The following is a 576716-nucleotide window of genomic DNA, read 5'->3' on the forward strand; positions in this document are numbered from 1 at the left end:
ATAGAATGTTGATAAAAGGTAACTAGTTGTCTAACGACTACTTCGACAATGACTTGAAGTATTTTTGTAAAAAAAATTTAATCCGAATATGAGCGAACACTCTAAGATATAATATAATACATATTCCGAGTATTAAATTGCCACATGTATGAAATAGCATAAGAACTATGTTGGATCCTTGTAGTACTCCATAATGAAGGAACACTCAGACGATTATCATATGAATATTCAAGTCCGTGCTTATGAATATTCAAGTCTATTACATCAACAGCCATTTCAATCGCCTTTTTGATATCATCAATATATATATAAAGCAGTCATTTAAAATACACAATGAGTAATTAAAAAAATATAAATTAAAAAAAAAGAGCAGAGAACTGTTGTATTTCAGAATAACCGAAATACTCTTTGTAATGACGATTGCCATTACTTATAACAAATTAAGTCGAACTTAAAAGTCGGTATCAAGGGATTTTATCATTGCCTTCGAAAGGCATCAAAGGTTAGTGTCTACGACCGTGTAACGACGCGGATGAAACTCGTGTTGTTAGTCTTTTTTCGAATGTTATTAGTGACTGTGAATTTATATATATACGAATATTTATATTAAGTCACTTAACAGGTGTCAATGTCTGAATTTTTAGATACACGATTTTATTATCTTCTTGGTAGATCAGGACGAATTTCGTACATCTAAAAAAATGAATCGAAAAGATGCATTTCTGTTTTTGTGGAACTGTGTGATTTGAGCTTTCCAAAACCATCCTTTATATTTATATTATAAATTTTAATTATGGCTAAAATGGACGACTTTAAATTGTCACCATTGAGAATGATATGGAATGTAATAGATGGAATGAAAATATTCCACAAAGGCATCAACAGCTATCATAATAAAGGCGAGGCACATTTCATCTGAGGACTTTCTTTGGGACACTTCTACTGGAATCCATATTTGAACATTTACTTTGGAGTTTTAGACAATATATCTTCAAGAGCTCTTAAATTTTGAGTTTAGCCAAGAGAAAGCAGACTTAACAGAGTCTATCATTGCATAAATTGGTTCAGCTGGACGTCTGGAATCCATGGTTTAATCAAATAAATGACGCAACCATATTTTATTACTGATACACGAGTTGCAAAATATATTTGGTCGTTCGGCAATTGATTAATCTCCCGCCGGTCGACTCGGAGAGATAATTCATATCAAGTATGTTTTTGCTGATATTGATGTGTGAGACCTTGGAGCTCTGTACTACATATTGGCATATTGATACTCTCACTATTTATCTTTCTCATTGGCACAAGAGTCACGAAACCCTGAACTAACCTCATAAATTTTATAGCAATAAAATATATTATGTTTATACAATTATGTAAAACATCTTTCTTTGCATCAGCACTATTCAAATACAGATAAATTCTTAAGCCGCACACTATAATAGTACGTACACGAAAAGTAAGACACGCTTAGTATAATATAATACATACATTTGAAGCGCAACGAAATACTTGTCATACCCTCCTTTATTTACAGCGTCATATAAAATAACAATATATCTACTATTTTATTTTATTATGTTTCATTTCCTACACTTTCTGTTCTACATACTATGTACTCGCATCCCGCGAGATTTCATACGCAACACATACAATAATATACGTCCGCGAACCTTTTTCCTACGGGAAACGTGCTGATGTTTGCAACGTAGAAATTGTCATACAAGCATTTTTTCCTCTCGGCCTGCTTAAATATGAATATAAAGATGGCGTTACTGAGATATGTTAATATCGCTCGGGGTGAAAGGCAGAAAGAAAAAAAAATACAACAAAAAACTGGAGAAAATGAATAATTCCGAGACGTACGTAACCTTCGGATACGGTGTTCACCTGTGTCATTCGCGTTTCATGAATTTTCAATTTCAATAAGTAAACATAGCAATTTCGATGCACGTATGAAATAATGTTACGTATGGAGATTTCGAAATTGGATTTTTTAAATGGTTCCCTGCGTAACAATCCAGGAATAAAGCAATCCATATCCAGTTTAAATAGATGTATTTAAATAACGCAATATTCTGTTCTGGTATTCAAACGTGTATGGGTTTTGCGTGTGTGTTTCTTATAACAAAACATCAAACATTTTTCGATCAGCCGAAAGTGGTTAGGGGTTTGACGTCGAAAATCCACAAAATGTGAATTTGATCCCGGGCCTCGTTAACTTGTATTAGCTTCGTTTGTCGCAAAACGAACTCGATAAATATATACACATATTTTATTAGCGTTTATAATACATATACTATAAATAATATGTCTGATAAGAACAGATAAGCTCGTTGTAATCGCCAATTTATATATATTGCTAGATCAAATTAACCAAAATATTTATTAAAAAAAATACATTAAAGAATATGTGAGTAAATCTTACTTAAGATCTATAACATTAATTTAATTTTAAATATAATTAAAACAGTAATTTAAAAACATAAACATTGCAGATTTATTTAATGTAAACTTATTTCCTCCACATTTATTTTTTCGCATTTTAATTTTAATTCTAAGGATTCATATTTACCCGTAAAGAATTAAAATCTAGATTAATTACGCAACAAAATATGTTTTCAAAGCCAATAGATCAATATAAGGTTGTAACCATTAATCAATTTATTTTGAGAGTTAATTTGTGAAAGATACTTTAACTGAGTTCGAGGATTCACCACTTGAAAACATCAAAATCAAATCAGAGTAAATGTACTCCTCATGATATATTATCGAGACAATAGACAGTTAAAAAATGTTAAAAATGGCAAGTAATAAATATGTTTGTTAAACAATAAATACAAAAGATGTTAAATCAACATGTTATCTAAGCTGCCAATTCCAGTTTTTAATGACATAAAATTTCCCGTGAGATAATTTGGCGAACATAATCTTTATATTTTTTTTATTAACTTATTTAAAAAATTAAAAATTTTAGCTAGTTCGTATGATACAGAAAAAACGTCAGCTAACACCCATGTCCGGCATTTTAAGTTTTTTTATAGTGGAATTTATGTTTGTGTATTTACTTTCAAGCGATTTAGTAACTTTCCATAATAAATTATCTGCTGGTTTCAACTTTTCAAGTTTACGCGACCACGTTTCGTTTTTAATGCTCATAATTTTATCGCAAAGCAATTTATCTTGAATATTATCATATTCAAAGCATTTAATTTATTCATAATTTGTTAAACCTGCAAAGTCACAATCTACAGATTTATCCTGACCTTATAGGTATTATTTTGCTGAGATAAACTTTGTTTTTATTTAATTAATGAAACATATATCCTGATCAAAAATAGAGAACAACTTAAACAATCAGGTATTACAACCAAGAAGTACCAAGAATGTTATGCAAGTCTTCCCAGAGAAGTTCAGAAAAACTGTAAACATGACAAAAGTAAATATATACATAAAATACCTATTTAAACATTTCTTAGTCAAAATTCTCACCCAAAACCATGAGTAATTAAATATAGCTTATGAAACCCCATAATTGATTTCGATAAAGTTATACAAAGACGAAAAAAATATTGCTCGGAATTATATACAACAGACTTATCCACTTTAAACGATTTATTATGCTATTAAAAAACTGAAAAAAACAAATCCCCAGGTTGCGATAAAGTTCCAGTAAAAATGAGTTATTAACTTGCAGACAACGGTATTGTTATATTGTTTGATATATGTGTGTAACAAAATATAAAAAAGGTGGAATCCATATTTATTCCCTTGCACAAAAAAAATCCAGCAAAATTATATGTAGAACAATTACGCTTATATTTAAAAAAAGGTAAATTCTTATCTATGTAATAAAAAACGATTGCAATATAGCAATAGGCAAAAGAACAAGTTGTATTTTTTATATGCTTAATATTAATTTTCGATGGGACGACAAATTACAGAAGGATGGCGAGTTTTTTTTAACGAATTTCCGTTGGCTTCTAAAACAGATTAGAAACAGCCGTTTGGAGGGCAAACCTGAATGCATGCGTTATCTTTTATCGGATATTTTAAGTTCTTTGTGATTTAATCTTTTTTCTACGGGGATGTCGCATTTAAACAGAGAAACTTATTTTTATTAAAGGTAAAAACGCCTTATTACATTCATTATTTTATTGCATAAATTAATCCTTTTAATTGCAAATAAAAGAATGGTTTAATTTACGTAATCGACAGAATTATTTAAAGTTAACCGGTTTGTCGCCTTTGAGTCGTTCGTGTCCGGCTCAATTGAAGTATTGTGTTTTACTATATTGGACTAATATATATTTGAGTTTGTTTGTTTTTTCGTTTATATATTATATATGTTTGTTAAATATTATTCACTTAGATAAGCATTTCACAGGAATTTTTCATTAAACGTTTGTAGCAACAAAAAGTCATATCTATTTATATATTTTTTCAGAAGAAAATTACACTTGTTTGTAAATAGAAAATTGGATAGTAAACGACTGTTAAAACCAAAAATTTGACTCAATATATTTTTTTAGCATATACAAAATTTTAATATTTTTTTTGAGCCGTTTATATAATATTTGCCATTATGCGACATTTTAATTTACCATGAATTGCTAACAACTTTTCTATACTTCTATGTGAATTTACTTTCCAGTAGCACTGAATATTGATAGCCTCTTTAAGAGCGCCTCTCTTACCAAATGTAGCACTAAAGGCTGCAGTCTCTGTGGGCGCCAATAAAGGCCCTTTCTGTGCAGGCTTGACCAGATAAGAGCAAAGCCCTGACGTCGGGCTATTAAAAGGGATAAAGCCTTCTATAATTGCAATTGATTAAATGAAAAGCCATGGTAGTGGCCAAGTATAAACAAAACAAGGGTAAGGCCACGGTGTCAGACCTGTCTTAGAAAAAATAAACTATCGTTGGCATTTGGCGAAGTAAATGTGTTTTTTACAAACAAAAAATATTCCTTCTTTGAAGACATTTTTTCCTGATTCTAAAAGCAGTTTGGCCTGCACTTTAGTCAAAACATTTCATATTTATTAAATTATTTAAATTGATTTTAATATGCGGAAGTTCCAAAGATTTGTGTCTATAGTATTTAAGACAAATATTTGTATAATCTGGGATAAAAGCAGAAGAAGTACAGACGTCACATCTCGCATATTGCTCTATGGTTTGTCTGCACTTCAATATTACACTACGTTTTAAATATATGATAGCTATCATTACCGATATTAATACGGATTTCTGATTAGTTGAAATATATTTAAACCGAATTTTGGTCAATAGGAAGGCGCAAAAACAATTATCACTTCTCAGAAGTCAAAAATTCACGGCAAAAGCAATAAACTCGTAGCGCAGTCGCAGTGAACGCTCGCTAACGAGCGTTCCTTACTTTTTTTTAAATTACTCAAGAACTTCTTGCAGAGACCCACTCTTTCTACGCAACGTAATAAAAATATTCAGTTATTGTAAAACACTTTTTTATTTTAAACACAAATTTAATTTTTAACAATAAAAGGCTATAATAATTTTCTCAATAAATTTGCTAATTTTTGAGATAAGAATTCACAAAATACAAATTTTCGAGTTAACTCGTGCATGACGGAGAAGATAGAGTGAACTTACATTTTTTTAGACCATTTACACAAAAATGTATTACGATATAAAAATACTTGTTTAAGTACAATAATGTGTGCTCGTATCTGCATCATCTGCAATTGGTCAGCAGAAGTGTGCACAAAAGGAGCTACTTTTTTGCACAATTCTGACTGTAAGTACCCTATTTTATCAACGAAGTAAAAGTCCAGACTTTAAAACGTACATTATTAAAGTGTTGCATTAGATAGACAATCAGTCTTTTCACTTCAATAACATATTTTGTTACAACCCAGTCGTCACCTTCAAGCAACCAATAGTTAGCTTAGGATATGAGACGATATAAACATTTACTACCCAAACGATTAATTTATTAACATAGGATATTCCATTTCTTTAAATACTTTCAAAATTGAGACACTTAAAATGTCACCTGAAATTGACTCTCAAATCTCAACCATTTTAATTAAATATCCTTAAAAATATCCTCAGTTATTTAGTGCATATTTAAGTAGTCAATAAATACATAAAAAATGAATAGTCTTAAGATTTATGGCTATTTATAAATTACATTTATTTATTATGTAAAAGCAGCAACAAAATAAATCTGACATGTGACTAACTGACACGTATTTCCTTTAAAATTTGACTATATTATCCAATAAGAAATGCAAGGAGACAATAAAAATGAGCTATCGCAAAAATGATGGGCAATATCCCGAAATGGCTTCTAACTTTTGCCGATCAAACGGCAATGATGAATGCAAATGTATTCGCCCGGGGCGAAGCCACTCGAAAGTTGCTCTCGGTATTTGAGCAGACAATGTGGCTCCGTCTGCAGCCAGAATAATTCTTCCAGCAGCGGCTGACAACATTTTATTCATATAAAGTTTTGATAGTTAAAAGTCGAGCGCTGTTAATAAATAGTTTGCCATGTCACTGGCAAACTTTTACTAATGAAGCTGTAAATTTAATTTGTTTCGAAATAAAACATTAACTCTGAGGGAATACTATTTCAAGCAAATTTTGGTAGTTACCTCAAGCATTGATCATTGAGGTACATATTAACTGGAAAATGAGAATAGATGACTAGTACGATACTTATATATTGTATATTAGATGCATATTCCTATCAATTCAAAACACTATTGCATTGAATTTATCAAGGAATAAACGTCAAGTGTGCCGTTTATCGTCGTCGTCTAATTTATTTAAAATTACACATGTTATTTATATTTTTAACGCGTCATAAAATAATGTTTTCAATCCCTGGATTTCATTTGGTTAATGATGCGATATCGAACTAACGTTTCCGCGAACAAATCTTTACCTAAACTCGACCGCGTCACGTGTTCCCGCCGAAAGACTAAATCTCCCCGAACTGCCGAACAGTAATTCTCAATCGTTTAACTCTCTCGTTCGCAAACAAGCGTTTGATAAATGAAACCGAAAGCTCGCTCGTATTTATTAATCAGGCAGATAAGGTGCGAGATGAACTGCCGAAGAATTATCATACCTCTCCGCCGAAGACATTAATCTTCTCGGCCCCACCTGGATTATTCCCCACTTTTGGAATGAAATATTTTTCGCTGCGGAATTTCACGTCGAAGGGCCGAAACGAATTTCTCATCAAAGAACGGCTGGTTTGTGTCTGGTAATTATCTCTTGTGAGGTGGGCGATATATTATTCATTATTATGTGCGATTATGATTAGTTTTATATAAAAACGGAACGATTAATATTCATTTTTGTGTTTGACCTCAGATTCATATTCATTTAGTTTCTTTCAAAGCTAATCGATTGCTCACCACTTGGGAAAACAAGGATTAGTAAAAGCAGTGGCAAAACTAAAAAAAATCTCATAGATCGAATCATTATGTACAAAATTGTTATATTTGTTACAGTGACTTTTTACTAGTATGTATAATAATTGTTTTAATAATAGCAGTCGTATAGAATATCTAAGTAAACTCTTGGTTTATAGCACCGTAGCTTTGCTTGGTGTTAGTTCAAGTGGACTCGTTATTTCAAGTTTGAAGTAAATTTTCAAAAGTGATTTAGTAGAACCGTGTTCGGCTTACATACCCTTTAAAATTGAGGGGTAAATCTAAAGTTTTTTCAGTTCTTAATTTTCAATTCGAGCAAAACCAGATGTTATTGATGAATACATATCTTTGGAACACACTTGAATAACGGTAGAATAAAATTGGGAACTTCATAATTTTATAAAATATGTATCTTGATATTTGATATTTATTTGTATTTGATATCGACATTTGAGTTTACCATTAAATCCCTACGCTCGGATACACAACATTGTTTATTAGTGCAAACAAGAAAAAAAAATTGTTTCTTAGAATCGCTATGATATTGTACAAATAATGCTTCTAATAGAAATGTGTTGAGATACAAGAAAGGGCAATAACCAAACTCTTTTATATATGTATGTATATAAAAAAAAATCAGATATTTACTGTCTATACTTTTTATTGAAAGTATACCTAAATTTTGCTACTGTAATCTTTTAATGATAACTAATGAACTATTGTATTAAATTAGATTTGGAGTCTTACAAAAGTAAAACATTTTACTTATGTATATTTATAATTTAGTTAAGATAATTATTATTGCACTATTTTATTCATTAATGTGCATCAATATAATTAAGAATAAAACCAACATAAAAAAAATAAAAAAAAAAGGTTAAAAATTATCCTTATGGTACTTCAAAAGTATTAATATTAAATTTGGCCGGAAAAATGAAATACTATAAATTTTAATGAAATCGAAATATTAAGAAAAACGATTATTTACTGGCCTACTTTTGCCTCCTTCTCCCTGGAAAAAGCTCAAATGTTATTCTTGATTGCAAACCGAAAATTCTCGGCTTATCCCGCAAATATAATATAAAAGAACAGAAATATATAATTTCAGTGAAATCACATCGGATTACATTTTCACCGGTAGATATATATTTTTATCAATAAAAACATAATTTATCTGAGAGGTGCTAGCAAAATTATATTATTTCAACTTTTCTATATGTAGTAATATTATACATATGTATATATTTACATACTAAATATTATTTACTTATATACGATGTATAAATGTTACAGTATAATTTTACTGATAGGCGCTAATATGCTGCTCTAAAGTGTCTATGAAACTCAATTTGACAGTTACTAGTTGGTGCTAGTAAAATAAATAATACTAATATTTTCATACGTAGAATACGCTCGAGATAAGGATTCCGGTTTGTTATTGTGTGCGTGAACTGTGTGGCTCAAAACAATTTCGCTCAGAATATTTAATTTTTTTATTTTAAAAGAAAATATATGTTTACTTAACATACATACATCTGAGCTAAGTTGGAAATTTCAACGGACAATTAAAAATATATTATATAATCGAAGAAACCAGACATTGATGTCATTAATTAAATATTTGCAAAATTCAAAATCTTTCACTAGTCAAAAAAATAATGAAGTCTTTAGCTATTCTTAAAAGCAAAAAGATATAAAATGGGGAAAGAAATTTAATGGCTTGACGACTATATTAAATGATTAGAATCCATTGAATAAATTTAAAAATTATCATTGGCGCAACGATAAGAATAATAACTATTTTAAGCCTTACAGAGAATAGTGAAAAAACCAACAACGTACAGATTAATGGAAAAATATTTTAATCCACGGGTAAGAGAACGAATAACTTACAGTGTATATTTGAAGCCTTGATATCAATTAACCCAGATATGCCCAAGAAATTTTTGTTCTCTTAAAATTTCATTTATAAATAAAAAACATTGGCACGAGTTTAGTGACCTACCCATGGGACAGTGGGCATATCAGGGTTAAACCAATATCAACACAAAATTATTTAAAATAAATCACTAGAGAAGATCGAACTTCTATGCCACACTGCACTTTAATGACGAATACCAGCGTTGACGAATCAGCGACTGTCTTTAAAAGAGAAAGCGAGACAACGAAGTACACGCTACATCGCTTCTCCCTCTCATATACATGTACACGCACACAATAACAAACCGGCATCCTTATCCCGAGCGTACTCTAGTAATAGATACATTTACATATTTGTTATTAATTAGTATAAATAGTTGTATTATTCAGTAATAAAGTCTAAATATATTTTCACCAATATTTATATATTTTTACTAGCGAAATTATATTTTAACTGATAGGCGCTGGTGAAAAAATATGCTGCTCTTAAAGTCTATTGAACTCAATTTTCTGTTTAAACCCAAATCAAACCTACACGAATTATTCAAACCCAACTGTATGTAATGAATGTTCTACGACTAATTACAATTTTATAACATTCATTAGATTAAGAGCAAAGTATAAACAAGGCCAACTCAACTCTCAGGGAGATATAAGCGTAAAAAAAAGTATAATACAATGAAACGTCATATCTCGCATATTGCATCATATTTTGTCTGCACTTTTATATTAAACTATGTTTTGAAAAAAAGATAGCTATCCTTACCGATATTACTACGGACTTATGATATGAAAGTATTGGTGAAAAAAATCCAAAACGAATTTTGGTCAATAGGAGGGCGCAAAATCACTTCTCAGAAGTCAAAAATTCACGTCAAAAGTAATAAAATCGTGTCGGGGCCGTTGCAGTGGGAACGCTCGTAACAATGCTAACAAAATAAGTTTTTATGAACAAGTTAAAACTAAGAAAAAAAAACATTTATTAAGAAGTTTTACGTAAGAAAAAAAACTATAAACAGAAAGGATTTTATCTATTGGTGATTTATATGGCAGATATGTTTATAAATAAAATATATACTTCCATTGAAAATTGAGAATGAATCATCATGGATGCAACTAAAATAGTATAGGTATAATCTTAAATAAAAGGGGCTTAAACTATTGCAAATGTACCTATTGTTATTGCTAAGCTAAAATATAAATCAAATACAACATTCTCTTTTTTATGATAATTTTCAGTTTTTTTTTTGCGTTTGACCAAAATTAAAACTTTTGGAATTCTTAAGAGATTAACGTAAAAACACAGACACACCCTATTTCAAGTGCTATATAATTAGAAAGAAATGAATTTCATTTTATATATATATATGCACATCTGGGGCGGGCGGTAAAATACTTTACCTCTCAAAGTAACAAGAGTGAATGAGAGATAAGGGCATGTTAACCGAATGCTCTTATCTCTTACTCACTCTCGCCATTTAGCACGCGAGTGATCAAGAGGGAAATTATCTCACCGCTTCGGCCTGATATACATATATAGTGTCTGTTTTTTTTGCTTTATAATATATTTAAAAAAATGGTAAAAACTAACCTTCAAAAAATGCCGTGTATATACATATGGGAACGCTGGCAACCAAGAATCTCCTCTTCTTAGATACTTCTAATGACATCTACACTTGAAAATCGACTTTGGAGTGCAAAGCATCCGAACTTTAAGAGACCTCCAATTGGAACTGCAACAAAGAAAAGAACAACTCAAGTCAAGATCAGCAAAAATCCGCCGCTTCTCTCTTCGCAACGCCCGAAGTCCATGGAAATATTTTATAAATGTTGCATAACGAGTTAAATAATAATTAAATAAATAACTTTGTATTACCAAATTAAAACCTCTAACTTCAATACCTAGACAATAAAATGTCGTTGTTATGGTGATTTAATTTTTAGTCTAAGAAAATGTAATATTATAAATAATTGCCTTGAAAATTCTAAAGAACAACAGTGTAAAATTAAATTAATGAAGTAGTCAAAAATACCAGGTAAGCAATTTTTTTAATTTATTTCAATTTCAAAGTAATTGTAATGCTTTATTAAAAAGCCATGTTTATTTAAAATCTCGCATGTAAGAAAAGCACAAACCGCCTACAGCAATATTTATATTCTTGTTTTTATCATATTTTGACTCTCAAAGCACCTGAGAAAAAAAAACACGCAAAGAATTAACCATTCGTGCAAATAACCGCGAGATGATACACGATGATCCGTACATAAAAATATATAAACAAATTCAAAAAAGCTCGTTTCGCATAAAGACAAGGGTCACTTTTAATTGTCCCTCGGGACGAGCCAGGGCTCACCAAGTGTTTAATTTGTCTCGGTACAGTTGTAAAATGCGCTTCGGAGCTGCCCCTGGCAATTTTGTCTCGGGGGATGAAAGGGTTACTCTCGTATTTTACGCTCAGCAACAAATTGCATCCTGAACCACCAGTACACACTTTTACACTGTGAAAAACTTAATTTCGTACCCGGTTTGTTTCACAAATTGATTTTTTTTACAACAACTCACAACATATACATACGTATAATATAAACTCTCCTTTTATGTATTTAATATGCGCACCTTGTCGGCTCGTTGCCATGCCGGAGGCAATTTTTCCAGGAATAAATTTAATTTTTTTAAATAAACAAACAACATTCATCTGTATTTGCCCTGATAAGTACAAATGTAACAAACGAATAGTAAACAATACAATACATATAAAAGCCTAGACGGCTATGCATGTCGGTAAATCGCAACTTATTTTTGTAAGGCGATCAGGCGTTTTAATGTCGTGCAAATCTTATATATGTTATTAATACCACAATTTTATATATTAGGATTTTTATAATTTGATTATATTTAGTGATTATTCAATTATTTAATTAAATATATTCATTTATTAAATATTCAAAATAAATAATTTAAATATAATTAAATGTTTATTAATTATTGTATATTATTAGTATCAGCCCACGAAGAATAAAAAAATTGATTGCAAAATTTGTGGAGAAGGTCCCAACGCCCCTGCCCGTCTCGCCAAATGCCTGGACCGAGGGTAAACAATCGCGCACTCGGCTTCTTCGCGGGTCCGGCAAGCAGGATGGACAAATTAGAGGTATGTGCTCTATTTGCACCCGGAAACAAATGAGGATGCAATTGAGACATGTTTGAAAGATAAACTCCTTTCGTGTGAAGTGTTACCCTCAAAAATCATAACGAAAGGTACAAGTTATGCGTCATTCAAGATTGCAGTGCTTGATGTAAGACTTAAATAGGTTCTGCGCTCAGAGTTATGACCATCTGGATGTGCAGTTATAAAGTGAAGGTTTTAGAAAGGTATTAAACCTTCTTAAGAAGGGTGTGATGGATCACCTTTCGATTTACTTTAAGAACGTAAGAGGACTGAACTTCAAGACCGTCGACTTCCTGTCAGCTATCTGTGCCCAAGAACATGACATCATCGCTATCACGGAAACGTGGCTGAAAACTGAACTCTTCGACGATCGATACACCGTGTTTAAAAGAGATCGATGCAGCAGAGGCAGAGGTGTGTTTTTGACTGTCCGCACAGACTCAGTACGTGATGCGCGCAGTCTTGATCATTTCGATGCTGACGGAGAACGGCAACGTCACAAATAAGCGCGGACAAATAAGCGTGCGTCAAAAGAGCGCTGCGTCATAAGAGCGTTTACCAAAATAGCGTACGTCAAATGCGCAGACAGTCATAAGAGCGCTTGGCAAAAGAGAACACTTGTTTAAAATAAATGAAAAAAGGTCTGATGAGCCATATACCTGCTCTATAACTGTACGCATTTATTGCAAGTCGAGTTTTTAAATATTTGTCAATTTAATGAAACATTACAGAACAAATCTAATGATAAATTCAAAATCAGCGTTTCATTTTAATAAAAATATATGTGTGTGAATGGGGAGCCATACTTTCGTATGTACATAATAATTAATAAATAATAATGTTTGAATTGGCTAATCATTTTAATCGTCATTAGGCTCTGGCACATTAAATACTAATTTTACCGCCTTTGTGCGTTCTTATGACGTGCTCTCTTTTTTCAAGCGCTCATATGACTGTCTGCGCATTTGATGTACGCTATTTTGTTACAGCGCTACTTTGATAAGCGTATAATGCCGCGCTCATATGACGGCGCTCATTTGACGCACGTTCTTTTGACCGGCTGTCATTAACGGATGTATTTAATTTATTAAAATTATTTTTTACCATACCGGCGACAAGTGCTTCTGTAGTAAGATAATTTTCGACAATGAAAAGAATTAAAACATTCAAAGTGAGAATAGATTGTCAGCTCTTGCATTAATATCAATCAAAAATACTTTTCAACAAATTAAAGAAAGACATTATAATATATGATGCGGTTATTGCTGACTTTTGTAAGAAGGAGCGTCGAATAAAATTAGTTTTCAAAATATAAATACATAACATGTTTATAAAATAAAGAAAATAAATTTAAAACTATAGTTTTGTTCCCTCCCTCCCTAACCGCATGCCACTGATTCCCATATTGTCAATATGTAATAAAAAAAATTTCACCATTTTCAACGGAAGAACGTCATTTAAAAATGTCGTAAATTTGGCACACATAAATTAGATTTAAATAATATTTTTCATATAAATAAACTTGAAATCATCGACATTATACTCAACAACAACAACAACAGCAAAGGTGACCTTCGTGTCACTCTCACATTAAAATAAATCGAACGAGAGATAGATATTCTAAAAATAACAACTTGCATTAAAATTTTTGGAATTAGAGATAAATATTTTAAAACTAGACAAATTGTCAACCTTTGATAAATTTTTTTTTTTTTGTAATCTGAGATGCACGACATTTTAATCGTTATGGTTTACATGAAGCATAACCTTGTATTCGTTTGAACTTGTTTATGCATCTCGAAATATTTTTAAAAAAATCAGTAGCTATATGACAATGGTCATTAACGGTCGTGTTACATTTTTGTCAAATAAGTGTTTTTATAATAAATATCCCTTTCGACGTTTTTAATTATAAAGTGATAGTGTAATTTAGTGTATGTGTTAGAATTAAGCAGTGTATAGTTGAAATTAGTGTTTATAATAGTGTTTATAGCTGTACTTGGGCCTATGCAAGGCCGTTGCAGCGGCGCGGGGCCGGGGTCCATAACCGACGCCGCTACTCGTCCGACAAGGTAATGTCTCTTCTTTCAATTTTTTGTCTTTCGAATATAGTTAACCCTTTGTGCTCGTTACACTCTTACGTCGACAAAACTTTCGATGCATTTGTTGAAGCTAATTTTGCCATTTTAAATTTATTAATGGTAAAAAAACTTGTATTAAACACATTTTAGTAATATTCAATTTCACAACTTATGCAAATAACTCAATAATAAGTTTATTGTAAAATTTTTCATCGGAACATGGTCGTACACTTGTCGTGTTTAGACCTCATAACGCTTACTCGACATTTTTACGTCGTCAATTATTCTTGTTTATCTGATTTTTTCCTTCAATGGGTATCTATATTTTTATGATACGGGATGAAACGGGATTATATGCTCTAATTGTGCATAATTCTTACTTAATATTGTGTGTCTGTTATCAAATAAAAACGATTTTAGTATAACGGAAAAAAAGAGCGAGATGCAAGCAGAGCTCGCTATCTCGCTCGCACTATTCAAATCAGCGATTGACAAGTATCGATATTTTTATATAATAATATTAGTCTCTACACATTTGATGTATTTTAGAGTTAGTAAATTACTAAATTATGTAAAACAGAATTAGTAATCTGTGTTTTAATTATTTATAAATACATATATTGCTTAAAGAAGTGACGATGAGTTTGATATAAACCGTGTTATTATTACTGTGACAGTAATAGTAGTAGGAATCAAATTTAACCACTTAAAAGGAAATGGATTATGCCAATATTTGATGCAAATAATGAATACGAATCTTATTAAAATCTTAAATAATTGATATGGTGCGCCAAGTAAATATTGTTAATCTAATATAATTCCTCTGCACCAAGAGATCCATTTACTGTCCAGATACTCAGAGAACCAAAACTATAGAATAATATATCGATTTATAAAAACAATAATCAATTTACTAATAATATTATTTCTAAAACAAGTTTATATGTGGTTCCCTTTTAAAATTTAAAATTGTACATTTTTTTTTAATATATATTTTTCATTTTCATTTTTAATTTAATTTATTTTATACACATTCTCGATTAATAGCGCAGCAAGGACATTTAGTACATCATAGGAAATCAAATTTGTCATATGTATTTAATGCGATTCAACGACCTGAACGAACGTTCATGCTAAGACTATTTCTACCAATTTTAAATCTTGTACAAGTTTCAAGTCTTAGAATAATCTTTTTATGTAATCATTTTTTATGATCAATTTAATTATTTATTAAAAACTGTTTTAATAAATTCCTAAATATTTTGGTATGTCCACATATGGTTTTAATTTCAAATATCATTAGGGAATAACAGTATTTTTATATTTTTGTAATAAGAAACTACAATTTTTGTCTTTCACTGAAATTAATGTAAGTTTGGTAAGTCTTTTTAAGAGATTTGATCTTTTCATTGAGCAATGTTTCAAAATGCAAAACATTTTATTATTCGATTTTAGTGATTATTTTTAATATTTTTCTTAAAAACCACAAGACTGTATGTCTATTTTTATCATACAAATTATTATTTATAGTAATCTTCTCGTATTATTGCTTTAAGATTCGATTTCGATTTCCGAAAGATATTTAAAATACAGAATTGTTTTGAGCGTCGAGGCGTATCAAAGTCGAGTGTATCTAGTCCGGTTTTGTGCTGCGTTATATACACTGTATATTTTATTTTCGTCAGTTTAGTAGTTCGATCGCAGTTAATTTATTTCTAGTTAAAATTTATATACAAATCTGCACTAAACAAAGAACGATACGGATCCAACCTGTATGTATTTTAAATTCGTTCCAAACATTAGCTATTATTAAGAATTTTAAAATGGGATTCAAAGTCTTATTGTTCAATCTCGCCTATGCGATTGTTATGTATCTTTCTCGTTATATTTTTTTAAAATATTATTTAAACATTTAAAAAATGCTAGAAAAACGCGATTTAAGTGAAACTAAAAGAGCGAATATAATTTTTACGACACGCTGTCGTGAACAATTAATGTGCTTACTAATTTAAACACACAAAATTCGTATCATTTAATGAAATACCATGAATTATAATGAAATGGAAATATTAAATTAAGACACATTATTGTCCATCCAGGCTCGCAATTAGCAGAGCTACGCATAGGATTTACCGAGCTAGAAATAGAGTAAGCAGCCGCTTCCCACAAAATCCGAAATCCAGAGTTCAATCTGATTTTGGAGGGACTGCATTTTACAATACGCAGACAAGGCTAAGAGCGTATTATACAAATTGTGTAATTAAAATATAATTTATAATTCTTATAAATTTGCTCTAAAAAATTAAACGCGTAACTGTTAAATCAGTACAATACAGTGGCGGGCGGTCCATACATGCGGTAGATCCAGCGCATGCCTTGGGATTGTAATACGATTCTAAAAATTAAATATTTTTATCATTTATTAATTTTTTTAATTTCGTAATTATGAAACGCAAGCGCTCAGAAAGTGTACTGCTGTATATTTCACTCAAGAGAACGACGTATGCCGATTCAAGAGCGGGCGTGCGTAGTCGATACGCGTGCGCCATGCTCCTCGTGAGTGGAATTTGTCACGCATGCGCACTAGAACTTTTGCCGTTACACGTCATCGTATTTACGATCGCTCGCCATCAACCGTTGATGCGGTTAACATTTTGAATCTCGCACATAACGCTCTGGCACACAAAATACTAATTTTATCGCTTATATCTCGTGAATTTTTATTCTTTGTGAATTTCTCACAATTTACTTATATTTTGTACACCTAATTCCTAAAATATTCATTACTTGACTCTGACGTGTTCTCTTTTATCAAGCGCTCATATGACTGTCTGCGTATTTGACGTACGCTATTTTGTTACAGCGCTACTTTAGTAAGCGCTCTTATAACGCAGCGCTTATAATGCAGCGCTCATTTGACGCACGCTCTTTTGACCGGCCGCTAAATGCGTGCTATATTTTTCACTGAATCAACTAAAGGACGTCACTGCTGCATTTTTTCGTAAGATCGAAACGAGCTGGAATTTTGATATTTCATGATATTTTGTTTGCTTCTCTAAATGTATTATTTTAATTATATATAGATATTTTTTGTGTATTGAAATATTACAATTATTATTTTCGACCATTGTGACGCATTGGGGTTACCTGTTAGGGACAATGGTCTTAATTTAATTTAAATAAATATAATGCGAGTGAATTTATAGTTGCAATGCTTCCGGTTCAAAACAAACTATACATCAAATTGCTATATTTAATTACATTTCAGACCCGATTTGGAAAAAAAATACTCCAAGCTTTTCAATAATTCAAAAACCCATAAGATCGAAAAAGGGTATCGCCTGTGTAAATAAATTATTGCACCTAGCACTGGTTGCGTCCGACGCTTACTTTGGCTAAGTGCCGGAGCGAAAGTGTTAAATTTATTATCGTCCCTTTTTTGCGTCTTGACCTCACGTCCCTCTTGTTAGCATCTTTTTTATCCTCCGCATACTCTTCACATAAACAAGGCAATAGTGTCGAATCGGGCCGGTTTTATCGGCGTCGGCTTATTGTCGTTATGGGCCATTATGTTGTTTGTTAAAAGTTTTCATATCGCATTGTGACATCTCAGCATTCATCACGCGTGCTATGGGTTAATAAATATATTTTTTTTATCTATCGCGCATCCTCTCTCGTTCGTTATTCTAGGCACGCCTAGCTTTAATATTGAAACTCGACAATGCGAATGTCCAGAGTTGTACTTTTGATCAGGATGAGTGGAATATGTACCTAAAAGGGCGCGAATGAATCGATTGATTTGGAAAAAAAAGTGTAATGTTTAGTCTTACTTTGCTTAAGAAAAGTCATCTTGATTAAAAATAAATATGTTAAATACGATTGTACTACATTTTTATTTATCTATTTTAATTCCATTAACACATTGAATACCGTGTCCACAAATTGCGTTGCGTCCGTGTGCACAAATTTGTGCTTATCGTCATTTCAACTTCATATATCAAAATCTCACGTTAAACTGCGTATTTACCGCAACGTATTCATTTAGTGCGCTAGCCAAAAATGTTCCTAAAATAATTTTTAAAAAATCCAGAGGCTCAAAACTCGGGTAAATTTATTTTTCTCAAGGCAGTGTTTTACAGATTTTTTTTCTATGAACATTTGCTACATATCATATATTCGTTATAATTAAATCAATTATCATAAAACTGTGAATCGCGTACTGAGAAAATAAAAATGTATTTAAATATTTTTTAACACTTCACGATCGATATACGCGGCACCCAACCGTGCAACTTTGACATTTGTTTGATATTTGCACAATGTAACAGACAAATAAATTTCTTTCAACTACTAAAAAATACAATAAAAAACGCAGACTCGCCGTCAATAAAGATACACACTCGTAAAAACTTATTATATTATTATTTATACATATATATTTTTACAATAAAAATTATTTTAATTTAATATTAATGTTTGTGTGGTATGGACTTTATACAATAAACTACAATAAAAACATGTTTTTATTGTAGGATTGCTATTTTTTTACTATTGCTATAATTAATAGTAAAGCTAACCATTTGTTTTAATTCCGGGACTATAACATCTCTCCATTTTCATGAGTGAACATAAGTTTCGTATCTATAGTGATTTTTTACCAATGTGGTTTCGTCTCCTCTGATATTGTCTGAAACAAGTCATCATTAATAAACTGGAACAGCTTTAAAACTGTTTAAGCCTTTTGACAATTTATATTCTAAGCAATTCAATGTCCCATAAAAATATCTTCTTCTAAAGAATCTTTGAACATTGATAAACAGTCAAAAATCTACGTCGAAAAATTTAAATCGTGCCGTTACCGTTGCAGTTGGAACGCTCGGTTATCTAGCGTTCATATTACGACTCTTATAATAATATTACAAATTAAATGAGGAACATTTAAGCCGAATTTTGCCCAATAGAAGAGCGCAAAAAACAATTATCACTTCTCAGAAGTCAAAAATCCACGTCAAAAGCAATAAAATCGTGACACGATTTTATTACTTTTGACGTGAATTTTTGACTTCTGAGAAGTGATAATTGTTTTTGCGCTCTCCTTTTGACCAAAATTCGGTTTGAAATTTTTTACCAAAACTCTCATAATATAAATCTGTAGTAATATTGGTAAGGATAGCTATTATATTTTTAATATATAGTGTACTATCGAAGTGTAGTCAAAATATAGTTCAATATGCAAGATGCGACACCTGTCTGTTTTTTTCTTTTGTTTATTTAGCCCTGAGAGAGAATTTGGCTTAGTTTGTATTTTGGATTTGACTCAATGAAAATTAAAAAACTATAAATAATTTTAGAATTTTCATAAGGTTAGGTTAAGTTAGGTTTTGGTTTGAACAAAGAAGTTACTTTTCACAACTGTCAAATTTCATATACATTTTAGATAAGTACATAATTTCATTAGCACCTATTAATTAAATTATTATATATTTTTATTAGTAGAAATATATATGTATTTACTGGTATAAATGTATTTGAAATTCAATAATGAAAATATAACCTAATTAAAAAATACACATTTACTGTATCATCGCATGTAATGATAAGTATGTTAAATTATATATTACTACATATAAAAAAAGTTTAATTCATATAATTTTACATGCACCTGCTAAGTTAATTATATTTTCACTAGTAAAAATATATATCTACCGAGCAAATATATTCCGCTATGATTTCACTGAAATGGCATAATTAAAAAAATATTTTCGTGATAGATTTGACTGTTTTTTTTTAATTTTCTTTGAGGGATTCTGATTTAGAATTAGGGAACATATCTTAGTTGTTTTAATATTTCTATTTCATTAAGATTTATAGTATTTAATTAAAATGTCTCCACCTCTAAATGACGTCTCTGATTTTGAACGTATTCATTAATCCCTAATATGAGGTTTGCCACCAATACTAGGACCTAAGTAAACCACTGGTTGGGAGTCACTGAAGTAAGTCATTATTATTGATATAATGCATGAGTATAGATATTTTTTCGCTGCCAACATTATCAATGTTGAACGATCGTGCGAATATCGCCGCGTAAATCGACTGTAAAGTGTTAGAAATATTTAAATTATTGTAGATATCACAAAGCTTAATATTTGTTGTTTTAAAAATAAGCAAAAGTATTTTATTATATTTACCAAATGTATATTTGGTGATTCTAAGCATTAATTTATTTTTTATTTTATTAGTATTTAATCCATAGGTTGACGTTTACTGATTTTATCATTTTGAATATAAAAAACCGATCTTTACGAAACTGTATTTTAAATTTGACGTTAAAACGTTACTAATTCAAATTTATGATGGCTTAAAAAAATAAGTTTAACCGTACAGCTGTATTTTTAGGAATAATCCCCGGTATGCAATGTGTTAAGACCATCGTCACCTAATAGGTTACTTCAATGCATCAAGATGGGCAAAAAACCTTTGGTAGTTTAAATAAATGCTTGGCGATTTACAACTTTCTGAGAGAACTCTTCGAATCGTATCTCAACTAGGAATTCTGTGTTGAGACAACTCGAGATTTATTCCATTTTTCGTTGTCTCACGTCCCGAGTAAGACACTAAATCGCAATTTGTAAATCAGTTATATATATTTATATATTTATTAATTATAAACTTTTATTATAACTCATTGCTCTCCGTGGCGGTTCTAGCTCTGCGTCACAGAAATAAAACCCCCAGAGGGACTGCTTCCAAAAGAGAGTAACTATGTCATGACTGAAGTCATCAGAAAACTTGCGCCTCTCAGATAATTCAATGAAAAAAATCACTTTAAACGTCCAATGGTGTGTGCTAATACAATTATTTATAAAGTAAGATGTAACATCTAATATATATTTTTATTTTTTTTCTTCAGTTATAGCCTAACAAACGTACCCAACGGTTAAGTCAATCACACATAAAGAATACCTATACTTGATTTTTCATATATAAATAATCAAATATAAATTATTATGTATATTATAATTTATATTTAATAGATATCACTTATTATCTAGGGCCGGTTTTTAATAAATCACATTTTTACAAATAAAATTTCGAATCTGCTGTCGCGATTAGAGCCCGCGGCCTCTTAGTTACCAGTCTAGACCGTACAGAGTACGATACGTTACTCAATAAATAGACTTAAACATATATAAAAATAATATGATCTCTATAAGATAAATTAAACATATTACATATAGAAAAAAAAATTTGCTAAATTTTCAAAAAGGTAGATAGAATATATTTTTTTAAACAGTAACTACAACTAAAAAAATAATTATAAAAATTTATTATTAACAAATTATTTGAACAACGCTATGCTTTCTCACATTCGGAATGAGCTAAAGGCAAGATTAAATATTAATCAGTGAAAGATCAATCTCCCAGTGCGGTCCTGTCAAACTGGTTTGTTATAAAGCGACCGGAACGGGATCGATTAAAATTCAACCCCGCGCGCCATTACTCATCCGGGAAAGTTTTTTCTCCATAATGCGCGCGCTTTTCAATTTATACGCCGAATTTAATTTGCTATCAGATTTTTGTGTGCTTGTATTTGTTTTTTTTTATTATCATTTTTACGACGGATCTGGGATTCATAACGAGAGCGCGTTTGAAATTCAAAGTGCGTTTTCGATGGGCAGAAAAATCTGCAAAATAAATTAATCGCACGTGATGTGGAAGCCGTTTGCTGTTCTTCTTTCCCTCTCTTCTCTTTGACGTTAGGGTAAATTGAAACATAACTGAATTACGCTTTACTTTTAATCTATTAATTTAATATTTTTATCATGTTGAAACAATTAATTGCTACTGTGCGTCGACGTGGCAGAATTAACAAATTTTTATATCTAAATTTGAATAATAATCGACTGATATTTAATGGAAACTAGTGAAAATTTTAATGGAATATATTACATATTGCGACAGACTATGATGGACGAGATGTTTTCTCCAAGCAGTGGTGGAGATGCTGGTGGAGGGATGATGTCAGCGGTCTTGTAGGTGGTGTGTCAGCTGGTGTTCGTATGGTGAAATCGATCCCTCTCTTGTACGAGTGTTCATGTCTCTTCGAATGTCTGCAGGAGTCTGCCAGGTGACTTAATGTAACTGCTCTTATGTATTCAGGGCTGCAAAGCTTACTTAATCGCTGCGCTCGTTTCCTAGAAAAACTAAATAAGTATACGTCTTTAAAAAGTGACATTTTCTTAATAAATATATCCTAGATCGAAGAATTGTGTAACGGAAATATTGTGACTTTACTGTGATATACTGTTTCCAGTGACCGTTTCGTAACAAGTAAACATTCATTTAATGCACCGGAGAATCCTTGCCTGTTATTTATGAGGAAACCCTTTATAGTCGTACCGAGAATCTTTGTACAATCGCACTATTCTTAAATAATCACTTTTGTTTACAGTAATTGGACAAGTTTTAGAAATAAGGCCTGTGAGGTCCCTGCGTTTATTTAAAGTATAAACATAAACGTCTTATTTATAATTCTAATTTTTCACTAAATTCTAGTTCTTAACAAATTTCAAACATGAAAATGGTTATGAACCAGTAACATGTATATTATACGAAATAAAATTATTTATATTAATAAAAAAGCAGAAGTTAGAATTTTTAACCACTTGCTTTGCTATTCAATTGCCTATTGATGTTACTTACAATGTGCTCAACGCGTTTAGTATCTGTTTTCACCGAAAGGTTTTAGGAATAAAACTTTTTTTTCGGTATATGGTATATTTCAGACCAGTAAGCCACATTAAAAAACGCTACGAACTAACGTATTGTAAAGAACGCGAATCGGCAATAGAATGGTGAAGTAACACGCGCTTCGCATAACAAAGCGTCTTTGCCGCTTTATCACAACTTCAATATTTATTGAACGTCACTCTCAAGCATTTATATATAAAAAACGCTTAGCAATAATATACAGAAAAAATATCTAGATGCAATTTAACTTAGTTTTACCAAAATCGATTCCATAACCCTTATAATAATGGTAGCTATGGTCTTCAAAAATCATTTTTATTAACTTTCAAGTTGCACGAATGTGTATGTATATTAAGTTTTTATAACATTTCAACGAATCTTCAAAGGCTTGTATTTACGTTATCGACTTTTGACTTTTCCACAAGTTCACCGCGTGTACATACATATTTAATTTCAGCATTTACTTATCCTCGACAATTTTCTTTCCCCTCTCTCTCTCTTATCAAACTCGAACTTTCCCATACGATACCCCGCCTACCTGCCATCGAACGCAAATACATTATCTCTCGCACGCATGTATACCAAATAATGGCGTTTTTTCCCGTCGTTTCGATAGCGGTGGGACGGCAGAAAAAAGAGAAACGACAGAGAGAAGAGAGCGAAAGCGGTACGCAAACTACCAGTTGATAAACATTATTACGGACACGGCGGAAAGCAAACACCGGCGGAAGGAAGAGGACATAAATAATGCATGAAATGGGGAAACATTTTGTTTTATGCCCCTTTGACTATTCGCGTTAACAATTCACGTTAACTCGCTTTTTATTGCTCGGCAACAACAACAACATCACCATCAAGCAGGACTCACCTAGCAATACGTATCTCGCTTGATTAACGTTAACGGGCCCGCTTCGTTAATTCGCTGGACCAAGTAGAAAGAAAAAAAAATAACAAAAGGGTGTTCATCAGGGTGATCCATTACGCCCTGTACTTTTCAATATGTATAACAATTAATCCGGTATTTTTTTTGTTTCAAATCTATATGTGCGATGAAATTAAAAACAGATGTACAATAGATAACAAAACCAAAGTTTCCATGTTTCCACTCATGCAAAAATTAGTTAGTTGACTATTCGGTTAACATTTTAAACTCGCTTTTCATTACTTGGAAGCACAATGGAAGCATTAACGAGAACTCACCTAGTAATACAGATTTCGCTTAATTAACACAAGACGCGTTAACGTTAACGGGCCGTTCCGTTAATTCGCTGGGCCAAGTTTATAGTGAGAAAATATTTGGGGGAACAATTAAAAAAGGAGAGAAAATAAAAAGGAGACGAGATTTATTAAAAGCATGTCAAGAGCTCCAGGAGATTTAAGACAGTTTAAAAGGCCCACTGGTTAAAAGGTCTGACTATAAAACAAGGATGGGGCGGTTATTTTAAGATGTAATCCGACTTATCATTACGCATTCGGATTTATATTTTATTTTATCGTATCTTACATTTTAAGACATGCAAACAATTATTCGTTCATTTTGGTTTTAAATTCATATAAAAAAAATATATTCTTAAAAAATTATTCTGTCCAATTAATAAGAACCATAATATAAACGAGCCTAGACCTACTGTATCGACTTCTCATTGTACTCCCTCTCTAGCAATTCATTTTTATAAAAATTTGTCATATATCACTTATGAATGCTGATTTTTGCAAGTAGTTTTCCTTAAATATTTTTATACTACAGTAGATAATATGTAAGAAACACTGCTAAAACTCCAAACAAATATACAATATATGTAAAAAAAATAGAAATACGTTTTTAAAAAAATAAAAATAACAGCATTATACTAACCATCCGCAATAGTTGCGGAAAAATGAATTATTAAGAAGTGTTTAAAAGCTTTATTTGTGTTCCTTGAACTAAACTTCTGATTATACATTCTATAGATTGACGACGTTATCAATTTTTACCAGAGTTTTAAGTAAGGCAAACTTTATTTGAAAAGGGACAATAAAATTTGACAACGTCGTCATTCTATGGATTGTATAATCCAGGGTTAAAAACCTGTTTAATGCACTTATTCGGTGTTAAAATAAGATCTTAGTAAGACGATATTAGATTGTAACAGATATCTGTAAAAGATAAACAAAATAAATAATTCTTGACTAACCATAATTTTAAATAGTTTATTAGCCAGTATATGTCTGTACTAAAACTTATAATTTACTACCAAAAAAATCAAATCTTGTTTTTTTTTATAAAAACATGTTTTAAAATTAGTATTTTAATTTTATTGGAGTAGTATATGAATCTATTAATAATGCTTTAAAAAAATATCAGTAAATTTTATAAAAATTTTAATTTTATATGTTGTTACATTAAAAAAGCTAATGCAATAAAAAAATATATGTTACAAATAATCCTAAATTTAATTATAAATTGACTCCATTGAGTCATGATGGCCATTACACAAAGTATTTATATCAATTAATAATAAAAAATAGTATAATTATATATAAATATATCTATCGCAGAAAATATTATCATGTTTTGTTAGTGAACAAAAAATAAGCTCAGTACCCAAATATTTCAATCAATCACTGCACTAAAACATTTGTCAAATCCTAAATTATACTTTACTAAAACATGTAGCAAAGTCTAGATTTTATAAAACGACGACTTAGATAGTTAACTCAGCCAGCTACAGCAATCACAATATTTTTTTATATAAATAATTTATTAAGTAATCTAACGGGAATACAAAAAATATTTTGGCTACCCCTGATTTAGGTAATATCCTGCAAATCTAACATGTAGTACGTATCGTACATTTTAACCACACAACTATTGTTCGACATTAGATTGAATCTATTCATTCCGGAAAAGCAATACCATTAAATACACCAATGTCGGACAATAGCAATTAAATTTCCGTGAAGGCCATTGTCATACAGAGAGTTATTAACAAGAATAGAAATTAGTTTATATTAGCCATCCAATTATGTTTTGAAATAGTCGGCTAAAGGGGAAGCAAAAGCTTAGAACACTATGAAACTAGTATAGTTAGTTTACTCAAAACGTTGACGAGAAAGTTTGCATATTAGGTATACAGAGTCTAGTAGAAAATTAAATATTTGATCAAAACACTCTCAGGATATTGCTGCCGTTTAAGGAACTGCTTTTCTGCATGTGTGTATATACTTTCAGGAAGACAACCCTTAATATTTACAAACATCGCTGATAGTATGTCGTCGGCTTAGTTACACAAGTATAATATGTATTTTATTATAATTAATTTTTATCTAAAAAAATATAATAAATAAATATTTACTAAAATTATTTTATTATAAATCATATGTACATATACAATCAATATATTTTTATTATATAGACATATGTATAAGTGCAAAGTAAATTTAAATATAATATTTAATAGTTTAATTAAATTAAAATATTTAGGCAGTGTCAAAACTAAGCCATCGATATGTTTACGTGTATATAAGTTTATTAGGATATGTATATTAATTAATTATTGTAGGTACACAATTTAGTATATTGTTACAACATAATACACGATAGCATTCGAGCGTTAGAAACGGTTAATGCGATTATCATAAATAATCTCGCCGTGAAAAGCTATTGTTGTTGAAGTTTCGAGACATATCTTCAAGTGGTTTTGTTTCAATGTTAATTTAGAATTATATTCGAAGAAAAATATATTCTCAAATCATAGAGTGATATATCAAATCATAAGATAAACCGATGTCATAATAATGAGGACAAGGGTTGACAACTGGGAATTACCAAATCTACGGTTAGCAGACCTTATATTGTCTGTTTATTTTTACATTCTTATCTATATTGTAATTTTATACATTTGTAAATAAAGAATTTAACTTAAGTTATGCTCACCATGGATTTTTTCTTTTTGGCACTTTTACTAAGTTTAGAGAGCAATTTAAAACAAATTGATTAAGCTTTGCGTAGGTTCAGGCTATCGGACTTATTATTTCAGATGAATGTAGAGTCAGCAGTTGCTGCTATAAAAATTTTGTCACTGCCTCTTCTTATTGATACATAAAAAATAATCAGGCCCCTTTTAAAATATGCTTGCTAGGTGTGGAGTAACACCAGTAATGCTAATTTTATTAAGCTACTACCGCAATCTCATCTATTTTTACCAATTTTTCAAGAAATCTAAATGGAAAACTATTAAATATAATGTCTTATATGAATACACCTACATGTATATATATTTGACACTTAAATTAATGACTTACTTAAATAATTTAATATGAAAATATTGTTTGATATAAACATTCTGTAGCTTTAGTATTCTCCGAACAATCTGCCACTTGTATAAAAATAATACCTTACTTACGTATACAAGAAAAAATATTTTTTCATTAAATGTACTTACGTATGTTTATCTCATATTTATGTTTAAGCATCCAGATATAAAACCCGACACACAATGAAGGCTTTCATCTCTCACAGATTTTGCACATCAACCGTAAGTAAGAAAGTGTCGGTATCGAACTTGTCCGCCATAATCTTGCCTTTCGTATTTGGAGTCCAAATATAAAATAAAAGTCGGACCGTAGAGGCGACAAAATTTGCTTTTTATTGCTTTCGCCATACGCACTTGCTCTACGCTTTGTCACCGTGATACACACGCCTTCGCAAATTATCGCAGTTTATTTCCGCGTCACGTTTTACAGCCTCTCTATGTACTTATCTCTCTCACTCTCTCTCTCTATACGCGACCTTATTTTAAATGTAACCTCATTATCAGTCGAGCGATTCCTGTTTAAATTTATTTAAATTATGTGTAACATACATCTTTATTGGATTCACTAAATTATTTTTTATTATTGGAATATAGATTTAATAGCCCTGTAATGTGTCAGAAAAAATTATAGTTATTAAACACTTAATTATTAAATAATATATTTTGCCAGTTGTAAAAATGACAAATAATATATTATTATTTGCAAAAAATTGCTAGGGACGAAGTACGGTTGAGCAATTAAAAATCGTGCAGATTCCAGAGAAGCGTGTATCGTTTTTTTCAAATTTTCAATATCACAATATTTATTTTACATATTTTTAAATTTATCCAATAAATATGATGTAAAGATTAAATATATTTCTGTTTAATATTCAAATTAAAAAATAATAACTTACAAATTTAATTGTATGCAAAATAAGAGGGATGAAGATTGTAAGACAAAATCGAAATCATCAATTTATATTATTCCTTAGGGAATAAAGGCAAAGCGAAAGGGAACACAATGAACCGAAAGGGACAATGGCCATAAATAATGCATCGCATATCGTCTCGCGATGTTTTCCTTCGCTCTCCTAACCAAAAGAATTCCTCTACCTTACTGCAAGTGAGGTCCGAGAACACCGAGACGAGACCAAAGAGAGGAAGCGAGCTCTCGTATCGGAGCAGCTCTTTATGCCCAAAACGTAGCCGCAGGCTCTATTTCATCTTGCCAAATGGTAAACATTTATTTTCCCAGTTACCCACAATATCTGTGCCATGTTCATAATGTCACGGACATGGGATGCTGTGGCGTTTGCAGATGGGATATGCTATTTATGCACGTATATTGTGTTGGGAATACGCAAAATCTAGGTTTTATAAAAAAAAACTTTGTTGACTTTTGTGTTTAAATTGAGCTATATTCTTTATTATGTATCTTAATAAACAAATAAGCTTAAATCTTGGTAGCTTTCGATACAAATCCTCACGAAATTAATTTCTCTAGAAAAAAATAATTGTATGCGCAACCTTTTCATAAAACCTCAATTTTTTTAATCGCTTCTTAGTTTGAACATTTTAAATTTGTAAAAGGTATTATGTATTTTTCTTTAAATTTAGTATATTTACGTATAATTTATAATTCTTGTTTATGTTATTGTATAACTTAACCCATTGTAAGCAATGGAAATGGTTATGTGCATTTAATATGTCTGTATGCTATTATACCTATGTCTATTTTTGAAATAAACTAATTATTTTATAAATAATGTCAAATTTATTGATTTGTGTCAATGATTTTTCTAACATTTTCATCTCTAAGCAGGGTACATTTGAACCCAAAAAATTTTATTTATTCATTCAATAAATTATTTCATATAAATTGGTCTACTTTGTACCCAAATCCTATCTTTGATTCTATTTTTTGATCTAATTAACCATCATTTGCTGTATATTTTTCCTTCATTGGCAAAAGTATTTAGGCAAACATTTCCTTTTTATATATAAACTAACAATAAAGGTCGTAATAAATAAATCTAAAGATGTATTTATAGTTAAATTTACCGGTACTTGTCCCATATATAGTTGTTTTGTATTTGAGTTTAAGATAAAGTGATTTAAAAGTAGCTTCATCAAAGTCTCTTTTCTTACTTGAACTTGTCCAAATTGAATGAGCTCCCGCACCCCAATTGGCGACCCCTGGCCGAGAGAGTCCCCTAGAAACGTAATAAGTAGATTGACCCCTCGGAAAAGGCTGTGTGTGTGTATTGTACAGTGTATTAAAAGCAAAAGTCCGCACAACAGACACTGATTGCCTTACGGCGGCACGTGACAGGAATCGAATCCTGCGACTGGGGAAATTCTTCAGGGAAGCAGCGGCCGAGATTGAGCTTCTCAAAATTTGCTCCTCATATCTTGTCAAACTGCTCGCTTCCTCTCGTCGTTGACAATTTCCATTTGTTTCGGTCGTGAATCGTTACGGCTCCGTAAGCCGTCATGCTTATTATTTTATTTATGCCGAAGGCAAACAAGATATGACGCAGACGACAAATTTAATATCGAGGCAGACGTTTAACCATCTGTCTTTTGCTTTATTCCGGAATAAGTAAAATGATAAATAAGATTGGAATCTAGACGACGTGCATAATAATCGTGGACTAGAAATAAAAAGAGTTGGAATAATAAAACAAGCGATTTCTAAGATTAATTGTATCTGGATAAACATAAACAACAAAGAAGTTTTCTTTATGTTCTTATGTCTTAATCAATTTTCAAAGATTTGTTTGCTTTTTTGAATGACCAGATGCTTTGTAAATTATAAACTCCTTGTAGATTTTTTTAATCTAACTTACACATAATTTTGAACTAAAAAGTTTAGTCCCATATTATTTTTCCGAATATATGTACTTCTAATATGAGTTTTAACACTTTAAAAATAACTAAAACCAGCAGATAATTTACTATGGATTTATTTTTTATTTTATTTTACGGGTTGAGCATTTAAAAAATAAAAATATAAAATATAAACAGTTATGGCGCACACCTTACAAAAATATGTGGTCCATATTTTTGTAAGGTGTATGACCAGCATACGCCACAGCTTCCGCTTTTTATCCAAAAAGCACGCACACTAAACTGATACAATCGTGTGTGTAAAAAATTTCAAATCGTGGCGTACGCTACCTTAGATCAATATTTATTAAAAAGAGCACGCTTAGATAAAATAAAATTCTAATATACAAACAAATAATCAGACCCATTTTACAGTAAACTGTACACATATTATACTAACTTGTACAAAATATAGCTTTAAAAACAATTCTTTCACAACTTATTAATAAAATAATCATAATTGCGTTACTACCGTCTTAATTAGCTGTTTATTGATGCACTTTTATTAAATATTGGTTAGGGCTAGAGCTATATTTCACGATAAGCTTAGTAAATTTAAACTTGAAGTCAAGATGCATACAAAGTATATGCCACTCTATTTTATGCAGTTTCTTTATTATTTTTTAAAATTTGGGGGCAAAGGTCGTTTGCGTGTTGTACAAATTATTGCTTTAATTTTTATATATATTTTAATTTTGCATTGTGTACACAATTCTTTAATTGTTAAAGATGATCACAGCAGCGTATTAATATATCAAACAATCAAAAACGGCCCTAACAAACCGCCTTGCTAGACTCCAGCTGGTGTTTTTTAGAATATTACAATTCAATAAATATACTTTGCAAACAAGGCAGACTTTTAGTCTATTTAGTCATGTCTGATTGACTTACCTAGTTGGTACAGATTCACCCCGTTGTAACGCATTGGGCTTATGTATGTTAGAATATAGTGAAAAAAAATCAAACCACTGGTTTATCGTGTTAATACAATATATTTTTCACCCTGTTTTTACACGCACTTTGAAAGTCAGGTGCGTATACAAAAGGTCTTTAATTATTAATGCATAGTTAACTAAAATAAACACATTCACCATTTATCAAAGCCACTCGCATTAAACATATTAAATAATTCGCTAGAACTCAGACTACAACAGCACACATTAATAATTATATAACAGATAAATCTACAACGCGTCGCACTGATTTTATTTATTTTGCAAACGAAATTATTCAAATTAAATTAAGCCCATCGTAAGCTAACAGATTAACCTAATGTGTCACGATAGTTGAAAACAATACACGTTTTATTTTTTTACACAATAATATGATTAAAATTATATGTATAAAAAAAAGCAAACACAAAAAATATAGAATATTAAAATTAAATTATGAGAACAGGACCAGCTCCTCATAGCTGACATTAAACATATCAGTGTGCAATGCCAGCGTATTAAAGAGCCAGATTACAAATAATGCCAGATTTAAAATGTTCAAACAAAAACATCTATTGAAGAAGTATCAAAGTAAAATGTCAAGTGTATTACTTAACAAAATATAATAGCATTAAAACTAAGTTATTTTTATCACTCCCACTAAACAGTTTTAAATATCACTATAGCACCAATTGAGAATATGGGATTAATTTTCAATGATATAATATATGCAACTAGCAATTCAGATTAACACTACCACAGAATATTCTATACATTGCTAATTTTATAATTCAATTTATATATGAATCTATTAGGCGCATGCTTGAATATTTAATTAAATACATAGCCGTTGATATTCAACGGATCGATATATTATTTTATATAACGCGTCACAAAAACGTACAATTCTTTTTTATCCAGGCCATCCGAGAACTCTGAAAGTTTGTCTAAATTATTAAAAGCAGCAAGATAAAGTTTGCGCCATAACGAGATTCATAAAGTATCCGAGTAACCCTTTTATGGGTCCATCGATGGTGGTAAGCCGTGTGTGTCCCGACATTCGGGTCACCCCCAGCGCCATTAATTCGCTCCCAGATTTTTATCGATATAGACCAATTTCGATAACGTTCTCTTCCACCTTATACTCATACATACACACACAAGTCAAATTTTTATTGCATAATTAAACCGACCAATTAACCCTTTGCTAATCGGCGGTGTATGGAAAATTTGATGTGAAATGCGGTCGAAAACCTTCTGCGATGTAATTTAAAATAACTAAATTTAAATTGGGTAGACCCACTTACGGAGTGCGACAAGGTGAACTTTTTATTATTTTTTAACATTAATAGTAGGGTTTTTTATATTTTAAATATAGATTTATATAATTCTAATATTAATACTCAAAACTGATTTTAAATACTATCTAAATTTAATATGAAAAAAAAAATTAAATGGAATTTATAACTACAAAATATAAATCTGCCATATTATTTATGGAGTATCACCTTTTAGAATAATCAAAATATTTGCTCTGGTTAAAAAATATAATATATCAAATAAATATGTCTTTGATAAAAAAAGAAAAGATCTCATAAAAGTACTGACTTATTAAAGTCAATTTTTCTAAAATAGTTTAAATTACGAACGCAACAGATTAAATTTAGTCAACGTTAAGAACAAGGGACGCGATCGCGACTCTTTAGTGCACTTCAAAGTCTACGAAAATTGTATCTTAATGCTCCTAGCAAAAATGCACTCTGATACAAATTCGATATTATTTTATAATTCAATTTATAGTAATCTGTAATAAAAAATAAAAATGTATGCAATTATTAAACAAAACGTTCATATTTTTCAGACTTGACTATGCAACAAACAAATTTTAAAAAATCCTTAAATTAAAAGAAAAAAATTTAAAGCATAACAGGATATAAATTATACGATGCTCTGAAAATGCGTCAATAATTTTTGTATAATCTAAACAAGACTAAAATAAATATTAATTAGTCTTAATTAAAATGTAATAGTCACACACATTTACTTATTCGAGTAAATATTTTATTATGCTTTGTTTTACTGTTTAAAAAATAGTATTCAATCTAAATTATGATTTTAAGTAACTCGATTCCACTTAATAAAAATATCATGCAGATCACGGGAGATGCCTCTCGACCGTCAAAGGTTAAACATCTTCCCGGAAAACCGAATTCTTATCAAAGGACGTGTTTACAACTGCTGTGGCCGTAATGGGCCGGCGGAAAGGGCTGAAATATAAAAATAATCCTGTATAAGTAAGGATAATGGCGTTTACGGCCGGGCAAACGGCCCGAATTTCTTCCAAAATACGCCCCTGGCCGTGCACAAACTGCGTCGAACGGCTTCCGCTGCAAAAAATTAAATATGAAAATATTCAAATTATTATTGTGCGTATTTTTTTTCTCGCAGGTTTGGTTTTACTTTATCGGATATAACAGTGAAAAGTAACGGTAATGCGCAAGCTTAAAAAGTAACGCGCTTCTCGGCCGTTAGTGGTAACGGCGGCGTTCGTTGTTCATGACTCATTTTCGACTTTCAACAAACAATCAATAAATACTAGACAATAGTCGGAAGATGTCCATATTTTATTCTTGTCACTAAGAGCCTATAAATTTGGTTTTTATGCGAATTATAAATTAATTCTGTATCGTCTTCATTTAACTGATTTAAATCGACGCATAGTTTTAGATCTGTGGAAATATAATATAAAGTTCAGGCCGATGAAAAGTTGCATAATCTTATATAGATATTTTTTTACGTAATAACATGTTATAAGTAAATAATGTAGGTATTTATATATATATAATATAAAAAAAATAATAATCGAATCATTCGACCATACGTCACAAAGCTGTTCATTAACATTTTAACATAATTATAACCCATTCACATACACAATCACGTGTGCCGATTAGCACAAATAATTTTAATCCACATTATAATCCGCGTATGCAAAATGTTAATTTCAGTGCAAAATTTTCCGAACGAACGTATCGCCCGCATAACCCAATTACTCTAGTTGTCGAGTTAAAATTTCATTCCGGGATGATTTCCCAGACGAGCGCTCGCGACAGAGCCAAATTGGTGTGAATTTTGACATTTTTTTACCGTGTCTCCTTTTGTGAATTACACAACCGAGCGAAAATAGAGTGTAACTCGAATGATAAATATTTATGTTGTCCAAAATAAACGCTTCTCTGTAAAAGTACGCAAAGCTCCAGTAAGGCGCAGGACTGATAACATATACTCGTGGATCTGCTTCTTGCAACAGAATCAAATTTGTATTCATTATCATTATCAAACAGGTTTTTTCAATGCGTCATGATAGTCATTAAATAAACAATAATGATGTCAAAGAATGAGAGACGCAATCGCGATTTTTTAAACCACTCTAAAGCTTGCAAACTGAAAGTCACTGAGCGATGATGGATTGTCGACACCACCCCACGCTAAGCCCGTTAATACGCCCGATAACCCTTTGATTAGTAAGTTATTTTTTCAGCATATACATCGTGGAAGTGAAGATTTCAATTCTAGCTGTCGGTCCCTCACTATCGCGAGGTACCACAGCGAGGCGATTTTTTTAAAATGTCGCTATTTTTAACTTTTCCAAAACGAATGGTGAAAGAATAAATTCTATTACACTATACAGGCACAACAGTTACTATCCGGTGACACAACTGCTGTGTTACAACCCATTTAATTTTTATTTAAATGCATGAGTAATCAATCTTTTTTTTAACATTTAAAAAAATATTTAAATTGTTTTGAGCAAGTTTTTTAATTTTTTTTAAAACTAGTTATTTAGTAAAGTTTGACCGTGTAAATTCACTTATAAATAATTCAGAAACACAATTTAAATAAATTAAATATAGGGTATGTTAATAAAAACCCAAACAATTAACAGTAGTATTTATTTCAAATTATTATATATTTAAACATAATATTTTTAACATTCATTCAGTACAAAAAAATATTATGCTCAACATTAAATATTCGTATTAACTTAAAAAAATAAAAATAAATAGAACTAGCCATTGTAAAAGTCCACAGATGCAAAATATGTATTAGGAAATATGTGTAATTTATAGAAATTCTGCGATTACAAAGTGATTTTTTGCTTTTTGACTATTAGTTTTTATTGCCATGGGTATTGCATAGCCATTAAATTTATCTGAACATTTATAGCCAGCAATTAATCACCAGCAGTTTGATTGCTTAAACAATTTATAGCTGATATGGAAGTTAATCAACTGCTAGCGATTAATTGCTGGCGGTGAATGGCAGGCAATAAATTTTCTTCAAATGCGTTGTTATAATTTATAAATATTTTTAATATAGAATATAAATGTATAATATTTAGAAAAATATCCTGACTCTTTATTTTATTTTTTACTAGATTTTCCAGACCAGTATAGTCATATCAAACATTTAGTCGCCTATGCTACGTTTTATCTTTTTCTACACTTGCATGTACATACATGTTCTTGTCCTACATTTCGCTATACATAGTTGCTCATCACTTCCTCAAATGATGACGAAGATGTAAAGCTTACTATTGATCAAATATCCATTCTGTTCCCACCTCCCATTCCCGAATGACAGATGTCTTGATTTAGGCCGCAAAGAAAGATATCTCTTTGATTTTTTTATAAACCTTTTCTGCATTATTACTTTCTTTTGTGTCCTCGATCAATCGCACTTGTCTCTTGGGTGTTTTTCGATTTGATTGCCTTACCTCTTTTTTGCTATATTTTTTCACAATTTAGCAAACGCGGATTAAAATTGGTGATTTACGTTAGTGAAGCGTTTAAATGTTAATCGCATAAACGCCGCTATAACGCATGGTCAAACGATTCGATTGCAAATTTTATATGTTCACATTATTTTGGTTTAATTCAATATAGGTGTATAAATATGTCGAAACTTCATTTTCATCGGGAGTAATTCGGAATTTTCCAAAAGCCGCTAATTAACCGCGATTTTCGATCAGGTTTTATATTATGAACGTAATGGAACAAAGCGATGAGCGAAAAACGCTTATTATAAAATTATATAATACAAAATTTAAATTGAAAGCTGTTTATATATAATAAAAAAGTTAACAATTTTTAGATATGTTCTTCTTCTTATATTGTATTATTGTCAACTTTCAATACTTTTTCCAAACCACTGCCATATGTATTCTTTTCCACTGCCAAAAAAATTGAGGACTATTTTTTACAACTCACAGAAGACCCTAGATTCATACGCTTGCTAGGTGTGGAGTAACGTTAGTTAATAAATTTATATTTAACTCAAAATTATTTATGTATTTTAGTTAATTCTCTAAAAAAGATTTTTGTATATTTTTTTTATGTCTTGTAATTACTATTATTTTTTTCTCTTTTAAATTTCTTCTTGTAGTATAGAAAAATAAAATTAAGGTATCTCTGATCTACCGTAAAATAATATTTAAAGTAGTAAATATATTTTATATAGAATTCAGTATTACTCCTTATGGGTGCTACAAATAGCATTTAGTCGAATTCCTTACGGAAATTTTACTCTCGCTCTGGACCACTCTCAAGATAAAATCGCCTGTAAAATACAGCATATATAATCGAAATCGATTTCATTTTGTATCCATTTATGTACAATTATCCTGCTAATCGATTTCTATAGGATCAGAGGGTGAAATTTAACTGTTAAATTTACATACATTCGCATTTACATATAATAATATATGTAAATATGTTTGTATATATTATACATATTATCTTTTTGTGTAGCAAATTTCGCTAAATTAATATAAGGAATATATTCGTGCGGATTCCAAATGACCATTGTTAACTATTTGGGTCGTTTTATGTTTAACGTGATGGGTCATTAGTATACGAATAGATGAACCTATTATGTAACTCAACCATTTCGTAACAATACAGAGCGTATTGAAACGGAACGATCGGGCAAGCTGGATGTGTATTCTTAACCGATCTACAACTGTAGATTAGATCTAGTTTCAATACACCAACCACTGAACAGTTCCATATATTGTTGTCTGTCTTCCAATAAATTTGATTTATGACTTGGGAAGCAACGTAATGATGTTAATGAGCCATTTGCTCTTAATGCTAACAAATTAGGTGTATAAAACATTTTCACTTATTTTTATTAAGCATTATTAGTATAATTAGATATAACTCAATCGTTGCATATTTATTGTACTTTCTATGACTTTTTACTGATTTTTTTTACAGTTGATAAATTTAATTTTAACTAAAGATGTGCAAAAGAAATGGAGTATGGGGAAAAAATATTGTACTTTTTAAAATTATTATTATTATATATTATATATATATATATATATATATATATATATATATATATATATATATATATATATATATATATATATATATATATATATATATATATATATATATATATATATATATATATATATATATATATATATATATATATATATATATATATATATATATCATACATGTTTATTTTTATAGCCTTGAATCACACAATCTCTATATGGTTTTCTATTTTTTTTACGAGTCATCTTGGTCGATACGATGTAGCTTCGTTGGGTTCGAGTACAGCTGAACTTTTACTTGTTCCAAGTTGAAAGCGAAGTGGTAAAAGTGGCAAATTCGGAAACATTTTGTGTTCTTCTTACTCTTGAGCTTTTGACTAATGCAATCATTTGGAGCGGAAACATACTATTTGTTATTGTTTACTAAATCTCTAGTAAAATGTTTTTCGCATAATACATTTTGTATTGATACTGAATGTATTATTTGCTAATATGCTTTTGAATCACTCCGGATTATAGAGTCTCTGATCTTTATTTTATTAAGACAAAGATAAATTGTTTGTTTCGCAACAGTTGAGACAGTTTATCCGTGGTTGCGTCCGTAGGCTGCAAGCGTTATTAGCAATTGTATAGATATACAATAAATTCGATAAAATTATGTATTAAAATGCTGTATCATCACTTTTTATTAATTCGATCGCAGCTGATCTTAGCTCTGATGATTTGAAAAAGCTGAAATGACGTCTCTAATCAAAAGGTATGCAGAATATTAAATTAAACTTTTTCCTTTTGACGCCCTCATTGATCATAATTCACACAGCATTGTGTTTTGCATATTTTACATCATTTAAAAAGCTTAATGATTATAAAATAAATTAATGAATAATTGAAATAATTATTTTTTTTAAATTACAAATACATTAAAATATTTTAATACTTCATCCAATTTTTATGCAATATTTAAATATTTAGTTGAATACTACGAGTGATTGAGAACCCTAATTCGAAACTAATTTGTTTTAAGATTTTTAAAGGAACACCTGATAATCAGATTCGTCGTTCAAACCTTTTTAATATTTGTATTTTATTTACATTTATAGTATTTAATTAAATGATATTTTTTTTTATATACAATTGATTAAAGTTGTAATTTTGAGTATGCTATATGTATTTAAGTAAAGAAAAATTGCAAAAAACTACAAGGCAACTCTTGTGTCTCAAAGCTTTAAATTAAAATTAAAATGACGCACTGAGCGTGAGAAACAAAACATTAAACTCATTAGGTTATTAAATCCATTTACTACATTTACTATCATCTGCAACAGTCAAAAAAATTAAAATAAAGCAACTAACAAAAGTATACTATAGAATAAATAAATTAAATTGATTGTGAACATTTTTTTGTACCGACCATAAATTTCAAGAAATTATTAGTACTTAAAAAACATTAAAATTGCCATTTAATATGTGTTTTTATTAAATACCAAAGGACAACACTTTGGTATTAGAAATTAATAGCCGTTATTAACCTGTTCCAACTGGTTTAATTAAAAAAATGCAACAGCTAATTTAACTGCACCCCAGATCGTCAAAAAAGGGTGAGCCCTAAACCTCCCTCTTGTCCATAACGTTTTCTCGAGGCATTAAAACTCAAAATAATATTTATAGACACTCTTTAACTTGCACTCATTCAGTTTGTATGAACACAAATAAAGAATGACAACTGACCAATGAAAGACTGATAAAGAAATCAGCCGCTTCTCTCTTCACGCCAACTCTGTTCTACGATTGTATCCTTCGGACGTTATCACTGAATATTAACTTCACGTATATATTACATCAACATAACTATACAACTAGACGTGAACGTGATTCAAATTGTTGTACAATATCAATTTATAAACTAAAATACTTTTATATAGATTTTTCGCATAGTTTTTGTATGAAAATTAACCAGAAAGGGTTAAATAAAATCATATGTATTTGATAATATCCAACTTGCTTTATATGTCAGAGCGATGTAGAGCAACAACCCGCACCTACGTCAAATGCTTCCCGGCAACAAATCAACGTCCAGTTTCCAGCAATAGTTATACCAACGAACATACAACAAGTGTGCTCATAAGACTTTCGCAATTTTACACGTGTCCCTATTTAAATTTACGCTTCGAGCGATCGAGTCTACTGAGACACTGTGAAATATGAATATTAATGGAGCGATTAGTCTGTCGGGTTTTGTTTAGGGTCGTTGCCAACTTGCCCGCAAACTTGCTAAATAGTTTGTCTATTCATTATTTATTAGTTGAATTATGCTTTATTCGTGTATCGTATTTGTGTTGTGGGAATTGAAATGAGTTATAAACGTTGTGATTTTATTTGACAAACATAGTATTTAATAATCGAGATAAACCCACAATACATAAGCAGAAATACAACTACTTCAATAAGAGACAAATAATAGATTATGAATTTTGACTGTCATGCATTTATAAAAATATATATATAATACTTTTAATATTACAATTTTTCTTTAAGCGAAAATAATAAATCAGCAAAATTCAATCAATCAAAAATTCGATTTTTAAATTGACTTTTCTCTAATCAAATTCAGGATAAAAGGTCTAATTTTATACTACTATGATTGTATTTTAAAGACTATATATTTTCTTATTATTTTATACGTGTTTATTTGTCAACGAAAAGCATTATGGATATCGAAACACTTCAAAAGATTGTAATACTCATTTTCAATTTGAAAAATGAGATCATTCTAGATTATTTACAAAAGAGATTAAACGATTATATTATTTTGATATCTTAGCTGTGTAGTTTCATATTATCGTAGATAATAATAAAAGCCTGGCTTATAATTTCGTAAAGCCTTTTTTCAATCGATACGTAAATATACAATTAATTAGAAAATTTTTTTTAGACTATTACTTTTGTTTATATGATTTTTAATTCTGCTGCTCTGAGACTGAGAGAGTACGCGATCTGGATCGCGTCATCTGGCAACTATTGAGGCTGTCTTAACAGAAATGAATATTATATTAATAGTTTAATTTGGATTCGCTATTTTACATACCTTATATTTTTGGTCAAATGAATTTCTTTAAATCTTGCGACCCAAAACATTTTTCTTTTACAATTTTATCTGTTCCAATAAAAATATATCCAGATATAAAGAAAATGAAAAAATATATTTTCACAAATGTATAATCGATTAACACAAATAGATTCCAAAAATTTCTGTTGTAAGGAAACCAAACATATACAACTTTACTTTTGAAACTTTAATCTGTGTGTTTTCTTTATCTGAAACACGTCCCTTTTTTTCACAAAATTTTACTTAAACGTAAGACATGTGTAAATAGATAAAAAACTTTTAAAAACTTAAGATATTCAAACATGTGCTTTATTTATGATGAAACAATGACTTTTGCTCACAACATTAATAGAAAAACAGATAATATCATAAATTTTTCTTAGAAGATTGAATTACGAATTTTGTTTTAAAGGTATTCTTGTATCTATCTGCCCAAAATCAACATTGTTTCTTTTTGATTGCCCGAACTTTTAAATAGCTGACAGGTTAAAAAAATATTTTTTTATACTTAATAAAAAAATTATGATAAAAATTCTAATTTTATTTTTATTTCACAGATGATTTAACTCGGTTGTTCTGAAATTATTTAAGCGAATATTGGCTGTTCCGAAAAAGTTTATGGACCACACTTTATGAACCGAAAAGTTCACCAATTAAGTAAATTGATCAAATGGAAGGTTCACCGAATCTACAATTGATCGCCGAAAATTTATTTATTAAAGTCATGAAACGTGCATTACCATATTTTTTTAGCTTGTCATTTTATCCGTCAAATACATTTAAAATTAATTTTTTAATATTACCGTAAATATTAAAGCAATAAGATAAGGAATTTAGACGTTTCATCGCCTGCCGATTATATTTTTTTATTGTGCCCTAAATCATTTTTTTTTATTATTTGAGCAAATTTCATTTAACGAATTTTATTCGGCTAGTAAATAAATATTTTTTAAGACCGCAAGGCTGCTGGAATTAATTAAATTAAAATTAACTTATTGATTGGACGGTCGGCGAGTCATTAAGATTTAGCCAGCCGACCCAAAAAAAAAATTTTCTCTGCACTTGCGCATCGACTTAGAACCTACGATTGCACGCTGTACACGAACAGATTAATTTAACTGTTGTATACATGTGTTACTACATATTTTTTATACACTTAATTGTAAATTTTTATATTTTATTTTAAAGTAAAATGCTTTGTATTATATAAAAGGCAAAGGCTTGAAATGTTTAAATGGTATTTTATATCAAATATTGTGCGGTATGCTTTCGAGCTATACCGTGTTCATGTTTAAAATGATTGGTTCAGAATGCAGAAAACATTGAGAGTGCATCAGGAATTGAAAAGCATTTCAGCAACGCTCCGAGAAATTTTCCGCTTTTCGGCCGAAACTTTCAGCGAAACAGAATTTGAATTACAAGCAAAACGCAGCCGGACGACGACATTAAGCTATGAATGCAAAAGCCAGGAATGAACGTGGAAAGTTTTGCGGTACAGATTTTCTGAAAAACATCTTAACCACGCAGCACACTTTGGAATCTCTTTGCGCTTTGTTACTATAATTTAATAATCATAAATTAATTTATAATATTGATTTAACAATAATATACGATACAGTTTAAAAGATATATTCTTACAGTTTTAAATATTATGTTTTGTAGACTTTTATCCGGGTAATTATTTTTTTTATAATATAATAATGCATGTATAGTAGTTATAATTTGTCATAAATTTGTTAGAAGTTCAGTAAATATAATTATTTACAGATTAAATACTTTATAAAATTATTTTCAATTTAAATTAACTGTTTATTAACTAATTATAGAACAGTAAAAAATCAATATTTGTCTTATGTATATTTTTTATATTCAAGCATATACATATGTATGTACATATTAGATAACTTGAACATGTTTACATATTACAAATTCATTAACATAATTATTATTATTTCCTTTCTTATTATAATTAATAAGCAGTCAGGCCTTTTGAGTAGAGCTTTGAGTTTAAAATTGAAAAATGACCCTCGTGTAATATAATTCATCTTCGTTGTTTGCAGAGGTCGTCGCTTCAAAGCGCTATTTTAACAACCAAAACCAACACATATTAAAATAATACATTTCTGGAAATCGTCGTATTTTCTTGAAATTCTCTTAGTTCGACACCGACGTTAATTAAGCGTTACTCATTAATATTGCTTTTATTAATTTTAATTATTTTTTTCACGACCAAAATTGACGTCATTCTTTGTTGGTCACTAATTGAATTTGCGAATTAGCCGAATAACACAATTATAAAATGGGATGTGGATAATTTAATTCTTTTCGGCCTGAAGGGAAAAAAGAACAAGTGTAAGGGCATAATTAAATAATGGTGGAAATACTATAGCATGTAAGTGCCAAAAATAATATAATAAGAAAAAGCGTGACCCAAATATTTTTTTTTTAAATTAACATTATCAACAATCATAGATTTTTTTAGAACTTTTATGAGATCAAGTTAAATCTGGTTAATTTGTTTAATTTAGGTTTGGGTTTGAACAACAAATGGACGTTTTGCAACTGTTACAATAAATGTGTATTTTTCAGTGAATCACTTTTTAAGTAAAATCATATCCAAATACATTTTTACCGTCAAATATATATTTTTAATAGTTTCCCAATAGAATCTAGTAAAATATATGTTTCTCTAAAATGTCTATGAAACTTAATTTGACATTTGCAATACAAGCTTAAATTATTTTATTTATTTTGAATAAATCTTCCGTTGTAACCTGATGCGTTACAACGGGCAAATCTGTACCATCTGAGTCAATCAGACATAATGAATACCTACAAGACTGAAAGTCTGTGAATCGGTGATATATATTTTATTAATTATAAATTAAATGTGCTATACAATTTATAAACAATTTATGTTACTGCAGCTGGGCCGGTTTTTTATTAATAGCGCATTTTTATAAATAAAAATTTGAGTGCCGCTGCCGGGGCTCGAACCCCGTAACTCAAAGTTACTAGTCTGAAACGTTACGGACTACGCTATTCCGTCCTTATTATAAATGTATTTGGATATGATTTTATTAAAATAGTTTTTTATATTATATTTATACTACACTATATTTACGTTAACACAGTCAGTTGGAGAGCTATTCATTTCATCATTATTCATAATTTAGAAAAACATGCAAAGTTTAGTTTTACGACCTATTATTAGCTCTTAAGCACACACACTTTTTATATAAATATGTTCAAAAAATAAACCAGTATCGTGTGCTTTAGGACTTTTATTTAGGTCAAGTAAGGTTTGGTTAATTCGTTTAGGTTATGTTTAGGTGCAAACAGCAAATAGACTTTTTATTTAGAATATTATATTTTCCAAAAATATTGATATTAATAATTTTCTTACTGTTTAAGTTACATATTAGTCATATATTTTCACTATTAAAATTAAAATTTAACTGATTGAAGTTAAATCATATAAATAAAAATATTTAAAATATCTATTAACCTAATTTAACATTAGCGCAAGTTGTGTTTTTTTTTATTTGCTAAATTTTTTTTGTTTGAACAGCAAATAAAAAATTTGCTACTGTTAAATTGAATTTTAACGACAGTTTAAATCAGCAGATAATTTCAATAGTGCTTATAATTTAAATTATATTTTCACTAATAGAAACATATTTACCGGTAAAAATGTATTTAGATATGATTTTACCGATTCGCTAGTAAAAATATATATATAGTATTTAAACCCAAGGGTGCTCACATATACCCTACATCAATCATAACATATGCATAGAAATCGGCGTAGACCCAACAGATACGTATCGAACTTAGTTTATAGACCCGATTTACATAACTAACTTGAAAAAGTTAGAATTGGCACTTTGACCCTATATGATTTTCATCCGTCAATTAAATAAGGGTGGATTTGAAAACGGAAACCGTGTAATTAAGAGCAACGTCCGCACGGTAATAATTATCCCGGGCGATAAACGAAACCATTTTTTTACGTTATCGTAGTGTATTCCTTTGCTTTCGTAGACAAAAAAATATCAAAAGCGACTATGTACAATGCCACGGCGAACGGGGCGAAAGTAAATACAATAAGAGCGCACGCCACTGTCACAATTGTACGCTCAATAGCGACAATTCGCAAAAGAGGATTAAACTGTTGGTTTAACGTGATATATTGTTTAAACAGAATATTTTTTTATTTTAATGTATATCTCTTTTGTTTGGTAAAATATATTTTTATGTATAATTTAGTTCTGATATGTACTGTAAAACAAAAAAATAGTGACATGAATTGTCCTTATTAATTGCTTGCCGCACGTCGATCATGTTCTCGTTGTTGCCGGTGACTCGCTCGTTGAGTTTAATATACAGACATGTCATATTTCTTTTTTTCTGCAATTCAATTTCAAATATGTATGCTACTAGTAAATATAATGTCATTAAATATGGTGCTAATAAAATCATATATCATTTTTTTAATTTCATTACAACTTTAGCTCAATAATCTAATCTAGCAAAAATAAAGTTATGCCGATTAAACACTATATCTCCCAGATACAATATAAATTAATAAACCTTACGGTCTATATGGGATTCAAACCCAGATCTTACAGGTATTAATCACCGACTTAGGCCACTGGTCTATCAAGTTGATTGATAAAATCCACACAAAGCTTACCTCAATTTTGTTTTAAGCAAACCGACGGAACGACAATTACATTTATACGTTACCTAATAATTAAGCGCTCAATCACGCTTTTATTTACTATAAAATAAGAAACATTGTTTATATTAGTGAAAAAAATATAATAAACACGTATTTATTTACCTAATTAAAATTAAATAATGAAATCGAGAAAATGTAAATTATATTATTTCAGTTACAAAAATAATTAATACATAACTTAAAATACCAGACGACCTAACCGATATATAAAAATAAAATAAACGCATACAAACTACAGCATAGTTTTAATTTTTAACAAATAATTAATTAAAGTACACTAAAAATATATTTGAAAAAATCAGAAGAATTCAAACATAAAAAAGTTTAGCGTCCGGTATTTACACACACTCGCTAGCTGCGGTACCTCATGACAGTGAGAGACCGACAGATAGTAATGGTTTTAATGTTTTATATAGCTATCATTTTCAAACAAAATGGCAGATCAAGCTATCTAACGAACATAGGTAATATTTTAACAAGGTCTATTTGTTTTTAGAGTAAGGAATAGATAGTTGTGCATTATTACTTTTTAAAATTGCGTCACTGATGGATGTAATCTGCATCTATAAATATAAACTTGTATCATTAGTTAAATATTTTAAGCGACATGATTCATATTACAAATACTTTCTTCGGATTGTATTGTAAAAATTCATTTGATAAAAACGTATTATATCAAGCATACATTTTTTACAATACAGTAATTATTTTAGCTTTAAAAAGTCACTGTTTGTTTGTTTGGGCTAATTGGATACGTGTATTGAAAGGATGTTACGTGAATACATGCGCTTTTTATGTAATTTTTTAATATTATTTTAAATTACTAAATGACCTCAAACTTCACTTTCTAGCAAAAATATATTATAATACTACTCTCATTTTATTGATTAGTATTTTTTCTGTATACCACAAATTCCCTTTTAACATTTCAGAAGACAATCAATATTGATATTGTTATTATCACTTGATTTTTTCAGAAAAATCATGGTTAGAATTTATGTTATTTTAAAATCTAACAATCACGTGACAAAGTCAACATTTACTTAGCTACTTTCCAAACATGCTGTACAAAATTACGCTAATATTCAAACGTCTGTTTGATCCATCGCAATCAAACGTAGTGGCTAATCAACCATTGATGTAATTATAGTGGCTACATATGTATACATAATGCACTTTAAAATGCAGTGCAAATCTCTATTAGCTTAGTAATTCCATTAATGCATTACCATCAACTCCATATTAGCAAATCAAATAGAATAAACTCTAATAAAATACTGTAAGTTCTTCAAATCTGAAGTAAATTTTTTATAATGTTTTAATACGTAGAATTTGCGTTTTTTGCTTCTTGCTAAACAAAATGAATAAACTATATATAATATTTTTTTATTGTTTCTTAGATTTTTTATGTATTAAAAAACACAATTATACCTATAAATTCCCAAAGTTTTTTTACGTAGCATACAAAATTTCCAATTTTGCACATCACTAATCCGAAGCGTCCAGTTATTTCTGGAGTTTCTTTATTTCCGACTTTTGCATTAAAATCACTTTAATTTTAATAATGTAGTGTTTTTTAATTTATTTTGAATTTTTTTTATTTTTAGATAGAAGTGATTAATTTCCTCTACTTCATCAGCTATATAAGCATATAGTTGTATTATACAATATTATATTAAAATAACATTAATCGAATTTCATAACACGTTCAGATAGTGTTAAGGTTTTCTTCTAAAATGATAGCCACACCATTAATGTTTGTTGTTTGGGTGTTCTGAATTATATGTTATATATCCATTAGTTTTAGTATATACTGATCCAGGCCATCTTGCTTCACTTACGCCCAGAATTTCTACTTTATTTTTTGTCATTTCTAATTAAAGATTTTGTAAATTACCCGCTTACAACATGGATAATACATTCCAGGTTATTTGTTAAATATCCAGCATTTTAAGTCCAGAGATTCTTCGCCCTTCATATAAAGTTCTCAATCGAATAATCGAATATTTGGTCATTAAAATTATCCTTCCGATTTTAACTAAATGAATATTTTAATAATTGAACTAAAATTCGTGAAAAAATCGTTTATACTATCTCGAATAAAATTTTAAAAACTCTGAAAAAAGCAGGTAGTCGTTTTTTTTTTCAATATATAACTCTCAAATTCATAGGCCTTTATTTTGTTTAAAAATTCAAGAAAATGGGTCGCTTCTTCTTAACAAAAAAATATTTATCGGTGGTTTCTACTATGACCGAAATGCGTAGAATTTGTTCGTTGAATGAAACAACATATTGGAAAGGCCCACCTGTTATTATCGTTTAACGCTCATCTCAAAAAAAGGTGTGCGTCGCAAATTTTTCTGAAGTTCGTGTTTTTTTTTATTAGACGCCTAAGCTTAACGATTTTGAAAGTAATTAATTATAAATTAAAATAATTATTAATAAACAATTATTATTTTTAAATTAAATTCTATTTTACAGTAAGTTTTTATTAAAATTAATTGTATTAAATTATATTAAATGACTTGTATTTTTAATTTAGACCAAATTCAAAGTGGGCAATAGCTCCCCCCCCCCTCCCCCAATGATGTATTGATTCTCTTCGCCTTTTGTACCACAGTTCCACAGCTATACTATTGCTATAATTCTGCTTGTAAATGTTACTAATATCGATAATTTAAATATAAATGACACATATTGACAAATACCCGATATTATATATATATTCATTAATAAATCATATTTTATTGTGAAATATATTTTTTAATTACAAATAAACAAACGAAATGTTTCAGTAAAGTATATTATTAGTCTCCATTTTTATTTTCACGTCCATTGTTGCTCCTGTTACGTAAAATTTGACAAACGCCCCCGCACCCCCAAATACGATACGAAAGGATCGGCCAAGTTATGATAAGGCTCTGCCTCCGTTGTAAATATTATATTTTAATGGCAAAGTTGTGCGGATTTCCTCCTCTTCTCTCCCTTAGCGAATTTGTCGTTCAAGTATACACACTCGGCGATGAATACGACTGTCTGTCGGGATTAAGCCAAGATAAAACATTTCTGAGCAACTTTTCAGCATCCCCGTCTCGCAGGGTGTAAACTTTGCACTTGAATAAATAATCAAACACAAATAAAAGTGAAACTTCCAGGGGCGGCGGATAGGTGTTGCTGCCGCTGGGCGAAAATTGTTTGATTAATCGTCTCATCGCATGTACCTACCATAATAATATTATATATTCTGTGTGTAATCCCAGGAGGCTTCGTACATAAAATATATACAAGTCATAAGTATTTATTTTTAAAATATATGAACAGGATGGTATAGTTATATTGCACAATATTAGTAAAATCATTTTTAATAAATATTTTTTATATTCCATTAGCTAACAAAATGTTTTTAACGTAATATATAATACAATATAAGTATATCGAACATGTATCCGTATCGTGTACTTTAGAGCTAATAGTAGAGGCGTAGATTCAAACTTATCATCTCTTTATAAATGATGAATTATGATGAAATGGATAGCTCTCGAACTGACTGTGCTAAGAATTCTTGAACACTGCAAGACGATTTTTGAGAATATAGAATTTTATCAATATATCTTAACCGTCATTAAGCTAGTAAATCTTGAACGTATTTAATAAACTTGTTTAGTTACTGCTATCTTGAAAAATACAAGAAAATTAATATAAAAAACAAAGGTAATGTAGGTTGAAAGTTCACGACTCTTCAAGTTAAATATTACCTTGCTGTCATTTCTAAAGTTGCTTGACCGATTACGACCATTTTTTTCTATGTAAATTTCCACCGCATCGTTGTAAGATTCTTGTCGAAAATCCCTGAAACTCGATTATTTTCACGGCCGTCAGCTGTCGTCGTCTGATATTATTTCTGGGCCCTAATGAAAAGCCTCGGTCGGCGTCCATAGTCCTCGGGGCGAAGGAGAGGACAACTCCGGAGGCTCCTAATTGGAAATTTGATTAATGACGGGCCGTTTCTTCGAGCGGCCCCGTCTTGATTGATTGCAAACCCCTGGCCGTAAACACGCCTGCTCTTGTTAGACCCCTGGCGTTGTTGTTAATTTTATATCCTGACGCGGAAAATCTCCCCCAGGAGATTCATTTTTAATGCTTTGAATTACTCCCCGTCGATAACTAGTCCAAAATGCCTGCGGTTTCCAAACTACTGCCCATTATGCGGTGCACCCAAAGATTTCGTTACTAACTTTAAGCCCTGTGATGAGCTCTAACGGGTACGCCTAATTAAGGTTAACCTTAAAGACAAAACTTAACAGGGCCTCAAGAACTGCTTAATCATTAGTCCAATATTTCTGATGTATACAAACCTCGTATACATTAGAAATTTACAATAAATCAATATATTATAATAAAAAACTTACGAAGACATCTTTGTATTAAAACAGATCGATGTAGATGGTTCAATTCAAATGGGAGCGATGAGCATCTTGGTCGCGACGGACAAGAACAAGGGATGAGATGATAAGTCAATAAAAAATTTGTTTATGAGCCAGAGTGCTTTCGCTTAAAGCAATTTTTTGTGTATTAAAAATCGGCAATAATATCTTAAGAGTGTTCCTGAGATCAACTAATTTGTATTTTCAAACTATAAAAATAGTAAAACTCCATTTAATATATATGTAAATAAATATAAAGATATATTTGTGTTGTGAGCTCATTATGGAACTGGATGGGTTAAGTCAGAGAGGAGCATCGGATGATGATATCAATATGAGTCACATTTACTAAGGGATGAGATCGTAAATTTACAGGACATTCTTTTTTTATTTATAATTTATGTTGTTACATTTACAACGAATATAGACTAATAATAAATACAGATCTAATAAAATTGTTGGTTTTACTTAAAAATAAAACATAAAAATACTTTTTGTATCAAATTATATTTAATGCTCTGCCATATAAAAACGCTTTGTATAATAATATAATTTTCTCCATTAGTTTCGTGTATTTCAATTTCATAAAATATAAGCGATGAAAAATTGTCCAATTACCATGATAAGTGATATTTATTTCACGGGTATAAACAAATTTGCCCTTTGCCGAAATAATTTGTCAAATTGCTCAACACTTCTTGGTAACATGGTTTAACCTAATTTTATCTCCGACTCTTCTCTGCAGATGTGCTCAATCTTTTATTTTAATATATTTATTTACTTCATAAATATGACAATACAGTTTATCATCTTACTAATTTAAATTTAATTATTTTTAATTTCTAAAGTAACCTATGCAATATATGGTATTTTATAATCTGGTTGTGTACACATTTTTAATACATTTAACTTGGACCTGAGTTTAATACAAATAAATAATAAATATTTAGAGCATTGGAAGATTTTAGAACTTAATGCTAACTCACTAACCTTTTGAATAATTAGTATGACTGACAGATGCATTTAAACAGCGTTATGACAGTTATTGGAATATGCAGATGATACTAACATCATATTTCCTATAACAAATTATCATCTGTAAAGGTATTTCATTAAAAATCAGAGCAACTTATATAAAAAAAATTCATCGCAGAATATTTGTACTAAAGAACGTATTAGTGTTTAAAAAAACAATTTAAAAAAATAAATATGTTATTTTTGAAAATTAAATATAATAATAGCAATTAATAGTACAAGTCTTTAAAATTAGATCAAGTCAAAAAACATTTTGATTTAATATGCGAGTATTTTACAGATTTAAGTCAAAATGCACAATGTGTTTAGTTATGAGTACACATTTAAGTTTCAATGCGCAATTTTAATCATATTAATTATTTTAAAATTTAGTATTATCTTTTGTTAAAAGCTAAATAAGTTATGCAAGTATACACATCATGTTATATATTTTACTAACACTTAAAGCTTAATAAATAAATAAAACAATAATCATAGTTTATCAAGTGACGCGTATTTGCGTCATTGGCTCTTAACGATATTGCTCTACAAATAACGCATGATTAGATCTTCCGTCTGTTATAAGTTAACAATCACAGCAACTTCTATTAAAAAAAATAGTTTTTTCATTCCTGAAAATATTTGTAATAAAGAGCATAATAGTGTTCTCCAAAAGCGATTCCTAAAAAATAATTATTAAAATTAAATTAAATATAATTTATAAATACCAAGGTTTTAAATTAAATCGCAACAAAAAACTTTTGTTGCGAATAGTCTGTAGATTTAAGCTAAATGATTTTTGAAAGTCTAAATAGCACGTAGAATTTTGAACATAGCCTATTAAATGCACAAGGGGTTAGTGACCATGGAACGACGCGAACGAAAACCGTGTTTTTTTATCCACTATCATTTGCCGAGAATGATTGTATTTATATTTTTGAATAATTATATTCAACAACTTATTATGTGACAACTTTTCTTAAGCTTCCGATTCACGATGTATTTAATATGTTTTGGGTTTTCAAGTACCATTATTGTATTAACACAGAAAGACGAATTTATTTATTTTTCATACTTTTTTCTTTTTAAACCTCATACCATCCATCTACTTCGCAACGCATTAGTCGACAAGGAAAATTCAAATCGTTCGCAAAAAAATATATACATACAACACTTTTCTACTGATAAAGTTTAGCGTTGCGAAATTTACGTAAGAGACGCAAAATAATCGTAGCTGTCACCAAAGCCCCGGAGGCTCATAGCTTCCTTTGAAGCGGAGCACTCGAATTTTTCAAACGCTATGAAAAATTGTCACAGCGGAAAATCGAAGCAATAAAGCTCACATCAAGAATCCGACACGTTCTCCAGAAATACGTATAGAACATGCAAGAAGATGAAAGCGCAAATTTGCTGCATCGCTGCACTCGAAGACAATTTATCAGCTTGGTATTATCGTATTGGATATGCTGCCTTCAGAACGAATCAAACAAGCAATCTCAGTAAGAATTTTTACATATTTCCTTATTGGCTAGATTCTAGAGCATATGTATGCATTCCAGACCTAGAACGTATACCTCTGCTTAAATCGTGGATTGACATTCTGCTATCGTAGTGATTTTTTTCTTATAATTATTTTTATAATTTTATGGCTAATACTATTTTTTTTTGTTATCAACACTTTGAGTCCAAAAATGCATATCTAACTTAAGTGTATTGTGACTCAGCGATCAATAAATGCATATGCGTTCCGCCTATCGCTTTAATCACGTCGTTCAACGACGAGGGATATAAATATATTTTTTTGTATATTACTGCTTTATTCTCATCCAGGTGCTCAAATTTTTTAAATAATTAGGCTACCTTTCTTATTTTTTTCCGCGGAAGCCCCTTCAGAGTTTAATGAAAAAATAACACGGGTCGTCTTCGCTGTTATTATTATACAATTCGGTAAAAAGAAATTGATGAATATCTGCAGATATAAGGGAAACGGCGCTCGCAGAGAATTAGAGGACCGAGAGAATGCTAAACTCATTAGGGCGGTGACACACCGAGAATCAAACGCGGGCGTAATGATATTTTAATGGACGCCTCCATTAGCAACGACGCAAAACTGACACCTTACCGCCACCGAAGAATGTTTTCGTTTCGCCACTAAAGAAAATATTAATAAAATTATTAATTACCGAACGGCGAAAGACCCTTTCTCTACGTTCGGTTCCGGCCGAAAAATATTAATTGAAAATTATACAAAGGCAAAATGAGTAATTTCGCTACTATATGGAAAATTTTAATGACAACACTGTCATGTCTCAGGTCTGAAAACCTATCAGCTGTCCACTGTACTGTATAGTATATAATATCTATTATTTGCTTTGTATTATATTATTCTCTATTAAAATATCAACAAATTCTGCATCTTAAATATATATATAATTACTAAAATTATTTATTCAAGTTAAATATTTTTTTTACTTGTGTTTTATAAACTGTAAAATCAAGAAAAAACATGTATATATATTATTTTATAAAGTACATAAAAATGCATTTGATTGTTCTTAAAATACGGTTTTAAAAATAGTTAAACATGTGTAATTTAATATAATGTGTTATGTGATCATGTGTCACTTTATCATTTTAGGAAGCTATGACAAGTGGGAGCGAAGGCTAATCAATAGCCAATCGTGTTAATGTTTAGCTTCAACTTTGATAATTACATAAGATAATTTAAACAAAGCTTATTCGTATCAAAGTTACTAAATAAAATGTTTAAAGATTTTTTTATGTAATTATTGGTAATAATGGCTTTCGAAAGGCTGTGTAGCTAATCAGCATTTTTAAGTGTTCTATATGCCTGTATATAACTTTTTTCATACGGATTTAAATATGTATGATTACGGACATAACGAGTAGCTTATTAACAAATATAAAAAATACTTTAGTATAAAATTTGTCGACTGTTAAAGTTGTTAAGTAGTAAATATTTACGACGCGAAGTTAAGCGTCGCGAACTAAATATTCTCGTTTCGTTTATTGTTTGCAAATTTCAAAATGCCATTATTTGGACCTCAATTATATATATTTATTTTTTACATTGTGTATATATTTTCGATATAATATTTCAGACGCCTATTTGCAAGGTTTGCTTTGAAGTTTCCGTTTGAAGCCATAAGTTTTACAAACATTTACAAAACCATTCCACAAGTAGGTCATCATATTTTAATACTATAAGAGCTTTATTACTACATCTTTAAGATTGAAAAATATACATTTAATTTAAATAAAAATTGCGTTTTACAGATTTAAATTAAATATTTTTATTAAAAAATCACAATAGTAATGCCTCGCTTTCATTATTGTACAACAATATTAAATTTGCTTATAGAATCAGATAAAAATATATTGCAAATAAGAATAAGTTTATATTAAAATATTATAAATATTAGATGTCCGAGTAGAGTTTATAAAAAAAAGTAACTAAAAAATAATATGTAACCAGACTATAAAATTATTCAATGGTACTTTCACACTTTTTTACAAAATTTATAATTTATAAATATTAGTTAGTTGATTTTTCGAACACAAAAATATTTACAGGAGCTCTTAAAATAATATATAAAATAAAAACATTTTATAAAAACAGTGTCATCTTGTGCCAATTTTTAACGAAACAAAACATATTTACGTTATGGTGTAACGCAATTAACAATGGCCTTCGGAGACGAATTATTAATTCGCATAACCGAATATGAAAAGTCATGTTGCAAAATAATAAAGTAGGCTTACAAGTCGGACGTTAAACAACGTTGCCCCATGGAGGCGTATGTTTATGACATGACCCTAATAGGCCCTTGGATTAGAATACAAAGGTCAGGGGTTGCTCTGAAAAGGTGAAACCAAATAAAAATGTCGAGGTGATGAAAAACCTAAGCTGACAAGAGAGGTTGCAACATTTATAAAATACGACAACTGAAAATATTAAATCTAAATTACGCTTTTTTTCGTTTAAATATTAACAATTTTTCCCTCGAGCAATTAAATTAAATATTTTTAGCAGTAAAAATAATATTTAATTTACCAGAAAATATTTTGACAAAAGCCCCACGCCATGTAATGTATTATGTAAAGTATAAATTCACATTTTTAATTAGTTAATCGAAAGAAAATATTTTATCATAATTATGTTAAAATTATCAGCTGTCGGTTTCTCACTAACGCGAGGTAACGCAGCTAGCAAGTGTGCGAATACCGGACGCATACCTTTTTGCGTTTTTAGTATTATTTTAAAAGTAATATTTTTACTGAATATATACTTTATAGTATAAATGGGAATAAAATATATTTTTAAACTGCATATTTTTAACTCAATGTAATTGTTTAACAATAATTAAATCTTATAAATTAGCATACATAATATTAAAAAACAAACAGAATATTGGACAATAACAGTGTAAACTCGTAGCAGAGTTTTCTTTTACGAAATGTCACATTGCTGTGGAGTAGCAATGTCGTTGCTAAATTTTAAATGTACAACGTTTTTGAGAATTGCATTAAAATATTTTAATAATAAATAATGTTTTCGTCACATAATTATTTTTGATAGAATGAATTAAGTTAGTTATTAAATATTTTTTGTTTTCATAGTAGTGTAATAAACATTAACACTGTCAGGTGATGCGTGAGGGTATAAATATTTTCCGGTCGTTCAGAGATATCGATGCTCGTCGACAAGTTCAAGGAGTAGTTTTCTAGAAAAGCGATTTTTCCTTAAAAAGGCTTATGTAAAAGGCGAAAAAAACACGAGAAATATCTCAAGAAAGAATCAAAGGCGGAACAAACGGAAGAAATCTTTTGTGAATAACTTTTGCGCTCGGAGAAGTCTGCCTGTTGAGATTCAATCTAATCTTTTAGAATCAAGTTATACATTCGAGAGCAACGATCATTGTACGTGAAAGCTTCTTTTGTTTCAATACAAGCCCATTAGCCAACTTTTCACCATGTGTACATATTTTTTACTTTCACTTTTCATGTATGTACATAAATATATTATAATATAAATTCGAGGTTTTATAAAAAATTAAGGCTTTTACGTTGTGTGTTTATTGTACATATAAATAATAAATATGTATAAGCAAATGTTTAAAATTATATGTTTTAATATTATTGTCTAGTTAAATAATTTTAAATTTAATAAATCAAATATTAAGCAAATATAAACCAAACGTTTAACTCATAAATAAACTCAATCTAATAAAATCATTTATTCGTTTCATCCTCGGCATAATAACACTAACTTTATTGTTTATATTTGCATATCGCAGTAAACGTATTTACATTAGCTATTCCCTCTAGCAAATATTTTTGATATAAACTTTAAATATTTTTTATTTAAAAAGTCTGCCTCATGGTTAAAATTGATAATAAACACAAATAATATAAAAAATATATACTATTCATTAACCATTAAAAGCTTTTTTGTGACTAACATCTCTTAGAATAATAAAATGTGACAAATATCATATTTTCATATTTTTTGATAATATGGCAAAATAAAAAAGGGTTGCACATAATGTCTTTAATAGCAGATCTTCGGTTGCTTTGATGGGGCCTTCTTAAAGTTATCGGTACTTATTATCGATAGCGTGTCATGGATGTGATGCTCAAACAAGAAGCGATGTAGTAGTCCAAGCATCGAGACGTAGTTGAGTCGAGTGTGAATAGTCTGATTTGGACGTAATAGCTGCTAGGCTCGCGGGCATCACTCGCTGAATTTCAGACGCGCGTGTGCATGTGTGTTATGTATGTTCCGCTACAGTTTTTATATATTCATTTTTTTATTATGGTTATTTTAATATTTTACAAAAATTGTATTCAAAATGTTCTCTACTAATTCCTGTAAAATAAATAGCACCATTTGCGTGTCCATTTACAACAGATTTTTTTACAGACGGGTCTCCCAAAGATACTCTTAGAAATTCGAGTTTCATCGTCCGCAACTGTTGTTTGACAAAAGGTCGGAAGTGACGAAAGACAAATTTCATGCGAAATACCGTAGAGCGTCGCGAAAAGTAACGTTCTATTGTCCGTCGTTTGTCGAGACTTTAGCAGGCCGAGCGGCCGAGTTGCATGTTTATTATACGCCCATTTCCCGTCTTTTGTGTTTGTCCATCACGTAAGCCCTTGTACGTACAACATGCCTTCCCTTTGACGAGGATTGGGCCAGTACAAAGTTGTCTCTCTTTATCCTGTTACTAATTAACGTAAAAGTTTATAATGAATTATTTTATGCTCAAAATCAGCATTGTTATATTTTGTCTTTCGTGGCCAAGATTTGTGTTTGTGCGTGACAAAATAATATATAATAATATATATTTAAATAATGGTTGGAATAAATTGATTTTAATGATAGCTTTAATCTGACTGTGCTGATTCATTAGTCAATATAATTTAAACAATATTTAATTTAAACGGTAGTTGGTAATAATTTTATGAATATAAAACAAATTTATTTGCGCGTGTATTTAGTGGATATCATAATCAATTTATTTTGCAACCAATAGTATATACATACATATATACTCGAGTAAATATTTTCCTAGTTACGTCACGTAGTCTCCATGACCATTTGATAGTATATTTAAACTAATTGCTCTCTGCAACTTATCTAGCTGTATGATGCAAAGAGGGAAGCGGTTGCTTTATCAGTAATTTTAAAGGCCGTCTCGGGCAATGATTTTCGTTTTATTAAAATCTTGCGGGTTCCTAGTTAGATTCAAAGTTTTTAATTAATTCCGGCTTACAGTTTATTGGTGAAATCTTCCGCTTTTCCTATTTTTAATTGTATAGTTAATACGATGATTTAGGGTAAGAAGAGACCATGATATTTTTTGTATTGTTTACTATGTAATATTTTTTTTGTATAATGCTTGTAATTCTAACATATAGAAATATGCAATTCTTACATATTTTCCGTATTTGTATCAGCATTAATGCCTATTCAAAAAATACGTCCTACAAGTAGTCCTTATCTGCCTAATAATGTAATTGGCACATCTGTTCCTATAGTATTAGCAAGACAAATAAACTTATTCTTTGTTTGTATATGCTTTTTATAATCAACTGTGATTAATTTATTTTCACCCTCACAGAATAGTTTTAAAATTTGTAGGTTTAAAAAAAGTAAAATATCTATTTTAACCATAAGGAAAATGGCAAGCTTAGTATTTATTTTAAAAACATTTTTAAATATAAGCCATCGTATTTGAAAACAATATTTTATATTTTAAGCATATCATAAATATAAATAATAGAGCGCATTTTAAATAAGTAAATATCACTAATATATAAATACAGATAAGGAGATACTGATTTAGAAACGTTTACCTGCTGATTTAAGATGACTTTTTATAATAGAATCATTTGCAAGTATTTTGTGTAGAAATAATTAAATTAACTTTTTTAACTTGAAATAAACTTTTTAATGCGAATCTAATTTTTACAAAAACCAAAATCATGTTGTTATATTATACTACTTTATTTTTATCAACAAAACATTAAAATAAAAATTACTGTTAGTAGATACAAAAATTTAAATATTTTTATTAAATACAAATATGTGTTGTTTAAGTCTATATTTTTATAATCGCCCGTGCGTAAAGCTCTATATGACAACACGGGCCCCAGGTTGCAAATGGGAGACAATTCTTAGAAGTCAGCTATCGTGGTGACGATAGCGTCTACTCAATCTAGCACTTTTTTAAGTTGTACTTTACTTTTTTGACGATGTTTGGCTGCAAGTGAGTCGCTATCGCGTCCCTTATTCTACCTCCTTGCGGCTAGAACGTCAGGGCTCGAAAACGTTCCTCTTGCACGAGCCATCCAGCTTCTTAATGAGCTTGCCAAACACAATGATGTTTTCGGCAATGTTCGTAACAAGGTTTTTCGTCTATGTCACATCCGGCAATAAAAATAAATATTTCGCTCATTTCGCATAAAATAAATACAAACATATTATATATGTAATATTACACTCTTAACATATGATTGTGTTAATCCAGCGCGCGCATGTTTTGAATAAAAAAGTTGAAGCTATGACGTTGACTGCTGTAGAGAGTAGAAGACCGCATAAATTTTAAATCATCCGCATAAAGAATAAAACTTGAATTTGTAATTGTCGTATTTATGTCATAAAAAAATAACAGGTTGAACACTTGAGGAACCCCTTAAGGGGCGTAATACTCTTCTGACAATCAGTAAACTATTTTTTATCACAAAATAAACATTTCCAAAATCATTTTAAAAACATCATGTATAATGCAATTATTAGGAATTCAAACAGACGCCTGAATTTATGAAAACAGATTCGAAGTTATTTAAAAGCAAAGAACAATTAAAATTGCTTTTATATCAGATTTATGGCTATAGCAATGCAATGGAAACAACACAGGGTCTTAAGTTTTAATTGGCAAGTTTCTGAAACTCGCAACCTCGTGGATTACTCGTTGGAATTATGCAGCGAACATAAAACAGCGGCGTGAGACGCTGGAAAACTTTTCTCTTAATACACAGGGTAGCCCAAAAACCAAACGATACTTTCAATTCCCTCTTAGAAACAGTTTATAATATACACAAAATAAACTGGAACCATGTCATTATTTATTAAATTCTTCAATAGTAATTGTATGTATGTATCTGATTTAAAATATAGCTCGTTTTTTTGCACATATAAATATGACGGTGTGTATATATTTTTATAGTGCTCCATTATCAGGACCCCGGTGTCGCGGGTCAAAGGTCCCCGATTGTTACGACCAAGCCGTAAACAAGCAGATGACGGACTATTCGTCTGGGTACACTCGAGAGGTTTGAAAATCACCCGGCGCCGTTTTTACGCACAAGTCCGCTTCAAAATCAACTTCGAATTAAAGTTTAACTGTTATCCACTTACGGATTTCTTTGCGAGCGACCTGACTGTAAAACCGACCTTTACGACTAGGGTTACTTTTATATGTGTGTACGTCCTACGCACATGCTACATTATTTATTTTATTTATTTTACAGATTTTATCCAGGGTGGAATTAGTATATGAATAGCTTTAAACCGAATGAGTTTCTCTCTTATGTAGTAATGGTTACATTCCCATATGGCGTTTGTGTATATAATACAATATACAATATAAAGACCTAGCCACAATAATGGAACACGTTTAAAATGTACATATTCTCAACAAAATATTTTGCAATCGTATAAACGAATTTGTTAGATTCTTGCTAACTAATTAATTTAAAAAAGGAACACAGTTTTACTATTCTGTGAATTTGAGGCACAATTTGTTACAATTTAGAGACCATTTTGAACAAATTACAAGAGAGTTCAAAAGTCTCGAAAGTTAGGCGAAACAGTTTTTTTCACAACAATGGAAAAGAGATCTCAAAATAAAACAATTTCATTATTAATTGGAAATATTTCATGGATCACCTAATAGCACATCCGTTCTGAGACGTTAATCACTCAAGAAGATCGCTAAAAAAAACTTGTTTTAAAAATGATGTGTGCTAGACAATACGTTCTACCTTGCGCACAATACTATTGTTTTAGCCCTTAGTTACCGATCTCCGAAATAGATATCTAGACTGTTTATTTTTTAAGGAGTAAACACGTTTCACGGGTGTGTCCAAAAAGCGATGCACTTGCCCCGCAAACATCCCCATCTGTCATTAACCAGAGCTGCCTCTAATCAGCATTAAAAAATATGTGATACGAGAGACGCATTAATAGACGCACCAAGCGCTACGAAAACACATTAGCATATTGTTCAAAATCATCAAAAGAACACATTTTTAAATTATATTTTGCGCCGTGACTCCAATGGACGCAAATTATGAACAGTATCAGTGAAGATGTCAGACGAGCTCCCAAAAATAATACAATTGTATGTTGATCTGACGACTGGTTAGTGACCATTATTTATTTTAATCGCTCCATATGTATAATTAATATATTACGATACACGTGTATTAATGATAATTAATTATTAATGAGCAACATATGTAAAATATTAATTACTATAAATATCATTTTGTCATGACAAATCCTAGCTGTTACACAAAATCACAGCCGACAATAATACAACTCGACACGCCAGAAAAACCTCTAACTTCCAATACCTGCCATTTTAACTCCACCATCTGACAGAGGCATATATATTTATTTATATATGTAGTTATTTATATGTTTAAAAAATATTTTTTAATAATTTTTCCGGCGTCTATTTGACAGTAAAGTCACAACCCTTTTACCTTAAAACTGAAAAATATATTTGATTATTTTAAGTGTTTGTATGAAGAGGTTTATAATGATAAACACAATATTAATATAATAAGACTTTTAGTAAGATTATAAAGATCTTAGATCTTATAGAAAAAGTTACTTTTTTCAATGAATCTAAATTTAAGATAATTGAATTAAAAATATAGTTTAATTAAAATACATTAAATTGATTGAATTGCTTCAACGTCACCGTTTTTTTATCATTTTTTTAACATAATAACTCTGAAAAAAATTAGAACAATACGATTTCACTGATATTTTAGTGAAAATATATTGTCACTTGCAATGCACCTTCACTGTAATTCTGTAACATATACATAAAATATTTTTTTTAAATTGATTTATACATTAAAAAATTCAATAAAAAACTTTTTTATACACTGAGTACATATGTTGATTAAATGTGGTAGTAATGGTTCGCTTAAAAGTAGCCCTACGGCCAAAAATTCGTCGCGCGGATCCGCAGATACGACCGCGCAGCTTCATTACAACGCCAACGTTATTTCAGAAAGCACAATGGAAAATGCTTACCGAATTTCCGGCCTGTGGACGGCGAATTTCTCCAAAAGCGGGATTTCGAGCTTTGGTCCAATAGAGATCCCTTCTATTACGATGGTGGTTGTGCGGACGGCCCGCATGTTTCATCCCTGAAAACGTACCGTTTAACCCTCTCGTTACCCGTCATTAAAATAACTTTGGAGCGCCGTTTACGCTTTTACATGAACAAGGGATTCAATACCGAGATTTTTTTTGTAAAGTCTTATCTTTTTATTAAAATCTAAAAAACGATATAAAAAAATATTTATTCCTGAACATGATTGATACATGTATCAATTCAACTGTGTTAAAAACTTGTGGAACTGTAAATATTAATTTGACTATCATGTATCCATAAAAACGTTGATTCATCCACACATGATCATGCATCATTCAATTTCGCTCTCACCCAGTGGTAGCCGAAGGGTTAACTTATGCCCGGGACTAGAGGATAAATTCGCCGATAGGAGTCCCGCCGGAAATGGCGCCGCCGACCGGATATTCCAGTCGGTTCGGTTCGGCACAAGAGAGTCTATGTCCCAAATGGAGACGCACCATTTTGGCGCCACTGGCATTAGCAAGAAATTAATATCACTTTTTTGGGCCTTTATCACTGTGGATATACGGTGGATAAAAATATCTGACCTCGTCTTGTTTCGTTTTTCTAAAAACACATTTAGGTCATATGAATATAATATTACATATAGGTTAGAGAGAGAGAGAGTCTCAAGTATGATAAAATCTAGCAGTTTTGATATTCGTGTCCTCGTGTCATGGCAAATTGGTGCTTCAGTGTTTGTAAGAATTTGCTTTGAGGTTCGCATTTCAGATTTATCTAGACTGCTGTTCGTTTCGTTTTACAATTACACTTCATTTGAACATGAAGTTGTCATGTTCCTTAAACTCACGTTTTATCCTCGAATTTATATGCTTTATATTAACAAAAAAAGCTCATTATTACAGCCCCATTATTGAAAATATTGAGCACAATAATATAAATAAGTCTTACTGTGTATTTGTATTGTTAAACAAAGATTTTGTCATAAAAACAAGCATAATATGGTTTTACATTGGCATTTTATTCCATACCTAACTTGCTATTAAATATTTTCTAAAAATATGTTAATATTCAATAATAATTATACTGTTTTAATTTCAGTATTTATTTTATTTAAGACAGAATAGTCTGTTAAATATTATTCGTCTCTGAAACAGGTTAAACTCGAGTTGGATTCAGTACGTCACAACGGACAACGGTCTTACGTGAAGAGAGAAGCGGTTGCCTCTCTGCTCGTTGATAGTTTGAAGTTTGTCGTCCTCTTTTTAAATTCGAGTTTGTACAAATTCAGCTCAGTTAAAGTCTTAAAGTGCATGTTTCATAGTATAGATTTTTTCAACTGCACGCAAAATCACTATCATAATTGACAGAAGTAACATTCGGTTATACCTTTATTTTTATTTAATAATTATAAATAATATATTTGATATAAACTCAAAAATAAAAGGAGCTACAAAAAAACGGATAAAAATATATTTTAATTGTTAGGAAAATAGTAATTAGTGATTTTTATAATCAAAATTCCCATCAAACCACTTTAACTATGTCTTTTTTATATTCTACATCTCAAAGACAAATATAATTTGATTTAATAATACTTATTTTATATTATATAGTACAATCCCTAAAAGTCCATTGTCTATGAAAATGTATTCCATTACCAAGTAAGCTTACTGTTACATGATAAGTCGTAAATAATTAACAGTAACAATATATACAGATTTTTTATTAAATATTTTTTTCAGTCATGATATTTTTAACTGCGTTGCAAAGATTCAATAGTTTCAATAATATTTTAAATGCTTACGCTATTTGTTTATCTGCTTATTTCATTAATAAATTTAAACACTTGATTACCTGTAAATTTTATATAACTAGATTTATAAAAGAACGTAGTATATAGTTTACCAAAATTTCCACTTCTAGAGAAAAACGTAAAAATATTGCTTTATGTTCATTCTTATTTTTAATAAGCATAAAACCTCAAAAAAGTATCACCAAAAAAATACTTTAGCGTCCCACAGATGACCCACTTTTTAAACTTTGCCCCTTTTTGTCTCATCCCTCGACTGCTGCACAGTCGTCCCTTTACTACTTTGTCCTCAGCAGCTGTGAAAATACACAGAGACGATCGCCTAGTTTACAGCCCAAATCTAATTTTCCTTATGCATAAAACGAGAGTCACAAAAAAAGTCCTCTAGGTGCCATAAGCATTTTTCAGTTTACACAAAAGTTCACTTTGAAGCAGCCTGTTTAACGAACTATAAAATGTGCCACAACATCATAATTCTGTGACGAAATGGGGAGTAAACATTTTTACTCTAAAAACCAAGTAAGTATGAATATAAAGTTGCATATGCACCTGGGTCAAAAAAATATGTTCTGGGAGAGATCAATAAGAGTGACATTTTTAAGTATGTTTGTGGAAAGATTCACGTACAACTTTATTATATAAACATAATGATTGGAATTGCTTTGAAAATATGTTTAAATTACTATTTTATAGTTAGTTAATGTGCTAAAACTGTTAAACTTTCACAACGCTTGTCAAACTATGTTATATTTTGTCAAACTAGGCTAGAGTTTGTCAAATATACCAAAGCTAAGCTATGTATTATAGTTTACTTTAATTTTGTTGAGCTTGTAAAGACTAAGTAAACTATCTTGGAGCATATTAATCTCATGTTCAGTTTTTTTAAATAACACCATAGGTTTATAAGTATATCTATAGGTTCGCTAGTCTCGCTGTTTATGAGTAAAGACCAAATTGAAAGTACAATTGTTAAGGCCAAGAATGTAAGCTCAACGGACATAAAGGGTGTAGACAGAATAGGTATTCCGGACTATTGTATAATTAATTAAATTCAATTAAATCTTAGTCTAGGCATTTGAATATATTTTGCGATAGACGCATAAAAACTTACACTTGGCGCCTGTGATTTTACGCTTTTTCAAAATAAAATTGTTAGTGTAACTCAAAAGCTAATATTTGATTATAATATTTTTATTTTTTATGATTTGAGAACAAAGTTTAAACAAACAAGTGAAGTCAAAGGGTGTGACTTCGTATCCAAAGAGACGCTTAATGGAATCTAATTAGAGTTTTATTTTATTAAATTACAATTGCGATAGGCAATAAATGGTGAGATGTTTTCTGAGCAGTGGTGGAGAAGCTGGCGCAGGGATGATGTCCATGGGGGGTCCTCAAAGGTCTAGTAGGTGGCGTGGTAGCGAGTGTATAGCAGAAGTTGATCTCAGAAGGTATTTCTCTCGGAACGGGAGCGCCCATGACAGTATGTTGTCCGCGAGCTTGTGACTGCCCTCTTCTCATCATTCGGCGCCAGACCGACCACACGCTGGAGCACGCCGATAAAAGTGTGGGAGAGTGAGGGACCTCTTTGGGGCCTGAAAAACCCCAGGTCTCAAGGGGGAAGTCAACTCGAAAACACCCAACCGAGGAAGCGTCCTTTGGACTTCCAATGACGAGCGAAGCACTGTAAATTCCAACCAGTAGGCTAAAAGGGCCCGGCCTTTAAGGTTCGGGGACCGAACTGGATCGGAGGAAGCGCGAAAGCGACTTCCAAGGATGAAAAACGGAACTACAGGAGCAAGCAAAGCTAAAGCGAGGGCGAATAGCTAAGCATAGTACGCAGGTGCCAAGAGAACGTTTCCCACAAACACTCGAGAGAAACACTAATGAAACTCTTGCAAAAATAACGTAGTACTACGGGGGGTGGCTCCCGCTCATCCAGCCCTTAAAAGCTGGATGCCACCCATTGGGTTGGACTCGTAGGGCCTTAGTACTGGTAATGGCAGTGGTTTGAGCAAAGGATTAAGACGTAGAACGACCCCCTGCCCTCTTTTCATCGAAGTCTAGGCTAAAGTATCCAGGGCTGCAAAGCTTGCTGACTAATCACAATGCAGCGATTATTCAGCCAATAGATGTTTCTTAGAACAGCGAAATAGATATATGTCTTTAGAAAGCAACATTTGCTTGATGGGCATTATCCAAGGTCATATACTGAAACAGGAATCTAGTGGATTCGGTGATTTATTATATCCGTGATTGTTTTACAACAAAGAAATATTTTTTTTAATGACGGAGAATATTTACAGTTAGAACACTTGTTATTTATGTGATTTTTTGTCGTAGCGAGCGCTATTGTGTGGTCCCAATCCTTTAAGCTATTGTTTTGTTTCCTTGTTGACGAGTGAGTTTTTAGAATAAGACCCCATAATTTATCGCTGTATGTTTAGTGAGCTTTAGGCGTTTCAATAAATCAGAAATATTTACCACAAATACAAATTAAACTCATGATTAGATAAGAAGCAAACAAAAAATCAAACAATAATATAATTAATTGTGTTTTAAGATCTTTTTTAAATGAATTAAAAATTATATTTCAGCAATTTTTAATAAGAGACAAAATACGCAGATTATATATGATTGCTAAAAACAGGGCTGATTTAGAACGAAGAAATTATTTTTTGAAGGCGATGAGAAAACTACCATAATAATCGTTTATAAAAAACACAAACAATATAACCCTGTGTACTTACATATACGAGTACTGCCCCTCAAGGTGACTAACCAATCACAGGACAAAAATTGTAAATATATAGGTTAAATAAAATCAATATATTCCACGACTATATTATTGTAAGAATGCATTATACTGTATCTCTGTCTTATATATTTTTGAATACATTTTTGTAATAAAACCACAATATAATTTTTCAAAACATACCATAATGTAAGAAAGAGTGTATAATATATTTTCTAAAATGTTATGAAAACCAGTGATTTTGCGCTATTTTGGAGCGAAATAATATGCAAGAATCGCAAAGTTTTATTTTTATATATTGTAAAGGTGCATCTAGGTCATCTGGTACAATTTTTGTTGCTTTGTGTTATTCTAGAAAATATATTTATTTATTAATATTTAGAAAGCAACATAGATAAATATATATACGCCATTCAACATTCAGCACACAAAGTGTAACCTAGAACTAAAGTTATTTATATATACGACACGAACCAAACACTAAACCGCAAACTTGACAAAAGCTCAAATGGTTTATTTCACAATAAAGATTTTATTTGTGATATATCTATGATAGATTTTAGTTTAGTAGAGTTTTTATTTAAATTAATAGAATTAGGATTTTTAGCGAGAGGATATTTTTATTGTTTTTTTTAATCTAAAAATAAACTCAATGTGAGATTATTTATAGGTGCTCATATTTTACTTTTTATATAGTAGAGCAAATTAAATCACTTTCCCCAGTTATAAATAACGTTCCTCGATAATTTCGCTACACATCCGTTCCGGAGCAAAAAAATCCATAACTAAGATGATCAATCATGGCCCGCTGGGGGGTCCAGGGTTCAATCTTGGCAAACCTTCCCGCGGGTAACATAGATCACTCACGAGGAAACCGACAGTGTAGGGCCATAAATTCATCTTTAAAAGGTCCTCCTCCGTTTCAACACTTAAATTCGACCCTTCGAGATCGCCTGAAATATTTACACGAATAAAGTATTACCATAAATTGGCGAGCTTTTTCGGCTTAACTTCGACCGGCCTAAAAGCTCGCTATTTATGTCCGATCCTGACCTTTGAGATTGCTTTTGAGTGTGTTGATATTTTAATTATTGCGTGCAGGGCCATATTGGAAACTTATATTATCGTTACCACAACATTTTTAATATGAGACCTTGAATACTTGTTTTGATATAATCTGATTTAATATATTAAGTTTAATACGCCAAAAAAAATCTTAAGTCGGTATAGATATTGCTCGGAACTAATGCCCGGTTGGGCTAAGGCAAAGTGGCAAATAACTAATGATAAAAATACGTTAAGGTTATATGTTTTATTAGGATAAATAAATTTAATAAAAATATTAGTCAATTACTTATTAATAAACACAGGTTAAAAAGATATGTGCTTTTATTAATAAAATAATTACACATGTCAAACATACACTCGCAGCTTTAGAAAACTTTTGCGAAATATATGTAATGTGCAAATGCACATTCGCCAGATGCGCATCAGAAAAGTTTGAACTGCATCTAGCGTACAATATAAATATCCCAAATAAGCAATAGCAGTACTTGGCTAATGCCACGATGAATAATGTAACAGTCGAGAGAAACTTTACGCACTATAAATAACGTTAGCTGCTAGGTACTACATGAGTGCCTGTGTAGGCAAAGTTGACGCAAGCTCTGCGTGATGTAATTAACAACATTCTGGGATATCCAACTTTACAACTTTAGCTTCGTTTTACTCCTTAATAGTGAATAATTGAAGGCATTTAAGATAACTCTGTGTACTACATCCACGGATTTTCAGGATTATTAAATAGCATAGAAAAATGTATAATTATAAATTGCTATTTATATATATATAAATATAATATTTATTGATTTATTGAAATTAATTAAATTTTAAGAACAATTTGAATAAGCAATATTTAAAATCAGTGTTTCATAAAACGATATTTCACGCACAGATATGCAATGGTCAGAACAGTGAACACCCCATGAATAACACTTTTTAAAAGCACATACCTCTTAAAATAATTGCCTGCTAAATCGCACCCATAAATGTACGGTATACACATCAGACATTTTCGTGATCTTACTTTTTTATGAATCACTGACGTTTTTTGGAGACCTTATTTATATTTTTGCTCAATAGTTTTTTCTAAATTAGCGCGTTTATTAAAAAAACATTAAAAATAAATTAAAAGAGAAACCAATTTGGTTCGAAAGTAAGGCGCAGTAATATAATAAATGTTTCAGAATTAAACAATTGCATTAATAATTATTAATATTATACGGACTTTCCTATTAGCACATCCATCTTATGAATACAATATAAGTACTAGTAAAAACTACTTTTTGTGTGGAAAGGATGCGCAATAAACAATGCGTTCCACCCTTGGAAAATACTATTGTTTTCTTACACCTATGTTAACGATGGCCTGAGTGGCTATCTGGCCGTTGCACTTATAAGGCGTAAACCCATGACCAAGATGAGATGCAATTGAGCCGCCAACATCCTCATCTGCGATCCACCAGAGCTGTCTCGAACCAGCTATATGAAAAATGTGATGCAAACGCGATCAGATACGCACAGTCACAAAGACCGGATCGTCCAGCATCGTCACAAAAATACATCATTTCGGTTAATTGGCGGAGGGAAGGGGTTTCTCAAAACTTTTTTTTTTTAATTTGTATGACCCGCTGAATTTTTTAATTTTTCTTGGAAGACAGTTCTTATCGATGCTTATTGTATTGTGTGACAAGTTAATATTATAATGATTATCTCAAATTAAATTATCTCTATGCCTTGAAAATTCAATTGCTTGACAAGCTAATTGAATTAAAAAGCAACTACAATAAATTTAAAGTCCCGAATATTAAATCAAACGAGCAAATCCTCCGGTTAGCGATGATTTTATCATAAGAGCGCGCGTTTTTTAATGTTTAATCGCTTATGGCCGAATTTTTGGCTGTTAAAGCCGGCTTTACGGGACGCGTGGGTTTAACGGTCCGCCCGTTAAACGGCCCCGATCGGTTTAACGTATTAAATTCCGACGCGGGCCGAAATTTACTTTTTTATTACCGCCCCAAATATCTCAACATCTGCATCGTTTTAATCAGATATATCTGTGGGCCGCAACGAAATTTCGCGAGACAAACCAAACCGAGTTAGAAGAGGCTTTCGACCACTCTAGATTCACTCGGCTAGAATCTAATCTAATCTGGTAGGGGATTCAATTTGGGGTTTTATTTATTTAATTCGTTCGCTTTCATCCAGTTTGTTGGAGTGTACTATTATTGTTATGCTGGACTGTTTGAAAATGGTGGAAACGCCGAGCTGGTGCAGTAAATAATGCTTTATTGACGTTGAAGTTGGGTCATGACCCACTCCAATTTAGCTCTCGACCCTTAAGGTTCTATTACAATAAATAGGTTATGGGTGTTATGGTGTAATTTAGTTGTGTCTACGCTGCTTGCCAGAAGACGCGTACTCGACCCGTACGCGGCCAAGCGAATTGTGATGAATCGCCTGCAGATTCACAGCATGCAAACCATTCATACGCGCGAATGTGTTCGTCGTCGTTACATGTCATAGTATAGCTTATATATATATATTTTGATCTAATGCTTAATCGCGTTTTCTGTATGTAGTTTTTGCTGATGGTCACTATAGCTCGTGCTCTATTTTCCCGTCGGTCCTTTTCCGGGCAATTCGTCGGCGTTATCAAAATTTGGTCAACCGTCGTTACGGCGGCCATTAGTTTGCGCGCGAACGTGACTTGTTGCCCATGGGATGTGACCGTGCTTTGTTTCGCCTCACCTGCTAATGTTTGCTTTATGTGCCAGGGCCTGTGCGAGAATTTATTATTCCTGCGAGACGCATGATACCTGCGAAATTTTGTTCGCAATTGTCTAACTAATGATTGGATCAACGCCTATCGTCTACAGCAGGGGTCGGCAAACTGCCCGCGAGCTTAGAATACATTTTACATTTTTAAACAAAAAAATGTAAAGTATGCGCTATAAAAAAACGGTCAACCAAGAGTTAAGAAGTTACGAGATATGACCGTAGGTGGTGCTCCTATTGCTTTGCATAGCATTGTGACGTTACGCAGAGAACAAAATAACGCTTTATAATAAATAATAATACTATTAATAAATATAGCTATAAACTATTAAAAATGTCAAATAATCAACAAATATAAATCAGAAATCAATTTAAATCACAATACATAAAAAAGTGTATGTTTACTAATATTAACAGTAAACATAAATTAAATACATATATAAAGGAATAAAGCACAGCTATAAAATATTAAAGTTGTAATATAAATAATAGACAATTTGATGTATGTGCCCTATAAACTTAAAAACTACTGGACCGATTTCGTTAAAATAATCCCAGTTTGTTTTTATTAGTGCAAGGAGTGTTTAGAGCAGTGGTTCTTAACCGGTGCACCGCGGTGCACCAGTGCACCGCGAGCTTATTGCAAGTGCACCGCGAGAAAATTGGTAAAAACAAAAATTCCGCAAAATAGTAAAATCTTAATGTTTCAATCAATTTATATTTTATTATAGTCGTGATACCCCACAATGGATCAATTTATTACCAAACGAAATTGTGAATCAGACCAAAATATTAATGACACTGGGAGTACAAGTGGAAGAAGTAGTGACGATGTTACTAGACATCATACGTCTCATGCAAAAGAAAATATATCCAGTAAAATATTTAAGTTTCAGTTTTACTAGCATCAATGAGGAAGGATATCACATTCCACTATGTGTTGTATGTGGAGAAAAACTGTCCAATAGCGCGATGTATACTGACAAGTTAAATCGCCATTTCACTACGAAGCACGCCGATTTTGCATCAAAAAGTATAGATTACTTCAAAAGATTGTTAAGTATGCAAAATAAACAAGCGAAATATTTTGAAAAAACTGTTAAAACTTCCTATAAGGCACAACTGGCGTCATACAAGATTGCTGAATTGATTGCTGTACAATTAAAACCACATACTATAGCAGAGTCTCTAATTTTACCTGCATATTGTGAAATAGGAAAAATAATGTTTGGTGATGAAGCAAAAAGGAAATTATGAAAATTCCTCTTTCAAACGATACAATAAAAAAAAATTAAATATGTCGGATGATACTGAAAAAACAGTTAACGATAAACTTTCCAAGCGATATTTTGTTTTATAAGTCGACGAATTTACTGACATTAGCGGTAAGGCACAAATACTAGGATTCGTTCGTTTCATAAATGAAAACAAAATAGTGAATCAATATCTATGCTGCAAAGAACTTACCGAGCATACGACAGGACAAGATGTTTTTGATCTTATTTATTCATATTTAGAACAATTTAAAAGATCATGGGAGTTATGTGTAGGAATTTGTATGGATGGTGCTCCTTCAATGGTAGACTCATTTAAAGGATTTGTAACCCTTGCAAAGACAAGAAAACCTAATATTATATCTACGCACATAGAGAATCTTTAGTTTCGAAACCATTACCAGCAGCACTAAAACCTGTACTAGATCAAGTTGTAAATATAGTGAATTTCATAAAATCGAGACCTTTAAAAACACGCATGTTTAAAAAACTTTGCATTTCTATGGAAGCTATGTACGAGTGTTTGCTTTTTCACACCAAAGTCAGGTGGTTATCTAAGGGTAAAATTTTATGCCGATTCATAGAACTTAAGAATGAATTGTTAATCTTTTTTCGAAATGAATGTATGGATGATTTTGTAAAATGTCTTAAGAATAATGATTGGTATGCTAAAGTGGCATATTTAGCAGATATTTTTAATTACTTAAATAACGTTAACACAAGCATTCAAGGAAAAACAAAAAATCATGACATCCATTGACAAATTGACAGGATTTCGGAAAAAAATAACTCTTTCGAAATATCGAATAATAGAAAAAAAAGTAGATATGTTTCCTTCACTTAACGAAAACATTCCCAAGAAAGTTATTTCCGCAATAATAGAACATTTAACTTTATTGGAAGAAAAAATTGCACTTTATTTTCCATTCTTAAATATGGAAAATTATGACCGGATACGAAATCATCAAATTAGTCTCATTGTCGACTGATCGTACTCTAAAAATTAAATTTTCCGAAATAACTATGAAAAATTTTTGGATTACTGTCCAAGAGGAATATTCACTTCTTTACATGAAGGCACTGAAAATTTTGTTATAGTTTTCAACATCATATTTGTGTGAGCTTGGTTTCTCAACAACAACTAATATGAAAACTAAAAAACGAGAAAGACAGAAAAAAATTTAAACGAAGAATTCAGGGTAACTACATACAATATTCGACGTAATATTTCTGATATCTGCAAAAGCCAACAAGCTCAGGTATCACATTAATTAATTTTTTATTGATCATATAAATTTCATTATGATTAGCAAGAACGTCATTTTAGGTAAACAAAGGGGGGAAAATGCACCACTTAGATTTGCCACCCAAAGAGCACCTTTAAATATTATTACAAATATTTTTAATAAAACACGTATTTAAAAATTGGTTCTAGGGCAAAATTAACTACCTAAATTTATTTTCATTACTAAACTTTTTTATATAATTAAATTTAAAAAAATATGTCAAAAATTTGTATGTAATTTTGTATGTAACTATTATTTTTTTAAATATGTAATAAAAATTATGTCCACATATTTTTTCGACCTCTTAATTCTGGTGCACCGCCACTTTTTCCCATGATCAAAAGTGCACCGTGACTTTGAAAAGGTTAAGAACCACTGGTTTAGAGAGTAGTTTGAATGAAATCCGATAGGTAGTGCTGTTGATTTTACAGTGTTGTTGAATTCAAACGTGCTCGAGATAATTTTGACGTCATATCATGCCTCATCGCCGCCATCGTATTTTTCTTTTATTTAAATAGATATAAATTTGATATTAAATACTCGCCTCCTGTCACGTACAACCCATAAATTAAGTTTTAGATGCTCGCCGCCGTTCTATATATCTTTTAGCCGACACATTTTTCATAATCATTTACGTAAATAATTAAATACAGACATAACATATAAAAAAGTGTAGAATTACAGCAAATATTAATTTATAATAGAAATAAAATATTAAATTAAATTAAACACAGTCATCAAATCAATAATCATAACAAATATAAATATTTAACAAATCAATTAGAATTATTTTATTTTATCATAAATACGGCAAAATAATAAACAAACAAATCCACTAAGCTTCTGTTTTAATAATAAATCAAAAATGTTCCTAACGAGTCTTACGGCTTGGAAATGTATTTATTACTTTTAAATAATCAATATTTTTTGCTAGCTCAGCCTTTACCGAGAATAAGCCCAAAAACGAAAGACGCTTATAACACACAGTTGTCGGTAAAATATTTTTAATTCTTGATAGGCAGATAAATCATTGTTGAGCTTAAATCACAGTTACTGGTATTGTACTAAATAAAAATATTTGTAAATATTGGTTCGAGATGGAGTTGTCTTAATTTATTTAGCAACTTTATGAGTAATATATTTTTTGTTCTAATATTTGCATCACATATTGATTTTAACCACATGAAACTAAATTTCTATTGCTGAATTAAATCTAGTTGTCAAATTACTGATAATATAATTCAATTAAATAACAAAAATATCGTGCATAATAAATTATATTTATTTTTTTAGAAAAAATTAAGGTTGTAAGAAATTATGTTTTTGAAGCTCACGTTTTTTTTATTTTTACGCTTGCTTATTAGCTTAAAATATTTACGATCTGACTATTTAGAAAAATGGTGTCGTGCCTTGGACCAGACCGTCGACAAGTACAATTTTTTTATTTTTGATTTAGAGAAATAATCTTATCTTACGCGTTAAAAGCGTCATAAACGACCTGCTGAGGCCTTTTTTCACACAGTGCTATCGTGCATTTTATGATCTGGCCCTTTAGAAAAGTTTACTGACCCCTGATCCACAGTGATAATAATAAAATATAACATATCGGATAATTTGTACATATGTATATAAAAATTATACATAAATTATTAACCACTTGAATAATTTTGATATAAATATTAAATAAGTTTAACCATGTGTTTAACATTTTCTAAAATACAATGCATGCTTTGAGTTACCATTAACCGATAACACTAACCGCAAGCTTTTGCCAAACAGCCTGTATTAATTAAAACCGCCCGATAAATCTATCGGTTTACTTAATTAGTTGCGACAAACATGCTTAGATTAATTTGAAACTTTAAACATGCCACTCAGCGGTCGCCAAACCGACGGTTCTCGAATCAAGATCTTTTTCTATGGATATTGAGCTGTCTTTTTCACAAACGACGAACGAGTAAGGAGTGTATTCTGATCGCCTAGTCACCGCCGTCCGGATGATCAATCATCCCCCTTCTTTTTAAGTGATCAAATTGTCGGAAAATTCCAGTTGACACCATCGGAAAATTAGCATCCAAACAATGGCAACTTTATTGGAATTTTCGCAGAGCGAATTGAAGCCTACCCCAAACCCCACGAGCGTCGATTACTCGCCCCCAATTTTGTGCTAATTTTTTTTTTTAACGAACCCATCACCCTTCTTTAAAGCACAGTGAATAGAATTTAATCGGTTATTAATAAAATTTGTTTTTGCTTCTATCTTATAAAGCTTTTAACTATATTTTTTTATGTTAGATTTATGTTTCAGCTTTATAAAAAATAACTGAAATTAAGTTTCAGTAATATTAAAAACATAATTGTTATAATAAGTAAATATTAATACAGTTATTATATACACATTGTATACAAAACTAGAATAATAACTAAAGACTACATACTTCTGTATATAAATTTTATTTGATTTTTTTTAAATATAGTATAATTATTAAAAAAAAATAAAGAAAACAAATTTAAGTAATTTCCAGAAATCTCCGCATATTTAGAAACCATATGTGAAAATAACATGTAGCTATTGTGTTAATCAGTGAAAAAAAAATTCTCAACATTAAAGTACATACCATTTTTTTTAAAATGCTTCAATGAATTGAGGTTTAAAAAATATTTATACATGCTAAAATTTTTTTATATATTTAATAATATAACGTATAAATATTTTTTTATTAAAACATTTTTGTATATTTGAAGTAATATATTTAGCGAGAATATTTTATAAATGATTGTTTAGCATATGCGATAAACAGAACAGTGCTAAATGAATCCATTTAGAAGCAGAAGGCAAATATCTTTAGCCCCCATCATTAAAAAATAGAATTGTAAGTATCGTGCCTAAGAGTGAAAGGCGCAAGTTGTCCCCTAAAAAAATGCGTTAAAGCGGATACCATGGGCCAGGTGTCAAAGACGTAAATCACTTACTAGGAAAATAAAACAGCAGTAGTAAAATATTAATAAAGAACACTTTGGATATATGTATAATAATTTATATTCTAATTTCCTTTTTATTTTTTTAAGAATATTCTAATAAATAATTAAAATAAAATCGAGGGTATTTAAAAATTTTACAATTAAATCATGGACATTTCCGGGAATTTCCGGATATTTAGTAATTATAAACTTGATTTCTATAAAATACTTAAAATTTTGTTTTAATATCAAAATTCACAAAAAATTTTAATAAACGTTGAAGTACATTTATACATTATATCATATTTTTTATATACATACAATCATGTAAAATCTGCTTTTAAAATACACTATTAATAATTGGCATAAAGCCGTTCGGCAAGAATAATGCATTATGCCTGAAACCATGTAGAAGCAAAATGTAAAGATCTTAAACCTTCAACTTTGATACAAAGAATTCTTGGTATCGTGCCTAAGAGTGAAAGGCGTTGAAAGTTGTCTCCTGATAAAATGCGGTAAAGCGGATACCAAGAGGATGCCCGGTGTATAAACCCTTTATCTTTATGTAAGGATGAGGAACGTCAGTAAGTAGTAGATAACTATTAAGTTCTAAGAAAATAAAAAAGCAATACTCATATGGTCCATTTTAAACAGCTTAATTTTCATAAGTTGAGTTGGTTTAAATTATTATATGATGACTAAAATCTATGTTTTTTTATATATTTCTATCGTTTTTGCGAAATTTTAGTTAGCAATTTTAATTTAATTTAAATTCCAATCATTTATTATTTAATTAAATTTTAATTTCAATTTAATGTCATTCATAGTAACATGTTTCAATTAATAAAACACATGACACTGATTTACTACTTACTTTTGGGTGTTGATTGTGTTAACTTTGTTGTAACGCATCGGGTTAAACACACAAGTCATGTTACAAAGCAAGATTTAAAAAATTATAGGAATTTATAAGCTAATCAAATAATAAAATTTGTTGAGAATAATAAAATATATCTATAGCTTTAAGCCGAAACTAAAAATTCTCATAATTGTTTATTGTTAATTTTTTTTATTAGATTTAGTTTTTTAAACTCACTTTGCGCCGTTTTACTTGGATCAGACTGGTGATTAATGAATTTTCGTTCTATCAGAACCTGAAAATGGTTGTAGTTGAATCCAACAGCAGCTTGCTGCTTTACTGGCGTATGGCGAAAAATTACCGTTCGTTTACTAGGGCGTGTTAAACGACGCTCGAACGCGAGATTTTCTACCGAATAATTAACTTCGAAGAGTGACGGGCAAAAAAGATTTATACCCACGATCGAATTTTAATTCGCGTCGTTTCGCGAGTAATTAAACACTAAGTTTTTAAGTGAAACGCCTCAGTTACTCGCAGCAAATTATATTAAGAAGTTTATAACGAGAGATTCTGACAGCTTAGAATAGTTTTCATTATTCAAATAAAGCTGTAAAACAATGTAATACTTAATTTGTTTCAGTAAAAATCCGATTATGAGACTTAACAGGTTTCCCCGATGCGTCATGATAGTTATAAAACCAATAAAAAGTTTTATTCAACATTTCATATATATATAAATATCGAAGCGTTGATTTAATGAATTCGTGCGACAAAAAAATAAGTGCACTCAAGTATGCCGAAAGATATTTTTGGCGAAACATTGAGGAAAAACTTCTTGCAATGCAGTGATAAAATCCGTATTAAAAATACATATTTTATAGCAAAATTTTATGACTTATTTAAAATATTGTAAAGCGATTTACCATAAATAATATTTATTTATATATGTTAAAAAGTATTTTAAATATTTTTTATTATTTTTGAAAAAAAAAATCTCTTTAAAAAGTGTATTGATATTATATTATAGTACATCTGTAATATACAGTGAAATAATGATCTACAAATAATTACTTTCGTACTATTTGTAATCTGCAAATTTTAAGTATTTTTCTAATTAATAAATAATAATATATTTCTGACAAACTCTTATAATATAATAAATTACTAGCCGCAATATATAATAGATTATGTAGTAAATGAAAAATATATTTATTTAAGAGCGCCAGGATATATATGTTATTATTAGATTAAATTTATCGTCACAAACATCACCGATCCTTTAAATCCTTAAGACCGGCTTACAAGATTCTATCGTATTATATTAAATAATACGTATTATATAAAACAAATTTTAACCTAATAATAACTCAATTTTTTTATCCTAATCGCTGCGTTCGTAATCCCTTTTTTATTATATTCTCATTACGTAAACGATTATAACGCAATTTTTCTCAAAAAAATAAAAAATAACAACGAGCTAATCCGTTAATTACACTTCGTTAATTACCCTTAAGGCTTGGCGTTATTATCGAGTCAACATAATTAACCACCAAAATTGTCCTTTTAAACCTTTGGTTATAATTGAATTGACCTAATATATGGAAAGATCTGAAAGTATCTCACAAAAGTATGATAAAGATACAATACAATATAAAATATATTATATTCTTAAATATGTTTAATAAAAAAACATCGACAGTATATTTTTATTTAGCTGTGAAAATCGAATCTTTGAAAATAATACCATAAAAGCTAATAGGAGTCTTTAATGCTTAGAAAGGCTCACTAATGGTCGGAAATGGAATCCAAAAATAACGAAAAAGAACTAATTTATACATAAGCTTTTGTCTTTGCAACGCCACGTACTAATGGTACTGCGAACGACATCCACTTAATGAACAATATCATGTTTGGGTCCGTATTATATTATTATGCGTGGAACAAAGCGTGATGATAATACATGTCTATATTATAAATAACATGATGGAACAATATCTATAACCATAATACCATAATGTATAATACAGAAAATATAATTAATTTTTATGTTGAATAATTAAAACATTTTATAATTATAGTTTTAGAAGCTTTAACGCTACGTAAAAGCTCTCAACAAACTTTAATATCATTACTACATACATTTGACATATAAAATATGTACTTGTAAAAGACTTTAATAAATTAAATGGCAAAAATTAGATCATTTTAAAGCCTCGAAAATAATTTAATTAATATTTTAATAGATTAGCTTTAAAAAAATATATTTCTGGCCTTTCTGTAGATCGTAGCCATTATATTTATAGAAATAATTCCCTTTTAAAGATAAATCAATAAATGTATATTTAGACAATCTCATATTTCGTTGTTCAAGCTATTTATTTTACGGAATTCCTCTTCAACTTTTCACAAGACGAAATCAATTTACTAACAGCAACAAATAAAAAAAGGATATTTACTGTGTTTTTTTAATTAATTTTAATGCTTTATTATAACGACTTAAAGTCTTACTGCTTATTGTTAAACAAACAAATTTATTACGTAATAAAAATATTAATATTTAAACTTAAGTAATTTTTTACCTTTATTTTATTCGAACTGCTTTAAATATGCTTATATTATACATAGATTTTTGTATGTAACAAAAACTTTATCCTACGGTTATATCTACCAAAAGATTAACGTTTCATTATGATGTAACTAACATCAATCCGATTTTCTAAATATTTTTAAGTTTTACTGACACAAATATATTGATTTAATCATAGTTTAAATGCATCTAAATGTTTTTAATTTGAGTCTTTGAATTATTCCGATTTTTATTTTTGATCATAATCAAAATTTAACTCCACAACTCCATATTGATTAATACGGAAACAGTTTGTGTTTCAATGACTGATAAGTCAACACCGATTGTTGCTTTATTTTTGACAATATGTGTCTGCCTATAAATTTAACTAAATAAATTAGCAAAATACTATCTTGGGCTATTTGCTTAATGAGAGTATAATCTTTTCGTCGACCGACCTCAGTCAGCTAATGCAATATTACTAAATATACAACAAGCGTCAAATAACTGGGAATACATATGGACTACAAGATAATGTGACTACACATATCGCAGAACTCAGATCCAAAGGTGTGTTATTGCGTTCCTAAAACCGATATTTACTAAAAAAAACGTATTATTAATAAAAATAAAGTTCTTACTACATAAACATCTAATTAAAACAATATTAAAAAACGCTTGCTAGGTGTGGAGTAACACAAACATTTTTCCTTACTTTAGGTAATTTAAAATAAATCCATAAAAATCATAAATTAAGACCCTAAGAAAACTTTGTAGTGGATTTTAATACATAAAATTAAAGAACATTTACATATTCCGAAAAATACTAAATAAACATAGTGCACAATAATTTAAAAGCTTTTTTACTATGCATAGGTGTCTTAACTAATATATTTACTGCAAATCGATTTATGAAGCAATCGTCATGAAATTTATTCCAAAAATAGATCTTGTAAATTTTTCGACTAAGTTTGCTAGACAGTTTGATCCGCCATATTTTTTTAAATAGCAAAAAACTAAAATTCGTAACTTTGTTCAAATGATCCATGAAAAAGTTAAGAAATACAAATGTTTTCATAATAAATTAAATTTTTATAATATTTTTTTTATATTTTTAAAAAGTGGTTTATAATAAAATTTAGGAACACAAAAAGATTAGGAACTTGAAACATTTTAACACAAAAACTTTATATTTTAAATATATTTTTATGAGATTTGTTTGCCATTTAGGCGAATACCTTAATTTTTTTACATATTTTTAGCAATAAATCCACAATTTTTGCAAAAATACCGATAAAAAGTCACTTAAAAACATTTACTACTTTTTTTCTATTTCACAAGTAATATTGTCAATACGTTTAAAATCCAAACGCTCATTAAATACAAATTTCTAACTTTTTTACCAAATTTCTAAAAAAAATAAAACATATAATATAAAATTAGGAATTATGGAAAAAATACTGATAAAAAATGTTTTTGCTATTCAAATATAATTATTCTACAAACATAAAGCAATTGGATATTCCAATTCTAAAATATTTAGGATTTTCTAACAAATCTTGAATAAAAAATGAAGGTTTTTGACAAAAATTACAGCTAACAAAACTTTAATCTAATCCACTATTTTTTCATAAAATAATATATTTAGCTTTCTAACAAAAAATTATACAAAAGAGTAAGGAAGCAAAAAACTACAAAATTTTAAATATATAATTTTCAATAATACATAAAAAAGTAACGTCGCTTTAAAACTAAAAAAAATAGGTCAAAAATGTTTTATTACAGATATTAAAATAATATAATAATTGAAACATAAAACTTAAATTTATAGGCTTTTTGCTGCCTCTGCCAGATGAAAAATTTGTATATTTATATCATCTGAATACTCATATTTTATATTTTCAATTAACTTTTGTAAACCATAAAATGATAATAAACCAGAATCTTCTAATTGGTTTTAAAGTAAATATTTTCCTAATTCTATAATATAATGAAATCTAATTAAGAAAAAATATTACAAATATTTTGAGATGCATAAACAATAATATTATTTCATATTTCTTTTTTTTAGATATTTTTAATATTTTTTCAGATTGTTATAATAAAAATTAAAATTAGATACTTTTTTATTTATTTTATTTTTTCTATAATTTTTGGACCACATTAAAAATAAAAATTAAGTTTACCAGCTTAAAAAAATATGCAATTGGTTACATATTTCTAATCGTACCATTAAATATAATAAAAAATGGTTTTGGTAATTTTTCATACGTACCAAAAATGATTTTATATATAAATATATTATATATACAATGAGAATGTAGCGAATTCTTAAGCGAAGCAGAAAATAAACAATTGTTATATGGAGAGAGCAAGATAATTCTAATACAAACCTATTTATTGTCTTGTAGTACCATTAAAGCTAATTGAAAACCAAAACAATAGTGTAATTTGGGAGAATGAAAGCTGAAAGAATAAATACTTATTTATATCTGTTTAATATACAGAATAGAATAGGATCATATTTGTTATCCGATTTATGAAATTTACTTCATTTTTACATTTTATTGCAATTTAAGAAATGTTCAAGTATACTGTTATATTTTAAATATTTTAAAGAAATTACCTTCTATTTGAAAGTATTAAATATCGAGTTATATTTAATAAAGTATGGATTATATTTACTACAAAAATGTCCAAATAAAAATAAATATTATATAACACTCACAGCTGAATATGTTTAAAAATATAACTGGTAGTCAATGCCTGATTTTGTTAATGAAATATATGATATATCAACTTTTATTTGAATAAAAAGCATTGAAAGCAATCGAAATCAAGGAATATAACTAATTTTTATTTATTAACTTATATGTACATACAAATTCTTAGAGATAAAGATTTTTGACATGTTATAAGTTGTTTGTAAATGGTTTGGATCTTATGTTTAAATCTTATTTTTTTCTGAGTAACAATATTTTTCACAAGAACGTGGTTAAGGGCAATATTTCAAATCATGAGTGTCCAGATCGAATCCTGGGTGTACTAATCGTTTTCTTCCGGAATGATTGATCATTTTTACGGTCCCTTAACTTTCAATAGGTTTTACGATCGCATAAAGTATAAATCAAGATAATTCTATGGGCTATTATATCTATGGTCATCAACAGTGCCTGTAATAAATATCTTTTCACCTAATTTTTTTATATTAAAATTATATACAACAATTATTTTTTTTATGTTTACATTAAAGCGTGAATTGCATATTCCGATAATTGAATTTTCACTGGCGTTAAAATTTGTATCGAAAAATGGTGTATGTATATATACTTTTTATAACTAATTCAGAATACGAGGGTCCACAAAAAAGAGGCCCACTTTGAGAGTTTTGCGACGCGGGCCGTGAATTTTATTTAGAAATCGTATTTGTCCGCTCTTCGGGGATTTTTTTTACTTTATTGGCGAAAAACGAAGAGGAAACGAAGCGATGGGAAAAAATGGAAACGACCCGAGGAATGTTCTACACAAACTTTTATTTTTCTCCGATTTTTTCTTCGGCTCGCTGCTCTTTTTTTTCTCTTCTCAGTGCCGTAAGTGATAAATGAGCCGACTGTTTATCATCGTTAGCGCTTTTAGCTCTTCGGTCGCAAGCTTTCAAAATGGCCGCGGACAACTGCCAAAATTTCACAACTCGACGGAGACCTTATAGTGTTATGCTTTGTTTCGAATTATCGAAGAATGACAGAAATATTTAAGGAAGATGTTCATAATATATTAAAACTATGAATACAGGGTGATTTATATGAAATATTTAATTTAAATAAATCTAATAACAACATATCATTAATCCTGTATTTAGTGTACATTTTCCGACACATTATACAATTTTTTAACAATTACCTATTTTGCTTATCGAAAATTATGCATCTACATAATTTTTTAAATTTCATATAAATATAAAACTCTTTTAACCTTAACAACTATATAAATTATAGTTTGTCAGTGTGTTATTAATATACTAAAGTTTATATTGCCATATGTTTATTAAGTTTATGCTAAATAGTAATAAAAAAATCTAATTTATTTACTAACTTAATCTAATTAAAATATTATATACATTTATTTAAAAAGCTTACTTAAAACGCGTTTGCCTAATTGACATTAAAAAACCAGACGAACACACAGGATTGCACAATAGCCACGCAGATAATTTCAAGCTATTAATTAACGCCTTAAAAACTCCCTAACAATTTTCTAAAACTATATCTGATTATCGAAATATCCTTTGTAAGTATTGGACGGTTACCTAATCAAATAATCAATTTTGTATGTTTGATTAGACCCTTATACGATCAAGTCTTAATTGGCCTCCAAACTCATTCGAAGTACCACTTTAAAAGATCAATTGCCAAAACGAATCAATCATCACATTTAAAAGTATTACAATAAAGATAACAATAATATATTTTTACAAATAACTTTGAATGAAAAAATCAGAATTGTCTCATTATTTATATTATTTTAATACTCTTAAAAATATTTTTAAGCATATGGCGCATTTATTATTAGCCCTAATGTAATGCTATACATTTCATATAAGCTTTGCAGTTGCGACGTTAAGCGATAACTTTTTATTTAGTGCAAATCATTACTTATGACTGAAAATGGCAAAATAAATATCACGGTTCTAGCTTAGATTTTATCTTCGGACACTGAGCTCGTAACATTACAATAAATATAACGATACGCGTCACGGTCAATGAAACGAATCGAATCAAAATGATAAAAGGAACAGAAAGCCGATACAGCAGGACTCGGTAATATCGACTGAAAAGACATCCACTGGCAGCTGACGGTGGTAAAAATATATAATCGGCACAAAAGTTCTAGGACTAGGCTTATAGAGCCAATATATCTTATACATAGTATAGAAATTGAATCATATCTTGTTTATCAAAGACGAAGAAGTGTCATCGGCATAGAAAAAAGTTTTTTTTTAATATTTTTCTAAGCTAGATATATATGTTACTCATTTGGAGCAATTATTAATATTAGCATAAGACCAAAATTTATCGCAAAAATCTTTTAAAGCGTAATTAAAATCAAGAGCACGTGACAATCTGAGATTTGGATGGGCTAGGTCCACTAGCAAATACATCCTTACATCAATGAAATATCAATGAAAATAAATTTTTCACTCGTATATTTTTCCTATTCTCTTTAAAAAACTCAATAGTATATTTTCTAAATTTGAAAAAAAAAATGCAGAGAAGTGTTTGGCAGCGCAGCAAAATATTTTGTTTTTAACTAATTTTTTAGATTAAGTTTTTCTTAAATGAAAAATCAACAGTAAAATTATTAAAATAATAAATATATAAATGTTTTGACTTAAGTAAAAATACACCAACAACAACTGTAAGAACATTATCGAGGACAGAATAACCTAAAATATATTTGTGTATATTATGCAAAAACGACGGCATTGCCAAGCGTACTCTCGTGTACAAGCATTCAAAAAACGTTTTGCTTTGCAAAACTAAATTTAATACAAATGCAAAATTAATTAATTAAAAATATATATATATTAACTAAGAACATATTTTTTAATGTTAGCAACTATTGCTGCCACATATATATTTTCACAATATAATATAATATTTTGCTAAGAAATATAATCTAACCTTACTTTTGATCAATAGGGTACAAAAATATTGTATCAATCCTGTTTTTTTTTTAATTTAGAATTTTAACAAAAAATAAAGAGTATTAACAGATATACATATAAAAATCTGAAATTCACCGAGTGTTTTGACATGAAATCTCTACTTATCACACCTGCACGCCAAATTATTTCTCAGAACCGTAAAAGAACTGTCTTTAAATAATTAGGGAAATGTGTTTTGTCAAAAAAGATTTCGGTGAATTATATTATTCTAAGAAATTTTGCTTTTAAGAAACCTTCGGCTAGAATATACAAATTGAAATCCATAAATATATTTATACTATAAAAATATTACCAGCAGAGTAGACTAGTGGTATAAATCGATAACTTTCACTTGAAAGATCTAGGTTAAAATCCCTAGTGTTTTTTTAATTTATATCGTGTTTGGGAGATCAAAATTAGTGATTTGATGGATGACTAGCGCTAGCTAGCAATTAGTGGGTCCATCTAATTCTGCTAATTTGTATAGTCCTGATTCTCGGGAATCACATTGCAAAATCCGAATTGTCCGAAATGACCTCTTTTTAGCTCACGCTTACACTAGCAAAAATGTCCAAGATGACATTTTTTCAATGTACTTCAGGTATGCTAAAATTCCTAAGATTCTACAAATTTTCAATTTCGCGATATCTAAAAAATTACGGAGTCATGCGGTTGGTAGGGTAATGCGTTGGTGATTTTAGAACGTGTATAATCGTATCCGTGTCGTGCAAGTAGTTAAAAAGCGTCGTCCCGGATCGATTCACGCCGGAACAATTCCAATGCACGTGTCTGGCGTTAAAATATCCTCAAGAGCAAACACCGCATCTAATCATTAGATACTAACTCACATCCTGTTAGATAAAAATTTAGCTATTCTTAATGCTTTTACTACCATATTTCTATATTGTTGCAATGCTTTCCATTTTTCATTTAAAACTTTATATTCTACTGGTTTTGTTTTTTTATTTGAAATATCTTAAATGAGTCATTTCCTTTCTTAAAAGCATTTTTAACATCCTTATTAAATGATGGATATATATATAAAAAAAAAATACAAAAATAAATCAGACTGCTTAAGATGGAATTCCGGAGCATGAACTTCTGACAATTTAATTCGCAAAATTAAGCAAAACTCCTGGAAGTTTCCTGTCGTGTAATATACAAACGAACATAACTCCACTCCGGAGGAGGCCAGGCCTTTCGTTGTAAATCCTGGGCTGTGGAAACCTTGGAGAAGTGAGTACATGTGCACGCACACACGCGCGCGTGTTTACGACGAAAATGTTGGCAAGCATCCAGATGTTACATACATAAGATGTGCTCGCTCCGGGTTATCCCCATAGATCCTTTGACTCGTGTGCGTAAATCATTCACGCATAACTAAAACAATGGCCGCAACCAGCGTACGCACACTCGGACACGTGTGGACGTATAGGCTGTAATAAATTAGAAATGTCGGAGGAAAAAGCGCTTATGATGCATGATGGAGGCGTTAAGTTGCCCTTTGTTTTAGATGCAGTCAGTGGGATATTTTTATGAAGTTATATTTTGTTATCGCCTATATGAAATATAGAGTTAATTAATTATTTTTTTATATACAGAATAAGGGATGACAGCCTGAAAGATAATATCACGCTAAAGTAGGACGCGGAAAAATCTTTAGTAGAATGCGTATCATATAGAACGCGAATTATCAAAAAAATGTTCGAGTGACACGCGCTCCGCATAACGAAACCGAGCATCATCAACGCCGTATCGCAAATTTTGGCGGTATGCATACTGAATCTTCATTCCTTCATAAGTCTAAACTGTAGCCGCGATGTAAGAGAAACTAAAAAATGTGACAACATTACACTAGGCGATGCTAAAAGGCAGTCGGTTGTCAATCGGCCTAATCTTTCTTTATAACAGGATTTTATTTGGAATCTTTAAAATATTGATATTCTTAGCACGTTTCTATAAAAATACACATAAAAAAGAGAAAAATTTAAAAATCTATAAAAAAATATTTTTGTCAAAATACCATATTTTTATATATTTTTGTCGATTAATAAATGATACTTAGCTCCCCATACGTTGTTAAATAAATTAGGACACAAATCCAAATGATTTATTCTCAAGAAGAATAACAAGCAATTAAAAGTTTGGGGTCGGTCGGTCGTGAAACACATTTTTTTCGTATAATTTCGAAGAAAGTTCCATAATTCATGGAAAAACGAAAAAATACTGCTTATATGTTTTAAACAGATGCATTGATTGTTGGACAACTAAGGAAAAATCGTTTGGTAATAAAAACCCTAGATTCTGTGATGTTATTATTCAAATGTTACCGGATAAGGTGGCCTAAAACTATTGCTATATAAATTACCACAATAATAAAAAAAAATGTAAATACCGCTTTCACACATTAGAGATGAAATGACAAGTCTTAGAACTCGGAGTCTTCGTTGGCGTGTCAAGTTGTATTATTGCCAGCTGCGATTTCAGTGGAGCAGGTAAGAGTTGAGATGTCTCTGGACGATACGTTGATGTTATCGTCTCTGCTTCTGTGACTCCATTAAGTCTCTCAGTATCTCTTCTGCGTCTCTCCTCTCTGTTAGCAAGTGTCAGATATTTTATAATGCTAATTTGAGACAGCTCAATGAGAATTCAATGAGTATTCAAAAAATATGTAACCAACAATATTGTAATATAACAATAAGTAACAGTAGATTTAAATTGGATCCCTGCGGTAATTCAGAATGAACAAAATACTCATCAGAGCAACGATTACTATAGCTCAGATATGACGGTGGTTATTTAATACAGCTTACAAAAACATTCGAGAAAGCAAAAGTTACTTGACTTATGAAAAATAAAATCATTACAACCTTTATCGAATGCTTTTTAAAAATCGTTATAGAATACATCAACATAGATTTTAGAATCCAAGGACTTTGTCTTAGCCTATTAAAGACACAAGAGATAAGTGATCGTGGAACGACACGGTTGAAAACCGTGTTGTTGCTCACAATAATTGTGGATATATTTGCTTAAAAAATCATATGAAATAAATTAGCAGGTGTCAAAGGAACGATAAACCCTTTTTATATTATAGATTGAGGTGACTTTTGTACGAATCAGGATACTATAAAGTTTTAAGTGACAAATTGAAAATGAATCGAAGGGTAGCAACAAAAATAATCTGACAGCCCATTTATTTTTAAGAGTCCGGTCCTGTGTAACTACACAATTTGAGGTTTATATAACCATACTTTATATTTTTCATTATATAAAGTATTTTTTATTAGTATTTTCGACTAAACTATATGATAAACGTTTTTACAGTTAAAGATCACATTCATATCTATAATTTTATTTTTAACAAGATGCTATAGCTTATTTAATAAATATTAAACCATGTGTAACAAAGTTGACGACCCTTAACCTCTTCCACGCAACACTTAATATTGACTTTTGGTACTAGGGGACTATTTCTTAGTTTTTATGATTCAGAGATGTTTTCATAAAATGCTTATTACAATTAAAATATACATTTTTACTGTTTAAATTAATTTAGTTTTAATGATAAAAAATCTGTAAGCAAACCATTAAAAATATATTATGTCTGATTAACATTAAACCCACGCGTACTCATACTCACTACTAGCATAAACCGATATAACATTTTAATAATGTGTTTTAACCTTTACGAATACAATCAATGTTACGTTTCTGGACTACATGTAAATGCTTTTAAAATCAGCTGAATTTTGTGTGAACAAATAATAATAATACTGACCAACGCTTTAAACAAGGCTGACACACATCTATAAGTTGCACCTGTTCAGGACTTGAATAACTGCCACGTAAAATATTTTTGAAAAACAGTTGAATCAAGAAAATTTACTTTTCCCGATAAATTATTTTTTTGTTATATCGTTATAATTCAAATTCTATTATTTATTTTATTTAATAAACGAATTAATAATAATCATTTTATTTAAATATGAATATAATACACAACTTTGTTACAGTACAATATAGTTTTTTTTTTTTTGTAAAACGTGGACAGTGTATTATATAAAGACATTCTGTTGTTATCCATAGTTATAAAAAAATTCTTTGCAATGACTGTTAATAATTGCCAAAGTGATGTTTCACTTTTTAAAAAACGTAACGTAACAAAATTGTTGGTGTGTATAAAAAGCAATGCAATTAACTCGCCAGAGCCATCTCAAATTAATATTAAAAATATATGAGAATTAGTAACCATACCGATGCCAAAAAATCACGACAACTGATCGTCTAGCATCATCATACAATCGACAATAATTAATCTCGACACTCCAGCGACGACTTTACGATTTTTGCAACAAACTTCATTGCCCGATAGTAGCATTTATATTTTCATGTACATACATATATGTGAGTATTTACATATGCTTATAAAATAAACTATTACTAGCTTTTGTTATGTGTTGTGATGACAACATCCAGAGTCTGATACAATGCTGAGCTAAATCTATAATTTTTGTGTCAACTACATATACACATTTGATTTAATTAAAAATCACAAAATTTCCATTTTTTTATAAAATATATAAGACCCTTCTAGGTTTTTTCAAGGGTTTTCTTAATTTTTTTATTTATTTTTAAGCTGCCATTTTGCAACAAAATCGCGGATTAGACTGGTTCTAGAACTTAAAATAAACTTTAATAAATAAGCACTTTATATTCACTAATAAATTAGTAAAAAAATATATTTTTTATAATAATATTTCAACAGCTCTTTTTTGTGCAAAAAAGTTGAAATAAATACTTTATTTACATTTATATTTAATAATAATAATAATAATACTGATATTGCTTACAAATAAATCAAACTTATTTTCAAAGCTTATATAGACAATTATGTCTCTCTATTTTCGGTAAAAAGTTATGCTTGTTTATGAGCTCATTATATGATGTGCATGGCGTGGAAGAGGTTAGAAATAAATATAACAGGAGAAAAAAAAATAATTAATATTTTCAATTTTATTGCAATCAATACACATTGTATTTGGATATTTACTTAATTGCCATAATTAGCATATATTTACATTATGTTCTAGAAATTCCCTTTATATAGAAATGTACATAGTAAATCTTTGTAAACCGTTGCTTTGAAAGCAGACCTCGAGGCTCCGCATCTGGATAGTTGTGAAATTATGTCTTCTCTTATTCCCAGCTACACAGCTCAATCGAGTGTGAAATCTGCTGCAATGGAGCTTGCTAAGCTGCATTCGTTCGCTTGGAAGCTTGCCTCGTTTCCAGCCAAGTATGGCTTTGATAAATTAAGCCGCAGACTTATATGATGAGTGTTCGTCGTGACCACACGCTCTAGCAAAATTAAACCTGGCAATCTTATTATGCATAAAATAAATATCTTGCATATCCATATGCTTATAAGCCATATAATAAATATTAAAATTTCTAATAAATTAAAAATAATATATTAAATAATTTATATAATACGGAAAACCAAGGATACGTTACACTATGTTTATTTAAAATCCTTTTTTCAGTATCGACATAACCTTTTCAATCAAAATAATATGTTTTATATTTTTATAAGCAATTATTATTTATTAAGATTGCAAGAATTGCTAGTTGTCCCCTGAAAAAATGCGTTAAAGCGGATACCAAGAGCCAAGCTTCCGGCTTAAAGCCTCTAATCTCGATGTAACAATAAAGGACATAAGAAAAAATAAATTACTACCGCTTGCTAAGGAAATAAAACAATGATATTAATAAATTCATGTGGACTACTCAGAAAAGGTTATATTGTGAGATTAACTTGAGTCTGTCGCTTAAATGCAGTGGCTCTGACTCGATATCTGCTCCGATGTAATCAAGTGTCACATATTTTATATTCCTATTAGCCCTAGAAAATCGTAGATGCAGATGTTCACGAAGCAATTGCATCGCTTCTTAAACACACCTTCAAAATGTGTCCACTCCTTAAGAGAAAACCAGATAACTGCACAGTTGGAAAAATAATGATGAGACGCAGGATTAAACGTATCGTCTTTAGCAAACATATTTTCACACAAAGGGTTGATTTATTGTGATAATACGTGGTTAACATCTTAGGAAGAATTTTACTATATTTTTTTATTGATACCGTTTTTTAGTGCCACATAGATATTTCTTCCGTTGTTTGATGTGTGAGGGCATAACTTTTGTAACGGGATTATTGAAATATTTATTTTTTCGTTGTTCAAGTGGTCGTTATGGTGATTTTTTAATTTTCTTATTATGATGCGAGTGATTTGATTCCCGAAATGTTATTAGATGCAGTGTTAGTTTTACGTTATATTACTGCGAGCCCTGCTCCCGATCGCTGAGCGTGGTCCTTTACTTACGATACCGCAGAAGATAAAAATAAAACAATTTTCTAGCGATACTCTTTTGTTTTTTATTTTGTATTAATTACATAAAAATGTAATAGATATTATTTGGCATTATTTATGCCAGATGATTCTCAACGTTAATCCAAAAATGTATGAACAACTCTTTGCACTCGACACAAATGCCAGTATAACGTTTCTTTAAAAATAAACGCCTACGTGCCTCTGTTTTAAAACACGCAATCGCCGCAGAACTGCCTTAGCAAATTTGCATTTTTTTGCAGCTAAACATAGCCGAATAATACACCGCTTTGCTAAATGTACTCCAAGCTGGAAAAAAAGTAATATTTTGAAGGCAAATGGCTCCGGTAATTTTCATATTTACCGCCCCCTTTCATCGATCCAAAAACCCAGGTGAGATGCAGATGGATGTTCCTGAGGCAAAATGGGACCCTCCAACATCGCTCACCCTTATCGGCGAGATAAAAAAAATGGTGTATGTGTATTCTCTGCGTGGAGGAGGTTTATCTTTCCGACGTGCCAGTTTGTGCCATCGCACTTCACTATTTACATAATGTCTGGGATGATACTTAAAATATATTTTTAATATCATTTATAAAACCACTGAGTGTAAAGAAATACTTTTTTAAGTTATTAACTTACGCAATGGTATTCATATATTCCAGAAATTTAAATTTGATCTGTACATATTAACACTTTAATTTATTTTCACGATTTAAAACACTAAGTAATCTTAAGTAAACTACATACATTACAATTTTTAAATAAAGATAAATATTTATATATCTTAAGAGAAGCTACATAAAAATACGCATAACTTGAGTCATATTTTTAAATGTAAATTTATACATAACTCTCGCGAAACACATCTTCAAATACGAGAGCTCTAAACTGACTGAACTAACGACGACCTACTTCACTTAGTCAAAAGAGAGCATTAAAAATATAAAATCCATGCATTTATGTATTTACGAAAATAAGCCATAGTGACATATTTATCAAACTGTGTATGTTTCGATTTTATATTTTCTATTAACAATTTTAATATTTAAAGCGGTATCTCATTATTACTGAGAAAATTATCTATGCGAATATTATGATTATAAGACAATTTTACTTTTCTCATTAAGTCTGAATGGTTTCTTGTTCGATGTAAAATGTTATTTCAAGCGTTCGAATTAAACATTAATTTTCTACAGTTTTATGAATATTACAGCTCCGTGAAAAGGGAAGTTCAAAAAGCATCAAAATGATTTATTTATAAATATATTTTCAATTCATAATAATTTTTATTGTTCCTAAAATAAAATAGACTGTATTAATAAACATTTTTTAATAATATAGTATATGAATAATAAAGTATACAAACGAATCTCGCATTGAATCCTTTGAGCATTCGATGTTATTAAAAGTCTTGAACATAGTTGAAAGCGATTGAAAAGAGTCGACATTTTCTATTCTCGTCGAGCATCCCTTTATAATTTCTCATTGACGTTTAATACAGAGAGCAATCAATTTCTCGGGTACTCCACTCCCTACGACATTCGAGCTGGAGTGGCACTCGCTCCCCGGGGATCTCCTTAGGTCCGTCTCGGTTCCCGGGGCTTTATAATAGGTCCGACGATAGACAGGTCAGAAGTAAAAGCCACTTCTGACACTTGCTTTGAGTGCCTTGAGAAAAATTGGAAATCGCCACACATGCCGAATTCGTTCCGCGTCAAATCGCGAGCTTACGCTCGACAGCTCAGTGAATCTACAGAATAACTGGCAGATAATAAATTGACATTTGAACCCTTAAGTGAACAAAAATATACAAGATTTATCTATATTGATCGTAAGCTTGCGAACATATGTTTATTAAGAAATTCCTTCTCCCGAATGAAATCAGAGACAAGATTTATAAAAAAAGGTGTCTTTTGATTTATTATATCAAGCTTGATACAGAATTTTATTATTGAATAGTTTTTACAGTTTTGAAACCATAATACTCCTAGTTGGTTTTAATGCAGGAATTAAAATATTAAATAATATACTCTCTCCAAAAATTCTAAAAAAAGATTTACTTGAGAGTCTGTTATATTTTCACTTTTTATCATTCTTTTAACAATGTTTTATGTCTCTTCAGTGTTAATAATTTTAATTTTGTTATATATTCAAGATAGAGAATCATTAGGTATATATTGCAAAGAATCATATATACAAAATCGTCCAGTAGAAAGCGACATTTGAACACAGGGACTATACAAAACAAAAAAAAAACATATTTGAACCGCTCAAAATTTTATGAAAAGAAAATAGAAATTCAATTAAAATAAAAGTTGAAAAATATTTGTTTGATGTTGTTAATTTAAATTTTAGGACACAATAACTGCCGTAGTTTTGTATTATTTTGACATAAAACCTGTTCTAACAATAGCTGTTGTAAGTATTTTAGCTTAATTTGTTAATAAAATCTAAGAGAAAAAATTACCAGTTGAAAAATGGTTCAAAATAAAAATTGAAATTAAATTAAAATCATAAAATGTAAAAATAGTAGTAAAAATTGTATATGCATGGCAGGCGGGTGCTCCGAAAATAATACGACTGTATGATCCTGTAGTTTTGTCGACTGATTTATTTACTTAATCACTCCGTATTTATAGTTTGAAACAAAATAATAATTACGTATAATTTTATTAATGTATATATTAAATATACAATAATTTTCATGTCAACAATATAAATTAATTTTAATTAAAAATCGTAAGCATCTAGAATATATAATAATATGCTGTTTTGAAGTAGTGATTGTCAATCGTTGGTCTTCACAAACTGAAAATTATGTTTTTTTATATATTTTCAAAACAAGCGATCAGATCGATCGGACCCCCATACTAGCCATTTTGAGACTTGCAAAAGCGTTAACGCTCTTAAATGCTTGGTTTTAAAGATTCAAAACTCAATTTTGAGAATCGTATAGAACTACTGAGCACCACCTATACGTTTTGTATGAAAAAAATATATAATTTTTTTTTACAAAATGGCAGCTAATGTCATAACTTTGCAAAATAAAATTCCACTGAAAAATGTCGCATGAAAAAAGTGTTCAGCAGCTTAATTTGCATTTAAAATTTTTTTTTTTTTTTAAAAACGAGTCTTATGGTAAATTGACCGGGTCCCCATACGAGCTTTTATGCGACTTGTCATATAGTTAACGCTAGTATTTGGTTTATTTTTATAGACTTGAATTTTTAATACAAAATTGAGCTTTCGAATATACTTACAATACCGTTTAAAAAAATTAAAAATTAAAAAAAAAAGTTTTTTTTTCCAAAACACGTTTAGTGTCATGAGTCGATCGACCCACCATACATACGCTCATAAGACTTTCAATATAGTTAAGGTCAGTGTGAGCTTATTTATACATATTTAAAGTTGAATTTTCGTGACAGTATAGAATTCTTAAACACCCTGTGTATGTTTGTTAGCAAAATCCAATGTGTCAATTTTTTTCAAAATGGCGACAAGTATAAAAATTTAAACACTCGTAACTCAGTAGGTTTAAATTTTAACGAAAAGATTGCTTTAGACGAAACGCTTAAAAGCCTAAATTACATCCAAATTAAATATAAAAAAAATATTTTTTTGCTTCAAAACAAGCGATGTATCAGTTCGATCGGACCCCATACGTGCCATTTTGAGACTTCCAGAAGAGTTAACGCTCCTAACTGCTTGGTTTTGAAGATTAAAAATTAATTTTGTAGTATCGTATAGAACTACCAAGCACCCCTTATAATTTTTGTATGAAAAAAATATATATATTTTTTTTTTACAAAATGGGGGCCAATGTAAAAATTAAGAGTGTCATAACTTTGCAAAATGAAATCCTACTGAAATATGTCGTATGCAAAAAGTGTTTAGAAGCTTAATTTGCATTTAAAAACAATTTTAATTTTTTTTTTTTTATTAAAAACGAGTCTTACGGTATATTGACCGGGCCCCCGAACGAGCTTTTATGCAACTTGGCATTTAGCTAACGTTCGTATTTGGTTACTTTTAAAGATATAGACTTAAATTTTTGATACAAAATAGAGCTTTCGAATATACTTACGATACCGTTTAAAAAAATTAAAAATTAAAATTTTTTTTTTTCCAAAACACGTTTAGTCGATCGACCCACCATGCATACGCTTATATGACTTGAATCATAGTTAAGGTCAGTAAAAGCTTATTTATACAGATGATTGAATTTTGGTGACAGTGTAGAATTCTGTAAATGTAACTTTGTTTAAATTATTATTAGGAGAAAATAGTCTTTAATTACGAAAGCTCAAAGCTTAATTTCAATAAAATTGTCATTAATCACGAGAAAATGGTGCAATATTTTATGAAAATTTATTGGTGTTCAACACATAAATCGACGTTTAACAATCAATATACAAACATACGTGCAAACACGTAAGCACATTCTTATCTCTTCTCCGAAACGTAAAGTCGCAGTGCTCGACGTAAATTCGGCAATTTTAATGCTCGTCTGGAATCGTAAAAACGCGAAACTCTCGCATCCAAACAGACGTTTACGGCTATGGAAATAATAAGGACAGATTCAATACGCCGTATCCATGAATTGTTGATAGCTGCTCTACTTTTGTCTCTTCGAATACGCCTTTAACCCTTTTATTACTGTGCAGCTACGTTAGAATGTAGTATATATGTTACAGTGAATATGTATTTTTCAGTGAAGCTATATTTTAAGTAGTATACATATTATTTTACCAACTGTTTCAGGGAAATCATATTTGAATACATTTTTACTACTAGATATATATTTCTACTAGCGAAAAAATAATTTATTGAAATTTGTTGTTTTTTTCGTTGTTTAATTTATTTATGTTAGGTTTAGGTTTTAACAGCAATTGCTCGTTTTGCAATTGCTACTTGAACCAGTGAACATTTAATTTCATTAAATTGGCTAATTAAAATGTATCGAACAATTTATTTATATTTTTATTTCCCAATTCCAGTGAAACTGTATTTATCGTTAGCGCTATTTATGTTTTGGTAAATTTTTTAACGGCTTCATGTTCGACAACGAATTATACGAGTTGTATTGCGGACGTGTGTAGACAAATGTATAAAATTTACCGTTTTAAATTAGCCGGACATTGCTCCCGCATGGATGATTCGAATCCTGCAAAGTGGCTAGCTTCAATTAAGTTGGTTTGTCAGACGCATTGCATCGAAAATTATTATTGTCTTTAAAGAACTAAATTAAATAATGTCCTTTTTTCATTACCAATAGGTATTTTAAAAATATTTATTAATTCTCAAATCAAAATAATTTAATTCGATATTAAAGTAAATATTTAGATTATTTTATTAAATATTTTGTGATAATGTGATAATAATATATCGATATACATAAGTTACTTATGGTGTTCTCGGCTTGTATTATAGTAAGACAAGGGTTAACCTTACGTAGGATATCACCTTATGTGCATATATGGATAGACACTCGTACCTTTTGTGTAGTCAAGAATGCTTAAATATACGGCCTGTTATTCGAATGATGGGCGGAGTAGGTGAAGATTTAGGATCCTAGAATTGATTTGTGAACCTAATGCTCGGTGCCGGGATGTCGTTAAAACAACCTAACCGAAAAAGAAAACTTTCCTTGATGTGAGGTGGTAATGTGAAAGGATTACAGGATTTTTTAATTTAAAATATAGAGTATAATAGTTTACATATATATATTTAATATACATTTAAAATATAATCAATATGAATCTAATATTAGAGAAATGCGATAGTTTTCTGAGAATTTTTCAATCAACTAAAAAGGAGACCGTCTAGACGTGAAAGACTTCGCTGAAATAATAATATCACTGAGAGAATTTAAGATCGAGTTTTGTACGTATTTCGCATCACCGCAAAAGCCTTGTAGGACCAATTTAATAGCTGAAATAATTAATTGATTTAAATTCATGGCAAATAAAAGTGATAAATAAAAGTCTTACGTTTGTGAAGGTGTCCAAAGAAAGGGTGAAAAATTTTCCGGCCGTAAGTCTAAGTGGTCTTTTAACCCTTTCTCTAAATATTTTAAAGCTTCTTTTCACGTCCTCCGGATAATCTGCCCAGTTACTGTTGAAAGCGGCTTGCTGCAAGTATACACTCTGAAAGTGAAAGCATAATTTATACAATGAAAGTGAATATATTCAGGTATGAGGTTATCTATTGGTTAACCGTGGCAGTTAAACTTTTTTGGTATATAAATAAATCTGACATAATTTTTATTTAATTTAAATAATGTAACTAATATTACCTTTACACTTATATCCTGTCACAGATCTTGTTAAATATCTGATCATTTTTAAATAAAAATCTCATCCCTTTTTTACATACCCAACATATTAGGTGACAAAGATCCTAAGTAATATCAGGAAATTTTAAATAAACCTGAAAATTAGATTAATAAACGACGTAAAATGCAAAAATGTCTACTTAAAAGCATAAATCCAATATTTTTTATTTCATCTTTAAATTTTCTCAAAAACTGCCTTTTGCCGAAAAAATGCTTTTTTATTAAATTGGCAATAAATAAGAAATATATTCTGCATTCTGCAATTATTTTATATATCAGCTATTTTCCATCCAACTATTTTTTTCATTAAAATAATTATCACTATTCAGTAAAATTTATCTTTATTACAATCAATTTAACACTCAAATTTGAACATTGGAGCTTTCGGGTTTTGAGGTCGAAGGAGTGTGACTTTGCAGTCGGAAAAAGCTGGTTATAGTTTATTTTACATATATAAATTGCCACATATATAGAGAAAAGTATATGCAAGTCTTTATGGCGTGTTGAGTTGTATTATTGTCGGCAGCGATTCCGGTAGATGGGATTGTCGTAATGTGTTCTCGCGATGCTCTCTAGACGGTCCGCTGATGATGATGATAATGTATTTTAGCTCGTCTCTGCAGTTGTGACTCTATATCGTTTTCCATTGCTGACTCAAACCACAAAATATTGCTAGCAATTATTTGTAAAAAATATTATTTTTAATATTTTTTAATATGAAAATCGATGAATAATATGAGCTGCATAAATGATGTTTACTTTACTCATTTGCGTTAACACAGTCAATTCGAGAGCTATCCATTTCATCATTATTCATAATTTAGAAATAAATGGCAAGTTTGGCTTTACGCCCCTACTATTATATCTAAAGTTATATATACTAATCATTACTCCGGTTTATTTTTTGAACACATCTACGTAAGAAAATCTATAAATATTTTCAAAAAATAACCTGGATTTTCTGCAAAGCAATAGAGTGAAATGACGCAGACAAAAACCGTGTTTATTGGTCCACTAGTACTCGTAGACAATGATTGTGGTTCTGTGAAAGTTTATATCAAAAAATTTAGCAGGTGCCGAAATAAATTCAATGCCAAACCTTCCATATGACTTCATCTCCGAACCAGCAAAGCATAAAAATCTCCATCATCATACAGCAAAAGTAAGCAAATGTCCATAATAATTGCATTGGATGATGAAGTGGGTCTTCGATCTACAAAAAAAATGTAAATATGAAAAGCAATTACATCATTTCCTAGGGTATGCCTGAAGTATACATTATAATTATCAACGTTTATAACATGTGTCTTATGAGTACAAATAATATTTGCTTTTTTCATTACTAGACAAATAGCATGAAAGTAAACACATAAAGCTGTAAGTGGACACGTATATTTTCCAGATTAGGGCACGTTCTCGTCTCATTCTCTATATAAACAACTTTACTCACAGATAATACTCTAACCCCAACTAGACAAATAACCAAACCGCTCAACATGAACTGGATAGCTGCGGCAGCACTCCAAGCATCCTCCACTTTGGACACGTAACTAAAAAAAAACATATGTATTATTAAATATTATTTTTAGGAGGAATATCACAGTTTTATGTCTTTCATTTAAATTCTTTAAAAAAAATCTACACTGCATTTTTTGAGAAATTTATTATCAATCTTATATACTTGCAAAATAATAAAAATTAAATCTAAATATTTTATTTATTTATTAATTTATTTACTGTAGAGTAAATACAACGTAAAGTACATTTTTTCTACTATACAACATAAATATTTTTGAACAAAAGCATTCGACACAAATAAATTCCAAATTTTTAAACAATTGCTACACACACACACACAAAAATAAAACAGCACCCTTATTTATTACAAAAAATCGTTTAACAAAATCGGTTTACAGTATGTCTCTGAATTATCCGAAAACAAAATTAAAAATGTTACTTGTAATACAATTAATCCAGTCGAGTGCATCAATTAAGCAAAAAAAACTTTACAAACAAACCCTCAAGAGCAATCAAGAACGCTGAAGAACAAGACGTAAACAATGACCGCGACAGGCTTTTATGATCTAGATCTAATTCCACCGAAATTACCTTAAGAATGTATAAAAAAATTATCAAAGATTTCAGACGTATTTTTATTCCGTCAATGACTAAAGTTGCTAAAGGATGATGTCGACAACCAAATTAATACACGGTTTTTGGCTGCAAGCTGAAGTGTCCTAGAGAGTCGCGATCGCGTCCTTTATTCTTACCCGTTGCGGCCAGAACGTTAGCTCTTAAGAACACATCCAGCTTCTCAACGAGCTTTCCAAACATAATATATGTTTTGGCGATAGCTATGAGGAGCTGAAAAAATATATGGAATGGTGCTCATCTATTTTAGGTGTCCATAATTATGTTTAATTGTATAATTATTGCTTGTGTAATAATCATCATGACGCAATTTAATTTTTTAATTCATGACGATCAGTTTTGTAATAAAAAAATAAAATAATATAACTTATTCACTATAGATAGAAACTGGCAAGTCATTTACCCTTTTCAATTTACTTATTTAGAAATTGGCAATCTTTTTATTCCTGCCGAAGCAAATATCAAAGAAAATAATATCATTAGCTAACTCAATATTCTTCTTTGATATGTTAATATAAAAAAGCAACACTAATACAATTTTAATATGATAACGACATTTAGATTCATAAATTATCGTCAATTTTCTTTACAGCGAAAGGAACATCAAAGCACGGTAAAGTATGTCTAATAAATAACTATTTATTTTTTGCCCCCTTAATGTAATATTTAATAGTCCCACCCCCATCCCTGTTCATTTTTCACATTGTAATGGCGCTATAAAGGGGGCGCAGGAACCGCGAGCAATTAATTTTCAATTTTTCCCTTTTTTTTATAGCCGCGCAATAAATTTTGTCGCGTTATTGTATACACACATTAGACACAAAAGCTCACACGTGAAAAAATCCAATCTTTTTCGAGCCAATTTTGACTGTTTTTGAAGTTTGATTATCAATATTGTAAAAGCATTTGAGGAGCAGGTAAATTTAACGTGAATTTAATGTAAAAATACGCACGTGCTTAAAAATTTATTATATCAGATTTAATAAAAAAAATATTGTAAAACATTTTATTTTTAGTAAATTAATAAACACAATCACTTAAAAGTTAATTTAGGCGTTACATATATGAGTTTTATAATTTTATAATGAAAACATAACTAAATTCCAGTAAATTTAATTTTCATTTTAATAGTTTTAGTGTTTGAAGAATAAAATAAATATGTGCCTTGTGTTTTAGAGATTTAATGGAAGATTTGTAGAAGCAAAATCAATATTTTTTTAAATAATAATGAGAATATTGTAATCAAATTAAGTTAGGATAAAAAAATATATATTATAATATTATAATATTTCTTAATATCGGTAAGTAAAATATTTAAGCAAAATATATACAATACATAATATTTGAACAAAGCAAATATTATATTCACGACATGCAATGTACCGATAAAGTCGTATCAATTTTATTATCTTGAAACTTTACGATTTTTATACTATATTGCAAAAATGTTATATATTTAATCGTCTTGCCGGTTGAACCGATAAAAAATAAACTTTATTTATGGAAATATAAAAACCACCTTTTGATATATCAATAAAAGGAATCATAATTTTGGAAAAACATTTTTAGGGTGTAGAAAATACCCACATCAATTATTACACAGCAGTTGAAATCATAAATGTTCATCCTCGCGTCGTTTATATAAACGACTATCTATTTATATCAACAGCGTTACTCAAACTGGAACACGTAAGGTAAACTTATAATGGTTCCATAAAAAAATCATTGAGAATTATAACATAAGCACCAAGAAATTTAACATCAAAGTTGAGCAAAACTACGCCTACCTTTTTCTTCTATCGTCAATTAATCCAATTATAATTTATGCGGCGTCAATGAAAAATGTCGTTTTGATTTCAATAAAATTTTACTGCGTATAATGGATTGCATAAATACATAGCAATGTTTAAAAAATTATTTTTGCCGATTTTTTTGTTTTTATTAAATAAAAATAAGCTTATGATTTTGCACAAGAACATTTGCAATAAGTAAGTAAATAAATTCAAACCATTTAACGCAATTAATATTTTCATATCTCCTAATTCATTTGTGAATCCCTAAAAAATAACTTTTTACCAAAGAAAAATAAAATATTTTTTTAATAAAATTTAAGAGTCACAGCGTACAAACGTTGTTACTCTAAAATTTGAGTCAAATGCTTTTGTTAATATACTACGTTAGGTTACATCTTATAATAAAAAATATGTTTTTAATTTAATACATTATAGTCCATTCACGCGTTTTTGCGTGGTAGCTAAACTTTGCCGTTTACGCGTTTTTTATGGTTAAAAAAATTGTTCAATAAGCTTTTAAAAATACCGTTTGAACAAAATAAAAAATAAGAGATGGTAATATACATTTATAAATATTTTGATAGCGTGAAAAAAATGTTAAAATACAAAAATATATTCATATAAAATTCTGTAATGTAATAATAATCACCTGACAATGCTGCTATGATGATTAATGATCTCTCCGAGCTTTTCCCTTACCGTTTCCTCAAAGAGTACATTCTTGTTGCTAATTAACATATTGTTTTTATATTTTGAATTCGTCATGAACTTTCTTCTAAACATTCTCTCTGATAACATTTGCAAGTTCTCTATGTTGAAAGCCAAAATGTCCAATTGTCCCACTGTAATAAATAAAATAAAATCACTAACTTACCTAAATTTAACTAATAATATTTAAAATTTAGATTCACATAGTTCAAAATTAATTAGTAATTCCCTACAATTATTATTAATTTTCCTAAGCATAGTTATTTTTTAAAGTATGCTATATTTAAATATTGATTTTGGGAGCAAAGCATTTCGGTTTGGAATTTAATACGATTTTAACGACGAAACATCACATCGTGTAGATATGTGGGTGCAGTGTCGTTTTTGGATACTCGAAAACCTGAGGTTATAGAGCCTGAAGAGATACCGTAAAATATACAAATGGGACATGCAGGTCTTTTAACCCTCGTTATTTCTTCCCGGAATGGGTTTTTATTATTAAAAGGCGAACGAATATTTTTTTTATTATTTAATAAAAGACGTAAGCACTTCACTCAAGGGGTCGTACTACCATTACAGATACATAACAGCTTTTAATAATAGCCTATTCAAATAAATATTATATTTTATTGAATTACTTTTTGTAATTATATGTATATATACACGCAGTAAAAAATTTGATCGAGGTCGGCCAATGGAGAGCGAATATATTTTAGATCAGCATATCCCTGTGTCGTAAAAATCATAGTTGCTCTTTGATTAAAACACAAAGAGAAGTTGTTTGACTCCTTTGCTAAATATTGATTTTCATAGTACAATAAGAGCTGACGGGGCGGGCGTCAATTGAATTTGCACAAAATGTCATTCATTAAAAGCGCTTTTTTTTATTTTTACCGCTTCATGTTAGTTGTTAGATGCATAAATTTTGTAAAAAAATATTCTTTGTAATTTTTATCCTTTTTATTAAAAATGCGTATGTTTTGGTAAAGTTAATTTTTCACTTACATAACTTATATTTAAAATAATAATAAAAAATCAAAATTTTGGTCGATGCTGATTTTTTATATTTATGTGAGTTTTTAAGGTTTTGATAATTTCTGAATTATAATGATATTTTGATAAAATATATTTCAAAAATGAATATATTGGATAAGTTTGTAAGAGTCTAATACACTATTATATTAATAAAAATCTAAAAAAAAATGTGTATTAATGATTTTATTACACACTTATATGTCAAAATTACGACCTAAGTATGAAGAATTTCCTAACATATAATATGTATATACTTACAAGCATGAGCTATAAACGCTGGCATCATTGTGTCTAATACGCCGTCGACTAACACCACCGAAGTTTTCGAATAAATTTGCATTAAATACACAATCTGATAATAAGGCGTAGTTAGCACATCGAAATAAGGATACTTCACGTTGGTTGGTAAAACTTGAAAATTTTCACCGATAGGCATCAGGCATCCGACTGGAAGGCAAACAAAACTTTAGAAGAAGTCTACCGAGAAACATATTTTATTTTAATAAGCTTTGTTACCCAATATGCAAATGATATTTGCATTTTTGAAAGTAATTGTTACATTTAATTTTTAATAATTAAAATTCACAACTAACAAATTATAGAAAATAGAAATACATGACCAATTATCGTGATAAATAATAAAAATAAAATCAAACTACATTATTGATTGTAAGCTGTGATAATAATTTACCATTATTACAATATAAATATATCACTGACTTCAGTCTGATGTGCCACAGCTTACTTAGTAGTTGTTGATTGTGATTTTTTTAACAAAATTGCTCATTTTCTAATATTTATAGTTATTGTTTAAAGACAATTAAACTATTTAAATGCAATGCGATTAAAAATAATTAGACTTACCCGTAATAGTAACCAAACATAGATACAAATAACCCTTGGAAACCAATCTGCCTTTCCACACGGCCTTCTCTATGAACGGCACGTGTTCAGGCTCCGTCGCGTAGAACTCGTCGCTTTTAAGATGATTTATCAGCAATTGTACCTTTTTCCTGTTGTAGAGAAATATGGCTAGTTTAAAGCCCATATAAGCTTCGCTGAGCATGAGGTACATTCTAGGAAATAAAATAGAAACGAATTATTGTTACCGCTATTTTACACGGTGTTTCGCCATAATTCTTTACAATAGTTTTACTTCGTACGGTTCATATTCATATAGGTACTATACACTATGTACAAAATCATATTAGATTATCTATTAAAAGACTTACATTGCTTTGTGATAACATAAGTTTTTTTTAAGCAACATAAAATAATTCAATGGGTAGCAAACTTTATGCTCACACAAAATCAGATGTAAAAAAATAGTTTAAGAATCTACTTAATAAATGTGATAATACCAAAATATATATTATGTTCTCAACTTTAAAGTTGCCTACAATAAAATGAGCATTTTCTGAATTTACCATAGGTGACGCTTAATATATGTTACACTGAAGTTAGAAATATTTTTACTGGAAATTCAGTGAAATCAAATCAGATACATGCATATGTATTATAATATAAAGGTTCTAGTAAAATTATATGCTGCTCTAAAATGATTATGAAATTTAATTTAACAGTTGCTTAATTTCCATTCGCTGTTTAAACCCAAACCTAACCTAAAAAATTAACCAAACTCAACTTTACCTAAAGCAAGTTTTAAAACTAACTTTTGACGTGAATTTTTGACTTCTGAGAAGCAATTATTATTTTTGCGCCCTCCTATTGACCAAAATTCTGTTTGAATATACTTTGACCAATACTCTCATATCAGAAGTGCATAGTAATATCATTAAGAATAGCTATCATCTTTTAAAAAATAGTTTAATATCCAATTACAGACAAACTATGCAGCAATATGCGTGATGCGACATCGAAGAAGAATCTTCCGCTATTTTCTTATGAGAGATGAGTTGATTTAATTTGTATTTTGGGTTTTACCTAATGAAAGATCTTAAACTATAATTAGTTTTAGAACTTTCATGAGGTTAGGTTTGGGTTTAAACACTAAATGGACGTTTCGCAACTGTCAAATTGAGTTTCATAGACATTTTAAAGATTTTTGCAAGTAAAAATATATTTGAACTTCACTAGTAATATAATATAATTTCACTGAAAAATACACTTTTATTCACATGTCACATTTATTTATTAAAAATAATTATTCACACTATTATTTTTTAATAACTTTAATTTAATATTTTATATTGCAAATTAATGCATCGTATTTCATAATTTTATATGAAATATTGTTTTAACTCAATGCATTCCAATAAATTATAAATAAAAATAATATGACAGATTGATGTGGTAGTGCGGATTCTAATAACAAAGATGAAGATACAGGCAAAATTAACTTACAGCTGCTTTGATTCACGAAAGCTTGATTCACAAGCTTTGAAAATCATAGGTATCATGAAATCTATAAACAACTTCTAAAACAAAAAGCTTAGAAACGGATAACAGTTTTCCTAGTTACTAGCAATTCAACTGTTGTTAATAATAACAAACAAAAGTCTTCATTACTTTCAAACACATTAAACGTGTCAGAAATTTATATTACATATATTGTATAATTTTCGTTAATTAAAATACATACATATGTATAATATTTAAATAAAATATTCTTAGAATTTATTTATTTTGTTTTTATTATTACCTTTTTTACACGATTTTCCCAAATAACACAGTTTTTTAAATTTAGTTAACCAATCACTTTTTTATACGTTTTTTAAACGATTTTTGTGAAACATTTCCACCGTGTAAAAATTGAGTTGGGAAAAGTTTAGCTAAGATTCATAGTATATAATTACATGCCATGCATTTTTCTCGCCAAATTCAAATGAATGCCCCCACCTGCTGTCCCTAAATGACGTCCCTGCAATTACGACAGACACATAGTGTGCTCAACAATACCTTTCTTTATAAATTAAAGAAGGATAATTTTATATAAGACAGCGATCGCCCTTGTGTATCCAAGAAGACGATAAAAAAAATCAATGGATATTCTTAGGAACTCCTTTCTCATGCACCGTATTCTTTAAACATTGCTCGAAACTCATACATATAAATCCAGGTAGAAAAAAATATTTTACAAAAATAGATATAAAAAAATGATATTAAAGAATTTTTTACTTCCAAAAATACATTATTTTTCGAATCATATATAAAAAAATTTGATTAGCATGTGAAGAATAATTGTAGAAAAATATTGAGAACATATAATTTAATTTATCACATGTTTTAATTTTTAGCTTATTTAATCAGCACATTAAAATACACAAAGACTAATGGTACAACCTGATACGTTTCTCAACACAAAACACACCAAAAGCACAATAAACTTTTTACTGCTTTACCACCGTTTTAAGCTAACACAAAAACTTGATTACCATCTACCAACTACATACCCGAGTTAACAATAAAACTGATTTCGATATAACTAAAATAGGATGGTACCTATCTAACATTGACAAAAATGATTTAGTTATTACCTAATCGATTAGTTTACACGTCGATAAAAGCGTATATACGTGTTAACTTTATTCAGCGTTAAATTGAAACGAGGGTTTAACTCGCTCGCCTGCTTGAATTCAATCGTTAACTGTGACAAATTGCTCGCGGACGCTCACTTAAGCAAATTTCGTCGCGGAAAAACTCAGTGCTCCGAGGAAAGATTGGATTCGAGATTCGTCCGTACAGAACAAGACGAATGGAAGACGAAGAAAAAAACTAGAAAAGTATATTCGCGCATACTTCCGCGAAACCGAATTACACGAAAGCGATTTCGCGGTAAACAAGGGGTGGGTTCTTCCTCGGGGAAAACTCAATTTTCCTAGGGCGCGCGCGGGAAAACTTTGCCAAATTTCTAGACGTTTTGCCAATGTGTTTTTGCCTCCTGCAACATACGAATAGGTTATATATATATGAAAAGTTTCTATATATATATATAACCTATTGTGATCGATGGAAAGATAACACACTCAACTCTTTGCCGAAACCTATCATGAAGTAATATAAATAGTGTATAATCTTATATGATCGAACATCTTAGATTATAAGAGATAAAAATGCATTATTAAGTCCATTAAAAATCACGCATTACAGATTGAGAATTTATGTCTATTAAAATTGGTTTAAACGCACTGAACCGTCAGACCTTACTTTAACAAAAAAACAAGTATCGGTGCCGAATACCGTTACAGAAAAATTGATATTCAATACAATAGTATTTTCCTTTTTCCCAGCTCATATATAAACCAAACTTCTGGCTTAACCACTTTCATCAGAACTACTGCTTCGCTTTCAACTTGGAACTCGATTTAATCGATACAAATCAAAGCCTACAAGAGTTCAACTCAATCTTACATACACTGCAGCGCTCCAGCGAAAATAACCTAACACTGTGATTATATTCTTACTGAATAAAACAATCAACATATTTTAGATCTAGAAAATATGACACAATTTTATGTTACTACTTTCCTTACCCCTCGGCTACTTTTCCCACATCCTCCCCCGTGTGATACAAGAAGATTATCTCTCCACCAACCGGAAAAAACGACAGCATCCACCAGACGAAAACCCTATACAACATATGGATCCAAAATATTATAGAAAAAAACGAGCGGCTCGAGTACCACTGGCCGTAGGATTTGAACCAAAATTTGTGTATGGATATTAAACGGCTAGGGTCCGTCGACTTTTTAGGTAGAATTTTTATTCCAGTATCCATTGTGCTCCTGAACGATGGTGTAAAACCAATGGGGTCAGAAATATAAATAGCCAGTATTTATAGCGGTGTATAAAATCATAAATAATGGTAAAAACTACAATAAACGCTGTCGTTATAGCATTAAAAATGTAGAAATTGAATGTCGTTTAGTCGCGATCAAAAAGAATCCAAAGTAAGGGATGTGCAATTAAATGGAAATTAAGATAATGTCAGCCAATTAGCTATGCTGATAAAATAGACTAAGGGAATACTTAATTTTGAAAAAGAAACTAACGACATCTGTGACACATTTATAAAGCTAATTTTGTATTATTTTTAATAACTAAACAATTTTAAATATAAATGATTAACAACTGCAAAAATTAGTTTAAAATACCATTTGATTATAAATTTAAAACATTATTATTATATCTAAATTATTATAGACATCTGTTATCAAATTATTTTACTTATTCAACATTAACGGCTAGGTATAAATTATTTCTTTATTTTAAAAAACTATTGTTAGGTTGTTTATTGAATAATTAATTCGAACTTATTTATTCTGAGCAATGCATTATTTTTAATATAAAAATAAAGTAGTATCATAATGTGTCAACAGATGTCTATAGCTAAAATATTAACAATTAGTGTATATTAACCATTACATGTTTAAAAAGTTTAATAACAATAAATATTTTAATTTTAATATTTTAAATATTTATTTATTTACTTAAAATAAAGATTAAAGATTCGGAAAACAAAATATTTATATGTATATAATAAAAATAATATTAGTAATATGTTCTGTCAATAGATGTCTATAGCATAAAATAAATAAAAACTATATTAAAATTTTATTTAAATATATATATATATATATATATATATATATATATATATATATATATATATATATATATATATATATATCCTTTTTAATTTTAATGTGCTATTATTTTAGTTTATGTTTCACTTAAAAATATATTGAATTTTAATTTACCCCTATGTTACAGATAAATATTAAAATTAGCCACCATTGCGACATATTTTCTGAAATCATATTTTATGCAAAATATTACCACTAAAAATGAATTATAAAATAATTAAAAATATCATAATATTTACCTGATAATTAGGCGCATTTTTATTTGCTGCTCAGTGCTGCCATATAGTGAATTGATTTGCTGCATGTATCATTTTTTATAATAAAGATTTTTTATTGTTTACATTTGTATATCTCCACTTATTACAAATGGTAGGCGACTAAATTTTAAGCACCAAAAATAATTTAAAGACACAATTATTTATTTTACAAGCGTTGCTATCCTTTTGCCAGAATTCATATTTCGAGTACTAATCTAATTCGGGGACAGCATTTGGGAATAGGGCAGGTGAGCGCATTTGATCCCCTTGAATTTAGACAGAAAAATGCATGTCATTTATTTAAATGCTATAAAAAAATAGTTAGAAATAGCTGAAATGACGTTTTTACTTCTAGACCAGAAATTCTCGGGTTATTCCTAAAAACTAACAAAAAAATTCTTGAAAATATTTTTTTTAAATATGTCATTTCAGAGAAATCATATCGGAATACATTTTCAACAGTAGATATATATTTTTACTAGTGAAAACATAATTTATCTGGCAGTATCTCTTTTTATGTATATTATTTATATATGATTTATATTTTAAGAAGAATTTTATAAATAAAACTAAGTTCCAACTTATCGTCATACTCGAGAGATGATTTATTAAAAAAACCGGAACATTTAGTTAGATCTTCAATCCAAATTACACTCGTAGTTTGGATTGAAGATCATACTAAAAAAATACTATAAGTAGTTATTTAATTAAGGAAAGAGCTCTTGAGTTAAGTGAACAGATAAGGCAATTGAAGCCATCTACTTCACGTCTCCGGACTGCTAAAAAAATTGTTGCTAGCAAAGGATGGCTGACTGGGCTTATTAAAAGGAGCTCCTTTCACAGTTTGAGACTGCATGAGCAGATGAGGGAGCAGCCAAATTATTTCCCGGGAAGTTAGCTAAAATTATTGAAGACGGTAGATACAGCCCCGATCAAGTGTTTAACGCTGACGAGACTGGATTAAATTGGAAGAAAATTCCTAGCTGAACATACATCGTAAAGCCTAAGAAAAAAGCAAGTGGGCAAGCAGGCAAAGATCGAGTAACTTTGTTATTTTGCAGTAATGCGTCAAGAGATCCAATATTAAAACTCCTAATAAATTGAATCTAAAAATAAAAGATTGCATGCTTTAAATGACAAAGATTTAAAGAAGCTGTCCGTACCTTAAATGGCTAATAACAAAGGCTTGAAAATATATATGAAGCAGAAAGCACTCGGTTTTAAAGTTCTATTGATTGTTGATAATGCACCATGTTATCCATATTTGGAGCATCCTAATTACAGGTACTGTCTCTTCCACCCGACACAGCAAGCATCATCCAACCATTAGATCAAGGCATAATTTTTACTTCCAAAAGATATTACATTAAAAGCACATATCGATCTATAATGGATAAACTAAGATATGAGTTATTAATAAATGATTTATAATAATTTAGTTTAAAAATAAATCAACAGATGTCTATACAAATAAAATTATTTTTTAATGTAATAAATTTACAATACGTTTTGTTAAATCAACGCAAAGCACTTATTTATGCAATTTTATTTTTTATCAATATATGCTATTTTATTTTTGATCAAAATATGGTATAATATTTGTTATCAAACTGTTGCAGTTACTTTTGCAATAGTACTTTTCCCTTAAATTTGTAAATTAATAAATAAATCTTAAGATTATTTTTTTTAAATATATTTAAGACTAAGGAACTATACTTTTTATACATATTTTATTTGATTTTTTTATAATGAATATATTAATAAAAAAAAATTTAATCTCTTTAACTCAAATATATACTTATTATGATTTTAGTAGAACATAAATAATTTATCTATAATCCAAACTAAAAATATATCATTATCCTTAGATACAATATTATCATCAAAATTATATATGTACATACATAAAGAATTGTAAATTCACAGTATTTTTAAAGGATGTATCAGAAAAAACCCATAATTATGTTATCATTAAACTTACCAATTAACAGTCTGGTATATTATTATCGTGGCACATTTGAACCATTCGTACATTATTATAATTTCTTATCAACTCAATTCCTGAAACAAACATTATAATTATAATTCACATTCAATATTTATCTTATAGTATTATATGATAATAAAACATATACAATTTAGTTAATAGCTTAACCAGTATTTTACTACTATATATAGTTTGAATGCTTTTACACTAGACAGTCGATACAAAGCGTTAAAAATGAACAAATTAATATTCACTGCCTTTTTGTTGGTAGTAGCTGTGTCTCTAGTTTCTGGTAAGATGAAAAAATAATAATTTGAATATATTTTTATTTTTCATATTTTTTTTATAATTTTCAGGAGCACACAAAAAAGCACACGGTGGAAAAAAGACGTTTCCTGGACTTCCATCTTCCCCTATAAAGCATGAAGAAGAATCCGTAGAAAGTTCAGAAAGTGAATCTGATGAACATTCTGCTTTACATAGATTTAACAAAAAAGAAGGATCTGTTGGAGGAGAAAGTATGATATTTTAATTATTTGCTTATAAAATTGAATTTGTGTAAAAATGTTATATTTTTTTTAGAAACTAATCCATCTTACCCGAAGTTTAAGATTCATTAAATACATCAACAAATAAACAAGAAGCTAACTGTCAACTGCTAACATATGATGAATGGATTTATAAGAGCAATCGATTAAGTTTATATTGATATATATTTTATCTTAAGTTTTCCCTCTAATGATTTAAATAAATATGTTTATATTTACCTTTGTGTTTTATTATGATTTATCTGAATTATTCAATTCTTGTAAGTTGATAAATAATAATTGAATAGGAAATGTTCTAGAAATAATATTGTTGTTGTTAAGGAAACAAGTTTTTTGTTGTGGGGATTTCTAGAAAGGAAAAAAACTGGTCGAATCTGTTTTGAAATTTTATGCATAATTTGAGCAAGATGTTCCAAGTTGTTTTGCTTCTAGTATAAAAATTAATATAGGCAAGCAAATATATTAACTGTACATTATAAATATGTTTATATTCTTACCTTATATGGGTAAAATAATTACTTGAACATACACGACAATATTTATTAAATAGATTCTAATTTAGTAGTTTATGTACGTACATAAAATATTTTAAATCAATTGAGTAATGTAGCATTTATCTATTTTGCAACAATCAATCATATTGTATTGAAATACTTAATATCAAAAGTAGTTTATGCTATAAATGTTTATTGTTAATAATGCAACTTTCAATTAGTTTTATTTGGTAAACATACAAAATAACTCAACTTCAAAAGGTAGATCTCTAAAATATAATATGTATTTTATATAATAAAGTTTATTGAACATACTACCTTACAAAATAAACACTTTTGCACATGTGTACTATGTTTTTTTACGTTATTCTGATCGGTGGTCGTAAAATAAAATAAATAAGTAAAAAACTGGACAAGAGAACCTGGAAAACCTGTTTAGACCCACTAGTTTATTAAACTCGTTAGTGACTTGGCAACGCATAACATAAAAAATGATTAAAAAAAGAACTTCCAGAAGAAGACAATGAGTAAAAAATAGGCATAACAAAAAATGTTTTGTTTATTATCTAAAAATACAATCAAAACATAAAGTTTTACCTCAAATTTACAAGATATTTTGCACCAAATTGATAACTTAAACAAGGAAAATCTTTTAAAAATTCGTTACAAGAATCGATTTATAAATTTTGCAAAGAAGCACATGAATATTTATTATTCCACGTATTTTTTTATGAAGTGTATATAAAAAAACGATATAGTTTGTATCACAACATTGCCTAATCATAAAGCAGATGCTCGTTGTAATTTTCCAGTAACCGAGGCATAAGAAACCTTGAAAGCCTTGATCTTGGAGATGCCTCGATAGCATCGAACACGATTTACATAATCATGGAACAGGTATTATGGTGTGTGAGGAAAAAAATGTAAATATTTAATGCAAAACTGTGAGTAACGTTTATTTTTATATAATAATCTTATCATTTTCAACACGTGCTTAAATAATATTATATAGTAATCAAGCATTATTGTTATCAATGGGAAAATAAAGTAGTTTTATGTAACGGTAACATTATCTTGCTTTATTTATGTGTCAAATTTATAAGAAATGCGTTATCAGTGGATTTTTTGAGTGGCCTAAAAAATCCAATTAAAGTTTTAAATGCTTAAATAATTTTTAAAAAAATATCAATTAATGATTGATAGAATATTTATTTTGATTACTCTGTATTAGAAACTTAATTCTCTTTAAGTACTTACTGTAAAAAAAATAGATAATGTACCAGTTTTATATTTTACAACAATCAATCAACACTTTACTGTCATGATAATTATATACTTTCTTTAAAATTTGTTTATTGCATTATTAATTTGTTATAAATAATTAGCCATTCAGTTAGTTCAATTATTAAATCGGTAAAAGTTTAACTTTAAAGTGTTAATTTCTTATATATATTTTGAATAAAACTTATACCTATATGTATAATTAATGAACTATTGCAAAACGTATAGGGTTTCACTAAAAAAATACAATTTCTGTATTGTCTCTAAGATCGAGTGACTGTTTTGTCTGTGTCAGATTGGCGTAAGCTTCACTGGTCGCGAGTTCACTCATAAACTCTTGTTAATTTTGTATACAAAGTGAATTTGAGTAGTGATTTTTTAAGGAAACGGAAGGGAAATAAACCAATTCACATTATTTGGGGTAGAACAATGATATTCTAGCCACAATAAAATTTCATAGGTTCCACTACTGGAAAAACGTAATTTTGGTATTAACAAGGCTGGGTATTTAAATACGCAGTATATTGTTTAAAAATATATCAACAGTTTTATTGGGCATAAATTACTTTTATATACAGATAAAAGTATATGAGGAGTTGATGTTGTTATAGAAGGGTTGTAGCAGGCGTTGATAAATGTGTCCTTACAGGGGTCTAGTAAAAGTGCTCATTGAGTGAGTCTCTCTGGTCTCTGATCCCAGCTAGACAACTCGTGTCATTTGCTCCCCTTGCATTTGGCCAGAAAAATGCATGGTATTTAATTAAGTGCGTTTAATCTTAATAAATTCGAAATATTAAAAAAGTTAAAAAATATCTAAAATGACGTTGGAAAAATAAATTTAAAAAATGACATAAAAATAAAGCAAAATGTAGATCAAATATGAGAGAGAAGAACTCTAGATAGAAATCATAGTTAATCGTGCAAAATTTTTTTTCATAAATTGAAATACCCTAGCATCTGAAAACCTCACAGTGGTGACCCCGACGTGATTTGAACACGCAATGAATGAAACTGATTTACAATATGCAAAAACTATTATAATACGGATGAGCCAAAATAGGGTGATTAGATGACACCTATGTGTGTTTTACGACAGAAAATGACTAGTGAGAGATTTTGCGACGGCCAATTGTCACTCTTTAGCAACGGTTTGGTAACAAGATAAGTGAGTTTCTTCTTAGAACTCGCGATTAACTGTACAAAAATAATTAGACAGCGTGAAATCCAGCTAACGATAGTTTGAAGTACTTCGGTACATGATAAACTCATAATGGTGACACTGACGTGATTTTAATACACAAAAAATTCACAATAGTGAAAATCTAGTACAAGACTGATGAGATAATAAATGACTAAAGAACCGCCTACTAGTGAGGGAATTTTTGGCGGCCTACCCAAAACCACTATAGATAAAAAAAACGTGATTAACTGTGTAAAAATGTGAAATGTACTGCATTTCACATTCAAAAATAAGATATTCATTTTTGATAAATATTAATCACAAAAACAAATTTAACCTACAGCAGTCCCTGATTTTTTTAACAAATAAAATTTAACAATAAATTATGATAACTTAACACATATATTTATTAATTACACGTATAATTTTATTATATTGAAATTGACCTAATTCATTCAAAAAATATTTTAAAAATCTTAGCAACCTTCTTTCAAAGTCAGTCTTATTTTTATTTGCGTCGGGCTTTTATTCGTGTCAGACAAATTTTCTATTTGTCATTGTCGGCCTTATGGCTTTAAATCTTTTTGTGTATACTCATAAATTTCATATATATCTATAATGTGTCTCTTAAAATGAGTAGATGATTAAAAGCATACATAAAATAACATACTGTCTGTATAAAATACAACAATACAATTGTGTTTTATTTTTATTTAAAAAAGAATATCGTTGAATATTAGATATAAACTATATTTTTAATGATGATAAACACATTTATTTTGTATTACACATATAAAATATACTCTAATTAAGATTATCTTTATTTATATATTATAGCAATTATAATATGCTAAATAATATATTTTTAATTACTAAAACAATAAGTTTACTTTTAATGTTGTTTACTTTGTATTGTATTATTAAGAAAATTTTATAATGACCCTGGCTTTCCATTTTTTATTAATATCAACTTTGTATGATATTAAAAAACCTTTAATAATTTATAGCATAAGGTCACAAATCTACTAGAAATTCAACCGTGACCTAAGGGCCCATTATACAGAACTTGTGTTTATTTTGATTTCAAAACAGGCAATTATTTAATATGACAATAAAACCTTATTTACTAAAATATTCTTAAACTTGTTTAACTAGAAATTGAAGGGAATTTCCAAACAGGAAAATCTTTAGAAAAATAAAGCCTCGATTAACGCACTATATATGCACTAGAGCAGAATTGAAAGCTACTTGCTTTATTTCTCAGAAACTCAATTTCTCAATCAAAATATACAATAACTCGTTCAGTGCCGAAGCTTGTAGAAGCGCAATCTTTTTTTTTGTGTAACTATGCGAGGTGTAAAAAATTGCCATAAGGTCAAGCGACCCGTTATTGGTTCTTAGTTTATAAGCAGAATTTTCAACTCTCAGGATCAGTTTCTGTTCAGGCATCGACAGAATCTCTCATATACCCCGAAGATTTTATATCTTCAATACAAAGATGAGGCTGATCTTCTTCGCTTGTCTGCTAACAGTAGCATTATCGTCCCCAACTGTGAGTATTTTAATTAAATTCTATATTTCCATTTAATTATTTTATAACTAATATAAATATCAATAGTTAAAGGACACCAAAAAGGGAAAAGCACCATGGATCACTCTCAATGATGGCAATAAAATGCCTACATTTGGATTCGGTACAAGTGCTGTAAGTATTTTTTTATAAATAAATTTATAGCAATGGATTTGGAGTTACAATTTTTTTTAATTTAGGGATACGGCAATAAGAACACAAAAGCCCAAAAATCAGTTGAAGATGCCATTTCAGCTGGATACAGGCTTTTCGATACAGCAGAATCTTATGGTAATGAAGAAGAGATTGGCAAGGCTATCAAGAAGAAGATCAGAGATCATACCATAACCAGAGAAGATGTATTCGTAGCAACTAAGGTATATTTTAAATTGCAAGTTATTTATTTAAATCCATATATGTTATGCTAATATTATCTTTACAGTTAGGAAACCTTCATCATGCTCGTCATCTTGTGATTCCAACTCTTAAAGAATCCTTGAAGAAAATGAACCTTGACTATGTCAATCTTTACATGATCCACTGGCCTCTCGCAGAATTCGTAAGTGTATGATTTTTTAAATTAATTTTAAATGAGTATGTCTTATCATATTTTAATACAACAGGCAAACTTCACATTCGACGATACTGATTACCTCGACACATGGAAAGGTATGGAAGAAGCCAAGAGTCTCGGTTTAGCCAAATCCATCGGAATCTCCAACTTCAACGAGAAGCAGATCGAAAGACTCATCAAGAACAGCAAAGTTCCACCAGCTGTTTTAGAAATTGAAGTATGATTCGCTTCAAATTAAATGCATGTGAAACATTTTATTTTATTAAGCTAATTATATCGCTTTTTTATAGGTCAACCCAACTTTGACTCAGAAGAAATTGACGAAATTTTGCGAAGAGAAGAAAATTGCTGTGATAGCCTTCGCTCCTCTTGGATCCATCCCAGACGCCAAGAAGAAGAAGGACGCTCCTCCTCCAACCATCGACGATCCCATATTGACCAAGATCGCTCACAAGTACAAGAAGAGCACAGTCCAAGTCGTCCTCAGATATTTGGTCGATAGGAAGATTGTACCGATCCCAAAGTCCACGACTACGTCCAGAATCCAAGAAAACATTGACGTCTACGATTTCGCCCTGACTCCTGAAGAAATCAAGGAAATCGACGCTTTCAACAAGGACTTCAGGAATATCCACGTCCCTGAATGGAAGACTCACAAATATTATCCATTCGAGTGATTTTAATTTAGTTTTTAGTCGTAAGTCATTTTAATGATGATCCTTTCGATGAAAGTATTTTAGAAAGTATAAATTCACTGACGAGTAAAAACATGCTATGCTTTTTTACTGTTAGATTTAATTGCATGACAATAATGTAAAACAAATGTCAATAAAATATAAGTATAAGAAACATATTTTTTATTTATTATTCTATATCAGAAAAACATAAAATTATTAATAATTTCTTCGAATATATCTTTACTATACTCACTATCTTTTAACACATATACCTCTACGTATTAACAGTAATAATTATATTTTATTTAAAATACAATATATTACTATTTTACTAAACATCATGATGCATATTTTCATTTACTAATAAAATACAGTATTGGAGATTATGATTTTTAGAGAGCAGGATTTTTATATAGATAGCTATCTTCTGCTCATAAAAAAATATAATAAATCTCATGCATCTGATTTTGATATTCTAATATTCTAAAATGTTAATCAATCAAATTTTCTTGATTATTCTATTATAATATTTTTAATGCATTTCTGCAGTGTTAATCTGAGAATTTTTCGTATTCTAAGCTCTTTGCTATTTGCTCTATAATACTGAATTCATTTGAAGCAAATCATACGTTAGCACTTTCTCGTTTTATTATTTTAAGAAAATATTTCCAAATCTCTAAATATCTCTTTATTTTTGATTAAAAGTTAATAATAATTAATTACAAAAATCAAGAAAGTGCTAAGTAAATTAATCACAAATCCTAGTGTAGTTTAATTGCATGATTTTTTTTATAAATAAATTAAGGTAATCGTACTACTTGCCAAAATTTAACGAATGGTATAAAATAATTGCTGTTTTTAACTTTTAAATTGATATTCACCTTTTCTAATTATAATTGAAATCAAAATACGCAGTTTTAAAACCAATTTTTTATATATATTATAAATGCACATTTAGGAGCAGATTAAATTATAAAATTCTATTTACTATATTACAAGTAATCATAAAATAAACAATATTTCATAAAATCACACTAGATTAATATTGGTGCATTGTCGTGCAAGAGAATTGCACCATTTTGATTTAACAATGCAAGAAAAGAAATTTTGTCGATTTTCCAGAATTTCAATTATTTGTAATAATGTTTAATTTTACCAATGCATTTGGACTTTGTGTTAGTCAAACAAATGGATTGATTATATTGCATAAAAAAAACGCAAAACTTCATTGGGTCGATTTTTTTATTTTTTATTCAAATCATGCGGCACCCCTTTTTTAAGCTTTATTGCATTTTATGGCTGTTTTAAGTACTATTTAACTGTAGAATTAATGACGCTAATTTTTTGCGTAGCTCTCATTTTTTTATGGATGGTTTTGATTCAGTTGCCCTGAAGAAAAATAGTATTTCTCAAAAATGAATATATTGTGGTATATGAATAAATAATAAAAATATATCGAGCGAAACAACTTCGATAAATACAATAGAAACAACAGTTTTTAGATAAAATGATTAAACAAAGTTATACCAAAAGAGTTAATTTCACAATATTTTTTATATATTTATTTAAAAGATGTATCCAATCGCTTTTATTTAGCTAAAAAAATTTAATGTACTAATACAATATTAACCTGACATCAGTGATTTTATACAAATATAGGATATGATCTGCATAGTCTTAAAATTGAAGACTTCAGCATTGATCTACAAGTTGTAAAACTCTATAAAATAATATTTAGGAGAGTATACTTTAAACTAATATTTTTTTACTTATACATTCAGTATTATATTTTGGTTTAAAAATATTTGCAACAAAATTAATTCTTTTCAGTGCCTTAAAATTTTAATAACATCCTGTATTTATTCAGTGATTATTTTACAAAATTATTATTTAGTGCTTTAAAACATACATTGCCTATTTGTAAGGCTTAATTAAGAATTGTTTAATTATTCTCTAAGAATATTTTAACAATACGACCCACATCACTAAGTAAACATACACATAACGGAATATTACATTGTATGCAAATTGTATATGATAATTAACGCAAACAAGAACTCTAAATGAAAAAAATAATATTATGAATATTCATATAAAACATGTGTCATACAAATGCATGATAGATACATGTACATATTTATTATACAATAAACCTATAAAATATATATTACATGTATACATAATATACCTTTTACGTACTTATGTATAATACTTAAGAGTTTAATGACCTGCTATTTTATTTTCTGTGCAACATCAAAAGTAGTTTGGTTACATAACAAAAACCAGTTTCTTATTAAAATTATTATAAAATATTACTTGGTTTTGAATTCTTTAATATTTAATTATAATAATTAAATATATATAACAAAATACCCACAATCAATTTATCTTTATCTGAAATGAAATTCAGTCACCCATACGGTGACCTATGGAGTATATGTAGTCGGCTCTTGGATTCTTCTGATCACTTACAGAAAGCAGTACATCTGTCAAGTCTACAATTCGTTCAAGATGAAGTTCTTATTCTTCATATTCCTGATAACCATAGCTTCCCTTTGTGAAGCTTCACCTCAAGTGAGTAGTGCTACGATATTTTATTTGTTAGTAAAACATGTTTTTCACAACTGATTTCAACAATTATCTTAGCCCAAGAAGAAAGTAGATCCAAAAGGAAAAGCACCATGGATCGAACTAAACGACGGACGTAAGATGCCTTCATTTGGATTCGGAACTAGCGCAGTGAGTTTAAAAATATTTTTTATATACTGTACTTTAAAACATAGAGCCCCTCTACTTTTTTAGTAGATCATAATAATATTTTCTTATGGAAACAAAAAAATCCCAAATAAGATAAAATATTTTTTAAGCAACACAATGAATTAATTTTAACAAGCACAATGCATTATAAAAGTACAATACCTTGTGCTTAAAAATGGTTATATTTTGCTTGCAGTGGTTATTGTTAATAATTGTGGAAAGTAAATTTTTGTAAGTCACCTTTATTTATTCAATATTTTCGATATTCGAAAAAATAATAATAAATTTGTCTTGCTATTTTGTCTCACATCTACATACATATAAAAACACTTCAGTTACATTGCGCAAATTACACCAAATTGCGCCCATTTTAAAAATGCAAGAGTAAAAACATCAGAATCTTAGCTCGCCCTCAATATGAATGTAGTCTCTAAGGGCGAAGCCCTGACGGTAACTCACTACCGTGATTCAAAAGCAAATGTTTCTTTGGGGTGTGTGGTCCATTCTTTCTCGGTGATAAGCTAACTAGAATCAACCGTAACTCAAACCATTGAAATATATGGCGTCTGGCAAAAAAAAACTTTTATTTTATCATTATATTACTTGAATTAAATGTGTATTATTTTTTATTTAAATGATTCTTACATGAATTTTTAATCAGAAAATCACAATTTTCTGTGAAATATTGTTATCTCGTTCTAAGAAGCGGTTTGGCGATACCAACGATCTCTTTTTACCTGTTTCGGGGGAAAAGTTTGTATTTAATTTAGCGGGAAAAGTTTCCATTAACTAATATTCTAAGTGATAAATAAGTATTTTATGTTATGTCGTTAAACTTCTTTGAATAATCTAGTGCAGTTGTTTTTAAACTAGTTTGATCGCGTACCACTAAATATAAAATATAAAGTGCGTACCTCTGAATATAAATATAAATTGGCAAAAAAAATTATCTAAAATATTTATATAAAATGTATTTAAAATACCGTAGCTGAAAATTTCTCATTCATTTGATGTTTACGTTTTTGTAATTATCACTTGTCATACTCTCAGGGTTTTACTTTGGATACTAAAACTAATTTCTTAACCTTTTATGTGCATTGTAAAAAATATGTTGTGTCGTAAATACTAGTCAAGGGCTTTTACAAACCAAAAGAAGCCTTTGGGTGCCATTTGTGGTGGTGAAAAATCGAAGTGCCAGGATTATCACAACAAAAGAATTTTTGAATTAAATTTGCTTTATTGGCAAACTAACATTTGAATACATTCTATGTATTTCAGTACATTTTTTGTGAAGAATTTATATTGAGAAATGACTATTTTACTAGTGACTAATTTTTTTCATATAATATGATACTACTCGACCAAATTTTACACATTAGACATTGGGGTGACAGCCCTTACTGGCTTACACTATTGCATAAATGTTATGTACAACACAAAATATTAAATATACTTTAATAAATACCATAGGGCTATGGAAAACAAGATAGCAAAGCACAAGCTGCAGTAGAAGACGCCATAGATGCCGGATATAGATTAATCGATACTGCAGAGTATTACAAAAACGAAAACGAAGTAGGAGAAGGAATCAATTAGAAGATTAAAGAGGGGGTTATCAAAAGGGAAGACATATTTGTACTCACAAAGGTAAGTCATACAATTAATTCCACTGTAAAAAATATGCAACTAACGAATCTTATAAATCTAGCTTTGGAACGATCATCACGGCCGTCATATTGTAGTACCGACGTTGAAAGACCAATTAAAAAAATTGAAATTGAGCTACGTAGATATGTATTTGATACATTGGCCGATAGAAGAGTTTGTAAGTATCATTTTATATTTTACGAATAAACTTTTACATTCAAGCTAAATTTATTTTTAATATGATTGTAGGCAAATTATACGCTTGGCGATACCGATTACTTGGACACATGGGAAGGTATGGTCGAATGCCAAAAACTTGGATTGGCTAAGTCTATCGGTGTTGCAAACTTTAACCCAAAGCAACTAGAAAGAGTGATCAAAAGCAGCAAAGTGAAACCGGCAGCTCTTGAAGTTGAAGTATGTACTCTGCACTTTATATAAACACTTAATACTCAGTATTTTATGGCACGTAACTTTCAAGTTAAACTGCAATACAAATCTCTAGAGTTGCGTCAACGTGTATACACAAAAAAGTGTTTTTTTTTTAAACTGCTGACAATAATGTTATTTAAATACCAGCGCATGGATTCATAAATGTTGTTTAAATTACTATTTCTAAGAACAGGAATAAATAACCGTGATACTCACAATTAATTAAACAAATAACACTATCGTCTAGTTTTTAATTAATGAATGATTTCAGGTGAATCCTAACTTAACCCAGAAGAAGCTGATCAAATTCTGCAAGGATAATAAGATAGCTGTTATTGCTTATGCTCCATTGGGATCGATGCCCGATGCTAAGAAGAAGGAGAAATCTCCTCCACCAGCTCTCGACGATCCACTTCTCACACAGATTGCCCATAAATATAAAAAGAATACTGTGCAAATCGTTTTGAGATATTTAGTCGATAGGAACGTCATACCGATACCTAAATCAACAACTACGTCCAGGATTTATGAAAATATTGATATATTTGATTTCTGCTTAACTTCAGTTGAAATCAAACAAATCAATGATTTCAATAGGAATCATCGCGTAATTGACGTCCCAGAATGGAAAGATCATAAATATTATCCATTCAACTATGCATTATAATAATATTAATATGGCTGTTTCTTTACTAAGATTTATTATTAAATAGTAAATTTGAGAGAATAAAGATTTTTCTATAATAATTTTATGTTTTTAATGATGTTATCTACCCTAAATTTAATTGTGAATTTGCATATGCCTTGAGAAAACTATTGCAATGACAATAGACTAGCGATATGACGCTAAAATGTTCTTTCTGGCGCAATCAACGCTTTTATAGCAATATTAAGTGCGGTCTGATATTGTTAAAATAACGAAAAAAGAGACCCAACCATTTAATATAAACCGGTATATAATGTATATTATTAATCATAACTTATAAAAAAACTCCTAATGTTCAAATATCAATATAATAGATAGTTTCCCGAAGGTTTAGAACCTTTTTACATTATATGTATATTAAAAACATGTTTTTTTTTAATGTTGTGGCTAAAAAATAACACCGTTTTAATATAATCTATTTGACCGTCGAGAAACCTTGAAAGCCTTGATCTTGAAAATTTCCATATTTTTTCTATATATGAATTCGATATGATGTACCTATCTATCATATAAACAACAACAAAAAACACATACAACAGAGCATCACATTATAATATATTCTAATTTATACGAACAAGAAGTGGCGACTCAACATTGAATAATGATAGAAAAATATTGATAAAATATAAATAGAGATATAAGTAAATACTTAATAAACACTAAAAATGTGGGATTTACATTTATGTATTTATATATTTACCTATTATTATATACTTGACATGCTAGTTTTTTTCCTTTTTACAACATTGAAGAAAAGTAGTTTGATTGCGTAACACAAACCAGTTTTTATTTACTTTTTATTTTTCTCTGAAATCGTTCTTGCTTTTGAATGTTTTAATATGAATTATTCGATCAGAAAAAACAACAATAAAAATAGTAAATACCCACAATGAGTTGCTCTTTATCTCAAACCAGTTGCATTCACTCATGCAGCGACCCATCGAGTATTTGTAGTTGGTTCTCGGCTTCATCTGGCTCACTTACAGATCTGCTCTTACGAAGGCAGTACATCTGGCAAGTCTCTCCAAGCATTCGTTCGAAATGAAGTTCTTGTTCTTTATTGTCCTGATAACCGTCGCTTCTCTTTGTGAAGCGTCACCTCAAGTAAGTATCATATTATTGTTACAATCTATAAGTCGATAGTTCAGTTGCTCTCACTACTAATTACCATGATTTACATAGATCAAGAAGAAAGCGAATGCCAAAGGAAAAGCACCATGGATCGAACTAAACGACGGACGTAAGATGCCTTCATTTGGATTTGGAACTAGTGGGGTAAGTTTGATAATATAATTTAATATATATATTGATAGAGTCTGTCAATTCGATTATGCTTACAAATATATCTAATGCCTTTTTTGTTACTATTACAATATACGCAGTCATTAACTTATATTAAATCGCTTTTCTTAATACATAAGTATTACATTTTATGCATTACATTTATATCAAGAACTGTGAATGATTAAGAAAAGATTGCTCATACCTATATGCCTAATTTTACTTCGACACATCATACAAAAAAGCTAATTTAGACAGTCTAAAATAAGCATAAATAAGTTTTATGTTAAAAACATGTTAAAGAAACATAAATATACTTCACTTCCTTTATCGAGTGTTCTTCTCTCATGTCACCAAATACAATAAACAACATATAGCATGTTAAAACGTTATAGGGCAATGGAAAGAAGGATGACAAAGCTCAATTGTCAGTAGAAGATGCCATTGATGCTGGATATAGATTATTAGATACAGCCGAGTTTTACAAAAACGAAGAAGGAGTTGGCCGAGCAATCAAGAAGAAGATTCAAGAGGGTGTAATCAAAAGAGACGACATATTTGTACTCACAAAGGTAAATCATTCAATGATTTAATTGTTATAAGCATTAGTCTAATGAGCACAATCAATTTTAGATTTGGAATGACCATCACGCTCGTCACTTAGTGGTACCGACTTTGAAAGAGCAATTGAAAAGATTGAATCTGGACTACGTTGATATGTATTTGATCCATTGGCCAATTGAAGAGTTTGTAAGTAGCATTTTAAGTATATTCAATCAAGAAACTTGAACCATTAAGATTAAATTGTGTATATTATGATTGTAGGCCAATTACACACTTGGGGATACCGATTATCTTGAAACATGGGAAGGAATGATCGAATGCCAGAAACTTGGATTGGCAAAGTCTATCGGCGTTTCAAACTTCAATCCAAAGCAACTAGAGAGATTAATTAAAAACAGCAAAGTCAAACCGGCTGCTCTTGAAATTGAAGTATGTATAAACATCGTAGCTTTGAATGGTATATAATAAGGAACATGTTGCTATTTCTTTTGAAAGAACTTTATGATACTCTACTTATTATGCAGTTTAAACTCTTGTTTAGCTCAATAGATACTTGTTTAGTTTAAAGTACCATTTCTAAGAACAGGATAATATTAATATTAATAAAATATGTGTAATTTTAGGTTAATCCCAACTTGACCCAAAAGAAACTTACTAAATTCTGCAAGGAAAATAGAATAGCTGTTATCGCCTACTCTCCGTTGGGTTCGATTCCTGATGCTAAGAAAAAGAAGAACTCTCCGCCACCGGCACTCGATGATCCGATTCTCACCGAGATTGGCCACAGATATAACAAGAATACTGTTCAGGTTGTCTTGAGATATTTGGTCGATAGAGAAATCATACCGATACCTAAATCCACAACTACGAAAAGGATTTATGATAATATTGATATATTCGACTTCTGTTTGACACCAAATGATATTAAGGAAATTGATAAGTTCAATAAAGATTATCGTGTAATTAATGTCGAAGAATGGAAAGATCATAAATATTATCCATTCAACTATGAATTATAATAACATAAATGGCTGTTTACTAAGATGTATTATGAAAGAATAAATTTAAGAGAATAAAGTTTTTTTTATATTACTATGATGTTTTCATTGAATATAACTGTTATAATAAGATTTGCTACTAAAACAACTTTCATTTTTATTTAAATAAACACTAAATTAGAATGGATATTTAGTATGCACATCGTCAAAGTTTGCGATGACGTTGAAGATGCTTGGCTTCTCTATGTGTAGCACGTTACTTTAACAATTTATTGGATGCGTTAATCCCAGCAAAGCAAAGTACTTCTTCTTATTAAAAAGTATTCAAAAGAAATTTTGCATATATCTCTAGGAAGCATATCTTATTTGTATTTATACCCTAGTACCTTTTAGCTAGAAGCTTAATAATATTCATTGTATTTTGGAAATTGTAGTGTGTATTCAATGAAGCATTTTGTAAAGTTGCTAAGGGATGGTTTCAACAGTCCTTTATTGCTCGGTGAGGGTAACCATTGCATCCCATATTCTACCCGCCAGGATATCAAAGCTCAAAAACTACTTCTCTTACATCAGCTATCTAGCCCTTTAAATGATTTCCAAGACATAAAGATGTTTTCGGTGAAAGCTACAACGAGCAAGAATTGTTTTATGTAGATTTTTGTTAATGTAATATGACTATGAGTAAATATTTGAGCTTATTAATAGTTTAATATATGTATATAAATGAAACGATTGAACTATTTTGTATAATACCCATTTTGTCGCATTGGGGAAAATGTCCGAGGTGACCTTTAGTGTCCTTTAATATTATCAAAATCTGGTTACCGTAGTTTAACCTAACTTGCACCAAAAGGAGCTAGACCAAATCGACCGAGACTACCCTAAAAAGAGTTTTAGTAAGCTGGGGTAAGCAACTGATTTTCTTCGACTGTTTGACGAGGTATATTTAAAAACAATTACCCAAATTCCCAAGAGTTTAACCGATCTATGATATGATTTAGAGCAACCACCATGTGATGACACAAAATATAGATAGAGCACTAGTTGTTACAAACTTGAATATAGCAAAATTCTGTACATTTGTACAATCGACCTTAATAAATATATTATAAGAAAGAAGCATAAATTTTATTATTTTTTTTAGAAATTTACAATATTACATATAATATATTGTATATATTATATATTTTTAACAATTTACTATATTATATTTACTGTATACAAGTAATAATTTAAATCATGAAATAATAATAATATATACTAATGTTTTGTAATTAAATTGTTAGTAAATGTTTTTAAAAAGCATAACATATTTATTATTAAAGACAAATAAAATTCCAGAAATACCAAAGTAAACCATAACAATGGTTTTTGAAAATAAATAAATATCAAAATATCGTTACAATAATTTGGTATATTATGTTTAACCTCAAACTTATTTTCATGTTCTAATACTTTGAATTTTTAATACCACCACAAAAATTTGTTGACACTATTTTATGATAATTTTTACTGTTTTTGAAGTAATAAGAAAATATATGCAATATAAATAATTATTCTTTTTTTTATTTTCAACAATATTTTTATGTAGAAATATTTTATGATAATGGTTTAAAACTTGGATATATTTTAATTTATATTTTTTTTCTAATATTATATATTGTATCGCCGTTACCTAATATTCATTTAAAATATATTTAATAACATAATCAATTAGCAGATATTTTATAATTTAAAATAGTAGCTAATATTAAAAGTTGATTAATTCCAATCTGTCGTCGGAATGTTGAACATTGCCGTATATTATTTTGTTATAATTTAATGTTTAAACCCTAGATTACAGATTTTTATATAGATTAAATTAAATTTATTATTAATTAATAATACAGTTTTAACATATGCTAAAATAATATCTGGTATTTTTATATATATGTTTAATAAATTCACTCATTCGGCGGAATGCTTAAGAATGCCGTTACATTATTTTATTGAATTATAATGTTTTCTTATCATATGTGACTGTTTTTGATGAGATAATTATTAATTTAATAATAATACAGATATTAGTTATTTTAAAACAGTATCTGGTATTAAAAGCTAAGTAAAATCAATCTTTTGACTGAATGTTAAAACAATGTAATATAATGTTTTTTAATTAAAGTGATTTCTAATGTGGTTCTAGTGTATTATTTTGTGAGATATATGCATTTAAATAAATACTTTGTTCCATAAAACGAATTGCTTGTGCATTTTTTATTCGGAAATGATTCATTGCAGAGAGCTATTCATAAAGCGTTCGCTGTTCTGACCAATGCTCTCTCTTACTTAATTTATTCTACAGTAATGCACAAAAAGCTGGTTTTATGGAACAATTATTTTATATATTGCTCATTTAAATTGTCCTCTTTTTAAAATATATAATAGATATTATACTATAATGTTTTGATTTAGAAGATAAAAAAATATATTTGTCCTTCGGAATGTTCAACAATGTCGGGTCATTATTTTGCCACAATGAACTATTATTAAAACTATAGAGTAAAAAACAATGTTGTGACAATGCGGAATCGCACATTAATCCACCTAGATATTTGTTATTCGCACCGACGTAAATTTATAGAAGTTATTTTTAATCCAAAAACATGTGGGATCTGGGGCTATTTTCGGTTCTTCAGTAGGCCGGACGAGCAGACGAACGTTGGAAGTGCACAGTGGAATTGAAACCAAGTTCTGTAGTTTTTGCATCCAAAGAACAAAATGAAGCCAAGAATATCAGAGTGCACGTACTTACTATTTATAGTTAGTTTTATGTCAGTACTTAACCTTACTTCTACTGCCATAGGTTGGTATGCGATTGTGAATACGAAATATAACTGTAAATATTATTACAATCAAGTTATTATAATAAATGATAAGATTCAGTATTCACATGATTAATTATATGTATCATAGTATTTATATATTCAAGTGAAAATAATCTATTATAGAAATATAAGATATTTCATAAATGTATCATATGCTACTTAATTAATTATATTTTTAAAGACTTTTTTAATATATATGAATATATATTATAATGTTTGGAAATACATTAGCTGTATTATAAACTAAAGCTTTAACGGAATCAAAGTGTACCATATATGAGAGCCTTGTAATATGAAACTCTTATACTTGAGCGTTAATTTGAAACTTCTATATTTAAAAGAACTAAATACAACGTTATAAAAAATAGTAGATATAACATATATTTCTAAATTCCTGTATGTTTAATTTTTAATAAAGAACATGATCGTTAGTTCGTAGACATTTTAAGTAGCAATTCTAAATTATGATTATATATATGAATATATTTTATAATTTTATTAATCTAGCTATTATTGCATTCTAGCTTCAACCAGAACACATTGTAAATCAAGTGCTGATTGTGCGGATGAACAATTGTGCATAAACAATGATTGTGTTTGTAAACCGAATCATGTCCAAAATGGAATACACTGTTTTCCAGGTAAGTCACATTTTGAGTAATGAAACAAGTTCAAGTCATTTTACTTTATAAGTAAACATATCACATTTTAAAACAGTAAACTCATATCAACTGAGACGGTTTCCCCTTTTGATGTACTTGGGAACAAAAATTTCAATATGGTAAAAGTTAATAATACAATTATTGATTATAACATAATATAAAACGTATTTAGTATTTAAAACTACTATTAAAATTATGTATTTTTTAAGTATATAAACAGTAATTTTTGATATAAAATCAACCGTCTCATTTAGATGAAACTCTAATCTTAATGACATTTTTTCTTCTTTCACATTACAAAATTTGGCATATATGTTTTTGCTTGTAAGTTTTGTATTACTACAATGGTATAATTGTTAATTTTTTGCAATCTTACACCGAAGGAGACGGCATTTAAAATATTACATACATTTATCTAGGGTTGTGGTTACCGAGGCGCATTTTAGCATTGTTGATCCTCTGAAGGCGCTGTCTCTAGGATGTTGCTCTAAAAGAGCCTCTCTCCGTGAATGCAGCTCTAAGGGCTGAAGTATCTGGGGACAATAATTGAAATTATTCTAAAATTATATAGCCTCTTTATTTTACTATACATCTTATAAATATTATTTCATATCATATTAACATCCATGTTATCTACATTCTAGTCACATTTTTGTAATTCTATTCTTAATTTGTTAAAATCTAATTTTTTAATTACATCATTACTATTTTTTACCGTAATTTCATTATGTTTGTTTAAATAAATATATACAATAAAATGATCAGTAATTCTTGTAGATATTTTCACTTTACATTGTACTCTTTTAGTATTGGTATAAACTAAATATATTAATGTGCTCGAGTTATTAGTTGTATTTTCGTTAACACATTGTTGTACACCAAATGCCCATTTTCATATTTTTGAAGTAAAAAATTTTCACCTTAAATCAATATTGTCAATTTATTACATAGTATCATCTAATTCTTAATTTTGCTACTAGTTCTGAAGATATTTTAACTCAATTACGACATCGTTGTGTAATATAAGTATAGCACTATTTCAAATACAGAGTTTAATACTCTAACTTGTGATACTCCTGATTGTTGATATAGAAGTATGTATTTTACAAATATGATTTTAGAATCAGATGATATTTATATGAAAGGTTATTTTTTAACTTATATATTATAGTAAACATTACACCACAATTGAAGATATCAGGAAATGCATTAGCTTGTTCTTATGCAGTAATGGCTTTAGTGTACAGGAAAACCTTTTTAAAGATAATATTGATAGCAAGGTAGTTAGTATGTTTTCTAGGTTTGGATTAGAATGTAAACATATGTCTTTAAAAATCAATAGCTACTTTAGAACAATATAAGTATTGCAACAAAAATCAATGTCGAAACTTTTTAGTGGAAATTAACATTCAAAGACATAAAGTTATTCATTATGTTATTGTACAGAGGCTGTATACGGAGACCGTTGCTGGTTCTCCGATCAGTGCATCGATCACAGACAAATTTGTTTCAACAATACGGAAGGTTTACAAAGATGTGTATGCGACAGGTAACATAGAATAGATTTTTTGTGTACAAAACCATATGTAGAACTTTACAATGAATATGATTCTATGCACAGGTTCCATGAATACGACACAAAAGAATTATATTGTGCTCCTAAAAAGAAGCTGACCGAATTGTTAGATGAAAAGTATAACAATGAAGGTAAATTAAAATGCTTTTGCTTTGAATTGCATCCATAGCTTATGTTATGCTTTCACAAGACATATATTTAAATTACTCGTAGGTGTAATAGAAGAACAAGCCTCGTCGACGTTCTTTGGAATACTATTTGGCGGATTGTTGGTTACGACCATTGGATTCATCACCATGATCGTGTGCTTTGTGTACTGCTTTCGTATGTATATGTCGTATGTATTTACTTTTTGGTTTTGTTGATCTATTTGGGTAGATGATGAAATGAATATTATGTTAAACTTATTGATTCAAGCGACCAAAAGTTGGATAAAGCTGTTAAAACGCTGGAAGCAAAGTATGGAAAGGCACGCCAGTCGGTTAAGAAACCAGACGACGAGAAGGCAAAGGCACTCGCTGATGCTGCTATTGGACCTATATGTTTAGAAGATATGGTAATAGGATAATTTTTATTTTTTCAATTTTACAAATACATATCCACATATTTTTTTCTGGTAAATATAAAAATTGTATTCATATTGCAATGTACAAACTCTAAAAGTATTATATTCTATTTATTTTCTCTACATTAAGTGAAAGCAATAAAATCAGTATACACATAGTATTTTATTTAAATTTGTATCAAGCTTTTTTCCTTATTGCTATACATTATAATTAATTAAAAAATATTATAAAAGACATGTTCTAAAATTAACTATAAAAAATATATTCAATTTTTTTTTCGTCCATCATCAACGTGGAAAGTAGCAGCAGCAACGTAGCGCCAAAAAATCTTGAGGCATCAGGGTTGTATTGTAGAACTTCAGAACTTTATAGCTAAGTGTTAAAGAAATAAATATACTATGTCGTTTACATATTGTAGTGTTGTTGTAATGTAGTACATTACTAATAGGTGACCTAAATAATTCACTTCTGGATCTCTTGTTTTACTAAGAAGTTCAAGGACTACGCAAAGAGATCGAGAATCATTAGCTATTTCGGGATGTAGCTCAGGCGTTACCGTAAAGGCGTTGGCATTCAGCATTAAAATCGGCTGGTGGTAAATAAATACGAACGCCGGCGGATTCAAATTACTCACACAATTATCGAGTGGTAAAATCAGTAAGCAAAGATTATGTAAACTACATAGGCAACATGTTACGTAAATGGCCAGCACGATAAACGAGTAGCATAAATTGGTTATTTACTTAAAAGACCTAGTTTAGAATTCCATAAAATGTTTTTAAATTTCCACCGTTTCTGGATGTGATTATTATATAATACTGATTCTGATCGATCATCATTTATTAGGTTTTCCATGATTTCCTAATCTCATAGATGAATATCATAATGAATATTTAAAATCAATCTGGGTCGTACATACAAGGAATGAACTACTAATAATAATATTTTTATATATACATATAAAAAATTGGCTAAATATTTTGACACTTATCGACTTGAATTTGTATATCTTTATTTTTGTGAACGGGTATTTTATATCCGTCTTTTACGACTTTGATTGTGCAGTAATAATGTAATTGTAATTAATATCATTGTATTATGATTTTAATATTAATGGTGCCACTGTAAGTATGTGAACTCTCAGTTTTATTTGTTCTTTATTTTTACTTGACGATCAGTTATTTTTTGGCGTACTTTTTCCTAGTTAACACGCTTGTTGATCAAGGATTTTGTTCATCAACTTTCATATCAGCAGAAATTAAATTAAAAGATTTACTAAGTAAACGTAAATATTAATCTTGCTTAGAAATAAGTAGTCGTTAGTGGTAAATCATAAAACGCGTCATCCACTGAACCTCCATTACGATTGATTAAATTGTACACATTTCATTCCAAATGTTGTATTGTAACTCACACTTTGAAACCCAACTACACACTGTGATTGGACTCGAGTGGAAGCTTAATGAAATTACCATCGTTTGCGACCGTTGCATAATTAAATTCGCACACAGCGGCTCATCTCGTTTCGTCCCAACAGTTTGAGAAGACGGAGATATAAAACCATGATGAAAATCATAGCGTAGTGTTCATAGCTGATTGGGGGTGAGAATGAAAAAGAAACACGCAACAGTATCAATTTGGTCCGCAAAGATAAGACGCCGCCTCGTTAGGGTTCGTATTTTATACATGCAGCGTAGGTATAGGGTCGTGTCTTTAATTTACCCCCAAGCGGGCATTCCAAATTAAAGACCAGTGCCCCGCGGTGCGACTTCCCCAACTCAAACAGTGGCACATCTTGACAACGCTTCATTACCGCTGACCTCTTCTCTAATCTGGAATGTGTGCGGTTTGTGCTTTTGGGTCGATCAAACAACGCGTCAACAATTTCGGAATATGCGATATACTATTTCAGTAAGTGGTCGTCTAAATATCTCAGGCACGTGTCGATTAATATTGTGCAATATATACAAAGTTAAAATTAATGAAAAAATAACGGCTGTATGGTAACCACAGAACAAAGAATATAATTGTAACTAACCAAAGTATGCATAGAAGAGAGTAAAATAAATGATTACTATAAGACTATCATCGAGTCACTCTATTATAAGGAGAACTAGAAAAATATTGTTTTTAACCTTTTGCTATGGTAACATCTAAAACATACCATAAAATTTTAATTTGATCATTTTTTATTAAATTAAAAATTAATATCTATATGTATATATTATATATTTTTTTTAAATATAATAATGTATTTTTTACTTTTAAACATTAATATGAATAATGATTTTAGAACCACAATGCAATTTACGTGTTGTCAAAAATAATTTATAAGTAAGTTCAACATAAAAAGGAGGTTTGCTATAAAACTTATAAGCTTAAATAAAATAAAGCTGACCAAATGATTTTGAGTGTTCTCTAGTTCTAAGCTCACCAAGCAATTTTAATTTATTTTAACAACATTCTTAAGATTTTTTTAAGAAAATGTTACGCCTTTATTTAGAATTTTTGGGCCTAAAGAAACAACAGAAACCATAATACAATAAAATAAAGATTTGACAAACAAAATTTTGCCGTATTATTTATGATACGAGACTACTTCTCATCTGTTTCTTTAGCATAATTGATTTGATAGTATTTTTTCATAAAAAAGGAGTAAAATTGCCTTAAATGCTAACCATAAAACTACCCTCAACCAACTTCACTAGTGGAGTGAAAATTCAAAAATCATAACATGGTTTGTGATCAGATTAGGGTGTAACTCTACCTCCAAAATCACCCATAAAAAGTTCATATTTTTTAAGGCTGCACGTTATGCGACCGTCCAATTATTACAAAGGGTAGTAACAAGGTTTATTCGATTTCAGGTCTTAAGTGATATTTTATATATGAGTTTCGAAGCTTACAATAAAAAAATACTTGGACGATAAAAATTAATATTTATATGAGCTTAGATTTAATTTAGAAAAACCTATAATTAAAACAATAAACATAAACACCGGGGCTTCGCCCTTGACTGTTTAAACAGAAAGTGTGACTATATGCAAATTCACTGTTCAGATAAGAAAAATATATTAAAATTCAACGCACATATTTTATAAGATTATCAAAACATATTATTAAAACAATAAATATAGCTTTCTCCGAAAGAAACTATAATATATTTTACACTTGCTTTATATCATCACTTGCAGACTAACATATTACTTACGTATTGCCCAAAGAGGACTAAGATGACCACGAAGACCCAGAAACCAGAGATATTAAACATTTTCACAACCAGTAATCTATTGTATATCGGTATAAAATATGTGTTTTATGCAATAAACTGTATGTATATAAAACAACTCCTTCGACATTGCTTAAATAAGTTACACCACTATAATCATCTCTCACTTTATAGATCACAAATAAATCATCGATCCAGAAAACGCCATAAAAAACGTCCCGAAACTCAAATAAAAATGCCGCAAAAATTGGAATTATATGGCAGCAGCAAAAAGAGGGATTCGCTAAAAGTTAACGTCATATTCAAAAAGAAAAATAATTTTCTTTAAAAAATCATAAAAATGTACCACGCAGATATACAGGTAAAAAAAACACTACTTTAAACCCTACAACTTATGCAATCCATTTATTTTTTATCTACTGTCTTAATTGCTAACACGCACTGCGTTAGAATAAAAAGGCTAGACATTGAAATTTGAATTGTAATCAGAACCTTAATTGTAACAGATCTTCCATACACGATAACATGTAAAAATGTTTATGCGTTTATGTGACATTTTGATTCACAACCTTAAACTTAATAAGCATGCTTTAGTTGCTGGTACAAAAACTATTAATATACAAATATAATAAAACGTTAAAAAAATATTTTATAATATTTTTATTATGTGAAGGTTGGATATTGTTGGACTTAATATATTAAAAAAACAAAAATGCACTCTAGTAAAAATAATTGAACATTAATAACGATCTGTTTATGTCACAAACAGTTGTCGTTCCAAATGTCAATTGCAAGTCTGCGTTTCCAATATAATTTATCTCGTTCTATTGAATTTAAAATACACTTACATACATATTCACATGTATGTACTTACATTGAATCTAAATTTAATATTTCCCTTGAAGGACAATGTTTACAGCGCACACACATTGTTTACATCTCGTCGCTGTTTACCGACGTTTGCTTACATTTCGTCCAAGTCCATGACTAGTTACATATATAGTGCACCGCCGCTAACAATGAAAAGTTCGCAACGAGCTTTTGAATGTTTACACTTCGTGCAAGAGAATGTTTGAGCTTTCCGTCGGAAAATAAACCTTAAGCTTTCAAAAGCGCAGTGGAGCTGAAAAAAATTTCTCCTTCAGAAAATGTATTTATCCCCCGCAGCTGCAATTAGAGCACAATCTAGCAGTTGCAATTGAAATACAATGTTGTTTGTTGTTTCAACCCGCTGGAAATGTTAATTTTCAGCATGAGAACATTTTACACTCCGAGTTGACCTCTCTTGAAAATAAGGCAGAAAAATGTAAATTACTTTTAATCGCAGTTTTCCACTGAAGTATTTTGCTGCATACTTGTAATAAACAGAATATATGTATCTCTAGAAAATAAGACTATACAGCAAGAATTTTTCCATAATAAAAATATATAAAAATTATACTTTGTATTATCACTTTTTTTGAGCACTTCACAGCAAAATACTTAAGAGCACTATATAAACCATGTCACAATATATAATAAAAACCATATAATTATTAATAGTATTTAGTGAAGGGAAATACATTTATCGTTAACAGAAAATATATTTAATTTGAGTTTGTCACATACATCTATTAGTACTTACCGTCTGCTACGAAATACGTGGTTGATATCATCGCTCCTTTATTGTTTACTAGCTACAAACCTTGAAACCATTAGTTTTAAATATAAAAACGTTTAAAGTGTGACATGTTTTCGTTGCATTCATGCAACAAAAATTTAAATTAACACATTCCGAAGAACTTTAAAACAAAAGAGCGTATCACAATGGTGGTTTTTACTCCGAAAGACGCATTGCCTATTGAATATTTATGCATAAAAGAGTAGTTTTTTTAGTCATTACGAGCGTTTAACTAGAGTGCTGGTGGCGGCTTGTTAAGTTACAGAATGGTGTCATAAATATTGAAAAAAATATTTTGAATAAATCATGAAATTTTATTCTGAAACTTTATAATTTAAGAAATATTTAAATTAGTGTTACACAATTTTGTGTAGTTTCCTTTTGAAAGCGTCAGTAAGAGGGAGTTTCGCAACACTATGTGTTTAGTAGTTGGTTATTAATGAATAGTACTTATTTTGAAACTTTGCCCCTTTTGTTGGAAATGTTTTTTCAAGCGAGATCTTAAAAATTCTCTGAAAATTATAACTTTAAATTGCTAACGTTTGCCAAAATTTAAATACATCTTTTTTCTGTATAAAGAAGCTAATACAAATAAACAATATTTATATTATATTTTAATCCCGTATAAACTTTACATATAAAAAAAATTTTTTTTTTAGAATTTGATGCTTTTTATACATACTGTTTTACAATTTAAATCGTTAAAATCAATTTTGTAGTTCGTTCTCAAGCGCGCCCAAAACCGGGGATTTCCCATTCAAATTTGCTTACATGTGACAGTTCTTGTCATCTGGCAAGCGCTCGCTGCGCCCATTTCTGTGCAATTAAATAAACAGTAAAATAAGTTATAATCATGGCGTTTTTCTTACAAAGTGTCAATTGAAGATGATTCAAAGTGATGTAGCATTATAATTATAGACAATATAATAAAAACTATAAATTATGAGTGTCAGTAAGTGTTTGGTTATATGAATAATATATCACGGTTATTCTAACAAAATTACTCTTGACTTTCTAGAATCAAATATTAAAAGTCAAACAGCGGTGATTTGGCAATTAAAGGTATACATACCAAAGTTAATTAAACATATTACAATGCTAGTAATAATGAAAAATCTCGTATTAGTGTAAACAAAAAGTTACATTTTACCCACTATATAGTATCGTTTACAGTTAATTTTCAGAAGCAATGATAGATCTAATTACATTTACGTATCGCAAACAATTAAAATATGACATATTGCGACAATTTTGAAGAAGATAAAAAGATGCCAATCTAGGTGTTTAATCCTCTACAGTAAATTCCGTCAATTTTGTTCTTCGGTTGTCGTTTAAATTTAATTTATGGATTATATTAGTAGTGATAATTGTTTTTTTATTATTTTTCAGAAGAAATGATTGAACAATTTTATGACCTATATGGCTACAATGTAGAATTGGTATATATAAACAAAAAGTGAATCTTCTCATGTTGAAGTCACTGTCAGAAAGTATTATATTTATATAAAGAACATACTACATGAGTTTGATGTTACAGAATATCTTGAATTTGGCTATTCCGAAAGAGGAATGATGGCACAGAACAAAGATTGTACATATTTTGCCACATCGGAATTAAAAATAACCCACTCTTAGATATTTTGGCTATCGATTATAACAGGTATGCAATCACATATTTATAATCATTGTAAAATGTCGTTTATTAGATAACATCCAAGAAACTACACATTTATAAGCTGTCCGTTGGCTGATATATATATAGCGTTCCCACTGCGACAGCGCAGATTTGATCGAAATTAACTTTCAATCCTCATACATATTAAGGATATATGATATTACACGTTCACGTTTAAAAGGTACTTGCTTTATTTGCAATTCGAGTGATTATATTTAGTCAAATCTAACGAATATGTGCATTAAATCAGAAGCAACGATAATTTTTATGTATTGTAAAAGGAAAAACTCACTTTTTGGCCTCGGAGTTGGTCGCCAGGAATTCAAAATTTGAAGATTTCATTACGAACATTGTTTCTTGTTAAATCAATGTATCTTTCTAATCCTCAACACATTATGTATATATTTAATTTTCATGGTTATAACACACCTAGTTAATTTGCAATCTGAATATTTATATTCACTCAAATGACGAATTAATGAAAATTATTGTCGCGTAGCAAAATTTTATTATTAAATAATAAATATTTAAAACTGTTGTCAAGGTAATGTCGGCCATCTTCATTTATATTTGAATGCTTATTTTTCATTGGTCGACAACAAAAGAATAAGCGGAGACTCGAAAATCATCGTGCCAACTTTAATTTTTATTTTAATTAATTATATTTAAATATATTTCTTTTGTTTACGTGTATTATTATCATACACTGTTCATACAAAGCGATACGATTTACAGAGTAGAGAATTGTATGGAGAATGTTTCATTTAAAGCGACAGCGACGGCAAAATGAGGTAATATTATACTATTTTAAATATTTTTTTTGTATTTACACTACATATTTCTTATAGTAGATAATATATTTATTTTATTCTTTTCTTTATTAATTAAACGTATTTATAATGTTCCCTAAAATTTACATTTTTATCTACAATTTCTCATAAATATATTATCAAGTATTTTTATAACAGTTACCTGTAACTATTTTTATGTTATTATCTAACATATCTTTATAATTTATAAACATGCATTTAGTTTAAATACATTACTGTTTTATTACATTCAATTTATTATTTAACTTAGCTAATTTTGTATGCTGCAATTATATATTATTTTTAATTTAACCAAGTTCGAGGAATTTTTAAGTTTACGTTATTAAGCAGCCCTAATTATAATTTTGCAAGATACTTTTTGATTCGCATTAATTGTTTTGAAAATAAAGTAACTTTTTCGACTCGATGCTAACAAACAAAAATAATATTTTCTTAAAGAAAAGAGAGAAGGATTTAATTGAAACACAACAACAATAAGACGAAAAATAAATTACTACTTATAACTCGTCTTACACGAAAGCTTATTAACGAAATTAATTAAAAATTATACTTAAATATTATTTTATAATCCTTACCTCTTGTACTGAAATTTGTGACACGAATAAAAAGTGAAATGGTTTATAATCGTATTTTAAAAAAAGATTTTTTTATAGAAATATGTATATGCTTTAAATATTAATATAATCACATATTTTTATAGAAAATAAAATAAATGCTATTAAATCGTTGATTTAAGATAAGACTTTTCATAAAGATATTATATGTTTTATTTTAAGTTTAATGCTTTATTTTATATATATATAGTAACCGAAAAAAAATTAGGAAAATCATCATCGATAGTTGCCTTTAATATTTTTTGATAAAATGTGTTATTTTCTTTAAATAAATTTCTCGTATGTATTTGAAAAAAAAAATTTCTTACCTTCATAAACGGCCCAAACTGGCAACACTTATCTTAGCTAATAAGCCACACAACTCATAGCAGTGATATCGACAATCCGCGAAGAACTTTTTATATTAAAAGATAGTCGCAGCATCTTTAATTCGCGAATATTTAAACACTTGCCAATATAAATTAAATAAATCTGTGTATTGCGACTAATCACAAGATCACAGGTGTACATTTATTACGTATCATTCATTATTGAATCCAATATGATATAAATAAATTTCCCTTTATATTTGAGAATATTATTATACATTTTCTTACAATTTTATTTTCAGAATTGTGTTTATGTTTCAGTATGTCAGATTTAAGCTATTTCATTAAATTTATCGCTTTTCAATAGCACTCCTCGTATTTTACCCATTGTTCCCTTCATACACAACAACTCTTGAAACGTCTTTGAAAGCAAATAATTTTTAAGTTCAATTAAACGATTATACAATCGCATTTGCTCCGAATAATATAAATCATTGTTTTATATTTATTAATAAATACAATATCACTAACATACAGATTATTTATAAGCACCAGTTTATTGTCTTAAATATTATTTTTGCCCCTGGGCTATTGAATCGTATACAATTAAATTCTAAATATCGTGATTGAACATTCATCGTATTTGTTTAAGCGAAAAGTAAATATGCCTTTTTTTATTCGGTATGACATTAAACCCACGTCAAAGTCACATTTTTTTTACTTATTCTTATTGTATCGTCAAATAAACGGTATTTAAAATTTTATGAAAAAATAAAACAAACCCGATTTTTTGTTAATTGTTATTATGTGCAGATGTGACAAGATAATATTTTCAACACAGTATATGTTCCAAATATTAAATATAAAAATGAATTTAATTTATCTTATTTTTTAAGCGGACTAAAAATAATTTAAAATGACCTTTTAGATGGAAATTGGGATGAATAGATTTTTTTATTCCTATTACAATGTAACTGTCAACGCAGCTAATAAGTAATATTTTTATATATTGTATTATGTTGTTATTTGTGTTTTCTTTGGGTCACAAAAACTGATTTTTTTGTTGATAAAATCTACGTGTACTGATTTAATTTTATTCCCTATTTAGCGGTCCATTTTTGAATTTCGGAGATAATGTGTTTTTTTATTTATTCTTCATTGTTTCTTCTAGTTGCCAAAATTGTCGTGTCATCGACAAATGTTTCTGTATTGTTGATTGAAACTTCTGGTAGATCATTAGTATAGAGATGGTAGAGGAGTGGGCCCAGTACACTTCCCTGAGGTACACCAACGTTGTTCTTCTTAATTTCTGAATAACTGTCTTTTTGTTTAATTCGAAAGTAGCGATCTTCAATGTATGATTTTAATATACATGCATAATTAACCTGAAGGGCTTTCCGAATTTTGTGGTTCAGTCCGTCATGCCAGATCATGTCAATAGTATGATCAGAACCTCATTATTTTCTTCTATTTTCATGACTGATATGTTTTGTTGCGAACCTCACAGTCATTTTTATGGATAGTTTTAAGGAATTCCGTGCCTTTATTAATGATCAGCTTTGACCCCCGGTGAGTGTGACCCCCTTGGCACTGTTACTTGTGTGATAAGCATGATAGAATTTGTATCCTTTTAATTTGTATATTGTTTCTCGTGTGTCATATGTTTTAGATATAAGACTGTCTAAATTTCATTGCGCTTGTGCATGAGTCCATTGGCATTCCAAGCCAATAGCACGTTTGAAGTTGAAATTAGCACGTTGATTCTGAAATATATTATTATAATCAATATATATTCAACTATCTTATAGTCAATTTTTGTTTATTGCTTCAAGTGTTTTATTTATTATTTTTTAAATTTACATATCTTAAATACTTACCTATGAATTCTCAAAAATGTGTTGAAAGATGGTTCATAAGATTATCTTAATTACTAATTAATATGACGGATTTTGTGTCACTTTATCGTCTATGTTAATTGCATATTTTCATTAAATATAAATGTACTTACAAAACATGATGACATGTATACTCAGTGTACATCACAGGAAGGCGAATATAATTTTTTTGTAATAATTGACATTCTAATCAATATACATTCAACTATCTTACAGTTTCTTTCTGTCTATTGATTCAAGTGTTTTTTGTATTATTATTTTTATTATTGCATATCTTAAATACCTACCTATGAATTCTTACAAATATGTTAAAAGCTGGTTCATAAGATTATCTTAATTACTAGTTATTACTAAGGAGTTTGTGTATGGGTAAATGAAAAAGTCACTGCTTAGGCCAATCGATGTATTTATTTACTTCTGACACTTGTTGAATACATCATGAGTGTTTATATTTCCTTTAATCAAACAAAACGTACTTAAATTAACTATGAAAATTTACTTTTAAAGTCCAACTCTTATAATCAGTACATCAACTATTTTTTCAAGAAAAAGTTTAGATACGCTCCGTTTTATTTTTCCAACTAGGGTAGATTTTTAAAAATGTAAAATTGCGCTGACGATACTAATTCATAGTCATTCCTGTTTCCAAACGTATTTTAATAAATATTCAAAATATTTTCAATATACATATTCTATATCGTCTCTTAATTGACTTACTTTATATACGTTTTCTCTTATAAAGACTACCCTCAGTTTTGTTTGAAAAAAGTTATACTGCATATTATTTCATGTTTAAATCTTTTAAATATCTGTCTCGAATGTATTCAGCATTTATATTTTAATTATTGTAAATAAACAGTATTTGATATCAATGCATTTATTTCAACTACAACATTTAAATAAATATATGCTTTTTAATAAGATTATTTGGTAAACATTCACATATTCAAAAGTTACACATAATAATATATACTAAGTCATTGTTTTTTTTTTTAATAGTGAAAATCTATATTTTCCGATCGAACCAACTTTCTGTAAACATCATTTTGCAATCCACTGCTAGGAAAAAATACGATTTTCAAAAGATGTTACTATCTGAAAAAATCATACATAACGCTCGTTTATTTTTATAACATAATTAAATAAAAATGTAAATAAAAACTTGATAAACGAGCAGAGATGTAGGATTTTTTTATGTTTTTTAGCTGACAATCTGATTGGGCAATGTGGCTGGGTATATGCCCAATCAGATTGTAGCCAAATATCTTACAAACTAAAGTTTAATACTTTTTAATTAATTAATTAGATTATAAAATACAGTTTATAGTATAATATACAACATGCACACAATTGCTCGATCGTATCAAACGAAAAAATGAAATATTGTTATTGTATGCGAAGAGAGAAGAATGTTACAATCCAAAACAGTACGTGATATATCATTTTTTTTATTAAAACCGCGCATGATAGATTTATAGGGCGCGTGACAACCCTTTCAGGTTTGGGATTAATATTATTAATTCAAGGCAAATAAAAAAAAATTGCAAACGTTGGACACGATCGGCTTTAATGACACCTAAGCTTATATATAACGACTAGATATATAATTTAAAATAGTATAATATTATAACCTTTTTCATGCTTTCACTAAATATATAATACATTAATATTACAAATGAACTGTCGAAGACTCGTTACGCATATACAAAACCAATAAATTAACACATTGTATACATACATAAATATTCATACATATGTATCATTAGATTTTTATATATATATTAAAAATATACAAAATGTGCTCGTTATGCGATTAATCATTTCCGTATAATTCGTTAGCCATTGGTCGCAAATCCTTTTTCAGCGTGCCTTGTGGTCGTCGTTTTTTAAGTCAATCGAGTATGGGTCAAATCATAAACATATTTTTAAAAATCAGGGTTTAGAGTGCAAAGTATAAGAAGTTGTCAAGGGTGATTTAGGGTCATTAGATTTTATTTATTTCCCCCATTTTTGAAACAAGCCCATTCTTTGGCATCTGCAGTTGGATCCCCAGAGGTTGCACCTGCACGATGAGTTGTAGCAGCAGTCGTTAGGTCTATGGTCGCAGTTTCCTCCCCTCCTTATGCAAGCTCGTCTAAAAACATAAATCATAGAAGAACGTCTGAAAGGACATAAGAAATTTTCTTCAGTCAAACTGGCTGGAGCGATATTTTTATCTGACGAACCATATGTGAAAAACAGTACGATTCAACCTAATTACTAGAAAAATTATTATCTCTGACATTTTACTTTAAAAGTTTTTTACTTCAAATTTATTATAAAATTACATCATTATCCAAATACGTTAAAAAGCTGTTGCATACCAAAATTAAATGACAAATGTATAGTCATGAAAAATCAAAGAAATAGATATTTTAGATATTATCAATATAATTTTATTTATTTTTTATTACAATAAATGGAATATTCTATATTATATTTCTTTTAAATATTCAGCAGAGTGACTTTTTATTTTAAAAAATCTTAAAACCCGTTCCTTTATTAACCATTGAACTTTAGCATATCTTAAAATAAACGTTAATTGGTCTGTATGGCGCACATCCGGTTAAGAATCGATAATTAATGAATAATATAAAGTTTCCAGAAACTCTGAAATAACTTTTTGTTTTACTTCAATGCCTATTAAATTAACAAATTCGTTGTAAGTTGTGTGGAATAAATAATTTACCCACCCAGATTTGATGTTTTTATATTTTTAAATGATTTTTAAAGAACTCATCAAATTGAGCTAAACATTCTAAACATGTCATATAATTACATCCACAAACGCAAACTAGCTAATAATTTTACCGTGATTATATAATAATTTAATATTGTTGTGCCATGTCAATTTATAAGCAACGCGACCAGCTGTTGATAATCATTTTTTATTTATTTAACATTGAGCGCTATCGCCGTACATGTACGGTGGGCGATCTTTCACTGTTTTGTGGTACCACATATAGGTATATATTTACATACATAACAGAAAAAATAATAAATAAAAACATTTTTTTTTTAAATAAATTTTAGAGTATGAAATAAATAAATATAACAGAAAATATTTTAAATTAATTTTATACAAAATATTGTGAGTATTTAAATTGATATAAAAATTCAGAATAACCGAATAATATATAAAAAAATATGTAGAACAAATTAAATAAATTTAATAATAGAAAAGTAATAAAATTATCTAAAATTATAATACAAAGAAATAATAAAATTAATCAAGGCAATAACACTTATGTGAATCATTGATTATTTTTATTGATTTACTATAAATTCTATATAAAATAATAATAAATAAATAACAACAGAAATAATTATGAAAAAATAAGTAAAATTACCACATTTACATGTGTACACAAATAAATTAACTCACTACTCAAAGAGTTAGGGAAAAATGATCTTTGAAGATTATAAACCTGACATTTTTAATATAAAGTCAGAATAAGTATATGTCTAAAATGGACGACTAGATAGATCGTGAGATTGTATAATTGTCTCTATTGCGACCGGCAGCTGAATATGATTCGTATCTTTATAGCCATCAAAAGCATTATTGTTGGCGCGGATTGTGCACACCGCTTAGGACTGTCGAATCAATTAAACATTTATTACCTACAAGATATATTTTACATTCTCTAAATAATCTTAGTGGCATAAAACATCGTTTTCAAAATTTACTAAAACATGTTTCCTTATGAATATTGCAATAACGTCACTGAAAAATATTTTATGTATAATACGGTTCCGTTTAGTGGAAACATTGGTCGAACACACCATAAAATTTGTCTTATAAAGCGGTAAGGGCTGCGTCTCGATTACGCGCACTCATAGACTTGCGTCCAATCAAATTTCATCAACATACTAATAAGTAAGTCAAAATTGCTTATATCGAATATACATACACGCATAATTAAATTCAGAACTTCGATAATAATTCTAATACCATTATGATTAAATGGCAATTTTAACTTAATTTATAAAGCCGTGTGAATTATATATTCTGGAGCGATTTGGTTTCTAACAGAAAACAGCGATTCAAATTCGGGATGGACAGATCGCGAAATGGGCAAATTATAATTGTATCACGCAATACATAGCAAAACCCGGAATATTTGCAATTGATTTGCAGTGAAAAGTACTAAATCTCAGGCGAACCAAGTGTTTGAAAACGGATACTACAGATTTCATTTCCGATACCATCATCAAGAGCTTTTACCTAATCTGTTTAACTTTGACGCACGAGAGTTTGTACAAATTCGAAACACCGAAGAATACCGAGAGAGCAGCCGTTTCCCTCTTCCCGTTATACTGTTCTATTTCGACTCGTAATCAAGTATTTAGATATACTGTTGAAAATTCAGTTCAAGATTTTATCAAATTTATAACCGTTAGCATAAATAAATATAAACATAAACCTCAAATATTTTTCTAGCAACCTAATAAAAATAAATCAATTATAAATAAATAGTGATATAATATAACACATAGACTGTTTTTTTTCACATATGGCGTTCAATTAAAAAGGCCAATAAAAAAGCATTCACAAAATAAAAGGCTTTGAATGGTTCAACCGTTTACAACCAACAAGCTGTACATAAACTCTTTTATTGCTAGTATTCTAGGAAAAAAGTTCATTCAAACAAACACACATAATATAAAAGCTTTCCACAGCGCGCTTTAAGCTCTCTTCTGTTTTCTCATACGTGTGCAATTTAAAATCTAATGAAGCGCGAAACGGTCAAAGATAACTCGGTTGATTGGATCGAAAGCTCTTTTTACGCATTGTATACTGATGAATAAAAAATAATTGTCAACATAATACATAAACAAAGTTGATTAAATTCTGTAAAAAGTAGCAAAAACAAATTTTTTACAGATAAAATAAAATAAATCGCTTTTTTTTACTTTAAGGTTGTTTTAAAAAATAGTATTATTATAATTTAACCCTGTTCTTTATTTTCTTGATTTTAAATGCTGGTATTATAATTTGTTGGTTAAGAGAAAAAACAATACTAATAATTTAGATGTAAACGTAACTCACGAAATTGAGTGAATACAATATATTTGATGATCGTTACTTATAAATACAATAATAGAAAGTTTAAGGAAATATGATCAAATAATTAAGCAATCATCAAAGAAGTAAAATAATTCAATACGGGAAAAAATCGAGAATCATGGAAAACATATAGAAACTGAATTACGAATAGTAAGCAATATTTACTCGTTAGTTAAAGAATGTTGTTATTATTATATTTTTAGAGAGCTTTAAAATTTTTAGACTGAAATATAATATCAAAAAACTTGGCACAATAGTTTTAAGATGGTTTGATAATTATTTTAAAAATAAAAAAAAGGATTTAAAAAAGTGTTACACAAAAATCTAAATTATTACTATTATTAATAATAATTTATTTTGTTGATTTTATAAGTAATGTATAAAATGTCATAACCATATTTTGTAGTTGACATTATAATTTATTGTATTGATAAACATTTTTATTTACTTTTATCGATACAAGAAAATTGTGGTTGATATTTTTATACAATGATTTAAGAATAATCTAAGTATAAAAACATAAAAATAAATGTATGGATAATGATAATAAAGATATATTGATTAAAAGATAAAAATGTTTATAGATAGTTATGCTTAACAAAAAAATTGTATAATAATATAAAATATTTAGGAGTAATTATATAATCAAAAAAATAGGTCAAGATATTTTGTCCAGGATAAAAAAATATATATAGTGTAAATACAAAATAAATTAACAATCATATTATATTGCCTTATTTTTTAAATTTTTAAAGCTTAATGAATCAGATAAATCAATATTGCGAATTATTGAAAATAGAGCAATGAGAAAATTTTTAGTCTAATATTTAAAAAGTATTAAAAGATAAAGTTTTTATATTTTTTAACAAAAAAAAGATAATATAACACCAGACTATTTTAATAAATATTAGTTAATAAATACAGATTTATTATTGAAAAAAAAATGATTATTAAAAATATATAAAAAATACTATATCACCAGACTATTTAAATAAATATTGATTAATAAATAAAGATTGATGACAAATAAAAATATTGATTTATAAATAAAAAATCTACATAGATTAAATACTATAAATAGCGATTAAATAAGGGTAGATTAGTATAATAAAATAAGTAAGGCCATGAGTTGTGAATTTATATAACGTTTCTATAACAAACCAAATAAAAAAAAATAACTAGTTTTAATAATAAAATAAAAAATACGTGTATTCTTAAATTATACACAATTTTATATCATATTGTATTATCGAAATTATTTTTTTAAATTTATAATTAATGATTATTTCTTATATAAATAAAATATTGCATATTTTATTGTCGAGATCGTTGATCGCGATCACCCACAATCGTCGCACTACAATAAAAAGACGCTTTTTTCGTTGGTTGAAATATATGATAATCTCTTTTCGAGCAAACGAAATCCAACTTCAATTTCAAACCATAAAAACCGTGGACCTTACTTTAACAAAAACGAGATATGTTGCATATCAACGCTAAACATGTACCAAACAAGCTATAGAACAACAACTTTGCTAATTTTATTTAAATCTACCATTAAACAGTTCTGTGTTAGACAATAACAAAGAGTCTGGCCTCGCCCTAAAGGACTGAAACATTAAAAAATTGGACCTGCCCCCATATCTCAAGAGTGAACAAGCTATAACGCAGCTTTGCTAAATCACTTGCTTTAGCTATGTGCTTCTACCACTTCGCTACTGACTTGGAACAAACTCGCACTAAATTAAATTATTACTTTATTTTACAAATTGTACAATACAAGCACAATTAAAAATATTTTTTATGATATAATTTGCAAGAAGATTAAATAAACCAAGAATCATAAATTAAATGAATTTTGTTAGTTAATTAAGCACTAGAAATTCGTAGCAATGTTTATAAAAAAGTCAATGCTAATAAATGTAGAAAAATATATATCGTCAATTTGTCAGATATGACGGTCCAAGAATTTATTCTCTTAAGGGGGTGGGGGGAGGGGGGTAATAAAAATCTGTTCAATATAAATTGTAATACAAGTGACTAATTATACACCGATTCTTTGACTGAAAAGTCTAGTGCTTAATACTTACTTGTAAGTATTTATTATGTCTAATTGACTTACCTATTTGGTAAAGAATTTATCCTGTTGTAACGCTTTGGGCTTCGCCTGTCAAGTTACAACGAAAGATTAAAAATATTATTAATATCTACCATTGGTTAAAATTAACAACCTATATATTCTAAAGGCGTTAAAGAAGAACCAAACAACATAAAGTTTAGAGAAAAATGATAGAAAATGGCATAAAAATGGCCTAACTTTGCATCAACGCTAAAGACGCACATTTTACCGATATCAATACCTGTTCCTTATAAAACTCAAAATCAAAAAGTTTTATGTTAATTAAAAATAGCAAAATGTAAATATTTGTATTTATTTTAAAATCATATAAATATATTTATTTTATCATTGGCAAAAAAGTTCCATGATTTTTTTGTTACTCTAAATTTGTATAATATTGCAAAACTGATTTTTTATAAAGGTTGAGATACAAACTAGACCCTAAATTGAACCCACATCTTTGCATGATCCATATTTTTTATTGTTTAAAGCAAAAAATACAACGAGATAGGAATACGTTTCACAGCGACATCGTTAATCACACTACTAATCCAAGCGATTAACTAACAAACGTAGAAGGCTACGTGGATTAGCAAGTTAAATTACCAATTTATATATATATAACAACACACGTACATATGATTAAATATATGGCAAAAAAGCTATACAACCTTATTCCGCATGTTATTTAACGTTCCGGTGACACGAGGTTAGGAAACGGTAATGGCTTTTGCTGAAAAGCTCCTACATGGGATTACGTTGACCGCAAATCGTATTATTGAGCCAAAGGACAGACTGGAAAAATCCAATATATAAAAAGGAAATATAATATGCACTGTTGTAATATCTAGTTCAGGATTCCTGGGAATATTGAAAATATATTAACATTCATATCTGTTTTTTTATGGCCGAACACAGATGACTGAACTCGGAAAATATCTTATGTTAATATAACGTGTTACTTTTCTCTTTGGTTTTACCGTATAAAAATACATATTAAAGCCAATGATTAATGTTTATTTAAAATAAAATGAGAATATCGCAGCATCGTAGCACTAACTACGATTCTTGAAATTACAAGTTTATTTGAATGAAACACTGAAAAATCTCTTATTCAACTAGTTTTAAGTATCCTTCATTTTTCAAAACTACTGCTACAGGATCGTATTATACAAAGCGAATTTAACAAATGGCAGGTTCCAGGTATGCTTTGAGCTATATTGTGCTGTCTGCTACACAGAAGATCCTCAAATATAAATGTCAATGAAAGCTAAGTATTTAATATGTTTAATAAAATAAAATTCTGTTATTACAAAACGAGCAATGCGACAGGACAAATGTTTATTTTGCCACTTTTTCTTTTCAGGAAGTCGCTTGCCGCCGGGAGCGCTTTATAAACATAGGGTGTTCACAATTTTCCGGCGCTTTTATTCAAACGAAAGCTCAACTTCAAACGATAGCGTGTCGCAAAAGCTAGAGGCGTCAATTTCACCCTGCTTACTTTTTTATTCTTTTCCAACCAAAAAAAGAGACGTTTATCGAACGCGCTACAGTGTGCTTCAAAACGACCTTAACACTCTTGAAACTTTCACAACAATAAAGCACGATGAGAGAACAGGAAGATCGCGTAAAGCTCAATCTGTGAAACCGAGTACTGCTTGTTTCTTTGTTTAAACTCGTAAACCATAACAGCCGCTTGTCAATATTTGCGAAAGCTTTCATCATTTAGAGAAGATTATTTTTTCAATGCTCGAGCAAACGTATTCATGTCATATTCGATACGTATACAAAAATATCTTGGAAATTATTTATTTTAACATATTTCAAGATGCTGTATACGAATTTATTAATAGATTGTTATTGAGCAAATCTTATTACTTTAAGAGCCTAATAATTAAAAAATATATTTTTTATACAATATCTTATAATCCTATTTATTAATAATTTTTCAATGTTTTAATTGCGTATTTATATTTTTTTATACCACTTATTTAAAAAATCGTTATAAAAACTAATTGCGATAAATATTAGCGACTTGCAGAACAAGTGAACTTGTCACGCCGACGTTATATAAGCGCAAATGACGATTAGAGATTTTGCTATATTAGAGCCACTTGAAAATATAATTTTATTTTATATTTTACAAATCAGAACATCATAATGGACATTAAATAAACAGTATTTAAACCAATAAATATTAAAAGAAAATATGGTGCATATCTAAAATAGATAAGTATCATCCCATACTAATTTTCCAGCCCCTCACAGCTATCGATGGTTCATGCAGGAGGAGCGTTAGCGTACTTTAGCGACTACGGATGCGATCGCGGCTCTTTAGAGCAATAACGAATTGTCGACACCGTCCCTTATCAACATTAAAACGCACTATTGAGTAGACGCTACGCCGAGAATGCAATGATATGTAATTTAATGTTTTAAAATTATTTAAAACGCAGTTTTTGTATTAGACATATTATTAATCGATTTTTAACAATAATTTTTTTGATAACAATAATTGCAATTTATTGTATTGTACTTTTCTGCGTGATTTTTTAATGTAAATTTTTATTTTGTTATTATAATTTACAGTAGTTCATATAAAAAAATATATTGCTATCAGTTAAAAATATTTCTATAGAATTATTTATATTATTTATTTACCAAAAAGCACTTGAAAATTAAGCTTATTTCACCAGAATAAATGTGACAGAAAAATAGTCAAAAGCAGTTATTTATATGAATCGTTTAATCTTCAAAATCATCAAATATTACCATTTTTTACATACATCTATAACTAGAATAAATTTGCTTCTTTTCATAGAAAAAAGTCATGTAATTTGTAAGCGTCACTAATATTAAATAATATATTCTAATAAAAACGTTTCACCAAATAAATAATATGTAAGAATACTTTCAAGAGATTATGTACATACATTGGTCTGAATAATTGTATTGTATTGAATAGTGCTTTTCTTATAGTTGAATAAATATTAATACAATTTCGCGTGATGCCAAAATATGATTAACTATATTTATTTACGCTCAAATTACACTAAAATTTTCTGCCATTAAGATTAATGGATAAAATTATTCATAGATTAAAAAAATATTTTTAGTTTACTATATCTCTGATGTGTGTCTCTTTACTTGGCTAAATCTATTTTTTTAATAGTTTAAATAGTATTAGTCCAGAATTATTATATATATATATATATCGAAACTTGAACAGAAAAAATAATTTAAATAAAAACGCACTGAGGAGTCAAAAAAAAAGTACGTCAAGCTCGATAAAATGTCAAGGCATTCCTTATTGTATTTTAGATTATACAATAATCGTATACTAGTCACTTTACGCCGTTTACTTCAGATAATTCAGCAAAAACAATAAGAATTGTGTGTAGTACAAATTTATAAATATTTGGCCAAAAACTGCGAAGTCAATGATGCGGAAGTCATCATACTGTTTTTTATTTAAGCAGGCAAATTTATTTTAAAACTTACATTTTTAACATAATATTTAAAAAAAATGTAATAATTGAGATTCTAGAAGTGTATAGTTATGACATTAAATGAAAAATCCAATTAATTAAAATGAAGCAATTTTGCGTGGGCTCATGCTTCTCTACTAATTCATGACTTTTGGCCAAATAGCACACTGTCGTGATGCCGCTGGTAGCAAATTCATGAAATATGACCCTTCGCGAATATTTTTGTTGTGCTGAAGAACACTAAAATATTTTTAAAGAGTTTAAGGCAATGTACACAAGTGTATTATATTCAATAAACTTTTAAAAATACAATTATAATATTAAAAAATTAGTTAGTAATTATTATTAATCGAAAATCAAGTTACATTGATTTACTTTTAAGCAAAATAAGATTAAGCTAAGATTAAAGTTTTATCGCGTACGAGTGTAAGTTATATTTTTCTATACAAGAAAAGCATATACAATTGTGGTTCTACAATGTTGTAAGGTTTCAAAGAATGGAAAATGGAAACTGATGGAAAACTTTATTTGTATTTCTTAGAATTATTTTGTGGGATTTCCATGAAAGTGAGTTTAGTTTTGCCCTTTTTTCTCTTACTAGAAAACATTATTTGGAAGCTTTTAGTATTGTTTAAATATATTTTCAAGCTTATGCTTAATATTGCCTTTTATGACATCAAAGAATAAATCAGTAATATAATTTTTATATATTTAAAAAAAATATTTTAAATATTCTACATAACTAAATTAATTTATTATTATTAAAAAAAAATAAGTTACTAGACAGTTTATTGAGATCGACTTTAAAAATACAAAGAAATTGTACACTAGCTTTATACATTCATATAACTAAGGCGGAACAGCATAGTCCATAAAATCTAGATTGCTAACCCGAAGGATACGGGTTCGAGCTACGGCAGCACATTTCGATTTAGATAAAAAGACTATTGATCATATATTAAAATACACATTATCAATGTCATTGATTCCTAGACTATTCATTATGTCCGATTGCCTTACACGTTAACCCCATTGTAACGCATCAGGCTTACGCCTTTCAGGTTACAACAAAAGAATAAAAATATTTTTATTCTTTTGTTGTAACCTGAGATGCCTGTATACATTTTTAGCGAAACGTCGTGGAAGGTCATTGGAAATTTAATTAAAGCAAGCAATTCTCATCTAAAAGTTCAGTACGAAAAAATGAACTGAACAATTTTTCAATATCTAATAAAGCAATACAAATAAAACATATATAGTTTATTTTACTATGAATGACAATGATACGCAATAAAATAGCTTAGTAGCATTTAAAAGCTTTAGTACGTATTTAATTTGAGGTGAAGGTAATACGGTCTTTCCGATTATTCTATTTCAGAAATAGGTTTTACTGATGACAAATAATCTGAACAATCGATAGATATTAAAATAGGATTACATAGTTTATTTTTGTGGCGTCTGGGTCAACTAGAAACGTCATTGCTTTATAAATAAACCATGAACAGATCAATATTCGGAACAGGTATATTGTTAGTTATAACGACACTACATTAATATCAAAATTATACATGAAGAATATTTTTGATATATATTTTGTCTAGATTTTACAAATATTGAAATTATTAGCAACACGTAATACTTTTTCATTTAATTAATTAATATAATATTATAAATTTCGTATCAAAGTTTCTCTTCAATAATCGCTTTAGTGTGAAAGCAATTTGTAAGATCATTTCCCTAGCTCGACTTCCCTCGTAGGCGTTACCAAATAAGATAATTAGTAAACACTTGCCTGAAGCGAGCTTATCCTTACGCAAACCTAAAAGTTTAAGAAACAAATTTCCTTTATCTACCACCCTAAAGTTTCACCTGTGATTTGGTACTATTTTGAGTAACGATATGCAAATTTAACCCATTGACATCAAGGGATTCGAGATCCTTCGGTTAAGTGTGCGGTTAGGTTAACTACAGTTTTCCACCGATGTTTACATCGAGATCTTGTATCGGTTTAAGTTCAAACGAATCTATTTGTTGAAAACTATTGTTCTGTTTCAGTTTCGGCTGCTTAATTTAACTCGTGTATTTATATGTAGTAACTATTTCAGCTCTGTTTAAATTCAATTTACAATTAGATTTTTATGTAGATACTTATTACAAATAAATGTTTTACTGTTGCGCTAAAATAATTGCTTGTAATTTACGTATTTAAACTGTAAAAGCTTTTATTAATTCCATGTGAAACTGTAATTAATGCTTAAAAATATAATTAATTAATAAATATTTGCGGTTATGGAGTACTAATATCTAATATTAATTTATAAATATAAATTATTCGAATTAATTCACATGTACGAAGTATTTACTAATTAAAATTATTTTACAGATCAAGATAAATTAATAAATTATTTATAGAATAAGAGTTTTTTATTGTTTTTATTTTGTCAAAACAATGTTTATTTTAATATTAAAAAATATAAAATATAATCAGGACTATCCATAATCGTTGCGTCAAACCAATAAGTTTGTGTCTTTTGGTTGTACTAAAAAAATGTGCCCCTAAACCGTTGGATCTAATTTTAACAGAAAAAAACAAGTGTCTATACATAATGTTTACGGCGCAACTATCGCTATTTCCAAATTAAACATTCCATAAAAATGAAATTAATAATTTAAAATATATCATAATGTCGTTACAAACGCCAAAAAAATATAAAACGATCTGTATTATTTAATAACAAAGAGTCTGGTTCTGCCCTAAATCAATGACATTGAAAGTAAGGTTGGACTGCGAGTAGAACACCGGCGTACATAATAATTTTCTTAAGGAACTTTATTTCCGATATAGAATAATGAAAGTTTAGGTAAACTTGTGTCAAACGGAGAGACGCCGAATCGACCGACACAACCCTTAGAAGAACAAAAGAGCTACATTCACATTTTCAGAAAAATCCAACTTGAATATCCAAAAAGCTTGAATAAATTATAAATGTATATATATATATATATATATATATATATATATATATATATATATATATATATATATATATATATATATATATATATATAGTAATTATTTTTTGTATTTTGAAAATGGCAATAAAAAAATATTTTATGCGAGAAAAGTGTTAAGAAAACAATTATTCTAATCCATGTGGCAAAATCTTGCTGAACAGTGTGATAGAGAATATTATAAAATTATGCTGTATGAATTTTTATTTTCAGGCAATACAATAATATTTTTGAACCTTTCAAAAAAATTAGGATAAAGTCGTGCCTACCAATATTTTTTAAATCGAAAAAACTTTGACTTGTTTTGGTTAAATGATCTTATAACATTTATTTAGTGAACTTGATATTATTCAAATAGTAATTATGCTTATCCAAACAGATCTCCGTTTACGACGTATTGTTTTTTATTTAATCTGTGCACAAAACCGTTGGACCTTAGTTTAACAAGAAAATTAAGGGTCGGTGCTGAATGTATATATGTATTATATATACAGTATTTTGACCTTATCTGATCTTAGAATTGATCTTATGTAATTCTTAAGCCAAAATTTGTTATTATTTTTTTTGTGTAACAATTAAGATCGTCACGTACAGTTTGTATGTGTTAGTTAAACATGAAGATTTATGAAGGTCAATATGTTTCAGGCGTCTCCGAAGTAGATTTCGGACGCCAAGCTAGACCAGGGGACGCGAAGAGAGAAGCGGCCGCTTCTGTGATCTTCGACCGGCTAAAGTTCGTACGAATTTAGTAAATCCAAGCTAGAGAGCTCGTGAAATTCTGAATACTTGAACTCCAATTTGGATATTCATATGTGAATATTAGTAAAATTGTCAGATAAGTCTCTAAGGGATATTTATAACTATGGATTTATTTACAAAAGATTTTATTTTCCATATATTTCAGTGAAACGGACAATCACAAAAAACTGGTGATTTTTAAAATAAATTAGCGTTATCAATGCATTTGTGACATATGATATTTTCAATATTTGTGATTCATTGCGTGTACTTTGATTTAATATGCAAATTTTTTTTTCACGGTGGTGTTCCATTTATATATAGAAGCCTCTTGTTAGGTCTTATACGTTTAAGACTCGAAACTGACTTTTGCAAATTTTTATTGTGTAGTATAGTTGTTAAATAAAAGGGTTGTTCAATTTTAAAGCACTTTTAAATTACATACTAATATAATTTAATGTATAAAATGTATTATAAATTATTACATTTGTGTATTTTGATTGAAATTGAATATATGTCATTTTTTTATTAATAACGTATTTTATAAATAAAAATTTGAGTCTGCTGTCGTGACAGAACCTGAGACCTCTGGGTTTCTAATCTAGACTTATGGACTATGTCATTCCGACACTTAATTTTTAGTACCACTTTTTGTACATAAAAATCTGAATAAAATAACGATTTTTGTTTATAAAAGTGTATCATTTTAAAATAATCGAACATTATAAAACTTCACAGTTGTTGAGAAAAAATAGTCTGATACTTATTGTTTTATAATAATATAATATTTTGCTTGAATAAAATAAAATAAATATAGTAATAAGCTGCAGTTAAATACTTTTTGAGAAATATATAACAGGATAAAAAAACTGGATAAATATCTATAGATAAATAAAAATGAAGATAATATACTCATGTGATCCTAAAATAGCTGAAATTTAAACAGGTCAGCTTCCTTTTGTCACGATGAGAGCTTCTTATCTCCATCTACCGTTCCATTTTTACAGTGCCGTTGACTTTTCACTTTAAACCCATAAAACTTTTAACCACCAAAGTGCACGTACACATTCCAGTGACGTCAAACGAAAATCCGACGCAATTTATGTTGTATTTTTTTTATATAATATGTATAAAAAAAATAACAAGATAGATGGTCAGATTGAGGACGCCGAAACGAGGCTTTAAAGCTTAGCTTTAATCTGAGACGACAATCGGAGAAAATTACTCAAGAGACGTGATGTTGTGTAATCTTTGCGGCGGATACACAGTCTGAAAAAATTACTACGACCCAAGACAAACAAAGGCAAAAGATGAAATTCTATCTATATAGTGAATCGTCGATAAAGAAGGAAAAAGTCAAACCTTATCTCTGATGTGGAAACTTTCATTAGTGCCATGTAATCGACTGACATATATACAATATGTATGTGTGAACATATTTTATATATTATATATAAAAAAATATGAGGTATAAGAATGTAATAGTTTAAACACCACTGGATGGATATACCATTTTTTTATTGCATTTTAGAGTGCTTTTTAGATATTATAAATTTTACGTAATTAACTTTAAAATATCGCGAAACCTTACGGAAAGACATAAAGAATGTGCGTTTGATCCATAAAAGCTTTTAAATAAAGATGTTTTAACATCATGTCATTCATGCCATATTCATAAAAAATTAACTTTAATTTTATTTTTAAATCTAAAAATTTAAATAAACATTAATACTCGAAATTGTGAATTAGCATAATTATAAGAGCTTTTCAAATGCAATTATTTTTCGACTGCGTATTTTTACGCTTTTTACTGAATTTAAAGATAAACCTTTTTCGAGTTTAATTAATTGCTTATACCTAGTTATCAAAAACGTACCCCCGAATTTTGCATAAATTTACATACCGGTATATCAACTTTTTTTTAATAATAGTATTATCAAATATTACATTACGCAAAGTATTCCCTAACGTTTTTCATTCATTCAAGCAATTACTTATTGTTTATATTCGCGAATAAATGTTTATTCTGCAAAATTTTGACGTGATTTGAATTGTATGTCCCATGTACGCGTCATCCCAAAGGAATTGCATTGCTTAAGAGGAATTTTATATTGCGTTTTCAAACCAAACCGAAGGATACAAGGAAATAAGTGTCTCTTTCTGCGACAGAATGAAATTCACACTCAAATTGCTTTAGCAATTTCCGTTTCTCGGTGATTGATATCACTTTCACGAAAATTTGATAATGTAACATTAACGTCACATTTAAAAGCATTATTAATTAATAGTAATCTTAAATTATATTTATTTAACTAATTTCATGATCATTTATTAAGAAATATAATCAATTATAAATTATTTCAATATTTTTCCATGTATATAAAGAAAAAAAAAATTTAAAGTAGAAAAAACTATTTTTTTAAATTTGAGATAATGACATGCAAACATCCAAAATTCAGTAATTTTTGACTGAAAACATTACCTATTCAAAAATATGTTTGAACAGATTTAAATACATAAATATAAATTTTGTTTTAATAATATTAAAATGACGAACTTTCTTTAATAATATATTAATTAAAATATATTAATAATATTTGTTTAACTAAAATAATAGAGTTTCACCGAAAAAAATGTATAAAAAATACTATTTTCTCAGAACGCTCAGTTATATATTTCACCTTGTCTTCAAAAGTTAAAAAGGAAGGTTAAAAAATAATAATAACGATTATAATCATATATCAAAGCTCACTATAAAATACTGGTATCATTCGTTCACCTTCCAAATCCAATAATTAAAATTACATCAAATGTCAGAGATTAAACATTATTTTCTTAAGATTTAATCAATTTTTAACACAGTTATATGAATTCGAGATCATGTTCGGCACAAAAAATACGTTATAAAACGAAATACCAAGAACATACTCGATATAAATGTAAAAATCTGATTAAAATGCGCGGCACGTGTGGGCTTTTCCTCTCAGATTTTTTCTTCAAGTACTTCGCATAACAAAGTTTCACATATTTATCGCACTTTTCTATCTCTGTTATCTATTTTATATACTCACTTGCTTTGTGCATCATGAAGTAGTTGTTCCATCGCGTTTTCCGAGTAGTCTCCGGGTTCTAATACGTCTTCTGAAACAAAAATATATATTATATTTTTTTATACACATATATTTATATTCTAGGTATTTCTAATAATAAAATTACTTTAGTTTTAAAACCACATCAATGCAGTGGCATAGTCTACCCAATCAATTTTTTATTAAAGATTAGTTAAATTTATAACAACTTTATTTTTAAAATATTCACTGTTACACTATACTAAGATTTTTTGATAAAAAAACTAACATCTTATTTATAGACTTTTTTTCGTATCATAATAATTAGTTCTCGCAATTAAAAATATATTATAATTATCTATGAATTCATTATTATTTTATTATAATTGTCTAGTCGAAAAGCTTGTCACGTAACCTATCTCGTTCGTAGACAAACCCTTTGTGCACGTTATATAGTATATTCCATCCAATCGAACGTGTCTCTCTGACATTTTCCAGCATCCGTTGTCTCGCGATTGACTTACTATACTCAGCATCCGACTGCTCTTATAAAGCAAGAGTTTGAAATAAAATTGACACGTTCCTTGAAAAACCACGCGTCCAGCGAAACGCCCACATATCTTATAATCCAGAAATCCGCTAGGGACATAGTAGTAATAAAGTTTCTTTTTTAATATCACATCCACATCGTCACTGTAACTATATTATACAACACACAATGGACATACATCGCACTTTCAATATAAAAGCGTCGGCGTATAAGGTTTCCTTTAGATTCGCGGTATTTCCAGGGTTTCACTCAACGTCGAGTGTGATAATTCACTAAATAGAAAAGTTTCATTCGTATGCTTGTATTGCCATATAAATGATCTCGTCTGGGATTGTAGCAGAAATCGTATATCTGCTAAAACGTCAGATTTATTTATTATTAATGAACGTTCCCACAAGAATTGCTTTATCTATTATAGTTCAAAGTTTCGGGTATACACTTATGTATGATACATAGGTGCATGTATTGCTATTTACTAATTTATATTGTGGAGTTCGTTCTAACGAACATTTCAAACAAATTAAAATGTCTTAATTTAAGACTGCACAGTGTCACATATATCCCGAAACGCTATTCAACAACAAAAAAAAACACCCTTTGTTTGGAAAGGACGCTCGTCAATACATTAACATAATAAAATGCATTGTTTACATACACATATTTATAATTAAATTGTGAAATTTGGCATTAAACCAAATCAGACGTATTATTCAAATAAGCACATATCTTAACAAATCATAATATACTTTTAAAGTAAATGAGTACAATTACCTAATGACCTATTGTATACAAGTTGAACTATATTCTATACAAAACAGTCTAAAGTTAAACATTAAACAACAATCGTTTCTCACCATTCCAAAACAAACATTTACCCTTTTTCTTCAACACCCAAAGGGTCATGACCCCTCAATTAGCGACTAGAACAAATAACAGAATCAACAAGTCGCTCGTTAATTAATTACCCAACAGACCCAGCGGAACTGAGTCCCTTTTCAATTCGATACAGCCCTAATGCAAAGCAAAACAAGGAGGAAAAAACACATATTTTATCATTACGCCTACACACAAACGCTAAAGCTGAAATATGGCAATAAATTCCAATTATAACACGCCTCCATTAGCGACAGCAAACATTACGTTCGATCATTCACTCTTTTTTTCTTGTTTCCTAATGAGAAATGTAACAACTCAGGCGTGAAATCGCTGGGTAATTGTATTTTTTTATAGTCGCTTTTCTCGAAACTAGGGGTGGAGACTCATTGTTATACAGTCAGCTATTTTTAGACGCAAAATGTGTTTTGATGTTGTCACTACGACAGTAAAAGGCACTAGAAATCGACGTTAAATAGTACTATTTTTTTGAGACATCGACACTATCATTGTCATTTGCGACTTTATTTTGGCAAAAACAGTTCAAAGTATACCATATTTGGAAGCTAATCTCATTGATTCAAGAATAATAAAAAAATACTATGTCAGTGATATTAGTTATTATTTATAATAAAATAAAAACAATATCCTTAGTTATAAACGTATTTAAATCATTAAAAACTATAGAATACTATAAATTTAAGTGTTCTAGAAATCAAAAAGTAATAAACGTACAATTTTATATTATTATTTTGATTAAATTTGCTCCGCTTATGAAAAAATAAAATTAAAATATTACAATTTTTATAAATAATCTATATTATATATTAACAAATAATATTTCTCTTAATATTGTTTCACTATGTTTATAATAAAAAAAATATTGATAAAAAAGAGAAGCCTTTACATTAAGGACAAAACAACAAGAACGAAGTTAAACAATGTAAAAACAATATATAAATATACTACAATCGTATCATATTTAAAAAAAAATGTATATACGTTTAATAAAATTGGATATCATGCTAAAACTTTTTTTATATATTTTACATGAGAGGCATCATTTTTGGTTTTTCATTTATTATTACGAGCCTCGAAGGAATTGAGCTTTTATATACATATATTAAACGAAATGCTCATTTAGCTCTGACGGAGAAATATTGAGCTTACAAGCAAATAGTTTGCCGACAATCCATATGAAGCTTAAACTTTAGTTAACCAACTATATAATATATATAATTAACGAACTTGATAGATAAAAGTTGTATAACATCTTAGACTATTACTTCTCTAAAGACATATTATCCAATTGCAATTCTATATGTGAGATACCTCATGAGATCAATTTTTATTTATTACATACATATACAAATAAATAGATTATAATTATATATGCATATAAAAATAATTTATTAAGCATACGTTTATTCTGATAAGCTTAATAAAGCTTTTATATTAGATATAGAAAATATCAACCATAGCGAATTATTGTTGCTTTATGTATATTTCGTTGCATGCACCAAAGGATCCAGTATAGATAACGCTAAAACAAACTGGAGCTTAAAAGCTCTTAACTCGTTTTGTCAGCGAAAAGAGCGAGACAAGATTTGCGAAAACAGTGAAAACGGAAATAAAAGTAATATCTATTTGACAAAAATTAAAATTAAAATAAAACTGTAATACATGTATAGTAAAATTAATATTATTATAAAATATTTAATGATACAAAGAAATGATAATATCAGCCATATAAATTAATTCTGTATACAAAAATGTGCTATTTTATTTTAATGCATTATATAATATATTAGACCTCTTTATTTATTTTTTATGATTTTATTAAAAAATCTGCGGTGTTCTAAATGTTATGTTAAACATAAAATGCCTAACATATAACCATATTTTAAAAGCAAAAAAAATAATTTAGTTAAATTGTTAGAGCTAGAGTAATCACATAACATAATAAAAATATATGTATATGTATTCAGTACTATTTTTTTTATATAAAATCTACATTGAAACATTTATTTAAAAGCTTATTTATATATTTGTGTATTTTTGGTATTTTTTAAATTCAACTTATATAAATCTTATATAAATTCCATCATGTTTAATAAGCATCGTTATTTGCTCGCCTGTACTTGTTATGAATTGCTAGGATCGTATAAACAAAGTTGGCGATTTGTCCCTATCTACTAGTAACACGATATGCCATTATAAAGCAAATATTATTATTGTATAATATATTTATTATACAACATATATATGTAAATAAGCCTTTGCATGTATTTACAAACATAAACATCGATCGTTGTTAACAATAGAGCTTTCAGCATATTTGCAGTTGAATAAAATTGTAAACCAATATAATGTATGGAAAATTTATATATAAAAATATGTTTTAATAGAATTTTCATAACATTAAGTGTTACCATAGAAAATACTTATATTGTACAATATTCAATACCTAAATACATAATAGATCCCAAATACTGTCCAAGATCTATTGTGCATTAACGCTCATAATATTATCTACCTATTTTTTTAATAAACTTGTATGATATTGCTTCATAAATTAATAAAAATAATACTTTAGGGTGTAAAAATATTATTATTTTATTATTTTGAACCATTTATTAAATTGAATGGTGTTTTTAATAATATTATATAATATAATAATTATCTGGTTTTAGTTAACTTTCTTTTAAAACACCTTATTTTATATAAGATATACTCATTGCTTAATCTAAGTGATTCCAAGAACCCTTAACTTTTATTTGTTTAGAAAATGTCTTTCGTAATCCTTTAGATTTATAGCAAATAAAGTGTAATAAAAAAAATTGGCAATTCCATATTCTAGCAAAAAGTGCATATTTATTTATTATTTAATATTAATATTGTAAAATTGAAATTATTTAGTCCTTGCTGGATATATTAAACTAATATATGTCGTCCTTTATATATCAATAAAAAAAACACTAGGATCATATTTAATAAATACTGTGATGATCACAATAATGTCCTTCTTGGCCAAAAAATCAAAATGTATTGTAAGATGCAGCTGTTTAAAAAAAAATGAATTTTTGAGACTGCCTTATGCATTTTAATTTGTACAATATAGTGGTGAAAATTTATAATCAAATAAAGCTGTAAAAATATCCTTGACATTTGACGGAACTCGCCGTACTTTTTTGGACTTTTAATAAACTTATTGAATTTCTGCAATTTGTTTACAATTATGATTTTTTTATTTCTAACAGCTTGAAATATTTATGGCTGAATATTTAATACTAAAATTTCAATTACAGTTTTTTTGCATAAATTGTGATAATTAATATTAGTGATTCGGTGTTTACATTTAAAAAGTCTTTAACTGTTTTTACATTTGGTACTAAGCTAAGAAAGTCGGTGCCAAATACAAAGAATATGGTTGATGCAAAAATATCTCTACTGAAAAAGTGCACTAAAACACCAAACATTCCCGAAATCACATTTGATAGATTGCCGACGTTGATATATTTCACAAACTTTAAACCATTTAAATGTAAATACAATCTATGTTTTTTATTTATTAATCACAAGGATATTTTCTCGTCAGTGCTATACGAAAAATTGCATATTTAAGCGAATAGCAATTTCCTATTAAATAGCTGAAAATACCTAAACAATGTGATGGTCGGTGCCAAATACGATGGAATTCGTTGTTTGGAAGTACTCAAAAACGATTTTATAGAATAAGTATATTGCTAAATTTTACTGATTTCAAATAAAGTCTAACAAGATATTTACTTGACTAAAAGGGGCGCTGGAATTCTTCATGACTTGCACGGTATAAGAAACATAACACTGCCGTACTATTTTTTTTTTAGACATTGAAATACCATTACACAGATACAGTCTAATAATTTTCAATGTCTCATTCTGGCAATGACAGGATGAAACAATATAATATAACTCATATCCTAAAAAATATAGAGTATAACACTGCCTCTTTTATATAAGTCCGGACCATCCTGAACTACCACCTCACTTTTGGCTTTAGAAACCTGAGAAAACAGCAGCTTCACTTTGTTTATTGAACCAAGTTTAAATAGATCTTCAAGACGACTTGGGGATTACGCGACGCAAGACTAAGATGAAAAAATCAAGTTCTTTCTGATCATGTTTGAATTCTTAAATAGCTGATGCTCAAAAAAATCAATATTTTTAAGTAAATAGTCTTTAATTTATTATATAATACATATATTTCTAATAATACAATAAAATGATTCAATATAAAAATTGAATTCTCGCTACGAAAGCATTTCCTAATTATTTCAATAAAAAAAATCAGAGGGAAATTTCCAGTTAAGTAACTGAAATATCCTGTCTACAATAATTAGGAAATCCGGAACGAAAGCTTAATTATCATATCTGGGTATTAATTTCGGCGACGAAATTTACGAGCTTTGCCAATAGCGAAAAAAATGAGGTCAAGCCATCAAGGGAAGAGGTCGTTACTGTCACCGGCTGAGCACTTTTTGTGGTTGACGACCATCCCTTATAGGGGAAAGGGCACTCCGTCAGGAGAGTATCTACACCAGGCAAAATTGCCAATATTGTCGCAAACCTTAAAAAAAAAGCTCCTGCGACGAATCACATTTTTATTTTAACATTACACTTTGTACTGATAAGATTTTAAGTTTTGCTATATATATATTTAGATGTCTAGCTAGCTAATTTTAATAGCTAGTGAAGAGTTCATGGGTTTTTGAGATAAATACAATTTTTGACTCACTACTACGTCTAATGGAATTTCACGTTATCGAATTACTTGGTGGCTTTCTACGAAACTATCGTCTTAAATTAAATTCCAAGAGAGTTGATAAGAGCTAACGTTATTTTGTGGAGTCAAAGTTTAAGCATTATGCAAATAGATAATTGGAAACGCCATTCAGTTTTTCTTTAGAAAATTGCAAAGGCGAAAATTTACTGTATGAAGTTTAGCTTTAGAATAATATATTCAATTACTGTTGCAAGTTGATAAATAAACTTCAAGCTTTATTTAAAAAAAAATTATTATTTCATTAAATAAAATATTACTTAGTAGGTAAAAAAATATGTCTTTCAAACAATTTAAAGTATGTTAAAAATCATATTTTGCAAGTTAAACTACAGACTTAGTACGAGCACTGAAAGTTTGCGTTTTATAAATTTATTATGTGCACAAACAACGTAAAAAGATTTTGTAATATTTTACGAAAATTTTACCTTTAAATCTCCCTTCTTTCGCTATTTTTATTAATAAAAAATATATAATACACTTCGCGAAAAGTTCTATCTCGCCGTCGCTTTTCGATAAAAAATAAAACACTGTTGGACTTGAATATTAAATTAAATATTAGTTGATTAACTAACCTTAAGATGAAAAAATGTACGCAAGTAGTCAAAATTCATTAGGCTCCCTTTAGAAAAGTTATTTTTGCCCCAATATATAAATAATTCTATATGAAATAAAAAAAAAAACATAAAAAATCGATATATTTCGATGTTTTATGTTTTCAAACCAACAATCGTTTGATTTTCAATGAAACGTTTGATATAAAACGTAAAGTAAAGAATGAAAGAAATTAATGAAAAGGTCTCCCAATTTTTACACTTCGATGTTTGATTATTACATAATTCTATTATTAACGATATTTTAAAACAACTAAAAAAGGTATTTATTCGATTGGAAATATATATAGATATTAACCTTTCACCTTTTAAGTTGCAAATACCCAGAGGCAATTAAGAGAGCTCGAAAATAAAAGCCCGAGGTAGTTAAACATTAATTTATAAATCGATATTTTTTTATAATACTTTCTTTATAATTTTATTAATATCATATCAAATAACCGTTTAATAAATATTAACATTTAAAGTTAGTATTATTCAGAAATGTAATATTCATTTAAAATATAATATTTTCATTACTATTTATTTATATATTTTATAATTTTATGATATTCGTAATAAAATAAGTACATTTTTTCGTCGACGTTATACAAAAAAATACAATGCAATGGTCGATGCAAAATACAAAGAAATGCGTTGTTTTAAAGTAGAAATGATTAATTGATTAGATGTCATAGAAAATCTATTTTATATAAAATACTATTAAATGTACTGACATACTTTTTTATTATTTTAAATATATTTTTACTAAATATAGTATAAACATATGCCCATTTTAAATAAGCTGTTTTAATTAATTGATTTCTGTAAAATACTTTGAATACAAAAAAAAATATTTGTATCTGAAAACAAAATATTTTAGAGTTTTAGTAAAAAAAATGCAGCCTTAATTTATATAGCAAATAATGCCTTAAAATATTAAAAAATAATTTACAGACGTATATTAAAATAAAAAGAATATTTTACATGACGTTTAAATAAATAAATGATATTAAGAATCTACTTCAATAAATAGTGTAAAATTATTTTATAGATATTTAGAAAAAAAACGTTTATTAAGTTACATTAATAAGTAAGTCCATATTAATATATACGTTTATTATCAATAATACTATTTATAGTTTCGATTTTCTTTTTAGGTTCAAAATAAACAGTATTAATTTTTTTAATTTAATTTTTAATGCTCAAGTAACAAACTAAAGCCACGTAGTTTTCTAAAGAATTAAAAATATATAGTTACACTAAAATAAATATTTAAATAAAGAACTAATCAGATAAAAACAATATTGAGAAGCTTTTCAGAAATGATTAAATTACTTTGAAGAGTGCGACAATTACAAAATTTACAGATCCTATGTAAATACCAGTAAAAATATAAAAAAAAATGGAAATAGAGTTTTAGTTTAGTTTTTTTTACATAATTTATAGCAAAATGACACTAAGTTGAATATAACACAAAGTTTCTCGCAATCATTTAGTAAAAACGTAATAAAAACTAATTGATATAAATACTTGCGATTCGCAGAACAAGTGAATTCGTCACGCCGACAGCGCAAATTTAAACATATAAAATGAATCTCCCAAATAGATATTATTTTTATTTATTTTTCATTACAAATCATGATTTGATAGATGTTCCAATGCGTCATTAAAGCCATTATATAATACCAACAATAAATATACCATTTCATATTTAAACATATATCGTCAAAAATTCTTTCTGGTTTCAGGTTATAAAATTATATTGCATTATCTTTAAGTACGATACTTTATACGTTTTTACTGAAATCTAGTAGTGTCAAAATCCTGTTATACGAGAGGGAAAATTTATTTCGTATATTGATTTAATCAAGTGAAACGTGTCAATCAGTAATTCTATACATCCCTTAGCTTCACTTGATATTTGGCATTACCATTAATGTTTATAAAAAGTCTCGTTTTACACTTAGTAAGCAATAAGAAGATATAACCAATTCATATACATGGATAGCAAAAACATATGATTAACGGCATGATACACAAAACACAACTTTCTTGCTACTGCGAGATGTATAATTAATTCATAATTTTGCACAATACAAAACGTTCGATTTAATTAAATTTAACATGTCAATCAGTAATTATATTTACCCTTGTTGATTTCGTTTGAAAGCCTAAAATAAATAGTCTTTATTTCAAAGGTGAAATATATATATACTATGTATAGGTTAAAGATCCAATATTCAGCAAAAAAGTTGATTAAAAGCTCGGTACGCAAAACACACGTTCAACGTTTGCAGAACGTGTGATAATACGTTTTCCAATAATACCACAACACGCACAGGAAGAAATAATGTTGATTTTTCAATTTCCTCGTCATAATTAATTTTACAAACGCACGCGAGCAAATAAAACGCTTGCTCGAATGTTGGCACACTCCAATTGAAACCCTATTGTTCCCATTGTTTTTTAATCCCATTCTTCCAGTAAACTTTGTACCGTTAATACCAGCATTATATAACGAATTTCCCGTTCAATCGTCAATAGACAACTCACAATGACGTACAATCGACATGAATTTTCCAACCGATAGCTCTCTATAAGAGAAAAACCCACACATGATATAATACACGGGTTGATCAAAAAGCTATTGAACTTATATAATATCACATTACTAATAAATAGATAAGATTTTTATTAAATCTTCCGTTGTAACCTAAAAGGCGTTAGCCCAATTCGTTACAACGGGCAAATCTGTACCAATTGAGTAAGTGAATCTGACGAAAAGAATACATACAAGTAAGTTTTAATCACTAGACTGAAAGTCTGGAAATCGGTGACATCTGTATTATTAATTATGAATTATTATATGCTATACAATTTATAATCAATAGATATCACTGCAGCTGGGGCCCTTTTTTAATAATAGCGCAGCTTTATACATAAAAATTCGAGTGCCGCTGCCGGGGCTTGAACCCGCAACATCAGAACGTACTACGCTATTCCGTCCTTATATATAATTAGAACTTTGAACTAAAATTTTCGAACCACTTTTATCAGACAATAGCAAATAATCTGTTTCCGCCCCGAAACTTTTCTATTGACCGAACGATCGAGAACTGTAAAGGACTAGAACATTACTTAAAAAAATAAATATAATCAAAATGATTGCTAAAATCCAATCACGGATAAAGCACTAAAATAAGACATCGAGAAACTTCTTTTAGAACTTCTGAAGTATCTAAGAAACAATGTACTTTTGAAAATTAAAAAATAAATGTTTAAAGACTTTATGAACAGCCCACGCACTTTGATACTTTCACGGTGAGAAAAATCCAGCGAAAGGGTTGAAAGTAAATATATTTGATAAGCAGTCTGAATGTCGGATAAAGAGCTACGAGTGAAGCGTGAAATGGCCTTTTCCCAACGGATCGCATTTTACGACCATTTAATTAGGCTAAAAAAAGTATTCGCATAATCGATCTATTATACAATCAGCAACACTCCGTCACGCCACCTCGCGGAGTGACCGTTCCATCCCTATAGTTTATGCAAACAATTATATCAACACATATTATACAGATAAATATTAATAAATCCAACTATATTTAATTTTTAGATCCACATCAGAATTATTTATAACAATTATGTGCAAAATTCAACCCACACACAACGTTGGCGAATGCGTTTACGCGTTATTGCCTTAGGCGTATAATATTCTCATCTTTGACACAAAATTCCAATAAAACAAATATTTTATTACACGAAGGCTCTCATAAAACGAGCCATTTTGAAATAAGCTCTCCCAAAATGTCTTGTGACGTTAAATTTTCGCTGATTTGTGTTTGAACGGATTTTCCAGTCACTCGGAAAATTATTCGAGAGTTGACATAATAAACTGACTAAAATTGACATTATCCTGACCGTCACAGTATAACGATTTAATATCGTTGGCCAGATTTAAATTACATCGTAAAATTAATGTCATTTCTACTTGAGAATTCCGAGATTGCGAACTTGGTAAATAATTTTATTAGAGTCTGACTTGATAATCTTAAGACGAGTTGAGCTTTCAAAAAATCCTGTTAATATCTTTAACCTAAATAAGATTTTGAACGTACAATAAGACTATCTTACTGGTTAAAATACGATTAAAATTTAGAGGATAATTAGTGATAATATAGGTACATATAAAATTGTAATTTAATGGGATTTAATAATGTAAAAACTCTGTATTTTTAATATATTGTGTGATAAGAACGCGTATTAACAACTTATTAAACTTAATTTTTTAATTTACGTGTGTACTGATAAGCGTTTTTTTTGTATTCTAAATTGAAAAAATAGGCATTATAAGGCACACATTAATAAATATATTTATTAATTATTGAACACTGGAAATGTAATGTGTACTGATAAAGAGTATTAAACAGGTATTTGTTTGAGAATATTTATAGCTATTTTCATCACATGAAAAGCAACTTCTGTTATTTTATCAAAAACACTTTCGTTTCCAAAAAATAGTAGTTTAAAAAATTTCAGATCATATTGGTTACTTTGTCATTATATTTTTTTTTATTTATTTATCAAAACACTTGTGTTTTGACAAATAAATAAAAATAATAATAATAATGTTACTAATAGCTTTTACTATATTCACACAATTTTATATTTACAATATAAATTGTACAAATAATTTTAATTTTAATAAAATTGTTAAGATTTTATTTAAACTAAACGTTTTTTTAATATTTATAAATATTAAATTAAGAAATGGAAAAAGTTAAATCAAGTTTAACTAATTTGTTCCATTAAAAACATCGCTTTACTGTAAAAGCTTTTATTTATAAATTTATGTTAACATTATAACATAAATCAAGGAATAAATAAAAATAGTTTATTATACAAGTAGATTTAATAGTTAATAAATTATATAAACTACTAAAAATCATAAAATCCCATACCAAATAAAACCTGATATTTCACCAATACCAGAAAGAATGCAAACAACGGATTAAATCCACTCAGCAAAAAAATAACAGTAAAATATTGGAATGCTAATGGCTTAGACGACAAAAAAACTTCACAACTTAAATTTTTCAAAAGACAAATACGCATCACTCTTGTTTCTGAAACACTTTTAAATGCACAAATTATTTTTTTCAATTACAAAACATTGATTAATTTAAGTCAATAGTAGAACTGTTATATTTATAAAAAAATCATTTATAACTTCATATCGTTTTACGAGTATAAAAATAACAATGTGATATTGTATTTTATATTAAACTATGGCTTTTTCCAAATTTTTGTATTTAGTTTAACTGAAAAATATCATTCCAAATATCAAAAAAGGGATAATTAACACTGTAAACATTTCTTTATAATAAAAGTCTTAAACTTTGCATACTTCCTTGCACATTTTTCGGTCAAGATTGATTATATTTATGAAATCATTGGCAAAGATTCGTTCGTCAGATAAATTAAACAATATTTTTATGTTATAAATAATAACTTATTTATAATTGAAACTGAATTATAAATAGTTAAAAATATATTGATAATAATAAATTCAATGCAAAAAATAGCTATTTATCTCACACACCTCACGAAAATATTATCTTTACAAAGAAAATTATATCCACCCCTCGCTTTGAGGTCAAAGATGGCAATTTCGAATTCTTTACACCTCTCACTCCCACATTGTCCACGCTTATCTCCAATGTCCATGTTGCTAGAACACAATGACTCGTTTTTGAGACGCCTCTGCCAATTTTTGAAGATGATAAATGATCATTTTCCTATCCGATAAGTCCATTGTTTCCTTAACACCCCATACACGCTACTCAACTTATTAATTACGCTTATAATTCCTTCGATTTAGGATTACGACACCTAGACATTTTTATTAACTGGATTTACAGCCTCTCTCGGGTCCAACGTGGGCGTTGATTTACGATTAAAAATATGAAAATGGACCCTATATTGAAGATATTTTATATTATGTTTCGCGTTGCCTCCGACTTAATTAAAATGCTTTATTATGAATAGTTTGGAAATAGTTTACGAACGGCGTTAAATTTCGAAAATGTCTAACGCTCCTTCATGCGAAATTAATTTTATTTACGTATTAGTAAATTACTCCGCTTTATCAAGTGGTACAATGGAATATAATGAAGCACTTGAAATAAATATAAAATTGTTAAACATAATTAAAATTTATTTATATATTCATTAAGGAGTCGCGAATTATTTTTATAACGCGTATTCATTAATTGGTGTAATATATATTTATGTAGAATTAGTATTTAAAAATATATGATTAGAAGTAAATATATGTTTTTACTAAATAAAATTCAATTTGTATTTATAAAAAGTGCTACATAAAATACCTTCATCAAAAAGTTATATGCAAACATTTCATTTGAGCTTTAAACAAATATTATATTTTAGTCAGTTTAATTATGAAAAGCAAAAACATGATGTTCTAATTTCGAATGTAAAAGTTCATTAAAGCTTATTTACATTTAGTATAAATAAAATTAGCATAAACATAAATACAATACATATTCTAGTGTGTTGTATAATATTTTGAACAGCAAATTCAATTTATTAGAGGAATCACTGCTTATGTTCAGTAATATATTATATAAATAAAATCACATTTAATTTAATCCAAAAATGACTAAATATTTGTAAATTAAAATCTGTTAATTTTTAATAGATAAAATTTATAAAATTAAAAATCTGGTATTATATTTAAATATCTATAAAAATTTCAATACATAAAATCTTTATATAATATTATGAGAAAAGTATTTTTGAATCAAGTTACTTTCGACGAATTTTCATTCAAAAACCTTATATTAAGCACCTGACCTTTCGGGAGAGCATCTTTAAGAGAACAAAAATTCAATTTTGACTACCTACACAGGAAGTTGTTACCTAAGAAAGGCGTTAACAAAAAACTTTATCAAACAACAAACACGATAAGAAAATAAGTTCCATTAAAATTGCATATGCTAAACTTGAGCTTTCAATGTTTATACGCGAAATTCAAAACAACCTTTTATAATTGGCAAATCATTTCGAAATTTTAGTTACAACCACTGTAATTTTCTTATTTAGTATGATAGTTACTGCACTTAGAACAACACCGTTCCATTAGCTGTGACATATTTTTATTGTTATAAAAAAACTATGTTCTCCTAGAAGAGACTCCACTCAAAAGCATTAAGCAGAGGATAGCTAGTGGTTATTTTTTGTCAAATATAAAATATTTTTCTTTACGCTTGTGTTTTTCTGCGCAACTAAATAATTAACTAAAAGCATAATATATATTCGCTTTAACTTTCTATAGAAATAATCACTCATATTTGTTGAAATATATATATAAAGAAAATCATTATTAACGATAGCATTTTCTATAGATCTTCAATAAAAAAAGTGAACCCTAATTTATATTTATTATTATCTATGTATTTAAAAGAATGTTTTAAGGACCAAACATGTATTGAGTATAGAACGGGTATTGAGACTGAAGGAATGTGATTCTGCAGCCAAAATAAATTCCAAAACACTGGTATGACATTGTTGTTCTGCGTTATAATTTCCGCAGGTAGTCATATTGGCCGGCAGCTAATTATTTTGTACACAAACTGATCGAAATCTGCGTAAGTGTATAATTTCTAAGTATTTTTTTTCTGCGATTAACATTTTGCGACGGATGTGATCGGTGCAATGTTTTAAATTATTATCGCAATTGTTTGTTCACAATATTTATCTTTTGTTGTTGTATGAAAAACCGCATGTGACCGCATTTTTAAAGCGTATTATTTTTTTGTTATCTTTTAAATGGTCGTTGAAATGACTTCTAAATATGTATTAGTAGTTGAAACCCATACTGAATTGTAGCTTAAGACAATAAAAAATACCTAATACGTACTCATTTATATATCAGCAGAATGTAATATAAAATTAAGATTTGACTCTAAATATTCGGACGGCTAACGTCGCTTTTAGTCAGAAGGTATTATTAAGATTTTATCCACGCGCCAGAACACCTTGAAAAAATTCACAAGAAAAAATTCTTTCAAGGATAAAATTATAAGGAAATTACGTATTACAAAATAATACGAATTAACGATCATATTGTTAGTAATTTTTATTATTCCTATTCTAAATATAAATGCGCTTAAAAAATATAATTTTAAGACAAACTTACATATTTATATAACATATGTGATTATGTACATATATTAGGTGTAGACTCGTAGTTTGTATTTAAGAGGCAAGTTTTGTCATGCTCGAAAATTTATTTATTTTAAAAATGACGGAGCAAATAATTTGCCTATAAAATGAGAGTACCAAAAATATTTAAGAATGCTTAAAAAACAATATTTTTTAGTTTAAGCTAAAAATACACTTTGAGTAATACTGATACAAATGTATATGTTATATAAAACAATAAAAAAAATAAACTGTATTTATTTTTACAAAAATATTAAAGTGGTGATCACATGTGCATGCTAAACCGCTTCTCGGAACAAAAAAATTCGTAAAATGTGTTTTTGATACATTATTTTTTCGCTTAGTAGCGGAGTTTTAGTCGTTTTTAACAAGAACCTCGTACCATAGTCTAGTTATTTGCCCTTAAACTCAACGCTGAGTGCCTCCCTTTTTGCGCCGGAATCAAAGCATAGCAGCGGACCACCGTCGGGGCTTCGCCCTTATCTAAATAATAAATTCGTTTTATATTTACGTAAATATATCTATTAAGATCAAATTTTCTTTATTACTATTGCAATTATAGTATTTATTTGGGTGTATTTTTATAATCATATAAAATACAAAGAATACAGTTTTTTGTTAAATACATTTAAGTAATATGTTTGATGCAATTTATATGCATTTACCAAAAAACTGTATCTTTTGAGCTTAATATAATGAAAAAAATACATCCATATATACACATGTTTTAAAATTGTAAATTTAAATTTATTTATATATTTACATATTTATGTACATGTATTTTTATGTATTTTTTTAATATTATGTCAAATATCAAAAATAGGTTTTTACAGCTATTTTGGTAGTACACTAAAGCAAAATGTTCGAATATTTAATGCATTTAATCATTTTTCTTAAATGTTTTAAATAAAAAACTGTATCTCTTAAACTTGATATAACGAAAAAATACACTGGTCTAAAAAATATTAAAGGTTACATATAAAAAGGAAAAAACAATATGTTTCGAATATGCAATATTATGAAAATAAGGAGTTTATGAAACCATTTATAAATATCATTACAGCTTAGAATTTGTTGCAAATTTGCAACACCATAAAACGAAGTTTTGTTACGGTTATTAACGCTAATGGCTACAGAAAAATGATTTCCTTGAGATCAACTTAATCTGTTTATGTATATAAAACGATTAATAAAATTACACTTATTAAATAATGAGTTAGTTATTATTAAAACTATGTTTTTAATGAAATATCTAATAACTTTATTAACCTATTCAATTTAGCATTTTAAAGTAAATAAATTCATACTAGATATATTTTTTTGTGTCGTTTTAATGGTAAAAAATTAGAGCACTAATAATTTATTAAATTATATTACTGAAAATACATGCCCTTGTATTAAATTTTAATTTAATAGTTTATATTGCTTTTTCTTGATACCTTTGGCACTCATTAAATGTTAGATAAGGGATGAAAGGATAACAGTGCGTGAAATCACACGACCGTGATATTGCTCGCACGTTTCTTTGTTATTGAGAAATTCAAGAAAAACATCCTTGGCAAGATTAAACTTAATATTACAGTGAAACTTTACTCTATTCTACAAGCCTAACTTTATTATGAGAATTCATAAAATATTAGCAAATATCAGACATAGTAAAAAATATAGTAAAGAAGACGCTGCCAAACAGTATTATACACTATGATGCACAGTGGTGTTCGCTACAGGTTAATATCCTTTGGGAAAATTTTCCATCACATTTTCAAAGACTGAAAGCTCTCACACTCAAGTTGTGTAGATGTATATACATGTGTATTTACACACTCTAAGTGGAATGTTCTATATAATCTGATTAAAGTGATGTGAAACAACAACGGATGTTTGCAAGATCGTTTACCTGGTCTCCCTTAGTAATTTGCTAACAACTACGAAATTAAATTTATTTTCTCACAAGTGCAGTGTAAATACAATTAAAGTGCATTTAATGAGTTATATATTTAATTTATAAAGGTTATTCAAGATAAATGTTTTTTTACATTACACTCACATTTATTTTAGAAAAAGTAAATAAAATAAATATATCTAGTATCTCTATTATATAAATCATTTTAAGGAATATCCATAGCGAAGTATAAATTAAAATTGACGTTTCTCAAATAAAATTTTTCTTTGAAATTTCTTATCTCACAATGCCCTACGCGTAAAAGGTACATATTTATTTTGAATATTTACCTATGAATGTATATATTACTTCATGAAACTTTATTTTCAACGCACGATCCCATTACAAAGTGCTACTATTTTTACATTTCCTTTTATCGACACCGTGCAGAAAAAAGCTCCTTTTATTGCCATACCTTCGAACTTCCAGATGTAAAAGCTAAAATGGAATTCAAATGAATTAACTGCCAGTGCTCTTAATTGAATTAGACACTTTTCCAATCAGAGCTTTTCGAAATGCCCTTATGCATTTTTTACAATAAATTTATTTTTTATGTCACGATATGATAAAATAAAAATTGACTACAGCAAATAAGCTATGTATATATTCTGTAAATTATACTTTAATAATAAAAAATAACATATGGTAAACACTAAACATTAAATTATTATAATAATATTAAAAATAATTTCAATAAAATGTAAAATATATGGTGTTTTGTAAATAAACCTATTGCTTGAACAATGACCTTAAAAAACTGCAATAAACAAATGTTTGCCTCAATAAAACATTTTCGAAACGGTAATTTTTACTGCACAAATGCCAGACAGACTTTAGAAAGCTATCACTGTAACATATATTTATATTTATCATTTGTAATTGAACGTTTATGGGTTAGGCTTTCACAAAATATAAGGATAGGAGGTGGAGCTAAACAATAACGCAATTGGCTCTCAATTTCCCTTCTCTCCCAGTTGTCTAATGTTCCTCAAATAATCACTATGCAGGATTTATGAGGCACTTATAAAATAAAAATAAAAATCACTAAATTTAACACGAATCATTCATCACTAGATATGAAATATAAAACGTTAAAATATTTTATTATATTTGTTATCAATCGTAAAGAATAAAAAACTTTTATACATACATAATTCTATGTTTTATAAAAAGACTATTTGTTTATATTTTAAAAATGATTAAATTAGTTAAACATGTAATCTATAGAAAAGATTTTAATTAGATACGTTTGAAACAATATTAGTATAATAAATTGATTTTGATAGACTAATTTGCAAAAAATAAAAATTTAATACCTGCAGTATTAACTCGAAAATATGAGTAATTTCTGAAATTTCGGCAATTACAACGTATTTCTTTCACTGTTTTGTCTGTTATTTTTATAGTATTAGTTGTTTTGTAACATAAAGATAAAAATATAAATTTTACAAAACAAAAAAATTAAGGTCATCGTAGGGAAGGGGGGGGGGGGGAATAACTATCTAAATTTTATAATACAATAATATTTTTAGAGTTGCTAGCTTTTTGATGATTTTAAAAAGTTAAAAATATTTCACTACAAATATAAACGAATATTTGAACAAGATTAAAAAAAAAATATAAAAAATACCAACGCATATATTTGGTACTCGAATATTCGAATTACTAATCGACTATAACTCGCTCGATAAACTGGCAAACGACTCATAGACTTGTAAAACCTTAAATTGACAGACAAAAATCTAAAAATGGAGTCAATCGATTTTTACAATTTAAAACATAATTGGCTCCTTAGACGACGGAAGAAGAAGGTAAGCGAATCCTATCTGTATAAATTTTGTGTGAGACATTCAGTAGAGGTATTTTCTCATTCATTTCAGAAAAGTTCGATCCAGTTATAATTTTATAGTTTGAGTCTTATTATTATAATATCCTATTAAAAGTTTGATGTACAATGTTTTTAATAAGTACTAAATACTGTAAGTTAAAATAATATTACTTTTAAATAAACAGTCGCCTCGCAATATATTTTAATAGAGATATATTTATAGAAAAAGTTATTAATACATTGAACCACGAGAAAAACCAATGTAAGATTTTTACAAAAGTGTCTTAGAATGACCCTCTAGTAATTTGCGTATATTTCCTTATTATAGTAAAATTCGATCTACAACATTGCCTAGGTTTATTAAAAAATATTCTTTAATTCTCTCGCCACTTTACTGATTTTATTGCTTTTAATGAAAATTGTTTGAGGCACTGTTTTTTTGTCCATATTTTATTAAAATAAGTTTTTCGTCGTGCTAGTGTCAATCAATATTTTTAAAATAGTATGCAATTAAGATAAGGGATATTTAAAATGTATGTAAAATGCACTTATCCTTATTATCTCTCACCATCAAGACTATGAACGATATAGAATAATGTCATACCTATATTTATAATATTATTTTTAGTTAACGTCCTTTCCGTCATTATAAAGGACACAAAGTTTAAAATGCGTCAGCAACAAACGCTATTACACCCCACAATTACAATTAATTAGCCACTTTAAAAGTTTTAAAAGCTTCCCAAAACGGGCAATTAGCCTTCCAAAAACATCACCCAATTCCAATATGGATCGGTACACGACGTTTTGCATAGTTAATTGCCGACCAGCTGCCAATTTTCATTAGTACACTCATTAAATATGTACTGCGCAACGCCTGTAATTAGTCCAGACACTCTAAACGACCATCCTTGAGCTCACTTAATTTAATTCAAGTCAACATGCCTGTGAGTGGTTTCGTTCCCCATTTTTTCCCATCATAAACAACAGCCTTGGTGGTGCAGAGGAAGGGAAAAAAACAAGAGGGAAACTCGATATCGTCCTCGCCATTAACTCTTGGTTTAAACGAACCACCTACAGCTGGGTTTTTTCAGATTGCCCAAAATTGTAATGGTCAATTATCCACTTCGTATGCCACATTACACCCACGGTCGAGAGTGCGTATAATAAACAAGTGTCTTATATTTTAGTATAAGACAAATTTTCACGCTGGTGTCGTTATTCATTTATGGAAAAAATATTACTTTATTTTTATGAAGGCCTTTAAAACTTATTTGTACTCCTATTTTATAATTTAAAATTTAATAGTAGAACAAATAATATAATTTATAATTAACTAACTGCGAAATATACTTCAGAGACAACTAATTAACCCTTTGCACTCGTATTTTTTTTTGGTTGGGGTAGCGCCAGCTCGTATTTAATTTCGAGACTTTTTTTATGTTCAATTTTTGGAAGTAAAAATGAAATAAAACATGTTTTGATTAATCTTTTTACAAATTAAAATTAATACAGCGAAAGATTGATAGTTTGTCAGTATTTTAGTTAAAAAAAATTAATTAAATATTTAAAATATATTATAATTTAAATACTTTAATCGGAAAATAACTTTTTTTATTGTACTTTTTTAAATAATTTGTAAAACGTTAACCATGAAACTTAGAAAAGAATAATTTATTAAAATGTGTTCACGAAGAATTGTACTTACTATTCACAAAAAATAAATGACATAGTATTAGGTATACATAGTATAGGAAGGTAAATGTAATGATGTTTTTAGATGATTTTTCGTCCATCGCAATCAAATGCGCGGTAAAACAAATAAATGAATTATTTAAAAAAACAGCTGAGTGATGTAGCGGCAGGGGTTTATAACCATTAAGAAATTTGTAAATAGCTAGATGTCATATGAATTCTAAATAATTAAAATATTGGACTGTTTGTATTTTTTTGCACCCATCGTTTATTATCTTGCGCAATGCGCTTATTATCTTGCGCATCGCGCTCGTTCTATAGCGTTTAGCGCTCATAACATCGATCAACAATTTGCGTTCATACAAAAAAATAATGGTTACAATAAAATTTAATCAAGATTAAAATTACAAAGAGCACAAGTTTTTTACTTGTAGTTTTTTTTTCTTAGTAAAACCTTAGTTTTTAGTTTTTTAATTGTTGTTTTTTCTTGGTAAATAGTTAATATATTCCCATTAACAAGTTTTAGACTTTTTAGAAAATCAGATTACAATAAACGTATTATAAAAAATAAAAAAATATACTGTTAGTTAAATAAAACATATATCAACATATAATAACGTTTAAAAACACATTTAATACGAAAAATTGTTATGCACCTTACAATAAATAAAACACAAACAATATGCACATCAGCACATATGTTTTAAGCAAAAGGATACATTTTGACGATATAACCAATGATTTTTAAAAGCAAAATTTAACACTTTTGACGCCAAGTTGCCGATATTCCAAATAAAGTAAAGCGAAGGTCCATATATAAAGGAGAATCTAGATTAGGAAATATGTTTCTAGGACACTAACCGCCTGGAAATATACCCATTGGACAATAACCCCCCGTCAAAACCCCCCTGGACATTGACCCCCCGTGCAAATAACCCCTGACAATTAACCTACCATGCAAATAATCCCCCTGACAATTAACCCCCGCCACGTATAAAGATAATACAGATATTACTTAACACGTCTTGTGACGCTCTATTATACTTAATAAAACATATACTGACGCCATTACCAAAGTTTAGCTGTATTATACATACATATGTATCTAGCCTAATAATATTTTTTATTTTTTTTTTTAATACTCTTTATAACAATTTTGCTCGCACCGGTCACCGGTACTAAATATACAATACGTATATTTTCTTCGTAAATGTGTTAGTTTTATTGATATTTTAAAAATTCTGTATTTTGCTGAATGAAATAAATTAGTATTGATACTGATTATTCGTATTAAACATTATTTTATTAAAATAATGACCATTTATTATAAATAATAACAACTTATATAAAATACTTATCTCTATACGTGGCGGGGGTTAATCGTCAGGGGGGTTATTTACACGGGGAGTTAATTTTCAGGGGGCTATTTGTCAGGGGGTTATTTGCACAGGGGATTATTTGTACAGGGGGTTAATGTCCAGGGGAGTTTTGATGGGAGATCTATCTATCCAGGGGGTATTTGTCCTGCGTTTACATGCACTTAGGATAGGAATAGTTAAAATACGAAAAAGAAGGCCCAATTAAATTAGATATTTTTTAATATATTCACTGTCCATGGCAGAGGTCAGAAAATTACGGCCAAATCCAGCCCTCTGCTTATTTTAATCCGGGCTGCAAGTAATTGTTAGATTTGACATATAAAAAAATCAAAGTATGTGCTATAATAGAGCGGCCAACCGTCGAGTTAAGGAGCTAGCTAGGTATCACCTTATAAGGTGCTCCTATTGCTTTGTATTTCACCGTGACGTTATGCACTTTAAATTTGACAGCATCTTCAGTGCCCACGTAACGCCTTTTGCAATACATTTGAATATTTGAGAGAAATGATAAAGCTCATTTTAATTTTGCTTCCTGGCCCGCTGAGCTTAAAATATTTACAATCTGGTCCTTCACAAAAAAGGTTTGCCGACCCCTGGTCTATGGTGTTACACGAGCAAAATAACCTTGTCTATATTCTTTAGTCATATGTTTTACAGAGAGACATTCAAAACGCGTCATGACGATTTTACAACTTTATATTTAGATTGTCTTGTATAACCGGAATGTCGTAGTCCTTAAGGCGTTGAATTGATATCCTAGAGACTATCGGTTCAGGTCCCGCAGCAAACAAAACATTTTAATATTAAGAATGCGCTATTATTAAAATTAAGCCCTAACTGCTAAGCGAAATCTATTGATTGTAAGCTGTAATTATAGTTAACAATATATAATAGATATCACTAATTTACAAACTGTGTTTTAAATCTTATCCAATTAAACGTGTAAGTGTTGATTATGTTGTGCATAAACGACTTTTACCAATAGTTTTTCAATGACGCATATTTGAGTCATCCACCTTTAGAGTGTTAAATATGGATAAATTTATATAAGTGTAATACAATCCTAAAACTCACTGAAAAAAATATGTTTTACAAGACTTTTAACCCTTTCACCGCGGATGACTTCTATAGGTGTCATCAAGAAAATCGCCAGTACTCATTAGACATTTAAAGGTGCCGTAAGCATTTGAGCCTAATAAAATGGCTTTTTAGTATAATTTAAGGCTGTAAATCAATTATTTGAACCATAATATTTTTAAAAATATGGCATGAATAGGTGCCCCCACATATTAACAAATTTCGAAATGGCGCTCAAAAATATCAGCTGTGGTGATAATATAAATGCAATTGGGGCCAGGCCCCACCCAATTTTTTCGTACATAAAAAAAAATAGGTGGGGCTGGTAAAGTTTTATTATATTTTGTGAAAATGATCAAATTTTATATTTAGACAAATATTCTACAAGTTTTTCGTATGTATTTGCCCATTTGAGGCAGAAATGATAAATATTACATTGTTTTTTTGTGGGGATCTGTTTTGGATTGCCAGGCGTTTTTACACCTAGAGCGAACCAGCGTAGTTTGGCCTCGTGGCTTTATTTTTGAATTTTTAAGTTTTGAATTTATTAAAACAGTTCTTAAAAATATAAATAAATTGATCATAAAAAATTATTACATTAAAAGATTATCCTAAAACTTGAAACTTTAAATACTTGTACCAGATTTAAAATTGGTAAAAATAGTCTTAGCATAAACGCATACTATTACTGTCACAGTAATAATATCACGGTTAATATCGAATTCATCGTCACGTCCTTAAAAATTCAATATTATATCGTCAATCGTAATTATATGGATAATTTTTAAAAGAAAATCAATATATGTATTTATAAATAATTAAAACACAGATTACTAATTCTGTTTTACATAATTTAGCTATTTACTAGCTCGAAAATATATTAAATGTGTCGAGACTAATATTATCGTTTGAGTTGAGTACCCAGGTCGATAGTTGTCAATCGCTCATTTTACTAGTGCGAGCGAGTAAGCGAGCTCTGCTAGCATAACGGCATCTCGCTCTTTTTTCCGTCTTAAAAATTTTATTTTTATTTCATAACAGACACACAATATAAAGTAATAATTATGCACAATTAGAGCATATGATCCCGTTTCATCCCATATCATAAAAATATAGATGCCCTTAGAAGGAAAAAATCAGTTTTAAAGCATTAATTGACAACCTAAATCTGTCAAGTCTAGCGCGATGCCGTCCTAACAGCGCGCGCTTTGACCATGTTCCGATGAAAAATTTTACAATAAACTTACACTTGTAAATTTAAGATTATTGAGTTATTTGCATAAGTTAAAAATTCAATATTACTGAAATGTGTTTAACAGAAGTCTTTTTATTATTAATAAATTTAAATTTTCAAAATTTGCTTGAACACAAAGCCAATAAATGCATTCAAAGTTTTGTCGACATATTGTCGACGTTCGAGTACAACGCTTGAAATACGATGTCGACACATAGTCGACTTACGAGCGCAAAGGGTTAATCTAAAAATATATATTTTACTGACACATAAACAAGAATCAATCGATTTATATATAATATAGCAGTTAAATTATCAACTTTTATATTGTGCTAATTTGTAAAGAAGAACACACCAACTTAATTGTCCAGAAGAAAGCAACAAACGATTAAAGGTGCTTCATTTTAGCTGCTCGCAGAAATTTTATAAATAAACCTGCAATAATTCGTGACTAGTCCACATTTACACCGTCGCCTAATACTAACCTAAATTGCATCTGTATACTTTTATTTTTAAATAATTTCTGTGCAATTTTAATCCACTCAGACCCAAAATAATCAATGAATGATTTACATTAAATACATAAAGATTTATTTTGTCTATAATTCTAGCTCTCGTCCATTTCATATATTTTGTAGTTGTTTACTGATAGTCTCACTTTTATGCATCTCTTAAGTTTCAAGGGTGCTCATTAGTCACTAGAGGCAACTTTGAAATTCTCGTTAAATAAAAATGTAGCTTTTAAAGAAAACCTGTCACGTAGCAACTCCATAGCAACAAGTAGTATAGTAAAATATTATTTTTTTAATTTATAAAAACATTTTAGCTAAAATAATAATATTATATTTAATCAAAATATATACATAATTTCCCTTAATTTCTTAAGGCCCTGTTAAATATAGACCATCAAAAATTACGATTCTATTTTTTTTCCACCACATAAAAGGCAGGGGGCCAACTTCTTGATGCGAGCGAATAAAAAACACATCAAAGCCATGATATCAAAAAGGGTTAATGGAAAACGTATACACAGAAAAATATATATTCCATTAACCCCTCTGGCATTCAACGCATGCTCGTTAGCTTGAATAGAAGTGATGATGACACACTTGAGGTAGAAATTTTTCCTTATTCACACACAAAAGGTAATTTGAGCATCCACAAATTTTCCACGGCCAATTCTGAAAGCGTCGGACTGACAGACGCCAAAGAATCAGCTGATTAATTTCCCAGAAATTATATTAGGATTAAAATACGCTCCGACATTTACTAATAACCGAGCTCAAATGTTTACCGACGTTAATTAGATATTATGAACAAAGCTCCTCACGTGTTGACGAAACGGTAAAGTTGAAGTGTCGAGGGTAACCCATAATTGATTGTTTCGTGTTAAACCATTCACCAGAATTTACCAGATTTCGAGTGATAGTTTCACACATATGATTCACTTCATTTAAACTCAGATTCAAATCATATAGAGAGATACTTGATAATGTGTCATAGTAACTATGAATTTATTTTTCTTAATTCTTATATTATTTATACAGTTTTTCAAAAGACTTCTAATAAAATTTAAAAATGACTTTGCGTTACTCATTTTCAAACTGAACTGGAATTAAATCTACAATGAATGCTACAATCAAATTCTGACTGCTTTTTTTATAGTAAATTTAATAGCGCAATCAAAAATACCCTGCATTGCAATTTAGTATTGGATCATGTACATATATATATATATATATATATATATATATATATATAAAATAAATAATTGTTTCGACAAAACAATAACTAGAAGTGGCAAAGGTGATCCATAATTATATATATATATATATTTCATTAAAAAAACGTTTTTCAGCACTTTCTCTTCATAAATATGTATACGCCGGCTTAATGAAAGGATAAGGGTTGATCAAGGGTAGGTCGAAGGGTTCGACCGTAAAGGGAAAATTAAAACAACTTTGTCAAAGGATGTCAATATTTATCGGATTTAATTATGATATTGGAGTATAAAGTATGGACCGTACAATATTGCGCGTATAAAAATTGCAACTTGACACTTGTATGGAGTCGTAAATATTTTATGGCCATAGAATATTATTTGTGCTCAGATAGTAAAGCAATATTTCAGGCTGTAATCATATAATACATGTTTTACGATCAGCGTCGCTAAAAATATACCAATAATATATTACGTCATATTTGAAATGACAATGTAAAATTACTTTAAGTAATAATCTTTATATTTAAAAAAAAAATAATGTAAATGGATATAAAATTAATCAAAATCGTGAGAGCTTAAATGATTATAGTTTTATTGAAATTTTCTTTTTTTTATTAAAATACAATCTCTCGGATCATATTTATACAACAAAAAGGCTTTTCGTGTCACACAGATTAATCAGAATGGATCTAATAAAATGGCCTAAAGTCAAAAGGCCGCAATTCCTTAAAATCTTTGCATATTAATGAGAAAGTACTTGAGTAAGAAATAAGCCGCATGGTAACTCAGAATAGATTCAAGTACTAGCGTCCTCAAGTTTGTGCGAATATTAAAGTTACATATACAATATTACCACGATACAAATTACAATGTCGTGCGAACAATTCAAAGTGGTTACTCCAAGCAAATCCCCGAGTCGTGTAGTTTGTGAGCAAGTTTTAATCCTATGTGTTCTGACGCAGAAATAGAATCTTGCTACATCAAATTGATCCTTATTTATAGCCACAGGGTTTATTCCCGAGGCTGCATATTATTTTTACGACATTCATCCAACCCCGGATTCGTATTACGAATGCAAGCTCTTTTACGAAGTCCATAATCCATAGATGTGAGTTACAAGCCGTGTCTCGCATACAATGTGCATATTTCATGGTAAAATATAACCTGTGCTTTACTCCAGCTTTTGTATTATAAAAATTAGCTTTAGAAGCGCAACTATAAATTGTGAATAAAAGACAAATATAAAACAATGTAATTAAAACACATTATTTTTTATGAATTAATTTCAAGACTATTTAAATAAAATATTATCAAATATTAAAAAAGTTATCAATTAAAAATTATTTTACCATTCTATAAGTTAACATTTTGTAATAGAAAAGCGGCAGTGAACTGCTAGCAATTAATTGCTGATAGTGAAATACAGTCGATACATTTTCTTAAGACTCATAATCCGCATGTATGATACTAATTTAATTCGTTTTTATTTTAATAAACAAAATAATAAATATAAAAAAAACTTTTTCAATAGAAAAGTAATTCTAAAAAAAATTTAACCGTTTTTATGTTTATATCAAAGTACATTTAAACTTTACATATTCCTAAACTAGATCACAAAAATTTGCCCTTTATGCTCGAATATAAAAAAATATTAATCTTTTAAGTAATATTCGACTTGATATGCAAATAAATAAAATATTTTTAGTGCTTAAAATATATCCATAAACTCTAAAATAAATAAAAATTGTTAATAGTCAGGTGCTTATTTATTTAAAAAAATTAAAATTGCTCATGATTTTTTATTAAGCCAATTATTAATTGTTTTTCGTAATAAAGTTGTGAAAACGAACTAATAGAAAAAGTTCTAAGAACAGACTTATTACCAAATAAACATATTTTTTTTTAATTTTCCCCAAAATTTGCGCTACAATATGATTTGCAAAAGAAGTTAAAACAAATGTTTTTGTAATCAAATATTGGCATAATGGTTATCACTTAAAAAAATGTATTTTCAAGGCTAATGAAATTTTAACTATAAAAGAAAATTATAAATTATTAGTTTAATATTTATTTTTTTAAATAAAATTATTATTAATAAATATCAGCAAAAAAATTATTGTGGCTTATGGTTTTTATTTTGACGTTTAAATATTTTCGTTTTTTTATTCCAATGCTTTTGATAGAACCTAAAATATAATAAATATTTTTTTACATATTAGGGAAACATTTTTTATATGAGATTTAGATTAAAGAATCTATGTTTTATTTTAAATAATAACAGATTAACGACGATATAAGAATTTTTTTTCAAATGCAATTTTATATAAACTATTAGCAGAGAGTAGTTTTATATTATATTTACTCTACCCTTTTCCTCAGACAAAATAAAGTGAAATAATATTCTTGAAATAACGCGGGTCAAAAAACATTTCCCTGGAGACATAGAATTGTTTATAACATACTCAAATACACATACATGTATAAAAATAGTAGTAAAATGTACATAAAAAATACATGGCCACATAAATTGATTCAGCTCCTCGTAGTTATCGCCGAAAATTTACGGTCACCGAGGAGCTGAATGATGATGATAGTTATAATGTTGATGTCCTGTCTGCGATGGTAAGAAACAGGGACGCGATCGTGACTTTCTAAAGCACTCGATTTAAAATGATAGTTTAGATCTTATAAAGGCAATATGCTGATATGAGAATGATTGATTTTTCTCGCGCTGCCGCTAGGGATGAAAATCTTTCGTATGACGTTATTTCATAACGTGTCTAGGTCGACAATAACGCGCGAGACATTCAATTACCGAGCACAGGCGGAGGGAAATGCTGGCAAAAAAGTTATTATTCGGCGGACGCTTGATTGAATCGAAATATTCCGAAAGTAGCGTGCGTGGGAAATTTCATTACAGTAAATTCGATTTGGCACACGGGAATGCGCATACCAAATATTGTTTATTAAGGACTATTACGTGAGGTCATGTCAAATTGTTTTGAAGTCTTCATCAAGAACGACATGGGTTAAATCACGTATTAAGCAACAAAACGATAAATTAGTAATGGCCGTTGTTACAGTATTTTGCTGCTAGTTTAAATATAGCATTGACATTCAGAATAATAATACAAATTAATATGTAAATATAGGGAGACCCAATCTATTTTATTATATTTTTTCTCAACAAGTTTAGCGTCCTGTACACGCATGAATGATTACAGTGGTACCTCGCAACAGTGAGAGACAGACAGTGTTTATCATTGCCATAATCTATTTAATCTGACTTTCACCATAAATATTACATTTATAGTATATTTTTTTATTTAAAAATAATTGCTTGTTACATAATATTTACAAAAAAAAAACAGTAAAAATATAGCAATAAGATAAAAATTAAGTAAAATAGCGTCTATCCTTTCTTGTAATATTAAGTTGACAGTGCATTAATTACAATCATACATTTAGATAAGTTATGTTTATAATGTTATAAGTAAATAAACTTAAACTTGAATAGATACATCCATTCTTTATACAAAACCTATCATTTTAAAATGTAATTAATTATATCTAGAAAAAAAGTTGAATATATATATAATACAGAATATTTTTATTATCGCGTCTCTTCTTTATTTTATTTATAATAAATATCTTAATACGATATATATTTTCCACGCGCTCACATATGATATATGTAAAATAGATTATGATCCTTGAAGTGTACAATTCGTAAACTTTGAAACTCGTTCTCTCTCGCTATGCGAACGTCGTGAACAGTAGCGAGAGTCGAAAAGCAGATAAAGTGTTATTTTATCCTTATCAAAACATCCAGAGACGATTTCCTTCATCTCCACAAAAGACCATCGAGGGTGTCCAAATTAAGGTGTAGCCAAAAGCGATAATTAAATTAATCGCCCCGGGCATAATCTCACAAGCGAGGAGTGTTCGAAAAAATAAACTCGCAACGAAAGTTTAATTTGCCAACACTCGAAAAGCAAACGTTCATAAAATTAATTACATACATATAAATGTATATGTTATTATTGTTCTATAAAGGACAAACCCGCGTTACACTTAATCCTGTGTCGTAATAAATTAATTACAAACGGAATGATGGTAATAAACTTATTCGGTTGATCATAAACGATCAAAAATATTTGGATTAACGTATAAACTTAATACAACCGATTCGATTCTCATTGTATTCATTTTTTATTTTAATGTACATATAATATCTATTTTTTAATGTGCAACAAAAATTTTAATAGAAAGACAATAAAATTATGCGTTTATTTGTATAAAAATGTTGAAACAAATTAAACTAAAAAAAATTATAATTGATTATGACATAAAATACATTTTACGTCTGAGGTTTTGTCTAAGAAAATATATTTTAATACACTTATGCATTTTATACGTACAAACATATTATATTTAAGCAAAATCTAAATTTTATTTAAACTGCACTTTTAATTAATTTCAGTTTAAAGACCTTTTTTTCAATTTCAATTATTTTTCATTTAGATTATAATATATTTTAATAGCTAAATACAGAATTTTTCTTCTAGTATCTAATTTTCAGTAATGTGCTTCTGTAAGCATTTTTTTTAATTATTTTGCTAATTATTTTTCATCTAATTAAAATATAATAAAAATAATATTTTTATACGTATCCCTTCAAATTAAATCATTATCATTGTTCTATTATTTTTATAGATACACAAATCTAAGTTTTATTATAGTATATATGGCTTTGTTTTAAAATAGTAATATAACTTTTTTATCCCGTTGTCTCCTTTTAAAAAAAATATGTATAAGATTACGTAATAGTTCAAATGTAACCACATAATGGTATTGAATATATATTTTTACATGAATTTATAAAGAACAAAGTTTTGTGAATTTCCAATTAATAGCTTTACAATTAAGAGATCAGCCTCACGACCATTAAAACAAAATGAAAAAAATTGACCATACCTAAAACTGCCACAACACAATAGAAGAGAGATCGCGTGACCAAACCATAGCGATATTAATTAAAATATTGCATAGACCACCTAATAGTACATCCTTTACGAGACGTACCACTAAAAAACTACTCATTGTTTGGAAGCGATGCGCGATAGACAATACGTTTTACCCTGTTCATAATACTGTGGGGTCTTATTCTTAAGACTCGCTTTAATTTACAGCGACCAAAATGATCATCCATCAACAAAAAAACAAGATAATAGCGTAAAGAATGGGACCACACAAAAGCCCTCGTTACGACCAGAAAAATCACATAAATAACACTTAAATGTAAATATTCAACGAATATTGTTTTGTTATGAAACGGTCACAGATAAACAATATATATCACCGGAAGACAATTTCCCGTTACACATGCACAATTCTTTGACCTCATAGTGTCCATGATGCAAATATCACTTTCTGAATGTGAATACATAATTCGCTGTTCTAAGAAGCGAGTGCATCGAAGTACGAAGGCTGCAAAGCTTGCAGCCTATACTTAAAGAGATGAGCAGACGCCCATCCGCCCGCCAACAACATATTATACTATCATGGACGCATACATGCTGAGAGAGACTTCACCATACATGCACCATAAAGTGTACGTAAAGTGGGATCAACTTCCACTGCCACGCCACCTACAAGACCTCCCACGGACATCATCCCTGCGCCAGCTTTTCCACCACCACATCTCGCCAAAATATTTTATTAACATGTAAAAATAATCTAATAAAACTCATCGCCGGAATAGGCATATCGACCATTTGTTTTATAGCGTCAACACATCTAGAGGTTGTGTCTAAGAAGTTGTGCAACTGCATTGTAAACATGCCAAAGCTGCCTCAAGCCAGCATTATAAAATACACGACATAGAGACGCATTTTATAATATTGAAAATAATTATTATCATCGTCGTTTATTAAAAAAAATTAGATGAAAAAATAATCATTATTTTATTAAAAATTAAACTAAAGATGTTGTTGCATAAATATAATAGCTATGAAATATTGCTTTGTATTTTAGTACAAAATATTATTTATTACACACTGATTTTCAGCTTTATATTTACTTAATTGCAAACTTTTTATTCTATTTTTAAATTGATCATATATCGTAAGAAATAAAGACGTTAAAAAATCAATGGAAATGTTATTTTATGTGTTTCAATCCTATATATATATTTATTTTTGGTTTTAACTTAGAACAAATTTTAAAATTAAAAAGAAAATTTATTGTATCCAAATAAAATAAGGGTCAGAATAAAATAACACAGGAAATTACGAGCGATAAAAACAGAAATAAATTACGCATGAAAAGAATTAAAAAAGGAAAAAATTACACACGAAATAAATTTCATACTGCAGTATTATCACATTTCACCGAAATGAACGAAAATTAATATCAAACATATTCCTTTAGATACAAATATTTTAAGGATTTTAATTGCATCCATTTTAATTAAAATATTAGGCTTAATATTTATTATAAATTAATTCTGTTTTAATAAGCTTTCTTTTTATGTTTCATTACATTGGATAAAAGTGGCACTTCGTTTATATAGTTATTTTAAATTGTATCATATATGCAAGATTAGTTTCTTGCGATGTATAATATAAAGACGTTTTTCTTTTAAGCATGTCGTAGTTTTTTACTCCCACGGGAAATTATTTCAGTGACGTTTTCAAATTGTTTTTAATTTATATTAAATAGTTTTAATCTGTCGTCTACGGAAAGGTTTTCATGATATGCAATAAATATAAAACATATCTAAATTCTAGTTAATCTAACAATATATCGTTTACAATCGCTACCGATTATATGATCACAGTTAATTTACAACTTATACATATATAATATAAGTCGCTCAGAAAGCGTCAATTAAATATAGGTGCCTTACAAACAAACCTTTGAGAAAATATTAATATTGGGAGCACCCAAGAACGACGTGAACAATGACAGCGACAGACTTTCGAAAACTATAAACGTTAATCGCTTTAAACAAAACTTCTTAACCGTTTGCCATCACTAAGCACTTACATAATAAATTGTGCTTGTCGAAACAATACGCATGGTCTATCAATTTTTATATTTGTTAATTTATTGGTGTATGTGTATTAATACTAAATATTTATATATTGTCTGTAGAATATACCTACTAGAAAAATATATATATATATATAAGAAAAAAATCCGAATATGAAACGCCGCGGCGGAAACGTCATAAAACGGCTAGTGAATCAACGTTCTCATCCTCATGGGAAATTATTACTGTTCAGTAGTTTTCCATAGCTCTCTTGCCGTTTTCATAGATATACACGCATATATTTAATAAGCCTAGTTTAGAATCTCTGAGCAAAGTTATCGAACACGCATAAAATCTCAGTTTCAGTCATGTTTTCAACATGAAGCGCAAATCTATTTTGCATGCGGTGAATGTGGTTGTTTTCAGCAAATTATGTATTTCCCGTGTTAGCTTCGCGTTATTTACGGGCGTAAATTGATTTTGGCGACACGAAAGTGGCTGGTGCATACAATATTAATCTAGTTTTCGTGAGGATGACACACAAAGGAGACAAAGCACTAGCTGATTTAGAAAATGGCTTTGTGCTGCTGACAAAAGCAGAATAATTGGTTCGGATTGTCCTGAAAGCGCTTTGGTTAATTCATGAATTCATAGCGTAATCTAGGTAAATAAAAATTTACCCTGGAAAAACTTTACTTGAAACATTTAATAACAGGACCGTGCTGAAGAATTTGTACCCATCAAAACTGTAAATTGTGAAGACGTAGTGATTTTCTTTTTTGCCTTAATTCGCTTTTACGTCAAATAGAAATTGTTTGCCTATAATGAAAATATATATCATTCCAAAATAAAAATGTCACACCTGACACGTTTTGTTCCAAACGTTTCAATATTTCATTGATAGCGTACGAATGAGAAGTAATAAATAATTCGCATACATCACGAAAAACCAACAACTCATCATATGCAAAACGGATTTTCGTTTACTCTATAAGTCTCCGCAGCCTCGGGGACTTTCAATATGTAACTTAGGAAATATTGTTTGCTATGCGAGCCGCGAGTGGATTTTATTACCTCTTTAATAATGGGAGAGAGATCCCTTTTTGCTCCCGATGTCAGAACAAACTCAAAGAGGGCATAAAACCCCTCGTGTCACCATCAAAATGCAATAAGTGACCTATCTACTTATAGAGTGTCGTAAAAAAGTTTCTCTCGCACCATTTAAGATGTTCTAATTTCAAGAAAAAATACTAAAATCGGCCTGTTTATAGTTATTTTAATAGTTTTTTATGATTTTGCTTACAGTTATAAAATAGTACTCATAAAAGTAGTTTTAACGTACCAATAAAAATATACTCTCACTTAATAAATAATTTCATCTAACATTTCACGGTCCGTTCACGCGTTTTCGCGTGATAGCTAATCATAATTATAATAATAATAAAACGCGTAATAAAAATTAAACTTTGATCTCGAGATAGTTATTTTGGTAACGTGAAAACAATGCAACTTTTCTAGAAAAACATATAAATATATATGTACATTCAAAATAAAATACGTAAATTCGAATACAATATCAAACCAAGTGCTTTTAAATATCTATCGTTTCTGTTAATTCGGAACTCATGACTAATATATAAATATAATTTTGTTAACATAACATCACAAGTTAAAGTTTCCAAGATTTACTCAATCTTACGGATAAATATAATGATGAATAATTAAAAATTAAATCCAGTAAGACCGTGCATAATGATTATGAACTATTCATTACAAGCTGTAATAAAATATATGTCATTCATTTTCAGAATGAAATCAGGTGTCTCACTACTTAATTGTAGGTGTTGATTGTGTTAACACAGTTGTAATGCATAAGGCTAACGCTCGTTACGTTACAACGGAATAAATACATAATAAAATATTGTAAATTGTCCCTGAAATCGACTCATTTATGATGGTTTGATTAAAGTCTGTCACAGAACTCACACGTTAAGAGACTTTCTACTACTTTCATACACGCTGGAATAATATTCCGTTGCTGATTATCTTTATTTCTAAACTATTGAGAACTCACTGTTCATTTACATTTTAATAAGCCTATAATTACATTTTTTGTGGTGCCTCACTGCTAAATGTGTTTACCCTACTGTAACGCATTGGGCATACGCAATATTAACAATTTATACAATTATTTATATGCAAGGCTTTAAAAAATATATAAATAATAAAAATATATAGTCCTTATCAATTTTATATAAAAAATATTGAGCGAATATAAAATAGCTGAATAAAATTCGGTTAATATGGTTTGTAGTCCTAAAATCAGTGATTTCAAAGAAGTATACTTATCTACTTTTAAGGATGTGAATAAAGTTGTTTAATTAAGTAGAACATGAAAAAGTATGGTTAAAAAATATTTAAAGAACTTAGGAAACAGTCAAATTATTTATTTTCAATTAAAAACAAACTTTATCTGCAGATGTTTAAAGGAACATTATTCTTTAAGTATATTAAAAACATGAAATATGTATGATAGTCTAAATATATTATTTTTTATAATTTTTCGGTTCGGTATTTTTTTTCAATATAATATATGCCTATTTTATGTAAAGTTTTTATGTCATTACAACAGTTTTCAGGAAAAAAATGTTTTATGAATTATTTTAAAATATTGATGTAAAATTGCAAATATTGCATTTTTTACGACAAAATCAATAATAAATAATATAAATAATATTTTTTATTATGATTTTCAACTTTAAATTTGATAAAATGATTATTTTTTATAAGTCTTACTACATCGCGATTTTAACTTACTGTTAGATTTCGCCAGCAATGGACCTGCCGTGACTACAAATACACAGAATCGTTTTTGCAAAAATGTCAAAAAAAAATAATTGTATAAATACAATTTTAGTATACACATATATTTAAGAGGCATATTATGTATTGAAATTTAAAAAAAGTATATATAGAGAAGTCTGCCTAATTCTTGCGAGAATAATAAATTACTTTGTAACGGGTCACGTAGATAAATAATACATAAGTTTTTTCTCTTATGTATGCTGAAAGATATTTTTGGCGAAACGTTGAGAATAATAACTCAATCAAACAAGAAAAAAACCATTGATATAAAAATAAATATTTTAACCTGCATTACAAAATCTATCCTATTGTACTAAACACATTTTAGATACTCATTAATTTAAGTATCATATTTATAATTAACCTTTTGATTGTGAAAATTCGATTTATCGGCTTTAGCTAGACTTTGGCTAGAATTGTCGATTCCAACGTCATATTAAAAAAAATCGAAAATTTTTTTTATTTATTTCGAATAAATATATTTTTTATAAATATATTATTATTTATATGTAATAAATCATTATTAGGCTTGGCAATTCAAGGGTTAAAAATTAAAAAAAAATACTCAATCATGTTTTTAGTTTTGCTGGTTTTACATTTTTTACTATATGTGAATTACAGGCGCGTACAGTGAGATACGAGAGTGAATGAGAGATAAGGGTGTGCGTTACATGCGTTCCGCACGCCCACTTCTTCTCAGTCACTCTCGTCACTGAACACGCGAGCGAGCGAAAGGTTATGTATCTCGCTGTACGCGCCTGGTGAATTGTAGTTACTATTTTTTTCAATTAAACTCAATTTATTAATCATCTGTATATGTGAAACTATACATACAAGTAGTAATATTTTTAAATATTTGGAATAGAATGCCTAACATTGTTTCTTATTTGGTTCTTATAAGTTTACTAATATAATTAATAACAATAATTTAATTAAGCAATGAGTAATATACACTAATAAAATAATCGATGTAATCTTAGTGTTACTGTGCTTTAAACAGTTAAACAACTCTAGTAATTATGTCTAATAAGGTGACCAGATTTTTAAAATATCAAAGAAGGACGCAAAAAATAAAAAGGCCATCTCAAAAATTTATGTTCAAGGAGGATAAATTACTAAAAAAAGTTCACTTCAGAAAACTTTTTTAAGAAAGACGCTTGGTCACCTTATGTTTATTAACATAATTATTTAAAGTTACAGATTTTTAACCACAAAAAATTAGAGGACCATTCAAATGAGCAATATATAAGATTGCTTTATAAAACGAATTGTTTGTGCAGTACTACTGGATAGAGGTGTGAGCAAAAATTGGTCAAAGCAGTGGAAATTCCATTATTAAAAAAAATATTTTTTTTACAGAACATAGTATTTTTTTAAATGCACATGTTAAATTGAACCTAAAAGAGTATAGCAAGTATATTTTTAACAACAAAAAAAAATAAAAACTTTAGCAACCACAATCGGATTATCGAACACAGTATCTGCTGATGTACATATCTTATTAAGGGAGTTTTAAATGACATTTTTCTAATTTAACATCGATTTTATATGTATTGCTTTATTTTATTTACTTTACTTATTAAATAATAATATTATAGTACGTACGAAACACGATGCCCGACATTAATTATTATTTATTTCATATTTAAATATGATTCGAGAGTTAAATTAACAAAAAGGTTTCAATAGACTGCAAAGTCATGAGCGGTTTTTTTCAGAATTATTTATTAAGAATTGAATTCAAGAGAAATATGCCACGTCAAAAATTCTTATTTTAAGGGAAATTAATAATTTTTTAAGCTTTTCTTAAATAAAAATTGTACGAATATTTATAAATATTTAAGAACCACTGCATAAAAGAGGTAGCTCCGTGCCAGATGCATGCATATAAGCTTGCAATTTAAATCGCAATTTGAATAGCAAAAATATTTTTTTTTTGCAAAAATAAAAACAGTTTATATATTCTACATATGTAAAATATATATAATAATATACAGTATTATTTTAATTAAATATGAAAATAAAAATTCACATTTCTTGAGAAATAAAAATCATGAAGAAACTATTATGACTGTCTAGCTCAAACATATAGTTTAAAAGATATTTATATTTTATATTTTAACAATAACAACCTACTTTCGGTTCATTAGCGATAATTTTTATGTACAAAGAAAGAAAACAAATACTTGAAAACATAATAAAGATCATAAGAATCAACCTATGCATCATATTAAAATTAATACTACTGTAGCAAAAAATTGAAAAGTATTTTTTATTTTATTTTTTAGCACCTAAATTTTTACTGTTTCTAAATTATAATGAAATATTCTATCTCAATTATATTAAAATATAATATAAAAAATATTTGATCTAAGCTAAAAAAAGTTGCAAAACAACTTTTGTTGTACAACATTATTTAAAAATATATATGATTGATAAACATGACAGCTTTAACCCCTCATTTTTATTAAAAAAAATATATAATGGTATTCAACAAATTAAAATGTAATTTAGCAAACGTAAAAGTAATTTTATTAAAAAGTTAAACCCTTATTTTTATTTCTGCGCTCAACTAGAAAAATACCCCACGCTGTGTAAAGCAAATTGAACGCTGTGATAAATTATTTGCCTTTTCTCCTACAGCGACCTCGCATTATCTAAAATACACCCATTATGTGAAATGTAGTGAAATAAATTTCCCCGTAAGTTTCACCATGTAAAATATAAATATAAATAAAATGTACATACCGTCTTCGAGATAAGGTCCTGCGTTGGCGGCAGGTAATAGATGGACTAAGGCCAAAAATGCGCATAGGAGTAAAAAAGTCCAGCCGCCCTTCATCTTTAATTCGATCTTTGATCTGCAGCTCTGAAAATTTAAAATAAGAAAAATAAGTGAACCTGTATATCGTTGAAATGAAGATCTTGACTATTCCGTGTTTGAATAATACGGATATCATGAAATGTAGAACCTTTATAAGATAAGTATATGATTTTATTGTTTATCACGTAGCAAGTATTAATGTCACACTTTTCTACCAATGAGGTAACAATTCGAATAAAATATTATACATCCGATGGTTGTGAAAATATATGTGTAAATTGTTAAAGCTTCGTTAGAAGAAAATAAAATAGAGCCTCTGATTGTTAATTGTATTATTTACCAGCAGGTACTCGATTGGGTACATCTCAATCTAATTTGTGTTATTGCACTAGTCATGTCAGCGGTGAACTGTTGTGAGTTTCATGATTTTTTAATCAGAAATGAAAGCTAAATATCTTGTTCTACCATGTAACAGTTTGATGACTCAGTTGCGGTTATGTTTTATTGCGGATTTTAGACTCTTAGAGGAGTAATTAAATTTTTTTTCAACAAAAAACCTGCTCTTTAAAAGGTGGGTTGATATTTTTAAATTACTACAGTGCAAAAAAAGTTACCTCTTATATTAAGAAACAAAACTACATAAGTAAATTAAAAATTAGTTGAGATCTTCCGAATATGACGAAATTAAACGTTTTTCGTATTTTTTAATAGTACTTAAAATTTTATAAAGTTAAATTAATTAAAATATTATTATAAATGCAATGTTTTCTATTCAAAAAACGGGAATTTACAAAATTTTGACCCACTATCAAATAATGAATGTCTTTGGAAATAAGACTTTGGTGCAGATCATGAAATTTCTTAACAAATTAAACTTAAAACTATAAGGAAAAATGTTGCTTATATATGAAACTTATATTGCAGTAAAGTCACTTCAGAGATAACTGCTTTGTGTATTATCCATGATATCAAAAATTTAATAATAAATAAAATCTCTATTCTCACGCATCTGACTCTCCAAAAAAAGTTTTCTAACTTCTGTTATAACACAACAAAAAAACTTATAATGTATGTTAAAATAGCAAATCAAATTTCCAACTCTATTGTATAATAACACATCAGATTTACCAAACGAATTTATTGATATCGATACATCGATTATAGTAGCATCAATACGAAATAGATGTATTGTTAATTGTGAATCAAACGAGTCATTAGCGATAACAATGAAACGAACGCGTTTCGTATTATTCCATAATAACACATTTATACCTAGGTATAATAGAACCAAGCAAACGAATTGAATAACTCGCCATAAATTTCTATAACAATATTCATTAGGCGCAATGGCGAAACAAGATACTTTTCCAAACTTTAGATATTCAAATCGCAACACGATACTGACGGTCAATTACGAGTATTGAAATTAATTTGAAACATTATATGGTAACGGGTGAAGGGATTGTTTTAACGATCCCGTTGGCTATTAAGACTGAAACGGAATTTTTTCGGTTAACTTTTACGTTTGCAGGGCACGTTTAGCTGTGCGATTAGCCCTTAATCTCGTTATAGGCGAATGCATCACAATGAACGTTTCACTAACCTACAAGGTGTGGAAGAAAAAATACAATTTATTTTAATAAAGTAAAAGTCATTCACTTTATGAAGATCTCATTAATAAATATATTCAAAATTAAATTACTTTCTATCTTTCTATCTTGATATTCAGCAAAACTTCTATTATTAAATTTAATGTGGGTGAATCGCGCATCAGCGATTTATCTGGAAAACTATAAATCAAATATGTTTACTTCAATTATCCAGGCGATCTCTCCATAACCAATTTTCCGAGATATTTCTCCAATCTTCTTCTCTGACAATTTTATTTTTATGAATAAGATAGTTCGAGACTTACAACGGAGCAGGCAATATCACTCTTAAAATTCAATTTTAGGACCTCTGAATTATTTTTATGTTAAAGTTGCTTGTATTCTTAGACTGGGCTCACTCTAAATATAGCTTTTTTATGTCAGCTTTCTGTGGATTTAAAATGCAATTATTGCGTTAGTTTATCAGACGGGAGGACATGTTTTCTTTCTCGTGATAAATGTAACATGAACAGACTATACCTTGTTTGCTTTTATTCTTAAAATATAAACCATTCCTGTATTTTATTGAGGTTTTCTAGGAGATAAGTAGACGCTGTATTTGCTTGTCACGAGAAACTATAATAACTGTGTCGTCAATGGCGCCGTAACAAAAGAACGCATACAAAAAAACATTAAATAAATATGAACAAATGAACACGAAAAATTTGAAAAAACTCAATAACGATAAATTTAAAAGCCTTTTGTTTATTTTGAATTCAATCGCATATTTTTAAATCGCTTACGCATAATTTCGCACAAAAAAAACTAAAGAGATCCAATCTTAATGTTAATAGAATTCGTTCCAAATATTTTTAACTTTTAAATATAAAATTATGTATTTATTTGTGTTTGACTATAGACTGTACTTAATATACTTTATTTTAGCTAATTTAATTTGCCATATGCATTTATTTAAATTGAAAAATTATCTAAAGTTTATTTAAATTGGAAAAAATATTTCTTTTTTATTCACAGTTTCTAAGGGCGCGTACGGTGAGATACTTTTTCTTTCGATAAGGGCGTGCGCTACATGCGTTTCGCACGCCCACTTCTCACTCACTCTCGTCACTTAACACGCGAGCGAGCGAAAGGGAATGTATCTCAACGTACGCGTCTGGTCTATATGCACTTGGAAGTTATGTCACACAAAACATAAGAGCAATAACATATTTGCTAAACCCAAAGGCATATAAATATAGGTTATGTATCGCTAAATGTATTTTTTTCTACCAAGTGGAACGGAAATAATAATAAAAGACATTTTAATAAAGGCACTCTATGGCACTTAATAATGAATTTTAGAACCACAATTTCTAACATAAAAGCCACATTGCTTAAATTTTAGTTTTTCTATAAAAAAATTAATGCATTTTTTATTTAACTAATATTGGCTCCTTAGACGATGGAAGAAATAGGTGAGCGAAATACTTTTTTCCATCGGCAAAGATAGCCAAAGTCGCTTAAGCCGATAAATCGAATTTTGGCAGTGTTAATTATAAATATGATACTCGACTTTATGAGAATTTAATATGTATTAAGTACAATATGTTTAATTTTGTAATGCAGATTACAATATTTATTTTCATATCAATGAAACATATTTTTAATTATTACATGTGTATGTTTCTTGAACAGCAGCATGTTATACAAGTGAACATTTTATACACAGATTTTGAAAAGGCTTTTGATAAAGTCAATCACAAATTAATTGTGGAAAAATATTTAATTAAGGTATCATAAAGCTCAACTCAAATTATTTGACCGATAGATATCAGTTCGTCAAATATGAAAACTCATTTATTAAATGATGTAATACTGCAAGTATGCAACTTGAGTCCATTGTTGTTTCTTCTGCCCATTGTTTTATTGTTCACATATGAGTAGTTGGTTCAGTTGTTATGGGACAATGTCTGTCCTCCTTTTTTTAATGTTTTCAATTATGCTTCTGGCAATCGTGACGCATTAGGTTAATCCGTTAGGTCACTGTGGTTTTAATTTTAATAAATAAATAAATATTATAATTAGTTCGTGAGTTATGCGAGCGCTTCAAGACATCACGTGTTTTAAGGAACAATATATATTTTAATAAATGTTTATTTTATTAAAATTAAATATGCTTACATAAGCTTTAGAAAATATTATATTTAGAATTCGTAAATACAAACAATTTAATATATTTAATTCAAATAGTAATTAATCAAAGTATTGAATTCGGGTGTTCTATATATAGAACATAGACCTACATAATTAATTTTGTACAGCAATATTTCAGTGTTCACGATAAATTAGTCAATAACATCAAAACAATTTATTTCAACAGAACGCATCACATTACAACCCCAAAATCACCTCTGGCGTCAAAACCCTTCAACGCCAGGACTAAATGAAACAGTATTAAAATATATTTACAATTTAATTTGTGTCCGTCTTAAATTTTATTAAGATCCAAAATTACCCAGGATTCGATTATCGGCCGCGAGAGGAGAAAATTTGCTGAAAATCGTTTCGATGTTTAATTGGAAAATTGCGCGAGAAAGTTTTCGCTCAGCCCAGAAAGTCAGGCACACCTTAACTCCAAAGTAAATTACTTCAAGTTTCAATTACGCCCACATCGACGCCTTTTCTACTCCCGATAAAAATGATTTATTATTATAATTCCATCTCTGACTTTTGATTATATACTTTCTCGTATGCATCTTGACAAAATACCAACTTCGCTTTATCTTATTTCTGTTCAAATTTTGAACAGACAACTAATTTTGAACGTCTCTTGGAGACGTAGGAAGTGCTATAATTGAAACTTCGCACGTGTCTCTTGTGTCTTATTAGTGTTTCGGATATGAAGCTACTAGACTATTAATATTACAATTCATAAAACTTATATTATATTTATCATAATTATGTAATGTTAATTTATTTATTTATAATGTATTTATCAAAGAAAATGTTGTGCTTTAATTTTTGCCCAAAAATACTTTTGTTATAAATGAATATCGAGGTAAAATAACTAAGGTTGTTTTAAAGAGGCAACTCATTATAAAGACTTAATGTTTTAATTTGTAATTTAAACTGAAACTTAAATAATGTTGATATATATAAATATAAAAAAAAATATATAATAAATCAATTAGGTCCAAAGCGTCATTATTTTATCCAAAAATAATATTGCTACAAATGAATATCGAAATATAGTAACTAAAATTATTTTTATGAACTTTGAAAACACATAATTTTAAATATGTTTTTTTTATTTAAATTCAGGTAATAATGTAGATATATGTATAACAAAAATATTGTATTATTATAATATTTATTAATTAAAAATCAAAAAAGTTTTTTTATGCTTCATATTGCCATTTATACAAAAATAATAAATAGTAGCGATCGCGTCCCTTATTCTTGTCCGTCGCCGCCAGGATGTTAGCGCTTGAGATCGCTCCTATTTCACAGAGATTTACAAACACAAATATGTTTCATCAATATGAAGAGCTAAATAAAAAATTGTGATGTGGTGCCTATCTATTTGAGGTGTGCACTATAATTGCCTATATTTTTAAAATATGTAATGATGTAATTATTATTTGTATATTGGCTATTATATGGCATCAGGAAAATCGTTATGGTCATATTTGTATGAAAATTAAGAAAAACTTTAATGTACATTGACTCGTTCAATGTCAGCTATGAAGAGCTGGTCCGATTTCGTTTGTATAATTTTAGTATTATAATGATAATATATTTGATAGTCATATACTTATTTATATTCTGTTTTTGTATTTTGGTATTTTTATTGATTATCAAAGATCGATTTTTTGTCGTATATGACGTTACCTTTTAGCGCTATAAAATTCATACATTTAACCGCATTGCTCTTTGATATAAAATCATATTTAATTTATATATATATATATATATATATATATATATATATATATATATATATATATATATATATATATATATATATATATATATATATATATATATATATATATATATATATATATATATATATATATATATATATATATATATATATATATATATATATATATATATATATATATATATATATATATATATATATATATATATATATATATATATATATATATATATATATATATATATATATATATATATATATATATATATATATATATAATTGCGAAAAATTTAATCTACTTTTTTTTATTACAAATAATTTAAAGTAATTATTAGTTTTATTCAATTTTAATATAAAAAACATCAATATTTTTATTCTTTTTACTTGATGTTGTAAAAATATATATTTCATTACAAAGTTAAAACAAATAATCTCTACTTAAATTTATACAATAGTTGGAAGCTTTCAGTAGAACTGTAAATTAAAATATGATTTGAAAAATATATGCAGCTATTTTTTGTAACATTTGAAATGAAAATGACTAAATTTAAAAAATTGAGGTAAACGAAAAAGATGTATTAAGTTTCCTAGATTTAAAAATAAAAGGGTTTTAAGATTATATTACTCAAAAATAAAATTAGCATGATTTTTTAACTTAATTTTTAAAATAATTGCAATTTTTAATAAATAAACTCACAATATGTTTTTATACATAAAATTAAAAAAGCAATAAAATGAAAAAAAATTGATCCTTACATGATTTTTTTATGATGAAATGAAAAATATTGAAATTTATTGCGTAGGTTTTTTTATAAATAATAAACAATTGCTCAGTATTTTTGTATAAAAGTTTTACACTACTATTGAAAATTGGTAAAAATAAATTTAAAAAGAAGCATAATGATTTAATTAAAAATCGTTTTACCTAAAATAAACTTAAGAAATTGAAAAATTAAGTTAACCTCAAAATTTATATTGAAAGTTATTTTAGATTAATTAAAAATTTTTTATCATGATGATTTATTTGATAGTTATGGGCTTATTTTCACTTTATTTTTGTATTTCAGTTTTTTATCGTTTCTCTGTCTTATATGACGTTATCTTTTAGCGCTCTGTATTAGCTTTGAAATTCATCCATTCTATTTTACTCCTTGGAATGTACATTTTTTTAGGCGTGCGACATATATTTTATAAATATTTAATTGTATATTTTTGTTTGTATGATGCCATTATTCCGAATTGAGAAGACCTGTCAAGTCATGATGGTTAAACATGAAAATAAATTTTAATAATTGATTTATAACCAGATCACCAAGCTATTCACAGATGATATTGCCAGAAAACTCATCTATCAACAAGATACAATTAAATTAAATTAGTGTTATTTTATATATCGTAATAAATATTTTTATAATAAATATTATTCGGCACTTCGCTAAATATTATCACTGTTATATTACACCAACTATGACAAAAAACAATGTCACAGTTAATATCATAAATAACCATTAATACTTTATCATGCTACAGTTCATTTTTATTTATGACATTGTTTAGTAAGTTTTATACAAAACACACCATTTTACAAAACATGTGGAGTAATAAATTAAACGTGCTTAAAATGATAAACGGAAGGCTCGGGAAATTTCTTTACATAAAAAACATAAAAGCAATTACAGGACGTCTATAAATCTTTGTGAAATCGATTTTGTAAATATTTATTTTGCGAAAGGGTTAAGTTTCCATAATAAAAATTGTTTCTCTCGAACGAGCACCTGTCGCATACAAATGGCGCTCGTTCGCACACGATCATGCGAATTTAATTAGCGTAGGGTAAATTTAACAATTCGTTTGATTAACGATCTGAAATCCAGAAACGCAAAGGTCCTTTACAAAGTAAACTCATGTTGAAAATACCACTCGCAAAGTGGGGATGTTGAATATTTGCCGAAAGGTCGTACGTCATAAACTTTTTAACGGTTAGAGCAAGCACGTCATGGGTTCGAAGCGAGATTGGTAAGGATTTTATAAATCCGACTTGTTTTGAACAAAGTATGAATATGAAAATTAGGGTGTAAGTAATTATTTTACAGGCGTTGTCCTGGAAATTAGTTTTGCGCGGTTTTATGAGCTTGAGACCCTTAAATAATAAAATACGACTAAGTAACATGAGATTGTGGCGGATAGTATAATACACACAATCGCTGGATTAAATTATTAGCTTATTGAGATGCTGGATGGCTCTTTAAGATAACGTCTAGAGCGCAACGGTGGAGAATTAGGGGTGTAATCGCAACTTTCTACGTAAAATTTTGACTTATAATTCCAAATTTAATAGTAATCGGTGTTCGTGTGAATTCGAATCCATAACCTATCGATTGAAAAAAAAATGACACCATCTCATAATAATAATAAAGTAAACATCTACTAGGAAAGGAAAACTATTATATAAAATAAGTTTCACGAACACAAATTTACATTTCAAAGAGAAATATAAACGTGTGTGTGTTTTTAACGTCTAGAATTGGGTCGCCCGGCTAAGCCAATAGGCTTTAGGTCATCGGATGATGTGGTACATATAAGTAAGATTTGCTCAAAGTTCGCATTAGGTTTCATTTTGATACATGAGCCACTTTTGGGATTTGAACGATGCTCAATTCGCATTCAGAGATAAATATACGTTTATACTAAGCTAAAAATATGATATAAGTAAATGTAAAAGTACGTGTGAGTATATAGAGATTTCTCATCAAATTGTGTCGTTAACCCTTTTTTTGTATACACGTTGAACTGTGGTTGTGCGTGTTTAATTTATACGTTTTTGAATTCGTGAATTTGAGGTTTAAGCTAAAGAAGTGCTTGTGCTGTGCTTGTAAACAAGCCAAGCCGATCCTATTTGTGATGTAAATTCATTCGCGGCTCTAATTTGCTCTCACGCAAACGGATTTTATTTTATTTATTCCTCTTAAATTTATGTGTACAGTGCCGATTTAGTACTTTTCGACGCCCTTGGTGAATATTGGTTTAAAGCGCTATTTTATTTCTAAAATAATTAAACGTTCATATAATAAATTTCAAGTTTTAAAAATACCTAATAGTTGAATATACAAGAACAATTGTAATATACATAATAAATGTACGTATGTATAATTACATGTACGTCTTATTTATTTATATATGTATTATAAACATTATCAACAACTACTAAGTAAGTGGTGAGACACCAGACTGAAATCAAATTCTGGAAATTAATCATATATATTTTAATAATTATAACGTGTCACTGTGCATGATTTGGCTTGGTATTATTTAATTATTTAACTAAATATTCATCCGCAAAATTAGAAAAATCTAGGAAAACTTAATTTGCAATGGTCGATTTAAATTATATTACGATAGAAATTAAAAATTACTAAGGTATATATATATGATTTAAAACAAAGTGTGTCACTTGTCTATCGTACTGATAAATTTATTATATAGATATCATACTTTTAAATAGTTGAAATTCTGTCGTATTACAGACTCAAAAATTATTTAAAAATTACTTGATAGTGGAGCTTTCCTTGTAAAAACTCATAGTTTTAACATTCAAATGTGTTTTTAATCTATTAAAATTTTAGACTTCTTTGTATTTAAAAAATCTATGTGAAAGTTTTTTAAGTAATTTGATTAAGAAATACAATACAATATATTTTTTACACTTGATTTTAATATTTTTAAAACTTAAAAATGAAAATAAAATCATAAAAAACGCTACACCTTATTTGCGTGAGCACAGTCAGTTCGAGAGCTATCTATTTCATCATTATTCATAATTTAGAGAGAGATGGTAAGTTTGAGTTTACGCCCAATGAGATGAAAAAATAATCAAATTTATTGTATAGATTTAATAATAATAATATACAATTGTTTAGTATTTTTGTATAGAGGCATAAAAAACATAATACTTAAAATACATACAACATATTGGTACTATAAATTTCGTAAAAATTTAGTACAAAAAAATATTGATAAAATGTATATATATTTTATAGATTTCCTTCAAGCGAATTTTTTAAATTAAGAACCAGTAAAAATGTTTTTGTTAATATTTAAAAAAATGTTAACTTGTATTTACATAAATTATTTTTTCGCAACGTAACATTAAAAATGTTTTTGTTGTATGCTTAAAAACTTTCCGTATTAGTACTAAATATGTTGTGAAAATCTAATTAAATTAAATCGAAAAAAATTGTTTACCAGATTTTTTCAAAGGCAAAAATATGTTTTTAAATCATTTTACTAAAAACAGTTAGCAATGTTTTTCCTATTCGTTTTAAAAACTAGATATAGTTAGCTATTTTTTCGTAATATATTAGTACAAAAAAATGGCAAAATTTAACAATGAAGATCCTTACAAAATTGATAAAAATTCTATAGATATCCTCAAAAACAAATTATTGTTTTAAGCTTTTTTATTCAAAAAACAATTAAAAACATTTTAATTACTTGCTTAAAAAACGTTTTACTTGTATTTAATGGAGTTCAGCTCTAAAAATGTTTATCAAATATTTTATTCAGTTAATTTTTCGTAACATATTAGTATTAAAAAATGTTAAAATCCAACAATAAAGATCCTGATAAAATTAATAAAAATTATTGTTTTTAAGCCATTTTTCTAAAAAAAAAACAGTATTTTTTTTACTTATTCGCTTTAAAAATGTTGAACTTGTATTTAATGCAGTATTTTTTTATATTTAAAATAGAAATATATTAAAATTGAATAATAAAGATTCTAATAAAATTGATAAAAATTCTACAGATTTCCTCAACGGCAAAGTATTGTTTTAAAAGCAATTTTCTTAAAAAGCAGTTTAAAATGTTTTCCTCGTTTAATACAAAAAAATGTGAAAATCATACAATAAAGACCTTATTAAAATTAATAATATGTTATGAAAATCTTATTAAATAAAATCGAAAAAAATATGTTTTTGAACCAATTTACTAAAAGCAGTTAGCAATGTTTTTCCATTTCGTTTTAAAAACGTCTTCTGGAAAAGATAAAAACGTTTACCATATTCGCTGGTAACTTGTATTTGATGCAGATAATTTTTTGTAACATATTAGTACGAGAAAATTTGAAAATCCACAATTAAGATCATCATAAAATTTATAAAAATTCTAAAGATTTCCTCAAAGAAAAATTTTTTTTTTAAACCAATTTAAATAAAAACAATTAAAAATGGTTTTTATTTGCTTTCAAAACGCTTAACCAATATTTAGTGGAGTATATTTTTCATAACATATACTAAAAAAATTGTGAAAATTCAAAAAAAAATTATATTGCTAAAATTATAAAGCATTGTGTAGATTTACTTCAAACCAAAATATTGCTTTTAATTTTTTTTTATTAAAAAACTAGTTGAAAATGTTTTTGTTGCTTGTTAAAAATATAAAAAATCTTAATTATAACATAAAAAAATCTGAAGATTTCCTTAGGGTTTAATTATTTTGTATTCAATTTTTTTACCTAAATACTAGATTTAAATGAATATTTAACTTGTAGTTAATAAAGTTAATTTTTCCTAAATAATAGTTGTTATAAAATTTGTATCAAAGTAAATTATTATTTTCCATACTTTTTACTAAAATTGTTTTGATTAAAAATAGCAATAAAATATAGCACTTAATACGAATCAATGGCATAAATTGTGATAATAAAAATATGTTACACCATAACGTGTAACAGCTGCGTCTAATACTCCTTTGTTTTGTGTAAAATGTTAAAAAAAAAATTAAAATGCCTTTCCAATAACAACATCAATAACGCAAATGGCATCCTATTATATTTGCACACTTATAAAATGTAAATACAACGAAAGCTACATACCATATTGTAACACATTAATCTATATTTTGGAGCGAATGCCTTGAAATTAGCCTTCGAATTGTTCTCGTAACATATTTTCAACTTGAATAAATTCAACCTTAAATTAGTATATACATTAAATAGATACTTACATCAAAGTCTTCCTTCAAACTCTGCCTCAGCCCTTTGCGCGAAACTTTTTAGCCACACCCGCGTGTGGTTCCGCCCGGCTAATTTACACGAATGATAGTCAGGAAAACTAGCCGTTAATCAAAAAAAGAAACTTAAAAATTGTTGGGAGTGAGGGGTAAAAGCGCCGCGTTCTTCGGAAGTGTCGGGAGTGTGCGCGCGCAGCTTCGTCGCGGCCGAGCGTCGCGTATCGAATGGGGGCGGAGGGTTCGGAAACTCGCTTTTATAGCCGGTCGGGATGCGCGCGCATATCACGTGCCCTGTTGCATTACGTTTGAATCTCGAACGCGGGGGCGAAACTTTCGAAGCGGCCACGTCATACAGATCACCCTCATATTGAAGCTTGACTTTTTAATATGTAATTCATAATACTTTATTCTATTTAACTTGACCAATTTTATTTAACTTTAAATATATATGTAAGCTTTCTGGACATTCTTATGAACTTCACATAACATATAGAGCATTATTCTATCTATCGAAAAATTAAAAATAAACATTATTCATAAGTAGCATATTGATATAAAAGCATTGCAGTTGGATTTTTACTAGTAGAAGAAAAAACGCATATGCCACAAATATACTTCTTTGGCTAAAAATGTATAAATTGATCGACTAACAAGTATTTTCAAATACCTTCCCTACTTAAAATTACATACGAAATCAAATTAAACATGCATAAACTTGTAGCGAGTGGTGAAAAATGTTCCTTGGTTTGTCCTACACTTGGGTCAAAAAATAGAAACTCTAACTGAATACTTCTATATTTTTTTTTTGCTATAAATCAAAATATAACGTGAATCCAATAATAAGAGATTTACATAGAAACAAAACTTGTCTATATTAAAAATAATTTCATTTGCCACACTAGAAATATACAAGCAAACGTGCCGATCATCTATTTGGGTGGATTATGACTACTTGAAATACAACTATACAAATGAATGAACATTTATCAAAAAGCTGAAAAATTGTCGTCACGTAAAATATTTTCTACTATGATAATACGAATTTCACCGAGCTAGCGCCAATTGGAGCTACGCCAAGTATCGACCATAACGCCCCTTAGAAGGCCGATAAAGCAGCCGCTTCCCACTTTTCGTCGTGCATGGTCCAACTAAGTCTGAAATCAAAGAGTCACAGACAATTTGCATACTATGTGATGCAGAAAATGCTACAAAAATAATTAATATCAATTAATTAATAAATGAAGTACCATTTATAATTATATATTTAGACAATAAAATAGTGAAAGGTAATAATAAATAAATAATGTTAACGCTATCTTAATCTGACACTACCTTTTGCCTGCTCAGAAAATTATAAGCTTTAGAATAAATATATTAATTCAGTTTGTAAAGGTCACACGTCTACGCTATGTTATTATATTAATGCATCCATGGTGTCTATAAATAAAATGAGAAGCACCAGAGCGCATTGGAGATGCTTCTGACTTTATTAAATAAATTTTATGTGACTCTTTTACACAGACGTGACTGCACACAGTATGCTTTTTATTAAAATGCATACATTTTTGCATCAGGGGATGATATGACAGATTATATTTCATTTTTTACACTGAAAAGACACATTATTCATTCATGTCGTATATTTTCATATACCAGTGGATCTTAAATATTTTGACTGACTGTATTTTAAAGTTAAATATAGTTAGTCTAATTATTATCAATGATGATTATTTATTTAAAAAATAGTTGCGTTTTTTAATTATAAATTACAAGGTTTATGTATAAATTTTGTGTTACAACCGTTTAAATATGGTCGTACAATGATTAAATATGATACTATACTTTGAGTCGTCTCAAAGATCGGGTTGAACTCTTTGAGATTCTAGTTAACTCTGGACTTCATAGCGAAATGGGTAGTCCGAAATTAAATGCAAATGATACTTGAACAAGTCATTTTGGAGGAAAATGGGAGGAGATCAACGATTATACTCTACCAAACAATCTGAATTATTTAATGCGGAATTGGAATCTTTGTTGTTATCTGTTTTTAGGTCAAATAATCTTCGACTTTATTTTTATAGCATGTATTTTTTAAGGAATATATACCAACTTTTAATTATTTGCGCCCACATTAGAATTTGCGTTAATTGCTTTTGAACAGCCGTTAAAATGCCGTTTCCATGAAAAAGTCAAATCAATTTTATAAATATAGTACAAATACATATAAATCAGTGATAGGGGTGATCTTAGTGATCCTAGTTTAAGAACAAAATGCTTTAATATTGCAATTCATAAGTTAAGATTTTCGCTCAAGAATCAAAATATCTTACAGCAAAAAATTCTAATTTAATTCAATTCTAAATATAATTAATTCACTGATCGTTTTTTTTTTACCAAAATTTTTAGAACTTTAACATAATAATGTCTAACCAATAACTTTGTACAATTTTCTAGCAATTTATAACCAAAGTATTTTTGTAATATTGTTTTTTTTATAATTTATATTCAACGCTATGTACTTTTAAAGATTATTTCTTAACAAACTTTGCTAGACAAAATAAATTGAAGGATATTTTTTTCTTATTGCTTATTTAATTTGATTATATTAAATAATACATATTTTGTAATATAAATATGTTTATTATTTTATTATTATATAACATAAAACATAATATATTTAATTAATTGCAATTTTGCTAAATAAAATTCGTGATTAAGAAATAATATTATATATAAAACTCGCTTTGTATATTAAACAAAATTGACATTTTTATTCTATTCCTGACAATCTAGATTGGCTGTTTTGCGATACGCGCTCATATATTCACACTTGATGCTCAAAACCATTTTTTATAGTTTATTCTCGTTATTTTTAATAATATTTTATAATGCAAAATTAAAACAAAATTGCGCATTATATTTTGAATCTATCTTTATATTTATACGAATCATAAATTGCAATATAATTTTATAGTTTAATTAAACTTTTAATAATTTAAAATTAAACATTTAATTATTAAAAAAACAATAAAAATAGCTTTCATAAAAAAAATTGGACAAAGCTTAAAATAACAATAACATAACTATCGTTTTTTAAAATTCAAGGATTTTTAGTATTTTAATTAGATACCTAAATCATGTGTCACAAATAACACAAATGTCATAAAGTGTCACAAAAAACACAGAACACAACAACATTCATCCAGTCAACAAGAAACTGTTTCTGCAAAAATTAAAACGACAGTTATTTAAGAATATAGAAAATAGTAAATTTTTTTTTTTAACTTTTGGTTATTTTGGACCTAACAGTCGTAAATCCAATGCGTTACAACGGGGTAAATTTATACCAACTGGGTAAGTCATAATAAATTCCCAGTCTTTCAGTCTGAGTATTTCTTACATCATTAAAAATAAATAAATTATTTTAATTTATAATCAATAAATGTGACTCTGCAGCTGTAGACAATTTTTAATATTAGCGCATTTTTAATATTATTTAAATATAAATTAAATTCTGCAATTTTTATTAGTATTTAAATATAAATAAAAAAAGTAATTTAATTTTTTTATTGTGGCAAATTGATTATCCCTTATTTGTTAATTCTACTATTGTAAAATTGTGGAAAAATAATTGTATTAAAAAAAATTTGATATATGGCAAACGATGATGTATGAAAATTTTTTTTTGCAGCTTTTGAATAATTTTATCTGTTGATAATCTAATAATTAAATAAGCAGCGGCGGTCGAATCTTTGGTTAATATAATAGTAAAAAAAAAAGCAAATACGTTCCACTTTTGTCAAAAATATATTTAATAATAAGTTTATAGAATAAAATATGAAGTACCCGAATTCAAGCCATTAATAAAGTCGAGACAAACCCTTGTCATACAGTGACTGCAACATCTAGATACCGCATCACCAGAAGACCTACGCCCCTCAGATACTGTGCTCAATTGACACAATACACTAATGATAACCATTATTTTATATAATGTAATAAGCAAAATAACATGTTTAAAATTTTAAATTACGTGTCGTTAGGCACACCACAGACACAAAGCTCTGAAAAGCCTCATTTTTTATACAAGGTTTATATAATATTTACAAACGTATAATCAAATATTTAAAACTTTTATTATTAAAAGATTTTTTTACATTATAAAACTTTCGCATCGCATGACGATAATTATAAATCACTAATTTTCTCTATTAAATAAAATAAAAATGAGCCAGTCATTTTAAATAAAAAAAAATATCTTCGATAAGCTTTAGAAATGCTTTGAAATATATATATTACAATTTATTAACATACACAAACGGCGTTTCGATGAAGAGTTGATGAAATTGAGGAAAATTTTGTCGTAAACGTGTTTGAGCCGCTTTCCACCAGATTAACATAATCGAGACACTGTTGTTATTATCAGAAGGTAAACAAATTATTACCTAAGCAGCATAATAATGGAATGAAAACCAAACTGTGACACAAAATGTATATATACTATATAAATATTAAAATTCAATTTATTGATCTATTAATTTAAATTTATTGAAATAATAATTATATATATAGTTGCATCAATTTTACCATAAAGTATTAAATAATCTAAATTAGGATTATTAATCCATAAACATTTATATTATTAAAGTATAAATATTAAAGCTCATTGCTACATGCATACTATAAAATAATAATCCGTAGAATGAAGTTTATGTTGGTAACTGAATCGATAATTATAAATAGATCGCTCGACTTTACCTGTTAATATTTAATAACTGTTCACATTATTAAAATCGAGCTTAAAGCTTTTCTTTGTTATAAAATATTTTTTATATTCGTGAATTTTTAAATTGTTAAAGTTAAAAATAAATTTTATTTTAATTAGAAATATATACTGATAAGCAAAAGTGTTATATTTTTAGACTCTTAGAACGATAACAAAATATACAATTACCTCTAGCTAAATTTTAATTAAAATAAAACAGAAAACATTATGACTTAAAAATATAAAAATAGTAGCTATTAAGACAGTAAATTAATTTATTATTAATCAAAGAAAAAACACAAAACTAACCGTAATGATTCCCAAACAGATGTAATCTCAGGAATGTGGAATTCACACGGTAATTGGAATAATTATAACCAATATAAAATTAATTCTGTTTCTTTCATTACTAACCATACTGATTAATTCATAAAACTTTCGATATGTTATTGAGTATTTAAGAAAATATTTAATACTTCAATAAATTAACTTTTAATTGTTTAGTTAAAAATAATGCCATATTATTATATCTAATAAATTTATTTTGTATGCGTTTTAGTGATTGACGATGAATATAGTAATTTAAAGACCAGTTAAAATAAGTAAACTAATTTAATTGTATATAAACAATTATATGTAAAACTATAGACAAATATCTATATAACTCTAATTATCATTTTTTAAATTATGAAATTACTAAATATAATAAGATATTAATTAAAACGTTTATGTTTATAATTTATCAATGTCGTTAAGGCATGTGAATTTTTTTTGCGAATCCAAAAATAATTATATTTGTTTATCTTTCACAATCTAAAATTAGCTTTATTATCAAACATTATGCGACCCTCGCACTTTATGGTCATATTGTTAAAGCATATCAGCTGACTATCACGTAGTTTTGAATATTTATTATATACATTCTATAATAGCTAATAATGATCAGAGGTTGGCAAACTACGTCCCGCTGCCTAATTTAATCCGGCCCACAAGTTGAATCTAAAATATTAATTTTAAATGATGAAGCGGCCAACCGTCGAGTTGATAAGTTGCGAGATATGACCGTATGTGGTGCCCCTATTGCTTCGCATCCGGCTGCGACGTTACGCAGTGCTCCATGTAACGCTATTTGTAATATTTTGTTTTAATTTTATTACCCTTTATTCGTTTATTCATTGTCAAAGCCAAAAAAATAAAACTAGGTGGAGAGTAAATAATTTTTTTATTGAATTAAATCACAAAGCATTATGTTTATTGTGCGATGATTAAATATTACTATTAAACACTCGACTCGAGAAAAGCAACGGCCAGAAAAGTTTAAACAGATATTTAGCACAACTTATATTTTGCGAAAATAAAGTCAGTTAATCGGTAAATGACTATATTTTATCAAATGTCATATACCGATAGTGATTTTAATTTATCAGACTTTTGATGAAAACAGTTACTAAAAGTTTTGAGCACATTGTGAGTAACATCAATAGGCAATTTAAAAGCAAAGCAAATGATTTTTCAAAGATTTTCTTTGACTTGACTCGATAGTTTCTAATCTTTTTCACTGAATATTTTGTATTTTTAAAAGGTTAAATAAAAATTGTATCAGTAAGTAACCACAGACGAAAATATGTTGAAATGAAATGGAGTGTTAAATCGACTAAAATGTGTCACATCCGATGGTGGTAAAAATATGTTTAGAACTGGTTAAGACTTATTTAAAAAATATATAAGGCTTGTGAACATGAAAGGTATTCAAAGCCTCTGATTATTCTTTGTATCACTTTGTAGGAATTATCGCAGCCTATAATGTGTTATTGAATCAGTTATGTCAGCGATGAACTTTACCGTCGTTAGTTCAGTGATTTTTTTATCAGAAATCGAATATCTCTACTTGCTCTACCATACAGAAAAAGAGCGATTTAATTTTTTTATTGATACTGAATGGCTTTTGAAAGAAACCTTTGCTACAATTTTTATAGAATTTTTTACTGAATTTAAATTAAATCTACAATAAAAAAAAACACTAAAATTTGGGATTCTAACCCGCTAAGCAAAAAAATATATCTAATCTGACACATCACAAAAAAATGCCGATCCTTGCTTTAGATGATATATTTTTAATTTATCGCAGAATAATAAAATGCCATTTTTATTCAACTATATGAAAAGTATTACAATAAAAAAAAATAAAGTCTGATTAAAAAATCATTAAAGCGAAAAACTATTGAGACCTTTGTGTTAATCTTAAAATGCATAAGACATAGCTTTCACTAGTATAGTCAAAAGTTATAAAAAAAAACAGTATGAGCATTATTAAAAATATTTTTAGTACACTAACTGTTAAATATATAATTATTAACATAACTTAATCAAATTTCTATTTATATTATGAAATTACTTTTATATTTCATCTCGGCGTAAAAAGTTGCTAAGAACTACTGTCTACAAAATGCAATAAATTAATAATCTTTCACTGGATTCAGTGCTATCTATAAACATAGCTACGTCTTTATAGTATAATAAAATTCCAACGGAATGAAATTGCAAAAAAACGCGAAGTACACTGGCACTTCCACTATTCATAGAGTTCGTTGAACGTCGACCCAATTTTAAGTCGTTTACTTCGTGCTTAATCAACCGGCACTTAAATCAACCCTTATCTATAGCTCTATTGTTCATCATGAAACGCGGTGTGCTCTTAAAAAATGAAATCGATACCACCTATGCCCCACTTATATGTTAAAATCTATAATTAAGCTAGATTTTTAATCTTCAAAAATATATTTACCAGATCGAATACAGCAAATTTACAAATAGAAGTGTGTATTAATTTTCGTTTGATCATATCTTGATTAGATGATTAGTAGCATGCGAACAATTCACGCGCGCGAATGATGAGTGTATTAATTTGTTTTGAATATAGTGATAAACGTTTTATTTAATTATATAAAATGCCACAAATATATTTTTTAATATATAATCCTTTCTTTATTTATGCTTTATTAATAATTTTATTTTATAAAGCAGCGTTCAAACATTTTTTAATCTACACGGACCACTATTATGATTTTTTCTATACGAGTAACTTTCTAAATATAAAATGATACTCTTTTTGCACCCCAAGCTATTTGCAAAAAAATGTATTTGTGATAAATTATATATTAACCATGATATAATAATGATAAAAAATGCAATAAAAACATATTTTATCTTGTGTTAAAGATATTATTTTTTTTTTAATTAATATTTCTGCAAAAAAATTGTATTTGTATTTTAACGCATACGCAAAAAGTCTTAATGAGTGTAAGATCTGGCAAATTTTCGATTAATTGTTTTGTTTTGCAAAGTGTTAACATGTTTTATATTATTATAACACATGCATAAAGTTTCGAATGCATTTATTCCGTATATTGTCACGTACGTTCCGTACTAGCCGACATGAAAAAATAGCGCTCTTAATGCGTAAGAGATTTTGTTCTTACGGTCAATGCGGCATTTTCAACAAAATCTAAATGCTGTGAGCCCTACAATTTTATTTAAAAAAAATAGAGAAATAATAAAAATTATATCTGTAATCGTCATCGGACAAAAGATCTTGAAATTTTTAATTATTTTGCAGCTGGAAGAATCATCGCTAATATCGAATATGATCTGAACCTTTAATAAATATGCAATTTAATAAGGCAAACGTAGTTGATCAGTGGTTCCCTTCTGTAGAGAACTGAAAGAGATCGGAGACATCTGGTGTAGCTCGCGACAGCCTAGGTAGGAGGTCAGATTATAATAATAATTTATAGGCAGCAATGGTATTTTATTTATAAGTGATCATTGTAGCATCATGATGATATTTTGTTTAACCTTTGAACTAATAACTTTACAACTACGGTGTAAACAAATATGTGCATGATCACGGTCCATGATACAAATACTGTAATTCGGTCGAAGATGTAGGTTAAACATATCGTTACAGGATGCGCCAGCTGCGATTAATTAACGTTGCAAATATCATAAATTTTCCTGCAATTTCCACAGAAGTGATTATCGCTGAGCTGCCAACACCCACGGTGCACAATTTAATAATGTCTTATCTAGAATATATTTACGAGAAATAATAATTGTTAACATAACAATGAATATATAGAATAAGGCATATTGTATCTGTGTTTTAATGAATATGGGCGTTAGGTTACATAAAGGATATTGTAATATTTGCAAGAAGCGTTTAAGTAGGTCTTTTAGAACGTTGAAGATTACATTAAAACGGATCGAGTTTAAAAGCAAGATTAATTGCACGGTAACCATTATTGTATAAGTCGATGGAACATTTGATTACACAAAGAAAAACGTGTTTTTTCAACAACAATAAAATATAAATAAAACACTACTTCCTATGAGGTAAATATAGTATCTAAAACCACAACTTTCAAGTTAATAAACAAGGCTATTGTGTTAATTATATTAATAAACTTGACTAGCCATATTATATTTTCATTTTATTTTTATAACTACTCTTGCATTTTGCATGTTTAGCTTTAATTACTTGGTCCAGAGTTTACCAAACTTAACCTATGTAAGATAAATATAAACGGTGCACCGACTATTGATCCAAGAGAGTTTCAAGTATTAATATTCGTAAATACCAGCATCTGTGATGGTTATAAATATATAATATTATATTTAAATAGACTGGGAGAAAATTTATAAAAAATATTGCTTGTCCGAAATTAAATATCATTCTAGATAATTAAGAATGCTTTCATATTTACAAACCATTAAGGAAAATAGATATTTTAAACTATTTACACATATGTTCATTCAAAAGCTATATGTGTAAATAAAAAAATAGTTTTTATGTATACGTAAGTAAACAAATAATTTTCCTAAATTTATAAATAAATAACAGAGTAAACGTTTCAATCTACGTAAAGATATATTATAAAAATAAAAATCGTATCTATAGACATATTATATAAAATCCAAAATATCTCAAATAGCAGATATTAAAATATTACTATAAAACCATCTCATTTACTTTTATTGAAATTATGCAATCCCACTGTACGCTGTCAGGCGTGCGGGGCCAAAATAAAATCGATTATATCAGTCTAATCTTCACGTGACATGCGATCTTAATATTATACATCATTAGAAATCATCGTTTTTTATATATTTTAAAATATTATTATTTCATTGTAATGCGTCTGTTTTTACAGCCCACTCGCTTAGTTTAGTGAGTCACGTTGACTATTACAAAATGTAGTCTTTACTTTCGTAATAAGTGCATTGTGTGTGTCAAAAGTGCATTTAAAATTTAGCTCAAGACCCATAGTATATGTTTGTATTTAAGTTTTTAATTAGTATTTTATAACACAAAGCACACATAGCATCGGAAGCATTTGTATAATAAATATACGTAAATCACTTTTATTGTACATTAAAATTTTGCAGAAAGTGCAGTTTATAATTACATTTATATTCCAATCATAGATGTGTCAGCACAAGTACTTTCCCTTTCTTGTATTAAAGTTCTTGTCATCAAGAATCATATTTTTGCACTAAAAATAGTGTTGTATACTGTGTCGATAAGGTACAACTAGGTATTTCTATACCGGTAATATCGGTATTGGGGCAAAAATTGACCTTTGGTACAAGTGGTATTACAAAATAAAATACCGGTAGTAGCAAAAATATTTTTTTATTTTTTTTAAATCCCTACATCTTTGTTGAAAAATATATTATATAAAACTATGACGTCCATATTGCTTGGAAACTGAAACGGAGAATATATTTGTAATGCTCATTGTAGGGGATTAATCTAAGTAGTTTTATTGTTGTAGGATATCAAAGTAGAATAATATTATCCCTTTTAGTTCTAAAAGGTCAAAATATCGGCTCCCTCTCACGCTGGAGGCCCGTCATTACAGTATGGAAGAGCAGCCGAACTCCTCTTGGGTCAAAACCCGTCCTTGAGGAGAAGGGACGCACTCGGGTAGTAATATAATTAGACGAAAAAGCATTGCAACGTAATGCAAGCAAGCCAATAAGGGCTCGTTCCATTCTCGACAAGCGGAAGTTTATGGGGAGCTAACGGCTGTGGTTGAGGTAGCATTTAATACACCCTCATCGATCCTGGAAGGAGACGATGATGAAAACGCAAAGCATGCAATGCAAGCTAGCCAACGAGAGCCCGTCTCCATTAATTCTCAAGAGAAACACTAAATATACTCTTATAAATAAGTAATACTGCGGGGGGATGTGGACTGTTCTCCCGGCCGTTAAAAGCTGGAAGCCCACCCAAATGGTTGGACTTATAGGGCTCTAGTACCGGTAACGCCAGTGATGCACACAATAGATGCCATGTAGACACTCTACCTATGCACAAAATTCAACTGTCGATACTTCAGTAAAAAAATTATGATAGGGATGGCTGGCGAAGTGAAAATAAAAGCATATTTTTAATTAATTTAAACAATTTTTTACCCAAATAACTTATGTTTGGTGAAGCAAATACAAAATATGCTTCACCAAACATAAGTGCTGAATATTAGCAATATTAAAGTCACAGTAATTTCATTTAGATAAAAACGTATTTAAAATATTTGCATGAAATTTGTTTTTTTTTTTTTTAAAAAAAAAACATTTTTTTATTCACTGAATATTGGTTGTACTATATGATATAAGTAAATGTATTAACGAGTGTTTTTTAACATCAAACTTACGTTATCTTTTTTTAAGTAAATAATCATGAAAAATAAAATATTTTTTTATTGCTGTAGCAACTAAATATTATTGCTTTTTAGTACTTTATATCACTGAGAGTACAGAAAAAAAGTTTTAAATTTTTTAAACACAACATAATTTATTTTAAAAAAATTAAAAAATTGCATATGTTTAGCCAAATTGTCTGTGACTAAAAGGTATTTACGTATTTTGATTTTATAAAAAATTTATAAACATTTATAACTCAAATTTTAATTATCTTGTTCTTAAGATGAGATAAATATATATACAAGAGATAAATTTTTCGAAAACAAATATTATTGAGATATTCTAAAATGAATATCATATGTGCAATAATTAAAATAAAATAATACAAATGAATCACATAAATATCACAATAATCAATCATATAATTTTTTTTTTTAAATATGTTAAAAACAAACAGATTTACAGTTTTTAGGCATAATCGTAACTGACAAAAAATAATAAGTAATATATTTTTTTGCAATAAATTTCCGATTAGTGCTCTGGTCCCTCGTATTAAAATTTAGGAGACACCCAGAAGCAGACGATCGAAAAGACGAGGTTGTCATAAATTTATCCCAAATTTATTGTTTCAAAAGCGAGCATATTTTCGAAAAAAGTGTTTTAATTAAAACATTTAATATTTTTTAATACTAAATCTTCCGTTGTAACCTGACAGTCGCAATCCCAATGCGTTGCAACGGGGTAAAACTGTAATAACCGAGTAAATCAATAAGATATAATGAATACCTACAAGTAAGTATTAACCAACAGACTGAAAGCCTAGGAATCGGTAACCAGCAGACTGAAAGCCTAGGAATATGTGTAATTTAATTTATAACCAATAGATGTCACTGCAGCTGGGACCGTTTTTTTATAATAGGGCATTTTTTACAAATAAAATTCGAGTGCCGCTGCCGTGGCTCGAGCCCGCAACCTCAAAATTACTAGTCTGAGACGTTAAAGACTATGCTATTTAGTGCTTATAACGAATTCAAAAGCTTTGGTTTTGCTAATCAACAATTTTTTGGTCAAATAATTAAAATAATAATAATAAATTCAATACCGGTAATAACCCAAAAATGAGAATTAATAAGCAAGTTTATATTTTTCTGCTGTTTATGTAATAATATTATACAAAAAATATTTGACACAAAAAAAAATATATTTTGCTATTCAATGAAATTTCGAGACGCAGAAGCACAAAAAAAAACATTATTGTTTACAAATGAATTTTTTTAATGCTGTATCTAAATTACATTTAAGGATAAGTACGTAGTAAGTATATTTTCCTACCCCAGGTAAAAATCGCCAATTTATATTAATTCATTTTTTTTTTATTAATAAAACAATTAAATTATTTACCCTTCTGCAAGTTTTATTGGATATAGTATTTAAAATATGTTACAATAATGGAAATTTTGGTTGTTGCCTAACAATTTAAGTTAAAACACGTTTTTATCATAGGGTTTAAAATAATTGGATAGGTATAATATATACAACAAATTTCAGAAAATCGCAGCAAAGTCTCGCACATTCAATTTATTTAGAAAATAATTTAGATTACATTCGTGAGATCCTTTTTCTGTTCTCTGTGCTTTATTTTCTCTCCACCGGAGTACGAGGTATTATTACAATCGAGTGAAAACTTTTGCCGATAGCATATAGTGTTTTTTTTACAACCACTTCTACACGACGTTGTACAACTTCTCGAAAGCGCAATCTTCATCCACCAATTTAACTTTGCGAAAACCTCCTCTGGCTTGCAACAGGTGTCATCGTCTTGTTTCGATGCGACGCAAACTTTTCCAATTTATTACTTTGCAAAGATGGAAAATTTTTATGGAGATGGATGGATGGATGGATGGATGGAAAAGTCGACGCACGGGGATTTTTTATCCACCCAGGGGTCGTAAACTAACGAACCACAATGCGGATCGTAAATCAAAATTAGTGCCCTATCGGGTTTCCGGTCACGGAGCGTTTGCAGAGAGTGCACGATGGAATAACTTTACTAGTTGAATCCGGGACGTATCCCTGGGATTAGAGAGAAATTGTATTAGACGAGCGTAATATGTAATGTGTGTATGTCTGGGTTGTTCCTTTTTACGCTGTAGATTAAACTGGGACTGTAAGTGGATAGGCCCTGTTGTGAGATAAGGGATGGTGGTGACCTTTAGGTCTGGAATAAATTTGTATTCACGTGATAGATGTATTTGTAAGGTCAAACACCAACTTTTTAAATTAATTTCTCGACATAAATAATACTAGTATATATCGGGAATGTTTTTTAAGTTTTTTACTGACGAGCTATTCGTAATATAGAAATATAATGAAATTGTTTAAAAAGAGGTACTATCAAATTTCGTGCAGTAATAATTCTACTATTTGTAGGTTTAAGAATCATGAATGACTATGTTAAGGACATCATTAAATCTATTTGCGAAATATTATTTTAGCGATTGTTTCTACCAAGGCAAGATAAACTGATCCAAATTTACTTTATACAAAACAAATTTTGACACGAAGAAAAAAAATCTCGTTGTTTTGATCAACTTTCAATCATCTCCTTGAAACCTAAAATTTGTTTCATTGGTTCTAAGTAATTTCACCGACTGCAATTCACTGACCGGTAAATTTGTCGAATGGAAAATTGACCGAACAGCAATTCGTCAAACGGAAAGTTCAGCAATTCACCGATTATTTGTTTATTACAAATTATAAAACGTCAGTTAATGTATTTAATTTCTTAGTTTGTCATTTTATCAGTCAAATAAGCTGCTTTTTTAAATATTTCCTTAATTATTAATAATTATTTTTATCATCGCCTTAATTTTTTATAAATTCATAATTCTGTAAATTATTCTTAGTTTATGTTTTTATTGTTTGAACAAATAATTGTTTGGCAAAATCTAAGCCTTAAATTTTTCTCATAATAATGCAATGTACAAATATTAAACACAATATTTAAAACATATTACAATAAATTAAAGTATCTAAAAATAAGAGTATAAATAATTCATTTGTATCTAAAAGTAGCAAAATAAATATTAAAAAACTCTTAATAATGTCTTTCGATACTTTTTACTTGAATGTGCATTCGAGATTATATTTTACTATTTAAAAAATCCATAAATAAAAAATCAAAATATAATGCTATGTATAATTAGCATAAAATATAAATATATTTTCGTCAAAAATATTTAATGAATGAATCCCCCTTATAACTATAAAATTTGCCCAAATGAGAAGTTTGAAAGACGTTACAGTTAGGTTTTATGTTTAAGAAATTAGAACTCTCAAAATCTATTAAGTAAAATAATCTATATAAACTAGTGGTAATTTTATATGATCTGCTTTTATTTATATAATGTTTTCACGTTTTATATATTTTTTTTGTATACCATATACACATGTGTTACTTCGTAACTCATTATTTTATTACTACTTGATGTAGTAATCACATACTTATCAAATCTGTTTCTTTTATTCAATTATTTATATATATACCAATACGTTAAGTATCAGGAAGAAAGAATTACAATATGATTTCACATTATCGTTTATTTAAATATTTTGTACAATTATTGTACATTACATTATCATAATTTTAATTTAATAAACAATTAGATAAATGCAATTAGATCAAACAAGAAAACTAAAATAATTAAAAATTGATTTAAAAAAATTAAGGCGACGATAAAAATAATTATTCATCCGACAATGAACTCTTATTTTATCGCTTTTTAAATTTCATTGAAATTAGATCAATAGTTAAGTATATATAAAAAGATCAACTTCATATGTATTTAACGAAAAAAATAACAAATCAAGAAATTAAATACGTTAACTGACGTTTTATGTTTTTTAATAAATAAATCATCGGCGGTCAATTGTGAAATCGGTGAATTTTTGTGATCCATGTTTTGGTGAAAGACAGAACGCTAAAGATCATCGACGGTTTTGACGGATCGCTCGCAACAGCGCAGGTAGGAGGTCCGCATAGTATAATGAAGCGAAAGCCCGACTCGGTTGAGGTAAAAGTTGCTAGTTAAATAAAATCGCAAGCCATATAAAAATACTAAGCAAGGGCTGGCTATCATAAATTCCAAAAAAATATTTCAATATTTTTTTAATTATTGTATATGCGTATTTTCTGCACTCTTAAAATTATTTTTGCTTCAATATGCAACATATGCATATAACAATTTATCATAATTTTAACTATGCCTGAGATTAATTCCGTTTATTATCAACTTCTGAATATGTATAATCATATACAGTAGACCCCCTGATAACACGGTAAATTGGGTCTATTATTTATGTGTGAGCGAGCCAAAAGGGGGATATTTCACTACATGCGCCTATTTTTTAACCAGTATTTCTTAGTCCCCCAACTACACGCACCCAAATATCACGTTCTCAATTTATCGTGTTATTGGGAGGTCTTACTACACGGTCTTAGTACACGGTTTTGTTTTTTTTTTATATTGACGATAGAAAATAAGGAGCAGATTTATGATTTTAAGTTTATGATTCAAAATCGATTTTAATTTATTATGAATAACACCAACCCGAATCTTTATATTTCATAATTAATTAAAAAGTATTGACAAGATTTTCGCACATTCTAAAATAAAATATTTATAAAAAAATAAAATCCTTAAATTAAATAGCCTCAAAAAACTTATTTTTACATCAACTCTCACAAAGAAAAAAATAATTTTAATATATTTTGGTTTTATTTACATTTTCATACCTATATTAAAATTAATATTACCTACTGTTAAAGATTAGGTTTCACGACGTTAGTATAAATAATAATAAACGCAAATAAATATTTTATATTTGCTTTTACCATAAGCAAATATCAATATGTCATTAAATAACATTTTAAGTATTTTTTAAGAAGTAATAAACTGAAACAAAAATTTCGATTTTTGCTGAAACTCTGCTTCATAATTTTCTGTACTAATATCAATCAATTCAATTGATTATGAAATATTACGCATATAGCACATTTAAAAATTACAATAAAATTTCACATTTCCGGTGCAAAAATTAAGTGCCCCTCAACTTTTTCAAACGTAAATCAAAATTGATAATAAAAAAATAAGATTAATAAATTAATAACCCTCAGAATAAAAAAAAATATTCAACATTCTAAACATATGATGTCTCTTACATTAAAAACTCTGTACAATGCATCTTACTAAATTATGAACCATTCGAAACAATATTTATAGTTGGAAATGTAATCCTGCTATTTATCCTAATAGTTAATATATACATATGTACGATTATTTAGTAATAAAATACAAACAACTAAGTATTTAGTTAAGAATAAGTTGTAAATACGACGATTTGGTCCCAGAAAAGCGGTGAACGGCTGACGAGCGCGCGGTCGAGATCGGCACTAACTTTTTCCAACCGCCAAATATATATTTAAATGACGCTCTTACTTTTATACTCAATTTGATTTTGATTTATACATATTTTGCTTCTGCAAAATACCATTTAATTCAATAATGTAAAAATTGAGGAAAATAATTTCTATCTAAAATAAAAAAGTTTTGTTTATAGTAACTTAAGTAAAATTGAACACTAAAAATAGATATATAGAACTAGATCTGATTTATACAACAAGAATAATTTTCTAATAAAGTTGTCATTGGCCTTAATTAAAAATATATAGCTTTTCGCATGGCAACGATATGAGAATAAAATAAAGGGAAACTATATATATATATATATTTTTTGACAACTGGCACTCCGCGAAAGATAGATATCCAAGGTCATATAATGGATCATTAAATGTCAGTAAAATAATATTGTATAATCAATCATTGTAATAACTAGCGCCGGAAAAGACTCATCAGCGTTAATGATAGTTTCGATCTTAATCTTTTTTTCATTAATTCACCTAAATGCATTTGGCTTTTGATCAGTTTCAGTGTTATACAAGATTTCATCTGAAGTGCATCATTTGTAGAGAAAAAGCGTAAGTTTAATGCTATGCTATACATAATATGCCTGTTAATATATTTCACTGTTTTTTTTTATAATATTTTTTTAGATCAAAATGGGTTCCTACTTTAACTTAACTGCAGCTGTGATAGCTATCTTTGTGATCTTTTATTTTGGAATTTCTGAAGTAAATTCAGACGATGCGACTACAGCTGCTCCTGAAAATGCTGATATTGAAGAAGAATCTACTGACGTTGAATGCTCCATATGGTGCTGGATGCAAAAAGCATTAATATGGATTGTAACCAACGTATTATCAAGATTTTTCTAATTTCAAAGTGCAGAATATTTTATTTATTGTATTTGAATAAGTAAATAAACATTAAATTTTATTTTTCAAAAAAAAATATTTTTTCAAAATGCATATTCTATAAACTACATATTGAAAATAATAAACTTAGATCAAATAAAGCATATAGAATAAAAATCATATTTAATTTTACTAATAAATAAGGCTAAAATTTTCGACAAGAAGTTCCACGGATTATGCCTCTCGAAGGTGGCAACAAAGTCCTTTGATGTATTATAGTTTATATTGATATTTAATAAATTCCTTCTTAATAAGTTCAATAGCTTTAATGCCACTACCGGAATCTAATTTAGGTTCTCTGCTCTTACTTAACTTTATCAATAACACTATAATATTTGAGAAAATTTCAACATTGATCCTCTAAAAAGCTAAAACAACAAATATTTGGGTTAACAATACACGAATGAAACGTAATTTTGAAAAACAAACGTCAAAAAAAATCATTATGAAAACACTTTTTCTTAAGACTATAAACAATTTAATATTATTATTGTAGAAATCCTTTGTCGTTATGAAATGACCAACGGATGTACCAGAGGTATATTTAAATACTGTTATTGCTCCTAAATCATCTATCACTACCATTAGTCCAAGGACCGGTATGAAATACTAAGCCCTAATCATATCATCACTCGCTTGTGACTCTCACGACTTACCCAGCGCAACTGACCACAAGGAACCAGAGATCAGAGATACTCAATTTTCCCAATTTCAAGACTCCTTGACTCTTCTTTGATCGACATTGCTTCCTAATACTAAAACCTGTCTTTTAATACAAATTGGCTTAAAATACATATGTGTGTACCGTAAGCTGTACATTAAACAATTCTTCCAGCGTCTAACTGACTGAATAAGTCGCATCATTCAGCATAGTATCAGAGTATTCGCACAAAAGTGCATCAGAATATTAAAAAATAATCACTTTCTTACGATTTTTAAATAGTATTGACCATTGGAATTCTCTTATAGTTTAGGCAAGAGCGTTTTAACCAGAAATACTATGTTTAGAATATGAGAGTGACGTTTGAGAAGAAACAGAGATTTAGTATGCATACGTCGAAAAAGCTCAGTTTTGTCATCCGGAGCGCGTGTCACTTTAAAAATCTATTATTGCTACGCATTCTGTACAATATTTTATATCGTAGCATTCTTAATTATAGTTCAATTTTTAAGAATTCTAGCAAAGCAGTAGATTCAGAGAAAAAAGACAGTTCAGAGAGTACAATTTATTGCATTTTTAACTTAGTGTATATTCTATTAAGTGCTTTTCAATGTTTCTGAAAGAGTGTTTACAACAATTTGCAGATGGCCAGAGTCGCGATTACGTCCCTTATTTTTACCAGATGTGGCCAGAACATCATCGCTCGAGAAATCTTTCCTGTTTCATGATAAGCTTGTCAGACAAAATGTATGCTATATAATAATAATGCATATTTGAATATGATATGTTACGAGGGTAGGTCAATAAGTTTTTTAAAAATCCAAGGGATAGCGCTGGTAGTATCGAAAAAAAATTGTTTCTGAAAAGTATCATCTGTCAATAGACTACTGTCAATTTTCCAGCCATTTTTACAATCAATAAAAAACAAACAACCTTTGCTATTTTCGAACTATGGAAAAAACTAGATGCATGTAGTGATTAAACACTTACATTTGAAAGGTAAATAGCAGAAAGAAATGAAAGTCGAGTTGTATGAAGTTCATACCACGTCTTCACCAGCGTTTAAAATTGTTTACAATTGGTTGAATGAGTTTAATCATGGCCGTACATCCACAAGTGATGAACATCATTCGCGAAGTCCACTTGAGGTGACTACGCCAGAAATGATCGACAAAATTCACGATTTGCCCTTAAGTGATCGACGAGTCAAAGTACGCAAGCTTGCTTAGGCAATAAGAATATCGCATGGGTCGTTTTATCTAATAGCTACATCGTTTTATCTCATTTATATTCATATAAATATTCTTCCATGTCATATTTACATTAAGGGTATAACAGTAAACTAATGAATCTTTGAATTTCAGAGCACTAAAACGATGACCATAAGCTTATGAATCCATTGTTGCTTAATTTTTATGAGAAAGGGTTGACTCAAATGTTTGAATATTTATTCAACTGTAAATAATATAGATTAAGTCAATTAAATATATAATAATTTATAAGCAAGACTTATCGCTGTCGTATTAATTGTATAACAACCCACGTGCCATACGGCACATACAAGAATTTCATAGAAACCCCTACGTAAACTCATTAAACCTTTATATGTGAAAAACACGCCTAAGCCGCGGGCGTCCAGCATTCGGGGGTGCGAAATTCACCACTGAAAATCCTTTCTTACCCCTTTAAATATATATTAAATTTAGGTAGGTGTCCGGGAAAGTGTCTGAGAACACGACTGTACATCGCGGGGGCGAATAACATTGCATTCCTCTGTAAACGTATGGACATTTTGCTCTCCACGGGGTTACTGTTTTTTATTAGACAGTATATCGTTGTCTATGGTTTGCGGCCAAATTAAGTGTAGTTCGATTGACTGTAATAACGTGACACTAGTATGATAAGGGTTATTCGGTTGTGATGCGAAATTGGAATAAGTAGTTGACGTCATACATTGGAACGATTCTAAAAATAACCCCTTAAGGGATGAGTTCGGAATTGGGGCGCCACATACGTGGGCAAACGCCTAGGGCGCTGATTGAGGTGAGCAAAGCTGTCAAGAAAACGCTTACAAGAAGTGTTGCGCTATTTAAGTTCACAGATTGATACATAAACGTGAATCGGCATTTGTCATGTCTAACCCTTTACGTTATTGTAGAATGTGTTTAAAAATAAAATATATCACCCCTTACAAGTTAATTTTTGCTATAATTCTGTTACTTTTTATCATCTGAGTATGTCCTTTTATATTTTGAATCTCTGCTGCTTTTGACATAGATTTTATTCAAAAGATTCACAAATGAAAGAGATACTAGACGGAATGGAAAAAAGCATACGCGAATAAAATCATTGCTCTTCAAATAATACACAATAAGCAATGACTGATTTTAAATAATAAACTAAAACAAACCAAAAACAGTAAATTTTATCAAAGTATATTTTTAAACTGTCAACAGAATTTTTCTATCTTAACCCAAATTTAATGTAAATGTAAATTTTATTTCATTATAAAAATAATACTTGCACATTTAAACATTTCAAAAATATAGTTTTAAATACAGTTATAATGCACACCTAAAATAGATAAGCATCATCTTATTGTTTTCCGGCTCCTCATACTTGTGTGTGTTTGGCAAGCTCGTTGAGAAACCAGATGGCTTACGTCGTGGCAGCAACGGGTAAGAATAAGTAAATATAGTTGCAAATATATATGCAGGATTAATTTTATATTAATAAAAGATTAGTCAATCAGTTAAGTGTTAAGACCAAGTTGTAAGTATGATGGTTAATCCCAAGAAAATAGGTTTAAGGCCAACAAGCGCTAAGTCTGAATTATCACAATCCTTTTTCGACTGCTTAATAAATGTTTAGACGGCTGCCCTCGAAAGTTGCCCTGGTAAATAATAATAATGTATGTATATACGTTATACAATAATTATTATTGACTGAACTACTAAAAATAATTATAGGAATAAACTCTAAATTTTTTAATAAAAACTTTGCTTTTGATTGTATTTTAGCAAAAAGCAAGACTTATAATTATGGCCTATATTCAATATTTGTTATAATTGGATTAAATTAGTTTTGTTTATGAGTTATGAACTATTAAAAAAGCACCTATAATCGTTGGATCGCAATTATCTTGTGCAATTTTTAGAAAGAGTCATAAAATTTAATGTTTTTTAATAAATATGATAGTGTTTTAGCGAACTGTTAGACAAAGTCTCTCTCGTAATGTGAGATTTATTGCTAAATGCTTGAAATTAGAACAAATAAATATAGAAAATTAAAAATATTAAAAAGTTGGTGAAGAACTGTGAACACAATAGGGGAGCTTTTAATTAAGATGTTGTAGTTTGTAATTATTAAAAAAATAAATATTTGAGGAATTTAATAGCAAAAATTAGTAATTTAAAAAAAATAGTAAAATATATTCACAAAAATTGTTTAAATTAAAAAAAATTGAGTTCAAAATTTTGACAAAAATATTTTTAAGTTAAGGAATTTGTATTTTTGGCTAAAAATTTATCAAATACAACATTTCATTTTTTAAATACAGTGTGGAGACAAAAAAAAGTCAAAATAGAGTTAAAATTCTTTGACCGTCTTAACTTAAATTCATTTAAAAATTCAAAAATCTTTTTAAAAAAAATATTAAGTTAAAAAACGCCGATAAATTGATAAATTAAACTTATTTTGATTATTATGTCTATTTGTGTTTTTGTGCTAGAGCTTTCAAAACCCCGTAAAAAACGGTTTTCGTTTTTTTTACAAATCAAAAACCGGTTTTAACAGTCCTCAAAAAATTAAGATATTATGTTTTACATATTTATTTTAAAAATAAATACGTGGTAATAAATATGCCAAAAAAATCTATTTTCATTGCTATTAAATATAGTAATCATGATAAAATAACCAGAAATAGATAATCAAATGCACAGAAAAATATTATATTAGAAAATATACGTACATTCATTCTTTTTTTTATTTTTTTGCAGAGTAGATATACAAAATAAATTATAAATTGTGAACTATTTGCAATAAGATACATTATAACGGACATTTATTGACAAGAAAAATACAAATGGATTAAAATTCTGTATCGTATTCGAGACGTATCCGTCAAATCACAGATGCAGATTATGGTTTGCCAATTGCATTGCTTGCATATTCACGCATTGAATAAGTGACACCGCAATATGTACACATTTCATACGTCATTATTATGAGGAATAGATTGCAATATTGGTTTTTATGCAAGTTGGATGCATTGTCTATTGCATTTTACGCATAAAATAATCGTTTTTATTGTGCATAATGTGCGGTTAATAGACAGATAATGACAGGGAGGTGAAATTTTGGTATCTGTTAGCACCATTGTTGCAATTGTCTTTAGGCAAAACGCTTTTTCCTTTTCATGCGTTAGAAATTGTTTTTTTAATAACCTTAGCATTAACTGCGCAGCTAGGTGGACCTCCCACATATGGTATATTTAAAAGCAGTGTATTTTAAAATAGTCCACGAAATGTACTAAATTTAAATATGAATAATTTAGTATTTATTTTTATTAAATTAATTAAATGATATTAATAAATTCTATGAATCTAAATTTATTTTAAAATTCTGTTTGAAGTATAATTAACTGAATCTATTTTCACTTTTTTTTTTTAACACAATGAACAAATTTAACTATATAAATGCTATGAGTTTAATTAAATTATTTAATTTACTAAATTATATTTTAAGAATTCTTTTGACTTGACAAATTTAATATTTTATAAATAGAAATACATAAGTGAGTTTTTATTTATTATGGCTTCCAATTTCTAAAACAGTGGCAAATTACACGACAACAAGCGCTGCCTTAATAACACTTCAATCCTTATTATCCCGGTTTATTAATGTTTTGATTACGAAACGCGAATTCGCTATAATTTAATAATAATTTATCATCTACGCATTTTCAAATCCTGGATAACATCTGTAGTGGATTACTTTTAATCAAGATGCTTGGTTATCTAAAGACAATTTGCTCTAAATCCACAAATCCTTACTTTGTATTATGTAAGTCCAGGAAATATAATAATTAAATAATAATGTCAAAACAACAATGTTTTCGTAGCATTTAACCACTGTTATTATATTTCATTGTAATTGTGTTTTCATAAAAAAAAAAACATATTTTAAATCATCAGTGACTAAATAACCTTGCAAAAATAATCATCATCATTTTAAAATTGGTCATAAAGCGATTTATTCGAAATGATCTTCACGTCCCTAATTATTTGCATCATTATATTTTTAGTATATATAGCTGGGATTCTGTTGCATTGTGTATCAATCTAACTAAAGATTCAGTTTGCTAGTAGCTTATTTATCAAAATGGCGCATTTCAACAAGTTTCTGGTTTTGGCTGTTTTCCTGCTGATTGAAGCCTGGAATTGTGAAGCTATGACGGAAGCTATGATGAAGCATGGACACGATTTCCTAAAGAACGCAACGGAGTGCAAGGAAATGGTAAAAGCCACAGATGAAGACGTGAGTATGTTCATGGCCAAGAAGATCCCAGACACAGCGACAGGAGCTTGCATGATAGCGTGCATGATGGAGAAGCTGCAAGTCTTAGTCGATGGAAAATATAACCCAGACGCTCCCAGGATCATGGCCCATGACGTCTTAGGCCACGAAGACGTAGTGGCCGATCTGATTGGCGACATGGCTAAACATTGCGAGAAAGTGATCAAACCAGGCGAATTTAAATGCATCATGGCCAAAAATCTGGCCAAATGTAACATGGATCTGGTGAATAACTTCAGGGAGTTCATCAAAACGCAATAGTAATAACGATTCGATCGGCTCCTGTTTTATTTTCCTTATGTATTATTTATGTTAACTGTAAAAAATCGCACAGATACGAAATCGTTTTCAGTGTCACTTTCAACAAGTTTCGTGAAGATGTTCTAAAGTTAGAGAATGTTCAATCCGAGCTTGTTGCAGCCATAATGTCGATCGACGAACATGCTAGGTTCGCTATGGTGTTGCTTGGAATATTACCATTTAATCCTGTCTAATTTTGTATTGTTAAATATAAAAGTTAAACGATTGTTATTTAATTAAAATACTAGCAAATATAACTGTTGTTGACCATACAAAAATAATTTGTTTTACTTTCATTTATGATAATAACTTTCTTTCCTAGCATTTAAAAACTAATACTCTTAAGACATACTTAAAGCTTCGACTCTAAAGATTCATTTTACAGCATACCATAAAAAAATACAAATGAGAATATGTATTCTGTTCAGAAATTACAGTCAATAGACAGCATTTAAAAAAGAATTTCATTGCTTAATTTATAGTCAATTAGTCTGCTATGACTTTTTTTAATTAACGATTTTTTGTCCCATCAAAGCATTGTTTTTAATTTGCCTTAACTCAAAAACATCTATTGAAAACTATAAATTACATATAAACAGATACTAAATTTTTAAAAATAATAGTATTTTTACAGAAAATAGATGTTTGCTTTAATAATTTAATAAATATACATATATGTGTATTTAAGTGCGTGTTTGATAAGTATCTGTTTAAAATTTTGTATTAAAGTCATAATGACGCATTGGGTAAATCTATCAAATAATGCATTTTTATAAAAAAAAAAAAAAATTTTAGGGTTTTAATTTAAGCGTTCATAATTAGTTCAATTAAAGTTGCATTTGAGTAATTCAAGTAAATTTTTTTGCCACACAACAAAATAATGTGTAATTAAAATAATAACATAATTGGTGAGATTTTTCCCAAAAAAGACAAGATAATTTTACTATTTTTATTTTAATATTTGGACTTTCACTAAATAAATATTGAAAAATAATTACAATTGCATTTTAGCTATTATTTAATATCGATAAAAGTCATCGTGACGCATTGGGTCAATCTAGCGAGTCAATGATTTTTTTATACTCTCTCAAAATACCTAAATGTTTATTTCAAATATACTAATTAAATTAAATTAAATTAAAGTTACATTAAATACCGTAACTTAAGCTAGAATATATTTTTGTGTAAAATATAAAAGAAGAATAAATATTTTTTATTGATAAAAGATAATATTATTTTTATCTATAAAATATAAGATTTTTGCTACAAAGACAAGATAACTTTAAAATTAAGTGAAAATTTAAGCTGAATTATGCTATATTATACTTTTATAACACTCAGTATAAAAAAATTAATTTAATTGCAGTTTAGTTAATAATAATTAAATAATTAATATTGATAAAAGTCGAGACGCATTGGGTCAATCTAGCAAGTCAATGGCTTTTTATATTCTCAAAATTGCTCAATTTTTATTTCAGATATACCATTTATGTGAAATTAAATTAAAGTAACATTAAATACCGAAACTTGAGTTATAATATATTTTTGCGTAAAATATAATACAAGAATAAATATTTTTTTATTAATAATTTTTATCAATAAAACATAAAAAAATGCTAAAAATAAAACTTTAAGCTGAATTATGCTATAATAATTTTAATTGCATTTTATTTATTAATTAATATTGATAAAGGTCATCCAGACGCATTGGGTAAATTTATCAAGTCAGTAAATTTTTCCATTTGATCAAAAGTCTATATTTAATTATATATGTAATACTGTTTATGGTTAAATTAAAGTTACATTTAACAGCTTAACTCCCGTGGACTCGTGTACAAGTCTTTTGAAACAGGAAAAGAACATTATTTAGTGGCCGTGAACTTAGGCTAAAGTCCTGCGTCATGCGTTATATATTATTAAAAAAATACTGAGATACCATAAAGTTTGCCTCTATATAATAATTATAAATGATAGTATACTATTTCTATATAATAATAATATTTAACTGCAAATTTGCGTCGCGATGCAATGAGTCATCGCCTTTTTTGGGGCACATGAATGTTTAAATATAAATATTTATTTCATACAAAAATTAAAATTTTATGTTACACTCCTTAAGCGGAAATAAATTTCAGGATCAAAACTATTTGCCTAGGTAAACATAAAATCAATCCAATCAAAAAAAATCGAAACATCCGTGGTTGATAATACATTTCAACCTAAAATTCTGTATATTATTGCAAAATTTAAAATTAAAAACGTTACGGTATATGTAGGTAAATTAGATAACATAGTAATCAAAGAACTTTCAAAAAATGGCAACTATTAACATTTTTACCGGGTGTACCATTTTGTAATCGGCAATGATTCACAAATTAAGAAACTAGGGGTAAAATTTTGATAAATAAGAATCTCTGAGAAATAAAATCATGAACGAATAAATACGTTTTTTTCATTCTCGATATTTCGTATAAATTTAAAATGGTTGCCATAGTTTCAAACTAGTTATTTATAATTTAATAATATTTATGTTTAAATGCCTCTATAATTTTTGGTATAAGCGATTTATAAAAAATATCTATTTATAATATAATATAATTTGCACTCACCAAATTTTTCGGCGTCCATTTTCTGCGTACAACTGACACTGACACAATTATTTTTATAATATCACTTACACTTTACACTATATTCTTATTTATATTTATTTTTGTTATTTACACTTTTTTATTTATTTCACTATTTTTTGATACGTATAAAAATATTCTTAAATATAAAAAAGAATTTCACAACTTCAGCACATGTATGCTGTATCTTTTTTCCATGTGCAGAACAAACACGACACTTTCTTCTCACATATTTCTCCGCACTTTTTATTTTAATTGGCTGATGATTTTTTAGCTTATCCGAAAGACTTTGGCCGGTTTCACACGTGCCGGATGGATTTGCCCGGCACCGGGCTGGCGTCGTGTAGTGGGGGTGATGTATGGGCAGCGTCAGGCCGGCGCCGGATGGATTCGTCCGGCATGTCTGAAATGGCAGGTACTAACCCATACAACACCATCCCTACTACACGGCGCCGGCCCCGTGCCGGGCGAATCCATTCGGCACGTGTGAAACCGGCCTTTCTGATGTGATAGAAACTGGTGAAATCGATAGTTTTCACTGAACTCTGCATTTATTTTTAGCCTTACTCAAAATAAAATCTTTGAATTTAATTTTTCTGTTACGATTCAAATTTTGATAAACACGGAACAAAAATAACAATGCGCATTAAAATAAATAATAAACAACATTATTTGTTTATTCCTTTGTTTTTCAAAATATTATGTAACTATGTACTGATCGGCTACAAAGACAAGATAACTTTAATAGTATATAAACATTTAAACTGAATTACGCTATATTATAATTTTCCTATATATAACACTTACTATATAAAAATAACTTCAATTGCATTTTAGTTATTATTTAATATTAATAAAATTCATATTGACGCATTGGGTCAATCTAGCAAGTTAATGATTTTTTTACATTCTCTCAAAATTGCTAAATATTTATTTCAGATATACTATTTATGTAAAATGAAATTTAAGTTATAAATATTTTTTACCATTGATACTACCAAGTAGTACTGCTTTTATAATGCGGTTTATATATAGCTTTTATATATTATGTTCACTGATTAAAGATATATTTGTAATATACGCATTGTATTAGCTTAAAGGTATTTCAAAAAATAATAATTAAATATATTTGTGTCAGGGGTGTACATTTTTTGATTTAAAGCATTTTTTTAGTTTATAATTACCATTGTGCAACAGTTTGAATTAAGTACAATTTGCATATTTTAGTTCTTGTATATGAGCCTTCTGCGTCTGAAGAATCTCTGGATTTCAAATCTATATGGACGTCTGAATTGTACATGCGTCCTCCTGGTCTCAAGTATGTACCACCTCCAAGTTAAAGAGTTTGTTTGAAGTTTTTGCGCCCAGTTTATCAGCCTTGTTACACATGGATCCTCCAGAGGGGGGTTTAGGGGTCGCCTCTTTTACTGTATTTGTGGGTCAGCATTTTTCAAACGGATTGCATTATTATATAGTTATGCATGCTAAGCTTATGTTTTATGGCAGATACTCTAAAAGCTCTAACGGCTATGACAAAAACATTTTCCGACCTGCCAGGATTTTATGACCTAATAGCGTAAGATTTAGATTCTCACGCGTAAATTTGCATGAAAACATTATTTTTAAACATTTGAATCCTGTCGATTCAATCTCTACATTGTATGTAAGGTATGGTTGGTCTTATTTTTAGACATTTTGCTGTTAATCAACCGTCAATAAAGAATATATTTACATTTTTATTTTTATTTTTATTTATTTAAAACTTCTTTGAATCGGTATAGTTAATATATAAGCACATATTTATTTTTATATTTGTAATAATAATTCCAGCTACCGTACGTAATCCACATTACTAAGATTACGTCGGTTTGGAAATTAGTAGTTTTCAAGAAATCTCATATTAGTGTTATAATAACTTGTGCTCTTAATATATTTTATTTTGACTAGAATATGTAATTGTATAGATATTTTTATTGTTGTTTTAAAAAAGAAGATACAGTAAATAAATAAATAATAATAATAATTAGATTAAAAAATTTTAACGTTATATAAATAGGAACATAATTATATTTCATAATACGTGACATTATGACGTTAATCTTCAGTTAATTTATAAAATCATTTTATCTGCATATAAAATAAAATTTTCATTTATATATTTATAGCTTTATAGCTTTGTTAAGGATCTGGTACTTATAACTGATATAGCTTAAATAAATACAGCATTATTATAAGTTAAATATATTGATCTCTTGCTTATAGTTACTTTTATCGTCATCTTAACTACAATTTATTGGGTTATTAATTGCTTTAAATGAAATGATGGTTATTTGATAACATATATTTATTTGATTTTTTTACATCAATAATGAATTTCTTATATATCTAAATTCAAAACATATAATTGTATATATATATATATATATATATATATATATATAGTAGTTCACTAATAATAATTACAACACATTGTCAATGAACATATCTTTGAGCATCACATTATAAAAAATCAGTCTAAAATAATTTAAATAAAATATCTATATGTACCACAACATTGAGTTCATTAATTTAACACAACATTTTCAGGTATACGATTTAGAGACAGTCTTTTACGCGCAACCATAATTAAGCAAAATGCTATTTAAACTCATAATTACTCACAACCGGTGATAAAACAACATCAACTGGAAGCGATCTTCCTTAAAGTTATACATACATATATGTATGTGTATATTTACGTATATAATATTATCTATCATCTTAATAAATATATTTGTTACATAAAAAAATAGAATGTGAAATGAATACATGAATTACGTTTATTTCAAGCTACTCTTTTGCTACGATTGATTTTTGATTGAACGGATTAGGAAAGGGACGCTTGAAGGACAACCATTTATATCGGATATTTATTCTCAAAATGTAAACCCACGCGTTAAGTACAAAATAACAGTGTTTTTAAAACAAAAAATAAGTCATATATATCTCTATGTTAACTTAAGTGAATTTATAATTTATATATATTTAAACAACCTTTATTTATATAGGTATTTAGCCTCAAACTCCCATGTTAACTAACCAAACTACTACTACTGAACTGCAATATAGTAATAAAATTATCCGGAAATATCAATAGGAGTGTTTTATTTCGTATAATGTTTATCGTATCTGGTCCACTGGACCTGAGAATAAATATCCGATCTATATCGACAGCTTTGTCATTGTTTCATTATTCTAATCTGCACTTTGGATTCACCGGATATCGTTCAGCGAAGTTCTTCACTATTAGATCGTACTGCTTGGTGTTAACCAGCTCGTGCCTGTACCTCCACGATCTCTTCTTAGACTTGGCTTTAATCCCAGGCGAGTGGCACATGAAGGCTCCGTTCACGATAACGAAATCATAGGACTTCAAGCACATCTCGAGCATCTGCATGAACGAAAATCGATTAGCATTTGCGACGTCAAGCTTATTAAATTTGATTCAGGGAACACCCACCTGCGTCATCTTGTCCTGTCGACCTTCCCAAGAAAGAGTCTCGCTGTACCAAGGGGTGTGCTTGGTAGCTATGTATATTGGTTCCCATCGATGGTAGGGAAATTGCCTCTTTGTAATGGCGAAGGGCTGAAAATATGACAAATACATGACCCATAGAGTCAATACACAATGGTATCCAATTTAAAGAGTCCATTTTACTTAGATACTAATATATGTGTATTATATTTATAAATACCTTAATCACTTTTCCAGGGTCCTCTTTGATCCACGTTTGCAAATCTGGTATTTTTTGGCAATGGCTGCATACCCAGCGATGAAAATACACGGCTTTCCCTTCTGAGTACAACTGTTGAAGGCTAAGAAAAAAATATTATTAATAAAATAAGACTCAATAAAATGTAAATATCCAGTGTGTTATTAATAATATAACTAATATAATTAAAGACGGAATAGCGTAGTCCGTAACGTTTCTGAGGTTGCGGGCTCGAGCCCCGGCACCAGAACTCGAATTTTTATTTATAAAAAATGCACTATTTTTAAAAAAACTGCACTGACATCTATTGGTAATGAATTATACTACACATTTTTATTTATAATTACTATTAATAAAGAAGTCACCGATTCCCAGACTTATAGTCTGGTGTTTAATACTTACTTGTAGGTATTCATTATGATTGACTTACTCAGCTGGTGCAGATTTTCCCCGTTGTAACGCATTGGGCTTATGCCTTACAACGGAAGATTTAATAAAAAAAAATTTAAGTATCAAAATAAAAATAATCAATTGATAAAACGCTTTTCTAACGGGGGTATAAAAAAAGTAGAAAGTTCCGAAACGAGCTAATTCTAAATATAACTCCTCAACCAAGCCAAGCTAGCTGATTTCAGGCATAATAAATGATACCTCATTATTTATTTATAATAACATAATGTTATAAATATACAGATAATGTTATCACTTAAGTATCCTTTTATATATATTATTATATTATTGTTTATGTTATCGTAGGATATTTCTCAATTTTTATGTAACCGTATAAATAGGCCCGACCCACTGGTAAGAAGGAGAATCAGAGTGGGATTTGTGAACGGAGGCCGAACGCTAGACGTTGCTTCGACTGTAAATAATTAATTCAAATATTTATTAGAGACAACAAATGAAAAAAATAAAATAATTACAATAAGTGAATTAGAACATTATTTTTGCTCCTTTATGACAATAACAATGCACTACAACAGGGTTAACACAATTAACACCTAAAGTATCAGGTTATCCTATTAGTCTTTACGTTTTTTTCTTAAATCTGCAAAAATATATACTTTTTAATAAATAACCTATAATTTTACTATTCTTTCTATATATAAATATTTATATAAAATATATTAGATAAGCTATATTATGCTTTATGCGTTTTAACTCGGTCATAATGCAACAATATCAGTTAAAAACATATGATTATAAATGCCGTTAAATTTAGAAAGTGTCAAATATGGTTCTTAAATTTTCGTTCTAATTATTTTGATATTAAATATCTACGTAAATTCTGGTAGTCTTCAATGGTTGTTAGTGAGAATATTAGTAGGGCCGCCGAGAGCTAACCCGGACCCTGGAAAATCATTAGCTGGCCACACACGCACGGATCTGTCCACCAGATCTGTCCGAGACGGATGTCCGGCCGAGAAATCCGATCGTATATGGTGTGAAAAAACAGCGATGTGTCTGTCCGCTGTCCGTGCTCAAATGATTCGGGACCTAATTACAAAAATGACTTTTTGAATAAATAATATTAGGTACGAATTAACCGTTTCTATGCTACAAATTAATATAAAAATTGATCAATGTTGCGAAATATTTCAATTAGACATTAAAAATTATTAAAAATGTCGACTCTTTTGTGTTTTCTTTGCTGCTTAGTGTTGCCATATAGTGAAATTCCAGTACATATCAAAAGCAATAAAATCGTTCCATCGCGGTAAAAACGCTCGATTATCAAGCGTTTATATTAAGACTTTTATAATAATATTACAAGTGAGAATCGAATAAAGAACATCCAAACCAAATTTTGACTAATAGGAGAACGCATAAAACAATTATCCCTTCTCAGAAGTCAAAAATCCACGTCAAAAGCAATAAAATCGTGTCGGCGCTGTCGCAGTGGGAACGCTCGGTAACGAGCGTTCCCACTGCGACAGCGCCGACACGATTTTATTGCTTTTGACGTGAATTTTTGACTTCTGAGAAGTAATAATTGTTTTTGCGCTCTCCTATTGACCAAAATTCGGTTTGAATATACTTTGATTAGCCCTCTTATATTAGAAGTGCATAGTAATATCGATAAGGATAGCTTTCATATTTTAAGACATAGTGTAATATCGAAATGCAGACTAACTATGGAGCAATATGTGAGATACGATATCTGTCTGTATTTCGCTTATTTTTCCCTTAGAGATGAGTTGGCCTAGCTTGTATTTTGGATTAGACCTAACAAAAGTTCTAAAATTATTATTAATTTTAGAACTTTCATTAGGTTATATTTGGGTTTGAAAAGCAAATGGACGTTTCGCAACTGTCAAAATGAGTTTCATAGATATTTTAGAGCAGCATATTATCGCAGTTAAGTTATATTTTTGCTAGAAGAGATATATATCTACTAGTAAAAATATAATTTGACCAAAAAATACACGTAAGTTGGTAAATATATATTTTTTTATTAAATCTTCCTTTGTAACCTGACAGGCGTAAGCCCAATGTGTTATAACGGGGTAAATCTTTACCAACTGAGTAAGTCAGTCAGATATAATGAATACCTACAAGTGAGTATTAACCACCTGACTGAAAGTCTGATATGAAGGAAAAATATTTTAATTTTATTTTTAAATATAAATGTTACCCTTACAAATATAAGGCAAAAATCACTTTACAGTTTAAAAAATCAAATCAATTTTTATTTTTGTGTCTTAAAATAAAAGCTTGGGAGATAAAATTAATTACGAATAAAAAATTAAATCCTAATTGAAGCGTTCCATTATTTTTTCATATAAAGTACATATATGTCATTTTTGTCATAGAGTTGTGGTGAGCATCTGTTAGATACAGAAATATTTTTAAAGTTTTGAATTTTTTCAATTTATTTAAAATCTTTGCTAAAATACTGTTTAGTATACATTAATATTTTTTCTTTTAGTTCATAAACAAATACTTATAATACTTTTCTTTAACTTTTTATAAACAAAAGCTTACGACGAAACAAATCATATTAGCGCTCTTTTATTTTTTATACATAGAACATAAATATGTATTTTTGTCAAAAAAACGTATTTTTAGAAATACATCAGTAAATGGTAAGTAAACTTAAGATAACAGTATATAAGTAAAAAATTCAGAAATATTGTCAGAAACTACCAAAGCACAAATTAACTCTCAAGTTTGATACGAAGTAGCCTTGAAGGGATTCAGATCCACCAAAACTGTGCAAAACAGATGTGATATTGAGGAAATTATCCTGACTGGCACAATTAAATGGGAAAATCTGTTTAGCAACAATTTGCATTGATAATAGATAATTCACAGGGACAGTTACTAAATGCCACAGTAATATAAAATACCTGTATTAAAAAATAAAACGTATTGAAGAATATGATATACATAGCAAGTATATAAAAAATATTTTAACAAACCTTGATTTATTCCTCGGTACGTCTTCTCCAGATTCAACCTCAAACACTGGTATCACAAAAGCTAATCTCCACTTCGGGACAATCCCATAATGACCATTGATCTTCTGCCTCTTGATCATCATCGTAAATCTCGTAGCTAACCCTTCGCTGGGAATCATTTCAACGTCAGACACCAAATTATACTGCGTTGTTGATGCATTCCTAGCAACGTTCCTAGCAACGTTAACAGGATATATCAGACCATACTTAGATCTATAAGTCTTGACTTCGGTCATCTCAGGCATGGAACAGTCTTGGAACCAAATCCACAATTTCCTCTCCTTCCTTCTCAAATCCAACCAAGCCATATCACTTGTATTCGACTTCTTATGCTCCGTAGTTTCATTCTTGGACGAATCTGTGATATTGCTAACAGGAGACTCTGTAATTGGATCTGGTATCTTAACCTTCTTGCGCTTCATCTTCGCGACTATAAAATGCTCTTCTTTTTTCAAAAAACGCGGACGATCGTGCTGAGGAAAGACTAGATGCAAAGACACCTTAGACATGCCATCATAGCATCTACATAGTTGAGTGAATAAACGCATTGTTATATCCAAATCGTAATCTGGTACAAAAGCAGCCACGCTTATAGGTCCATCCCAGAATCTAGCTATCTCAACTACGTGATATAGGAACTCTGGTGTCACGTGAGTAGCGTATGTCACTTGATCTAAAACGTACGACTTATCAAACATTGTTCTTTCGATAGCGTTATAGATGACCCTATAAGGACTTTTCTTCTCCAATTGAGGAGTTCCCGATACGATCAATTGACTCCAATCCAACTTGCGCGGTAGTCCGTAGTTGAAGTTGCAATAACTCATATTCTTGGATGGATGTCTTCCTTTCATGAAATATCCGGGTAGATCTTTAGGATTCTTTCTATTACCCATACCCAACATGTCGCTGTTTCCATATTCTATTAGACCATCGCCTCTGTTCTCGAAATATCTGATGTGAATTATTCTGAATAATATGAGACCGCACAACGCTATGCCAGTCATGGTGACAACTCTTCTGAATTTGCATGTCTTGACCATGTATCTTATGATGTAATTCTCCTTGTGTTCGACCGTCATCTTGAGAAGATTTCTGAAAACAATTAACTTAAATGAAACAGCAATATTTAATCTAAAAGGATTAATGGATAGGCGAGGCTTACAAGAAAGTATAAAGAACGGAAAAATGTTTATAATCTCCTGATAAAGCTGGATTATTCGAAAAGTTCAGCGAAAATTTCCCTACGCCTTTAATATGATTGACAACGTCTGATTAATTTTACTAGATTAATTTAATGGTTTTTAAATGAATTTTTATATAAAACACTTTGTGACAACATAAAAAAACAGTATTTTTGTTAATTATTATAATATAATATTATACTTAAATTGTGTAAATTGACAAACACTATAACTAAAATTTAGCTATAACGTCTCATTTTTAAACTGCTTAAATATATTTTTATTCTAAGTATACTTTAAAATCATTAAAATATCTGTTAGTACTAACTTTTAATTATCAAAAATAACGACAAAAAAATAAGTATAAAACCAATTTTTGTGTATGAATTTGTCCTAAGCCTAATTATATAACAGTAAAATATTATTGACCTTTCAACATAAAAAAAATATTTAAATTATGGATATTTAAGGTGAAAAGATTTTAATACCGAAAAAATACTTAATTTCTATTTTATTATGAGCAAAAAACTCAGCTTTTAATTAATCAAATGTACATTATGTATAAATAATGATATATTTAAATCAACTATAAAATGTATTTAGAAAAGCAAAAACATTTTAAAATAGTAAGTTTTAAAGAATAAATTATTATATATACTATATGTAAAAGTTAGTGGTGAAATAAAATCGCTTATCAGTGATAGGCGTGAATAAGTTGACAACTCGATATGCATGAAATTTTAATTCGTTTTTTGCTTGCTGTGAGTAAAAAATTCAGTGAGTAAAAAATATCTTAATGTAAAAAATATCAGTAAGTTAAAAATATATTTATAAAAATATCTAACAACTTTTTGCGAAAGAAATATTTTTCTCGTTATTTTATTATATACACTGCTATTTTTTTTTTTTTTTTGCTATAGTCGATATATTATTTTGTATGACTACTCGTGACGCGTAACAATTTTATTTTACTCTAAATAAATATTTTTACCGCGAAAATTAAATGATCATATTTATATTTGAAGCTCTGATTTTATACCTGTAATTATAATTAATTTTGTTCTTTAACACATAAAGTTATTGCATCTTTGTAGTATAAATTATCATACAGAGATATAAAAATTATAAAATCAACTTTTGAAATAAATTAGTTCAATCCCTACTAAATATTGATATATTTTTTTTAGGACTTAAAATATTGTTTAAATAAAAATAAAATTTGTAATTAAGATTTTCATTTTCATATGAGTAAAAAGCTTTATAAATAATAACATATTTATAAATACCATATGTAAGAGACGGCAAGTGGTGGGCGTGAATAAGTTGATAACTCGAGATACATAAAATGTCTTTGCAGTCAATAAATAATAACCTTTATATTTTATAAAAATATGTTTCAATTGACTAGCATATTTTTACAACATGCTATTTTTTTAATTATAAAAACATCACAAAAACATTAAATGTATTTGGAACAAAATGTCTAGCCTTAAAAGTTTTGACTTGAAAAATTAATATTTTTGACTCGTCAACTTATTCACGCCCAACACGAATACAATAGTGGAAATTGATGTGTAATTTTACATATACATAAATATATTTTATTTTTGTGGAAATATTTTTTTTCGTCTGACTAAATTTTATTTTGTACTTTGTAACAATTTTCATAATATTCGAATTTATATTACATAAAAAATCTATAGAAGCGTTTAATCAAAATTTTTATTTTTATTTTTGCGCTAAATTATGCAATATGTTAGTTAAATAGGTATTTAAATACTCTATATCATATAATTTTTATGAGCTAAAAACAATTTCAGTAGAATTTTATGACACTAGAGTTCACAATTCAAAAGTTTTTTATTCAAATGCATTCGAACAGATTTTTTGCTTTATATTAAAATCAAGCTATAAAACATTATTATTTTTTATACATGCTTACATATTTTTAAAGCCTATGCTACTAATTAAATCTGCCCCAAATGTATATCATTGAATATTTAATACATATAAAAGACTAATGATTCTTATACACTAATTGTAATACATAACATATGATTATATGTGTAAATTTAATAAAACATTTAACTCTTGGTGGTCTAACATTAAAATCGTCACAAAAATAATTAACGCATGGGTTAACGGCTTAGTCCTACTTATTGCACTTAACGTACAATTGGAACCTCTCTCACTGCCCATGCAGTGTATCCTGAGTTGCATTTTAATCACTTAAGATTTTGTTCATTTAATCAAAAAAACGTCAAATAGAACACGTGATTACAATTCGATCGTTATATTGTAATAAAACGATCGAATTCTATGGTTTGATTTATATGATATTTTCTGAAACGTCGAGGGATGTATAGAGGAATGATTGTATACATATTTTAGAAAGGTAAATTTTAATACATACACATATGTAAGAAAATATTCGCTAATAATATATACTAAATATTCAATAAGAAAATATTTTGAAACCGTGAAACGGTCTGTATAGTGATAATAATAAAAAGTGCAAGACTGTTTATTTTAATTTTTTAAATAAATTATTAAATGTTTACATTTTAAATAGGTACAATATTAAATTTTAATTACTCTTGTTGTTTATAATTATTAACTTTACTATAAGTAGCGCAAAATGAGCAGCATCGACTTCCTGCGCTGTTGAACTATTTTTTGCGTTAGTGCAATATTTTTTTTTAATATACGAATACTTAAAAATAAATGAGCGAACATATTTATAATTGGAATATTCGGATTACATTTTCAAATTGAAAATTTTATAATAGAAACATGCTTTTGCCAGTTTCAAAAAGCAGTATTAAATATATATATATATATACATGTATTGTTACCGATGGGAATCAAATTTAATAATAGAAGCAAATATCGCGCTATTGTCATATCACTACCTGTATAATTGTTTCTTATATATAAAATAATTTAAGGTAATTTTATTTCATTATAGCGTATAAAAGTGCATCGCTTAGTCACTTTTATATACAGATAGAGAAGAATAGAGATTATACTAAGAGTCTCATTGATTAAACTTCTAAACAAAGGATGCGCGCGTAAAGGAAGTTATATTTTGCGCAATAATCATTTTTGTAAATATATATATACATGCATTAAAAAAATTAACTAAGTTGTAAATATTATAATAGTTAATTATATTAACTAAAAAAAATGTCCTACATCTTCAAAGTGATATGAATTATATACATGGTCCTTAATTTTAGTTATAGATCTAATAGAAAATACACAAATTATACCTTTTTTACTAGTGAGAATACCAGCTTCAGGTTGTTTGTATTTAATCTTCGACGTTCCACATAACCTCAAAACGTCACTCAAGCTTTATTCACAGGATTGTCTCATCATATGTTTGTCCGATCGCGTTTTACGATGCACGGTTCGATTGCTTACGCCTTTTCCCGTTTATTCCGAGACAAAGGGGAGCAGGGTCTTTCTCGGGTTTTTGACATTACAATAGTTGAACATGCGCGTGAAAGTCTAATAATATCGCCGAAACGTTCCGCCTAACGACCGGTAAATCGACGCCGTCGCCATCTGGCTGCGTAGAGAGAAAACTCCGGAAAATCAATACAACGGACTTTTCTAGCATATGTTGTTGTTTGAAATTTATTTTGGTAACATATACGTAGCATTCGAAGATTATGTGTGTTGTTGTTGCTTTGTATATATAACTACTTTATTTACATTATAACTGTAATCACGTACATATACTTTTAATATATTATTTGCGATTCAACAGTTAGTGGACTAAATAAAAAAATTACTCGTACAGTAAAATATAATATTGAATGAGTAATCCTATAATATGATTTATAATAATATTTATATTATTACGTATTATATACAGGTATAAAACAAACTGTTAAAGATATTATATTATATTAAAATGAAGCTTAGGAACAAAAGAATCTTTTATTAATAAACATGTTTTGATGCGTTTTTAAAAATTTAAAAAATAATAAAATCCTGTAAAATATATAAGCACTAAATAAGCTAGCACTTACATTATACACTGTAGCTATACCAAGACTATAGCCACACAACGAATTAAAAAAAAGAAGAACAACGTTCACACGAAGTCTTGAGCTTGCGTTTAAATATGAAAATTGTGAATCGATATTTGTTTTTTTTTACATAGTATTATAGAAACAGAGAATATGATCAAACCTTTTGAAGTAAAGGTACTCCGGATGTTCCCACCCGCTCCTAATGATTAAGCTTAAGCCCTTCGCATAGTTAAATGAACGCCAACGTATTGCTCCACCTCTGTTCTTGACCTAAGCCGTCACGATCAACGGCTGCGACTTTATGCTGAGAGATTATGACCTCCCATGACTAAAGATGGACTTGAGGGGAAGTAAGGAATAAAATGGCTTAATCGCATTCCGCTTACTCACGATATTTTTCGGGGAGATAAATTATGCACGGTTGGCACCCTTTATGAGATGCCTCTTTGTCGAATATAAGCCTTTGAAGTGTGGCATGCTTTATATCAGTTTAACAAAACGTAAATAATATTTCTCAGAGATAAAGATTTAGTATACACATCGCTAAAGTTTGCGATAAGATCTCGAGAATGCTTAATTTCATTATGAGGAGTCATTTTACGATATACATATTAGTTTACATCGTTGAATTCAGAAGAGAAAAATCAGCTATTTCTAAAATTATATTTTTATTCGAGCGCCCTTATTCTTAAAGCATTAAATCATAATTTATTACATTATTAACATATTTTTATTTTCAACAATCTATCAATGACTGTTTGCGATTAGTTTTAAAAAACTTAAAAGAGCTCAGATTTTTTTATATATTAATAATAGCCTGTAAAAAATAAGCTCAAATAACAAATACAAAACTAAAAATTTTAGAAGTAAATAATTACTAAAAATATGTAGTGAAAATATTTTTTAACGTGTATTTAGCGCCTTAAAAGTTTTTTATATGAGTTTTAAGTTAAAAACGTCTTTGTCATGATGGTTATTATTAAGGGACCGTTCTATTGGTAAAAAAATGCAAAGCATCGGTGAATTACCGACATCACTCTTCAACAACTTGAATAAAATGCAATGAATTGTAACCAAAATCAAAAAATATTCTTTTAACAAATAAATTTTCTTACCTAAAATATAGATTAGCATAATCCTACATTTTTTTCCAGCTCCTCGTAACTATCGCCGAAAACATCCTTATTTTTGGCAAGCTCGCTAAGAAGATGGATGGCTCCTGAAGAATGCTCTCAAGCGCTGACGTTCTGGCCGCATCGAGTAAGAATAAAGGACGCGATCGCGACTCTTACAGTTCTATAAGACTCGCAGCCGAAAGTTGCCGACCTTTGGTAGATTGTTGACACCGCCCCTATAAAATATAAATTAACTAAATATATTCCACGAACAAAAGAGAAAATTTTTTTTTTACTAAAATCTTCTGATCTGAGTTAGATGAAACTGGCAACAACAACAAATCAATAGAGGCCGAGCCTACTATTAATAATATTTATGCTATTTGTAACACTTTTAATACGAGTTATCTTGTGACATTAAAGCCTTTGCAATAAAATATATTTTTGCATAAAACGACCAAATTCTTGTAATTAAATAATGACTTTTGCCTAAGCATTTAAGTATACTAGTTCATATAAAATTATTATTGGTCTCGTCATTCACATAAAATAATTTGGCTAGTAGTGAAATATTTTTTTAATATATTTTTTGAACATGATCTTTAGTGATTTAATATCTTCGAACGCATGGTCTTTTTTTTGGCCACTTTACGTTAAATTTAATTCATCTCTTAGACCTCTGCACTATCACATATATTTAGTCACACGTAATACGATATTTATTTGGTATTCTTTTTAAATTGTCGCAATATGTAGTATTTAAAAATTGTCTAATTGTCTAGTAAGTTATTTATTAAGATCATGTTGTAAGAATGACGGTTAAGGCCAAAAATGAAAGTCAATGGGCAACAAACGCGCGGTCAGAATCGGCACTTACATTTCCGACAGCTTCATAAATGATTAAACGACGATTTTAATTTGATGTTTTGCTATATTTTTATAAAATCATACAAAATTTATATTAAAAAAAAATATAAATGCTGATTAAAAATTTTTTTTTTTAATCTATTTATATTCATATAATTTAAAAAAAAATTTGACTGTTTTGTCTTCACAGAAAATAGTATTTCTTTTTCTGTAAAAGTTTATTATCATAATTATATTTTCAAATATTTAACTATGATAAAGACTTTAATTTAAGGATATGCTACCAAGTAAGTTGTTAAGACCAAGTTATAAGAAAGGCGGTTAAGGTGAAAAATGAAAGTCAACGGCTAACAAACTAAGGAATCAGCACTAATGTTTCCGACTACCTAATAAATGTTTAAACGACTTTTTTTATTACATTTTCAATATATTTTTATAATCTCATACAGAATTTATAGCAAAATAATTTAATAAAGTCTTGATTTAAAATGATATTTTTTTTAATGTATTGCTAAAATATATTTCTTATCTGTTTTATAATTTACAATTTTTAATTGTTATGAATTTTGGATTAACTGTTTTGCCTTATATTTAATTTTTACTTTTTTACAGAAAATAATAATTTATTTTTTCCACAAAAGTTTTAAATCATAACTATATTTCTAAATATTTAACTATGCTAATGACTCACATTCTGAATCAACATTATTTACAAATGGAATCTGAATATTTGTTGGGCTCAATTTTTTTCATATTATACCATATGAAAAAATGTAACGCCCCATAGACGTTTACGTGTTGGACGAAAATATTTTTTTGTGATAATTCAAATCAAATTTTCCCGCTAGTCAAAATTCTTTACAATGCGTCCAATGTGTAATTTGTATACATTATGTTGTCAAAAATAAATTAGATATAAATACGAAATTGTGCCTCATTCCCTTAGAACGAACGCCCCCGCGTCTACGTCAAAATATGACGTCGCGAAAGAGCCAAAAAATGCCTATAAGTATGTATTTTTTTCACGTCAAAGGAAATATGAAAACTCATCAAACGCCATTGGAAACTCAATCGAAGTTTTCGGTCGCGTGATACGAAAATTATCTATAGATCAAATCCTTTTTCACTCGCGGATTGTATATATTTTTTCGAAGCAATACCACACATCTTCAAAAAATCAAAAATAAATTATAATACCTTCTTTCATAAAAAGACTTCAAATAAAACAATTCTGAGAAATTGGTTCAACATATTAATTGCGAGGTAAAATTAAGCACAAAAGTTATAATTTTAGGTAATAATTATTTAAAATATTAAGTGCAATACATATTACATAAAATCATTATATATAAATGGTAATGTATTGTATTGTTGTTATTCAGGAAACTGTTCCGCGCTCTGAACATTGATTTAATCTATACTGCTATAAATAATTATATAATAATTGTAATTATAGCAAAAAATATGTCATTATTTCTATTATCATAAAAATTGCGTATTTTTTGCGTAATTTTGGCAAATTCCTAAATTCGCTTAAACATCATAGACATCTGTCGATTGAGTTTTATATTAAACTTCTTGCGTCGATAAAACAGTCAACTGTTATTATAAATACAATATTTCGTAAGAGTGAATAATAAGTGTATTGATTAAATTATTTATTAAATAAACTTAATATTTTTTCTATTGCCATAAATTATATATATATATATATTTATAAATAATTCAACAATAAAGTTATTAATATGAATAACTAATCTAAAGAGTAATTTTAATTTTGTAAAAAGATACATTAATTTAATTTCACGTAATTAAAGTTGATTATTGTTCAATTAAGCTTTGAACAAAACAAATCTTTAAAAAAAACAATCTGCTTACAATTTCTCCAACTTGTCGAAAAAAAATGTTGTAGAAATCTCGTTGTTAAACCAACTTTTTTAAGCTACAATTTTATACTGTATTTTAATGAAAATAAAATAATTTTAGTCGCATGATTTTAAAATGTTATTATAATTCCTAATCTTACATGTATTATATATTCATTTTCAATTTTTCTGATTTGTGGAAATGTACAAAAATTCCTAGAAAGTGCCTAGAGAGTCGCGATCGCGTCCATTATACTCTCCCGTTGCGTCTATGACGTCAGTACTCTAGCATCCAGCTTCTCAATGAGCTTGTCAATCACAATGATGTTTTCGACGATATCTATAAGGAGCTAGACAAAAATATGTAGAAACTTTTTAATTATTTTTAAATCTTTATTATTGTTCATATAATGAAGCCTTAGAAAAATCTGTTAAGTCATGTTTGTAATGAAAATTTGTAATAAAAAAATAAAAAATCACTAAGTATTCAATTGTACATTGTCAGTTCTACATTAAAAACAAATTTGTATTTTTATATGCAAATAATATGCTTTAAAAATTCGATTATTTTTCTGTATTTTAAAATAATATTTTAAATGTATCAATATATCAATATAAATACAGAGAAGGTTCTCTGCGTTTAATTATTTTTTCATAAAATAATAAACTCGCCCAATGCAGCACTGTAAAAATCGATTACACTACCTATAATTCAACCTCTGCTAACCTTTACATATTTATACATAACACCTTTTAGTTTATATTTCATTCAATACAAAATTAAATAATATCATAGTTAATAATAATAATTTGATACTTATCCGGGTATGCGTAATATATTAGGAATAGCTATTTGACAATGTAGAATATATAATCCGAAATACAATAGAATGATTCATGTAAAAATTATTCATATATTATACAAAGCATTTTCTTACTAATATTTAGTTTTAAGACAAGGCTTAGTTCTTACTGTGCAAAATATTCACTAAATATTATAATATATCATTGACACGAATTAAATTCAAAGATTTCGAGTTTTGAAAAAACGTTAATACGAAAAAAATAAAAATAAAATTGCTATCTTAAAAATAAGACTTCACAAAAAAATAATGCAATATTGGACAAGAAAAAGCTATCCCGCACATGATAAGTGCAGGTGTATCAAACGATTAAAATGTGTTCAAAGACATCTTGATTGTTTTTATACAAAAAAGCAATCCTAATTTTTTTGGGATGTTTACTAATCATTAATTATTCGAGATCTGTTTTTAGCAATGATTTTCAGCTGTTGTAAAGAGTGTTCTAAAGTGTCGCGATTACGTCCCTCATTCTAGTTTCTAAATGAGCTTTACAGACCCAATAGCTGAACAATTTATGTGGTGTCTCAAGTATGCGTCATTATATTTATGTTGTTTTTATATTCATAACAATATTTGAGTTGTTTGTTTGTACTATTTTGTATATAAGGCATCATGAAGCATTAAATAAAACTGTAAAGTCATGATGTACAGATTTCTAATTAATAGACAAATAACTAACACGTATCAATAATAAATAATTTTGTAATCGACTACATATAACATACTGACTCATTAAAACAATAAACTGTATCTTTAAACAATGAATCCTTACATTGGGTTTTGTTATCAAGTTTCCAAGTCATCGAACTCTTTCGATTTAGGTGACTCAGAATCTGGTTGGATGGTCAAAGGGAAAGACGAGTGTTTTTCTGATTTTTTAAGATCGCCTCAGCGCAGCTTTGTTTTCGTGGAAAACTATTATTTAATATAAGAAGCAAAATAAGTATAGATACAAAAAAATCTACAATAGTATTATATTGCCCCGTTTCAATTATTATGTAACAATATTACATATGCCTAATAAATTATAGATAAAAGGATGTTACAAAAATTACAAAATATGCCAATGAGTGTTTAATTTTAAATAAAATATTGGTTTTAAATAAAAAGTTAGATATTTGATAAATATTGAAGATACGTGTTTTATTATTTTAGTATTTAATAATAAATAAAGATGTACATAAATTAAATACTAGAAATAGAGACAATTTAGGGGTAGTTAAGAAAAAGAAAACGAGTACGGCCAGGGGAATAATAAATGGAGATGTGAATTTGCATAATAATGTTCCTAGAACAATCCGCTAAAATTAAAATGTAGTGAGTTTCCTCAATGGGATAAAGAAACACATTCGTGCATTAGAAAATTGATGTTTTATAAGTATGCTTAGATTAAATTTGTTTAATGTATAAAAAAATAGCTACATAATCTAAATAAATTAATAAAAAATAATATTAGTATATAATCAATAGAAATCACTTTGTATCTGGGGCTAGTTTTTATTATTAGCGCATTTTTATTATTAAAAATTAGAGTCTGCTGCCGTGACTCGAACCCGCGGCCACGAGTCCACCAGTCTAGACCCTACAGACAATGCTATTTGATATCCAGATCAAACATGCACTAATATACATATTACGTAAATCTAGTTATATTACAATTTCGAAACATTTTATTTTAATAAATCATATCAACTACACGCTATTCTTTCGCTCAAAACATCTTTAGATGGCTTGTGCTAAATTTTGAGTTTTAACTCTTTGAGCGGTATCGCCGTACATGTACGGCGGTCGATCTTTCACTGTTTTGAGGTACACTAGATAGTTCTTTGAAATATTAAAAAACGTGAAAAATGTACATTTGTTTATTAAGTTCAAGGGACAGATCTATGTGCTTTACGATACCTTTAACTGTCGCAACGATCATGGATAGTCCTGACAAGATAAAAAAAAACAAGATGTACAAAACATATTTTTTACTTTGTTGGAGCAAAAAATCTTTTATGGAACAATTTTTTTAATATAAATAAAAAAAATATTATTTAATATTAATATTTTTAATGGTCGTAAAAAAGTGATATATTATTTTAAGCGTTCCTATGCTCATCACGTTTACCGTTTGTCCAAAAGAGTCGCTCTCATTTCACGCTTCGCTAGAAGTGAAAAAAATGTTGACTACCACTGTGAAAACCTGGGAAAATTGTCATCGTCCGTACACGGCCGCCATTCGAAACGGAGCGTAAGTTTTGGCCGTCAGTCAGTGCCGCGACGGCGGCAGATGCGCGCTACAATAACACATTATGTAAAGTGAAAAAAATATAAAAACACATTGAAAACGCGCAGCGAATATAAACAACAGTGAAACATGTTATGACAATACCGCAGCGCGATGTAAATCTCTGTTTAAAAACTGCTCGTAAATAAAGTGCTTATGGCCAAAATTTGAATTTGAAACTAAATTTACAAAAGTGAAAAAATATAACAACAGTGATAATAAAACGGGATTCGTTTCATACAGAAAAATATATTGTACGATTAGTGAGATGTATATTTGCTCGATATTATCATCATCACTCCTTTCTATATAATTGCATACATTTATAAAAAAATATTGTGAAACTTAGAAATGAGCTACGAATTAGATAAATGGTTAGAAAGTTTTTTTTGTTTAATATTGACAATAAAATGTTATTATCAATGACTAGTCATTTGTACACGGTACATATTGTTTAAATGTAAATGTGTTATTATTTCGATTTACATCTGAAACTTAAGTGACTTCTGTCTGATATTTTACATACGAATGTGTATTATTATTTTTAATTATGTAAATTTCAATAGTACATTTATAATATATCCATGATTTTATTCTACTAAATGTGACTCAGTAACTTTTACTTTTGTTCGACCAATTAATATATTTCAGCCATGAAACTTTAAACATAACTAAAAAAAATATTATTGAAATAAATTTTGAATACATTTAAAATTCATAAAAAATATTAATCACTGAAACTTAGCTGCCCTTAAATAAAATATTTGCTACTAAAATAGAATAGATATTAAGTCACTAGTGATTTTGTATTATTTTTTTTATATGTGATTTCACATAATTTTATTAGAAATGGCAATTCATTAAAAATGGAAAACGAATATTGACATACTATTATTACATCATTTTAAATTACAGAAATTCGCTTAATTAATAGTATGATAATTTATGTATAAAATTGAAAATTCAAATAAGTAAAAGTGTCAGATATTTTTCTTAGTACTATAAAATAAATTAGCGAGATTTTCCTTATTTTATTCAAAAATATTTTGAAACAATAACAAATGAATGTATTAGAATGTTTGGAAAAAATAAAACAGTTTTGATTAATCGTTTTCTACAAATCTGTGAATAATTAAGCGTTTAAAAACGATACATAGTCTCATTACTTTCAGATCAAATTTAACTTATATATTAATACATGTTATTGTATAGTCAGTTATGTTTCATTTAGGCACGGATGATCTTAAATAATTAAAATGGAGATTTTTTATTTAAAAAATCTCCAGCATCATTTAATGTTTCGTTTCCAACGGAAATCATATGCGTGAATATATTAAATTAGCGTCAAATTTTCAGTGACGTTTTTCATTCTCGCTTCGTTCATTATATTCGACCGTGACTTCCATGCTAATAAATGTATTGTACATTTAAATTGTACAAAAAAACAATCGTTCAGCGTAAATCATGGCAATTTCATTAATTTCGGCGCCTGAGCGAAAAACTCCCAAGACCGGAACGGAATCTAAGACTTTTGTAATAACGAGAGCACTTTCTCGCTTTATTTTTACATTTTTAATTGGACAATCTTATATTTTTACAACACGTTTACATTTCTTGGTATTTCGAAACGAATCTTCGAGCTATAACATATTTGAACGAGCGCAAACAGTGTTTTAGCGATAAGATAATTCATGGTCAATTTTCATAAAGTTAACGCTTTAAAAAACGTTATGAATTATATTATCATATCGGATGATTTTCTAGGAAATAGTATAAATTATGATCTTTAAACAAGATTATATTGCTTATAATTAAATATAAATATAATAATAAAATGCGGGGAACTCCAAAGAAGAATGAAAATGAAGAAGCTATAGAAAATAATGTAAGTATTAATTTATATATAATATATATAACATTAAACATGAGGATTATTATTGCATACTCATAGTTTAAAATCATTCATGTGCTTTCCAGTTATATTAAATAAAATAATGAAAAAAATCAATAATTCTGAAATTCCAGACACGATAGAAATTGGAAAACTTCGTGGGTTCATGTGAGTTTCGAACTTTCAAAACTTATTAGGCATGATTTATACTATTGTGTTACAATACTGGTTTCATAATTGTATTCTTCGAATCACTAAGAGTAATATAGAATCTTATATTACGGTTACACTGTAAATATTGACCGAATTTTTACGTATATTTAAGGAAACTCAATAAACAACGCGTGATCTTATAATAACTTGACCTTGACGGTAACGGTGACTAATCCCATGCGTTAGTTAGCCCTTAATCTTAAACTCTTATCTTAATTGCAAATCTGAAACTGTGCCATTAACTTATTTTTATTAAGTATAAAAATCACGGCGAATTCATTTTTTACTAATTTTGCAATCATATTTATAAAAAAAATATCAAACGGTACTCTCAGCTCATCAGCATCATATGCCAAAGGTTATTAAATGAATATCAATACAATTTATTCATAAATTTCATTATAATCACAGAATAATTAAGTATATTGATTGAAAAAATAGGCTTAGAGTTACTGTTACGAAAGACAATAATTCACATTGACTTGTTCTGAATAATAAAATAAATAGGAAATATAAATGTGCTATATTAGAATTTAAAGCAATCTTGTTCCAAAATGAAGTATAATGCTTGGCTAGAAAACCGCGTTTTTTAAAGTTAAAATTAGAAAATAGTATATATAAAATATCGATAATCAACTATTCAAGTACATAAAATGTCTGTTTTTTCGCAGTGTGTCAATTTAACGTGAGCTTCACCGGTAGCGATCTCAGGTCTAAGCTCTCGTATATTTTCAAGCCTATTTATTTATTACCTGTTCAGTAACAGAGTTAAAAAACAATTATCTCTGAATAATAATTATTTTATTATTTCGGAAAGAAAATAGTTTAATAATTTAATAAAAAATTCAACATTTAAATTATTAAATTTTTAACTCCCGAGTTTAATGTAAGCGATCAAATCAAATAAATTTCAATGAATCTTTTTTTTCTCTGTTAAAAACGCAAAAAAAAAAACAGCTTCAATCATTTTTCAAAATTACCGTTATTGGTATTTAAATTATTTTTTTATTAAAATTTTTAAGTAGTAGCCTGTTTTACGCAAATATTCGGGAGTAATGCATCTGCAAGCTCTATAAAGCTTTTTAAATACAGAAATTGGATTTCATGCAGTTAACCGTTGAAGGACACGATAACTGGCCTTGTCTCAAAATAGCTTTTATTTAAAGTCTGTTAAAAAAAATGTGTGTGAAATCGAAATACGTTTTTTTAATTGCTATTTTTTGGGAATAATAAAAATAAACCCATAATTAAGATTCGCAGAAAAGTGTTTATATATTTTGACATAAAACCAAAGTTTCTCAGAACTTGTATAAATTTAACAGCTATTTTAAAACCTAACTTTTATATACCAAAATTAACTAATAATATATGAAACATATTTTAATTATATATACATAGTTTTTTAGTCTCATAAAAACTCGAACTTATTTAGTGTGACTATCTAAGAAACATATAAATTTATTAGGCATTTATTTGTCATAAATAAATCTAGATATGTTGACACTTTTTCAATTATGCGAAATATAACTGTTAAATTTTAAATTTAATTATGTTTCAAAATAATTTTATCATAATTAAAAGCTATACTAGATTTACTATATCACTTTTTTTAAATATTGCTGCTTCTTTGTCTTTTAAGTGTCGTCTCGGTCGACACTCACCGTGACTACGCATAATGCGTGTCGTAAGTCAGAAGCAAAGTGATTTAAATTCCTCATGGAAATGATTCAAATCGTCATATTTTGAGCTTATAAGCTTTTTGATTATCGATCGCCTGGCCAATGCAATAAATCAGGGCGGAAATATATTATTTGTTATTGTTTCTATATCTAGTATTATTTAAAAAAACATAATAAAACTTTTATTTTCATATCTATCTGATACGCGAATATTTTAAAGAATTTTTGTTGATATTTAAATAAAATCATTATTAACCAACAGTAAATTTATAAAATAAATACCAAAATTTAAATGTGTTAAATACGATCCAAGTATATAATTTACTATGTATATTAAAATTTACAATATATAAATGCCATATGCTACTGGGGGCAGATTTTTTTATTTCTTAAAAAAAATATTAATAAAAATCCGTTAATATTTAAATAATAATAGCGCACTTTCATAAATTGAGTCTGATGCATAGACTCGAACTTATTCAAATATTTTCATTTAAAATAAACAAGTAGTTGCTATATTTTAAAATGAGTTTTGTAAGAATATCTAAGCGTCATTTAAACCCGATTTCTTGCAAACCTTTTTATATGATTAATGCAAGCGGCTTTGACAAATAGTGAACGGGTTTATTTTGACCAATTAGGCCATAAGTGATTGATTAGAGAACAATAATTAAATGATATTATAATAATAATAATTTCATATAAGGCTATAACATACGGATTATCACAGATTTTTATAATCTTATGGATATTAAAACAGTTACACATGAGAGGTTATGTTATGCATTCCTATAATAAAATATCGAGAGCTATTAATTTAAATTTGTTTTTATTAATATTAAGCTGAAGAACTATTATTTTGAAATTAACTACAATTTGATTGTCAATAAAATATATCAAAGAGCAAAATATAATACATAAAATTACATTCATACTCATCCGACTTGTTATAGATACTAAAAATACAGATTAATCTGCAAATGTCTAAATATCTTAAATTTGCGTTTATGACAGTTGGTTAGTCCTTCCCATGAGATCATCACATGAAACATTTAGATATTAGTTATTTTGAAAAGCAATATATTATTTAGTTATTTTGAAAAGCAATATATACATGACCGTGGAACTAAATCGCGTGGAAGAGAATGGTAGTTGGTTAATTTATTTGTCTATATAAACGATTATTAATTGTTTTTTTATATACAAAAGCTGTCTAAAGATCGACAAAACTTCTTTATACTTAAATATATACTGTAACACTTATTTCAATTTTCGCTACATCAAATTATTACACAAAACATTACGGCCGTTTTAATTACAGCTATTAAATCATCACATAACGGACAAGCCTCAGATTATTTGGCGCTGACGATCGCCAAAATTAAATATCACCTATTTTTAGCGATTTAATATTAGATTTACATATGTATACTATTACATTTTTACACCTGTTGCTCTCTCTCTCCAGCTGAGTTCCACCACAAGATGTCCATTTTGGCAGCAACGTTCATCGGCATTGAACCATAAATTAATACCGTTCCGAACGGTATCTACTCGGATGCGATCGCTCCCCCGCAATTTATATGGTACGGCAAAAAAAATCGGTGACTGTAATCAGCGTAACTAGAGCTATCTAGTTCCGTGTGCATTTTTTTAACGTCCACTCTAAGTCCGCATACGCAAAATGCTAGCAATGACACTAAATGAACAATATATGTAACTGTTTGCTCAATTAGAAAGTTTTTTATATAAAATTATGAAATATGACCACAGCGAAATAAAATTATATATTCAACCACATATATTACTACTTAAAACAGTATAAATCAATAGCACTAAACTACATATATTGTATATGTGTGATTCTAGCAATTTTAATATTAAAAGCAGATATAGAATTTTTCATTAAGGGAAATTAAATTATATAATAACAAATTTCTACTATATTTTTTTTTCCATCGACATTCTTTAAAGTAGTAAAAGCTAATCGACTTACTAATCGAATACAGTTTGCTTATAACCAAAAAAAATTTTAATTCATGAGAAAAAATACATATGTATATAAAGTTATATAATTTCATTTTTCCTCCTAACGTATCAAATCATCTCGGACAAATATTTACTTTGGCCGCGAATAACTGTAAAGATACTATCGCTGTATCTTTAGCAAAAAAATCATAAAGAGGTTAATGTCTGAAATTGCATATAAACCAGGGACGGAATTTCAGTTTTTCCAGGAGGGGGGGGGCAAAATTTAGCCATTCAGTGGTCGTTTTTTTAATATTTTCAGTTCATTAAAATTCATTGTATTTCATTAAATGACATGTATTTTTCTGGCCAAATTCAAGGAAGGGCAAATGCCTCTATCTGCCCCCCTCTTCCTCAAAATAACATTCTGAAACAGATTTTTTATATATAATTCTCGTGCTCGCATATATCCATCACTAAACAGAAAGCAAACTAAATGTAAAGAACAAACTGCCCCTCTCAAAATCGATCATCTGACTAGTTAATTACCAAAAATATTCCAAATCGTTAGAAATGCACTAAAATATTTCGCCAAGAATGGCGACAAATGCTCAATGGTTTGTCCGCAACTCAAACATTCATTAAAATGTCAAAGTGGATACTTTACGCGACCATTTCGATAAACTAAACAGTAATTACCACAAAATAAATCAAAATCATTCTAATCTGGTTATTTAAAAACATTATAAAAACAATAAACCAATAAACTGCAAATAACATAAAATACATTAAAAAAATTTATAGTTAATGATTAAGTTAATGAGTTTATTTTGCCCTCAAAAAAATAAAAAGGAGAATAAGTAAATAAAATAAATAATTATGCAGGTTAATAGCTGGCCATGCAAGCGCGGATTTGTCCGACGGATCTGTCCGTCGCGGAAGTCTGGCGGACAAATCCGATCGTGTGTGGTGAGAAAAGACACAGATTTGTATGTCCCCTGTCGGACCTCGTCGGACCCGCGCCCAATGGTTTCCAGTATTTTTTGGCAAAATATTAGTATTTCATTAAATGGTATGTTTTTTTCTGGTCAAATTCAAGTTTAAAATCCACGTCAAAAGCCAAAAATCGGCCGTCGCTGTGGAAACGCTTAATTTTCTAGCGTTTATATTAAGGCTTTTTATAGCAATATTACCACTAATAATTAGCGAGAATCGAATTATCCCTTCTCAGAAGTCAAAAATCTACGTCAAAAGCAATAAAATCATGTCAGCGCCGTTGCAGTAGAAACGCTCGGTTTTCTAGCGTTAATAGTAAGACGTTCTATGAAAATAATACTACTTACAATAAGTGAGAATCGAATGAAGAAATATTAAACCAAATTTTGACCAATGGGGGGACGCAAAAAACAATTATCACTTCTCGGAAGTCAAAAATCCACGTCAAAGGCAATAAAATCGTGCCGTCGCCGTCATAGTGGGTACGCTCGGTAATCTAGCGTTCATACTATGACTCTTATAAAAATATTACAAATTAAATGAGGAACATGTAGACCGAATTTTGCCTAATAGGAGAGCACAAAAAACAATTATCCCTTCTCAGAAGTCAAAAATTCACGTCAAAAGCAATAAAATCGTGTCGGTACCGTCGCAGTGGAAATGCTCGTTACCGAGCGTTCCCATTAATTAAATTTATGTATGTATATTTTTATATTTATACATGTATTTTTAATTAAATAATGGTTGTGAAAAGTATTTGAGATTACCTTAACTTTTAACAAAACAAATATTATATATGTATATGCTAATAATAAATAAGAATTTATATATTAATACCAATGGTTATTATATTATATTTTATTTAAATTCACCAGTAAATATTTTAATATGGAATAACCTAGATATTTATAGAGAAAGCTTTAATGGATACTTTTATTGTGTTTCAAAGCATAAATAACTTGTATAACTGTCGCACAGTTAACCATTTTAACGTGTAGCAATATATTGCGAAACATGCTATATTTACTAGTAATTTTATATCGTTACAATATAGCTTAAATCTTATTTATAGATTTTATTTATACGCATAATATTGATGATCTCTTCCAAATCAAACTTTACTTGCCCCAAAATAAACTAACATACAATACAGAATAATTCAAAAACATAGCAATGTGCGTAATGAACCAGCCTTGTGTTATTTTTCCCTAAAAATAGAAATATGCCAACTTTGCGTTAGTCTCATCTGAAATGTCAACAACCAGGGCTACCAAACATTCAGAGGCATAGCAAATTTTTTTTTTAATACTAGTACTAGAAGAACAACAACCATAAATATAGCAGGCCAAAAGTCTCTTAGCTAATAAAAAACTAAATTACTATTTAAAATTAAATAATTTTTGTTATTGATTCTTTACAAGATATTCCATATTGCATGGAGATTTTCTATATTAAAAAATCTGGTGGTGTGAGATCAAATAAATGAGCTGATTATACGGATAATTTTCTTGATTCTAAAATTAGCCTTACAAACTCTTTTAATCTTTTCTAATCCAATGGACAATTGCGTTATCTTGCTGCCACCACATTATACAATATACATATTACATATAATATGTATTATCTACACTCCCTGCTTTTTTATTGACGCAAATTAAAGACAATAACTGGTTTTGAATAATAACACATTTGACGTAAATGACGCATGTACAGTGAAGATCTGACGCTCAAAGTAAAATTAAATAAGCTTTACACGTTTTACTACCATAATTTTAAATTCGTATATTTTTTAATCTTCTATTTGTATAATCTGATCTAAAAAATAAAATACTTAAACTTAAAATGACTTTTGGCCCTTGACATTTTTATGCACAGATAATGCAAAACATATATTGTCCATAATCTATCTTTTCTTAAATTCCTATACGTGCGAAGCAAAGTGGAATAGGTAACTTGACAAAATAAACAATCTTGTAGCAAATAAAAACTTGCTTCTATTTCTAAGATGGCATTCACAATAAAATAAATATGCTTTTTTCAATACTATTTATTTTGACAAAAACATTTAGATTTTTTATATGTTTTAATAACATATATTTTTTGCTGAATGCTATTCAAAGATTTCTAAATCATTATACAAATGAAATTTCCTATAATAACAGTCAAAACTTTTGCAAACCCTGCAGTTACTTAAAAACAGCTAGTAAACTATACAAGATGAACAAAAAGTCAATCTACGTATATATTTTAATTTTTAATTTATCTACAAATAATATTATAATGATGTTGTTAATATTAATATTTTGTATATGTAAGATATCCAAAGCGAATGAATCAGAATTTAGTCTACCCTTATTTTTATCGCAAGTACTTGGTAAAATATAAAATATTTGCAATTTGAATTAGTCACGTGAGCATTATACAAGCACGCGTGCTAATTAAATATTTGGGTGGGTTAGGACTACTTCAAAATAGACATAAACAAAAAGCAGTCAGTCAACAAATAAAATAATTAGCCAGTAACAGCGTTGCCAAATCTCCAGCTGCTTGAATTATTAACGTTACGCAAACAAGTATATAAATACATACTTCGTAATTATAAGCCGCTTTAAATTGTATTTAAATATTATTTTTATATAAGCTAATTACTAATGAAATTTATGGAAAAAATATATATACGATATTTTTTTGGTACTTGAAAATTAGCACAGAGCAACGCACAAAAACAACCATTTCTTTATACGTCCATATGCATCCATTATCTGTTCAAACGCAAACCTAACCTAAATGAACAAAATAGTTTTAATGATTTTATTTAAGTTAGGCTAGGGTTTGAACAGCTCAAAAACGCAGTAGACACGCGTGCTTTATTTTTTAATTCCCAAATTTTTACCGACGTTTCTCCCGGTTTAAATTTGTGAATATCTAGCAACCCTATCAACAACACTTTTGGTTATAACGTGACGTTCGTCAACCATGGCCGGCAATGTCACTTTAGCTCTTTGTTGCACGCTTCCGCCGGCAACACGTGAACATTCACTCACCTGCAAAGGTGTGCTCGTCCAGCGGTTCTCAAACAAATTAACATAATTCAATTAGATTGAACGACGTTTCTATCAAATTACAAAGCGCTCGAAAAGTTCAAAAATAAAATAAGACAACATCAAAGTAAAAATGTAATAAAATACAATTAGTTGCATAATACCATAAAAAATAGTAGACATCTATTATTAAATTATATGACATGTATAAATTAATATTATTTTAATACAACCATGAAGTAATTATATTAGTGTTTTTAATAACTATATTTTCATCGACTCCCCAGTCGACCCGTGACATTGCCATATCGACCACATTGGGAACCCATTGTTTAAAACAATAAATTAAATTGCTTATATACTTTACGACCATATATCAAGAAAAAGTTAAAAACTTTCATATGTATAGATGTTATGACACATAAGCTTAAACTCTTAATTGTTTGTAATGGTTTCGGATCTTCCTCGAAGAGAGATCATTTCTCAGACTAACTGACCCTAACTTAATATTTTTAGCATTGCAAATTAATTTAAATTAGCACCATTATGTTTAGAGAAGTAAAAACAAAAAATAACAACATAAGAAAGCGACTGAAGTGAGTGCCATATTTTATTTTTTTTAAATAATATTTAATTTCCAGGATCACCACTCATATTCTTCACATTCCAACCACTACGAGAATAAGGCCTTCGCCTCCAGCAACGAGATGGGTCTAAACGAAAATTGCGCAGTGGTCAAAGTGGTTGACGAGACTCCTTCATCTCCTGGCGATCCGTCGACCAGACTGACTAACGGCGACGGAGTAGCCAAACTGGAGACACCAGCGTGCGGACGGACAGACGATTATCCAATATCCGGCCTGCCTCTGGCCGATTCGCTCATGGCGTACAAAATTGAGCACTTCGGATCGAAAGCCCCCCTTGTGGGCAAAAAGTGGAATGGAGAGTTATGCCGACGAGCTTCTGCCACCGTTGAAATTGTGTAACTATCTTATCAATAATTACAAAACAAATAAATTGGATGACCGGAGCCAAAAGAATATCTAAATTCTGGTTGTTCTAAGAATGTATTACTAACCTCGCGTGATAATCATACCGATTAATTTGTACAATAATTTTTTTTAAAAGTATTGTCATAACCTACCTTAATATTTTTTTCATAAAACAGTACTAATAGCACTACTCGCACAAACGTTGCGTCGCGGATGTCCGTCGTTTAAAAAATCTATCTCTATCATACAATCGCGTAACCAATTGGTATTGAAATTATAATGCGCTACTTCTCACGTGCGATGATCCCTATTTTTATACGTCTATAGTACTCATTATATTGTTTTCAGGAGTGACTCAAATGCGTCGCCACAAGATATTATCCTTTGTCCGGACACAGAAAATGTATTTCTGTCCAGGGTCTCAAAACGACAATCAAGAGGGATTCAAGTTTGGCCAACGCCTCCTTATAGGTATTGTTATTTATTTTGAAACGCATTGTCATTGTGTTTCGAAAATAATTTTGTTGTCTTTTTTAGATTAAAAGTACTGCCAAAAAGGTCGGAAAACGAGCCGTTCAAATTCAATGTGAATCTCCTGAGACGATGGATCTTTTGTCAAATTGGACTGAGTTCTTTGCTGGTGATGTGGGTCATCGCGGGAGCCACTGCTTTTAGATATACAGAAGGTAGGAATTATTTTATTTATATTAATACAAATATTATATATGATGGGATTTAACTGAATCTTTCTAAAAAAATATAAAAATTTATTTTATGAATATCTCGAAAAATTTACTTCGCCATCTTGTTTCAAAATGGCATCTATTCAATAAATTTAAAAATCATAACTTTGTTTAACAAAATTCTAAATGAAATGTTAAAGAGGTTATTATGATTAAAACAATTAAATTTAAAAAATAACATGTTTTGTAATTTAAATGGGATTTAACGGTTTTTGGGGACCTTCGCTGTCTTAATGAGATCGGCTTTGAACTTTTTTTTAAATAGACCATATAAATATCTTGGCTAAGTTCGTTAGCCAGGCTCATCTAGCAACTTGTTTAGAAATTGCAGCTAATAAAAAAAATATTTCGAGTAATTAGAAAAAAATATTGTATACAGATCAGAAATTTAAATATAATTAAAATTTAAAAAAAGTTTTTTAATTGCCATGTAGGTACATGGCATTAAATAAAAAAAATGTTTTTTTTAATACATACATGTATTTTTATGTATATGGGATATAGCGATTTTTGTGAACGCGATAATTACGTAATTTTGTGTCTTTTAAAATTTGTTATTATAAACATTTAGATTCAAAATGGCAGTCATTCAATAAATTAAAAATCATATCTCTGTTCAAAAATCCATAAAAAGACAGAATATCAAAAATGTTTTATTATAGAAATTTAATCAAATTAGGAATAAAACTTTTTTATCTTGTTTTATAATATTTTTGCGGCCAAAATAATTACCATAAATTAAATCGATATTTTTTTACCTTTATGAATATTTCGGTATGTTTTAGTCAGAGTAACCCGCTATTTTATTTTAAAGTGGCGACTATTAAAAAATAAAGAAATTTTTATCTTGAGTTATGAGAAAAACGTATTGCTTATAAATATAAAATTAAAATAAAATTAGTTTTATGCATGTTTTTATTTTCTGGGATATATCGATTTTTGTAACCGCGATAATTACGTAGTTTTGATTAAATGTCTTTTAAAATATTCATAATAATTTCACTTGAAAAAAAATGGATATGTTTATTAGTCAAGTTAATCCACCATATTTGTTTAGAATGGCAGCCATTTAATAAATTTTAAAAACAGTTTTATCTGCTAAGAAATATGAATTAAAGTAAGGATAGTAAAAAATTTTTTAATAGAAATTATATGAAAGCAAAAATAAAACTTTTTTATCGTATATATTCATGGGACATGAATATATTAAATTGGGTAAAATTTACTATAAAAAAATATTTTTTAATTATTACGTACATGTGTATATGAGATATAGATATTTTCATCTCCGCGATAACTCCATAGTTTTGATCGGGTGTTCTATATACTTTTCTTAAAAAAATCCTTTATAAAAATCAACTTAATTCGCAATTTTTGTTGAAAATTGCGGCCATTCAATAAAGTTTTTTTGTCAAAAACGACACCGTCGTGATGCCGCAGCTATCGTATATACCAGATAGTGTATACGTATACACCCTCTTTGACTTTTACCGTTCCCGCAGATAAAGAGGACCTTGAAATGACCACTTTGTGGTCATAGAGAAGATAAAAGCAGAATCGCTCTGAGCTGAAGTCTATGGCAAATAGTACATTCCACAACTGTTTTGTGGATTGAAAGTGCATTTATTATGGGGATTATAATATTTTTTTAGAGTTTCTCAATATATGTCGTGCTATAAATTAATATATAAATTCAATATTTTTATATAATGCAAGCATTCATTAAATTTTTATTGAAAACTTCCTCTTTATAATGAATAATAAATATTTAGTTTTGCCCTGTCGTTGGTCATAACGAGTCAATTTGCGATCGACGCCTTTCCAAGAACATCCCCTCGAAAAACTTTATTTATTTTACACAAATGTTTTTGTAACGTTGAATATTTTATAGCAGCGTCATTATGCGACGCACACGAAGCACGAGATACGATCAGCCATCAAATAATAGAAGTGTTTCCACTGAAGATATTAAATAATTAAGCCGTGGAGAGACAACTGCCGTTATGACGATGAGATTCAGCGTCATCCTAATCCGAAGGTCGTTCTTTTAAAAGGGGGAAAATATTAAGCAACTATTATGTCTCGGGTCATTGGATATTGTATGTTGAAATATAGGTACACTATTAAATTATTCAAAGAAAATGTGCACACTCTATATCGATTTTATATTATATAAAACCTGTGTTTATATTTATTTTAACTTAAATTATTATAATTAAATATGGTAATATATTTATTATAGCGTGTAAGTGGTCAATTAAAATAAACCTCTAACACCATATGATATACTATAGCAATATAAAAATAAATAAGAAGTAATCAATACCAAGCGTACAAATATACATACATATAGTATGTTAAGGTATTTGGTACAATTTTTACAAATTTTTGGAGCATATGAATTAATCATTAAGCTTTGAGGCAAAAATTTAATTCCAGCAGAAAAAGTTACATGTCACACTTAGCTCTAAAAAAAATGTGAGCTACTACAACAAAATTTTGCAAATGTTAGCAAAAAATAATTACAAAAGTAGACACTATTTTTAAAAAGTAATATTTATTTTTTACTTTCAAAATACAGTCATAAAATATAATTAAAAATAAGGCTTTAAATTTAAGCAAAATGTGTTCAATAAAAATACAACTTAAAATGAATATATTGTCAAAGCAAATTTTGTTGTTTTTGACGATAAATTCCGTACAAAATTTTCAAGATTAAAAACCATTTATAATAAATAGATCTTAAAATTTAAACAGATTATGTCCAAACAAGTGTCAGCAAGTGAGCGTTGGTCAGAACAGTGAAATCCCATTAGCACAACAGAACGGTCGCTCTGAATCGCTTTCTTCGAGAATATAAATGAAGCATATCTAAACCCAATTTTGACCAATAGGAGAGCGCATAAAACAATTATCCCTTCTCAGAAGTCAAAAATCCACGTCAAAAGCAATAAAATCGTGCCGTCGCCATCGCAGTGGGAACGTTCGTTACCGAGCGTTCCCACTGCGACGGCGCCGACACGATTTTATTGCTTTTGACGTGAATTTTAGCCTTCTGAGAAGTGATAATTGTTTTTGCGCCCTCCTATTGACCAAAATTTAGTTTGAATATATTTTGACCGTGCTTGTATATCAGAAGTCATAGCTATCTTATTTTAAAATAGCGTTATATCAAAGTGCAGACTAACTATGGAGCAATATGCGAGATGCGACATCTGTCTGTATTTATTTTCCCCTGAGAGATAAGTTGCCTTAGTTTGTATTTTGGACATTCCCTAATGAAGTTTTTGAACTTTCATTAGATCAAGTTGGGTTTGGGTAATTCGTGTTTTACTATCAGTTAAATTATATTTTCGCTAGTATACGTATATATCTACTGCCGAAAATTTATTTGAGCTTGCCCGAAAAATACACATTCACTATACCATTTATACATCGCATAAAAATATATAATGATAAGTATGTAATTGTATGTATTACTACGTATCTAAATGTTGATATCATATAATTTTACTAGCACATGCCAGATTAATTATATTTTTACTGATAAAAATATACACCTACCAGTGAAAATGTATTCCGATATGATTTCAATGAAATAACATAATACAATATTTAAAAAAATATTTTCGCAAAAGATTCGAGACTTTTTTATTAGAGTTTATTAAAGGGATAACCCAAGAACTTTTTGTTTAGCATAAAGAATGTCATTTCAGCTTTTTCCAATGGGGGGGGGGGGCAAAAGTTGGTTTATCAGTAATATTTTTTTTAATATTTCAATTTCATAATTTTTTAATATTAAATGACATACATTTTTTTGAGGGGGCAAATGCCCCCACCTGCCCCCCCCCCCTCCATATGTCATCCTTGGATTCTGTCAAAGCTTTACAGACGAGATTAATGCAAATAACATATCATATATAAAAATTAACCATTTTTTTCTTTTTATCACGTGCGAAAAACACTTCTTGCCTGTTGCGGCAAAAGGTCTATCGCCAGAATCAGAATTGTAACAATGAAAACAAAAACTTAAAATCGATTAAGTGTCCAACATAACATGCGTGTGACCCTTTCAAATACCACAACGCAATTTAATGTTCTTATTCAAGATAAACAACATCATTTACACATTAAATGTGACAAAAAATTAAATGTGACAAACCCTGAATTGAAGAGTTAATAGCTCTATACGATTCGGTATTTTGATTAAATTTACTTTATGTACAGAATTGATGTGAAACATTGAAACCTGTGAATCTGACAATAAACGAAATATTTTTCACAGGACCTTGGGAAGAGAAGGTCACCAGGGAGTTGGTCACAAAACAAAAAGACCTAGTCACTGGACTCGCCACGGAGTTGAAGCAGGTAAAATTAACTTTTATTTAATATATATATTTTACAATTTTACACGGTTTGTTTGTGATTATAGCAGTTAACTGAATTGTTATTGAAACACTGCCACCTGTGCCATTTATTAACTGACAAGTTTGCTCTTAGAAAATTTTTTTATCTGATCGGCCGTGAAAACCTTTTCAATCTTCGATTTTCTGACTTTTGTCTGTGTCACGCGAAACGGAACCGCGCCCTAGACTATCCCTGTTGTAACTATGATAGTGATAAAGGTTTTATTTTTGGATGGCGATCAAATCACGTCCGATTGTCGTTGATCAAAATTAAAGGTCAAAGGAAAAACTTTAAACTGTGTGCAGTATTATCAAACTCGGTTTAATAAAAAGTTATATATTATAAAAGTTTTAAAATTGAGCTTCACATTTTTAATATTTTTATATAATTTTAAATGTCACCTTGAACACATTACAAGCGATTTATAACAGATTTACTTATCATATCCTTTATTTTTTAGAGCTTGTAAAAGTAACGATTTCATTTAACACTTCTGACCTTCGTCACAGTGCTAATTCATTTTCATGATAAATTTCGTGAGTAATGTGATATTCAATTTTCAAGTGTGCATATTTAATAGATTTCCTAATAATCGCACTTAATCTTTGTCTACGTATACTTAAATAAATAATATGCAATCTTATTCAGATATATATTATAGATAACCTAAACAATATTAACGCGTTCCATTTCTAAAAAATCTAACATTAACATTTTCTAGATTATTAATTCCGGAGCAAAAAACTAGAGCTGGAGTATAGCTGGACATTATGTAATGTCTCCGAATATATTGTCTTTAGACGAAAAATATCCTTATTGTTTGTTTTAAATACTTTTTAATCTTAGTAGCTAAAAAATATTTAAATCTTTGTTTTGAAATTATTGGGAAAATAATCTAGAAAATGTAGCAATATGACACTTTGCAATAATAATAATAAAAAAACACCTCCATAGTAACTCCAAGACTTTTCTGTAAAAACGTGAATCAAAAAATCTTGGGTGAGACGAAATATTGTAAATTAAATTACCAAAATATTTGCGAGAAGCTTTCGTTGCTAAATATATTTTTTTTTGGCAGGATAACAAAGTACAATGTATAAACAAAACAATGAATGTGATAAACACAAATTATCATGGAAAAGTAAACAAATAAATATAGTGGCACATCGTATTTTCAATGACACATTCGTGCTTAGAAAATTAGAATATGGATCGATAACTCAGATGTATGACTCTGATTGATTTGTTTTCTTTGGATTTTCTATGGAACAAAGTTTTCTTCATCTGCGTAAAACAAACATTGTGTATCTAAACGAACGTTCAAAAACGGTTGCATAAAACTTGCAAAAAACCGTGGACCTTACTTAAACAAAGATAAGGGTCAGTGCATACCCATGCCAAACATGTACTATTTTCTTGGATTAAAAATTATATTATATGACGCAATTATGCAGCTAAACATAAAATTAAGATCTGTATTAGACAATAACAAAAAACCTAGTTTCGTTGCGACTAATTTTTTTATTACAAATCTGACGATCATGACTTGACAGGTTTCCTCAATGGCTATTATACAAATAATAATTATACCAGTTAGCAAAAATAAAATCATGGTGCATAACTAAATAGATCAGCACTATCTCACATACGTTTTTAGCGCTTTATACTCATTGCCAAAGACAACAGAAACTGGATAGCTCAAAGGAGCGTTATCGAGCACTGAGGTTCTAGTCATGACGGTGAAGAATAAGGGAAGCGATCGCAACTCTCTAGAGCACTTTATCGCTCGCAGCTGAAAATCGCGCGCATAGACGAATTTACGACACCAATCTAATTAAAGCTTCTACAATAAATCCTACGATTTTCATAAATCATATTGCTACTCACAATTTTATATTTACACGTTTACGCTTTACATTTATAAATCACTTAGACGTCATTTAAACGTATACATATTTATAATAACTGAATTAGAGTAAACGTTTATTTGGCATTGATAGCATTTTCTCGTACTTTACTTCGAAACAATCGCTTATTGATTTGAAGCATTGCGTCAAAGTTCATTTTCCGGAACACTAGGGCCGTCGTTTCTTCGTTCACCTTCGATTTTCCTTGACCAAGTGAAATGGTGCGCAATTGATGAACTTCTAAAATTACTAACATCACACAATCAAAGGTCAGATAACATAAGGTGGAAACGCTCAAAAATATGACTATAAAATTCATGCTTCGATTTCGCCAATTTTCTATTGGGCTCGTCCAAAATCAAAGAACTAAAGAGAAGAAAAATATTGTTTGAAACTTAAAGTTTTCTACGAGTAATGTAGATAGTTCGATTCGTTCGTAATTTCAAGTCTAATCACGCAAACGTTCGAGTGTGGATTATGGAATAACCCGCTAGGGTAATTCAGCATGTAAATAACAATAATTTACTATTTAATTTTAGCGGAAATAAACATTGAAATGTAGGATAAACATATAATACTTACTCGCACGCCATATGCGATTCAATAATAATTGAATACTGTAAATAACATTAGTATTAAGTGGCACGGTTTATTTTGCCTTACTTAAATAATGACTTTATAAATAAAAAAATATTTTTCAGTTATGTACCTGATTTTTAGATTAAAATTTATTTTAAATCTGGCCATGATGCCTTAATGACATGATAAAATAATATCATATACGTATTTGAATATACATAAATACACAAACATATTATGTTTAATAATGTTAATATAAAAATGATTGCATACACTTAAAATATGTACTAGCTCTTCGTAGCAATCACTGAAAACATTATTGTGTCTGACAAGCTCGCTGCATAGCCGGATGGCTCGAATTAGGGGAGCGTTTTCAAGCGCTGACGTCCTAATCGCAACGGTTAATAATAAGGGACACAATCGCGACTCATTGTGGCACTCTACAGCTAAAAAATCACAAGCAATCGGTAGATTACCGACACCACTCTTTAACAACTTTAATAAGTGCATTATTAAGTACACGTTATATCAAGAATACAGTGCATTGTATCCCAATGCTTCTACTAGTAAAAAAAAATTCAACAAACAAATATTCCAATCTAAAATACATATGGGAATATTTGTATTGTAAAAAATATATGGTATTGTGTTAATACACAATACCATATATTTTTTTCAGCTGCTTATAGGTATCGGTAAAAACATTGAATTGTGCAAGCTCGTTGAGAAATTGAATGGCTCAGCGTTTTCGAGCGCTGACATCCTGGCCGCGACGGTCAAGAATATGGGACACGATCACGACTCTCTGGAGCAGTGCTGCCCAAATATTTTTATTTTCAACCCCTTATTTTGTTTAAAAATTTTCGATTTTTTTTATTTAAAATCCATCTCATATTTTTTTCTACAAAAATATTAACGGAGGATAGATGAAAAATGTCATCATGGAAATATTTTTTTCAAAAACCATCTCGGATATTTTTAATGAGAAGAGCGAATTTATGAGAGAGCTAAAAAAAGATCGTCACAGAAAATTCTGTTTAAAAACCATATCGAGGTTTCTGTTTACTGAGAATAAATTGCTAAAAGGGTAATTTAGAAAATTTTGTTCAAATACCATGTCCGATTTTTTTTTTCAATGAATCAAGGAGATGTCTATACCGTGTTAAATACTATCAAATGGCTCCCTCATTCGGAGTAAATGCCGCCCCCATTTAAAGTAATTAGCGCCCTGGGCAAGCGCCGGCTCTGACTTGAACGTCACTCTCAAGTCCTCAACAAAAAATTAAAACACTTTCGCCTATAACTATAAGAGAATTCCATCGGTCAAAAAATTCCGAAAAACCACAGCGCCTCCAGGTTTTATCATAAAGACGAATATAAATAATATAAATGACTTTATCAGCGAATCCGCATTTCTGCGGATTCGCTGATAAAGTCATTTATAAAGAAAAGAAAGAGAAAAGGTCTCAAATTGGCTCCCTGCAGTTCTCCAGAAATAGTGAATTACCATAGCTCACATTCTGCCAACGACCACTTATGTAGCTCGAGAAAAAGCTGACAAGACAGTTAGAGAAACCGAAGTTGCTTAATCTTCTTAAAATAAGTTCATAACTAACTTTGTCGAAAGCCATTATACACTATATCGAGGTGGATTTAAAAATCTATGTACTTTGTCACCGCCTTTTTTCTTTTGAATACAAATAAAGTATTTTTTATAAACTGAAGTAGCTAATTACTCGAGAATTTTAAATAATATGTACGACCTAGCTTGATTTTAATTAATCATCAAGATATTCATCCGTGAGATTAGGAAAATTTAGGTAAACCTAATCTGTAATAATCGGTCGGAATTATCAGTAATAATCAGCCAGTTGTCCGGCTCGTCTATCATGCTGGTTAGTGACTATAAAATGACGTGGACGAAAACCGTGTTGGTGGTCCACTAAAGCCTGACGACAGCGATCATGGATCGTTGCTCAAAATTAAGATTTCTTTATAACTTCATAGCTTTAAAATAGATTACCAACCAGTCTATATTTTGTATGCCATCCTCGATATAATGTCTTAAAGTTTTCGTTATATTACTAAAAAAAAATATTTTTTGTGATTATTTTTCAACGAAGATAAAAGTTTTGTTGCTGGTTCTTGTTTTGAAATAGTCTCAATATATATTCGTGACATGACTTATATACACAGGTGTATTCCTATATCCATATATATAATACTGTTGACTACCTAACTTATGCAGAAAGCAAATGTAATTTTTCAACATTAATCATATTTATGAATTACCCTATTGTGTGGCATTAAATGTCGCCCGTTTAACATCTTCGCGTGTCTACCCAACTTTTTAGCAAACAGAATAAAAAATAGAACCTGTACACACATTTAACATTTTTGTCGCAGTGCAGAGGCGCACTGGGGTATTTTTCGACCCCATTAACTTTCGTGCACCTGAAAGTTTATCATGAAATTGAATTTATTGTTTCAGCGCGTCCTTGACGAAAACTCATCATATAACATCGTAGATAAGTATATGTCTTTGCACGAACAAATATTGGCCGAAAGGAACGATGGCGTTGGACAAGGGTCGGGAGGAACTGTGTGGACATTCCCGGGATGCATACTCTTCGCTGTATCGTTAATAACAACTTTAGGTAAGTTTTTTATATTGTAAAAGTTCGGTCGTATGATTAAGCGTTTTAATTTTTTTATTTATAACAAAAATACATAGAAATAGAAAGATGTATTTTAAATATATTTACATCAAATTTATGATTCGTCGATCTCTCCAATCAATGGGTTTTATGGGAATGTTTGAATTGCAACGATTATTTGTGGAATGTGACCATTTTCAAGTTCAACGTATTGTTGTGATAAACCATTGTATTATCGAGTAATGACATCAGGCTCCCCAAGAAATCTATGACTTTTGTCATGGACCCGAATTCCAATAAATATATTTGTTAATTGTAATTTAATTTATTATTCTTAAGTGCACGTAAGCGGTTCTTCTTAATTCACATCCTTTTTGTATGCTATTATATTACGTTTACTAGACTACATTAGTCATGAAACCACTATCGGTGACTCGAGTCTAAAGTGTTTAGAGCAGTGTCATCCGAGCTTCTTAGAAACCTTGTCTATATACCCAGCTGTTTACAACCTCCAAGTATTTGTGAAAGGACGAAACAGTTGAAATGATCCATCCTTTGGAATGATCTCACCCTATCTCAAAACAAATATTTATTTATCATAAATATTCCGCTGCAACATGACAGGTGTTTACCCATTACGTTACAACGGGGTCTGTAAATCAATAAATGTGCACTAAAAAATCAGTATCTCAAAATTGTGTGTAATGATGGATCGTGCGATCGGGGAAAGAGGAGGAAACAAACGTCTCTATTATTCCGCAATCCATTGCACAATCAAAATTATTTAAGACAAAATGATATCATTGTTTTTATCTAATTCATTTTATTAGACAAGTCTAGCTATGTCTAACGATTCATTTGATCTGTATTGCTGAAGATTAGCAACAGTGTTCACTACCTGCTCGCTCGGAGACATTATTTCGATACTGCATCGGCACGATATATCCCGGTGATTGATTTCAGCATGGCGATGCATATCTAGTGTTATATTGTACCGTTTACAAACCCATTAGTTTTTATGAACTAACGGATTTTAATACTTATAAAAATTTCGCTTCACAGCAAAATAGTCTTAGTCAAAGTTTAAGAACATATTTTTTCTTGTTCTTATTAATATTATTACCAAAAATATATAACTGTTTGATTTTTGTGGTAAGGGGGAGGCAAAATTTTCCCATCGATTAATAATATGATATCATTGTTCCGGAAGTTTTGACATTAGACTATATTGTAAATTGCTAATATTTAGGTTCATGTTGTAAGAGACACATATAGATATACTTGCCAGAGTTAAATAGGTGGAGTTGTAAAAGTAGTGAGTACCTGGTTTCTCGTTGTCAGCTCGTGGCGCTGGTCAGAGTCAAGTGTGAGTCTTGAGTCAAGTGTGTGAGTCAGAGTCATGCTCTTCTAATTGAGTGTTGATGCCAAGTCTTTTATACGTTTCTTCTATATAATATTACAACTCTAATGAAAAGTATGTCTTTCGTGTAATCATTTATATTCAAAACCATTGTGGTCGCTTACCGAATAATTAGCGCCAATGGTTTTCGAGTATTTGTAGACATTGAATCTTTAGTCGCTCTTCAAACTCTTGAGCATAGATGCCAGACATCATGCAATGCGCGGGATAGTCCTGCATGTAAAAAATAACAGATTTTGCCTTTAAAATAATAAAATAATGCTAAAAAAAGAGATGAATGCTGTTGTGAAATGTAGTCCCTTCCTATTATGTATGAATTTCATCTCAAAAATTTTTATTCGAAGAGGACAAATTGCTACGGGAGCTAAAAAAAGGGGCATTTCGGAAATTTTATTTCAAAGGCTATTACAGATTTTTTGTTCGAGTAGTACAAAGGACAATTGTCCTAAAATAAAACGTCTGGTCACTTTAGTTACACGCTAATTGTCGCGGGATGCAATGTTGGGGAATCATCGAGCCGCTCAGGGAGTTTTAGACATGAGCGTTTGCGTAAATCAGCTTATGTTCCATTGTCTACTCAGTATCCAAACGTTCAACGTGTGCGTGAGCTGACCTTTTTTAGCCCCCGCAGCATTCCTAAATTAACAAAACTTTTTGAAATGACATTTTTAACTCTCGCAGCAATTTGTCCACCTCGAATTAGTTTAAAATGAAACCAAATAATTTATTTGACCCGGCTATATAATACATAGTGAAATGGTTTAATTTCAATAACCACAAATACAATATTCTCTCTAACTTATCTTTGCATAGCAAATCAGAATTTTAAGAAATCGTATAAATCACTAACGAAATTAAAATAGGAGTAGATCAAGCTTTACTGTTTAAAGAATATATCTTCCTAAAAAGATTTATGGCAAATATAACGAATATTGAAAAGTAATTCCCATGTGATAAAAGATTTGTTTTCTATTCCACATGCAAATGTAACATCTGAAAGGATGTTTACTCTAATGACGAGTGCTTGGCATAAATATAGAAATAGGCTGATTGTAAAATTGGAAGAGGAGTTAATAATAAAACTGAATTTCGGAATTCCAATTAAAAAAAATTAATGTCAAATAAAAATCAAGTGATAAATATTAAATATTTTTAAGGATTGTAGGGGACCTATTTATATATGTATTTATCTAGGTTTTATTCTGGCCAAAACTTGGCGATACTCTGGCAACACTGGCGTGACGGGTACATGTTCTCCGAGTGACTCTAGCGAGCTCGCGCGCCGGTGCCTGCCTCGCGCAGCGTCCACTTTTATATTCTAAACATGCAACTATTAATAATATTCAATATACTACTGTAGCGGCTCAATCTGTGCCTAATTGTCAAAATCGTTAATTGTGAAAAAAATCACCGTAATTTTTTTAAATCTGGTAACCCTGCTTTTGAGTGTTCCGAAATGATGATTTTTATTTTATTTAGCGAAGCACCTTTCTTCTATGGTTGCTTTCTATTGTGCAATTATATAGGATCTCCTACAAAAATTAATATTAATTAGATACATTAGTACAAATCGGGATAGGAATATAATATATTGTATTTATTTGGCCATCGCTAGTTTTTTATAAAAATAATATTAAAATTAAATGAGTAATTTTATTTTAAGTATTATTTTTATATTTTTTCTGTTTATTATTCTGCAAAAAGCCAATAATCACATTTTTGTATTTAAGCTCATTGGACTGTTTTACTAAAATACTACTGACTATATTGTTAAAAATATTTGCACTGTTAATTTATATAATTATTTGTTTTATTTGTCTGCAGCGATAAGAACAGATTCTAACAATTGTATAACCAAATCTTTACAAACGAATTTCAATCCAATATTTCAGATAGATTAAAATCTGGCTTCAAATATATATTCTTACATATTTCTACAATTTTTATAAATATTGTTCATTTCAGTTTTAATCTCTCACTTGTAAAGCTTCACCCAAATCGGATTACATTATTAATCAATATAACATTTCAGGTTTTGGCGCTCCTGTGCCTAGAACGTCAGAAGGCAGAGGCGTAGCTGTGATTTTCGGCGCGTTAGGCATTCCGTTACATCTACTTCTCGTGTTGAACATAGGAATGGCCATAGCCGTCAGATTACAATCGTATGCTCACAGAAGAAGAAAATCAGATAACGAATCGCAATGTGACGAAATTTCAAGCACTGAAGATAAGATTTTAGAGCCAAGAGAAACGGGAGGCATCTTCAGCATAACCAGACACAAAAGAAGCGGAAGCGAACCGATCGGAAAACAAGCTTTGAACAACATAGCCATACAGACAAACTTCATCGTCGACAATCTAAAAGAAAGTAAATACTTCAACATAAAAGAATCAAACAAAGCGAAGAATCTAAACGAGAAGATCGATTTTATGCATGAAGACGAAGACAAATCCTTCCAGGGCCTTCAAGCAATTCCAAAATGGTTGAAATGGCTGCCTTTCATAAGCATAGTTAGTTATTATAGCTTAGGGTTTTTCCTCTTTGGCTTAGCTAGACATAAGCTGTTCTTAGATAGCTTAATGTTTCCACTAGATTTTACAGTAGCAGGCGGAGTAGCTCATACTGACGGATACATCAGAGTTTTATACGCCGTGTACCTTCAAGGTGCTGTTATATTAGCCGCTACTTCAGTGTCAGTATTGCAAGTAACAGCCACGCAAGGATTGACACATCTCGGTCTGAAATATGGACTAATAACAAATTCGAGATGATTAGCCTACAGATCATATCTTTAAATCGACAATCACGATGAATATCACTACAAATCATTTTTCCATTATCTTAACGATTTATAAATAAAATAATCTACTGTGCCTGTAACAAGAATATTCAAACTAGTTTTAAATACCAAAGAAGAGCCTCAAAGATATTCATCATGACAGTTGAAATACCTTGTGATATTATTTTATGCATATATGATATTTTTATATGTACACATAGTGATTGATTTTAATATCAAGTGCTTAATTGATAATAATATTCATATTTTAAAAAATTGAACATTGTAAAAAATATATTTTATAAGTATAAAATATGGAACATTTCGTATCAAGATAATTAAAAATACATTTATAAAACGATCAACAAACGCGATATATATATATATATAAAATATGTATTATTAAATTCAATTGCATAATTAGATAAAAAAAAAGTATAATTGCAGTATGCTTTTTGTTGATATTGTAATAAAATGTATTATTTCCTAATTTTTGTTATTATTATTAATTGATCAGCTTGTTATGGACATCATAGAGACTCTGAAAAAAATAAAAATATATTAAAAATATTAGATAATAATTATACTTGAAAAAAACTCAGTTTATGATTTTCCAATTGTTAACCGATTTTTTGCATACCAAAAGCTTTTATCCCACATTCCTTTAAAAATAGTAAATCAAACTTTCACCTTATTCAATACACTAAAAAACAAATTCATTGCCATAAATATAAGATAACTCGGTTTAATTATTTATATATCGTTGATTATATTTTAACAAATATCCATAATTTAAAATCACAAAAATGTAAAACAAAATTATTTTGAGAAAAACTAATAATACAACAAAAATCACCGTATAATTTTACATATAGATCGAGCTATCTTTGTGGCAAAAAAATACAAAATGTTGTACGGTATAATTATGCTATAACAAAATGCAATATATATTTTTAAATATTTAAAGTCATTCACCTAAGTAAGAAAAACAAATGTACAGAAAATTCAAGAAAGACTGAAAAATGTATGGGGACAATTTCTACTATTGACGCTACTGACAGTGGCACACCATTCAACAGCCGACCATCCTGCGTAGACCATTGTCTTTGATCGCCATTGGTCAGCATGTGGGCCAGTCATTTGTGTATTTTTACCATTAGTTCAACTAAAGCCAAATAATTGGCTTTAATTGAACTAATGGAAAGCCAATTTATTGGCTTTATGCGAAAATTTATTAAATTATTGACTTTTTTAAATTTCTTTATTTTAAATAGTTGTGGTACTTCAAAATGTTTTTATTGAATAAAAACAGTTTTATAAATTGTGAAATTGTAATTTTTTTATGATTTCCCATGAAAACGTATTTAAAATACATATTTATTTTATTAGCTAATTTTTACACTCCACAAAAGATTGAAGAACTAACTAAGAAATTGTAGTGAAATAATTATTTATTATAAAGATCTTTAGATAAAAATAAAATATTTTAATAAAGCAGTTTAAAAATATTTGTTATTACAGTTTGTAACTTTATTTTTGTAAATAATTTCTACGTCCTTCAGTCTTTCTTGGTCTACACTATATTACAATATAATACTTAAATGCTAAATAATTATTTAATAATACATATATAAAAAATATTTATACACTATCAATTATTCTACGTAACCGAAACCGAAGTAAACAGAAACCAAAACCATGATAATGACCTGCCATTAAATTTTACACCAAAGCCAAATACGCTAGTTAAAACAGAGATAACAGCAGCAATAATGATATACGAATAACGTACACAATATATTCCACAACCGATTTATGTTAGTCATATAATTCTCATATATTATTACATTTTTAATGAATGGATCGTTGCTGAGCCAATGTAACACCTTCGGCGATTAGTTTCTGGTGTACTCCACTCAATGCCTGATGAACACAAAACAACTTTAAAAAACTCTGTATCACAGCAAAGGCGAGCCTCAATTCAATCCACAGTAAACTATTCTCGTGCTACGCCCAATTTTATTTATAATATTGCATTTTATAGGTAGTTAAAAACACTGATGATAGATCATATATAATCAACTAAATCAAACCAATATATACCTTGAAGTATTTAACTGTCTTCACTCTCAGCTCCAAAGTCGCGTCTTCGTCGCAAACCATTAGAGTGTGAGGATGTTGTTGGAATGCAGAGACAGTCCACATGTGATTGACGCCTTCTTCGATAGCTTTATGCAAAGCGAAAGCCTTATGTCCTCCGGTTATCAAAATCATAACCTAAAATTCCTTATAAATTACTATCCATGTTTTTATTATCTCAGTAAATACATAACGATTGATTTACTTCTTTAGCGTCCATCACAGTTCCGACTCCGACAGTCAACGCTTGTTTAGGCACTTTGTTTATATCATTTCCGAAGAAGCGAGCGTTTGCTTCCAAAGTATCATGAGCCAAAGTCTTAACACGAGTCCTCGATACTAAACTAGATCCAGGTTCGTTAAAAGCGATGTGTCCGTCAGGTCCAATTCCTATTTAATAATGCATTTATAATCTTAGCAAATATGAATTTGTAAGTAAAAACTCACCTCCGACGAACAATTCTACGCCACCGGCTTCTTGGATTTGTCTTTCAAAATTATCGCATTCTTCGACTAGATCGGGCGCATTTCCGTCCAAAATGTGCACGTTTTTAGGATCAATGTCGATATGCTTGAAAAAGTTGTTCCACATATAAAAGTGATAGCTTTCAGGATGTGCACTTGGCAAATCTACAAAATAACAACAATTACATACGTAAACATTAAGTACCGATCGAAACAGAACCGAACATTGCTTTTCAGTTTCGACCTAAACTAAAACATTAGTGAGTATATTGGAAATATGAATCTTATAGGCTTCATTTCCGCTGACATTGGCAGCGCAAAAGTTATATACACATCTTGAAAATACTGCAGGCTATCCGAGCTGTTTGATTACGAGGAGAGATTGACACAAAAAAAACACCACTATTTTATATAGCATTTATAGTAAAATAATTTTATATATTATTCGGCTTTTGTGAAATTTTTTATGTCAATCAATTCAGAGGCTCTCAATATTTTCTATAAAATTATTATAAAATAATTTTTTGTTATGTTCGTTTATTTCGTACTCTTTAATTTATTGGTATTATTTTATATAAAAAGCATTTACATTAAATCAAATTTAAAAAATATTATATAAATATGTTTTTTATTTATTATTTATTCAGTTATAAATGTAAATATGTAACTATCTGGAGTACTTCAAAACAATGAAAGATCAACCACTAAGCATGTACGGCGATATCACTCAAAGGATTCATGACTGTCTAATCAAAAATGTTTTAAAATCCTTGACTCTTTTATTATATTTTTGGAATGATAACACATACCAAGATTAAGATATATTTTTAATGAATAAATGCTTAATGCTCAGCCTAAAGGTTTTAGCGCCGTGTCTCATATGGACGAATGTTATGGAACAGCTAGGGGAGTAAGGATGCTCCGTGAATAATACGACTATATGATCCTGTAGTTGTAATGATTGATTGATTTATTAATTTTTTTTTAAGTAAAAACGTTATGACATTATTAATGGGTTAATTCATTACACATGTATATAATGATAATTTGATTAATGTATTACACGTGTATGTAATGTATTATGGTGACACTATCCAGTCTAATACAATACAGAGATAAATCTGTTATAATTTTAGTGTCGACTATATACATTACATTTGATTAAAAATCATGAGCGTCTTGAACCCGACAAGGTCAAACAAAAAATCTTATGCTTCCTCTACACTCTCTGGAAGTTACCGAACCAAAGGTCTACCGAATACGGTCGAGGTCGCCGAGACATTAGAGCGGGCAGACCCGAGCTCGACCGAAGTAGCCCCGAATTAACATATTAAATTTTCCGTCCTTGCCCAACCATGGCCTACTTCCAGAGAGTGTGGAGGAAGCATTAAAGGTAAATTTTAGGCGAACTATGTATTGATGATAGATTGTGTAGAGACAACCAGGAAATCCCGGCTTTAGTCACAAATCCCGGGATTTATAAAAATAATTAACTGTCTATTAAAAAAATTATCTGCATATAAAACAAATAGTGTAGAAATAAAAAATTGAAAAAAATCACTATGCTTTTACCAATAAACAAAAAAGTCTCGTAATTCCCTTTTTTATCTCGCTTGCAGAGACTTCAGAATCACTACTAGGTATGTATAATATAAAAATACACTGTGACGAAAATACATTAAAACTGAATTTACGGCTAGTAGGCTAATTTGATTCGGCATAATTTCGTTTAAATAATTAATTCAAGACCATAACGCGCGGATATATACGTCTGCGGGGAAATTAGTATACATATGATTTTTAGTGTTTTTTGTTATTGTTAACCTAAAACGGGTGGATCAAGAATAGAAGTTTAAAATTTAGAAATTTACTATTAATTTTTTTATTTTTAATTATCTTTGAAAATATTGTTTATGACAATAACAAGTGATATTTACACCTTGTGCTTCATGCCAAGGACCTCATTTTAGTCTTTTCCAGGGGGGGCAAAAGTTAGCGAGTCAGTGCTCGTTCTGTAATATTTCAATTTCATTTAAATTCATAGTACTTCATTAGATGACTGGCCAAATTTAAAAGGGGACAAATGCCCTCACCTACCCCCCCCCCCCTTTCACCCCAAATGACGTCCATGCTTTTTTCTCTACATAAAACACCTGAAAAATAGCAGTAGCAAGATGGATTAACTGCCACCGCAGCTGAAAATCGACACTACTCCTCAGCGGTATTGACCTGGGTTTGTCGTTTAAAGAAAAACATCTTCCGCTCAGGTCAAATCCAGAAAATAATCAACACATACGGCAACAACTAGACTTTCTGCTGTAGATAATACACTTGGAATGTGGTGGTAGCAAAATGGAACAAATACAAAATAAAAATGGAATAAATAAATCATGTAGAATATACATAAAAATATGAATAGGTATTTAATTTTAAAACAATAAAACGATTTTTGAATAATTCTGTACTTTAAATTTAAGTATGTAAGCAAAAAACATTTATCAACATATGTATTTTTATGGTTTCATGTTCAATTGTCTCAAGTTTCAGTTTATATTTGATTTCGGACAATATATTCGGCTAAAACTAGGGTGACCATATTTCAGCTCCACAAAGAGAAAATCCCTCTATATATAAAATGTGTTTTATTTATTACCTTGAAGAACCATTAATATTGTCAAGGAAATAAAATTTTTTCAGAACGTACAATTCTTGTGTATAGAGAAAAATGAATGAAACAAGAAGATTACAAAATTATTTCATGTTTATATAAAAATAATTATAGCATCCATGTGATGTTTTCCTGAAACGTGTAAAATGAACAATAAATTAACTGCTCTAAAATGTCTATGAAACTCAATTTGACAGTTGCGAAACGTCTATTTGCTGTTCAAACCCAAACCTAACCTAATAAAAGTTCTAAAACTAATTATAGTTTTAGAACGTTAGGTCAAGTCCAAAATACAAACTAAGCCAACTCATCTCTCAGGTGAAATAAGCGGAAGAATAAGTACAGACATCGTATCTTACATATTGCTCCATAGTTAGTCTGACCCCCCCCCAATAACACGGTAAATTGGAGACGTGCTATTTGGATGCTCATTACTTTATGTGTGAGCGAGCTAAAGGGAGGATATTTCACCACAAGCATTTGATTAAGTATCTCGTACAAAAAATTGTATGAGTATTTTCTAGTCCCCTAACTAAACACACCCAAATACCACGTTTCCAATTTACCGTGTTATTGGTGGGTCTATTATAATATGTGCTCCACAACCAATACCAATAATGTGTCTTTTCAATCGCCATACTTTATTTTTCTTAAGCCTATTATTTGCACAAATTTGTCAGATGTTTAACCATGTAAGAAGATCAAGTCTTTAATTTTGTTTTGAACACTACATTTTGGTAAAAAAAAATTCGCAAAACAATGTTTTACTTATTTGATCTACGTATATATAGTAATGGTAATGCTTCGGATTTAGTATGCGCTGAAGAAAATTTTTGCTCATATGTTTCTTCATCTTTGTTGATAAACAATCGTTCGATTGAAAGCTTTGACTATGACGCAGGTGTGATATGCAAAAAGAGCTTCACTAGCTGCAATTTAATGCTTTCACGATCGCCTACACGTACTACAAAATATGTGATGTTTGAGGAGGAAGCCAGATTTTTCTGGCTATGTATCATATATGTTGATTCATATTACTTTTAGAGCCATGTACCATAGAAAAATGTATGTTGCAATGTTGACACACTACTTTTGTCAAATCATAACACTTATCTGATTTTGAGATTATCATTAAAAGCGCAGTTTCGCTTTTTGACATAATTAAAAAAACTTGGAACTATAAAAAATAATTATGAAATTTAAAAAATATTAAAATAGAACATAAGTATTGAATAACTAACTTTACATACCAATAAATAAACAGCGCTGATAGATTTTAATAATGTATATCGTATAGTAATATTTAATTACAATACCACAAGTGAAGGGACTTCTTGAAGTCTTTGAACGAAATGTGAGTGCATTCGAAAACAAAGCAAGTTTTAAACATGTGTTTTCTATTTACAAATAGTTTACAGGCCAGATCGTATTCCTTTGTAACGATGAGTAAAACTAGAAGGGGGTTTTTCGACGCTGGTAACTGAAGAGGACATAAAAAATGTCGTTTTTCTTGTTTATCAATGGACGGGCCAAAACGGAGTCAAACAATTTAACAAAAACGAGGGAAGAAATGCAAAGCGCGAAAAAAGCGGGACTCATGGTCACCCTAGCTAAAACGGAACGTTCGGATGGTCTTATACATATAATAATAAAAAATATTATTGTATAAATAGACGACAATCACCAAGATAAGAGCTAAAGATTCGAAAAGTTTCTTTCACTTATCAACGTACTCTCGTCGGCATAAAAAGTAGATAAAAATTACAACTTACCGACGTACTCGTCCATGTTGAACGTTTTAACATATTTGAAGGACACTTTGCCGGCTTTATAATATTCTACCAATTTCTTATACATTCCGAGCGGTGTTCCTCCGGTAGGCAACCCGAGAACGAAGAATTTGTTGGGACCAGGGTTGAAATCGTTGATCCTCTTCATGACATATTTAGCCGACCATTCGGCAACTACCTCGACGCTGTCCAAAATAATGAGACGCATTTTCAATAGCTGAAATGATAAAGACAAAATATATTTTCAATATGTAATAATTAACTGATATGAAGCGGAATACGTCAATAAATTATTAAAAAGATAATAAGCTTTTTTAGCCATAAACTTTGTTATCGTGCAATGTTATCAGACACACCTCTTCAGTAGAGTTTATCTATAAAGTGCAATATTTTGTTTGAACGTAGTTTTGAAAAGATACAACAGAGTGCATTCCTTCAATAACCTTTCATATTTCAAGGTCGCATCGTCGCTCCTACGACACATGCGCATGCGCCGATTTAAAAATAAATTCAAATCTTTATTTTTTTTTATTATTGTTTGGTCCAAGTTTATTTGTTCGACTTTGTCCAATTCAAATACTTGTGAATGTTAAATTATTTTTAAATAATTCCGTTAATGGTTTTAATGAAAAACGTGGATGTATCAGCCGAGAAGGATATCGACCAATGGCAATGACCGCGAGAGTATCCGACGATTGAACGAGGTCGACCAAAAACTGAATTGCTCACCAAATGACACGACAGCAAAAATGGCACGAACAAAAATGGCTGTAGATCGAAAGGACGATTTGACTTTGTCGTAAAGTACACGCAAGTGTAAACAACAAAACCGGAGGAACGACACGAAGCCAACGACCGACCGGCGACGAATACGAATTGATACAAACTCGACCGTGTGATACACAATACGGATTGAGAGTACTGCGCAGACTTATTGCGCAATCTTCACACATGTCGAGTTTTAAGACAATCTTGAGACCGATAATTTGTTTCAGTGCTATTTTTAATGGAAAGAGAAACGGACAATCGTCAATTGTTTACTCAGCGTAATTGACGATTTTTCACGCAAATCTTGAACCAAATTACTTTTAAAATTAAAACTGAATTCATTTTATGTATATGATGTTTGGCATATGACCACAGATCAGAGAATATATAGAAACGGCGTTCGCAAGACGTGGGCTACAAGTTTCATGATCTCGATCGTAAAAATACTGATAGCATTAACTTAGTTCCAACCAAAAAAGATCGCATTCAAGAAATTTCAATTGATGACCTCAAAATCAGTGGCGAAATTTTAAGCCCCGCAAAAAATATAATATCGGCACTCTACACAAAACCTTTTAAAACCATTTATTTTTTTATAATTTGAAAATCGTTGACATTACTTTCATTGCTACAATTAAATGATAGTCCGAGGGCACATTTATGTATTTATATATATTTTTGCTGTGGCTATGTTTTGCTTTTTATTGTGGCCAAAACTTGGCGGAACTCTGGTAGCACTGACGTGACGTAGCCACTTTCTCTTGGCAAACTTTGGCGGGTTCTCAACTTGCCGGCGCTGCCTTGCGCACCGTCTAGTTACATATTAACCATGTAAACCACATTAATCTTCAATAAAATACTACTGCAACGGCTCAATCTGTGTCAAATTGCCACCCGTCAACATCCATCACCAAACTAGCAAAAAAATAATCTTATTAAAATTGTTAAGATCCGAGTCGATAAAATTTTATAATCCACTCATACACTTACTACAATGACAGACATGAATCATCATACTGAACTCTCATTTGTCGGTGAATTTCAATAGATTTCACTTATCGCTATTCAAAAAACTTAAAATTCTGCTAACTGGTGGACAGTTTTATAAGCAAGAAAAAATCCTGCCCGAACAGCGAACACAATTTCTCAATTTTTACTGGGAAAACCAATGATGTTTCTGGATTAGCATCCGAGTGGTGTGACTTTTGCAGCCAGTTTGTCGCTAAAAGAGCTGTTTGGTACGGAGTTTATTTCTACCAATGTATGTAAAAGGCCTACTAGAGAGAGAAAGATAATTTAAAGCCAATTGCGATATTGTTTAGCTCCACCTTGCAGTAAAAATTTTACCATTTGTGAGCGGCCGTCCAATAATTACAAAGGATACCTACAGCAATGCTTATTCGATGCGAGGACACGAGTATATTTTTCTAGTAGAGTATCTCGAAGCCTATGCAAAAAAAGTTTTTATATTGGTGTAATTGATGATAATGGTTTTGCAGTTCATGGGTGTTCCGAAATGTAGATTTCTCTAACGTTTTGTTTAAGCAAATCTTTTTTCTTGCAGTTATTTAACCCTAGTAGTGAGTTAATTTAAACACAGTGGTTAATTCGTTAATACTCACCTGGGAGTCAGTTAATTTTACATATTGTTCCATAATTATTTATTTATTATTATTTTATATTGCATTTATAGTAAATTATGGAAAAAAATCAGTAATTCTCAACGTTTTATTACTTTCTTTTATTTTACTACTTTTTTGTATTAGTATATTTTAATAATTTATTTAAACACTTCTATTATTGAATTTCGTTAATTTATTTTACATATTTTTTATATATCAATTCAGATTTTTTTATTGAGTTGATATAAAATATTTTTGGTTATGTTCATTTATTTCGTACTCTTTAATTTATTGTTATTATTATCTATAAAAATTATTTACATTAAATCAAATTTAAAAAAATATTTTATAAATATAATAGCATCACACCTCGAAAGGCGATCTCTTGAACATCACTTTGGCGTATTCTAAACACCTTAAACGTATTTCCTTATACAATAAAATCCTTGATTTTATTTTCTACATCATGTATTACCTATATATGTATTATAAATTTAAAAAATAAATAAATAAGTTATTAAATATTTTTACAGCTAGTAATACATTCTTAGAATAAAAAATACAAATTCTAGAGAAATTTAGGTAGAATCATTATATCATCCAGGTTATTCTAAAATAAAAAATATAAATTTATATTTTTAAATATTTTATTATAAAAATCTAATATTGTTCGATATACATAATATCTCTCAATAAAACCATTAAAATATACGTATATTAGTGTAAATACACAACAATGTGGTCAGTAGCCATTTCATTTATATCTATTTTATGATAACACACACAGACTGTGTTTTTCCTCAACCGTGTGCTTTGAACTTTAACAAAAATTATAACGACCGGACTAATGACTATAACTGTGATTTAGGTATGAGTTTCGACAATATTGTTAATTTTAGATAAATATTAATACATAAAAATTTGAACTTAAAAACCACATAATTTTACTGATTATATTCATTCCACCCCCAGATATCTTTACGTACAAAAATAATTTCGAGTGACATGATAAAATTTCAACAGTTCCATAAATATTACAATGTATAAATATAGTGACTATTGTGCATGCTTAATGTTCATTTCATTAATTACTTTGTACTCTCAATGTTATATCATAATAATTGTGTTCTGTAAATATATTAAAATCGAAGGTCCTAATTCTAGCGATACAATCTAGATACTAAATCGTACGTTAACAACTAAATACAAATTAACATTAACATATGTGTAAAAAGTTCAAAATCAATTTAAACAGCAAAATCCGAACGATTAAGATGTAAATAAATAATTTAAATCAAAATAACTTAAAAATATATGTATTTGCATAACAATCGCATTCATAATGCGAATATGATGAAATGGTCAGATATATAATATAAAGAAAATAGTTGTTAATAAATATTTTGTAAATAAAACATCAAGTTAACTAAATCTACGTCAATGGAGGTATACGATGATTTAATTTCAAATCAATCACAATGTGTTATTAAAATTAAATTGTTTACAAAAAATAGGAAATTGATTAGAAATTTTAACATAATTTATAAAAAAATCACATTTTAGAAAAAGGCATCGTAATGACTATAATACACAAACGTTTGTATACAAAACTGTGTTAAATTCGTCCCACAATCGAAAACTCTAAGAGATCAACATCTATACTATAGTAAAACTTCATTAAATGTTAATTTATAATAATTATTGCATTGTAACTATTAAAAATGTTTCGTTTGTTGAATAATCAAATGGTACACGCTTCCAAAAGGTCAAAAAGTGTATATTAATAAAAAAAGGTTTTATTAATAATAAATCTCTTCAATATTTAAGTTTTTTACTGCAGTCCGTTTCGACGAGCTCGTCAAAGTCGGTAAACTTAGACATATAATCAACACTCGTGTCGTTCATCAAGCTCTGAAGATGATCAACCTGCAACGAAACAATTTAACAAAATAATATTCATACCGAAATACACAAAAAATATATTAACTTACACTTTCATCAGTATTCTGCGATGAAATATTTACACTCGAACTCGGTGTATCAATACGTTCTTTTTTCAATGAATCACATTCCAATTTGATGGGTGCGCCTTCCAGATGTCCGAGAAACGAACTCAAAGAGAAATCGTGAACATCGGGGCCCAACCAGTTGTCATCGTTCTCTTTCAACAGTCTCGAAGGACTCAACGAAGGTATAGACAAAGATTCCGTATGCAGCAACCCTATGATGAATGATAGTTATCGTATAAAAAATGCTAATAAAATTCATAATAAAGCTATTGTATATTTACCTGAAAAGCTTTCACTCTTAGCCCCCTTTGTCTTCCCTGATATTTCTAATGAATTTTCATCTCCGATATTAGAAGGTAAAGACACGTCCAACAAATTTGACAGTCTCGGACTTCTGTCTGTTATCGAGTCCTTTTTACTTCCGTTTTCGGAACACCACGATTCGTTTATATTGGTCGACGACCCGAAGAGTTTAATCTATTGAATAAATCGTCACATATAAAAATCACATCACTATTGTTAAAACTTAATATAAATACTTACGATTACCTCTGATTTAGGATTAGACATGTTCGCATCGTGCTGACCGTTTCTCTCTTTAATGGCAGGTATGCTTAGTAAGCTATCTGAAAATACTGTTTTACCCTCATCACCGCTAGTTTTAAGACTGAAAAAGCAATCGACAATTAGTTATGAAAATATGTTTAAATCTTTTTTTGGAACAGCAATAAATTAGGGAAAGAACAAGACCATAAATTTTTCAGTTGTATATTTTAGAAAAGTCAGGACTATTCATAAATGCAAAAAAATTATAACACTTTTCACTGTGATTCATGTGATTGTTTAGAGCAGTGGTTCTTAGCCGGTGCACCGCGGTGCACCAGTGCACCGTGAGCTTATTGCAAGTGCACCGCGAGAAAATTGGTAAAAACAAAAAATCCGCAAAATAGTAAAATCTTAATGTTTCAATCAATTTGTATTTTATTATAGTCGTGATACCCCACAATGGATAAATTTATTACCAAACGAAATTGTGAATCAGACCAAAATATTAATGACACTGGGAGTACAAGTGGAAGAAGTAGTGACGATGTTACTAGACATCATACGTCTCATGCAAAAGAAAATATATCCAGTAAAATCAAAACAAATAATGGACAGTTTTCTGAAGAATATTTACGTTTCAGTTTTACTAGCATCAATGAGGAAGGATATCACATTCCACTATGTGTTGTATGTGGAGAAAAACTGTCCAATAGCGCGATGCATACTGACAAGTTAAATCGCCACTTCACTACGAAGCACGCCGATCTTGCATCAAAAAGTAATGTTTGGTGATGAATCAAAAAGGAAATTATAAAAATTCCTCTTTCAAACGATACAATAAAAAAAAAAAATTAAATATGTCGGATGATACTGAGAAAACAGTTAACGATAAACTTTTCAAGCGATATTTTGTTTTACAAGTCGACGAATCTACTGACATTAGCGGTAAGGCACAAATACTAGGATTCGTTCGTTTCATAAATGAAAACAAAATAGTGAATCAATATCTATGCTGCAAATAACTTACCGAGCATACGACAGGACAAGATGTTTTTGATCTTATTTATTCATATTTAGAACAATTTAAAATATCATGGGAGTTATGTGTAGGAATTTGTATGGATGGTGCTCCTTCAATGGTAGGCTCATTTAAAGGACTTGTAACCCTTGCAAAGACAAGAAAACCTAATATTATATCTACGCACTGTTATTTACATAGAGAATCTTTAGTTTCGAAAACATTACCAGCAGCACTAAAATCTGTACTAGATCAAGTTGTAAATATAGTGAATTTCATAAAATCAACACGCATGTTTAAAAAACTTTGCATTTCTATGAAAGCTATGTACGAGTGTTTGCTTTTTCACACTGAAGTCAGGTGGTTATCTAAGGGTAAAGTTTTATGCCGATTCATAGAACTTAAGAATGAATTGGTAATCATTTTTTCGAAATGAAGGTATGGATGACTTTGTAAAATGTCTTCAGAATAATGATTGGTATGCTAAAGTGGCATATTTAGCAGATATTTTTAATTACTTAAATAACGTTAACACAAGCATTCAAGGAAAAAACGAAAAACTCATGACATCCATTGACAAATTGACAGGATTTCGGAAAAAATAACTCTTTCGAAAAATCGAATAATAGAAAAAAAAGTAGATATGTTTCCTTCACTTAACGAAAACATTTCCAAGGTAGTTATTTCCGCAATAATAGAACATTCAACTTTATTGGAAGAAAAGATTGCACATTATTTTTCATTCTTAAATATAGAAAATTATGACCGGATACGAAATCATCAAATTGATCGTACTCTAAAAATTAAATTTTTCGAAATAACTATGAAGAATTTTTGGATTACTGTCCAAGAGGAATATTCAGTTCTTTACATGAAGGCATTGAAAATTTTGTTACAGTTTTCAACATCATATTTGTGTGAGCTTTGTTTCTCAACAACAACTAATATGAAAACTAAAAAACGAGAAAGACAGAAAAAAATGTAAACGAAGAATTCAGGGTAACTACATAAAATATTCGACCTAATATTTCTTATATCTGCAAAAGCCAACAAGCTCAGGTATCACATTAATTAATTTTTGATCAATCATATAAATTCCATTATGTTAAGCAGGAACGTCATTTTGGGTAAACAAAGGGGGGAAAATGCACCACTTAGATTTGCCACCCAAAGAGCACCTTTAAATATTAATACAAATATTTTTAATAAAACACGTAATTAAAAATTGGTTCTAGGGCAAACTTAACTAACTAAATTTATTTTCAATACTTTTTATATAATTTAATTTAAAAAAATATGTAAAAAATTTGTATGTAATTTTGTATGTAACTATTATTTTTTTTAAATATGTAATAAAAATTATGTCCACATATTTTTTTCGACCTTTTAATTCTGGTGCACCGCCACTTTTTCTTATGATCAAAAGTGAACCGTGACTTTGAAAAGGTTAAGAACCACTGGTTTAGAGGCACAAGATTTTTTTGACAAAAAAGAAAATTAACCCTACTCAGTGAAACGACATAATAAATATGGAGATTGATGAAAATATGTTTAAAGATCATCATATGATAGCAGAAAAAATGAATGCATACTACATTGAAAGTATAGAAGAGATTGAGAATTCAATACCACTTTCAATAAATTAGTAATATAAAATAATGAAATATTTATTGTAAAATTTGGAGAATTTAAATTTTTAGAATAAATTCACAACCTAATTTGTAAATTAAAAAAAGGAACTAATACAGATGAATTATATGTAAATATAATTAATATGGGAAATACTAGGAACTAAATTATATTATTCAGTAAATAAAGCACTCTCCGAAGAAGAAATACCTGATAATTTAAAGATTGTTATTAATATACCTATACCTAAAATAAAAAATAGTAAAAAGTTTGAGGAAATGAAATCAATTAACATGTTGCCTTGTATAGAAATGGTGATGGAAGAAGTAGTAATCAAGCAATTAAAGGATTTCATTATTTCTCAAAACATTCTATGTGAACAACAATCGGAATTCAGAGAAAAACATTCCACTGAGACTCATTACAAGTAGTGATAAATGATTGGCTGTTGGCCAAGGATACGAACAAAATCATTAGAGAAGTTTTCTTGGATTTCAAGAGAGCTTTCGAAACAATAGACAGACGTATAATGTTGAAGAAATTAGAGATGTTCAATGTTCTAACTAACCTTTCGTCTGACGCAGGTGATATAGTAACGGGTTGCGCAAATCTCATCTGTGTCTGCTTAGAACCAGCTAACATATCTGTCGGCTGTATGCTCACTAGCGACACAGTCTTTGTCGTCTGCGGCCACGGCGCTATCGGCAAAAGCCGACGCACTACGACAGCCTGCTTTGGCGTTCTTCTCCCTCTTCTGTTGTTCCAGCGCGGCAACCCCTCAATCTACAACATAAACAATACCATCATCACCTATGTATAACCACATAGACTAATAACAATCTCTTACTCTGTTACTAGCAACGGGATTCGGCCGAATTTGGACCCTCGGTGCGATCTTAGGCACCGTTTTTATATACGGCGGCCTAAACACGTCCTCTTGACTTTCAATATTCGCCGTTTGATCTTGAATGCCGCTATTCGGTAGAAGTATAATACAAGGCGGCATCATGGTTTGATCGATGGGAATCTCAGTCTTATTTGAAGATATCACCCTCTGAAATTAATTACGATCAATTTAGAATGAAATTATTTGTATAAATTATACTTTAGAACTACCTCGGCGACGTTTGTTGTGATTGATTTCTTCCCCTTCGACGCACTACACACGTGACCACAACTGCATGTGTTACGCCCTTTTCCCATGTACAATTGCGATAGAGACAGCAATTTTTTAAGTCTGGTAGACAGCGTCACAACGCGTTCTCTTTGTCCCACTGTGAACGATTGACTAGTCCATTTTGAATCGTTGGTATTGATCGGAAAGCTTGCTATGTTGCTATCCAGTGGATTGTTGATGATTTTAGATACCAAATTGAAAGAGTTTAATTTAGGATCGTCGTCTAATAATGTTGATAGATTATTTTTAGAGTCCGGTGAAATCTCTACATCTAAAACAAGCAGATCTCACAATTTAAACTGTAAAAATTCCGATAAAACTGAAAATCCAAGTATATTAATTTAGTTGGGGAATCAATGCATTAAAATTGCAGTATTGGAGAAGAATGCTCCAGATACCTTGAACAGTCTAGAAGACAATTTTTATTTTACTGTTTTATATTTATTATTTACCTAAAAAAAATAATAATATCGCTTTTTTGAAAAGCATTTGAGGCATGAAGTGGTTAAAGCATTTGAACATCATCATTAAACCATGGTTTTGGGTTTTTACATAATATCGTTCCATATCATATTAACATTCAGGTTATCTACATTTCAGTCACATTTTTGTAATTCACATAGCAATGTACTGTTTAAAATTTGGAGCCATTTTAGATTTATTTTCACCAGAACCTCTTGTACAATTGGGATTTTTTAGTTGCTGTAAAATGTCACATGATTTAAATACCTTTCTTAGCATCATCACCCTCTGACGTTTCAATCGATGATTTAGTTGAAGGAGACACTTTTTCAGAATCGCTTTCTGAATTTTTAGCATCTTCGTGATTCTTCCCGTTTACTGTAACTTCATTATCTTTTACCTCTGAGCTGTTGACGGATGATTCAACGGCTTTTTTAATTTGTTGTATGGCATCGTCGCTGAAGGGAGCCGTTGGTTTTGCCCACCAATAGTTGAGTTCTAATTTGGACTCGCTACCAAACTAAAACCATTATAATTTATCCTTATTGCCCTCTTCACAATATTTACAACAAAAAAACATTTCTAAAAATTACCATTAAATATAAATCGCCGATGGTCAAATCTCCCGCATCGTATACGCTCCATCCTTTTTTGACTTGCTGTGTCAAGATGTCGCGATTCCAGTTCTTTTTAAAAAACGATGAGAACGTATTGGTCACTTTTCCAGTATCGTCTAAAATTTCTCCATCGCGCGCTTGTTCTTTATCTTTTCTTGTCCTGACCTTACCCTGAAACAACATATAAAAAATCAGCAAATAAATTACGCATTTTATAAAACTACAAATAAACAGACCTTTGAACTGACAGAAATGCCTTTTTGACCTTTTTTACATTCGTCAATTTGGTCTTTCTTGATAATGATATCGCACTCGCCATCCGTCTCATTATTATACTTATCATCATCTTCCTGTTCGGAAAACAAATCTTTGTCTCTGTAATCGATGAAGTTGTGTTCGTCATTAGAACGATCGTCGCCATCCCTCGGCACAGAGTCGCTCCTCATTTCGCACAATATTCCCTTCATTCCGTCGTTAGCCGTCTCGTCTACGTCAAATATATTAAAATGATCATTCTTATCCCAAATCTCATTATCGGATTTAGTTTTCTTCACGTTCGGATCCTGATCGCCGCTGTCCTTCCTCTGTCGTTTATGACCTTTAAATCGACTTCCTACTTTCATATTACCTACACAATTCCCCGAATCAAAAGCTCCACTATCCAGCTTCTCTTGATACACCGAATAGCATATCCTCTGACTCGTGAGATGTTCGCTGACGTTAACGGTCGGTATGTTAAAATCTACACCAGGTTTGGGTCCGACGTGAAGATGCAAATCTTTATAATCTTCGCTCAAGAGCCACATGTTCGTCTTGTCAGTCCTGCTTTCGTCAATTTTACCCACTTCTTCGACAGTCTCTCTTTGATCAGTTAAAACGTGCGCATCGACACCTTCATCTATGTATAAATTATTTTCGTCATACTTATTGTTAGTATCTCTCTGCGTCGCCGAGCCGTTCTCCTCTAAAACTATAATATTCGAGTTAGCGTTCAAAACCGACGGTGTCAATAGCTTATTTAAATTGACGGCGCTTTGGGTACTCGGGTTTAATACTGAATTGACTTGCTGGTCTAATAAATTAAACGAATCTATCGATTTGTTTTCTTCGCTGCTCAAAAGTGATTCTCTCTGTTTGATTTGGGTTAAGTAATATATTAATTCAAGAGCTTAAAAATAAAATAATTTATCGTAAAGGATACAATTGAATCAGTTTGGCTGAGCCAACGTCTTTGCATCAATGCCAGGATCGGTGAAAGACGGCGAGACGAAGCTGTAGGTAATAGAACTCTTGGATTATGAGCTGCAGCGTGGACACGTGACCAAGCTTCCATGTCGCGAGGACACAGCCACATAGCCACTCGCGACGGCAACTTCAGTTGCTCTTCCCATTCTAAAATAAACATAATTAATATTCACATAATAGTCTTTGATAACGAATATAGAATCATCATACCTTCGAGCCTGTTCAAACGACGTAGCGCCCTACAAACAGGCGTTCGCACTCGTATCGTTCTTCCGCCAGCTCTCACAGCTACCACCCCGTACCAAACCAGCTCCGAAAGCCTAGGAAGTGCCCTGGCCACGACGCAGGAAGTGACCAATCTTTTACGCATCTCTCCGTAATTGATCAGAGCGTACAACTCTTGAACCACCTTTTTAACGTTTGCCCCAAATTTGATATGCTTGGAAACTTTCTGCCAAGTTCTGTAGTAGAAATGGCTGACTTGATGCTTATTTTTAGTGATTGTGTCTGGTACGCCCTTCTTCTTCACTTTGTTGAAGATATAGGCGGTGATGGATTCAAAGTCTTTGCCGTACTCGTTCAAAGCTTCGAAAAACAAATTCTTCTCACTTGCCGACCATAAAGCTTTGGGCATTCGCTGTTTACTAACAGACTGTTTGTTCGATGCGCTACAGCTGATTGTGGCTGATAATGGAATACCATTTTCTTTCTCCACTTTTTCGATGCTATCGACTTTTTCTAAATGAATAAATTAAATGGATATAATACTTTGTACAACAAGATTTTTACCACTAAAATAAGGTATCTTGAATTATAATCATTAGTTTCCCAAAAACCTTTTATTTAAATTAATTAAAAATTACACTTAATTGCATTTCTATGATCGATCATAGAACGCATTTGCCTCATTGATTACCGAAAGGGCAAGTAACATATTTTTTTATTATGTTATACATCGAAGGGTTAAAGTTGGATTAAAAATGTTAATTTGTGATATTGTAGTAGTGTATACAGTCTAATCACGTAGATAAAATTATTGCTAGCAGATATTTTTAAGTTTATGTGCGACACATAGCAATAGGCACGAGGTAAAACTATTTTTTGCTATGATTACAAAAAATTGTGGTAAAAAAATTATAATCCCAGCTAATTAGTATTACGTAACAAATAGAACATTCACTACTAGTATTTCGGTATCATTATATAGATGTAAAAGTATAGCAAAACAAATAGAAAAAATACGCAGAAGAGTGATTTAATACGATCATCAACAAATCAACACATCCAAACCTCTCGATATACGCATTAAGTGCTATAATATTCAGCATCTCTATAAAAATATCATATTGTGATCTTGATCGACCGCACCTTTTGATCGGTTTTAGTAAAACACCTCCGTGTTTTACTTTGTGAAACTAAATTTTTAAGAGCAAAACTTTTTTATTCGACATAGTTATACAATAAGATGACATGTACACTCAGTGTACATGACAGGGAAGCAAATGATTATGATACAATCTACATTACGCACAAAACCATTACATTTAAATCGAGTTATCTGTGGCAAAAATATAAAGATAGTCTAAATTACCTTTCTTTTCCGGTACATCAGGCAGCGGCGTCGACCCCGGAATCGGTTGCTGCTGACACGAATCCTGGCGCATTTTTTTGAAAACTCTGGCGCTCGTGCGAACGGTTTGTCCGAGAGATTCCCCCTTTTGAATAGCATTGTAGGTTGTAAGTGACCCCAGCAATTCTTCGGCAGGTTCACTGGCACTATCAGTTCTTGCCTGCAAAAGTAAACACATTTTTTATAATAAAACTCTTCACATTGACATTGTACATTTTATCAACGATAATATTTTACGTACTCAAGTGGAATGTGTCAAAACTTAAGTATACACTCAAAAAAGGGTAACAGCAACAAAAACAAATTTAAGGTCATTTCGTTCAATGGCAAATAAAAAAATTGCAATAATTGGATAGTTAATAATCTTCATCGATTAAAAATGCGAACCTATTAATCCATTCATAGACACTCAGGAGGTCGTCAGTCTTTTTTTTCACACCATTCGTCTTAGCTTGTGGTATACAAGGACTTCATCGTACTCCATCTACATACATTTATCATCAGCACAGATAAAAAGCATGACACCTCAGGCCGGATACTCAGTTCGACTCGAGACGGAAAGCTCTCCACTTGCGACAAATTTTCGATCGGAAAATCGAACTTAATGTAATCGCAAAAGTCGCGGTCCAGCAGTCCGGAAAATAAAATCGAATCGAAAGTGACCATCGAGAATTCGCACAGTGTCAACCCGCGAAAACGTGAGTGTATGAAAAGTTGAATGCACAAGTGATCCAAAACGGTAGAGAGCGTATAATTTTCGGATTTTATCGTCTCGATTTTTTTTCATTAATATGATTTAGTTCTTTAACTAACTAAACCATCGCGATAATCTAAAGAAAGCGTTTAATCGACGCTGAGATAGTCTGAGATGCGTTACGCTGTCGGAAAAAAATGTAATATAACGCGGTAATAATTCACGCATATTTATTAATAAATCACTTCAAGAGTTAATACCTTAACAGAGAAGAAAGTTTTATCGCAATAACTTTAAATCAGAATCTCTTCTAGCATCGTTTTAATCTCTCTTAGATGAGTAAATATATCTCATTTACTCATTACCATTAACATATATTTCAATGTACATTCCTTTCACTCTCACATTAAAAAGTGAATTCAGATTAAAATTTGCTTTTTTAATAAAACAGTTTTCGGTTGAAAATAAGTAAAGAAGTCTAATTATTCATATATCAATATTAAGTTAAAATGTAATAGTTTCAAACTCAATAAATTCACGAGTTATAAGTATAAATAAAATGTTACTTATTTCTTGGCATTTTAAAATGTCAGGGAAAAAATCACATTTTGCATTTTAAAAATCATATAATATTACAATTATAAAAAATTTTACAATTTGCAATTAATCATTATGCGACTATAACCATTTTGGAATTTTGTCTCAAAAATAAGTTATGTAAAATCTATGTGTGAATTTATTTATATTTTCGGAAAATAATTTTCAAAAAACATAAAATAATTCGCTACTCGGCCTTAACTCAATATTTTTGGTTTAAATTTTTCGGGTCAGAATTTCAAAACGTTTGAGGTCAGAATTTATAATAATTGGTCAGAACTCATATTAATTGGACAGAATTTATATTAAATGATTAGAATTTAAATTGGACTGGTCAGAATTTATATTAAACGGTAAGAATTATTTTGATAAATGCATCAGAATCATTTTTTATTTATTCAGTTCAGTATTTATTACAGTTCATTGGTCAGTATTTTAAAAAAATAACCAGTATATATATTTTTATTTTTTTATTAAATCTTCCATTGTAACTTGAAAGGCGTTACAACGTAGTCAGTCAGTCAGACTAACGCTATTCCGTCCTTAAATATTATATGATATGTATTTTAACCTCAAGGTTAGTTTTATATTATCAGATGATCATTATCAATGTGTTTTAGAACCAACATATTTAGTTGGATTCGCAATTCGTTAAGAGTTATTCATGGGGTGTTCAATGTTCTAAACAACGCTCGCTCAATCGCACCTAACCTGTCTAGCAAGTACTGTGCGAGCGAGATATTTTATTATATTTCTAAAATAAATTATATTTATTAATGTTGCAATATATTTTTTAATTCACTTGATCGCCATATATTTTTATACTGACCATATGCTATTTTCATTCTAACCATTTGATATTTTTATCTTTCCCTGAATTATATAATTATGGCTGTTAATAAAATTCTACCGAAATTTAATTTTTATTTTGACCCAAAGTTGATTGTTCTGACCATTTAATTTCTTGTTATATTTTTTATGCATTTTATCATTTTTCTGTTATAATTTGTATGGATTTTCTGATAAAACTTTTTCATTCTTGATTACATTTTTATTATTTTTTATAACAAATGTAGACAGATATTATGGTTTGGTGGTTGACCGCATTTTTTTTATTTAAATGTATTATTACAATTAAGGAGTGTCTCTCTTGCAAATATTTATAATACACCAGAGATTTTTAAACTTTTCAACTTTTAATATTGTTGCGAAAGCAATAAATATATGTTTTATAGTCCGGTTGATATTAACCGTACATCGCGAATTTTTCAGGTATATATCTTTTGAACTATCATTATTAATTTTAAAATATAAAGACAAGAAAACAATCCAAATTAATTGAAAATTTGACAGACAATTACGATGCAATATTCCGGACGCTTCGGTGATGTACACTTAGTGTACATGTCAAAATGCGTATGAAGAATAATGATTATTTAACAAAATATCATTTTGTAATGTTTATTGTAATAAATGTATTGTGCATCGAGACACATTTAACCTAAGTGACTACTCTCAGGATAAATAGTCTAAAAGATTATCTCCTTATCGATCTTACATTCGTCATTTTATCGCCTTGATCGACCGCACCTTTTGAGCTTGGTTATAGCGTAACGATAACTATAACATAACTGTCTTATTTTTCTGATCTAAATCTAAATAAGCTACATAATACAGCATTTTATAAATATATCAGATACTTCTAATACATCACTAGAAACAATAAACCTTTTCTGTATTGTTCTGTCATCAAACCGGATAATACTGAATATTTATATCTCGAGACAGAGTTGCAACAAAAATTCCTTCGTGACTCCACTTCTGAATCTGTTATACATTCAATATGCAGTAAAGATAAAATGCCATACTAAATAATAACCAAAAGTAATATATAAAAAAACAACTTTTCAAACTTCTGTACGCAAAATCTGACTGGAAACGGATTATTTGATATTTTTTGACAAGATAATTATGTATTTATTGTATTTATCTAGTTTAATATGTAAGTGTTTTAGGTTGGAATACGTAAAATATTATTTATTTATTCGACATATGACATGTACACTCAGTGTACATCACAGGAAGGCAAAGGATATTTAGCAAATAAATTGCTGTTCTACTCAATGTCATTTTTTTACAATAAATACTGTTTTATTCAACCGAAATTTTAAAATCTATGTAGTCACGTAGTGCTATTTTTTATAATGTACTAACAAAATGCAGATTTACTTTTTTTATTTCTGTTGATCTTGCGGTGTAAATTTTTCACAAAACATGCAATTAACTATTTAACTATTTTTTTAGTCCATAAGATAAAAGTGAAACTATGAAAAATACATATTGTAGTTTTATTTTTACATTGAATATTGAATATTGTAAATTACATTTAATGTTTTGGTTTCAACCTATCTATTTAGCAATTATTAAAATTGCTTCTAATTATGATTGCACAATTAAGTCGTTCATGTGCGACCCTGCTCTACTCGAATTAATCGTCTCATCATCTTCTCAATGATACACAGATAGATCAAGGAAAAACTAGTGATAATCACATCTAATTTAAATCCTCCACTTCATCGCTTGCGCATATTCGCACTAATTCTAATTCGTTCAGAAGCAACCCTATAGTTTCAGAATTAATTACTTCATCCAAGAATTTACATTCCTAAATGAAACAGTTCTTCCGCATTCTTATCATGATTTAAATACTTCGAAAGCACATAATGTAAATTAAACCATTGTCGAGCCAAAATCGCGGACAATGCAAACCAGTTCATAAGACACTTATGCGCAATCACGTTACCTCTCACCTTTCGCCGTTGACAAATTGTCATAACAGGACTCGCGTACAAAGAAGATAAAAAAAACAACAACAAGAACGAGAAGAAGAACATCGACGCTTTCAAACGCGCGTGACCCTTCCGGGAAATTATGTCAAAAATTTAGGACAGACCTTCTCTTGCCGACGACAAGAAGAAAACGAGCCGTGAAGATCGGACGTTAATTAATGTCGGTAAAAAATATATATACATACGATCACACATACAAAGTCGATACTGTGAGGTTGTTTTTTTATTATTATCGTCATCTATCTACGAAGGGTTCCACGCTTGAGAACGAGACTTGACCTACAAAAATAATGCACATCGAAATATTACACAAACATAGGTAATCTTTGTGTATGGTGTTAGATAACACTTAAATATTTGAGCGCAAACATCCTGCAACCTCTCAGAAGACGAACCTTAGCGAAATCAATCCGCATATTTTAGGAATTTCGGTCGTGTTCCGAAAGTCAAAGACAAACTGTGAAATAATGAGGCTGCGCATACATCCGCGTTTTTGCGAATTCCAATTAACGCTAATGAATACAGGTAAATAATGGTACAAAATCGATCATATAATTTGCTATGCTACAAAACGTTAGAAAAAAATCATCTTCAAAAACACACAAACCACATTTAGCATAAAACATATGTTTAGTATTGCAATCCCTAATGTGATTATACAAAGCATACAGTGTACTTGAGCTTCTAAATCAAATATTTTTAAAGGAATACTTTAATATAATTATTATTCAGGAGCGCCATAGAACAAATATTTATGATATATTATTTAAACTAAAAAAAAAAAAATTAGCATTTAAGTATCAACTAGTTTTAATGATAAGTGTCGCTAATTTTCATAAATTCCATATTGAAACATCAAGGCGATTAATCAAAATGACAAGATCACTACAAGAACGACAAAATACACAATGATAATTGAAAACTTCCCAATGAGACTGGAGTGAAAGCCCGACTCATCCGCCTTCATATGACTCAAGCGCGAACATCTCGAAAATGCGTCATGATGCCCAGCGTTCACTTTTTTTCTTCTAAAAACCGCTAATCGAATTTTAGCAACGCGCACTTTTACTCGTTTTCATTTTCACGCCCGCGATCCACATCGACTACGGTGGGGGGTCGCGACAATCGGATCGTAGTGGGTGGGGGCGCGTAGCGGAAAATCTTCGGATCAGGGTTAATTGTCTGACGAGCGCGGCCCACGCTTTGGGGGCCGTTAATCGCGGTACTTCTGGTAGTGGGTAAAATTCGTCATTTCGCCGCGGCCATCGGACGCGCCGAACGGCTGTCATGGCGAGAGAGAAGAGAGCCCGGCTCGCGATAGAAGTCATGAATCAGCCGAGATTCCCGTTGCAGTGAACAGCAGTCGTGGACAGCATGAGCAGCGGTGGGCTGTCGACATGCGTGCCGTGCCTAGTGCTGATGCTGATGGTCCTGCCGTGCTCGCCGAGGGAGCTGCCGCCCGAAGCCTATCTCACCACGGTACAGTGCTTATTTATATTGTAAGGGCTACTTTGACCACGGGAAATAATTTTTACATTATATAGGACCCGACTTTGAGTCCATAACCTTCAAACCAAAGTGGTCAGAGTAGCCACAATTTCAGTGGTAGCTTGTAAGGGGATACCTGATTAAGAAAATTACTATTCAGCACTCCCTCACTTTAAAACAAAACCCCTAATAATTATGTATAAGAGTGTGAACATTTGATCAAAGTCACCCCTTAATTTAATGTAGTGGTTCGAAAAAATCAAGCGTTGGTTAAGCACTTGTGTTGAATATTAGTGGCATTGAATAAAAAAGTGATAACATAAGAGGTTACTGAGGTCTGCAACCTCAAGAGTGCAGCAAGTCACGAATTCTATGAATGGAAAGAAGGTATTGAAAAGAAAATTCACAGGCGTCACGTTGAGATACTCAAATGAGTAAGTAATCTCCGCACGAGATCCTATTATTCTTATTTATATATATACACTACACTAAAATTATTTTAAAAGATACAATTCCTAACTTGAATAGTATCAATAATTGATTATCCAGTCAATACGCGAGATATAAATTATTTTAGTTATCAACCATCAAAGATACATTTGAAACTTAAATTCCGTTAGACTATTATTATATTATATGTTTGTTAAAGAATGTCTATGAAAACTTGAGTGTTTCAGATTATTTTCGAAATATAAAATCAGTTTTTATATATTAGATATTTAAAAGTTTGCACCGATTAATTACTGAATTGACATATCAACCCAAATAGTTTATTGTACATGTCGGAAAAGCGTAGTTCGTAACGTTCCGGACTAGTAACTCTGAGGTTGCGGGTTCGAGCCCCCAGCAGCGGCACTCGAATTTTCGTTTATAAAAATGCACTATTATTTAAAAGAAACCAGCCCCAACTGCAGTGACATCTATTGATTATAAATTGTATGGCACATAATAATTTATAATTAATAATATAGATGTCACTGATTCCCAGACTTTCAGTCTGGTGGTTAATACTTACTTGTTGGTATACATTACGTGTGATTGACTTACTCAGTTGGTACAGATGTGCTTGTTGTAACGCATTGGGCTTACGCCTGTCAGGTTATAACAGAAAATAGATTTTGAAAAAAAAAGTTGGATCTAGGGTTCTCAATCGAATATGCGTAAAAAATATTAATACTATTTCGAATGAAATTTGAAAAGATTAGAATAAAACACTTTGTATACTTAAGCAACAGAGTGACTAGAGTGACTAGTGCTACTCCAAGATCCATGGTCCTTTATTTTATTTCAAAATGCAAGACAATGAGACGCTTTTTCTCAACAAAAAAATGCCTTCACGCCTTCGAAAAATATTTGTGAATAGAATGTTAATCGACAGTATCTACTCTGACCGAAATTCGCAGAATTCATTCGTTTATTATCGTTTAACGCTTATCTCAAAAATAGGTGTGCGTCGCAAATTTTTGTGAAGTTCGAGTTACGTTTTTGTATTTGTTGTTTAAAGACGCAAATATGTTATTTCAATCTAATTATTCAATTTATATGCAAATCCGCACTAAACATATGTATATCATATTCGTTCTTATGTATATCATATTTGTTCCAAAATATAACTAGCTATTGTATAAACAATAAATTCGATAAAATTACGTATTTAAAATGTTCCATCAATTTTGTTGAATTAATTCAATCGCAGCTGATATTAATTCTGGGCACTAAAAAAACTGAAATGACGTCTTAGATCAAAAAGTATGGAATAATAAATTAAGCATTTTCCTTTGGATGCACTCACTGATCAGTAATTCGCACAGAATTGTGTTATGCATATTTTATAAAACTAAAGTAATTAAAGATTAAATTAAATGAATTATTAATAAATAATAATTATTTTCTATGTTAATAATATTTTACAGGCAATTAATTTACTTGTAGCTTTGGTTCTCAATTATTCGTAGTTTTCAGCTATTCAAATATTCGAATATATTCGAGTTTAGTTTCTTGGTTTTTACCGATATTAATTTATTTAATCAATTAGTACAAAAAAACAATTAATTGCCTGTAAAACATGATTTAAATAAAAAATAATTATTGGTTCATAATAATCAGTTTAATTACTTTCAAAATGACTACAGTGAGGGCGTCGGAAGTAAAATGTTTAATTATTGTTTTACATACTTTTTGATCATGGACATATTTTCAGCTTTTTTAAATCACCAGAATTAAGATAAGCTGCGAGCGAATTAATTGAACAAAATTAATGGAACGATTTAAATACATAATTTTATCGTATTTATAGTACATACATACAAGAGCTAATAATTTTTGTTATAAATGTATTAATAAAAAATAAATGAATGAATTATTAAGCTGTTTGAAATAAAAAAATATACAAAAACACAACACGAACGTCACGAAAATTTGCAACGCAAACCATTTTTTAAGATAAAGGTTAAAGGGAGGAACGTTCAAAGAACGAATTCTGCGAATTTCAGTCATAGTTGTCACAGCCGATAAACATTATTAATTTTATTGAAGGCGTAAAAGCATTATTTTATTAAAAAATATGCTACGCACGCCTTATTTTGAGCTAAGCGTTAAACCATTTAAAAGGGTAGGCCTTGTCAACATTTTGTTTCGTTTAACGAATTCTGCGAATTTCGATCATAGTAGATACGGCCGATAAACATTTGATTTAAAAATGTTTTTCGAAGGCGTGAAGGCATTTTTTTGTTGTGAAAACGCGTTTCATTGTCTTGCACTTCGAAACATAATAAATGCACATAAATGACCATAGATTTTGAAGCGGCTCTAGTAGCTCGTGTATAGACAAATTGTTTTATTTTAAGATTTTTTAATTTCCTTCGAGATAGTATTAACGAATAATTTACGAATATTTATATAAATTATTCGAATATTCGTATAGTTTAAAATAAGCGGGAGGGATATTTGTAACTAATCAACAAGGTAGTCGCTAACGTCTGGAATCGGACATGACAATAGAAGGAGAAGAACGTAAAAATTAATAAATAAATAAATACAGATCTAAATCATACTCGGTTGTTGGGAAATCAACAAAATATAGTGATTGTGACAAGCTCTTCTGTGTATTAAGAATATTTATAATCAGAATATTAGAATCATATTTTTTTCATTTTTAATAAGCTTTCTTAAATTCTTACTAAGAAAACCGTAGTTAATTTTTTAAATTGCCATGAAAACATTTCATTAGAAATAGCTAATAGTATTTTTCAAAGCGCAAAAGGCAAACCTTTTTCTTATCGTATTTTTTTGTAATTTAAAATTATATTTTAAGTACATATATAATTTAATACCTTGTATGTGAGACGCAAATATTCGTTTTTATGCGCTCATCGGTTAAAAACGGGAGACGAGGACAAATCTATTTTTGCACTTCTTTGTTGTGGTAAATATTTACTATTCAGAGTAGGAAACTACTATACCATTTTAATACAGTCGAATAACACATGGCACATTTTTATAATTAGATGGTTTTGAAATCATCCCTTAATTATTTGCTTTCAAGGCCAACAACAACAACAACCACCCAAAGCGGCCACTTTTTAAATTATTTTACGCCAGGAAGTAAATAAAATATATCAAATCTTAAATGAATACATGCGATTTAAATTCCGATCAGGGAGATGATAATTAGTGATAGTTATCTTCCATTGTAACCTATCAGGCGTAAGCCCAATGAGTTATAATAGGTTAAATCAGTACCAACTGGGAATTGGTGAATCGGTAACATCTATTATATATACGATGTCACTTTGCAGCTGGGGCCGGTTTTAATAATAGCGCAATTTTAGAAATAATAAGACCCTACGGACAACGCTACTCTTAACTTTTTTATTTAACTTTGAAACGGCTTTTTGGAACTCCTAAGTTACGATTTATTAAATTTATCACTTGAACATTGATTTACACTGCGTAATCGGTAGTGGCCGCGAAACAGGTGCCGAACAATCACATAAAAATCGCTGTTTTTTTAAAACTGTTTTACGTGTTCTCCGTGAAGCGATCCATTGCGACTAAATTTCCAAGGACCAGAAGCAATTTAAAAAGTGGTCAAAACTTATGGCTAATGTATAATAGTTGTCACAGATTAACGCACTAGACTGACGTCTGTTGCAAAAAATGATTTACAATCAATATCTAGTTATCCTAAAATAAATAACCAAGGAGTTGCGTTACAATTTCAGGAGTTTTGTTCTTAGAAAGCTCTGATCTAGTAGATATTAAACAAAATTAACGGTTACCGAGTTCTTGCCTTGAGGTCTAAATATATTCTCATTATCATTATCATTATAATCTAATTTATTAAAAATAAAATTAGTAATTAATACTAGTTAATTTAGGTTATCATATTTAACAATAAAATATTGTTCTTACAAAAAAATTAATGTAAATATCATTTAAAACTAAGCACTATAATTAATATCTAGCAGTGCCTAACTGCAAGGTAGAGTAGACATTCAGAGATGTCGTTAGTAGTACTAAGTAGCACTAATTTCCCGTTAACGTCTCAATTATGTATTACAAAACATGTGAAAATCGCATATAATTACATACAGAATTTCGACAGGGACAACTTAAAATAGTACTTCCAGTATTTAAGTATAAACCAAATCTAAGAAATTATTTAATTTCAATAGTGCATATTATTTCATTCCCATTAAAAAATATGAAAGAAGTACTTATTGTGTTGTCACAATTAAAAGTTGAAAATATTTTATTGTACATGCTTGACTTTAAAATTATTTTTAATTGCTCTCAAAAAAATATGATTTTGACTTGTGCTCTTATTTCCGGCGCATTCAAGTGTCATTGATTTTTTAAGTATATTAAGTTTAAGAATACGAGTATAAAGTAAACGCGAGCAATTTAAAATGCTAATATTATGATGGTATACGTGAACGAGGTCGATGAGATGACAACAGCACTAGATCGAGATTCAAGATAGGAAAATGTAATATCACTTGATGTTCACGAGCCCGATTTTCCTTTTTGATTGCAACTGAGCCGCGGATTCGGGGTGAAGGTGAAGTTTAATTTGAACTACTACACTGTCAAATGACTCAAACACAGACAAAGCAACTCACATTCAAATTTATGTTTAGTAAAGCATCAGTCATTATGCTCAAATATTAATAAAAAGTCAATAAGTAACGAACGACGTGTAAAAAATGTAGCATATGTAGTTATTTTTTTATAATTAAGGTTTTAAACCATAGTGTTGCAATTTATTTAGCAATTAAAATATACTGTTTTTGCCGGAGCATTGCGTCACGGAATTTCCAAATTGTATTGAAGATTCAGTTGAACTCTTGGAATTTAGATGGCTGCTTGTCGGGCGGTCGAAGTGAAAAGCAACTATTTTTAAAGTGTTGAGCACATTGCGAGTAACATCAATAGCCAATTTAATATCAAAAGCAAATAATTTCGAAAAAAAACCCAAACTTTTTCGACTCTTTGCGAAATAGCGAGTATATTGTTATAAAAGGTTAGATAAAAATATTACCAGTAAGTATATATTTTTAGAGGCTTATGTATATAGTTAGTTACTAAGTGAGTTAGTGGCTTGCACCACATTAAATTGAAATTGAAAATGAAATTGCAACACCCCTGAAGTATACCGCGTACCAGAAAAGTTGTTTAGTTTCTGATGTTTATTTAAAAATGCGATTCGTTTTTTTTTAGTTTTTTCAAAGCTACCTTAATTTATGCTTTCTGGCTTAAAATATTTCCGATCCGGCCCTAAGAAAAAGTTTGCCGCCTCCCTGTTTTATGCAATCGTTTTCAGTGCGGTTTATTTATATTTTTTTAAATATGTACAAAATAAATATTTCCCTTTGCAACGATTATTTTGTCGTTGTATACATTTTGCAAATTATATTTAGAAATGTTTCGTACTTTAAATTTTTAATTAACTACGACGAATAGCATCAAAAACAAGCAATAATATATCGATTCAGGAGATGATGCCAGATGCAACACATTTATTTTAATCAATTGGCAAGAAAATGAATAAATAAAAAGCTACTGCATTTTATTTATTTTAAACAGTCAGTCAGTGTACAAAATCACGTGCTCTTCAATATCTGCCATGTAATTGATCAGTTGCTTAATGGGGCGGTACCGGAATATATAATAACACAGATCCTTTTTTTACTTTCCTACCCCTTTCGCTATTGTTAGTCATTATTTTTGTTCTGCGTTTTTTTAATTTTAAAGTTAATACTGTTTTATATTGTCGGGTTCATTAACTGAAACATTCCCTATTTACAATTAGAAGGAATCATGAAAAAGGCCAATTAGACTCGCTATAACAGTGTTTTAACCGTTGAAGAAAAAATGTTGAAGAAAAAAACACCGTGGGAGAACACTTAACGGATTAAATACGCGCCATAAATGCATCAAGTGCCCAGGGATTCGATTTAACTAGGAACCATCATTTAACATTGAATTAATATTTTATTAGTTAAACAGTTATTGAGATGCCTATATTCCTAGCCTCAAAGATATTTTTGTCAAGCATATTAACAACCTAAGAAATCACCTCATTTTCGATAGTTTCAACACCATCTGTCTATATCTAGAGACAGATTGTCGTCTGATGACTAACACGTACATAGCAAATTATTGCCCTAAAAACATTGAGAACGCTTGACATATGTCACGCGACAGAAAAGTCACGACCTTGGCACAGTGCGCCCGGAACGAGCTCGCATCATTAGCATACTTGCATCGAAAAAGTGACACAAATACGTACAGCACGTACCCGTATACCGAGCGAAAGGGTTGATGTCAGCACAAGGTAAAAGTCTAGATAAAATCAACTAATCCTGATATCAGATAACAACAAGCTTGTGACCTAGAAGCATGTTCCTACAAAAGCAGTATATTGGAATTTTATATAATAAAAAATTTTGTTCCTAAATTTTTATCTTTATAGATTTTTAACTAAAATTAGGACCGGTTTCGGATTTATCATTAATTAGCATGAAAAGAGATTTTAACGACTCATAAACCGTTTTATTTTAACTAATATTATTCTTTTAAGGCTTCTAGAATAACTAAATCGAATTCAGTATATTGGAATTTATCTGAAAAAGTTTAACATCATCAATTGGAAGAGCATGAAAATGTGAATCTTGAAAATAGCTACATTTCTCTAAATATAAGACAACACTCCGATGAGTAAATGATCGATTTATTAAAGATCAAATCAAAAGTAAAAATATTTTGTTACGACTTTGTGAGCGTGAATAAGTTGACAACTCGACATGCAAAAATTTATTTCGATAAAACTTCCATCGAGATACTTTTTGATACAAATTGTATACATGTCAAGTTGACAACTTATTTAAGCGCACCACGAATGTGCCAACTAACCGACTTTAAAGTTGTTTAGGTGAGTGGTAGGAGTATGTGAGCTTTGTTTAATATTTGTAAAAAAAATATAGATATTTGATAATTTTATGTAATTGCAATGCTATTTGTATTATATGTTAATTAATCAGATTTTAATTTCGTTTTCTTTCTCTTTACTACTTTTTTATCTAGCGTTATTTATGGCATTCTACACACTAATAATTACGAGATCAACTATAAAAAATTGAAATTTAATTAAGAATGTTCCTCAAATTAGATGCATGCGAATCAACAACGCATCGATGCGAAAAGCTTTCGAAAACAGCCGTTTTTTGACATTAATTCCGATGCTTAAATTCTAAATATATTGTTTTTCTTTACACAAAAAAAAAACAAAGAGATCGCTCGCATTTAAGCTACTGGCTGCTGCGTGCCGCCGATTACGGAGAAATTTTTCAACTCTCATTTTCTAGAGGAAAAGTGAAATTTATTTCATTCTCCATCTAGCACGAATGATCTTATTCTCAATTGTACAAACGAATACAATACGGTCGCGAAAAGTGCATCGTGAGAAAAATCACGAGACCGCCTACACTTGGACCGGCCGGTTCGAAAACCAGTTTACAGTCCGGTCATTATCACGGTCGAAAACTGGTCTAAAATTTCAAAGTCAGTCAGTGTTACATCACTATTACTGCTATTACTGCGCCTATGATATAATTTTCTTCCGTTGGAATTTTTTACATAATTGCGCCGCTAATCGTTACACAATATTGATGAGATAGAGGCATGATTAATTATTTTGAAGAAAAACTTGATTAATGAATAATCACTTATCAATAAATGTGATAAAAATACAACCCTATTTTTATTGCGTTTAAAATATGTATTTTATATTATAATAGTTTCTTAGCTTTCAGTCAAATGACTTAATTATGATCATTATATATTTTATATAATTATACAATAACAACAAAATATAATTTTAACTATAAAGCAGAAAATCTACCGAAATAATTATAACTCGTACGGTGAGCACTGGCGCTATGAAATTTGATCAGTGGCGAATTTCTACGAAAACAAATTTCTTTTAGCCGATAATGTTAATTGGATAAGGCGATAAATATTTGATTTAGCGCTCCAGACTAACAATTTTAGAAACTATAAAAATTACATAAAAAGTAATTTGACTTGCATAATTTATAGTATATATATGTTCTAGTGTGTCCTTGCATATGTATGTATAACACATGCTGTGCTACAGGATCATTTATGTGTTTAATTTATTTCCTGTTCAGGGTTGTCACAACAAATAAGCTTTTTTACAGTTTATTGTAGCATATACATCTCAAAATACGATTCGCATATAAAAATAATACCGAAAAACTAAGATCTAATAATTTTTTTAGACATTATTCGGTTTAGCACTAACAACATATTTTTTACATATTTAAAAAACTTTTATATTTATTTTTTGTGGCATTTAATTCACTTACTTAACGAACACATTATGTATATGCTGATCCCTTGCGAAAAACGGTCGGCGCAAACATGATGCATATTCGTATCATGCGACCGCCATACGCATCACCAGCCACGAAGGTGTTAAAAAAATTTTTTCAACAAAAAAACATCGCGACTCAATGATGAAACGTTGGCGTTTAAAGAGTTAATCCTTTATGATTTATGGCGCGTATTTAATCCGTTAAGTGCTCTCTTCTCATATTTTATTCAACGGTAAAAATGCTTTTATCGCAAGTCGCACTGGCCCTTTTTATAATTATATACGTTAATCTATCAAATTATTAATAAAGAAGTGGTTATGTTAATGAACCCGACAGAATATTTAATGAATAAAAATTAATTCAAAATACTTTGTCTTTTGGATATTCTAAAAACTTTTTTTTCTCGTCGGCGTTATATAAACGATTGCATATCTAAGCAAATACAGTAAACTGGCACTATCTGAATAAAGCTAAAAGGTCGGTCCATAATACGTTGGAATATCTCCACTACATGGCATACCCTGAATTATACATTTCATAACATTTATGACCGGATTATTGTCCTGATATATAGCCCCGCCAGCGGCACTCGAATCTTTATTTATAAAAATGCGCTATTAATAATAAAAAAAACCGGCCCTAGCTGCAGTGACAGCTATTAATTATAAATTGTAACGCACATACTGATTTATAATTAATAATATAGATGTCACCGATTCCCAGACCTTCACTCTGGTGGTTAATACTTGTCTGATTGACTTACTCAGTTGGTACAGAGTTTCCCGTTGTAACGCATTGGGCTTACGCCTGTCAGGTTACAACGTAAGATTTGATAAAAAAAAAAAATAAATAAAACCCGAACACGGTCGTACTAAATCATTTCACATGAGCTTTATCGAGAAACGCCACTTCGCTTCCGACTTGAAATAAAAGAGAGTTCAAAGTAAAATGTATGGTCAGTATTTTAATAGCTTTGAATTTTATCTAATTAATATGAAACATAGCGATTAATCATTTAACTGATACGTCGAACCGTGCCCTAGTGAGAACGTAATTGTGAAGCAATTGCTGATCTAGTTCGAGTTAATTGTCATAGTTTTGGATTTTTGTAAGAATTAGAGGTATAAAACACCGGAATATTAAACATTCTTTATTAATAATTCAATTCGTGAAAAAAATTAATAGCACCGTTCGGTGAAATGTGACGGAAGCAAATAAAAGTGGTCATCAAAAATGTATAATTTTATGACCATAAATTGGCAATAAAATCAACGTAAAAAATACAATTCCACGCTTTGCTTGTTTCAGTTTTTACAGTAAAAACTCGTAATATATTATTGAAGCATATTATTAGCATTCCAAAGTAACCCAACGTATTAGTATTGCCTATAGTAAAACTACATCGTCTATTTTGAGCTTTAAGCTAGCGATGTTGGTATTTTATCTAACTGTAATTCTTGAGGGTGTGACAGACGTTCAAATAGCACTATAATTTTTGCTTGTTATGTTCAAGACTGATTGTTCTCTGAGCAAAAAAGTTCTCGGAGCTGCGAATACAATTCGTCATCGCTCCTCTCAATTTTGATATCAGAAAGCATTGAAAGCATGTAGGTTAAACAAACATTTCCTTATTGATTATTTAACACAATTTGATAACTACCACATTTTGATTAGTAGCAGCAGCATTCGATGTGCATAAAAATTATGTAGACTTTCATTCTATGTACGTCGCAGTGACCCAAAACTAAAGTAGATTTACCTCTACACTCGACTCTTAATAATGACGCCTAGAAATCGCCGACAGATTGCTATTATAAAGGCGCATTCAGTGGGTTAAGATCGCGACCAAGTTGCAATAACCTTATTATCGTTTATTTCGAATCTAAGCCCGTCGTCCGCGGGCCGCATGCCAAAGTATACACATCGCACATAACGGCAAACGTTACCGTTCGTCCGCTAACCGGGGCAGCAGTGTGATCGAATGAAACCCAAATAAATAATGTATTCCTTGACCTTCCAGGCGGAGCTGGTGAGGAAGGCCGGAAACCCGGCCGAAGAGCACCAGGTCAAGACGAGCGACGGCTACTTGCTAAAGGCGATCAGGATACCGGGCGGGAGAGACGGGAAACAATACAACCCTCTGCTGCCACCGGTTGTCCTGGTCCATGGATTCGTGGGCTCTTCGAGGGATTATGTTCTGATGGGTCCGGAGAGAAGCTTGGGGTTCCTGCTGGCCAACGATGGGTACGACGTGTGGCTGCCGAACATGAGGTTCACCAGAAGCGCCACGCATGTTACCAAGTCGAAGCAGGATCCCTCGTATTGGGATTTCAGGTAAAGTATATTCCATTTTAGACTAAAAAAAAATGTAATATGTATGTTTCTTACATATTTTCTATTCTTTCAGTTTCGAAGAGCACGGAAAGATCGATATACCGGAAACGATAGACTATATCCTGAACGTGACACAAGCACAGAAAGTGCATTACCTAGGATATTCCATGGGGACTTTGACATACATCATCATGTGCGACGAGAGGCCAGATCTCGCCAAGAGGATGGCGTCCTACATCGGACTGGCACCAGCAGTGTACCTGGCCAACTTGAAGCCGATCGTTCGGATATTCGACAAACTGAACGTTATGGTCAGTAGAACACAGAAATAAAACTAGTTTGCCTTCCTTGACCGGGAAAGTGATGATTACTTTCGTTTTAACAATGACCGTAAATCAAACTCTTACGTGAGCCTAGGAATGTTATACCTCGATTAACATACGTTTATGACCCTACATTCCAACATACGTTTTACTTCTCACCTACAAAAACTGGATGAATCTTACATTGAGTACATCAAATGAAACTCAGATATTTTCCGATAGTTTTGAGCTTTATTTTGTCAAAACTACTCAATCCGGCATGAGCAGAATCTAAGCGTAATACCAGATTCTGCTACAGAATCTAAGCGTAGTGTTTTAACCTTTTGATTGGACCACAATCTAAATAACGATTTGTATGTTATCTACCTCTAAATTACAGCCTAATAAAATGAAATCTGATTCTTTCTTCGAAGATTCTTGTCAAAGTAGCATAATTCAGTATATCGTATTTCGATAACTAAAAGGTTAAGGAAACGTTATGCTCCATTCTAGCTACATGATCGGAAGATTCTTCTCAAAAGCTTACCGAATTTCTCAATTCTTTGATATAATTATAATTAATAACAGCATATATTTACCACAATATTAAGATTTTAATTAAATTCAGGTGTACATTTTTATTGAAATATTTGAAGCATTTAAAGCTGAGAATATTAATCTATGCGTTATTATAGTAATGATTTTATTTTATTTTAAAATCGCTACGAAAAATATGTATCTGAATAAAGCAATCACTTTAATCACTTTCTTAGTTATTTGCTAGCATATACACCAGGGCTTCCCAACCTGTCAATATTTGCTTCGTTCTTAAAATGTACTTATTTTGACAAGTGAAACTTAAAAACATCTGAATCACAATCGAAGTATTGTATCCCTAATACTGTGATTCGCCTAGTTACAGAATCATCCACTGTGTGGCGCTGTCTGTAAATAATTGCGAATTTATTCGCTGGTCACTTATAGAGCAGACGCGACGTTCTGTATTCAAAGCTGTTTATAACCTCTATATATTGTTTTATTATGCGTAAAAATGCAATATTCGAATTAGTGTACGTACATACAGTAATCGTATATACATTAAATCACTTTATACTAGAATTTATACTCAAATATAAGACGTTTAAATTTTTCGCTTTTTCTATAACAGAAAGGTAGCCGAAAAAATTAAGTCAACTGCAAGAGTTTACTGTATAGTTACCACCATATTATATTATCCAACACGATAAACCAATGGTATAACTATCATACCCGAAAGACCTTTGAATATTATAATATATTTGTATTTTTTTGATATTAATTTATTCAACCAATTAGTGCAAAAAATCAATTAATTGCCTGTGAAATTATATTTAATTACAAAATAATTATTGTTTAATATGAATTATTTTAATTTTACATTAACTATTTTCATACTTGTTAAACTTTTTAAATTTTATAAAATATGCATAACACAATGCTGTGCGAATTACTGATCAGTGAAAGCGACAAACGGAAAATACTTAATTTAATTAATTCAGCAAATTTTATAAAACATTTTAAATACATAGTTCTATCGAAATTATTACATTTAATATACATAATGATCGAATCTGTATCAGCGTTTGTTTTGTGCGGATTTGCATAAAAATTAAATAACTAGAAATAAATTAACCGTGATCGAATTATTGAACTGATTAAAATAAAATATTTGAGTCTTGAAACAACAAATAAAAAACCTAACACGAACTTGACAACACCTTATTTTAAGATAAGCGTTAAACGATAATAAAGGGTGGGCTTTTCAACATTTTGTTCCGTTTAACGAATTCTGCAAATTTCGGTCATTGTAGACACGCCGATAAACATTCTATTCATCAATGTTTTTCGAAAGCGTAATTTTTTTGTTGAGAAGAAGCGTCTCATTGTCTCGCATTTTGAAACAAGACATGTATTTTGGAGCGGCACTGGTCACTCGGGTATATTGAAAGAAAAAACGACAACCCGTATTGCTCAAGTACACAAAGATTTTTTCAAATTTCATTCGAGATAGTAGCTATATAAACGAATATTCGATCAATTATTCGAATATTCATATAGTTATAAATCAGGAGAATAATTTGATTAAGAATAATAATATGGACCCTAGTGTTTTTCAATTTATACTCATCATGAGATCAGAATTAATGATTATTATATAATTATAATTCGGATGGACTATCACAGATTAGGTTTTCCAAGATTTCACTAATCTCACGGATAAACACTGCGATAAATAATTAAAAAAAAGAAAATTCCAAATTTTCTGACCTTCTACCTGATATTGCTGTGTGCCCCAACATAAATTCTTAAAAAAAATAACATAATCGCAATTAAAAAATTACAATGCTATGCAAAGGAGTATATGTGTAATGTAATATTTTTAAGCGAAGTACTTCTTATTGATTTAGAAAAAAGAGAGTATGGGTCAAACACTTTTTGAAGTTGCTAAGGGACGGTGTTGACAATCTGTCAATGCTCGGCAACTTTCGGTTGCGATCGCATCCTTTATTCTTACCCGACGCGGCCAGGATGTCAGCGTTAGAGAACGCTTCTCTCGCATCAGCCATCCAACTTCTTAACAAGCTTGCTAAATACAAGAATGTTTCAAGGAGTGAATCATAATTGTTTTTATTTTAATATTTAGTGGTATAATTCTTGTTTGTGTAATGGGAAATCCTGTCACGTAATAATTTCTAAAAGTTTTATCAAGCCAAATCAAGGTTAGAAACGCATCCTTTTCTGCTACTATACATTTAATTAAAAATAGAAGGCTATTTAACATTTTTTAACATTTAACGTTTTTTGTTAATAATAAAATTTGTTGGAATATTTTTTTATGTTTTAAAACCGCTTGTCAGTAGTCGAAAATTATTAAATGGCAAAAAAAATGTTTTTAGCTATTCTAATTAGCAATATCAAAATTACATTAATATTTAGATAAGAAGAAATGGCGTTGAGAATCGGCAGATTGCAAAAATATATGGGGGTTTTCCACAGAGTTACACCATAAAATTTGCCTGTCGGCGAACTCCAAAGAGGTTTTTAATGTTTATCTTATTTGAAATATAAAAAATGTAAAGTAGCAACAGCTGTTATTGACAATTTTCTCTACGATTCGTGTATAAATAACGGAGTCTGAAATTCTTTCGTAACACGATGCTCTGTAATCAATCGAAGTAGATCGATTCGTTCTGGTCCATCGATTATTCGCGTTCATTATAACAATTCTGTTCATCAATAATACAAAGATATCTACAATAATATACTGTTTTATAATAATTACATACTATATATTGCATATATATATCACTTTTTCGAGAAGTGAAAATGAAAATTCTTATTTCGACACTATCTATAAGGAAATCTGTAATCAACTGTGTTACAGTGAAATATAACACATTTTTTACATTTCAGAAACTATTGAAAGACAACGGTATATTCGCCATTGGGTTGAACAAGGAGATTAGAAAATTTCTGGCGACAAACTTCTGTAGTCCGAGGAAAGCCAGCGAAGACATTTGCTTTTCCATAGTTTACTTGTTCACCGGAGAAGACTTCGATCAAGTCGACTGGGTAACTGACAGTTATCTTTTTTTAATTCAATCTGATTTACACAATAGCTAATATAAAAATTTCCAGGATACGTCTCCGGCCATATTCAACAGATTCGAACCGTGCTCGATCAAACAGCTGGAACACTTTTTGCAACTGATACGGACAGGTTACCGTCAATGACACAAATAAGCAGTAAAAAACATTTAATTCAAAGATAACCGTACATTAATTTTTTCAATTTAACGCCTCTCTAATTTGAGAATTAACTGATTTTACTGTATTTATGTGATTATTATTTCATTTCGTGACATTTATTTTAAAATGCAAATGTTTTCTCGGCTAATGGCATAACCTGATTTTCCCCCAGATACCTTAGCCAAATTCGACTATGGGATCAAAGATAATATGGTCAGATACGGCAGTGCAAAACCGCCAAAGTACAACATGACGGCGAACATGGCGCCGGTCATACTCTACTATGGTGAAAACGACAAATTAACTACGTATAAAGTAATGAATAATAATATCATCAAAAACAATCATCATCATCATCATCATCTATCAATAAACACTTGAAGTCAATAATAATAATAAAAGCATGGCCACCCATTAACAAATTCGCAAAACCCGTCATCTTTAACTGCCAATCACTAAAGCATTAGTAGTAAATAACTTCCGCATAAGCATGTGTGTAAATTTACAAATGATGGCGGATTTTGTGAGTCATCGGGCGTCCAAATGATCAATTCGAAACCCTTTCATTTACACAACCATCAATCCCATCATCCATTCACGAGTGCCGTTCTTTCAGGACGTGAACAAACTGGCGAATGTGTACAGGAGCACGAACACGCTGATGTCATTGCGCAAGCCCAAAGCTCGCATGTTCAATCACATCGACTTCATCTACGCCAAAAACGTCAGCAAACTGCTGAACGTCGAGATACTCAAACTGATCAACTTCATATCTAACGGATACATCAGATACCGCGCACTCAAGCACCAGCGCGACGACGCCGCATTGCCAAAGATTAACTTTTAACCCATTGACGATAACAAAAAAACAGTAACAAACGAGTGTCGATAATAAAAACTGCATACGGGTCATATTAAGAATAAGTTTAACTTTAACTGGTGCTAGAAACGACTTCTAAGGGATGATGGCGAAGTATGCAAAGTTCAGGCAATTGATGACGCGTGTATTTGGACGAGTGTGTTCACACGTAACGTGAACGCGCGCGTCCGAGGCTCTCGTGCAAATACATATATTGGCTGCCTGAATTTTGATTGGAAATATCAGATACGCATCTGAATCATTTGTTCTGAACTAATTTGCTCAAATATTTCATTACTTATAGATTAATTTAATTTAAGACTTATCAGTAAATAATGATTTGGATGTGATTCTAATATAATTTAATGTAAAAGTGAATTTTGTGAAAATCCTGTTTTAACAACTGCATGCGTTGCATTTAATTAATTATTATGTTGTTATTTATTTATTTATGTTTGTGTGTGTGTGTGTGTATGTGGAAAATAAATATTATTAACCGCGGTCAAAGCATTTCATTATTGTTCTATTCATATATTAATATTTAAAACTAACTCAACAGATGTCGTTAACAACATCACAGAATTTGAACATCGTATTATATTATTTTATATTCTTATGTTCGATGAGTTATTTTTTATAAATACATATATAATCGTAACGTATATAACTTAGCAAGTTCGCAAACCAATAAAAATATTATCTTTGAAAAACTAATAATTTATTTAAAGCTTTATTAGTGGGATAGATTCCGGTTAAAATTAAGTTTTTTTTAAAACGTATTAATTACCAAACCAATGTAATCTCAGGAATGCAAATTTCATTCAGTAAATGGAAATATTATTATCAATATAAAATAAATTTTATTGGCGCATGTCTACTCTAGTGGGTACTTTTATATTAACTATAACTATTAAATACATTATTTTATATATTTTAAAAATAAATATCTGATTCAATTTATGTTTGAGTAAAACCCTGCAACTAACTAATGCAAGTAAATCTTATGTTTAAAATTAATACTCCTATAATATATCAAAGGAGTTCTAGTAGTTAACGATAAATGTAATAATTTGGATTTCTAACAAGTACTATATATACAATGCAGCAATTTAATTGGGCGTGTATGTTTAAATCTTGAGTAAAAGAGTAATTTATATGTTCAAGTCGGTTCCATGACAAACCGCTCACCAAATTAATGGACACGACAGAACGTTCACGGACAAATTTCTCACACAGCAAAACGTTCGAAAACAATTTTTTGTTTCGAAAAAAAACATTTACATAGTGACATTAAATACAAGTATCGGTCGCTAATTTTTTTTTTAAATGTCTAAATTATATATTTTTATTATATAAGGTAGAAGAAGGAAAAAATCGTGCACACTAAATATATTCAGTAAAAAAATAAATAAAACGTTCATTGGATTTCTTTATCAATATAAAGAAATCAAAAAAATATGATAAATTTTGTACTTATTTTATATATATATATACACATATTTGTTCATATATGGAATGACAATGTATAATTCTTCGTCACCACACATTTCATCGACTTCTTGAACATTTCTTTTTTCCGTAATAAAAACGTTTTTGGACGTTTCAATGTTTTGTAGGTGAATAATACGTCCCGTGAAAAATTTGTCCGTGAACGTTATGTCGTATACATTATGTCAGTGAACATTTTGTCCATGAACGTTTAACCGTCTCTTGAAAAAATAATTATATAAAATTGGATCACGGGTAGGGTTCTCAATCGAATATTCGATTATTCGCCCGATATGAATATAATGAACACTAATTCTGATCTCCCAAGCACGACGTAAATTGAAAAACACTAGGGTCCATATTATAGTATTATGTATAATATTCGAAATTTATCTGTATGAATATTCGAATATTCATAAAATATGCGTACAATTTGTATACTTGAGCAACACAGGTAGTCATTTTTTTCTCAATATACTCGAATGACTAGTGCCGCTCCAAACCCCATGGATTTTATACACCTTTATTTTGTTTGATACGCTTCTTCTCAACAACAAAAATGCTTTTAAAATAAAATGATCATCGGCTGTATCTACTATTATCGAAATTCACAGAATTCATTTTATTTTTGCCTGAGTAATAAAAAAGACACTCAGATAAGAAACCTTTCCGAAGGGATTTTGTGCCAGATGTTTGAAAATATGCACACTTTCTCGGAAAATCAAAAGTATTTGAATTGCGATTTACTATGACTCAAACCGGCCGGTTTTGGTGATTCTAGAATTTAGGGCTATTTCGTTTATTCGATTATCAAAAAAGATTTTTTGTATTGTTTTTGTAAAGTAACAACAGCTGTTATTGACAATTGTCTCACGATTAAAATTGACAGACAAAGGGGTGATAATTTTTTGTTAAAAAAATTGTAAATTATCAATTTTGAGCTAAGCTCGAAATTTCAACGGTCAATTAAAGAGAAATTATATAATCGAAAAAATCAGACATTGATGTCATTAATTAAATATTTGAAAAAACAGAATCTTTCACCATAATGATTTCTTTAGTTATAATATCGGCCGTATGTACTATGATCGAAATTCGCAGAATTCGTTAAGGAAACATGATCTTGGAAAGGCCCACGCGAAAAACAGGTAGGCGTCGCAATTTTTTGCGTAAGTCGTGTTATGAAACAAGGAATAATTGAGAATCCTAATCATGAGTCTTGTAAAATCTAACTATTTTACATGTATTATTCCATTAAGGTTTAATTGTAAACTATGGCATTAATCGAGCGTTTGAATTGATCGATATATTTTTACATCATCGTCAAATGAACAGCAAATAAAATATGATCAATATCAGTTTTGATTAATAAAATGTGTCCAAGGTGTGACCCTAGTGTTAATTATTTATGATATATATTTTTTGGTACTTTATTGTAAATTCAAAACGAGTACATTTCTAATGTTGTCAAATTTATTCACAATATAATCATTAATCATTAATATAACGATCTTGCCACATACATCACATTTGATTAAAAAAATGTGTTCTAAAAATATCTAATATTTAAAATTAGAATCTTTATATAATATAATAAATATTCTGTATATGTACTCATGGCCGATAAACTGATGAATTTAACCAAACGCCTAGGGCGGCGATTAAAAGGGAGCGTCATAATTTCATTTTTTTAAATCTTAGTTAGGGTCACGGCTGTCAGCTATAACTGATATTATCTATCCGAATTATAATTAAAATATTAATTTCGAGCTCCAAAAAGGATTTTCTCATATATATTTATTTTGAAACAATGTGGATTCTAACCTACGACCTTTCGATTAATCAAGAGATGCATTAATATGTTATTAGACTATAAAAATAACTTTTTTCCTTGTTTTTTTTCAATATATCAAAACTTTCAAGAACTACTAGTCAATTAAATAATTAAACTATTTTTCTGGATAAATAAATTGTATGTAAATAAAATTACATTAATAACAAATATTATATATATATATACATCGGTTTACAAATACTCATGGGTGCAAAAATTCCGCGCGCTCCGTTGATGTACACTCAGTTTACATGTTCAAATAAGTAAACAAAATAATGATTTACTACGAAATAATAATAGTAAGAAAAAATAGATTCAATCCTCTTTCTTGATTACCAATGTTTGGTTGCATATTTCTTCGCTAATAAATGAAAAGAATGTGAATATTAACGATTGATAACCAAATTAAAATATTATTATATAATTATTTGTAAATGAGCGAAAAATAAAATATATCAATTAGACCCTACAACTAAGTGCGCAGCTGATAAATCATGTATTACAAGAAGGACAGGCGGTTGTCAGCTCCAGTGGAACACGAAACATTTCCTACAAAAAGTTTCAAACAACGTTGCTAAAAAAATCTGAAATTGATTGACGAATGTACATACCACTTAGAATTAGAGGACACCCAAAATTATTCAAAATAACCTTTATTTGTTTAATCCTATAAATGCTATAATACACTTAATGTTTTTATATTGAACTACTTATAAATTATTTTCGACAAAATGTCAATTGCATTTGGGTCCTAAAAAAAATATGTTTAAAACTGCAATATATTTTATTATTTTTTTTTTAAATATATAGTGATAATAATTTTTCATTCATTAAAAAGGGATTGCATTGAAATATATTTCTAATGTTTAGCTCCTCTAATAATAAAGCGATTCTATGAAAGACTCATAATAATATGCACACTTTGGTTAGCTACTGTTTTATTCCTTGTTCTGTAGTCACCATACAGTTGTTTTTGCCGCTGTTTTTTATGTCTTAAATGCGTAAATTTATAGAACAATTATAATAAGACAAACATTCACTACGTAGTTAGTTAATTTGAATTAGTATAAATTGCAAAATATTTATTAAACGCGAAAGATAATTAACGGTGAAGTAATATTTGATTATTATATTTTAATGTATTATATCATATCATGTTATATGGAGGAGGGAGCAATTTAGTTGTTGCCTGGGGCATTCACACAGAAAAGTGTAAACATCTCCATTGAGTTAATTAAATAACATTAATTTGAATCGAGATTCTCACGCCAGAAGAAGAAATGGAATTTCATTTTTAATAGGTCATATTTTTTAATATAAAATTGGGTGTCAAAAAGTTGTATATAATAAGGGAGCCTATAAAATTTAAAATGCAAATCTTACACCTGATTGGGAACTTAAATTGTGAAAAAATGGACGAGATTGCACAATAATGTCTCAATTAAACTCCACTTCAGAATATGTATTTTACATCTACGCTTCTAGGTCAGGCCTCGGCAACCTTTTTTGGCTGCGGGTCAAAATAATTAAAATGTGACTATTAAAAAGACTATTCGGGTCAGTGAATATTTTTGGTCCTAACAACCATATATGTGGTCTAGTCGTGACATCGTAACACGTTAAAAAAATTATATTTGCAGAACTAAAATGGGGCACTTCAAATCACCAAACGGGTCACTTGGTGACCCACGGGTCATAGGTTGCCAAGCCCTGTTCTAGGTTATATATTTGTTTATTTATTCGTTAAATTATTTTTTTTAATTATAAGGGTTTGATAATAATCGGTAATAAAGAAAAAAAATAATTAATATTTATAGAGATATTCACATAATAAAATGACATGTACACTCAGTGTACATCATAGGAAGGTGCACGGTTAAAATTAAATAATAAAAAACTATGTCCATTTACATCTATTGGGATTATTTTAAAGATAATATCGAGCAATTAATTAATATTTGATTTAAAGAAAACTTTGATGCGCAATTAGAACAAATATAATAAATTCTGTAATTTTACATTTAGATTTAAAAAAATCAGCAAACTCACTAATATTACGCATAATAAAATAAGTGAGTAAAATATAAAAATATAACTGTAAATACGCACTAGTCATAAAAAATATTTTGTATTCAAAATCAAAAGCCCATATTAGTATCAATGTATTGTCCGACCATATATGTACTATATTAATTGACTAAGACGACTTCCTATATGCATTAACTCTAAAAAAACAAAACCGCGTGTCTTTCAAATAGCCAAATACTTCAGAAAACTCAGATTACTCAAAAATAATAATTTCGGATTGCGTTACCGCAAAAAAATGAGCTTAAAGCGCGGTTTATTAAATGCATTGCACAAAACAGACGCCTACTACTTATTTAAGGCGCAAGCAAAAGTAAATACGTAAGTTGTATAATATATAAGGAAATAATCTTGAAAAATATCGCACAATCCAATAGCAATAAAAAAGCTTACGCACATAACATCTTAATTGGTTTTATATTTATAATTCTATTGTAAAATTCAACTAAAAAAACATTGAAATTCCAGACTTATAACACTCACTGAACCTTGAATTTTTTGCGATTGCGATCAATTATATTTAATAAAAAATATTTTTTAGCAAATCATGCGCCTCGGAAAAGTACTAATAGGCACACACTCCACCGTAGAAGTAAGGAGAGTACCGTGGAAGAAATTTAACCATTTGGACTTTTGGACAGCCAAAGACTTGGGAAATCTTCTAACCAAGAGCCTAGTGCAGACGATAGGAGAATTGGACAAAAAATCGGCGCCCCGATTTTAATCGATCCAAGTATCCGCTAAGGTCGCTAGGTGCAATTAAGTAAGATGTGCTAAATGTCTATGGACACAGATTTTATTTAACTGACGCTAGAACGTAAGGTCGTGCGATTTCAATGTAAGATACTGTACCGAGTATTACAATAATCGCAAGTATTATATCTAACGTTAATTTATTCATGATGCAATATTATTATTATGATAAAATGCCGTCTTGCAAATGGTTCAATGTTAAACAAGATATTGAACGATATGCATTTATGTCATCCTGTTGATCTTCTGCTTAACAGAACTATTAATCCTTCTGTAAATATAAACAAGAGTTCGATAATAAAATATGATGGAACAAACTTTATTTTAATAATAAAATCAGTAAAATATCGTCAATAAACAATTATACAATTACTGCAAAAAATGGATATTAGAATAAAGCATCCATTACATTCGTATGTATACAAAACTTACATTGTAAAGAAAACTTGAAGGTTTTTATATTAAAATTTTCAAATTGTCAAATTTATTTCAAAGCCTTACAAGTTACAAGGACAAAAATACAAAAAAAAAATTTTTCATCTAAATATTAATAATATTTGTATTATCTTAATAACAGATATTAGAGCTGCCCAATCAAATTTATTTATTAGGAACTATAATTTATTTATTTAAATTAATTATCACAGAATATTGAGCCGTACAACGAGAATTTTCAATAAAGACATTTTACAAGCGACTTTTAACGACTGATTTTGTAAATGAAATACTGTACAGAATAATGTGTCAAAAATATAAAAATTAAACTAATACAATATAGTTATGACTTGCATTGACAACTTATAATTACATATATAAAACTTATTCAGCAACAACGCAACGCACGAGCGTATTCCGGTGCAAAGAGTTCAGTAAGTACAGAAAGATAATTTATGATGCCCGTTAGTAGAAATGTTTGATTACATACAAGTATTTCATATCGAAAAATGGTAAATAAAAATTTCTCATTTTTTGAGAAATTTTATAAGGCATCTTTTATCACATAAAATTAAATTTGTACGAATATTTTTAAAAGATTTACAACCACTGCCGTTTTTATAACGCTGAATAAATAAAGGCGGGTTCATACTATATATGCATATTTCTTGGAATGTTCATAATAGGGGTCTGGGAATGATAAAAAATTGTTTACATATTTTGAACACTCGAACTCGCTTTATTTTTTTGATTAAGTAACAAAATAAGACACTCAAGTAAAAAAAACCTTTTCGAATATGTTCGTTCCAGATGATTAAAAGAATGCATACTTTCTCGAAAAATCAAAAGTATTTGAATGAGCAACAATTTTTTGTCGACTTTCTATTACTCTAACCGGCCGGCGGATTTATCTTTGCTTTGGTGATCTAAGAACCAGCTCCAGATTTAGAGCTATTTTTCTTTTTTGATAAACCAAAAAGGTTATTTTTATATTGTTTTTGTAAAGTAGCAACATCTGTTATTGACCATTGTCTCACGATTATTATTGACAGCCGAAGGAGAAACCAGACATTGATGTCATTAATTGCATATTTGCAAAATCCAGAATATTGCAACCAGTCAAAAAATGAATGACTTCTTTAGTTGTTCTTCAAAAGCAGAAATAGGTAAAATGGAGAAAGAATTTATCCGCAGTATATTTAATAGCTCGACGAATTCTAAGGACTCTCGCGACTCTATTAAATCATTAGAATCCATTGAAGAAATTGAAAATTTATCATTAGCGCAACAATAAGAGAAAAAATCTTTCAGCCTTGCAGAGTGTAGTGTAAAAAACAAATAATTTAAAAATAATATGCAATAATGTATCTGAAATACTTTTTTAAAATTTCACTACAAAATTTCTCGGGAATTCTCCAAAAATTTGAGAAGTGAAGTCGAGAATTCTCATTTCTCGAGAAATCAAAATGCCTACACATACACCTATTTGTATTAAAAATAACACGAAATATTTAATTAAACTAATAAAGATTTTTTTTAATGATGGTGGCGCGCACCTAATATATAAGTGCATCATCCCACATAAACTGTTCCAGCTTCTCGTAGCTATCGCTGAAAACATATTTGTGTAAGAGGAGCGTTTTCAAGCGCAACGGTAAAAAATAGAAGAATGTAATCGCTACAACCCGCAGTTAAAAATCGCCGAAGATTGTCGACACCACCCCTTAGCATATTTAAGAAGTGTTTCATTAAATACAAACTACACCAAGAATGGAGTTAAATGTATTCTAACTTTCCTAGAAAAAAAGACACTAGAATACAATTACGGGTACCATCGTACTCCCTCATAATATGCTAAGCACCAATGTGTCATGAAATTCAAAATGTTACTACACATTTGCATCACAAAACTTATTATATATCAAACAAAATATCTTTGCCTATACCATATTTTTTCCTACGAGATTTCCTACGAGTATTTAGTTTTATTTTAAAATATTACAACAAGACTGTATGATGAACGATTAAACAAATTATCAGTAATTTCTCTGTCCGAACCACCCCATCGATCATTAGACTTAATTTTTAGTAATTACCTGCTGAAAGTGTAATAAAAATAAATTATTCAATATTTGCTACTTTTGTAGCGAAAAAAGTTGATTTATCACGCTGGCGTTATACCGGATATTATGTGAGTGTTGCCAAATCTCCAGCTGTTTGAGTTATGATAATAAGCATTCTCATAACACAATTAATCTGCAAGCTATTGATAATAACTATCCTTAAATTGTCTCTATTTCTAGTGTTAAATTTATGTTCACCTTTATTTATTATTAAATATTTATTGAAATACTCTAGTAACATTATTTTCTAACTTATAAATAAATATTAAAATACTAATTTTCAATATTTTTTGATCTATCAATAAAACTTCTACAAATATTAAATCTATTTTTATTTAAAACTACTCTCATTGCCCTATTTTTTAATTTTAGCAACATCGCTTTATCTAATTTATTAAGTATATATTTTTTTGTGTTTATAAGTACATTATTTTAAAACCCTCTTTCTATTATATTTAATTTATTAATTAAGCTATCTACAACTATCCAATAAATTAGTGTCGTTCACAAACAGATTTTACATTTTTAATATTATTAATCATACCATTAAAATATATGTTAAACAGCAATGGTCCTAATTTGGAACTCTGAGGTACACTGAGATATTATTTTCTCTTTGGAATAAGCATAATTTATTTTAACTTTTGCTTTCTTTTTTTAAATATTTATAAACCATCATTAAACTATTTCACTTATACCTATAATTTCTAATTTCTTTAACATTTTTTTGACTATTATTTCGAAAGCTGTCTTTAAATCCAAGAAAACTTGATCTTAAATCGAAGGTTATATTTATGAAATTATAAGCGAAAAAACGCAATCACTAATTTCCTCGGACGATGTCTATACTGTGTTAATTAATGATAAACACTTAAGAAGATGTACATAAATGTTATATGTATATTTGAAGTCCTTGTTCATAAGAAAAAAATACAAGGTTATAAATATTCCAAACTTGATTTCTTGCATTTTATTGTAATACATTACCGAATTTCGCATAAACAATAGGTTTCAAACTGGAGACCCCGACCACCGCTAGCAACCTTAACCTCTAATCAAACAAGGCTGATGAAGTCACAAGCGCATCTTTAATACGTGCATATTTTACCCATTAATCTAATTACTGGCATTGATAATTTTCAACGTTTCACAACTATGACAATGATAATGCGTGTAATAGCCGACACTTACATTTTTTATAGATACATACGCTTTTTTTACAGCTAGTTGACCGGTTTTGCAAAAAAAATAATAGCGCAAGGTTAAAAAACAAATTGAGCGTTAATGTGTACCATGATCATAATTTACCATAAGTTAATTGTGAGAATAATCAGCTATGAATGTGATTGTCGGAAGGATGTGCGCATTTTTAGTCGTCCGGATAATCGAACGGCGACGAAAAAGGAAAGGGGGCGACCCTCGCGAATTTTCCGAGAAAATGTCGCTTCGTAAGGTAAGAGAAGATTTTTAAACGTTTTAAAAGTCTAACAAAAAACGTATTTAAACATACAACGTCGTTTAAATGTTATGTTAAGTGTTAAAGGTCATTGCAATAAAATAAAAAATATATGCATTCCGTCAAACTGAAATGTGGTCCGGTCTGCAGCTTTTAATAAAATGATGTAGGTTTTTTTTATATTTTAAATACATAGTATAACTAGTATTATTTATTGTTTCAGTTAGCCTTGGTGACACCTAATTATTTTATAAATATGTGATTCTCAACGCGTGGTTCGCAAAATTACACAAAAAATAACAAATAAATAAAATGCAATTTTCTAAATTTTTAAATCGGGTTATTTTTGCCATAAACAGAAGTAGAAAAAGTTGAAACAAATACGTTTTACAGACAAACCTCAAAAGAAATTATCTTATTCATCACCTAAGTAAGACATAAATAATAACCGCGAAATGCTTCCAAAACTACAAATATGAATCGCAATAACCAAAATATCTTAATCTTTTATCACTATTGATACAATGTATTATAATATTTAAAGCATGCATCAAAACAATACACATTGTCTCCCTCAACGAGTAGTTATTCGTTATATTTCATCATCATCGGGAAGCGACAACAATGATTTTGTTTTAAAGAACCACCCGGAAGACAAAATCATGTTTCATTAGAGATGATTTTTACAAGTTCTGTGAAATAATAAATAAAATACTCGCAATTCAAGAGGCACTACTTTTACTATCACTAAATCTGCTACAACCCTTTCTAACAACCTGGACTATTACGAATTCAACACCGCCGTCCGATACTGACACTATAATTACATCTGAATATCAGTAAACATTTTTCACTTTCGGCGTAAAACTATGAGTAAATCACACACAATTTGATAACAAAATGTTTTGAATGAAGTTTAACGATAAATGAACTGCGCGTAGAAAAAATTCAAAACGGTTATCAAAATATTAGGCTAAAGGAGTTCTGCGCGCGTTTGGTGCTAAAAAAGAGGGCAGATGCAATCGACGTCTATGCTGAATAATAAATTGAAGTATGTTTTACAGGGATAAAATGATTTAAAAATATTTTGAAGAATTTATATATTGAAAAAAGTGGGATTCGTCCAATTAATGACAATATCAAAATCAATGAAAAACTGCAGTAAATTTTATAAAAATCTAAAAACAAATGACCTTTACTTAATTTCTTATGACTGCTCTTCGCGTTATTTATTAATAACATAAATACGGCAATTAAAAATGTGCAGATGATTTAAAATATTACAAATGCATTACATCTGTTGTTTTACCGATATTAATTTATTTAACCAATTAGTGCAAGAAATTCATTATTGATAAAAAAAATAATTGTTGGTTAATAGTAATTATTTTATTTAATCATAATCTGTACTTTATAAAATATACCTAAAACATACTGTGCGAATTACTGATCAGTTAGATGCAAAAGAAAAATGCTTAAATTATTATTACATGTTTTTTGATCACGGACGTCATTTCAGCAAAAATATGCATATCATAATGCTGTGTGAATTACTGATCAGTGAGGAAGTCAGAAGTAAAACGATTAATTTATTGTTTTACACACTTTTTGATCATGGACGTCATTTCTGCTTTTTTAAATCACCAGAATTAGAATAAGCTGTGATTGAATTAATTTAACAAAATTGACAAAATACATAATTATATCGAATTTATAATATTATATATATATAATAGCTAATAATGTTTGGAACGAATTTAATATACATAAATATCGGATTTTGTTTTGTACAAATTTGCATATAAATTAAATAGATTGAAATAAATTAACCGCCATCAAATTATTGAACTGATTCAAATAAAATCTCTGGGTTTTGAAACAACAAATACAAAAACGTTACACAAATTTCACAAAAATATTTTACGCACACCTATTTTTGAGATAAGTCCTAAACAATAATAAAGAGTGGGCCTTTAAAACATTTTATTTCGTTCAACGAACGAATTCTGCGAATTTCGATCATAGTAGACACCGCCAATAAACATTCTATTCACAATTTTTTTTCGAATGTGTAAAAGCTTTTTTTTGTTGAAAAGAAGCGTCTCATTATCGTACACTTCGAAACAAAACAAAGGCGCATAAAGGATCATAGACTGTGGAGCGGCTCTAGTCACTCGGGTATATTGAAAGAAAATGTTGCTCAAGAATATAAATTGTTTCATTCTAAGATTGTTTTCAAGTTTGATTCCAGATAGTATAAACGAATATTCGTATAGCTGAAAATCAGGCGAATAATCGAATATTTTATTGAAACCTCTAGTTGGAATATGATTTGCTGAATTCTGGCATGTATGTCGCTAAGCATTTTTTCAAACAGATAAATTATGCTGTCGACAATTAAACTATTCTCAAAGAATTCCAGTTTTGGGTTCAGAAATGTCTTCGAGAATCACGATCGCGTCCTCTTTGATACCCGTTACAGCCAGAACGTCCACGCTAGCCGACTCCCCTTAGGCTGTCGCCATCCGGCTCCTCAATACTCTTGTTCCATTGAGCTGGTCCAGTTCGTAACATTAAATTTTAATATTTAATATTTTTATATTGTTTCTTTCTTACTATGTATTATTTTTATTATATTTACATTGAAATAGCACATTGGGGGTAACCTGTTAGGTCAAGATGGTCCTAATTTAATTTTAAAATAATCCAAAAATTGTGACATAAGACCCTGCGTAATAAATAGTATTTAAATTAACATTTACCTAAAATTCTCTGATAATAAATAGTTCACAATAAATTAATAAATAACACCGATTGCCAAACTTAATTGTTTATCTGAGAATCGATCAATTATGAAAGGCTGTTGAGTCGGTATAAATATTTCCTATATGTAGATTTATCAAGTGCTAATTTCCTAAAATGGTAAAATGCACACAACTTCCAAGGTAAACCTCCTACTATTAAAGGTCATTAAATTTTCGCGCACTTATGCCATTCCTTTACTAATTAATTTATTTTTTATAAGATTCGTAATTTAAAATTATTTTGATTAAAACATAATATTAAGTTCTAATGGAAATTGTACAATTTCTCACTACGCGATTCAATATGCCGCGTCAGTTTCTTCAAGTAAAAATAAATAATAAAAATATTTTGGTAAAATAAGTAGAATAGCAGGTCATATAATTTATATTTCAAATATATCCCACATTTCTGACGAGTGTGTAACCACTGGTCATTAATATTGTATATTTGTGAAATTAAGATATTTTATTTATTTTTCATATGTTTTATTACGAATCTGACCATGGTGAATTCAAAGGTTTGCACAATACTTTTTTTTAATAAAAAAAAACAATTATGATGATTCGCATCTAAAATAGATACCTAGCATCATTTAACATAATATTTCCTGTTCCTCATAGCTATCCTCATAGCGACGGGTAAGAATAAGGGACGCGATCGCAACTCTAGGGCGTTCTAAAGCTCGTAGTCAAAAGTCACCGAGCATTGACGGATTGTTGACACCACTCCTAACAACTTAAAAAGTGCTGTATTAAGTAGACGCTACACTGAGAATGCAATAATCTATATCCCAACGCTCCTAGAAAAAAAGGCAATTGGATACAAATACGTATACGACCCGTATTCTTGTAGAGATATCTGAGTTTTATTTTGAATTCTCTCTAGCAATGAGTTTTTTGCTTTACTCGGTATCCAGATGATAAAGCATACTGTAAACACGAATTGCCAATAAATTATTGAAGTGACACACGCTCCGCATAACGAAGCCGAGCATCATCGACGCCCTATGCTTAAAAAATCTCCACTGCCTGTCACTCCAAAGTCATCGACGGAAGTATGTCTGCTTAAAACACCTTCACATATACTATAAAATAATTTCGCTGGCAAAGATATCTGGAAAATGTGACAACGTGACACTTGGCAATTCTGAAAGGTATATGCATTTGTTCCATTAAAATTATTTGGCATTAAATCGTTTCTTTTTATTTGATAAAATATCACCAGTGCAATAAATTAGTGGTGTAAACCGGTAAATCCCTTTTGTACTCTAGCGTTTTTCGATTTCAATCGTGTCACGGATATCAGAATTAGTGAATATTATACAATTATAATTACGATCGAATGTCACAGATTAGGTTTTCCTAAGTTTTCATAATCTCACATATGAATAACGTTATGAATAATTAAAATAAAAATCAAGCTAGGTCGTGCATAGTGATATATATTATACATTGATTGTAAGCTGAAATGATAATAACAACTCGTTTGGACAAAAGGCAATAGCAAATAACACGATTGAGTAACGTTCCATCAGCAAGCTCGTAATAACAAGAAAACCTACCATTTTGTGCATAAATATGCAATAGACAATGCGTCCATAGGCGTAAAAACCAACATTTTCATTTACCTGCTTTGTATTAACGACCTTTGCAATGTGTTCATCTTGCGAATTTCACTTATTTAAGGCGTGAACCTATTTCATAAGCGGAGCAATTTGGCCAACCGATCTCTGCATTTTGTGATTCAATAATATAAAAGGTCTGACACTTTATACGATCTTGCGATTCGAGGCGAGAGGGCCAGAGACGAGCAAACGCATCGAGAGCAGACAACCAGACTGACGTCTCTCTACATACTTGATAGTTGTTGATTGTATTTGTGTAACGCGTTGGTGCACCCCTGTGTAACGCATTAGGCTTTCGCCTATTTCCAGGATTGTAACTTTAGATTTTTGATTACCTTAATTCAGTTCCAAAAGTGGTTGTATAACATTGTTACGGGTCGATTGGGTGTCGATGGTAAAAAGTTATTCAAAAATCACTCAAAAAAATATTACGATGTACTCATCGAACTATTGGCAGTTGAAAGTAAAAGACCGCAGAAGCAGAAATTGAAATCATAGACTGTAACTAACAAAAAGTAGTGTCAGTTAAGATATTCTCTATGAGACAGTAGCTTAATCCGAATTTTCATTTTGTGAATTCTCATCACAAAAATCTACAAATTTCTCGTAAAAAATATGATAGCCTTTTTTGTTAAAAATTAACTACGTACGAATGTTTTTAATTGTTTTACAACGGCTGCATAGGAAAGGGTGGGTCCGTGCCAGGCATCTTTGAGTCATTTTTTAAAAAGTACTGTGACAGAGAAGTGGTTAATATTCGATAATTTTTAATACTTAAGATACACGATCAGTTATTTTTTAACTAATCATCACGATATTCATCTGTGAGATTAGAAAAATCTAGATAAACCGAATCTCTGATGATTTATCAGAATTATAATTATTTAATAATCACAAATTCCGATCTCCCATACACGATAGAAATTTAAAAACATTAAAATACATATGGGATTTGAAACCTGGTCTTTCAGGTCAATAGTCAGCGTCTATCTTAAACCTAAAACTCTTTATAAATGTGACTATATAAATCGCATATTATTGAAGCTGTTTTTAGTCATGTTAATTCAATTTTAGTAAAGCAGAGAAATAAATTATTTTAATAATGAATTAACACGCTCATCATTTATGAAGATCTAAATAAGTGTTAATCGATAAAAAGATACGTTAAAAAAATGGACACTTTAGATAGACTAGAGATTATTATAATCTTAAAATATAAATTTCCATTGACTATTTTCTTAATAAATATACAAAATCCATATATGTAGTCAATTACGTACTGAATTTGAATACGTGAGATGAATGTCCTAAGTAATATAAAAGTCACCCCAATACGGTAATAAAGTTGATTCTTATGGGGGTCATCTACTTCCACCAAATTTGAACGATCTTGAACCCCGATTAGCGTCAAAATGTCCCAAATTTCCGGTTCGATCGTGATTTAGCTTCACTAAAACTACGTGCGTAAGACTAGTTCGCGTTTTCGCAACACCGCCAAAGGGTTAAGAAGCCGCGGACGAACTTGAAATCCGACGGTCATCCGCCGACGGTTATAATATTGTCTGATCGAGATGCCCGACAGTTCCACATCTGATATGAAGACGGACGAAGCGTCCAAAGCCGACAAGCGGACTCTGAAACTGAACATCCTGAAAGTTTCAACTCTGCTGCGCTCGCTGAAAACGTTCAGAGTTCACAGTGCAGGCCCAGAAGTGGGGGCGGTGAAGTTCAGTACTTGAAGGTCCACAAAAAAACGGTAAGCCCGTGCGAATAATTTCTGTTGAGCAAAAAATTACGTTTGCCGAGTGTTATTTTCTTTCAAAAAAAGTTGAGGTTATACGAATTTTAATTGATAATTTTGCGTAGAATACTATTATATTCAATCGTACATTGGACACTGCTGCACATCATGACATTAGCAGATACTTTACAAAAGTACAATTCATATATTATTTGAGCAAGTGAAGCCATGATATAATAGCAAGTAAGTGAAGCAATAGTTTCATTAAAATACTACATGTACTAATAATAATAACATCAATGATTTTTTAAATACATAACTACTACTTGATAGACGTAAACCGCATATTGTTTTATCGTATATATGTATCATTTTTTCGGTTAAATGTATACTACTCATACACAAACTGTAAAAATTATTATGTGTTATATTGACATGAACGAAGTCTTAATATATTTAGTCATTTATCAATTCCCCTATATTTTTATAAGCTATATGATTTTTTTATGATTGAGGATTGATTCATCTCGAATACACATTTTTACAAGATAATTGTGGTTAATATAACTGAATTATTTTCTGCAATCGTCTGTTCAATTATAGACAAAGTCATTTGAACAATATCTTAATTTAAAGAGACCATAAATCATGCATAACATTACCTCAAATATTACCATATTTATAAAGTCATGTCTCACCTAATGTTTCCAGATTCATAAAACAGAACTAGTATTTTTATAATAATAATAAAAAACACACCAAATGCTAAAACACGTTAATTGCAAGGATATGTGAATGACATTTGGCTACTACCTATATAAAATGGCAGACAGCAAATTTTTTCCTATATTTTAGCAATTAAAATAAAATTTATCCTTTTAAAAAAAATGTTAGAAAACAATTTGCAGCCAACGGTAGTAAATTAGATAAAATTCCACTACAACAAAAAAAATGAAATGTACGAAACACGATGTCCGACATGATTATTACCTGATAAATATTTAAAAAATCTTAAAATGCCTGATGTTAACTAATTAGAACAATAATATACTAACTAGACCAGTTAAAATGTATTAAATAATTAATTTATAATTTCACTGGTTAATACCAGTGAAAGGGTATTTATTCACTGATCCAATACGTTCAAAACATTATGGCCTTAACAGTTGATGTGCCGCCCTACAACTATTTTTTAAAACAAAAATCGCTAGTGGCGTACAGGATTTAACAAGTAGTGCTTATAACTATCAGTTTAAACCCACCACTTGCGTACCTAATAGGATTCTCAATTATTCGAAAATATTTTTTAAAACATGTCATTTCAGTAAAATCATAACGGAATACATTTTCACCAGTAGTTATATATTTTTACAGGTGAACATATAAATTATATGATTTCAACTGTGTAAATATTACAGTGAATGTGTATTTTTGGTAAAGTTATATTTTCACTAGCAAAGTCCAAATACATTTTCACCAGTAAATAAATATTTCTACTAGCGAAAATATAATTTAACTGATTGGCGCTAATATGCTACTCTAAAATGTCTATAAAACTCAATTTGACAGTTACGAAACGTCTATTTGCTGTTCAAACCCAAATCTAACTTAATGAAAGTTTTAAAACTAGTTATAGTTTTAGAACTTTTATTAGGACAAGTCCAATATTCAAACTAAGCCAACTCGTCTCTCAAAATAAGCAGAAGAATAAGTACAAACAGACTTCACATATCACATATTACCCCGTAGTTTGTCTGCATTTCGATATTACAATATGTTTTAAAAATATTATGGCTATCCTAACCGATATTACTATGTACTTATAATATAAGAGGGCTGATCAAAGTATATTTAAACCGAATTTTGGTCAATAGGAGGGCGCAAAAACAATTATCACTTCTCAGAAGTCAAAAATTCACGTCAAAAGCAATAAAATCGTGTCGGCGCCGTCGCAGTGGGAATGCTCGGTTACGAGCGTTCCCACTGCGACGGCGACGGCACGATTTTATTGCTTTTGACGTGGATTTTTGACTTCTGAGAAGGGATAATTGTTTTTAGCGCTCTCCTATTGGTCAAAATTTGGTTTATATATGCTTCATTCGATTCTCACTCATAATATTGTTATAAAAAGACTTCAAAATCAAGCGTTTTCACCGCGATGGCACAATTTTATTGCTTTTGACCTGGACTGGAAATTCACTATATGGCAACACTGAGCAGCAAAAAAACACAATTAATTATCAGATAAATATTATGAGTAGATTTTTAATGCCTAATTAAAATATGATTTCAGAAAATATGTCACAACGGTGGTTAATTATTAAATTTATTTCTAGCATAGAAAGGGTTAACTCGTATACATGTCGGGTTTTTTTAGTTAAATTCAAAGCACTAATAACCTTGCATTGATCATATCGACAAAAACAATAAGCAATTTGTTATTTTCTTATTATATAATATTTATTATATGTAATACTATAAAATGGTCTTTTTTATCACCGCCTTATTATAAGATTTAATATCGCGGTGTTTTTTATTTAATTTATCGTGTATACAATACATATATTTTTTACTAGGTTTGACGTTTCATATTAATAACTTATAGAATATGAATATTAATTAAATATCCCATAATATATATTATTTATTAATTAGTTTAGAAATTTAAAAATTAATAAAAAAAATTCTTTAATATTCGACTTACTTTTGCTATTGAAGTTTTAATTCTTTGAAATTTCCACGAAAATTCAAATACTAGATTGAGACCTAAATATTTTGCAAATCTATAATTTTTTTAATTGAACAAGTGATTTAGCAAACCATTTTTTATTTTTTTTTATTTTTTTGAAGTCTTATCTATTGGAATATATGAGATTTTTATATGAGCATAAAATGGCCGTGTGGTTAGCGAATAAAGCGATTAATCGTTTCTCTGCAACTTATTTGTAAAATCACTAATAAATATTATAAATAGCAAGGATTCGACGAGATTAAATTTTTTTGAAAAATTCAACAATTCAAAAACGATTTTATTTGTTCAATTAAAATAAATGGTAAATTGACTTTAATTAAATATATAATGCGTGAATGCCAAACGCGATCGAAAGCTTTATCAATATCCAAGCAAACTGCTCCTGTGTATGTAACAGCTCGATTCGAATAACATCTCATTATGAATCAATAAAAAATTAAAAACACAAAGGTTTATATGGGATTCGAACTCAGGTCTTTCGGATATTAATCTATTGTGCTGGTGATGGAATCAGAACATTTAAATCCAGATTCTTAACCAAGCAAGATTTTAATATTACTAACTATTATTTTTTGCATCATTTTTATGCGCGACAAGTAACAAGAAGTAAGCGTAGGACTCGTATTCGGTTTACGAAGAACTATTACGTCTGCTTGCTTCCACGCGGTTGGCAAGTATTGATAGGACGATGCGAGTAGAATGATTTCAAATGCTTTATTATTTCATTATGATTGAAAATTCGCTGAATTTTATTTTCTAGCGAATATAAACGAATTGCCATTGATTTTGAATTGAGACTGAAGCGGACAACTGTTATTAATTCAACTAATATCTTATTAGTTGAATTAATAACTTGACTCCCCATATATACTTTAAAGCGCTAAAAAAACTGCAACTTGTTTAAATAAGTTGCGTCACGAAACCCTTAATTTAATAAGTAGTATTCGTGAGAAAATGTATTTAAAAATACTTACAAATATTTACATCACTTCAACAATAAAAACGAAAACTCTGCTGCAAAAAAAAATATTATAATCATTAAAAAAAATATTTTTAATATTTAATAGATATTATATTGAAAGTGACGTGTAGTTATAAATCAGCTTATTGAATGTTTTTGTTTATTTAGAATATAACTTCAATCGTAGCATTAACCGGTATTTTTCTAATTAGAATAGTTTATCTTAAAACCCTTGCGCACAAAGCGGAAGTCTAATAAATTATTATAATATGTTGATCAGAATGATTGTAACACGTAAGGCATTGAAATAATAACCTAATCGACTATGTTTTTCAGAAATAAAAAAACGATTTTTTTTTTGCTTTTAATTTAAGAACATTAAACGACTGCTTCAGCCGTTTTGCGATGCATTATGATAAAAAATCACACACTTTGTAAATGTATTTGACAGCTAGATAATAAGCGAAATCCGCAGCAATGAAACACTTCAAGTTTAAATAATACAATTAAACAAAGATTTTTCTTGTCGTGGTAAATGGTCATAAAACTGGTAACATTCCATTATCAAACCACGTCTAGTTTATAGCACCTATGACAAAGCTAACGAGCAAAAAATAGAATGGTTAGATTAGGAAACGTAATCTCATAAGTATTTTGGTGCCCAACAAAATAAGGACCATAGGGTAACTTTGAAAATAGATTCAAAGCGAGAGAAGACAGGAAAGAGTCCACATGCATGTATGTTCATATGTAAATTTAAACGCAATGATTTATTAATAATAATAGTAAAAAATGATTAAGAATTAATCGATTCAGCACCGAGTAACTTAGCTGTATATAGAATTAATCATATACAAAAAGTACAAAAACTTCTTTATCCCATATTGACGAGATTAATAATTGTTAACGTTTATTTTTTCTGTTTGTAAAAAATATACACCTACGCGCAAATAATCTTACTTTATGCCGTAAATAAACATATAGTAACTGGTTAATTTTTATTTTAGTATACAATAAAACAACAACGACCTTTCAAGATGGAATGGACAATAAAAGTATTTCTACTATGCATCACATTTGCTTCTTCGCAATCGAACATCAATATGTACATACCGAAAGAAGTGCATATCATAATGGTAGGTTAACTGTTTCTTATTCTTATGATTACACATAATAGTAAGCAATGCTTAGCTAAGTCCGTAATGCAGATAGGTAATGAGTCAATAGTTTACTGAATTGGATGATAAACAACTTAAACTGCGGCCTTAGATTCAGTTACATATCAGTAAAAAAAAACTAGTACAAGGGTCAGCAAAGTTTAGCCCAATAGATAATATCGAGGCTAATTTGGCCGAGTAGCGATAAATCAAGCAATTATTATTTTATTCATATAGATCGAAATTTTATTTAATAAAAATAAAAAAAAATGTGGAATTTTTTAAATCAATTAAAGATTATGAAACTGCGAAAAAATATCCAATAATATTATTAGGCAACAAATTAAATGGTCATAATTTATATCAACTTTAGCCCAGAATAAAAAACAAATCTCGGTCAGAATTTTATTAACAGCCTAGTCATAATTATTTTATTCAGGGTCAGAATAAATATCAAATGGTTAGAATAAAAATATAGGACGAGCATGTGAATTAAAACAATATTATAACATTCATTAATATAAATGGGCAATAAATTATTTATTTTAGAAATATTTTATAAAATATCTCACTCGCACCAAAACTTTTCGACAGGTAGCGATGGTCAGAACTTTGAACACCCCATGAATCTATTTAATTGCATGTATGACGCAAAGATATTCAGAGCGTCGAAAGAAGCGGGAATAACGACAGAGCGGCGGCAGAGAGTACTCTTGGCTTGTTGTATAGACATCTGACAGTGTTGCATGCCCAACCAAACAATTTGGTCCTAAAACATATTGATAATGACCCTATGTTATTATTCTAACCATCTGTCAACATAAAAATGGCCTTGGGGTTAAAATACAACTCATATAATATAAATACTGGCTATTCATTATAAATAAACTGTAATAAATACTGACTGAAAAAAATGATTCTGACCATCTGTCAAAATAATTCTTATCATTTAATATAAAATCTGACTAAAATTTAAATTCTAACCATTTAATATAAATTCTGATCATCTAATATTTATTTTGGCCGCTTAAATTCTGACTTTCTAATATAAATTCTGACCACTACTTTTGATTCGTTTCCCAAGAAAAATAATAAACTAAATGACATTTGAATCATTATCCTCAACTATCAGAAAAAGTATTCAATAATATTATTAAAAAAAGTACGAAACACGATGCCTCACATATTATGACTGATATTGTAATAGAATGGCACAAATTCAAAGAGTGATCTGATATATTCTAGTGTATGAAAAACAATGTCGCTAGATCACAAGTGCGAAATAACCTTTGATATACCTCTTTAGGCCGTTTCTTCTCATCTAAACCCAGAAACGCCCATTAATTATTTATAATGATATAATACTAACTCTATTTTTTTATATTTTACCTAGTAATACAGGCTTTTCAAGATCTGTAGTATCTTAAAAACATATTTTTTGTTGAGATGCTTTTTAAATCACATAGATAGACATCTGTCAGTGATTCGTCATTTTTTTATGCAATTATTGTTTAATTATTTTTTACATTAGATGCAAATATTATATCATACTGCATGTGTACTAGAACTATATTAAATTATATCTATAATTATTAATTAAACATAGCCAAGAATGGTCGAACAATACGGATACATAGTAAACGAGTATTCAGCGACAACAGACGACGGATATATTTTAAAAATATTTAGGATGAGAAAAAACGAAAACACGACACAATCCCTGCCGATTTTACTAATTCACGGTATAGTCGGAAGCGCTGAAGATTATTTAAGAATGGGACCAGATAGGAGTTTAGGTAAGGATCGTAACTATTTTAAGTCTATTTCAATCTATAGAATCCATATACTTCCAGGATATCTTCTAGCAGATAACGGTTACGACGTGTGGCTGGGAAACCTGAGAGGAAATTTATACACCTCGCATATCACTCTCGATAAAAACGACTACAGTTTTTGGAACTTCAGGTATTAGCATGTTCATTTGATTAATATAAAATTATGTATATAATGAATGAGTAAGAATACAGCTTCGACGAACACGGAATGCACGACGTACCGACGATGGTCGAGAAGGTGATAAGCGTGACGGGTTCACCAAAGTTGCATTATATAGGTTATTCCATGGGCACGACCAGCTACTTCATAGCTTGTAATAAAAGGCCGGATGTGATGAAATCGGTGGCTACTTTCGTAGCACTGGCCCCTGTGACATCTCTAGGTCCTACACCAAGATTTGTAGCGAATATAGCTCTGCAATTCGGAGTTTTGGTAAGTTATAATAATTGAGCATAAAGCAGAAACTTTAATGTCAATGATTGCATTTCTTATCTACGTCCTCAATGAACCTATTCAGTCTGCTTCTGCATTTTGAGTGACCAGTGGCATCCATCGATTCAGAGATCTCTCCTTTCCTTGCTCTCCTTCCACATCTGACATGAACGTTTTCGCTTAGGTGTCCTCAATGCATATCAATTAAAATAATCTAAACATTGACCTATTTTATATTTAAGGAAATTTTAAAAGACCTGAAGGTGGGTTCGATTTTGTACAATGATTTTTTGCAACGTCTACTGGCATTGACTTTCTGCAGTTCCGATAATAATTACAACAATATTTGTTACGCAGTAACGTTCTTTATAACAGGCCGAGATTATGAACAGATCGATCGGGTAATTCTGTTTCAAATATACTGATCGATTAAATGCACACATAATTTGAACTAATTAATCTATGTTTCTAGGACAAAACTTTGGAAATCTTTATGAAGCTGCAGCCCGCCACGATGAAGCAACTTGAACATTACGGTCAGGTGGCAATGACGGGTACTCTCTCAGCGTTCGATTGGGGCGCTGAGCGAAACATGATAGCGTACGGAAAGGAGAAACCACCCGAATACGACTTGACAATGAACAAGGTTCCGACTGCTCTGATTTACGGATTAAGAGATTCTCTTTCAGTGCCAGCGGTAAGATAAAATGCTTTAAAGATCAGATAAAAGCACGATTATTAATGATTTTATCGTTTCAGGTTACAAATAGATTATCAAGAAAGCTCAAATCTAAAGTTCCGATGCTGATTCGAAAATTGCTGCCTTATAAAAAGTTCAATCATTTCGATTTTGTTTATTCGAAGGATGTGAAATCACTGGTCAATGACTATGTCATAGAAATGATACCAAAATTGTACAAAGCAACAAATGGACTGAATTAATATTAGTGTAAATGATATTATTTTATTGTAGAGAATCATATTTTTTAATGAAAATAAATCATTTTAAATATCACACTGAAACGAGACTATTCTGTGGGATAATATCCAATGCTGATTATTCTTCTGAGTTACAGATGAACATACTATGTATTAAATATCTTTCAATGTCTATATAAACATATATAATGCACTGTGCCGAAAGGGACAAATTCAAGTGCTGACAAAGTTCATGGAATGTGTTTACGCAGATAACTGGATTAGCCTCTGTTAGCGTTGCCAAATCTCCAGCTGTTTAAATAATAGTTGTTATGCAAAAGAATTAATATTTTAAAATTAATATTGATAATAATAATGTTGACTAAATCGATCGGTAGTAGGAAAAATCAAAACACTTCTCTTTTCTTGAAAAGAGTATATAAGCGCGAACTTTTGGAATACACTTCCATCAGTTACTTCAGACTTTAGCCAGACTCACACTAATCGTAGCTACGCCGAGTGCCGATCTAGGAAACAGAAAACGGACACATTCTACTTCACACGAAACCTGGTCCAGCTACAAGTGTCTGAAATCCAAGACTGACTACGAGATCAAAGACTTGTATGATAATAACGCGTACCTATAAAATTGCATAAATCCTATATGAATTTGAAACTGTTAAAAAAATAGCAATTTATAATACCAATAACTTTATACTTCTAAAAATAAACAAGTGACTCCGACTATGTTCACTGCGAACAGTGTTAAATCATCTCAAAAAACAACGCTCTATGTTTGGTACAGTATGGTAGGTGTAATATTCTGTGACTTTTTGAAGGAAAGCCCATGATCATGTGATGATTCTACAGCATATTATATTGCTGATTTCACAAGAAATGGCAGGATGTGCATCATCATCCATCATATTCCATTGACATTGCTCATTTGAATTTTATTTTTTTCTCTTGCTTTCAAACGATATTTACGGCATTACATTTATCCATAACTGACTAAAAACCCGGTTTGTGTCCAAAGGGCAATGGTTTTATTGGTGTAGTATTAAATACAATGACAGAAAATTATTGAAAATGAATCAAAATAGTTTATTTGTATACCTATATAATTTACACATCAATAAAACCTAATATTTTAGAAAAAGAAACACGAAGGAAAATAAATGAAAAAAGTGTATCTAAAGGTGTACAGCAAGGGGCAAAATTTCGACCATTATTATTTATAATAAATATATATGTTACAGGGAATCTGAATTCCCCAGTGAAAGTGTACTTTTACTAGTAGAAGTATACTATTTCCAACTTAGTTGGTTAAAGCATATCACACAATAGAATTATAAATTCACTGCTCCAGATCAGTGAATCTATATTTTGTGAACCTATGTGCGCAAACAAATGATCAAATGGGGCAAAAGTATTTTTTAATATTTCCATTTCATTAAGATTCGCAGTAGCTCAATAAATGACGAGCATTATTCTGGCCAAATTCAAGGGAGTCCCCGTTTAGAATAAAAATCAGTAAAATCATACCGTCACAGTGGAAACGCTCCCTTATCTAGCGTGCATATTAAGACTTTTAAAATATTAGGACTTACAATATGTGAGAATGGAATGAAGCATATCTAAACCGAATTTTGACCAATAGAAGAGCGCAAAAAACAAGTATTCCATCTCAGAAATCAAAGCTCCACATCAAAAGCAATAAAACCGACCCGTTGCAGTGGGAACGCTCATAACTGACACGATTTTATTGCTTTTGACGTGAATTTTTGACTTCTGAGAAGTGATAATTGTTTTTGCGCCCTCCTACTGACCAAAATTCTGTTTAAATATACTTTGGCCAATACTCTCATATCAAAAGTCAGTAGTAATATCGATAAGGATAGCTATAATATTTTTAAAACATAGCGTACTCAGTACTTGGATGCTAACAGTTAAATTATATTTTCGTTAGTAAAAATACATATCTACGGGAGAAAATGTATTTGGACTTCACTAATGAAAAATAAGCATTCACTGTAAAATGTATACATCGCATGTAAATAAATAATGATAAGTATGTAAATGTATATATTACTACATATGGAAAAATTGAAATCATATAATTTTACTGGCACTTATCAGATAAATTACATTTTCAATGGTAAAAATAGATATCTACCACTAAAAATGTATTCCAATATAATTTCACTGAAACAACACATCGGTGGAATCTACTGATTAATAACTTAAGTGATTCGAATCACAAAAATATAAAAGGACTTAGTGATACTACATTGTCAGCAAGAGCAGATGCAGTTTCTGCCTTGCGCTTTAACTACAAAACAATTAAATCCGTTCTTCTTAAAATCAGTAGACATAAATAAAAAAGCAGTAACAAAAGTGCGAGCAAAAAAACATGTCATGGTCTTCACCGAACAGTTTTATTAATACAAAGTTGCTATTTCTACTTTTATATTAACGTGCACACGCAAAAAAAGCTATAATACAATATAAAAATATCTGTTTTAATTAAAAAGGTTTTGAATATTTGTATATAAATAGAAATTTGTATCGCCTTGGATCCCTTGCGAAGTAAATCCACCACTGTGTGAGAACCTATTTATACCATAACATAAATTGTTTAAATATTTAAGTGATTTTTAGCCTTGAATTATATAAAATAACCATATGCAGTCAAATGGTTAAATAACAATTGCAGATCAACATCAAAAAGACGTCTTTCTGAGTTATAAAATTATTCAACCTAACACTGCAAACGAACACTAATCTTGAAGGAAATTTCTTAACAATTCCGACAAACATGAAACAAGTGAAATGTGTGAATTAATTGCAAATTTGAAGGGCAATGAAAATAAAGATCTGCAGTTTAAATTACAAGTGAAGAAGAAACTACAAATCGTTATGGGGTTTTTTTATTATTCGTTGGGATTCATTAGCTGGGATCATAAATAAGATTATTAAATCTTTTATATACATTTTACTCGTATGTTTAGGATGATAATAAATAAATGCGACTCACCTTGTCGCTTTCCATCGCGAGCGCTTCGTATACGTATCGTACGCTCAAGTGCTCCCCAATTCCAAACGGACGCATAAATCGTTCATGGTACAGTTCCACATTTTTCGTCGGTTCTTGAAGCATATTAAAAACTGCAATGCCATCTGAAATCAAAATAGATTATAATTAATTCATCGAGTGTGCGATGAGAACAATGAATCGCTGAGATGAGTGGCAATCGAGTCTATATTCGAGTCGATACGTTTGTAAACAAACATGAAAATGGCGTCGGAAAACCGCGATGAAAATGTCAAATCAGCGAGGGGGGCGAAGGCCGACTCACCTGCGGGAGGCGGCGCCCCCGCCACTCCCCGTCCACTGCGCCGCTTCGCAGTGAATCTGACGGCGCTCGCACAAATTTGACACAACACGTCCTTTTTAAATTTCAACAACTGCGGCCATAACGCCAACTTTTTTTAAACGCCTCGCAATTACAATAACACAAAATTCGGCCATTCAATTTTCATATCACTTTTAACGTCGAAGCTAAATTATAACACGTAACTAAAATTTACAAATTTAGCTAAGATATTCAACTTTGAATCTAATATTCAATTCATTAGATATTCTTTCCTGTTATCGATAGTGATAAGTAAAATTGAGAATTTTGTATGGGATGAAAAAATGCGAAAAGACGGAACTTTGGGAATCTATAGGTAAAAGTCTGTCTTTTTTTTAATGTATTGTATTGATTTATTTTAAATTTCATCTTTTTTTAATATCATTAAAAAAAGGTTAGGTTGTTTGGTTTGACAGTAAAAGTCGGCGCGAGCGGCAGCGATGCGCCTAGTAAGAGACGAGTGAATGCTAGAAAGAGACACTACACTCGGCTTTCGGTCGGTATTCGCACGCATACAGCTACACTTGGTTTTAGTCATATGCTAGTCTAAATGTGCATCCGGGAGCCCACCTCGTTGGGGGCTAATACCAATGAGGCTGTGCGGGTGTTAACGCTCGCTCTGGCTCTAGCATGATGCTGGAACTTAAACTGACGCCCAGTAGTAGTCTGGCATCTGATTATATTAGTTGGGGCTTGCAACTAATGCTCGCATGAGCGCAGGCAGTAAATGCCGGAAAGCTTTGCACATTACCAACTTCTTTTAGTCACATTACCAACACATAAATACAAATATTCTTATATATTTTAATAAATCACCATTCGTTCGCCAAATAACAAAAGAACATTTGGCTACATAAATACGTTTTAAAATTTAAACAGGTTTTTTTATGATTGAATGAAATCTTAAAAAGACACCACCAGTCATGTAAGGGGCCGATAGCAGTGTGGGCTTCTTACTTCTTCTTTCAATATGGTCCTGCTTCTTATGCTTCTTTTAATATGAACCTTTTATGTGACTATGAACATCTAAACACTGCGTGATAAGCGTCGTAGACGACTTCCCCACAGTGCTGATATGCAGTTGTTTCCTCCTTTCCTATTCTATATAGATAGCTTTTGAAACAGCCGTGTCCTTTGAGTATTTAGTTCAGATGATTATTGGTCTCGCCATTATTCCCTCTGGCACTAGGGATTAAAAGATTTTCCATTTGAGATTGGTCAAACATATGATCTTGTAGATCTTGAAAATTACCTATGCCCATGAAAGATTTTAATACCATATTGACAATTTGTATTTTATCTAATTTTGGCACCGAATTAACTATAGTTAAACTTATACGTTTTATGTAAATTTCGGTTTTTAAACAAATACGGACGACATCTACTGATGGATTTAGACCTCCCTTGTTTTTCACGTCAAATAATTTTAATATAATTATTTTTTAAGGTGGTAATAAATCCGGTATATAGTTGCTTTTAAGCTTTTATTTATTTTGAATTTACGTATATATGTATATATAAATAATAAAGATGAATTTGTATATTTTAAACATTGGTTATGTTCAGCCCTGTCAAACGTACACGCGAGACGTATCGAGTGACGCTTAAAACTTATTAGGTAAGACCATAGAGTAAAAAATACATAGAGGCGGCGACGCATATTAAAAAATCGTAGCGTATTCTTGATCGTCGACGGACAAAAATGACCTTATGGCGTTTAACAAACAAATTTGCAATTTACCTCCTTTGTAATTTCTTGATTTATATTTTCCTTTATTAATTTACTTTTATAACCAATTATTATTATATTATTACAGTAATTTTGTTATTTATTTCCGCATCACTGTTGAGGTAGAATAAATGGCTATAAAAGTATGTAAAATATTTTCGAGACATATTTTTCACAATTCTGGTTGTATAAGAAATCTAAACAAATATGTATAATATTAACAACTTTTATATGTATGTGCAAAAATATTTAATAATAAAATATTATTTTCGTCGTTTTTATTTAATTTGATAGTAAATTTAAATGCGAAGTATAGAATGCGCAGCTCTAGTTGACACGCAGAGAATCGGTACGCGATAATTGGGCGACGGACAAATGGGTGATTTTGGTCAATAGTGCGATGGTTAACTGGGCGACGGTTATTCGGGCGAAAGAAATGTAAAAAAATGCAAGCTTAGCTTTATTGTATATTAAATGAAAAACAATTTTATTTTAATATTAATAACTCATAATATAATTATATGTAATACCACGTAAATATGATATTTTCTCTATTGTACCTCAATACCTTTTTAAAAACTTCTTCGTAACGTCTACGTTTGCGCTGATGTTCATAACCTGCTATAATTCTCTCATAATCAACATCATAACTTTTTTGTATTTTTCTGAGACCATTGCTAAAAATATATAAATTTGGATGACTTGAACTGCTACCAAAGCTCAATTGCAGTTTCCGATGACATGCTTCGGTAAAATTATTGGTCCTATCGCTTCCGCTTAATGTTCTATGATAAACAGACCAAACGATGGAGGGAAAAATCGGTGGAGCCTAGTTCCATAGTTTCTTAGGCGACCTATATAAGCGCTCGTGAAGCGTTCTAAAATTGTTTCTAATTCATTGGATAAATGCTTCTCTAGTTCAGAAATATCATGTATAATATCTTGTTCTGGAACGAAAGCAAGTGAAGAAATAATTTTTGAATTTAAAGCGAATTGCACGTTAGAATTGTATCTGGTCAATAGATTACATGACTTGTTAGGAGATGTCCACTGTTTCGACTGCTTCTTGGCCTCTGGTGTTTTTTGTCCAAGGTTACGAAATGGCGTAAAAGGTCCTTCTTATTGCGATTGAACATGGCAAAACACTTTTTCGAAATGGCCAGACGATCGCGTTTGCTGTCGACAGAGAGCAAATGCGGCACCCGTCTGGCAGAGAGTTTTCGTATTTTCAAATAATTATGCAAAATGTTGAGTATCTGTTCAGTTAAGATACCCACGGTCTTAGTTATCTCGCGCTTTGTCACTTGTCGATTATCATTTCATGAATTTTATCGACCTCGTTTGAACGGCCTGAATAATTGACAAGTAAACATTTAAAGGTTAGTATTTATGAATAGCACCATTGTGGTGACACTGTTGGCGCCATATCTTGCCTAGGCTGACTATTTATCAACCGCTTCTCGTATGTATATATCTAAATATGTAATAAATCATCTAAATTAATACATTATTAATAGAGTCATGTTACTAAATAAAACGATAAAAATAAGATGATTTGCATTAGATATTTATTTTACATGAAGATACCGAACATGAAGCCATATTTTATGAAATTCGTCGAAAGCGCCGAGATAACCACTCGCACTATTATTTAGTATGCGTCGCCGTCTCTATATATTTCTTTACTCTATGTAAAGTATTAATTTGTGCTTACTGACTATATTCTATATATTGTTTATTACCAGAGTATTAATATTTTGGCTAGTAAAAAGTAATAAAAGTAATAAAAAAAGAGGACGGCGGTTTTAGGTGTCGCGCAGGGCCGCCAACCGACGACGTCGGCGTCGCTGCCCGTCTCCGTCGGCTCCGTCGTCGGTTTGAAAGTGACACTCGGCGGCGGCCGGCGCGCTCGCGGCGACCGAGTTGTCCGTTTCCGCGCTCGCTTCGAACGCGCGAGAGCGAGACGGAGAGTGCGCCGCGGCTCTGCGGCGAGCGAGAAAGGAGACGAGTGCGGAGCTCGCGACCGCTCGGAGGCGCGGCGAGCGTTATTTACCGGAGCTGCCGCGCGCGGCGTATGGCGGCGGCCGGGACCGCGGCCCGCTGACGAAAGGCTCGCGGCATGGGGGCGAACGGCGGGGGCGGAGCGCCCGCCGGCGGCGTCGCGCTGAAATGGCGCAAAGTGTGCTACCCGACGGGGCCGCAGCCGAGGCCGCGCCACGGCCACCGCGCCGTGGCCATCAAGGACCTGATGATCGTGTTCGGGGGCGGCAACGAGGGCATCGTGCACGAGCTGCACGTGTTCAACACGACCACGAACCAGTGGTTCGTGCCGGTGACGAAGGGCGAGGTGCCGCCCGGGTGCGCCGCCTACGGCTTCGTCGTCGACGGCACGCGCCTGCTGGTGTTCGGCGGCATGGTGGAGTACGGCAAGTACTCGGACGACCTGTACGAGCTGCAGGCGGCGCGGTGGGAGTGGCGGCGGCTGCGGCCGAGGCCCCCCGCGGCCGCGCCGCCGCCGTGCCCGCGGCTCGGCCACAGCTTCACGCTTCTGAACGGGCGCGTCTTCCTGTTCGGCGGGCTGGCCAACGAGAGCGACGACCCCAAGAACAACATCCCGCGCTACCTGAACGACCTGTACACGCTGGAGCTGACGCCGGACTCGCCCGCGACGGCGTGGGACCTGCCCGCGGCGGGAGGACAGGCGCCGCCGCCCAGGGAGTCGCACAGCGGCGTCGCCTACACGGACCGCACCACGGGCCGCTCCTCGCTCGTCGTCTACGGCGGCATGAGCGGCTCGCGGCTGGGCGACCTGTGGGTGCTGGACGCGGACGCGATGTCCTGGTCGCGACCGGAGCTCGGGGGACCCGCGCCGCTGCCCCGCTCGCTGCACACGGCCACCGTCATCGGACGCAACATGTACGTGTACGGCGGCTGGGTGCCGCTCGTTTCCGAGGACGGCAAGCCCGCGGCGCACGAGAAGGAGTGGAAGTGCACCAACACGCTGGCCTCGCTCGACCTGGACGCGATGCGCTGGGAGGAGGTGGCTCTGGCGCCGGACTACGAGGAGAGCGTGCCGAGAGCGCGCGCCGGCCACAGCGCCGTCGCCATACAGACGCGCCTGTACATCTGGTCGGGGCGCGACGGCTACCGCAAGACGTGGAACAACCAGATCTGCTGCAAGGACCTCTGGTATCTGGAGGTGAGTCCTCCGGGGCCGGCGGGGCGCGCTCAGCTCGTCCGTGCCGGGACGCACTCGCTCGAGATCGGCTGGGCGCCGCTCAACACCGTCACCGCGTACCTTCTGCAGGTGCAGCGGTGCGGACAAGTCCCGGCGAAAGCGTCGGAGGCGGCGACCCCGACTCCCGTCTCGGCGCCGATCGCGGCTACCGTCCCGCCGACGAAGCAACCGCCGAAACAGCTTCCCAAGGCGCAAATTCAAACCCCGGCGAAACCGGCTACCGCGCAGAGGATCGTGGCCGCGCTGCCGGCGACCGCCGTGGCGCAACTGCAGCTCGGACAGCAACAAGCGCCTCGCTTCGTGCAGGTGAAGACGGCCGGCGCCGGCGTGATGCCAGTGAAGCTGACGGCGCCGCTCAAACTTCAGGGCAAGCCCGGCGGAGCCGGCGTCCCCATCAAACTCTCGACCTCCACGCCCGTGAAGCTCGGCCCGCAGAACGTGCTCGTGAAGACGACAGCTCCGGCGGGAACGCAACCCAAGATCAATCAGCCCAACCCGGTGAGGCTCGGCACTCCGATCGGCGGCCCTCACAAGCCCGTCTACAAGATAGTGACGGCGGCCAACAAGACGCAGATGATCACGATGGACGGCCAGGGACAGCAGACAGTCGCGACGTCGGCCTCCGGCGGAGTCGCGCTGAGGCAAGCGGGCGCCGGCGGAATCCCTGTCATCATCAAAAAATCGGCGGGCGCCACCGGTCAAGCGACCGGACAGCCCCAGTACGTCGCCCTGGTTAAGACGTCCACCGGCATGACCGTCGCAATGCCCAAAGTGGCCGTCGTGAACAGAACGCAAGCCGGCACCGTCTCCGGCGTGCAGACGACGCACGCCGGTTCGCCCGGCGCCACCATCGTCAAACTCGTCTCGGGCTCCATGGGCAACAACAAGTTCATCACCTTACCCTCCAACATGCTCCAGCTCGGCAAACCGGGCGTCGGAGGCAAGCAGACCATCGTCATCGCCAAATCGGGGACGCAGCCGACTCAGACGAACCCGACGCAGCAGTGAAGCGCCACCGACGGAGATCGTATATTTTTGTACCGTCGTTTTACCGAACTGTTTCAATACGCATTATGTAATATAATTGACATTTATTCGAAACTTCCGAGTGTATATAAAATATCTCTATATATATATATATATATATATGAACATAACTGTTAGGGGTAGGAATATATGTTAAGGTTATCGTCGCTCCGTTTTATGTTATTATTTTCTTTTTGTTTATACAGACTTCTGTTATTAACTTCCGTCGTACTTTTTAAACGTTGTATTACGGAGATGTTGCGATCCGTTCGAAATCACTCGCTCGTCCGGTGCCAAATTTCCCCATCGCGAACGAGGTTATATTATATTTTAAAATCGCCGCTACTGTCGGTCCATGTTTTTTTATATATGACATAGTGTAAGTTTTATATGTTACGTTTTAATTTTAAGTCGACGAAAGGCGCCCGCGGTCGTTTCCGGATCATATTCTCGTATCTTCTGCGCGCGCTTCGCGTCCAACGTTCGCGTATAGATCGATCAACGTATGTCCTATTTTTCGTTAGTATTAAAAAGTACTATTTATTTAAAAAAATTCAATTTCGACTCTCGTCGGCCGCGCGTAAACAGAAAAATGTACAAAATGACAAATTGTGAAAAAGATTGACCTACTTATATAGAATCGAAATTCCATTATTGCGTATTCGGATCGAACGTTTCCGTCGCACTAAAAAAAAAACAAACACCGTGCGAAACGTCTTGTATATATAGATTTTATCGTAGTTTATTAATTATATATATCTATATATTTTATTAGGAAACTTAGATAAATTTCACTTTCAATAAGCTTCGTTTGTGTTGTTATAAGGTTTTCTTTTTCATGAAATAAATAGCTTTATTATAATTGTCCAGTTTTATTTTATCGCATCGTCGATCGTCCACCTTCTGATCAATAAAACCACACTCTACGGTGAAAACTTTATTAAGTAAAATAAAAATAACCTTAATTTTAAAATAAACAACGATAGATTATTTCCTTAAAAGTTATGTTACAATAAAATATTTAAATATATTGCGTATGCGTATAGTTTAAATTTGTCACGTAACGGCTACGTCGTAACCGTGTCGGAAATAAATTTGATAAAACTGACCGGTCGAAGTTCGCACAGCGTCACGAACGCCGACCGGTAGTATTTCCCTTCTGATTCTGCGTTCTTTCTTCTCGTTTAGCGTCGCATGCCAGATACGAATCTCGCCGGATATAATCAGTCTTTTAACGCGATCGAGCACGACCGCTCGTCTTTGGATTGGACGTTATCCGATGGTGTTTCGCATTGTAAAAAAATACGTCCATTCGGAATAAACACGACGATAAGCGTTTCAAATTTGTTCTACAAAAGTAGCGAGATTCTAAATATACATGTATAACAATAAATACTTTTTTTATATAATCGAGAATCCAACGGTAACGAGAACGTCGTTTGACACGTTTCGACGTAATCGAAATAGCAAAGCACCACTATTTAAACGTAATAATTATAATCCTACAGAAATGCGTTCTATATAAAAATAATCGTCCATTAAAAAATACTCTCATCTGAAAACATTCGGAGCTAGTGAATTTTGTAACGATTGGAATGTATCTTAACTATAGTTCGACGCGTGCGACTGACGAACGAACTGAAGAATTCATACGATCGAATCGTTTAACAATCTACATTATATTTATTTCTCATATATACGTACAACATTCGCTCTAATTTTTGACAAATATTATTTATAGGAACTTCTATATATATATATATATAGTCAATTATAACAGCAAAAAAGTGTATGCTCCAAACGAAACGGGCATAAAAATACTTATAAATATATAATAGAACGATTTGATAGTCCCGTTTCTGTAAAAAAAATACTATTTTGTTACAAAAATAATTTTCATGGTTTAAGCGGACGCAAAATAAACAACGCTCTGTATACATACATAAATATATCTCACGATGGCGAAATTATATTCGGTCGATCGAGACCGATCACTCGTTAACAGAAAGTAGTGCCATATAACTAACATCATATATACCTCGACTTACAATGTGATATAAAAAAACCCGAATATCCAGCGATTGCTCTCTTCCCAGTGTACGAATACTGGTTATGTTGTCTTTCACTCTGAATTAAATTAGATTTAATTTTTAAATCCTGTGTCGTTGAAATTTCAGTCCGATAAAAGTGAATTAATACATTATTTTCATTACGAAGATATCTTTGGCCGAGGATGTCGAAAATAAATGCAAGAAATACTAAAAATACATATATTTTTATAAAATAATTGTAAGTCGAGGAATATATTGTACAATCCTCAGTGTGTAAATTCATTGTATTGTAATAACTAAGATAACATACAAACTACATAAATTTAAAAATTAATAATAACATGTATGTCAAAAAATTTAACACCCCCTCGAACACGCCCTCCGCTTTAATCGAATAACATCACAGATTATCTAAAAAGAAGAGAATATTGTCCTATAAGCTACGGTTATTTAAACAAGTTTCACATCATCATTAACTGTCAATCGAACAGTTGATTCGTCATTATGGAGTTGGACAGCTTTTGCCGTTTATTGCTATCTTCTTGAGGCGTTGGATCGGCGTACGCGTAATCGGGCAGCCACTTTTCCAGCTGCTGATCGAAGAACTCTTCGAGACGTTTAGCGTCCTTGTACAGCTGAGAGTCCACCTGCAATCCAACACATACGGTGAAAAGATGCAGTTGCGCTGTCCGAAAAGTCTTTCGGGATAATACTCACTGCGTTGTATGTGTACGCGTTTTTGAACAACAGACGACAATCGGCCACCAGTTGAGATACATGGGTATACTGATCGCCGTTTCCAGGTTGCAACTTTACTCTGATCGTGTCTAGAGCCATGGGTCGTCGTATCTTGTTATAATAATCTACGTTCTGTAAAACGATAATATATTTAAAAAAAGTAAATATAACATAGAATAAAACTTTAATCAAAATTCGACCACGATATTTGAAATTCTAAATTCAAAGATGTTATATTGAAATTTTGCTGTAGATTTTTTTAATTAAAGTATAAAAAATAATATGGTTATTTTTTCTTTTGTGACTACAATTTCATTATTTATTAATTATGAGAGGGTTTCCAATTTTGAAGTATTTCAATCAACAAAACATTGGTCACTCACTTTCGAAAGCCATAAATTGTCAAAAACTACCACAAAATAAAAACTATTTAAACACTTTTTTATGCTTAAATACTAATGGCCTTGTTTCAAATAATATCTTTGTAATAGATGAATAGGAGGCGGAGCCAAGCAATAACGCGATTGGCTCTACATTAGCTTCTCTCCCACTCATCCAAGATTACTCAGTGATACTAATTATATTCCAATGCAACTCAAAAAGGCATTATGAATACGATCCATACTGCCTCTTAAACAGATATCTGAAAATTTTCCTCTAAAATACTCGATTCATGGATGCTACGAACCAATATATTAAGCAGAATGCAAATCTACAAAAAATAATCTATTTTTGATAACTTTTCTGATATTAAATGACACTATTGTGTTTTAAATCAGTGTTCTGACGAGTAATTTGAATATACTTAATATTTGTTTATTTAAATTTATATTCTGATTCGACTTTCTTTTAATTTTGAACTTTCACCTCATTAGATTGCACATTAATTAAAGGCTCTGACCAATATCCAATACAAGCGAAGTTGCCAGGTCTCATGCTTGTTCAAAATATTTAACGGCCGTCTCAAACCTGTTCGAATGACAGGTTGCAACTTGTTCTAAAAAACTATCGCATTGGTCATAAAAGTACATTAAAAAACAGGCTAACCCATTACATCCCCAGATCGTCGTAACTGGGCCTGTGAGTAATGAGTGGGCGAGCACTAAGTCTCTTTTACGGAAAAACAAGTAACATTTTATATTTAGAATGTTACTTTTATGAAAAAATCATTGCTGTGATTCGTGGGATTCAGCATTTTGAGTTTACTGGTCCGAAAGGTTGGCGACCGCTGTTTTAAACAGCTAGTAACGTTAAAATTACAGATTACGTTAACCACTTGACAGTTTTGCCCGAGCGCGACTCGGGCGCGGAGTTTGATCGTGTATTGACTAGCCCGAGCGACGCTAGGGCTAAGCTTGTTTTGATTTGTTTGGTAGTTATTTCCCCAAATAACGTTCGGGCTTATCATGTTTTGACTTGTTTTAGTGGTGGGGATGTCCCTGAGCGGAAAAATATGTTCATACCAGAGAGGGAAAGTTTGTATAATGAAGTGGAAGGATAAAAAGGACGTAACATTATTATCAACAGTACACAATCCAAAAATGGTAGAAATCAAGAGAAGGGGAGATTCGAAAAGAATTCCGAAACTTGTTGGGGACTACAAAAATTTCATGGGTGGTGTTGACAGAATTGATCAATTCGAAAAAAGAGTAGATATTATTGCCCAGATTGTGATGTAGGGTTGTGTATTGAATGTTTTAAAATTTATCATACAAAAAAATTATTGAATTAATTGTAACTTTTTGATTTTTTTTTTTGAGATCTTAAAAATATATTACTCGGTAATTATTTTCCTTAAAAAAAATTTGGTTTATTTTTTTAAAAAAAAAGGTGACAATTTATGGACAATTTTTTTTTTACAAAAACCAACTGTTAAGTGGTTAACAGCCTGTAATATCAATATTTCTTTTATATGTAAAAATATACATTAAATTTGCATCTGGTGTGAATTTAAAATTCAGCGCATAATTTTTGTGACAACTGTTTCAGTGAAATTATATTTGAACACATTTACATAATACACATAATTTCACCGATAGGCGCTAGTGAAATTATATACTGCTCCAAAATGTCAAGAAAACTCAAATTGACAGTTGCATGATGTCCATTTGCTGTTCAAACCCAAACATAACAAACAAATTAACCTAATGAAAGTTCAAAGTTTTAGTTTTAGAACTTCCAATAGGTCAAGTTGGGGTGGATCAATTAATTAAAATTAGGTTTGGGTTTAAAAAGTGGTGTTTGCAGCTGTTAGTTTAAGAGCACTGCTTTTGTATGTGTAGAGCATATAATTACACTAGCACCTGTCAGAAAAATTATATTTTCAATAGTAAAAAATGTATTCAGATATAATTTCACTGAAATGCCAGTAAAAACATATCACTGGTAATACACTCACTGCAACATATACAATACGACGTAGTAGGCATCGAACTTATTTTTCCTCTCTTCAGTGATTTATTTTATCTACGATAGTAGCAAATATTATATTTTATTTGGATTTAAAAAATCTCTCGGTGCAAATTGAGAAAGAAAAAATAAATAAATAAACATAACTAACATCTCTTGACACCTGTTCTCTAAAATGCAAGCTCAATTCGTACTGACAGTACAACTCCAAAACTATCCGCTCTATGATCTTCTGCTGCCGCAAGGTCAAACCAGACTTCCGCTTCTCCCCAGGAGATTCTTCTGGAATGTCAGCAAAGTTGACACACAGCAGACACTGCCAGGTTTCGCTTTCACTACAAAGATACATATAAAAGTCTAATGTTGCATGTATAGAAACATATTTGTAGATATACAAATATACTTTCGATCGACTCACTCGGGCAGTTTGTCTATGGTTGGTATGTGGCAGTACTGGTGGAACACCTTCGGACATTTGTCGCAGCACATGAGTTCGCCTCCGTCCATGCATACGGCGCACCAATCCTCGTTGGGGTCCGCCGTCGGTTGCTCCCCTCCCGTTATTTCGCTGGTTAGATCTATTTGTTTTCCTGATTAATAAGAGTAATGAAGACACACACAAGGACAAATACACTAGAAACTAAATTAAATTACCTGCACTCGACGGTAAAGATGGATGCATATCGTCTGTGCTACTGTGCACGTGAGGAGAAGCCCCTTTTGTGCCTGTTCCGGAGCCAGAGCTATTGCCTCCTGCGCCTTCGGGCAAAACCTTTGATAAAATAATTAATTTTCAAACATTTGTTACTCAAAAAATATATATTAAATTTAAATACTAAAATTAAAAAATTGGCTGTTTTTTTTAAAAACAATATTATGGAATAAAAATCCGAAGAAACGATAACAATGAACATAAAGTACAATCGTTGTGCCAAAAAAATCTTGCAGTAGTGTAATTGAAGAAAAGGCAAATTGAACTAAATAAAAAATAATGCTGTTACTAAAAAATTACTTTTTATATTCAATTTGAAATAACTTAATATAAAAAGTAAAAAATAATGAATTTTTGAAAGAGTAGACAATGTCAAGTCCACTTGTAATCGTTGCGATGGAATTAGGTTATGAAAGACTTGACTTGAAGGACCTGTAATGCTAATTGACTTATTTGTATACCTTAGACTTTTCTAAAAAAAAGTTTTTCCCTAATCGATCTACAAAGCCTAAAAGGTAGGTGCCAAATACAAAGGATAAGATCAGTGACCAAATATTTCTGCCGTACAAGTGAGCAGATAGTCTAACAAGGTCTTTATTACACAATAACAAACGGTCTGTTTCCACCCAAGATCAGACACTCAGTCTAGAACTTCATTCAGAACTACTACTTTACTTCTGACTTAGAATAAATGGGAGTTTAGCCGAACTCGCACAAAGCGGAACTACTGTAAATTGACCGAGACGGCCCTTAGAAAGCAGCAGCTTTCATAGGAATGGATCCAGCTAAACAGTCACTTGAAACCGACTTGGAGAATTCGGGAAGCAGTACTACAGCGAGAACAGGCAAGTATATTTTCATTATAGCGCAAATTGTACCGCCAATTTCAAAACTATTATGATCCACAATTAATTTATATAAAGTTATTTTTTATAAAAATAAAATACTTACCTAATAGTCATTTTTTTTATTAATTTGAAATTAATATAAACTGGTAATTAAGAAAAAATTTAGTAAAAAAAGATTTTAAAAACTGTTTTATTTATTGTAGTTCTTGATTAAATGTTTCCTCTATTTATTAGTTTTATAGCCCTTTAGTTTCATCGAACATTAAATTTCTCATTATTCAACGTTTTTAATTTGTATTTATATTTATTTCTCCTATTTAATATTGTTATTATTAACATTTCTTTAAAATAAATAAAATTAAATTAAATCAATTACAAACCTGGACTCCGTTACTGTCCAGTCTGGCGATGGTCACCATCAAATCATTGACAGCGTCCTGGCAAATCATATCCATGCTTCTGTTCGCATCGTTGGCGTTCATGCCCTTAAATTATCATATATATATACAAATTAAAATTTTTGAAAATCGGGCGATATTTCAACCGTCGTATTATGAAGTCATACATGCGTATTTGGACTGGGAGTTTTGGGATTGGTCGACGTGACCGTCGCTGGCGTTTGCCTAGTGCCGTTCGACGCGACCGCTGGCTGCTTGATGGTTATTTTAAACGAATCCTGGCCGCTATTTTGGTTAATCTGCACTTGCGCTATCTGCTGATGGTGCAAACCGTACATAAGGCCTTGTTCGGTATTTGGATTGTACAAACCTTCAAAAGGCAAAATAAATATATATTGAATAAAAATTGAATCATAAGTTCATTTTTTTTATATTTCAATAAAGTGAATTATAAAAATTGATTCGGTAAAAATAAATAATATTATATATAAACAATATTTAATAACAAATTATAAGCCACCATTAGTAGCGTGCTGTGGAATATGCCACTTGGCGGCTGCTGGCTGTTGCGATTGCTGTTGTTGTAGTTGCTGCTGCTGTTGTTGATGTTGATGTTGTTGCTGCTGTTGCTGCTGCTGCTGTTGTTGCTGCTGCTGTTGCTGTTGTTGCTGCATGTGAAACATTTGCTGCTGATGGTGTTGCATAGCGTGAGGACTCGGAGCTCTAGGTTTACTACCGGACATCGGCGGACCCGGAATACGTTGACCAAACATATTTTGATTTGTTTGCGGAAAATCTATAACACGAAATATGACCTTAAATATATTTAACATTTAAGAAATAATCAAAGGATCAATAAAAAAAGTAAAGGCTGATTTGCGAGTTGCTCGTCTTTTGCCACAAAGAAAAAATAACTCAATTTAAATGGAAATTACACACCAGTTTCAGCTGTATAATTTATTTTTAATTGCTATTATGACGCAATTAATTGTAGGCAATAAATTAAATGGTTAATTGTTTTATGTATAAATATTAGTTAATAATCATAAAATATTTTTTTGATTACATAGATAATTACACGATTTATAAAATTTGTAATTTTTAGATAAAAACATTTTATATTATATTTTTTACAACGCAGTTTCATTTAATGTCCAACAACGCATATTATCTTTCTCTGTCAAAATACCAACATTCGGTCAAAATATATAAATTGTAAATAACATTCATTGTAATATAAAATTCTTAATTGCTATTCAAATAATTGTCTCTATATACTATTTATAAAATTGTTTCTGTATACTATTTATAATTTTAATAGTCACCATTTTTAAACCTAAAATATACCCTTAAATTCTAACAGACTGTTTAAAACCAGATCACTTAATAAAACTACCGACTGTTTAATTAAAATACTGACCAAAAAAAAATACAGGTCCTAAGGCCTGTATTTTTTTTTGTTTTTTAAAATTTTTAAAAAAATTTTAAAAATTTAAAATTTAAAAATTAAATTTTTTTTTAAAAAACTTAATAAGTAACTTAATTTTCTTTTATGATGTATATGTTACTCATAAATTTTAGTCATAAAATCAACCTAAAATATTTTTGAAAGCAGCAATATAATCACTGTTTACACTGATTTATCGAATCTTTGTGGCGAAATTTGCAATCACGGTCAATTCTGGCGAAATAATATATTATAATAGTAATACAGTGAAATCTCTTTGTAACGAATACCAAAATAACGAAATTCCCAGTATAACGAATCTTTAATTTGTCCTCGAAAAACTTTCATACAAAATGTTTTAATTGTAACGACGACTGATTTCAGTATAACGAAATATTTTGATCTGAATTTAAGAATGATGTTACAACTTGACACAATATTTCTCCAAATTCAGTTCGTCTTTGAGTTGACGTGTGCCAGATGTATTCTCAAGCGACATTCAAAGTGTTTCGCCGACCGTCAAACTTTTTTTATAAAACATTTTTTTAACAAATTTTATTGTGTTCATTACAGTATCCTTAAAAATGGACAAATACCGATCTGTCAATCTTGTAAAAGGATATTTTGATGCTGTAGTAATATGGTAATTAAAAATAAAATAAAAAAATATCTTCCTTATATTCAATATAACGAATTTTTTCTTCGGTTCCACGAGCTTCGCTATACTGAGATTTCACTGTATATATATATTTAGCTTTAACATACTAAACAAAAAAGTTGCTTATGCTAACATAAAACATTTTTTTACCGGATTTAATATTGAAAATTCACTTCTATTATAAAATTTCATAACAGTATTTTAGAGCCAAAAACTGTTCCATTAAATGTGATAAAAATATAATATGCATCATAGTTCATAAAATACAATATGAATTGTCGATACAAAAATCGTGATTTTGCGAAAGTGGAAAATGATCGATATCTAAAAACAAAAACCATTTGAAAAAAATACGTGTAGACAATATCTGATCTGTGAGGCCATAATAAACTTCTTCGGATGAAATTATCTTCAAATTATAGCAATATAAAATATCTATGGGTATATTAAGCGACATATTCAATCAAATATCAAGTGTAAAAACCTTTGCTTTTGCACCTTCACTTTTTAATTTATCCCAATTAAATAAAATAAACAATAAATTACTTTGAAAAGCCATAGCCTGCATAGCTTGACGGCTATATTGATTATTTTGTTGCACCGCACGTTGCTGCTGCTGTTGCTGTTGTTGTTGCAGCTGTTGCGTGGCGTGACTATAAGACGGCGGCTGACTCAATAAACCTTTAAGATTCATCTCGACTCCCATTTGTATGGTGCCCATTAAGTTTGCAGCATCAGCAGCTGTGTAAAAAGACCATTAATTAATTATTAACACGAATAATCAACATCGAATCAACCAATACAAGGAAAATGGGCGCAATCGTCGTACTTAATCTATGAAATTCAAACACCATATTATACATAAATGATCGATCGATCAATCTATATAATAATTTTACCTTTTTAAAGCTTGCAATTCGTATATCTCGACATTGACTGATATTTCCTTAAGGTGCTTTAAATAGTGCAACACTAATCATTGATTCCCATATTTTTATTTAATTATGCAATTATCAAAAAAGTGCTTTTACGATTAACGTAGAGAAAACTTCAGAGAGGAAAGTAGGAATTTTATTATTTATCAAGAGCAAAGAAAATTGAACGATTTTAGATAGTGGAACTCAAATATCATCGAAACTTGTTTAACCAAACATTTATTATGATGTAATTGTTATGCGGTAATGAAAATTTTCCATTACCACATAACTCAACTACAATTGTCCTTTGATCTCCCATAACCATAACGATATAAGTCGAAACACCACTTCAGAGCTGTGACTTTCAACTTTGGACTACCTTGAGCTCGCCTCGGGTAAAGCTCAACAAATCGAGATAAATGATCAAGATAGGATAAGAACCTCGACATTAAGGCAGACACCAAAACAGTGCATATGTTGGGAGACTTTCCACTTCATCCGCAGAATTTTGGTTCAGCCCAGCTGTCACTTTCAAGCCACCGGGAGTTAATCTGTGTCCCAAAACAACCATTCGCATTTATATGTTTAAATTATTACACAAAATTTCTATGGCCTTTGCGTTTATTTTTGATATCGTAAAATACAATTGATACGGACAGACTGATTATAGAAATTGAAAAAAAAGACCAGCTATATATAATACAGAATTGAAGTAGTGTTCATAATTTGAAAGAAAGACTTTGAGAAGTTTGTTTGTGTCATCCGAAACTGGAAGGAGCTCTCATAATTAGAGTAGTATTTAATGTTTTAAACATCAGCTTTCCATTGCCACCTTTTTTACCCTCAAGTATTTTTATGGTATCGTCGCAGCTTGTAAAGATTTACCCACATTTCATTGCAACTCGTTTGTTTTATAATTTCAAAACAGTATTTACCTCAAGGTTATTGATAAACGCTCTTTAGCCGGTATTGACTTTCTGTATTTCGTATCATGATAGGTAATTTTTGGTCCTATCACATTCAAAACTATTTTTACCTATTCTATAAAAGTTGAGAAATTCACGTGGATGATCACATAGGTTTTAGAACTGTCCTTTCATTAATCTTTGGCTTGAGATGATGAATCTAGTAACGTTGTTGGCATCGCTTTGCTTTCGCATGAAGCAAAAGAGCGACCACATATGTGGTTCCAATAAAATCCATTGTGAAACTAAATAAAACCAGCGATTTATTAGTTGCAGATAATAATAATATTTAACAATAGCAGAGTATTACTATATTATAATAATACACTAAGCGTAGTCCATAAAAAATATTTTTATGTTTGAGTAATATTTTTCAGTCATTCATGAAGAAAACAATAAATCGATCAATAAAATTGTGAAATGGAATTTTACCTGCAAAAAATATTTATGAAACAATATAATTCTAGCAGATTTAGTTGTTTCAGATCTGAATGTGTTGTTTGTGTCAGTGCTCTTTGTGATTTGTTAGACAAGACTTGTGATCGATTTCGATATATTACAATTATAAGGTTCGTGAAATTTTTAAAATTCTTTTCTCATAAAATTTTTATTAATTATTGGCGAGACAAAGGATACCTAAAATTCAAAAACCGCTTATTCTTGAAACAATATCTTCCAACAAAACCAAGCAACAAGTGGGTAATAAAACTATGGTCACTCTTGTGATTGAAATTATACCAAAATAGCACCATCTAAAAAAAACTACGAACTCACAACCTGACAAAATCGAGATTGATCAATTGACATTTTATGAAAAAATATGAGAAAGAACATAATTGCATCGTATACAGTATAATGCAGTGAGCGTCACATCTTCCACTTTCTATCCAAAACACACAGACGCTGGAACTTACACAACGATACGGTAAGAGTTGACAACCAATTACTGTGATATTACAAACATATTATTTTTTTATTTATTTTGTGCGAAATGGGCCGAAATATTTATTTTTATAGCCGGATGTGACAAAGACGAAAAACCTTGAAATGACCATTGGCACTTCAACAAAAGAAGCGAAAATGTATCGCTTCTACCTCGCATTCACAAAAAGAATGCCGATGCACTGTTGCAGTACGAATTTTTAATGTATCAGTTAACAGTAATGTCTTTGAATTCGGTACACTTATAATTTTTCATAGTGACTTTTTAAAAATTGAAAATGAACTACCAATCTTCTTCTACATCATTAGAAAGTGATAGTATTGATGGAACGAAACCAAGGAAAACTGATTTCCAACTTAACCGTGATTTTATTTTGAATTTTTATTTTTTAAATGTAATTATTTGTATTTTAAAATATGTCAATTTTCTGTAAATATATTTTCTATGTATGTAAATTTATATCTATTATATGTATGTAATTTGTATCACTGTATAACAAAAATATTTTATTAATTTTCAAATGTTTTTAATTGCATTTTTTAAATAATATATCATACACGTAAAATGTATATCAATCTCTTCTAAACTCGCCAAAGTATGCCGATAAGCTACAGTTTCCCGATAATAACCGTTATTGCAGCGCAAGTAGAAACAAAAACAACACACAATCGTATTTTTGTGCGACGTATACGACTTTATTTTTGTGACTTGGCTCTAGAACGCGCGAATGTATGTGTGTAAAAATTGGATAGTGTGACCTTCACTGGTATAATGCAACTGGTATAATGCATATAATGCAGTAAGGGCGCATATGAAAGAGTGAGATCGTCATTTTACTGTTATATACAATGTAAATACAACCCATTGCTTTGTAATATGTAATAACCTTATTTTGAAAAATATCATATGAAGGAAAAATATAAAAAAAAATGCAAGTGCCTTGACATAGCAGGATCATCTGCGACATAACAATGGTAATAAATTATATAATTAAATATATATATATATATATATATATATATATATATATATATATATATATATATATATATATATATATATATATATATATATATATATATATATATATATATATATATATATATATATATATATATATATATATATATATATATATATATATATATATATATATATATATATATATATATATATATATATATATATATATATAGTCATTTTATACTCATACATATTATTTTTAAATCTATCTTTCAGAGTAAAAATAGGAAAAAATCTATAGAGAAAGATGCAATCTTAATTTTTAGTGATTGTAAATATACTGCTTTGTGTAAATAGCTCATTTTTTCAAAAGGCCCTTGCAATATTCAGAGTTTACAGTGGTTAACTCTGATCGCACTACGCCTTCACTATCGAAAAAAACAATTAGCATGAAGTTCAGATATTTTGAGTTATAATTTTGCCCATGAAGTCCAAATCTGCATCAAGACGATCCTTCAATTCCGTGCAAATTGACACACGATTTTCCTTCTGTTTGTCAGTCAAAAGACTAAAAACAAATTTCGCACTCACTCTTCTCATTTGCAAATTATCGGTTAAAATACTTTGCACAGACCCGTACGAGATGTTTAGTTCTTCGTTAAGCCCTCGAATAGTCAATCGCCTGTTTAAACAAACCATTTTTAAACCCTTTGCACCATTGCTCGTCTTTAATCGACTCATTTACGCTTTTAAATCGCTCATACCACTTGTAAACAGTCTTCAGAGTAGAGTCTCCAATTACTCGAACCATCAACTACTCGAGTATCGAATATTAAAATTTTAAAATACTCGAGTACTCGAGTACTTTCGAGTATTTACCAAATGTACCAAAATAGCTATTATTCAAATTCGTGCACATATAAATAAATAAATAAAATACTTATTTTAACTTCACGAACATACTTTTTAAAAACAATAATGCAAAAAGTGTCTCGAATTTAATATTATTGCTAACCTTTGGTTTTATTATTCCTGTTATGGAAAAAACCCTTTCCGTTGCTGTTGATGTTGGTCTTATTGTCATTAACGCTTTGGATAAGGCTTCTAATTTATATCTGTTCGCTTTTTATAGATATACAATTTTTTTAACTCTCTTTTTATGTTCTCTTCTTTCATTCCCTTCTCTGCTTTTCTCTTAGTTCCTTCGACTATTGACAAAATAGCATTTTGTAATTCTTCTTGAATAGATTTTTTTTCTTAACAATATACAATATTCTACTCCTGATTAATGCGAAGAATTTAAATCTATATCCTTCGAAGATGTATTTGGGTGAATCCCTTTCACTCTAGAGCTAAACGGTTCGCAAAGAACTGACTTTACTTTAAATGCCTTTAAAACACACAATTGTTTTGATTTATATTTTAAGCTGAGGGATCAGTATAAACAATTTACAACACTTTACGTTACAACTGCATAGTCATAAAACCTAAAAAATTTTTTTGTTGATATTTCATATTGTTCATTGCCATAAATTAGATAAGTCGGGACTGTCGAACAGAAAACACAAAATAAATTTCTCAGTCGTACCCACTAGCATAGCCGACGACCGGAACTATGCAACTATGGAACTATTAAAAAAATTATACCTGATAGTAACCGCTCTAACTCGGGACTTCGGGCATAAACGCCAAATAAAAGCAAGACGTTAACCTTTACCGGACCGAGTTAAAGTTATTTTTGTTTCTGAAATATTTCAAAATTTTTTAATTTCGAGTATTAATCGAGTAATTTTCAAAATACTCGATTATCAAGTACTTGAAAAATAGACAAAAATACTCGAGTATCGAGTACTCGATTACTCGAATTGGAGACTCTACTTCAGAGTCACCACATTGATTTTAACATTTCATGAGCTTCTTTGGCATTTTTTTGCAACTTAAAACAAAAGATAATGTTAACGCATTGTTCGAAATCTCACGGTAAACACAACACAACAAAGCCGGCTTACAAGTCACAACTTGTTCAAACTTGACACTGACTATCTCAACGGATCAGACTATCGGACTTATTACTTCAAACGGATGTAGCGTCAGCAGTTGTTGCTACAAAAATTCATTTACCGTATTTTTTTATCACACCTCGTATTATGAAAAATATTAGTAGATATATACATATTAAAAATAATAAATTTCAATAAAAACTATTAATATCATAATTTTATTTTTTCGTGAAAACTTTGCAAATATGCCGCACCTAAAAGGTTAAGGCAACGATTTTGACTAGCACATTTCAATTATTAAGTCTCCCAGAATCGGACCCTAAAAAACCGAAATTCTTCCCGCAACTAAAGAATACATGGTACATCGAACTATACAATGTCATGCTTAACATAATCAAAAAAATACTGATTATATTCATTATAACCCATTAACCAGGTTTACAAGAACTTTTTTCATTAATTTGCATTAAAGGGTTGTGGAGCCACTACAATAGATTTTACTCACGCTTCATTAGAGGGGGCGTTTGACCATTCAGCATAATTTCATTTCCCTAATCGTCTGAGCATCTCACAGGAAACTTATAAAAGGGTTTGCAATAACTTAAGACATTCACTCATTTTGAGAGTAACCATCATCAGGATAAACTATTGACTTTAATGACTACTCTACTTTGAATTCGACAACCTGCTACACCACTTTGATGCATCCGGCTTTATTCGCATTAGACATTGACGCCCGATACTAACACCTAATTTACATATAAATACTTGTGCAATAAAATATATACCAAACAGATCCATCATGCATCTCACATTATTCAGATCCAAAACCCTTTAGTTTAAAACTGTATAAAGGTTAAATAATCAGATTAAATTCAACTCTCAATTCGATTTGTCTTTGCATCCGTGCTTATGAAACACCTTTGTCGATATAGTATAATTAGGACAAAATATGGATACAAAAATCAAAATAAGAAACCGATGTTGCAACTTATTTCTTGGTAAGCCTATTGTACATTTTTTATTGCACAAGTCGTCGAGTCATGGTGCCTCAAAATAAAATAACAATTATTCATAATAACGATATACAGTGTTATTACTAAAAGTATAATAGATATTTTTTATGCAATTGTGGACACAAACATATTTTAAAACAGAGTACACCCTTTTTCCACATACGTGTTCAAATAAAACTATATTTACCGGCAGCGATGTGATGCGGATGTGTCGACGACGTGACGTGGGGGTGTCTTATCATAGGTACGTTAGGACCGCCAGGTCGCGTCATCCCGACCTGATGGGGATGAACGGCTGCCAGCGGGCCCAGCATAGAACCTGAATCAATTTTGTTTAATATCATTAGTACTATGATCATTAAGTGACGTTTGAAAGACACGATTAACTTTCGTTAATGTATACCGCTATTATGTCTTTGTAAGTGAGCTGACATCTGAGATAGATGGGCCAGTTGCGAAACTGCCTGATTGACTTGGGCGGCGGCTACGGCGGCGGCTTGCTGGTGTTGTTGGAACTGCTGCTGCGAGGGCGCCGGGGACGTCTGCTGACGCTGTTGCATGGCACCGCCCACCTGCATGTTCTGCTGCTGCTGTTGCGCCTGAGCCGGCGACATTGTTAATGCCTTGAATGTTAAAGACACAATCAGCACATTTCAATGACGTCAATACAAAATGAATAATCGGCACAGTAACTAAACAATGATGCAATGAAATAAAATTAAATTACCTGATGCAATCCCTGCATATTTGCTATGGTGGTCGGAGTGCCGACTGTCGGCGGGTGGTAAGGTCCTTGAGACTGGGGAGACGGGCCTTCGGAAGGCGGCCGATTACCTGGCGTCGTAGATGGAGACGGGTATACTTTTCCATCCACAATAACCGCTCCAATAGAAGAGACCACTAAAATGACAAACAATACAATAAATGCAGGGTATAGTAGTTACAGGTGAAATAATAAATATTATATCAATGGTTTTAAGCTTGGATTAGATAATGAAATAATTTTATTTTATATTTGCATGCAATTTTAACCTTAACAGAGTATATATCTTAAAAAAAAATGTAAAGATTTGTAAAACATGTGTCAACTCAAATTAAAATTACCTTTAATTAGATCAGGAACTTTTTCAAGTGCTAAATGTATCCTAACTGGAATTTCCGGATTTGGTATGTCAGCACGCCGACTTTTTATCCTCTGCAGATGTGAGGTTACCTGTTTTTTAGTGTACAACACAGCCGTATCACTTCCCTGCGAAAACAGTTAAATTTAGTAATCATCAAATAAAATATAATAGAAGGGTGTAAAAAATCAATTAATTTTTTTTTCACCCCCACTCGATCGTCATATAGTTACTTGTTCAAGAGCTGCGTTCACAAATTCAATACAATGATCAGTAATAGCTGACAATTGTTCTAGCGCCGCCTTCTTCTCGTCCAGCGTCTTCAGTTTCGAGTCGCACACCTCATTTAACCTAAGCACCAACTGTTTGCCTCGCGTGTTGATGGCATTCGTGACCCTTAAGATAAATAGTTACGTTAAAGTAGCATAATCACGTATGTGCTATTGTTAAGTATTAAAAACGCACTTGACAACAGTCTGCGTGATGTCGTAGACGAGTGCTTTTTTCTTTTCGGCTATCGAATTTTGCCTGTCCTTGATGACCTTCATTGCAGATCCTAGCAATCCCCTCTTGTAAGATACTTCTTGCAGCAACGTGGATATGGCAATACGCGCCGAAGTCGCCATCTCCGTGCTGAACTGATATCGATGATCACGGTGCTGCAAGAGCTGACAGTCTCGACACGTCAATCGGTCGCACGTTTCACAGAATAACGTGAGTTTCTCCTGATTAGTAATAAAATTTCAATTACCATAACGACCACTATCATCGATGAAATGACAAAACGACAGTTACCTGCGGATGTTCTTTACAAAACATGTCCAATGAAATATTCATTGTGCTGTTGGTGGCCGACTGAATCTCGATGAGAGCTTCCTCTTTAGATTTTATGATATGATCCTTTGTAATCTTTAGCCTAACCATGAAAATAAAAAATATTTTTGTTATATATATATATATAATTATTTTTTACATACATTGACATGTTCTTAAATATATAAATATATGTATATTCATTATCTATGATCAGAATTTTTACTCTGCCAAATAATCACTGAACCATAGATTTGATAATGTTTGATCCCAACGTTCCAAGATCTAGATTTTATACTTCTTTCATTCAACAAATATTTAAGAATTTCATTTAACCTAAACTCTTTTATACACCCATAAAGTATTGCATTATAGTTTAAAAAATCACCTTTGATGAGCTTGCACACAAATGTCGCATATAAATTCAGCACATTCGGTACACCACGACGTCGCCGCATTATCATCAGAACAACTATTGCATCGTTGATCCGATGGCACGCTATTGGTTGTCGATCCAGTTCCGTCGCGCCGCTCCACTATAAAACGCTGGTCGATCATTTTATTTATGCTACAATTGATCTTGCAAATAGGACATCCTATCGTAAGAGGCTCCATACCTAAAACGGCAAATGATTAATTACATTTTCGGAAATGTGGTAAAAGATACTGGAGTATTAAATATGGCAAAACGTACTACTAGCGTCTCTATTTCTTTCTTCGATGCGCGTGCGTACGCACGTCTCGCAGACGGAATGCAAGCATTCCATGAGTTGTGGTGTGCCATCGGGAATTGAGGAAAATAGACGGGTGCAGAGGACGCATCGGACTGAAGACCACGGCCCTCCGGTTGGAGTAGGACCGGGAGCTGGAGATTCTGGCGTGCATGCTCCTGTTTCAGTTCCCGATGCGCCGGAGCCGGAGGCGGTGACAGCCAATGATTCGGAATTTCGTCTGCTGCTCGATAAGATTTCCATGTGGCAGTCCGATCCATTTTTCTAGAAATAAAACATATCATAAATATTTATTTTCCATAGAAAAGACAGGCGTTAATAACAAGTATATAACAATACTTCAGACAAACAATCATTGTGTGCATTTGGGTCGATAGCTTTAGTTTGTTTGTTTTAATAAAACAAACAAATGTACAACAATTGACTTCATCAAGATAAACTATTGGTTAAAACTAATTGCACTTTAGTGTAAATCTTATTCACTTTGATAAAAACCATTTGCGCTAATAACAAATATATATTACACGAAAAATAAATTATTCAAGTATAATTAAATTTAGTAGTTAGTTAGCACAGCGCCACGCTCAAATTTTACAGTTGCGAAAAGTCCATTTTCTGTTCAAACCCAAACCTAACCTAAACGAATATAATAACGGTATAAAAGGTTAAATTTATTTAGGTTAGGTTTGGGTTAGTTGATTTAACAACTAGTGGTTTTTGAGCGTTGCGCTGTGCTAACTAACAAGTACCTTGAATTTATTCAACGTTAAAAAAAATATTTCAACATTTAACAAATATAAATACAAGAAAAATATTATCACTTGTATTAATTACTTTCCAATGTGCCTTTTTTCTTAATTTGCCTTAATTCTTTCGATTTATTGAAACTTTCCTATTAGCTGCCCACAATTTAGTTTTGTTAAATGCCTCAAGAAATACAAAAAAAAGGGAGGCAATAACTATTGGAAGACATTTCTTAAAACGTGAAATAGAAAAATATAATATATTACTCTAAAACATACAAGATTATGAAAATCACCTTTGGTGGTGGAATTCCAACAAAATAGAATTTCCCATCCTAGCATATTTGGCTAAAATATATCTACTAGCACCACCCTCTTCGGTTGAAAGTGAACGATTAATTAGTGTTGGAGGTAATATTTATTTGCCTAAAAGAAATAGGTTGAAAGGCGAAACTGGAGAGTTGATTTAGGAATTTTAAGACTGAAATATGAATTGCTAGGTAGTACCTTTTGAGGCATTAAAAAGGTACTACCTAGCAAAACTCTGACTTAAACTTTTACAGCAATATTTTAATAAGCAAGATGTCCTACTATATTTTTTAAACTTTTGTGTAAATTATTCTACTAAATGTTTTATTAATAAATATACTTGGTTCAACCATTTTATACAAATTTTTTTATTAATTTTGGAAAAATAAAAACATTTTTTGTCTTGTGTATTATTAAAACGTATGTTTATTATTCATTTAAATTCGTTATTTTTAGTAATGGTAGTAAAAACTAGTAGTAGTTAACTGATAGTGAAATTATATGCTACTCAAAAAAATCTATGAAACGCAATTTGACACGTTGCGAAACATCCCATTGCTGTTCAAACCAAAACCTAACCTAATAAAAGTTCTAAAACTAATTATAATTTTAGAACTTTCATTAGGTCAAGTGCAAAATACAAACCAAGCCAACTCATCTTTAATGGTAAAATTAGCAGAAGTAGTCAGACGTGTTTTAAAAATATTATAGCTATCCTTACCGATATTACTACTAACTTATGATATGGGAGTATTGATCAAAGTATATTAAAATCGAATTTTGGTCAATAGGAGGGCGCAAAAACAACGAAATATTAAAAAAAAGACCATTGACTGGCCAACTTTTGCCCCCCCCCCCTGGAAAAAGCTGAAATAACAACCCTGAATATTGGTTAATAATTTTCCAAGAACACACAAAGTTTTTATACGGCGGCTATAAACCTAAAAATGCACAAACATCTCAAAATAGTGTAAGACCTTTTACATACTATGTACAAAAGATAATGGTATTTAAAAAATATTCATTTCTATATTATATTCACAAGATTAACTTTTTTATTTTAATGCGTAAAAAAACTAGAAAAAGCATCTGTATATATTTTAAAACCTTCGATATTTTTCATTATTACTGTTGATTCTTAAGAATTTCGGGAGTTGTCTATAATTATAATTTGTGCATATGAATATTTTGTGCATATGAATATTTTGTAGAATATATTTACATATACATGCTTATATAAGCTAAATAGTTTATATTAAAACTGATATCATTGTATCAAATTATCTTTATAATATAAAAAAACAACTCAAGGTCATAAAAATTACTCAATTTGAATCATAAAAGTCTACAGTATTACTTATAATATTTTATACACTTTCTCAATTATAATGTACATATCAGTTATTATTACTATATAGTAAACCTGATATCAATCTGGATTAATAGACGGAGTAGTAAGAACAGTCAAGTTTATCACTGAATTAAAATAAGTAGTATAAATTAGCAGAATATAATTTTTTCATTATATACATTTAAATTAGTACCAAAAATATTATATTTTATAAAACCAGACAATATAAAAATAATTTTTAAATACATGTAAGAGTTACTACATATATAATTATCCAGTAGAAAGCAACAATTGAACAAAAATGCTTTAGCAAACAAAAACAAAAGCTAAATTATCATATCAGAACACTGTTAAAAACCAATGGCATTAATTACCGTAACAAAAGAACTCGATGCTTTCGCTTATAAAGAGTCACCCGGATGTAATCTGTCTTCGTTCAGAGGGGTTGTACAATATTCGGAGCTTAACAGTATTCGTCTTAGCTTCATCCAAGAAAACATATAAAATTGACACTTGCTCGAAGAGAGCAATACATTTATTGAGGCACCAACGAAGACTTTATCTAAGACTTTTCTATTAGAACATTACTGCTACGAGCAGTCACAATTTTCATTTATGTAATAAAACTAAATATATACCAAACAGCTCTTCAAGGGTCTAACTGGCTGAATAATTCACACCACTCGGCTTATAAATTCGAAACATCAATATTAGATAAGTTGAGCTAAATTTAAAATAAACTTTTTATTAAATTGTTCTAATTTTTAGGTAATGTACTAATAGTAAGTCATATAATAATGTACACCATTTCCCATTTCAGCAACCCATTTATCAAGAAACGTTTCTGTATGGTCTGACTTTCAAGTATAAAATAAGAAAGTTGGTTATGTATGTACTTTCTCAGAGAAAGTAGATCAAAGAACGACAAAAACAAGATAAGATAAAGTGGCATTAATTTTTAAATAGATAGCGTAATATCCTCTATTTGCTAAAATTTTGAGCAAATTAAAATATTAGTGGTGATTAGAAAATGGGATTATTCATAATTCAGTTTAGGAATGTTTGCCTAAATTTAACTTTGAAAACTGTAATATTTTATTATATTATAGAGAAAAATATTCACAATAGTTTTAGTTATAACCTTTTAAAAAAATTAATGATATATATCAGCGCTGAGAATTTATTTTAGCAGCCTGAGAAAAAATAAAATTATTTATCACAGGGATGAAAATTGTATGAAATACAAATCATATTTAAGGGATTTTCATGAATATATAATGACTTTCTCCATAGTAAAAAACATTAGTACACAAATAGTGTTTTGTGCAATTATTTTTATTGTTCCTTGGAACTTCTAATAACTGTTATTTCGTGTTTACTAATTTGTTGCGCTCTCTAATGATAATTGCTACTTTTAATAATTGTTTACTCTTCCGAGTATAAGACGTTAACACATTTTAAGTAATTCACACAATATTGATTTATCTTATTTATGTGAAATATTATTCAAAATGATCTTCCGCTTGTTATTAATAGGTTTAATTGATTCGATAAATTGTTAAACAACTATTAAAGCCAGATAATTAATGTAGACCAAAAAAGCCTGACATTAATTATAAAATACAATGCCAAAGAAAGATATAATCTGAAGAAGTGAACGAATAATGATAATAACAGGGATGAGAACAGTTTTAGACTCGGAGGCTGAATTAATGTGTATACAATATTGGCAGTCTTCCAACTAGGGTGTAATCAAAATAATCAACCCATATTGCCTATTTCAATCAAAAAATTTCTACTTCATAGGTTCTAATAGGTGTACCGGAAAAGAATGTCGTTTTTCTTGTTATCACTTTTAAGTGGTCAGTTGTGCTTCATCAGTTGAACTTTTACAACGTTTTCTGTGTTGTTTCTCTGACTACGTATACCTGGAGTGTATTAGGACTTTTAAACAAAAAAAATTACAACCCTATATACAATGGAGAGCTTTGTAACGAATGAGAAATTTATTCGAAATTTTATGCTTTATCATTTCATGAAGAAAAAAAGTGCAACACGTGTTACAAAAAATATTTGTGATTTACTGGGAGATATTTTGAATGTTCGTAAATGCCAGAGGTGGTTTAAACAATTTAAATCCGGCAATTTTGATCTAAAAAATAACCCTGGAAGTGATCGACCTGTTAAAGTGGATAGCGGTGTTTTAACTGAGCTGATTCACCAAAATCCATCTTCAACGATTCAAGAACTCGCGGAGCAACTCTGATGTTCATGGTCAAGCGAGCAAGAGCATATCAAAAAAATCAGCAAGACGCGGAAACAAGGAAAATGGATACCTCATGAATTAAGTGAAAAATCTAGGTGAGCGTCTAAACGCGTGCACTGAGTTATTGGAATTAAATACCAAAACTCCATTTCTACAACATCTTGTAACTGGTGACGAAAAATGGGTGTTGTATTCAAACCAAGGACGCAAGAAACAATGGCTTTCAAAGGGCCAGGTACCAAAACCCACCCCTAAGCCCGGGCTCTCTGCAAAAAAAGTTATTTTGTCTGTTTTGTCGAACTGCAAGGGAATAATTTATTTTGAAACATTAAAACCCGGACAGACAATTAACGCTCAAATGCATTGTGATCAACTAGAGCGTTTAGATGCAGAAATAAATAAAAAAAGACCTGCACTGGCTAATCGTTAAATGCACAAAATTGTTTTATTAAAAAAACGACATTCTTTTCCGGTACACCTAATATTAAAAAAATTATTATTCCATACATAAAAATTTACAAATGTGAGATATTAAATTTAAATAATTTAAGTGATAAAAAGTTTGGCAAAATTGGAAACAAATCTTTAATCCAAGAATATACATATAAAAATATATTATTGGGTTATAATAGAAACTAAATCCCAAGTCATAGGAAATTTTTTGTAGTCGTTAATATAATGAGTTGAAATTGATGCAGTAAACTATAAAAATAGATGAATTACTAATTCTGGAGTGGATACGGTACTTCACCATCTATCTAATCGCAAAGCCAGGAAGTTGATTAAGTCCCCAAGGAAGTATTAACAATGATTTCAAACAAAATCACAATCATAATCTACAGGATGTAAACGAATAATGGTAAAAATACTTAATTTTCATAAAAAAAAAAACACCCTAAAGGCTCAGGCACACAGAGAGCGATCTGTCGCTGCGGGAAGCGATATCTGACCGCGGCGACAGGTGATCTGGTTGTATTATGGGATGTTGCATCAGTTCTGTCTGACAGAACTGATGCAACATCGCATAATACAACCAGATCGCCTGTCGCCACGGTCAGATATCGCTTCCCGCCGCGACAGATTGCTCTCTGTGTGCCCGAGCCTTAATTGGCCATTTTAAATAAATAAATATGATTTCATAATTATTCAAAAATTAGATTTTTCATACATAAAAAAAATGTATAAACGCGAGATATTAAATAATTAGTGATAAAAAGCTGGCCAAATTAGAAACTAAATCTAGAAATACAATAAAAATAAAAATGTATAAATGTAAGATAGTAAATTCAAATTATTAAAATATAAAAGTTAGTTTAAATTGGGATCAAATTCAAAATCCTCATAGAAAGTAGAAATTGGTATTCGTTAGTTAGCATGGCGCCACGCTCAAAAACCACCAGTTGTTACTCCCAACTGCATTTCCCGTGCTGTTCAAACAAATTAACCATTATACCGTTATTATATTCGTTTAGGTTAGGTTTGGATTTGAACAGCAAATGAACGTGTCACAACTGGAAAATTTTAAACTAAAATGTATTCAAAAATTTATAGAAGATTCATTCCAGTAACTATAAAAATGTATTAATGTCACATTCTAGAGTGAATCGGTTACTTTGCAATCTTACTAAGACGATCAGATTTTAAAAATATCAAAATAGAACAAACACTAAAAATAAAAAAGGGCCGTTTCGGATTTTTTTTACGGGAGCTAAAAAAATATGGCCATCCCTAAAATTTATTTTAGGACAAAAGAGGAGAAAAATTGCTACGAGAGCGTAAAGAAAGGCCAAGGAAGACAAAAATTTTGAAGTCTTCACCTTAACTAAGACAAAAGTAAGAAAGTTGATATAGACACAAGGACAATATAAACAAAAAACTGATATCGAACATAGGTCGTTAAATTCTGATTTCTGAAATTATACAAACATATATCACAATCCGAAAGACATGAATAGTTTCCAAACATTTGTTATTTACTTATTTAAATTAAATTAATACCATCGTGACCTAACAAGGTTGCCGATGCACCGCGTTGGTCAATTTTTTTTAACTATTCGAATATTTATGAAGAATCGAAAAACAGTTCGAATAATGAATACAGATTTATACATACCTATTTTTATTTTAATAATACAAAGTGTCGAGACTATTATTTTATTTTGAAAATAATAGACCAATTAATGTTTTAAAGTTAAAATAAGTACAAAATTTTATTTTAACAATTATTGCTAACGAAAAGACTCATTCAGTCGCAGCAACTACAATTAGGTATGCTCAAAAAGTATTACCATATTAAATTGCTTAAAAATGAAACAAATGCAAAAATAGAACAATGCAACGATATTTGAAATTATTTATCAAAATCTGCAATTTAATTTATTTGAAATAAATAAATTCATTCATCCCTATTATATTTAAAAATTGATTACAAGACATACTGGGTAAAATTGGGACCAAATCGTTAATACTAGAATGTGAAAATTTATAAGGAATTCCGAGCTCGTGATTTCCATAATTACTAAGATAATCTAAACGAGTCTCAGAATTGATGCAGTAACTAAAATAATATATGAATAGTGAATCGGTTACTATTCAGTCTAAGTAAACCTAAAATCAGAAGGCAAAATGACGATATAAATCCAAGAATTTAATTTAAATTAATCATGTGAGCAGTAACTATAAAAATGGACAAAGGATGAAACAATTTATACTATATAAAACTACATGAAATTCAAGGCCGACATTGAATTATTAATTTATTTTTTCATTTATAAAAATTAAAAGTAATAAAGCTAACATAGATACGAATAATGGTTTTGAACCAGGGTGCATTAAAAATAGACAACCCTGGGCTTGTAATTAATTGCCGTCCTTGAAAAATAAAATTTTCGTTGGTTCATCAGTATTGAAATGGAATTAATTGAATCGTAACTCGAAAACGGTCACAAGCAATTCAAATAATTATGAGTAAAAAAGCTGGCCGAATTTAAGACCAAAATCCTCGATCCTCGAGTAGAAAGTTACGAGCGTTATGGCCGGCGTCGCCGAACGCCAATAGGCGAGGGCGCAGAAGGGCGGTGAAGGGGGTGAGGCAGACGAAGGATACTGACCGCGAGGAGGTCGCGCTCCGACTCGTCCGGCAGCTCCTCCTTGACGGTGACGGTCGGGTCGGCGCCCTCGACGTCGGGCCCCGGCCCCTCGGCGCCCCCGACCTCCATCGGGCCGCGCGCCCCGATAGCCCGAGAGCACCCTCGATGTCAGAGGCGTCGTCCCCGCTACCCCGCTACCCCGCTACCCCGCTTCCCCGACCGCGGCTTCGGCTTCGGCGGCTTTCGCGCTCGCGTACACGGCCCGCGCGCACGCACACTTGCGCGGACACACACACGCGGCCAAACGACGCTCCGACCGAACGAGTGCCCCCTTTTCCATTTTCCCTTTTTTACCTTTCAAATTTAATTACACAAAATCATTTCAAATATTTTTCATTTATCGACGCTTTTACAAATAATATATTAAATTAAATAAATCATTCCTCCCATATCGAAAAATAACTAGAAAACTTCATCCAGACCATTTCCAAGACAAATAAAAATTACTATATTTCCTATGTTTTTTAGGGGATGATCATTTTTTTTAATACTAAGATTAAAAATAAATATAAAATTTATTATATACATGACTTGACATGTTTCCCCTGAGCGTCATAGTTAAAAATCTAGATGGCTCGTTTAAGAAGAGCGTTCTCGGGCGCTAGTGTCCTGGCCGTGACGGTAACAAATATGGACACAATCGCAACTTCAAGGGCACTCTAAAGCTCGCATGCAAAAGTCGCCGAAAATTTACGAATTGTCTAAATCGATACAGATACAACCCGTACTCCCACTGGTAGAGATACCTCAGATATTTTCTTTCAATTCTCTCTAACAACAAGTACTTAGGTTCACTCGGATTCCAGACAATATGGCCAGGGCCTCGTTCAGAAAATTGGTCACCTGTGTGCAAACATGATCCCCCCCCCCTTTCAAAATTTAAAATATTGAAAATTCTCTGTTTCTGATAAAAATCTGTTACTTGCTGCTTCAGCAATTGTCCTTATTTCTTCAGATTTCGGTAAATCGCATGAGACAAACGATGGTGACTTAATAATTACCCGTGTTTGACGATGAATAGCGTTACTAAGACAAGTTGTTGACGCCCGTTTCGCCTCTTGTATGCGTTGTATGCGTCGGCTCCGATCGTCGTTACGAAGCGATCGGATCTCACCGAGCTCAATAAAGCTTTTACTCAAGCACGCGTGTTTTTGGATTCAGACCTAAGAACTAACCAGCACGCGTATCCCTACACGCAACACAAGTTGTTATTATCATCGTGTGCTGCCATATGTTAAAAGTCACCAAAAATTTAACACTGATTCATAGATTAGTTTGTATTTAACAGCCATTGCAGTAAGCGACATACACGTAAATAAAATATTTTCTAAATATGGGGATTTTCATCTTATCGTGGCTCAGGGACTAATAAACTGCTTCAGATGGTTATCTATATAATAATACTAACCTCAACCTACTTCCGCACATATAGGAGGTACAAGAAATACCATGCGGGAATTTTCCGCTCGGCTCAATTCAAGCATCCCTTAGCCATACCGAAATGGGCATGTCCCAAATAAATCAGAACAGAAGCAATATATCTTCAGCGATGATCGATCCAAGTTCGCGGAGTGAAAATCACCTCTATGGTTTAATCGATTATGTGAAAAAGTTTAAAGAACAATCGCAAAAGCTGTATAGCAAATACAAATGCAAAATCAAATTAAAACTACCATGAAACTTACACATCTTAGGCCAAATCATATGCTTAGACAAATAAAGATAGTTCGAGTGGTTGAGCTAGTCAAACTTCATAACTACTGAATTCTAAACAACAATGTCCAATTTTAGATATATATTTTTTGTTTCCCTCCCTTGAAATTAAAACACCATTAATAAAAGGACATCGTTTCAGCTTTTTCAGAGAGGTTGCCAAAGTTACCCAGTCAGTGGTAATTTTTTAATATTTTGACTTCATTAGGATTCGTTGTATTTCATTAAATGACATCCATTTTTCGACTAAATTAAACGGAGAGGGGAGGATTCTCCTACCTCCCACCCAAAATGACGTCCCTCTTGAGAATCCACATCAAAAGCAATAAAATCGTGCTGTCGCCGTCGACCTTTATTCTTAAATACAATTGTATGAAGAATTTTGTGTTTTAAGAGTTTCAGAAAATTTTAAGTTTAATCGAAAGAAGAGTCTATGATAAGACATTTTCCCCCAAAACTTTTACAGAGTTTGCATAGACATAAAATATAAACATTAAAAAAATAAGTTAAAAAATAATAATTAATAATGTTGAGAGTATTTTCAGTTATAAAATAAGAATATATAATAAAAATATGTAAATAAACATATGATAAAATAAATTATAGCAAAAGTAAAAAATAATATGTGTAGGTATATATAGATGCTTAAGTAATTATCACACATAAGCACGGCCAGTGAGATATTTTTTTTCATTCGCTCGCGTGTTAAGTGACGAGAGCGAGTGAGAGATTAGAGCACAGAATTGCACGTTCTTATCTCTCACTCACTCTCGTCACTTGACACGCGAGCGAGCGATACGGAACATATCTGTCCAACCGAGCCTGATCCCACGTTCACTTCGAACTGATGAGTCATGCAGTACTCAAATGACAACCGTCCATTTCGAAGATGACGCGTTTAGCATCAAATTACAATACGAACCAAAGATAGATAAAAAAATAATACATTTAATGCGATTGCTTTGTTCTATAAATTACACTAAAAATAAATGATTAACTTACCACGATTTTAAGCGAAACTCGTCGCATTCCACATTCAGTATTTACATTCGTAGCCATCAAAAATAATGTACACTTTTCAATACTTGACTCTGGTGTTTCTAGTGTTATTCGTCGCCTGGTTTATTGTCATGCGATCATTTATGAGTTGTTTTTATCGGCTTCCTTTGCCGAGGAGGCGGCTCAGTGACCAGAACTTCACGATCGATTGTGAAAGAAGCTAAGTCAGCCGAACTTTGGGATTTTATACCCGATTAGCTTGGAGACTAGAGCGACACGAAATGACGCCAGACCATGCGCTTGCGGCGACTAGCAGTGCGCATGTGCCGCTAAACGTGCGCCGCTACGTATGCGCGGTTGCACGATCTATTAAATTAGTTTTTTTTAATAAATTGCATTATTAGGTCTCGACAGATTATCCCAATACGCTATATGATATGCATAATATATACACATATACCTACATCGATGACCCTAAGCTTGAATTATTCTTATTAAAAACTTATTAATTCTATCAAGAGGGTCGTTTTTTCGACAAATAGCACAACTATATTTTGAACACTGCTGTCTCACTAAAATGTCATTGTTAAATCTGTTGCATTTCTCAAACCTATAGCTCTCCACATGTCAGCTATATATTGCTCAATTTTAAGCGTCACACAAGTATGTACATATCGGAAATCCATAGTTGATCAAGTCCATTTCAAATGGATTAATAAAGAATGAGATTGTATGCAGGGCCGGCCCTAGGTTATTTGGCGCCCCAGGCAAAAACTAAATTTGCGCCCCCCCCCCTATTAATACTTTAATAACTCATTACATGAGCACAAAAATATAATTCAAATTAAAGTAATTTAATATTATATTTGACACCATACTATTTTTTGAGATTGTGGGTATTTAAGAATTTGCAGTTTTATTTTCGTCGCGATTTTTTGCTCGTGAAATAATCTAAAGAGTTCACAGTAGTGTATACAAAAAAATTATATCAAATTATATTCTTTAACAATATTGTTTGATAATTTTAAGTGAATATTGCGCCTTTATTTGGTATCACGGCGCCCCACAAGATCTAGCGCCCCAGGCGATCGCCTGTACTGCCTGCCCCTCGGGCCGGCCCTGATTGTATGATATAAGTTCTAAGATCTCAATATTTATAAAGTTTTTATTTTTGATCTCAAGAGATCTGATTTTTAAACGGGAAAAGTTATTAAATTGTTTTATCATGAGATCATTCTAAAAAAGTTCTAGTCATCGCAGATTTGGGACAGAAGGTGTAGTTACTTTGTTTAGTGTATTTGCAATTAATTATATATTCGTATATTTTATATTATATATTATTAAAGAAATTTTATATTTTTTACATAGCATGTTTGGAGGAATATTTTTGCATATGGCTCTTCTCTTTATATATACTTATATTATATTTAACCTGTAATACTGTGATGGGGTAATATTGAATACCGCTTTATTGCTTCAAAAATATAATTTATACTTAATTTAATAAATTAAATTTATAGTTTATGGTATTTTAAGTAGATACACTTTAGCTTCGCTCGAAGCTAAAATCTGAAAATGACGCTAGTCACAAAGCCACATAGCTATCAGTTGCGGTGGGCAACACTGACCGGCGTGCGTCTGGTTATCGCGTGCCGGCGCCTACTCTTCCTTGTTCCTTGTTTTCTTCGGAATTCGTTAGTGTATTTTCATTTTATTATATAATAATAATTCATTCAAATCTATTAGAATCGTAACAAACACATTTTTGCGCGCTGCAAACTTTAGCAAACATTTTGCGGTTTTCTCTCCCGCGTCGAATTCGCGACAATATTGAATGAACATCACTTAAAAACTTATTTTATTCAATTGATATTTTAAATTGACGCAGTTTTGATTTATGTTTTTACCATTATAACAGATGAGATCAAAATTCATCATCACTCTTTTAGTAAATATTTGCAAATATGTATACAAACATTTTGAGGTTATGTTGATTTTGCTACTCTAATTTTTATATCTTGTCTTATTTGTATAGGTGTGTTTTATCAACAAAATATTGGTGATATAGTTATTGAATTAGGTTGATAAAATATATTGATATCGCTTATTGCATATTTTGGAGTTATTTTTAGAAATTTGTTTTGAAATATTAATTAATAATTAAGTAGTTATAAATGAACCAACTTCATGCGAAAGAATCAGACAAACTACGAAAAAACGCTTTAAGCTAATGGGAAACATGCCAAAAAGACTAGAGGTGGATAGAATCTTGTGCAACCAGTGCCAAAAATAATCTAGAATGGAAATAGTGGAGATAGATTATTTAAATGAAATTATGTATGTTTTTATGCTAAATTAATATTAGAAAATATTTTGTTACGTGTAAAAGTGTATAAGTCATCTATGAATATCAATTTCAATATGTATAATAGTAAACTGATACATATAGTAACTTGCGGTTAAACTATCCAACCGTGACATGTGGTGTATATTTTAGTTGCAGTTGCCGAACGATGGGGGCCTCCGTCAATCTGAGAATCAACAAGTCCCTCGCATTCATCATAACCGTGAGGGTCCTCTCCGTGTTTTTGGTGCAGACGTCTTACGTTCCCGATGAATACTGGCAGAGTCTCGAAGTCGCTCACAAGCAGGTCTTCGGATACGGCCAACTCACTTGGGAATGGACTCAGGGCATACGAAGCTATTTATACCCTTCGTTCTTTGCCGCAGTATATAAACTGCTACAACTGATCAGTCTAGATCTACCAGAACTATTAGTATGTGCAACATACTTATTATTTAACTAAAAATCAAGCATAAAATAATCATTCTTTGCTTGTAGATATTTCTACCGCGCATTTTGCAAGCTTTGCTCAGTTCGGCGGCTGATTATGCATTCTACAAATGGACCGGCCAACACAAATGGGGCTTGTTTATGATCATAGCTCAATACTTTTGGTTCTATACGGCCACTAGAACCTTATCTAACTCTACCGAAACTGCTCTGATAACACTGGCACTCGCTCGTTTTCCATTTGAAGCTAGTAAAACAAGTAAGATTTATTTTATATTAATATTAGTTAACCTTGACCGGACAAAAACATTTTTATCAATAAGTCCACTGTGGTCCAATTTATTTAGGGTACCCATTCCTGATTTCTACCTAAAAAAAAATCACTCAAGAATGCAATGACAAAAGAACCAATGTTTCGCTCTATCCTTGTAAATAGTATTTAGTTAATTATTCACGCAACACCAATGGTTCTAAACAAATTTTTAATCACACGGAATTTATTAGTTTTTTATTACTTTAGTATATGAAACACTAAATATATTTATGTGTATGTACATTACGATTACTTACATATTTATATACTTAATGTTTTTAATATATTTTTCGAAGCAACCGTCCATATGAAGATATGATTTTGAATTACGTTTTTAAACATCTTTGTTTTTCTTTCACCAGTACTTTTCTTACATAATATATGAATTTACTAGACGGAAATAGTACCTATTTGAAAAGCCACGCCTAGTCTACGCTTGGACGGTTTTTTGTTATTTCGTTTATATGTTACAACTTCTCCCTTGTGTATTTTTTATTGCTTGTGTTAGACCTAACTAACTAGTTAAACATAATTTTTGGAAAAGTAAATTATCAGCAAGTAATGTAATCGTGTATTATTGGTGTTGGTAGCACTGTAAATCAGACAGCTGTAAGAACATCTTTTCAACTTTTTCTAGGGTGGAACAAAAGTTCGCTAGTAATAATTTCGATTTCTGTTTAGAATCCACGTTAAAATCAATAAAACCGAACCGTCGTAGCGGAAATGCTCAGTTATCTAGCGTTCATATTAAGACTTTTTATGGCATGTTACAACTTAAAATAAGTGAAAATCGAATGAAGCACATCTAAACCGAATTTTGCCCAATAGGAGAGCGGAAAAAACAATTATTCCTTTTCAGAAGTCAAAAATCCATGTCAAAAGCAATAAAATCGTGCCGTCGCCATCGCAGTGGGAACGCTCGGCAACGAGTCTGCTCCGACACGATTTTATTGTTTTTGCGCCTTCCTATTGACTAAAATATGGTTTGAATACATTTTGCCCAGCACTCTTATATTAAAAGTCCGTAGTAATATTGGTATGCATCACTATCATATTTTTAAAACATAGTGCAGATTAACTATAGAGCAATATACGAGATGCGACGTCTGTCTGTACTTCTTCCACTTATTTTCCCCTGAGAGAAATATTTTAGAATTGACCTAAGATTCGTTATGATATGTACATTTCGCAAATGTTAAATCGAGTTTCATAGACATTTCATAGCAGCACTATCAGTTAAATTATATTTTCACTAGTAGAAATATATATCTACTGGAAAAAATGTATTTGGACTTCACTAGTGAAAATATAACTTCACTGGAAAATTGCATGTGAATAAAGTGTGTATGGAAAAGTTGAAATCATATAATTTTACTAGCACCTGCCAGATAAAATATATTTTCACTGGTAAAAATATATATCTCCTAGAGAAAATGTATTTTGATATAATTTCACTGAAATGACATATTTTAAAAAATATTTTCGGGATAGATTTGAGACTGTTTTTTTTTAGACTTTCTTTGGGGATAAATCAGTTGGTGCATCTAAAAACCAACATCCGCCACTTAATTGATATTATTTTTAATAATTAATGAAAGACATTAAATGTTCGATTAATAAAAAAAATCAGAAGATATCTTTAAATTTGTGTTTTTTTCTTAAATGTTTGGAAACTAAAGATGGATCAATCTTTATGTATCGTACAACTGAAGGACTACTCTTGATTAAAATCCTCTTGATAGCCTATTTAACCCTCACGATCTTATAGACCTATAATAGGACACAAAACAATAAATATATGACAATTGATTCGTCAACATTAACTTCACAATTCGGAATTTAATACTCTCAAAACATATTATCTAAATATTGAGTTGAATTAAAAACGGTAATTTAATTAATTTACAAAAGAAAATTTGTAGATAGAAAACCATGAATAACAATTCACACGTCTAGCTTTTGAGTCGCTGGTGCGGACTGGTCAAAAAATTGTTCCCAAAATCCATTCCAGGTAAAATGGTTAGGAATTATTAAATCTTTTTACTATAATATATTGATGGAAGTATCTCTGAGTAACTAATGAAATAAAATACTGGAAATTTTATCATCAAGTCATTTAAAATGGCTTTAGAAAATATAAATTATATTGGGTATGACATAGATGCCTTTGGACTGCAATGGTAAAACCATTTTGGGCATGACATACATGCCTTTAGACTTGTAAAGGTTAAATCAATGTTCTAAAATCGTTCATTTATACTCTAAAGCAGTGCTCTTCTACCTTTTTACATCCGCGGCCCAGCGAAAATGTGAAAAATATTTCGCGGACCTGCGTCAACCCAAAATAAAAACCAATGTTAGATAGAATATTATTTATTTAATCCAATCTGCTGCTGCTTTTTTGCAAGTAAATTTAATATATGTGGTTGCAGCGTTGTTTCTAAGAGACGAAGCGCTGAACTAACATCCAATCGTTTCCCCTGTTTGGTTTTTATTACTGACGTAGATAAAAAAGTCTTCACACAAATATGAAGTTGAAAAAACAACCAAGGCTTTGTTTAGGGGATTCCCCGAATCGGGTGAAAGTTTGCACCGGCAATAATTTCTTGCGGACCGCCAGGTTGTAGACCACTGCTCTAAAGGACAGCTTATTCCTGTGGTTAATGCTTATTATTAAGACATTCAATTTAGTAGATATTTTGCTTTTTTTAATATATAATTAAACGGTTGAAAATATAATTAATTTCATGATTGCTTGTATTAACTATTTATACTTTTAACTAAGATTGAATGAAAATAAATTACCTTTAATATTTTTATAAATCTAAAATTGATTATTGTGATGATCACCGAAAACATATATTAGTGTTCCATTATTATTATTTTTATCTTACCCCATCTTGTTATTCATCATTAAGTTTTTTAGTTTTGAAGATTCACACTATCAATAAATAAATATTAATAAAAAAAATAATGTTCTGATTTAGAGTGTAATATGAAGGTTCGGAAGACTGATTAAACTTTCACGCTGACAAATTAGCTAACACTGGCAATTTTTCATAAATTTGCTAAATTAAAATCGTTATAACTCGAAATGTTATAATTTTTTTATCTGGAAAATGAACTAGATATTCATAAATTTATCATGTTTTATAATTTTTAATTTTCCTCAATAACTAGAGTCAAATAAGCAGATGTGTCTAAAAATCGGAGTTTGTGTTCAATATAAACTTGACAAGATTAGATATATAATTTATTATCCACTAAAAATACATGTTTTTGGTCAAAAATGTTTAAAATATCTACAAAACTAACCCAAATAAAGCAAACCCAGTATTCGTTAGATATAAATTTTTTTAATGACTGCATAATTGCGACTATTTATTCCGCATACAATAAAGTTACACTAACCTGAATGTTTCTTTTTTATTTCCAGCTGACAATGGATGGCTCTGCTATGCTGCTTTATCCTGTGTGATAAGACCAACGGCAGCAATCATCTGGATACCACTGTGCGCCTATCATTTGCTCACGACAACTGAGAAAAAGCTTAGATTGATTGGCCTGACGTATATTCCTATTGGGTAATATTTACATTTACAATATTGATTTATTTTGATTATGAAATTATGAAATCAGACGTCTGAGTAATAGTCTATTGATAACATTCATAATTTGGGGTTTAGTCAGTGTGACGCTCAGTGATCTATCTAGTATATATTTTTAATGCACAATTAATATATGTATATAGATGAATATCAGTGCCGAATGCAGTAATCTATAATGTGACGTGAAAAAAACGGACTATTAAAGAGAAATTATATAATCAAAGAAACCAGACATTGATGTCGTTAATAAAATATTTGAAAAATCCCGAATCTTTCACCAGTCAAAAAAATAATGACTTCTTTAGTTATTCTTTAAAACCAGAAATATGTAAAATGGGAAAAGAAATTATTCGCAGATTATTTAATGGCTGACGAATTCTAAGGACCTTCGCAACTCCATTATATCATTAGAATCCATTGAATAAATTGAAAATTTATCATTGGTGCAACAATTAGAGAAATAAATTACAGAGAGTAGTGCAAGAAAACCAACATCTTACGTATTAATGGAGAAAGAATTCAAAATATTTTAATCGACGGGCAAGAGAACAAATAATCTACATCAACACAAAACGAGAGGAATTTTTCCAAGGCCCAAATTTTTTAACAAAAAAAGAACGGGGATATTTGATTCTACTTGATTGTTTTTCAAAGGGTTTTTTAAGATTAATATGTAATAATGTATCTGCAATACTTTACTGTATTACATACATTTTTTCATTCGTCGAAATTTCTCAAGAAATTTGTGAAGTGGAGTTGAGAATTCTCATTTGAGAAATCAGAATGTCTGGTTATGACCAACGCTCACTCGCTGCCGTTCGTTCGCACCATATTTATGTAGCGAATCAACATTTTTCTAGATGAATACGTTTAAAAATTTAAATAGTAAACACCCCATGAATAACTGCAACGAATCTACATAAAAATGTCATTTATATACAATTATAAATGACATGTTTATAAGTAGATTCGTTGCAGAGTCAGTGGCCGGTATAAAATCGACCAGTACCTAAGTATTTTCTGGTTTTACAGTCCTTTTGTGCAAATGGACGAGAACAAAAGGCATCACTGTACCGTTGAATTTTTAACTTCACGTTTGAATGAGTTCAATTATGTTATTTAGGCGTAACCAACGGTTGTAAAAATATTGACCACAAAAATAGATAAACCTGCTGTAACGAATGGTTTTACTTTATTTAAATGGCGCTATCTAACCGGAATCAACAATCAAAAATACTGTTTCAAGAAGTCTACCTGTGATATTATTTTAATGCTTATTTTATATTTTTATTTCTAGTCTATCAATCTTTGGCCTGTCGACTGCTCTAGATTCATATTTTAACGAAGGATTCGTTTTCACTCCGTGGGAGTTTTTGAGCATTAATTTAGTTCAAGACATCAGCAGTTTTTACGGAACTCAACCTTGGTTCGATATAAATACACACTTTTAAATTACTGGAGAAAAATCTATTGCAATGATCTACGTCAATCCTATAAAAAAAATGGATTTTTCCCAGTACTTCTAATTCAACTATGATACATATTTTAATGATACATTTCTAACAATTATCATACGTTTTAGGTATTGGTATTTCGTAGTTGGTTTTCCTGCCATTTTGGGCATCAATTTGATTCCATTCTTGTTTGCTTCATATGAAGCTACGAAAGATAAAGTGGCATTTAAGACGCAGCGCCTTCTTTTATTCGTAATTTTCTTCGTTTTGGGCATTTACAGGTATGTAATCAAAAATTGATACAAAGCGGTATATTTAAATTAAAAAAAATTATTTATGAATTTATAGCATTTCACCTCACAAAGAATTCCGGTTTATTCTTCCACTGGTTCCGATTGTGACATACATCATTCAAGACACACTATCGAGATGGAGTCGCAAAGCTAAAAAGTAGATATTATTATTATATACCTAACTCAACCTTAATTATATGCTAATTATTATTTTTTTAACTATAAGCTCATACGTCTATGCTGTCTTTGCCGCTCTCCTCCTCGGAAATCTTGTGCCTTCATTGTATCTGGGCATAATCCATCAAAGAGGACCTCTGGATACAATGTACGTCCTCAGAGGCATCGCTGAAAAATATCCGATGAGTGCGTCTTTCTTGTTTTTGATGCCGTGTCATTCGACTCCTCTCCAAAGGTAAATTACATCATTATTTTTTCAATACATAAATTATTATAGCTAAAAGATTTTATTATTTCACGGATATTTATTATATATGATTTTTTTTAGCCATCTTCATGTTAACGTGCCAGTTCGGTTCTTGACATGTGAACCAAACTTGACGCAGAAGATGGGTTATAAAGATGAAGCGGATCAGTTTTACGAGAACCCTACAAAATGGTTCCAAACAGAATACATCAACCAGCAAGTCGGAGAGACCGGAAAGAAGACCAAGTTTCCGTCTCACGTTGTTATCTATGATGTATTGGCGCCCAAAATAGGAAATATTCTGTCTTATTATAACTTGAAGCATACAATATTCAATGCGCATGTGAGTATAGCATCCATGTTAATAATATATATTATAGTATTAAAAGGATATTGTTCGTTTTTTATATCTAGTTGACTCAATGCTCTCGGTTATATTCCCTGAATTTTTAATATTTATCATTAAGCTTGAGGGGCGGTCAGCCATAATGATTTAATTACCGTAAAAGTGGTATATGGTATAAATATTTTTTATTTAATAGGACGCCTAACTTTGGTTAATGACGATTTTATTTATATATAGCTGTTATCGTCTATTGATTTCTCTTCAATAGATCATATTTGAATAGTATTTAACCTTTTTGGTTTCTTTTGAATTTTCAATAAGTCAGCTTTATTAATCAATGTATCAGTGACATTCTGATATTTTTATTGAGAAATATTATTTATAAATAATAACAAAAAGTGACATTTGCTTGATACATCTTTTCAAAGTCGAATTGTGTAACGGGAATATTGTGGCCTTACGGTGCTTTTTTATTCCGGTGATATATTGTTTCCCATGACCGTTTCGCAACATAGAAATAATCTTTCAATGCATCGGAGAACACTTGCGTACTATTTGTGTGAAACACTTTTTTCTAGACGTAGTGAGGGCTTTTGTGTGGTCCCATCCTTTAGATTCTATTGTCAGGTTTCTGTTAGTGAATGATCATTTTTGGTCACTGTCGTTAACGCGAGTTTCAAAAATAAGACCCCATTAATTTAATTAGCTTCCAAATGCCAAATACAAAATCTTTCTTTTGATCACTTATATAATACATTTCTAGAAAGTTTTAAAGTGAATTAGACCGAAAAATTCTAAAAGTTTTCCCTAGGTTCAAAAAATTTGGTATGCTATAAAATCCTGTGGAACGATTTTATAACAAAGAAAATTAAATTTTCCATAATTCATAAATAAAAAAATAAGTGCTCCTATAATAATATATCGTTTCTGTTACAGATTGTCGATGGTAGAGTTGGCAATAAAATTCAGATATACGTCCGAGCAAATTAAAACAACCAACCAACTTCTTCAATGCCGACAAAAGTTGAATAATAAAATAAAAGTTCAATTATACTGCGTTAAGTGTCCAAAATACTAATTCACAGTTTCGTGTACTGTCAAATTTTGGAGTAATTTCAAAATAAATGGAAGAATATGGTTTAAAACTGTAGTATGCTATAATAACGAAAAATTATATAAATATATCTGATTTCATAGGTACCTGGTATCTATTAATACGTCAAGACTGTTGTGTGTATCATTATTGCTATTTATAAGCAATAGTAATAAATATTTTATTTATAATCGTTGCCATCATTGCCTATTTTATAATTGATTTAATTTTTCTTTTTACTAAAATTGCAAAACCAAATTTTTATAAATGATCTCGTGTCGTAGACCGTTTGTGTTTAAGTGTTTAATATTTTATTAACAGACTTAATTTTTATTTAACGCCACTATGTATTGTTGATTACTTTGATTAATACTCTTTTTTTATGATTTTTCCGCTTTTTTTTTATTATTATATTGCGTATAATTGAACGCTAATTATTTGTAACAACAGTTAAAATATTATATAATAATAAGTACTTATAGCGTTTATTAGTACAATTTATTTTAAAGATATGCAAAAGCTCAAGACTTTGAATTTAATTTTGAATATTAAAAAAATGTATTTTTATACGAATATACATTATCATGTAATGTTTAGTGTTAAGAAATGAATTATTAATAATAATTACCAAAAATGTAATAATTTAATCATATATTTATAATTATCATTGCTGGTGACAGTTATATATATATATAAATATGTATACATAAAAGAAAATGTGTTATATTTGGGAATAGTAAGAGAATCAAAAAAGTTTTTTGATGTGTTCAAAAATTTAATCAAAATCAACTCGAATTAAAATCATTTTTTTACACATAGCCAAAATCTATCTGATTCTTGTGTTCAATGCTTTTTTGATCAGATAGAAATAACTTTTATCTACCTTTATATTTGTTTACCTCTCGCCTATGCCATATTATAAATTGCCACTAAAAACAGGCGTCAATCAAAGCTATTCTCATATATGATATATTTCTAATAGTTAAATCAAAATTGATTGTGCTCCCGTTTTAACTTTTCTATGCCATTAGTTTTAAAGTTGAAATCTGATCACAATTATTTAATATATAAATTAATGAGTTTATTGTTTTTTTGTGTGATTGAGACTTACTTTATAAATGAAATTATATTTACGTTTATTATAATTCATAGATAATATTTATTGTATAAGGTCTTCCACGGTTTTTGCAATCATAATACAATACCACATTTTTTTGATAAAATTGTGACATTGTATTATAAATATACTGTCCGATACTCAGTATTTGTTGTAAATGGACTCAATAGTTACTTCCGTTTTAACATATTTGCATAAAAAAATATTTTTAAATGTAAAAATTTACTCAACTCTCGGAAAATATTTTATTCCTGATTAAATAAATTGAAATACTGTTGTCAATTTTGAAAGAACAAGTACTGAGTGTAATAGACAGTATATATATACAAACATTTATTATATTACGATGAAATAAGTTGTTGAAAAGTATAATCAGTTTATCTTAAATCTGAACTGATTTTGCTTTTAACAATTAAAAACGTACAACGATAAGTTTAAAAGGAATGTGTGCTTATCATTTTTTATTATAAAATGTTTGGATTTTTTTTAGCAATTTAGTTTGTAAACGAATTAAATTTTTTGACCACCTTCTTGAGTGATTTACTTGAACCGAACCTTGAACACCCAAAAATGGAAATAACGACGGCGTTTAGCACTTATTATTTATACACACAAATTGGTAATGCTTCCACTGTTTGTACTATTTATATCTATCTTGTACAATAAAGAAATATGTGAACTACAAAAAAAGTAACATAACACAGTATGTTTTCGCATGTTTTGTTTTCTGTCGTTTCACGCTTTTTCAAGGACTACAAATAAAATATTATGTAAAACGTAGAGATTTAAACTTTTATCGAGAGATGGTAGTAAGTATATATTTCTAATTATTTTGATAAAAGTCACACATTTAAAATTTCGTGGAAATAGCGAAACATAATGAGATACTAAGACACAATTGTGAGAAACATCTATACCAAGGGTGGGCATAGCATCGACCACGTAACTATTCCTAGTCGCCCGCCAGAAAGAAAATTGTTTTGTTTTATTGTAAACTATTTTTATGTTTGTGTAAAGTAAGCATTAATTAATTTGATATTGAATAGGTATTGGTATTACCTATGTTTACTTTTGTCTTTAAATTACTACTTTTCTTGTGATCACCTAACGCATACGATGTTAGTAGACCGCTGCCAATAAATTAAAAAGTAGGTCGCTCGTAGTGATCAAAAGTTTGGCGACCCCTGATCTATACTATCCAACTATTAAAAGGTCATTAGTTATCTCATAGTTTTTTAACAATACTTTAAATATGAGTTCTAACATAATTTCCGGGCTGTGTAAAATATTTTTCAATAGCTTCAAATATATTAAAGATATGTATCAAGATTATTGAGAAATAAGTTTGAAGATACTGCACACTAAATGATTATACAAAGTCCATAGTGATTTTAAGCTTCAATTGGTAAGAAAAGCAGGTTAATTATCCAGATCTTTGAACGTTTGTTGCTTATATTTTCTGAATACTTGAATAATATTTAGATGGAACACCTATATACTACGCCTGTAGTAGACTTGGCTGTCACAGGCAAAATGTCTGTTTTCTGTATTATTGATATAGATACAGGTGTTATTAATCAACATCAATAAAAATTCATGAGTCGTCAAAAGAATTGGTATTCTCAAATATGCGCCATTTTAGATTTCCCTATTAGTACTAAGGGAACTGATTTAAGTGGGTTACTCTGGAGCAACTTGTTTTTCTGGCAGTAGCACTTAGCTTGGCGACGTGAAGGGGAACGACTGCCGGTCAGTGCTCGCCGACCCTTAAACCATAAATAAATATTCTGCAGCGGCTAATATGTGTATCATTGTCAACCCAACGACCACCCTTTCACTAAAGAACACAAAAAATAATGGAACACACAATTAAAAAAAAATTCATTCTTAAAGAGCTACTTCTTCAACGCTTTTATCATATATACTCATATCGTTTATTTTTTAGGATTTTTAGTTTTAATTAAATTTTATGAAAAAATTTTCATTGCTTTTCTTATATATATATATATATCTAAAATGGCTTCTCTCAAATATGTTAAACGTTTTCACAGAAGATTGGAAAATTATTATTTAACCCATATAGATTATAATGTGCGCCCCTTTCATGAAGCTTATGTAAGTCCTGTGTTATAAACGAAACCATCGTAGTTGCGTTCCAATCGTCAGAAACTTGTGCAAACAAAACACCAGCTCCGGCTCTTAAGGGCTGATTTACACGCTGCCAGTTGCTGGCCAGTTGGAAGTTGACTGGCGGGTCACTGGCACACGACAACTGGCATTCCAGTCCACTGGCGCCTTACCGTTTACACACTGCCAGCAAGTGATAGAATTATTGTTACGAAAAAGCGCTACTCACCTTGCGCCAGTACGGTAGTGTGGTAGAAGGGGAGCTGGCGTGCCAGCAAAACAAAAGTATTTGTTCAGCTGGCGCTGTCACTGGCTTCTCCAGTGACTGGTGCTAGTCACTGGCAATCTCGACTGGCATCGTGTAAATCAGCCTTTAATGTATGTTATAATTTTTTTGTAAATTAAGACAGCGATGGTGGCGTACGGTCGCCCTTTTGCCTCTGCCTGTGCGTAACGCTGGTGTTGGCTAAATCAGGTACTAAATTTGAAAAGATTTTGTATCACTGTTTAAGAGTTAAGTGCATAAATGATGGCCGGCCTTGGCCGTGGTTACTCTCAATGGTGAATAATTGCTGTGTCGTAAACCATACACTCAGTGTATAAACTCGAATACAAAATATTTTTTCTAAGATCCGATAGAATATCTTATGAGTAAATTTATCGCTATCAAAGTTCAAAGTTGCGATGTCATTGAATATTTAAAAAGTTAAAGTGGCATATGAGTTAATAATTGGATTGATTCAAGTATATGTTTGGATCATATTTACTGACTTCAAATTAAAATAAAATTGCAAATCATTTTAGTGAAAATATATCGTAGATTTAGGATTTATTAAATCATTTTTTTTAAGTAAATAAAAAACGCTATTTTAAATAATTGGACTTTAAAACTAAAAAAAGTATATAATCCCATAATAATGTATATAATCAAGTCACAATAACTGCGTCACGATATTTTTCAGATATATTTTAAATCTATTGTTTGACATTCCAAAATAGTTAAGATGTATGATAATTATCAATAATTGATAATCAGCTTATCAAACACATTTTATAGTAATTAAAAATATTTTCACGCAATCGTAAAATTGAAGTGTATTCAAGATTGTACATAATTAAAATGCCAGATTTGTGCAATGTGTGTTGTGTAGATTACTATATAATTAAATCGATTTACTTTGCGATTTCACATGGTTATAATTGACGTAAAATTCGTACTTATCAATAAGCGTAACCAAGTATTACTACAGGATGATAATGTAACATTGTGTGGTATATGTTTTATTTTATAGTGAAATATTTTTTCTTCGTGGTAACAAGATAAAAATACGATAAGGTATTATCCGAAATTGATAAAAGTAGATTTATAACAATAAAAAAATTAAACCAAATATATTACAGGCACTAAAGTAAATGTCGTGCAAAATCTAGTACTCCACTTATTTCTTTACAATATTATACACTGATTTTTCCTACCATTTTAGAGATGAAAAATAGTAATTAATTTAATATTTCTTAAAGAAAATTATATTAACATTTTAATTTTGAATTCTAAGCTTTCTTCGTAGTCAAAGGGTATTAATCAAAGATACACAGACAAGTTTTAACATTTACATTAGGTTCACAATGTCAAATCAAAGAATATTTCCCAAACGAGGACCAAAAGTTTAACTGCAAAAGAACACCTTATTTCTTAAAATAAATACATATATTTTGGGTTTCTTTTGATTAATTTATTGATTTTAGATAATTTAAATCCAGAGCCAGCCCAAAGGGCAAGCTGCACAAGCGATCGCATGGGGCGCCAAAACAATGAAATAAAGGCATAACATTTCCTTTAAAAAAATTTAAACAATGTTGCTAAAAAATTTATGTTAAAGACAAAAAAATATGCTTGGAATGGATATTTTTATGTTAAAGACGAGATTAATAAGGAAGTTTCGATTCAATTCTGGCATTGTGAAAATAAAAACAAATTATGTAAATGTAGAATTCGGAAAAAATAGCAGATACGACAATGAGCAACCCATCACAAATCAGAATCCTTACAAAATGAATATTAATATTCTATAGAAAAAGTTGTAATGTAACAGGGCCGTCTCTGAACATACGCAACCGATTCACTCGCATATGGCCCCTCGCTCAAAGTAAAACTTTAATTACAACAGAAATTAATAATATTTTTATCACAAAATGTAAAATTAAAATTCATATAGCGATATTTCTTTCTCATAAAAAACACAATGATATGAAAATGTGCAAATTGTGAGGTCGGTTTTGTCGTCTCAGACTTTGTGTATCTCTAAAAATTTCGTATATAGAGTCAGAGTCGGCCTCTCGCTCCACCAAAACTTCATCGTCAATTATTTGTGTAAAAGAAACAAGGGGCACAACAACTTGAATGTGTCGTTTCTATGAATCATAATTAAATCAAGAAAATGCATAAACGTCTATGACCCATTAAGATGCACATATTCGATCCTGTTAGTAATATTTTTACCGAAGAATAAATTTATTAAGATTCAATAATGTAAAGATTCTTTAGTTGTGACGGTGACGGTGCCAATTACACACAGATTGAGCCGCAGCAGTAGTATTTTATTTAAAAGTTTATTACGGCTTACAAATTATTTTATATGATATGCGAGTGAACGGTGAACGAGGCACCACCGGCCGTTGTCTTCGGTCGAGGTCCACCAAAAATTTGTGCTGCCACCAAGTTTTGGCCAAAATGAACGAATAAATAAATATAAAAATAGGCCCCCACTGTTCTAAATGTATTACTTTGATATTGGAAATTACAAATGATTTTTTTGCAGTTTGTGTAGTCTAATTACTTTGCACATATGTACATACTCAATACTTGTAATTTTAAAGAATCAAAATGTCGAACTGCTTATATTTAAATTATTGAAATTTTATTTGGAATTACGATACTATACATATTAGTGTATTTTATACTTTATTTAATAAATTATGTATGACCCCGCACTCGCCAGAGCCGGGCCTGAATACAGACATATAAATTATAAAACTAGTTACGATTAGAAAGGACGTTAAAATGGGTAATTGAATAAAACGCAGCTAGTTTTTATGATTGTAGCATAACTGGTTTTTGAACATGTGCGAATTCGTTACCGTTTGATTCGACACATGATTGCAAATCGCTCATGCTCATCAATAATTTGTACCCAGTCTTAAAAGTTAACTGGGTGTTCGCTTTGAACTCGGGGCGCGCAGAGGTTAACGTCCGCGCATGCGTAGAAGCGCGCGAGAGGAGTAAACACAAAGTCCTCCCCCTCGTCCCCCGCCCTGCTCCGAGAGTCGTCGTCGCTGTTTATTCGCACGACGCAGCTCGCGGAGATGACGTCCCCGACGCGAGTTGTGAGTACCTCGTTAATTAATTGCGACTCTTTGTTCGCACGCTCTTTGTTTTGAATCTCTGAATCTTTGAATCCCCGCTCGGTTCGCGTCGGAGATTTCCCGGAGCTTTTCCGATATCGATTCGTTTTCACAAATTGTAAACTTTCAAATTTAAATATTTTTTTCTCGTCGGCCCTAAAACGCCATTTTCCATGCATACATTTTTAAAACTCGAATTAATTATATTATTTAATTATTTAATTTGATATCCGCCATTTTTTTTCAGCTCAAAAGCGTGGGGCCGAAACTGGTGCCGTTCTTCAAGACTCTTGCAATATACTTTGTGATATTTATTTCTACGGACAATCCTTCAGTATGGGCGATGGTAGTCAAATGTGCTCCCGTTTTGAGTCTCATGTTTTTCGTCCTCTTGCACGGAATGAGCTTAGGAGACGAGTGAGTCAAATTATATTATATTATTCTAAAACCTTTCCTTTACTTGCGCTGCATAACGTACTTGGGCAGTGGAGCTTTTGAAATTTCTATCAATTCGTCTTGTCGATTAAGTTACAATTTAAAATTGACGAATGTTTTCAACTTAAAATGCCTTATGCATAAAAAGATGGTATCCATAAATATTCTTTAACATTAATAATGCATCGAATCGTAATCAAAACTGCCCTAGAACCGTTCATAAATAACAAATTAGTACTCCAAATGATATTTTTCAGCACACGTGATACATGCACAATAAAAAGAACATGAAAAATTAAACTTTTTTTAATAGAACAGAACCATGACTATTCAGAATAATATGAAAAAATATATTCATAATTAATTTTATATTAGCGACTAATTATTTGATAAGTAAATAATTCAATAATTTATCAGTTGAAAATTAAAAAAGTGATCATCTATTTATACGTTTTATTTATTAATCGCTGCTGCTCGTTCCCACCTAATCTTTTGCTACATAAATGTTTTAAATTTTAAACAAGTTAGGTGCAAATCAGCGGCAGAGAGTGAGCTTTGAACTAAAAACAAAAAGGTCATTTCGAAAATTTTTGTTCAAAAACCATCTCGGATTTTTAGAAAGGTCTTTTTAGAAATGTTTGTTCGAGCACAACATTTTTGAGGAATTTCTGGTCATCGTATTTTATAATACATTAATGACACGCAATGGAATTACGATTAACATTATAGCACATCCATAATCACCTGCATAAAAATATATTTTGCTCTTAATTTTACTTTGGACGAGAAATTAGTTTTTATCGCTTACATTAGAAGCAACCATTTCGATCGACTTTGGACTGAGTACATTTTCAGCCTAACTCGATGCTTAGCTAAGGAGGGCAACTGTCTAATAATTTTATTTCACAATCAATGCTATTGTATCTAGCTTTGTTTGTGTTTCACAGCAATAATGTTTTTTAAACTCCCTATCTTTGATTTTTTCAAAACTGCTTATTATTATTTTTTTCATACTTGTTCACATATTTTCTTTGTCGTATTTTACTTCAAACTATACTATATAAAATAGTACACGAATGTTAATTTAAATCGAACGATACTGGTAAAAATATAACAAGAGGTCTTTAATTAATTGAAAACGCCACACCTCAATCTATGGTCGTAAGCTTTTAGTAATCACAACATTAAACTATCCAGTGTAATAGATCAATTAACGTCCTTCCGACTAATAGGTTTATATATTGTAACCTGAACCTGAGCACTGAGAATTTTTTTTATTAAAGGCGGAATATCAAAAATACGCAGTTTGTAAGCTTACAAACAAAATGAATAATATTGTCCCGGACAAAAAATTTCTAGGAAAAATAATTGTACTAAGCATCTTTTCACCTCACAATAGCATCTCTTCATGAAGAGTTTTTGAAAGAATCCAAAAATTTGGCATTTACCCGAGCCCTTTGGATTACTATCTGTATTACAACTTAAAAAAAATTGCCCCTAAGGCAAATACTCTACAATGTATCAGATTATTTCTTCAACAACGACGTTGTATCGACTATGTGACAGCAAAGCTAATAATAACTTAAAAATATCAAGTAAAAAGTAGTAATCTAATATCACATTCATGATAAGTAAAAGGAAAAATATGCACGGAAACATAAACATATCATTTGCGATTTTCATATTCGTAATGTCTATTATCAATGAAATTATATTCTGCTCTAAACTGTCGTTTAACAGGCATGAAATGTGTACAAAATCAACGTAAGTGGTCTTCAACTGACAGTTGTGAATGCCAGTTGTTAAATCCTGTGCATCACCAGCAAATTAAAGCGACATATTACTGTTAGGGCAAAAGTGTTTCGAATGTACGTGAACCGGAACATACGCACAGTGAATAATTACAGTTTTATTGAATTTGATCTGTGAAATTATAAATCAATTTTTTGATACATTTTAATTAAATAGTCTACAAAGCATAAAATATTAATACAATTGAAAATATAACTTCACTGATTATTTAAAGAGATATGTGCATTTAAATAAATACTTTGTTCCATAATAAGAATTGTTTGTGCATTTTTCTTTAGAAAAAGATTCGTTGGAAAGAGTTATTCATGGGGTGTTCACTGATCTGACTAATGCTCGCTCGCACCTTATCTGTCCGACAGTAATGCACAAATAATTCGTTTTATGGAACAATTATTTTATATAGTGCTCATTTAAATTGTCCTCACTAAAAAATACACATTCACAATATTGACAATATTCATCATATAAATAGTATTATAATAATTTAAAAAATATAAAATATATTTTTTAATTATATTTATTTATTTATTACTAGAATTTAATTGATTTTAATTCAAGACATATACTAATGTTAATCTTATTAGATTAAATAAATTGTTTCGTTGATTTATTTATTCTTAATTTTATATAGAAATATTTATATAATAAATTAAATATTTAAAATACGTTTTATTTATTTATTTTATTTATAATATTATTCATTTTAAGATATAATTTTAAATAACTAGAAAAAAAATGTCCAAACGTCATGGACATAGGAGCTGCCAGTTAAAAACAGACTCCAAAGGGTTAAGTTAGGTTTAGATTTTAACAGCAAACGGATGTTTCGCAACTGCCAAATTAATTTTCATAGACATGTTGGAACAACTTATAATTTCACTAGTGCCTCATCAGTTAATTTATATTTTCACTGGTAGAAATATATCTACATGATGAAAATATATTCGGATATGATCTCACTAAAACAGCGTAATTTTATTTATACTAGTGAAAATATAACTTTACTGAAAAATACACATTCACTGTAACATATACTCATTTTCTTTCATTTGTATGATTTTTTATGCTTTTTGCAAAGAAATATCAGTAAATAATAAAACTATTACGATAGCTCCAAATTAATAAAATTATATTAGATCGAGAAGATTAAATAATTTCATTATAATAATACAACATATAAAAGATGAGGCAATAGATTAAATGGTGAGTATTTTTTAAGACTAATAAACAACTAATAATATAATTATTTACTCTACATTTTAATTTATATTTTTTATTATTGTTTATTACCGTATTGGTTACGATGCTGCATTTACACTTATTATTATTTACTATCACTAATTAATATTTCAGATACATGTTTTCCCGGCGAATACTCATCGGTCTGATTTTCTCCTGCCTCGGTGACGCTTTGCTCGTGTGGCCCGAGTACTTCCTCCACGGCATGTGCGCGTTTGGAATCGGTCAAGTGTGGTACATCAGAGCGTTTGGATTCCACGATTTGAAATTAAATGTCGGAATACCGATGTACATATTGAGTTTCAGCAGTGAGTCATATCATAACACATTCCGATGAATGTTAATATACAATTTGTTTAATATCAATTGTTTGCAGTTGTCGCTTTGTTTTCCGATAAGACAAAGGGCATTTTGGCAATCGGCGTTCCTGCTTATACGTTCCTTTTGGTGACGATGGCCTGGCGCGCCATCGCCAGAGTGAGATTCTCCAGAAACTTGTGGACTTGGACTGAAATCTGCTCGTGCCTAGGAGGAATATCGTTTGTCATCTCAGATGGATTCATCGGATATGATCGTTTTTATAGCCACTTGCCCCACGCGCAGGTAAATTATTTCAATGTTTTTTAAATAAAAAAATAATATGAAAGATTGAGAATTAGTGGTTAAGCTTTTCAAATTTTATTTACGATTTTATAAAGGCACAGTAGTAGGATCATTAAAAAATAAATTATTAATCTGCGCTCGGACCGTGTAGTCCAATTTACACTGAAATATGGATTAGTTTGCCCTCGAAAGCCAATATTGAAACAGTTATTATGTTGCATGATTGCATGTCCTTTTCTAGCTTATTTTTATCAAAAGTGTTCTAGTATATAACGAAGAAAAAAATGGGCTTAGTATTGATCCTTAGAGAACACCACAATATATTTTTTTTTATTGCTTTATAGTTCATCAGTGTGTTTATAAGAATATATTATATTATATATAAATATGGAAATGTTTCAAAAATATTTTATTGATAGCATAATAATAACTTGAATTTTTATATTAAATTTAAGGTTCTTATCATGTCGACTTATTACTTGGCTCAACTCGGAATCGCACTGAGCGTCGTCGACTCCAGTTCTGCTTACCTGACGCAGCAGAAGCTTAAAAAGGAGATGGAATCTGAATTAGCTAACCGAGACGCTTCAAAATCACAACAAAAGCTGTCTTCCAGTGTTGAAAGTGTCAAAAGTCGTTAGGAATGTTCCAAACTTATATACATAAATGTAATTTTTAAACTATCACCGTAAAATATAATAAGAATTATTTTATATCATTTTTGACGGTAGAATAATACTGACTTTATATTTATAACATACATGTATGTAGATAATGATACTTGAACGCAAACAGTGGAGGATGACTATATATGTATTGTGATTTGCCAATGTAACACTCCACTTTATTCGTATGTCAAATGTATTTCTACATTTACGACTGATGTTTTGACTTTTTTATTTTTAAGTATACAATTATGTATACACAAGGTTTGGTCAAACGATTGATTGAATAATATAAATAACTCTTCCTACAGTTGATAGCTGTGCCTTGAAAACTAACATCTAGTAACTCAACGATAACTCAGACTCAAACTATAGTGATATTGATGAATTCAAACTGAGCTGATTATCCGGAATGGTCTGAAATCGGGCATACTACCAAGAAGAATACTTTGACCATTCCTGTATATATATATATACATATTTATATTATTATAATTGGTGTGTTTTAACTATTATACTATGTCAACGTTGACAACATATTTTTTATATAATAAGTATTTAAAATCCACACCGATAGATGGAAAAAGCACCAACTCAATAGTTTGTTCAATTAACACAATTCAACATACACTATATAGTAATATGATAGTACATTAGTCAATTGATGGTTAACGCTCACGAGCGTTTATTATAATAATGTATTCAAGATTGTTATATTAATGGAATAATTGACAATTTAGTGATACTCTGCACATAGACTGGCAATGATTTATTTAATAATCACAAGATATTAAATATGTTTATAAGGCAGGGTAACGACGGGAATGTGATTTGTTACAAGCAGAATTTGTGATATGACGAGGCAGTGGACCCTGCTTAAAAAAATATATATATATATAGTATTATATTTGTATACTAGACGTTCAATGAAATTGGACTAGGTTTAGATATTTTTTATAATGTTGATTATTTTTTTATATAATTGTATCGAAGACGATTGTTCGTGTGACGGGTGTTTATCATCATGTTTGTTGAATTTATATAAATTAGCAATTATCTGTTGTTTGTACTCATTCGAGTCGAAAACGGCCATAAAAGAAGTTATTTCATAAATGTTATTATAAGTCTGAGTCATTATTTAACTTTCAACTGGTGTATTTTACATTATTGTATTTAATAAAAATCAATAAGCAATAATGTATATATAGTAACATGACGTTTTTATTATAAAATGTGTAAATGGCCAATACCTTAAAAAATCCATGAAAAATACAAACATACACTATATGTTAATACATCTTGCGTAAATTATGTTTCTGTGCATTTATTTTTTAAATGGCATTAATGGTTCATAAAGTATTAAAAAAATACTTACCGAGTGGTGCGGATTCCTCAACGTCCCCCCGTGACATCTCTTCAAAGTCCTCCATAAAGATTCGGAGCGAGTCTTAACTAATCAACTCAGGTTTTATAAAGCTACACAATGAAATAAATAGAGTATTATCATTTTAACAATCGTTGAAACGAGTCTTTATATTTTATTTATTGTAATTATTTTAATAAGAATTATATTATACAAGATGTTTGTTACACATAAATGCTATTTATTCATATTGTATAATAAAATATATTATAAATAGGCACTTAATTTTAAACGTTAGTAAGCAACTATAGCATTAACCTTTGATTGAAAAATATTTTTTTAAGTAATTTATCAAAGGTTAATTGATCATTTTAATTGTGCAAAATAGTAGCAGTTTTTAAAATTCGAGTACATATAATAATACAATTATATCTATAGAGCAATAACATTCTTTAGATAAATTAAACATATCTAACACACAATCGGAGAATTAGAAGGCCATTTCTTAAATAGACTTTTATACTAAGTTTCAAAAAAAATAATTCATTTTCATAATTAAATTATAGATGAGTTTAAGTTCAACTGATTGACTTTAATGTTACAAGTGAAAGAAACAAGAATGAACATTTTTTTAGAAACCACGTAATCGTATCTGGGCCAATTCTGCATACATCACAATATCTTATTCTCTTCTCAAACTATCCAAACGAGCTTGAAGATCGGCATCGGCGTCACTTTCAGCTCCGCCGCCACCACCACCGCCACTACCACCACCACCAGACGCTGTCGCAGCAGCTGGTTGAGCAGGTTGTTTTGTCCCTATAGCGGTTGATTTTATTAATTATTATTTATGAAAAGTGGTACTGCTTTTTGAGTGTTAAAAAAATACCTTTAGTAGCCAAACCACCGGTAGCTTGTGGTAGGTTTGATAATTGATCGTTGAGCTGCAAACCTAATTCATCTAAGATTTGTGACACTACAGCTTCACTGAAATAATTTAAAAAATACGTTATAATCTTATTTATAATAAATAAGAGATATTAATCATATTAGTTACTGTGCAGCGATATTTTGTTTCTAAGATTTTGCGATTTAAAACTGCTAACTTTCACGAGGGTACTAAAATGTAAAACTTATATATATGATAAAAATTCAAAACACTAAATTTGCATTAGTGTAAAATATAGCTTTGAAAGTGACAGTATAGTAGCTTGAAATAACCGCTGCACTTGCAACATACACAAAAGTAGAGCAATGCTCTATTGTTTGTTTTAGTATAATGAAGGAGTGAAAGCATTTAGTATGGTGATTAGAGTTTTCAATTATTCGTAGTTTTCAAGTATTCAAATACTGAATAAAAAACGGATCAAGTATTCTAATATATTTGTAATTTTTAACTCGGTTTTTACTAAACATTTTAAATACATAATTATATCGAATTTATTGTATATGCAGTTGCGTGCAAAAAAACGCATCACTTTTCGAAATCGTAAAAAATAAGATATTTCCGTTATTGTTAGATTTTTTTGTTTTTATTTAGGGGTAAGTCTTCATTGTTTTCTAGTAATTACGTAGTCAGTTGACAGAGCTTTCGTGGAGAAAATATTTTTAAGAGTTATAATGCCGAATTGCTCGCAATTAAGTGAAATCAAAAGGTCAATATCATTGTGTATTCGTAAAAGGGGTTTTCGACAAGACAAATTTCGTAGTCTGTTGGTTGTAACTAATCAACAGTTCAAAATTTTATAATAGCTAATAATCTTTGGAACGAATTTGATATAAGTACATTGGATCAGTATCGGCGTATGATTGTGCGGATTTGCATATGAATTAAATAACTAGAGATAAATTAACCGCGATCGAATCATTGAACTAATTGCAATAAAATCTGTGCGTCTTAAAACAACAAATACAAATAACATATAACTTGACAAAAATTTGCGACGCACACCTGTTTTTGAGATAAGCATTAAACGATAATAAAGGGTGGACTTTTCCAACATTTTGTTTCTTTCAACGAACGAATTCTGTGAATTCAGTCATAGTAAACACCGCCACAAATATTTTATTCATAAATGTTTTTCGAAAGTATTTATTTGTCTATGAGCGTATTATTGCCTCGTATTTTAACACAAAATAAAGACACATAAATCATGGATTTTAGAACGGCACTGGTCACTCGGGTATATTGAGAGAAAAAACGACTACCTGTGCTGCTCAAGTATACAAATTGTTTCATTATAATTTTTTTCTACTATTTCATTTGAGATAGTATAAACGAATATTCGATCAATCATTCGAATATTCGAATAGTTAAATTTGGGCGAAGAATTCGAATATTCGATTGAGAACCTTAATGGTGTAATGTATATCTGTCTCTAGTGAGTATACGAGAAGTGATGTTTTGCGAATGAGATGAAAAAATGATAATGGATAAACTCGTCCTATTTTTTGTTGTTGATAGATAAACAGTTACACAAGTATCGAACGATTGCATTGACACATATCTGTATAGGTTTGCAAAATTAGTACGTAATGCTTTGTTATGACCTTATTTTTTTTGTTGAGTAATTAAGATTGCATAAATTCACTCAAATAATAAAATTGCTTAGCCCAGTGGTCGGCAAACTTATTAGCCAAAGAGCCAAATATGTACATTACAACGATTAAAAAAAAATTGAGAGCCAAATTTATTTATTAATTTAGCAAACCTTTATTATAATTTTCCAAATCAACACAAAGACGTTCAAATTTAGAGCTCCATATTTCCTTGTTTTTTAAATCCGGCGCGTAAATGCCGGTGGATATTTGTGACAGAGCCGCACTTAAGGGGCTAAAGAGCCGCATGCGGCTCCGGAGCCGCACTTTGCCGACCTCTGGCTTAGCCCAATCTAATAATAATATTTTAAAATATACGAAACAATGATTTGAATTTTATGATTGACGTCGTATTAGAATTGCAAACAGTGATCTGAAATAAATGATTTTATTTATTTTGGTTTTACTAGCATGCCGTATGAAACAGGCAGGATTCGGGATCGTGATAATCGAAATATCGGCAGTCTTCCATGAACCCATGTTTCGAGTGAAATTCTAGTTGGGCTACCAGGAACACATAATACGTAGAAGGTCATATTGATAACAGAAATATGTTGAATTCAATTTACTGTGTAAATCAAGGGATAGCCGTAATTAATATTATGCAAGTTAAAAATACTTACAAATATATTTGGATACAAGGACAACTAATAACTAGATCACATTAATAGATTTAGTTTTTTACCAATAGTAAAAGAGTACAATGTAAAGTGAAAATAACTTCAAGAATTACTGATCATTTTATTGTATAAATTTATATAGAAAAACATAATGTAATTACGGTAAGAAAAATAATGAGATAATTAAAATAATATTTGGGACAATTTTAATTCCAAAACTGGATTTTTTACAAAGGTATAAAAAGGTTAAAAGAGATGTAACTTAAAAGTTTTATCTAACGAGGGCAATTCTTTTTTTGTTTTTATTGTTTCATTTTCAAAACGAAGTTAATTTCCGAACAACTTAATAATTAAGCAATGCGATTTATATTATTTTTTAAAAAAATTATCTTTTTCACAAGTCCATGAAATATCTACATAACGATAGGATTAGTAATGTGTATATGTATGTAGAAATAGAATATGAGATATTTCAATGTCTCAAATCAGTAAAAGCTTAATGCTGATATGAATACCTTTTTACAAACCAAAATTTGCTACTATGAAATATTTTAAGATCAAGAGGGTTATCTAATTTCTAATAGAACAAGATTGATAATCTTATGTCTACGACACATCGTTGATGTTCATATAATAGAAGATCCTGTTCATATCTCAACAGAAATTTTTATTAATCTTCTTGGAAGTTTCAGAATAAAAAATCAATTTGTTAACGTTCATGGTATAAAATTAGCTTATTTGATATTTAAATCATATTAAAATGAACGTTTGAACAGTAAGTGAATTAAAGTATACTTACGTCTCTTCTTCTTCATCATCGTCTTCCATAGCATCGTCCATCGCATCGTTGATCATTTCTTCTTTCATATCCATAATTTCAGATTGCTTTTCAAAATCCTAAATAAATGAAAGTCTTTTAGTAATACAATATTAAAAAATAAAGCAAGTTTATAATCACGTGTAATATCTTCTGAATTTGTGGCAGATTTAATTGTTTGTTCATATTTTGCATGGCTCTAGTTACGCCTCTCATCGCTACGGCCATAGTATTTTGAGATTTCAGGGTTTGTATCTTCAAAGACACGGCTTGAATGTTGGCTTTCATCAGCATGAACTTTCTTACATACTTTCTAGTCCTAACTAAGTCCTTCGCCATTATTTTTACAGCATCCTTAAAAAAAATTTAGTTGTAAATGTAATTAACAAAAAGAAGACCTTGAAGTGTCTCGCTCAATTACCATTTGACCTTCTTTTGCCAACTTTTTAATGTCGGCGATTACTTTTTTCTCCTGCTGTTCCATCTTCATTTTTTCTCTGTCTAAGTCCCTCATAGCTTTGTTCAGCGCTCGCTGGTTGTTTCTCATCATTTCGTCTGGCGTCATGCGACGACCGAAAAGCCACTCCATTTTGAATCTAAGCAAAGGATATGTGTAACTCTTTTGGCAAAAATGGCGTTTAATAACAATAAGATAGGAATAAATACGTACCGATTAAATAAAACTTGAATGAGTAAATATACAAATTTAGGAGTGCACTGAAACGTCAACTGGATGCGTCACCTGTCACTTGTAAGCAATGTGTTGTCATAAAGTTGATTACTTTTGGCGCAAACACTACAATTTTCGATCATGACCAATATTGAAAATTAGAAGTTATTCGAAAAACGACTTTTTTAAAAAACTGATTATATCTTAATTAGTTATTAGGACATGATTTTACAATTATATTGTAAAATCATCATATTATTTAAACATTAACTTCATTGAATTTAAAGTTTATTTTTTACAGTCTATTTTTTATCAGCGATTATTCTTAACAGGATCGTTTTTCCGCTTATGTTCTAGGGTCCACTTATACAAGAGATCAGGTCGCCGGTTTATTTTGTCAAGTTTGTCAATTGTTGTTTTTGCCAATCTCTTATTACAAATTGATATTTTTAATAAGAGATTGTACACAGTTTCTTATACCTCGTATATTATCTGAACGCAAATATTTTCGATAGATACGCCATATTGGCTTAAAAAATAAAAATTAATTATTCGCTTCAGTTGTGTCCTTAATATTTATGCATTAATAAGCGATAAAAAAACTTAGTTGTAAATTTTAAAACATATTTATTTAGCAAAATTTTGTTGTCCACTTTCGCAGACGTTAAGGCCATAAGCAGAACAAATATTTACAATCATTAGTTTCTGACCATGGTGCCGTTATACTTAACAAGTACACGAAAGAGTATTTTTTAAATAATAAGTTTTATTTAAAATGCAAGCGTAATAATAATATTTTAAATATGTGATACACTTAATTTAAATAGAAATATTTTTTCTAATGGCAATACTTTTCACGCGTGTTGACATTTTTGTCTGACAGGCACATGGCACTTTATAAGAGGAACTGAATATTGCACAACTTATTTTATTGTTAAGGTAAAATTGCATTTAAAATTATGAACATTTCATAATCATAAATCATAAAGTTCTATTTATGTAATTAAGTATATAGTATTGATTATATTTTAGTAATAGCAGGATATAATTCAGGTCTATGTATTAAACTAATATTTTTTGATAGATAATGCAGGACTTAAAAGAAATGTCTCAGTTTCTCGTACCAAATGCAAGAGCAGATGTAAAAATTATAACACTTCAATATATACTAGGCAAGTATCTAATAAATATTTTTAATGTGAAATTATTTTATTGGTAAAGAATTTATTGCAGGTTTGACCGGAAACGTCGATGGAATTAAGTACATTTCCGAATGCAAAGAAGTTCTCAAAAGAGTCGTAGCGCTCACTAGCGATAAAGGTGCTGTTAAGAAAGACGCACTCTTAATTTTAGTGAACGTTTCGGCGGAAGAAGTCGGCGCTGATGCTCTGATGAAGTTTGATATAGACAAGTACACATTTGGCGAAGAGCATGATAAAACATTCCTAAAAAATTTGACAGAGATGATCATAGACGAAAACGATAAGGTTAGATTTTAACACTTGACAGTCCATTCACACGTTTTCGCGTGATATTAACATTTTTGTGATCATTCCGTTTATGCATTTTTGACGGTTTAAAATAATGTAACTCAAGCTTATAAAAATATTGCGCAAACGTAATAAAGGTATATTTTTTCTAATGATGACAATGTATACATTTATAACTTCACCTTTCATCTAAGCATAGAAATATATATATTTAAAATTCCTCGACAATAACGGAAAGTAATGTTATATAGAAATATGTAAATATGTTTTAAATTATAATGTATGTTTTAGGATTCTGATGCTGCTTGTATGATTCTATGCAATGTATCTAGAAGGGAAGTGTACTTAGAGCATTGTGCCGATGCACTTTATCCATATTTGGGTAGAATATTGAACGCTTTTACCAATCTTAATTTCAATAAAGCTGGAGCGAAACTGCATTATTTAGGTACACATACTTAGAATATATTAAGTGGTAGTTGTCACAGAAGAATGTTTTAGGGCCACTCTTCAGCAATTTGAGTGGAAGTGTTCGCGTTTGTAATTGGTTGAGCAATGACCAAGAAAGTAAACGAGGGACCACTAGAATTGCAAGTTTTAGTCAATTCAATGGATCTTTGGTAAGACGCGGGGGAGCTGTAGGGACTTTGAGGAACCTGTGTTTCATTGTCGAACTTCATGATAAACTCTTAGGTCCAGAGGTATGATCTTACACATAATATGTCCTAAATCATAAGTTATTATAATGCATATTGAATTATAGGTCGACATATTAACTTATTTACTCTTGCCTCTCGCCGGCGGAGAAGAGTATCCGGATGATGAAATGAATGCCTTGCCAATCTCTTTACAATATCTTCCTAACGATAAGCAAAGAGAATCGGATCCAGATATAAGGCAAATTTATATATTTTATTGTTAACAAATTAGTTTTTATTAATTTGTGGTCGTATTATAGGAGACTTTTATTAGAATCATTGAATAAATTATGTATAAAGAAATCTGGAAGAGAATTCTTGAGAGATAGCGGTACTTATTACATTCTACGAGAATTACACAAATGGGAAGATGATAGAAAAGCTTTGTTGGCATGTGAAAATGTTGTCGACATTTTAATCAAGTACAAACTGTTCATAAATTATTTATAAGCTTTAAATGTATTTATTAATGTCTTTAAATTAATAATTTACAGAAAAGAGGACGAAATAGAAGTAGATGATATATCATCAGTCAACGTTCCAGAAGAATATCACGAAAAGTTCCACAAAATGGATGATGATTTTGTTAATGATGTATAAAATATATTCTTAAATATTAAATTTGTAAAAAATATATTTTTAATAAAATTGTGGTCGCGCGTTTTATATTATTAAATATTTATTTCGCTATATAGATACATGTAGTTCTTATAGCTTTGTTTGCATCACATTATCTTCTCTGAAGATTAGACTGCAACAACAGCTGGAGATTTGGCAACGTTGTCACTGGGCACTTGTAATCCAAGTATGTTCCACAGACTTGTCAGTAGTTCGGTCCCTTTGTGTTTGTCAGTGCCGTAGCTAGAGTAATTTGTGCTCGGGGGCAAAAATGCTATTTTATTTAAATAATTTATTTTTTCACAATTTTCGAATACGTCTATTATCTGAAAAACGGCAGGAAAATCGAATATATGGTTAAAAACTTTTAGCGGTATATACAATTTAAGGTTTAGTCTAAGAGGTATGACTTCGCAGCCAGAAAGATGCAGTTGGAAGCTAGTAATAATTTATTAGATTATATCACATAAATTGCGAGTGATGGGAGAATATCGAACATCATCCTTCCGCCAGCTTCTCCACTAATGCTTGGGAGAATAACGATGTCCCAGGCAGGCCAAACAAATACAATAAATCATTCTATTGTCCTTTTCCTACAAAAACTTTCATTACCGCGTTGAGCTGGGTCAGGTATCACTTATGTACTAACTTGGTATCAGAAAAAAGTAACGATGCTTAACTTTGCTCGTTTTTTAAACATTTTTTTAATTCTCAAATTGAGTTGCTGCAATAGTATTTTATTGAAGATTAATATGGTTTACATGTTTAATACATAAGTGGACGGTGCACGATGCAGTACCGGCAAGTTGCGAGCCCGTCAATATTCGCCAAGATAATGTGCCTACATCATGTCAGTGCTACCAGAGTGTCGCCGAGTTTTACAATAATAAAATCTATATATAAATACATAAATGGCCCCCCACAATTCATTCATTAATTTTCCTTAAAACTTTAGGGTCTCCAAGTCGCGGGAGCGAAGTCCTGCGGATGCGTGTCGAGTAGCACGTGGTTTGCGGCGGCACTTGGGTGGCTTCTCGCTAGAGGCGCGTGGCTGCGCCGGGTACTTCCTAGGTCACGTAGTCGGTGGCGGCTGTCGATGGGGGCACTTGGTAGGGGAGCGCAGGGCCATCATCTCAGTGGTCTGCCAGCTCGAGTCCGGATCCATAAAAGCTCCGGCGGGATGGTGACAATCGGCTCGGCAGCTTATTGCAACGGCATCTGTGTCGGCCATTTTGAACCGACTCCATGAGTAATCCAGGTATCACGTCGGGGTCACCAGTTTGGCGGCGGGAGGTGACTGGTGGCAATTAGACACAGATTGAGCCGCTGCAGTAGTATTTTATTTGAATATTTATAGTTACATGTTGATTAGTATGTATACAGAGTGAACAGGACGCGGGCCCACAAATAGTGACATTTGATTAAATGTGTTTTATAAAATAAATTTTAGAAATCTAATGACCTGAATTTTGTTTGGTGTTAAAATTTAATTTCATTACTAATGAAATATAGACATGTTATAAAACATGTGGCATCACAGAAATTATCATTAAAAAATAATTAATAATGACGTGAAATTGTATGTGAATTATTTTACTTTTAGTTAAAAATTATATTATAAAACATTTTTTACTCTTTGATTTATTTTAACAGATTTACATTTTTTTATTTAGTCGCCACTTTGAAATAAGATGGCAGATCTTTATTATTGTAGATTTCAATTATTTTTCTATTATAGAACATTTTTCCCTCTTTACTATTTTCTTTACAAAGTCAAGTTTTAAGAAAATTCCATTTAAACTACACCAGTTATCCGGATTTTATTGCGATTGTAATTCAATTTCGCATATTTCGAGAGTGATGATACTATCATAATCACGAGTTCGAAGTAATCAAACTGATTTCGAACTCGACATCATTGTGATTGTGACAGGTCCATCACTAGAAGTATTGACATGCAAATCTCAATAGCCATGATATCCAGCTTTAAAAAAATATACATGTACATATTTATGCCTGCGAAGCCGTACATATAAATCGGGTTATCATATCTGCAGTAAATAACTTGTAGTTATATTATTCTTGGATATCATGACTTTATTCTACAAAATAGTTGTGGTTGTTATTCAAGAATTTATTGAATTTTGTTTTTTCATGTAACGGTAAATAAATATATGAAGATTGATCGGAAAAGTATTTTATTATCAAATTCTTTTACACAAAAAATAACTACATGATTATCAATCACGAATCTATAATATTATTGGTTACACAATCATTCTACGTATAGCTGTTTTGCATTCACATCTTCAGTAAGATAATAGAAAATTTCATATTAAAACTGCTCGTGCTCTTCCAAAATTCTGCCAAGTTTTTAATGTATAACGATTTCCAATTGAAGGTATAAATTCTTAAAATTACTTTTCATCGGCAAGTCTTCTGTATTCCTTTTACTTAACCTTTATTATGACCAAAATACATTACCTCGGAGAGCAATCTTCACTTCAAACTCGCTGTTGTTTCATATCACATTTTTAGTAGTCGTAGATATACTAGAAAAACATTTTTCTGTACCTAAAATGAAATACATTTTACCTTAACAAGTAGCACATAAATACTCGAACATAATAAATATTTTACTTGATATCTTCGTCAGTTTTTCTTGCAGGCACTTTCTCCTGTAGTTTGAAGAATTACTTGTTCTTTTATTTTTAGGTTCGTAATCACTTTCTGATTCACTCAACAATTTCATAACCAAAGACTAACAACTAAACCACATCTAGTTACAATCTATCTCTATAAAATTAAAAATGTTCGTTATGAGGATATATTTTCGAGAGTAATGTTTGAAATTTCTAATATCCATTAACGGTAATGCAACTTTTTATTTCGAATGCTCGATTGAGAGCAATTGAATATTTATGAGATTTTTTAACATTTAGCAAGCAATGTCAAGTCATCTATTAATAAATGCAAAACCTACACAAACCACTGACTAGTGTTTTCGGCAATAGAATGGTTAGATTTTATAAATAGGCACAATGAAAATAATCTAGTTTTTGCACCACATCTTAAAATGACTCGTCAGTACTATAGTCTGCTTTCTCACTTTCAACTTTCAAGTCAACAGATATATACAAATACATGCAGAAATGACGTGAACAATAACTAAACTCTATGCATCGCTACTTGTATTGACGCATTCCTTCCATTGAACAACCAATCACAAGACATAAATCTAAGAGCATGCGTTGAATATTATTCTTCACCTGCAGCCTCTTGAAAGGGATCAGACTATAGATACTTTGAATTTTGTTTAAATTGCAAATTTATACAATATTGACCAGTGATTTTAAAATCATGTTTAAAATCACAAAATTATTAAAATTAAACCATTACAAACTTATATGTCAAAATTAAACATTCAATGAGATTAGGTACAAATGAAAATTATATTTTTTTTCCCACAGATTACGAGGGTGAGTCAAATGAAAACCTTAAAAGTAATATAAAATTTCATTATATAAATAAGGCATGCAACATACGTTGATGTGGATCACTAGAATTCATCAAAAAAATTAAAGTTCAGTATGGTGATACGCGTATGTCACTCTAATAAGTGTACGAATGGACTGCTATATAGAATAAAAAGGCAACTACTAAATGCCTAACCAATTTTAATTGCGTAAAAACTACATAATACATTTAAGAGTTGCTGTAACATGATTTTTTTTAGTAGTGTGTTGTCCCGTTGCAGATTTTATATTGCAGTTAAAAATTATCATGTCCACCTTTGTCACACAAGCGCATATTAGTTTTTCTTACACCGATTGAATTTGGAAACAGTTGATATAATAGTTCCTTTTCAAATTTTTTTATATTTTTACACTTTCTTGAGTGAAATTGTATTTGTAATTAAAATATTAAAAAACTGCTCAACCAATTTTGTATACATGTGAGTAAATATATGTTATTTTTATGGAAAATATCTAAAAACAATGCAACTAATTTGAATGTAAGAGCACTAGAGAATTCAAAACCTAAAAAATAACATTTATTTTATCCTCATTCATAGCAACAGACAACACAATTATTTATGGTGGCCACACCAAAGACCTGTCCTCTCAAATAAAATATATATAATATGCTCTAATGATTAGAATGTAGTATACTTATTAAATTAATTTGCAGGTACAAATCCCTTATGAACGTACGTTTTTAATTTATATTGGATCTGTGAGATCGGAATGATTTTCACCTCAGTTCCGATTAACTTCTTAATCTCAATGATACATATCGGGGTGATTTGATCAAATATACCAAAAAGTGCATCGCTGAGTAACATCTTCTATTTTCTGCAATTTCAGTATTAAGTAGGTGCCACCACAATGACTTTCTAGGTAGAAATGTTAGTGTTTTTTTTACCGAACGTCACGAGAATATGCAGTGAATTGATGTCCTTTTAAACCTTTTTCATTCAATAAATATGAGATAAAATTTTCATTCGACTCACTCTCGTATTAGTGAGACATTATCAGCGTTACATATTTAAATATGTAAGTCTATACAATGGTACTAAACATTTAGAAGAAAGTTTATAAAACAAGTGTACAGGATAAATGTATTTATGATTTATTTATTAAATTTAAACAGGAAGGATAAACAATAATTGTGATATACATAATATTATGTATATTACCATACATTTTATACAAATATTTTTTTTATATTAAAAATCTAAGAATGATTAAGTAATGCATTGGTAATCCTCATCCATTATTCAATTGCTTGTTCAGTTAAAAAAATAATAATAATAAGAAAAACACAATAGAAAACTATTTTTTTCCACAAACATCTAATACGCGCTGCGTCAAAACGAATGACTCTCCGTCGCTTCGGACCGCAGCAGTGGGTTATACAATATTTTTTTTCCATAATCGTTATAAAATATATCTATTATGCTTATAAATAATAAATACAATGATAGTATAATATATAATAATAATAATTAAAAAAACACAAATATTTACAATGTTATTAAAAACATATTATATGACATCAAAATTTGCTATAAAACTTTTAATTTTATTATTATTTATTTTTTTGTTGCATAAGTAGTTAACAGGAAAGGTTAATTTGTCTTATCATCGCTAAATACATACTTCGAATATATATAAACATAGCAAATGTAGACGCATGACGGTGCACACACTTTCTTAACCGATCGAGCGGTCCACGAACGTTTGCCGAGCGCTCAAACAGTTAAAAATAAAACCTACCTATACATAATATATATATATTTATACGTGCACACTATCATCACCTTCCCACTACACGAGTAATGTTATATATAATTCACAAATTATTCGACCGACAGTTAATTCATCTCTAGGGTTTAAAAAGAAACATTAAAACGGCACAGTGATGTGGGGTGTGTGAGGGTTTTCAGTCAATTACAGTCTTAGCATTGAAAACTTTGAAGTAAAATATTTAAAAATAAATAAGCGTAAAGCGTTGTAGTCGTATCTAACGAAAAAAACCAAACATCATACATGTATAAAAATAGTAAGACCGTATTATAAATATATAAGAAAAGAAAATCAACATACATGATGACATTTTTAATGTTACAATTACAATTTCAAGAACATATTGAAACAATACATTTATATATATATATATTTATAAATATATATATAAAAAAATTTACTACCTTAAATTCATTAATTTAATTCACTTATGTTTGTAACCTTATAATTTTAACGTGTTGAAATGTTAAAAAAAAATATTACGATTAAATAATCTCAACATGACCACAATAAGATTCCAAATTTTGACAGCATATATGGTGGGTCATAAAACCGATGAAATTAATACTTTTATCCACACGCGCACGCAATTAATTGCAATATTAATTACTCAAAGTAAACTATCTTAACGTACATAACCATTTCTAAGCTCTTGCAAATTATGAACATCAATTTACATATAGACGATATAGTCGAAGGAGTCGTACCAGAGGATATATTCAATTTGGATCATAATAAATAAAAAAAGGAATATATTGACAAAATAAAAACGAAAAAATATATTTAGGTAACATTATATGCAACTAATAAAAAATCAACGCTGTTTATTCATATAGAAATATTTTATAAAAGGTATCAAAATAGTAGTTGAACATAAAAAAAAAAATTTATAATAATAATATTTAACCACTGCTTACGACTCCTTTTACTACATTTTAATGGCAATGACGATGTGAAAAGAAACATGAAGTTAAAATGCAATTTTGCAAATAAGATGTTTCGAAATTGCATGCGGATAAAATAATGCATAAAATATATACATACAATTATTACTGAAACAAGATTTTTCTACAGTATTCTTCTTCATCGCCAATGCTTCAACTTGCAAATTAAAACAATAACTATAAGATAATAAAAGTTTACTTCGCTACGAAGACGAGTACTGGAGAAAAATCCCATTTTAATACGCCCTACATTACAGAAGCTCAACATGACAGAGAATGGCAGTGAAATGAGATGGAGATGAAGTGGTGGCTTTTAAAGTCTACTTTTCAAACACCACACTATTCGGCACTCACTCGGCCTAAACTTGTATGCTATCTATCATCTACAAATTGCTTTATTTTTATACACTGTCAATAAATATGATCAAAACTCATCTCATAATTCTCACGTATAAAATGGGATCGTGAACACGAAATAGAAAAAAATTCCAACGCTATAAAATCATTTGCAGTTCGTTACTGTTTTTTTGTACAGAAAAAAAGTATAACCCAATACTGTATTACGATGATTTGCAAAAGCATAAATGGAAAATGAGTTATTCACACCGCCGCCGACTAAACGAAAACTTTGGCGAGCGCGTCAGCTCCTGCGCTCGCTATGTACGGCCGCGTCGGATGAAAAGCGACGTCCAGGATGCTCTCTTCGAACTTTTTCCTGTGCGACGTTATCTCCTGCACGCACGTCTTGTTGTCGAGGTTCCACAGTCGTATGGAACAATCGTGACTGCCCGATAGCAAAAACAGGCCGTTGGGATCCACGGCCAAGCTGGTGACCGCGTCCAAGTGGGCCACCATCGAGTGCGCCAGCTGGCCGGTGTCGTTGTCCCAGAAGCGGATGTGCCGGTCCTCGTGAGCGGTGATAGTCAACGGCGAAGACGGATGAGACACCACCTTGAGCGCTCCCTGCCCTTCGCCCTCCAATCTCATCACAGGTTTACCGGTCTCCAGATCGAATATCACAGTGTGAGCGCTCTGGAAAGACGCGACAGCGCGAGTGCCTTCGGCGCAGAAGTCCACACAGGTGGGCGCCCCGTCGACTTCGGAGCGAAGCGTCGACAGCAACGTCTGGATGGCGAACGGATTCCACAGTCTGACCGTTCCGTCGGCCGAGGCGGACAGCAGCCGCTGGTGGTTGTGCGCCAAAGACCACACAGCGTCGGTGTGACCCAGCAGCGGGTGCCCCATGACTCTGGGATCGTACGCGTCGTACGGATCGATGGTGGACGGCGGCACGTTCCATTTGTGTATCATGCCGTCCAGGCCTCCCGACCAACACATGTGGCCGCCGACCCCCATCGCCAGGCATAACACCGGGCCTTGGTGACCTCTGAAAGTGTATAAAGGTTCTACGTCTAAGCTAGCGGACTTTTTAGCCGAGACTGTCTTTTGTAAATTCCACAGTTTTAACGTGTGATCCTCGGACGCCGTGATTAAGACCGGCTCTATCGGGTGAAACGCCAGAGCTCTCACCTGTAAATTTAAAGCGCTTTCGTTAATAACTAAAATACACATTAAAAACATATAACAAAAATTTATTACGCACCCCGTCAAAATGTGATCTCAAAGTGTATTTAGCATTCCAAGTTTTACGGAAGGATACTTTTGTCGGAATCAGATCGTAAGCGTCCGCATCGTTAGTGACGGAGAGCTGTGCGAGTTCACCGAGAGCTAAAGAATCTTCGTCTCCTTCTCTTCCTGATCCTCCTCCGCCTGTAACATTAACAAATATATATAAATATAAGATGGATTTCAGCCAATATGGAGTAGAATACACAGATAGAAAAAGTTAATCACAATTAACTTTTTAGCTGCCTAGTCCCCCCTATAACGTAGTATTCCTATAACTAAGTCTCAATATCTATGCTATAGGGGGGTTGACTGTACTTACTTGAAGGTATTAATTATATATGATTGATTTACTTAAGTTGGTACAGATTTGTCCCACAAGGACAGGTCACAATGTAAGATTTAATAAATAATAAAATGTAAATATGCAACTATCTGGGGTAACTCAAAACAGTGAAAGATCGACCATTTACGGCGATACTAACAATATTTATAAGAATATTGTGGATAGTAAAATAAAAAATTAACATAATTTTAGAACAGATCGATTCAATCTAAAATCGTAATTTAACTCCATTACAAGTAGTGATAAATGATTGGTTGTTGGGTGAGGATACGATCAAACTCATTGAGCAGGTTTCTTGGATTTCAATGGAGCGTTCGAAACAAGAGACAAGAAAAATGTTAAAGAAATTAGAGATTATAGATATAATTGAATTAGATTTAAGATGGTTCGATAATTATTTAAAAAAGAGAAACCAAAATGTTAAAATAAACGATTCTTATTCCAAAGAGAAAATAATATCTTACGGTGTACCACAGGGGTTCAAATTAGGACCATTGTTGTTTACAATAAACATATATTAATGATATAATTAATAATATAGAAAAATGTAAGATTCATCTATTTGCAGATGACATTTTAATTTATTGCATAGACGAATGTTAAAGAAATTGTAGATAGCTTTTTGGATGCAAGTATTTTTAAAAATTTCGGCCTGTTTCATGCCATTGACATACTAACGGGGTAACAAGTTCACAAATTAATTTACTTTGTCGAGCATCATGACATCAACAGCGATCTTTGTTATCATTTACTTTATATAACGACGAACAATGATATATCGTTATATGGCATCCAAAAAGTTAAATAATGAATTAAGTATAATAAAAATAATGTACTTAGTATGTATATTAATTATAAAGATATGTTAGATAATAATATTTGATGATGTAAAATATTTAAAAGTAATTTTAGATAAAAAGGTTTTTTTTTTTTGAAACATTGTAATTATAGCTAGAGAATTAGGTTAAGTATAAACACAAAAAAAAATCTACATACAATCGATTTAAACATTCAAGGCTATGAAATGGAACATTGAGATGAATTTTGGATGCAGCGCATATCATAGAAGTCATGTGCTGAAGTTTGTGAAATAACTATGAGCTTGCTACGGCTCTGTAAATTGATAACATTGCTAAAGCAAGAGAAGAAATGGTCACTCATGCTCAGTTTTATTTGCATGCTGACCCTGCAGATGTCATTGAGTCATTGGTAATGAAAGTGAGTAAGTCAAGATAAATGTTTACTCAATGTTCTTCATTCTTTATTTACTCATGAACCACATTAGAATTATCTATTTATCATTAATCTTTCCATGTCAAATAAACGATCAAAAGTAAGCATGATGCATTTGTTATGTCTGGACTACTGAATAAATAGCATTAAAATCATAAGACTTTGTAAACATCTCTCGTATACATAAACCTTTTTTAAATTTAATATCTGTATCTATTTGATTTACAAAATATTATAAACATGCTGCACGCAAGGCCCATATACCAACCATATTCATCAGATTTGGCAGCAAACTCCTCGATCAGATTAAACTCGTTGAGAACTTCTTCGGCTTCGGCGTCGACGTCGTCTAAAATAAATGAATAAAAGCCGTTTAAAACATACAAAATAAACGATCGCCAATCAGACACTTACCTTGATTCATTATTAGAGTGGACGGTTGCTTAGTCTCCAGCTCGTCTATATCATCGACCTCCATCTCTTGACTCGTGAGGAATTCGAAATTGGCGATTACGGCCGCCTGGTGGTCCAACATCATAGAATCGGCAGTCTGCCCTGTCATTCCGCCGCCGGGGCATTTTTTCATAGAATTGGGCGATCTTCTCACTGCAAAAATCGATAGAACGATTATAGTGCAAAGCGACGCTTAGAATATATAGAGTGAGGAAGTTGCGTAAACCCGGAGTGTCTTGGCCCCTCTTGTTGTTTTCGTTTCCGTTGACGTTGGAGCCGAGGTTGTCATCTTGGTCCGTCATATTGTTGAGGCCGAGCAAAGTGCGCGCCCTGCTCGAGCGGACATCCAATATTGTCTCCGCATATCCTATTTCCTGTTTTGTCAAAAGAACGTTAAAACCGTAACAATTTAAGAAGATTATTATAAGACAATGTGTAATAAAAAATACAACGTAAACCAGATTAATTATATAAATATAATAATCCAGACAAAGTTGATTGCAAATAAATACAAGTGGAAACGCTTTTACCAAGTAGTGATTGTAAACAGGAAGTCACTTAATTTTAAGTACAAATGTATTCATCATACCGGCGATAAATTAAGCTTTTAATTTACACACTTAAGATAACAAAAACAAACAGACTTTCCTTTCTCTTGAGATCATATAACATATATTTGTCAAATTTGAATTGTGGCTGTGTGGAATGGTTTTAATATCCTTAACAATAAATAAGAAACTTGGAAACATTCGAGATGTGGATAAACGGGTTGTATTATCCAGTAGAAAAATATACAATTGAGGAAGATGCTGCAATTTGCGGCTTCGAAATCTAAAAAAATTAATGCGAATTCAGCTCCGTAGAGCTATTCTGCATCGCAATCTTCAAAATAAAATAACTCGATTGCACAAGAATGTTGAATTGCATTTCTGGTATTTCTTCAAATACAGACAATACATCCTTTGTTTTACTGTAACATACAACACACTATTTACATGCATGTGTAATTTTTAATGAACAGATACATTTCGTATATAATGAATAAAGTACATTGTAACTCAATTTAAATAATAGCACCTTTTGCCACAAATAAAGTAGCTCGTTAAAATTATACGATGCATCATAAGTTTTCTTCTTATACGGGATTATATTTTCAATAGTCTGATTCATAGTACATACATGATTGACTGATAAATAATATATATTTAATTAATATAAAACTACATGCTCTAGATAGCAATTATTAATATTAAAATTTTATTAATAAAACTTGAGCTCTTGCATTGTTCATATAAAATGCAATCGTGACTTTTTCTTGTATATTTTTTGTTTAGTCAACCTTATCATTGTTCAGATACTTGTGACTCACTTTGCTGGAATTGCATAAAGACTATAATATCTAGTTATTTTTTCTATTGTCTGTTTACTATCGAGTCATCATTTTTTTATGCAGATATATGCTATAAAAAAGCATTTCATTTTTCCAGCGGGCGGTAAAATCATAATCCTAAAAAGGTTTCAATGTTCAATATAATTGCTAAATAATAAATTATGAAAATTGTACAATGTAGTTATATTTTCATTGAAACAAGATGGTCTTTAAAATACCTCACTACTGAATATTTACAGCGGCGAGTGACTTTTTTTCTACTGTCGGACAGCGACAAGCAAATACACTTTAAATTTAATTAAGGCAGTCTCGGCGCTGCGCTATGTTTTCAATGAAGCAAAATTATTCGAGAGAGCTACGAATGAGACCACTTCTGCTATATATATAAACATTTTTAATTTTTTTCACATTCGGCAATGGTGCAAGACTGCTGTTCAAAAGCATCGGATTAGAAATTAGTCAATCATTTAATCATAATTTTTATTCTATTGGATTTTCTACGCAGATGTCTTTGAAACTAACTTCAGAGGGACATCATAAACAATCCGGTGCTATACTGCAAGTTTTCAATAAAGGAAAACATCCACAAGTTCTCTACAATTCAGACCTAGCTCTGCATCTTTTTTAACTAATGAAATAAAACAGACTTATAGATCATTGTATGAAAGCTTGAATGTATTTATATATTTATTTATTAAAAATCACCATCATGACTTTGCATACCGGGTATTATTCCTAAATATGCACCAATGTGGCGAGGCTTATTTACGAAAATTAGAACCTAAACTTAATTTTTTTTAAAGCCATCATAACTTTTTAATTGACATTTTAACGTCAAATTTAAAATACAGTTTCATAATGATTGTTTTTTTATATTTACAAAGGTTAAATCGTTAAAAGTCAAAACTGTGGATCACGTACCTGAAATACTTTAACTCGTTATAAAAACGACAAGTATCAAACTTTGCGATCTCTAGAGTAATTTGATATTTGTACAACCGTTAAACTTTGATACTGTTGACAGCGAAAAATGTCGATAGGGGGGCATTTTCCCCCCCTTGAATGTGGCCAAAAAATACACCTCATTTTATGAAATACTATGAATCTAAATGAAATCGAAATATTAAAAAACTGACTACTATCTGGTCAACTTTTGCCCCCCCCCCCTGGAAAAAACTGAAATGACATCCCTAATTCTAAACTAGTAATTCTCGATTTATCTATCCTGAAAATATTTTTTAAATATGTCATTTCAGTAAATCATATCGGAATACATTTTCAGTGGTGAATATATATTTTTACCAGTGAAAATATAATTTATCTGGCAGGTGCTAATAAAATAACATAATTTCAACTTTTCCATTCATAGTAATATATACATTTACATACTTATCATTATTTATTTACATGCGATGTAAAACTGTTACAGTGAATATGTATTTTTCAGTGAAGTTATATTTTCACTAGTGAAGTCCAAATACATTTTCATTAGTAGATATATATATTTAGTGAAATTATATGCTGCTCTAAAATGTCTATGAAACTCTATTTGACATTTTCGAAAAGTTCATTTACTGTTCAGACCCATACCTAACTGAGAAAATTTCCACTCGGTTCTTTTTCCTATCCAACTCCACGAATTACGAAAATTGACTCATAATTTGTCTGCACTCTGATATTACACTATGTTCTAAAAATTTAATATTGAACAATAGGAGAGCGCTAAAACAATAAAATCGTGCTATCACCGACGCAGTGGAAACGCTGTTATGTAGCGTTCATATTAAGACCGTTTATAACAATATTATGACTTACAATAAATGAGAATCAAATGAAGCATATCTAAACCGAATTTTGACCAGTAGAAGAGCACAAAAAACAATTATCCCTTCTCAGAAGTAAAAGATCCACGTCAAAAGCAATAAAATCATATTGGTGCCATCACGATTTTATTGGTTTTGACGTGAATTTTTGACGTCTGAGAAGTGATAATTGTTTTTGCGCCCTCCTATTGACCAAACTTCGGTTTGAATATACTTGAATCGATACTCTCATATCAGAAGTCCGTAGTAATATTATTAAGGATAACTGTCATATTTTTAAAGCCTAGCGTAACATCCGAGTGCAGACAAGCTATAGAGCATTATGCGAGATGTAACGTCTGTCTGTACTTCTTCAGCTAAGTTTCCCCTGAGAGATAAGTTGGCTTAAATTATATTTTGCACTTGACTAAATGAAAATTGGGTTTGGTAAATTTGTGTAAGTTAGGTTTGGGCTTGAACAGTAAATGGATGTTTCGCAAATGCCAAATTGAGTTTCATAGACATCTTAAAGCAGCATATAATTTCACTAGCGCCTATCAGTTAGATCACATTTTCGTTAGTAGAAATATATATATATATATATTTACTGGTGAAAATGTATTTGGACTTCACTAATGAAAGTATAACTTTCGCTGAAAAATACATTCACTGTAACATTTATACATCGCATGTAAATAAGTATGTAAATGTATATATTACTACATATGAAAGGTTGAAATCATAAAATTGAATTAAATTTTCACTGGTAAAAATATATATTTACTGGTGACAAATGTATTCCGACATAACTGAACTGAAATGACATATTCATTAGGATTTATAGTATTGTTAAAATGCTCATATTCAAACATGAGTTGTTGTTGGAGTGCTTTTACGATAAAGCATTGAGATAAAAATAATTCCATTCTGAAACGCAGCGTACATTCAAAGTATTCAGTCTAAGGTAGGTACGAAGAGCACCACTATAATTTGTAAAATGAAACCTGTTAAGTCATGCAGGACAGATTTGTAATAAATAAATATGAAAAATAAACGGAGATAAAAGTGGATATACTTCAAAATATTGTCGAATAAGCTGCCGGCCCTGTCTCCAGGTGAGATTAGGGGGCAGGTCGGTCTCCTGCTCGCCGTCCTCGGGCGGCGGAGGCTTGACGTCGCCTTGGTTGAGGTCGACGCCGTACTTGAGCTTGTGAAACTTGGCTCTCTCCTGCTTGAGCGCGTACTCGAGCATCTTTATCCGACGCACCAGGTCGTTCTTGAGGTTGTCGAGTCCCTTGCGCTCGCCCTGCAGGAAGGCGATTCTGGCCTAGTGGGTCGAATTGCAAACGGTCAGTGTCAATGTCTACGACGATGTTTTGTGGTAAGAGTGCAGCACTCACCTCGAGCTCAGCGCGGTCCACCTCCCACTGAGACCTCTCGAGCTCGAACCTCGCCCACTCGTGCTGCAGGAAGTGCAGGATGCCCGGGATGGAGTAGTTGGGCGCGGGGCGCGGCTGCGTCTCGTCGGAGGGCGCCCCCCGACCGTCGCCCGCTTGTCCGTTGGCCTGCGAGCCCGCGCCTCCGCCCCCAGCGCCCGCCCCGCCCGGCCCCGGCGAGCCCGAGTCTTCCATGGCCGGGATTTTCATGAGGTGCCCTCCATTGCCGAACTTGTCACCGATGATCATAGGGGCGGGCGGCCGCCGCTGCCGCTGCCGCTGCCGAGAGGCGACCGACGCAGAAAATGGCCAGGGCACCTCTTCGAGCGGAGCCCCGGGGTTGCCACATCCGCCGCCGACCGAAGCGCATGCGCACCGCGCACCTGCCTCTCCGACGCAACCGCTAGCTCCTCGATCGTCCCCTGTGACTCTTCGTTTTCTCCGAACCTTGTCGTCTTCTCGAGCTGCGCTTTTTTCAGTATACTCTCTTATTGAGGGGTAATACCGAACAATGTTGAATCGTTGTCCCCCTCATATGAGGGGTAATAACGAACAAATAATAATCCAATTATAACGTATTAGGTAGGCGCCAGAAAGGTTTCATTGACTATCTGCCTCAAAGTTACTATTATGAGTAGCTAAATAATTCATCTAGAAGCTGCAAGCCACCTTAAATGTTTGAAATGTTTTTTTTAAATAAATAATAATATGGACAGCTTATGAGTAAAACTTATTTTACAAACAACAGTTTATTTTAAATAGTCGACTATACTAAAGGTAATTCAATTTCAGTTTCCGAAGTTTTAAAAAAACACTCAAATTTAACTGTCCCCGAACATTTCATCACAAGACATATGGATAAAACGACAGTTCACACAACATTTCACCATAATTCAAAAAACATGATTATTCAATGTTTAGATATAATTATAAAATATATTATTTATAAATAAATAAATATCACAAAATTATTTTATTATTTCATATAAATTTACAAGCGTAAATATAAATTGTAATAATCAAAAAAGGATAATAAATCCAATGTCTTGGAATCTTGACTCTTGGATGCTTTAAACTTTTATTATTAAATTTTAAACTATAAACTATTATTATTTATAAATAATATATTATTATTAAACCAGAGTTTCATAACGGTTGCTCATAACTGACGGATCTTTAAAATAAAATATGTCTCATCAGGTCCTCAAGAATCAAATATCAGTATAGTGTTAAGAAAACTTAGGCTTGCTCATAAAATATGACTATGATAATTAATTAGGATTTATTGAGATTATTAATTAAGTTAAAACAGCGAAAAATTTATCAAATTTGGAAAAAAAATGAGTTCGTAGTTCTTCGTATTTTTTTTTACTTTACCGATTATAACAGTGGTAAGTGCATAGAAGCGTTTCCCAAAACTCAAAATATTAAATTGCGTAGTTCCACTATATAATAAAGATTCATGCGACTGGCTACGATTTCAGTAGAACTGGTCACAATTTCAGTAGCAATTAACTATATACAATAATCTTTGTCTAATTCCGATTCGAATATTTCATTTACATCTTCGTTATCCGAGAGAAATTCTACACCTTTAAATTCGAGATCAGATTCATTATATTTTTCGACTATTGCTATAAAAAATATTTAAGCTAAAGTTAGTTTATATTAAAATTATTTAACGAAGTAAAAATATTAAATATACATATTGAGTCGAAAAATATTTGAGAAACGCAGAAATATTTTGCACTTCGTCGTAAATCTCCCGACGACAAGCAAACAAATACTGACGCATGATTGAAACGTCATCTGATGCGTGCGTTAGTGCGAGTCAGAACGTGAGGCAACTTGCTCTAGCTCTCTCGCTCTGTTATACGTACTTGTGCATCTCGCTTGCATACGTACAAGCGAATCCGTGCGAGAGATATGGGGATATACTCACTCGACTCCCTGTTGGGAAATACTCTGACAAAGCGAAATAGCATGGGTGCGTGAAAGTTAAAATGATCTCATTTATATTAAGCTGTCAACTCCAATACTATCCAGCTTAATGGAAGACTGCGAAGGTTATAATGATACCAAAAACCGGCAAAGGATATATAGGCCAATAAGAGGGCGCTCGCTCGGGGTGCTAATTGCTCCAAATGGAGACACCATTTACCCCGAATGAGGGCACCGTTTAATTATATTTTACAGTGTATCGATATCTTTTCGATTCCTTGAAAAAAATTTCAGAGGTGATATTTGAACACAATTTTCTAAATGATCTTTTTTTAATAAAACAGTTTTCCTAAAACATAAATATAATGTATAATCCACCAAGTTCCAAGGTGTCAGCATGAGATTTATTCGCAATATACGCTTATGAATATCGAGTACATCTTCTATTATTATTATACAAAAACTCGTGGAAGAAATTATTCAGCAACATGGCTTCCACACAAATGCATATATTATATTACTTCTCATATTGTTGCCTCTGTAAATCAAAATAATTTTGGTTCTGTGACGTTACGTTTGAGAAGAGGGGGAGGGTCTGGCATGGTGTGACACCTTGTGACATAGCTGGGGGTTAAAATTTCACGAAAAACTTTTGACATAATTTATGGAAGTCACCTTATAAACTATCATTACGATCAATAGATGTCACTATGCACGACCTAGCTCGATTTTATTATAATATTCATCAATCATCTAGACACGATGGAAACTGAAAAGCGATACGGTCTATATGGGATTCGAGCCCCAGGTCTTTCCAGTATTACTTACCGACTTGAATCGTAAAATCAACGGTGAAGTTAAACATTTCCCCTTATATATAACCTCCGTGGGATATATGCCTGTTCAATGACAAAATTCATTATTATTGGAAAACATCCAAAAAATGTAAATGAGATACAGGTTATCTGTTGTAAATATTTATTGACTGAATACATTATATATAGAAAAGAAAGACGCCGATCAACGAGGCTTTGACGTCGGACCGCTGCTATGGTAGAGGTAGAATGACGCCCCGCGTCGGTGTTGCCAGTCGCGAGATTTTATTAGAGTAAATAAAAATTTATTGAGATTGAAAAAAATTAAATATTATTCACATACTTACCATTTTTGTATTTGTGAATTATTTTCAGGGCATCAATTTTCTTCCTATTCAGTTATTATAATAACCTTTGATGTTATCGACGGAGTATGATTGATACGTATTTATTACTTTATTTTAAACATGACACGATTAGTCACGAGTAATAATTTACCAACAATAAAGATAAAATACTTACGAAACTGTAATTCTACTCTCGTCCAATTCAAATCGGCCACACTCGAGATAAACGACGCGAATTCTGTATAAAATGTTTTATTTTAACAAATTTTAGATACATTTTATTATTAGAGCTCCATTTGAATACATAAAAAAAATTTGATCATATTTTAAATGTATTAAATTAGAAAAATAATCTTCAAAGAAAATGCAAATTAAGGTGAACTGGATTTCTTATAGATTAAAATAATTCGACACGAAATATGCATAGTTTAACAAGATATTTATATAGATATAATTATTATTTATCGTCTCGTGTCCTAAAATACATGTTTATAATTTACAAATAAATTATGTTAAAAATACAGCGAAAAATATAAAGAAAAATATTAACACTCCGAAAATTTTAAACATCAACATTCTGTTTCCGGACACCGATTGGAAATATTTTAATATTTGGGAATGCGCCGCTTCGACGTTGAGCTCGGCGTCCTCCAGGTTAGCGTCGATCCTCGTCACCATCTCGTCCTGCTCTTTGACCATGTGAGCGAGCTGCTGAAATATGCCACCCAGCTCCACGATGGTGCTCTCTATGTTATGCATGGTCTCTGCGCGCTGAGCGACGTAATCGTCGGACTCGTCTCGCATCATCGTTTTTTGCATGTCGTATATTCTACCGCCCGAGACACCGTCCAAGTCGATGTTGACTTGATCCCTCTCTTCGGCTAGCGCAGCGGATCCTCGCGGAGGGGGCAGTCCCTTGGTGAATTTTTCTCTCCGGCTGTTTTGTTGTTTTAGATTTTCAGATCGGACTTCGAGGACCTAAAAAATACAACAATCAAACGAGAATCAAAATAGGGAATGGTACAGGTCGAACGTACTTGTTTAAAATGAGCGCTCATAGAGGCCAGTCTCGATTGAAGGGCCAAAACGACGCTGGAGGAATGAGATTGGACGTGCCGTTTACCCCTCGGCATTTCACCTAGCTTGGCTATCTGTTGATTAAGCGATCCCAGATCGCCTTTGATTATGTATGTGAGTTCTTGTATCTCTGCCGGTCGGTCGTCGAAAAGAGATTTCTTTTTGGCGACTGAAAGAAAAGAAAGTTATTATAGGATGCCATTCTCATTTGCCTCTTTACCTTCAGCTTCAAGTGTAAGGGTTGAATTTATTTATATTTATGTATTATATTTTAAAATTTTATAATAAATAAATATAATAAAAAATCTTATGAAATATGTTTTTTTGTATTTTTTTAGCCTTTCTTATTTGGCTGTAAGCAAATAAGTTAGGTTTGTAGAACGATAATTTAAAAACGATCTTTGCAATAGAAATTAGAAACATGAAAGTATGATTTAAATGTAAAGGCTGAATGGCATTATTTTTATTTCATTTTAATTTCAATGTAATAAAGAATAATAGGAGAAAATTTTAAGGGGAAATGAGCTACATAAATGGACTATATATTAACCCTTTGCGACCGGATGCCGCCGCTATGGCAGAATTTCATGTGCGATACTTCAGTGGCATTTTTAACGTTATTTATTGTTTTAAATCACTCAATTTCTTTTGTATTATATAAAAAAATATATTATTCGTATTAATCAATAATGTTTATCTTTAAACGAATAGTGTTTAATTTATCGATGCGAATTTTTTCGGGTAATAAATACGACTTATTACTTTATTACTGCGATTCATACATTTTGGTTTGCTTATTTTTATTTCGAATTGGAGCATGATCTTATGCATTGTAATGTTACAGAACTGTCATCCAAAAATCTTCATAAATAAAACCATTTAATTGTTGATAATTATTTAAGATTATTTATATTTTCGAACTTGATAGATGTTAAGTGAATAATATTAAATAAAAAAATTGTTTTTTGGTCATGAAATAAATTTTGTGTTTAATTTTTTCTATTTATTGAAGATAAAAAATGTTTTAAGCATAGTGGAATTTATACGTACTACCTATAGTGCCTAACATATTACAAAAATAATAACTAAAATAGCATTAAATATACGAAATTTATATTATGGTACTTGTTATTTTACCGACGCAACGCTCAGAAACCAAATTTTTATAAATATCTTCTCTGACTTTTGACTCTAACGTTGGCGAAAGTTGCCAACATCGTATTGCTACATAAATATGGTTTAAAATTTAGTTTTTTATCGCCATGCGAATGTTTATACCTCAAACATCAGTTAAAAATCGTAATTAACCGTTTAACAGCGTCGTCGTGTGTTATCAACGACACTGATAAACGGTTAATTGTGATTTTTAAACGATGCTTAAGTAGCAAAACGTTGTTAGCCGCTTTCGCAGACGTTAGGGGTTGGTTTCTGAGCGTGGCGCCGATATAATTAACAAGTACCAAAATGGTCAACAAATTGGGTAAAATTGCTTGAAATTTTTCGATCGCAAAGGGTAAAAATTATATATCGCTATATACTACTTTGGCAAGAATTGTGATATCCGACATCAACATTGAAGAAAAAATTAAGTTACATTTTTTATGATCCATATGATATTTGGTTTAAGAGAATATTTTTTTTTATTTAAACAACGTTTCGCCAAATTGCATCTCAGAAATAAGTATCTCAAAGTGAGTTAAGTATTTGCATAGATAGATATATTTCACACAGGAAATTGGAGAGCGGTGAAACTTATCCGAATATTAGATGGAGAGTAGAGAAAATAGTAAATTCGAACTCACGCAGGGCCAGCTTCTCTAGTTTGGAGTAGGTTCCGCTGACGTTTTTGCTGACCAGCCTGGCGCTGCTCATGAAGTGGGCGTAGGTGGCCAGCGCCGGCGCGTCCGAGCGGAGGCCCTTGCGAGGCGGCAAGGGCGCTCCGCCCCTCAACGACCTGGCGGCGGCTGCGAACTCAGCCGTGCGCTCGCGAGCTGCCATGCTGGGCTCGGTAGTCTGCGACTCTTCGGACGACGAGTCGGCGAGAGATTCCGTCCTCGGTCCGCCGGCCCCCGCGCCGGCGCCGCCCCCTACCGCCCTTCGCCGCACAGCGCTCTCCGACTGCATTGCATGTCGGCTGCCACCTCACGCTCAGTGTTGCCACTCGTCACTTGTCACTTTCTACGTTCCTATTTCATCACGCGGCGATTCATCTAACGCGCATGCGCATACTCGCTATACGCAAAACAAATCTTTCGTCAAAGAAGTTGATTGCAAACGGCGGAAAGTAAAGAATTGGCACATGCAATCAGTGGTCGTTATGGAGCTAGCGATTTTACACTTTAAGCCATATATATACATATCTATATAGATGAACGATTATAATAAAAAAGTACATTTTGAATTGTTTTTTAATAGATCGAATTAATAAAAAGAATGAGTTTCTCGCTGCATTTATGTAGGTATGTTTTCTTAGATTTTGGGAATTTAAAATTTCGTTGTGTTACAAATTTCGAACCTAAATTGCATTCAGGATGCCGTTAGCTCTAGGGCAGGGGTACCCAACCCAAATGATATTGCGGGCCACTTTGGAAATGCATCATAGCTCCGCGGGCCAGATATAAAATTATATAACCCCATATTAGATTTAGATACACTATAGACATTTTTTTGGAGTGAAAAATTGAAGCATAATGAATTATTATAATTGTGTTTACTATTATTCTTACATGTAAACATGTAAGATGATACTAAACGTATATTGTAAAGAAATATATAACACTAAAAACTAAATTGTAAAAGTGTGATGAATCTCTCCAGCCGGAAAATGTTCAAGGCGGGCCGCGGGTTGGCAACCCCTGCTCTAGGGTATCCAAATACTCAATCCAATTAATTACCTGTCCCTTTTCGATACACCGCTCATGTTCTTGATACACTACATATCCACTTAATCCTTAAATGGGTCTCGCGAAAAAAAAAATAGCTGAAGAATTTTGCATTTTGAAAGTTGTGTGAGATATTTATTTCATATGGTGAAATCAAATATTATATTGAAATAAAAATAACTTTTAAGGTGTTAGGCCTAGTTAGCTCTTGCGTACAATAACACATCCTTGACAATTTTCTTCTACTACACTACTGAAAACAAAAAATTAGATTAAAAAGAGAAAATATAAAATAAAAGGGAATTTTAAGAGTAATATAAAAATGAGGCATGCGAGAAAAATGTAAAATAAAATTATGCACTCCTTTTTTAATTTAATAAAATAGTCGAAAGAAGCACAAAATAGCGGATCCAAAAAACCGTTGCGATTCGAATGTTTACAGCACTGACGTCTGGCGGTGGGAGTGACAGACGCGCCAAAGTCAATCATCATCGCCAAAGATGTCGAGTACGTCGCAAAAACATAAGAACTTCGTGGCGGAGCCCATGGGCGAAAAGTCCGTGACGGACTTGGCAGGCATCGGCGACGTGCTCGGCAAGAGGCTCGACGCCGCCGGCTTCGACAAAGTAAGCGCACATAACCTATAATAACTTTATTTTTCTCCGAACAAAATTTTATATTTTCTTCCTCCATTATACAATGCGATAAAAATATCTCGATCCACACGTCAGTTGCCGTTGTAGGATACTTGATGAAAATAATGTCATCTGTTGTCTTGGTGATCGGACTATTGCTCATACTTGCATGAAAATTGGCCACAAATCGATCGCTCATAAGGCGATTACTCATGAATATTGCTGACTAAGAAAACCAAGTTATTTAATTTCAATACAAGTTTATTGTTTATAAATTATTGAAACATTCACATTATTTGATAAGTATTGCAAAATTTTAATACATAAAAAATATGTATTTAATATGTATTATTTTCATTTTGTCATGTACATACTTATTTTTAGAATATGTGTATATATTATTGACGAAATAATAAAACATGATTTTTCACTGGAATAACAATTTAGTTATTTAATATTGAATATCTTCTTAATTCTCAATATATATGATTAAATTAATTCATAATATAATTACGATAAATACGATGGTTATATAGTAATATTTAATTACCAGCTATTTTGGATTTTGTCTATTGATATGTTTTATATGGATTAATTTTATTTTTAATTAATTTGTATATCTTTACAAATTTTTTCGCTTTAAGATGTCTTGAAACTTTGGCTTCGTTGATTAATTATTTATTTACTTACGTATATACATTGCAAATAGAACAATATGCACGTAAGAGATATAAGGATTGCGTTGAAAAACTTTTCAGAGTAATTACAAATTATGTTGGGAATTAAAAAAAATATTTTCCATACAATAAATAATAATAAATACATTACATGTTTCCTCCGACGTAATATCATACTTTAATTTTTTCAGGCCTATACTGTACTCGGCCAATACCTAGTCTTGAAGAAGGACAAGGAGCTTTTTCAAGAATGGTTGAAGGACACGTGCTCAGCCAACGCTAAGCAATCTTCTGATTGCTACCAATGCCTCAAGGATTGGTGCGATGAATTCCTATAAAATTTTATAATAATTTTTAACATCTAAGATGCAGCAAATATAATCTATTTTTTTTAAATATTGTCTTTTAATACATTTCATTTCGTAGTGAGTTTTCTTGCAAACACAAGTATTCAATCTTCGAATCACCGAGCTGCGTAAATTTCGTATCAGCTTTTAGTTATTCTTGTAAAGGACAAATTGCCTGCAATTTTACTATTAATCAAAATCTAGAAACTCCTTAAGTACAACTTTGCTTGGCTCTTTTTGGATCAAAGAGAATAATAATTAGATTAAATAAATAAAAAAAATAAAATGCGTTTTTAAAAAAATATAATTTTTTTTTATTCACGTGGAAGTTTAATACTGGCTTGGCTTGTATCTAAAACACCTGCGTACTTAATTATAAAAGGACATAGGGGTCGTGAGTATTTTATCAAAAAATACGTTTTAATAATTTCCATCAATTTAACACTACATAAAAGCAATAATCTTGTTTGACTTAACTCAATACAAGCAACTTCATCTAAATTTCAAAGTAATAATAAACATAACTAGACATGGCACATAAAAAATTATACATACATAATGGTAATTTATTAAAAATAGGAATGGGCCTCGGACCATAGTTTTTTACCCGTACGCAATTAAAACAATATTTTTATTAAATAATAAAAACAGTCAGTGTACACAACACTATACTTGGTCGGTTGATTCGCATTTTACAAAAAATGTAATAATCGACTGAGTCGCTCGTTAGGTGGCGCGCCAAGACTTTGGCTGGCCTGGAAGGCGAGCTTGTGTGCGTATTGGCACAGTGCGGGCACTCTGACCGGACCCGAAAAGTTGTAATATAAGTGACACATCTTGAAAGTCAAGCGCTGCGTCTTGTCCGGGCTCAGGCCGGTGTTGTCGAAGAGGACGTTGTACGAAGTCGGAGACACTGTACCCTCACGGACGGCTTGCGAGATGAGGAAGAAATCGTATCTAAAACAAAAGTAAGTCAAATATCAGCAAACCGTTACCAGATTCCGGTTATAGCGATAGGACATACTTTTCCGGGCTGGTGACCACGTCGTCGATGACGGTACCGGGTTTCGGATTGCCCTTGTTGAAGAAAAATCTTGTATTAAGATGCTTTGTTACGATAATGAAGGACAATCGGTACGGGTTCGCTCCGTACAGTTCCAATAACGACTTCTTGACAATCTCGACCTACAAAATTAAAAAAACGATTAAATAGCTGAAATCGTTTACGAAGTACAAAAAGGGTATAAGGTACCTCGTGTTCGTACACGTAGGAGAGTTGCCCTTCGCCGACGCCGTCGCGGTAAATAATCACCATGGCGGGCAATGTTTTATTCAATTTGTAATACTCGTGTAGGGTCTTTTTGATGTTGATGCTAAACTCGTTGGCTAGTTCTTCGCCGTTCTTATGTTTAGTGACGGTGCTGTAAAACTTACTGTATTTGTCGTCCAGCGTGGCGACCATCGCTCCGTAGCTGTTCGACCTATCTCTGGGATCGTGACATACGTCATAGCCAATGAACATGAGGTTCGTCAGAGGAATGTGCACCGTCCACGGAGACCCGCCTACTTTACAGTTCATCTGGATCGCCACTTTGGTTGCGATGGTCATTGCGTTTTTGTTTGTAAGGGTCCTCGACGTGACGATCTGAGTCGGCACACAGCGGTCGATGGAACATTTCTTCTTAATTGCGTTGTACAGATCGTTCTTATTGCTGCCGATGATGCACAGCAGCACGGTGGGATTCTCGTACGAGATCAGCTCTTCCAGTTTGCTGATGTACACGCCGACGCTGTCGTTTTTCAGTTCGCAATAGGTAGGCTCGCCGAGTTTGAATCCTATTCCCGCGGCGTTATTAACCACCATTCGAACGAAATTCTCCATATCTCTGCCCATTTGGTAAGGAAATACCACTGCCCATTTTTCGACTCTCGCCAGAGCCAGTAGCAGATTGGATCGCATGCTCCTATTCCAGCCGTCGTTGGATTCTCCGGCGGGATACTTGATGTTGTTCCCCTGGTAGACGGTCTCCATTTGCAACATGCGCGCCGGCAGCTCCACGAGCTTCTCATCCATTTTCAGATCCCAGTCATTGAGCTCCTGCAATGCGTCAGATTGGAATGTCAGATTGTGAAAAATAAAACAAAACACTACAGAGATTGCGGCACTCACCGAGATGCACTGCTTGTTTGTCTGCAATCGCCGGTTGAACTGGAGCAGCTTGTTGATTCTACTCTCGGGAGCGACTCTGGTGTAGTTGGATATGGCCTTCATCAATCTAAAGTCGCTTCTCATGCGGTCGGTGAGACCGGTCATGCGGCACAGTTCGGGGATCAACAAGATAATATTGGACATGCCGCGTCTAATGTCGCGAGGCTTAGCGAGAGAAACCAGTAACGGTTGTTGCAAATCCCGTATCGTTATATTGTATTTCTGATAAACGGAAAAAATATAAAACATTGGCATCATATACTTATTACGGTCGCAATGAACCTACTTTCTTATAGTAGTCTCTGAACGAAACTTCTTTTCCGTCTATTGGAAAGGTACCGTTGGGATTGCTCTTCCAATCCACATCGCTGATTTTATATGTTTTATTATTGTAGTCGGTGAGGACTACTTGACCTAAAATTGCATATAAAAATGATCACAATTTTGTTAATATTTGTAAAAAGTACGATTATTTACCTATAATATCTTTTTGGAAAGTTTGTTGGTAGTTGGACCTCACGTTGGACCTAGTTTGCAGCAACAAGTCAAAAACGGTATCCATTCGAATGATCTTGTGGGTTATCTCGGCGACCATCATTATGCTGCTTTCGTACTGTCTGATAGTGGTTTTGTAACCGGGCCATATCTGCAGTTTATATTCGGGTACGTCGATCTAAAGAGAGAAAACAAATTAACGCAAACAAAAAATAATTAGAAAGTGAAAATAGTAAAAGCCGCTCACTTTGGCATTGGGATCGTAAAAGTCACGACCCACGAGTTGAAGTTTCAACGCCGAGTAGCATTTTCGCATCAAAATATTGAACAGCTGAATGTACGCATAGTCGCCATCGACGACGTCTCCGACCAGCTAAAATCCGGAGTTAAAGTATTAGCCCATTACCTGCCACAATCACCATTTGGGGTACCCGACTTTTATCGCTCGTAAAAGTCGGGTACCCCAGTAAAAGAGTATAAATCACAAATAGTTTCATCGAATTATAGGTTATACATAGTAAATGTCAGTGGTCGGCCATAGATAAAAAATCAACACAGCCGATATTATTGTTTTATTGCCTGTTCCCATTTGAAGATCATCATATTTGATACATATTGTGATTTATTTTATTTTATATTATTTTGTAGAAATGGGTACGGGGAAATTTTATTCGCTTGCTGAATTGGAAGAAATAGTTAATAATCCAAATTTTATGAATAATGATGATTCAGATGCTGAGGTAGATGTTGTCAAACTTCCACTCGATACCGTCGATGATAATATTTTATAAGATACTTTTATCCAAAAGATGTTCCGGGCAGAACACAAATTAATTTAAGTTTAATACCGATGGAAACTTCCTCTGTAGGAACATACATATATAACGAATATACTCCCACCTTCAAAAATTAGCAGTTCTTAAACTGAGGATCCACGTAGCCATTACTGAGGGTCCACGAAACAATTTTGACATTAATAAACAAAAAAAACAATGAAACATAAAATAGATAAGAGCGACTCAGATGATGGAGGAGCAACAAGAAACGTAAAATTAGAAAATGTATTGACATTATTTAGAAACAAAACACAGTGAAGACATTAAGTAAATCTGTCCATTTTTTCAAAATAAAAAAATCGAGAACTTGCTTCTTAACAAAATTTGATTCAAAAGACCCGCTACTGGTTGCATCAATATAAAAGTATCATATAAATTATCCCAACTAATAGCAATAATAAGTATATCGAACGTATATCCGTATCTTGTCCTTTAGAGCTACAATAATGGTAGGGGCGTAAACCCAAACTTGTCACCTCTTTCTCAATTATGAATAATGATGAAATGGATAGCTCTTGAACTGACTGTGTTAACGCAAATAGGGTATAATATAATTTAATAAAATTTTAAATGCCAAACTCACCATATACCATTTATATAGTCGAGTAAAATGCGACTAGTGTGATAAAAAAAATCCCTTTTGATAACCTCATGTTAATGAACTATCTATATCCAGGTATAAAAAAATGGTTTAAACAGAGCTGCAGTACAAAAGTAACCCACTAAAAATCTGACAAATACAATATGTTTCAAGGTTTTGATCATGTGAAAAAAATAATAGTTCATTATTTGACAAAAATTATACGTAATTTTATGTGTTCCGCAAACAAGATGAAATTGAAAATGAAAAAAATATGAAGAGATGGAAAGGCAACATTGCTTACTTGACTGATAATTTTACTTATTAGAATAAACTGAATTTAAGCCTTCAAGATGTAGCTACAAGTATATTTCAAGTTAAAAATAAAATAGAAGTGATTATAAAAAATTCACTTATGGTCGAAACGCATTAACTGTGTATGAGTCTTTTCCCATTTCCAATAACGAAACAGCAGATTTTTATTGAACGTCAAATGGTTCTAAAAGGTAGCTTTAGGAATTATTTCCCCAGTCCTGATTCTGGCGACAACTGAATTAAAGATCCATTTAACGTGAAAGTTACTAATGCTAAACGTTTTTTATTTGGACAAGATATTCTCGTTGATTTGTCATGCCATACATCTTTGTAACTATATTTCAACAAAACTGAACTCATAAATTTTTGGTAACTTCTCAAATCTGATTAATTTACAATTGCAAATAAAGCACTCCAGCATTTGATTCCGTTCTATACAACATATTTATGTGAACATGCTTTTTCAGTATTGTTATTTATGAGATCAAAGTATAGAAAAAAACTCTAACATCAAGCTCGACATTGTGGTTCTGATTTCAAGGAAAGAACTACACCACCTCAACCATCTCATTCGTTAAAAAATATTTTAACAAGAACTATTTTGACTAAGAAATATTTTGTATGAGTACAGTAGACCCCCCAATAACACGGTAAATTTTGGAACTTGCTATTTGGGTGCCTGTTACTTTGTGTGAGCGAGCCAAAGGGAGGATATCTCACCACAAGCGCCTGATTCATACGTATGTATTGCAAAAATTATATGTATATTTTCTGGTCCCCTAACTACACATCCCCAATTTACCCTGTTATTGGGGGGTCTACTGTATTATAATTTGTAGCTTCTTTATTCTATTAATTTTATGTGTTTATTCTATATGCTAATAAAAATGCGCAAGATCATAAATTTAAATAAACAGCAATACATTTTTACAAATAAAAATATTAGACCAAAATTTAAAAAAAAATGGAAGATGACGAAATTTTGAATAAAATAAAAACATGGTAGTTTCTATTATACATTACTCTACATTATTTGACAAAAATATAATGGAATATATAGTAAGATAAAGTATTTTATATGCTTCACAAAATAACCGTCATGGTTTCAATTGACTGTCTTAAGAAGTTTTTAGGGTTTTATTGCTAACTGGATATCAATCTCTAACCCAACAACAATGTACTGCGGGGGGGACTAGGTTATATCTATTTAATGTGTAAGGAAATATTTGGCACAAAACCGATATTGTTAACATCTAATATGCCGCATACTCGCGCGAAAAAAAAAATACCTTTTCGCGCAATCGAAAGAAATGTTCTAAAAACGCAATTTTCAAAATGTCATATTATTAAAACTACATAATCAATAATTATAAAACTGAATATGTGCACTCACCAAATAGTATTCTTCCTATTCCTTGAATTCAGGGGTTGTCAACCGTCTGGATTCATCACAAAAAAATTCGAGGCAACACATATTGGAAAAAAATCCTTATTATTTACACTTACATTATTATGATTAATAATTTATGAGTGTATGATATTTGCCATAACACTCCTAAGTGGAGTGGCATGCTACATGTCTTGCACATATATCGAGTCTGCTTCTGTTTTTTGTGGCGAATGCAAACCCTGCTTTTTTTGTTTTATACAATCGGATGTTTGATGTTCAGTGACAGACTGCACAGGAATCATCGTTGAGGCGGATGGCCCATGCTGTGGTTCGCTTTATTCGTCTTCAACGATTTGCCCCTCCCCCCCCCTTAAATTTAGCCAGAAAAATGCATGTCATTTAATGAATTAGTATGAATTTTAATGAAATCTAAATATTGAAAAAACGACCGACTGGCCAACTTTTGCCCCTTCCCCTTCCCAGAAAAAAGCTGAAATGACGTCCCTGATTCTAAACTAGAAATTCTCAGGTTATCAAAAAATAAGTAAAACAGTATCCCGAAAATTTTAACAATATGTCATTTCATCGGTAAATATATATTTTTACTAGTGAACATATAATTTATCTGGCAGGCGCTAGTAAAATTATATGATTTCAACCTCCATAAGTAGTAATATATACATTTACATGCGATGTATAAATGTTACAGTGAATGTGTATTTTTCAGCGAAAATTATATTTTCACTAGTGAAGTCCAAATACATTTTCACCAGTAGATATGTATTTCTACTAACGAAAATATGATTTAACTGAAGGCACTAGTAAAATTATATGCTGCTTTATATGAATGTCTATGAAAAATGTCTTTAAATGTCTATGAAACTCAATTTGGCATTTACTAAACATCCATTTACTGTTCAAACTCAAACCTAACTTACACAAATTTACCGAACCGAATTTTCATTTGGTCAAGTGCAAAATACAAACTAAGCTAATCTCTGAGGAAACGAAGCGAAAGAAGAATTACAGACAGACGTCACATCTCGCATGTGGCTCCATAGCTTGTCTGTATTTGGATGTTACACTATGTTTTAAAAATATGATATCTATCCTTAATGATATTACTATGGACTTCTGATATGAAAGTATCGGTTAAAGTATATTCAAACCGAATTTTGGTCAATAAGAGGGCAAAAGCAAATATCATTTCTCAAAGTTAAAAATTCAAGTCAAAAGCAATAAAATTGTGTCGGCGCCGTCGCAGTCGGAATGCTCAGTAATGAGCATTCCCACTGCTTTTGATGTGGATTTTTGACTTCTGAGAAGTAATAATTGTTTTTTGCGCTCTCCTATTGGTCAAAATTCAGTTTAGATATGCTTCATTTGATTGTATGTCTCTTATTGTAAGTCGTAATATTGTTTACAAAGGTCTTAATATGAACGCTGCATAACTGAGCATTTCTACTGCATGATTGAAAACGACATAATTGTTATAGTACGAAAAGATAATAATTGTGTTAAAATATTATTAATTCATGTAGGTTTACTTCCATTATAAAAAGTAAGTAGATAGTCAAAATCTGAGAAGTAACTGGATCAAATCCTGCAACCTCACTGTAACATATTTACGATTATCATCAATATTTGATCCCAAAAAAGCAGGAAAACCTTAAACACTTTTATAATCGTGTTTCTAAGGAAGTAAGAAGTTATCCCAATGGATATTACATAGAAAGAAAGGTAAACCAAAAGAATGGTAAACCAAAAGGATGCCGCGTGCAAAGAAATGCTCAGAGTGTAATGTAGGATTGTATGAAAGAATGGCATTAATAAATTATACTGTTATATAAATGTTTACTTTACACACCATATGCCTATTTATTTTTTAAAGCGGTAGTGTTTTTTTTCGTTGAAATATTTTACCGAACCTATTTATCAGTAGAAAAAAATATATCCTAAAATTGAACAGAAAAAAAACTGGCAAGTAATGGGTTAACAATGAATCACGATTGTAATTGTCTACATGTACCTTGATAGTGATCGCCATCGTCTCACCGTCTTCTGCGCGCTTGGAATGGAGCGTCATCAGATTGGGATTCAATCTTTGGGTAGTGTACAGCACCGTTCCATCGAAAATGTAACTAAAAACCAAATGTGAGTATTAAAGTTACCAAGATGGATATTGTGCACATAACATACCCCCCCAATTTCGCCTTATGATCTCTCAGTAGCACTTTTCGCACGAACGTGCGATCTTCCTGAGGGTTGATGTCGACTCTGTACTGATACAGCGTCCATTTGGGACGAGTCAGGAGCCGGAAGTAATTGGTCGTCAGACAAATTTTAGTTCCATTTTCGCCTAAAATTGACATTTGTATAATCATCCGCGAAAGAAACAAACGAATTGAAATTTACCTTTCTTGGAATTGGCATACTCCTTGGGGCGAGTGCGAATGATGTTGGGCGTTCGAGCTGTGCGACCTCCTCTGCCCGTGATGGAGGTGGCAGCTATAACACCAAGCAAATTAGAATCCAAAGGGGAGAAAATTTAAGGGAATAAAACGACTCACCATCTGAGAGCTGAACTTTCTTCATTGCTTCCACAGTGGACTTCATTGGCGGTACGTTGGTGGCGGAGGTCGAAGGACCAGCTCCCCTGGGTCGACCCTCAGCATACCCTCCGGCCGGTCCCCCACGTTTCGATGGCGCATAGGGGTGAGGGTTCTGCGCTTGAGGAGGAGCGCCACGTCCTCTGGCCCTTCCGGGTCCTGAGTTGCTCATCTTTTCTGAAAAAAAAAAACATTAAGCCGATGAGATAAAAACGCCGACGAAGGAAGATTTAGAATCAACTACACTTTATCAAGGACTGTTTGTAAATATTTCCGACGAATTTTAATCCCGAGCTTCTCACATATATCAAAGGACACTAAAAATAAAAAGGCAATCACAGAAATTTTTAGAGGACAAAGGAAAAAAGAGTCATCTAATTCTTAGAGCTCCGTAGGCCAGACACTGGCCGGAACAATTCTGTTAGGTAGCTCCGTCGGCTAGAAGCTCTGGCCGAAAGCATCGCGCAAGTAAATTGTATGTAGTATTATTTTTGATAATGGCTATATTTGCAAAATGTGTTTTGAAAAACCCAACATTCCTATATTTATATTAACCGTTCGGCTTAAAAAAAATTACGAAAAAATGGATGCATTATTTTAGTTTGATATATTCTAATATTTTTGGGGTAGTGTGATGTTAACTAGTTTTGTAATGATTCTCCAACGTCACTCCCACTTTCAGTGACCATATTTTTTGCATTGTGGAACTATTATATTTCATAACTTGTTGATAATAAGTGATAATTTATAGTAATAGTAAAATAAAACAGTGAATTGCGTATTTACAAAAATAGTTGATTAGTGCACGATTATTTTGGAACACAACTTTTGCTCAAAAAAAGTGAGAATATTAGTAGGAAATATGCATATTTCAGCAAAGATGATGAAAATTTGTTTTTCGCAAAATATAAGACCTTCAACACCATAAACATCTACTGATTTGACAAAAAATTGGTATTTATTATCTAATAACATTTTATAGTACAAAATCAATTTTTCTATTGGAAATAGAAGAGGAGTGATCCTAGGCAGACCATTTTTATTAATTCCAGATGTTGAATGAATATGTGTTTGGTCGTAGAATAAAAAGTTTGTCCCTTTTTAAACCATTAGCTGATAATAAATTTTTGTGAATTGCTAAACACTGTCTAGTGAATGTGTATACATGTTACTTTTAAATTAAAATAATATTACAACCCGTGTTGGATATATAGTCATCTATGAAGAAGCATTAAAAATTATGATAATTTCAATAGCGAAATTTAGAACCACGAAAAGATTTTTTGTTTTTTGAACGGCGCATGTTTGCAAATAAAATATAAATTATAAAAAAATACATTGATTTTTTTAAATTGAAAACGTCGATACGATATATCGATACGTTATCAATTTTTTATTCAAGGAGGACGGACATCTGGTTACCTCGGATATATAAAATCCTTTGTTGACGAAAGTGGCGCCGCACACGGGCAAACAGGGAAACTGGGGCGGCGGCGGTAAAGTTGGCATATAGCACACGTGCGCCAGAACAACAAAGACCCCAAAGCTAATACTAAACGTACGTCAAAAACAATACCACCCGCTATTAAGATGAGAACCGAAAGCGCAGCCATTTTTTCATTTACAGGCTTACTGGTGAAACAGCCGCCATTGTCTACATACATCGCGGCGACGTGACTTTTAATTTTTCTCTGCAATTAAACGTATATCACTTATCCTATACCTCACCACAAGACGACACTCTTCAGAATAATCCACTAGCGAACAGCAAGTCAGCAAACGAAGATGAAAAACTCAACCGATCAGCCGGCCGGCCGCAACAAATTCAACAATGGGCGCCTGCGTTGGTCCAAACGACCGCAACAACTACACTGTCGCGCATTACAGATTAACGAATAAATCGATTTTCAAATTTCAACATAAAAGGTTTCAATCAAAATAATATAGCTAATATAAATTTGCTAAACTCGACTTAGTTAATTTCACTTAATTCATTTAACTAAGAGGTGATAATAAAAACAGATATACAAATGGGGCCAGGGGCTAAAATTTTATTTTTTTACAAACCAAACATAATATGTTGCCATCACTGTAAATCAGACACCTGTCAATAATCACGCGTGTTAAAAGTGACAAATGTTAGTTTGGAATAACACATTTACGAAATGTTTTACATTGTTTTACAGAAATAACAATTCTGTACGAACTGTGTCCAAATGTACGGAAGGATTATACTCAAATTCAGAAAATTTTTTAGCGACTCCTGTGCATCGTCGTGGTGCCCGTTCAGCCGAGAATATTGCTGCTGTAAGTGAAAGTGTGCCAAACACCCGGAATTTTCGATTCGTCGGCATTTGCAGCTTTTGGGCTTTTCTGACTCCCTTTGACGCATTTTGCATCTGGACTTGCACCTAAATATAACACAAGAATTGAAGCCCAAAATACAAATTTAATACTTTTATTTATTACCCATTTATATTATAAATGTGATAATATTTTTTTAATTCACATGATCGTTCTATATTTATTTTCTGACTTTATGCTATTTTTAGTCCAACCGTTTGATATTTATTCTGACTCTGAATAATATATTTATGAATAGGGTGCTAATAAACTTCTGACCGAGACTTGATTTTTTTTGACCCAAGATTCTTTTAAATTCTGACCATTCAATTTCTTGCCTTTATTGAATTACAGCAAATCGATATACTTCTTGTCGTTAAAGACATTTTAAAACTTTTTTTGCGATTTTTTTTATAACAGCAATTTTAATAAAATATATTATTTTTAATAAATAGATCGTGTATCTGGTTCATAAAAAGACAATATTTAATGCAGCAGATTATGATATTGTCTTTAATATAATTTTATAGTATTGAAAATACAGAGTAAAAATTACATGCTGCGATTTTTAAATATACATAAATTGTAAAATTACTCTTATTGTTAATTTAATTTCAAATTTCGACTGCTTTCCACTGTTAATTAACTTACGCTTATTTATTTTTCATTATTATAAAAAATACTATTTGCATGTATTTGTATTATTTTTTTATATTTGTGAGTAATAATATCTAAATAAAGTGACAAGCCATAGTAATTTTTCGTGCTGTCAACCCCAGCCTTTCTCGCCGTGGCCGATACCCGGTAAGGCTGCATCCGTCTACATCTGGCTTTTCTTCATATAAATAAACCTGGCGTATCGTTCGATTCGTTCGAAGAAGTCCAGCTAAGAGTAATTTTTCCTTTTTGGTCCGTATTCGGACATTTCTTGTCTTCATAACCTAAGTCGGTCGGACGACTGTCAGATTATGAACTCTTATTTTGTGTTCCGTTCGACGACGTCTCAGGAGCGCCGATCCTAGTTTATCAATATCGCTGATCTTTCAATTCTTCAACCCGACTCGACAACGTAAAATGTTAGTGTACCAGTTTTAGGTTAAAATTTTGTATATTTTTCGTTCTAGCCGCTACAATGAAGCAGATTGTCTCCAATCAGACTGTGAAAATCGCTAAGGGGTTGACCGTGAGCGTCAACTCCCGGCTGGTGACCGTCAAGGGACCCCGCGGCGTCCTCAAGAGGTCGTTCAAACACCTCGCGTTAGACATCCGCATGATGAGCCCCCGTTTACTCAAAGTAGAAAAATGGTTCGGCACCAAGGGCGAATTGGCCGCCGTAAGAACTGTATGTTCTCACATTGAAAACATGATCAAAGGTAATCGTTTCTTTTGATGTGTGTGTGTGTATGTTGCAAACGTCTAACAGTGCGTTGTGTTTATTTCAGGGGTGACCAAAGGATTTCAATATAAAATGAGGGCCGTGTATGCTCATTTCCCCATCAACTGTGTGACCACCGACAATAACTCGATTATCGAAATCAGGAATTTCCTCGGAGAACAATACATCAGACGAGTGAAGATGGCCACCGGCGTCACCGTTATCAACTCGCCGAAGCAAAAGGACGAGCTGATCTTGGAGGGAAACTCGCTGGAAGACGTTTCGCGCTCGGCCGCCCTCATCCAACAGTCGACGTCAGTCAAAGACAAGGATATCAGAAAGTTTTTGGACGGACTCTATGTATCCGAAAAGACCACAGTTGTCCAAGACGAATAAATTAAACGTTTTCATCTTAAAACATTATCTTGCGTTTCATTTTATGTTACTATTCCCTTTGTTGGTTTTATATATGGGAGATATTTTTGTTCAAATGTAGGTTGTTTTGATTTAAACTAATGAGCGTATACCTTTGGCATACTTTTTTTATTGAAATGACACGATCATTCCTTCTTTTTAATCCTTTGAGCTGTATCGCCGTACGTGTATGGTGGTACCCAACATAGTTGTGTATATATATAGAATATTTTTTTTTAATATGAATTAATGTAAATGATTCGAATAGAGAATAATAAATAATACCAATAAATTAAAAGGTTCGAAATAAATTAATATAACAAAAGATATATTTTACATTAATTTTATAAAAAAATATTGAGAGCTGAATTGATTTAAAAAAATCCACAAAAGCTGAATATTATGTAAAAAATGTTTAATAACAGAAAAGTATTGAAATGAGTTATTAAAACATACTAAAAGAAAAATGTAAATGTAAAACATAACTGATTTTTTTCATCATTTAATAAGTAACGACAGAAATAATTATGAATATATATGCAACTAAAATTTATGGTTAAAAAAAAAATTCTTATTCTATGACTAAATATTCATTTATCACCTAGAATTAATAAAGAAAAATGTTTGCCAAGGATTGCTATATGTTTCAATGGTTTTATTAGTTAATAATAAATAGACTAAAATTTATAGTATAGAACGGTCATACATAACCTTTTTTCTCCGGGCCAAATACATATGTTTTCTGTGTTACATGGGCCGCACCATAATATGATGTAAAAATAAGACTGATAATTATTACTGTATTTTTATTTTAGCACACATACATATACCTGTGCAGCTCTACAGTTTTAGACCAAATCGTTCATGGACAACAAATAAAAAAATATATGAATACACAAAAATACGAATGTATTCAAAATTATTTGTTTATTCGTTTGTTTAAAATTTACTGTAATGTCTGATGTTGAGACAAATTTTTAACTATTTTGGACAAATCGGTTCCTAAATGGCACAGGCTACTCTTAATAATTCATCAAAGTGAGAATCACTAATCAGTAAGCCGATTTCTATATACATTCTTTGCATATTTTATTTAAGAATAAGATTATTCAAAAGATACCTTAGGGCGAATAATGTAAGCAGCAGGTGGGCACAATTTTGTAGTCTTGTATTTCTCAGTTACCAATTTCAAAAATTCAGCATGTTCCTCTGCCTCCCTCTTTTCTTTAAGAATTGCTTTCAGATTTGTATTGTTTTTAAGCTATATAAATTCCTCAAACAACATTGCATAATCAAATCCTAATGCTGCTAGTTGTTCAATATTTTCTGTTTTTAAGTGCTAGGAATTTTCTATAAGCAACAGACATTTTTTGATTTTTCTTAAATCCTGAAAGCTGGTATTAAATTCTTTGAATAAGGCAGCTAATAATTTGAAATTTTAATAAACTTTTCCGGAGAAACAATATCATATTGTTTAACTTTTATTAGGATTGCAAAATTACGATGCATTAGGGTTTCTATTTCTTTGTGATATATGTATATTTTCTTTTCAAAAGCAAATAATTTAAACGATTTGATTTTCACCATGTAAACTACGATTGAGATCGCCAAGTTTTTCTGTGATGTAACAGAAAGGCTAAAAGATAATTTTTTCCCATAATGGAAAAAATCTCTTCTTAGCCATCGCACCTAAGTGTGTAAAAGAACATCATTATAATTACTGTCCAATTCTTCCAAAATACTTCTTGTGTTCGGATATAATTCATTATATGACTGTTTTCATCACAGCATCTACTTCGCCGATGGAAATACATATTACCAAAAATTCTTAGAGTAATATTCAGTGAAACGATACGAGATTTGTTAAATTGTATTTCTTCTTTAATGGTGATAAATGCTTTTATCGCGAGTGGAACTGGCCCTTTTTTAGGTTAGTGCCTTACTAATCTTTTCTTAAACCGTGTGAAAAATATTCGTACGAGCAATCGCCTTGTGAGCGATCGATTTGTAACCAATGTTTGTGTGACTAGTGACTAATAGTCCATTCGCCATTATTAAAATATCATATTAAAAATAATTTTAAATTCTAAATGTTGTAATTACCAAAATTATACCAAGTCATATCAAATGTCCGAAATAGCATATATCACCATATAAAAGATTTTTCTGAAGAAGGGTCACACAATGTATTCTGTGTTAGAACATAACTTCAATTCTTCTATGTATTCTAAAGGTGATTATGCTTCTCCCAAATGACTACAACATTAAAACTATTAACTATAACTTAGATACTAACATGGAATTATAAGATCCAGTCTTTATAGATTTAAGGACTGTTAGATATTTACTATTAAGAAACATTTTATGTACAATTTAATTAGAATTGTTGTCACTGCTTCTTTATAATGTACTGCTTTTTCGGCGTCAAAATTCAAACATTCTAAACACGGTTGGGCAACATTTTCACTCTCGCAAGCAACAATGAATTGTAGATTTTATATCAAGAACTGACATTTTATTTTGTGTATTTGAAAATTACACGAATCAAATAAGCAAATCAAAAATACGACCATCCAGAGCAATGTTTTACCTAAATTAGATAACTAAATACGTAGACTTTCGAAAGAATAAGAAATTATGCACAGCTTTAACTCAAAGTAGTAATTTCAGTTGAAACTCAATGAATGGTAAACACAAGAAAATGGCCATTAGAAATTTCGAGGAACGGGCAAAAATAATTGCACAAAATACTTACTGTATTTCACACTTCGTTAAGAAACTATTTATAGTCAGGAAAGACCATTCGTGTTACAATTTATGTTTTTCCTAGAAAGGAACCTATCGAGCGCTGCAGATAATTGCCTTTAATAATTTTTTTTTTTCCATGACCATGTTAATGATTTCAAATTTTAAGCTTATTATTAGTAAACTCAATCCAAATTTTCAGTGGGTCTATATTAAATTTCTTTGTATTGGATAAATTATATACAAAATTATTTTAATATAAAGTTTTTTATTTTTTTTTTATTTTATACATTTTTATAAGTAATTACTAAAACAAATCCAGGCTTTGGTAAAGTTAAATCTGGCCTTAATTTATTTTGTAGATTTACAAATATACCATATATATTTTAATAATGCAGATTAAGTAAGATAAGAGAAAAAACTCATAATCATAAATTTGTTTAGATTTACCCAAAGTATACATATCTCCAATTTTTAAAGTATAAACATTTTCACTACAAGATTTATATGTAACAAATATTGCCAAATAATATGATTAAAAGTATGCCTGTAAATCCAGAAAGAATGTTTTTCAATATGTTTTTAAATTAACGGTTGAGCTGTTGCAAGGCCAGTTATGCTTTAATATTTTATTTGAGGTTATCTGGAATGTAGTTATCTTTTCCGGCTATACCAGTGCCACCCGCATCACCAAGCCATGGATACCTAGACAAAATAAGTAAATCATTACAACATTTATTGAAATATATTATTTCTTCAAATATAATTTTTTTCATTAAATAACTTATACTTACTGGTTTGGACAGTCTCTGCAGGTTTCCATATATCTCGTGTCCGTAAAGTTTGATTCGGGTGTTTTAAAATTCAGCGCACATTTATTGGAGTTTCTGCACGGGGCTGGTGGTACATTATCTTTCTTTTCGCAGCGCCAAGCTTCATAATTAGCCAATTCTTTAGTTGATTTTGGATCAGTCATCCAAGTCAAGGATTGTGTGACGGTGACGAACCATACGTCAGGTCTATAAATGTTCAAGATAGATTGAGACCATGTGAATTCCAGTAATTATAAAAGAGCTAAACTTACAAATCTGAGACCCATTTCAAGAATTTATGTAGTCCTCTTTCTAATTCTTTAATTTGGAACCAATTTGTGTGGAAGGGCATCATGTAGGGTGCTCTGTTTTGGTCATAGTAGCGACTGAAGTCCTCTTGCAACCATTCCAAGACCTATATAATTGTATATTATATATAATAAAGGAATTGATTTCAATCTTACATACATAAGTTTGTAGCTTACTTCATCAGGATCGTGATTATGAAGTACGCATTGATCTAGATAGGGACAATGTCCGCCTTCGTAGCTTTCGATGTAGTGAGCGTTCAAAGGCACTTCCCAAATACCTTATAAATTAAAAATACAGCATTAGATTTCAGTGACATATATATTTGATAGATAATAACACTAAGCATATAGTATTGTCGTTAAATATTCAATAAAATTATTGATGTTGATAATATATAGGGCATAGATTGGGAAAAACCATACAAAAACAATTACAGGTATTCAAAACAATAGTAGATGTGTCAGATTCCAAAACTGTGGATGATACCGCTAGATACATGGGTTAACGGCTGATTTACAGTATTAAAAAAGATTATGTTGAAACTCACCTGGGAAAGATTTTGTCGGACAAGTTCCAGATTTGCATTCATGTGGTATTTTGTAGTCCAATGTGTACGGCCAAACTGGAAGAGGTGAAGGCGGAGCTCCAACCGAGCTGTCATATATGTAGCCAAAATCTTCTAATACCTAAATTATATAATAACGTTACAAATGTACACTATCAAAAGACATTCATATTTTTACTATCAGTAGCAAATAGTTTATAAAATGGAACAAAATTTACTAATTTACTAAGAGCTAATAAAAGCTTTTGTTGTATGAATGTTAACAACAAATATCTACTAGTATCCAATGAAAGTATAAGAAAACCAGTTTTATTAAAGTTTATAGAGGAATGTTTCAGTTCTTCAGTTCCAATATTTGTTATTTAATAAAAACAATATGATTTCCACCCTTTAAATTATATGCTTCATTATAAGGTATTATTTACTTTGTATTGAGTGTTTCTGCCTGGTTTCAAGAATGGTGCTCGCATGCCAACGATGTCGCTTCTCGATATGTTAGAGAAGTGACGTAGAATCTCTCGCATACCGATCATCTCTCCGGCCCATTCTTCGTAACCTTTATCTTGCAGTCCTTGTTGCAGCGAAATAGTTTCAGTGGCCATCTATAAACATTTCACAACACCATAATTAGAGACAACAGCAAAAGTTATAAATAATAGCATTTTAATGACATATACACGTACACGTGTATTTATAAATTGAAAGTTGATCATACCTCATGGCCTTCGTGAGCGAGTGCTTGAACTTGAGCGTAATTACTGCAATGCGTTGAAGATTGTTATCAATAAGCTGCTAATTTTGGATATATTATGGTGGTTGTTTACCTGTATTCGTGGGCTACGAAGAACGTTCCTCTGATTGGACAACCGTTGGGATTTTTGATTTTGCCGCTGAATACTTTTTTGTATAAGTCGTAGTTGTTCAAGTTGACGGCACCGTCAAATGTCAGCAATATCATTTGTGGTGTCTGTAAAATAATGTTAAAATGATTATGGTAGTTTTATATCTTAGACAAATAATTTTACTGTTTCGCTAATTTGCAACCGTTGCAACGAAATAAGGCGCGAAAGACCTGCTAAAAGAGTCTCATAAAACTAATTAATCTGTGCCACTTGGATCTTCTTTATTCATATATCTTCTATACAGACAAGGACACAGTTTTGGGAGTGAGGCATTTGCCCCCCCTTGAATTTGGCCAGAAAAATTCATGTAATTTAATGAAATATTATGAATCTTAATGAAATCGAAATATTAAAAAAAACAACCACTGACTAGCCAACTTTTGCCCTCACTTTAGAAAAAGCTGAAATGACGTCCTTGATTCTAAATCATAAATTCTCGGGTTTTTCCTCAAAGAAAATCAAAGAAAACACAGTTTCGCATGTATTTTTTAAAACATGTCATTTCAGTGCAATCATATCATATACATTGTCACCAGTAGATATATATTTTTACTATTGAAAATATAATTTATCTGGCAGATGCTAGAAAAATTATATGATTTTAACTTTTCAATGTGTAGTAATATATACAGTTACATACTAATAATTATTTATCTCAATGTGATGTATAAATGTTACAGTAAATATGTATTTTTCAGTAAAGTTGTATTTTCACTGGTGAAGTTCAAATACATTTTTACCAGTAGATATATATTTCTACTAGCGAAAATATAATTTAACTGATAAACATTAGTGAAATTATATGCTGCAATAAAATGTCTATGAAACTCAATTTGATAGTTTCGAAACGTTCATTTGCTGTTCAAACCCAAACCTAACCCAATGTAAGGATAAATAAATTTATTAGGTCAATTCCAAAATACAAACTAAGCCGGCTCATCTCTCAGGGGAAATTAAATTGTAATTATAATATTGTTATAAAACTCTTAATACGAACGCTAGAGTGTTTTCACTACGACATCGACGGCACTATTTTATTGCTTTTAACGTGGATTCTAAAGTTTGAATTCGGCCAGAAAAATGCATAAATATATACTATGAAACTTAATGAAATTGATACATTGAAAAAACGACCACTGACTGGCCAACTTGTGCCCCCCCCCCCTTAGAATCATCTATTAAACAGTATCCATTAGCAGTTACAAAGCACTAAAATAAAAAATATGCAAATTCAGTAACTTATTTATCACAAATCTAATCACCATGACTTAACAGGTTTTCTCAATGCGTCATGATGGCCTACATCACCGAACAACAACATAGCATACCTGGATTACACATTCCATATAATGACGGTGCCAATTTTTACTGATTGTGAATCTACTACAGTCTAATAGTATGTAAATAAATTCTTTAATATTAAAGAGCTATAAGATATTTGTCAATTTCTTTTAAAAACTACTGTAGTCAAACGGCACAGAGATATTAAATTTAAATTAAGCTATTTATATTAATTAATAATCTAATTACTAAGTATTGTTATGCTTATGGCTAAAGCCTGCCATTTTGCATCGTTAGATTTATAATAATACTAAAATAATTAGGATATTTTCATCAACAATTATGTTATGTCCTAGGGCAAATGATGACATTGCCTTTTAAAGTTAATGAAATATTTCATTAAATAAATTATTTCATAACTTCAGACATAATTTTCTAATCTTCACAATATATTGGACCGATGTTATGGAAGTGGAATATTTATAGAAATTTCCTGTCCTTTGATGTAGTTGTAAGAATGCACAGCTTATTTTCTCTGCTTAGAAAAGTATATTCCTCTTTCAGGTTTATAAACCTCTTATTTTAAATGAAGTAAAAGGTGAAACATATACTTATTCTTTGTATTTTACAAAACGTTGAATTAAATAAGTTGAATGAATATCGACTTACCTTTTCTGCTTCTAAGCCTCCTGGTATCAACGTTCCATCTTTAGAACAGTAGCAATATGGCAACACACAGTTTCCAGGATCACATTTTTGTGCCAAGTCTATGGCAGCTTCGGTTACCGGTGGTGGAGCTGAAAGTGATCATAATTAAAAACAATATTCTCCAAATGTAATAACTAGAGCATAATATAATTACTTGATGCTATTGGACCGCATCTAGCTTCATTTTTGAAAGTGCAAAACTTGCTGATGTCGTCGAAGTGAAGACCAGACGGACACCGATTCAAGTAGGGATAACCATCGACACACTAATTTGTACAAACACATTATACAATTTGTTTTAAATAATATGGCAGTTTATATTTGTTCAATTTACTTGATAAAATCTTCTACACGTAGCCGGATCTGCAAAATTTCCATTTCCCACTCCCTCTGGGCAAAGAAATTCTTCAGGTTTTTTGTCTTCAACTTTAGCTTTTCTCTGATCATTTTGTGCACTCGCTGTAAATTAAATAATTATTATAAAATAACACATTTCAAGAATATTTTTTAATGGCAATTCCATTTGTTAAGTCTAAAATTGTATTGATCACCTATATATCCAAATCAATATGCGCAGATGCTTATAAAAGCCGGTTCTTCGCAATTTTTAACAAATACGAAGGTCAATTATTATTATTTTTTACAATCAAAGTGGTTATGAAAGAGGTTCAAATTTACATGAGAATATTATTATTTAGAATCAACATATTTATTCGCTAGTATCCTAATTGTTGAAAAATTACCTTATATGAAAATATATTTATTACAAATTAAAATATAACTTCAAAACTAAAATCTAGTCTATTTTTATGACTTGAAATAAAATAATTGTATATAATATTAATACATATATACATTTAAACCACTATTACATTTTTTTTAAATAAACTCATAATTAACTAAATGCGTTATACAAGGATCTGGGTATTTATAAGTATATTTAACATGGAATGATTATCGATTGCCGTTTTAACGTCATTATAACGCACCAAGTTTAAATGGTCGTATCTTTTTTATCATAAAAAAGGGACACTATCTACTTAGCTACTGTCAAATTTGTTTTATCTTCGGTAGTGTATAGCCCCTCAATTAAAAATAATCAATAATCGAGAATAATTACGTGTCATGCGAATTTATGAAAAAAGGAAGTAGTGCAACTACAGCAACTATAGACATATGTTTAGTATATGTGTGATAAAAACTGACAATTTTGATTCAGCAAGTTTTGTTTTTGGAATCAATCGTGGAAATATAATAATTTGTAAAAAGAATCAAATAACGCGTAGTCCATAAAATATAGATGGTGTAAAAGTCCAGCATTTGGCCAAATAATTTAATGGATAGGCTGAAGTTCGCCAGTTCAAATTGGTATTCATTATTAGATATTGTAACAGGGGACGTGAAGTGGATTGTATATATGTACTAATTTTGTGTGAAAACGACATTGTTCAACGCTTAGAATAGAACCCCTTTCTAATTTAGCGCACGGTGAGATATTAAATAAGTAGTATTTTGTGAAGCTTTAAAAATATTACAAATATTACAATGTTATACTCTCCGGAAAATAATTATGTGAAATAATCTAAACATATCTATAATTAATAATAATTGTAAACTTTATAATGAAATTTTTCAGCGTTGTTAAAATTTGGTCAGTCAGTGGCTGTTTTTAATACTTTCATTTCATTAAGATTCATTTCATTTTTCTGGCCAAATTCAAGGGGGTCCCTAGCACAAAAAACAATTATCCCTTCTCATTTTATTGCTTTTGATTAAATTGATTAAATAATCAAGTATTTTATTACTATTTTTGTTACACATATTACTTATTATTTAAGTAATATGTTTGATGTTCAATAAAACTACCGTTATGGTTAAGATGCTTGGGACAAACCGAGCGCGCGTAAACATTCGGATTTATACCGTTGGCGTCCGTGACGATCGGATGCGGCATAAGACTACGTTTTATAAAGTAAATAGACATATGGAATAGGATATTCAGACATTAATCTAGTGCTTCGCTGAATCTTTAAGTCTGATAAGACGGATTTCTAGCATGTATAAGAAAACCATTTATTCGTACTTTATATGATAGTTCTACATCTTCTTGAGACAAATATAATAACTTATAATTTTCTCTGTCTTTTCCCCTCTTCATCTTAATTACAATTAATAAAATATATACCACTGTGCGATACCCATGCGAATATTTTTTAATATTTCATGGCCATTGAAAAAAATCATTGCTTGTAGATAATAATTGCATCTCAATCGATTTGTTTTTTCTTAAATTGCTATAGTTTACCGAGTCGTTGTTTCGCAACGATATAAGTGTGCCATTTTTGTGCCACATGTATAATGATATTACACAGATTATAATACAAACAGAATATCGCAATAATAGACGATTATAAGATCGTTTCGATTCACAAATCACAAACATCTCGGTCGTGCACCACCGTTTCAACACTTCTCATACGACTTCCAGTTTGGGAATTGTTGGCGCAACTTTCTATTCCATCACTCCTTGCCACCAGAGACGGATTTGGAATATTTGTGTGTGCTTTATTATTTCGATGATTGACTGGTCACATTATTCGTGGGCCGCTTAGGAAGAGCGTTTCTCAAACTGATTGACCGGAACGCGTTTCCTAGCGGTTCGATAATAACAATTATTCTTCGTAATCCGACAGTTTCTTGCGCGCGTTTCTATAACTACTTTTAGTTACATAAATCAATAGGTATTTAGATTAAGTTATGTGCTTCTTGCGTACCGAATCAACACGCATGTACACGATAGCATTGCTCTATAAAAAACCTGGGCAATTCAATATTATATTATTGGATTTTATCTTAATAATGTATATGAATAGTATCATAGATTAATTAGAACATATTTCTGGAGCATGATATTCCATTAGTGGAGAATTTACATAATTTTCAGTATTCTGCACCATCTTTGAATTTACACTGATTGTTTTTATAAATTCAATTAGAATAGAAAGACACTGACACGTTGTATTATATACAATGATTTAAGGCAAATTGATTATATTATATAATTTATTTTTTAGTTACTCAAATCTTATTTTATGTCAAATTGCTGTTTATGTTAAAAAATCAACTTATTTAGATAGACTTTTAATATACTAAATTTACTTTCAAAATTGTCATCTGTAAATGTATAGGATAAAAAAGTTTTTGGATACATGATAACTGCCATAGTGTTAACTGAATTTCCTTAAAACTTTTTTTTTTAAAAAACCTTGTAAATATTTCAATTAATCTTATTACTTTTAAATATAAAATAAAAAACATTTTTATTTTGACTCACAGTTTTTTTAAATTATGGCGATTTAATTTGTTGCGCTTAAATATCTCGGCTAAGCTCGTTAGTCAGCATATTGTTTAAAAATAGGTAGATTTAAAATGTGTGAAAAGGTTTTTGACGGACAGATTAGACATAGATTTAGCCGCAGCAGTAGTATTTTGTTGAGAGTATATAGTTTACACATTATTGAAATATATATGAATAAACGGTGATCGAGGCAACACCAGCCGTTCTTTTCCCGTCGAGGTCTATCAAAAGAATGATGCTGCCCTCTGTCACCGTCACGTCAGTGTTACCAGAGAACTGCTAATTTCGGTCATAATAAATTAAAAATAAATATGTAAATAGTTTATTATATTTATTATTATTTTTTGAATGACCACCATTTTGAAACAAAATCGAGTGGATCAGGCTGATACAGGTCTATTAAAAAAAATCATGGTGATCCAATCAAAACTACAACGGTTCAAAAACCATTATATCTCTTATAATTAACAAAAAATGAAGAAAAACATATTTATTATAGTATAATACATTTTTGACATTTTAGATTTTCCTCCAGGATTTTTATTTTATTTTTTTGCTCCCCATTTTGAAACAAGATATAAGATCAGACCGTCTTAGCTGAGATATTATTTTACAAATATTTGTGAATAGAATTTGTACTTAAATATATATTATAGTGTCTATATATAAAAATATTTTAGAAAATAATATTATGTCTTATATTTTTTTGAAATTAAATTAGTATATTTAGGATTACTATGCAGTGTATTTAGGATTAAATTACTAATGGGTTATTAATAAAATATATTTTTGATCGATATTAATCACAGAACCCTTTCGTATATATTATACTTCACTCATCCCTTGATTTACACGGTAGATACGTTCCAGGAAATATCGCGTAAATCGATGCATATAACGAAATTTGTAATAAAGCGATCGAATAGTATTCACGCGTAAATTTTAACGTTTCCTTAACTTTTTAAGTAAATTACGTAACCTTTAGCGACTCGCTTGCACTCCAAAAAGCAACTCATGACACATTGCATGATCTGATAGCTTGGCTCAAGAAAAGTTGCTTTTCCATTAATTCATATTATTTTAAGATGCATCTGATGTGTGAGAAACTATACGAGTGAGTTTTGTAAGCATGTTTGTGAGAAAAACTGGTCAACTACACAAGGGTCAGTCAGTAGAAGTGATTGTATTACTACTTTTTTCGATTTCCAATGCCATTTGGGTTTTTTTAAGCAAAGCCATGGCACACTGCCTGAGACTAAGATGTCTTGTTTTGTTTTTCCTTATTATCACGGTCATGTCTTCGTCGTCAAGTAAAAAACAGTAATCATTGATTTATGCATACCACTGAACCTCAAATAACGGCAGTGCAATTTTGCATTCTCAACACGCGCTATTTTTCCAGTAGAACATTCTATTGCCATACCAGTTTCGTATTCACAACACGTTTTAAAATTTATAACCACACGCATATTCTGTGTTGATTTAAAATTATCTGAGATTTATCTGTAGTCACGATTTTCTAAAAAAAAGTTTTTTCGCTTTCACTAATTTTAAACGATTACCACACAACTCCAACTTCAATATTTATCTCATAAATAATTGATAAGCCTTATAATTAGCTGTAGTAATGTTTTATACATTATTGTATTAATTATTAAAAATCGAAACGGTGAAATGCATAAGACTTAATGTTGTAATAAAGAGGACATAAATAATGTCACAATGAAATATTTAGAAATCATGGTTTTAACACTTTCTTAAAGACAACTGTTGCAAAAGTGTATGTAATCTTTGTGCGTATAGTTTATCTTGTTTTATTAATTAATTCAGATTCGCAATATTTTTCTGAAAAAAGTTTTCGCATTAATTTTATTTATGTTTCTTAATATTAAAATGCTATATGTCAATTCATGTATACATATCATTACTAACTTATTAAATTATTGTTTTAAAAAATAAGTTTTTTCAATGTACTCAATATCATAAGTCATTAATTAATGTCGTTAGTAAACTTATCGTCTAATTAGAAAACAAATTAGTGAAAATCTGTTTTGTAATATACTATTGCTTCATATATAAATATATTTCAAGGCTATCTATATATATGAAAATTTATTTACTGCTAATCTTTTTCTTATAAAAATGAATAATTTTCAATGTAATATAAAAATAGTGTTTTATGATCATAGTTTATAACGCTTAATGCTCGGGGATTTTCGGTCGCGATCGTATCCCTTATTCTTGCCCGTCACGGCCAGGACATTAGCGCTTTAAAACACGGGCCATCCAGCTTCTCAACAACCTTGCTAAACTCAGAAGATATTATCATATTTACACCATGTATAATGGTATAATTATTGTATATAATGACCATCATGACGCATTGGGGAAACCTATCAAGTCATGATGGTCAAATTTGCAATAAAAAATACTAATAAAATACATAGTTCAATGGCACACAGTGACAATATTCAATGTCATGTGCTGCGGTAGCGATCACCGCAAAAATCAGACTTAAGCAGACAATTTTTCCCTGCGCGGCCTGTTCTTTGTCTCCATATTATAAAAGAAAATGCTATTTTGAAATAAAAGTAAAAAAATAATTATCAAGCGTATGATATTAATTTATGTGGATGTAAGAGAGTATCAAGTTTCAAGGTTCAATTCTCGCAGCATAATCGAATTTTATCATTTAAAATTATGCTACTAATAAACATACCGGTTCAGGTTCTAGAAGCTATTTGTTAATTGAAGTTATATTATAAATAATTTGCAATTATTAACATCAAATATCAACAGTCACAAGTTACGCATATTATGTTATAGTAAAATATATATAATTAATTTATATAGCAATAATAATATTAATCATAGAACAGTTTGAGAGCCACAAATATAATATAACTCCATTACATGAGTTGGTATTTTTTCAGAAACTAAAATCAACCCATTTACATATAAACTTAACATATTTTAATCTTTATAATTAATAGAAATTTATCAATATATAGTTACGCTATCATAAACTATCACAAAATGCAAAAAATGCTAAAAATAATTACTGCAAAATATTTTTTATATATTTATATTTGACTACCATTTCACTATTTATATTAAATTATATTATTTTATAGTATATGTAAAGCCCAAAACTTTAATTAAAAATATACATATAAATTATTTTTTGTCAAAGCAAATCAAAATGCCATAAAATGTTTTTTAGTGTAATTGTTTATAAACATACATAAATTGTGAATGAAAATGCTTATTTACATAATCTCTTGCTTACGATTGTAAAATAAGAAATCATGACAGTTATGGTTCGATTAATATCATAGGAAGGAAATCAGAAAATCAGAGATTTAATAAGAAAGAAAAGTCGTCGCGTAACTTTTTTTTACTGAACCGACAATCTTACAATATTTTATCAAAGATTAAATCACAAGTTTATAAAAAAATTACGGTGCGATCGAGCACTGATAAGAGTAATTGTTTATAAATTGTAGGTCGTGGGTTCGAATCCCACAATGACCCAATTTTTTTTATTATTTTCTATCGTGTCTGGAAGATCGGAGTTGATGATTATCATTAATTATAATTCCGACCGACTAAAACCGATCTAGATTTTATCTTATGATATGCACTTATATATCATTTTATTTGAATTCACATAAAATACACGTTTTTGGCCCGCTTGTATCTGAAAAAGAAAAACCTGTAAGTACACCCTGACTCGAAATAAATCGTGACAAAATACAAACGTGCGAAAAATTTGTCCGGCGGCGGAAGTGAAATTGCGCGTCAGATCTCTCTTTCGGTCGACCTTCGCGTTCACTTTCGTCGGCGAAAGCTGACTGTGGGTGAAAACGAAAGAGCAAAGGTGGAACCTAAATATCTGGAGCTGTGATTCTAATCCAGAACGAACTCCCGAAATTCATTAATTGTTAAAATCCTTGAACATCAATAGCCCAAAACAATAATCATATTGAACAAATATGTTCGAGGATCTACGTGTTCTGTAATGACTATAGTAATCCGCCATTCAACAGTCTATATTAAGACACTTGTCTTTCGATCAGGTTTTTCGCGTTTTCTCAGAAATACCAATGGACAAATTCTGAGACAAACACATTACTACAAAGTTGCACAAGCTCTTAGTTTATATTAGACAAGCCGATGTCCTATTATTTTTTTTGTATATGCTTTATAAATAAGTTATAGGTTAATATTTTTATAATAATAATTAGAAACGAATGATATTGTTAAAATCCTAAAATATTTTTTAATTAGATAATAATATCCTCTTTCTTTATACAATATAAATTTCATTGATTATTAGTTTGTGGTATTTATTTCTTATACGATTTTTCCATAACGTTAATACGATATGTTTCAATATCAAAGTGAATTAAGATTTGATATATAGTGCAGAAACTTAGAAGAAATACTTTCTCACATATTGAGATCAGTGTACAAGTTTCGTAATACACCACACAATAATATATATTACATTTTAATTATGTAAATTTGGCAATGTAGCATTTAGAAGTCATATTGATAACTACTAGTTTCATTGAACAATTTATTAAAAGCGCACCTAACCAAAATATCATAGTAGTCAAATGCTGAGGATTGCATTATTGGCTTCAAGTTAAAATTTTACAACCCTCTCTCTCTTCTTCCATTCAAAATATATTAGTCTTTACTACCCAAAATTAACATAATAATCACAAACAGCACATAGGTGTAAATATAATCCTGTAATAAATAATATAGTAATTTTATAGACATGTTGCTAAGCTTTAATTAAATAAATAATAAAATTACGCTCGACAAAACTGCAAGAATCAGGTAGATTTCTGTATATAAAAAAATATAAGTAAAATATTTTTTTTATTTTAATTTTTATATAATTTTAATATATATTATATATTATAAAACATTTTTTCCCTCTAAACTTTTTTCTCTAGGATTTTTATAAGCGATGTTATGAATTTTTTTAGGTGGCCATTTTGAAAAAAATAATATTATTGAAATTTTTATTAGTAAACATTTTGACCCCTTTACTTTTTTCTCTAAGATTATTTTTTTGCTTTTTTGCTTTTTCAGACTAGCTAATGAATTCAGCTGAGGTTTTTACGAGGGCTATTTATAAAAAAATTCATGACTAAAAACTACGGTAGTTATCGTGTCCTCAAATTTCATTTTATCCCATGTACATACATATGTGTATGTACAATATATACTACTTATATTATTTAGATGCCAGGATTCATCATGATCATGATGCACCTGCTTTTTAAATATGAATTTATAGAAACTCTTTAAATTTCTGAAAATACGTGATCATGGCAGGTCCATCGCTGCCGAAATATCGTATTGTAAGTTCTAATCGTGATGAATCCCGGCATTTAAAGAATATACAAACATGTGCTATATATATAGATAAACTTTTCGATTGAGGTTGGTTTGGTGATAGTCAATGACACTGGATTGAATTTTTTACGTAATTTAAATTGTCGTTTTCAATAAATAAAATGTCGGGTTATATTTTAATACATTTTACCTATAAACTGATACTTGTCTAAAAATTGCAAGCAGTTTGCTCGGTATTTTAGTTATAGATTAAATTTACAATGTTATAGTAGTGATAACTATTTGTAAGTTTTATTTTCAAAGCAAAATAACTAATTCTAGCTGTTTGTCAGCATTTTTATGGTAGTATGCTCCCCGTTAATTAACCAAAAATGTATCTATTTTAAATCCTAATCTGTACATAATATTGTGTGTGTGTATAATAATATAAATATAATTCCAACGCTCCACAGTGTACATTTATAAAGTAATAATACGGCAGCACCTCTAACAAATTAACTACAAAGCGCTACTGATTTACACACACATTTTATATACATTTAACTAGTTTATATATTTGAATATTACACACATACCCAAAAAATGTTGTGTAATATAAAATAATAAATGTTATTGGCACACATGCTTTGTACCAGCTCCTCACACCTAACGTGGAAAGCATTTTTTAATAAAATAAAAAATCATTTTAAAGGTTTGCACAAGTGAGAATTATTATCACTAACACTAACATTTGAATGAAATTGAAACGAGCAGTGGTACCTGATAGTGCCAGTGCTAGTAATAGCGCTAGTGCCCGCGCTTGTAGCGCCATTGTTGCGGCCGGGCGGAGGCGACCTATGGTGCTGGCGGTCGGCGACTGACTGGAGGTGGTCAGTACCACTTTCTTCCGGCCTTAGTTGACATGCACAAATGTGCGACACCAGAAAGACGGACGCCCCTTTCCCAAACTCAAACCGGTCTCTCAGTCTGTCCGCTCCTTTTTGCCGAGGAAGGTCTCAGCTCCAGAGCGGCGCGAGGTCAGCTCGTTTCTCTGCGATTGTCCTAAATTTGTAAATGCACCAGGGCCGCATATATGAGTATATGTTGAATTTTCAGTTTCAGAGGCTCAGCGATCGGACCATGGAGTAAGTACTGCACTTGAAACGTCGATGAAGATTACAATTCACAGTGTTCTTAGATTCCAATGAAAGATTTATGAAGAAAACGACATCAGAATTTCAAGTACCTCAGGTGTTGCACAAAAGTCATTCAACTCATAGCGAGCTGTGGTATTGCAAATCATTTATTTTCATCTTAAATTCCTTCACCTGCACTACGTGTTTTTTATATGAAGTTTAGTAACTACCAAATTGATTTTCAGCGCGGTAAAGCGACGAATTGACAATCATTTTTATTGTTAAAATGTGACCTAATTGATATTTTCTCAAAAGCATGCCTTAAATTTTAGTTATTTATGTGCAATCTATAAATTTTATAATGTGCAATACATAACTTAACATAAAAGCTACTATATACTGTATAAAAACTCTGAACTTATGCCATAGAGATATATTAACTCAATTATACAAAGTTTATATTTTATTACGGATAAGGAATATATATAGTACTGCCATCTCTTGAAAAAAGTTCAAATCTTTATTACGTTCGCACGATATTTTAACAAGTTACATTATTGTACCATAAAAAAAACACGTAAACAAACTGACCGCGAAGTTTCGTTATCACACGAAAACGCGTAAACGGACTAATGTATTAATTATAGGAATGTACTGTAACTGTAAATTTTACTGTTTAATGTCCGAAACTTATTAAAATTCAATTAAACATCCTAAATTTATGATACGAAAAAATATTAGAATTTTTAAGCATATAAATCGAGCTCAGTTTAACGTATAATTTGAGTTTATTTTTATTATATGAATCGAGTCATGTTTTCTGCAACAATGATGAAATTTATAATATTGAATATCCATTCATGTTATTATAAATCAAAAGTAAACAATTACATCAAAGAGGAGGAAATTTGCATAATTTGCCGAATGTTAACATTTTTCTAAAATTTGCATAATAGAAGGTGTTAATTTTTTTTCTAAAATATCTAAATATCTTTTTTCGGAGTCATAAATGAAAAATTATTTTTATGCATAATGATTATTTCGTAATAATGGAAACTAGTTTAATAAATATATAACTAATGCCATCAATGCCTATTGCTAAATAATCGTTAATGTGAATGTAAAAACGATATTTTTAGACAAATAAATGTCTAATTTTTAAAATGAAAATTAATAAGCAATTTTAATTATTATTGTAGCGACCTAGTGCTACACATAACAAGGAATCGGGCCGGAAAGGCGTTGCACCCCTAGCGCCGATCGCTGCTCACCGACCACGGCGTTAAGACCAAAACCATCCCTTAACGCGCTTGGGGACGCAAAAGCTCGGCCTATTCCGAACGGGACCCGAAGCTGAGAGGACGTGCCAAAGCGCTGCTTTCGGCGGACGGGCGTGGGGACGCTGTCCGAATCCGCTCCCATCGCCTCGCAGCGCCGCCGGAGCCCCCATCTGACCGGGCGAAATCCTGCCGACCGTCGAGACCTTCACAGCCAGAGCCCCCAGACATTACGAGGTAGAGTTTTGGGCCTAATTCCGCCGGAGCGCCGTCGCGAGCCCCCGAGCACCCGCTAGAGTCCTGGACACGCCGGAGAGACGCCGCGATTGCCCGATGACCACAGGAGCCCCGCCGCGCGCCCCCATAGGCGCCGGTCGGAGCCCAACGCCCGCTGGAGCGACATCACAGCGCCGTTAGATGCCCCCCGCAGCCCCACCGCGCACCCACCGGCGCCCGGAGAACCACGCACGTGGTCGCGGCCTATCATAACCTCAAAGTTGACACGCCGCGCCCCCATCGGCGCCGCATCCTGTAGGGCTGCGCCCCCCGCAGCACCGCGCCTCCACCGGAGCCGCATCCTGTAGGGCTGCGCCCCATCGGCACCGCGCCCCACCGGAGCCGCATCCTGTAGGGCTGCGCCCCCCGCAGCACCGCGCCTCCATCGGCGCCGCATCCTGTAGGGCTGCGCCCCCCGCCGCACCGCGCCTCCACCGGAGCCGCATCCTGTAGGGCTGCGCCCCCCGCAGCACCGCGCCCCATCGGCACCGCATCCTGTAAGGCTGCGCCCCCGCAGCACCGCGCCCCATCGGCACCGCATCCTGTAAGGCTGCGCCCCCCGCAGCACCGCGTCTCCACCGGAGCCGCATCCTGTAGGGCTGCGCCCCCCGCAGCACCGCGCCCCATCGGCGCCGCATCCTGTAGGGCTGCGCCCACCGCAGCACCGCGCCCACCGCAGCACCGCGCCCCAGCGGCACCGCATCCTGTAGGGCTGCGCCCCCCGCAGCGCCGCGCCCCCCGCAGTGCTACGCCAAACTATCAAAGTGAGTGTCGTGAGTGAATGTCGTGAGAGCTTAACATAGCAAACTTACCCTCTCCGACAATTGGTGACCCCGACGTGATCACGTAGCCCGTTTTTTATTCTACTGATTTTTTTTTTTTTTTTTTTTTTATTCCTGCTAAAATGGATGCCCCACCAGCCGCCCCGGTGAACCCACCACCAGCAGTTGAGGCTGTTAATGTCCCAACCATGACAGCCCCAGCATTTTGCACCCATAACCCCCGACTGTGGTTCACCATATTAGAAACGCTCTTCCAGCACCACCGAATCACAGCAGATAACGCGAAATACTGTAAAACGCTCAATTGTCTGCCCATATTCGTGTTGGAAGAGGTCCAGGACGTTATTGAGTCTGCGCCCGTTGGATATGCGTATGGTGCTCTCAAGGCGGCTATAATTTCGCGCACGGGAGCCTCGAAGGAGCAGGAGACTAGGCGCCTGTTCGAACAAGCCGAGATGGGGGACAGGAAGCCATCAGCCTTTTTGCGGGAGCTGAGAAGGCTTGCTGGACCCAGTTTTCCAGAAACGATGCTTAAAACCTTCTGGCAGATTCGCTTACCAGCGTACATACAGACGGGCATTGCTGGATCCATGGACTGCGAGCTGGATAGGATTGCTGCAACGGCGGACAGAATTGCGGAAATTTCGCAATTCCAGACTGCCGCCCTCCAGGCTCCAGCAATACCACCACCAGCACCCCAAGTAACCGCTATCCAGCAACCGTTACGGCGGACGTCAGAGGACGAAGTAGCGGAGTTGCGGAATACCGTCGAGGACCTGAGCAAGAAATTGCGCCGGATGGAGCTTACTCAACACCGGAACGACCGCCCGCAATACCGAGGCAGAGAAGGAAGCCCACGGAGCAGCTCCAGAGCAAGGCAACCAAGTTCGTCATGGAGCCGCTACCAACCGAGAAGCCAGTCCAGGGACCGACCCCATACGGACGGCGTTTGCTGGTATCATACGCAGTTTGGGGCCAAAGCCGTAAGGTGCTCGCCACCTTGTGAAAGTAGAGTAAAAAAAAACTAACGGGGCTACCGCCAACGACGGCCGGCGTGTTAAGCCCTACCAGTTGCCGTCTCATAATTACGGACAAAAGATCCAAAGTGCGGTTTTTGGTAGATACGGGTTCGGACTTGTGCGTGTTTCCACGAAAGAAAATTGCTGGAGTACTTCGTCCGGTGCCATACCAATTGTTTGCGGCTAACGGATCGACTATAAAGACTTTCGGCTGGAAGGAATTGTCACTGGACTTCGGACTTCGCCGCGAGTTTCAGTGGCAATTCATTATTGCAGACGTGCAGTCGCCGATCATCGGTGCTGACTTCCTGCGGCACTTCAATCTACTCGTGGACCTGAAGAACGCCCGCCTCGTCGACGGAGTAACCTCTTTCAGGGCCCCGGGTAGCCCGCACGTCGCAGAAGAACCACCGCACATCAAGTCGATATCGTCAGCCGATATCGACAGGGACTATCATTCTCTCCTGAAAAAGTTTCCGGAGATAACACAACCCGCCGGAAACAGAGCTCTGCGACCAGTGCAACATACCACTGTGCACCACATAAGAACCACACCAGGACCCTCGGTGTTCAGTCGCCCCCGAAGACTTGCCCCTGACAAACTCAGGGTCGCTAAGGAAGAGTTTAGGACCCTCTTGAGCGATGGTACCATCCGCCCATCAGACAGTTCATGGTCATCGCCACTGCATATCGTCCCGAAGAAGACGCCGGGAGAGTGGCGACCTTGCGGTGACTATAGAGCCCTCAACGCGCGAACCATCCCAGACCGCTATCCGGTGCCACACATAGAAGATTTTTCGCACGCGCTGGCGAATCGAAAGGTATTCAGCACCATCGACCTGGTACGGGCGTATCATCAAATCCCGGTCGCCCCGGATGACATAAAAAAGACCGCAATATCGACACCGTTTGGCCTCTACGAGTTTCCTTTTATGTCATTCGGCCTGAGAAACGCGGCACAAACATTCCAACGGTTCATTGACGCAGCACTGCGAGGACTCGAATTCTGCTTCGTCTACATAGACGATATCATAGTAGCCTCCGAAGATCACGCCCAGCACAAAGATCACCTCCGACAACTTTTTGCGCGCCTCAAAGAATATGGAGTGTTGGTCAACGCAGCGAAAAGCATTTTCGGAAAAACGGAGGTCGACTTTCTCGGCTACCGCGTCAATGAAAACGGGACCAGCCCTCTCCCGGAAAAGGTCGACGCTATCGCCAACTTCCCGCGCCCAGACACCGTCAAGAAAATGCGGCGTTTTCTAGGGATGATAAACTTTTATCGAAGATTCATCCCTGGAGCGTCCGCAGCTCAGCGGTTACTGACGGACCAGCTTAGAGGCACCACAGCGAACAAGGACCCAATCACATGGAACGGCGACTTAGAGGAAGCATTTGCGGCATGCAAGCAAGGGTTAATGAATGCCGCCCTTCTCGCGCATCCTGATCCAAGTCAAGACCTAGCAATATTTGCGGACGCTTCGGAACACGCTATCGGCGCAAGTCTTCAGCAGCGATCTTCAGACGGATGGCTGCCAATAGCGTTTTATTCCAAGAAATTGGCACCGGCACAGGTCAAATACAGCGCTTACGACCGGGAGCTCCTTGCCATCTACCAAGCAGTCAGACATTTTAGACACATGGTGGAAGGCCGGGAGTTCATTATTTTTACCGACCACAAGCCTCTGACATTTGTATTTCAGCAGAAGCCGGAGAAGGCTTCCCCGCGCCAGTTCCGCCATACGGACTTTGTCGCCCAATTTACGACCGATATTCGGCACGTTTCCGGCAGCGACAACGTAGTGGCGGACGCCCTATCGCGAGTAGAGATCGTCAGCAGCCAACAAATAGACTACCAGGAGTTAGAGCGTCAGCAAACAGCCGACCCACAGACTCCTTGGACAGCCTTGAGTCCCATCAGCCTACCCGAGTCCAGCACCACCATTTGGTGCGACACATCTCTAGGAAAAGAGCGTCCATATTTGCCACAACAGTTCCGGAAGCAAGCTTTTGACATTTGCCACTCACCTTCACACCCAGGTGGCCGACCAACGATGAAGCTCGTCGCCGACAGGTTTTTCTGGCCCCGGCTTCGTTCTGACTGCAAGCGATGGGCCCGCGAGTGCTTAGAGTGTCAAAGATCAAAGGTGTCCAGGCATGTGTCTTCACCGATCGGAAGTTTTCGACCCCCGGAAGGCCGATTTGAGCACATTCATATCGACATCGTCGGCCCTCTCCCGGTATCAGAAGGGAAGAAATATATTTTGACATGCATCGATCGATTCACCCGCTGGCCGGAAGCTTACGCGATAGAAGACATCACGGCCGAGACTGTGGCTAGGAAACTTTACAGCGGGTGGATCACAAGATTTGGCACCCCACTTAGGATTACGACGGACCAAGGCCGGCAGTTCGAGAGCGCCCTATTCAAGGAGTTGAATCATGCATTCGGCTCATCACACAAACGAACAACAGCCTATCACCCGCAGGCAAACGGGATGATAGAGAGGCTCCACCGCCAGTTGAAGGCCGCTCTCAGGTGCCATCAAGACGAACGTTGGACAGAGGCGTTACCGACGGTGCTAATGGGCATCAGAGCTGCTTGGCGAGAAGATGCGCAAGCTACACCTGCAGAACTGGTGTATGGACAAAACCTGCGTCTTCCTGGTGAATTTCTGGCACCGCGACAAGCCGCACCAAGTACGATTACGCCAGATTTTGCAGACCGACTTCGAGGGCGTATGCAGCAACTGTCGCCCGCCCAGCCGAGATCACACGGAGTGCGTCCAACGTTCATCTTCAAAGATTTACCGACGACGACGCACGTGTTCGTAAGACGTGACGCAGCACGGGGACCTCTCAGTTCCCCCTACGACGGCCCGTATGAGGTCATTCAACGGCGACCCAAATGGATGGTTGTAAACGTGCGAGGAAGCCACACGACAATCTCCATCGACCGTTTAAAACCGGCGTATATACAAACGCCAGACCACACCCATACAAAACCAGACGCCCAAGCGTCCACGCCAAACAGCGCCAACTGGCAGCCAGCTATACTCGCGCCAGCGAGCTCTCCGTCAGAAATAGCACAAACTCCTACAGACCTCACGCAGACAAGAGGCGGGAGACGTGTTCGTTTTCCGGCTCGGTTTCTGGATTAATCGTGGATTCCAGGAGGAAACCACTAGGGGGGGAGTGGTGTAGCGACCTAGTGCTACACATAACAAGGAATCGGGCCGGAAAGGCGTTGCACCCCTAGCGCCGATCGCTGCTCACCGACCACGGCGTTAAGACCAAAACCATCCCTTAACGCGCTTGGGGACGCAAAAGCTCGGCCTATTCCGAACGGGACCCGAAGCTGAGAGGACGTGCCAAAGCGCTGCTTTCGGCGGACGGGCGTGGGGACGCTGTCCGAATCCGCTCCCATCGCCTCGCAGCGCCGCCGGAGCCCCCATCTGACCGGGCGAAATCCTGCCGACCGTCGAGACCTTCACAGCCAGAGCCCCCAGACATTACGAGGTAGAGTTTTGGGCCTAATTCCGCCGGAGCGCCGTCGCGAGCCCCCGAGCACCCGCTAGAGTCCTGGACACGCCGGAGAGACGCCGCGATTGCCCGATGACCACAGGAGCCCCGCCGCGCGCCCCCATAGGCGCCGGTCGGAGCCCAACGCCCGCTGGAGCGACATCACAGCGCCGTTAGATGCCCCCCGCAGCCCCACCGCGCACCCACCGGCGCCCGGAGAACCACGCACGTGGTCGCGGCCTATCATAACCTCAAAGTTGACACGCCGCGCCCCCATCGGCGCCGCATCCTGTAGGGCTGCGCCCCCCGCAGCACCGCGCCTCCACCGGAGCCGCATCCTGTAGGGCTGCGCCCCATCGGCACCGCGCCCCACCGGAGCCGCATCCTGTAGGGCTGCGCCCCCCGCAGCACCGCGCCTCCATCGGCGCCGCATCCTGTAGGGCTGCGCCCCCCGCCGCACCGCGCCTCCACCGGAGCCGCATCCTGTAGGGCTGCGCCCCCCGCAGCACCGCGCCCCATCGGCACCGCATCCTGTAAGGCTGCGCCCCCGCAGCACCGCGCCCCATCGGCACCGCATCCTGTAAGGCTGCGCCCCCCGCAGCACCGCGTCTCCACCGGAGCCGCATCCTGTAGGGCTGCGCCCCCCGCAGCACCGCGCCCCATCGGCGCCGCATCCTGTAGGGCTGCGCCCACCGCAGCACCGCGCCCACCGCAGCACCGCGCCCCAGCGGCACCGCATCCTGTAGGGCTGCGCCCCCCGCAGCGCCGCGCCCCCCGCAGTGCTACGCCAAACTATCAAAGTGAGTGTCGTGAGTGAATGTCGTGAGAGCTTAACATAGCAAACTTACCCTCTCCGACATTATTATTTAAAATAAATTGTTATATATTTATTTAATTTGTTTTCACCATAATGCATTTTTAATGGACGTTAAATATATTTTTAAGACCAAAATCACAAAAATATATCCTTTGCTTAAACGTCACTTTGACAATTAAGAAAAACATCACTATTATTGATCAAACAATTTATTTAATCAAACATGTAATTATCACATAAATATATGATAAAACATATACAATGGCGTTGTAAAAGTTGTTTTAATCTATAATATTTACATATTAAATACTTGAAAGATACTTCACATTAAGTGAATGTAAATATGCGAAATCGTTCGAGAGAATTGCGCAATTATATTATGTGCTTGCAAAAAATAACTAACCACGCTCAATCTATTGGTTTACCACAAAATGACATCCAGAAATTTTTCGAAAACAGTCTCATTTCTGCTGATCGAACAAGGCAACTAAAAAAGCAAAAGTGTAGATTGAAAACTATTTTAATAATAATAACAACGATAGCGGTATTATTTTTAATAAATTGGGTTTGGAATGATGCACCGTCAAATTATTTATTTTGCAAAATACAAGAATTTATATATCCGGGACTAAAATTATTGAGATTGGTTTCGATACCCATCATATCGGCATTTCCATCTCTCACTGGTAGGTTTTTGAAATAGTTAATCTCATTATTTTAACTCGCTGCGTTTTTATCATGTTCAGAACTGTATGATGAAACTTGTCTAGTTCAGAATCCATATTTTCAAGTATCAGATATGGATTGCTTTCCTTGCGCTTCTGTACATCAAATAAATGAGCTTTGTGAGTCTGACGTTATATCTGAACCACAAATAAATCCACCGTTTATTTATAATGTAGGTATAAAGCTTGTATTTCGAATATAAAATATTTTATTGATATAAGTTTATTTATCAGGCACACCAGAAACTTGTAAATATTACTGATATACATAAAATATATATAGAAAATAAAAAAACTTTCGATAATGATGCTTCCAAGATCAACGTTGATGGAATGAATGTAGTAAAAGTTTCGACATTTTTTCAACACTATTCGTCTAGTTCCAATTATTATAGATGGTAAATTGCTTTTTTTTTTATAAATTTATATATTTATTACTATTATATTAATATTAAATTTCAGGCGAATCAACAGAATGCTTCCGGCATTATTGGTTCGAACTTTGTTTCCGAGACCTAATATAATCCCTCGTTTAGGACAAAGCACGGAAAGATTTATATTAATAGATGAACCAAATTCTAAATCTTATTCATTACCAGAACCGGAATGTAATTATGTGTTTGTAATACAAAGCACTGGAGAAAGAATGATAGAAATGAAGCCTTCGAAAGAATGTAATAATAAATGTGATAAAATGAATGTCTTACTACCAGAATCATACATGCGTTAGTATACAAATAAATCTTTTTAACCTTTTTTCATACATTTTAATTATATTAATCTTTCAGTTTGGTATAATTGGTGGTATTGGAGACCTGAAAGTCATTCAACAACATTTAATTCTACGTCAATTTCATATGTTGGATCATATTGTTAATTATACTTTGTGTTAAATAATATATTTATGTAAAAAATAGCACATATTCATATTTTGTTATAAAATCATATTGTTTTAAAAAGGTTTTATTTTAAATATTTATACATAGGTATATGGAAAGCCTTCTATTTTGTATAAAATTGTATTTATTTACTAATGTTATTATAACCAAATATAATATAATATTTCAAAATACAACGCTGGTTTTATATTACTTAAAAAGAACTTCATTAGTCAAATTTAACCGAAAATTCTAAATATTATTTAGGTAATTTTATCTATTTATATGTATTTATATCCATCTCCAGCCTAAATCTTTCAGATTAGCCAAGGAGTTAAGAAAGAGGAGGATCATTGATCTCCATTTTTACGATTGTATATAAGCCAGAACGCTGTTGTAAAAAAATACTTATGCATGAAATTTGCATTTCAAGTAACCATTAGATTACTATTTCGCTTACGACTTGCATTACAGGTACCTTCAAAGTTCAAGTAAATACACAAAGTCTATAACAAAGAGAATAACGCTTTTTAATCAAATTTAAATAAACCAGAAAACATCGCTTAGATCAGGGGTTCCCAACCTTTTTGTATCCTAGAGCGCATTTTACAATATCGGTAGGGCGGCGGGCACCACCTGACTCGTCAAAGATTCCTTTTTTGCCACTTACAAGAGCTATAATCGGAAAAAAGTCGGCGATCTCGGCCGATTTCAGTTGTAGCTTCGGTTCGGACAACTTCAAGAGACTGTAGTAGAGGCTTAACAAATAATTAAAAATAATTTAAATTTTTAATTAGTGTTTGTGAAAAAATTTTTTTGCGGTCGAATAGTGGCGGGCGCACACAAATCGGTCCGCGGGCGCCATGGCGCCCGCGGGCACGGGGTTGGGAACCCTTGGCTTAGATGGATTTAGAGTTGCCACTTGAAATTTTTTGTAATATTCCAATAAGATGTCTGTTCTTTATTAAGGTGTCGCATTTTAATTACAATAATAATATTAAAATTGAATACTAAAAGTACTCATATTACAAATAAAACTTAGTGGAAAAGTTTTTGCCGGCCAGTTGCCTTCGTTTATTAGCTTTGTTCTAATTTATTTGATTCATGGCCAACAGCCAAGGTAAACCTTCTTATGCGCTGGTGTTATCATCTGACTATTCATGGAGCTGTGATCCCGTATGAGTATTTTTGTGAACCTTAGGGGGACAGTTCTGTAAATAAACGTGTTTAATGGTATACGTTGAGTTTCACTGGTCCTTCGAAACCCTGTTATGATGACCTTCATAAGAGGGTCAAGTTCGAAGGTGAAAAGAGACAACGCCGACTTCTCAATGCTTCCAAAACAACCGACGTCCGGACGGCGGCTGCTGTCACGTACAGCCGGCATATTTGCGTGCGATCGAAAAAGGTGGCAAATAATCGCAAAAATTTAAATTGTCATATTATTAGAATTACGCTACTGATAATTATAAAAGTTTCTGTGAGCATTCACTAATACAATATCAATGAAAACTTTTCGGTCGTAAATATTAAATTTACGCAAAATCTTTGTCGGCTTTTGCAAAATGATATAAGGCATATAAATGATACTTGAGAATACGAACACCACATGGGTGATCTTCCTAGAATTTGTCGCCATCGATTCTAAATAAGAATTCGTTATGGTGTGACATTTATATAAAAGATATTCGAAAAGATTTTTTTTAACAAAATCAAGTACAACTAATTATTTCTTAATTATTTAATTTAATATGAAAAAATATATAATAACGATATCTGTTAGAAGAATATAGTATCAAAAATATAATTAATCCAATTTGGTGCCCTCAAATATTAAAAAATGTATGTATATTTATTTTTGAATTTTAATTTTGTATTTATGTATTGAAATATATACATAAATTTAAAATAAATGCTTCTCTTATAAAAAAAACAAATTTTGCCCTATAAATTCCCCGTTTTTTCACAAAGTACACGGTTATTTCCCCGTTTTCTTTCGTCCCTTAGGCCGGTTTCACACGTGCCGGGTGGATTTGCCCGGCACCGGGCCGGCGCCGTGTAGTGGGGGATGGTGTTGTATGGGCTAGTACCTATCATTTCAGACGTGCCGGACAAATCTACCCGGCGCCGGCCCGACGCTGCCCATACAATACCACCCCCACTACACGGCGCCGGGCAAATCCATCCGGCACGTGTGAAACCGGCCTTACAAATACGTCGCTCGCGTCGCGTCACGTGTCTCTGTCGCCCGCTCGTGTCGCTTGTTGCGGTCGCGCGTCGCTGTCGCTTGCCGCGTCGCGCGTCCACAAACTAAGTGACGCAGCAGGCTTACAATTGATAAGTAGACATTTAAAGGTTATTATTTATTAATAACATTATTGTGGTGATACTGTTGGCGCCATCTCTTGCCCTTCGTACGCTCGCCCGGTATGGAATAACAGCGGTAATTAAAGTTGTTCGAAATAAAGTAAATAAGTTTTAAAAACTTGGCAGTGGATTTTTATTAGCAGTTTGATAGACGGGCGGTGACGGCTGGCAATTAAACACAGATTTTGCCGTTGTAGTATTATTTATTTATTCGTACGTTAAATTTCAAACTTTTGTTGAATTCCGACAAATATAGTGCTGCCTTCCGCCGTCATCACGTCAGTGATACAAGTTTTGGCCATAAGGAATGAATAAATAAATAGGCCCCCACCATTCCATTCTGTTATTATTTATTATTATTAGTTTTATTTTTATGACAAAAACATTTATTATGATGACAAATTGCAAAAAAGTGTTTTGTTGGACGATTATGTTTTTATTAAATTTTACTTTCTAACAATTGGTTATTATTATTAAATTGACGAAAAGCTATAAATTTGGTGCATGGCCGTGCGGTCCAAATAACGGTTTCAATATTACCAACAGATTTGACAGTTGACAGTATAGGCGCCGTGTTGTCGCTCCGTTGACGTTTAACGTTTGACCGGCGAGCTTCTTCGCTTCGAAATGGAGGCAGGCCAGCAGGTGGCGCTGACCTACTTGACGGCGCAGAATATTCTCGTATATCTCGACTGGAGAGCCCTGGAGCGATGTAAAAAAGTGTGCACCTTATGGTTGGATATCGTCAACACGATTCAAAAGAACCTACACCCGGCGGAAATGGTGTGCGTGTACAAGCGACACAAAAGGGGCAGGCACAACGTGATATTCTACAATAACAGACAGTGGCAGAGGAGACCGCTGCTCGCCGCTGTGTTCGTCAAGAACGAGTTTTCCTTCAGCTCGTTCTACTGCAAAGATCTGCCGAAGCAAAGATGCGAAGGGGCCTGCAGGACGCATCCGAGTGAGTGTTATTAACTTACTTATTTCAATTTTTAATATTTTGACAATGTTTAATTCAGTTTTCTTGGCGTTCATCTATTTCGAGTGGTTTTTGTAATTATTTAACTGTTTTCATATTCACTAATATAAATAATCGATGTAAAAAGCCTTTTATAGTATTGATGCTAGCAGCTTTACCTAATGGTGCATTCACCATCGTCGTTTGTATGAAAGATCTTGATTTTTTTCGAACATCTCTTAATTTATAAATTTGCTTTCTATCGTGGAATTGTTGAGGGATTGATTCCTAAAGTACTTTCTTTAAATTATCATTTCACTCGATCAATATGGGAATTAAGTAAAAATACATTTGTACTAATTTTAATATTTACTAAATACTGCTAGTATAATATATATGTTTAATAAATAATGCATACGTGTATAATGTTATAAACACCTTAAGCGAATATGCCTTTTTTTGGCTTCTAAAAATTAATCTCTCTCTTTGTCTTTGCGCTCCCATAAGTGAGAAAGTAACGATCCTTTAATATATTCTTCGATAGAACAAAAAAATCTTCTGATCATGGGAATCAAGGAAGATGTTTATTGCAAACTCAGAAAATTGTAAAATATCATATTAACAAAGGCACATTATTTCACACAATGTTGCTTTATTGCCACTGACTAATCGCGGTGTCATGAATTTCTATACAATCGAATACCTAGAATTTAATAAGTATCGCTCATCATTATCGAATGTCTACTCAAATTAGCTCCAATAATGGAAACAATTAAGCAAATTGTGAAAAAAAATGGGACGGAAAATTTGCTGCACAAGCAAAAATTATTGCGGAACAGTAAATATTAATTTCTGAACTCAAAGGTTTGCTTAAAATCCAAGCTGCGCCCAACCACATCAGCCCACAAAGACTAACAAAAAGTTGATTGCAAAATAATAAAAAATACGCTTTGTTGTCTCGTCGACTCACCGACGATGCGCTTCAGCACCATTCGATGCTGTAGAGAAGATCCCATCGCCCCTGCTTCATGTCTCGCCAAATGCCTGAACCGAGGCTAAGAAGAGAAAGAATACACAATCGCACACTCAGCTTCTTCGCGGGTCCGATAAAAAGGACGAACAACTTAGACCGGCAATTAAAATGAGTCATGTACATGCTCTCTATTTGCACTCTGAGACGACTGAGGCTGCAGTTGTTACATATTTAAAAACAAAAGGCACAACTTATGCGTCTTTCAAGATTGCAGTGCATGATGTAAAATTTAAAGAGATTCTCCACCCAGAGTTATGGCCATCTTGATGTGCATTTAAAGAGTGTAGGTTTCGGCGAGACATTAAACCTTCCTAAGAAGGGTGTGATGGATCCCCTTTTGGTATGTTATCAAAACGTAAGGGGTCTGAACTCCAAGACTGTCGACTTCCAGTTCACTATCTGTGTCCAAGAACATATTGCAATCGCTCTTACGGAAACATGGCTGACTGATTCTGTGCTGAACACTGAACTCTTCGAAGATCAGAAGAGATCAATGCAGCAGAGGCGTGCTTTTAGCTGTCTTCACAAACTCGATACACGATGCGCGAAGGCTTGATTATCTCTATGCTGACGGAGAACATCTCTGGATCCTTGTCGAGACGAAACGAGATTCAATCGTTATATGCATGTTGTATTTTCCGCCGAATCAACTAAAAGACGTCACTGCTGCGATTTTTCATATGAGTGAATATATTGTGTGGAAAAATTCTATTATTTTAGAAGATTTTAATTTATCTATAAATGATAGCGCAGATAATTATCACCCGGCAGTAATGATATAGTTAAATGTTAATAAAAGTAACATAATTACAAATGAGGAGGAACAAGTGAGCGTACAGAATGTATGTGGATGGTTGTTTGGGGGAATTGTGTAGATTTTAATTTATTGAATAATTTATTTTAAGTATGGAGTTTGAATGGACGAATGTTAAATTTTCCTGAATGGCCTTCTATGAGGTGCTCTATTGTGCGTTCGATCAGCACTTTATTTGAAAGCGCCCTCGAATGCTTGATGTAACATCCTAGGTGGTTTTCTCCCGAGATCATTTCATTGCTAAATAGAAACCACGCCTTCCATAAGTTATGGAAAAGATTTGGACATCCATCTGCTCTCGAAGAATTTCGGTCATTAAGAGCTCGCGTTTGATGATTTCCTGTCATCGCAATTATTACAAAAGTTGCCAAAAACAAATAATTAATGATCCCAAAGCGTTCTGGAAATTCAGTAACACTATATGCACTGCTCAATCAACACCGAAGGTGATGAACTTTGACGATAAAATATTGTATGGTTCACAAAATATTGCTGACGGTGTTATGCAATATATTCATCCTGTTTTTGAGGAATCTTTTACGCCTTCTGCTCAATCGCTCTCTTCTTCTTGTTCTTGGTCTTCAGTACTGACCATCAAAGCGCTCAGATCTTAAATACGACTAATAAATTGAAGACGAGGCGTTTTTATAGGTCTGATTTGAGTCCTGATTTTATTTTGAAGGGTTGCGAAGTATGTCTGGCTGCTCCTTTAAAACGTATTTTTGATCTAATTCTCAAGACGTCGTCATTTCCTGATCTTTGAAAATGCACAAAAGTCACGTTGATTCATAAAAAGGGTGACAAATTGTGCATTAAGAACTATAGACCAGTCGCAGCGTTACCAGCTCTTACTAAATTGTTCGAAATAATTATCCATAAATAAGTCTTTAATCACTTTCCGCAAATTTTGTTGGACCATCAGCGTGGTTTTTGTCCCATCCGTTCCATTTTTACTAACCTTCTGTCTTCACCAAAACGGTGACATAATCTCTCGATGCGGAAATTCAAGAGACATTGTATATACAGGTTTTGAGAAGACCTTCGACAAGGTTTGTCGTGGATTATTATTAAAAAAAATTGTCGGACCTCAGTTGCTCCGGGTGATTTAACTCAGTTATTCTCGAGATATTTAAGCTATCGTAGACAGTTTGATTCGCTGAGTTTTCGCAGAAAGCTGTATGTCGCTAAGAATTTCTTCGAACTAGTAAAGGGTGCTGTCGACAATCCAGCTATTCTCTAGGTATTCCAGTTTTGGGTTCCAGAACATCTTCGAGAATGTCTCAAAAACTCAATTATTAAATTAATGTAATGGAAGTTCAAAAACTATAATTGGTTTTAGAACTGTGAAATTAGATTTTATTTAGTATGAATATAATTCTACTAACTAGGCCAATTAATTTATAATTCTACTGGTCAATATCAGTGAAACTATTTATTTACTGCACAGATGGTAAAAATAACACTGATGATAAAAAAATCTTATTTTCAATTTAAAATGACCAATAAATTTATATAAAATATGTTAGCGATCATTTGTAGGCTATAAATTGTTTATGCGATCAATATAATTGCTAGCGATTAATTGCTGACGGTGAATTGCAGGCGATAAATTGTGCTTGCATCTGATCAGTATTAATACAACTTGGTTTGGCAAGCCTACAATACATCAACATGTTTTAATTTTTACAGTTTTGGACTATATACATTGGGCTCATTGCGGAGAAAGCTTGAATGTCATCGGAGCCGAAGCCAACCATCTATTTTTTATGATGCCTAACCATAATCCTCTTCAATTTGGTAAGTTTTACACGATATTTTACAAAAAATTTAATTGTACAATCATTCCATTTCTTGTTTTTAGAACATTCAAAAGTCGCTTTATTTTGCTTGCCCGGAGTAGACAACGCTTTTAGTCACATAATAACCGTAGAAGATGAGCGATTGGACCAATGGAGAAATGATGACAAAATAATACACGAATTGTTGTCTATTTCGTTGAACGAAAACATCAAGTGTATAATGGTATATTTTACTCCCGGTCAGCTTTCCGCGGTACAAGAGAAGTATGTTGTCAAAACTCTAACGGAACTTCAGAAGAGGTACAATAGACAAACGTATAAATAAAGGTTATTGGAGTTTATATTTTTATGTGCATAATTATTTTTTAGACAACCGGATATTTCGTATGCGCTCGGCGGCGGCCTAGTAACATCCGCATACTCTGGTTGTCCCCATAATCTAAAGGAGTTTGGTGAACGACTAAAAATGGTGGTTATAACTACATCAAAGAAACATGAAGCCGAATTTGATGCGTATTCATGCACGCTCACCAATAACGATGAGATTGAAATGGACGTTAAGAGTAATCTATTGAAGGTATTCATTTTTAAAATCGTTTTTATATCATAACGCATTTTATATAACATGCACACTATTTCAGATGTCGAACAGAATTCCCAGACGCAAATTTAGTCTGGCCTTGAAATTCAGCTGCTTTGAAAGAAAACATTCCAACACTCTAGAGATACGTACGTTTAAAGACTATTTTCCTACAACACCTCTGCTCGGATGCGACGCAATGGGCGAAATAGGTTTGGAGCATTTGCCGAGCGCCGAATGCGAACCGCCTACAAAGCAGTTAAAATTGGATAAAATAAAGCGTTACTTTGAAAACGCCTTACTTTCGTTTTCAACGATTTTTATCTACTTTACATGGGGCGAATTGCTCGAAAGTTAAATGGCCATGAGATTTTTAGACTGCTGGTTGTAAATATTATATATAAGATCTGAAGTTTTGTTGCTCAGTTAAAATTAGTGTAAGCAGTCGTAATTCTGATTTCAATTAAGGCCTCGTCGTTTACGATGGATTTTCAATATTATAAATATGACTTATTTGTTTCAAACCCATCCTTGAATTAAAGTTGGGATATCTGTTATATGTAATACGTAATTTCTATTATGTAATTAAAATTTGAGAAATTAATGAATATTGATTATTTTTATTCAAAACTGTGATTGTATTATAAAAATAAGTTCAGTTCTTATTGTCAAAAAAGGAAAATCCTTTCAATTTCGTGTGTTAAGTGTGTGATTGCATGTTCGTTTCAATGAAAATGTAAACATTTATAAAAATAATCATTTTTCAATAAAAAAATAATAATATTTTAATTTCTATTATTTCGCGCAATACCATGTTAAAACAGATAAATAATAAAATATGGGAAAAAGTTTTGACTTGTTTCGGTATGATTGTTCAGATTATTTTATCAACAATTCTGTGAATCATGTAAAATTAAAATTGAAACCTAATTAATTTGCATCTAAAAAGTTTTTTATTTATACTATTAAAAAAAGGTAACAAATTAAATGGTAAAAATTTAAATCAACCTTGGGTCAGTATAAAAATAAGATCTCAGTCAGAGTTTTAATAACAGCTTGGACATAATTATATTATTCAGGATCAGAACAAATATCAAATGGTTAGAATTAAAATAAAAATATAGGACGAGCATGTGAATTAAAAAAATATTATAACATTTATAAATGGGCAATAAATTATATATTTTAGAAATATCTTATAAAATATCTCACTCGTACCAAAACTTTGAGTACCCCATGAATCTATTTAATTGTATGTGCGACGAACGAAGCGGGAATAACGACAGAGCGGCGGCGGAGAGTAGGCTTGGCTTGTTGTATTGACATCTGACAATGTTGCAAGCCCAACCAAACAAGTTGGGCCTAAAACATATTGATAATGACCCTGTATTGTTATTCTGACCATCTTTCAAACTAAAACTGGCTTGGGGTTAAAGTACAGATCATATAATATAAATACTGAACAATAAACTGCAATAAATACTGACTGAAAAAAATGATTCTGACCATCTGCTTCTTCTCATCTAAACACAGAAAGGCCTATTAATTATTTATAATAATATAATACTAACTCTATTTTTTTATATATTACCCAGTATTACAGGCTTTTCAAGATCTGTATCAAGGATTCGTATCTTAAAAATATATTTTTTGTTGAGATGCTTTTTTAATCACATAGATAGACATCTGTCAGCGATTCGTCATTTTTTTATGCAATTATTGTTTAATTATTTTTTACATTAGATGCAAATATTATATCATACTGCATGTGTACTATAACTATATTAAATTATATCGATAATTATTAATTAAACATAGTCAAGAATGGTCTAACAATACGGATGCATGGTAAACGAGTATTCAGCGACAACAGACGACGGATATATTTAAAAAATATTTAGAATGAGAAGAAACGAAAGCACGACACAATCCCTGCCGATTTTACTAATTCACGGTATAGTCGGAAGCGCTGAAGATTATTTAAGAATGGGACCAGATAGGAGTTTAGGTAAGGATCGTAACTATTTTAAGTCTGTTTCAATCTATAGAATCCATATACTTCCCGGATATCTTCAAGCAGATAACGGTTACGACGTGTGGCTGGGAAACCTGAGAGGAATTTTATACACCTCGCATATCAGTCTCGATAAAAACGACTACATTTTTTGGAACTTCAGGTATTAACATGTTCATTTGATTAATATCAAATTATGTATATAATGAATGCACAACGTACCGACGATGGTCGAGAAGGTGATAAGCGTGACGGGTTCACCAAAGTTGCATTATATAGGTTATTCCATGGGCACGACCAGCTACTTCATAGCTTGTAATAAAAGGCCGGATGTGATGAAATCGGTGGCTACTTTCGTAGCACTGGCCCCTGTGACGTCTCTAGGTCCTACACCAAGATTTGTAGCGAATATATCTCCTTAATTGGGAGTTTTGGTAAATCATGATTAATGAGCATAAAGCAGAAACTTTAATGTCAATGATTGCATTTCTTATCTATGTCCTCAATGAACTATTCAGTCGGCTTCTGCATTTTGAGTGACCAGTGGCATCCATCGATTCAGAGATCTCTCCTTTCCTTGCTCTCCTTCCACATCTGACATGAACGTTTTCGCTTTGGTATCCTCAATGTATATCAATTAAGGTAATCTAAACATTGACCTATTTTATATTTAAAGAAATTTTAAAAGACCTGAAAGTGGGTTCGATTTTGTACAATGATTTTTTGCAACGTTTATTGGCATTGACTTTCTGCAGTTCCGATAATAATTATAACAATATTTGTTACGCAGTAACGTTCTTTATAACAGGCCAAGATTATGAACAGATCAATCGGGTAATTCTGTTTCAAATATAAAATGGTTAGAATAAAAATTGCATTTATCAGAATAAAAATATAGAACGTTCGTATGAATAAAAAATGCATTATAAAATTTATAAATATAAATTGGCAAAAAATTATTTATTTTTGAAATATCTCGCATGCACCAACTGCTGGACAAGCATCGGTCAGAACAGTGAAACCCCATGAATAACTCAACGAATCTATTTAATTGTATATAGGACGCGACCGTATTCAGAGCGACGATCGAATCGGGCATAACGACAGAGCGGCGGCAGAGAGCACGCTTGGCTTGTTGTATTGACATCTGACAGTGGTGTGAGCCCAACCAAACGAGTTGGCCCTAAAACACTTCGATCATGATAATGATAATAAACTGCTGACATGCGAATGATATATCGACCAGCTGTGCCAATTTTCAGCGTTGCAGTAATAACGACACTGTACGACAACACTATTGCCAATTGAAAAAAGTGATTCTGTCAAAATAATTCTGACCTTGAAATTAAATTCCAACTATCTAATATTTATCTGGCCGCTTATATTCTGACTTTTCAATATAAATTTTGACCCAAAAAATACGAGCCTTGAAAAAATTAAAGAAGTTCAATAGTATCTTGTACCTCAAATAAATTTATATTATAATTTAGTTTTATTTGACCCACATTAACTGTTATAACCCGGCTACGACTGAAGTTTAAGATGCTATTGAATTTTTTTGTATTTTTTTAATAATAAAAATAAACTCTAGATATAAATTAATTAGTTTTAAATTTAAATTTTACGTGAGTTATAAAATTATTGTTAAAATAATCTTAACAATTTATACTGAAATTTAAAGTCAAAACTTTTTCCCAATTTATATTATTATTTATCATATTTTTTTAATAATATTCATAGCATTGCCAAGTAAAAAATACGGTGGCATTTTACGATTTATGTGTGTGTACAAAAAGACGCCTTGATCACTATACAAAATAATATAGTAATATTTTTTATATAGTACAATCATTCGATCCATAGACAGCAGTGCAATTAACTTCAGTTTTTGCAGATAGATACTACAGAATCTATCGTTAAACAACAGAGGTCAAAAAGGAAGATTTTACACGTTCCATGGATTACCATCAGCGAACATAACGAGTAGGTACTATCCGACCCATCAGTTAAGTGATATTATAATTTAGGTTCAAAAGTCAAACGGGTATATATGTACTACACTGCGATCGCTGAAAACAGGGCTGAAATAAAACAAATAAAACATTTTTTAAATAAATAAAACAAATAATATTAGAAATCAATAAAACTTAAATAGAAAAACGTAGAGCAAGGTATTATATATAAAACATATATAATTATAACAGTGAAAAAAAACAATAATGCACTGTGTACTTTAACATAGTTGTTCCTCCCCCAGGGCGACAGACCAATCACAGGACCGAAATTTAATAACATGTGATCACGTGTTGGACGATGTTGAAATGCACTGACTGTAGAAAATAAATACACTCCGAGTACATATAATACCTGACAGTGGTCTTCATGTTATTAAGACTATGTAGTATGCCACTCACTGAAAATATCAACAGAGTACATAAAAATATAAATTAATTAATACTTTTCAGTATGTACTTTATTTCCCACGAAGAAGATAATTTATTCATATTACATAATACTGTTTATTGGGTCATTCATTATGACCAAAACTTGGCGGCACTCTAGTAACACTGACGTGCCGGTGGCGGAGAGCAGCGCATTCATTTGGTGGACCTCGACGGGAAGACAGCAGCCGGTGGTGTTTCATCTTTATAAACTTGGCTAATTTTTTTTTTCAAAATTTAAATACAAAACTCGTTTAAATACAATAATTTATTCAATACGATTGTTCCATAGAGAAATCTGCTGATTTAAAAAACAATTAGAAAAATGTCAAGCACCATATAATAAAATTCGAGAAGAAATGCAGACAGAAGACAATAAAGAAAATGATCATGTTATTAATGAAAGTGGTGATGAAATTAACATATTAAAAAGGAAAGAATAAGAAGATACTGCCAGTAATTAAATGCATAATTACACGATTTAATATGCTTAACTGTTTCATTTTTGTCATTATTGTTTTTTTTTAAATATAATTAATAGGTTTTTATTAATGTCTTAAAATAAAACATACTGCAGAAAAAGTTTAATAATTTATATTTACTGTTTATTCATTGCAGGCTTACGAATTTTAAAAAATAATTAAAAAAACTGTTGCGTTTGACTCCCCTGGCACTCGCAAAACCAAGAATACTCTTCGCGCGCGTGTCGTAATAATAACATAATCTTGTTTAATACAAGGTCATTTAATTCTTAATAATGGGGATAAAGTTTGATTTTCTGATTTCGTTAAATTCACAAAATACAGTTGAAAGAATGTAACCTCAAATTTTGTATGGGTGCCTAGTCCTCTATAACGAAGTCTCAATCTCTGGGCTATAGGGGGTCAACTGTATTGTATTTTTTTAAATCAAATTAACTACCGGTTTTATAAAATTGACAATTACAAAAACAATATAATTGTTGTCAGACAATACTCTTTATCTACTACATACCAGCAGCTTGATATTGAAAAATCACTTATATAGAGATATTTAACAAAATCTTTTTTAAAATTGGTATTTCTCAGTAATGAGTTTATGAAATTAGTAACTTTTATCAGTACATAAACGGTATTTAAAGTTTGGCAGCTTTCTTTCTGTCAATACTGTAAAGGACCGGGAGGAGGAATGATTTGTTAAATCAGAAGACTTTTTAATTGTCTCTGACTTCACACGCTTTCTTTCAAGGTCAAGCGTTGTATCTTTATTTTCTTCCTATATTTATGTACGTTCAACCTGTGATATTTCATAAGTATTATATATTTCGTAACAAGTACAGTACCGTTTTCGGCATCGAGTATACTATCGATTCGTCGCTTCGTTCAAACGAACGATATCAAACAATCCTTTGTTTACTATAATTTTATTGCTTCTCCATAAACAAACGCTCATATAACTCGATCCTCGCGATTAACAAATTACGTCGCAGCAAAGCAATTGCGTCTCAATATTAAATTATATAATATAAATCAGAGTATGTAACAATACTAATATTTTCTCTTAAAAAATGTGATATGGATACGAGCGGTCCTGTCGAGGAATAGTTCGGGCTTTCGACACTCAAGTCAAATTGGCGCTGCAAACGGCTTCAATTTTTATATGCGTATTTGACTCAACGGCCGTTCTATGTATTCTCAATATATTTCTATATTGTTTTTTTCCATTACTTTGATATATGAAACAATAAATATATATGCGCCTACATTACAATTACTTGCATATTTATAAACTCGATGTTTGGTTATATTTGTCTATCATATATTTCTCGAAGCAATCTTACATATGAATATATGATTTTAGATTACATGTCTTTGTTTTTCTTTAACCTGTTTTTTACATAATATAAGAATATAGGCCAAACTAAACGCGACTTAAAGGAGATGGTGACAATAATAATTAAAACGAAAGACTTAAATAATATTCCAAGCTTTCGGAATATGCTACAAATTTTATTTTGAGTGGGGGTATAAATAAAATATTTTTTTTTTCTTAAAAAATTAGAAATTTTATTGTTAACAAAATGTGTCTACTTTTACACATTTATCAATTATAAACTCGAGTACTTTACACAAAAATACTGTTTATTCAATAACATTCAATATGTTGCATCACATAGGAGCACCATTCTTTATACAATAATAGTAACGACTCCACACTAGTGGTACCCTTCCTCTCCGGAAAATCTTACAATAAAAATTTAAGAAAAAATGGCACAAAATCTAGCATACTATCATATCAGATCACTTTGTCATCACTAATATGTACACTTATTGAAATAAACGAGTGTACATAGTCAAGAGTTATCTTGGTAAGTAACTTAAAAAGAATCATCTTACACATTAGACTGCAAAAAATGCTTTTTCAAGTTGAGATTTTAACAATATCATTTTTCGGATATTTTATGAAAATTTAATTAAAATCTTACAATAACCTAATATGAAAAAATAATAAAAATAAGATAAAAGAGAAACTGTTAATACTTGGTCACACAATGTATAAAAATTGTGATTGACATATTACAAGAAATGCAATAAACGGCCGAGTCGCTCGTTAGGTGGAGCGCCAAGACTTTGGCTGGCCTGGAAGGCGAGCTTGTGTGCGTATTGGCACGGTGCGGGCACTCTGACCGGACCCGAAAAGTTATAATATAAGTGACACATCTTGAAAGTCAAGCGCTGCGTCTTGTCCGGGCTCAGGCCGGTGTTGTCGAAGAGGACGTTGTACGAAGTGGGAGATACTGTACCGTCGCGGACGGCTTGCGAGATGAGGAAGAAATCGTATCTAAAATAAAAGAAAGTCAAATATCAGCAAACTGTTACCAAATTCCGATTATAGCGATAGGACATACTTTTCCGGGCTGGTGACCACGTCGTCGATGACGGTACCGGGTTTCGGATTGCCCTTGTTGAAGAAGAATCTCGTATTGAGATGCTTTGTTACGATAATGAAAGACAATCGGTACGGGTTCGCTCCGTACAGTTCCGCCAGTGACTTTTTGATGATCTCGACCTTTAATGTTGAAAAACAATTAAGCGGCTGAAATTGGTCACGAAAGAATAGAAAAAGGCATACGGTACCTCGTGCTCGTACACGTAGGAGAGTTGTCCTTCGCCGACGCCGTCGCGGTAAATAATCACCATGGCGGGCAACGTTTTATTCAATTTGTAAAACTCGTGCAGGGCCTTTTTGACGTTGATGCCGAACTCGCTGGCGAGTTCTTCGCCGTTCTTATGTTTGGTGACGGTGCTGTAAAATTTACTGTATTTGTCGTCCAGCGTGGCGACCATCGCTCCGTAGCTGTTCGACTTATCTCTGGGATCGTGACAGACGTCGTAGCCGATGAACATGAGATTCGTCAGAGGAATGTGCACCGTCCACGGAGACCCGCCTACTTTACAGTTCATCTGGATCGCCACTTTGGTTGCGATGGTCATTGCGTTTTTGTTAGTGAGGGTTCTCGACGTGACGATCTGAGTCGGCACGCAGCGGTCGACGGAACATTTCTTCTTGATCGCGTTGTACAGATCGTTCTTATTGCTGCCGATGATGCACAGCAGCACGGTGGGATTCTCGTACGAGATCAGCTCTTCCAGTTTGCTGATGTACACGCCGACGCTGTCGTTTTGCAGTTCGCAATAGGTGGGCTCGCCGAGTTTGAATCCCATTCCCGACGCATTGTTGACAACCATTCGAACGAAATTCTCCATATCCCTGCCCGTTTGGTAAGGAAAGACCACCGCCCATTTTTCGACTTTGGCCAGAGCCAGCAGCGGATTGGATCTCAAGCTCCTGTTCCAGCCGTCGTTGGTTTCTCCGGCGGGATACTTGATGTTGTTCCCCTGGTAGATGGTCTCCATTTGCACTACGCGCGCCGGCAGTTCCACGAGCTTCTCGTCTAATTTCAGATCCCAGTCTTTGAGCTCCTGCAACGCGTCGGATCGGAACGTCAGATTGTGAAAAATAAAACAAAACAATGCAGAGATTGCAGCACTCACCGAGATGCACTCCTTGTTTGTCTGCAATCGCTGGTTGAACTGGAGCAGCTTGTTGATTCTGCTCTCGGGAGCGACTCTGGTGTAGTTAGATATGGCTTTCATCAATCTAAAGTCGCTTCTCATGCGGTCGGTGAGACCGGTCATGCGGCACAGTTCGGGGATCAACAAGATAATGTTGGACATGCCTCGTCGAATGTCGCGAGGTTTAGCGAGAGAAACCAGCAACGGTTGTTCCGAATCCCTTATCGTTATGTTGTATTTCTGATAAACGAAAAAAATATAAATCATCGGGATGGTATACTTATTACGGTCGCAATAAACTTACTTTCTTATAGTATTCTCTGTACGAAACTTCTTTCCCGTCCATTGAAAAGGTACCGTTGGGATTTATCTTCCAATCCACGTCGCTGATTTTATAAGTCTTGTTATTGTAGTCGGTGAGGACTACTTGGCCTAAAATTGCATGTATGATAAAAAATGATCACAATATTGTTAATGTTTGTAAAAAGTACGATTATTTACCTATGATATCTTTTTGAAAAGCTTGTTGGTAGTTGGACCTCACATTGGACCTAGTTTGCAACAACAAGTCGAAAACGGTATCCATTCGAATGATCTTGTGGGTTATCTCGGCGACCATCATTATGCTGCTTTCGTACTGGCTGATAGTGGTTTTGTAACCGGGCCATATCTGCAGTTTATATTCGGGTACGTCGATCTAAAGAGAGAGAAAACAAGTTAACGCAACCAAAAACAAAAACAAAAATAATTAGATGGTGAATATAGCGAAACCCGCTCACTTTGGCTGTGGGATCGTAAAAGTCGCGACCCACGAGTTGAAGTTTCAGCGCCGAATAGCATTTTCGCATCAAAATATTGAACAGCTGAATGTACGCATAGTCACCGTCGACAACGTCTCCTACCAACTAAAATCCAGAATGCAAGTATTAACAATAAATAAAGCTACGGTTATAATCGCCTCGGTTGTAACCTTGATGGTGATCGCCATCGTCTCGCTGTCTTCTTCGCGCTTGGAATGAAGCGTCATCGGATCGGGGTTCAGTCTTTGGGTGGTGTACAGCACCGTTCCGTCAAAAATGTAGCTAAAACACCATATGTGAGTATTAAAGTTACCGAGATGGATATTGTTGTACACATAACTTACCCTCCCAATTTCGCCTTATGATCTTTCAATAGGACTTTTCGCACGAACGTGCGGTCTTCCTGAGGGCTGATGTCGACCCTGTATTGAAACAGTGTCCACTTGGGGCGAGTCATGAGCCGGAAGTAATTAGCCATGAGCCGAATTTGAGTTCCGTTTTCGCCTAAAACCGACACACACATAAGCATAATCTGCAAAAGGAAAAAACAAATTGAAATTTACCTTTTTTGGTATTGTCAAACTCCTTGGGGCGAGTGCGGATGATGTTGGGTATCGGTCGAACAGTGCGACCTCCTCTGCCCGTGATGGACGCAGCGGCTTTAACGCCAAGTAAATTAGAATCGAAAGGGGAGAAAATTGAAAAGAATAAAACTCAATAAGACTCACCGTCCGAGAGCTGAACATTCTTCATCGCCTCCGTTACGGACGTTATCGGCGGTACGGAGGAGGCGGAGGCTGCGGCCGGTGGACCGACTCCTCTGGCGCGACCTTCCGCATACCCTCCAGCCGGACCCCCGCGGCTCGGCGGCGCATTGGGGCGAGGGTTCTGCGCTCGAGGAGGGGCGCCGCGTCCTCTGGCCCTTCCGGGTCCTGGATTACTCATCTTTTCTGAAATAAGCAGATTCAGAATCAAGAACGATGTGTTGGCGAAGGTGGCGCCACACGCGGCCAAACAGCGAAACTGCAGCGGCGGTAAATTGTTAGTTGGCATGTAGCACACGTGCGCCAGAATAACAAAGCTAAACATGAAACCTCTGGTACTGTAACATTAAAAAATGCTGCATATGCATATGCATATGCATATGAATGAAAAGCAACGAAGATGGCCGCCATTTTTTCTCCTCTGACCGGGGTTATTTGTTTGTTTGCTTAAACCGAATTTTGAAATTGTCTGCCGATTAAACGAATGCGATTAATCCTTACCTCAAGAAGTCGCTCAGTGGTCCAAGCGGTGGCAAACAGTAACCGCGAGTGAGCGAAGAGATCCGAAGAGAAGCGTCCGTCCGGCCGGCCGGACGACTCAACAATGTGGACGCCTTGAGACGAAATAGGCCAACGTGATCGTAAATGTAGGGCATTATCGATTACTACCGTTATGACTTAAATATAAATTCAATTTCCTATCAGCATAAAACTAGGAACACAAATAATTCGCTCAGAAAACATTATTTCTTGCAATTTTCAATTTCAACTACTAACGCAACGTTATTTATAAAAATATATTTGTAACAATATTCATTATTCTTCTACTAATCTTTAAGTAAATATTGATTATGAATTTAAATAAATACTTTGTTCATTAAAACAAATTGTTTGTGCATTTATGTAAAAAGCACTCATTGCAGAGTGTTCATAAGGTGTTCATTGTTCTGAACAATTCGTTTTATGGAACGATTATTTTATATGTTGCTCATTTAAATACATAAGACATATAAAAACTCTCGACTAAGCTTGTTACAAAGTTTTACAGAGATTTATCGACTTTTTCTCAATTCGCTTGAGTGACCGTTGAAAGTTGATCAGATTTTGATAATATCAAAAGAGAACCCTTAAAATATATTTTTTTTTGTTAAAAACGAAAATTTATACTAAAAACCATATTGGAATTTTTGTTTGAGGAAGACAAAGTGCCGCGGAAGTTAAAAAAGTCATTACAAAAACTTGGTTCAAAGATCATCTCCGAAAATTTTTTGAGGAGAAGAAATTGCCACGGAAGCTCAAGAAAAATGTATTTTCTGAAGAAAAAAAAACATTTTTCAAGAGAACAATTCTCTTCAAAGAAAAACGTTTGGTCATATTATATTTTTCCATATGGGATCATGTATTATCAAAAATAATCATGAAAAAAGATAAGTTGTGCAATATGGGAAAAGATATCGGCATACTTCGGAGGTCGATAATAATGTAATACGTATGATATATAATTTAAAAAATGTCGTTAGGGCCTATTTATATTTGAATATAGATTTTGTTATGGCCAAGACTTGGCGGCAGTTGGGTAGCACTAGCGTGACGGTTATTCTCTCCACTGGCAATCTTAAAAAAAATTATATAGTGATAAAAATTATATACATATAATAGATATACATTTACATATATGAAAAATATATTTACAGAAAATTTACGTATTTAAAAATACAATTAATTACATTTAAATAATAAAATCACGGTTTAGTTAGTATTAAAAATATTTCATTTTAAAATTCATATATTTGTAGTGCATGTGGTTTTTCCGGGCTATTTAATTAAAACGACCTTTTTGGAGAGGTGGCGGGGACGCGGGGTGTTAGACCGTAGTCAAGGCGAGAGAGGGGAAGAATGTATATATTACCAGTTGTTAAAAAACCACCCGCTTCACAAGTTGAGCGGTGGTGTGGCAGCACTGGGAACTGTCAGAACGCCGCCACATATTTATAAAAATTTACAAGAAAAATATTAAGGAAACAATCAACTTCCTTTTCTACAGAATTAATCAATATCCTCTTCACACATCAGATACATTATTTTATTATTAATAACTAGTTTGTCAAGCTTAGGCATAAGTGCAGATGATGCAATTCAAAGAGGTGTCTCTACTTAAATGCGATTTCTATTTTTGGTTTATATTGACACTATTTTTGCAAACAAACATTTTTAAAAATGTTTGTTTGCAGCAATAATTTAATACCTCTTTTACTCAATTCCGTATATTTCTTATTGTTGCCAATTTTGATCTAAAAACATCCAATGATTCATTCTCAAATATTTTTGAAAACGTCCTGAGATACTTCGATGGTTCGCTTGTTCGTGAAGCGGCAATGCTCGTTTCAAGTTACTTCGTCTCGATCACATCCGGCTATATATATAAATATTTCGACCCATTTCGCAAAAAAAAAGAATTTTTAATATTCCAATAGTTGGTTGTTATCACTTACCTTTTTATATTTGTATTAGTTTAGTGTGTTTTTTGGATAAAAATTGGAAGAACACTGACGGGCCTTAACAGTTTATTTTAGGTAATAATGCACCATGAATAGTACATTGACAATATTTTCGATAACGTTTTCTTATCGAACACTACGGATGAATGCCTATTATTCCAAATTATTTTTATTTACTGCATTTTTTCAATGATAATAATTTCAATATCGGAGTCTATTCGTCAATGGCAGCTTACTGCAGGTTTTTTTTCAGCCCACCCTCTCTTCCTGGCCCGTAGGTCCACAGCCTAAAATCTCGTCTCTAGAAGGGGGGGGGGGGTATATTATTTAACGTTTTTTACTTCTTTTTGCCTTATTCTTTAGGATTTTTTAATGGAGTCAAGTTATTACGCGAGAGTTGCACTATAAAAACGTTATTTTGTTAGTGTTGTGGGATATAAACGTTGTCAGTGTTATATATTTCACAGCGGTTAGTATATTTCACCGCGATAATGTCAGACCACATGTGTCATTCATTTCACTGAAAGGTACTATTTTTGCATTTAATTAAAATAAATTGTTCAAGAGAAATAACCGATAACGAAAAAGACGGTATCAGTTTTAAACATTTTACGAAAAGGATTTTGAATAATATTATTAATATTTGAAGTTTTTGTATTTATGAATGAGTTCTGCGAACTGAAATTATTCGGTTACACTCAAGCGAACGCCGCACGTGTAGTGTGTCATATTGATGGACAGGATTTCTATATTTCTTGAATAAATATCACGATCCATAGATCGCGATAAATATTGAACGTGTAATCACTTCGCTCAATATTTATCTCACCAGTATTCACCATGACAGCATCAGACGTATCCTGAGAGAGGACAGCTTTTTCACTGACGAGTCCGTAGCGTCGTCATTGGCTGAGACCGAATTCACTGTAGACAAAATAATATTCAAAGAGTTAATCTTAAATTAGGAGGCATTGACAGAATAATGGGACAGTTCGTCTTTACGTTATAAAAATAATATTTTCAAAACAGAAGCTTTGGGAAAACCCTTTGGCCACCCTTGAAGTCCTTAATCTTTCTTTATCTATGACGTGGAACTAGTAAACAATGCTTCTAATAATTTAAAGCTCTGTATAAATATAATAAATACTGGGTTGGGATTTTAAGTGTTTGACGCCCGATTCGCCTGTTGTATGCGTTTGCGAACGCCGTCTTGCAGCGTTCTGGAGTATCTGGAGTTATAAATAAAGTTTATATATAATCACACGTGTTTTGGATTCAGACATAATAACTAACCAGCATGCGTATCCTTACACGCGATAGTATTCCTTCGTACTATATTTACGCATTGAATATAATAATAATACTGCTCATTGGCGCAGCAGAGATATTTTGTTGAAAATCAGGGATATATTCACTAATTCAATCAAACGTATACATGTGTGTCACGAATTCTGAGATGCATTTTTGCAAACGAATACAACAGCTGCACGCCCACACGATTTGCATCTCACTCTCGTTCTTTGAGCAGCAAGAAAGAGAGGACTCAGCCGCGTTGCGCACTCTCTCACTCACTCTCGTCACTTAACACGCAAGCAAGCGAAAGGGTATATAACTCACCGTCCGGGCCTGGTGCGGGTGCAGACCGGTAGATATCGGACTTTTATTCAAAGCTGTCTATTCGTCTGCTTATGCTGTTAAGTCTTTGATTTCTTTTATTTTCAGCAATTAAATTTTATTATTAATACATGTTGACCTCAACTATAAATAATTAAAATTAATTAATAATTTATAAATATTCCGGTTTTAAATCACTAATCTTTGAATGCGTATTGACTACACAGGATTTATTTCGCACAGTAAAGGAAAGGTTAAAATACTTTGTTGTTGCAAGGTAATGTATTGTCAATGGCAATTTTTCTTTCGGAAAAATCGACCTTCTCATTAATGTAGCTTCTTTAGTCGGAAAAGCTGTTACTAATTTGAGAAGAATATCAAAACAAGTTTTAAACATCTGAAAATAATTTTCATATATATTTAAATGTGCGTACAATTTTTCATCCACCGTGTTCTTTCACTCCTTTCTTTAAAGAAATCGCTAAAATAATCGCCACACAGGCTTTAATTTTGTTATTTGTGATATTTATTGACCGTGTAGCGTTCGCCGTATCGATATTATTGACGATTTTTTTTTCTCACTTGGCAACATTGTATCAAATCGAGATCTGTCGTAAACAAGAAAATGTCAAACGAAATGGATGTATTATGCAGACTGTGTTTGCAAGACAATCAGGCCGTGTCGCAAGATATCTTCAATGACGAAGGTCACGCGTATCAGAAAATCGTCGCTTGCCTGCCGATAAATGTACGTTCTTTTATAATATTATTTATAAAAAATACACATAAGGATCGAATTGATTTTATTTATATACCTGTATCGAAAGTGAAAAACGACAGCTTTTATAAATCTGTCGATATAGGAATGTAAATGGTATTATAGTCCAGTCAAATAAGGCGAAATAAAGGCTAAATCTCGGAATGAAAGATAGAAAGCTAAAATTTTTCACCGACCTTTGTTTTGACGTTCATAAGACAGGCTGAAAAGCTCATAAAATCGTTTTTTTGCAAATGTTATACGTCGCACGTCATTAGATGTTTTAAAAAACTTGTAGAGCATAAAATTTTAAATAAGTTAGGTAAAATTCACTTCTTCGCATCCGCATCCGTTTATAGGATAACGCTATATAAACTAATGCGTTAAAAAAATGCTCCTTTCTTTATGCCAAATCGAAACATTTATAACTTCAAAATATGACTAAATTGAAAGAAGCTTTTGAGAATTTTAAAAAGATTCTTCACAGAAAGACGCACTGATAAATTTAATTCCGTAAGTGGACCGATATGGTGATCGAGCAAAATCTAATGAAATCCATAAAGACAGAAGGAGGAGTTTCTCCGGAACGTGGTACGCAAGACAGTGTTTTCTGTAAATGGATGTATGGCATGCATGCCACAAACAATATCTGCGAGGAGATAAAGAAGTTTTGTAATAAATCTTTAATACAACACGTCGACTTAAGAGATTCACCCTTCACAATCCTTTCCCAAATATAAAGCAAATAGTAACTCCAGCTTCCGGAATTGTGGGAAATGGTAAAATAAACTGCCACAAAGCACATGATATTGGCCAGGAATCAATGGTAAAAATAACTCGATTAAAATCTTATTAAATAAAATTAACAGATCAGTCATTGTAAATTACTGTAAAGTTGCTGTAAATGCATTGCTACTTTTTCAAAGAATAACCGTAAACAAAAGGTTTGATGATCATCTTAAGGAATATCTACTGTATGAATTAAGTCATACTATTCAACAACGTCACTGTTTGACAATGCTGGCATGCGAAAGACTACAAAAGAAAAATTGTATAATATCATGGAGCCTGTCAATATTGTACTGAAACATACATCACCAATGGTGGATTTCTTCTGCATCGCGTCGTATGGAGCAAAGATGGTACTTTCTCCATCATTTTCAATAAAAACGTCAACTATTTGCGAACGCATTTCGGTTAAAATATTGTTGTTGTATTAGACGCTTACTCAGACTACAGTAAAAACATAAAAGCAATAGAACAGTTAAAACGAACCGCTGCTCCTTCAATATCTTACAAAGTCAGATTTGATGTAACAATGATTATGCCAATCAGACAAGAAAAGTTTTATTGAAATGCTTATTGAACAATTAAAAACTGCTAATAGCCATTGTAGAATCTGAACAGTAAAAGACCGCCACTATCGTTAGAGAAAATATTGATCTACTGCTTATTTTAATAGGACGAACCTAATCACATCAGAAATTTCCTTAAAGTAAATGTGGGGACATGCATGTATTCGTCTAAAAGCATATCTTATTTTCAGTGGATGCGACACAACATCTGCGGTGTTGAAAGGAAAATTGCAAATTATAAAAATGTTCGAGAAGCACCCCGATTTGTACCAATCAGCTGAATTATTTCAACTGCAAAACTGCCCTTCATCTGTATTATTTGAAAATAGAATACGTGTTCTTTTAACAATGTATAATGCTCCAAAATCAGAACATAGTATTAAAAATTTGCGGTATACACAATTCATAAAATCAACAAGACTCAACAGACCGGTGCGATTATCATCTTTTCCACCTACAAGTGAAGCAGCTCGTCAGCATATCAATCGGATCTACTTCTAGAAACAAACTTGGTTAAGAAAGGATTTGCTACCTGAGAAATGGAGGTGGGTTTTACAAAACGAGATCCTGGAGCCGACAACATTATTGCTACCAGCACCGGAATAGAATCTTCTGCAACTTCAAGAAAGGTTGTGCCACGAACATATATGTAATTAACTTTGTAAAGTGTACTAGGCTTCAGGCTCTGTAGTTTACATAGTGCTATCCTATGAACGGGTACGCACTTCTCGCTATATTTCGTAAACGGTAAATCATATATAGAAATGAAGTTTACCAAACTTATCGAAAATTTTATTCTCTTCATGTTTTGTTAAGCATCTAATAACGTGTAATGCATATGAAGCGAGATATTTGCAAAAAAACGATTTTTGTGACTTTTGACCTTTGATATCTTGACGAGCGGACACTTGATCTCAGTCAAAACAAAGGTCTGTGCAAAATTTCAGCTTTCTATCTTTCATTCCGAGGTTAAATCCTTGTTTGACTGGACTATTAATATTTTTTATTAAGCGACATAGTTACAGAATAGGATGAACGTTAGTCAATTTTATATTTCAGATATCGAAGAACGACGATTTGCCGAAACAAATATGCCACGATTGTCTGTTGAAGATTGATGAATTTTATATGTTTAGAAAGATGGCGATGAATTCAGAAAATACGTAATCAATTTTATTTCCGAGGTTCGTAATGCGAAATATATCCGACCCGATTGAGATTCTTATTTCGTTTCAGGTTACTCAATGGAAAAAGTTACATTTTAGACGTTGATAACCTTAATATGCCAGACGGCTCAAATTGCAACTGCAAATTGATTAAGAACGAATTGACATCGATTTCGACTCAAACCGATCCCATCTTCGATTTCTGCAATGTGAGCGATGTCAAAAGAGAATACGCAGAAAATGGTTGTGTGAGTATTTTCGCCGCCTCCAAACTAGAAGTGAATATAAAATGTGAAGAAATCGACGATTTGCTAATTGACGACTGCGGCGACGCTTTGATAGAGAGTGACTTGTCCACCGCGGTCGACAGTGGTAAATTTTCATTGACGGATAACGACAGCGACCCAGCGCTCGCGCCGACAAGAAAGTCTAAAGAAAAAAGCGAGACGTGTTCGTCTTTAGAGAGCTCGGCTAAATTGATCAAGACGATGAAGAAGAAAGAGTCTTCGGTTAAAAAAGACCCGCTGAAAAAGAAGAAAAACAATCTGTGGATTTGCTGTGTTTGCATTAAGAAATGTTACAAGAAGAACGAGATCATTAAGCATTATAAGTATGATTCAAATATTTTATATAATATCAAGATTTTTTAAATATCGGTCTTAAGTTCACAATGGCGGCGAGCTTTTTAGAGTGAAGTTGAGTTATATATTTAATAAATTAAAAGTTCAAATCTGGATAAAAATATCTAAGTCGAAACGTTATAATTATTTCAATATGAGTATTGAATAAATAGATATTCACATAAATAGATTATATGTACGCTCCCCATTTTATAATATTCCCCTGTCACCTATGAGAGATGTTGTTTTTTTTAATATTTCGATTTCATTAGGATTATATTTCATTAAATTATATTAATTTTTCGGGCCAAATCCAAGGAGGGGGGGGGGGAATGCGAATTCCTCCGCCTGCCTCCTCCAAATGACATTCCTGTACTGCAGGCTTAAATTTATAGGGTGAAGGTAGAAAACTATATTTTTTTAATTCACATATATTTTATAAAATACTTACAATAAATGCGCATTTATTTTATACATAAGTATATTGCTCATTATATTGTACTCTATTTTATTATAATGAATTCGAATCAAAACATACAAAACTATTTCAAAATTTTTATAAACAGTCCAATGTACATGCCCAATACTGCTTTACTTCATCCATTTGCTATGCTACACTAACGAAACGCTAATGCGCGGTTTATATTTTTATATGCACATTACAAATAAAATGTTGCTCAATCTAAGCATTTATTTTATGCTCATTTCTAATTATGGTAATGCACAAACAAATAATTTTATGGAACAAAGTATTTTATAAATTGCCCATTTAAATTGTCCTCCTTAGGGTTTATCAGTTGTGATTAATCGCTTCCAAAAGTTTTTACCGTTTGTAGGGCGAGTAAGTCGCGATAGATTTTCACTCAATTTTTTGCTCTTGTCCTAATAGATGTGTCACATTTATTATGTATCTTTTCTACTTTTTCCATAGCAGTAATATTGTCTTTGTTGACTCATCTTTAAATTGAACTAACTGCATCTTCCGTAGCTTAAAAACGATTAAAACTTTACAGAAGTATATTTAAGAAATTACTCAAGTGATTTTTAGTTTCAAAATCACTATTTCCGTAGCTAAAACATGGTCAGTTATTTGAACGTTTAACATTTCCAACCTTTTTATAAACGTTCATTGGACTATCAACTTACGCTCGACTAAAATATTTGTGAATATGCTCTGGAGTTTTTCGTATATAAAATATTTTTGTTAATACAAACTTCAATATGTTATTTATATTTTTAGGTCTCATAATGCTGTTCCACCCTTCATCGAAAGAGATGCAGATTTGATAGTAAACAATGCGATTGTAGATAAGAAAAGACTCACTTGTAAAATGTGCAATAAGGTATTGTGTTTATTTCGATGTTAATATTATTTTAATTAATAGATAATATCGACTAATATGGCTTTCGACAGTTATTTCTTTCTAAGCAGGTTTTTATAGATCACTTAAACGAACACGATTTTAATATTTTATTCAAGTGTTCGTTATGCGAGAAAACATTCCAAAATATGACCAGTCTCTTGTATCACGGTTAATATTTTGCTATTGCTTAATATCGGAATTTTAAAATTTTCGACTTTTATATGAGAATTTTAAAATTTCAGGTAAAGACACTATAAATTCATGCACAATCAATCCTGAAGAAGAAATATCAGATTCTTTACCTGCAAAGAAGTTCATGTGCGATGTTTGCAGTGAAGAATTCAGTGTTATGAAGTATGCAAAAATTCATTACCTATCTTACTTTTGCGTTATATTATATTTTGACTTATATTGTAGAAATTTACTGCGACATCGTAAATCAGTTCATCCGGAAATCGTACACGAGTTTGTTCACCGATGTTTGCATTGTCACCGCGAATTCGCTCATCTCAACTCTTTACGTAGACATTTGCGAAGTCACACCGGAAATAAGGAATTCTTATGTTACATGTGCGGAAAAGCGATGAGCTCTTGGGAACACTTAAAGTTTCACATGAGGATTCATACCGGATTCAAACCGAACGTTTGCAAGTCAGTCTTTATACCATTGAATTGTTTATTTTATGAAAAAAAATATATCAATGATATAATTAAATTATAGGACTTGCGGGAAGGGTTTTGTTAAAAAGTGTAACCTCATTCTGCACGAGAGAATACACAGTGGTGAAAAACCGCATGTATGTTCTTATTGCGGCAAAGCATTCTCACAAAAGTCAACGCTTGTGATACACGAAAGGTTGTAAATTATAAAAATACAGTGTTATTTTTATACATTAATTATTAATTTTTTTCAGATACCACTCAGGATCAAAACCATATGTGTGTGATTTTTGCAACAAAGGTTTTGTCGCTAAAGGACTTCTGTCAGTTCATGTGAAAACTTCTTGTACTAAAAAAATGTAATTAACCAATTGCATGTTATTGTATTTATTTATAGATAAATGTATGTGCAAATATTTAATGTATTTATGTTTATGTATGTAACACAAATAGTATAAATAAATGTTTACTTAACGTATTTTATTTATTATTATAATTATGCTTTATATTTCACATTTTACACAATAAAAAATATAGATCAAAGTTTATTTGATCTTCTTGTTCTCTAAAAATGTATATTTTTATGAAATGGGGAACTAATTAAAAACATTGTTAATTTATTTCTATTAATGATATAACAAAATTTGAGGAAAGGAAAACAAGTTAAACTTGTTTCATGGCGACTATTAAAAAAATCCATTCGGCATTCCGCAGGAATAAGGCCAATTTATGTAAAAAAATTAATTGTTTAAAGATAATGTTATTTGCCTATTTATATAGGTATGAATTTATTTAGGTTTATTATGGCGACACTCTTCTATTACCGACTCTGGCGGGCTCGCATGCTAGTGCAAACCCTGCGCACCGTTCACTGTATTAATAATATAAATAACATATAACTGTCAACTCTTCTAAAAAATACTACCGCAGCGGCTCAATCTGTATCTAATCGCCACCCGTCACCTCCAATTGGCAAAATAATGTCTATTATAATAATAAAAAAAAAATTTACATAAATTTTTCATTAAAAAAATATTTTTTTGTGTTCTTAGAATTAAATACTTATTGGTAATGTGGGGAGCTATTTATTTATTTATTCATTCATTATGAGCAAAACTTGGTGGCACTCTAGTAACACTGATGTGATGGCGGCAGAGGACAGCACATTTTTTGGTGAACTTGACGGGAATACAACGGCCGGTGGTGCCTCGTCGACCGTTCACTAGCAAATATTTCACATTCAAAATTTTAAGTTCTGCTGCGGGGTGAGCGTTTTACATTTTTTTTATATAACATATGGTCACTTTAAGCAAGTGCCTTATTTTATTATTAATATATATTTTTTATGTAAATATAAAAATTAAAAAAATATTTGACCTTAACAAAATAAAACCGACCATATAGTGTCGTAGCCAACTTCGCGTCACTGACGTGTTAGGTTTGACGTTTGGGGCGGCTGCCGTATGAATGTTTGTTTATTACCGTTTGCCATAAAACTACAAACATGAGCTCGCTAAAAGAAAGGCAATTAAGTAAGTGTGCTAATAGCACAACATAACCTTAACTTTTAATCGACGATTTAACTAATACACTGCACTTTAATATCTGTAATTAATTTCAGATGCCTTAAAACAAATGTTAAACCTCAATCAGCCTCTGAGTAAGAGCGCCGCCACCGAACCCGTGTGGAAAGTCTTAGTTTACGACAGAGCAGGTCAAGATATAATATCTCCATTAATATCTGTCAAAGAACTGAGAGAATTAGGCGTCACGTTGCATGTGTGAGTATTTATAATCGAACGGTATATTGAAATCGTTCGTTATAGATTTATAATAATCGACATTGTATTCGTAGACAACTGCATTCGGATCGCGATCAAATACCGGAAGTTCCTGCTGTGTATTTTTGTGCGCCGACGGAAGAAAATTTGGGTAGAATAAGTCAAGATCTAGACAATGGAATATATGATTTTTATCATTTGAACTTTTTATCGCCGATTTCGAGGCAAAAGTTGGAAGATTTAGCGGCCTCGGCTTTACACTCGAATAGTGTCTCCAATATACAGAAGATTTTCGATCAGTATTTGAATTTTATATGTCTTGAAGACGATCTTTTTGTGCTGAAGCATCAGCAGTCTGATTCTCTGTCATATTACGGTAAATTATGATCATTTAGTTATAATACAATAAATGTATACTTTTAATAACTATTTTTTTAATTCTACAGCTATTAACCGAGGCGATACCAAAGATACGGAGATGGAAAGCATAATGGACGGCATTGTTGATAGTTTATTTTCTTTATTTGTAACTCTAGGTATTGTTAGACATCTATCGATATAATTACAACTTTAAATTATATTATAACTATATTGTTTTAGGTAACGTTCCAATTATAAGAAGTCAAAAAGGAAACGCCGGAGAGATGATTGCTAAAAAATTGGATAAGAAACTCCGTGAAAATTTATGGGATCCAAGAAATAACTTATTTCAAGGCAACGCTGGTCAAACGGGTGCTTTTGGCTTCTCGAGACCGTTATTATTGGTTCTCGATAGAAATATGGATATGGCTATACCTTTACATCATACGTGGACTTATCAAGCTTTAACGCATGATGTTCTTGATTTATCACTGAATAGGTAAAATGATATATCGTCACTGCACAGTAAATATAATCCATGTGACGTAGTAATTTTATATTGCCGTTTGTTTAATTACGTCTCCACATGCCTCAATCGATTGATTCAATGTAGTCTTACTAATATAAGTGGCATTCGAATTTGAATTTTTAAGATGATATGCAAGAACAGTCATCATTATCAATCATGTCCTTCAAAAGCTCTCGGAAATTTTCTTCGAAAAGTTATAAAAGTTATAGGATGTAACTGTTCGCAGTTATCTTCAATTATTTTCAACCAGGGCCGCCAAGTATAATTAGTTTTAGAACTTTCATTAGGTTAGGTTTGGGTTTGAACAGCAAATGGAAGTTTCGCGATTGCCAAATTGAGCTTCATGGATATTTTAGAGCAGCATATTAGCGTCTATTAGTTAAATTATATTTTCGCTAGTAGAAATATATATCTACTGGTGAAAATGTATTTGGATTTTACTAGTTAAAATATAACTATCAAAAAACACATTTATATATTGGATGTAAATAAATAATGATATGTATGTAAATATATATATTACTACATATAGAAAAGTAGAAATAATATAATTGCACTAGCACCTACCAGATAATTTATATTTTCACTGGTAAAAATATATACCTCCTTGTGAAAACGTATTCCGATATGATTTTACTAAAATGACATATTTTAAAAAATATTTTTGGGATAGATTCGAGACATTTCTAGATTTTATTTTAGGAATAATCACATACAACTGTATGTATTATTTATTTATTTTGCTGCATTAAATCTACTTGTCAAATTACTGATAATACATTCTATAAAAACATTGATTTTATATAATTCAGCTAGTGCTGTTGTTGACTATTTGTTATTTCTTTGCTTCATTCTTAGGTATTTAATCTGAAAATTCTGAAAATTCAGATCAAATACCTAAATTTACTGCTATAATTTACATTCGTTGAATATTTCCTCTCATGTCTAATTTTTAAGGCAATACAGTCAATTTGCAAATAAATTTTAATACAAACCGAGCCGTATCAAAAAACTACAATCTGTCCCTTTGAATAATAATGTTTATTGTGAAAGTACTACCTAGAAAGTGGGGCTTTTTAAGGCAATGTTCCGCTCCTTTTATTTCTTGTATATATAAAAAGGACTGAAGGAGCTTATACCTCAAATACATCAGTATGTACATCTCAAACAACTGTAGATTCATTATTTCAGGTCAGTTCTTACTTTTTTTATACATATATTCGTGCTATGATTTTTTCCAGTCGGGCTCCTCAAGGAGAATGTACCTCGGGAATCTCTCCCTTCCCCCTCTTGGCAGGTCTACTTTTAACGTATCGGAATTAATTTATAATAGATCATTGAAAACTTGACATAACCTATCAGCTGCAGTTACGGAGTTTCTATGATAAAAAAAATGCATTAATAGAAAACAGCTTACGATATTCCTTCATGAAGTACCTATTTTTTTCTGAGAATATAAAACACAAAAAATTACAAAGCACAGTTCACCCAAAATAAAACTAATAACGATAACCAATTTTTTCACCGTTCCAAATAACATTTTACAAAAAAGATCAATAATTTCTAAAATATGCAAATATAAGAGTATTTCAACTGCAGTGACGATACATATTATTAATTCGAATTGAGATACTTACGGTAATAACATTCATAAATTGATAGAGTGATTGTGACAAATGACGGACCTGTCGTCGGCGGTGCTAAAAGTAAACCTAAGGCTTGTGACTTAGATTCGAGAGATAAATTTTGGACGGATCATAAGGGAAGCCCTTTTCCAACAGTAGCTGAAGCCATTCAAGAAGAACTGGAAAAATATAGGTATTCAATTGGATTTATATGTGTAATATTGATAATTTTAATATTGAATATTTTTTTTAAAGGTCGTCAGAAGAGGACGTTAAAAGGTTAAAGAACTCAATGGGTTTAGATAACGATAGTGACATTGCGTTGAGTATGGTCAGTGATAATACACAACGTCTGACAAATGCCGTCAATTCATTGCCACAACTTATGGAGAAGAAACGTTTGATTGATATGCATACCAGTATTGCCACAGGTATTGTTAACACTTCGAGTCCATAATCTCATTAAAGCTTCAAGATGAATAAAAAATGCATTATGAAAAAAATACTTTCTACGTATTGTGCATTCCTAGTAGCCCAACTGAGAAATTTCGCCTGAAACTTTTACAGTACATATGTAATTTAGCGAAAATATTTAACTTATAGGCGCTAGTAAAATTATATTCTGCTCTAAAATGTCTATGAAACGGAATTAGGCAGTTGCGAAACGTCCATTTTCTGTTCAAACCCAAACCTAATAACCGAAATTTTAACTGAAATTAAATTTTTACAGTACATTTGTAATTTGATATTTTTTGTCAATAATTATGTAAAATTACAAGCTAATTTCAGCTATGGACGTCATTTGGAGGGGCAGGTGGTGAATTGCCTCACTTGCCCCTATAATTTTTTTATGTATATTTTATTATAATTTTTTATTATTTTATTTTTATATTTTGTAATGTGATTTTGATTTTAATTTTGTGGCGTTTAAAAGGTTAACTGTCTATCCAATATCAAATCTCAAAGATATTGTTTCTTAAGTTCTCATTTCTGTATTAGATTAAATATTTTCTTGTCACACTAAATCTTGTATATCTGAAAAATACTTCTCTGTTACAGCCATATTAGAAAACATCAAATCCAGACGTCTAGATTCGTTCTTCGAGTTAGAAGAAAAAATTATGAGCAAATCGGCCGTCGAAAGTAAAGTAATTTTGGATCTATTAAGCGATCCGACCGCTGGTTCTCCAGAAGACAAGATGAGATTATTCATAATCTATTACATTTGTACGTCGCACATAACCGAACAAGATTTTACTAAATATGAAAACGTTTTAGTTAACGCAGGTTGTGATATGCAATCGATAGCGTATATAAAACGATGGAGGTATGACTGTAAAATTATTCAATTTCTAGCACAAAAATGATTTATTTATTATCTTTTAGAGGTTATACGAGGATGTCTAGTCAGTACGAAGGCGGAGGAACTAAAACCGTGTCCATGTTCTCAAAGCTGATGTCGCAAGGCTCTTCGTTTGTAATGGAGGGAGTTAAGAATTTGGTTGTGAAGAGACATGTTAGTATCTGATATATAGCAAATGATACAATTTTATGTATCTTTTGACTGTGACTATTAAAATCAACAGAACCTTCCCGTGACTCGAGCGGTGGATGCTGCGATGGGTAACGTTGGAAGTAGTACTTCTAGTGTTACAAATACGATCAGCGGTAAATCTGAGAACGATCTATTATGGCTCGATCCTCGTCTCTTGCGTCCAAACGATATGCCGACTACTCCTCGCACTACACCGTTCCAAGAAGCCGTCGTTTTTGTGGTCGGCGGAGGAAATTATATCGAATATCAAAATCTCGTCGATTATGCTAAGGTAATATTTTTTTTATTGCCATATAAATATATGATATTGATTGAGTTTTAAATATTTTAGCAAAAATCAGCAACAAATAATGTTAGAATTATTTATGGATCGACGACGCTAGCGAACGCCAATCAATTTTTGAAGCAGCTTTCTCTTCTCGGTCAAGAAGTACAGCAGAGTTGAACAATATAAGATTTTTATTTATTCTAGTATATAAAAGTTGCGCTTTGCTGTTGGGGACTTTTATAATTTTTATCGATTCAATATTTTCATTGAAATTAAGCTTAATTACAAAACACAGTATGTAATATATGCTTTATTGATTAAGGATCTAAATAAATTTGTAAATTGTTCGCGAGTTGTATGTAAAATTTTATACAAATGTGTTATAATTGAAACTATTATATTATAAATAAAATTAAAATAAATTAAATGATTATTTAATTTAATTTTAATATCATATTTTAGTTATTTATTCAGTATTTTCTTTGTACTTGCAAACTGCATTCATTTTTTAATATATATTTGCCATAAATATAAATATTTACCCAAAAAATATTAAAATGGCAGATAAACTTATAAGGACCATTTATTGACAGGTGCAACTGCAAAATTTTAATAACTTAAAAATATATTGTCATCCTAACTTCAAACAATATATTTGTATTTAAACTCAAAGTAATTGAGCATAAAATATTTTAATCAAAAATATTACTATTTTACTTAAAAATAATCTTAAATTTTGGCTGTTTTAATCAAAATTAAATTTTTACCCAAAAATATTTAAAAAAATATACTATCAAAAAAGTACCAAAATGCCAAAGTATATTTGAGAAGCTTAAAACTTTAAGAAATATATAATATTATCTTTTATAAACCATTCGGTGACTGGTGCAGCTGCAAAATTTTTGACAACCTCTAAAAGTCATTATTTTTTTATCCATGTTGGTACAAAAATATATCTATAAAAAATTGTCAATTAGTTTGTTTTGATTTTATGTTATTTTTTCGCATTACCTAATAGATAAAAAAAATGTGCAACTAATTAATTTAAAGACAATATTTTGTTGTTGTGTGGCCAGTGTTTGATTTGACCTCACACGGGTGATACGGAACGTAGGTAAGATTTATTTTATGGCAACTAATAAAAGTGTAATCATTTTTTATATTATTTATAGCATAATAATGGCGAGCTGTATTTCAAAGCATATCTTTAACCGCCTGAAACATTTCAATCCAGGATTCAAACGTTTTTTGCACGCCGAATGCACCGATCTCAAGACAGTATTATCAGATAAGATTCCATTCGAACGGGCGCGTATTAAGGAATTCAGACAAGAGTTCGGCTCTAGAAAAATTAGCGATGTGACTGTGGATATGCTTTACGGTGGAATGCGTGGATTGAAAGGTCTCGTTTGGGAGACGTCTCTGTTAGATCCCGAAGAAGGTATAAGATTCAGAGGGTTTTCGATTGACGATTGCAGAAGATTGCTGCCGAAAGCTCCGGGTGGATCTCAGCCGCTTCCTGAAGGACTATTTTGGTTGTTAATGACCGGCGAAATACCGACAGAATCACAGGTTAAGGCACTGTCTCAACAATGGGCGGAAAGAGCTCATTTACCGGCGCATATCATCAGATTATTGGATAATTTACCGCCGGAAATACATCCAATGACGCAATTATCGTGCGCTATTACTGCGATGAATAGCGAGAGTAAGTTTGTTAAAGCTTTTTTTAATAATGCGCATAAGCTCAAGTACTGGGAATACGTGTACGAAGATGTGATGAACATCATTGCTAAAGTTCCGATCATAGCTTCGATTATTTACTGCAATGTTTTCAAAGGCAAGAGATCGATCGGGTCCATCGATACGAATAAAGACTGGTCTGCGAATTTTGCCACAATGCTTGGTTATTCCAGATCAGATTTTGCCGAAATGCTACGTTTATATCTGACGATTCATAGCGATCACGAAGGTGGCAATGTTTCCGCTCATGCCGTTCATTTGGTAGGATCTGCATTGAGCGATCCGTATTTGGCATTGGCAGCTGGGGTGAACGGTTTGGCTGGACCACTACACGGATTAGCGAATCAAAACATGTTAAAGTTCTTGCAAGATTTGCAAGAATACATTGGAGATAATTCACCAGATTTGTATACTCAACGTTATATTTGGGAGACGGTTAGATTGGGAAACGTCATTCCGGGATTTGGACACGCCGTTTTGAGAAAAACGGATCCGAGATACACGTGCCAGAGGGAGTTTGCTTTGAAATATTTACCAGATGATGAACTGTTCCATTTGGTGTCGAAGTTAGGCGAGATAGTACCGCCGATTTTGTTGGAGACCGGAAAGGTGAAGAATCCGTGGCCGAACGTAGACGCACACTCTGGCGTTCTTCTGCAGCATTACGGATTGACCGAAGTAGATTTTTACACAGTCCTCTTTGCGGTCTCGAGGTCGCTGGGGGTTTTGGCTCAACTGGTGTGGTCCAGGGCGCTCGGATTTCCCATTGAACGTCCAAAATCAATGACGACAAACGAATTGCTGAAATTGGTTCATTCTAACAATAATTAAATACATGTAAATATTATTATAAAAATACATGAATTTTTATTCTATTATACAAATTACTATTTCATTTTTTTAAACATATTTTAAGAACAAGATAATAAAAAAAAAAATCTGATATGTACCTATCCATGACTTATCTCCAGAAGTGAAATTATTTCGTTGCCTAAGTTGATTCATCACCACTATTACAGCTTGTTATATAAATTCTGGATTGTACAAAATATGCACAGTAAAATGTAAGCTTTCTTTGAACGTGATTCGATTGATAATGAGTGATTGCCGTGTTTTAAGTGATTCTCGAGCGAGAGTCAGTACTGTAGTCGTCGAGTGATTGACAAGAGATTGATTGTGTTACATCTTTTATAATAGTGCTTTCAGGACGAATGGGAGATAAGGCAAAAATTAGACCCAGTCGCATTAGATTTTTGCTTCACCTCCAAGATCATCCTCCTTAGTGAAAGCTGGTTTGAAGGTGGCCGTATGATAATTACAAAGAATATTTATCTATTTTATTAATTAATTTGGCTGCTTATTTATACACTTAACAAATTTAATCAAAAGATAAACAGAATATAAAAAAGATTAATATTATAATTTATTTCTTAATGCACGAATGTGTTTCTTTATTTCATTGTTTTGCGGATTGTCCTAGGAATAATATTATACAAATACCTGGCCGTACTCGTTTTATTATACTAAGCTATCCTTAATTTGTCTCTATTTCTAATTTTACATCTATGTATATCTATATTTCTTAATAAATACTTATTAAAATACTCTGGTAACATTATTTTCTACTTATATTATATATAAATACTAAAATATCCATCCTTTATATTTTTGGAATATCTATTCATATTCCTACAGCTAGTAAATCTATTTTTATTTAAAACTACTCTTAAATTTATCAAAAAAATATAGGTACATGTATAATATTATTGCACAATAATTAAAGTGGGGTAATATAGGAATAGTTACAATAATGATTAATCGATGAATTTCGTAGCTTATGAAGAAAATTTATTGTAATTGATGGTTTTTAAAATTCGGTGTGGCTATTGTGCAATTCTGGGTGTTATGCTAATTTCTAATGCTTATTGTTAGACAGGAGAGTTACTATATTTATCCGTGTGCGTAAACCACTGCCGCCACTAGTACTTGGGCCTTACGTGTCCAACCCAATGGGCGGCATCCAGCTCTTGAGGACTGGATGAGTGGGATCCACCCCCCGTAGTACTACTATTATTTTTAAGTCTCATTAGTGTTTCTCTCGAGCGTGTTAGGATACGTTCTCTAGACTGCCTGCATAGCATTTGTATTGCATTTGCTTTGCTTGCATATGCATTTCGTGTGGATTCTTCATTGTTTGACTCAGTCCTCCTGAAATCAGAGGGACGTTCGTACTCGGTTTCAGCTTTAGCCCTCGGTTCCCTAAGGACCGAGTCCTTTGGCCAGCTTGCGTAGATATGCTATGTCTTACTCGTCATTGGTAGTCCAAAGGACACTACCTCGGATGGGTAGTATGAGAGTTTGGGATTCAAACTCAAGAGGAGTCCTGCCTTCTCCCAAATTGTTAACGGCGAACTCCAGCGTGTGGTCGACTGGCACCTTTTATTGTTAGACAAACAATTATCGTTTAATGGCATTGATAAAATCACATACAGGGAAGTAATTTTTAGGGGGGGGGGAATTTGCCCCCCCTTGAATTTAGCTGGAAAAATGCATGTCAATTAACGAAAATCGAAATACAGTAGTTTAGTAGAAAACTTTTAAATATGGTGAGATTGAAGCATATTTTAATACGTATGCATTTATAAAATAGGTTCTCAAACTTTGCTGTTGCGAAAATTTACAATTTACATAAGCAATGCTGTATTCACAAAATAATTTGAATTTAAAGTTGCAAATGCGGCGACTATTTTAAGCTACTGTTTTGAGTTGTTATACGCACAGCAATACAGGACTGTCTTGCATTTTTATCGCACCTTTCGAGTTATCGCCTGTGTTTAGTTATCATAGATTTTTAAAGTAGAACAAGTGAAATTCTTAATGGGGCCTATTTATATATGTATTTATTTAGATTCTATTATGGTCAAAACATTATTATTAGTTTGTCACAAGGTGATCGGAATATCTAATGCTTAAAATGGAATATATTTAATTTGAGGTACTATAGCTTTTTTCAGGAGAGGTAAAAATCCACAAGTAAAACAAAAATTATTTTTATAAATAACTTTAATGATAATAAATAATCCAAATTAATCCAACTATAATAGTTTCCATAGTAATTTCTTTAGTGAACCAGTTTATTTCATTATTCTTACACACATAAATTAAAATAATAAAATAAAATAAAACATCAGTGAGAAATAATAAAAACAAAAACAATTAACAAGTGGGCAATGCTTTATTTACATTGATATTCAAAATATGGCCAAATACCTACACATACAATAAGTAAAATGTTATTGCCTTACCACCTATATAGTGAAGAAACGTTTATTTATATATTTAGTATATATATATATATATATATATGTATGTATTAAAACTAGTGACCACCGATTAGAGAGAAATAGAGATAAAAATGTGTCTCATTATAGACTTAAAAAATCGCATCAACTGTAATAACATAACGCGCGTTATATAGATAAAAACGTCGAAAAATATCTTATTAAAGACTCTCAAAAATAAACTTTTACAATAGACTTGTAATATAATAAATAAATACACATTTGCAACAATAATTATAAACGAGACGATAGAGATTTAAATTTTTAATAAAAACGCAATATAATAATAGTTTTTTCTTTTATATCCTTCATATATAAAAAAGATCTATGGAAACATTTCACAGTCAAATGAGTATACAATTCCCTTTCAGTACATTGTTTTTTTTTCCCGTCAATATATATTTTACACCACACATACACACTTATAGGCTCAAATAAAATAAATAAACAACGTAAATATTACAAGTAGTAAAGGCCAAACGACTTGAGATGAGACAATTTGTACAAAAACAGTCTAGATATAGTCACAATATAAAGGTTTGGCCATATGTTTTGATGCAAACATAAAGTTGAACACATTTCATTTAAGTATATAATATTTAAAATAATAATAATAATAACAAAAGAAACAATAAGAACTCGACGTGTGCAAACATATTATAAGCATAGATTTTTTTCTCGATGACCCATCAATTTTTGTCCACGAAAGGAAACTCATATTTTTCTCAGTCTTACCCCGTCTAGAACAGAACAAGAACGTATAATTTACAGGACGGCAACCGATTTACATTTACATAGAGCTCATTATGACGTCTATTGATTCTATAATTTTATGACCTTACGGTCTGTAGGCACCCATCTGTCGATGTCGGGGTCAATGTTTTTTTTTTATATTCAATTTGTACAACAACAGGATAAGATCATTGAGACAGTCTAACGAGAAACAGGCCATTGAAAGAAAATCCGCAATGTGTTCGGAAACGTTTATCGTTCATAATAAATTTCAGTTACAATAGATTATTTATATATAAAATTTTGAGATAGAATATACATATTTTAACATAGATGATATGAGCGTTTCATCGTCAAACCATTCCACTATATATGTTTTATATTAATAAATATATGATTACCCTTCATTTCATAAAAGAAAATAAATAATCCTGACAGCCTCCGACAGCTCTAAAAAGGAAAGTATCGAGCCTCCATAATTTATCACAAGATTCATATGCAATTCTACTTTGATATATAAGACTAACGTTGACATGATATAGCATGTATTAGGTTGTTTCATACGAACAATTTAATATTAATATAAATAAATTAATACATGCAAATGCTTATAACACAGAAGTCTAATCCATAAAATGCCGTATAATCTTATATTTCCATATTTAAAGCTTAGAAAACTATTTGAAATCCTTATTAACCGCTTCCCTGATATATTTTTATTTTATAAATAATATCAGAGGTGTTTACATGTACTGCTTTTTCAACCTTTTAGTTGCTAAAATTCAATATATCGGATTTTGTTACTTTGGTAAGAATGCAAGTTCATAATTGCATAAAGAATCGGATTAATTTTTAATGTGCTGTAGTTTTTTTTGCTTTATTCATGCTGTATACAGCAATATTTAGATAATCCCAAAAACTCGGCAATCAAAGAGTTAAATTATAAGAAACATCGGATAGCGTGAGTGTATTTTTAGGAAAAAATATGTTTATATTTTTCATTGACTGCTTTAGCTCATGCATCAGATAAACATTAGAGAGAATTAAATGGTATTTCAAAGAAACTTATAGATTAAACTGCTAAATAACCCTTTGATTGCCGAAATTTTATATATCAGCTTTTGTTACTTCAGCGAAAATTGCCTGATCCAATGATCTGATACGTTTTTATTAAGATGTTTAAAGAGCATTGATATTTAGATAGTTATAAATCCAATTTTAAAACGATCAAGTAAACGGTTAAGGCGGATCAAGTTCAAACGTTTTAAAATAGACTCGTGAGACAATGCAACGATACACAGCAAGCGCACATAACAATTGCTGATGCGACTTCACTACACGTCGCTTAAAAGCGGAACAATGTGCGTTTATAAACCGATGAGAAAAGTACACGTACGTTTGTAGTAAGCCGTTAAAATACATATAAGTACAGAGTTTTAAGTATGTGCATATACACGGCTGAGGTATTGTATTGAGTTTATACGTAGTATCGTAAACGAAAACACTCATGTGCAAATATATAAATGTACAAAAATTCACATACATACAAAAATCTAAAAGCGCGTTCGTCAGTTAGCGTTACACATCAATTCCGGAAATACATGTATATAATTCATCAGACGGAGGAAAGCAATTCAGACCAATAACGTACTGTAAGTTTTAAACTAGGCAACACTACGGATCTGATGAATAAAAGCAAATCTAAATAGACCCTGCATATTATTGTTACCGATCTGACCGCTAAAAACTAAACGCGAGAATATGCTTATCGAGTATCAGGTACTTTTCAGAAACAGCAATGACGAGACAATTCAATTCGGAAACGATACAAGATAAACGATCGGCGACAAAGCACGCAATTAAGCATTTTCATAATATAAATTATACACATACATATACGCATTAAAAAAAATATATATTTTCTTATATAATGTATATCGATAAAGTGTCTAAACATCCATTTATAACAATAAAATGTGCAGGACGGGCCAAGAATGACCCACCTCACATTTATCATATCTAACGAAACGATAGTACACGGAAGATTCAGTATATATATATATATATGATTTGAAACAGACTAGTTATAATGATTTTTATTAAATAGTCACATTGTTTTTCAGTCATAATTAAAAAATAAATATTTTTTAAGTACAACACTTTATTAATTTATGCACCGTGCACTCCTGAGTACCTTAAAAATTCAACGAATGCGTCCATCGTCGCATATTTAGCCTAATAAAAAGGAGAGGAATGTTAAAAAATTCAAAAAGGTTAAATAGGGTAATTTGGATATAAGTATGCATATAAATTTATATAAGTGATACATATTACAACGAGGAGAGGACACGAAAAAACAACGAATGCTAATTAATCGATTGCTTTCCACAAACACGAGATAAGTTCAGTAGTTTTTATGTCAATCGGACTAAAAACGAATGAATTTCTCCCATGGTCGTAGATTACGCAATAACAAGATCTTAGGACGTAAATTAAAATTTATACATCTAACGATTAGGTTATACAGTGCTCGCCAAGGATCAAACTCATAAGTTTGTTTCAAGCTTCAATAAGCAAAAATATATTTTATTATATTATATTATATATATTAAATATATTAACGCTTAACAGTTACACATATATAAATGTTTACCGATAATCTTTTTGCTGTAAAAATACGAGCCTTCGGTGAATTTATTTATCATATTAGAAATTTCTACTCAAAATATATATTTACATCAATAATTTATAATTATTGTGGCACATTTATGGCCGAAAGTTTTGACAATGCAATATCAATCTTTCAACTCGGTTAAAATCCAAAATATTTACAACAACTCGACCCCAAGTTCTGCGGCCTCAGAACTCGCGGGGTTAACAATCACAAATCCGAACCGACTATAATATGTACGTACAAGTTTTATATATGCGTTGTTTTAGATTGGCGTAAACAAATTGAAGAGACACATATTTTTTTTTCTTATTCGAATCAAATAATATTAACATTACGTACGTTAATTACACATGTCCAAATTTAGAAAATCTATTCAAGTTTTTTTTTTAAATATTTTTGTATTACACAAGCAATATAATGGACATTATTTTATAAACTAGTGAGACAACACCCGGGACGCCCCGAGTTTTGTTAAGAGAACACTTGTGAAGTATTTAAAAATATTCACTTACATAAGTATCACCGAGATCTTTCAAGATCAAAAACAAAATGAGAATATATTAATTGCATTTAGAGAGATTTTTAGAGAGAAGCAACATAGTCAACGATTAAAAACTAATAAAAATAAAAACATTATGGAATGAATATAATACCAATTACATTGGAATAAAAATATACATATGTATTTAAAAACCCACAACTATGGATCATCAAAGATTAATATTCAACAGAATCTCTTTTATTCAGATTTCAATATAACTTTTATTTCACTTATCGCTATGTTTTATATATAGTATATATTAATCATCATTAACCGTACATATAAATATAACTAATTATTTAATATCATTATTCTTATATTAATCGGTAATTTAAAATCAATCTTCATTGTATACTTGCCAAGATTGTCATGTATGTTTCCATTTTTGTCAACGGTAATATCATTCATATATATATTATGACAAATAGAGATCTTAAAATATAGATTAATATAAGATAATGGATATGAAATAATTTAAAATAAAAACCTTCTCATTACGGAATGGAAAGAACGGAATCATTCTCAGCTTTTGCAAAGCTATAAAAAAATCAAACCATAGATTATTGGCATAAAACGTGTTTGACACATTGATAAAAAACAATATAAAAATGCGTAAAATCTGTCATGAAAGCGGAAATACCTTCGAATAACGAATGTCATGGAATCAAATATATAACGGAGAATCTTCTTTACTGGGGTCCTCTCGGCTGTGCTGCTTGGCGCGATGATCCGCCGCTGCTGCTCAAGGCCATGCGTTGCATCTGTCGGATGACAGTCGTGGCATGGTAGGCTTGTTTCCATCTTGACTTGGCGAAGTTCTTCTTCAACTGCTCGGAAACAGTGCCGTGGATGTTCTTGTTCCTGGCAGCGTTTCCAGATATCCAAGGATGTCCCAGTGCTAGTCTAAAAATATAATTAATATAAGAAGCTTTTATAATAAATATATATACAGTCGACCCCCTTATAGCGTAGAGATTGGGACTTCGTTATAGGAATACTACGTTATAGGGGACAAGGCTTAAATTCTTTCAACTGTATTTTGTGAATTTAACGAAATTGGCAAATCAAATTTTTTCCCCATTTTTATGTATTAAATGACCTTGTATTAAACAAGACTTATTATTAAGACACGCGCGCGCGAAGAGTATCCTTGGTTTTGTGAGTGCCAGGGGAGTTAAACGCAACAGTTTTTAAAATTATTTTTTAAAATTCGTAAGTCTGCAATGAATAAACAATAAATATAAATTATTAAACTTTTTCTGCAGTATGTTTTATTTTAGGACATTAATAAATCCTATTAATTATATTTAAAAAAAAACAATAATGGCAAAAATGAAAGCAGTTAAACATCTTAAATCGTGTGATTATGCATTTAATTACTGTCAGTGTCATCTAATATCACGTCCATCAATACCTTTTTAATATCTTAATTTCATCATCACTTTCATTAATAACAGGATAATTTTCTTTATTGTCTTCTGACTACATTTCTTCTCGAATTTTGAAATAAAAAATTAGCCAAATTTAGAAAGATTACGTATTATTTTAAATGTACTAAAATTTGAATGTTGGATAAGTGTCTCATATCATATATCTAAATATATTTTATGATTCATTAATTCTTTTTAAGATTCGTAATAGATATGTATTATATAATTAAATATTTTTATTATATAAAATTAGAACGGTTGAAAGCTCCTAAAAAGTGTATACACAATGTATTAAAAAGCGTGTACATTAATTTGCTCGATCATAATTTTTTCCATAGCTATACAAAAATAAATATTTTTCTACTGTATTGTGATGAATATCTCTGGAATGTTATAGCGCGGCGGCGTTTCGCCTGTCACAGAATACGTCTGCGAAGTCAAGGGACAAACAGTAACAAAAACTACGCTATAGGAAACTTTGCTAAATGTACTGACAGAAAATCGTGAAATTACTCACTTGCAAGTGAAGCGCTTTTCAACATCGACGCACATCAGATGCCGAATGAAATCTTTAGCCGAGTCGCTGATGTCGTCCCAGTACGGAGAGTCAAATTCAAAGTCACCCTTGAGGATCTGCGCAAAGAGATTTGCATCGTTCTCGTCGTAGAACGGCGGGTAACCGCACAGCAAGATGTACGAGATGACGCCTATGCTCCACACGTCTACGGCTTTGCCGTACGGTTTTTGCGCGAGCACCTCGGGTGCGACGTAGCCGGGAGTGCCGCACGCCGTGGCCATTATTCCCGAGTCCTCCATCTTGGATAGACCGAAGTCGCTGATCATGATCTTGCTGTCTTCGGCCGGACTGTAGTAGAGGAGGTTCTCCGGTTTTAGGTCGCGATGGACGACACCCTAAGAGATGAAATAGTTTAATTTAAAAATTGAAATAATGTTTTATGTGCGTATAAAACAGCGGCCGTACAAGTTTTGTCATCTTATCGTTTTCTTTTAATGTTGTTTTTATCTATTTTCATTTGTGTCAAGCCTGTTACACAATAAATATATTAAATAATCTGCGATTTATGTGACTCAATAAAACAATTCTGATAATAAGTATTTTCTTTTAAAACCCAATAGCTAAAATATTATATATGAGGCATAATGTAATATATATAACGTTATATATTTTTAATTTGATATTGTAACATGTGGACGAATCAAAGTCAGAATTTATTATATAGCGTTTTTTGTGAAAAGCAGCATTTCCAGAGGGATAGCAATAAGTACAACGATTCTAGTGGCAGTTTACTTAGAACGCAAATAATTTCCAATATCAACACCATTTTTTTTTTGTAATTCCAAGGCTGTAACTATATCAGATAATGGTCGATTGCATTTTACGAGACTATATGCTGCGTTGAGTATATTGACCGTGATATTGTTTGCTTATATATTTAACCCTTTGGAGTTTTTTGTCCACACTTATTGGACATCTGTTTTTTACTTGCAGCACATTTTTTCTCAAGTTATTTGAAATTACATCTTAAAATTAACGTTATAAATAAAATAAATAAAACGTATTTTAAATATTAATATCATTAATATTTAATTAAATATATTCATTCAAAATGGCAAAACACTTATTAAAAATACTTTGTACTACAAAGGTTAATACTAATGGTCAATGATTATTTCGAATAAATAATGATGCTTTAGGCGAGGACGTTAAATCCAAACAAAAGTTTTACGAATGGTATAAATGTCTCTAAGACTACCGCAAAGACGTCGAAGATGACAAAAGAGACGGGTGGCCGAGCACATAAATCACCATTAGGGAGATCATTAACATGTTCACCGCCACGTGCATGTATACCTGTGTTTTTTAATGAAACTAGAGGGAAAACAGTGATATATATATATATATAGGTTTAAAATTATGCTTTTCAATCAAATTTTTGTAATTGGCGGGCAAGTTCTAACGGCACACCGCTAGGATTGACAATGGTGTTGCGAAAGTAAAATTTTTTTAAATGATATTTTATATTCAGTACAGTGATATACTCATCATAATATTTTATAATCGTTAGAGTTATCGCCATAATAATATATAATTGGTATAGTGATATAATTATTATAATTTATAATTGTTATAATGATCTGTGAATTGGGAAAATTTTGATGGGTTTATCAATTAAACTACTCTACTATTTATAATTAGAGGGATTAATTTATTTATTGATGATAAAAAATGGGTTTCTTCATCAAAATCAAACATTGTGGGAAACGGATTAAGTCACAAATTACGTGCCATAAATCAAAAAGTATTAAATATCCGCCCCGCCGGCTTAAGAAGAAATTTGTTTTCTTGAAAACGGCTTTTTGTAATATTTTTATCGGCCAACTGCAATATACTTGAAAAAACTCGCCACAAAATCTACCATGGATATAAATACTGGAAACAAGGAACACATTTAATAAACTGGAAATAATATTTTGAAACAATCTTTGTAGAAATTTGAGTGCAATTTCAACCAAAATTAACACAAAATTAATGTTTATCACGTACAACATCTAGAGACGTTGCAAATCATATAGCATTTTTTAGCATCAACAGAAATATGTAAATAAGTTATTTGAGCGAAGAGCCTTTTCCTTAATTAAATAACTAGAATAGTAATATAATTTTGCTACCTGTTCGTGCATATAGTCGACGGCTTCCAAGACTTGGCGGATGAGATGAGCCGCGTCCTTCTCGGTGTAGGAGCCCTTCTCGACGATGCGGTCGAAGAGCTCGCCGCCGGTGACGAGCTCCATCACCAGGTACACCTTGGACTTGTCTTCGAACGTCTCGAGCAGCTGGACGATGTTAGGGTGCGAAAGCCACGGCTGGCGCTCGTCGGCGGGGGCGGGGGCGGGCACGGGCGTGTTGGTGCTCTGCCGCGCCAGTTCGCTGAAGCGCCGCAGGACGCGAATTTCGTTCTCGAGCGAGTCCTCCTTGCCCTTGAGCGCCTTCTTGTCGATGATCTTGACCGCGAACATGTGGCCGGGGCGCTCGCGGCTCTCGGCCAGGCGCACCTCGGAGAAGGCGCCGGTGCCGAGCAGCTCCTTCAGCGAGTACTTGTCCTCGATGAGGGGGGCGGAGTCGGCGCCGGGCGCGCGCCCCTCGGAGCGCCGCCCCTTCTTGGACGTCTCCTTCTTGCCGAACAGCGGCATGTCGACGCGCCCCGCTCGCTCGCTCGTTCGCTCGCTGTCTCGCTCTCGACCGACTGCTCCGGGCGAGGTCACCGCAGCTCTGCGTCCCGCGACGTCCCGCGAAACGTTCGCCCGATATCCGAACGATCAACCGCTGCCGATCAATCGATCAATCCGACGAATGACACATGCGCCATTTTTTCAACTCAAAATCGACGCCATCTTTTTTTCCCTTCTTTTTTTAATTTCCTCCCTTTGTTCCGACTCGTCTCCTCCCCTTTTAAATTCGTCCTAAAAATGCGCAAATTAATTTAAATCGCCGTCCGCGCGTCGAATCCGACTCTCGAACGCGTATCCCGCATTATTTTAAATCGATTCGACCTGCGCGATTTTTTCTCCGTTACGGCCAAAATTCAATTGAACGAAAACAAACGAGAACTGTCATCGATGACAGCTGGGCGTCGAGGTAAACTCCTATGAAATAAATTTGCATTTTTCTACGATTCGCGTATATGTCGTTTGAAAGTTGTACAGTCTAACGAGTTTCACCTTGCACGTAACATTATTATTATACAAATTCACACTATCCTTAAATTGTCTCTATTTCTACTACCTATTAAATCTTTATTTATTATTAAATACTCCCCTAACGTATTATTTTATAACTACTCTCAATAATTAAAATGAGGCAATAAAATACTATTGTATTTTTTTTGTGTTTATGCTTAACATATTTTTACCATTTTTCCCAATTTTTTAATATTTTTATTTGTTTAATTAATAAACATACATTTAGATTTATTCTAATTCAGTTTAATTACATTCTTTTTTAATCATACTTCTATTATGCTTGATTCAACTTCTTTAACATTATCACCTATGCAGTATACTAATATGTCGTCTGCAAACAGATGTATTTTACATTTTTTATCTTATTATTTATATCATTAATATATAATATAAACATTGGTCGCGCTCGTTGCTGAGCGTTCCCACTGCAACGGAACGGAATTTTTCACTTCTGAGAAGTGGTAATTGCTTTTGCGCCCTCCTATTGACCAAAATTTAGTTTTAATATACTTTAACCGATACTCCTATATCAGAACTCCGTAGTAATATCAGTTAAGACAGCTATCATATTTTGAAAACATGGTGTAATAACTAAGTGCAGACAAAGTATGGAACAATATGCATCTGTCTATACTTTTTATTCAGTTTATTTTCTACTGACTTAGCTAATGAAATTTCTGAAATTGTAATTAGTTGGGTTTAGTCAATTCGTGTAGGTTAGGTTTGGGTTTAACTTGACTCAGGGACGTCATTTCAGTTTTTATAGAGGGGTCAAAAGTTGTCCAGTCTGTGATCGTTTTAATTTAGATTCATACTATTTCATTAAATGACATACATTTTTTATCTATTTTTTGTTATCTATCCTGATTTTGAAAAGGCCTATGACAATGTGTCACGCCTTCGTTACGGAAAATTGGATAACTTTGGGTCTTATCACAAAATGATTATCTTTTTTAAATCTTATCTCCCATGTGTAATATAAACTACACTACATTTCTTAAAATTAATTCTATTAAACTTGATGTTAAAAATCTTTGTGTACGATCATCCACCTATCATTTACAATTCAGTATCAAAAAAATAAAATTTTATTAAGGTAACTAAAGTTTCTTAGATATTATTTTTCGCTCTTATCAATTAAAGAGCTTGGGAAAGTGTCTTTGCATAATAACATAGAACGCAGTTTCTTTAAGGTTGCCAAACATTCTTTATAGAGAAAGTTCAAAAGCAATTTCTCAGATACATTTACATAAAAAAATCTATTCCTATTTCCCACGAAATTTCTGGTGTACTGGAATACAAATCTCTAGAATTAAAATATTGCTCATGCCGATAATGTTTGAACTCAATCAATTTCGTTCTAAAACTATAGTTAGTTTTAGAACCATCAGGTCAAGTTGGCAGTAAATGGATGTTCAACGACAGTTTAGAGCAGCATATAATTTCATTATCAATTAAATTATATTTTGCTGATTTGTTTCAGCAAGTAAACTCGTGTCCGTGAAATGGAGAAACAAGCTCACGGATATGATGCTCAATCGTTCTCCATCGGTCTTTCGTTGGCGATTTTGTCCAGCTTGTTCATCGGATCGAGCTTCATAATAAAGAAGATTGGATTGAGACGTTTGAACAATCAAGGTTTTCTTCGAGCTGGAGCTGGCGGCTTTAAATACCTCAAGGAATGGATATGGTGGCTCGGTTTAATAGTCAGTGAGTATAATCGACCAGTCTGTGTGGTATATTTAATAGTAATACTGATATTTTATTTTTATTTACAGTGGGAGCCGGAGAAGCGTTGAACTTCGTTGCCTATGCGTTCGCTCCTGCGTCGCTAGTTACTCCTTTGGGTGCTTTGAGCGTTTTAGTAGCTGCTGTTCTAGCGTCAAAGTTCTTGAATGAAAAACTAAACTTTTTGGGCAAGGTGTGTATTAACTTTACATATTATTAAAAAAAAGTTCAATCGCTCATTGAGCTTCTTCTGCACGAATCGTTAACTGAAACTTGTTTTATTTCAGCTCGGTTGTTTTCTTTGTATAATCGGATCGACGATTATAGTCATACATTCGCCGAAGCAGGAAGAAATCGAAACCCTCAACGAGCTGCAAGTGAAGTTGAGAGAGCCGATTTTCATATCATATTTAGTTTTAATAGCATTCATAACGTTCGCCGTCATGTTTTATCTCGGGCCAAAGTATGGAAACCAAAATATTATCATATATTTATTACTATGTTCAGCCGTGGGGAGTCTCACGGTCGTTTTTTGTAAAGGATTAGGAGTCTCGTTGAGAGAAACCATATCGGGAAACGCCGACGACTTCCACAATTGGGTCTTATGGTTTCTTGTGATAGCCACAATCTTGTGTATCATGATACAAATGAACTACCTCAATAAATCTCTAGATATATTCAACACGAGCATAGTGACTCCGGTCTATTATGTGATGTTTACGACGTTTGTTATTTTGGCGTCGGCGATTCTTTACAACGAATGGCAGCATATGCACGCCGACGATATAATAGGCAACATATGCGGATTTCTTAACGTGATTATCGGAATATTGCTCTTGAACGCTTTCAAAGAGATCGATATATGTTTCAAGGATTCGTCGTTTAATTTCAATCCTAAAAGAGTAGTTTTATCAACCGGTAATAATGACATAGGATACGGATCTTATAATTCGAGGGTAACGTGATAGAAAAATAATAGTTTAAGATACTTATAACAATAGCAAAGATTTCACCATGTAAGTACCAAATACGTCATTGTGATAACATTCAAAATAATGATACACTTTGTGAATGTATTTTGACCGTATTTATTATATTTTTGCTGAGTTATTGACGATAAATCTATACACTAAATAATATATATGTAAGTTAATGTGACTTTAAGTTTTTTTAAGTGTGAAATGTAAGTAAAACTACTACATTCCTTATATTATTTGTTATATTTTTTATGGTTTTGACATTTTTTGTGCGAATTAATATTGAGGCTAATGTAATATATTTGTGTGATATTTTAATTAGGAATTACATTAACTTCAGTATGTATATTTAAGGAAAAACCATATAAGTCTATTTCATAAAAATAATTATAATACTAGTGCATTATATATATTTTTAGTGCATTATTATATATAATTTTAGTGCATTATATATATTTTTCAGAAAACATTAAAGAAATAATGAAAATGTGACATCACTCATATGAACTCTTTCGTTGTCGAGCCATTTAGAACTATTATCTAAATATCAATGTATTACATAATAAAAAAAAATATAATTTGAATCTGAAGCAAATATCCTAAAGCTCATTAAAAATATATCCGATTCTTTCGCCAAAGTAGATATATCGGATTTCGGCAACAAAGAGTTAAATTATTATTGTTAAATGTGTTTTACATTTGACACGTATAAGCTGTTTGTTCCTAGTACAAACTGGCAAATAATTTAATGTCACTTGTATTAATCGATTGAGTTATCCAGTTTTCCTACTAATTTACAGATATATAATTTTCAGACATTTTTTTTTATAAACGTAGTTATAATTTGATTGCCATTTTATTAAGACGGTTATATTTGTAATTACATTATAATTTATTTATTCGTTGTAATCATAGGCAGCTATCATAATTACCAGCATCTGTAATATACATTATAGATAAAATGTTATTTTTATATAATGTAACCTTTTGAAGTATTATACTATAATTAAATTTGTAATACATACATTTGTGTTTTTATTAAGTACTGCTTTCGCCGTTTCTGGTTTGATGAAACATGGCAAATATAATTCGGCCCCTTGGTTATTTTTAGGTATCGCGATCAATATTCTATCATCATTTATATCTATTGTAATATCTGCAATTTGTACCTAAAAAATCATAAATTAAAATGTATATATACATATATATTATTCATGGTTAAAATTTTTTTATAATTGCTCATATCACATGCTATAAAAATATAAAAATCTATAAAGAATTCTATAAAGTTTGTTTCATATATTTTCAATTTTTTAAATTGACTGAGAAATTTTCCGTTTCATTGATAAGCGGCTCAAATAATTCCCATACTAAAGCTTGAAAAATTATCTTCATAATAATCCTAGTCATTACTCAATTCTCTAAATTTTGGGGCTCTACAAGGCAACGTCATGGGACCAACCCTGTATTTATTATACACTACTTATATGTTTACAACAAAGGACATATAACAAAGATACAGCTCTACTCCCATCTCATGTGGATGTCACAACAAAATATTTTACTAACAATAGACCAGCGGTATAAGCCGGTGAGTAATACCAGAACAACCTTGGTTCCAATTCAATTAGAACCCAAGTGTTTTTCAATTTATATCGTGGCTGGGAGACCGAAATTAGGAATTATTATACATTTATGATCCTAATCGATCATTACAGACTAGGTTTTCTTAGATTTTCCTAATCTCACGGATAAATATTGTAATAAATAATTAAAAAATGGAGCTAGGACATTATAATTTATGATTAATAAAATTGATGCCACTGTTTTATAAACTATGATTTCAATATAGTATCTCATTTACTTGTATATGTTGATTGTGTTATTATATTCTAACAGAATATTTACAATAAAATAAGAAAAAAAAAATTTCAGTTCTAGAGGAATTTGTTAGTAAAACAACGAAGATCTTCCACAATAAAATAAAGGCAAAAAATTCATAATTTGTAACAAATAGGGATGTTTGAGAACTGATAGTTAAAGGAGATATTAAAAACAATATATATCTCAACAGTTAAGTATGATTTGATGATTTTTTCTAGAGTATCAATAGTCTATCTCTACGGGATATAAAAATTAAAAAAATTTTTGTTCACCTTACATATAAGTCTATAAAAGTCCAATAATACGTATGTATATTAAATAAAATGTTGAACACAAACCTTTTCATCGATCTTTAATTTAACGATAAGATTTTGTATCTTGCCTTCCTTTGGTTCCTTTATCAACTGAAACTCCAACTCTTCCAGCTTTTTATTAGTCTGTTTATTATCTATAATTTCGCTAACCAGCTTAGGCCTGTCTTTACTTGTGTCTATGTCTTCGATCAACGGTCTGTAAGGTTTATCTTCGTTTGCGCAAGCAGCTACTCGATTTTGGATCTTATGCGCTTGAAGATTGCCGATACATTTTCTGTTCTTCAAAATAACCTGAGATTCAGTATCGATTTCGATCTGATACTTGTCTTGAAGCGCTTCAAAACAAATGTTCAGGAACAGGTTTCGAAATAAGTCACTCGTCAGTATCTTTTTCAGGAATTTACTACTGATCGCTATGTCATACGTGACACAATCCTGTCCGGATTTGTCTTCGGCCGTCCGCGGTTCGCCGATGCTCATGGGAATACGGTAAACAGGCTCGTCCGAGTTCAATATGTCTATAAGCTCTTCGTCCGTTAAATCGTCGGGTGGCGGTATGGAATCAGTTTGGCAAATGTTTATGAACAGTTTTTGATCTTTGTTTGCGTACTTAGCTTTGACGCAAAACCCTACAACAAATACATATAAATTAAAAATGAAATAATAATTTGAAGTTAATATTATTAAGATCTAAGTACCCGGAGAAGGGTTAACAGTGATTCCGGGTTGTGTGAAAGGAAGCACATTTTTAAGATCATCCTTAATCGGCCATTCCTGAAATGGTATAATTATTTAATTGTAATTTTAAATTAATAATATCATGCATAATTAAAGTACTTACCTTCATAAACGTAATATTTTTCTCGATTATTGTTGGGTCAATATCCAAAAATTCGTTTTTTCTAGCCATTTTTATAAAGCCTTAAAAATATCAAATATAAATTATAATTTATTTTCTATATATTTCATTTAATATATTCTAATTAAATTTTGTCACTTTGAAATAACAATTCGACATTATTTACTTTCTAAATAGTTATAGTACTTTTTACTTTTTGTATGCTTGACACGCCGGAAAACGATATTTAATTAATTTAAGTCAAAATTGCAAATCAATGCATTATTCCTTCTTGAAATATATTAAACTGTTCAAGATTCACTTATGTAGTCATTGAGGTTGCAATATAAGCATTTGATAACAAAAATATATATATATATGTATACATAAAAGCTCATATATATCGCCCTTTACTATAAAGAAGGCTAAATTAATAGTAGCAAAATACCAATATTTATTATATTTATATTGAATAAATACTAGTATTCGGTATACTGAAATTGAAAGCTCTTATTACATTAGAATTGTACAATATTGAAAATAAACGAAAGTCAAATCAAACGGACAATAAAACGTTTACGTAGAAGTGTTATAATTTGGCTGATACAGCTACAAATGTGTTAATAATCACATTAAATTTGGGTAACATAAAATGTTCATAAGATTTTCTCATAAAAAGTTACATTGCATTACGACAAATATTCGAAGCAAGGAGAAACTTTTGACTATATAATAATAATCATAGATAAAAAGTTAAATTGCGTGCAAAATATTACCTTCTGTCTTGTTAAAATAACCTAGAACTCTAATACGTCATTTTAAGAATAAGTCTTAAGACAAACATATTTGACCATATCATTTTTATTTATTTCAGCAATTGTTTTGTTGAAATATATTTTTAATTAGTATAAACCAAATATAGAATTTGTATGATAGCTATAAAAGACATAAAAAATATAGTCTTGTAGCGAAATGCATAAAAGCCATAGCTTAAATTCGTTAAAGTCGTATCAGCGTTTCTTTATTTTTTTAATAAATAACATATTATGAAAAAAATATAATTAAATCATATTATAAGGGCCAAATAGCCCAGTCTTTAACTTTTCAGATTAAAAACTCTAAGGTGGCGGGTTCGAGCCCTGGTAGAGACACTAATTTTTTATCTATATAATAATTCGCTATTATTAAAAAAACATAAACATCTATTGGTAATAAATTATATAACACATAATAATTTATAATTATTAATATAGATGTCACTTATTCCCAGAATAGGGGTAATGCCTCAGTGGTCATAAATCATATTTAATGAGTTCTTACACGTGTCCCAATGACAACTTTGCTGTGCTTTTCTGTCTTGGTTGGGGCCATAACATGCATTGAATGCCTTGTATATTGGTCTAGAACACACAGACTGTGTTGTATATGAATGGGTTAAAAATAAATTGTTACTATTTATTAGTACTGTTAATGATTATGATTATTCTAGGATTTTTGTTGATCTTTCGATATATATATATATATATATATATATATATATATATATATATATATATATATATATATATATATATATATATATATATATATATATATATATATATATATATATATATATATATATATATATATATATTCAAGTACACGTCGTATATACACATTTTGAGAAAGCATTCGACAAGGTTTGTCATGGGATATTATTAAAAAAATGTTAAACCTCGGTTGCTTAGATGATTTAACTCGGTTATTCTCGAGTTATTCTGTGCCCATTCAGCTCCTTAATACGCTGGCATTACACATTGACCTGTTTAACCCTTAGACCGCCGACCGGTAAATTGTTAATTACTCGCTGTACGCCATGCGTTTTTAGCGATATAATTTTTTGGCTACTTACTCTGTTTAACACAGCCAAAATACTCAATTTTTATATTTTAAAATTATATATGTATGATTAACATGGTTTAAACATTCTAATTATATCAATAAACAAACATTTTTAGTCGTATTGTTGGAAATATGGAGTGAACAAAACTAAATCTATTCGTCGGTCCGCGAGTTGGCTCGCGTACACACACCTACACACACATGAACGCGCGCGGCATATACAAGCGAACGACAAGCAGGGTCATGCTCACACTGAGACAATTTTAATATATAATATAAATCTGCAACGCATTTTTTCTTCGTCTGACCTACATCCTGTTATAAAAATTTACAAATCGACAACATTTCTTTGATGCATACAAAATCACATATATCGTACACAAAAATAACCCTAATAACCAAACCGTTTGTTTTTGATCAATGGTGTTTGCAATTGGTTGTTGTTGAAGGTTGTCATATTTCTTGATATATTAAAATAATAAATAATAAAACTTGATAGCAAGATTCGATGTTACATTTAACTATATATAATTATATGTATAATTTATAATATATACATATTCTTCTTCTTCTTCTTCAACGGCACTACAACCGGTGATCGGTTTTGGCATTTCCACCTAATTTCTTGTAGGGCTTCTAGATATATCTTGAGTTTTAGTATTTCTTCCGATATTGTTTGCATTTTTCCTGGTTGAAATATTGCACATTCCAGCTTCCAAAATTGAAGTCCAATCGTTTATCTAGATTTCGATCGTCTAGAATCTAGATCATTATGAATCGGGGCGGATTTATTATTTCTTTGTGATTTTTTCATAACTATTTGGATTTATCCACGTTGGTTGTTTGCTCCATGATAGAAACCCTCCGCCTTTATCCGGGCTTGGGACCGGCAAGAGTGCAACATATCTACACTCCAGGCGGAATATGTAATATATATTACACACACACACACACACACATATATATACAATAAATAATAAACTTTTCGACCATCGTGACGCATTGGGGTAACCTGTTAGGTCACGATGGTATTAATTTAATGTAAATAAATAGAACAAGTAAAATAAAATGATTCTACGACAAGGAATCGTTTTTGTTATTATTATTATTATTTAATATTTACTAAGAGTTAATATTGATATTTTATTAATTATATCTTATTTATATTTATTAATAAGTATTTAATAGTAATTATTATTATTTAATTATTACAAACAATAAAAACCAATCACAAAAACAGTTGACAATATTAAAACAGTCGAAATAACGTATAAATATATTCACAAGTATTTACAAATCACAATTATCATTGAAATATTGATGAGATAATTTAATTTCGATTCATAAATTAAAGTATAAAAAAACGAATTTCCGCGATGCGTTTGTGCTAACCCTAAAAGTGGTCTAAAGAAGCACGATCGAAACCGCGCGCGAAATACAAACGACTAAAATTAAGGCGTGACTTTATAATTATATATACCACTGTTTCATCGCAAATTCTATAAATAAAATCACTGAAATCGTTTACTAGGAACTCAAACTGATTTTTAAAACATATATTGCCAACTTTTACCTTTCCGTTTCTTTAAAAAACGAAGGTTTTAACGAGCGCATCATATCATGTGCTTGGCGTTAGACAGTAGATTTAGTTGCGCATGATATCATGCGCTTGGCGTTGAAAGGATTAATGTTAGCTACGAGGAGCTAGTCCAGTTCGTATCATTTAATTTTGGTATTGTATAATTTTTTATTTTATTTTATTATTTTTTGTGCATTATTTTAATTATGTATATATATATATAATTTTTGTGTATTGAAATAATACAATTATTGTTTTCGACCATCGTGACGCATTGGGGTAACCTGTTAGGTTACGATGGTCATAATTTAATCTAAATAAATAAATATTAAGAAACTACATAGGAGCTTATTTCCATTGCCAAAAACATGTAGTGGAATATAATATGTTGTTCATGGACATAAAATACGTGTCATTAGAAAGACTTGAAAACAACTCATGCTCATGTTAAGATCTTGTTTCTTCTTTAGAATTGAATGACTTAGCTCGTCATAAATCAGAATAATTCTCCAAATTGACACAATCAATCAGCTTAGCTACGACCGATATATAATAAATGTAAAGCTACATAATCTTGTGGTAGTATTTGCTAATTTCCCCGAGTAAATAAACACGCATAAACTTGCGTTTCGCTTGGAATAAAACTATAGATCAATACCAAATAAAGACAAAATGGCAATCTGGCTGTATCTTTAGAATGCACTTTATAACTAAAACAATTCTGGTAAAAATGGGACTAAATCTCTATAGTTATGTAACTGTACTCGCAATTTATTATTTTTGCTGATAAAGTATATAAAGGTAGTTCTTTAAAAATTATGGTATATTTCATTTCAAGGAGTGCTTCATATTAATTATATAAAAGTATTTGTTTTAAAAATATTTTAATTTTAAAAATACTGCAAACATTTATAAAACTATATATACATACATACATATATTTATTTATAAATAATCTGGCATTGAATGCAATGTAAAGGACAGTAAAAATAACTATCATAAAAATATACACAAATTATAAATTAACACGTAGGTTCGATGAAACTGAACGGCTGACTGTTTTTCTTTGTGCAAGTCCTCATATGTACTGTGAGTAAGCCTCTAGCCACAAATCCTTTGTTGCACACGTCGCACCGATACGGACGAGCGCCGGAATGATACCTAAAATGTAATGTTAATTAATAAAAGCAGCGATAGAAAAATAGTTTCTTAATAAATACCTTTCGTGTACGACTAGAGTTGACCTTTGAGAGAATGCTTTTCCGCAATGAGAGCAAACATGAGGACGATCTCCACTGTGGATCTTTTCATGGATCGTCAAATTACATTTTTTAACAAAAGCTTTTCCACAAGTCCTATATGGAATAAACTAGATTAATATTTGTTTAATATATTGAAATTATTTATCGTTGTAGTTATAAGAACCTGCAAACGTATGGCTTTTCGCCCGTGTGTATTCTTTTATGGCATTTAAGATGCTCTTTGCTAGATAAGCTCTTTCCACATATATCACATAAAATGTGCTCTTCTTCGTGTACTTGAACAATGTGTCTTTTTAATTTTTTGCGATAGGAAAACTCTAGATTGCATTTATCGCAACGATAGAGCAATTTCCGTGAGTTTGTTTCGGGATGTACGTTCTTACGATGGGATACGAGATATCTGAAAAAATGGTACAGGATTTAGACTAAGAACGATGGACTGATAATGAAAAAATGACATACCTTGAATACATAAAATTTTTTCCACAAATATCACAAGAAAACGGTTTATCTCCAGTGTGAAGGTTTTTATGTTCAGTGAACCATGTTAAAACATCAAATCCCTTATTACATATTTCACAAGTGTACTGTAAAAATAATTAAAAATATATGTATAAAATAGAATATAAATATTTTACTCAACGATTAAACCTTAAATGCTGGTTCGTGTCTTCTCTGGTGTGTTAAAAGAGCTCCGCGGTAAACAGTGCTATAGTTGCACGGTTCGTAAGTGCAAAATAAAGTTTTGATTCCATTGTGCGCTCTGCCGTGTAATAAAATTTCATAAGCCCTTTTATACGATCGACCTGAATACATAAATAATTTATAAAGTTTTATAAGAAATTTATATGACAAAAATTATAAATCTTACCGCAAACGTTACATATATACGGTCTACTATCTTCGTGGCTTATGAAATGTCGTAAGATAGATCTTTTATGATCAAATAACTTGAGACATATTAAACACTGGTAAGCTGAAAATAAAAATGATCAATATATGCCTTTCTATATATAAAATCTATTGATTTTTTACCAGTGCCACTATCGAATTCCTTAGATTTTACAATTTTATATCTGTTAAACTTAGCGTTTGTATCGGATTCACATTTTAAATCTTCATTATCTGATACTTCATCCTTAATATCAATCTCATCTTTTATTAAATCTATTTTATCAATATTATCACCCTAAAATTGCAATTAATATTTTAGTACAATTTTTTAATCAATATTTTATTCAAATATACTTACGTGCTCTTTATAATGTTTTAAGAGATCAGCTCTTGATTTTTGATAAGCGAAGCATGTTAAGCATTGCCATTGGTTGCTTTCGATGTCTCCGTTTGCATCATTGTCCTCCCGACCTTCAGTTTTGATTAAAATTTCTGGTTCGCACATTTTTTGCATGGAATGTTCGTACTTTTTCAACTTTTTCTTTTTCAATTTATTCAAAGATCCTTTTGGTCTCCCTCTTTTTTTCGACTTTGACTCTTCTCTTTTCCTCTTCTTGGATTTCTTCTTGTTCCTATCCATCAGAAGCATTTCCGAATACTCTTTTTTAATTTTTAATTTTATGGGCGGAATCTTCATTATGTTGTTCAGCGTAATATCATCTTCTGAGCTATAAAACATATCATCGATTGCATCTGTATGATAATCGACATTATTTACAACTATGTTTTGTAATAATAACTCGGGTAAAATTTCTTCTTTAATTTTAATATCATTTTTTGCAAAGCATATTGGTTCGGTTTGTGTATACTTAGATAAAAAATGTTCATGGACGTCGACATGCGATATAGAAATATTATTTTCTAGCGGTTCTAGTTTAATTTGATAGGAAATAGTCGATAATCTGCTTAAATTATTATTATCGGTTGTGACTGATGATCTGAAATATAATTTTCAATATTATTAATAACAATTAATTATACCATAGCTTGAAATAATTATAATAAATACTTTTCAATATATTCAATATTGTCATCTGATTGAGGAATCGAAAGGAGCTCTTTTTCTGCATTTTTAGCTCTGTTATAGTATTCGTATATATCAGAAATTTTCGTCGAACAGTTATCGCATATGATTTTGGGTAGATTGTCGTCTTTTCTTATCTGAAATCGGTTAAAGAATGACAACATATGTTTTTATGCATATTATTATATCAGCAAAAATATACCTGTAATGGAAGACAAGCTCGAATTTTGTACAATAGTAAATCATCAGAAAATATGTTGTGTATTACTTCTTGCGTCGCTAAGCATAATCGACATATTGTTTTTGTTGGTGGCGCAGAATGGAGCTCTGACTTTTGGGTTGACATTTCACTCAACGTCAAAGCCGGTGATCTAAACCGTTAACTTTCTGGCCATATACTTTTTTATATATAATATAAATGATATAAAATATTTTTATTAAAACTAATATCTTACTCACTAAATTTTTATAACATTAAACATATTTCATGGTAAATGTAAACACGGGACGGGTGGCAATTAGACACAGATTGAGCCGCTCAGTAGTATTTTATTGAAAGCTTATTACAGTTACATGTTAAAACTTAAGTGTGTGAGCGGAATGTGCGCGAGGCCCGCACCTGCTGTGCGAGCCCGCCGAAGTTGCCACGAGAAGAGTGTACTTTACGCCTTGTGTTATCAAAATGCCGCCAAGTTTTGGCTATAATAAAATCCAAATGAACACATATGCGTATAAATAGGGCTTATACAGTATCTTTGGGTGTTTGATCAGGAAGTTCCAACACTCATTGATGGATCATCTTGGATTTGATTTAGCTTCAGATAGCAAAAAGCTCTTGTCAAAGCAACGTCTTCTACTTTTAAGCTCATTTTTTAAATCGAAATTTTCAAATTTAAATTTTTTAAACCACTTCTTTGGCAAACATAATGATAAAAAAATGATTGCAAAAATATCCAGTGCTGTTATAGTTACATGAGCGCTTACGCCGTCCATTTACACAAAAATAAAAAATACAGCAATGGATACAATTTATTGAAATTTCCTATTTCACAAATTATCATGTATTACATAATGGGTGCGATGTAACAGAATATATTTTAAGAGATATGTGCATTTAAATAAATACTTTGATAAAACGAATTGATTTTGTATTTTTGTAAGGTAAATCTTAGAATTTTTCATCTGAGAAGGATTCGTTGCAGAGGGTTTATTCATGAGGTGTTTACTGTTCTGACCAATGCTCACTCGCACCTAATCTGCCCAACGGTAATGCACAAACAGTAGTTTTAGGGAGCAATTATTTTATATATTGCTCATTTAAATTGTCATCAAGCTAGGTTCAACAAGAGAGCTATCAAATATATTTTTCAAATGGCAACATTTGCTTGAATGTCACGAGTGACATTTCGTTGATATACAAGCTTTTATAGGTAGTGACTCTAAATCCTAATATATTGTTAATAAAAATAAAACAAATTGCTTTAATTGTTTTTAGTTCAACACAAAATGGCGGATCAAACCATAAAAACTATGTTTAACATATTTTGGAAGGCCGTTCAAGCAGTGCAAATGCCAAGTTTGATAAGAAAACACTTTCTTTACAACAAGAGCAACGATACACTTGAAATATTTAATTTCACGCACTATTTAAAGAATAAGGATGTACATTTAGTCGGCGCTGGAAAAGCAGCGTATCAAATGGCAAGTGAAGTTGAAAAAGTGTTGGGAACAAGATTAAAATCTGGCATTGTTAGCATACCGAAAGGAATATTGAGTAATCAAAAGGTGTTGTCTGATAGTGTTATTGAGTATTACGAAGGCGCAGAGAACAATCTTCCCGATCAAGATTCTGAACTTGCAACTAAGAAAATAATGCAACTTATTAACAACGTCGATGAAAATTGTTGCTTATTGGTTATGTTATCCGGTGGCGGTTCAGCTCTATTGACCGCTCCTTTACCGCCTATTAATTTAAAAGAAAAGTATGATCTAATCTCTAAACTTGCAAAGGCAGGCGCAAATATCATCGAGTTAAATACGGTACGAAAGAGAATATCCGATATAAAAGGCGGTAGATTGTCTATTATTGCGCATCCAGCAGAAGTGATCACTTTACTTGTGTCTGATATTTTGAAACATTCCGACGATTTCGTAGCAAGTGGACCGACATTCCAAAATAGAGACGATCCAGATGAAGCTTTGAATATAATTAAGAAATACAAGTTAAATGATCAAATTTCAACATCTATATTGAACGTATTAATACGTGGTGAAAAAATTGTTTATCCTGAAATGGCAGTCAGCAATTATGTATTGGCAAATAATATAGTGGCTGTAAATGTAGCACAAAATGAGGCTTTAAAATTTGGACTTTGTTCATGTATATTATCTTATTATATAAATGGAGATGTTAAAGGATTAAGTAACGAGTATTCGGATTTAGTTTGTACTATTATTAATTTTTGTAATGGTAAAATTGGTTCGGATAGTTTTAAGGATAGATTAAAAATGTGTCAAAGGATTGATGCTATCGATGATTTCTTTGATCATATGACTGAAGCTGGACTAAGTTTAAAAAAGGGAATTTGTATGGTCGGTGGAGGTGAACCTACGGTAAACGTTAAAGGACATGGAAAAGGAGGAAGAAATCAGCAGCTTGCATTGAATTTTTCAATCGATTTGGAGTTGAAGAGAAGAGAATTTAAACTTTTACAAAATTATGATGTATATATGCTATGTGCTGGGACTGACGGAATCGATGGACCTACAGATGCTGCCGGAGCAATAGGTTACGATCAGTTAGTGAATGATGCCGAAAAAGAAAATTTAAATCCAGAAAATTATATAAAAGATAACGATTCTTATAGTTTTTATGAAAAATTTTCCAGTGGGAAATATCACATAAAGACGGGTCATACTCATACAAATGTAATGGATATCCATGTACTTATAATTAGAGAAAAGAAAGCAAATTCCAATTTGTGATAAATATATTTATAATTTGTTGATTATTACTTAAAATGTTTTATAATATATTAATTTAATAAATTATATTTTGTTGTTTAATTGACTAGTTTTCTTTATTTATAAAAAAATATATACAATCTTTAATTGTTGCTTAAGCTTAATTTACTCTAGAGAATATTTTCTTGGTTTTCTATTTCGCTTTTTGTGTCATTGACCTGTATTTCAATTTTATTGGGTTTGAAGATTTCTTTAAGATGGTTAATGTAAAAGTTTGCTTTTTGTTTGTTTTCTCTCGCACAATCTTCATTTATCGTTTTGATTGACGGCTTATTCGTTATGTTTTTTTTTTAACATTTTTGTTGTTTTCCATAAATAATATTCTGTATCTTTATCTGCTGTTAAATTATTCAGATAATTATTTATTAAATCTTATTTGGATATTAATTCAAATAAAGCATCCAGATTTGACTTGATGACTGGCGAAATAATGAAATAGCATTTAAAAAAAGCAATAGTAACTAATCAATTTAATTAACGCATTGCTTAGATTAAAATATGTCCACAGTGCCTTGCAAATAGTAGAAGTAATAGTGATTCTCAAGCCAAGAAAACCATTAAACGATGTAAAATCGTACTGACCTATATCATGGCTACCAATAATATCTAAAGTATTCGAAAAACTCATGTTGAAAAAATGAAACCTATAATAAAGAAGAAAAAATCAGCTTGAGTTCCAAAATTCACATTCCATAATCGATCGGGTGCATCACATTACTGATTTAATAGGAAAAGTGCTAAAAGAAAAATATATTTATTCATGTGTTTTCTTAGACGTTGTTCAAGCTTTTGATAAAGTATTGTAATTGAAAAACTAAACAGCGTACTACCGAAGCAATATGTATAATTCATTGAATTGTACATTTCCAACAGATTATGTATTCAGCATTAAACAAAATAACGAAGATTCTGAATTAAAATAGATAAGAATTGGAGTCACTCAAGGAAGTGCCCTAAGTGTCCATCGTTGCAGTGGAAACGCTCGGTACCGACGCACTAAACGAAAACTATTTAAATTTGATTGTAAATAAGATGAATTATTGACAAATCTTCAATCGTTTAATTGTAGTGTTGACCATAACGGAGAAATGGTAGATGAGTCACTAGTTTTAGACGCGACTGGTGACGGGTGGGAATTACTCATAAAAATTGAGCCGGTGTAGTAGTATTTTATTTAGTTATGTTACATAAGGTGACCAAATTTTGAAAACAAAAAGGTCAGTATTGCTGCGGGAGGTTATTTTGATAATCTCCCTAAAATTTTTGAAGAGGAGAAATTACTTTAAGAACTCAATAAAAAGGTCTTATTGAATTTTTTAGTTAAAAAAGGACAAAAAAGAATAACATTTTTGAGGAGGACAATCCTTTTCAAAGGAAGACGTCTAATCTTCTTTAATGTTACATGATAATATATGCGAGTGAATGGTGGACGAAGTACCACCGGCCGTTGTCTACCTGTCGAGGTCCACCAAAAAAGACGTCATTTAAGATTTTTTAGAGAGACAGGGGGAGGCAAAAGTTAGCCAGTAAGTGGTCCATTTTATTATTTTAATTATATTAAGATTCATAGTATTTCATTAAATGACATGCAAAGGGGAACGAATTTCCCTCCCCTGCTCCCCCCACCTAAATGACGCAAAAACAATTATCAAGTCAAAAATTCACATCAAAAGCAATATAATCGTGCCATCTCAGTGGAAACGTATTTCTGTGAAATATTTTAATTAGGCATTAAAAATTATTAAAAATATCTACTCATTTATTAGCTGATAATTAGCAGTGTTTTCTTTGCTGCTCAGTGTTACCATATAGTGAATTTCCAGTTTAGGTCAAAAGCAATAAAATCGTGCCATCGCGTTTATATTAAGATTTTTTATAACAATGTTACGAGTGAGAATCGAATAAAGTACATATAAACCGAATTTTGCCCAATAGAAGAGTGCAAAAAACAATTATCTCTTCCCAGAAGTAATACTTGTTTTTACTCCTTCCTATTGACCAAAATTCGGTTTGAATATACTTTGATCAATACTCATATCAGTCGAATAGCTATCATATTTTTAAAAGTTAGTGTAATATCGAAATGCAGACAAACTATGGAGCAATATGCGAGATGCGACGTATGTCTATACTTCTTCTTTCGCTTATTTTCCATGAGAGATAAGTTGACTTAATGTTGTATTTTGGTATTCCATAATGGGAGTTCAAAAACTTTGATTATGTTAGGTTTGGGTTTGACAGCAAATGGACGTTTCGCAACTGTCAAATTGTGTTTCATAGACATTTTAAGCAGCATATAATTTCACTAGCGCCTATCAGTTGAATTAAATTTTCGCTAGTAAAAATATGTATCTAATGGTGAAAATGCATTTTATTTTAAAATATTTTTTCAATATCTATTTTTAAAGCAATTTTAATAGAATTTTTGAACAATTTTATTTCCAGAGATTCAATATCAGTTTCTGCTTATTTGAAATTCATAGTAAGATCTTGCAATCGCTATTAATTTGTTTTTTTAATAACGTCCAAAAATGAAACAAAACAATAAAATTCAAATTCAAAATATTTTATAGAAATTGTGTTGCATCGCTTCTTGTGTCACGCGTCATATTTAGATCTTCTAACAATTATTTTGAAAGTTCGATTAACGTGTCTAATCCTCGACGAATAGCTGTGTTCAGTTCTTGTGCTCCGTGTTTCCAAATCGCTTTTTAACGTCTATAAAGCTTTTTTGAATACTTTCCAGTGAATCGTAGAGTGAAAAAAAGTGTTTGTGTTGAAAAAAGTGTTTGTGTTGAAAAAAGTGTTGTTTAGAATGAGAAAAATGCGCTGTTCCGAAAAAAGTGACTACCACCGGATCTTGCTTGGGTAAGTGTATTTCAGTCAAATTTAAACTATTATGTTATTATGTTATCACAGTTTACAAATAATGCTATGTGATTCTTAACTTTGTTTTGGCGCTCCCTTAGTCTTGTGCCCGGGGGCGTATGCCCCTCTCTTTCCCCTCCAACACTAGGACCTTGTCTACCGGTAAAAATGTATTCCGATATGATTTCACTGAAATGTCATATTTAAAAAAATATTTTTGCGACTGTTTTTTTATATTTTCTTAGAGGGATAACCCGAGAATTTATTATTTAGAATCAGGAACGCCATTACAAATCTTTCTAGGAAGAAAGGGGTGAGGAGGGCAAAAGTTGGCCAGTCAATGGTTGTTTTATTAATATTTAAATTTCTTTAAATTGATAGAATTTCATTAAATGACATGCATTTTTCTGGCCAAATTCAAGTGAGGCAACTGTTCCTATTTTGCCCCCCTTAAATGACGTTCCTGTTGATACAGCAGTAGGGAAAGAAGTAGCGAATCTTAACTGTCAAATTGAGCTTCATAGACATTTTAGAGCAGCATATTAGCGCCTATCAGTTAAATAACATTTTCACTAGAAGAAATATATATATATATATATATATCTACTATTGAGAATGTATTTTTCACGCAATTCTTTAATCGGAAATAGTCGTTAATAATTATTTTTACTCGGATGTAGTGAATAATCATATTTTCATTTAATTCACGAGGAGTGTTGTGTTCTTAATTATTTTATAATTAACAGTACTTTTTTCGTTTTTTAAATATATTCATAACATTAATATTACTTTTACCTGCACATGAAAAAAATATTAGAAGGCTTTCAGAAGATTTATTATATTATATATAATACATTTTCTGGTAAAAGAGCAAAATGTTGTATTAACTGAATTTAGATGATTTATCTTGTTCTCAATACATTGTTACACAAATGCAACCAATATCACAATTTGTCAGTTACTTTAAATAATAGCCGTTACAATTAGTTGAAAATATCTATATATCTCTGCTTCAATGAATTTTTCGAATTCCGATGATGTGTTTTTATGCCCACTTCTCACGAAATGGTTACACCATTCACGGTCGCACCTTTTCAACTCTTGTGTTGTATATAACATAGAAGAGATATCTTATTCGTACGTTCCACGCAGATAAGACTATCAGCTCGCCATAGTGGAAATAGTTCAGGAATGTGTCCCGTTCGCACAAAACTTCTTTCATGGAAACCAGATAAGGGTTGCACCTTCAAGGTGGCGCCCCGGATGTCGGACAATGCAGAAACTATTTCCCAACAAAGAGATATCGAGATGGGGGGAACAAAGAAAAAAACAACAACCATTTTCCATATATGACGGCGGCGAAAAACAAAAGGACCAGGGCATGAGTTTGCACTCTATTTTATGGACGACCTTAATGGATCTCTTTGGACAATTTGTACGGTTCGTTTCCTTGTTTGATCGTGTGCATGTGATGCGCTAAACTAATGATGGAGAACATGGGGTGTTTCACAATAAAATTCTTCAAATTGCTGCTTTCGGTAATAGGTGGTCGTCCATATGGAATTGTATATATCAAATTATATTTATTTTAATTTTTACTTATATATTAAATTACTGTGTATTGTTTTAAAAAATGTGTTTCATGAAGCACTCTTTTTTTTTGTGTAATCTTCAATACAATAGTAAAACGCATAGATATTAGGTACCTAAGAAAGAGTTTTCTCACCTAATGAAAAACTTTAATAATCGAAATATGAAGCATTTGAATATTGCGTTAGTTAAGGGTAATGCTCAGATCTCAGATATGCAATCACCTTCCTGTGTTTTTTTACACTGCAGGGCGAGGCTAAGGTTGTCTATACAATTGTCTTTGATTATAGCAATGCAGATTGGAAGGGTTTCAAGAGTATTGTCGAGTCCCGTATAGTGGTTATGTGTCAAACTATGCCCCATCGGAAACTAAAATTATCGACAATGATATTAATTATCTAAAATATCACCACTACTGATGCGTAAAAACTTTCTATATTATTTTTAAAACTTAGTGTAATATCGAAGTCTATACAAACTATGAAGCAATATGCGAGATTCAAAGTCTGTCTGTACTTCTTCTTTCGCTTATTTCCCCCTGAGAGTTGAATTGGCTCAGTTTGTATTTTAGACTTGTCCTAACGAAAGTTCTAAAATTGTAATCTAAAGTTGGGTTTGGTTAATCCGTGTAGGTTAGGTTTGGGTTTGAACAGCATATATATATTTTAGAACTGTCAAATTGAGTTTCATATATTGTACATCAGCATTTAATTTCACTAGCGCAAGTCAGTTAAATTATATTTTCGCTAGTAAAAATATATATTATATATACGGGTGAAAATGTATTTGGACTTCAACTAGTGAAAATATAACTTTACCAAAAAATACACATTCACTGTATTTATACATTATATTTCCACTGGAAAAATATGCATCTACCAGTGAAATTGTATTCAGATATGATTTCACTAAAATGACATATTTTAAAAATGTTTTTGGGATAGATTCGAAACTTATTTTTTATGAGATATTCTGAAAATTTCTGGGTTAGAATCAGGGACGTCATTTCAGCTTTCTTCAGATAGTAGCCCTCCCTATCTGGAGAAAGCTGAGTAAAAGCTGATCAGTAAGTGAACGTTTTATTATTATTTTTATTTCATTTCATTAAATGATATACATTTTTATTTTTTTCAATTCATAAAAAATGTATAAATAAATAATTATAAGCATTATTATTATTAAAATATTTTTGTAATTATCATAAGAAGTAGCAGCAGTTTTATAGTTTAGTATTTTTTTAGGATTTTATTTTAGGACGGAATTGCGTAGTCCGCAACGTCTCAGACTAGTAACTCTGAGGTTGCAGGTTCACGCTCCGGCAGCGGCACTCGGAATTTTTGTTTATAAAAATGCGTTATTATTAAAAAAAAACCGGCCCAGCTGCAGTGTCATATATTGATTATAAATTGTTTAGCATAATAATTTATAATTAATAATATAAATGTCACCAATTCTCAAACTTTCAGTCTGGTGGTTAATACTTACTTGTATGTCTGATTGACTTATTCAGTTGCTACAGACTTGCCCGTTGTAACGCATTGGGCTTATACCTTACAGGTTACAACAAAAGATTTAATAAATAAAAAAATAAAATTACATTTATTTTCGAGTTACTTTCAACAAGTTTCAAGTTTTACTAATACTTAGTGTTTATTTATATTTATCTTTTAATCCCAAATATTTTCATAAAAAATATAGTTCTTTATGAATCTATAGAAACAAAAGCGCGTTTGCCTGATACTTTATTTTATATTCTAAAAGAGCTTTATACTTCAGGGTCAATTATTACCAATTTGAGACTATGAACTATAATGTTGAAAATAATACAGACATATTTTTCTAATAAATACATAGCTGTACAAACCTATTTTATAAATCATTTCTTAGCTTCCAAAATTTAACTTTAAAAATGTAAAGTCACCCACAGATGTGACGAGTCGCGAAGTCGCTCAGTGGCTAATATAACGACCACTAATATAAGACATTTTTTACAAGCGATTGAGAGCCAACTTCAGGTTGGTGATTTACTCATCGACTAAAGAGCATTCACAGGAACAAATAGAGCTAGAAGGGCGACAACATTGCATATCATAAATTATAGACCTTAATACAGGAGTTAGATATATCGACCGTTTTCGGTTTAGGCTCTATAATGAATTTAATTAAAACATATATTATTAATATTATGATAACATAGTGAAAGTTGTAAGTTGTCAGAATGTATTTGATTGCTATTCTATATTTTTGAGAAAGATTTAGGGTAGAAATATGCTTATAGGGAAAATATATTTTTGTAATTTTGGATATTTTATTATCAGAACCAAACGTGGAATATAAAACCACATGATAAAAGCAAAACTACTTGCCATAGTAAAATAACAATATTATTCTATCTATCAATTTTAAAACTTCTGCTATTCTCAAATATGCACATTTTCAGTAAACATAATATTTATTATTTTAAATGGGTAAAATAATAGTTATTACTAGTGTCATATAAATTCGCAATAGAATCGGTATTCTCAAACATACACATTTTTAGAAAAAAGTGCGTAAATGATGATTGTCGGTAAAATAGCGTTATAGTTGATGTGTATGAAAGATGTATTCGAAATGCTTCAGTTAAATACTGCCTACTGATTGTGATTTCTGAATACTCTTATTATGATGCATTTGTTATAAAATAATATGTGACGGCATCCCAATAATAATAAGAGTTACTTAATTGCGTTTGTCAACCACTCGATTCTGTACCTTTCGGCAAGATAGACCCTCTTCGAGATGAGATCGCAAGATGTGCGAGAGGTCGTGGCGTGCGAGCAGAGGCACCCGAGCGCAAGAAAGGGACAGAAAAGCCCACCACCTGTGCGGTGGTCTGGGAAAGCATTATTGATGCTGCTGCATCACCATTATTTACGTGAACATTTCAATAAAACCAGTGGAATGCAGTCAAAAACAAAGGCAGCGGCGGGGCGGGGAGGCGCGCGGGGCACGCCATCATCCCCGCATCATTAACTGACGGGAAAACAAACTAAGAACGCAGCGCCGTATCAGTAATTCATATAACCCTTTTAATATTAAAAAAAAAATATATTCCCTTAGTACGAATATCTGAATGGGGTTAATTTGTACCCCGTTCCGGCGGCTGCTTTGTTGGTGACTGCTGGTATAGAGTATGGTGGATGATTAATACTTGAAAGTCCTGGAGCGTTTTTCAATTTCTATCGTATCCGGGAAATTTAAATTCGTGATTTTTATATAATTATAATTCCAATGATTTTCCCTAGATTTTCCTAATGACACGAATGAATTCATTCATAGTGACATGTATTGATTGTGAGCTGTAATAATTGGAAAGTAAATGTCACTGATTTACAGACATTGATTTCTGTCTAATGTCTCACCACTTATTTGTAGGTGTTGATTGTTTTTACCATGTTGAAATGCATTAAGCTAACGCTTATCATGTTACAACGGAATATTTCAAGCCCAATATCCGATTCGAATCATGGCATTAGTCAGGGGATACATGAATGAAAAATACATTGAATATTCCCTATTTTTTTAAAGGATTTATATGCCAGAACACTATCGTTAGTAGCTTCAGCCAGAACTTGACCACAGTACCAATTTGATTACGATTTGGGTTGATGAGAGTTTAGCCAAATTTCCATTCAGGTCTAGCTAGATAGGCAGTCAAATTAATTCCAAGAGTGCAACTCGATCTTTTATACGACTTTGAGGCAAACTACGGGGAGATGTGCGCCCATATTTCAAACTGTTAAAACGGGGCTAACTTTGTAGTACGTTACGTCATGAAAACGTTTATTGAAAAAGTACTATTGACACAACTTCTTGCTTTTTTAAAATGATTTCAAAATCCCTTTTAGAAATTTACCTTTGTATTTATTTTATAATATTAGTATAGTCTAAAATTTAAACGTGCAACTAATTTTAAATGCTAAGGAAAATATAAAATAAAATATTTATTTATTGTTAATGTTTTTTTTTATTAGCATCTGATTTGCTCTATCTCATCTTAAATCTCATGGAAACATCTCTAAACTAGGTGTTAACAATGCGATGATTTGCCGAATTTGGCCCTGTGCATGAGTCGCTCCTTGTGTTCTTTCGGGCCCGAATATAATGCCACTTAAAATTGTTTTCTAATATGCCATCGAATACGGGCTCTCGCAGCTGGTCGAGACCTATAACAAATAAAGTCGAACTAAAACAAAAAAAAAAAAAACAACACAGAACAAAACAGAAACAACACAACCGACCAACGAGATCTGAGGGAACGACTCGACGGATAATTTAAACATTATACACCAGAATCAATATACCTGCGTGCGACAGGTGTTCTCAACCAGATTCGTTAATCCGCACTCGGTAAATGTGCCTAATTAATTAGCGGTCGGTTAACACCCTTGTATTGTTATGTTTATGGTTGTTTTCCTAGATCTATTATGTTGTTTCCTTTATTGCTTTCTATTATATCTATATTATTAGTATGAAGTATGTGGTAACTTATTCTATATAGACAATAACTTTAATATCACTGTCAGTGATTCAGTAATTTATCTTTAAAAGTATTTTATATTGACGTTACGTTTTGCAATATTTGACATTTTTTATTTAATTATTTAAGTGCATCCTCTTGGCGGCTCGTATAAAAACCGTTATAAAAGTTTTATATTATATTAAATTGGTTGTAAATTTAAATACATGTATATTCATAGCATAACATATTTATGTCAATGCACCCTGACATATACATTGTTTAAAACAAATCAATAGTTAAATTGGAAAGTTGTCCAGCATTTTTGTTCTTAAATGCGGTATTTTAAATAATACATGGGAACGCAAGGTGGCATACAAAAGTTATTCCAGAATTTTTGGATTGTGTATATTCATTACCAACAGCTTGAAGAAGTGTTTTCCCGAGTATACTAGTTGACGCGTCTCGAGCAAATCATATCCCAGCATACCTTGCATTTAGTAGTATTGATTATGATAATATGCATATCATGGTCAGATATTTTGTATAGAAAGTAAATTGCTTGCATTATTTGGCAACCAGACCAGTACTGTATACTAGGTGATTATACAAGATACACATTTCCCTCAAGCCTCTCAAATAAATATTTGATGCTTACGTTCATGAGCATTGTTTGATGGACCGCATGCAAAAACAAAAGTATAGGACAACTCCTCATTTAGCACAGACTTTGTAACCATCTGTCAGATAGTATTGCTTTTTTCTCATCTAGGTATTCACAGTTGTTGAAAGCATTGTGTTTTTGCCACTATTGTATATACATAAATATAATTGTTGGTTAGTCCAGAGATGCATGCTCAAGGTTAATGTGCACTTTGTGATTATACAAGACATACAGTGCCTTGGAACTCATCGCAATATGTTTTCTATATGCTGAAGGAATCTGTATTTCTCTTGAAATAGCATACTACATTGTTATCCATTTCATAATCAGAGTCAAGTGAAGCTCTTGTTTTAGAATAAGTCATGAAATGATATATTTTTATGCTAAATAGTAATTTATTAGCGGATGATCACGCATATAAATTTTTATCATGAAAAACAATTAAATTTATTTTAAGGTCATCTTAGAATTATAAATTTTAATATAATTTTATTAATATCATTAATAAATAACGGAGTGAGATTAAATAAAACCTTAAGGTATTTCTGATGTAGCAATTGAGATTCTGTTTCAAGAAAACCCGACAATTCCCGGCTTTTGTGCCATCTCATGTCATTGAAGAAAAATTAAGTCAATACTCGAGACTTTATTATTTTTTAAAATCCTGAAATAAATATATATTAAGGAAAAGTAAAAATTTTGCAATATGAAAAATATTGCTTTTATTAATCAACAGAATAAATATTTATTTAATTTTAGCAATATCATTAATAAATAACGGACTGACATTAGAACCTTGAAATGATAAAAAATGATTTTGTGCAACTCCAGAATTTATTCTCGGAAATTTCTGGCTTTTGTGCCATTTCGTGCCACTTGTGTCACATTTTATTTTTTTACTTATAAGCTAACACAACTTTGTAACTAGAAATGCTTACAGCGCTGAAATTAAAAATTATGGTAAACGAAAATATTTGTCATAAAAATTCAAATTGATAAAATGTTTCATAGCATACATTACATACTCCCCACCATGAAAATATTTATATTTATTTTAAAATACAAAACTGCAAATATATAATAATCAAAAAATGTTCTCTCCTTAGTCTATATTTATGCTCGGTTTAATCTAGTATTTTTTTAGAAAATAAAATATTTAAAAATATAAACAAAAATAATTTTAATTAGTAAAATATTACTTTTTGCTGATATTTTATAGTAAGCCCATCCAAAAACTTCCCGAGATGAAAAATGGTAATTCGATTTGTTAGGAGCGTTCAGCAAAATTAATAAGCGTATCGAATATAATAAATGCTTATTTAAATCGTTATTAATACACAAGAACGCGTTTGTGATCGTGAACAATAAATAAGCACCGACCGAGCGATACTTGAATGGAGAGGATCTTATAGAATTCGAAAAGCTCTCACGAGGTCTCCCAAGACGAAACTTTATTAACGGCCGTCCTGGGAAGGATTCCCAAATCTACGGCCACGAATCATCAATACACTTTTAGCCATTATCGAAACTCACGTTTCGCGACTCAATCCCAACATTTTTATAACAAATTCTTTGGTATTTCATAAAAAAATATGATTCATTTGAAACGAAAATAAATTATACGGTTTTATTTTTCAGTTACACATACTAATATTTTGTGTAAAAAATGGTTTTATTAAACAATTATTCAAAATATTGCCAACCTTTATAGCGGCTTTTAAACGAGCCGCCGAGAGGATGCACTTAATCACAAAACACTAATAAAGTGCTTTTTTGCGTGAATAATGCTTTTGTCACTAAGGTAACAAACACTATTCAAATAATCCGATGCAATAAAAAATTTCATTGTTTGTCAACAGCAAAGGAATTCAGCCTGAAGTTAGTAAATTTTTACCGGTGCTACTATTTTTGTTATAGTAAAAAACACAGTTTAAAAATATGTTTGTTTGTAATGAAAACAACGTAGATTACCCATTACTGACCAAGTGATCCGCAATTGTTCTTTTCACAAAATTAAGTCGATGATTTTATATGTATGAATACATATACTACTACATCTACATATTTGTAATAGATGTTTAAGTAGTTATTCTAAATGAATAAAAAGGGACGACGCTATGTATCGTTAGTAATACATTCTCACAGCAATCAGAGCAAAAATACATTTATACAATACGAATCACCCCTCTTTCCTATATATCTATCTTACATGCAAACCGGATGATTATATAAAACACCCCACATAATCACACGCTAACTACAACGCTGTTTATTTTGTCCTTACAATTTTGAATTAAAATATGAAAAATAGAATTAATAATTATTTAATGTAGACAACGGATATAACGCGCGCACAGCAGACAAAGCGGCTGCGGCTTGTTGATTTAAGGCAAAAAAACTACGCCTGTGTGTTTGCATGTTGCTATAAAATATTTTATATCAAACTTATGTGATTGTATATTTTTTTACAAACGCACACCTACACAATAAATTCAATTAACTAAATGTATCAATTTTTCACGACGATCTGTAATTAATTAAACAAGCAATAAATTAGGTATTTTTCCCGTACAAAATGTTTTTATATACCTTTGATTCAACCATTTAACCGCACAAACGAGACCTTTATTATAAAATTAGTCACAGTAACAAGAAGCGTAAAACATTCGATTTGGACGGCTTCAAGTTTGGAATGACCGAGACTAATCGAATTTTCATCCTGGCGCTAACACAGCAGCTAAAAAAATGCTTAGAGTAACTTTCGATGCTTGAGTTTTTTATTAAGCAAACAAGCATATAAAACTACCCTTATTATTTTTCACCTTAATTTTCTAGTATCATAAAATATGAATCTATCAAATATAAAGCATTAAAATATAGAGAAAAATATATATATTACTATTAACAATCGATAGATATTTGAAGATAGAGATTCATTTGTGTTATTTAATTTACCCCATAGATGAGGAGGGTGAGAGGGAAATAGGGAGTGATGCCATTGGTGGAAACGCGATTGACCACGCCCTCAGAGTCCACCCACGCAATGTTTGCGTCTCACTCTAAATAATAACTACCGCCTCTTTCACTCAATGGAAAATTCATATTGTGCAATTGAGTATTAGCTAATGTTGTCCAAATTACAGCCAAAATTTGATCGGTTAATTAAAATAAGTTGGAATGGTTTAAAATATTCGTAAAGTCTTTCTGAAATTTCTACAAAAATAAAACTACTAAAAAGAAAGTGCGATTTATTATTACTTTTTTTGTGAATGATTCTGTTTTTATTTAAAAATAATAATGTTTATATAATATGTATTTTATTAAAATTAGGGACAGTCATAAAAAATATTACTTTTTAATTTAATAGTATATATTTAATAACAAATAAATTAAAAATTCACTTATATGCTACAATTATATAGAAAAAAAACAGTAATAGTTTAATTTTTTCAGATTTTCCAAAAGTTCTTATCAGAGTTTTTCTTATTATTAGCAAAAAATAATGTTTTGATTTGTAGCAAATAAATATATAAAAGCGCAATCATGAAGTAAGAGAGTTGATATTTATCATCAGAAATAATTTTTATGAAGAAATTGGATGGATAAAATAATTCAATAGTAAAATATTTATTTTTCATATTTTCTGCTGATATTTCTGCAATTATAGTTTTCGTTTATGCCTTTAACGTATGCTATTATTTTTAGTATTTTTATTTATTTAAACTGGAGTTTTCACAATTTTCACAAAATTGTATTCGTTCACAAAAGTCTAATAACAATTTTTATATTAATATTATTATTTTTCTTATTATCAAAAAAATCATTAATTAAATTTAATAAATTATCTTCCTTTTATTCTCTATAGCTATACAAAACTTTTTTGCTTCAATATTTTATATTGCTATTTTTATTGCAGTATTAAAAGTGACTCAAGTTTATATTCACAAAAAACGTAATTTTCATTATATTCATATTTATCAATATATTTAGAATACTTTTTCAGCCCTTATATTAAGAATAATAAAGGCTAAAAAAGTATTCTTAGCAAATTCTGGGTTTGATTCCATTAGCTGAAATTATTATTTTAATAAAAGTGCATAGATACAACAATTAATTAGTAAAATATTATATATTTTTTATTATTTGCAAATATATAACCTATACGACACAATAATATAAATATATAACAAATATAGTTATATTTTAATCAAGACAAAATTACCTTACCATAATTTTTTAATACGAATTATGTTTTTACATTGCTTTTTAAAATCAGTTATTGAACTGTTTGTAAAGTTTGAAACATTTTTTTAAAATGAGCATTTATTAAAATTGAAAGATATTTATGCTGCTTGTTAAAAATATTGCAATAAAAATATTTTTGCAACTTTTCAGTAGAGATATGTTATTACAGTGAACAGAGTTTTTTCATGATACTATCAATTCCATTAAATTATGTTCTTGTATTTGCTACAAATGTCATTAGAATGTATAAATATAAAACTTTTAAAACCGTGGAATCAGTCAGTTTTTAGTCCTTTTACTTTTTTATAAAGTTGCAATTTTTATGAATGGGCAAAGATCTTTTTATGCATTAAAATAAAAAAAAAGGTTCCATTTCTTTTAAAATTTACTTTTCTTGCAACTTTTCAGTAGAGATGCGTCAATAAAATATGCATTTTTTTTTAAATTTTTTTCACTAGAACGTTTTCTGGTGTTACAAATGTCCTTAAAGAAAAATTAAATCTAAGCTTTTCCATAAGCGTCAATAGGATTTTGTTCAGTAAAATAGCGTAGTTTTATTATTATTAAACGAGCAATGCTTTTCAATTTTTACAATGAGCAAAGAATCAAGATATGTCAATTAAAGTCATACTCATAAGCTACATATATAGTTAAAAGTAAAAATTTAGACACAATATTTGATATTTTTCAATTCATACATCACAAACTATGCTGTGTGAAAATAAGCGTTTTTTATGGTAGTGGTTAATAGCTATTGTTACAAATATTTGATCATTTACTATAATAAGAAAGAGCACAAGATTTTTTGCATTAAAGCATTAAAGCAAACTTTGATGCTTAATTTACACAGTCAGAATATTTAATTCACTGGTTTAATTTTCCATAAGCTCATGGAAACGTTTTAGTAGTTTTAAAATGTTAGTAGGTTCAATATTTTATTTGGATGCCATAATCGATTATTATTAAAGCATAATTTTAATGCCAATTTTATTTTAGATGTCTCTTTTTCGCAATGACAATATTTTTTATGACTTTTTAGACTTCAAGTCTATGGGTAAAAGATAAAAAATTAAATCCCATAAATAAGAGAACTGTAAGACTATCATATAAATATACTATTTTATTTTGTTATGTGTATGTAGTATAGTATATATTCTTGATATTTTCACTGAGAATTCATTTGTGCAATTGAGTTTTAATTTACTAAATTTTATTAAAGTTGCGAAACGTCCATTTGCTGTTCAAACCCAAAGTTCTAAAACTAATTATAGTAATGCGAATTGACTCATTCGAGTCCTCCTCAATACTTCGCTCCATAGCAAAAATAAATTGTTCAATGCACACTGTACGACGTCTCTGCGGATGCATATTATTAATTAGAGCATACGTGGTGCGAAAACGATCCATGGCTATTTGAATTACTTGCTCAGAATAATTTTTTGTCCCAGGGACCGGGTTCACTCTCGGCGGCCCCACTGATATGTAATAAATTTATCTGCTTATTTTAACATTAGTTTGGGTATCGTTCTGCAGTTTCATTATTTTTAAAATAATTGAGTGAACGATGTTTTACCAACAATAAACACTCTTTCTCAACCGTAAATTTAGACGTTTCATTTCAATCACCAAAGTTAAAGGCAATAAACTATTACATCTTAATAATTTCTAAAACTGTCACAGTAAAATTAATAAAATGGGGCAAAGTCTGCTGTTAAGTTTATAGGACAAATGCTTACATTATAATATATCAATTTCATTAGTAATTTAATTGATTTTGTTGTGGTCTTAGCAAGAATTCCTGTCAACCAAAATATATCGGTGACCCTATATTTAAAAATGGTCGAAATGCTTACGAATGCAGCATTCATTAAAAAGCGTATATGCAGCTTGCACCTCGTCCTCAGGTTATCATTATGTTAACGGATGCTAAAAAATGGAAGATTTTGAGCCATTTATTATCGTCAATAAAATGTGTCTCGGCCGAGTGAGTGATGATTCATAATATGGCCATTCATAGAAACCGCCTCGAAGGTGGTCGTTACGCCGTTGCATTGGCATTGGCAAAGCACAAAAATGGGCCTCCCTATAATTAGGACGCGGCCGTAGATAGGACGTCGGTCCTTATTAAATCATTACACAAAAATGTTAACCACCACTGAAATGATATACTCGAAATCCTTGCCGAATTAAACCGCGGTGTGTGTGTAAACGGTGCCCTGAATAGGACGACATCCCCCGTGTAATATATTTATTAAAAAATAGCATATTACCTACTTTGTGGCGGTTGGATAGTTTTTATTACTATACTTAGCGTTTTTTGAAACGAAACGATAAATTCCTGATAAAAATTGGTATTGTCAAGCGTCCCCTTTGTCCTTATTATTGTAATTAAAATAATTCTATTTTTTTAGTTAAAAAGAGTATTTGATATTTTCACATTCATTTTCTCAACACAATTTGATGATTCAAAAATCAATGTGCTCTGATTTTTTTCTAAATTTATGCAAAATGCTAAAATTAAATTATTATAAAAGTTAGCATTTTTTATTAGCTATTCATTAAATATTTGTAATGAGTGATCTTAAAAGATTTTTGCAAATTTTTGACAACAATATTATTTGGATAACTACAATAAGGTCGTTTCTATTTGGGAACTAAAAAAATAAAATTTATATGAATATATAATATTGCGTATAAAAAATAATTTTGATATGGGAAATTGAAACAGACCCCTTGTGAAAAGTTATAGATAAATAGACGATTATTTTATTTTTTAATTTCTAAAAAGGATGTTAAAGTTTATATTTACATTTTTTCAACTATGTATTAGCTTAACACATTAATGAAACATCCTTATAGATGTTAACTTCTAAGAGTATAATAAAAACAACAATATTAAACATTAATTACGTGTGACACAAAAAAATATTGTTTATAGAAGAAATTTATTTAAATTTATAAATTTCTTTTTATCTCGATCATTTCAAGATAACTTTATCTTGATTAAAAAGTAACTATAATTTGTATATTTTATTATAATCAAATAATATTAGTTATATATGTATAAAGCCTTCATGAGTTCCTTAATCTGGTCGCTCTGTTCTTCGTGTTATTAATTAATTATGTTTATTAAAATAATACTATTTTTTGTTTTTTCCCATTGTGACACATTGGGGTTATCTGTTAGGTCATAAAAGTCCTAATTTTATTTAAATAAATAAATAAATTTTCAGTAAATATTAAAATAATGGGTAATATAATTTTTACCTGTTTTTGTTAATAGCATCATTATTTATTTTTAAAATTGTTTCTGCTGCTAAATATCGAGCATAAAAAATACTAGTTATTTTTTTAGTCTAGATCAGGGTTTCCCAAACTTTTTCAGCGACGGAACACTTGGCAATCAAAAACATACCCAACTTCTAGGTACTAAAATATTCGCCTTCTCTTGACGTAATAAACCTCACTTAAGTTTAACCGTCGCTCGCCTTTCATTATGAAGTAGAATATGTTCAATTTTTCTTAATTACTTCAAATTTTTGTGAAATATAAGATATAGTATATATAGTTTGGGAAACCATGTTCTAGATCTTTATGAAAAAAATAAATTTATTATTGTAGATATGGACTGAGCAATAGTGAATATTGATGCTGTGATGAAAAAAATATTATTGTCATAGAAAAGCCTTATTTAAATTTTAGGAAAAATGGAAAAAACTCTAAATTTAATTTCGTGTTTTACTAATTTTCTTAAAATTTACGTAAAGCTTTTTTATTAAATATATTGTTTTTCCCGTCATACAAAATATTATCTCTCTTAAGTTCATATCTATTATGGATATGAATTTAAGAGAGAAAATATAACTAAATTAGAAATGAAATTTTAATGTGTTTTTTTTTTAATAACTATATTTGTTTTTTTAGTAATATAATATACATTATTTATTTGTGGAAAATATGAAAAATATATATTTTACTGTTGCATTACTGTCTTTAAACAATTTTTGCTTGTTTTTACTGTTAGTATAATTTATTTTAAGTCGCATTTTCACCTAAAAATCAAATCTAGTACACATATTTTTGTGGATATTAACTTAAATATATTATGGCAATATCAAAGAGTTTTCAACCTTCAACTTTATAAAGTCGTATTTTTATGAATCATTATTTAACAAGAAACATCAACAGAAAATATTGATAATGTGAGAAAAAAAGGAAAATTTTGTATGAAAAAGTATTATTTAAATTTCGATAAAATCAAGAATATTCTAATTTATTCTAATGGATATGAAATTAAGTCCGATAAAAACAGATATAATATTATTAATAATGTAAAAACCAAGAAAAATGTTTTATAATTTTTTCATGTAAATATTGAAAATATTAGTGAAACTCTCATTTTAATCCTTAAAATTTAATAAAATTGTATAATAGTATTTATATGTGATTTTATCTTGATTAAAGTTTAAATATTCTTGTTCTTTCTAATTATATTAAGTCATATTTTATTATTCAAGCCTATTTTTATTTATTATTAGTATATTTTTTATTGATTTCAACAGCTGGAAATCAAAACTAGTACTTAATAATTATACTTGCGTAGTTTTTATTTTTAAAAAGTGTTTTAATTGTATGTAAGATAACTCTTATTGTTGTATTTTGATTTTATTAAGTCGTATACGATATGTATCATATTTGCGGAAAATATTAAAAATAAATATTTTACTATTGCCTTACCGTGTTGATGAAAATTGCTTGAAAATAAATTAGATTTCCTAATTTTCCGACAAATTAAATGGGGCTTTTCTTTATATATTTTTTTCCACATTATCAATAGCAGCAAAAATGATTAAAAAATAATTATAAAATAAATATTGCAGTTTTTATCAAAATAGTAATTGAATTAATAATTAAACTTATGTAATTATATTTTTATTTATTTAATTTATTAGAATTAGAGTTTTGACAATTTTCACAAAATTTAAATAATGCTCTTAAGTATAAAATATTTTTATTGTTTCATACATCATCGATATTTTCTAATGCTGTTTTGATTGTACTTTTAAAAGTGATTTAAGTTTATATCCACAAATATAAATTAGTTTTCCTAATTTTTCTACAAATTAAATGAGGCTTTTCGTCATACATTTTTTTTCACATTATCAATATTCACTATTACTGTTTTTATTATATTTTTTTTGTTTAAATTCCCAAAAATGTGACTTTTAAATTATTTTAAAAATAAAGGCTGGAAAATTTTCACTAATAAAAATTGGGTTCAATTTACAGCAGCAAATATAATTTAAAAAACATTAATAATAAAAATATGGCAATTTGTATCGAGATGCTAATTCAATTAATATTTAAACTTATCTGATAATACTTTTATATTAATTTGAATTGGAGTTTTGAAAATTTTCACAAAATTTAATAAATTATATTTTTATTGTTTCTCACATAATTAATATTTTCTAATGCGGTTTTGATTGTACTTTCAAAAGTGATTTAAGTTTATATCCAGAAGATAAATAAGTATTCTTATTTTCCTACAAATTAAACAAGGCTTTTCTTTATACATTTTTTTTGTTTTTCGCATTATTCATATTTACTATGACTGTTTTTACAAGCCTTTTTTTATTTTGTAATCACAAAATGTAATTGTAAGGCTGAAAATTTTATTACTAGTAAATACTGGGTTCAATTTTCAGCAGCAAAAATGATTTAAAAATATTAATAATATGGCAAATTATTTAAATTAGTATTTAAACTTATGTAATTATGTTTTTATTTTTTTAATTAATTTAAATTGGCAATTCAGAAAACTCCAATTTGAGTTAACAATAAAATTATAAAAAATATTATTACTTGGTTTAAAATATCAATACACAATAACTTAGGTATACATACTATATCATATTCAAATAAAACTTACTTATATAATAATTATATTAAAATCTGAAGTTATAAAATTAGCTATTTTCTTACCTAAAAATAGTATTTTATTGGAAAACAACGTACGAGTAAATCCAGTATTTGATCATAAATAGGTCACTTATTTTGACTGCTTATTCAGCTTCAAAAAATACATTTACTTGTTATTATATATTTATAAAAAAATATAGCAGATGTAGTATAGTTTCCATATTTATTGTATATTGCACTTAAAAATGAAATAAGATAGTAAAATATCTCTTAGTATTATACGTTGTTAAATCTACAATAGTATTATATATTTTTTTGTAATTGGCAATCTCTTGAAAAATTGAATATAAAGAAATTTGCTTTTTCTTGAAAATTTTTTGAGAAAGAATTCTCAAGATTAATAATATATCTAAAATTGCTTGTGAAACTAGAAAAGTTTAAAAATAACAGACGATATCTTTACATAAATATTATCTCAAAAAGTTCAAGGATATTCGAAAAAATTTCCTTCAGATTTAAAAATTTGAATATAAATGAATAACTATGCAAAGAGCAATGTTAGCTCCTTGATCTTAAAAAATATCTCTACTCAATTTATACAAGGCTCTTTTTCTAGCACAACCAATAAGTTAAATAATAATTATTTTGATCTAAACTTCAGTTCAATAATGAAACTTAGATGAAAACTCTGGAAAAGCGCCCTTCTTCTAGGAACTGTATGATCAGTTTTACTGAAAAGTCCCAAGGGCATTTAGGAGAAGAACCGACAGACTCCAAGGAGTCTCCGATGACCTTCATCAATGCACACGATGTTGATTAATACCCGCTGACAGCGTTGTTCTCGAGTCCGGAGCGGCGCTGGTCCTGGAATTCGGCTCGGAGCGGACCACCGGGCGAGCTTAACCCCTTCGCCGCCCCCATTGTTATGAATTTATATTTATTCTCGTTCGTGTTGGTAAGTAGGCCTTCGTCCCGCCCACCGTCGCCGGTTGACCAAACGATCGCCGCCTTCGGTGGAAAAAATCCAACGGCAACAGATAACATCGACTGCCCACGTTTGCCCGATTGACGGAGGTCCTGACAGCTCTCCTTTCCGATCGGAAAAAAATCAAATACATAAACATCCAACGAGAAACTATGACGAGCTGCTTTCGCTGGCCGTTTCTCGTATGTTTCGTCGACTCTTAGAATACAATGGACCCGTTTTTGGGACACACACGATAGATTGCGTTTGTCCTTACCGCTCCTGTAAAAGCACGCGCAAAATTAGGGGTGTGTATGTGAAATTATTTTAAAATTAAAATAACATACTATAACGATTATTAATCATCAAAAAGAATACAATTGAAATATTCATAATGTACTGAAAGTTATTTCTTGGATTTTATCTATATTTTCATAAAAAATTGCTTTGCTTGAAAAAATGAATTGACAAAACCCAGAACGAAATCATGTTATTTATATAATAATTACTGAGAATAAAATAGTTAATAAGCCAAAAAAGGCTGCTAATTAGATTTTGAAATTTATTTGGGAAGGAAATTTTTCATTAATTTCCGTAATAAAAAAAATATCGGCCCTTCTTGTATCGTAATTGAAAGCAAATGCATAAAACTTATGTTCGTTATATTTATTTATATACATCATTTAGGAGGTAAATATACTTATATATATATGTATGTATTTTAAAAGTTATATAAATTGATGATTTTTTTATTTGTTTCATATAAGATTTATCGCTTACATAAGCTTTCATATGCAATACTATTTAACAATATTTAGTCTTTGCATAAAATCCGATTTGCACTTTTTCCTTCAAAATCAGACTTGCGTTTAAGCAAATTTCTTAAACAAGTTCATATTTTCTCTGATTTTTTAGTTATTTAATTGGCAATAAAATTTAATAAATTTTTTAATATCATTTTTACAGTCTTAAGTACATGAAAGATGTAGTTTTATGGAGGTAATTCATTAGGGTAGTAATTCGTTTTGGTTTTGAACAGCAAATGGTCGTTTCGCAACTGTCAAATAGAAATATATATCTACTGGTGAAAATGTATTTTGCCATTACTAGTGATAATGTAACTATAAAAAAATACACATTCACTGTAACATTTATACATTGGATGTAAATAAATAATGTTATGTATGTAAATATATATATATTACTACATATAGAAAAGTTGAAATCATATAATTGTACTAGCACCTGGCAGATAATTTATATTTTTACTGGTAAAAATATAAATCTACTAGTGAAAATGTATTCCGATTTGATTTTACTGAAATGAAATTTTTAAAAAATATTTTCGGGATAGATTCGAGACTATTTTTTCTAGATTTTCATTTAGGAATAACCATATGAAACTGAATGTATTATTTATTTATTTTGCTGCATTTAATCCAGTTGCCAAATATTAACACAAACGGAGCCACGTCAAAAAACTACAATCTGTTCCGCTGTATAATAATGTTTATTGTGAAAGTACTACCTGGAAAGTGAGTGCTTTTGAAGGCAATGTTCCGCTCCTTTTATGTCTTGTATGTATAAAATGAGCTGAAGGAACTTATACGTAAAATATATCAGTACATCTATCTCAAACAACTGCAGCTTAGTTCAGGTCGGTTTTTACTTTTGCTATACATATATTCTTGCTATGATTTTTTTAGAGTCCCCCACTCCCCCTCTCTTATCAGGCTTGATTCCACATATGTAACAAAAACTGTCAACCGCGATCTTGCAGTGTATTATTTTGAGAGTGTACTTTCTCATTAAAACTGACAATCGACCACGAGGTATCTGTCAGTTGTCATGAGCGTTGCCAATATTACTGTGTTGCCAATGTAAAAAAGTGTTGCAAATACAAATAAAATGTTAATAAAAATATTGCATCATTGGTGCAAATTATAAAAATTATGATTTACATACATATATAGTTATAAAATATATAAAATCTGACGTGCTAGATTTTTTTTTCGAATTTGCATTTACCTCTACATAATGCATTGCGATCAGGTATTGTTATGCAATTTACTAAAAATAGTTGAAAATTGTTGGCCAGTGTAATCGATCGATTTGCATGCAAACCGATAAAAATCGCAGGTTCGTGTCAAAAAGTGATAAGTTCATTGTTTCACCCGTGTCTCGCGTGCATACCTAACGCGTTACACTTCATAATGTTCGCCAAAAAAGAATTCCATACAAAACAAAGAGCAAAAACGCTGACAAGACACTCTGCACTATCGGCGGGCGACCATAAATAACCAAAGATAACCATCGCTCGGGGACAAGGATGTTCTTCGGAAATTCCTCCAACAATTAGCCGCAGGGTGACATCACGTGACCGTTAATACGTCGATGGAATTTCGAGTGGCAATTCATGGGAAAACTCAATATATCTATCTGCACCCATTGTTGCCCTTATCTGACGACGTTTTCCATCGCCTAACACAATGCTCCTTTCGGCGAGATTAAGCTGAAGCAAATGGCCCGTGGTTTTCATTCATTCCTGGCATTCCGACATTTGCGGTAATGTGGCGTGTGTTGGGCTACGGTTTATCCGATGCTCGGATAACTGGCCAGGTATCGTCTCAATTAGAGTATCTATGGGATAATTCTGTGGTATGCGATGTTTTATGTGGACGATAATGGCTCAAGTGGCAATGGACAAGCCACACAACTCGAAGAAGGGCTGGTAATTAAATTGCTCTTTCGATCGTAAACTAAAAATAATCATATATAACGTTTTCATGTTTTCGATCAGGCATGTTAAACTCATATTAAGTTACTAGTTTTGCATTGATTTTAGTTCACTGGATATTTAATTTATTTATTTACCAGTTGAACACCAACAAAGATTTTGTAAAAGTAAAATATATTATCTAAAATATTTTTATATAATATTTTAAAATCTGACAAATTGATTATGATACAGGCCTGCCGAGAAAGGAGGCGAGTCATCATTTATACATCCGTGAGATTATTTAAATAATTATCACTAATTCCGATATCCCAGTCACGATAAAATTTTAAAAACACAAAGGTTCATATCGATGGCTGAAAGTGTAAATTTTCTTACTGCACTTTTGGGTGAAAATGTCTTATTAATGTCATCTTGTACCCTTAAATGTACATGTTCAAAAAAATGCTGGCGCCAAAATCTCCAATTAAAGACTAAAATTTCATATCAATAAAATTGAGATATTATTTTATTTTCCTATTTTCGAGTTTTTTGTTTCTCCTATAAAGTTGTCAAATATGGAGTTAGCAGTTTTATACTATAAACCATCAAATACAGGTTTTTGCGATATCAACATGCTCTTTGTTTAAGTGACCGACTGATTCAAATAAAACTTATCCAATCAATGATATTTTCTAAAAAAGTTTTAAAGCTAATGTGAATTAGGGATTAAAGAGTCTTATTAGTAATTGATGGCTTTTGAAAGTTTGCGTGGCTATTGTTCAACTCTGGGTGCTCTACCGATTTTTAGTTAATTTTACAAACCACTGTAATTTTTATGACATCTAAAACTATTTTATAACCTCCACAAATATTATGCTTTATTTGATGCTAAAAAAATATTGTGAACTGATACTTTCAAAGTAAAATTAATTTTTAAATAATGTTATCTAGTATAATGTTTTTATAGTAAGTAGCTTTTAAGGTTTAGTGAAAATCTTTTGCTTAACTAATTCAAATTATTAAAGCTACCTTATCCCATTTTTTCCGTGAAAATAAATCGAATATTAAAAATATATTACTATTTAAAGTATCATTGTAATGTTATTTATTTCATACTCTTTAATTTATTGGTATTATTTAAATTTAAAATAATATTATATATTAATGTTTTTTTTTTATTATTTATTTAGTTATGTATCTAAATATATAGTTATCTGGGGTACCTCAAAACAGTGAAAGATCGACCCCCATACTTGTTAATGGTTGTTACAAATAATATAGAAGTATAGTAATTGTATTTCTTCAGTTACTTAAAAATCGTATTAATTACTTTATGAGTTATTTTAAAGCATTTCCCTGATTAATAATTTATCTGAAATATGTTTAAAAATATTTGGATACATTTTAGTGAAAATATCTTATTTTATATATTTTACAAATATAACAAAAAAGATTGACATACTTTTCCTAATACATGATAAAATTACAATGATATCTGTTGAGCTTAATACTTAAATTGCTGCATAGTTTTAAGTAAACTTTTTTAGCTAGCATAATTAACAAAGTATTTACAAATGTATAAATAAAAAACAACTAACCCTAATGGTATTACATTTGGTAGATTGAAAAGAAATGATTTACATTTCTTTACAGATTAGATCAATTTTCAATTTCTCACCTCTAATATTCAAGAATTGATCAAAGTAATTTTGGACATATTTAACAGATGTAAAATATTTATTTTCCAATGATTTCTGATATTCAATAACGCATTTTTATATAAATGTTTTTTATTAAATGTCACATCGATAGACGAGTTATGAGTCATTATTCCAATTAAAGGACTTATTATAGAATATATCAAGGACAGACTGCATGAGAATTTAGTGAATCTTACTAAATAATTACATGTTGTATTAAGTTGTCAACTCATTCCAAGTGAAACTCGAGATTTCTTCAAATTAATTCCAATTCCTCGTACACCCTCAGAGAGCTGGTTAAAATTCCTTCGGCGCAAACGTGGCGTAAAGATAAAAAGCAACAAAGGCAATTACCCGCAAGTGAAGAAGAAGATCGTTAATGGAAGCGCCGCGTGGGGGCTCTACCTGCGGGGACCGCTAATGGACCGCGCTCCTCTAATCACAAGCCCTGGCCGCCGCTCCTCTGTCAACGCTCGCCGGCCAAATTGCCTTCTAAATTAATTCCGAAAACAAATAAAGATCCGATGATCGTCCGATAAATGGGCTCCGGTGATTCACACGGAGGCTGCCGATGCTAATAGACTCTCTTGCTCGTTCTTTTTTTATTTCTTTTCGGCTTTTCCGCCCCGTTAACAACACGAGTTTGATCGTTTGATTTGATTGATATGGTTCTGAAGAAGCCAAGTGTTCAAAGTCACGTTGAATAAGTAGAGGCGTACTAATATAATTATCAGGTCGTTCAGAAAATAATGACCATTTTTTATCTGTTAATAACGTATACTGAAAATGCACTGAAAATCATAAGTTAAAATGCCAAGGGATATAGATATATTTTTAAAGCTATACTAATTCTATTTGCGTATTTAAAAAAATAGTAACTCAAAACGATTTGAAATGTTTAACTAGCTTTCGCTTATTTTCCATTTGTAATTTGTTTTACTATACTTATACTATAGTTAATTAACTGCCACTATACAATTTTAGTAGCAAAAAATCAATTCAATGAATGAAATAAATTATATAATAAAACACATAAGTATAGTCAGGAAAGATACGAGTTCATAATGTTAAGAAAATAGATTTATAGCATTCGGTGTTGGATTTAAAAGGCTCTGTTGCGAATAAATAATTCTTAAGACTCACTTAATAATATTTTTCAGTTAGTAAGATAGTTTTAAAACTATTTTTAAGTTTATGCAAATAAACTGTATTGATTTTTAAGGTTGCAAAAGTTTAATTTTACAAGTTTGATTGTTGTATTTTAGCGATGATTATTTTTATTTGATTATATTTCTAACGAACGCCTATATTAGGCGTGAGTTAATATATAATTTACACACTTGATTATTTACCAATCGGATGCTCTTTTATTTCCTATTACTAGAACAGGAACATACAGATTGAATCTAAATAGCATATACGTATTTGTTTTTGCTTTTAAGGTTTTATGGGAAATATACGATGCTGTAAATTTAATTATTTTTTAATGTCATTGTGATCGAGGTTAGACATGAAATAAATTTTAATGTTTTAAGTTGAATACGATAATTAAATAATATATACAGTAAATAATAGAAACAATCAACATAAAGTTTTTTTATAATATTAAAAATCGACTATATAATCGATGCCTTATTATTGTCAATTAAACATATTTTAAAACAGAAGTGCCATTTGCTGAATATTACAGTAATATTGTAAGGGAAATTGTAGAAAAATATAGTATTTGTGTTAAGCTGGTAAATATAATAATTAAATACAAAATATGTTTGTTAGCCTCACATACCGCTGCTATGCGCGAGCCCCGCTCTTGACCATTGAACGAAGACGCTTTCTCGAATATATATATTTTATTTCGATAATAGTCAAATAAAATATTTTTAGTATAGAAGTTAATAATACGATATTAACATTTTACAGTATATTTGTAATCTGCATAAATACAGTAAATTAAATTATATGTGAGTAGGTGAGATTTCTTAGCTAATGTTCATCTTTAAAAAAATTTGTAAAGTTTAAGCTATTGTTTTGTATTGACAGACATTCTGTTAATGCAATTCTTCCGACAGTATTATATTTTTTCTATAGCAATAAAAAAAGTAGGGAAAGGTTTAATTATAGTACACAATGTTATCCATTATCTCACAAACTAACTTTAAAGCATACTGACTTAAGTTCAGTAGAGATTAAACTAAATAAATCTAGGTTTTTATAACATACTATCAATATATTAACACAATAAGTGTTATTATCGAAATAGGCCCAAAGGCGTGCAATAAAAATGTTAATTTAATGTTCCACCCGTGAGAAACCAATGTAAATATTTTCGATTAAGGAAAATATCCTTTTAAACAAAATTTAATTATTATACGATACAAACTATAATAAGGCATAAAAACTCACTATTTCCATTTTCAACTCATAAAAATTATTTTGAATGAAATTGATACAAACAAAAATAATATTAATAAAAAAATATGTATAAGAAATTAGAATTGTGTTTATGATATTATATCATATTAAACGCAAAAATATAATTGGACTAATTATATAGTATTAAATATGTCATAAAGTTACTTGTTAAGACCAAGTTGCAGATATGGCAGTTAAGGCCAAGATAATATGTCAAAGGCCAATAAGGGCACGATCGGAATTAGCGCTATCATCTTCTAACAGCCCAATAAATGTATAAACGACGCTTAAAAACTGACCTAGAAAATACTACTAATATGTTTAAAAGAACGATTTAATAAAATAAATTATTAGCACATTATAGTTGTTTATTTAATAAGTCAAGAAGATTTTTTTAAATATTTAAAGCACTATATATTTATATATATATATATATATATATATATATATATATATATATATATATATATATATATATATTTTTTTTTATTTATTCAACGTATTTCAAAATACTTCACAGGGTTTCCCAATGTGTCATGATGACCATTAAATAAACAATAATAATATAATAAAATATTAAAAAAGTGTACCACACATCTAAAATAGATGACAAAATATTCCAGCTCCTCACAGCTATCGCTGAAAACATTCTTGTGCTTGGCAAGATCGTTGAGAATCTGGATGGCTCGTGCAAGAGGAGCGTTATTAAGCGCTGATATTATAGTCATAACGGTTAGGAATCGGGGACGCAATCGCGACTTAATGGCACTGAAAGGCAATTTTTAAAGAAATTGTTAAATGTTTATATTGCCACAAAAAAATTAAATTTCCCGTACAATGTGTGCAATAATGCATGATGTGCCTGTACTTGGAATAGTACTGCGTCACGTAGTCCCCAAGTCATCTTGAAAATCGTGAGATGGTCAGAGTATAAGTGGCTGCTTTCTCTCTCTTCTCAAAGTCACATGGGTTTCTTTGGCATAGCTCTGCTTGTTTCGCAAGCTTAGATATATTCTTGCTTATTCTAAGTCGAAAGCGAAGTGATACTTCTGTGGCAAGTATTAAAAGTTTGTAGCAGAAGTGATTTAATACGTTATTTTTCTGACATATAAAAAAATAGTGCATAATCAGACTCTTTTTTATTGTCTAATAAATATTTTGTTAGACTGTATCTGCCTAAAATCGAATAAAATGAGCAACATTGTCGTTTTATGAAATGTGCATACCAGATTTTATGTGCTTTTGAAACTGTTAATGTATACTGTTTAGTGGAGGTCTAATCAGATACGATGGAAAAAATTTCGTTCATAGAAAGAGACATAAAAATATAAATTAGTTTTATGAGACACTTTTAATGTGTTATCGTGACTTATTTTGAAGCAACTATTACGAGTGGTCCCGATATATTTCAATGACTTTGTCAATAAGAGGATTTGTAATAAAGCTTGAACGTTTTTTTATTTTGTCATTCCTGAAATCCAAGGATTAACTTATACTTTAAATAATTTGTTATGAAATAATCAATATTTTTAGATTATTTGAAAATATTTTAACTAATTTAGTAAAGTAATGAAATATACATTTTTTTAAAGATTATTTAGTGAAAAAAAAACAATTTATTTTGAAATAAAATAACTATCTTAAAATAAAAAATATTTTTTTATTACAGAGAGGTAAAAAAATGTACTTAAAATAATTTAATCTGCTAATCAAATTATATATTATAAATAAAATAAAATAAATTTAATTAAAAACTGTTATATACAGAAATATATTTAATTCTTAAGGTTTTGTCGGACGTGATTTTTAATATTTTTTGGTTATGAAATATTTTAATTTTGCTAAAACAAAAAACATCAGATCTTTTATTAAAAATATCGCTCTAATATGTATAGCAATTAAATGGATAATGCTAGCTATATTTTTTTATTCCTTAATATAAACATTTTCTGTAGTTAATTAACCTGTAAGATAATCATATTATGTATTACAACTTATCTTCCACTTACTTCACCTCCAAATCATCTTCTTTAGTGACAATTAGTTTCAAAGATCCACGTTAGGTGACCGTCCGATAAGTTTTTAAATTGCCTTGAATTTTTTTTTGATAAATTGGTTTTGTTGTTTTATAAAATACTTTTTTATATATGTATAACATAAATATTTTGGGATTGGTGGTCAAATAACTTAACTTTTGTATCCAGTTATACTAATATTTATGAAAATGTGTACAGTAAAAAAGCAACATCTTTTATAATGGCCAAGCAATTAAGCTTTGACGAATATAATATTAATTACATTAGCGTCTTACTCCACCTTCAAAATATTCCCTTTATCGAAAGCTGTTTTCTAAGGACCCTGTTGGGCGACCGTCCGATACTAATGATCATTCAAACAATGCTTATTCGATGCTTTGTTATTGTCGATTTTCAAAGCTTAAGCAGAAAAGAGCTTAACGAGTGTTTGTGATAATTAATGGATATTGATTATTCGAAAGTTTGCGTGGCTATTGTAAAATTCTAGGTATTTAAAGAAATTTAATGTTTAAATTTAATGCCATTATAAAAACCCTGAAAATCTATTTCTATAACTTAAAATGTGCTATGAAGTACATGAGATTTTGTAAAACTATATATTTCGACTCTCCCCACTGCCAAAACATGGACATTATAAATTATTAGTTGTTTCAGATTTACTTGCTTTCTATAAATTCAGGACAATAGATTTTATTGTATTAATACAATGTAAAGGATACTATTAATAAATATCTTATGTATGTAAAACCGAATTTTACACATCAAAGTGGCAATGATTTTTTTATATCAAGCCATAGGAGTTTTGATAAATAAATATATATAATAAATAGCATTGCGTGCAAGCGAATTAATATTAAAATACGTCTACCATTATTATAGTGACGTGTTTTACACGCTTGATTATCATGATCGCTATTTGGGAAGGAGAGATAAATTGCAGGTCGTTAATGGTGGCAAACCTGTCATTTAAGAAGTAATAATTTTTTTCCGAAAATTATACATTCCCAGATTGGGACCCTCACTTCACTTAACGTGTCATCGGAGAGCACCGTGAGAAACGGTATGCTAGAGACAGGGCCGAATCGGGGGTGGGGGCGCGCGATTTCCACATAATATAATAATAATAATAATAATTGCTTCGCTGGGCTAATTGAGGCGGGGAAAAATTCACCGGAGATGGATCCTTTGTGGATCCTCGAGCCGCAGACCGCATCCGGTCTCTTGCGGACAAATTAAGTTTTATTTGTTCCATTTAATCTGGTGTCTATTTTAGACGAGGGCAAAAAAATATATTATATATAGGTAGAGGATCGACTCCTCGCACAAGGTCGGCGACTTCTTGGAAGCCAATCGCGTGAACGGTTCGTATTAGAGATGACCTCTCGTTATGAAGGGTAATGTTCACCTTTGAAACACATATTATTATACGTTCGAGAAATAAAATTCTTGTACAAAAAAAATCATATGAATTTGTGTGACCTCGAAATAAATGGCGAAAGAAGCGATGTCAAAGTTTGGATACCACTGCAGCCATGACATGGACCACGAAGTCATTCTAGATAGTAAAGCTATTAAATAAGTCTGAAAAGCTAGCAAAAATAATATAAGTTACTTAGAAAAAAAAAATACCATTTATTTATTTGAGTGGTTTAAAATTTAGATATTAAATTTGGAGTGTCTTTTGATCTCGCAATTTCGTTATAGAGAATTGTAGTTTTTCGATTGATTAGTTTTGGGATCAGATTCTCAGAAATTATGTCATTTTAGATAAAATGATATACTTATTATGTACTGATTCTTATCATATTAATTTAATTTTTAGTATTCGAATAAAAACGAGCCAAGTTTGTATCCGTCGATGTGTTTTATAAATGCAAATTAATTTTGCAACATTGTCGTACTTATGTAAAATTTGAAAGCTTATACGATGCTTATCGTTGAGATAAAAATACCACAAGGCTATCAAAAGTTCGTATCCTTTAAGCAATTACCAAAAAAAAAAAAACGATTTTTTTATGTAAATAAAAAGCTCCGTTAAGCTTTTTTGAGCAGTTACTTGGTGAAATTTTTATATATCACTCGGATGCGATTTTCTCCTCCTAATTTCGGATCGCAACATCTGAGGTCAGATTTGAACTCAGGCCAACGTTGGTGGTCCTTGCCGGTTGCCCGAAGGAAGCGAGTAAATTTTTATTTTATTAAAAAGAACAAGCAGCAAAAAATAAAAAATGGCTAAGGAAAAAGAAAGAGTTGAGTTGAACGGATACGCATAAGAGAATTGCATCTCGGCACAATCTTTCTTTTTTTTTCGGGGAATCGTGCGCAAAATCTTCGTGATTTAGATGAAAATTGTTGTGTGCTGAATTTGCTTATTTATAAATAGGACTTAAGTTCTCTTCAACACCACATTTCAATTGTGTATTTCTAATCTATGCCATATTCAATTATCAAGTACTTTATGTATTATTTTATACAAAATAACTCAAATATGCATTTATATACATTAATATTTTAAAGAAAATTAAACTATTACTTTCAGAACTTCAGTATATAAACAATACTTAATTTTTTCACTTTTTTGCCAAGTACAACATTTTTTCGTTTTGTGGATGATTATTCACCAACAAAATGCTCAAACGTTCAAAAACGATTTTTTTACATTAAAGAAAACGTTTCAGAAATAAAATCGTTCTGTCGTGTGAACATTTTGTCTGTGAACGTTTTGTAGTATAAACATTTTGTCCATGAGTTTTTTGTCTCTAAACGTATTGTTGTGGAACTAATTTTGTCACTAAAATTAAAAAAAATGCTTTGCTTTGAAACTATTGTTTTTATTATAAACATTTATTAGAAAAAACTCATTTTCTAATTTATAAGATGAAATAAAATAATAAAACTGGTTATAATAAAATTATAAGATAAATTAAGTTAAAAGTACAATAAAAATGTATAGATTATTTATTTCAATTATTAACCTTAAGACTATTTATAACTATTTACTTTACTCATGTGTTTAGGCATTTTTTGTTTATACCTAAATTTTGCACCGATTCTGGTGATTCTTATAGTACTTTCAATTATGATTATGGCAATGTTATTTAACCGTTGGTATTATAAATCTACTATAAAGTATTTAATGTTATTATACAAAGGTGTGTTTATCTATATCGCTTTATTTTGACATGCGGTTCGAAAAAATGAATTACCAGTGTTACTCCACACCTAGCAATAGTATGTTTTTAGCAGTTTATATATTTATATATAGTGATTGTTTTTCTTCTTAATGCTCTTCGTCTGTTAAATATTGAACCTGAGTTTTACGCTATGTTTAATGATTTCAAGCTTGGAGTCCATATATAGACCGAGATATTTTACGGTTGCCCAAGTTTTTTAGGGGTTTGTTATTTTTTTATTGCTTCATTTTGAATTACCTGTCTGTTTAATAATATATTAAGGTTGAAATGTGTAAGCAATGAAAAATCTGAATGTAACAGGAAGATATACAGACTAGTTAAAAAATATTTGCACTTATTTTTTATTTTGCAAATTTAAAAGTAATCTAATTTACCGTGTTATAAAATTGTTCTGGATTCTCAAAAGTCGTTCTAAATTATCATTGTGTTATAAATTTTTAACACACTGGCAAGTTGGACATATGATGAGCTAGGGCTATGCTATTCATTGCACAATATTTTATAACCTATCACACTTAGAACTAAAAACCTAAATCATACGGCCACCAGCGCCGGAACCTCCACACAAAATCAGGCCAATTAACAACCTCGTCTCGCAATATTACGCAACCCTCAACTCGCGTCCATTGTTTCGTGATGCGGCCCATAAATAAAATGCTAAGTGGCCGGGCCCACTCAAAGGACCCCGCTGACCGGCACAAAGGAAACGTTTTTTTGCCTATGATTATACACACACCGACGTTGTTTATGGCCGTCGCGTTGTATTATCAACGGGCGCACACACATAGAGTCATCATCGTTCGGCCAAATCCCGACACAATTCGGATGACCCGGTGGTCCGCTGTCTGATTAATGGCCGCAAACAATCGGGCCATACTTCGCACGTCATAACTCGTTCGACACGGATTATAACCTCGTTAGGGCTCGTCTGATTTATTCGCGGGATTATTATCTTGTTAGAAGCGATCGTGAGCTGGTTTTAGATTTGATCATTGAATTGTATCGGAAAAATGCGGCAATTTTCCGTTCAATTATTACCATAAATAACTTGCATAGTGTCAGGGATGTTTTTTTATACAAAAAGTTATTTTTGTTTATATTTGATATTTGTACAAAAAAATTAGTCAAGTTTAATGCATATGCAAAGTCAGAATCTAGATTCTGGACGTCGAGTTTGACCGGGGTTGACGTGAAGAGGGAAGCGGTTGCTTTCTAGATTTCATCTGTTGATCATTGGCTGTTCGTATGAATCCTTGTGTGTTCAAATTGAAGAGCTCAAGTGAAAGTTCGTTTATTTTATTTTATATAATTTACGCAATTCCGCATGAGTCAATAGGAAATAACTCATTTTGCGATTACAATTTAATACATTAAAATTATAAATTATAAACATAAAATTGAGGAACTTTGTAACAGTTTTAGGTAGATAAAAGAATATAGTGAAAACTGTGTTGCTGGTCCACCTTTAAGGAATAAA

General features: G+C 30.9%; 34 protein-coding genes, 3 long non-coding RNA genes and 2 pseudogenes across 85 annotated transcripts; 23 read left to right on the plus strand and 16 right to left on the minus strand.

Moving 5' to 3' along the window:
• Positions 1 to 14334: 14334 nt before the first annotated feature.
• LOC148235553 (uncharacterized) lies at positions 14335 to 112055 on the plus strand. 2 transcript variants are annotated; one of them, XR_015809269.1, is made up of 3 exons: positions 14335 to 14587; positions 111685 to 111846; positions 111911 to 112055. It is a non-coding gene; the product is annotated as an uncharacterized LOC148235553 (long non-coding RNA). The 2 variants fall into 2 exon arrangements; XR_015809268.1 differs by lacking the exon at positions 14335 to 14587 and adding an exon at positions 111296 to 111620.
• On the minus strand, positions 97248 to 108093 carry LOC148235554 (4-vinylanisole receptor-like). The gene is made up of 8 exons (XM_088184797.1): positions 107972 to 108093; positions 104343 to 104554; positions 103737 to 103925; positions 102385 to 102577; positions 99242 to 99341; positions 98891 to 99004; positions 97448 to 97603; positions 97248 to 97388 (listed from the first exon to the last, which is right to left on the minus strand). Exons 1-8 carry the CDS (start codon positions 108076 to 108078, stop codon positions 97326 to 97328), a joined length of 1134 nt encoding a protein of 377 aa, XP_088040923.1. The 5' UTR covers positions 108079 to 108093; the 3' UTR covers positions 97248 to 97325.
• A 4186-nt stretch (positions 112056 to 116241) lies between the features above and the next one.
• LOC148235555 (aldo-keto reductase AKR2E4-like) lies at positions 116242 to 117824 on the plus strand. The gene is made up of 6 exons (XM_088184059.1): positions 116242 to 116383; positions 116450 to 116536; positions 116602 to 116778; positions 116844 to 116960; positions 117025 to 117192; positions 117266 to 117824. Exons 1-6 carry the CDS (start codon positions 116330 to 116332, stop codon positions 117650 to 117652), a joined length of 990 nt encoding a protein of 329 aa, XP_088040185.1. The 5' UTR covers positions 116242 to 116329; the 3' UTR covers positions 117653 to 117824.
• Positions 117825 to 120118: 2294 nt separating this feature from the next.
• On the plus strand, positions 120119 to 123232 carry LOC148235556 (aldo-keto reductase AKR2E4-like; annotated as a pseudogene). Its single transcript, XR_015809461.1, has 6 exons — positions 120119 to 120226; positions 120299 to 120391; positions 121880 to 122056; positions 122118 to 122234; positions 122306 to 122473; positions 122760 to 123232. The product of XR_015809461.1 is annotated as an aldo-keto reductase AKR2E4-like (transcript).
• A 940-nt stretch (positions 123233 to 124172) lies between these two features.
• LOC148235557 (aldo-keto reductase AKR2E4-like) lies at positions 124173 to 126131 on the plus strand. The gene is made up of 6 exons (XM_088185249.1): positions 124173 to 124298; positions 124377 to 124469; positions 124871 to 125047; positions 125109 to 125225; positions 125301 to 125468; positions 125663 to 126131. The coding sequence occupies exons 1-6, from the start codon at positions 124236 to 124238 to the stop codon at positions 126056 to 126058; spliced, it is 1014 nt and encodes a 337-aa protein (XP_088041375.1). The 5' UTR covers positions 124173 to 124235; the 3' UTR covers positions 126059 to 126131.
• Positions 126132 to 128320: 2189 nt separating this feature from the next.
• LOC148235558 (uncharacterized) lies at positions 128321 to 131862 on the plus strand. 3 transcript variants are annotated; one of them, XM_088185251.1, is made up of 6 exons: positions 128321 to 128879; positions 129426 to 129542; positions 131010 to 131112; positions 131185 to 131270; positions 131353 to 131476; positions 131557 to 131862. In XM_088185251.1, exons 1-6 carry the CDS (start codon positions 128795 to 128797, stop codon positions 131705 to 131707), a joined length of 666 nt encoding a protein of 221 aa, XP_088041377.1. In that variant the 5' UTR covers positions 128321 to 128794; the 3' UTR covers positions 131708 to 131862. The 3 variants fall into 3 exon arrangements, with proteins under 3 accessions (XP_088041377.1, XP_088041378.1, XP_088041376.1); XM_088185252.1 differs by having other exon boundaries at positions 128675 to 128912; positions 131550 to 131722; XM_088185250.1 differs by having other exon boundaries at positions 128678 to 128912.
• A 10443-nt stretch (positions 131863 to 142305) lies between these two features.
• LOC148235559 (xibalbin-1-like) lies at positions 142306 to 209913 on the minus strand. 2 transcript variants are annotated; one of them, XM_088184670.1, is made up of 4 exons: positions 209681 to 209913; positions 198067 to 198187; positions 159455 to 159524; positions 142306 to 144050 (listed from the first exon to the last, which is right to left on the minus strand). In XM_088184670.1, exons 2-4 carry the CDS (start codon positions 198158 to 198160, stop codon positions 143912 to 143914), a joined length of 303 nt encoding a protein of 100 aa, XP_088040796.1. In that variant the 5' UTR covers positions 198161 to 198187; positions 209681 to 209913; the 3' UTR covers positions 142306 to 143911. The 2 variants fall into 2 exon arrangements, with proteins under 2 accessions (XP_088040796.1, XP_088040794.1); XM_088184668.1 differs by having other exon boundaries at positions 142306 to 144077; positions 209681 to 209897.
• A 23630-nt stretch (positions 209914 to 233543) lies between these two features.
• Positions 233544 to 234345, plus strand: LOC148235560 (general odorant-binding protein 19d-like). The gene has a single exon (XM_088184136.1). The coding sequence runs from the start codon at positions 233573 to 233575 to the stop codon at positions 234026 to 234028; it is 456 nt and encodes a 151-aa protein (XP_088040262.1). The 5' UTR covers positions 233544 to 233572; the 3' UTR covers positions 234029 to 234345.
• Positions 234346 to 239127: 4782 nt separating this feature from the next.
• On the minus strand, positions 239128 to 280731 carry LOC148235561 (beta-1,4-glucuronyltransferase 1-like). Of its 4 annotated transcripts, XM_088185241.1 has the most exons (9): positions 280592 to 280731; positions 280024 to 280144; positions 278717 to 278825; positions 278516 to 278638; positions 250253 to 250488; positions 243872 to 245005; positions 240429 to 240549; positions 240194 to 240319; positions 239128 to 240124 (listed from the first exon to the last, which is right to left on the minus strand). In XM_088185241.1, the coding sequence occupies exons 6-9, from the start codon at positions 244990 to 244992 to the stop codon at positions 239924 to 239926; spliced, it is 1569 nt and encodes a 522-aa protein (XP_088041367.1). In that variant the 5' UTR covers positions 244993 to 245005; positions 250253 to 250488; positions 278516 to 278638; positions 278717 to 278825; positions 280024 to 280144; positions 280592 to 280731; the 3' UTR covers positions 239128 to 239923. The 4 variants fall into 4 exon arrangements, with proteins under 4 accessions (XP_088041367.1, XP_088041366.1, XP_088041368.1 ...); XM_088185240.1 differs by having other exon boundaries at positions 278717 to 280144; XM_088185242.1 differs by lacking the exon at positions 250253 to 250488 and having other exon boundaries at positions 278717 to 280144.
• Positions 256079 to 281557, plus strand: LOC148235562 (uncharacterized). 8 transcript variants are annotated; one of them, XM_088185235.1, is made up of 8 exons: positions 256079 to 256146; positions 257884 to 258004; positions 266549 to 266889; positions 267248 to 267370; positions 267437 to 267585; positions 271928 to 272010; positions 277027 to 277192; positions 280645 to 281557. In XM_088185235.1, exons 2-8 carry the CDS (start codon positions 257954 to 257956, stop codon positions 281382 to 281384), a joined length of 1653 nt encoding a protein of 550 aa, XP_088041361.1. In that variant the 5' UTR covers positions 256079 to 256146; positions 257884 to 257953; the 3' UTR covers positions 281385 to 281557. The 8 variants fall into 8 exon arrangements, with proteins under 8 accessions (XP_088041361.1, XP_088041360.1, XP_088041365.1 ...); XM_088185234.1 differs by having other exon boundaries at positions 256097 to 256235; XM_088185239.1 differs by having other exon boundaries at positions 256105 to 256373; positions 267251 to 267370.
• A 325-nt stretch (positions 281558 to 281882) lies between these two features.
• On the minus strand, positions 281883 to 289337 carry Oscillin (glucosamine-6-phosphate isomerase Oscillin). Of its 2 annotated transcripts, XM_088185244.1 has the most exons (7): positions 289184 to 289337; positions 288437 to 288671; positions 283979 to 284161; positions 283737 to 283921; positions 283496 to 283669; positions 283240 to 283315; positions 281883 to 281933 (listed from the first exon to the last, which is right to left on the minus strand). In XM_088185244.1, the coding sequence occupies exons 2-6, from the start codon at positions 288660 to 288662 to the stop codon at positions 283244 to 283246; spliced, it is 840 nt and encodes a 279-aa protein (XP_088041370.1). In that variant the 5' UTR covers positions 288663 to 288671; positions 289184 to 289337; the 3' UTR covers positions 281883 to 281933; positions 283240 to 283243. The 2 variants fall into 2 exon arrangements, with proteins under 2 accessions (XP_088041370.1, XP_088041371.1); XM_088185245.1 differs by lacking the exon at positions 283240 to 283315.
• A 2142-nt stretch (positions 289338 to 291479) lies between these two features.
• On the minus strand, positions 291480 to 350831 carry crm (cramped chromatin regulator). The gene is made up of 15 exons (XM_088184671.1): positions 350749 to 350831; positions 350427 to 350569; positions 301139 to 301337; positions 299758 to 300285; positions 299504 to 299694; positions 298539 to 299432; positions 298279 to 298473; positions 297953 to 298205; positions 297163 to 297494; positions 296894 to 297100; positions 296615 to 296829; positions 293403 to 293520; positions 293135 to 293330; positions 292836 to 293065; positions 291480 to 292770 (listed from the first exon to the last, which is right to left on the minus strand). Exons 2-15 carry the CDS (start codon positions 350547 to 350549, stop codon positions 292660 to 292662), a joined length of 3792 nt encoding a protein of 1263 aa, XP_088040797.1. The 5' UTR covers positions 350550 to 350569; positions 350749 to 350831; the 3' UTR covers positions 291480 to 292659.
• Positions 301701 to 323490, plus strand: LOC148235565 (lipase 3-like). Of its 5 annotated transcripts, none has more exons than XM_088184673.1 (8): positions 301701 to 301875; positions 306671 to 306796; positions 317726 to 318039; positions 318113 to 318350; positions 321795 to 321953; positions 322020 to 322101; positions 322303 to 322445; positions 322747 to 323490. In XM_088184673.1, exons 2-8 carry the CDS (start codon positions 306692 to 306694, stop codon positions 322975 to 322977), a joined length of 1272 nt encoding a protein of 423 aa, XP_088040799.1. In that variant the 5' UTR covers positions 301701 to 301875; positions 306671 to 306691; the 3' UTR covers positions 322978 to 323490. The 5 variants fall into 5 exon arrangements, with proteins under 5 accessions (XP_088040799.1, XP_088040802.1, XP_088040800.1 ...); XM_088184676.1 differs by having other exon boundaries at positions 301711 to 301875; positions 322303 to 322416; XM_088184674.1 differs by lacking the exon at positions 301701 to 301875 and adding an exon at positions 305521 to 305636.
• On the plus strand, positions 339153 to 347494 carry LOC148235566 (lipase 1-like). 2 transcript variants are annotated; one of them, XM_088184677.1, is made up of 9 exons: positions 339211 to 339348; positions 339459 to 339576; positions 344054 to 344182; positions 345810 to 345999; positions 346057 to 346168; positions 346231 to 346471; positions 346714 to 346872; positions 346944 to 347168; positions 347231 to 347494. In XM_088184677.1, exons 3-9 carry the CDS (start codon positions 344084 to 344086, stop codon positions 347411 to 347413), a joined length of 1209 nt encoding a protein of 402 aa, XP_088040803.1. In that variant the 5' UTR covers positions 339211 to 339348; positions 339459 to 339576; positions 344054 to 344083; the 3' UTR covers positions 347414 to 347494. The 2 variants fall into 2 exon arrangements, with proteins under 2 accessions (XP_088040805.1, XP_088040803.1); XM_088184679.1 differs by lacking the exon at positions 339459 to 339576 and having other exon boundaries at positions 339153 to 339348.
• A 3516-nt stretch (positions 350832 to 354347) lies between the features above and the next one.
• LOC148235567 (host cell factor 1-like) lies at positions 354348 to 357660 on the plus strand. The gene has a single exon (XM_088184788.1). The coding sequence runs from the start codon at positions 354654 to 354656 to the stop codon at positions 356778 to 356780; it is 2127 nt and encodes a 708-aa protein (XP_088040914.1). The 5' UTR covers positions 354348 to 354653; the 3' UTR covers positions 356781 to 357660.
• A 1396-nt stretch (positions 357661 to 359056) lies between these two features.
• Positions 359057 to 383580, minus strand: LOC148235568 (E3 ubiquitin-protein ligase TRIM33-like). Of its 17 annotated transcripts, none has more exons than XR_015809391.1 (19): positions 383308 to 383580; positions 375492 to 375792; positions 375186 to 375414; positions 374780 to 374900; positions 374450 to 374709; positions 374218 to 374380; positions 373968 to 374112; positions 373591 to 373763; positions 373296 to 373486; positions 373051 to 373182; positions 366606 to 366800; positions 364475 to 364750; positions 364122 to 364324; positions 363937 to 364041; positions 362651 to 362768; positions 362400 to 362574; positions 362148 to 362331; positions 359567 to 359719; positions 359057 to 359496 (listed from the first exon to the last, which is right to left on the minus strand). XR_015809391.1 is itself a non-coding variant. In XM_088184787.1 (19 exons), the coding sequence occupies exons 10-19, from the start codon at positions 373175 to 373177 to the stop codon at positions 359329 to 359331; spliced, it is 1689 nt and encodes a 562-aa protein (XP_088040913.1). In that variant the 5' UTR covers positions 373178 to 373182; positions 373296 to 373486; positions 373591 to 373763; positions 373968 to 374112; positions 374218 to 374380; positions 374450 to 374709; positions 374780 to 374900; positions 375186 to 375414; positions 375492 to 375792; positions 383308 to 383580; the 3' UTR covers positions 359057 to 359328. The 17 variants fall into 17 exon arrangements, 6 of the variants coding, with proteins under 6 accessions (XP_088040913.1, XP_088040912.1, XP_088040908.1 ...); XR_015809390.1 differs by having other exon boundaries at positions 362400 to 362586; XR_015809385.1 differs by having other exon boundaries at positions 359567 to 361969; positions 362015 to 362331; positions 362415 to 362574; positions 373267 to 373486.
• Positions 383581 to 387664: 4084 nt separating this feature from the next.
• PIG-B (phosphatidylinositol glycan anchor biosynthesis class B) lies at positions 387665 to 398030 on the plus strand. 2 transcript variants are annotated; one of them, XM_088184681.1, is made up of 10 exons: positions 387665 to 387752; positions 388556 to 388835; positions 388901 to 389111; positions 392602 to 392749; positions 394071 to 394199; positions 394356 to 394508; positions 394576 to 394677; positions 394747 to 394932; positions 395026 to 395287; positions 396227 to 398030. In XM_088184681.1, the coding sequence occupies exons 2-10, from the start codon at positions 388572 to 388574 to the stop codon at positions 396278 to 396280; spliced, it is 1509 nt and encodes a 502-aa protein (XP_088040807.1). In that variant the 5' UTR covers positions 387665 to 387752; positions 388556 to 388571; the 3' UTR covers positions 396281 to 398030. The 2 variants fall into 2 exon arrangements, with proteins under 2 accessions (XP_088040807.1, XP_088040806.1); XM_088184680.1 differs by lacking the exon at positions 387665 to 387752 and adding an exon at positions 388259 to 388395 and having other exon boundaries at positions 396227 to 396435.
• Positions 398031 to 402833: 4803 nt separating this feature from the next.
• Positions 402834 to 408994, plus strand: LOC148235570 (lysoplasmalogenase TMEM86A). The gene is made up of 5 exons (XM_088184682.1): positions 402834 to 403011; positions 403277 to 403446; positions 406630 to 406823; positions 406892 to 407118; positions 407574 to 408994. The coding sequence occupies exons 1-5, from the start codon at positions 402991 to 402993 to the stop codon at positions 407757 to 407759; spliced, it is 798 nt and encodes a 265-aa protein (XP_088040808.1). The 5' UTR covers positions 402834 to 402990; the 3' UTR covers positions 407760 to 408994.
• A 289-nt stretch (positions 408995 to 409283) lies between these two features.
• On the minus strand, positions 409284 to 413941 carry Vps2 (vacuolar protein sorting 2). Of its 3 annotated transcripts, XR_015809370.1 has the most exons (7): positions 413852 to 413941; positions 413603 to 413777; positions 413323 to 413535; positions 412028 to 413261; positions 410731 to 411753; positions 410036 to 410247; positions 409284 to 409965 (listed from the first exon to the last, which is right to left on the minus strand). XR_015809370.1 is itself a non-coding variant. In XM_088184683.1 (6 exons), the coding sequence occupies exons 2-6, from the start codon at positions 413768 to 413770 to the stop codon at positions 409829 to 409831; spliced, it is 714 nt and encodes a 237-aa protein (XP_088040809.1). In that variant the 5' UTR covers positions 413771 to 413777; positions 413884 to 413941; the 3' UTR covers positions 409284 to 409828. The 3 variants fall into 3 exon arrangements, 2 of the variants coding, with proteins under 2 accessions (XP_088040809.1, XP_088040810.1); XM_088184683.1 differs by lacking the exon at positions 410731 to 411753 and having other exon boundaries at positions 410036 to 410133; positions 413164 to 413261; positions 413884 to 413941; XM_088184684.1 differs by lacking the exon at positions 410731 to 411753 and having other exon boundaries at positions 410036 to 410133; positions 413164 to 413261.
• A 748-nt stretch (positions 413942 to 414689) lies between these two features.
• Positions 414690 to 416702, plus strand: LOC148235572 (co-chaperone protein HGH1 homolog). 2 transcript variants are annotated; one of them, XM_088184105.1, is made up of 9 exons: positions 414690 to 414790; positions 414936 to 415023; positions 415085 to 415338; positions 415633 to 415789; positions 415843 to 416042; positions 416105 to 416238; positions 416300 to 416461; positions 416534 to 416637; positions 416668 to 416702. In XM_088184105.1, coding segments are annotated over exons 2-9 (1098 nt in total). In that variant the 5' UTR covers positions 414690 to 414790; positions 414936 to 414938; the 3' UTR covers positions 416670 to 416702. The 2 variants fall into 2 exon arrangements, with proteins under 2 accessions (XP_088040231.1, XP_088040232.1); XM_088184106.1 differs by having other exon boundaries at positions 416534 to 416702.
• Positions 416703 to 417500: 798 nt separating this feature from the next.
• Positions 417501 to 420511, minus strand: LOC148235573 (uncharacterized). The gene is made up of 2 exons (XR_015809274.1): positions 419298 to 420511; positions 417501 to 419231 (listed from the first exon to the last, which is right to left on the minus strand). It is a non-coding gene; the product is annotated as an uncharacterized LOC148235573 (long non-coding RNA).
• A 2210-nt stretch (positions 420512 to 422721) lies between these two features.
• On the minus strand, positions 422722 to 431517 carry Cka (Connector of kinase to AP-1). Of its 2 annotated transcripts, none has more exons than XM_088184685.1 (7): positions 431161 to 431517; positions 430836 to 431087; positions 426795 to 426942; positions 426530 to 426721; positions 426384 to 426464; positions 424514 to 424680; positions 422722 to 424440 (listed from the first exon to the last, which is right to left on the minus strand). In XM_088184685.1, exons 1-7 carry the CDS (start codon positions 431443 to 431445, stop codon positions 423526 to 423528), a joined length of 2040 nt encoding a protein of 679 aa, XP_088040811.1. In that variant the 5' UTR covers positions 431446 to 431517; the 3' UTR covers positions 422722 to 423525. The 2 variants fall into 2 exon arrangements, with proteins under 2 accessions (XP_088040811.1, XP_088040812.1); XM_088184686.1 differs by having other exon boundaries at positions 426795 to 429093; positions 430576 to 431087.
• A 3018-nt stretch (positions 431518 to 434535) lies between these two features.
• Syx5 (syntaxin 5) lies at positions 434536 to 437532 on the minus strand. The gene is made up of 3 exons (XM_088184079.1): positions 437179 to 437532; positions 435337 to 435545; positions 434536 to 435277 (listed from the first exon to the last, which is right to left on the minus strand). The coding sequence occupies exons 1-3, from the start codon at positions 437498 to 437500 to the stop codon at positions 434807 to 434809; spliced, it is 1002 nt and encodes a 333-aa protein (XP_088040205.1). The 5' UTR covers positions 437501 to 437532; the 3' UTR covers positions 434536 to 434806.
• LOC148235576 (uncharacterized) lies at positions 435544 to 437532 on the plus strand. The gene is made up of 2 exons (XR_015809270.1): positions 435544 to 437071; positions 437120 to 437532. It is a non-coding gene; the product is annotated as an uncharacterized LOC148235576 (long non-coding RNA).
• Positions 437533 to 438669: 1137 nt separating this feature from the next.
• On the plus strand, positions 438670 to 440219 carry baf (barrier to autointegration factor). Its single transcript, XM_088183809.1, has 2 exons — positions 438670 to 438884; positions 439762 to 440219. The coding sequence occupies exons 1-2, from the start codon at positions 438759 to 438761 to the stop codon at positions 439906 to 439908; spliced, it is 273 nt and encodes a 90-aa protein (XP_088039935.1). The 5' UTR covers positions 438670 to 438758; the 3' UTR covers positions 439909 to 440219.
• On the minus strand, positions 440208 to 450184 carry LOC148235578 (piwi-like protein Siwi). 4 transcript variants are annotated; one of them, XM_088183807.1, is made up of 12 exons: positions 450080 to 450184; positions 448313 to 448523; positions 448158 to 448250; positions 447942 to 448101; positions 447772 to 447883; positions 442869 to 442994; positions 442604 to 442799; positions 442413 to 442540; positions 442088 to 442348; positions 441170 to 442015; positions 440942 to 441102; positions 440208 to 440874 (listed from the first exon to the last, which is right to left on the minus strand). In XM_088183807.1, exons 2-12 carry the CDS (start codon positions 448521 to 448523, stop codon positions 440610 to 440612), a joined length of 2559 nt encoding a protein of 852 aa, XP_088039933.1. In that variant the 5' UTR covers positions 450080 to 450184; the 3' UTR covers positions 440208 to 440609. The 4 variants fall into 4 exon arrangements, with proteins under 4 accessions (XP_088039933.1, XP_088039931.1, XP_088039932.1 ...); XM_088183805.1 differs by having other exon boundaries at positions 448313 to 448528; XM_088183806.1 differs by having other exon boundaries at positions 448313 to 448528; positions 450075 to 450184.
• A 1260-nt stretch (positions 450185 to 451444) lies between these two features.
• On the plus strand, positions 451445 to 452492 carry RpL9 (ribosomal protein L9). 2 transcript variants are annotated; one of them, XM_088184342.1, is made up of 3 exons: positions 451445 to 451586; positions 451819 to 452067; positions 452137 to 452492. In XM_088184342.1, exons 2-3 carry the CDS (start codon positions 451827 to 451829, stop codon positions 452463 to 452465), a joined length of 570 nt encoding a protein of 189 aa, XP_088040468.1. In that variant the 5' UTR covers positions 451445 to 451586; positions 451819 to 451826; the 3' UTR covers positions 452466 to 452492. The 2 variants fall into 2 exon arrangements, with proteins under 2 accessions (XP_088040468.1, XP_088040467.1); XM_088184341.1 differs by having other exon boundaries at positions 451445 to 451498.
• A 3120-nt stretch (positions 452493 to 455612) lies between these two features.
• Cda4 (chitin deacetylase Cda4) lies at positions 455613 to 469404 on the minus strand. Its single transcript, XM_088184004.1, has 12 exons — positions 469302 to 469404; positions 460143 to 460267; positions 459963 to 460074; positions 459770 to 459897; positions 457742 to 457884; positions 457633 to 457675; positions 457343 to 457519; positions 456900 to 457038; positions 456526 to 456629; positions 456313 to 456455; positions 456023 to 456247; positions 455613 to 455933 (listed from the first exon to the last, which is right to left on the minus strand). Exons 1-12 carry the CDS (start codon positions 469351 to 469353, stop codon positions 455858 to 455860), a joined length of 1467 nt encoding a protein of 488 aa, XP_088040130.1. The 5' UTR covers positions 469354 to 469404; the 3' UTR covers positions 455613 to 455857.
• Positions 469405 to 477481: 8077 nt separating this feature from the next.
• On the plus strand, positions 477482 to 479145 carry LOC148235581 (uncharacterized). The gene is made up of 5 exons (XM_088184294.1): positions 477482 to 478036; positions 478097 to 478248; positions 478310 to 478473; positions 478538 to 478800; positions 478864 to 479145. Exons 1-5 carry the CDS (start codon positions 477694 to 477696, stop codon positions 478950 to 478952), a joined length of 1011 nt encoding a protein of 336 aa, XP_088040420.1. The 5' UTR covers positions 477482 to 477693; the 3' UTR covers positions 478953 to 479145.
• Positions 479146 to 481858: 2713 nt separating this feature from the next.
• LOC148235582 (uncharacterized) lies at positions 481859 to 487288 on the plus strand. Its single transcript, XM_088184334.1, has 5 exons — positions 481859 to 482284; positions 485818 to 485925; positions 485990 to 486227; positions 486297 to 486504; positions 486569 to 487288. The coding sequence occupies exons 1-5, from the start codon at positions 481948 to 481950 to the stop codon at positions 486863 to 486865; spliced, it is 1188 nt and encodes a 395-aa protein (XP_088040460.1). The 5' UTR covers positions 481859 to 481947; the 3' UTR covers positions 486866 to 487288.
• Positions 487289 to 492979: 5691 nt separating this feature from the next.
• Positions 492980 to 497187, minus strand: LOC148235583 (piwi-like protein Siwi). Its single transcript, XM_088183873.1, has 12 exons — positions 497083 to 497187; positions 496546 to 496767; positions 496381 to 496476; positions 496162 to 496321; positions 495988 to 496099; positions 495797 to 495922; positions 495519 to 495714; positions 495322 to 495449; positions 494997 to 495257; positions 494079 to 494924; positions 493850 to 494010; positions 492980 to 493782 (listed from the first exon to the last, which is right to left on the minus strand). The coding sequence occupies exons 2-12, from the start codon at positions 496760 to 496762 to the stop codon at positions 493518 to 493520; spliced, it is 2568 nt and encodes an 855-aa protein (XP_088039999.1). The 5' UTR covers positions 496763 to 496767; positions 497083 to 497187; the 3' UTR covers positions 492980 to 493517.
• Positions 497188 to 501283: 4096 nt separating this feature from the next.
• LOC148235584 (uncharacterized) lies at positions 501284 to 507093 on the plus strand. Its single transcript, XM_088184278.1, has 9 exons — positions 501284 to 501441; positions 503865 to 503968; positions 504042 to 504581; positions 505832 to 505934; positions 506006 to 506123; positions 506198 to 506309; positions 506373 to 506606; positions 506677 to 506811; positions 506870 to 507093. The coding sequence occupies exons 1-9, from the start codon at positions 501319 to 501321 to the stop codon at positions 506976 to 506978; spliced, it is 1578 nt and encodes a 525-aa protein (XP_088040404.1). The 5' UTR covers positions 501284 to 501318; the 3' UTR covers positions 506979 to 507093.
• Positions 507094 to 508023: 930 nt separating this feature from the next.
• Slh (sec1 family domain containing Slh) lies at positions 508024 to 513155 on the plus strand. Its single transcript, XM_088183797.1, has 11 exons — positions 508024 to 508147; positions 508237 to 508396; positions 508471 to 508772; positions 508843 to 508932; positions 508997 to 509255; positions 510948 to 511103; positions 511166 to 511341; positions 511970 to 512237; positions 512297 to 512426; positions 512497 to 512736; positions 512797 to 513155. The coding sequence occupies exons 1-11, from the start codon at positions 508120 to 508122 to the stop codon at positions 512908 to 512910; spliced, it is 1923 nt and encodes a 640-aa protein (XP_088039923.1). The 5' UTR covers positions 508024 to 508119; the 3' UTR covers positions 512911 to 513155.
• A 120-nt stretch (positions 513156 to 513275) lies between these two features.
• On the plus strand, positions 513276 to 516038 carry LOC148235586 (putative citrate synthase 2, mitochondrial pseudogene; annotated as a pseudogene).
• Positions 516039 to 521983: 5945 nt separating this feature from the next.
• Positions 521984 to 526488, minus strand: CaMKI (Calcium/calmodulin-dependent protein kinase I). Of its 2 annotated transcripts, XM_088183800.1 has the most exons (4): positions 525886 to 526488; positions 523712 to 524106; positions 522405 to 522667; positions 521984 to 522301 (listed from the first exon to the last, which is right to left on the minus strand). In XM_088183800.1, the coding sequence occupies exons 1-3, from the start codon at positions 526405 to 526407 to the stop codon at positions 522454 to 522456; spliced, it is 1131 nt and encodes a 376-aa protein (XP_088039926.1). In that variant the 5' UTR covers positions 526408 to 526488; the 3' UTR covers positions 521984 to 522301; positions 522405 to 522453. The 2 variants fall into 2 exon arrangements, with proteins under 2 accessions (XP_088039926.1, XP_088039924.1); XM_088183798.1 differs by having other exon boundaries at positions 521984 to 522667.
• A 327-nt stretch (positions 526489 to 526815) lies between these two features.
• Positions 526816 to 530685, plus strand: spict (magnesium transporter spict). 2 transcript variants are annotated; one of them, XR_015809239.1, is made up of 5 exons: positions 526816 to 526852; positions 528440 to 528666; positions 528735 to 528877; positions 528972 to 530059; positions 530104 to 530685. XR_015809239.1 is itself a non-coding variant. In XM_088183801.1 (4 exons), exons 2-4 carry the CDS (start codon positions 528462 to 528464, stop codon positions 529647 to 529649), a joined length of 1026 nt encoding a protein of 341 aa, XP_088039927.1. In that variant the 5' UTR covers positions 526816 to 526852; positions 528440 to 528461; the 3' UTR covers positions 529650 to 530685. The 2 variants fall into 2 exon arrangements, 1 of the variants encoding a protein (XP_088039927.1); XM_088183801.1 differs by having other exon boundaries at positions 528972 to 530685.
• On the minus strand, positions 530499 to 533551 carry Pih1D1 (PIH1 domain containing 1). The gene is made up of 6 exons (XM_088183802.1): positions 533474 to 533551; positions 532701 to 532780; positions 532558 to 532633; positions 531884 to 532488; positions 530687 to 530830; positions 530499 to 530599 (listed from the first exon to the last, which is right to left on the minus strand). The coding sequence occupies exons 2-6, from the start codon at positions 532767 to 532769 to the stop codon at positions 530558 to 530560; spliced, it is 936 nt and encodes a 311-aa protein (XP_088039928.1). The 5' UTR covers positions 532770 to 532780; positions 533474 to 533551; the 3' UTR covers positions 530499 to 530557.
• Positions 533552 to 537027: 3476 nt separating this feature from the next.
• Positions 537028 to 539768, minus strand: LOC148235590 (uncharacterized). The gene is made up of 10 exons (XM_088183803.1): positions 539603 to 539768; positions 539386 to 539537; positions 538675 to 539314; positions 538458 to 538611; positions 538294 to 538398; positions 538074 to 538228; positions 537885 to 538009; positions 537586 to 537822; positions 537381 to 537515; positions 537028 to 537321 (listed from the first exon to the last, which is right to left on the minus strand). Exons 1-10 carry the CDS (start codon positions 539744 to 539746, stop codon positions 537183 to 537185), a joined length of 1986 nt encoding a protein of 661 aa, XP_088039929.1. The 5' UTR covers positions 539747 to 539768; the 3' UTR covers positions 537028 to 537182.
• Positions 539769 to 540770: 1002 nt separating this feature from the next.
• On the plus strand, positions 540771 to 542466 carry LOC148235591 (glycerate kinase). The gene is made up of 2 exons (XM_088183804.1): positions 540771 to 540830; positions 540896 to 542466. The coding sequence occupies exon 2, from the start codon at positions 540907 to 540909 to the stop codon at positions 542383 to 542385; it is 1479 nt and encodes a 492-aa protein (XP_088039930.1). The 5' UTR covers positions 540771 to 540830; positions 540896 to 540906; the 3' UTR covers positions 542386 to 542466.
• The last annotated feature ends 34250 nt before the right edge of the window (positions 542467 to 576716 follow it).

This window comes from Plectrocnemia conspersa, unplaced genomic scaffold, assembly GCF_051122295.1.
Source record: "Plectrocnemia conspersa isolate PC_06_02 unplaced genomic scaffold, ASM5112229v1 ptg000004l, whole genome shotgun sequence".
Lineage (NCBI taxonomy): Eukaryota > Metazoa > Arthropoda > Insecta > Trichoptera > Polycentropodidae > Plectrocnemia > Plectrocnemia conspersa.

Excerpts from the sequence above, each read along its gene's own strand:
- LOC148235554 (XM_088184797.1), bottom strand. The coding sequence starts at position 108,078 with ATGTTGTATAGGGTTTTCGTCTGGTGGATGCTGTCGTTTTTTCCGGTT. Across the intron at positions 104,555-107,971 it reads GTGGGAAAAGTAGCCGAGGG|AATGTACCTCATGCTCAGCG; the intron begins GTAAGGAAAGTA and ends TTTATTTCCTAG. Across the intron at positions 97,604-98,890 it reads GAGATGAAGTCATATGGAAG|AGTGTATACTTGCAGCAAGC; the intron begins GTTTGGCATTGA and ends TTTCACTTTCAG.
- LOC148235555 (XM_088184059.1), top strand. The coding sequence starts at position 116,330 with ATGAGGCTGATCTTCTTCGCTTGTCTGCTAACAGTAGCATTATCGTCC. Across the intron at positions 116,384-116,449 it reads TAGCATTATCGTCCCCAACT|TTAAAGGACACCAAAAAGGG; the intron begins GTGAGTATTTTA and ends AAATATCAATAG. Across the intron at positions 116,961-117,024 it reads ACTGGCCTCTCGCAGAATTC|GCAAACTTCACATTCGACGA; the intron begins GTAAGTGTATGA and ends TTAATACAACAG.
- LOC148235557 (XM_088185249.1), top strand. The coding sequence starts at position 124,236 with ATGAAGTTCTTGTTCTTTATTGTCCTGATAACCGTCGCTTCTCTTTGT. Across the intron at positions 124,470-124,870 it reads TTGGATTTGGAACTAGTGGG|GGCAATGGAAAGAAGGATGA; the intron begins GTAAGTTTGATA and ends AAAACGTTATAG. Across the intron at positions 125,469-125,662 it reads CGGCTGCTCTTGAAATTGAA|GTTAATCCCAACTTGACCCA; the intron begins GTATGTATAAAC and ends GTGTAATTTTAG.
- LOC148235558 (XM_088185250.1), top strand. The coding sequence starts at position 128,795 with ATGAAGCCAAGAATATCAGAGTGCACGTACTTACTATTTATAGTTAGT. Across the intron at positions 128,913-129,425 it reads TGTGAATACGAAATATAACT|CTTCAACCAGAACACATTGT; the intron begins GTAAATATTATT and ends ATTGCATTCTAG. Across the intron at positions 131,271-131,352 it reads TGAAAAGTATAACAATGAAG|GTGTAATAGAAGAACAAGCC; the intron begins GTAAATTAAAAT and ends AATTACTCGTAG.
- LOC148235559 (XM_088184668.1), bottom strand. The coding sequence starts at position 198,160 with ATGAAGGGCGGCTGGACTTTTTTACTCCTATGCGCATTTTTGGCCTTA. Across the intron at positions 159,525-198,066 it reads AGGACCTTATCTCGAAGACG|AAGACGTATTAGAACCCGGA; the intron begins GTATGTACATTT and ends TTTTTGTTTCAG. Across the intron at positions 144,078-159,454 it reads CTTCATGATGCACAAAGCAA|ACGTTCTTCTATGATTTATG; the intron begins GTGAGTATATAA and ends ATGTCCTTTCAG.
- LOC148235560 (XM_088184136.1), top strand. The coding sequence starts at position 233,573 with ATGGCGCATTTCAACAAGTTTCTGGTTTTGGCTGTTTTCCTGCTGATT.
- LOC148235561 (XM_088185241.1), bottom strand. The coding sequence starts at position 244,992 with ATGACGGTCGAACACAAGGAGAATTACATCATAAGATACATGGTCAAG. Across the intron at positions 240,550-243,871 it reads GTACCGAGGAATAAATCAAG|CCTTCAACAGTTGTACTCAG; the intron begins GTTTGTTAAAAT and ends TTTTTTTCTTAG. Across the intron at positions 240,320-240,428 it reads ACCCTGGAAAAGTGATTAAG|CCCTTCGCCATTACAAAGAG; the intron begins GTATTTATAAAT and ends TCATATTTTCAG.
- LOC148235562 (XM_088185235.1), top strand. The coding sequence starts at position 257,954 with ATGCGGGGAACTCCAAAGAAGAATGAAAATGAAGAAGCTATAGAAAAT. Across the intron at positions 267,586-271,927 it reads TGCTTTTAGATATACAGAAG|GACCTTGGGAAGAGAAGGTC; the intron begins GTAGGAATTATT and ends TATTTTTCACAG. Across the intron at positions 277,193-280,644 it reads ATCGTTAATAACAACTTTAG|GTTTTGGCGCTCCTGTGCCT; the intron begins GTAAGTTTTTTA and ends ATAACATTTCAG.
- Oscillin (XM_088185244.1), bottom strand. The coding sequence starts at position 288,662 with ATGCGTCTCATTATTTTGGACAGCGTCGAGGTAGTTGCCGAATGGTCG. Across the intron at positions 283,670-283,736 it reads CTGTGATGGACGCTAAAGAA|GTTATGATTTTGATAACCGG; the intron begins GTAAATCAATCG and ends AAGGAATTTTAG. Across the intron at positions 283,316-283,495 it reads AGACAGTTAAATACTTCAAG|GCATTGAGTGGAGTACACCA; the intron begins GTATATATTGGT and ends TGTGTTCATCAG.
- LOC148235565 (XM_088184673.1), top strand. The coding sequence starts at position 306,692 with ATGAGCAGCGGTGGGCTGTCGACATGCGTGCCGTGCCTAGTGCTGATG. Across the intron at positions 322,102-322,302 it reads TTTGCAACTGATACGGACAG|ATACCTTAGCCAAATTCGAC; the intron begins GTTACCGTCAAT and ends ATTTTCCCCCAG. Across the intron at positions 322,446-322,746 it reads ACAAATTAACTACGTATAAA|GACGTGAACAAACTGGCGAA; the intron begins GTAATGAATAAT and ends CCGTTCTTTCAG.
- LOC148235566 (XM_088184679.1), top strand. The coding sequence starts at position 344,084 with ATGGAATGGACAATAAAAGTATTTCTACTATGCATCACATTTGCTTCT. Across the intron at positions 346,169-346,230 it reads TACAGTTTTTGGAACTTCAG|CTTCGACGAACACGGAATGC; the intron begins GTATTAGCATGT and ends GTAAGAATACAG. Across the intron at positions 346,472-346,713 it reads CTCTGCAATTCGGAGTTTTG|GAAATTTTAAAAGACCTGAA; the intron begins GTAAGTTATAAT and ends TTTATATTTAAG.
- crm (XM_088184671.1), bottom strand. The coding sequence starts at position 350,549 with ATGCTTCAAGAACCGACGAAAAATGTGGAACTGTACCATGAACGATTT. Across the intron at positions 297,101-297,162 it reads TCACAACAAACGTCGCCGAG|AGGGTGATATCTTCAAATAA; the intron begins GTAGTTCTAAAG and ends AATTAATTTCAG. Across the intron at positions 293,331-293,402 it reads TGTCTAATCCTAAATCAGAG|ATTAAACTCTTCGGGTCGTC; the intron begins GTAATCGTAAGT and ends TTTATTCAATAG.
- LOC148235567 (XM_088184788.1), top strand. The coding sequence starts at position 354,654 with ATGGGGGCGAACGGCGGGGGCGGAGCGCCCGCCGGCGGCGTCGCGCTG.
- LOC148235568 (XM_088184781.1), bottom strand. The coding sequence starts at position 383,415 with ATGGAGGTCGGGGGCGCCGAGGGGCCGGGGCCCGACGTCGAGGGCGCC. Across the intron at positions 364,751-366,605 it reads GCAGGCTATGGCTTTTCAAA|ATTTTCCGCAAACAAATCAA; the intron begins GTAATTTATTGT and ends TTCGTGTTATAG. Across the intron at positions 364,042-364,121 it reads CTCCCAGTCCAAATACGCAT|GGCATGAACGCCAACGATGC; the intron begins GTATGACTTCAT and ends TGATAATTTAAG.
- PIG-B (XM_088184680.1), top strand. The coding sequence starts at position 388,358 with ATGGAAATAGTGGAGATAGATTATTTAAATGAAATTAT. Across the intron at positions 394,509-394,575 it reads TTCGTTTTGGGCATTTACAG|CATTTCACCTCACAAAGAAT; the intron begins GTATGTAATCAA and ends ATGAATTTATAG. Across the intron at positions 394,678-394,746 it reads TGGAGTCGCAAAGCTAAAAA|CTCATACGTCTATGCTGTCT; the intron begins GTAGATATTATT and ends TTTAACTATAAG.
- LOC148235570 (XM_088184682.1), top strand. The coding sequence starts at position 402,991 with ATGACGTCCCCGACGCGAGTT. Across the intron at positions 406,824-406,891 it reads GTACATATTGAGTTTCAGCA|TTGTCGCTTTGTTTTCCGAT; the intron begins GTGAGTCATATC and ends AATTGTTTGCAG. Across the intron at positions 407,119-407,573 it reads GCCACTTGCCCCACGCGCAG|GTTCTTATCATGTCGACTTA; the intron begins GTAAATTATTTC and ends ATTAAATTTAAG.
- Vps2 (XM_088184683.1), bottom strand. The coding sequence starts at position 413,770 with ATGGAGTGGCTTTTCGGTCGTCGCATGACGCCAGACGAAATGATGAGA. Across the intron at positions 413,536-413,602 it reads TGGCAAAAGAAGGTCAAATG|GATGCTGTAAAAATAATGGC; the intron begins GTAATTGAGCGA and ends ATTTTTTTTAAG. Across the intron at positions 409,966-410,035 it reads CGGTGGTTTGGCTACTAAAG|GGACAAAACAACCTGCTCAA; the intron begins GTATTTTTTTAA and ends CAACCGCTATAG.
- LOC148235572 (XM_088184106.1), top strand. The coding sequence starts at position 414,939 with ATGCAGGACTTAAAAGAAATGTCTCAGTTTCTCGTACCAAATGCAAGA. Across the intron at positions 415,024-415,084 it reads AACACTTCAATATATACTAG|GTTTGACCGGAAACGTCGAT; the intron begins GCAAGTATCTAA and ends AATTTATTGCAG. Across the intron at positions 416,043-416,104 it reads ATAAACTCTTAGGTCCAGAG|GTCGACATATTAACTTATTT; the intron begins GTATGATCTTAC and ends ATTGAATTATAG.
- Cka (XM_088184685.1), bottom strand. The coding sequence starts at position 431,445 with ATGATCATCGGTGACAAGTTCGGCAATGGAGGGCACCTCATGAAAATC. Across the intron at positions 431,088-431,160 it reads TGGACCGCGCTGAGCTCGAG|GCCAGAATCGCCTTCCTGCA; the intron begins GTGAGTGCTGCA and ends TCGACCCACTAG. Across the intron at positions 426,465-426,529 it reads CACTCTAATAATGAATCAAG|ACGACGTCGACGCCGAAGCC; the intron begins GTAAGTGTCTGA and ends CATTTATTTTAG.
- Syx5 (XM_088184079.1), bottom strand. The coding sequence starts at position 437,500 with ATGCAGTCGGAGAGCGCTGTGCGGCGAAGGGCGGTAGGGGGCGGCGCC. Across the intron at positions 435,546-437,178 it reads ACTAGAGAAGCTGGCCCTGC|TCGCCAAAAAGAAATCTCTT; the intron begins GTGAGTTCGAAT and ends CTTTTCTTTCAG. Across the intron at positions 435,278-435,336 it reads TGAGCGCTCATTTTAAACAA|GTCCTCGAAGTCCGATCTGA; the intron begins GTACGTTCGACC and ends TGTATTTTTTAG.
- baf (XM_088183809.1), top strand. The coding sequence starts at position 438,759 with ATGTCGAGTACGTCGCAAAAACATAAGAACTTCGTGGCGGAGCCCATG. Across the intron at positions 438,885-439,761 it reads ACGCCGCCGGCTTCGACAAA|GCCTATACTGTACTCGGCCA; the intron begins GTAAGCGCACAT and ends TAATTTTTTCAG.
- LOC148235578 (XM_088183807.1), bottom strand. The coding sequence starts at position 448,523 with ATGAGCAACTCAGGACCCGGAAGGGCCAGAGGACGTGGCGCTCCTCCT. Across the intron at positions 448,102-448,157 it reads GTATGCCAATTCCAAGAAAG|GCGAAAATGGAACTAAAATT; the intron begins GTAAATTTCAAT and ends TGTCAATTTTAG. Across the intron at positions 442,995-447,771 it reads CGATGGCGATCACTATCAAG|CTGGTCGGAGACGTCGTCGA; the intron begins GTACATGTAGAC and ends TCCGGATTTTAG.
- RpL9 (XM_088184342.1), top strand. The coding sequence starts at position 451,827 with ATGAAGCAGATTGTCTCCAATCAGACTGTGAAAATCGCTAAGGGGTTG. Across the intron at positions 452,068-452,136 it reads CATTGAAAACATGATCAAAG|GGGTGACCAAAGGATTTCAA; the intron begins GTAATCGTTTCT and ends TGTTTATTTCAG.
- Cda4 (XM_088184004.1), bottom strand. The coding sequence starts at position 469,353 with ATGGCGCTACAAGCGCGGGCACTAGCGCTATTACTAGCACTGGCACTA. Across the intron at positions 460,268-469,301 it reads ACTAGCACTGGCACTATCAG|CGAGTGCACAAAATGATCAG; the intron begins GTACCACTGCTC and ends TTTAATTTACAG. Across the intron at positions 456,456-456,525 it reads ATAATCACGATCCTGATGAA|GTCTTGGAATGGTTGCAAGA; the intron begins GTAAGCTACAAA and ends ACAATTATATAG.
- LOC148235581 (XM_088184294.1), top strand. The coding sequence starts at position 477,694 with ATGCGAAATCGTTCGAGAGAATTGCGCAATTATATTATGTGCTTGCAA. Across the intron at positions 478,037-478,096 it reads GGCATTTCCATCTCTCACTG|AACTGTATGATGAAACTTGT; the intron begins GTAGGTTTTTGA and ends TATCATGTTCAG. Across the intron at positions 478,474-478,537 it reads AGTTCCAATTATTATAGATG|GCGAATCAACAGAATGCTTC; the intron begins GTAAATTGCTTT and ends ATTAAATTTCAG.
- LOC148235582 (XM_088184334.1), top strand. The coding sequence starts at position 481,948 with ATGGAGGCAGGCCAGCAGGTGGCGCTGACCTACTTGACGGCGCAGAAT. Across the intron at positions 482,285-485,817 it reads GGCCTGCAGGACGCATCCGA|TTTTGGACTATATACATTGG; the intron begins GTGAGTGTTATT and ends TAATTTTTACAG. Across the intron at positions 486,505-486,568 it reads TTAAGAGTAATCTATTGAAG|ATGTCGAACAGAATTCCCAG; the intron begins GTATTCATTTTT and ends ACACTATTTCAG.
- LOC148235583 (XM_088183873.1), bottom strand. The coding sequence starts at position 496,762 with ATGAGTAATCCAGGACCCGGAAGGGCCAGAGGACGCGGCGCCCCTCCT. Across the intron at positions 495,715-495,796 it reads TTTACGATCCCACAGCCAAA|ATCGACGTACCCGAATATAA; the intron begins GTGAGCGGGTTT and ends CTCTCTCTTTAG. Across the intron at positions 493,783-493,849 it reads GTGGTCACCAGCCCGGAAAA|ATACGATTTCTTCCTCATCT; the intron begins GTATGTCCTATC and ends CTTTTATTTTAG.
- LOC148235584 (XM_088184278.1), top strand. The coding sequence starts at position 501,319 with ATGTCAAACGAAATGGATGTATTATGCAGACTGTGTTTGCAAGACAAT. Across the intron at positions 504,582-505,831 it reads GAGATCATTAAGCATTATAA|GTCTCATAATGCTGTTCCAC; the intron begins GTATGATTCAAA and ends TTATATTTTTAG. Across the intron at positions 506,124-506,197 it reads GACCAGTCTCTTGTATCACG|GTAAAGACACTATAAATTCA; the intron begins GTTAATATTTTG and ends TTAAAATTTCAG.
- Slh (XM_088183797.1), top strand. The coding sequence starts at position 508,120 with ATGAGCTCGCTAAAAGAAAGGCAATTAA. Across the intron at positions 511,104-511,165 it reads GAAGAACTGGAAAAATATAG|GTCGTCAGAAGAGGACGTTA; the intron begins GTATTCAATTGG and ends TTTTTTTTAAAG. Across the intron at positions 512,427-512,496 it reads ATTTGGTTGTGAAGAGACAT|AACCTTCCCGTGACTCGAGC; the intron begins GTTAGTATCTGA and ends TAAAATCAACAG.
- CaMKI (XM_088183800.1), bottom strand. The coding sequence starts at position 526,407 with ATGCCGCTGTTCGGCAAGAAGGAGACGTCCAAGAAGGGGCGGCGCTCC. Across the intron at positions 524,107-525,885 it reads TCGACTATATGCACGAACAG|GGTGTCGTCCATCGCGACCT; the intron begins GTAGCAAAATTA and ends TTCATCTCTTAG. Across the intron at positions 522,668-523,711 it reads GAAAAGCGCTTCACTTGCAA|ACTAGCACTGGGACATCCTT; the intron begins GTGAGTAATTTC and ends TTATATTTTTAG.
- spict (XM_088183801.1), top strand. The coding sequence starts at position 528,462 with ATGGAGAAACAAGCTCACGGATATGATGCTCAATCGTTCTCCATCGGT. Across the intron at positions 528,667-528,734 it reads GTGGCTCGGTTTAATAGTCA|TGGGAGCCGGAGAAGCGTTG; the intron begins GTGAGTATAATC and ends TTTTATTTACAG. Across the intron at positions 528,878-528,971 it reads AACTAAACTTTTTGGGCAAG|CTCGGTTGTTTTCTTTGTAT; the intron begins GTGTGTATTAAC and ends GTTTTATTTCAG.
- Pih1D1 (XM_088183802.1), bottom strand. The coding sequence starts at position 532,769 with ATGGCTAGAAAAAACGAATTTTTGGATATTGACCCAACAATAATCGAG. Across the intron at positions 532,489-532,557 it reads CACTGTTAACCCTTCTCCGG|GGTTTTGCGTCAAAGCTAAG; the intron begins GTACTTAGATCT and ends TATTTGTTGTAG. Across the intron at positions 530,831-531,883 it reads AATTAAAGATCGATGAAAAG|GTACAAATTGCAGATATTAC; the intron begins GTTTGTGTTCAA and ends ATGATTTTTTAG.
- LOC148235590 (XM_088183803.1), bottom strand. The coding sequence starts at position 539,746 with ATGTCAACCCAAAAGTCAGAGCTCCATTCTGCGCCACCAACAAAAACA. Across the intron at positions 538,612-538,674 it reads TAAAACATTATAAAGAGCAC|GGTGATAATATTGATAAAAT; the intron begins GTAAGTATATTT and ends TTGCAATTTTAG. Across the intron at positions 537,322-537,380 it reads ACTCTAGTCGTACACGAAAG|GTATCATTCCGGCGCTCGTC; the intron begins GTATTTATTAAG and ends ATTACATTTTAG.
- LOC148235591 (XM_088183804.1), top strand. The coding sequence starts at position 540,907 with ATGGCGGATCAAACCATAAAAACTATGTTTAACATATTTTGGAAGGCC.